The 547,601-nt window shown below is 38.1% G+C and overlaps 16 protein-coding genes and 1 non-coding gene across 20 annotated transcripts; 8 read left to right on the top strand and 9 right to left on the bottom strand.

The window, feature by feature from the left end:
• Nucleotides 1-211: 211 nt before the first annotated feature.
• On the bottom strand, nt 212-19,123 carry LOC117988336 (peptide transporter family 1-like). Its single transcript, XM_034975464.2, has 14 exons — nt 19,033-19,123; nt 17,096-17,177; nt 15,268-15,409; nt 14,656-14,742; nt 13,614-13,888; nt 11,953-12,035; nt 9,306-9,476; nt 7,834-7,959; nt 6,780-6,902; nt 5,151-5,461; nt 4,235-4,454; nt 3,613-3,699; nt 1,199-1,348; nt 212-473 (listed from the first exon to the last, which is right to left on the bottom strand). Exons 1-14 carry the CDS (start codon nt 19,081-19,083, stop codon nt 297-299), a joined length of 2,085 nt encoding a protein of 694 aa, XP_034831355.1. The 5' UTR covers nt 19,084-19,123; the 3' UTR covers nt 212-296.
• A 2,624-nt stretch (nt 19,124-21,747) lies between these two features.
• LOC117988551 (surface protein P113-like) lies at nt 21,748-32,130 on the top strand. Of its 2 annotated transcripts, none has more exons than XM_069502827.1 (7): nt 21,748-21,902; nt 22,245-22,477; nt 22,951-23,077; nt 24,045-27,468; nt 28,992-29,257; nt 30,375-30,582; nt 31,080-32,130. In XM_069502827.1, exons 2-7 carry the CDS (start codon nt 22,252-22,254, stop codon nt 31,146-31,148), a joined length of 4,320 nt encoding a protein of 1,439 aa, XP_069358928.1. In that variant the 5' UTR covers nt 21,748-21,902; nt 22,245-22,251; the 3' UTR covers nt 31,149-32,130. The 2 variants fall into 2 exon arrangements, with proteins under 2 accessions (XP_069358928.1, XP_069358929.1); XM_069502828.1 differs by having other exon boundaries at nt 21,751-21,906.
• Nucleotides 32,131-35,073: 2,943 nt separating this feature from the next.
• Abp1 (Actin binding protein 1) lies at nt 35,074-48,341 on the bottom strand. The gene is made up of 9 exons (XM_034975466.2): nt 48,152-48,341; nt 45,628-45,799; nt 44,634-44,871; nt 42,703-42,800; nt 42,093-42,169; nt 41,712-41,855; nt 40,981-41,606; nt 40,275-40,373; nt 35,074-39,507 (listed from the first exon to the last, which is right to left on the bottom strand). The coding sequence occupies exons 1-9, from the start codon at nt 48,232-48,234 to the stop codon at nt 39,356-39,358; spliced, it is 1,689 nt and encodes a 562-aa protein (XP_034831357.1). The 5' UTR covers nt 48,235-48,341; the 3' UTR covers nt 35,074-39,355.
• Nucleotides 48,342-49,408: 1,067 nt separating this feature from the next.
• Nucleotides 49,409-71,646, top strand: LOC117988346 (ciliary microtubule inner protein 2B-like). The gene is made up of 5 exons (XM_034975477.2): nt 49,409-49,600; nt 68,461-68,562; nt 69,603-69,755; nt 70,072-70,268; nt 70,871-71,646. Exons 1-5 carry the CDS (start codon nt 49,530-49,532, stop codon nt 71,101-71,103), a joined length of 756 nt encoding a protein of 251 aa, XP_034831368.1. The 5' UTR covers nt 49,409-49,529; the 3' UTR covers nt 71,104-71,646.
• Nucleotides 71,647-74,068: 2,422 nt separating this feature from the next.
• Nucleotides 74,069-82,932, bottom strand: Gorab (Golgin, RAB6 interacting). Its single transcript, XM_034975475.2, has 5 exons — nt 82,687-82,932; nt 80,796-80,999; nt 79,816-80,092; nt 77,872-78,012; nt 74,069-76,910 (listed from the first exon to the last, which is right to left on the bottom strand). The coding sequence occupies exons 1-5, from the start codon at nt 82,757-82,759 to the stop codon at nt 76,628-76,630; spliced, it is 978 nt and encodes a 325-aa protein (XP_034831366.1). The 5' UTR covers nt 82,760-82,932; the 3' UTR covers nt 74,069-76,627.
• Nucleotides 82,933-85,162: 2,230 nt separating this feature from the next.
• On the top strand, nt 85,163-97,101 carry LOC117988335 (proline-, glutamic acid- and leucine-rich protein 1-like). The gene is made up of 13 exons (XM_034975463.2): nt 85,163-85,332; nt 85,410-85,557; nt 85,916-86,036; nt 86,144-86,290; nt 86,570-86,706; nt 87,574-87,729; nt 87,809-87,904; nt 92,857-93,010; nt 93,349-93,467; nt 93,870-93,969; nt 94,355-94,534; nt 95,507-95,682; nt 96,066-97,101. Exons 1-13 carry the CDS (start codon nt 85,329-85,331, stop codon nt 96,982-96,984), a joined length of 2,457 nt encoding a protein of 818 aa, XP_034831354.1. The 5' UTR covers nt 85,163-85,328; the 3' UTR covers nt 96,985-97,101.
• Nucleotides 97,102-97,410: 309 nt separating this feature from the next.
• Tcs3 (Probable tRNA N6-adenosine threonylcarbamoyltransferase Tcs3) lies at nt 97,411-102,240 on the top strand. The gene is made up of 6 exons (XM_034975474.2): nt 97,411-97,623; nt 98,291-98,512; nt 99,432-99,582; nt 100,030-100,136; nt 100,540-100,706; nt 101,069-102,240. Exons 1-6 carry the CDS (start codon nt 97,509-97,511, stop codon nt 101,309-101,311), a joined length of 1,005 nt encoding a protein of 334 aa, XP_034831365.1. The 5' UTR covers nt 97,411-97,508; the 3' UTR covers nt 101,312-102,240.
• Nucleotides 102,241-102,998: 758 nt separating this feature from the next.
• LOC117988348 (GEL complex subunit OPTI) lies at nt 102,999-106,692 on the bottom strand. Its single transcript, XM_034975480.2, has 4 exons — nt 106,484-106,692; nt 106,307-106,410; nt 105,862-105,991; nt 102,999-105,458 (listed from the first exon to the last, which is right to left on the bottom strand). The coding sequence occupies exons 1-4, from the start codon at nt 106,583-106,585 to the stop codon at nt 105,408-105,410; spliced, it is 387 nt and encodes a 128-aa protein (XP_034831371.1). The 5' UTR covers nt 106,586-106,692; the 3' UTR covers nt 102,999-105,407.
• Nucleotides 106,693-107,163: 471 nt separating this feature from the next.
• On the bottom strand, nt 107,164-114,243 carry LOC117988337 (mini-chromosome maintenance complex-binding protein). The gene is made up of 10 exons (XM_034975465.2): nt 113,891-114,243; nt 113,635-113,817; nt 112,226-112,469; nt 111,208-111,326; nt 110,433-110,679; nt 109,452-109,569; nt 108,824-109,003; nt 108,223-108,466; nt 107,721-107,885; nt 107,164-107,404 (listed from the first exon to the last, which is right to left on the bottom strand). The coding sequence occupies exons 1-10, from the start codon at nt 113,993-113,995 to the stop codon at nt 107,192-107,194; spliced, it is 1,818 nt and encodes a 605-aa protein (XP_034831356.1). The 5' UTR covers nt 113,996-114,243; the 3' UTR covers nt 107,164-107,191.
• Nucleotides 114,244-114,534: 291 nt separating this feature from the next.
• snf (U1 small nuclear ribonucleoprotein A snf) lies at nt 114,535-116,625 on the top strand. 2 transcript variants are annotated; one of them, XM_069503128.1, is made up of 4 exons: nt 114,535-114,670; nt 114,975-115,213; nt 115,641-115,909; nt 116,356-116,625. In XM_069503128.1, the coding sequence occupies exons 2-4, from the start codon at nt 114,977-114,979 to the stop codon at nt 116,513-116,515; spliced, it is 666 nt and encodes a 221-aa protein (XP_069359229.1). In that variant the 5' UTR covers nt 114,535-114,670; nt 114,975-114,976; the 3' UTR covers nt 116,516-116,625. The 2 variants fall into 2 exon arrangements, with proteins under 2 accessions (XP_069359229.1, XP_034831369.1); XM_034975478.2 differs by having other exon boundaries at nt 114,565-114,774.
• Nucleotides 116,626-116,949: 324 nt separating this feature from the next.
• On the top strand, nt 116,950-127,591 carry Ilk (integrin linked kinase). Its single transcript, XM_034975468.2, has 8 exons — nt 116,950-117,473; nt 119,196-119,361; nt 119,682-119,866; nt 120,184-120,353; nt 120,915-121,060; nt 121,186-121,410; nt 122,079-122,267; nt 122,922-127,591. The coding sequence occupies exons 1-8, from the start codon at nt 117,385-117,387 to the stop codon at nt 123,108-123,110; spliced, it is 1,359 nt and encodes a 452-aa protein (XP_034831359.1). The 5' UTR covers nt 116,950-117,384; the 3' UTR covers nt 123,111-127,591.
• Nucleotides 127,592-128,610: 1,019 nt separating this feature from the next.
• On the bottom strand, nt 128,611-162,607 carry LOC117988430 (F-box only protein 32). The gene is made up of 9 exons (XM_034975576.2): nt 162,409-162,607; nt 162,135-162,185; nt 140,397-140,487; nt 137,132-137,321; nt 135,666-135,847; nt 134,219-134,311; nt 133,898-134,061; nt 132,810-132,918; nt 128,611-131,982 (listed from the first exon to the last, which is right to left on the bottom strand). The coding sequence occupies exons 1-9, from the start codon at nt 162,507-162,509 to the stop codon at nt 131,887-131,889; spliced, it is 1,077 nt and encodes a 358-aa protein (XP_034831467.1). The 5' UTR covers nt 162,510-162,607; the 3' UTR covers nt 128,611-131,886.
• A 1,108-nt stretch (nt 162,608-163,715) lies between these two features.
• Ccdc56 (Coiled-coil domain containing 56) lies at nt 163,716-164,022 on the top strand. The gene has a single exon (XM_034975588.2). It carries the CDS (start codon nt 163,759-163,761, stop codon nt 164,020-164,022), a length of 264 nt encoding a protein of 87 aa, XP_034831479.1. The 5' UTR covers nt 163,716-163,758.
• mtTFB1 (mitochondrial transcription factor B1) lies at nt 164,022-165,094 on the top strand. The gene has a single exon (XM_034975580.2). It carries the CDS (start codon nt 164,022-164,024, stop codon nt 165,039-165,041), a length of 1,020 nt encoding a protein of 339 aa, XP_034831471.1. The 3' UTR covers nt 165,042-165,094.
• Nucleotides 165,091-416,700, bottom strand: LOC117988425 (tRNA dimethylallyltransferase). The gene is made up of 7 exons (XM_034975564.2): nt 416,519-416,700; nt 290,700-290,837; nt 284,590-285,122; nt 201,796-201,919; nt 173,087-173,202; nt 166,976-167,186; nt 165,091-165,587 (listed from the first exon to the last, which is right to left on the bottom strand). Exons 1-7 carry the CDS (start codon nt 416,654-416,656, stop codon nt 165,258-165,260), a joined length of 1,590 nt encoding a protein of 529 aa, XP_034831455.1. The 5' UTR covers nt 416,657-416,700; the 3' UTR covers nt 165,091-165,257.
• Nucleotides 259,931-260,004, bottom strand: TRNAT-AGU (transfer RNA threonine (anticodon AGU)). The gene has a single exon. It is a non-coding gene; the product is annotated as a tRNA-Thr (tRNA).
• A 1,344-nt stretch (nt 416,701-418,044) lies between the features above and the next one.
• LOC117988429 (myc proto-oncogene protein-like) lies at nt 418,045-449,316 on the bottom strand. Of its 2 annotated transcripts, none has more exons than XM_034975573.2 (3): nt 449,003-449,316; nt 446,659-447,317; nt 418,045-423,383 (listed from the first exon to the last, which is right to left on the bottom strand). In XM_034975573.2, the coding sequence occupies exons 2-3, from the start codon at nt 447,197-447,199 to the stop codon at nt 422,836-422,838; spliced, it is 1,089 nt and encodes a 362-aa protein (XP_034831464.1). In that variant the 5' UTR covers nt 447,200-447,317; nt 449,003-449,316; the 3' UTR covers nt 418,045-422,835. The 2 variants fall into 2 exon arrangements, with proteins under 2 accessions (XP_034831464.1, XP_034831466.1); XM_034975575.2 differs by lacking the exon at nt 449,003-449,316 and adding an exon at nt 447,409-447,618.
• Nucleotides 449,317-547,601: the final 98,285 nt, after the last annotated feature.

Below are 547,601 nucleotides of genomic sequence, written 5' to 3' on the forward strand. Positions count from 1 at the left end.
ATATATTTAGATTAACCTATACCCCGTCCGTATACCTACGGGGACTCCCCCACAAACGTCGGCCGTTAATGGAGCGAAATATTGGTTCATGAAAAGGAGCATTTAGTGAAGTAGATTTTCACGTGTAAATTCAAAAACCCTTGCTATTCTTGAAAACAGAATAAAAATATAAGTGGGTAAAACTGACACTTGCACATAATTTAAATGAATTTATCAAAAATCATTTATTCCCTTATCAAAATTGATATCACTGTTATCTTAGAATAATAACGCCCTTAACTATTTTTAGGCTCGATCTAGTGTTCTAGACAGTCTTCAGCCTGCTTCACTTGGTGGTACAGCACTTCACTGTTGCTTCGACACTCCTTCCTGCTGACGTCATCATGCGTGTGGAACTGATATCCTCTGGACATGTAGTGGAACAGCGCTATCGAGGTGAACATCAGACCCGCGTAGATGAAGGATTGAGTTTCCTGAAAATAACATAAATACTAATTGTACTTACTTGGCTGAGATCTATAAAACGTACTTTGATTTAATTTTAATTTAATTTATTTGTACCAAAAACATCCATACTAATATTATGAATGCGAAAGTGTGCCTGTCTGTCTGTCTGTGTGCTAGCCTTTCACGGCCCATCCGTTCAACCGATTTCGACGAAATTTAGTACACATATAGCTTGCATCCCGAGGAAGGACATAGGCTTTTTATCTTTAGACTTTTTATCCCGGAAAATCAAAGAGTTCCCACGGGATTTTTGAAAACCTAATTCCACGCGGACGAAGTCGCGGGCATCAGCTAGTTTACAATAAAGAGAAAAAGAAAGTAAAAGTGGACAGGGAAGCACTTATCTCTTTAATTGTGCTCAGGCTTTACCTACTAAATGGTCCAAACGCGCGACGCGCGTTTACTCCAAAACCATAAAATATAGATCCAGGTAAACCTATATAAGACAAGCTATTTAGTAGATTAGCTCTCTTTTTGTACGAGAGAAATTGAACATACTGGTGGAACGAAATGCAAAGTCTTTATTTTTTGGTGTGGTTGGGTGTACAATGTACATTCCTATTAATGATCTTATTATTGTAAGCAACACAGTACTTTCATGACGGTTTTCATTCTGCCCAGGCAGCATATTAGAAACCGCATACTCATAGGTACAACCGTGAACAATAGGTACCTATTGTCCAATACAAACCTGTTGATAATGAACGAAGACACGCGTGACAATAATGATGAGGACATTGCCCACCGCCTCGGTGAGCAGCCACACGGCCGTCATGACGGCTTTCATGCTACCCGGCGCCTCCTTGAACGCGAACTCGTTGCCTGTTAAAGCAAACAATACCTGCCCAGGCAGGAGCATTTTATTTATTTATTCATGAAAACATCTACAATGAAAAAGACATGCACAAAGGACTAAGTACTTATATCTCTACTGGAGAGATTCTTCCAAGAGTCAAACTCAAAGCATTTTTTCGTAATAGGTCCTGTACCAGTAGGAAATAGGTGGAAAAAAATATGTAATCGACGTAAATAATTAAATACGTCATTTGTACGCCTTACATAGGCATGAAATAGTGTGACATAAAAATTGTACCAACACCTTACATAAATACCTATTTCAACAAATGATTTTTTGATAAACTTAAAACTAAAGCTATCGAGAGTTTCAAACGCACCCTAGTCTGAGAAGAGCCCACAACTCAATTCAACCGGCTCAACTTCTCCTTCTCATTCGTTCACTCTTGCTGAACTTACGATCTTCCTCCAGCGACGCGCAGGGAGGGTATTACAGTACGCGGAAGAAAAAAATGTACATCGACCTTTAGAAGGAGATAGCGGGTATGTAGAGCATTGTCTCTGTCGTTGATACCGACAAAACGTCATATAGGTATGAGTGACAGAAACAACGCTCTACAAAGCCGAAATGTTATTCTAAAGGCCGATGTAAATTATTTTCAGCCGCGTACTGCAAGAGCTAGCACGCACCACGGTAAACCGCACGTTTTTTTCCACAAAATCTGTGAACTGTAGAACTATATACATAGAAGTGCGCGCACTGCGGAATTAATTCCGGGCCGGATTTTGATTGACGTAAATAAAAATTCACAGATTTTTTGTTAAGTTAAGACTTTTGTTTTTATTTTATGTACTTAAATTATAATAGGGCTGACATGTACATAGGTATAAAAGCCCATAAATAAATAAAGAAAAAAAACGCACCGCAACTCACCGCACCGTGGTGGCGCGCTAGCTCTAAGTACTTACAACCGGGCACATAGATTAATTATTGGTCTCGCGACCGGGCAGCATTATTTCTTTTTAGAAACTTCTTTCAATTGAAAATAAAATGGAAGCTCAGTTTCCATTCTTGTGGAAAATTAATAGAGACGCATATATCGAAGTGATTTCCAGGACCGTTTTACCAAGAATATAACCCGCATGAGGGTAGATAAAGAATGTTCAAAGTTGCCTGTCATGACTTAAATTGCTTGGACGTAGGTATTTCCTGAGAATAGTGCGATGGGAAATAAAGTGGTATTGACATCGATATAAATGACAAGATATGCCCAGGCGAACAAAATTTTTCACGGTTTTTGAAACAAATAAATCAGCGCCACCTCTTAGATACTAATGAACGACCCGTTTGAAATCCAGACGTCACTGAGGTTGCATTGGTGCTAAAGCACCACTGAATCGGTGTAATTTTGTTTGTTCAATAGCCCTGTCCATACGAAGTAATATATGAGTCCATGGGTACTGAAGTAAGTATTCCAGAAAATGGAAGGTGTTGAGAAACTCGATATACAGTTAGGTTACGTCAGGATTGACGAAACCTGTTTATATTTTTAGAGCTCCGTCGTAAAATAAGGACCTATTACAGTGTCATCCTAGTCCGACAATAAGTCTGTCACACCCATTTTATTCAAATTAATAAGAAAAAATCACACTCGCTAATTATTAAGCTTGCATTCGTTTTCCTAAACATCATTAAAAAATGTTTTAGTTGCTAAAAAATATTTGTATGTTTTAGAATAGTTACAGATTCGAGTTATGTCGAAGAAAAAGTGGCATTTTAAAAAATTTTTATCGTAAGAAAAGTTAGGTACAAGTCTAATAATTCCTCAAACTTACTTTCAACTTACCGTAGAGTGAAATTCAAGAACTCGTCTCATAAACTTCCTCTAAACTCGAGGATTTAAGACACCAGTTAAAGGCATATTTTATTGTTTTACAACAGGTTTAAAGTTTCAAGGATTTACTGTACAAAAATAAGTCGCGGTGGAAATCAAGAATCTCCAAAAATTCATCCGTACTAATATTATTTGCGAAAGTGTGTCTGTATATTAGCCTTTCACGGCCCATCCGTTCAATCAATTTTGACGAAATTTGGTACACAGATAACTTGCATCCCAGGATGGAAGAACATACGCTACTTTTTATCCCGGAAAATCAAAGAGTTCCCACGGGATTTCTAAAAACCTAAATCCGAACGAGAACGGGCGTGGGCTGACTTTTATGCTTAAAGCAACTGCTTTTAAGCTTGGCGATCGGGGGTGTCCGGCTATTAGGCGTCTATATAGGTGGTGGCCTGTGATGTATACTCACCTCAGCTATAGATATGATCAGGAACTGTGGCAGCAGCAACGCCATGGTTATTGAGTTGGGCTCTGTTATCACAATCAGCCTCGCTTGCTGGAAATTGTTAATGGTTTAAAAACTGCAGCTTGGTTTTAAAACACTTGTTAATTTAGTTTACTGTAAAATCACAAAGGAAACTGACATGCTTTATAGTTCATTGTGTACGGACATTGACGTTTGAAGACCTCCCTGGCGTAGTCATGAGCGCTGTGGTCTTATAAGTGGATGGTCCGGGGTTTGATTCCCGGCGGGAGCAGTTTAAGAATTTAAGTATAACTTCTAAATTGTCTGTGGTCTGATCTGGTAAATATAACTTGAAAATGATGGTCTTTCAAACTTTCGTCCAGTATTTTTGATTCCTTTAGATCTCTAAGGGGATTAAATATGGGATTCCATCTGCTTTTGAAGCCCTTAGGGGTAGAATTTTTAAAAATCTTTGCTCATGAGGGCCTACACTAAAAATAAAAGTTACCTTTCATTTAAAATTTCAACCCCAGCGGTTTAAAGCTGTGCGTTGATAGATCAGTCAGTCAGTCAGGACAAGTATTTTTATTTTTTATATGTATAGAAGATTTGAATTTGTACTCACATATACCTCACCATTTTTATCAATCACAATAGTATACACCCCTCCCTGGTCCAACTGTAGATCCCCCATAATTATCCTATCCCCAACTCTAATAGAGTATGTCGACATAAATACTTCCATTTGTGCGCTAACTCCGGGATAAATGTGCGACTCTATTTCTTTCCTCTTCTCATTATAGAGGGTCAGATTTGAGGATGTCACACGATTTGTGACGAGGAATCTGAAAATAATTATTATGACAAAACATAGTAAACACCACGCAAGACATTTTTGGCGGATTTAATATTTCGAAGTCATAAAAAGGAAAATGTCCAACTTTTGAATCGTCAAATGCATCTACCACTGGTTCGGAATGCCTTTCCTACCGAGAAGAACCAGCAAGAAACTCGGCGTTGCTCTTTTCAAAGATTTTATATAGGTACAATATTATGCCATACTTATATATAAAAAAATTGCAGTCCCACGCATTGCTGGAACGAGTGGAACGAGGTGCTGGTCAAATCCACGCTCTTTTATCATTTACATAATCTTCGATTGTGTAATATATGATTTTTTCAGGAGCATACTTTTATTAGATTTTTTAAACTTGTGTAAAGGCAAGTCCAAAATGGATTTTAAGAATTTTGTTATAAAAGGTTATACATAATATCATCAGCTCAACCCAAGGTTAGTCATTACTGAGCAGCGGGTCTTCTCTCAGAATGAGAAAGCAGACCTTAGTCCACGCAATGCGTATGGAAACCTGCATGCCTGAGAGCTCTCCATAATGGTCTCAAAGGTGTGTGAAGTCTGCCAATAAGCACAAAGTGGCGTGACGGACTATTGTCTTTCTATTGTCATTCTGAGAGGAAATTTAACCTGATCTCATTAGCGGACTGGCGATGGGTTGATGGTGATGATGATGATGATGTCTTACCTTACAACTGGCAACCCCGATTTACTTTTATCTACATTTTCTCCAAATCTCACTGTGTCATTACCATTTACAAAGAAAGATATCGCTTTATTGTCTTCCAGGAGAAAAACTTCGTCTCGCGCCTCGACACAACTGCCTCCCAAACTCATTAACACATTCTCCGACCCCTTCACTTTTATGTGTTTATTTGAGTAGTAGGAAAGAGAGGGGATGGTGTATATCATGTCGTCACGTATGGTTATAGAGCAAGGGTTGCCGTTGTATACGCGAAGCTGTGAAAATCCCGTTTGAGGAAGTTCTGGGTATGTTGTCTGAAAATAGATTAGATATGCGAGTAATAAATAGCTATGATAGCCTAGTGGTTAGGAAGTCTACCTCCTAATCGGTCGGGGGTTCGATCCTGGGCACGCACCTCAAAATTTTCGAGTTATGTGCGTTTTAAGCAATTAAATATCACTTGATTTGATGGTGAAGGAAAACATCGTGAGGAAACCTGCATGCCTGAGAGTTCTCCATAATGTTCTCAAATGTGTGTGAACTGTGAAGTCTGCCAATCCGCACTTGGCCAGCATGGTAGACCTTGGCCAAAACCCTTCTCACTCTGAGAGGAGACCCGTGCTCTTTAGTAAGTCGGGGATGGGTTGATCATTATGATGATGATGATGAAATAGATAGATTAATAAATAGACTAGCTGATATATTAGCAATTGCTTCCTATGTCTATTTAGAGCTCAGTAACATTAACATCTCAGCAAATTAGAACCTAGTAGCTGTTATACATACAGGGTGTAACCAGAACGCTAGCAAATATGAAGACTGGTGATAGTACCTGATAATCAGTGATATGATACCACAAGAAAAAACGCGAAAAAAATAAAAAAAAGCCTATATTTTGTAAAATTTCACGATATATTGCAAATAAAACATCTGACTGACTGACATCTATCTGGTCAACGAACGTACCGTAAGTAGGTCACTCAGAGCAGTAATATATTATCTCTGCTCAGAGTCAATGCCGCGTCTTAGGCGGGGCATTGACCCGAGTTTTGCACGCTATACATTGCGGGTTTGAAAAATACTAAATCACTAAAACTACAAAATGAGGCAAATGGTTATTGGCATTGGATTGTGCTTAGGTATTATAACAATGGTACTGATTCTGAGTACAACTAAATTTTAGAGTATTCGCATCCTCTTCTTACTAATGTAATATGAAAAGGACACAGTGTTTTAAATTTAATTTAGAGCTGTCAAACCGCGTGCCTTTAGCTGCCAGTCACGAGCCTATCGTTTAAATTGGTAGCGTGCACTAAAATTTAGAGTCTTTAAATGTAAAATTCATGTTCCGTCACGTTCTAGCAATATTAAAAAGAAAAAGATGCAGATACTCTTTTAGTTTAGAGGCCAATTCCGTTGTACACAATCTCTAAACTAAACTAAAATGGCACGTCTAAATCTATTGCTAACTCTTTCATAATGTTGCTTGCGGAAAAAGATACCACTAGATTTAGACCTGTCATTTTAGTTTAGTTTAGAGATTGTGTACAACGGAATTGGCCCCAATATCGGCGCCAATAACGCTAAGTTTTTGCTAGCGTTCTTGTTACACCCTAATAATATGCAAGTTACCTTGATATAAATTTCGACGAGCGCCGAAGCAATAAACCCTACGCCCGCCAAAACGCCCCCGAGAGTCAATTTGTGCAGAGGATTTGTGAGGATATTGCGCCTTCCCAGAAACGGGTACACATACTGGAACAAACAATAAAGAACTTGGCTTTTTATCTACTTGCGCATACTAATGTACGGTCGCGGGTTAAATATGCGATCGGGAAAGTTTGTGATAAGAAGAATCAAAGTTTGACCATTGTAGCGCGGCGTGATGATGATTACGTATCTGACACATCAGCTATTCAACTATACCACAGTTTATGACAGAGGGAACTTTTAAGTATATAACAAAACGTCAAATATGAGCCTCAATAGTACAACGGTTAAAGGAGTGGACTGAAATCCGAAAGGTCGGTGGTTCAAACCACACCCGTTGCACTATTGTCGTACGGCGTACCTACTCCTAGCACAAGCTGCTTGCTTAGTTGGAGGGGAAAGGGGAATAATAATCATGATAAACATGGCTAATAATTCTTTTTTTTTAAACTTCCTACATTTGACGCTAGGTAGCCTATGAATCGCCTACTTTTCTTTGAATTCACTTCACCCATAGCCATATTATTGTAGCCATTTGACATATCGTCGATTCACGATAAAACTGAGAGTTCCCTCATACTCTGACCATACTCTATCCTCGTAGAGATCAGGGCTCTCTTTGTTACGAAATCCTATAGGTACAATTAATGACAAAAACAAAAAGTCAGTGGGCGTTAACCATTTTGAGTGACCAACCAATCACAAACAATTTTTATGTTTTCCGTACTAACTTTTTCCGTGGGTAGAGTAGTCCAGAAAACAGAGGCTCGTTTGTGATTGTGTTATAGAAGTACGAGTGTTGAATTATAGTATACGCGACAGATCGAGATGGCAATCAGGGTATGAAGCGGGGGGGCGCCCCGCACACCCGCACGTCATCCGCGCTATCTGGCACCAGGTTAGCGCGGGGGCTGTGCGGGTGTACGGGGCGTCCCTACCCTAATTGGCATCTCGACCTGTCATGTACTTTAATTACCTTTTGGAACAACGGGATGAGGATAAGTATGCAAATAGGACCGAACACTTGTAGTTGATCCGGTTTGATCGTGATGAAGCCCAGGCGACCGTCCATCTTTGTGGCTTGCAGCGTCCATCTTGAGCCCTTTAAAAAATGTCTTATTTAAATCTAGAAACCAAATGTGAAAATTTAAATGTAGAAACCAAAGGTGTATGGGTTTATAAAAAAAAACTGCCCGCTCCCACCTTAGACTGCATCGTCACTTACCATCAGGTGAGATTGCAGTCAAGGGCTAACTTGTATCTAAATTTTTAAAAAAGTCTAGTCTCTTGGTCTTGTATGTGGAAAGACACGAGTTCGGTCCCCGACAGGATCGATTTATAATTTCTAAGTTGTCTCTGTTGGGGTCCCAAGTTGCTAGAATGGCGACCGGAAAGCGCAGCGTTGGGAAACCCCCCAATAGGTAAACACACCTCACTAGCTAGATTCAGGCGGCGCAAGACCGTAGTATAGGGTGTAGAAATCACTACAAGAGACCTTTGTCCAGCAGTGGACATCTATCGGTAAGTAATGATGATAATGAAATTCTCTCTGGTCTGGACTCTGGTCTGATGGCAGGCTTCGGTCATGGCTAGTTTCCACCCTACTGGCAAAGCCATGTACCCCCAAGCGACAGCACTCCGCTGCGATGGATGCCGCATAGAAACCGAATAGGGGTAAGCAGGTTTGCCCGCTTCCATCCTCCACTAGGTGAGATCTCAATCAAGGGATAAATTATTATTGTATCGGTTTAAAAAATACCTACTGCTGTAAACATAATCACTCCGACTCTACTTGAGTGAATTTGCACTTGTTCATTCGTCCGTCTGTTAGAGCCTTATAACTTCTGGATTACTGAACGTAATTACCTATTTCAAATTTAATCATAAGATTATGTAAATTGATGGCCTTCATCCGAATACTGCATAAAAAAATATAAAAACCTTTATTTCAGGGAGGCTCTCATACGAAATGGCGGGCTTTATAGTGGAAATTGAATTCGACGGTCAAAAACGGCTAGATATTAGAAACTGAAACGCTTGCATAATTTCAGTTATATACTGTTCTTGAACAACAACTGAACTGAACTTGAAATTAGATAACTATTATTAAGAAACTAAATTATTTTTTTTTTTATGAGCATCAGATTTTTAATATAACTTCACAATAATGTTAATAGATGGCGCTGTTAACGTTATTGTGAAAACTATCTTATGGGAATTATGGGATACCTCGAGGTCTAACGTTCTTGAACAACAAATTCTAATTAGATAAATATTATAAAGAAACGAAACTATTTAATTTTTATGGGCATCAGTATTTTTAACATAACTTCACAATAATGTTAATAGATGGTGCTGTTAACGTTATTGTGAAAACTATCTTATGGGAATTATGGGATAACTCGAGGTCTTAGTTCAGGGCGAACCACTTGCCAATAAGAAACTTACCATCTGGTCCATCAATGCCCAGAACACCGGCAGTACGGTGAACAACATGAATATCGACAGGGTTTTCTTCACGTCTCGTATAAACCGCTCGTCATACTTGTGTTGTGTGCTGTCCAGCCAGTGAGATTGCTTATCGCTTTTGCCTTTTAGTACCAAATTTTTTATTCCCAACTGAAAAAATAATCATGAACGAGTGAAAAGTGCCAATACTTTTCGATATACTGCAGAAATGAAAACTTACGAAGGAATGAAAAGTGAAAACACTTTTGTTATATACCGTAGAACTGAAAACAGAAAACACTAAAAGTGAAGAAGATATTCCCACGCAGCTTTGTAATGTGAGAAGGTCGCAGGTTCAATTCCTGGCTGGGTCAGATTGGAATTCGTATGTTCTGAATCAGCTCATCTGTCAAGGTAAACTCTTTACCGTGGGCAATACTAGTATCTTAGTCTCAAGAGAAAGTAGAAAAGTGTGAAAAAGACATAAATATGCCTGTCTGATAATATCGCTGGCAACGCTAGTACCTACGGAACAATATATTATTATCTAGGTTAACACTTGCAAGTCCCGAGAGAAATTTTGGTTGGGATTCAGATTGGAATTTGTAATTTCTGAATTTGCTCAGACCTAGTCTGATGTAAAATTTTGTCTGGAGGAGGTATCTACTATTTATCAAGGTAAACTTTTTTACCGTGGGAAATACAAGTATCTTAGTCGCAAGAGAAAGTAGAAAAATGTGAGAAAGACAAAATATGCCTGGCTGATAATATCGCTGGCAACAGCTAGTACGTAACAATAATATATTATTATCTAGGTGAACACATGCAAGTCCCGAGAGAAATTTTGGAAAGTGTATAACTTGGCAACGCAAACAGGAACAACATCGAAGGCTTTTGTTGCCAGGGTATTAGCTCTATTATTTTTCAATCTCCAACAAGTAAAAAGATAAAGTTCTAAAGCTAAAACGTCTAAGTCATGGCCGTTGCCAGGGGGTGCCCCCCCCCCCCCCCCAAACGTCAGGTAAAAGAAAATCATTATTTTCGTAAACATATCTAATAAAAAATATTTTGAAACCGCAACTTCGTCCGCAACGGATTTTTTAAAAATCCGGTGAGAACTCTGTCTTTCCGAGATGCAAGCTATCATCACTGAGTCGTTGTCTTGTCGTAGCCTTGTCGCTGTCTTCTCGTTGCCTTGTCGTTGCCGTGTTGTTGTCTTGCCGTTTGCGGGGAAAAAACGCACGGAAATTCACCATGGTGCGCGCTAGCTCTAAAATCGTACTCGACCCATTCTTCATGGTAACACAAAAAGTTCTAAACTCATCTCGTAGAAAAACAAGCGAACCAATAAAGTCCTAGGATAAACTTTGCAACAATGATAAATATTCTTCTATTTCTTGCTTGCTTAACAAACGAAAAACTTAGCGGACTTGGCCTCGATCCTGTACTTTTGGGGTTGTAGATCACTTCAAAATAATCACTTAATCAATCAGCTTATTTAAGTGAACTACTGCAGCACTGCCTTGCACGCCGCTAACAGAAAACCGGCCAAGTGCGAGTCAGGCTCCAAGGGTTCCGTACTACAGTCGTATTTTTTCGACATTTTGCACGATAGGTAAATCAAAAACTATGATGCATAAAAATAAATAAAAATCTGTTTTAGAATGCAAAAGTGAAGCCCTTTCATATGATACCACACTTGATATAGTTATCTTACTTTGAAAATTGAACATGACCACAATTTAATTTTTTTGTGTGATGTAACCCTATAGGTCAACGGGAAGTACCCTGTAGGTTTCTTAACAGACAGACACACAAAGTGATCCTTTGAGGGTTCCGTGTTTCCTTTTGAGGTACGGAACCCTAAAAAAAATCCTGAACATGAAAACTAGTCGACAATAAGTTTTTATCAAAGAAGTAATTAAACTATTAATAAACTTAAATCTAAAAAAAAAACAACAACATTAAATTAAAACTAAAATAAATTAAATTAAATCTAAAACCTCGTCGAGACCACCGCAGCGATAAGTTTGGTTTCCTACGAACCTATGGTACCACTGTCTCGTTAAAAAGGTATTTTAAAATCATTAAAGATTTATTTTACATTTTTTTTAATATAACTGCCGTTTAAGAAATATTGGACGCCAAAGTGTTTAGCAATTAGCATGAACTACAATGAATGTGTGCTTTGATTTCTGACACGCACTTAAACTTTATAATTAGGTACTTACACGGTAATGTTATCTATACAGTATTGTAACTCGGCCGTATCTTTGAAATAAATATCTACAGCAGCGCGGTACGCAAACATGCGATAGGGCTGCCCGCCTCCGGCATTTTAATTACCTACATTTGCTTACTTTGTGTTTAAATACGTACTTGTCATTTGCCTACTTTGTGTTTAAATATGTACTTGTCATATTAAATATGAACTTGAACTTATTTTTAGTGAAAAAATCGCGCGGTTATTAAAAAAACAAAACACCGTCCGTTCGTCACTGCGGCACAGTCGCGACTGGCTGCACCGCGAGCGCACCGCGAGATCGAGACGCGTAGGTATAGCTCGCCTTTCGCCCGTTGTATGAAGTTGGAATACTGCATAGATAACATTACCGTGGTACTTACTTACCTACTTTTAAATACTTACAGAGACGCATTTTACGAAGTCAATCACCATGTTTCCTTCCGGTTTCTTCATAACGTATCTGCTCTTGGCACTGACGAATATCACTGAAAAAATAGATAGGTACCTATATGTCCCGCAAATTGCTATTGTACTGGAACCATGTCTCATTAACATCAAAATGACGTCATTTTGACGTCATTTGACGTATATTTAAGAAAAAATATACCGTCAGCTCGAAACTTCAGTCTAGTGCTGACGTCACTAAAATGACGGCCACGCCACATTATCAATTTGCGGGATTTAGGTATATGGGTTTAATATAATTTTTAGGTTTACCTTATTTAGGTGAAAATATTGTAACATTTTGAAATCAAAAATACTAAATACTAAATAACAAGATCAAATATTATATTTTTTTACATACCTAAGTAAATATCATTGAATAAATAGGTATTATACAAATTGTATTATACCAATGGCACAAAACATCTACCCATATTATAAATAATATGAAAGTGTGTTTGTTTGTTGGTTTATTGGTTTGTTGCTTTGTCCTTCAATAACGTCGCAACGGAGTAACGGATCGACGTGATTTTTGCATGTTTTTTTTTTTAAAGAATATTAGCCATGTTAAATGACTAATATTCCCCTTTTTTCTCCAACTAAGCGTCAGGCTTGTGCTAGGAGTAGGTACGACAATAGTGCAACGGGCGGGGTTTGAACCGTCGACTTTTCGGGTTTCAGTCCACTCCTTTACCGGTTGAGCTATTGAGGCGAAATGATTATAGTGAAAGACCTGGAGATTGACCTATATTTGACCCCGGAAAATCAAAGAGTTTCCATTTCCACCACAGTTTTTCAAACCTAAATTCATGCGGACGAAGTCGCAGGCAACAGCTATTTAGAGGCTAAACAAATGCAATATAGAATCGTCCCAATATAGATGACCTTTTCAAGACAAACGGAGGTCGTAAGTTAAAAAAAACCGGCCAAGTGCGAGTCAGGCTCGCGCAATGAGGGTTCCGTACTACAGTGGTATTTTTTCGACATTTTGCACGATAATTCAAAAACTATGATGCATAAAAATAAATAAAAATCTGTTTTAGAATGTACAGGTGAAGACCTTTCATATGATACCCCACTTGATATAGTCACTCACTTCGAAAGTTGAAAATACTAATTATTAGTTCATGACCACAATTTAATTTTTTTTGTGTGATCTAACCCTAAATTCACGGTTTTCAGATTTTTCCCCAAATGTCAGCTATAAGATCTACCTGCCTGCCAAATTTCATGATTCTAGGTCAACGGGAAGTACCCTGTAGGTTTCTTGACAGACAGACAGACAGACAGACAGGCAGACAACAAAGTGATCCTATAAGGGTTCCGTTTTTCCTTTTGAGGTACGGAACCCTAATATAGGAAATTGTTTGTTTTTCCGATAAACAACGATAAAGGCGATTGTAATAAACGTCACCATTCATGGATAATTTGCTGCTGTTCATACTTCATTCATTTGTGAAATTGTTGTATAAGTCCCGCAAATTGCTAATGCGCGTGACTGCCATTTTAGTGACGTCGCGATCTGCTTCTCTTGCTGAGGCAGTATAAACTGGTCTCCTCCGAATGCGATCACAGATGCCTACAGTGACCATGAAGAATATATAGAAGAAGAAACTTACCTATAGACATTAATACAACGAATCCTGGTGCACCAAAAGCCAAGGAATAACAGTCCTTATCCCCCAAGCAATGGACTTCAGACCGCAATATAGGAGACACGGTCTTCGCAATCAAACTGCCGGTGCAGAGGTTGAAGTAGAGAATACTAAAGTACATCGCGAGCTGCTTCTCTTGCTGGGGCAGTATAAACTGATCTCCTCCGAACGCAGTGACACAGGGTTTGATTCCCCCTGTGCCTACTGTGATCATGAATAGACCGACTATTGTGCATAATCTGAAAGAAACATTCTCATCAAGCCCAAACATTCGACAAATTATATTAATAGGCATACACATTTCAAATAATACGCGTAAAATCTGAGGACGATTACACCTAACGAGTACAGTGGCGAGTCAGTGTCCTCGGCCGAGTACTCGGTTGGTATAAACACTTACGACTACGAGTGATCGGCGCAATTACGTATAAACGGCCACCACCTGCACTGTCTCGGCCGAGTGACATTTTACTGTCTCGCTTCACTAATCGGTAGGTGTAATCAGCTCATGTCTGTCTGAAACTGTCATTTGAAAAGTACCTACGGTTTACCATGAAGTTTACCACACTAAGCTGATTCATAGCTCCATGAAGTTTACCGTATTTTTGACATGACAAACTTAAAGAGCAAATTTGGTGAGTCCTTTCTCAGATTGTACGCGTAATAAAGCCGCAATTGATAGCGCAAGTGGTAAGCGCTGTGGTCTCATTAGTGGAAGGTCCCGGGTTCGATTCCTGGCAGGGATCGGAATTTTATAATTTCTAAATTTCTGGTCTGGCCTGGTGGAAGGCTTCGGCCGTGGCTAGTTAAAGCCGTTCCGCCAAGCGATTTAGCGTTCCGGTACGATACCGTGTAGAAACCAAAGGGGCATGGGTTTATTAAAAATTGCCATACCCCTTCCAGGTTAGCCCGCTTCGATCTTAGACTACATCGTCACTTACCACCAGCTGAGATTGCAGTCGAAGGATAACTTGTATCTGAATAATAATAAAAAAATAAAAAATACCTTTTCGGTAGTTCTAGTTGAGGTATCGCGGTAACTGCAACAAGTATGTTTCCAGCTGCGTATACAAACATCAAGTACAAAATGGTTCTGAAAACGTAAAAAAACAATTACAAAAATATTTTTTAAAAACTAGAAGGAAAGAACTAAGGATATGCGAATATGCGGGGCGACTTTATGCGTGTGATGCTTTACAAAATTAGGATCGCAATAGTTTAGCTTCTTAAACTCTTTTCTACCACAACTAAAATGAACTATGGCTGAAGTTTCTCTACGTGATCAAATCAGTAATTAGGAGATCCATAGCAGAACCAGAGTAAGCGAAATAGCTCAACGGGTTGCGAAGCTGATGTGGCAATTGGCAGTGCACAAAGCGCAGTCACTGGGTGGACAGACGACATCAAACGAGCCGCTGAATTCAGGCGGCGGCGGCGCAAGACCGTGGCGTGTGAAAGTCCCTACATAAGAGACCCATGTTCACTATGTCCAGCCATGGACTCCTATTGATAAGTTTCACACACATCCCTCACTGCGGAGTGAGCACATTCCTGGCGAAAAGGCAGCCTTTTCAAGAAATCAAAAGGTAGATCAAAAAAAAAAAAAGTAAATACCTACCTAAACTTCCCAAGATAGTTGTCAGCCAGAATTCCACCCAGAATGGGGAAGAAATACACAAAAGTGCTGAAAACGTGGTAGATCTCCGTCGCTCCCTCATCTGAGTAACCCAACTTACTGCGCAGGTATAGTGTAAGGAACGCTGAAAACACGAGTAAAAATATGTGTGTGCGATTGAAACGTATTATATAGAATATTTTTAACGAATTATCGGAATGTCCTCTCAAAACCTACGCGAAGTAAAGAGAGGTTATTCGAGGATTTTAATCTCAAAAAACTAAAAAATTATTTCATTAGAGCGCTATCGCCATATCTAATTCTAATCTGTTCAAACCTCTATTTTACCCCCCTTAGAACAAATCCTTTCTTTTTAATTAAAAAAAATACGAATAGCGAGCAAACGAGCAGGCGGGTCACCTGATGTTAAGTGATTACCGCCGCTCATGAACATTTGCAGCACCAGAGGAACTGCCGAGGCGTTTGTCGGCCTTAGCGGATGTCTAACGTTATAATAGCTGTCCGTCTAGTAGTTTGAGCTGTGCGTTGCTAGATGAGTTAGTCAGTCAGTCAGTCAGCTAACAGCTTTCCCTTTTATAAATACTTATAAGAAAAATAATATTGTCATCAGCATCAAAATTTAAGCGATGCGCTGTTATCGATGTATTTTATTTTCACTGTAATATTCCGACCGTATCGTTAATGGAAAGTCGTAAAACGAAGCGAAATTTTCTCATTTTTGAACATTCATGTAATATTGTACAAGATCTAATATATCTACCTAAATGCCTAACTATATCTAAGAAATAAAGTTAAAAACTCTTGTTTTGACCCAACTGCGCCCAAAAGGGGGCTTATGTCCGCTCGTAACTACTCAACAGCTAAACCGATTTTGATAAATGATACGTCATTAGATTCATCTTGATAGTGCGAGTGTCACTGGGTCATCGATGAGTAGGTACATAAAATGCTTAAAAAATCAAAATGGCGGATTTTAAACGCTTTAATGTGCGGGCTGATAGATAAAGATTAAACCACAAACCGCAGTCGGGGTTTTTTTTTATTTTAATTGTTTACATAATATTAAGTTAGTATAGCGCCTTTAATAGGCTAGTTGACACTTTTTTTAAGTAGGTCTTAAATGGTTAATATTTTTCCTATTAGATCAAAAAAATTAACACTATATTTATTTGCGCCCTAAAAACCGTAAAACTTTAATTTAAAAATATATTTTTCTTAGACAGGTGAAAACACTGTCGGCCATGTTTGGCCGATAGATTATCTGTGCTCTGACGTCATGCATTTGTAAACAACAGCATATAACCTTCCAAAGTTTAATAAACATGACTTCTATACTAGTTTACATGAAAAATATAGTAATTATCGTTATTGTATCATCCGAGAATGTAAAAACGCATCGATAAAGACCACAGGAAAGTTGTGGATTAGAGTGCCCAGTGAAATAAATATACGTAACACGCGAAGACTTGCTTAAAGGGATCCTATATGACTAACGACTGCAACCCAAATTTATTTTTGCAAAGATCACTTTGTTGTAAGTCTTACCTAATAACTTATTCAATTTATAAAGAGAAAAGGGATGACATTTCTTTGTTTACATATTGAATGACGTCACGTCATGGCTGACAGCGTTTTCTGCGTTTCAAATAAAAATAAAAACTGTATTTTTTTAAATTGGATTTATATATCCATCCTGCGTTTTTAATAATTGTTATTGATATATTTCGTTGTCTTAAGCAAAATACTATAATAAATAATCATTTATTGGACGAAATTAGATATGAGTCAAGTAGCCTATTATTTAACTTACCTCTCATGCCCGAGAAGGAAAACCTCTCGCAAAACTCAGCGAGCATAATAATTATGACTACTCTCGGAAATCGCTCGTTCGTCTACAAAACGTAAAAACAGTAGGTAATCGTTGGGTTACATTAGTTCATCAATAGTAGTACTAAACCAGCATTTAAACGCTAGTGATGTAAGCCCGTGTCCCCATCAAGCGAAGAAGCTGTTTGCTTCCAGTTTGCCATACAAGCATATATACCTACCTAATGTTTACGCAGTTTGCAGCGTTTCGCTTAACAACTCATTCAGTGAGCGGCCGATTCGCAGCAAACGAAGTGTGCAGTTCACTGATATACCTAATATACTATCCTATCTTGAGTAGATGACCGACACGCCACTCATAGTCAGCCAGCTTGTTCGCCTTAATGGAGACACGGCCTAAGTTGTAAGTATTTTCTGAATTGCAAAATGCGCCGATTGGGGCTCTGTGCTTTTTGGCACATGTGGTAGACCATGGTCACACCGTTCTATTCTGAGAGGAGGCCCTCTCAAAATGGAAGACCCGCCTAGTAGTGAGCCGGCAATGGGTTGATCATGATGATGATGAGATGATCGTAGAACTGGTCTACCTATCGATATAAATGACAAGATGTGGTCAAGCGAACAAAAATTTTCACGGTTTTGGAACCAAATAAATCAGCGCCCCCTCTTAGATACTAAATGAACGACCCGTTTGAAATCCAGACGTCACTGAGGTTGCATTGGTGCTAAAGCACCACTGAGTCGGTGCCAATTTGTTTGTTCAATAGCCCTGTCCATACGAATTAATATATGAGGCAATGGGTCCACCTATTCTCTCTATAAAAACTTCAATATAACTATAACTTGACGCCTAACTTTATGTTGGCACCATTGCAATTGACACAATAGTAAACTCTAAGTTCTAAGGAATAAAGCAAATAAAGGCAATGGTGCCAACATAAAGTTAGACGTAAAGGGGACGTAAAGAAAGTTATAGTGAAATACCCGCAACCTCAGACAACTTCTAATAAAGTGTTATTTCTATAAAGTTATTCGTTCAGGATTTCTAGCAGAATTTATTTCCTATACCTACCAGTGAATTAACGTCTCGTCTCCAACGAACAGAATAACAAGAATCTGTTACAAAGTAATACGTTCTCAAGTTACAAGCTAAAAACGTGTCTACTACGTTGATGGTAATTAATAACTTTGTCCCCAGCACTGAAAGTCGTGACGTATACTTTGTCTTTGTTTTGTCCCCGTTAATTAATTCTCTGTGTATCGCAAAACTGCTGTACCTAGGAACAGAAGACGTAGAGTACCTACTGTGTGTTAACAAGCACTAACCTACCTATCGTACAGTACTTAACGTTGTTAGGGTTCCGTACCTCAAAAGGAAAAACGGAACTCTTATAGGATCACTTTGTTGTCTGTCTGCCTGTCTGCCTGCCTGTCTGTCTGTCTGTCTGTCTGTCTGTCTGTCTGTCTGTCTGTCTGTCTGTCTGTCTGTCTGTCTGTCTGTCTGTCTGTCTGTCTGTCTGTCTGTCTGTCTGTCTGTCTGTCCGTCCGTCCGTCCGTCCGTCTGTCCTTCCGTTCGTCCGTCCGTCCGTCTGTCTGTCTCTCTATCCCTCTGTCTATCTGTCTGTAGGTCTTATAGCAGACATAAGGGGAAAAATCTGTAAAACCGTGAATTTGTGGTTACATCACACAAAAAAAAATTGTGGTCATAAACTAATGATTAGTATTTTCAATTTTCAAAGTAAGATAACTGTATCAAGTGGGGTATCATATGAAAGGGTCATAGGTGCATCATAGTTTTTGATTTATCGTGCAAAATGTCGAAAAAATACGACTGTAGTACGGAACCCTCGGTGCGCGAGCCTGACTCGCACTTGGCCGGTTTTTTCACACGAATACCCAAAATGAAAAACCAATACTAACCGTCGTTTTGGTGTCCCCATTTTTAACATCCACCTCTTTAGACACTACCATTACGACACCACTTTTCTATGCCACCACTATGGTACCAACTATCATTAAATAAGTATAACTTGATATAACAGTCCTATATAAGTATCTCAAGGTATTTACAATCAAAGAACGATCGTCTAACGTAACAATGATAAACGAGAAATAAAATAATATTATATCGAGTTATACAAACCTCATGCTTATTTATAAGTTTAATATCTTTCACTGATCAAATAAACCAACATTAGGTACAAGATAGGTACTAGATATAATTATTATTCCTACAGTAGCGAAATCATTTTTGAGACGGTTGTAAGGCTAGGACACACATCGCGAGGCGGCATCGGCAGCGATGTACAGTACGACAATGCTCTTTTGGCACTTGAATCAAGTTGAATGACATCGACAGGGTGGCGTAGTTGTAGAACAAATCCTGCCAGCAAATAAAATCTCCTCAATTTTACGGAATATACCATCATTCAATTAAAGTTTTATCTAATTTTAATAGAATGAGAAATTGGAAAAAACCATTTATAAGCCATGGACTTGCAACTCATCATGTTTAAGTACCTGCTTAAATACTATATTTACCTAGTGCTAAATATAGCTATAAGATGCAAAAATATTTATGCTGTATATATGATTTTAACTAAAAAGCCGTTATGTCCAAAAAATATTTTTTGAGCAATCGATCAAAACGTTGGAAATTTCAAAAAAGTAAAAATCTTCGTCCGACATAGTATTTTTTAGAAACCTTTGTTTCGTTAGTGATGCAGTACATTTTTAAATTGCTACCTCAGCTTTTTAGTTAAAGAACGGCAGCGTTTCTGTCGCGTGTCGCTGCAAATGCGCGTCGCATTTATCCAAACCTTTAAAATAACGTGTCTTCGACCTAATAATATCACAGAATAATATCACTACCTACCCATATTATAAATGAGAAAGTGTGTTTGTTTGTTGGTTTGTTGGTCAGTCCTTAAATCACGTCGCAACGGATTGACGTGGTTTTTTGCATGGGGGGGTAAAGTATAAGACCTGGAGAATGACATAGGCTACCTTTTATCTCGGAAAATCAAAGAGTTCCCACGGGATTTTTAAAAACCTAAATCCACGCGTACGAAGTCGCGGGTATCAGCTAGTAATCTAATAAGTTAATGAATAAGTTTTCGATTCTGCACATTAGTCTAAAATGTGAAATACCTACAGTACGCGACAAAAAGTAATGTAGATCGACCTTTAGAATGACATTTCGGCTTTGTAGAGCGTTGTCTCTGTCGCTCATACCTATATGACGTTTTGTCGGTCTCAACGAGAGAGACAACGCTCTACAAATCTGCTATCTCCTTCTAAACGTCGATGTACATTACTTTCGGCCGCGTACTGTAGGTACCTACCTACGTAAATGCATATTATAATATTTCACATTTTAGTTAGACTTATGTGCAGAATCGAAAACTAGGTACAGAACCCTAAAAAGTCAGTTATGGAATCGAAGGGCGTACGTATTCTCATTTTTCTGATAGGTTCTATTATTACAATACAAAATGTAGATATCTACCTAGGTAGGTACACCTGGGTATAGATAGAGTTTTACAAACATATTCTTATCTTCTCATTTGTTTATACAATCAATATACCTAGTTAGTTAGCGCTGTTAGCATGTCTTAAATATTTTAATGTAAATATATTATGGCTGACGTGGCAATTCAACAAATAGACAAATACAAGAGCTTCTTCATGGCTTCTTCAGACTTTCTTTACGGAATTTAAAAGGTCCTGTAGGTACTACATACTTACAGATAAAATTACTGATTTTATCAAGGTGGATTGGGATTATTGATACGATAACACCAAGCGAGAAAACCTAAAAATGTATAAACTAGATAGTATTACCAATAAGCAATCGAAAAATGATAAATATCAGTTTATAAAATAATGAATTTTATAAATCTTTTTAACTTTTTTTTCTGTTCAGTTCTACAAATATCCAAAACGCAAGATACCTACCGTAGCCGCCACGTTAATTCCGACTGTGACGTCACATGGATTGAAATGCATTTTAATTGCACTTATCGATATCGATCGAATAAAAATTTTGTGGTATTTTATGACACTTTTCAAAGAAGGGTAAAATAAACTATTGTGTTGATGGTGTTGAATTGAAAACTGAAAAGTTTCATAAAACTACGATGAGCCTTTTCCGTCAAATCTTATGTAGGTATGTGTACGTAAAAATTAATGTTTGTCTGTTAGTCTGCTACGCCAGAAGACTCCCTCACCGCCGCCTCCTCATTCATCGATCTTTATTTGGCTAGTGGCTACTATAGAGGTAGCAGCTGACGAATATCTATAATACTATTATAAACACTTTCAGAAGGCAAATGGTCTGATGTTTTTATTGCTATAAAAATAATGTCAGGTGATTTCAATGTTAAGCTTGAACCGTACTCGAACCCAATGCATGTCTACATACATAACACATTAATAAGTCACACAAATAAGTAAATAGTTAATTATATTTTAAAATATACAAAAAATATTCTCCATCTTGCAATATAACAGAATCTTGCATGTAACGGAACGTGAGTTCCAAATCCAAGCATGGCTGTTTGTCATTTTGAATTTGACAATGACATTAAATTTTAACGGTAGCAGTTTTGGTTTGTTTTGTTTGATTTTGTTCTTTTATCTTTTATTCGGTGATTTTGTTTAGGATTTTGTTAAATAGTGGTAAAAGAAATAATAAAACAAAAGTTTAGGGACCAAAGGTCTGAAAATGAAGTGATTTGTGTGTTGGACACGAATAAGATATTATAGCAAACGAATCAAATGAATTAAAAGTAAGTACACTAAACTTATAATAATACCTTAGCAAAGAGAATAGTCAAACTATAAATTGATCCTTAATCGCATTATTTTAGTCTAAAAGGCCCCATATTTCAATAGATAAAGCTATTCATAAAGGTAGCCTGCATAAAACAAATAATTGTAATTCCGAACGTCTTCTTTTCTTGTTTGGTGGCTTTTTATACTGCCAGACCACCACAATGCACTTCGCCAATGTCAAGTAGCTTGAGGGAGGCACATAGGAGATTGGCCGGTAAAAATGTGCCAGTTTTCGGACCTAATAACATGTCGTTCTATATTTAAATCCCAGCTCCTACAATCACTTTGTGTTACAGATAAAAAATGTCAAGCTCAAGGATACCATCACCCGCTCGCTCCCAAGGCGTTCCTACTATCATCGTGTCATCACCTCCACCGCGTAAATCCCGACGCACAAGAAGTGTATGCTCCGCAACATCAAATACATCTCTACGCCTGACTGCAGTCATTCAGGACTCTTTCCAAATGTCTCTGATGCCTGACAGAATGTCTGTGTTAAATGATGATACAGACATACAAATTCCTGGACGTAAGTTGTTCTTCATTGTAAGAAAATACCTAAGACACTTTCAGGTTTACAAGTTTTTTAGTAATCATCATCATCATCAACCCATTGCCAGCCCACTACTGAACAGAGGTCTCCTCTCAGAATGAGAAAGGTTTAGGCCACCACATATTCTACCACACTGTAGTGTGATATAGTATACTGTTGAATCTATATATGAGATATATTATATATATATGAGATCTAGTATAAAATATTGCCATTTAAACAAAACAATCAAAACCACCAGTCCTTTTTGCAACGGGGCTTATATTTATAAAAGTCTGACTTCTGAGCCCTAGTGAAGTTTTGATTCAAGTATTGAAAATTGCTGTCAAAAATAGTAAAGCAGTGTTATGGTCAACCACACCTACTAGTATTAAGCACTTGAGTGAAGCATGGCCTAAGTGATTAAGATTATTTATGTCAAATGCAAATCCTTGTCATTCTGTTCATAGGCCAAAGTTGGTGGAAGAGATTAGGCAATAATTCTAGAGACGTCACTGAAATAATGGAGGCAAAGGAAAATGAAGCTATTGTGAAAGTCACTAATGTAGCAGAAGAATTTGATGTTGAAATTTTAAGGTAAGATTTATTTGGTTTTAACATCTAAAAGGCTTAGAATCAATGCATACACATAGGGAATCAAATTGGGTCTTTTTGACACCAACTTTGGCATACAGTTGAAATTAGTATACTGAAAAACACAGAGAACGCATGGCACTAGCGTAAATAAAGCTTAGTTTGAGTTGTTATCACGAAAGACGCCGCGCTCCGGCACCACGGCAGTCTGCCAGTGTGTGTTGCGCATTAAACACATTGCACAACTGCAGCTGCACAGCAGGATGTCTCACAAAGCGTGCGGGTTTGCGATTAATGGCCCCAAAGACACGTGGTGAATTCATGAGTGACTCCTACGCACACTTTGTGCAAACATCTGGCCAAGTGCAAGTCAGAGCCGCGCACCGGGGTTCCGTACTCGGATATTTTTTTTCGACATTTTGCATGATAAATCAAAAACTATATAGCATAACAATAAATAAAAATCTGTTTTCGAATGTACAGGTGGTGCCCCACTTGGTATAGTAATCTTACTTTGAAAGTTAAAATTACTAATTATTTCTTCATGGATTTTAAATTTTTTTTCGTGATGTAACCACAAATTCGCGGTTTTTGGATTTCCCCTTGCGTGTGCTATAAGATCTACCTACCTGCCAAATTTCATGATTCTAGGTCAACGGGAGGTTTCTTGACAGACAGACAACAAAGTGATCCCATAAGGGTTTCGTTTTTTCTTTTGAGGTACGGAACCCTAAAAATGTGGTCCTTAGACACATTTTATTATCCAAATCAAAAGATAGTCGAAATTCCCAGATATCACCAACCATTCTTAACGCGTCTGTTCAATCTCACACGTCATTCGCGAAGTAAATTTCGACCGTCTGGTATAGCCTCTTGCCATAAAACAGAAGAATTGAAGATGAGCTGATAAGCTTTGATGATTTGTTATGGCATCATTTCAAATCTGTGATTTTTTTCTTTTATTTTCTAGCCAAGAAAAGGAAAACATGAGTGTTGATTTGCCAGACAGCAGTGAAGGCGAATCCATTCACAGCATAGTCATTCCTCAGCGTAAACTATTCACAAATCAAGATGATCGTCCTCAGAAGAAAATGAAAGAAACTATCATTAGAAAAGAGACTCTAATGAAGATACAAAAAAGTTACTTTGATCAGACAAACATAGACAAAGAGATTGATGTAATGCCAAAAAAACTATTCAATCAAGTATCCAAACCAAAAACAAAACCTGTATTCACTGGAGCACTACTTAATGCATCAGCAAATAAAACTGTTAATGTTAATAAAAGTATAGAAAAACAAACACAAGAAGTGCAAGGGCAAGTTCGTAATCTTTTTGGTAACCGGCCTGGTACAAAAAGGAAGAATATTTATGCAGAATTCCTTTTAAGTGACAGTGATGATGAAATTCCAGAAATACAACCCAGAGTATTTGGATTTGAAAAGAAAACGGATCACCAGCAAATATCAAAACAACAGAGAAGATCAGGTTCTCAAAGTTCAGTTCATTCATCTGCCTCAAATATGACAGACATAGAAATTGGTGAATGGCAACACCTTCCATCATCAACAATGGTAGAACATCAGTTTGAAGAAGTTGGTGAAACACCTTCAAAACGAACAAGGTTGAGCCGGTTATCAAAACCTAGAGAATCTGATATTGCTCCAAATAAAAATAACAGCGTTAACAAATCTAAGAAGTCTGATTCTAAAATTATGCACCCAGAATCTGAAGAAATGAATATAACAAACGCTCACTCCCAAAGTTTAAACAAATCAAAGAACAGTAGTAATTTAATGAAAAATACAAACAAATCGTTAACAGAAACTTCAAAGAAAAATGTTTCAAACCTTGCACCAGATATTTCAATGGATAAAACATTGACTGAAGAAATTTTGCAAGAAGACTTGGTCAATGAAGAGCACGAAATAACACTTATAGAAGAAAATCAGTATACTGATGAAGCTGATGATGAAAATTTTACCTTAGAGTATGAAAACGATGATGAACAAATATTTGATATGAATGTAAAGAATTGTAAATCAAACCAAAATATTTCCAATAAAGAGAAAAATTATAATGCAGATCTGACTAAAACAGACAAAAATTCGCAAAAATCAAAAAATTCTCCTAACAGGGAGTGTGTTGAGAAACAGAGCGTGAACGTAGGATTAGATTCCAACCAAAAAGATAGTAATCTAAATAAACCAGCTGTTCAAAATATTTCACAAATTAAAAGCAATGACATGCATGATGAAGTACTTAATGAAATTAACGGAGAAATAGACAAAGACGATGCACTAAAGGGAAGAGAAATAGTAAAAACAAGTAAATGTGGTGAAAAAACCGGATATGAAAGCAAACAAGGACTAAGTGAAAATCAAGAAATAGAACTACAAGAAGCTAGAGTTCAAGATAAAAGTGGAATCGATAGTGAATTTGAACAAACTATAAGACAAAGTACCCAAAAAGATAATATAAGTAAACAAGTGAATCAAGAACATAATGGAAGAAATCCAAAAAATCTGGTAGAAATAGAATGCGGACCTGTAATGAGACAAGTTGAAATAGAAGAAAGTAATCAGGAGGACATGGAAACTGAAGATAATGAAGGAAATCAAAGTGTCTTAGATAACGAAAAAATAAGTGCTGAAGGCAATGAAATTATGGCACAGGAACAATGTGAAAATGATGCCGACGACAAAATGGAACACGAGCAAATAGAACTAGATAAAAAGGATGAACAACAACCTGACCGTCACAAAATGAATGAAACTGAACAAAAGGACCAATGTATTGGTACTAATAACGATAGTAATCAAGAAAATACAAATTCAAAAGAACAATCACTAAATTTAACTCACGAGACTACTGAAAGACCTATAAATAAAGAAATTTTGAAGTCTCCAGAAGCAGTCCTACACAATAAAAATAATCAAGGCGAATCATTCAATGCACATGGCCGTAACACTAGTTTCAGTAAATCTAAAACTATGATAAAAGATCTTAATATACGATCAAGCCTAGCACCTGCTAGAGAAAGCACAGGCCTTACAGATGGCACTATAAATTCAAGCGCTGAACGTTCTGGTTGGGATTCGCATAGAACTACACGAAAAACATTAAGATTGACTTTCGGAAAAGATTTTACGCCTAGGAAATCTTTGCGCACTTTAGTTATGGAAAGAGCAGCAAAAAGACAGACTAATTATAATCAAAATGACCAAGTTGCAGATAAGTCTAAACGTAAGAGTAATTTCAATGAAGGTACTAATGAAGCCAAAGATAGTTCTAAAATGCAGACTAGTATCAAGGAATTAGCCAATAAATCTAGTGTAAATGCAGCTGCTGAGAAATCTAAGCATCAGACTAATTTCAACGAAGTTGCAAATACATCTAACCAATCTAAACGACAAACTTACTTTGGCGATATAACTAATAAAAGGCCCATAGCGAATTCAACAGAGTTACCCGATTTTGAATCTTATCAAGAACAAGACGAAGAATTGGATCGAGAAACAGAACAAAATCTTGAGGAAGAATCGGATCAAGAACCAAAGCTAGACAAAGAGGGGGAAATGGAACAAGTAGCAGAACAAAATACAGTAAACGAATCGGATCAAGAAGCAGAACAAAATCCTGAAGTGGAATCGGATCAAGAAGCAGAGCAAAACAAAGAAGTTGAATCGGATCAAGAAGCAGAACAAAATCCTGAAGTGGAATCGGATCAAGAAGCAGAGCAAAACAAAGAAGTTGAATCGGATCAAGAAGCAGAACAAAATCCTGAAATGGAATCAGATCAAGAACCAGATAAAAATGAGGAAGTTGAATCGGATCAAGAAGCAGAACAAAGTGAAGAAGTTGAATCGGATCAAGAAGCAGAACGAAGTGAAGAAGTAGAATCGGAACAAGAAGCAGAACAAAGTGAAGAAGTTGAATCGGATCAAGAAGCAGAACGAAGTGAAGAAGTAGAATCGGATCAAGAAGCAGAACGAAGTGAAGAAGTTGAATCGGATCAAGAAGCAGAACGAAGTGAAGAAGTTGAATCGGATCAAGAACCAGATCAAAATGAAGAAGTTGAATCGGATCAAGAAGCAGAACGAAGTGAAGAAGTTGAATCGGATCAAGAACCAGATCAAAATGAAGAAGTTGAATCGGAGCAAGAAGCAGAACGAAGTGAAGAAGCGGAATCGTTTCAAGGACCAGATCAAAATGAAGAAATTGAATTGGATCAAGAATCAGATCAAAATGAAGAAGTTGAATCATATAGAGAACCAGAACCGATGGAAGAGGATGAAACGGACCACGAAGCCTCAAAGCAGTTGAGACTGACAACTCATGAAATGTATTTTCAAAAGCTGAAGCAAGAAAATGCTGAGAGACGACGTAAAGTGGTAAGGAAAACTTATCTAAATAATATATAAAAGGAAAAGGTGACTGACTGACTGATCTATCAACGCACAGCTCAAACTACTGGACGGATCGGGCTGAAATTTGGCATGCAGATAGCTATTATGACGTTAGCATCTGCTGAGAAACGATTTCTGAAAATTCAACCCCTAAGGGAGTAAAATAGAGGATTGAAATTTGTGTAGCCCACGCGGACGAAGTCGCTAGCATTAGCTAGTCATTTATAAGTTGCCTGCTTGAAATTCGCATCAAGCTGTGTCAGATCAGATTCTATTGGGCCAATGTTAATTTAAGTAAGAAATAAAATATGCAAGCTATCTCTACGCCAAGTTCTGTTGAAATAGGTTGAGTAGTTTAGGTTTCAAGATGTAGCAAGAACAACTGAACAGACATAATTATTACTTCATAATAATACCTACTAGATAATATCTGCGACTAATGTGGGAACTTTCCAAGAAAAAAGTAGTATATGTTGCTCTCAGTCTCCAAATCTTTAACTATGTATATCCATAATCCAGGGTCTTAAACTATATTCATGTAAAAAATCTCGTCGATCCGTCAATACACAAACACTTTCGGATTATAGTAGAGATTGATAGATTCAAACTAAAAAAACCGGCCAAGTGCGAGTCAGGCTCGCGCAATCAGGGTTCCGTACTACAGTCGTATTTTTTCGACATTTTGCACGATAATTTAAAAAACTATGATGCATAAAAATAAATAAAAATCTGTTTTAGAATGTACAGGTGAAGACCTTTCATATGATACCCCACTTGATATAGTCACTCACTTCGAAAGTTGAAAATACTAATTATTAGTTCATGACCACAATTAATTTTTTTTTGTGTGATCTAACCCTAAATTCACGGTTTTCAGATTTTTCCCAAATGTCAGCTATAAGATCTACCTACCTGCCAAATTTCATGATTCTAGGTCAACGGGAAGTACCCTGTAGGTTTCTTGACAGACAGACGGACAGACAGACAGACAGATAGACAGACAACTAAGTGATCCTATAAGGGTTCCGTTTTCCTTTTGAGGTACGGAACCCTAAAAATAGACAAAACTACGCAAAAAACATAAACTAAATTCCAATAGTTTAATTACAGCAACAACAAGTTGAAAAAAATTAACTTTAAAATGAGTGCTCTGAAGAGCTTTTTGACCTTATTCCACCCTCCTTTTTCTACAACCGCACCACGCGCCACCGTAAGCACATTCACCCTCACACTTGGGTGTCTGGTTCACTTCGACCGTCCGTTGTGCCAGATCCTTCTTTCCACGCACATGGAAACCAACTCCCATCGGCGGTGTTCCCACTAGATTACAACATGGGGTTATTCAAGGGGCGGACCAACAAATTCCTAAAAGGCCGGGCAACGCATCGGCAGTTCCTCTGGTGCTGCAAATATTCATGGGCGGATCACTTAACATCAGGTGACCCGCCTACTCGTTTGTTCGCTATATCTATTTTTAAAAAAAATATTGTATTTGATAATATTCACAGCAAGAAAAAGTAATGAACATGCTCAAAGTGCCAGCAGAACCTTTCAATGCATTCAAAATGCCTGAAGTGCCGATACAGAAGCGAGCGACTAAGACCATCAAGAAAGCGACCAAGAGTAAGCTGAAGCCATTCCTGATCGCCAAGGAACTACCTCCGGAATTCTTTGATGACTTGAAGTATAAGCCGCCTAAAAGGTTCCAAGGGAAGAATGCTCCATGGATCACTAAGAGATTGTACAAGTTTTTGGAAGATAAATTGCAACCAAAGTAAGTTTTTAATTTTTTTCAGGGTACCAGCTGAAAATCAGCGCTGTATCTTCTTGTGCAACAAGGCATACAGCATAATGCTGAGCTGGGACCCTTTTTTCGGGTTGTGCCACACATGACAGTTTGTTCCGGCGCTTCTTTTGCTTGTTTTCAGGTGGAAAAAGCGCCGGAACAACCAGCTCTTAGCTTTAAGATGCGATGTGTGGCACAGTTGTATAAACAAACGTCTTTTCTTTATTTCTTTCTTTCTTTTTGGTATATTTTATTTTTTACTAGAGGCCCGCGACTTCGTCCGCGTGGATTTAGGGTTTTTAAAATCCCGTGGGAACTCTTTGATTTTCCGGGATAAAAAGTAGCCTATGTCCTTCCCCTGGAGGCAAGTTATTGCTGTACCAAATTTCGTCAAAATCGGTTGAACGGATGGACCGTGAAAGGCTAGCAGACAGACAGAGCCCTTATTCTGAGCGGAGACCCGTGCCCAGTAGGGAGCCAACAATGGGTTTATGATGATGATGATGATGATGATGATCATAGTGAGTAGATACTGTGGGAATGTAATCCAACTACAGCTGTTTATATGCTCATTCTCAGTACTGGGTCGGTGTATGTATGTACTAGATGATGCCCGCGACTTCGTCCGCGTGGATTTCGGTTTTTGAAATCCCGTGGAAACTCTTTGATTTTCCGGGATAAAAAGTAGCCTATGTCCTTCCCCGGCAGGGCGATTGTCTAAAACCTGCATCAATCATTATTACAATCTCAATTGTTCTGATTGGCTGAATTTGTGCGATTCTTGTTGCAACAATGCATTGTGGCCAATAGTGAGCGAGCATTAACCAATCAGAGATGATTGCGATCGTGACATTGTAGCTGTCAAACTACCGCGGTAGGGCCACTGATTGCAAGCTACCTCTGTACCAAATTTCGTCAAAATCGGTTAAACGGTTGAGCCGTGAAAAGCTAGCAGACAGACAGACCGACACACTTTCTTTATAATATTAGTATGGATGTACCTATATTCTTCATTGCACCACAAAATGCATATGACAGGTTACAAAAAAGAAATCTTAAAAGTAGGTAGGTAGGGTTGATCATGACGATGAATTTCTATCACCAGGTACGACTACCACGCTCGTGTCCGCGCGGAAAAGCTAGTGGAAAAGCTGTATTTGTTCGCTAAGGATGCCCGCAAGTGCGAGCGCGCCGCGCCGCCCCAAGCGATATCGGAGCTGAAGCACGAGATGGCTCGCCTGGGCGTCGTCACCTCACACTATCAGTTCTACCAGTTCTTCCACGAGTTCATGCCCCGGGAGATACGGATCCGGGTAAGTCGACTTAGGCACGTTGCTTACACTACAGGACCAAGAGTTGAGCGGCAACCTGCTCGAGTGTTCTAAGCGCCATGTCTAGGTTTTCCTAAGCGTTAAAGCCACTTTTTTTCACGAGTTCATGCCCCGGGACATACAGATCAGAGTAAATCCAGTCCGTGAAAATACGGACATTAAAAACTCGGACCGAATTCGCATTATCGGATATATTCGGATATTTACCTATGACTATTTATGATTTGAAATAATAACTCACTTTTGCTAGTCTGTTGTTAAAAAAAACCTAACACCTACAGTACCCGAAAGGTCGAGATGGTAATCGGGGTGGGGACGCCCCGCACACCCGCACAGCTCCCGCGCTAGCCCGGTACGAGATAACGCAGGTGACGTGTAGGTGTGCATCCTCCCTCATCATCCCTCATACCCCGATTGTCACCTCGACCTGTCGCGTACTACACACTTGACAGTTGCTAAGTATTATTTAAAACTTTCAGGTGAATCCCGATATTATGAATAAAATACCGCAACCTAGAAATGTGTTCGGCAACATCTTAGAAGAATAACAAGATATGAACAAGTACCAACTACATCGGTCTAATCTGAATCTGAGAAAGCACTAACGGTTGTTTTGACCCATTAGTGCCATTACTAACGGGCGACTGAGTCGACGGCGATTGTGACAACCTGTGGTTTTATAATATGGAAGTCATTGTGTGTGTGCGCATAATCTTGTTTTAACGGTGAAGGAAAACATCGCGAGTAAACTTGCATGCCCGAAAGTTCTCCATAATGTTCTCAAAAGCTATAATACAGAGTGAGTGAGAACGCTAGCAAAAACTTAGCGTTATTATTATACTACCTAACTACTTGTCTCATCTTGTAGTTTTAGTGATTTAGTAATTTTCAAACCCGCAATGTATAGCGTGCAAAACTCGGGTCAATGCCTACCTCAAAACCTACAACGGGGCATTGGTTCCGAGTGGCCTAGTAGCTCTGTCAGCTCCCCTTTCACACCTAAAATCATTAGGTCGATTTCGTAAATCCTGTATCAACTCAATTGTTGTGATTGGCTGAATTTGTGCGATTATTGATCTTGTTGCAACCATGCATTGTAGGTAGAATGACAGCTACAATGTCACGATCGCAATCACCTCTGATTGGTTGACGCTCGCTCACTAATGGCTACAATGCATTGTTGCAACAGGAATCGCACAAATTTAGCCTATCATAACAATTGAGATTGTAATAATGATTAATATTTTACGAAATCGACCTACCGAGGTGATTGCGATCGTGACATTGTAGCTGTCATTCTACCGCAATCGACTGAGGCAATCGAGCAGCAGGCATACGCAACGCCAAGAAAATTTACGGGGACTATAATTTAGCGTACAATGCGCCCACCTATTATTTATTACTTATGTTCTTTATAAAATAATTGTAATTATTAATGTCACATGTAAATAACTAACTTCTGGCTAGGTTATTATGGTTATCATGGATTTTTTTGATTTAAAGATTTCTAATAAATAATTATACTTGATACTAATGCGTTTTATTCATCACTATGCCATGCCAGTGACTTCGCCCGCCAAATTTTAGTGTTTTAAAATCCTGTAGGGACTTATTTTTCCGGAATAAAAAGTTAACTGGCTCAGTTGATCAGTAGAAAATTGTGCATTATGTTGCGGAGATTAATGATTGTCGATTCAATTCGCCAAAGAGTATAATATAATCACTACGTTTTTACAATTCGCCTCGACTGTCAGTGTGAATCGACCCTAAGATCGGATCTATAGAGCGCACTGACTTCGTTAAGACTTAACATTTATTTAAAACGAGATAGATTTGTCAATATGATATAACGACGCTGTCTCGTTCTAATCTAACCTTGTCTTATGTCTGAGCAAAGTCAAAGCGAACTCTATAGATTTCAGCCTAAGATCTTGCTATATTATAAATGTGAGTTTTGATGTTTGTTATTCCTTCACGCTACAATGAGAACCGATTTGGCTGGGAATGGAGACAGCTCATACTCTGAATTAAACATAGGCTACTTTTTATTCCGGAAAATCAGTTCCTGCGGGGTTATTAAAAACCTTCATCCACAACATTATATTATCTAGTTGCAAATAAATGAAACTCATTTTATTCTAGGGCTCGTTTATTCGAAAATAGGATACGAATGTACATCTATGTTACAATACAATGGAGCACCATACACATACATGAACCGTCGCAGTATCGTACAATACATACAAAGTGGACGGCCCGTGCACCCATCGGCTTCTCCCACAGTGGATGTACGGGTGAATACGAATTCCCCTTGCACCCACTGGTGGGAGAAGCCGGTGGGTGCACGGGTCGTCCACCAATATTAGGGCATTACTTCATACATGGTTTATACTGTATACATCATTAAAAAATTATATGGCTTTTTTTTAACATTTGGAGTATAAGCTATATTCAATTAAGAAATAATTAAAATTGAATGTCTATTGTTCACACACAAAAATATGTAAAAATGATTGTTTTTAAGTTAGGACTTGCAGTTAGAAGTTGTGAATTGACAAGTCGAAATAAATGCATTATTTTAAAATTGTTTCCTTCTGAAACGTAGGTTCAGATATATAGAACCGCACTTTGAATTTGCTCACACTTGACACTGTTAAAACGAGACAATCTATCTGGCATCACTTACTTATGAGACAGATTTATGCCATCATTATAATGGCATAAATCTGTCTCGTTTTAACTGAAACTTAAGTCTGCACAAAGTTAAATTAGTAGGTAAGTAGGTGCTTTGACTTTGCTCAGACTTAAGGCTGAGACCTATAGAGCACACTTTGATTTAAGATTGAGTTAAAACGAGACAGATTTATGTGAGGGATATACCTCTGTCTCGTTTTAACTCTGTCTTAAGTCAAAGTGTGCTATAGATCTCACCCTAAGACACAGGTTGCAAATCTATCTCGTTTTAACTTTAAGATAGATCTGTAGCAGTGAAGAGCATACTTTGACATTGCTCAGACTTAGTTCGAGATCTATAGAGCGCACTTTGACTTTGCTCAGACTCAAGATTGAGTTAAAACGAGACAGATTTATGTGACAGATATAGCTCTGTCTCGTTTTAACTCTGTCTTAAATCTAAGATAAGTCAGAGTGCGCTCTATAGATCTCACCCTTAGAGACAAAATTAGGCAGATAAGTCGCCTACATAAACCTGTCTCGTTAAACTACGTTTTAAGCCTGAGCAAGTCAAAATTATAGACTTCTCTCTCTAGAAATATATATATCTCTTTCTGGGGTCTCTACCCCAGCAACAGGACCTGTCAATTTTCGAACTTTAAACCACAGAGTTAAGGTGGACACATACTTTAAACACGAAACGCAACGCGTGTTTGATAAGTATGTTGACATACCAAGAACAATAAATATTTTAAAGCTATTTAGTTAATGGAAAATAAGCATGCCTTTTAAATAAAACCTACTGTATGAATGGATCCTAGCGCCTAGAGTGAAGCTTGCAAATATTGTTAGTGCATCTATTGACAAATATGTATTTTATATAGATCTCGTATAAGATAGTTCTGCTAAACTTCGACAAATGTCAAAAAATATCGTTTTATGTGGAAGCTATGTGTTTCAAATAGAAAGGCGATCAGAAATGGGTATCACTCCATACTAGCATACCTAAATAACTCTTACGAATAATGATTCGTAAAAATAAAAACCGTAAAATTAAATTACAGTACGCGGCCGAAAGAGATGTACATCGACATTGAGACAGACAAAACGTCATATAGGTATGAGAGACAGAGACAACTGTCTACAAAGCCGAAATGTCATTCTAAAGGCCGATTCAGCCGCGTACTGTAAATGAGTTGTTGATGGTACAAGTTTGTCAGATATACGAATTATGGAGTCACTGTCGAGCTTTTGCCAATGGTATTTTACTTGAAACTCATAGTATCTTAAGCTCCTGGCTATAGAAAAATATAGCATTATGAGAAAAGACAAAACGGACCAAAACTATTTTGCCCTTCTAGCAGAACAGGGTTAACCCGTGCGCTAAGGGTCGATACACACTGACAGAGTCAAAGCTAATCAAAATGACAATCTTAATACTACGAAGAGTTTTTATAGAACATTACATTGTTGAAATAGAGGTCAATATCCTATGTAAAATTTTAGATACTCTGTCAGTGGGAATTGTGCACTCATCCGTAAAAAAAATACGAATCGAATGTACGTATTTGAATGAGGGCCACTTTCAAGAATCACGGGTACGAACCGAATACGGATGAGTGCACAAACGCCTAACTGTGAAGTTTCACGGCGCGATTTTTTCCACAGTATTCTGTGCCATGGAAATTTTTCGAGTGTGTGCGGTCCCATAAATAAAATTAATTAGTCGATAAAATTAATCTATCTGTAATTAGTCGATAAGTTACTTAGCAACGTTGTTATATTATGTCAAGATTGTATGGTCTTTTTGGCAAATAGCAACGTTGCTAAGTAACTTATCTACAGATTACAGATAGATTAATTTTGGCCGTTAGAGGTAAAATAATAAAATTACTATCCTTTACACCTAACTAGAGATGCACACTTTTCCGTACTACCATTTATCTAGTATTCAAAATATTGAGTTTTATTACTTTAAACAGAAAAAAATATTTAAGTAGAATTATTGCATAAAAAGCAATAATAAATTGCACTAAATATTTCTACCTAATTTTGTGACTATTATTATTATTATATTACATAACGTCAATATAATAATACAAAAGGAAATTATTGCTGTACATTCTTAATTAACTCTTAAACTGAAGAATGTTTATATATTATAAAACTAAAAAAATGTATAACAAAATGCATATATATTATTATAATTCAACAATATTGTAAAAGCATTTTTATATAATTGCAATGGATTTTCAAGCATATTAAACGGAGTTTGATTAGTAATTATTTTCATAGGCAAAAAACTATATATTTAGTAATAGGTATACTAAAGTTAAAGCTATTCAATTTTAATACATCATTAAATTAAAATATTAAGCCTTTTTTATTAAATAACTAACTATATAAATATTTTAACTAAAAATTGTGCCCTATAAATTAAACACAGTCCAGTTTTACACAAACTTACAAACCAATATTTAGTGCCAACCTTTTTTTACAATGTTCTACAGAGAAGAACGACGTAAATTTTTGATTAAGTTTTGTAATACAACATTTTTGTATCGTTAGTGCAATGTTAAACTAGGTACCCAATAATAATTTAAATGGCGAGATGAATAGTTATAATATGCTGGATGAATGATAATATTAATCTACAAAACACTAAGGGTGAGATCTATAGAGCGCACTGTGACTTAGCTTAGACTTAAGGCAGAGTTAAAACGAGACAGAGCTATATCTCTCACATAAATCTGTCTCGTTTTAACTCAATCTTAAGTCTGAGCAAAGTCAAAGTGCGCTCTATAGATCTCGGCATAAGATACGCGCTACAAAAATTGAAAGACTATATTATATAGTAAACGACAGGTCGAGATGGCAATCGGAGTATGGCGGGGGGGACGCCCCGCACACTCGCACGTCAATTTATTTTCAAAAAAAGACGCTGGACCTCGGCTCCGCTCTGTGTCACTCTGAGCTACGTTGGATACGTAACGATTTTCAAGCTTAATTTAAAATCCACAGTCTTGTCGTTCAATTTTCGTAGCACGAACTCTACCTATTTATCGTTAATACGTAGGATTAAATTTCGCCAATAATATTTTATCACATATACGATTACATTCATTTTCATACAAAAACGGTACAAAATTGGGTAAAAATGATTTTTTGGCACTACTAAGACACAATTTCGAGGGTATTAGGTACGTTATTCGCCTAAATGAGTACAATTCATTTATTTTCTAATATATTTAATAAAGCCTCGCGTCCCATAGATTAGAGAGACCAAACTTAATGTTACGTTTACTTTAGATTTTGTATGATCCCAAATTTCAAGCAAAATCAAAAACAATTTTTAAGTTGAACACTTGGTCTATGATCGTGGTGATATGAACGTACTTTGACTTTACTCAGATTTAGAGTTAAAACGAGACAGATTTGTCAAATTCATAAATGTATTTTCCTAACTGTGAGTCTGAGCAATCAAAGTAGGATCTATACATGAGCTGAGACTTTGCTTTGAAGACTAAGGGTGAAATCTCTAGAACGCACTCTGACTTTGCTTAGACTTAAGACAGAGTTAAAACGAGACAGATGTATATCTATCACATAAATCTGTCTGTGTCAAAGTGCGTTCTCTAGATTTCAGCCTTACTTTGAAAAGTAAGGGCACTTTGACTTTGCTCAGACTTAACTGTTAAAACGAGACAGCGTTATATTGTTGGCATAAATCTGTCTCATTTTAACAGTGACTTAAGTCTGAGCAAAGTTAAAGTACACTCTATAGCTACGTATGTGAGTAAACTTGATCGATTTTTGTTAGTTTCTTATTCTGTGGACGTAAGACTTTATAAAATAATGTCATCTAGTATTGTTATTAATGGGGTTATGAATACGGACATAAAAATTTCACTCTTCACAGATAGCAAAGAAAAATGAGCTAATACTAATGTTAACTTTATTTATTGACTATAGGATGAAATTGATATTTTTTTATATTATATTAAATATTTACTTCTCGACTGTAATGCCACCATAGCGGCAGTTAATTCGTCCCAAAATTGAGTGTATTCTAAAAATAAAATATGTAATTTAGCATTCAGTAAAGCAAGTTTTTATTTAAAATAATCCTCAGGCGAAATAATATTTCAATGTAACTAAGCATGAAATATACTTCTAAACATGATCATCAATAGAAATAACAAACAGAAAAACCGGCCAAGTGCGAGTCAGGCTCGCGCAATGAGGGTTCCGTACTACACATTTTGCACGATAGTTTAAAAACTATGATACATAAAAATAAATAAAAATCTGTTTTAGAATGTACAGGTGAAGACCTTTCACATGATACCCCACTTGATATAGTCACTCACTTCGAAAGTTGAAAATACTAATTATTAGTTCATGAACACAATTTAACTTTTTTTGTTTTTAGATTTTTCCCCAAATATCAGCTATAAGATCTACCTACCTGCCAAATTTCATGATTCTAGGTCAACGAGAAGTACCCTGTAGGTTTCTTGACAGACAGACGGACAGACAGACAGACAGACAGACAGACAACAATGTGATCCTATAAGTGTTCCGTTTTTCCTTTTGAGGTACGGAACCGTAAAAACAATATCGTAATAAATACTATTTTATTTTAAACAAAAATTGAAGTACAAATCAAAATTCACAACTCATTTATTTTAAACTCATTTACCTTTAAGTCAAAAATCTAAAATAATATATAAATTATTATTTATCACACCAAGTAGTGTAGTACCAAGACAAAAAAATTAACAATAAAAAAATTAATACTTAGTAAAATTAATATAAGTATTTAAATAACTTCTAGAATATCTAAATAAGTTATAATAGTAAATAAGCAATATAAATGCATATAAAGTAATAATATTTTGCTGGAAATGTTAATTCACATAACAAAAAGGCACTACAATTAGTAGTAACTTCGTAAATTTTTCGTGACATTTTAATAAGAACATAGAATGTTCGAAAAAGTGAACATTGTAAAATCAGTTGCTTTTTACTAAGCAAAAGAGCGGAGATCAAAAATGTTTACAGTCCATAGCATAAATTCATAATACTATAACTGTATTTAAACAGAAAAGTGAAAAAAAATCTTAATATTATTTTCATAATAATTTATGGCTTATATTCAAATGTCTTTTATAAGGGACATTTTTTTTGAAAGGACATTTATTTAAGGTCACACTTGAACACATACTGCAAATGCTAATATTACTCCATAACCTCTAAATAAGTCGCAAAATGTTATTTGATTTAAATGACTATTAAATAGGACATAGCTTAATGATACTGATAAGTTTTAAGAATGACGCGAGACTAAATGTCATTTAAAAAGGACAGTGGGGCCGATTCTCTTGTACACAATCTCGAAACTAAACTAAATTAACAGGTCTAAATCTAGTGCTATCCTTTTCCGCAAGCAAAATTATGAAAGGGACAGCAATATATTGTGTACTAGAGAATCGGCCCCATTGCCACCGATTCCGTTGTCTTTCTCTAAACTAAATTTAGAGTATCTGCATCCTTTTCTGTTTGACAATGCTAAAAAGGGACAGAACATGAACTTTATATTTAAAGACTAAATTTTAGTGCACGCTACAAATTTAAACAGTAGGCACGCGACTGTGCGCTAAAATCGCGGGTTTTACTATCTAAAAATTAAATTTAAAACTGTCAAACTGCGTCTGTCCTTTTCATATTACATTAGTAAGAAGAGGATGTGAATACTCTAAAATTAGATTGTGCTCAGAATCACTACCAATATCTTTAATTTCCCATTTTGCCAGAATAAACCACACATAACTTATTAGTTTTATGATGTAAGTTTTAGATATTGATATAATAATGCGAGAAAGAATGTCCTTTAAAAAGGACATTTTCGGATTTCAATTTCACACTTTGACATAATAAACTGCACACAAGTCATTTTAGGACGTGACTACATAAGATATTGATATAATAATGCGCGATCAAAAGTCTTTTTGAAATGTGCACTATTTTCGCATGCCACATGCAGTAGTATTTATGGTATAGTAAGCTATTCTAGAACGTTCTAGCGCGGATGGCAGGGTAAAAGCTCAACATAGTTGGCGGGAAACAGCCCGAAAACCCCATGGGGTCCGAGCCCCTGCCACCAGCCCGCGTCGATCTGCTCGATGTGTGTAATGATGTCGCCCGGGTCGAACGTTATCTCGGACTCGTCCGCTAAAAAGGACAATATTTTGTATTTATATATATAAAACGAAAAGGTGACTGACTGACTGACTGATCTATCAACGCACAGCTCAAACTACTGGACGGATCGGGCTGAAATTTGGCATGCAGATAGCTATTATGGTGTAGGCATCCGCTAAGAAAGGATTTTTGAAAATTCAAGGGGGTGAAATAGGGGTTTGTAAATTTGTATAGTCCACGCGGACGAAGTTGCGAGCATATAAGCTAGTTATTAATAGATTATATCATTTGATAGGGCCGAATGGTACCATATATGAATTAATTTGATATCTTATACTGTACGACAGGTTTGTTAAACCCATATACCGTTTATAGATTTCTACACGGCACCGTAACGGAACGCTAAATCGCTTGGCGGCACGGCTTTGCTGGTACGGTGGTACAGTACGCGGCAGAAAGTAATGTACATCAGCCATTCAATGACATTTAGGCTTTGTACAGCATTGTCTCAGTTACTCATACCTATATGACGTTTTATCGGCCTCAACGACAGAGACAATATTCTACAAATCTGCTATCTCCTTCTAGAGGTCGATGTACATTACTTTCTGCTGCGTACTGTAACTATAGCCAAGGCAGATGCATTCATCAGTCCAAACCAGAGGCAAATTAGAAATCATAAAATTTCCAAATTCCTCGCCGGGAATCGAACCCAGGTCCTTTCACTTCCACAAGACCACAGCAGTCACCATTGCGCCAGGGAAGTTGACGATGATGATGATGATGATGAAACATACCTGCTTGGTAATCGTATAGCGCTCGCGCAGTGAGACCGGGATCGTCATCTAGGTCTTCATATATCGTGCCCTCCTCCTCCATACCCTCGGGGGAAACGTCTACAACAAACATACAAAAACAAGTAATTTAAATTTTTCAAAAAGACACTGGCCCCCAAACTAGGCTTCCCTGTGCTATGGGAAGACAGTCTTTATTAATTTTATTAAATTTTAGCCTATTTTTAGGATTTCGTACCTCAAAAGGAAAAACGGAACCCTTATAGGATCACTTTGTTGTCTGTCTGGTTGTCTGTCTGTCTGTCAAGAAACCTACAGGGTACTTCCCGTTGACCTAGAATCATGAAATTGGGCAGGCAGGTAGCTGACATTCGGGGAAAAATCTGAAAACCGTGAATTTGTGGTTACATCACACAAAATAAAAATTGTGGTCATAAACTAATAATTAGTATTTTCAATTTTCGAAGTAAGATAACTACTTATATCAAGTGGGGTATCGTATGAAAGGTCATTACCTATATATTCTAAAACAGATTTTTATTTATATTTATGCATCATAGTTTTTGAATTATCGTACAAAATGACGAAAAAATACGACTGTATTCCGGAACCCTCGTTGCGCGAGCCTGACGCGCACTTGGCCGGTTTTTATTAAATTATTGACTTTGACTTTATGCATGGACCCGGAATACATAAAAAAGAAACTTACCATCAAGCGTAGTAGTGCCATTCTCCTTCTTAAAATTAACATTCTCGATAACCGTATTCTGCCTACTCAACTCCTTTTCCTCAGTATTCTTGCTGTACGGCGACCTCTTGATCGTACTAAACTTATTATCACTATCCTCATCGTCATTCTCATTCGAACTGGAATACGACGCGTCGAACATATCGTTTTCTAGTATATTCTGTTTGATCATAGGCTCGCTTTGCTTTAGATCTAAGTCCCGATAGTTTTCGTTATATTCGGTATAGTTTATCGACGCGAACGAAGTCGGTTCGGTTTCTGTGCTCGGACTTAAGTCTGCCGGATCTATGATAGGTTCGTATTGTATTTGTGATGGACTTTCGAGACTCATTTTTATTTTGTCTATATTTTTTAGGGGACTCGTTTTCCGTTGGTCTATTTGTTCTTCTGGAAGTGACGATTGTTCTTCTGTTTTTGCAGCGTCTGTGAAGCTAGGCGTAGATTCTGTAGGGGGGGTGGTTATTGTGGGGGTTAGTGGGGATTTGATGTGGTTAGGGGAGGTCGGTTGCGATGTGTTCTGCGAGAATGTGTTTATCCTTTGCGCTATGACTGAACTGCGGACTGGTTTTTCTGGTATGGAATTTGATCTGAAAGAAATAACAAACCAATTAGAATACAGTATTATGTTTTAAGTAATTTAATATCACTTGCTTTTTTGCATATTATCCTAACCAGACTAGTATGTTACATACCTATTGATCTGTCCCTGAGCCAGGTTCTGCTGGAACAGGGCTCTGGCGGCGGCCGTGGAGCCCCCTATGAGCTGGCGCGCCTCGCTGGAGCGCTGCCGCCGCAGGACTTCGCTGGCGCTCACCCCACCCTCTGAACTGGGGGGCCTAGAATTACGATAAGGAAATTAGTTTTTTATGGCGCCGTACCTCAAAAGGAAAAAAGAAATTCTTATAGGATCACTTCGTTGTCGAACTGTCAAGACCTGTCAAGGCAATCAGAACCTAGGGTACTTCTCATTGACCTAAAATCATGAAATTTTGCACGTAGCAATTTCTTATAGCACAAAACAGGCAAGAGATTTCACCGGAATTTCAGTCATAATATCAAACGAAACTACTTACTTCTGTTCTGCTTTGGCTCTCTTCGCCGCTTCTAATTCATCTCTTCTTCTCACATCATCTTCCGCTTTCTTCTTTTCCTGAAATCATTGATTAATCAAAAGTGATTTCTAACTTATTATTAACATTGATACAAATAAAAAATATGAACAAAGTGTATCTCTAATCAAGAAAAACTAAGATGCGTGAATGGACGATTTCTTAATATAAGATAAGTTTAGGATAAAGTAAAACTTCTTCATCATCATCATCATGAGCAACCCATCGCCGGCTCACTGCAGAGCACGTGTCTCCTCTCAGAAGGAGAAGGGTTTTGGCCACAGTCTACCATGCTGGCCCAGTGCGGATTGGCAGACCTCACACACCTTTGAGAACATTATATGGCGAACTCTCAGGCATGTAGGTTTCCTCACGATGTTTTCTTTTACCGTTAAAGCGAGTGATAATAATTAATCGCTTAAACACACATAACTTGGAAAAGTTAGAGGTGCGTGACCGGGATCGAACCCCCAACCTCCGTTTAGAAGGTGGACATCCTAACCACTAGGCTATCACTGCTTGATAAGTTACTCTCTAGATATATAACTTTCTACAAAAATCTGGAACTACATACCTCCTCCCTTCGTTTTCTTTCAGCTTCAACCCTTTTCTTTTCTTCTAGTTCTTCCTTCAACCAAAACTGATCTCTTTCTTTGGAGTTAATCTCCTGAACTGAAAAGATTATACAGAGTTTTAAGATTATATAATATTAATATAATCTTAAAATAAGATTATATTTTAACTCACCATATTCAAAATAAATCATTAAAAAAATTCGATAACAGCTGCAATCTTTTTTAGTTTTAATCGGAATCGCTAAATAATTTTGTGTGTATTTTTTTATTATATGAATAATTACAATTTGCAAAACCGTGGGTTTGTTTATTAACGAAGTTTATTTTTAAAAGAATATAATTTGATTTTTTCCTAACGTCGCAGCCAACTTGTTTTATTGCCATCTCTTTCTCTGTACACTACAGTAAATAAATCTATCCTTCTCACATTTTTGCTTCAACGAGAATATACTTAACAACTACCTGGGCGCTGCATATTCCTACTGACTTAAAGCTTACCCTACCTCTACGTAGGCTATTCTTCCTCTTTTTAATTTCCTCCGCGACCTTCCTCGACAGTATCACTTCGTGGCGCTGAGACGACAAATAGTCAGTCATTTCAAAGACAAACACCAACTCTACTGCACTACAGTTCGTAGCTTTGTAGAGAAATGTTTTACATTCTCCATTACCCAGCGATACAAATGTTCGACTAGATGCGGCGCTTCATAGTAAGATGTTCCAACGAACATCAGTGTCCATACTCCTGTCAACCATAATCCGCTTTAGACGCGTCCGTTTGTAAAAATTAAACTTGCGCGCTAACTCTACCCGATACTGACAGAGTAAACTAGAGTGAGGGAACTCTCGGGTGGATACTGAATCGACGATTTATGTCAAATATTAGCTGTGATGACGTGAAATCAAAGAAAAATAGGGCTACCTTAGGGCCAGTAACGTCGAAACTCCAACTCTATCTTTCGGAGTTATGTGCGTTTTAAGCAATTAAATATCTGTTGTAACTGTTTGTAGAAACGTACTGCGTCTAAAGCAGATTACGACCGACAGGAGTGATGCGGACACCGATGTTCGTTGGAACATTTTACTATGAAGCGCCGCATCTAGTGGAACATTTATATCGCTGCCATTAGTACACAATACCACACTTGTGCGGTCAGCGCATTGTTATTCCGCGAATGGTAAACAATACCATGACATAAGTTCGTAACTAATCGTAATGTTGCTTTAGTTGTAGTTGTGCATTCTATAGTAGGTCTACGATCTACGTGAACATCCGTACTTCCATATTTAATAGCATAAGCCCGGGACTTCGTCCGCGTGGACTACACAAATTTCAAGCCCCTATTTTACCCCCTTAGGGGTTAAATTTTCAAAAATCCTTTCTTAGTGGATGTAGACGTCACAATAGCGATCTGCATGCCAAATTTCAACCCCATCTGTCCTGTAGTTTGAGCTGTGCATTGACAAGTTGAAAACATTACTGAATTTGGATTTAATGGCATTGGAGTTTAGATCCACCAAATAATGCAACTCAAAACTACTAAAGATATATCTACAACTTATCTAAGACAAGACAAAGTGACCTTCACACGACACTTCTAGCCAAGATCGTTCTCGTGAGGTCAATATTACCTGGGTTGACCTTCCTATACGCAGTCCCGACGGGCCCGCTCCGTTGCAATTCCTCGGTCCTACTGGTCTTGAAGTTGAATGCGGAGCCAGCCTTCGACAACTTGTCTAAGATGACCTTCTAGTCAAGATCGTCCTCGTGAGGTAGAGGTCAATATTACCTGGGTTAACCACGGGCCCGCTCCGTGGCAAGTCCTCGGTCCTGCTGGTCTTGAAGTTGAATGCGAAGCCAGCCTTCGACAACTTGTCCAAGATGACCTTCTAGTCAAGATCGTCCTCGTGAGGTAGAGGTCAATATTACCTGGGTTAACCTTCCTATACGCAGTACCGACGGGCCCGCTCCGTGGCAATTCCTCGGTCCTACTGGTCTTGAAGTTGAATGCGGAGCCAGCCTTGGACAACTTGTCCAGGATGAGCTTTTCATCAAGGTCATCCTCAGTCCGCGCGTGCATCGTGAGGTGGAAGCCCGTGAACATTTGCGCGACGTGCTTGATGTGATTCGCGCACGTGCCTTTTCGGACTGTTGGAGCACCTTCGCCCTGTAGTGTTTTTTTCTTTATTAATAACAAATAGAGTTCTATAAATTGTTAAGTATGGGTTACCTGGAAGAGATCACTGTTAGTGATAAGGTCGCCCTTTGTTTTTAAGCATTATCCTGTATTTTTTTATTCTTTATGCAATAAAGATGTTTTAAATCCATACTAATATTATAAATGCAAAAGTGTGTCTGTCTGTCCATCTATCTGTCTGTCTGCTAGCCTTTCACGGCCCATCCATTCAACCGACTTCGGCGAAATTTGGTACAGCGGTAGCTTGCATCGCGGGGAAGGACATAGGCTACTTTTTATCCTGGAAATTCAAAGAGTTCCCACGGGATTTTTAATAACCTAAATCCACGCGGACGAAGTCGCGTGCATCGTCTGGTTATAAATAGTTTAAATCGAGACTAGCCTACAATAATACAATGCCTTTTATATAATACAATTTGATGCAGTAGTGAGCGCTATGGTTATAAGTAAGAGTTATTACATTCGAATCCTGGCAATATGCAACTAATTTTTTAAAACTACTAAATGGCTGAAATTTGGAAGGGAGATACATTTTACCCTGGATTAACATATAGGCTACTTTTTATCCCAGAAAATCAACGTGTCCCACGGGATTTTTGACAAACCTACATATATCCATGCGAAGGAAGTCGTGGGAATCAGCTAGTCATAATATGATATTATAAGTCTTCAAATATTTAAACAACATGAACAATCAACAATGCCATATCTCTTATCAGAACATACCTGCCAGTTGATAAGCACATATTTGGATATGCTACCAGTAGGTACATCAACTTTAAGGAAGGCGTACTGTATCTTGCCACTATTGAAGTCATCTATCAACTCTGTGAGACCTCCGTCACCTTTGCTTATGTATTTGAGATCGTTTGTTTGTCCATCGTAGCCAAATAAGGCCCTGAAACAAAAATTATCTAAATATATAAAAGGAAAAGGTGACTGACTGACTCACTGACTGACTCTGACTGACTGACTGACTGACTGACTGATCTATCAACGCACAGCTTAAACTACTGGACGGATTGGGTTGAAATTTATCATGCAGATAGCTATTATGACGTAGGCATTAGCTAAGACAGGATTTTTGAAAATTCAATTCCAAAGGGGGTGAAATATGGGTTTGAAATTTGTGTAGTCCACGCGGACGAAGTCGCGAGCATAAGCTAGTATAAGTATAAAAAATAAAAACAATAATTGCTATATAGTTATTATCATATTTCACACTTTACATTACATTTTCCTGAATCTAAAACAAAGCAGGAAGTTAAACGTCCATATTCCTTGACTAATTTTAAACATAATATTAGTTCATGAAAGCTGTGACAGCCTAGTGGTTAGGACGTCCACCTTCTAATCGGAGGTCGAGGGTTCGATCCCAGGCATGCACCTCCAACTTTTCGGAGTTATGTGCGTTTTAAGTAAATTAAATATCACTTGCTTTAACGGTGAAGAAAAACATCGTGAGGAAACCTGCATGCCTGAGAGTTCTCCATAATATTATTCTCAAAGTTGTGTGACGTCTACCGATCCGCACATGGCCAGTGTGATAGCCTATGGCTAAACCCTTCTCACTCTGAGAGGAGACCCGTGCTCCGTAGAAAGCCGATGATGGGTTGATCATGATGATTATGATTAGTTCATGAGTATTGAGTAAACTAGAACCTTGTACTTCAGATTTTAATTATTAACCTAATGTAATATTTGCATTACTGACAGAGCCTACCCTGAAAATGTTAGATTTAAGAATCTTTCATATATTATATAAAAATTAATACTTTTCTTCTCTGAACTACTATTTTAGCTATTGAGATTCTGAGTAAAATACTTATAATATTATAAATAACCTATAAGTTCAATTTATATGCATATTTGAAAACATAATAATCAGTGCATTACCCCCATAATACGATAATAAAGCCATTTCTATCACAGCATTGATAACTAATTGCAAATAACTGTCTTATTATATTATCTTATTAACAGACAACTATTAATAAATATTACCTATGCAAGTAGCTAAGTATATCACTTGCTTTAACGGTGAAGGAAAACATCGTGAGGAAACCTGCATGCCTGAGAGTACACCATATTGTTCTCAAAGGTGTGTGAAGTCTGCCAATCCGCACTTGGCTAGCGTGGTAGACTATGGCCAAAGCCTTTCTCACTCTGAAAGGAGACCTGTGCTCTGTAGTGAGCCGGTGATGGGTTGATCATGATGATGATGATGATGAAGTAGCTAAGCACTCGCAAGGTCTTCAATGTAAAAGGAATGCCACTTAGCAAGTTATGACTATCAGGCTGAGATCTATAGAGCGCACTTTGACTTAGCTCAGCCTTAAGTTTCAGTTAAAACGAGACAGTTTTATGCCAGCGATATAACGCTGTCTAGTTTTGACAGTGTCTTAAGCCTGAGCAAAGTCAAAATGTGCTCTATAGATCTCACCATCAGATTGCTATAATCTCAAGTATTATATTAAATGAAATGAAAAATGTGTGTATTACTAATCATGTTCAAAAGATATGTATGCTTTTTCATTTTAAGCTCATCCTATAGCGGCTATAGCCTTCTTATCTTTTTTTATCTGATTCTATCCAAATCATTTCAACTGTTTGGTGATCATTATGAGTAAGGCTGCCTATAGTAAATATAGCATACAATTACTGACTTAACGAATTAATGACTAAGTAATTTCATATATTTTAATGTTATTATGCTGCTTGTATATGTAATACATGATCAATAAAGTCAGCAATCATTTATTTTTTTACTTATCATGCAAAATTTTGGAATTTTCTCCTCACATATATTAGCGGGGAGAACAGTAGGATTATTATATTTGTATTGCATACTTATATGCAATACAACTGAAAAAAAAAGTTTTACTGTAAAACATCTAAAAGGATGGTAATAGGAAGAAGGAAGCAAGCTATGATAAGGCAATCATTACTAATCTAATTCGTAATCTTTAATAAAGAGACCCATTGTTACGGAAGCGTTATTTTATCAGTACAATCACATGAATATTGTATCGTAAAAAGTGAGAACTTGACTTTTAGTTTTTACTGCATTACAAGAAAATGCGTGACATAGGCGTAGTGACCGAACATTACTTTAACTAAGTAAATATATTAGTCACGATGCAAGTGAAAGAAGTTATACTGCTGCCACGTAATACAATAACATCTGCGGCTTTAATTAAGGGATGTTTATTTAATTTTAGGAACAAGTAGGTCGTAGGGTCGTACGTACCAATTGGTGTCCGTTTTCTCGTCCAAAACATCCTTCCACGCGGCGACGAGTGCTTCCTTATGCTTTTCTAGATTTATAGCCATTTTTTCATACTTCGTCACAATCTCTGAGGGTTTCTAAATCGACGGAATTCCCAAGAAAATGCAAAATGCCGATTAGCAGCCTGACTCACAACAATCCTTTTTCACAGATAAATTAATAAATAAAATTAAAGTTCATTCAACTGTCAATGACAGCAACCACAGATTAAAAACTGCAACCATAGACATACTGAATCATAGAATCGTATGTGGTTTTTAGGACCAAAACACACTTGCAACTGTCAGAGCATTATATCCACAGCCAACTCTTGGCCAAGTAACCTAACATTGGCTTTGCGATACCAACATTGCCAACTGAATCGCGGCATAGATCAAAATAACAGAATCCGCTAAAAGTAATTTAGTGGCAAAAGAAGAGCGTAGCGTAAACACTGGCTTCACGACTTTTATTATACGCCGCACTATAAGTTGCTGCTGACCCAATATTTATAAAACATATATGTTATTGGTCTGTGTAAAACATGTTCAACAGGGACATGTCACAGGCTGTGCAAGGATATTATCACAGACTACAGTGTATATAATAGTTTGTATTAAGTATGGGTTCCTTAATAATTGTTTAGCAAAACTGCTGAGATATAAGCATGATGATATTGAGTTGTTCGGCAATAGGTAGGCAAAAAAAATGGATTAGGTTAGGTATAGTAAAAAGCAAAGTAGGTTCTCCTACCATGGACCTTAGCCGGGACAGCTCGAGATGGCAAACGGGATATGAGGCGGGTGAACGCCCCGCTCACCCACACGTTACCCGCGCTCGCCCGCACTGGGTTAGTGAGGGGGCTGTACGAGTGTGCGTGGTCCCTCCCCGAGGCCCGATTGGCAACTCGACCTGTCGCGTACACATTTACACCTACCTATCCATTTACACGACTTGAATAATGAGGAACCACTTAAGTAACCTACCCCACCTACCCATTAAATATTAAGGTAAGTACCTACAATATGTCGACTAACGCAACAAAGCTAAGCTATCACGACGCGCGACGCCACCCTATATTTTCTGTAAACAACTAGAAATAAATACACGTAAGTTCCATAGCTTGCGTGCGCAAACTTCCCAGCGTAACGTAGCCTACGAAGCCTTCAGGCGCCTGTAGGTAGATATGTCCACCGTAGAACGTAGTAGATAACTTACGTATAAGTTAGTAACAAACACACTCCCTTCGCGGGCAAACGCGACCGCTGCCATGCCGTGTTTACGATAACATAAACTTATGTTTACGATAACATAAAAATAAACAAAATTATTAAAATATAAACAAGAGTTTAAACAGAAAATGTGGGTGGATGTTAGCGGTAGGGAGAGGCAGAATTATTTATCGGCTGCTAATGGATCATTTATTCCTGGGTAAGTAAAATTCTGCCATTTATAGCAAGCGTTTAGTTACTTACTATTACAATCTAAACCTGGGTGAATTATAAATTTCCATTTTATGTAAACGAACAGCCAAATTCGTAATTTTGTGACTCCCTGTTAGCGTTAGGGAAAGGTCAAAGATATTATAAAACTCCAGAGAGGCAAAGCCCAAAATAGGTACAAATGTTACCTCCCCGATTGCCATCTCGACCTGTCGCGTACTATACATACTACAATTGTAGCAACGTTATATAGACAGACTACATAGATATTTGCGCGGGGTTAATGCACCTTTTGAACCTAGTCACTTTAGCCCGTCTCCAAAGCTGAAATCTTTTCTGAACCGAATTTCAGCAAAATCGGTTTAGCAGTTAGCCATTAAAAGGTAAAATACCGACGGAAAAAGAGACAGACATAGTTCAGTATTTAGACAATAGTATACCTAAATACTTACATACTGATGAGGATTATACCTAATAAAATATCATCGTCATCATCATCATCAACCAATAGACGTCCACTGCTGGACATAGGTCTCTCGTAGGGACTTCCACGCGCCACGGTCTTGCGCCGCCTGAATCCAGCGGCTCCCTGTGACTTGTCTGATGTCGTCCGTCCACCTAGTGGGGGGGTCTTCCAAGCTGCGCCTTCCGGTGCGAGGTCGCCATTCCAGCACCTTGGGACCCCAACTTCTATCGGTTTTCCAAACTATGTGTCCTGCCCATTGCCACTTCAGCTTCGCAACCCATTGAGCTTTGTAGTTCTCCTACGGATCACCACATTTCTGATTTGATCACGTAGAGAAACTCCAAGCATAGCTCTCTCCATCGCCCACTAAGTGACTCTGAGCTTTCTTATGAGGCCCATATAGTTAGCGGCCATGTTTTGGATCCATATCATTAGATAATATAATCTGCACTTCAAATTGCCGACGTATTTGTTTACCTAAATGGAAATTTCTATGTGGCCGAGAGTCGTTAGTCGTGGAAAATATTCGGAAAACTCGCTCTCGGTGGATAGCGTGCGGGAATTTATCATGCGACATGAACAAGACAAATTCTTATGAAACATGCTTTGAATAATCTTTCTGATTTGCTAACGTCGTAGTTCGCTTAGTGGTTCTACAGCGAAGAGATCGTAAGGTTCAAATCCTTAGCAATTACTTAGATACCTCGAGTTATCTATTATTAAGATAATTTACTACCCCTAAATTCCACGAGGGAATAAAAAGAAGTTTAAAATATAGAAAGAGCGCGCAGATTATTTATAAATCCATACTAATACTATAAATGCGAAAGTGTGTGTCTGTCAGTGTATGTCTATCTGTCTGTCTGTCTGCTAGCTTTTCACGACTCATCAGTTTAACCGATTTTGATGAAATTTGGTACAGAGTTAGCTTACATTCCGGGTAAGGACATACGCTACTTTTTATCCCGGAAAATTAAGGAGTTCACACAGGATTTTTAAAAACCTAAATCCACGCGGACGAAGTCACGTACATCGTCTAGTCATAATATAAAGGGATCGTGAATTCAATTTCTGGATCAGCAGTTTTCTATCATTTAAAATACTTAAGTAGGTACCTACTTATTTGGATTTTTGTTTTTCCCATGACTTCATTCCGAATACGGTACAACCATACACGCATCGTGATGATTGATGACCTCAGATTAATCATAAAATCTATCGTGGAATCATTGAAGCGCAACTTTAAAAATTAAAAAAAAATTAGCACAATAGCAAATTGGTTCACAGTATACTTTTTCATTGTTATTGTACCTAACCGGCCTTTGAATTTTTACTGGTATTACAATTCAATATAATAAGTACCTACCCATAGGTATACAAGTAACGACTATGAATTTTATTTTCGGGGGAACACCCAAAAAAGACCGGAAATTGAGCTATTTAGCGTAAATATCCGGTACAAGGGTATGAAGCCTCACAAAACCCTGTCATCATGACTATCCGATCTGACAAACATAACAAATGCTTAGTCAGCCGAATAACCGAATTATGGACCTATGTATAAGTAATAAATTATTCGGTTGTAGGTACAGTGCGCAACAAAAGTGATGAACATCGATCCTTAGAAGGAGATAGCAGATTTGTAGAGCACTGTCTCGGTCGTTGATGGTTGAGACCGACAAAACGTCATATGGGTATGGGTGACATAGACAACGCTCTACAAACCTGAAATGTCATTCTAAAGGCCGATGTTCATCACTTTCGGCCGCGTGCTGTACCGACAACGTAGTCATACACTCAATAGTTGCGAGTCGCGAGTCAAGTTGATAACTTTTCTTCTTGATAACTTTATCCTACATGTTCTTGTATCTCGCTATAGTACCGAGCATTGATGAACCTTAGGCCCAGTACAGCGGTGGATATCTAAGTTGATAATGATGATGATGACGTAAAAATTTAAAATACTTTTACCTAAGTATCTATTTTTGAAAGGTGAAAGCTACAATGTACGGGTCTACAGCTACAATCTAGTCGCGACCAGAGACGCACCGAACAAAAGTAATTCTATCAACAGATAGTGAAACTGAATCGCTCATTGTTCCCACGATCTCGATTCGCTTCGATTATTGTCCAGCCCAGTGTGTGGAATTACATAGGTAGGTACCAATAACATGGCTGGAACTTACATAACACTGTGCTACAGCCTACAGGTAGTCTTTTCTCATTTATACTTAGCTATGATGATCAATAAAAATACAACCGTAGCCGGCAAGAAATATTGTACATCGGCGACACCGGCCTTTAGAAAGACGTTTCGGCTTCGTAGAGCGTTGTCTCTGTCACTCATACCTATGTGACGTTTTGTCGATCTAAACGACAGAGACAACGCTCTACAAAGCCGCTATCTCTTTCTGAAAGTCGATGTTCACTATCTTCTGAAGCGTACTGTATTATTAGTCTCTTTTCTTTTCGGTAGAACCGGTGGGTGGTGATCATCGGTGATACAGTCTACCTAGATGAAAAAATCTTTTCATTTTTATGTATTTACTAAAGCTGCTTTTTAAATGAAAAACAACCTTTAAACAAAAATAAGTAATAACCCATTCCATTCAAAGATTTTTCGGTTTCCTCGAATAGGGAATAACTATTAGGCATCTATTACTTAGTAATACCTACCTAATGTAAAAATATAAGGATATCAAAGATTAATTATTAACACTCGTTTTGTGAAAAACGCTATAAGTACCTACTTACCAAAGAATTTTCAACTATTAATATACTGAATTGTTACTTACTTTCTAAATCCATGGTACTTACCTACTTCATCATCGTTTCATCGGCGCTTTTCGTAAATAGATCGATCGAATTAAACTGTATAAACATTTCTCGACGTGCGTCGAGTCGTTACTATAATTATTCAACTTTTTAATACGTTTGTAGATAAATAATATGTACCTACGTGAAAGAAAAGTACCTACTTAATGATCTAATAAGCAATTGAATTATTCGTAAGTACCTAGTCTGTCGTTGGAACTAGCTTAGGTCCCACTTGAAATCCGATCTTCGCGTGGTCGTCACGTGGCAATTGGCAGTTATAGCTTGGAAACTGGTTGACCGTGACAGACATAACTGTAACAAGACACGATGTAACGTTACTCTTAATCTTTATTTATAGCTGATTTTTCATTCAATTTATAAGTATTATTAAAGCCTGAACTCACATCTGGGCATAGGCATTCAAAAAGAACGAATTAAGTACCGTTTCTTCTAAAGAAGTACGATACGAAATTCCACACTTTTGCCTAAATTACACTAAGAAATCTCATCTTTTTGAAAATCGCATATGTCATCTGCCAAAAGGGGTAGGTATGATGCTAGGTGAAATTGGGTCTAAAACTAAGGAGAGATACAAAATTACAAGGCGAATGCGAACCCGTTGGTCCTTGAAAACGATGCGGTCTCAACATGCTGGAATGGTGACCTTGCAACGGAAAGTGCTGAAAAAGCTGGATGAGCTCACACTAGGTAGGTATAGGAGGAACCGCTATACCTGCACAAGCAGTGGCATGCAGTTCATAGAGGCATAAACGCACTGCTTACCCTCATTGTAATAAATCAATGCTTTCATTTTAACCTGCCGTAAAATAAGTTCATACCTAAATGCATACCCTGGCTTGAACTCCTGTGCACAGTGGCGTGCACAGGAGTCATGGCACAAAAGCAAAGTCAGGAAATCTGTACCGAGACGTACTTAGCAGCGGGGTCTTTTCTGTAGCCTCCATGCCCGGGTTTGACGCGGGGGAAAATGCTTCCCCGATGCTGAATATTTTTAAACCTCGTGTCGGCCTGGCATAGATCCTCGTGGTCTTATTCAGGTGTTGGGTCCAGCAGGGTCTTTACGCTATAGGCACGCTACTTACCATACGCGGGGTGTTGTAGAGTCTGGCAATGGTTTGGCTATCTTCACCTTCAAGCTGTTGCGGGTGTCGAAAGTCGACAAAAATCAATCAATTGGAGAAATTACATTTTATTCGAAAAAATTACGACAATTAAATCGTTTGTCGTGAATTTCTCCACCTACCCATAGTAAGTATACATACTTACCTACCATGGTAAACCGTTTGTAGGTAGGTACGTTAATTTATGTAATGTTGATGCCAAGGTTATGTCGGCAACGTTTAACCCCTGTGACACTGGAAAAAACGTAAAAAATTTAGATTATTATCGTTTGGAAATCAAATAGGTAGGTACTGTCTATATAATATACTACTTAATATAGGTAGTAGGTACTAATATTATAAAGAGGTAAAGTTTGTAAGTTTGTTTGTAGGAAGTAATCTCTGGAACTACTGAATCGATTTTAACAATTCTCCCACCAGTAGAAAGCTACATCATTCCTGAGTGGCATAGGCTATACTTATTTTATTTTCAAAAAAATTAGAGATCCCTACGAAAATTGTAATAAGCTACCCGTGCGAAGCCGGAGCGAGTAGCTAGTATAGGTATAAATAGATAAGTTTGTAGTTATGATTCTGTGCCAGGTGGGTTATATTATATTTTTGTGGGGAACTTTTGAAATTGTATTAAGCAAAACAGGATCCCTAACCTAACATAACAACTAGGTAGGTACCTACTTATCTACAATCAAAATATTGATTAGAATAGAGTATTGATAAAATGATTTTATCATTAATTGGAGGTATTTTCACTGTCACTAAGAACCAACTTTCGGAACTAGAAGGTAACCCGTAGCATGCCCGTAGCCTTCCGCGGCCTATTATCAAGAAGGCAATCTCTACAATCATTAGGTTATCACAGGTTCGACGTAGCAAGGCCGCAATCGTTTCGTTCCTAGCACTAACGGCGCTATCTACACACTCAACCCATAAAATAATGGTTATGTCCAATTGAACCTTCACTCATTACAGTACCTACGCGGCAGAAAATAACGTAGATCGACCTTTAGAAGGAGACTAGCTAATGCCCGGGGCTTCGCCCGCTCGGATTTAGGCTTTTAAAAATCCAGTGGAAACTTTTGTTTTTCAAGAATAAAAAGTAGCATATCCGTAGTAGGTAGCTCACCCCAGGTAGCAGAATGCAAGATAACTCAGTACCTAATTTTGAAAATTAATTATATAGATGATTCTTAAAAATCCCGTGGAATCACCACGATTTAGGAATGCAATTCCTTACAGCATCAGGACTGAGGAGTTGGGTCCTCGAGTTTAAAAAGTATTTTACTTGGCAGGTACCTCCAATATCTATTTAATATTTGTAACTGACAGTTTAAAAATCCTATCAGTTTTGGTGTTCAGGTCCCGTACAGCATCAGGATTGAGGAGTTGGAATCAATTTTTTTTTGTGGGACAATGTTGCAAAGTTTCTCTATCGATATCGATCGATAAAAAATTACGCAAATCGTTTCAAAAAATCTCGGAGATTTCGGTTCCCGGAACTCCAGCTCCTTATTTGAAAGTCAGTTAAAAAAACCTATGTTACTTCTTGGTTGATTCTTTATCTGTGAAAGTTCCGTCAAAATAGGTTCAGTCGTTACGAAGATAAGCCCGTTCAAACAGACAGACAGACAAAAATTTTAAAAGCGTGTGATTCAGTTATGTTACAGTGTAGTTCTTTCGAAATTACAGACAGACACTTCAATTTTATTTATTAGTATAGAGTATAGATGAAGACTACTTGACTATGAACTAGATACTTAAGGTAGATACCCATCTGGAAATAACACTTCATCATCATTCACACTGTGACATTCATTTCATTGGATAATGATACCATGTAGGCTGGTCATATAACTCTATGATGATGAAGATACCTACTCAGGAATCACTTTAAATATACCTTTTTTAATAAACTTTCCTTATTATAAATATAACTTGTAATTAGGATACTTACCTACCTAATATAATTGTTAGATATTATCTAGATACAGAATTAAGTATTGTTTCTGTTATACTAGTATTTGTTAAAAGAAGCTTATGCTCCCGACTTTGTCCGCGTGGACTACAAATTTCAAACCCCTATATCACCCCCTCAGGGTTTGAATTTTCGAAATCCTTTCTTAGCGGATGTTTACGCCATAATAACTATCTGCATGCCAAACAACCCGATCCGTCCAGTAGTTTGAGCTGTGCGTTGAAAGTCAGTCACCTTTTCCTTTTATATAAATAGATTAGGTCATAGGTGGTGCCCGCGACTTCGTTTGCTTGGATTAAGGTTTTCAAAAATCCCGTGGGAACTCTTTGCTTTTTAAAGTTAAAAAGTTGCCTATGCCACTTTTCGGGACGCAAGCTACCATCTGCTAAGCGGATGGTTTTTCGGGATAAAACGTAACCAATGTAGCTCTGTACCAAATTTCATCAAAATCTGTTAAACTGTTGGGCCATGAAAGCTAGCAGACAGACGGACAGACACACTTTCGCATCTATAATAATAGTATGGATTAACTAATCCGCCCAACTTTACTCTGATAAAATCTAATTTACCTACCTAACTATATGTATATAGGTACATAATAAACCTACCTATAGATATGTTACTTCTAGATATAATAGCTTTCTAATGGTGAAAGAATTATTAAAATCAGTTCAGTAGTTTCAGAGTTTATCAATTACAAACAAAGAAACAAATCTTTCCTCATTATAATATTATGTACTTATTAGTAAGTAAGTACCTAATAGTAAGTATACGAGTAGATAACAATATTGTAGTATTTATTGAAATGTACACTAGTAGGATAAAATATGTGCTAATTTAAATATTACGGATGACTATTTATTTATTAAGGGCGCGTGGGGCGGACTAACTCAGGAATAAATAAATTAACGCCTGTTATAAAATAAATCAGTTCCTGCAATACGCAACGCGGCATATTGCCACTTATTGCATCGTAGACGTAGTGAAAGAAGGAAGTTCCTGAAATACACTTAAATATTATAGAAAAGTGACTATTATCTCAGGGACAATTTAACTAGTTTTATTTTACACATATCTCTTAACTAAACTAAATGGGCAGGTCGAAATCTAGTGCTATCCTTTTCCGCAGGTAGCATTATGAAAGGGATAGCATACATTATTTAGACCTGTCACCTGTCACTTTAGAGATTGTGTACAACAGAATCAGCCACAATAATTCAATCTAGCTACATCTAACTAAACTATATAGAAAAGTTGTTACTACCGATTAACGCCCGTTTAATAGAAAACTAAGGAATTAATTCGAAAACTATATAACGGCAAGTCGCGCCGTACGTTCGGTTCCTGGCACATCCGTCGTTGCCTTACTTTGAATATACTCATATATACTTTACGTCTATCATCTAAAAGTCCCATTGTCACGATGCGTTTTGAAAATATGCATAGTTAGTTTTTAAAAATATAGGATCGAAAGTAGCTTAAATATAATTTCAGTATTAAAAATAAGTAGGTAAGTAAGATAATTTTCAATCATTCACTTTAGCCGTATAGTTAGGATTTTAGCTAAAACTGACTATTCAGTTGTAGCTAAAATCCCAACTTGAAAGCTGTAAGAAGAAAATATGATTTGACTTCAGTGTTTGAACTGTTTGAATAAACAGTTCAAACAAACTTCTTTTTAAAAATAGCTTTTTATTTCAGTTCCATTGTTCCTTAAAACGCTTAGTCTGCGGGAGTCCTTAGAACCTCCTCACCTACATTTAAAATAGGCTAAATACAAAATAGAACGCGTATTCGTGGTCTACCCTCGTTTGTCAGTTTACTAACTTTTAAATATCAGAAGTTTAATGCAAAATAATTATTTTATTTGCCTTGTAAAATAGCTTTGTTTTGGCTTAGCATTTACCTACTTCTTACTTACCTACCTAAGTAGATACCTACTTACTTCATAATGACCCAAAAGAGTCTTGGTGTCTGACATCAGAAGTTGGCACTTATGCCAATCTAGTTACGGTACTTTGGGATGCTTGCATGTCTATCCACGCAGGTTCCTCTATTCAGCCGTTTTCATATTAACCTTTGAATGTTCTTCTTATATTACTTACATTCGTTAATCCTTTCCCATCCAGTCCAAGTACTATCCAAGTTTCGAGAAACAGATTACAAAATTCTCCTTCGTCCACGAGGACTTCACAAGTTTCAAACCCCTATTTTATTTTTATTTAAATTTTCAAAACCCTTTCTTAACGGATGTCTACGTCATAATAGCTATCTGCATGCCAAACAACTCGATTCATCCAGTAGTTTGAGCGGTGCGTTAATAGATCAGTCAATCACTCAGTCAGTCAGTCAGCTTTTCCTTTTATATATTTAGACTTGCCTTACAGTGAGTTAGATATTAGAATTTAGGCATAACATTTAGCAAAGTTTAAAGTGGTTCACGTTAATTTCGGCCCGTGTCCCATTTTCCATCAATCAATTCCGCAGGCCTTGGCCAAAGCTCGCGTGTTTCTTGCCCCTTACATGCATAGCTACAATACAAACAATTGTATACGAATCTGACATTGAACCATATAAAAGCTTACAATCAAATTACATGAAAATTTAAATTTCGTTTTATTTTTGTCGAGAAACGATAAAAAAGCTTAATAAGTATTTTTTGTTGGATAGGTAAACCTCTCTACAGTCTACAGCTCGAAAATTGTGATTATCGTACTACTACAGTCAATTTTCTGATTGACTCTCTGAATTTTTGGTAGGTATTTATGCTACATCAAGCAAATAGGTGCGAGTAGCTTTTACGGTGAAGAAAAACATTATGAGGACGCCTGTACGCCTAAGGGTTCTCCATAATGGTCTCAAAGTTGTATGAAGTCTAACAGCATGCTGAACTATGGCTTAAACACTGTAGTGAGCCGGCGATGTGTTCAGCTTCAGATGATCAATAATAATGATGTTACAACCGTGCATTTTGACGACCTCCCTGGCGCAGTGGTGAGCGCTGTGGTCTTAATAGTGGGAGGTCCCGGGTTCGATTCCTGGCAGGGGTTTGGAATTTTATAATTTCTAAATTTCTGGTCTAGTCTGGTGGGAGGCTTCGGCCGTGGCTAGTTACCACCCTACCGGCAAAGCCGTGCCGCCAAGCGATTTAGCGTTCCAGTACGATGCCGTGTAGAAACCAAAGGGGTATGTATGGGTTTAATAAAAACTGCCATACCCCTTCCAGGTTAGCCCGCTATCATCTTAGACCGCATCATCATTTACTTTTTGTAGAATTTTGGATTGTACTTAATTAGCTGTCAAACTAGACTATCCGAATAAGCCCAAACACCTCTGGATACCAAAGTTTCAAATGAAAAGTCGCATCGTATAGCTTTTTAAAAGAAAAAATATCGTATCCTAAGTAAGTATATGTTGTTAACTAAATCTTTTTGATGTTTCATAACTGTTCAAAACATCTGCGGCTGTTTTACCCTAATAGCTAAACAAGAACAAACTTCGCGATGGTTGCCAACCGTCACGATTTTTTTTTACTTTTTCGTACGTTCCTACTCTATTAGTAAGATTTATATTTACTTATTCTACTTTTCACCTTAATGGCAGTGGTCTACCAGCCACAAAAAAGGATTAACTGAAAATATTCTAAAAGTGCAAACACACAGAAGGTAAAGTACGCGGCCAAAAGTGATGAACATCGATCTTTAGAAGGAGACAGCAGATTTGTAGAGCACTGTCTCGGTCGTATAGACCGACACAGCGTCATATGGGTATGAGTGACAGAGACAACGCTCTACAAAGATGAAAGATGAATAATCCTGAGATATAGGCTTAAAGTTGCTATAGTATATACTGAGAACCGATTAATTCACCAACGTAAAAAAGTCTTATCCAAGCGTAAATTTGATGTATTGGCAGGCTTTCAATACAAAAACTGTCATCACGCCAAATTTATACCTCGGTTAAACGTCACTCTTAGTTGTTCCAAAAATCGATATTTTTCAAAAAAAAAAATAAGGGATACATTTGAGGTGCCAACCCTTATTATAAGTATAACAGACATTTCCTACCGTGAGAGTTTGGACTGGTTTGATTTCCTCATTTCGTCTCTGAGAGTGGAGGAACAATGGGCCCTTTCGTAATGCCTCTCTTACTTTCCTTACTTTCTGTGATACATGCCTTCAGTTCTTATGATCGGCAATGTTTGCTTCATAATGGAAGATGTAAGTAATATTTATTCATATATTTTCTATAATATTATATAGATATTTCTATTTTTTCAGTAAGTAGATGATTATTATTATGGAATTTTCAATTTCTAAAAAAAAAAATTATAAATATGTTCAAAGAAGTATAAGTGATCCTCAAAATATAACAGAAAAGGGACGCATGACTTTAGAAAATATGAGGCCATCCATGCGAGGGAGATTACGGTCGTATTTTTTCGACATTTTGCAGGATAAATTTTTGAATTATTCAAAAACTATGATACATAAAAATAAATAAAAATCTGTTTAAGAATGCACAGGTGAAGACCTTTCATATGATATCCCACTTGATATAGTTATCTTACTTAGAAAATTGAAAATACTAGTTATTAGTTTATGACCACAATTTAATTTTTCTTGTGTGATGTAACCACAATAATTCACGGTTTTCAGATTTTTCCCCAAATGTCAGCTATAAGATCTACCTACCTGCCAAATTTCATGATTTTAGGTCAACGGGAAGTACCCCGTAGGTTTCTTGACAGACAGACAGACAGACAACAAATTGATCCTATAAGGGTTCCGTTTTTCCTTTTGAGCACAGCACGTACAGCAGTAGGTACTACTTAATTATGCGTAAAAACATATCTGGATACCCCCCCATACAAAAATTTGGTAAAAGGTTATGAGGACCGAAATTATAGAAATATTTTTTCTCTAAGATTTTTGATCTCGATTTGGGTTTTCAGGTGTAGCCGTTTGTCCACGTGATATGCATCCTTACCACACGCGCTGTGACGGTCGAACCTTATCACAACGTACTTGCAGTTCGCGTTTACAATACATCATAGGTAATGTCCGCGACAGGACACACCGGCGCGACGTAAAACGTTACAGTAGCGACAGCAACGCGACAGTAGTAGCAATTCGATAGTTCATCTGCTGTCTCTCTTCTTCTTCTTCTTATTTTGCTTTGTGTCTCTCTCTAGCCGGATGTTTGACAGCAATGATCGCGAGATTTACTGTCGTAAGCCGCGGGTTAGCGCGGGGAGTTGTGCGAGTGTGCGGGGCGTTCCCTCCCCGATTTCCATTTCGACCTGTCGCGTACTATAGGTATGCAGCTGCGTATCCAATATGAGATCTCAGCTCTATGCATTTGAAACTATGTACTATATACATAGAGTAGAACCTGCGAGCCTATCGAGGTGAAAAGAAACCATCACCACATACCTACCCAGCCATTATGAGGTGGGTAGGTACCTACTTGTATAGGTTACATCACGGAACAGAGTGGGTTACATTATAGTTGGCTGAACAAAGGATTTTTTACATTGTACCTACCTACCCAAAGTTGATAAACGAAAGATAAATTTAGAGCCTCAATAGCTCAACGGTTAGAGGAGCGGACTGAAATCTGAAAGTTCGCCGGTTCAAACCCCACGCGTTGCACTATTGTCGTACCTACTCCTAGCACAAGCTAGCGCTTAGTTGGAGGGGAAAGGGAATATTAGTTATCATTGGCTAATATTCTTTAAAAAACTAGGTTTTCAGTTTCAGTTTAGGTACGTAATAAATAAAATAAAAATAAAGATATTTTTTATTCAATCAAACTTTCACAAGTATTTTTGAATCGTCAGCTGCATCTACCACTGGTTCGGAATGCCTGTCCTACCGAGAAGATCTAATCTGATCTGACGTAAATCTACAATCTACATCTACTATACCTACTTAAAACTAATGTCTACATAAACGATATGTACCTAAGTATAACTAGGTACCAACATTAAATTCACAAACAATAATCTGATAATAACCTTGACCCTGAATGAACCCTATAAACTGAAACCCTATAAAGCTTATGTGTTAACTGTAACTTTATCCGTTAATAATTCATTAAGTATAATATATAATCGAGTCAACCGGGGACCCGAGACCTGGCAGCTACCTTGGCCAAAGAATTAGTTTGGCCATCCAAAGGGGTAATGCTGCCAGCATCTTGGGTACAATGCCTCGCAGCGGTGGTCTCGATGAGGTTTTAGATTTAAGTTTATTAATAGTTTATTTGTTATCCATAGGTCATTATATTATATATTAAAATAAAGGAGAAACCAAATTAAAAAAAAAATTAAGTAGGTATAATGTTTTAGTTTTTATAGTATATCCTAGAGCTTTCAAAAGATCGCTGCTAAATACCTATACCTACTTACCTACTTATAGGTTTTCACTCAAAACATACCTACATAATTTCAATATGTACCTAATGCAAAATGTAGACACATATATTTTAGTTTATACTTTCTTATATGGAGGGCAGGGCATTCCAAATTCCGAACCAATATGGTTAATTTACTTCACGGTTTATAAACATTTTGTAAAAGCTTATTTTAATAAAAAAATATTTTTCTTATCCTTCCCTCTATCCAGGCTACACTTGCGGCTGGTCTCGTTGCGACTGTGATGGAAATTTACTTTTGGATGACCAAAATGGTTATTGCGTGACTTATGCCGAGTGTCCAGAATTTGCAACGAAGCCGTCTCGACGGAAAAATCGCCGGGGCACTGAGAAAAGGAAAGGTGGCCCGAGGAAACACCGCAAGTCTAAGAGAGTAGAGATACGAGAGGAAACTGAGCCTTTTAATGATAAATAGACCAGAAGTAGTTATAGATTAGGTTCGTATAGAGATTTGCGAGTGCTAAGAAAATTTGTAAAAGTTAAATAAAATTTCATTCCGAAAATTTCAGATTTCTTATTACACATCCCGGCCTTGTGGGCCTGTACCCCCTACCTACATATTTGTCTTATTTAGTTAAGATAGACCAGTTGAGATTTAAAATAGCATATATGTAGATAGATTTCAATATGTGACTTCGGAGTTATTGTATCCAAAGAAGGTATGGAGATGTTAAATCACAACGCATTTACTTAGGCTAAACTTGAAAGTTCTAAGGCTTCAGATTAGAATTTAGTTAAACTAAATAACATTTTGTTTACTTAGTAAACAGCTATACCTATACGTTTAATTTTTCCATGATTTCTCTGAAAAAATAAGCATGTTATTAAAGATTTTCCTGTTTACTTAATGTTACAAAAGCGTACCATCATGTCCATTGTAATCAATGAATCGGTGCGATGAAGACGATGAAAATGGTTCTTGTGTTCTGTTTCTATATACGGTTTACGAATGCCGTGTATTATGCTACAATCGGAAAACCAGGGTGCATAATGTTTAATCATACTTGTGAGTAACTGTTTTATTTATCTACACCTACTACTTTACACAATCTAAACTACCTAGCTCTAGCTACTACATCGGACACCCTCTACTCCAGATAAAATCAAACGAGTAGCAGGGCGTACAGGAAGTCCCTTCACGCGATTTGTTTCCAGCAATGGACGGCCGTTGAAGGAATTTTCGAAATGTGACGAAAATAGCATCGTCAAAAATTTTCATTCTTTATCACGATTTTCCCTTTTCACTTTGGAGGTTTACTAAAAAGCGCATACAGACAGACAGGTTGACAATTTTTTTTTTTAAAATACCGTTTTCAAAACATTCACAGTTAATATAATTAATGTATAAAACGGGTACATACCACAATTAATTTTTGTTTTTATTTGTCGATATTTCAACCCAATTGCACGGGTCGTGGTCACGACGGGACCCGTTTTATACATTAAAATATGTCGTTAAACCACCAAATAAAATCATTAATTCATTGTTAACTTTTTTGATGTACCTACCTACCTACTTAGTGCTTTTGTACAGTGTACTTAGTTACATATTATATTTGATCCAGTTAGGACAATTTTATTATACTCGTAAGTAGATATAGTAGGTATTGATACCTGTATTAATTTTCACCAGGCGTTGATGAATGCCCAGAGAATATGCACAGAGTGAACAGCGAATGTCGTCCGACACCGTCGCAAAGGACGTGCGACGAACCTGTCGCGACGTCCATGGGCGTCATTTGCCAGTGGTCGCGTTGCGACTGCGACTTTCCGTTTGTTCTACATTTACCTTCTGGATATTGTTTCGCTTATGAGGACTGCCCATAATTTGTAAACTAGGTAGTTGATGATAATAATTAAAATTTAATTTATTGAACTTGATTTTATTAATGCTTCTTTCCACTTCTACGCACATGCAAACTGTGGGGTCAACTCCCATTGGCGGTGTTCCCACTAGATTACGACATGGGGTTATTCAAGGGGCGGACCAGCAAATTCCTGAAAGGCTGGCTGTGGCTACGCATCGGCAGTTCCTCTGGTGCTGCAAAATGTTCATGAGCGGCGGCAATCGCTTAACATCCAGGTGACCCGACCCGATCTCTATTTAAAAAAACCTAATTTTAATTAGCTAAAAACAAATTTTTACTTTACTTCTTATATTTTAAAACACTTGATAGGTTAATAAATATAAATATCGATCACTAAAATATCTATAAAAAAAAATTCTATGATAGTATTGTGTTTTAAGGTAGAGTAGCTTATGCTCGCGACTTCGTCCGCGTGGACTACACAAATTTCAAACCCCTATTTCACCCCCTTAGGGGTTGATTTTTTTAAATCCTTTTTAGCGGATGTTTACGTTATAATTATAGTTATCTGCATGCCAAACAGCCCGATCCGTCCAGTAGTTTGAGCTGTGCGTTGATAGATCAGTCAGTCAGTCACCTTTTCCTTTTATATATTTAGATTAGTTTTCTATTACATTACATAACCATCTTCATCAGCTGATACCTAAATCTAATAAGTATAACGTATTTCCTGAGATTGCTGTTTGCTTTATCGAATATCATTTCCTCTGGCCCGTGATAAGAAATGAACTTTTGATGTTATCAAAACGTTGTGGATGAAATTGAAAACGTGTGATCTTTTCGGTTTAACGGTTTTATCGACAACTCTTTTACGAAATAGAAATATTCTTGCGATTTATAATCTAGATTCCGAGTCATATGGGGGTTTTAGGTGATAGGTTCATGAATATCTAAAAAATGTGACTGACGGTTCAACGTGGTCTCCGACTCCGAGTCATCCATCTCATCATCATCCGTCAGATAGTAGAAACCGATTTAGGGCGTGCCACAACTTTAGCCGGACGACATCAGACGATTCGCAGGGAGCCGCTGGATTTAGGCTGCGCAAGACCGTGGCGTGTGGAAGTCCCTACAAGTGACCTATGTCCAGCAGTTGACGTCTATCGGTTATTGATGATGATGATGATGACAACTTAAGACCTATTATCGTCCTCAAAATAATCTAAATTCAGATAACCATCAGGAATAGAACCTTTTATATTTAATTGGCATTGAAAACATATTGTGTCAGCAGGTAGACATAGTAGATCAGTGGAGGGACCGTGGGTCCCTCCACTGACTGAAACCCTTGACCCAGACTGTGTAGAGCGGATAGTCGATGTTCTTTTTCCCAGGGCCCAGAATAGCTCTTCTACTACCATGGAACTGCTAGAAGTCTGGTCAGAAGAACTAAACGTCTCGAAAGAGGAGCTGAAACGAGCGATTAGGCGTCTAGCAGCTGGTAATACTGCACCAGGCCCAGATGGCATACCAGGGCGTGCTTGGGTTTTAGCCCTAGAGGTTTTAGGATACAGGTTGAGACAACTGTTCAACAGCTGTCTTCGTTCGGGCATTTTTCCAACCGGCTGGAAACAAGCACGGTTAGTTCTCCTTAAAAAGGAAGGCAGACCTGCGGATTCTCCATCAGCTTACCGACCCATATGTCTCTTGGACGAAGTAGGCAAGTTGTTCGAGCGAATAATATCTGCCCGCCTCAGTGACCATCTGTCCCGTGTGGGCCCCGACTTATCTGAAAGTCAGTTTGGCTTCCGACAGGGGCGTTCAACAGTAGATGCAATCCTTCGTGTTCGCGATTCTTCTGAACGGGCTGTCCGGGGGGGTGGAGTGGCGTTAGCGGTGAGCTTAGACATTGTGAACGCCTTCAACTCCCTCCCTTGGACCTCTATAAGGGATGCTCTTACCTACTGCAATGTACCTCCATACCTGCGCAACATAGTAGGGGCGTATCTAAGCGACAGATCAATTATTTATACAGGGCGGGATGGTCTCACGCACAGGAGAGAAGTAAACTGCGGTGTTCCACAGGGCTCCGTATTAGGGCCTCTCCTGTGGAACCTGGCTTACGACGCAGTTCTTCGTGTTACTGTCCCGTCTGGTATAACTATAGTCTGCTACGCCGATGATACCATGGTGCTAGCCGAAGGCGACACATTTGAGGGGGCATTAAGGCTTGCAGAGGCCGGGGTGGCCTGCGTAGTGGGTAAAATCCACGAACTCGGACTTAAAGTAGCGCCTCATAAAACAGAGGCACTATGGTTCCACGGGCTACCCAGGCGTCTGGAACCACCCAGTTCGTTGATTCGCGTGGGTGACGTAGATGTCCAGGTAGGAAAATACTTAAAATATTTGGGTCTTACCTTGGACGGCAGATGGGGATTTGAAGAACATTTTGAGCGCCTTGTCCCCAGAATCCAAAAAGTAGTTGGTGCAATGCACGGTCTGCTGCCTAATCTCGGGGGGCCACGAGAAGGGGTTCGTCGACTTTACGCCGGGGTAGTACGATCAATAGCTCTCTACGGGGCGCCTGTATGGTCGCAAAGGCTTTCAGGTGTCCAGCGTCTCAGGAAGAAGCTAAATAGCGTACAGCGCAAGATAGCTATAAGGGTTGCACGTGGATATCGCACCATATCCTTCGAGGCGGCTACTATTCTGGCTCGTTTTCCGCCTCTGGATATATTGGCGGACATGGATGCGAGACTGTATACCCAGACCCGCGCAGTTTGCGAAAGGAGTGCAGGCGGGTTAAATACCGGAATTCTGCGACGGCAAGCGCACCGGCAAGCATTAGTAAATTGGCGCAAGCGTTTGGACGAGGAGAGAAACGCACGCCAACGCATTGTCGGTGCCATTCTACCAAACTTCGAAGCCTGGCTGGGGAGAAAACATGGCAGCGTAACCTTCAGACTGACGCAGGTACTTACCGGACATGGTTGTTTCGGTGAGTACCTGTGTCGGATCGGTCGCGAGATGACCCCGCGATGTCACCACTGTGAAGAGGACAGGGACTCCGCGCAGCACACGCTTGAAGAGTGCCCTACCTGGGAGTCCGAGCGGTGCACCCTGGTCGGCTGCATAGGGAGAGACTTGTCACCACCGGCTGTCATAGCGGCAATGCTGGAGGACAATGAAGCATGGCGGGCAGTGGTCTCCTTCTGTGAAACAGTAATGTTCAAGAAGGAGGCCGCCGAGCGGGTTCGCGAGCGAGCTGATCCTGCTCGAAGGCGGAGACATCAGGGCGGCATTGATCAACGTCCTGATCAGTCTAACCAATAGTCCCAGGCGCTAGGACTTCGAGGTCGCGACTAGCTGCACTTTCGCCAGGATGTGTCCAACGGGCGTCGCGCGAGGGAGGCACCGGCGTACGTTCTTTAGAGTTCCCGGAGCCTCTCAATAACGCGCGGAGGAGGGCCACCGAGGGGGTTTTAGTGGGTAGGAATCCCACATAACCCGATTGGGTATCTTTAGAAGATTTCCCCCTCGAAAAAAAAAAAAAAAAAAAAAAAAAAAGGTAGACATAGTAGATAGGTACCTACCTATGCTGATAATGTTCTCCCGCCTGAATTTCGCCCACGATGGTGGTGGCCATGATGGTGATGGTGGTGGTGGATGGTGGCGTCTCCGCGGGAGATATTGCAAACACTCTCTATTACTCTCAACTCATAGTCCGATGGGACGGCAATCTGACAAGTCCGGAGGGAGATCTGCCGCAGGACGGCTTTACGTAGCTACTCTCTAAATGCATCGCCAACTTCCTGCTCAGAGTTTCTGGATGGAAAACCCAATACATAACTATTTTTGACCCGATCCGGGTATCGAACCCGTGACCCAGTCATCCGAAGCTTAACTTGCTAACCACAAGACAAACGAGGCTGTCTAAAAATAATTAATTCCTAGCTAGATGCTAGATTCTCTTGACAATTCAAGAAGCACTTGTATCAGTTTATTTGAATAAAAGCTTTTCTATTTCTGTGCTTACCTACTATGCAACAGGTCGAGATGGCAATCGGGGAGGGAACACCCTGCACAGCCCCCGCGCTAAGCCAGTGCGGGCGAGCGCGGGTGACTGGTGAGCGGGGCATCCCCCGCCTCATACCCTGATTGCTATCTCAACCTGTCAACTACAAGTTACAATAAACTTGGTTCCAGATACACAGGACATTGCCCGCTACTGAAGTTTCGCTACGGAAAATGCTACGGTGACAACACGCGACAGATTCTCAAGGAAATCCGCTCTAAAGGATTGTTCAAGTAAGATAGTCTGATTTTTTTAAAAGAAAGTAGGTACTTGATGGACGGACAACATTGTTTTCTCAGAGTAGATTAAGTACCTACTATCAATCGTTTTACAAAATCCAGGTATAAACATGATACCGAAGAGCTACGGCCTCTACGAGCCGTAGAGCTATTGTAGCATAAAGTGGCAGCAAATCGTCAATCATAATCGAGTAGGTATACTTAGGTATATTTTGTACGATAGACCTTGTAACCTAGATTCTATGGTACAAGTAGGTACTTGCTGTTATTTGTACCTATCTATAAACTTGGAAAGTAAAACATCAAAGAGTAATTAATACCTATTAGGTATCAAAATCGTTAGAGCCGAGAGTAGGTAAATAAAATATATAAATCTGTTCCGGCTGTACTCACGTGTTTAGTCGACGAGAGTCCGTTCGCGCACGCGCCGCGGTTTTGACTGCGGTCCGTGCGTGCCGCTAGAGCCCGTTGTGAGGGTGGGTGGCGAATGGACTCCCTTGAAAAAGGACCCCAGGTGGGTTCGAAACTAGTCGGGCTTACGTCGACTAAGCACGTGAGTACAGCCGGAACAGATATTATTTAGAATGGAAATCGCTAAATCGCGTAGTTTAAACGCTAAAATATATAAAGTTTAAGATTCAATTAACTAATTGTACATTTTAGTACATTCAGTCAGTGTAGGCATCGATGTAGTGTAAGTAATTTCTTAAAATAGAGTTCCGTACCAAAATGGGGAAAAAGGAACCCTTACGCTGCGATTCTGTGTGCCCGTCTGTCATACCTAGCTTATATAATAAATATAGCTTATGTTGTTTCTTGATAGCCTTGACATAGATAGTGGCACATATTATAAGTTGTCCTACATGAAATAAAGATACCTGCAGTACGCGACAGGTCGAGATTGCAATCGCGGTGGGAACTGGGGTATGTGGGGTATCCCCCCGACTCATACCTCGATTGCCATCCCGATCTGTAGCGTACTATAACCTATGTTTTTTTTAATTTCATGAAGTAAAATAAGCATTAATTTCCAGCAAGCCACTGAAGTATAGGCCAGGAGACAACTACGAGATCGACAACATGCCGCGCCGCAACGCCCCCATGCACGACGTGTACGACGGCACCAGGCACAGGCAACCGGCTTACATGACCGGCTACACTGGATATGTACCTGGCATGAATTTCACGTAAATATATCATTGCACTAATGGTTAGGACGTCGGCCTTCTTTTCGGGAGGTCGAGGGTTCGATTCTGGGCCTTTAACTTATTTGTGCGCTTTAAGCAATTAAACACCACTTGACCACTTGCTTTAATGGTGAAGGAAAACATCATGAGGAAGCCTGAGTTCTCCATAATGTTCGCAAAGGTGTGTGAAGTCTGTCAATCTGCACTGGGCCAGCGTGGCGGCCTATACGAATAGGAGGCGAACGTCTTAACCACTAGGCTATAACGGCTCGTTAACTCCTATTAAGAAAGCTAAAATGACTTGCTTTTTCAACAGTTACGGCAAATCATACGGACGAGCAGCAGATGACTGCATGGCGGACTTCACAGCGAACCAAAGGGAATTACAACGCAAAGCAGACTTCAATCGCAGCTTCGTGAGATCTCGGAGCGCGCCGAAGATGGAAACTGTGCACTCCAGGGACGAGATCCGACGAGATTTGAGCAGATTTAGAGAGATCAACAAATACAAAGGTGAGATCATTATGGTAATGTTTGGAAGCCTTGAATGTCGGGGAAGTAGGGATAAGCGATTTTTAAAGCTCTTGGAATACTTCGATATCATTAGTGCATAGGTACCGCTCTGGCGCGCTCGGATTGGTCGTAAGGGTGGCTCCGACAGAATAGAATGAGAACAAAATTCACAGATAGAATGAAAAAAAGAAGATAAATTCTTCAAATAGAATGGATACATTCATTTTCCAACACAAGGCAAGAGCGAATAGGCATCTTCTAGGCAAGCGCGCTCCAACCTAGACCTAATCATTGCTCTGTTTCTCAGGCATGATTGACGTCAAGCGCAAGTCTGTATCTCACAGTTAAAAAAATATCACAATATTTTAAAATTTAAACTATGATACAACGAAATTAATACAGTTCTTGCAATTCACGTCGTATCGGTATTAGTAAGGTACACTGAATGTGTGCGTTTGCGAGCGCTTACTCGCGACTGATTGGTTGGACATGCACGCACACTTACGCAATGCCCGTGTATCCGACGTAACCACAAGTAAAGTCCACTCGCCTTCGTGAATTGCAAGAACTGTACCTACTTTGGTCTTTGTAATCCCTTTCAGAGAATACGATATCGCCAGAATTCCCACCCATAGCGGGATACACAGGCCACATCCCGCGGATAAAAGGCTCGGAAGCCTCCCTCAGCCAGCGCTACCACTGCGCCGCGAAGCGAGGTCTCGAGCTCATCAAGATGGAAAGAGAAAAAAGAAAGGAGCTCCAAAACGCGAACAGCAACATCAAAGCCATCCTCAAGGATCACGACAAGAAGTACTCCTACTGGAACTGGGGATAGCATACGGGGAGAAGGATGTTCTTCACCAAATGTCGATGAGCATTCTTCATTAGAGTTTATGGAATAGTATTAGAGAAATGAGTATTAGGTAGGTAAGTACGCGACAGGTCGAGATGGCAATCGGGGTATGAGGCAGGGGGGACGCACTGCACATCCGTACGTCACCCGCCTTATCCATTCGACATATTGCCATCTCGACCTGTCGCGTACTATATACATTCTTGTCTACAGTACAGTTTTCGTCTCAAAAGATTACCTATTCCTTGTAAAATTTAGGAATCTAAATAATATCTTGCGCCGCCTGATTCCAGCGGCTCCCTGTGACTTATTTGATGTCGTCTGTCCATCTAGGAGGGTCTTCCAACGCTGCGCTTTCCAGTGCGAGGTCGCCATTCCAGCACCTTGGGACCCCAACGTCTATCGGTTTTGCGAACCGATAGTAGGTATATAGGTACATAAGATCTATCTCGTTTTAATAAAGTCAGACTTTAGACACTGTTAAAACGAGACAGTGTTACATCCCTGACATAATTCTGTCTCATTTAAACTGAAACTTAAGTCTGGGCGAAGTCAAAGTTTGCTCGTTAGATCTTAGGCTGAGATCTATAGAGCGCACTTTGACTTTGCTGTCTTAAGATTGAGTTAAAACGGGACATATTTATGTGAGAGATAAAGCTGTCTCGTTTTTAGTCTGTCTTAAGTCTGAGCTAAGTCAGAGTGCGCTCTATAGATCTCACCCTCAGTCTAAGATCTCCGCCTGTTGAGTGCACATTGGACAGATTATTATAATTTATTATAATTCATACCTACAATACCGGATTTTTAAGTCGAAACCAAGCAAGCCCAATACATTGAAGGGTTCCTAGTAATCGAAACCGTCCAAGAAAAAGTATTATATTAAGTAGACATGAAGTCCACATATACCTATAACAGCTGTATATAGTCGATTTAAACAATATTGTGGCCAATCTTGTTGTACACAAACTCTAAATAAGGAGGTTTCCATGCAACGTTCGAGATATTTTTCATAGATGGCACTGAATACTTCCAACACTAAAAATAAAAAATAATACCTATATCTATATGATCTATGCTTTAATGTTTAGTTCGTGTCAATTAATGACATAGATGAAGAGTAAGAGTGAGAAGAGTGCACTGCAATTTTCCTTACGTTTCTTCCCCACAAAACCTGTGAACTATAATGGAAGTAATTAATTAATTTCGCATCCGATTTAAATTTAAAAATTTAAAGCATAGATCATAAAGATATAGGTATTATTTTTCATCTTTAGTGATGGAAATTATCAGCGCCATCTATGAAAATTATCTCAAACGTTGCCTGGAAACCTCCTCATTAAACTAAAATGACAGGTTTTAATGTATTGCTATCAATTGCTATTCAGTTCGTTATGTATGTAGATTTAGACATTTCAATTTAGTTTAGAGATTGTATACAACAGAATTGGCCACACTAAGTTTGTGAACTTGTTGTATTTCGATTCTAACAGTAAATTTTTTAATGTGATTATGATTAGATATTTCTAGTAAGTAAATTTGTTTTAAAATTAAATTGTTTCAAATGACGGAGCTTTACAGAAAATTTGTCTCATCGATGTAGAAGATATTTAAAATTCGTAAATTATTTTTTTAAAGTTGTTTTTTTTTCAAACTAAAACAATGTGGCTAATTCTGTTGTACATAGTCTCTACACTATTGCTACCTCTTTCATAATGACACCTGCAGAAAAGGATAACAGTTAACCTCTCAATTTAGTTAGATTAAATATAAAAGAATTGGCCACTAATGATTGTTAAGTGCATTTATGAAGCATTCAAAGAGTATTTTCTGATACTTCAAATTTGTTAATGCCTAAACCATTTTAATATAATATTATAGTCATAATATTTACAGTATGTAAATAAATATATTATGCACTGATTTCTTCTTATTTACTTTTTAAAAATATATTGTAACTAGCTGATGCCAGCGACTTCGTCCGCATGGATTTAGGTCTTAAAAAATCCCGTGAGAACTTTTTGATTTTCCAGGATAAAAAGTAGCCTATGTCACTCTCCAGGTCTTTAACTATACCTATGCATAAAATCATGTGGATCCGTTGCTCTGTTGCGACGTGATTGAAGGACAAACACAACAAACAAACACACTTTCGCATTTAAAATATGGGTAGTGATTTGTATTTGACGTATAGTCCGTACAAAATGACTCCTCACGCGCCATTTTAACTTTATGGGTCAACTGTCAAGTTAAAAGTACGGTTCATCTTTAAAATAAGGACTAAAATCCTTAAATCGTACTTTTGACATGAATTTTGACACAAAAAGTTAAAATGGCGCGTGAGGAATTAAATTTTACGCGTTATATAGTATAGTAACAGAAGAAGTCCAATCGGAAGTTGCAACATGGCGGATTGTGCAGGTCATAGATTAAGGCGCCATCTCCACAGACGAACTTTGTCACACGGCGAGACTATCGCCGCGATTCTCTCGTCCGTGGAAATGGCGCTTTAGCCTATGACCTGCACAATCCGCCATGTTGCAACTTCCGATTGGACTACTTCTTGAATACACAAGTCCAACGAGATCTGTTTTTGTGCAATGCGCAGCCATACGCCTCGTGTTTTTGTTGGACTGTTTGTTTTGCGCCCAATATAGGTATCTACTTTTTCAAAATGCATTTTTCATGAAAAAAAGGTTTATACAGCAGTCGAATCTGCGATCTTTCTATGGTTTCTAACCACTAGACTATCACGGCAAAAGTAGTAATAAAATAAAGCCATAATAAAAATAGTTTTTATTGTAAATGTTACTGTCAAAATAACTATTTTGTTATAATAATTTAAAAAAATTTAGGACAAGAGAATCATATAAAAATAGAGCAAATTGTTATAAGAGTTTATCTAAGATTATGTAATTATAATAATAGTAATAGTTTAATATCATGTCAACAAAATGAAGAAATAACTGGCCAAGTGTGCGTTGGATTTTAGAATATACATTACTTACATAATCAAATTATAAAAATTAGGCATCTGAAATATTCTTAATATTACATACCTTTTAATAAGAAATGCATACATACTTGCATATTTTTCATTGGTTTTACTTTTTGACCGATTTCCAATGAAAAGTTTGTCAAAACGTTTAAATTCTTCAGTTAAATACAATAATTATTATTGGGCGATTGAAAATCAAGACAAAATCGTATAAAATCCTATCAATCTAGATAAAAAGTAAAAACCAATGAAGAATCATTAAAAAACGTGTTCTGTTCGAGAACACGTTTTTTAATGACACTTTTCTATAAAAAAATTATAATTTTACAGTTTCAATTAATTCTAATAGTAATTGTTATAATACTTAACAAAAAAAATTAGTCTTCTAATATGTCATGTTCAACACGACTATATAATTATAACTTAATTAAAATTAAATAATAGATACCTAACTAAAGTTATACTATTAGTATTTATGTATTATATAGGTACTTATGTAAATAAGGCACTTAGTACATTAGAAAATTGCACCGTATTGTATTTGGGATAAGTTCTAAAATTCGTTGTGTGGTAAAGTTACCAAATAAAAAAGGTGTCCACCCACTTGATAATAAAGTTAAATAATAATTATTTGCGCTATTTAACAATTGTCACATAGAATAACAGAATTAAGTATTATATTCGCCAACATCTAAGTTCTGTTTAAATACTTTTGTAATCTTTCTAACAATGGATATTCATGACATATTATATTGAATATTTAAATGATGCAAGTTTGAAACGAAAGACCAATTTATTAACCGCCAAAATAATAAATAACAAATAATGTTTAAGTAAGGAATAATTTTTGTATTGGAAATCTATGAAATTCGGCAGTTAAAGTTTATTTGGCAACTGAAAAATTAGGCCTAAATTTAGAAGGTGAAAAAGAGGCGATTGCCTTTTACCTCTTTTTCACCTTATAAAAATTGAGACGGGCGGTTTCAGACTAGCGTATTATACGCGCGTATAAGCTCGTTTTTGGAAGCGCATGTAGGCGCGTATAGGCGCGCCTTTTGGCACACGCTCAACTCGTACGAGCGTTGACCATAGAGTGAAGTAATATAGACTGGCGTTGACGCGATTCTAAGCTCGTATAAGCGCGAGCCGGGAGAGACCACCACCCACCGGGCCACCGGTTCGAGCGTACACGCCGAAATATGCCCGTATACGCGCGTCCGGTTTTTTGAAGCGCGTATGTAGCGCGCGTGTAAACGCGTATGCTGAAACGACCGTATCCGCGCAAAAAAATACGCTAGTCTGAAACCGCCCTAGGGTGGAAACCTAAAGGCTGGCCACACATTGCGATTAATTCACTCTCTCTAAACTAAACTAAATTGACAGATCTAAAAAGTTGTCCGTATGCTTCTCCGTAGGGAGCATTATGAAATGGATTGGATAGCAATACTTTTAGATCTGTTGTTTTAGTTAAGTTTAGAGTTTGTGTACAACAGATCTAGACACATTGGCTACTACCCTTGCGTTAGCATTGGAGTAACAAGAAACGCAAGGAACTTTCCTAGTTGTTCAAGCAACTTTTTAGACGCGACAGTAACAGGTATTTAAGTGTGGATCTAATACAAAATTGAACAAGTTGGCACACCTAAAAGCCAATAATTGGGAATTGAATTGAATTGAAATTGAATCTATTTTTTCTTAACTTAAAAATAGATGTCTTGGTCAAACGCGTAAGCGCTCTTTACCCAGCGCTTAAAGTTCTAATATTATAATCTTTCCCTTGTATCAACGTTAAATTAGTTCGCGGTAATAAAGACCTAAGCGCCGTGCATAACCTGAGCTGCTATTCCCGCTATAGCCTTTTAAGCCATGTAAGAAAAAATAGATTATTAGAAATAGAAACGAGTCGTATTAGCGCTAATTATCCACACTTTCAAACCATACTAGTGTATAGTGTGCATTGACAATCAGAAACTATGTAGAATGGTAAGTACCCGATTTGAATAAATGATTTGAATTGGGTATTTGACTCCAATTTTTTTGTTACTTTATTATAAACTAGGATAAAAATAATGACGTTAACTGAAAAAACTAATTAAATCGATCAAATAACAATAAAGTTATAAGCATTTAAATATTTCTGATTAGACAGAGATATAGCGATACAGCATTTTGACGTCACACCTTACTAATGACATAGTAGCTTCGTGCGGTTTCATACAAATTTTCGTTTTGCGAGAAAGGGATAGAAGACCCTCCCACTCCAAAATTAAAATGCCTGTGACTTTGTAAATCTTTGTTGGATTTTAATAATTTTTTCAGCGTACGTCATTATTTCTATCCTAGTTAATAATAAAGTAATAATATTTATCAAATTCAAAAGTAGGAAAATACCCAATTTGATGATTTTAAGCATCGCGCCGCCGCTTTGTTTCGATTTGTACGATTTATACTTGCTCAGGCAATAGTAACAATTGTGCGGCCAGCCTAACTATAATTAAACTATGTTATAAATCAACTTTCCGGTAAAATCTCAACCATTTTTCCCGTCCTCTCATCAACACCATCAATGACAACAGACGACGTATCTTCCACCGGTGGGGCCATAGCATTAATACATTCATTTTTATTAGTGGCAAGTTCGAGCATAAGCGTTTCGAGTTTATGCGCTTTTCTAGTCTCGTTATGTGTGATCAGGGCACAAAGATGCTCAGTCAATAACTCTTTTCTCTCCTTTTCCTTTTGAAGACTTATTTTTGCCTGTAGAAACTCCTTTTCAACTTTTAGATAATGTTTTCTGTAGGATAATAAATTATTTTGTTATAATATTATGTAATAAATTGTTTAAGTGTTAATTTTGTAGTGTTATTTTCGTACTAGCAGTGTCTGCCTTCTCATTAGAGAGGAGATCCGTGCTCTGTAGTGAGCCGGTCATGGGTAGATCATGATGATGATGAATGAGTGTGTCTGATGGAAATTCCCATCATCCTCATCGTGATCAACTCATTGCCGGCTCACTACTGAGAACAGCTAGGTGATTCGCTAACTCAGTGTCTAACACAGAATGATAGCCACCGAGGTTGGTTGGTTCTACATCGCTGCTTTACTGGGTAGTAGTAAAATATTTTTTCGTAGAAAACCTTCAACGGATTAAAAAGTGACCTCTGTGGCTATCGTTCAGTGTTAGACACTGAGTTAGAGAATCACCCCACTGGTCTCCTAAAATTGAGAAGGGTTTGGCCATAGTCTACAACGCTAGATTGGCAGAAAAAAATTCCCATAGTCCCCTATATTAATTAATCCCCTTAGGATCGATTCACATCGGTAGCAAATCAAAGCAAATTTCTAAATATATATTCAATTTTTTCTCAGGAGAAATTTGTCTTTCCCAGTTAGTACGCTTCCACATTACAGACCGAATCCTACATCGTACAAGTGAGACTGCAATCAAACGCCTACTTATCAACAAAAAAAATCGGTCAAGTGCGAGACAGCCTCGCACGCGAAAGATTCCGTACCATCATACAAGAAACAACACTTTAATATTTTTTTTGCATAGCGGCGATCAAAATTTTTATTATTTGTTGTTACAGCGACAATAGAAATACACATTGTGTGAATATTTCAATTATTTACCTATTACGGTTCATGAGATACAGTCCGCTAACAGATAGACGGACAACAGAGGTTTAGTAATAGGGTCCCGTTCGCACCCTTCGGGTACGGAACTCTATAAAAGGGTCTAACTTATTACTTACTCTGCATCAGCGTAACTCAGACACGCTTGGTCTATCTTCTTCCTCAAAACTGCAACATCCTGTGAGAACTGTCCGTCCAGTACTTGCAGTTCTTTCTTTATTTTCTCTAATTTCTGAACTTCTTCTTCTGTTTGTTTCGTCCTAAAACAGCAAAGACAGCCTATTGTAATTTTGAAATTTTTTTGAGTTTTTCATAAATTTTTTATAATACTTTTAAATAATGATCTAACATGAAATACTAAAGATACACTAACAACTATCCCATTATTCTATAACTAACCTCTGACTTCTCAAAGAAGATGAGATTTTCAATTCTGCGCGTATTTTTGTAATTTCTCATTATATTATTTTTATTTACTAGCTGATGTCCGCTACTTCATTCGCGTCGATATAAGGTTTTTTTAAATATTATGGGAATACTTTGATTTTCCGGGATAAAAAGTAGCCTATATGTTAGGCTGTCCAGGGTATAATCTATCTCCATTCCAAATCTCAGCCAAATCCACCCAGTAATTTTTAGCGTAAAAGAGTAACAAACATACACACGCAAATACACACACACACACACACACACGCAAGCACACGCACACCCACGCATACATACTTTCACCTTTATAATATTAGTGTGAGAAAATTACACGGTCAAAGACATTGTTAACCATTATTTCACCACCATCGTCCAGCGTCCTATAAGCCTGCGGATGGCCATTCCTAGTGAGCGCCACCACACAGTTCTCAGCCTTCCTCATTCAGCACTTCCCACCACCCTTTTTATACTGTCGTGTTTCATACTCTCAAGTGATCTTATTCCTCCTTTAACATTCTACTATAGAACATCGGGATACCTTGGCACCCTTATGTGGTTGACATTCAATCTACATCTCTTCCTTTTCTTCCTTGCATTTCCGTTCTTGCATTTCCGGAAGGCCACTGACTCATGCTTGTGTTTAAGTCGTATCGGTATGCGTAAGGTACACTAGTGCATTTGACAGCGCTTGCTCGCGACTGATTGGTCCGACATGCACGCACACTTACGCAATGACCATGTAAACAACGTTACCACAAGTAAAGTTCACTAGCCTTCGTGAATGGCTAGAACTGTAATACAAAACGTGTTTGCTAAACGTTTCTGATACGAACCGCTAAGGTGTGAAATGCCCTTCTGGGTGTCCGGTTTTCCTGCCACATTTATAACCTAAATACCTCCAAGGCAAGAATGAACAGGCACTTCTGGCAAGCGCGCTCCACCTAGACCTAGACCTCATCATTGCTTTTTACAAAGCATGATTATCGCCAAACGCGAGCCTATCTCGCAATAAAAAAAACTATTATGCTTCAATCATTCACTTCATTTACTGCAGCAATCATAACTACTTCTGATTTATTAAAGTACTAAACATTAAAGTAAACATTACCATATTGGTTTTGATATCAAATACAAAAATCTTCCCATAGACATTTAGCTGACATGACACAAGTATGAACACTGTTTTAAGATTAACTTTATCCAAGGTTTTACAAAAGATAGTATACTGATAAATTACTCATACTCCACTGCACTGGTATTAGATAAGGTATGGTGTGAGAAAAGCAAGATAAAAAATGTGTGCAAAATCACAGATTTGCTTGTCTTATACGACCTCCCTGGCGCAGTGGTGAGCGCGGGAGGTCCAGGGTTCGATTCTCAGCAGGGGCAATTTGGGAAATTCATAAATTAGCTCTTGTCTGTTCAGGCAGTAGATTTCAGACACGATTATCATTACTGGCAGGCAAAGAGCCAAGGGTAAGATTGCAATCCAGCACTAACTCTTCATTGAATAAGAAAAATCTATGACTGAATGTGCCACCAACAAAACAATGTGATACATTAAAATGTTTGGGGAACACCATGTCAGACAATTTTTTAGATAGAGAAGACAGTTCTTCAAGAAAAAATCTTCATACCTGTCAGCTAACGCCTTGGCAAGCATTTCTTTCCTCTTCTTATTCTGTTCTTCCATTAGCTTCTGTTGCAGCTGCAACTCTTCTAACTTGACTCTATGCGACACCAGATCATCTTCTGTGTAGTTCTCTATGCATCTTACTACATCTGGTGTTACATTTGTGCTGCTTTTTCTACTAGTGTCTTCTTCCGATTTATAATCTATGGCAGTATCAGTTTTAGAATCTATGGCATTATCTATGATGTCATCTGATTCCACAGTATTCTCCTCTGGTAAACCTATGGAGTAGTACATTCAAATATCAGTCAGTAACAAAAAAAAACCAGTCAAGTGCAAGTTGGACTCCCACATGAGGGATTCCGTACCATTGTACAAGAAATAACTTTTTAATTTTTGTGATGTGACCACAAATTCACGGTTTTCCGATTTCTTACTTTACTTGTGCTATAAGACATTGCTAGTTGCTACCTACCAAATTTAATCATTCTAAGTCAACGGGATGTATTCTATAGGTTTGATTTCCTTGTGGCATTCCGAACCAGTGGTAGATGCATATGACGATTCAAAAGTACTTATAAAAGTTTAATATTTATTTATTTAACTTGAAGTGTCTTGACAGACGCGACAGAAAGACAGACAACCTAAAAATTATTTATTAAAAGTTACCATGTACCATGAGGTTTCTATTCATATCAATTTAAATTAATATGGATGGAAGATTTATTTGACTATTTAAACCACTTGTTAGCTTATTTGAATAATAAAGTTTTATTCAATAGTATCTCTACATTAATTTGGGATGCGTTTTGTGACTGATTCATGACTAAGCAGGCCTCATTGCCAATAATAATAATTTTAATACAGTTATAAACAAATTAAATTAAATTACCTATTTGAAATTGTGTTAAGCATATTATGGTAGGTGTAACTTTTTATAGTTTCCAAATATTCAGATAGTTATAGAAATTATACTTTGCTTACCATTGTCAACCTCTTCCCCATTTTGATGCTCCACAGCTTCAACTGAATTTTGTTTCAAACTGAGCTTGCATTTGTCAAAAGCTACATCTATTGCATCTTCAGGATTTTGGTTTTTTAATGGCAGTTTGTATTGTGGCAGTTGCTTTTTGGGTCTGGCACCTATTTTGTCTATCTTGCGAGCATTTAACAGTCTTTGTGGTGGAGCTAGAAATAAAGCATTAGATTAGTAATTAATTTTTGTTACAAACTTACCAGTGAACTAATTTGTTCAGTTAAATAATGCAATGATTTTAAAAGCCAATTTAATAAAATCCCAACCCTAAACTTTTAAAAAAATGGCTTAACAATATACTTACCTAATTACTTAGCTATTTAATAAAACATGTATTTTAGTTAGTAGTAACGGCGGTTACGCACTCATCTGATCCAAGCCCGTGAAAATACGTTCCTTTTTGTTTTGTATGGTAGCTTGTGACATATTATGTAGTAGATAATCGCTGGTATTCTCACGGATGACGGAAGTGCAGTGCGTAATCGCCGTAAAACAGACACAAATCAAAAATAGGTATCTTCCACTGTTCAATATACACTAACATGTCAAAAGAACCTGGGATGTGCTATTTAAATGTGTTATTGCCTATTGGTAACAAACTTCAAACTTAAACATTGTTATAATTTACAGCAAACACTGATTAATAAAGTTCTACCAAAAATAATTAATTGCTATGAGCATACAGTATTTTTCAAGTACCACAAAAAAGAGAGATATGTAACTTAGTTTGGAATTAAATCACACACTATTGCAATTTATCTCATCAGTTTCCTGTATAACATAGCAAAATCAGCTTGACATAATTTTATATCAATCATACCTAATATTATAATGATGAGATCACAGACTCTATGTACAACACGTTTTTTTTTTTTTTTAATATTGACTCACATATTTTTTTCTATTATTGGTGTACTGCTTCACTGAGATGGCTTGTGAGGTTGAGTATTTTTTTAATTCAGATACAAGTTAGCCATTGACTGCAATCTCACCTGGTGGTAAGTGATGATGCAGTCTACGATGGAAGTGGGCTAACCTGGAAGGTGTTTTTGTTAAAACCATGTCCCTTTGTTTGAGGGAGAATGACAGTTGATGTACAACTCAAGGATTTCAACATCCCTGTCACCCTCCCACAAGCCCCACCCTACCTTGCCTCTAAGGCACCCCGAGCAGGTGGTACAGCTATAGTAACTAGCTCAAAACATATAGGTAAATACCTACCTAGTATTAAATTAATAAACTTGTAAAATCTTCAAAGGTTTCTTTTGGTAATAAATAGTAAATAAACTGCAATATGTATGTAATAGATTGAATAAGAGGGGATTACATCAGCTTACAACTATATTGCCTCTACACTCCATAACTTATATCTATACTTAATCAGTCAATGAAAAATCAATTTTTAATTTTCTCTTATCAATAAATCACAGACTAAAAATCATGCAGTTTTTGAGACAGGATTTCAACATTTAATATGGATGATAAAAAAGGATGATGTCAATAACCTTGACATATCGAGTAGGAAATATGTAGCAAAGACAAATAAAAAATTAAGTATAAAAAGTTAAGTAAGTCCGCCTTTAGGATAAATGATTAAAATATGAAAGAGTACATGTAGAAAAATAGGGAGTGAATATGGTTTACTAACCATGTTCTCTTCCCTTTAGTACTAACGAGAAAGAAGTAGGTACCTAAAAAATATTTATTTGTGGTAAAACATGACCAAATTGTCAACCAACAGAAACAATAACCCATACAATTTTTGTCAACTTATTTTTCCCATTTACTGTTAAACCATGAGAAATTTTATAACAATGGACATGTGGGAATCAAATTTACCGCTGTGTGGACCAGATTCCGTAGACTTTATCCGCTTCAAATCTTCCTCGCTGAAACCGGTAAACGTGGACATGTTCCTAGTTCACTTCTACTAATTCTGACTTTATGGACTTTCCCTCATGATATAACTTTCTTTTCAGTTCCTATAATACTCGTAAGGTATAAAGAGAATGCAGGAATGTTATAATTAGGAATATTATGTACACAAAAATAAGAATACGTGTGTAAAAAATTAGTTTCAGTTTGACAAGTGACAACCACGTGACAACTCAACGAGTAAACGAAACGAAACGAATCATTCATCTAAGTCCAATTCCAAGCCATGAACCATAGATTATCTACTATATACTAGAGATAGATGTGCGACTCTAGATTTCTTTTTCAAAGTTACGCGTGTGCTCACATCTAGAGGGCACTAAAAGCGTGCTAGGCGTGCGAGAGCGCGAAAATTTAAATGCTATTTAAATGTACTTTACTAGAATATTTTATATTTTTGAACATGTTTTAAAAAAATATCAATAATTCCATTAACGTTTGTTTAAAACATGTTTAAAAATATATATTACAAGACTGACTCTTTTAGATACTAAATTATAAAACACTATAGAAATAAAAAGGTTTTAAGGTTTTGTAAAATATTTTATTTTCATAAATTCGTAACTAGGTACATAAAATACATACCCAAATTCAAGACCCACGAGATTGTGAAATAGGTAACGCTCAAATCCAAAATTTTTGGTTATTTACTTTTCATAACTTTCATATTACTACCACAACTGGTGTATTTCAACGATCTTCAAACTGGTGATTGCAAATTTGATAATTCGTAACTATATATTATTTCATTACCAGTCTTGCTTTCTAAATGTTGTCCTACTATCTCTTTTCATTGTTTAAATGGTTTCAAAGAGAGGAGTAGCCAGGTTTTGGAAAGCCATGCAAACATCTGAAAAAGTAATAACATAAAATATGCATTAGTCTATACTTACTTATTGTACTTAATTAGTTGATAGCTGATACCTATAATATAAAAATAACTTAGTCAATAAAGTTCAAAACAAATGTTGTAAGTACACTTAATTACAAAACAAAAAATTTACAGAATTAGTAGTTAATAATCCATAGCAATATGATAAATGCAAATATATAGAGATAGCTTGCATCAGACGGTTGTAACTTGTAGGCCACATTTATCCCGGAAAATTGGACTTCTCACGGGATTTCTAAAATAGTTTTTTCGAGCGGACGAAATCGCAGGAACTATATACCTAGTATCATGATAAAATACCTAATGTGCTAATGGTGCCTTAATGGTGCATAGAGTTTGACTCATTGAAGTACTTTTGAGTTAGATTACGAGTAAGCTGATTTTATACTTACCGAATTAGTCACATCCAGACACACATCGAGATCTCCGTGGCATTTTTCTGCACAAATATATTCACAGAAAAATCATTTCACAAAGCAAAAACAAGTCCGGAATCCGTAGCCGTGGTCAATCGTTCAGGCATGAATCGAGTCACTAAATCAATCCTTAGAATATAGTTATCGAGGTGGTGAAAGGAAATACAGACTACAGAGTCCTGTTATTAAAGCAGGGTCAGATAAATTTAACAGAAATATAAATATTTACTACAGCACACGAAAACATGAAAACTGGATGAAAACTTGGTTATAATTTATTAATGTCATTAAAATTACATCAATGTGCCCGCCATCTATTGACCTCTTTTGTAAACTGTTCTCTATTTGTTTAGCCGTGCTCGCGCTTAGATGGCACCACAAGCGATTTTCAATTTGCGATTTTTTAATGTTCTAGAGTTGCACCCCTATGCCATGAACCATAGAGATAGCCATAAACCTAACCAAGCCATGAACGAATACAAGTGACATGTTACGTCTAAAAACTACCTACCAAACCAAACAAGACAAGATAGCTTCAGAGTTTTTAATCTTCAGAGTTACGGGACACGGGTAATATTGTAAACGTGTCAAACATTGGTAATCGTCGGCTCAACGCAAATAATGACATAACAAAATCAAAATACATGTTTATCACCATATTTTACGCCTTTGAATGGCTCCCGTGTCAATGTCCGTTTCTACTGTAGCTAAAACTTAGTTAAAAATTCTGCATTGATTTTATCTTTTTCTAACCGAGAATGATGTAGGTAGGTACATTTTTTTGACATTGAGACATGTTTTGACAAATGACAACGACCCAACGACCGATGTTGATTTTGTACTCAGAACAAGGACTATTTTGTACCTGCGAATTGCGATTGGTCCTTACTCCTTGATGTGGTCTTAGTATATAGCATAGAGTATCTACGTATATAGCACGGAACAGAAAAAACAGTATATAGACTATATACGTATAGTTATCTGTGGTGTAGACTATATACGTGTAGTTATAGTGGATCTGTGCGTAGTATCCCTATTAATCTGTGATCTGTGCCGCTGCGATATATACATTATACCTACACATGCGCCAATGTCTTAAAAAAAATAAAAAAAAATACACGTGCGCCGTGCGGCTTATTTCCTAAAATTAAATGCAAAATAATACAGTCTACTAATGATAATTATTGTGAATCAGACAGACAGATTTTTGAATATGCAAAACTTATATTTTAATTAAAATGGGTAAGTATCTGAAAATTTCCTGCTTTCAATAGGAATATTGCGTTATTTACCTTTGTCTAACCCAGTGTTATTTTCAGAGCAAGTATTGAAAAAAGTCCACAATGTGGACCCGAACAACAGTGAGGAAATAAAAGAGGCCCTCTCTAGCTTCTTTCAGTGCCTATCGAAGTACAAAGAACTTCATTCCCATAGATTACTGCGAGAATTACAAATCGTAATCGACCGGTAATGTAACCTAGAATAACTATTATGCCTATTAGAATAACATGTGATTTTGTTTATTGATTTCATACTAGTGAACTATAGAAAAGTAATTTGTATAATATTCTGTTTAGCTTCGGGATTCCAAGGTAATTATATGGCTATCAATTCAAATTCAAAGTGTATTTGTATGTCCTCATGTTATAAGACAATGGTCAATAGTCACTGAGTGCTAGATACTTTACCCATACCCAAGTAATTGTATACAAATCTAATCATACTAAATTGTCAATTCTAAATGTATCCGTATCTGCAGGGAGTAGACTGAAAAGGACAACTATTAGACCTTGATGATATGAATCTTCCAATATTCTTTTTCCAGATTTCCCAAGTACTGCATGTCTCACAGGAACAATGTAGAGACATATCTGATTAGTTTTCTAAGCTCAAACAATTACTTCAATGTAATAGAGGCAGCTAAATGTGCACATTCATTGCAGCAGGTACATACAAACATTGATTACGGACTTTCTAGACTAAGTTAGATTTTAAATGTAAATACTGATCTCTCAGAGTTTTAATTTGTTTAACCATGGTTTGCACTTTGCAGGTACGACCAACACAAGAAAAGTCAGCAACTCCTAAAACAAGTTGGAGGGATCAGATGAGTGATCTCTGCAATGCGGTGCACACACTTATTGGATCTGTTTATACTGAGATACTGTTTACAGTAGAGGTGAATAGGAACAATGTCAAGGTAATTCTAAAATATACTTATTTAGATATTGGGCAGGCCATGTCTGTAACAGAACTGATAGCTGTTGGTACAGACGCTTTCTAGGTTGTGAATAACATACAGTAGTAGGATGAACTCTGGCCCGCTGGACCAACAATCTTAAATATTGCTTATCACAATAAATAATATGTGCAGTATATGTGCATCTGCGAGTGATATGACTTAAACAAAAGCATGAGCCACTCACACTTGTGACATCCAAGAACAATTTTCTAAAACATAAATTAAATCTCCTTACAGCCTCTAAAACCCGCGTCTACTCCTATGTCTACAGCACTAGCAGATATTGCAAGAAAATTGAAAAATGTAACAGACAAACAACTAGTACTACAGTTGAGGCTAAAGAATGTACTAATTTTCATACAGGCTATGTTGGTGTAAGTTGAAATATATTATACTAGATGATGCCTGCGACTACGTCCGCATGGATTTAGGTTTTTAAAAGCCCGTGGGAACTCTTTCATTTTCCGGAATACAAAGTAACCTATGTCCTTCCCCGGGATGTAAGCTAACTCTGTAGTCTGAACTAAATTTCATCAAACTGGGTTAAACTGTTGGGCCGTGAAAAGCTAACAGACAGACAGACAAGCTTGCATTTATAATATTAGTATAGACTAGATTATGTCTGCCACTTTGTCCGTGTGGATTAAGTTTCAAAAATCCTGTGGGAACTCTTTGATTTTTCAAGGATAAAACTAGTGTTTTCTATGTACAAAAGTTGAATTGAGCGAATAAGTGTAGTTAGTCCCTTAAAGGCCTTATTTCCTTAGCTTATGGCAATGGTCCGGCCGCCGGCGAGAAAACCACTAACTATCGGCGATTTTCTCTCTCAAGAAACACACAATAAATGTACATTTCGTGTAAACGAAAGAGATGCATATATCAAAAGTTGCTCTCTGACTGTTCACACTGCCGGCGACGACTCGCTTTACTAGTTTTGTCGACGAACTTTTAAAAATAAACTCGCTCAGCGACATTCGTTTAGCGATGCTCGCTAGGTTTGCACAGGACTGAGCGACCGCGGGCGATTGGCGCGAGTAAGCGCTTGTCGCACTTGCACACTCGCTTATAGCCCGGTGACAAAACTATCGAAACTACACACTCGCTTTCCGCTGATCGCCAACTCGTTTACAGTTTCTAGTTCTACTCGTTTCTCGTTCATCGTCGGCGGTCGGACCACTGCCTTAAACTCTCCTTTTGTACAACTCCAAACAAAAAACTGACTGTTTTCTTCAACGTTTTAGGGAAACTTACCCCACTGCGAAACTAGTACAGCCTCAAACAATACTGGATGTAATAGTGCGACTACTGAGCGTCACCAGTGGTGCCAAGCAATATGATAAGGATATTTGTACTATTAAAATACAAGCTTTGAGAACGTTAGATGCTCTTATTGTATGGTAAGTATAAAATTTAAAGTACAGTCATCATCATGATCAACCCATCACCGGCTCACTACATTATAGTTATATTTTTCAGCCTAGGTTCAAATCTGATTCCATACTCACCGCTAGTGTTCAGACTAGTGTTGCAGACACTGCGATGGAGTTCAGACAACCCCACTGATAACACCAGGTAAGATTTTTTAATACATTTAATACCCTAGAATCTAGGGCCTAGATCAGTGTATAGTTCGCGATAGTTCGACATAGCAATCGGAGTGCGGACGCCCCGCGCAGCCCCCGCGCTAGTCCGGTGCGGGATAGCGATAGCAATTGCCAATATTTATTGAAGAATACAGGCGTAAATAAAAATAAGACCATAAAAAGTCAGTGTTCAATCTCTGTCAATAACAACCGCGTATTGTGCTAAAACGTAAAATCGCTGACTCGGCCCGCGTGCCGCGCCGGACGTACCGCGTGCGTCATAATGACCCAGTTACCGCGATTCGGACTGTGAAATACATATTATTTTAAATTAAAATATTGTATTGCAGCTATACTAGTTGTATACTGCAACAATGGGCGAGCATCAAAAAGTTAAATTAACTACGGATACTGAGCGATTCCTATATACGAAACTCACCCAAGTGTCAGAAGAGAACGTGAATATTTATAAAGCACTAAAGGAAAAAAAGCTGGAAAATGAAAACCTTCAGCTCAGTATAAAAACCATGAATGAGCAGATTTTAGAGCTGCAAAGGCAAATTGAAGCCCTGTCAGGATCGAAATCAACTAGATATTCCGAGCATATTGGCTCTACTCAAAAGAGCTCAACTGAACCGGTTGATTACTGTACTGATGAGGAAGAGCTCGCTAAAGAAACTGAATGGATTAGAGTAAAAGGCAGGAAAAAAAGGAAGTTGAACACGTCTCCCATTCAGACTCAGGAATCTGATACTGAAAATAAACATGAAGGAAGGAAACCTAAAAAAATGCCTCAGCCGCCCCCCATTATCGTATCGGCTGTGATAGACTATCAATCGTTTTACGATTTAATAACTGCAAGTCTGCCGAGTGACAACTCATCTGAGGACTCATTCACCGTGAAGATGATGGGTAAGGAGACAGTTAAAATTAATACAAAAAATGAAGACGCTTATAAAACTATTAGTAAGCTCTTAACCCAAAATAATTGTATTTGGCATTCCTACGAGAATAAGCAGGAAAGGCCAATAAGAGTTATGGCAAAAAAATTGCATTATACATGCCAACCGAGTAGAATAATGGAAGACCTCACAAATAAAGGATTTAAAATAGAAGACGTGGCAAACAAATTAAGATGGCAGAGCAAGGAGCCACTCAATATGTTTATGCTTACGTTTAATCACGATGAGGATATCAACAAGATCCACAATATTAAGTCTATCCTAGGATGCAAGGTAGAAATACAACCCCTAAAAACATCGAAGTTAGTACCTCAATGTAAAAGGTGTCAATCTTATGGACACACACAAAAATACTGCTCTCGGGAACCACGGTGTGTAAAATGCACCGGAAAACACCTCACTAAAGACTGCAAAAAACCAGCAGATGAGAAACCAAAGTGTGTGCATTGCGGTGGATCACACCCAGCAAATTATAGGGGGTGTATGATAGCCAAAGAAATGCAAAGCATAAGAAAAAATAATACTAAAAAGTCATCAGCACCATATAGACAGCAACAAGAATCCGCAGCAAGTAGAGGAAAACTAGGAACTAATGATAATATTACCAAAAAACAAGAGATTCCAAAAAATACTACGTCAAATAAAATGACATATGCTCAAACTGTTGCAGCTAAATCTAACATACAGACAGATAACAATCTTGAAAGTAAACTAGATTCAATTTTAAAATACATGTCTTCCTTTGATGAGCGACTAAAAAAACTTGAAGATAGCACCAAAAAAGCTACAATTAAATCGAAATAATGAATAATAATATCCTCAAAATTATGGCTTGGAACTCTAACGGACTACTCCAACATAAGCACGAGCTAGAAGTAGTCCTGAATATGGAAAATATTGACGTGTGTCTGATATCCGAGACACACTTCACTAAAGAGTCATTCGTTAGATTTAAAGGATATAAAGTCTACCATGCGTTACATCCTAATAATACAGCTAGGGGTGGCAGTGCTGTAATTATCAAAGAAAATCTCTACCACTTCCAGGAAAGCAAATATGAAGAACAAGAAATTCAAGCTGTGGCCATACACGTACAAACAAAGCTGTATCCAATTATAGTAGTAGCTATATATTGTCCGCCAAGGCACTCAGTAAAAAAAGATAAATATGTTAGTTTTCTAGAACAATATGGAAATAAGTTTATCGTAGGAGGTGACTTCAACGCTAAAAATACCTATTGGGGATCTAGATTAACTACGACTAAAGGAAAAGAACTACTAGAAGCAATTAAGCAACTGAAATGTAATGTAGCTAGCACTGGAAAACCAACATACTGGCCGACTGACCCTGGTAAAACTCCAGACCTAATAGACTTCTTTATCTACAAAAATATATCACCTAAATATCTTAGAATTGAAGAACGACATGACATGAGCTCTGATCATTCTCCAATATTACTTACACTAAGCGAAACAATCTTATTTAAAGAATCTACTCCGACCTTAGCAAGTAAAAAGACGGACTGGGAAGGCTTTAAACAAGAACTGAATTACAGCATTAATCTAAAAGTACCATTAAAATGTCCAGGACAACTAAATGAAGAGGTCAATCAATTTGTTGTAGACATACAACAGGCGGCCTGGAAAAATACTCCATCACAATATAAAAATATACCTAAAAGTACAGTGTATCCGAAACATATATTAAACCTAATAACTGAAAAGAGAAGGGCAAGAAATAGATGGCATCAGACTAGATCTCCATTAGATAAAAGAATATTGAATAAACTTACAAAAAAAATCAAGCGCGAAATCAAAAAGTATGAACAAATAACTATGGACAATTACCTTCAAAATTTGACAAATGACCGGAGCACCAATTATTCACTCTGGAAAGCGACAAAGAATATGGACAAGTCACTAATGCATATTCCCCCAATTAAAAAAGAAAACAATGAGTGGGCGATAAATAACGACCAAAAGGCTAAACGATTTGCAGAACACTTAGAGAATATATTTCAGCCATACGAAGGAGAAGAAATTGATAAAGACTCTACTAGGGAAATCAAGGAAGATGTAGACATCAAACTAGTGACACCCAAAGAAATATGTAGAGAAATAAAGCTCAAATTGGGTCCCAAGAAAGCTCCTGGATATGATTTAATTACGAGAGAAATTTTATTAAACCTTCCAAGGAAAGCCATAGTTAAGCTCACCACAATAATAAACGCTGCATTTAGGCTCAGGTACGTGCCTAATGTGTGGAAAGTGGCCGAGGTCATTATGATAGCTAAGCCAGGAAAACCACCTCATGAAGCAACATCATATAGGCCTATCTCTTTGTTGCCTATTATGTCAAAACTATTTGAAAAGCTCCTACTGAAGAGGATGAAACCAATATTAGAAAACAAAAACCTGATACCAGATCATCAGTTTGGATTCAGAGAGAAACATTCAACTATTGATCAAGTACATAGAATTGTTAACACCATAGAAAAAACAATTGAAGAAAAGAAAGTTTGTTCCACGGTATTTCTTGATATTGAAAAGGCTTTTGATAAAGTTTGGCATGAAGGTCTTATTCATAAAATTAGAAACGAGCTACCCAAATCATTCGCAGATATCCTGGAATCATACATAACAGATAGAGCATTTAGAGTAAGACAAGAAGATGCCTACTCTGAGCTTAAATGTATAAAAGCTGGAGTTCCGCAAGGGAGTGTTTTAGGGCCGGTCCTGTACCTATTATATACCTGCGATATTCCAGACCTTGAAAACAATACGATTGCCACTTTTGCTGATGATACTGCCATTATGGCCGTAGGAGGCACACATGAAGAGGCAGTGGGTAACGTACAAATAGCGCTAAATAAAGTCTATAAATGGACTAAAAAGTGGAGAATAAAGCTAAATGAATCAAAGTCAGTTCATATAGATTTCACAAATAAAACAAAAAAGTATCACGCTGTCTTCATAAACGACCAAAAAATCTCCTACGTGGATACAGCTAAATACCTTGGTATGACACTTGATGTGAAGTTGCGCTGGAAAGCTCATGTCAAGAAAAAAAGGAAAGAACTTGATATAAAGTATAAACAGATGTATTGGCTACTTGGTAGATATTCCTCGCTGTCAATACACAACAAGATTCTTTTGTACAGACAAGTCCTGATGCCCATTTGGACTTATGGCATACAGCTGTGGGGCTGTACCAAAAAAAGTAACATCCAAATCATCCAACGGTTCCAAAACAAAGTACTCAGGAATATTGTAAATGCACCCTGGTACATCAGAAATGATGATATTCATAGGGACCTTCAAATTGAATACGTCCATAAAGTTATCACCAAATCTGCCAAAGCCCACGACTATAGGCTTCACCACCACGTTAACGTTGAAGCAATCCAGCTGCTTGACGTAACGGAGACAGTGAGAAGACTAAAAAGGACCAAACCTTTTGAGTTAGTGTATAGTGATTAGTGATAGTGTACATAGTGTAAGTGCTGAAAGAACACGTGAACAAAGTGTCATATCTCAAATCAAGAAAGACTAAGATGCGTCAGTGGACAATTTCTTAGTATATAAGATAATTTATAAGTTTAGGTTAAAATAAAATTACTTATTAGTCATACATTAGGCTAGATCGTAATATAATTGAGTAGCTAATTGGCACTCAACAATAAGGAAAAAAAAAAAAAAAAAAAAAAATGTCACTTGAAAATTTTATGACAATTATTGGAATGATAGTGTATGTCATCGGCTCAATTGAGATGAGCCTGTATTTGTGATTCGCGCTAGTGTGTTTTGTCTCAAATGAATAAAGACGCTTCTTCTTTTTAGTGAACATTTTCGTTGCGTTTATGTTTACTTTAAAATATTAATGATTTCTGATCGGTATAAGTTTGGTATACTTAATATGACAGAATTTTGAGTTACGTCACTATTCTCGCAAGCCAGCTATATATTTTGTTATATTTCAGCAAAGTACGCTGCACAGCGTACAACAGTCTGGGCAACTGGCTAACCACACTGCACTCGCACCGGATACCCCACGCCGCCCACGCGTGGGAAGACGACCTCGTACATTATGTCATCACGGATATCACGCCTGTCAAGAAAGTCGTGCAACTCACTGTGAGTTCAGTCATCATCATGATCAATCCATCGCCAGCCCACTACCACAGAGCACGGGTCTCCTCTCAGAATGAGAAGGAAACCTGCTTGCCTGAGAGTATTCCAAAATATTCACAATGGTGTGTGAAGTCTGCCAAGCCGCACCGGGCCAGCGTGGCAGACTATGGCTCCAGTGAAGGGTTTAGTAGTGGTCCAGAGAAGGGTTTACCCTTCTCTGGACCACTGTCCAGTCCAGTGATGGGTTGATCATGTTTGTGATGATAATGATGAACTGATTTTTGGTGGGGCTATTAGGTGTCAGAAAAATAAAAACCAGTCACATATATTTGTATGTACAGATGGGTCCGCAACCGACGCGGCATCTCAGCAAGAAAGCAAAAAGGAAACTAGTGACCACTCAACTGCAAGAAAGCACATTGGCTGCCTACGCACCGGGAGAAAATAACAAAATATCTGTGTAAGTTTCAAGCCTGGCGTTGACACAGCAGAAACGCGTCGAATCGAAGCAAGTCGCATTTATTCCTAGTGCGTCCATTTCTGAAGATCGTGAGGAAGCCTGCATACCTGAGAGTTCTCCATAATGTTCTCAAAGGTGTGTAAAGTCTACCAATCCGCACATGGCCAGCGTGGTAGACTATGGCCAAACCCCTGAGAGGAGGGCCGTGCTCTGTAGTGAGCCGAGGCGATGGGTAATCATCATAATGATGATGATTAGCAAATTGGGTAATTAATGTACACAACTCTGAAAAGTCAGAGTCCGGGATCGAACCCCCCAAATAGGAGGCGGTCGTCTTAACCACTAAGCTATCACGGCCACGTCATATGAAATATTAAATAGTATTTTAATCGCTTTATTCAGGTCAGAAGAGGTAAACAATGAGGTATCAATAGCAGCTCTAGAATGTTCTGAAACGTTCCTCACAGTCTGTGGTCGATTCCTCAAACCGGCTACGCATAAGGTAATATGTAGTACGCGGCCGAAAGTAATGTACATCGGCCTTTAGAATGACATTTCGGCTTTGTAGAGATTTGTCTCTGTCACTCCTACCTATATGACGTTTTGTCGGTATCAACGACAGAGACTGTGCTCTACAAATTTGCTATCTTCTTCTAAAGGTCGATGTACATTACTTTCAGCCGCATACTGTACCTAATTAATAAAAAATGGATACTTTCTCATTCATTAAATACATTTTTAATGTATGTATTATAATAATTTGCATTGGTGTAAAAAAAGGTGACCGATCATTTCACAAAAAACAAATAACAAAGTTTCATTCCATAAACAAATTCTGGCAGTTTTGTATTAAAGTAGCTAATAATATATTACTTTCTGATTTGCAGCTTTTCCAAGAATGCCTAGTGCGGGAGTGTTACAACTACCCTGCATACACGGATGGATATTTACTTGGCTTGTTACGGGCGCTGGAGGCCACGCGCAAAACTACACCCAATAGCGTACCCCCCACCACACAGTACTGCTTACACTTGTACAGTTTACTGCTCGACAGTCGACACACTGAGGTGAGTACTGTACCTACTGTTTCCAGAAGAAGAAGCGAGGAAGATGCGTATCCATATAACCCTATATTCAAATTAACGTAAAATCTAGCTTTTTCTATTTGCGGTTGTTTTTCAATGCATATTTTATTAAATAAAAGAAACTTGACTTTACTGTGCTTGCATTAGGAATCTTTTTTCCTCTGCTCTTGGGCCAAAGTTTTCAAACATAAATAAATTATTTAGCAACAATCTACTACAAAAAGTCTTATTTCTAGTCTCTGAAATGTTTGAAAAATATAATTTATAGCTGATCCCCGCGGCTTCGCCCGCGTGGGTTTAGGTTATTAAAAATCCCGTAAGAACTTTTGATTTTCCAGGACAAAACTGCCGCGGCCGTGTACATTATTTTAAATTCGTGATATCTCTGAAGATATTATTCTAAATGAAATAATACAAAGAGCAATTTGGTCTAAATTAAATACTTGAGATGACGAACAATTTCATTTTGATAAGGATTAATACTGTGATAGTAAAAACACCTTTGAAAGTAAAGCCTTGTTTTAGAACACATATCAAAACCATAAAAATTGTTATTGTGAGCCTACCGTAAAAGTAAGATATATGCTATCGCGGACTTTTTTTTAAGCTGTTTAAGAGGAACAATTCTACCGAACATTGTTTTCGTGTAACTTTAACTATTTACGCAGCGCACGCCACGGAAGCTCACAGATGAGACTTTTTTCACTTCATTGCAATTTTCGAAGGGATTTCTAATTTTTTTTTTTAATATAGCCTATGTCAGGAATAATGTAGCTTTCTATTGGTGAAAGAATTTTTCAAAATCGGTTCAGTAGTTCCAGAGATTACCCCCTACAAACAAGCTTAACGACATTACCTCTTTATAATATTAGTATAGATTACAAATATACTTAAACTTCTATTAATTGACACAGAAAATTAAAAATTTAACCGAAAATTCCTTCATATTTGCAGATATCAAAGTTCTGTTCTCAAGCCTTGCTGGACATAAGGCTCCATCTACACTGTTCACCTCCATCCCTCAACTTTGCTCTTGACGTGCTGCAGGAAACTGAAAAAACTACTAACAAGAGGAAAAAGGTGTCTGATAGAAATCGAGCTATGTTGGAATCTTTGCTAGGGGCTGACAAGTAAGTACTTTAAAATAATATTAATTTCTATGATTTCTCTAGCTTAGTGTTTCTATTTCAAGTAATTGGGAGGCTTCTGGCATAGTCAGTGACCATGCTATTGAAAGCAATTTCGCGTTCCAGTACGAAAATGTATTGAAACCAAAAAAACGTTTCCTTTAAGTTTTGGTCTTAATTCTTACAGTAATATTTACTACCTATTCAAATTATATAGATATAGTCCGCGACAGGTCGAGATGACAATCGGGGTATGAGGCGGGGGATGCCCCTCACACCCGCACGTCACCCGCGCTCGTCCGCACCGGGTTAGCGCGGAAAGATATTAAATGATACAGTAAAATAAACAATAGTCATTAAAAACCTAACAAAACAACCGATTTCAGGCTACCATCGGCGGACAATGACGACGATGTTATATCAATACCCGATGAACCGTCAAGCAAGAAACCACGTCTAAAATCCGATGAAACAGACCAAATAAGTCTTAGCAGCGACTCGGAGAGCTCAGTAGAGGAAGTATGTGGCGATTCAGAATACGATAACGTACAGGAAGTCGTGGTTGTTGAAATGGATACAAGTAATAAGAATAATGATATAGAACCTATGATAGTAGCTGATGAACAAGAAAATGAAATAAACAACGAAGACTCATCTGAAGAACTAGAAACAGTACTCATTAGACATGAAACTACTGAAGAACAAAACACTGAACTAGATAACCAAGATATGCTCAATCAAGTAACTGAACTAAAAGAGACTAGTGAAATAGTAAATGGGAAAAAAGATGATGAAAAAGAGATAGCTTCCATAGAAAACGTGATAAAAGAGACAGAAATTGTTAAAGAACTAGAAAATGACCCTATTTATGAAGCACAGACTCAATTACCTATGAATATTTCATGTGATACGATCGAAGAAGAAAGACCTTTATCATTAGAAATTGGTTATGACTTTTCAAGTAAGGTTGTAGAAAATGTTCCAGTGTTAGAAAAAATAGATGACGAAAACCTTCCCAGTACAAATGACACTGATGATATTCAAATAACTTGTGGGCAAGTTGTGAAGAGTTCACAAGAAGTTGAAGTAGAAAAGATATCTACTGCAACAGAACTTAAAATTGATATAATGCCTAAAGTTAATGGTATAGATGAAGTTATGATTGAAAATGATGTGAATAAAACAATTGAGACTGTAGAAAACCTTAAAATTGTTGAAGATCCGTCCAAGAATGATGGAACTACTGTGGAAGATATGTTAGCTGATTTTGTAGATGAAGTAAACGATCAGCCTGTAGAAGCTTAATTTGTTCTTGCTTAAGTGCATTTATAACCATTAATATATTACGCATAGTGCCAATAATAATAAATGCATATTTCATTAATGCATTCCTTAAATAAATTATAACTGATTGACTTAAATTGTATTGTTTTTGCTTTGGTGCCTTTTACAAATCAATGACCTCTAAGTTGAAACTGCCTTATGCACAAAAGAGCAACCCCTGGAATAGCGATATCTTCATCTAAGGATATCTCAAAAGACTGGAAGTATCTGGCGGTTAATTACTCTGCTACACGTTCTGCACACTAGACAGACGTCAAGCCTTTGTGCTGGCTGCATGTACTGCTGACTCATTTTAATATTAAAAAGCTAGAGTTCAGAGCCGTAAAGCCAGTTTTAAAAATCGACTTTAATTTTAGCTGTTGGCAGCACCAAACGTTATGAGCCGTTGATAATGTTGACAAAACAAATTTGACAAATGACAAGTAACCTAAAATCTAAATATTTACTTGAAAAATTATTTTATTACCACTATTTTTTATTAAAACATGGTTATAGCGATAGGATTTGAAGGAAGCGCCAACAAACTCGGTATAGGCATTGTGAAAGATGGGGAAATACTCTCAAATTGTAGACGAACGTATATCACACCTCCCGGCGAAGGTAAGTCTGATTTCATTTAGTTACCGAGTTTTCTGTTCAATCCTGAACTATATTGATCCTGGTAATGAGCTGTATGTGTAATTTAATGTACAAACAGGTAAACAAGCTCTGACTGGAGAGACACTGAATTTCACAAACCGTATTACTTAACCTAAAAATTGCATTTGTATTTGTTCACAAAATATACAAAAGCAATTTGTAGGCCATTATTTTTAACCTAGAAAATTCATAGCCTAGTAAAAAAAACCGATCGAGTGCGAGTCGGATTCGTACACAAAGGGTTCCGTACCACCTTTTACCAAATAGAGTATAGATAACACTATTATATTTTGTACTTTGTTGCATAATCTTTTCTGCCGGGTACTGTGCACTTAATATGTTTGACAGCTCTTATTTATCGAACAAATAGATGATGCCCGCGACTTCGTCCGCGTGGATTTAGGTTAAAAATCCAGTGGGAACTCTTTAATTTTCCAGGATCAAAAGTAGCCTATGTCCTTCCCCGGGATGCAAGCTATGTTTATACCATATTTCATCAAAATCGGTTAAACGGATGGGCCATGAAAAGCTAGCAGACAGACAGACAGACGGACGGATGGACGGATAGATAGACAGACACTTTTGAATTATTTTATAATATTAGTATGGATATAATGTAAAATTTCAGGTTTCCTACCAAGAGAAACAGCAGAGCACCACCAACAAAACATCCACGAGGTACTCCAGGAAGCCCTCGACCAGTCAGGCGTGAAGCCTCAAGACATAGATGTGGTCTGCTACACCAAGGGGCCTGGCATGGGCGCACCGCTGACGGCGTGTGCTATAGTGGCGCGGACCTGCGCTTTGCTGTGGAACAAGCCTATACTTGGGGTGAACCATTGTATTGGACGTATCCTTTAAATCTGATAATACTTACCTAATAGAGATCTCACATAATATGTCGAAAATAAATTTATTTCTTTGTCATAGAAGATCCACCAAAACATGTAAAATCCACATTCTCAATTAGTTTTAAGTTTCACAACCATTTTAAATTATTATGAATTAAAATTTAAAGTACATTTTATAACTTACTAGCTATGCCCGCAACTTCATCGTACATTTGGATTTGATTTTCAAATCCTGTGGAAATTATTTTCTGGGATATAAACTAACCCATGTCACTCTCCAGGTCTTTAACTATATCTATGCAAAAAATCACGTGGATCCGTTGCTCCGTTGCGACGTGATTGAAGGACAAACCAACAAAAACACACTATTATAATATGGGTAGTGATAGCACTTGATGGGAATGTATGACAGTAAAATTTAACTTCTCACGAGCCATTTTAACTTTTTGTGTCAAATTTCGAGTCTAAACTCTAAAGTACGATTTTAGTTCTTATTCTAACCGTAAATTCCTTATTTGAATCATACTTTTGACAAATGACAGTTGGACCATTAAGTTAAAATGGCGCGTGAGGAGTCATTTTTTACGATAGCCCGTATTTAGCTGTAATACATACATCCATCATGCAGGGAGCCGCTGGATCCAGGAGGCGCACGACCGTGGCGTGTGGAAGTCCCTACAAGAGACCTATGTCCAGCAGTGGACGTCTATTGGTTGATGATGATGACATACATCACAATGTAATGTGTACATTATATCAGTATAGTTCCGCGACTTTGTCCACCAGTAAACAAAACTGGTCAAATATAAAAACGAAAGCTAACCAACCCAATGACTTTTGAGAAACAGGAAACCCAAATATCAACAGTTGATTTATGAATGTTTACTAACCAGATTACTCCCTTAACATCAAGTACAGATATAGAGATGGGCCGGCTAATAACCAAGGCCAATAATCCAACTGTGCTGTATGTGAGCGGGGGCAACACACAGATCATTGCGTACTCCAGGCAGAGGTACAGGATATTTGGCGAGACCATTGACATAGCTGTGGGCAACTGTTTAGATAGGTGTGTAAGTTGTCTTAGTATTTATTTATTTTTATTTTATTTTTCATAGGAAAATCAACATGAAATCATATAATAATTGAACAAAATCATGTAATGATCAAAATGTTTTTTTTTCTTTAATGTGCCTAAAACTGTGTGTGTATAAAACTTTAATGAGTCCAAAGTTCATGATATCGATCAAAACAATATATTTACAGTAAAGTTTCAACATCTCTCATGCATTTGTCACCTGGATGCTAATTTATTACTACAGAACTATATAGGTACAGATTTTCTAAAAAACTGTCAATGTATGAGTGATTCATAACTATTTTTGTTAAAACTATTTGTGTGTGTGTGTGTGCATGCCTCAATTAATGGTTAGAGTTTTAGCCCTTTTAGAATAAGAATAATAATTTATTAATTGGAAAAAGAACACATTATTAATTGGCTAACACTGTGTTTCAGATTTGCGCGAGTTTTAAAGTTATCAAATGCGCCTAGTCCAGGCTACAATATTGAACAGATGGCAAAAAAAGGGAAAAAATATTTGCATCTTCCATATTGTGTTAAAGGTATTGTAAATATAATATTAAATATATATTATCGTCAACCTACCAGTAGACTTTCTTTGAGCCAACACCACAGCCTTTCTGATCCAATCACTTCCTGCCACCTTTTACATTATCAAAATGCTTTAATGACTTGCTTTAATGGTGAAGGAAAACATCGTGAGGAAACCTGCATGCCTGAGAGTTCTCCATAATGTTCTCAAAGGTGTGTGAAGTCTACCAATCTGCACATGGCCAGCGTGGTAGACTATGACCAAAAACCCTTCTCACTCTGAGAGGAGACCCGTGCTTTGTAGTGAGCCGGTGATGGGTTGATCATGATGATGATAGTACGCGACAGGTTGAGATGGCAATCGAGGAGGGAACACCACGCGCACTCGTGAACTACACCTACTTGTTTTTACAGGAATGGACGTCAGTTTGTCTGGCATACTGTCATACATGGAGGACAGAATAGACGAGTTATTAAAAGACTACACCCCAGAAGACCTGTGCTACTCCCTGCAGGAGACTGTGTTTGCTATGCTGGTGGAAATCACCGAAAGAGCCATGGCGCATTGTGCCTCCGATGAAGTAAGTAAAAGTTACCTGTAAGAAATAAACTAAGGACGTTTGTGTACTCATTCGTATTCATTTTCGTAAAAATACGATTCGTACAAAACCGTACGTACATTTTGTACGATTCGTCATACAAAATGTACGTACGGTTATGCACTAATTTGGTTCGTATTCATACGGATCTGTAAATACGAATCAAATAAATGATCAAATGATTCGATTTGCACTAATTTGGCTCGTATTTATACGGATCCGTAAATACGAATCAAATGATTCGATTCAATCGTATTTTTACGGAAACAAATGAATGTACAAATACCCTAACGATACGTTTCCAATATATTATCAATTTATCCAAACGAGATATTTTTTCCCAGGTTCTAATAGTAGGTGGCGTCGGTTGCAACGAACGTTTACAAGAAATGATGGGCGTTATGTGTTCCGAACGAAACGCGAAAATCTTCGCAACGGACGAACGCTTCTGCATAGACAACGGAGTTATGATCGCGCATGCGGGCGCGCTCGCATATGCGGCGGGCACTCGCATGGAATTCAAAGACGCTACGATTACGCAGAGATATAGGACTGACGATGTTTTAGTTACGTGGCGAGATGATTAAAGTTATTTTAGTGATAAATTGAGTTTTATTTGAGTAGTGGAAGGTATGCATAGACAACGGAGTCATGATCGCGTATGCGGGCGCGCTCGCATATGCGCCGGGCACTCGCATGGAATTCAAAGACGCTACGATTACGCAGAGATACAGGACAGACGATGTTCTAGTTACGTGGCGAGATGATTAAAGTTATTTTAATGATAAATTGACTTTTATTTGAGTAGTGGAAGGTATGCATAGACAGCGGAGTTATGATCGCGCATGCGGGCGCGCTCGCATATGCGGCGGGCACTCACATGGAATTCAAAGACGCTACGATTACGCAGAGATATAGGACTGACGATGTTTTAGTTACGTGGCGAGATGATTAAAGTTATTTTAATGATAAATTGAGTTTTATTTGAGTGGTGGAAGGTCCTGCATAGACAGCGGAGTTATGATCGCGCATGCGGGCGCGCTCGCATATGCGGCGGGCACTCGCATGGAATTCAAAGACGCTACGATTACGCAGAGATATAGGACTGACGATGTTTTAGTTACGTGGCGAGATGATTAAAGTTATTTTAATGATAAATTGAGTTTTATTTGAGTGGTGGAAGGTCCTGCATAGACAGCCGAGTTATGATCGCGCTCGCATATGCGGCGGGCACTCGCATGGAATTCAAAGACGCTACGATTACGCAGAGATATAGGACTGGCGATGTTTTAGTTACGTGGCGAGATGATTAAAGTTATTTTAATGATAAATTGAGTTTTATTTGAGTGGTGGAAGGTCCTGCATAGACAGCGGAGTTATGATCGCGCATGCGGGCGCGCTCGCATATGCGGCGGGCACTCGCATGGAATTCAAAGACGCTACGATTACGCAGAGATATAGGACTGACGATGTTTTAGTTACGTGGCGAGATGATTAAAGTTATTTTAATGATAAATTGAGTTTTATTTGAGTGGTGGAAGGTCCTGCATAGACAGCCGAGTTATGATCGCGCTCGCATATGCGGCGGGCACTCGCATGGAATTCAAAGACGCTACGATTACGCAGAGATATAGGACTGGCGATGTTTTAGTTACGTGGCGAGATGATTAAAGTTATTTTAATGATAAATTGAGTTTTATTTGAGTGGTGGAAGGTCCTGCATAGACAGCGGAGTTATGATCGCGCATGCGGGCACGCTCGAATATGCAGCGGGCACTCACATGGAATTCAAAGACGCTACAATTACGCAGAGATATAGGACTGACGATGTTTTAGTTATATGGCGAGATGATTAAAGTTATTTTAATGATAAATTGAGTTTTATTTGAGTATTTATTTTCAGTTTAACTCAATATCATTACATACCATAAATTGAGTTTTATTTGAGTAATGGAAGGTCCTGCAAAGACAGCGGAGTTATGCTCGCGCATGCGGGCGCGCTCGAATATGCAGCGGGCACTCGCATGGAATTCAGACGCTACGATTAGGTACGCAGACATATAGGACTGACGATGTTTTAGTAACGTGGTGAGACTAAAGTTAATAAAGTTATTTTAGTAATAAATAGCGTTTTTTTTGAGTGGTGAAAAATCCTATATAGACAACAGATTAGTATTGGAAAATTCTAATCTAATATTTATGCCTCACCTCTAGTCAAGGGTATGACCCTAACAAAGAGTGTAAACTAATTACCTAAATAAAACTTCATTGTATAGTAAATCAACCATTATAATATTTGTTCAACACAAGGAACTCACTTCAAACGCCGGGTTCACTCAAACAATTGATAACATTTACATTACAAAAAATAATAATTAAATAATTATAACATTATTTGACGTTGAAATAAATACGCAATTGATATGGAATTCATTAAATCATTATAACATTATTATTTATTAGAACCTATTCATTAATTGCTTTACTTATAATAAAATATACAGTGTTAAATAGTTGTTTAAGAAGTGTCCTTGGAGCGCATACAAACGCAGTTTGATTCTTATTTAAATAAGTACCATTAACCAATCAAACTCAATGAAAGTTTGTAGACACGCTCTGGGAAACTATTAATGTACTGCTTTGAGACAGTTCCTGAGGTAGGGTGCGGACTGTGGGTTGCGAGCGAAGGGCGAGAGGGATTTTTAATTCCTGGATTGTAATGTCTCCCTTTTTTTTATTCTATATAGGAAAACGCTTGACCACAATCACACCTGATGGAAAATGATGATGGCCTAAGATGGGACGCGTTTACCTAGAAGATGCCTATTCATTCTTGTTTTAAAGATACCCGTAACTTCCCTCCTGTAACTCTCCCGCAACTCGCGTTCTAGCTTCGAGTCGTCTCAGCGAAACAATACTTATGCAAGTACTACCTACAGTACGCGGCCGAAAGTAACGTACATCGGCCTTTGCACTTTAGAATGACATTTCGGGTTTGTAGAGCGTTGTCTCTGACACTCATGCCCATATGACGTTTTGTCGGTCTCCACGACCGAGACAGTGCTCTACAAATCTGATATCTCCTACTAAAGGTCGATGTGCATTACTTTTGGCCGCGTACTGTATGTAAATCTTTGTATGGATCATGATTACAGTTCTCTCATAAAGGCAAGCGCACATTTTGACTGGCATCGCATTTACATTACCCATTTATACTAGAAACAGTACTATGTTCTCTATAAAATCTAATATATTGAGAATTATATTGTTTATAATATGTATTAGTTTATTTATTATGTAATTTACTTCACAAACCTTTCCATTAATAGTCCTATAATAGTTTTTCTAAATCTTGTATAGTAAGTAGTAAAATGTATATTATGGCTAATTCTGTTGTACACAAAGACACTAAAGAGACAGGTCATAATGCTCCCCGCGGAAAAGGGGAACAGTAGTCAATTTAGTTATGAATTAGCCACAACCTATTTTATTTTAGGCATCTTTATTAATGATTTTTTTGCTAATTTCGTTGTATATGTATAAAACCATTAAATTAATGATACATTATATTTGTTTTTATTAGATGTGACTGGATCTGTGGAAAATGTTGTACACAATCTGTAAATGATAGATAGACTAGATTTAAACATAGCCAGAGATCAGAGATTTTGAGTGTGCAAGTTAAATTCACCACATTTAAGAATTTACAAAACTTTCAAAATGCAAATATTTAATTTTTGGCACTACGCTTAGCTAACTATATTAAATAAAGGAAAATTATTTATTGGTCCTATGAATTAAACACTTACAAGCCAAGTTTACAAAAAAAAGATAGATAAAGAAAAATTATGGATACAAGACTAATAGTTGCATATATACTAATTTTAGAAAATCTTCATTGTTATAAGCTTTATAAAAGCTGGCTCATAATTATTAATATTTATTATTGGTGTTACATGTTTATATTGGTGGTATACTACATATCTAAGATAATACAATAAATAATTTAAAATATAAAATACAGAATTGATTTATCAAATTAACGATGGTCTATCAAAATAAAAAAAACACTTACATACCAAACACATTGATTGTGACAAATGATTAAATATTACCATGGTATTTGAAGAACAATTAAAATTTAACATTAGTTTAAAATTAAAAATTAGCTTTTACATTCCCATTTATTAAAAATTTCACTCATTTTGAAGTATGAAACAGAAATAGCTTTGCATCCTGCGGAGATGGACACTTAAACTACTTTTTATCCCAAAAAATTTTTAAACCCAAGTCCACACGGATGAAGTCACAAGCATCAAAAAGTATAATTTATTATAAATTTTGAATAAATTGTTTGACTTTTGACTTTGACATCATCGATCTACACAAGTAATAGAAAGAGATAAAGTAACTTTGGGAGTAATCTCTGGAACTAATGATGCAATTCTGAAAATTATTTCACTGAAAGATTACTACATTATGCCAGAATGCTATAGGCTGTAATTCAATATATCATGCATACAAAGTTGCTGAAAAAAGCTAGTATCTCATAAATGCATTGTGTTATCAAAAAGAAACCAAGATTTAAATGAACACCATCCATAGTCTGTCTTTAAAAACCCTTTGTACTGCACTTTATAGGTCTTTCTTGTTTAACTGACACACTTAGTTTTTGATTTGATCTCATAAACCACTGGTTCCATGTAAACCTGTGAACATGATTATCCATGTGACCTGAAATTAATTATTTTCGTCAATATTTAACATTTTAGAAAAAGTAATTATAGTGGTTTTATTGAATTGCAAAAAAATCATATACTGGGGGATACATTGCTACAGCATTACTTCTGTGAATTGTTGGTGCACCAAACAATGGGTACCCTCTTATATTAAGACTGTTCAGTCACTAAGTTCTACAATATTTTGAAGATTTTTTCTATTGGCAGGCAAAAAATACAAAGAAGAATAAGCCCAACACAACAGTTTGGTGATGATAACCCCCAACTGCTTCAAATTCCCTTCACTTGGACTATTGACATACATACTCCAAGAAAACACACTTGATTATAGGGAAAAAGAAAACACTTGCTATATTAAAAACAACTTTCTTTAAAAATCATTATTATAAGCAACTTACCAAGAATCCAGCAAATGAAGTCATGAAACCCTCTTTGGTGATCTCCCACATGCCTCCATACTCCTCCTCGTCTACATTTTGAAAGCTGCTCACATACACATATATCACTGCTGCATTTACAACTACAAAACTGAAAAAGCAAAGCAACACTTAGTACTAATTTTATAAGGATCTTACGAATTACCTGACTTTCAAAGATCAAGGTTTCTAATGTCATTCATTTAGGCTACTATCATATACCCTTCTGAAACAAACTTGATAATAAAACTATTATAAGTTTAAACTATTAGGTATAATAAATGTGTATTATAGGTGCCTTTTCATGTTCATCTATGGATAGTAAAAATTGTTTATCACATAATCTTAGATGTAGATTATCACTGATCTCTTTAATACATACGCAATAGTTTAGTGTATATTATGAGCAGTAAAAATAAAAACTTACAGTAATAAGCCCAAAAATCCTTTCAAGGGTAATAACCCCCAACAGAGACCTAGCACAATACCTATGGCTTGTCTCATCCAATATATGACGTCCAGGAACTCCTCCTACAAGTAGAAACAATATTTAGCAGCAAATTCAAGCAATTTCATTAATAAGTCTCGTGATTTTGAAACTAACCTTGTCGGGCCATTCAGCGTTCGATGACAACGCTCTTTTCAAAACACTTTCATTTAAATTAGTCTTAGATGAGCTCTCCGAAGATTTGCTTTTACTTGACATGTCTTTTTATTATATTTTCACTCTTTATTTCTTAAATTTTCGCTTTTCTAAGCAATCAATAACAAATTGAAGAAATTCACAAAAAATCTTTACACGTCACTGTCAAAACGGCGATGATGACGTTACATAAACCATAGATTAAAACATATTTTTTATAGTCAACAAAGAGTAGAGTTTGTAGCATGTTAATAGCCGATACCTATCTGATGCAGTGCACAAGTATTCTAATATCCGGATATCCGACTTATAGAAAAATGTTCTAACAGCATATTTTTATCAGTTTAAAACATAAATATTAATAAATCGGATACAAGGAATAATATCACAATGTATATCTGTGATCCAATAATTATTAGTCTCTAACGAGCGCACTGATTAATCAGTCTTAATTTTACAAAAAAATATTAAAATAATCAATTCGTAGTTTTACAAAAATCAGTTCAGTAGTCCTGGCGAAATTCTTGACAGCATTTTCACAATCACGTTTTATAGAAACTAACTTCTAGGCGTTTAAATAAAAAAGCTTGGTGAAAGTAAAATTAAAAGGATAAAAACTGATTTTTTATCAAAAAACCACGTGCACATTACGCTTTAATTAAAAAAAAATTACAAAATTGGTGCGATTCTATTTTTTAGCCTCTGTAGCCTTTCTTCCTCCATCTTTTTGGTGTGTTCCCAGCAGTCTCTGGTGAGGGTATCGTGACCTCGGGAGAGGCTGACGAGGCGCGCTAGTACTAAGAGTCGGTGCAGGTCGTCTGCAGTCACTGGGTTATCGCTGTCTGAGTTACTGCGCATTTCTATGAAATCGTCTTCTACAAACTGAAACAAGAAATTTTAGGATAAATATAAATATGTATTACTTTCTCACAATACCGATTCACGAAAATTCATGAAAATAGATTTGTTAACTCAGTTGATACTAGCTTATTCCCGCGACTTCGTCCACGTGGACTACACAAATTTCAAACCCCTATTTTACTTGAATTTTCAAAAACCCTTTCTTTGCTATCTGCATGCCAAATTTCAGCCCGATCCGTCCAGTAGTTAGAGCTGTGCATTGATAGATCAGTCAGTCAGTCAGTCAGTTAGCCAGTCAAACAGCTTTTTTTTTATATACTACACAGATTAGCTTTACCTGTAAGTTTTCACTAATAGAGTATTTGGTGAGCTTCAGGTTAGTTAGATATGTTCTGATGGTGTTCATGATCTCTTCCTTCAAGTAGTAAGTGGCCGCTTCCACGATCGCGTCGAATATTTCCAATGACGACTCCTCCGGCCGCAGTGGTATGTGATAGTCACTCTGAAAAGTATTAATCATACTTATTAGAGCCTCAATAGCTCAACGGGTAAAGGAGTGGACTGAAAACCGAAAGGTTGACGGTTCAAACCCCGCCCGTTGCACTATTGTCATACCTACTCCTAGCACAAGCTTGACGCTTAGTTGGAGAGGAATGGGGAATATTAGTCATTTAACATGGCTAATATTCTTTAAAAAAAAAAAACTATAAATGCGAATGTGTGTTTGTTTGTCCTTCAATCACGTCGCAAGGAAGCAACGGATCGGCGTGATTTTTTGCATGGATATAGTTAAGGACGAAGTTCTCGACGTTCTATATTATGTTTAATTCGTTGCTTACCGGTAACAAAGACTTCCCCTCGGATAAGACCAGCACATTTATATCAGAGTCAAAATCCATCTTATAATACTTGAAGTCGTATTCAACCTTCTGCAATTTGATGAGATTGCCCAGAGCCGAGATGTTGTTCACTCCGGTGGCGTCTAGCTGGCCTTGTTCCATTTGTGTCTCGTCTAGAACCAGGTGTGTGTGTTTGCTTAGTTGTAGAATGCCACTTGTTAGGCGGTTGCACTCATAATCTTTTCTGGAAATTATATAAAGAAATATTCATAAAATGACGTTTGAATTTGAACCCTTGAAGGATTTTTGGGCTTATAACATACTGTACGCATACCCATATTTCTACAAATAAAGAATTGAATATTATTATTGTGCTTCTATAAACAATGTAAATTGTTTATAGAAGCACTATTATTATGTATTAAGAAGTGGATGGAATGACACACTTTTTAAACCTTCATGGTTTTTTGTTGTCTAAATTGGATTTGGTAAACATTCTTTGTTGGTTATTTAAAAAAAAATTGATTTTACCCCTGCAATATGGTTAGGAATATGAGGTTTTGGAACTTAATATAAAATAGAGAGAGATTAGTAAACTTACTTTGGTAGAAGTGCCATAGTGTTCATATTCTCCACAGTGAGTGGCAGATAGTAGCTCTTAGTGACGAACTGTTTTATTATGTCATACAGTTGTTTAGCATAATTAGGGTATTTCTTAGTGGGCAGGTTGGATATGTTCAGGCAGAACTGGCCTAGGGTGAATGTATCTTGACGGAGATATCTGAAAACAGGCTTAAAATATGACAAATGTTAAAAATATAAAAGGAAAAGGTGAGACTGACTGACTGACGGAACTAACAACGCACAGCTTAAACTACAAACTGCGCCATTTATTTGTAATTTAGTAAATTATTTTTTTCGTGAACACATTTTAATTTTTTTTATGATGTAAACACAAATTCACAGTTTTCGGATTTTTTCCTTTGCTTGTGCTATAAGACTTTCTTTTTTAACCGACCTCAAAAAAAGGAGCAGGTTCTCAATTCGTCTGAATCTTTTTTTATTTCTTATCTACCAAATTTCATGATCATGCTCAAAAGTACAACTATACCTATAGGTTTTCATGACAGACACGACAGACAGACAACAAAGTGATCCTATAAAGGTTCTTTTCTCCTTTTGAAGTATGGAACCCTCAAAATGGAATAGTTTACTACAATGTTACTTACACACAAGCAATGAGGTGGCATATTAAATACTCTGCAGTCAACTCGTCTCCCAGTAACAGCTCTTTTAGTGCTTTCAGCAGATGCTCTCTTGCTGTGTTGGCTTCTTTAAGTATAGCCTCTAAACAATAAACAAACTCTATAAATATATAAAATCATTATTTATAAACTTATTGTTTCATTTATTTTGGTACACTGCAACTTACAATATCATTGAGCGGCTGCATTAATTTTATACATAATATTTTCTATGAATAACAGTATTGTTATTTTTGTTTGTTTATTAGTAGCATACATATTTTATTTAAAAAATGGTATTTCACCAGTCAATGGGGCCGATTCTCTTGTACACAATCTCTAAATTAAACTAATTTATCGGGTCTAAATCTAGTGCTATCCTTTTCCGCAAGCAACATTATGAAAGGGATAGCAATAGATTTAGACGTGCTATTTTAGTTTAGTTTAGAGTTCGTGTACAACGGAATTAGCCACAATATAGTTGTAATACTTGTACTGTATCAAACTTTTTAATCCATACTAATATTATAAATGCGAAAGTGTGTCTGTCTGTCTGCTAGATTTTCACGGCTCAACCGTTCAACCGATTTTGACGAAATTTGGTACAGAGGTAGCTTGCAGCCCGGGGAAGGACATAGGCTACTTTTTATCCCGGAAAATTTAAGAGTTCCCACAGGATTTTTAAAAACCTAAATCCGCGCGTACGAAGTCGTGGGCATCAGCTAGTATGTAATATATTGAGAAAATAATCAAATACTAATAAGTAATAACTTTTCTACCTTGTTCAAATTATCAACTTTTGATTTAAAAGTCTTAATAATTTGATTTACATAAATAAGCCAAGTGCATGGGCATGCATAGAAAATTAGAAATGTATATGTTGACGGATGACAGAAGTGAGTGGAAGAACATGTTGAGTGGAGTGGGATAAGGCAGGGAAGAAGAAGAAGATGAAGAAGATACTACCTTGATCTAGAGCTCCCCTAACCAATGGGTTGCAATGTTCCAACTTCCTCACATGCACTGCATGTAACCTAGGCACCAGGCTGGGAGGAGGGTTATGTGTTATGATCTCAGCGTCAGTCTCACATGTGGGTTCCAGCAAAGAATTCTTCTCTGCTTGGAACTCGCCTGATAACGCCGGGTCGACGGATAGAAAGCCTACTACTTCTATCATATCGTTGATTTTGAGGTTATCGTTATCATCATATACCTGGATATTGGAGAAAATTAGAATAAAATATAATGTTATGGAAGCCCTACTAATTAATAACAATATCTAAAGAAATCTCAAAAATGGCACTACACACAACAACAACGTTATTAAAAAAAAAAAAAAAGGCCGATGGTACATTACTTTCTGCCGCGTACTGTACTGCGGTAGGAGGAGCTTATCAATAATCCATCATAAATATACCAGCGATGCCAATTTTTGTAAGCAAATCCTACTAATATTATAAATGTGAAAGTATGGATGTTCAGATGTTTGTTACTCAATCACGCAAAAACGGCTGAACAGATTTGGATGACATTTGGAATGGAGATAGATTATACCCTGGATTAACACATAGGCTACTTTTATCCCGGAAAATTAAAGAGTTCCCGCGGGATTTTGAAAAATGTAAATTCACGCGGACGAAGTCGCGGGCATCAGCTAGTAACATAATAAGATTCAAATTTAACTGTCAATTAGTATATTTGGCCATTGAAAAATCTGGTAAGAAGTTCAATTTGAACTTACCTTGACAATACATGACTGGCTAGCAACATCGGGGAGTGGGAAGTTTAGTATATGCTCTCTGGAGACCACCTTTGACGCATTCTCTACAACTTCAGCTGTCCTTCTTTCTTTGTTAACACCTTCAATACAACAAAATTGATATAATCTTTACTTTTTAACTTTTTATAATGTTTCCTTAAACGGAATGAAACTGATAAATCTATCATATTTCTGAAGCAGGTACAATGGCAGTACAAGTCTATACTAGAGATGATGTGGCAGCTGTTACTATTCAATAGATCAGCATATAAAATTCACTTTGTTGAATAAAATATTTTATTAGAGAACTACAGACAGAAAAAATCAAACTATAATTAAGTTTTATTATGTATAATTAAAAAAAAAAAATCGACAACAAATGATAATGCATCATTCACTTAGAAATTATGATTAATATAAAATAATCAATATAAATATTTGAGTAATTTAACTAAACTTTTAAAGTTATCACCAAATCTGCCAAAGCCCACGACTATAGGCTTCACCACCACGTTAACGTTGAAGCAATCCAGCTGCTTGACGTAACGGAGACAGTGAGAAGACTAAAAAGGACCAAACCTTTTGAGTTAGTGTATAGTGATTAGTGATAGTGTACATAGTGTAAGTGCTGAAAGAACACGTGAACAAAGTGTCATATCTCAAATCAAGAAAGACTAAGATGCGTCAGTGGACAATTTCTTAGTATATAAGATAATTTATAAGTTTAGGTTAAAATAAAATTACTTATTAGTCATACATTAGGCTAGATCGTAATATAATTGAGTAGCTAATTGGCACTCAACAATAAGGTTAAAAAAAAAAAAACTAAAATTTTAGAAATTGAATAAAAGCTGACTTGGAAAGCATGTTACTGTTTACTTCTAAATATGTCCCATATAGTATCTCTTTTATTATTACAAGATTATTCATTGTAACAGTAATTCACAGCATCTTTAGTCTATATATTTACAGAAAATCATGAGGCTCATAGATGACATACCTCCTTCATTCTCCACATCCATAGCATCAGGGTCTTCATCACACTCATCGTAACTCCGCTTTAGTTTCGTAGAGTTCAAGTTTAACCTTTTTGATGTATTGGGCAGCTGGTCCAAGTGTTTGAGATGGTTCTGTTCATCTTCTATACTCTGCGCCCACTCGTTCAAACCTGGCATAGAGACTACTACTATGGTCTGACGTTGGGCACTTTTAAGGTTTTCTGTGTAGTTTATCTTTTCATTTTCCTGTAATATTAGTTGAGACTATTTTAGAGATCATTCCAATTTTATCAATGCAAAAGTGTTGGATTGTCCTTCAATCACATCATAATGGAGCCACAGATTGAGGTAATTTTTTGAATGGATATGTAATATGTATAGTTACATGGACTATTATAGTTCATAGTGAAACTAGTGCTAGTGCAATTCAAAGAACACAAGAACAAAGTGAAAGCATAGTGCTAGTGCAATTTAAAGAACACAAGAACAAAGTGTCTTCCAATCAATACTGTTTAACTATAAACTAAGATAAGTCAATGGACCGATTCATAGGTATATGTAAGTTTATAAGTTTAGGTTAATATAATATTACTTATTAGCCTCTCTCATAGGCTTATTTTTTTATTGCAATACTAGTAAAGTACTGTTGTCAGCACTTTATGATATTTAAAAAAAAACATGGGCAACAACATTTATCCTAAGAAATCAAAGAGATCTCACAGGATTTTTTAAAAACCTTAATCCACACAATCGTAAGTCAAGGGCATCATCTAGGATTTACTTTTTTATTGCTGGATATTTTCTTAGAAAAAGTAGTCCATGTCTATTGTAATCCCTGTGACAAACTTCATCAAGATTTAACAGTGTAGATGTGACAAACCAACAAAACCCACATGTTCTGTTAGTTTAAGTAATGAGAAGCAGAATCAAAGTACATAAATCATTGTGGATGAACATCTATCGTATTTGGAATTTGAATCAAAATTTTAACTTAGAATCAACTGCAAATCTAGGATAGGACAACTAGGATATAGGATAACTAGGATATATTATAACTAGGATATACGCTATTTACATTAATATACTAGTATGTAACAATGTATATCAATCAATTTTGTGAATCCAAGTTGGTGACTGGATAGGTGGTTGACTTTAAAGTCAGAATTTGGACTTTTTTCCTCAATTCTTCAGTGGGGTTGATAAATCACTAACTTCGAAACCAAAGAGTGGAAACATTTTCTTGGTCAAGTTGTATGCGAGGGGATCTGGGAACTCACTCATTATTATTCCAAGAAAACTCCTAGTCTCCTACTATTATATGGAAAGGGGTCACAACCCTTACTAATGAGTAATGACATTGTAGAATATGACAAAGAGATAATTTTAAAAGAAATATTTAAATAGTTCTCACCAAGATATGTGCTGTATCAGTATATTTTCCAGATTTGTTCTTTATTTCATTAGTAACTGTGTTGAATACTTCAAATTGTTCAAAGAAGAATTCTGGGTTATGCATGTCCTGGACCATCCCGCGAAAACGGACCAAAGAGCCATCGGGCAAGTTGTGTGAAGCATTTGAGTTTATTAGAGGAATCTAAAAGGTTATACAAAGGTCATAATAATGTTGTTTCTGTATGAAATAGATATCGTAACGAAAATAAACATACCTTCTGCCAGTTTGGTAACTGAATAAGTCTTTCATTCCATGCGGCTTCATTTAACATCCATATATCGGGTGTAACACTATCGAAATCATTACAAAAATCATGCATTTTTATATCTATTTACTATTTTAAAGTTATTGTAAAAATGAAGAGAAGTGATACTTTCTCGTTTAAATTAAAAAAAAAATCCTTTATCATTTATTGGGGACTCATACAGTATTTTGATCCAATACAAAAATATAGAAATTCCAATCGAAATCTCCAAGTCAATAAAATATTTTGTTACAAAATTGTGCGGCTGCGCGAAGCTCGAATGGCGTGGAATGGCGCGCGAATTTATTGCAGCCATTTTCTAATTTTTCAAATGTCTAAATAATTGTTGTCAAAGTCTTCTAATGAATAACATTCTTTCATTCCTTCATCTACTGTTTATGGTAAACAAATTATTAGTCTGTGGCAACGAGATTTTTTTTGTACTCAACAAGGGCTAATCTGTGAAGTGTGGGGCTTAATCTTTACTCTGTGGAAGAACTAGTAGCCAATAGCCATGCACCTTGGATGAATGATTACCCTCTATGCCATGCACAGAGTACATATGCATAATATTCATCAATATTCATATTTCCTATAGGTAGGTAGGTACCTAGTTTGTTGAAAATTGGAGTAAATGTATTCTGTGGTTGAAAATTAAAAAAAAAATTGGCGTCTGTTTTCGTGTGTGGCGAATAAATAGCTTCTAATAATTTCTTAAAATTAGGTTATTGGTGTCCTCATACTAAATAGGTACTTATTTCTTATTAAATTATCTACCGCATTTTAGTCGTCATTTATTGTCTTGTCTTGCGAATCTGTTCGGTTCGGTAAAGTCAAGTAATCTATCAAAATGAGTAAGTACTACGTTTCTTCAATAATTACACTCTTTTTAATGCATCAATCCTAACAAAAGTTTAATGTATCCACTTGGAACTCTGCGTTAAGTGAATCGTAGTATTTGAACAACTTATTGTTACGATTCACAATATAACCTCAAATTACAGATAAGCTTTTTCGGCATTTCATATTAAATTAAATGTATTATTTCTTGCAGCTATGGACATCCGCCCCAACCATACGATATACATAAACAATCTCAATGAGAAAATAAAGAAGGAGGAATTGAAGAAATCTTTATATGCAATATTCTCACAGTTTGGTCAAATTCTGGATATTGTAGCTATGAAGACACTGAAAATGCGAGGACAGGCATTTGTTATATTTAAAGAGATATCCAGTGCTACTGTTGCATTAAGGAGTATGCAAGGATTTCCCTTTTATGATAAACCAATGGTAAAATCATGTTTCTCATTATTCTTACTCATTATGCTTTACTGAGATGGTTTGGTCTGAGGAGTTGGTGTTGATTGCATGAAGGTTACAGCAATATGAAATTCCTTGATTTTATGTTTCACAATCTACACTGCATGAGCTCAGTCGATGACAAATATGAAACAGTGCGTTTAGTTAAAACCACCAGATTTTACATACAAAAACTATTAAAACATCAATTTTGGCACCAGTTGAACTTGTTTTAAGTTTTTGTGGTAAAACAGCTTGTGTCCAGGAATAATAACTGGACATGGTGCCCAAGACACTGATGTTGTTACCTTATAGGCATAGGGCCTAATAAGCAGCCCAGACTAACCAGCTCAGGTCACCAGATGTATGGATTCTGAATGCTTATAAAAATAATACGAAATTTAAATTATTTTTTCAGAGGATCCAATACTCAAAAGTAGACAGCGATGTGATTTCCAAAATTAAAGGCACATTCCAAGAGAGACCTAAAAGACCAAAACTGCCCAAGACCTCAGAAGAAAATAAAAAGAAGAAGAATAAAGATGCTAACAGACCAGTCATACCAGGCTTTGGGCAGCCGAGTCTGCTCAATAATGTTAATGTTGAACAGCCGCCTAACCAGATTCTGTTCCTCACTAATCTGCCTGATGAGACCTCTGAAATGATGTTGTCTATGCTTTTCAATCAGTAAGTTGCCATTATTTTATCCATTTAAAAATACAGCATAATCAGTCAATATAAAGAGTTTTAGTAATAGTAATCAATGTACAAGTTTGAAGTTAAGATAAACTAACCAAACTTAGTTATTATAGAGAGTTTTTCACTATAGCGAAGTTGGTTATATTTAAGGTAGATGATAAACTATCAAATTTCTCAACTCTTTATTGAAAATTGAATTAAAAAATCTTAATTTTATTTAATACTTGCTGCCCTGGCGAACTTGGTTCCGCCTAACAGTCAATTCAATTTTTTTTTATTTTTCTCTCCTTAAGAACCATCCTCGTACTTCAAGGAATATTATAATAAAGAATTAGCGAAATCGGTTCAGCTGTTCTCGAGATTTGCGATGAGCATTTAGTGATTCATTTTTATATTATAAGATGGTCTAAGTTACTGATATGTACTTTCTACAGATTTCCTGGATTCAAAGAAGTGCGATTGGTACCAAACAGACATGACATCGCTTTTGTCGAGTTTGCCAATGAAATGCAGTCGGCTGCTGCCAAGGAGGCACTACAGGGCTTCAAGATCACTCCTACTCATGCAATGAAGATATCATTCGCGAAAAAGTAATTGTTAAGAACCATAGTTTATAGGATAAATAAAGATTTAAGTATTTCCAGAACTGTTTTGAGCATTGCACTTAGCCTTAACAGCTCTTCGGCTGTGACTAGTCATAATTTAACCTATGAGTTTTTTTGACAAAACCTGTTATCCCTACCCTTGGGACCTATCTTATCCTATTTGTCATACAAATTGTTGATAGTTTTGAGATTTAGATGAGGTAATGAGATACTAATGGATAAGGTAACTGCTAAGGACACTGCAGTCATAATAGGAGTTAATTTATGGAGAAAACTAAACGACAAAAGTACAGTATCAACGTACAAGTCTCGCAAATTGCTATTGCGCTGGAACCATGTCTCATTAACATCGGAATGACGTCAGCTGAAATAAAAATATACCATATCAGCTCTAGTGCTGACGTCACTAAAATGGTGACCCCGCACATTAGCAATTTGCGAGATTTCTGAATTTTTTTCTACATTTTAAAATCATTTTCAGAGATAATTTATTGAACTGGCAACACTGCCTATTTAAAAAAAATGTTATCCCAGAACATTATACTACTAAATAAGAAGTACCTACCAGCTTTTGGACCAAATAGGATCATTTATGCAAATTCTATACAACAGAAAGAGAAGCATATATTAACTCTGCATGCTTCCTTAATATGCCGGCCTCAATGTTATTTTCGGTGATTGCGAAACTGTCAAAGTCATACACTAATGAATGACTGATTGTGATTTTTTGTAAAAAAACTTATTTTTACTTTAAAGTGTTGTTTTCGTATTTATTTAGTTTGGCTGTATGAATAGCAGCTTGTGTACTAATCATTTGAGTTGTAAATTATTGTTTGAAGTATATAAAGTGGTGAAAACATGGAAGATATTTTCCAATGGTGTCGCGAAGGAAATGCCTTGCAGGTGCGCGTTTGGCTGGACGATACTGAGCACGACATGAACCAGGGGTAAGGAGGCTTTGTTAGCTGCATTACTTTATTGATAAGACACGCCATATGTGCACTCGTTGTCCATAAATGGTACTTAAAGTAAACCTCCTCGCCCACACTTCCAAGGCCTAGTAAATTATGTCAGCGAGGTATTGGAAACCAAAACAGTTGTGTTAGTCATAGCTTTTAATAAACACACTAGAAAACTTAAACAGGTGGTACTTTTATACACACAAACTTTGTAATGATTATAGAAACGTTAGTTAACAAAGTTCATTTTATTGTTAGAAATAAAATGTAAATTAATGGACCAAATAGAATTCCATAGAATTAGACATTATTCATTTTTTGTTTAAGTCATTTGTTTCTTTGAATTACTAAGAAAATTGGGTATTTATACTGAGCCTGATAAATTAATAATTAACTAAGTATTTCAATCAACAACTCTATACCTTTTAGAGTTTAAATTAAATTATTTTTAGTATAACTAATTCTATTTAGTTTCAAAATTATAGATATATATATATATATATAAATCCTTTCATTATATCCAGAGTAAAGCTGTAAATATAAAATTGTGTTATGGTTAAACCAGCATGATTCATTTCAAGTTAACATGTTTCCTGTTATACTAATAATACAAATGAAATAAATAAATTGAATTCTTAATTTATAACTTTGAATGAAAAATTCAATTTATTAAGGAAAATAGTGTAATATTGGCAAAGTCTCCCTCATGGATAAAATAGAGCAAAACAAAGTGACTTATGCCTGCGACTTTGTCCGCATAACTTTCGGTTTGTTCAATTTGACCTCTTTGATTTACGGATCAAAAAATGTCCTGCCTCAGAGTGCAAGCTATATTTGTACCAAACATGAAAATCTTGATCGATTTTATGGATGGATGGATAGATTTATGGATGATATGGATGGGCCATGAAAAGCTAGCAGACAGACAGACAGGCACACTTACGCATTTAAAATATTAATTTTGGATATTTATTTCTGTCTTTTGAACTTATCAACTATCAAAAAGTATCTAACGAACTTGCAACTTTATAAAAATCTATACAAATAAATAAAGTTTGAGTTTATCAATACCCAAACATAATTTAAAAATGTTTGTCTGACTGTCTGTTTATTTTTGAAACAGCTTGATTGATTTTGATGGGACTTTGTACAGTAGGCAGAATATTAATGCCTTCTTCAAAGTCAAAGTCAAAGTCAAAGTCAAATGATTTATTCAAAATAGGTAATAAATTACTCTTATTGATTGTCTGGTATAGTGTTAGATTTGTAAGATAATATAGTGGTGATAATTATAACGCAAACTTAAAACTAAAGCTACGAGGGTTCCAAACGCGCCCAGGTCTGAGAAGAGCCCACAACAAACTCAGCCGGGTATTCTTTTTATTATCACCACTTTACAAAATTATTGAAACTTATTAGAACTATCACAAAGTCGTTAAGCAACTCATTCCCAAGCTTGCTTATCATTTAAATAATCCTTTACATTGTAATAGGATTTTTCAATTAGTTTACGTTTTATGAAAACTTTGAACTTGTACTTCATACATCTACTCCTTGCAACCATCTTAAGTAGGTAATTGGGTAGAGGTTGTTGCAGTCTCCACTTCAGAATTTGTCTACCCTTCTTTATTTCTTCGCTCTGGGCTGGTTTTCGCACTTAAAGGCTTCCTTGTGTGTCTGCCCTTTGCATCATCAGCATGTTTTTTTCAGTGATGACCATGGCTTCAGCCCGCTCCACTGGGCATGCAAAGAAGGCCACATCAAGATAGTGGAGATGTTGATCAGAAGAGGCGCCAGGATCAATGTCACCAACATGGGGGATGACACACCTTTACACTTGGCAGCAGCCCATGGGCATAGACCGATTGTTCAGTTGGTAAGTATCCCTTTCATAATACTTCTGGTAGAAAAGGAGAGTAGTTTTTACTTTTTTATTTACACTTATAAAATGCCATAAGTAAATCAATAATAAGAAGTCATCACTTTTGTTTCTTTGTTTGTGCCTACAAGCCACTGCATGATGATTGAGACAAAATTTTGCAATTTGAAACCTTACCCTAAGTTTCTAGACTAAGTGGTTTTAGCTGTTTGTTCGCTATGTTAGTCAGTCAAATTTGTCCTTTTAATATTAGATAGAAATAAGGTTTTTAAGATAGAAATAATATTAGATAAAAATAAGTTTTTTTTGTTGTCCAGCTTCTTCAAAACAGAGTAGATGTAAACTTCACAAACGAGCATGGCAACTCTCCTTTGCATTATGCTTGCTTCTGGGGCTACAGCGCGATAGCTGAGGACCTGGTGGTTGCTGGAGCACTTGTGTCGCTCGCTAACAAAGACGGTGACACGCCATTGGATAAAACTAGGGGTCAACTAGTTCAGAGGTAAGGTTTCTAATAATACTTTCGCAATACAGAGTTTTAGCCTTTATAATGCAACTGTTTAATTCAATTCAATTCAAACTTCTTTATTGCGAATCTGGGTAAGCAGTGGAGATGTTACAAAAACAAAAAGGTATAGCCAAATTCTGCCTATAAGCATGCAATATGTTATGATATACCTAACAACGTGTTTAGGGAAGGAAACAGACTTAAATCTGAACATTAAAGATTTTTATTACAATATCTAAAGAATAGGCAGCTAACTACTAAACTAACTACTAGCTAATTTGGTTTCATAGTTCATTTTCCTTTGGTTCTAGACTCCACGAGCTTGCTGTGAACCAGGGTCAAGATCTAAAAAAGATCCAGTTCAAAGACCAATCCTGGCTGGGCTTGAAGACGAGAAGCCGCGACGCCACGTTGTCCCGTCATAAGGGCATCAATATTAATGAGCTGGCCCTTCACACTAGGATCGCTGTGACTCCTTCAGGTACTCAAGAAAGCTTTGCTAAGAAAACATTGCTCTAATAATATTTTTTTCAGATTAAAGATGCAGTTAATAAGCGTCAATTTCTGAATTATTCATAATCAAGAATTTAAGGTATATAATACTTGAACGTCACCGAAACTATTAACGCTGTCGAGATGTTCAATTTCGTATTAAGGGTAGCGATGGACGATTTATTCGTTCCAGACTGTGCACTTCGCATTCATCTTAACAGAAAATCTTCTATATATATAAAAGGAGAAGGTGACTGACTGACTGACTGACTGACTGACTGACTGATCTATCAACGCACAGCTCAAACTACTGGACGGATCGGGCTGAAATTTGGCATGCAGATAGCTATTATGACGTAGGCATCCGCTAAGAAAGGATTTTTGAAAATTCAACTCCTAAGGGGGTGAAATAGGGTTTTGAAATTTTGTAGTCCACGCGGACGAAGTCGCGAGCATAAGCTAGTAATCCAATAAAAATCGGAGTTTGATCGGAAGAGTGCGTAACCGCCGTAAGCGTACTGAGGACTGGAAAATGTACTACTTGTTAAAGGTGAGACGTGGCGCGGACGGTGGCAAAAGAATGACATTGTGGCGAAGATAATCGCAGTTCGCGAGTGCACGCCTCGCGTCCAGCGAGACTTCAACGAAGAGTTCCCCAAACTGAGGATATTCTCCCACCCCAATATACTGCCTGTGGTAAGTTTCTTGTTTACAACATACATTTATTTTATTTATTTTCCAACTTACGTCTAGTACACGTTAATAGTGGATTTAATATCATCATTACAATCTAATCGGACAATCTCATGTGTGTTTTGCAGGTGGGCTGCTGCGTGTCGCCACCGTCGCTGGTGGTGATCTCGCAGCACATGTCGTGGGGCTCGCTGCACGCGCTGCTGCACGGCGGCGCGGGCGGCCGCGTGGTGGTGGACGCGGGCGCCGCCGTGCGCCTTGCGCGCGACGTGGCGGCTGGCATGCAGTACCTGCACTCGCTGCAACGCGATCGCGTGCTGCCCACATACCACCTCAACAGCAAGCACATCATGGTATGTATAGCGTGTAACTCGAAGACGACAACAATCTTCGTCACCCCGATATCATATCGACCTTCGTTGCCTCGACATCAAATTTCGTTACTTCGAATCTCGACTTCGAGCTGCGTTTCTTCGAAGTAGACCATCTGTTACTTCGACATCGAACTTCGTTACCTCGAGATCGACCTTGCTAATCTCGACATAGACCTTCGTTTCTTATCGAATACCATTAGTACGAAGACGACTTTCGTTACTGAACTAAGTTAGTTACCGGAAGTTATCGAACTTTGATAACTCGAAGTAGACTTTCGTGACCTTGACATTGTCCTTCGGTACTGTGAAATCGAACTTTGTTATCTCGAAGTCGACTTCCCCTACCTTGAAATCGAATATCTTTACCTCAAAGTCGACCGTCGTAACCTTAACGTCGTTGTTATTTCGACATCGAACTTCGTTACCTCCAAGTCGACACCAGTCACCTCGAAGTCCACTATCGTTACATCGATGTCGACCTTTGTTACCTCAGGTTCGAGGTTTGATCATAGTGTAATAACAGCTACTTTGCCAGCAAAAGTGTTGAAATAATAGGTTCAAAAGGCCAAAGTGCGCTCTCCACATACATATAGTTTTTGAGCACCACTAAAGCACCACTACTAATAACGGATTAACGTATCTCACAGATCGACGAGGATTTGACGGCGCGTATAAACATGGCGGACGCGAAATTTTCGTTCCAAGAGCGTGGTCGCGTGTACGCGCCGGCGTGGATGGCGCCCGAAGCGTTAATGAAGCCCAGCGCCAAGAGGAACTGGGAAGCGGCTGATATGTGGAGCTTCGCCGTTCTACTGTGGGAACTTGCCACTAGAGAGGTGAGTGTATTTCTCCGTGCCATGATCCAAGAAGATCTAAAAAATACGTCGGCCATTTTTTGATTTGACATTAATAGCTGTCATTTTCGTAAACCACAATGACTCATATCAGTTACTAGCTCTCTATCAACGCACAGCTCAAACTACTGGACGGATCGGGCTGAAATTTGGTATGCAAATAGCTATTACGACGTAGACATCCGCTAAGAGAAGATTTTTGAAAATTCAACCCCTAAAGGGTAAAATAGGGGTTTGAAATTTGTGTGGTCCACGCGGACGAAGTCGCGAGTATAAGCTAGTTTTTATATTTTCTTCGGCGTATTAAAAACACGTCATGCATTGTCAAACACTTAGTATCATGACGACCCCCTGCCAGACACTAAGTGTCTACCAATGCTTGACGTGATTTCTAATACTATTCCATAAAAATTAGACTTTATATTTTGAGGTAAGATTTTTTATACCTTTATCACCTGTTATGTCCCAAAGCCACCATGATACAAACTTCATAGTCGCTGATCGTTTCTCCCTGTGTTGGGGAACTTTCAGCTTTTATAAAATAACAAAGTACTGGCACGCGCTGGCTCTCTCTCTAATTGTGATATCTATTTTTTTACATTACATTTATTTTTATGTAAATCTTTTCGTCTATAGATACCCTTCGCTGACCTCTCACCAATGGAGTGTGGAATGAAAATAGCACTCGAGGGTCTAAGAATCACGATCCCTCCGGGCATCTCGCCGCACATTTCGAAGCTGGTCAAGATTTGTATGAACGAAGACCCTGGGAAACGACCTTCCTTCGAGATGATCTTGCCTATACTCGAGAAAATGAAACGTTGAAAACGAAAAAAAAATCGGCGTTGTACTCCAAGCTTTACAATCAACGACCTGTATGTACCACACTAGATGGGCGTTCCGAACAAAAAAATTTGCGTGCTGCAAATCGCTTTTACTTATAACTTGATGGCTATATTATTTTAAATGACATAGAGTATTTAAACTAATAGAGAGAAAATTTCTGGGTTATTTATTTACAAGAAAAACAAGTAGGTATATTTAATTACAAGAAAAACAAGTACTTGCGCTGGCACAGCTAATGGCGGATTGTGCCGAAACCCTGTTTTATGTTATGTTGAAATGTAGTGTTTCTTACACACTTATGAAAATTTCGATAAGCTTGATCTAGTTTCCAATCCGCTATTTTCTATAGGACATTAGGGCAACTCTTTATATCCCTAGGTATAGTGCATATATAATGAGAATACACTCGCCATATTTGCTCTATATTTCAACGGTCATCTCAAAAGTACAATTTTAGATCTTAATTTAAGGGTGAACCCACAGATATTCAACTAGCGTGGCCTCTATAATCCCTCTCGCTCAAGCAGTAGTACTTAATTGTAAAATGTTATTCCTTCTATATTACGTTCGCTTCGGCTATTGTAACCTAGTAAACCGCAACCCACCATTGCACAATAACTTCAAAACAAATCAATTATATTTCTTTAAAATACTTGAGTCAACATACTCTCACTTCACGTTGTTTGTCAAGATCTCACGACGAAATACATCTTGACAAACAAAAAAGTGGCCACGGTGATAAGGACAAAAAATAATAATTTTTTCACGTTCTAATAAGAGCTTAAATGCATTTAGCTATCTCGCTCTATCAGTAAGTCACAATAGGGCTACTTCTACAGGTATTTGTTCTGAGGGTGAATCGTAATTCTGACATGACAGTTGACACTTGACACACAGCAAATATGGCGAGTGAGTTCTCAAAATTTGTACATTATACTAATTTTGACAGCTTCATAGAACACGATTTTTGTTCGGAATGTGTAATACATAGAAGTTGTTCTTAACAATATAAATAAAATGCGCCTTATATAATACTTTCCAAACCAGCGTCGCCGTCGTTGCAATTCATCTGGTTGTGTGACTTTTATTTATTTTCAGTACAAAATAATACTTTATTACCAACTTTTCTCACTTGTATCTTATATTGATTATTAAATATAAAAACATATATATAAATAGTAAATATAGTCGTTATAAAATGACTTTTCACACGCCATTTTAACTGGATGGGTCAGCTCTCATGTCAAAAGTACGGTTCACCTTTAAAATAAGGACAAATCGTACTTTTGACATGACATTTGACACATGATGTTAAAATGGTGCGTGAGAGCTCATTTTTTACGCATTACAGTTTACATTAAGTGCTCGATAATTTTATCTCTGTCTAGTGCCATTACAATTATTCAGTAATAGTACATTACAATCCAGACCTGAAATAAAGCGATTACTGGCCGAGTATCATTGGCAGGCTGAGGCGAAGCCGAAGACTTCTCAAGTGATTTTGAAAGGACGAGGCGCCAGCGCCAAGTCCTTTTAAGGTAAACGAGGTTGGTAATCGCTATTTCGGCCGAGACTTAAGTACTTTTCTCCCATTTGCTAGTAAACAATAAAAAATAATTGAAGAAACAAAGTTTCAATTCGACAAGCAGAAATAGCGATTACCAACCACATTTAGTTTTCAAAATCACTTGCGAAGTCCTCGGCTTCGCCTCGGCCTTCCAATGATACTCGGCCAGTAATCGCTTTATTTCAGGTCTGGATTGTAATGTCCTATTACAAACTAAAGTGATAACTTTGTTTTATTGTACAAAAATACATTTTGTGAAGCATTATACTGCCAGTATTTTGTTGTTGTTAGTTTAAGGTTGTATTTTTATTTTATTTCTGTTTGAGTAAGAATATTTTTATAACAGTACCCTTTTATACAAATGAATGTGTAAAAACTTTTATGAAGATTTATATTATAAATAAATAATTAATACAATAATAAAATGGTGCTAAGAAATCAAATAATAATAATTAATACACACTACAATCGTGGAGTTTTTTAATATCTTTGACTACAATATAATAATAAAATACCTAAATATATATTTGTATTTAATCAATTATAATAATACCTAATGTAAATGGTATGATAAAAATAATGGATATACCTATAGTCCACGTCAGGTCGAGATGGCGATAGGGGTATGAGGCGGGGGAACGCCCCGCACACCCGCACGTCACCCGCGCTCGCCCGCACCGGGTTAGCGCGGAGGCTGTACGGGTGTTCGGGCGTTTTGTAATTTCAACCTGTCGCGTACTATATATTTATATCTATTAATTTTATTATATTATTATTATTTATTATATAATAATAGTAATATAGAGATACTTTTAAACAAAAACGATATATCATGACGAATCTCTTAGTTAGTACATCATCCTGTGTTTTCAAAATACGATACATACAGTATACGCGGCAGAAAGTAATGGTAATCGGCCTTTATAATGACATGTCGGCTTTGTAGAGCGTTGTCTCTTTCACTCATACCTATATGACATTTTGTCTGTCTCGACGACAGAGACAACGCTCACAAATCTGCTCTTCTAAAGGTCGATGTACATTACTTTCTGCCGCGTACTGTACATTGGTGTGGTATTTATATGAGTAATTTATAATAAAAAAGTTATAAAGAGATAGGTACTAAGAAATTCAGTAGAAAAAGTGTCAATTTATATTATGATTAGATATAATACTTCAATATTTGGCTGCACTATAGAATGAGTCATCATCAATTTGATTTAAGGAGGAATGAAGGGAGGTAGAGGTGGTCCTGAAAGCTTAGTTAAAATTTCACAGAGAGCGATGAATTTTTTTTTTCAATATTATATGATAATTCGTTAATATTCACTGGACAGAAGTTAATTTGCATTGTAACTGTATGTGTAATTGGTAAATGTAATAAATCAATACTATATTTGCTGAAACCTAGTTAGGTTAGGATAGATTAGAACACGAGTTAAAATGACAGTCTGTTAAAATAAGATCACTTAATTGAGTGTGAAACAAAAGTAAATAAATATTGTGATAAATAGCCTAACTACTTACCTGCCTAAGAAATTTAGAAAAAAAAACTTGTTTTCCTCACTGAAATTTTAACTTGGGTTTCAAGGACAACCTTTCGTACCTCCCTGCATCCTTAAAGTGACTTATTTTATTACATTTTTATCAAATAAAAAAATTTGGTGTGCTTACAAGATGGATGCTATGAATTTGCTTACAAGTTATTGTACGTGCCTTAAATATTACAAAGAAAATGTGTAAACTGACCTATGAAATAATAATATTAATTAACTTTATTTACTAAAAGTAGACATATTATTATGATACTAAATTATATTTAGAGATTATAGTTAATAATATTTAATTAAATATTTCAGATGTGGAAAAAAGTGTTAAAACTTAAATAAACTAACAATTTTGTAGTAATATTAATGTTTTTTTTTTAAAGATTTGACTCAAATAAGCCTTCTTTTTGAGACAAATAATAGGTTAGCTGCGTCTCTGACCTCTGTTTATCTGTGCTCTCTTTTTAGTGTGAATGAGAAAGCAAACATTCCTTTGTCTAGATTTTTTACTCAGTCTACGAACTAGAACAATGGGGAACTTGGCGGCAACGTTAGTTCCAATTTTCGCCACGCGCCAAGATAGCCTTGCCGCACTGTGGTCCCTCCCCATATGCAGTGTTGCTAAGTAAAAAAATCTGAAATTCACGGTTTTTTTTAAATATCAGAATCACAGATATGCAACTAGCGTGGCCCCGTCAGTCCCTCTCGCTCAAGTAGAGGTACTTATACTTGTGAAATGTTATTCCATCTATTTTACGTTCGCTTCGGCTATTGTAGCCTAGTATACTGCAACCCACCATTGCACAATAACTTCAAAAACAAATTCCAAAAAAAATACTTTAAAATATTTCTTTAAAATACTTTAGTCAACATAACCTTTGTTTGTCAAGATCTCACGTACAAATACATTTTGACAAACAAAAACAGTGGCCACGGTGATATGTATACTATCTCTATGTACAAAACATAATCATTTTGTCACGTTCTAATAAGAGCTTAAATGTATTTAGCTATCTCGCGCTAACAGTAAGAGTAACAATAGGGCTACTTCTAAACGTATTTATTCTGAGGCACTGGGTCTGTATCTCTATGCTGCTCTACAGTCTACGCCTATTAAACGTAGTGATAGGCCTTAAAAGACTGACATCCAGGGCCGTTAAATAAATTTAAAAAAAACTCGTATCCTATTACGCCAAAGAGTATGTAACCACCATATCCCTATTAATCTGTGGTAACCACTTTACGCCCCAAAACAAATCAAGAAATTGTATTTAATTAATATGTTCATTGATTTTTTAATTTATTGCTTGTGCGTAAGCCTCAAATATTTAAGTACCTAAAATAAATATATACAGTGAGTACCTTAATCGGAGTAAACTTTGTGTTAACAAATATGGAACCCAACCGCTCCGGATCGAACTTTTTGCCTCGAATCACAGATGTTGAATGGAAATTAGAAGTCCTAACAAACACGCCTGGTGTTGGATCAGACAAGTTATTATATACTGTAGTATTAAAAACAGACGGCGAAGACATACGGTTCACATGTGGAACACAACAGTTACAAGACTTGGTATACAAATTGAAAGACTTGGTGAGACATTGTGAAAAAGCTAAAAGTGAACTAGGATGAAAAAGCAATAGATAAAAATTGAAAAGTCATTTAAAACGTTATTCTATTGTAAATAGTTGAATTCTGATATGTATAGTTACTCATAAACCCATAATTTAGTCTGTTGTACCATGGTTGTACCTATATCTGAATTTTATCTACTCATTAAATTAAGTAATTTATTGTAAAGATTTTCATTTTGTTCATCTTGATAGTAAGTAATGTTCTTGCCTACAACTATATTTTGCTGGAATTATAGTAAGCATTTTTATAAAGGCTAGACTGTGGTACACATGCCTGTACTCCATCTGGATTCTGGGCACAATATTATTGACAACAGCAGTTCGTGCATGATGTAAACATCCATAAGCAGTGATATTAAGATGTCCATCTGCTATTCAGGAAGTCAGAGGTTAGATCCCAGGTATGAACCTCTAACTTTTCAGAGTTATGTACGCCATTTGCTTTAATGGTGAAGGAAAATAGCATGAGCAAACCTGCATGCCTGAGATCACAAAGGTGTGTGAAGTCTGCCAATCCACACTTCAGCGTGGTGGACTATTGCCTAAATCCATCCTGCATGCCATCTCAAAATGGTAAGGCCATTCTGAGAGATGGCCTGTGTTCAGTAGTAGGCAGGTGATGGGTTGATTGAATCACAATGATGATATTTTTTAATAATATGGCTTCTATTAAATTGGTTTGGAAAAGTGTACACTTTACTTATACAGATTAGAAATAAAAACAATTAGGCGTACTAAAAATAACTTTATTTTAAAGATCACCATACCTACATCATAATAGAGAACATAGACACAAAAAACAATTCTTTTGCACAAAACACATCACAGATTAACTAAAAATGACTAAATATATTGTATGCTGCATTATGTCTATTACACTTATTTTCTACCGAATTTCGTAAACTAGTTACACTCTTGAGATCAGATAATCAGAAAGTAGTCATCTTTTCATAGCTTCTATAACTTTTCCAAAATCTTTTTACAGTGTGACAAGGCTCTCTTGGCACTTGAATAACATTGACAGGGGGGCGCTGTTGGAGAACAAAAGCTTAGAATATTCAAACAAGAACAAAGGGGATACTTCACGGCGGTTAGTTCCGATTTTTGCCACACACCAAGATAGCCTTGTCACACTAACTTGTATGCATAAACATGGTAACAATTTGACAAATATAACAGTTTATGCATTCAACAACAATAGTTTAATCTCCAGACTCTACAGCATAGAGGGTCTAATAGCAACTAAACTGTTAAAGGCCTGTGTAAATGAAGGACTATTGTCCGCAGAGGACAAAAGTACTATGTTATTTTGTAGTACTATTAGTCTGTTATACCATGCAGTTCTTAGGGATCCATTTTGTCCGACAATAGTCCCTCATCTGCACAGTCCATGATTGATATTTTTTGTAAATTTCTATTCTATAACTGAGTACAACAAAATAAGTTACTCTCCGGCGCCGTCCTATTGTCATCGCTCGTGCGATGATGCGTGCGTCCCGTGCGTGCAACTTCAAACAAACTGTGTTCTACTGAATGTCTTGAAGATCGCGCGATCATGCGATGCGTTCATATTGTATTTCATCGCACGATGAAATCGCATCGCATCTTCATGACAATAGGACGGCACCTCCAGGTTTTTAACTATCCATGCTGCATGATTGAAGGATAACCCAATTAACCAACACGTTCACATTTATAATATGGTAGTGATTCATATTCATGCGACGGTTAAAGTGACCTCTGTTCTAAATTCTAATAACATTCAAATATTTATAACATGAAATTCTAAAGTATATTTATAATTTTAAGAGTGTAACTCTTTGTTTCATTTTCTTTTCAAAAGTTATCTTAAAATATCACATTATCAACAACTACATGCACTAATCTACATCAAATAATGAACATTATGTTGACAGTGATGTTATGATCAGACTTAGGTATTTAAACATTAGTAAGATGCCTTTTTACTTAGAAATTGGGATACCTATTATGTAATATTTAGGCCCTATTTTTCAAAAATGAACAGCTTATGAGTTATTTTAACCTTATAGAAAAATATGCATTTACGTTTTACAGTAATGTATTGTGGTTCAATGTTACAGAAATATAGCTTAGTGTAAATCTACCATTACATTAGTTAGCTCACTGTTAGTTACTAAGCTTTTTATTCTCATTAAAATGAGAGCTTTTCAGTCGAAAATTAAATTACTTTTAATAGCAGTCATTTCCTACCAATGCAGCAGAAATTATTACTTATTAATAAATTTATAACAAGTTAAAAACAATTAAGCGATAATAAGTATTTATATTAAACTTTATCAGTACATAAAATTGAATACATAGTTAATACAGTGAAAACCCATTGATATACATTTAATTAATTATTAATACAACACACAAGTAAGTCAATACTAATTTTGGAAGTATATCACATTGTATTTTTATAGCATCTACAGTTACAGGATATTAGTAATTTTAGTCAACAATTAAGCAATAAGTAGAATAGTATTGGCTAAAATCATAACTATAGTAAAGGCTGGCGCATTATTGGGCGGTTCACAGTTAGCAATACTTAACTAAAAATTGAACCATATTTATTTATGCTTGTTACCACCTATGAGTCTTAAACCAAATATACTTATCATAAACTGTTACATAAATAGGTACATTGCACAAAAACTAATATGTCAAAGATCTCTTTAAAAATTAGTACCATACTATTTTCAATGCTAGAGATACCTATGTGGAAAAATTGTGATTTCTATATATTTTTCATTACAGCTTGGTAATACATATTATATTAATCTCTTATATTACAAGGAAAAATAAATACTGAAATGGTACTTTTTACTACTATTACAAGAATATTCTAACTTTAATTTGCATCATATAAGAATATTTTTATGACAAACAAGGTGTTATTGGACGATTTGAAGACAGAATAGTTTTAGAACGAGTATTTTGCCACTTTTCAGCTTTAGGACTACTTTTAGCTTTTTAACTATAAAGATAGGTAAATGATTTTAGTTCTATTCTATCAATTGTGTTGTTATATTCTATCAATAATTTAGTAGATATCATCATCATAAATGATAAGTAAGGTATTCGTGATCAACTTGTTAGATTGTTTGAAATAAATAAGTTTTGCAAAATGCAGGGTGTAACCAGAACGGTAGCAAAAACTTAGCGTTATTGTTATACTACCTAAACACAATTCAATACCAATAACCATTTGCCTCATTTTATCATTTTATAGTTTTAATGATTTAGTATTTTCAAACCAGCAATGTATAGCGTGTAAAACTTGGGTCAATGCCCCACCTACGACGATATCAGTAATGATCAGTTCTATCACCTGTCTTCGTTTTTGCTAGCGTTCTGGTTACACCCTGTACATTTGATGTACTCAGATGAGTAAATTTTTCCGAAAATGTAACAGTTTTGGAAAACTTGCTTGAGATCTATACTCTATAAGAGCCTACTTTGATTTTGCTCTTTCGATCAATTAATTGATCAAAGTTTTGCTCAGACTTTAACCCTGCATTTACAAGTTCGCCACTCGCAACGCCATCGACACATCGCGCATAATCTCGCTCACATAACAACTCCCGATAGTGGAACCGTGCCATTAACGAGAGTTTAAACGAGACAGACAGATAGATAGATACTTTATTGCACACAAAATATGAAATAAACAAGACAAAGAAACTAAAAAACACAGATTTTGTGACATAAGTAATTCTGTCTCGTTTTAACTCAGAATCAACTCTATGAGTCTTGGCCTGAGTGAATTTGGAACTTAGAAGTTAACCATACATCGCTTACATTTGTATGGTGGACAGTGGGCACATGCCCTAAGTCAAATGGTACTCAATAATGGTACAAAGGCTTAAAGCAAATGTGATACATGCGGTTCGCCTTTTTCCTAGTAGTATCCATATGATAGTTTAGATTAAAGCGAGTGTAAGTGTTCTGATAGTATATTTCATTTGACGAAGTGTAATGTTTAGAGCGAGAAGAACTTGAGGAAGGCTTTGGGCGGAATGGGGTGCGGCGGCAGCGGCCCGCCCGCCTCGCGCAGCCGCTCGCGGTACTCCGGACACTGCAATTTGTATTTAATGATCAATACAATTTAATGATCACTATCAGCATCGTATGATGGAGAGAGCTATGCTTGGAGTTTCTCATCAGAAATGAGGAGAACCAGAGTAACCGACATAGCTTAACGGGTAGCCAAGCTGAAGTGGCAGTGGGCAGGACACATAGTTTGAACATAGACATCTAGTCTATCTAGACATCATCTAGTCCCAAGGTGCTGGAATGGCGACTTTGCACCGGAAAGCACCTGCGTTGGATGACCCACTAAGTAGACAGACGACGAGTCGCAGGGAGTCGCTGGATTCGAGCGGCGCAAGACAGTGCAGTGTGGAAGTCCATACAATAGACCTATGTCCAGCTGTGGAGTCTATCGCATGATAACGATGATGACGATCCTGTCTCTAATGGAGGATTTACCAACGCTGCATTATTATTAACAAAGGAGATCGCCCGTGAACGCTCTTTTGTGGCGTCGTGTCAAAACTTAAATTAATTTTTTTTAATGTGTTATTTTTTTACGATTATGTTTTATAACGACTTTTTTTCACTCTATTATTGAAAATATCCACAATTACAGTTAGAATCGTAAACATGCATTTATTTTGAAGAAGTATTCATTAAATATAACCTCAATATCAGCAATATAAAAAATAAGATTTCTTTGTAACCAGGGTGAATAAATAGAAATCGTTAGCAGAATATAAAGAGTTAATTATTTGTCTACAAAATAAAATTAAAACCATGGTGACATAACAATTATATTAGGGGGGGCCCAAAGCTCCTAAGAAAAATGGGCAATCTATATATAACTATATATAACTTGATGATCACCTGATCAGCTATGCAGGGGTGCCCGAGCGATCGCCAGAACAGGCACTTGCAGTGTCGGCACAAGGACAGCGTCTCCGCGTACTGAGCGTCCTCGCGCAGGCCGTACAACCTGGGACACGACAAATTGAGCAGACATTTAATAAAAATAACAATTTTTTTTAGTTTCTTCCTCAAGATCTGAGGCATGGCCGTTGCTGATACAGAAAACGTCAAAAGCATCAAATACCTACAGAGCGTACTTTGATTTTGTCAAACTTTACGAGCTAAAATGGGACAGCCTGAGGCTTTGAGGCGCTCTATAAATCTCAGCTGTTCCGTTAATACGGGACCGAGTTGCTGTCTCGTTTTAACTTTGTCTTAAGTTTTCGCCTCAGTACTGACACTGCACTGGCCATACTGATTTTTCTATATTCACTTCCGCAGCTGGTGAAAGACCTTCTTCCAGTCCACGTCCTTGGTGTCGTCGCCTTTGTGCAGGGAGTCTATCTGCTGCTGTGTGAAGTGGAAGCTGACGAGCGCGCGCCACACGCGCTGCTCAGAACACACCGACGCGCCGCACTGGCCATACTGACGTGTCTACTCACTTCCGCAGTTGGTGGAAGACCTTCTTCCAGTCTACGTCCTTGGTGTCGTCGCCTTTGTGCAGGGAGTCTATCTGCTGCTGTGTAAAGTGGAAGCTGACGAGCGCGCGCCACACGCGCTGCTCAGAACACACCGACGCGCCGCACTGGCCATACTGACGTGTCTACTCACTTCCGCAGTTGGTGGAAGACCTTCTTCCAGTCTACGTCCTTGGTGTCGTCGCCTTTGTGCAGGGAGTCTATCTGCTGCTGTGTAAAGTGGAAGCTGACGAGCTCGCGCCACACGCGCTGCTTAGAACACACCGACGCGCCGCACTGGCCATACTGATGTGTCTACTCACTTCCGCAGTTGGTGGAAGACCTTCCAGTCTACGTCCTTGGTGTCGTCGCCTTTGTGCAGGGAGTTTATCTGCTGCTGTGTGAAGTGGAAGCTGACGAGCTCGCGCCATACGCGCTGCTCTGAACACACCGACGCGCCGCACTGGCCATACTGATGTGTCTACTCACTTCCGCAGTTGGTGGAAGACCTTCTTCCAGTCTACGTCCTTGGTGTCGTCGCCTTTGTGCAGGGAGTCTATCTGCTGCTGTGTGAAGTGGAAGCTGACGAGCTCGCGCCATACGCGCTGCTCTGAACACACCGACGCCATTACTGGCCACGCTGATGACGCTGACTAAAAAAAAATTCTTATGCAGTTGGATTTTCCATTGCCAAGGCAGGCTTGCCAGAACTGTTTAATATTTGTTATTCCTTTAACATCGTATCGTCTTCTTACTTTCTAAACAAAGTCAACAGTAGACGGGCAACATAGTATACCATAATATACTTACATCTAAATCCCTGTGGTCCGATATCCTCAACATGATCTCCCTGATGCACTCCTCAGGCAAATCGTGAAGTTTAGGCACTACTTCTGGTCCCGGCTGAAACAAAATAACGATTTCACAGATAGCACTCCAGCTTAGCTAGATGTTTCATGAAGGCAACATTGACGCCTAATCAGTTCAACAAAAACCAATCGAAATAAGAAATCTAAAGAAGGAGAATCTAAAATCGTGGAATGAGGTAAGAAAGAAGAAGAAGAATCTAAAATGGTCTCGCCTTAGAAATTTTAGACAAGCACTTAGATCTATCTACTCATGTGACTTAGATACTACCTTGTAAGTCTCTTTAAAAACAAGTGTAACCTAAAAAGCGCTATGTTTATTACGATCTAATATTTGCATGACAAAGTTGTGGAACGGAATACCTAATGACTGAGTATCCTCAACGGACTAGTTTAAAGGTCCTGAGCGTGAATTATTTAAAACTGTTTTTATAGGCTCATGAAAACTGAATTTGGGTTACCAACTAATTAAAATACTTGCCTATTACTTATCATATAAGAAGACATCTGACAACAAATCTGTGCCAATAGGCCATTTAATGAATTAAGAGGGGTAGCAGTGATATGATATACCCTACTATAATAAGTCAATGAGGGGTAGATTCCTCGTACATCAATGGGTCGCGGAAGTACAAATTAGAATGTGTAGATCCAGTGGTTTGATTCCTTTTTGATTCTGGGAGTGTTCTTCTGCTTCTCCTTCTTCTCTCTCTGGGCTGGTTTCCGTACTTAAACGTTTCCGTCTGTTGTGCGTGTATTGCCCCTCCCCGCTGAAGTCTTCACTCCAGCCATCCAAGCTCACTCCAGAAGCCAAGTAGACCGCCCAGGTTGCCGAGGGTCTGGGAGTGTTATGATGGTGGTAGACGTATGTACCTATAAATCGCAGGACCCATTGTGCTGGATCCAGTAGAGAAGCGCAGTTATTTTGAATTTCATTTTAGTTTCTGCGTAATTATGCTGCCCTGGTATTTGTTTTTTTTTTTAAATTCAGATACAAGTTAGCCTTTGACTGCAATCTCACCTGATGGTAAGTGACGATGCAGTCTAAGGTGGGAGCAGGCTAACCTGGAAGGAGTATAGCAGTTTTTATTAAACCCATACACCCTTGGTTTCTACACGGCATCGTACCGGAACGCTAAATCGCTTGGCGGCACGGCTTTGCCTAGCCACGGCCGAGGTCTCCCACCAGACCAGACCAGAAATTTAGAAATTATAAAATTCCAAATCCCTGCCAGGAATCGAACCCGGGACCTCCCACTAATAAGACCACAGCGCTTACCACTGCGCCAGGGAGGTTGTCATGGCGTCCAACTCATTAACTCCTGTTAAGTTAAGACTTAATAAGTTCAGCAAGTACTAGGAGAACAGAACATGCAAGTAGTTCCACTTACCTCCTGTATTCGAATGCTATTAGCGATGTGGTTTATCCTAGCGATGGCGTGGTCGTGGTGTCCCCACAAAGCGCGGGACCCCAGCGGTCTGCCCCAGCACGCTCGTCGCTCTGCTTCTCGTAAAGCGGATAAAGCTACTAGCAGCGCTCGAAGCGCATTAAGATTCTGTTTTGATTGTGCAACTGCGAATAAGAAGAAAGTCTAAACATATTTTTAAAGGAACTAAATCCATACTAATATTATAAAACCGAAAATGTATCTGCCTGTTTGTCTGTCTGTCTGTCTGCTAGCTTTTAACGGCCCATCCGTTCAACCGATTTTGACGAAACTTGTTACAGAGATAGCTTGCATCCCGGGGAAGGACTAATTTTTAGCCCGTAAAATAAAGAGTTCCCACGGGATTTTAAAAACCTAAATCCATACGGACGAAGTCGCGGGGATCCTCTAGTTTTCAAATAAATAGGTACTTATAATATTACAAACCAAAAATATCATCTAAACAACCTGCGTTACCTTGTTGAATGGCCAGACTAATATTATGCTGACCGAGTTAACTGCCAGAAAAAGTATAACTTCTTAGGCGCGACTTGAGTGTGTCTCAGATCTTTCAGACGGAAGTAAGATTATTGCCTTACTTCCGCCTGTATTTAAAATGGTCGTCAAACAAAACAGCTGTTTTGAGACCGCCATCTGTTATCAAGGTGTTTTAGAATACTACCAAGTAGTTAGTGACATAGATTAACAGCCGCACTCAGAGTCGCTAATCGTTACTTAAGATTCAGTTAAAACGAGACAGATTTATGTGAGAGATATAGCTCTGTCTCGTTTTAACTAAACTTAAGTAACGATTAAGCGATTCTGAGTACGGCAGTGAGAGCTCTATATTTTTGTAATTTACACATGGATATTTCAAAAATGGAATCCTCCGCGTTTAGTTTTTCTTGCGGAAAGATTACACGCACAAAATTATTTTCCTACTATTTTTAATCATTATTATCAATCCAACACCAGCCCACTATTGAACACGGGTCTCCTCTCATTATCAGAAGGGTTTAGGCCATATTCCGCCACGCTGGCCAAGCGTGGAATGGCAGACTTCACACATCTTTGAGAACATGATGTTTTCCTTCACCGAAACAAGTGATATTTACACCGAAAACACAACTCCGAAAAGTTAGAGGTGCGTTCCCGGGATTTAACCCCCGAATAGGCGGCCACGTTTCAACCACTAGGCTTGGAATCTTGGATAGATAATTATGGAAGACTAGCTGCCCCGGCGAACTTCGTACCGCCTAACAGTCGATTATTTTTCAGGATTTTTTTTAAATTTTTCTCTCCGTAAGAACCATCCTCGTACTTCAAGGAATATTATGAAAAAAGAATTAGCGAAATCGGTTCAGCTGTTTTCGAGATTTGCGATCAGCAACACATTCAGCGATTCATTTTTAAATATAGAGAAGATATACCTTGATCAGCCAGCTGCTCAAGCATAGACAACAGTAGTTTCTGTGCTGCCCCCGGCAAGTTAGTCAGCTTCTGTCCCCCCAGTAGCAGCTCTAACAGCGCGCAGATGTAATTGAACCTGCGGACGTCGCGGACGGCGGAGGAGAAATCTAACCGCCTCACCGCCTCGGACAAGCCGTTGAAGCCTGCAATCTGCGGATAGAGAGTTTCACTTCAATTACGCTATGGTGTTGATTACTACCTGTGCGTTATGATTGCCTGGTACTTTTTAATGGGTTTTGACCGCGCGGTTTCACTTTTACTCGACCACGGAAACGGAAGGGAGGTAGCAATTTATACTATGAATGTGTAAAGCTCATTACCATAATATTATAACTTTAATAAAGTAATCGCTTTGACGGATCAATATTCAAATCACGAATATCACGATAAGCATACTTATTTAATTTTGCCTACATAAGGCCCGGTCCGATATCCACTAAAGCGGAGATGAGAGGATAATATGTATTAGCAGACCAATCAGGTTTTTTTTAAAGAATATTAGCCAAGTTCATAATGCTGACTAATATTCCCCTTTCCCCTCCAATTAAGCGTTAAGCTTGTGCTAGGAATAGGTAGATACGACAATAGTGCAACGGGTGGGGTTAGAACGGTGACCTTTTGGTTTTCAGTCCGCTCCTTTAACCGTTGAGCTATCGAGGCTCTAAAGATTAGTGATTCATCATCATCATCAATCAATAGACGTCCACTGCTGGGCATAGGTCTCTTGTAGGGACTTCCACACACCACGGTCTTGCGCCGCCTGGATCCAGCGGCTCCTTGCGACTCGTCTGATGTCGTCCGTCCACCTTGTGGGGGGTCTTCCAACGCTGCGTCTTCCGGTGCGAGGTCGCCATTCCAGCACCTTGGGGCCCCAACGTCTATCGGTTGTACGAACTATGTGCCCTGCCCATTGCCACTTCAGCTTTGCAACCCGTTGAGCGATGTCGGTTACTCTAGTTCTCCTACGGATCTCCTCATTCCTGATTTGATCACGTAGAGAAACTCCAGACATAGCTCTCTCCATCGCCCGCTGTGTGACTCTGAGCATTCTTATGAGGCCCATAGTTAGCGACCATGTCTCGGATCCATATGTCATCACTGGCATATTAGTGATGACATATTACATTATGTAGAATGGATCTAATATTTAATTGATCACATCCTTATCTATCAATAATTTTATTGGTATACTTAAATACATCTCCACTTTGGTGGAAACAGAACCTTAGGGACGAAGGAAGGTTTCATGTTTCAACCTTCCATTTTGCCTTTTAATAAACTAACAAGCTGCGTAGATATCGCAAGATTAAAAGGAATCATTACCACTTCAAGGGTAGACGCCACTCTAAAGACTCCCTATGCACCACCCCCTTTATTAACTACCCTATGCCATTGTTGTAGCTACTTTGCAATCTGCGTGCCCTTTGGAATTGGCTGGAAAAGGGAAGCTGGGAACTATCTGATATTAAAAAACGTCTATAGACAGAGATTCAAAAATCCTTTCTCATTTTCGTGTGACGAATACGAGAGTGAAAATGTAGGTAGCTCTAGCTATAGGTAAACATGAACATTTTCATTCGTAGATACCTATTTCATATATTTATACATGATATAAAAGGATAAACTACCTAACTGACATAATATCAAGGTACACCAACAACTTGGGACTTTTGATCTTGGTTTTCTCCATAATGTAGACGCCCACTAAGAAAAGGTTGTCAGAAATTCCACCCTAAGGAAACCGGGGCGGATCAGCTTCTCAATAAACTATTACGTGGCTTCATCTTTGCGTTGATTCCTAGTAAATTTACAGCTATGTATAGTCTCAGATTTACGGTTTTATTATAAGTACATGTCCACGTGGACCGTGCTCGACGACCAAACAAACTCCATGTAGATCTTATAAAATCTCAACATTTATAGCTTGAATAAATGTAAAAACTTCTCTCTAGAGTCTAGAGACCTAGTTTAAGATTTAGATCCCTAATGATTTAAGCGCAAAGAATTTCTTTCAACTGTAAAGTAGGACATCAAATGGATTTAAAAGAGATCAGGAAAAATGCATAGTTACTCGTGTGTCAGAAATAGGTCACGGACGGACGTGCGACACGGGGCCATACATCGGTCGAGGTCTGCGCCTGTGAGGGATTTGCCTCTGCATTGAGTTGGGAGGAATGCAAAGACCGATGAAGATTAAAAGGCAATCTATAGTCCGCGACAGATTGAGATGGCAGTTGGGCTATGAGGCAGGCGGTCGCCGCGCACACCATTTGACGACCTCCCTGGTGCAATGGTGAGCGCTGTGGTCTTATTAGTGGGAGGTCCCGGGTTAGATTCCTGGCAGGGCCAGGGGTTTGGAATTTTATAATTTCTAAATTTCTGGTCTGGTTTGGTGGGAGGCTTCGGCCGTGGCAAATTACCACCCTACCGGCAAAGCCGTGCCGTCAAGCGATTTAGCGTTCCGGTACGATGCCGTGTAGAAACCAAAGGGGTATGGGTTTAATAAAAACTGTCATACCCCTTCCAGGTTAGCCCGCTATCATCTTAGACTGCATCATCACTTACCATCAGGTGAGATTGCAGTCAAGGGCTAACTTGTACCTATCTAATTTTAAAAAAAAAACACCCGCACGTCACACGCGCTCGCCCGCACCAGGATAGCGAGGGGGCTGTGCGGGGTGTTCCCTCCCCGATTGCCTTCTCTTTCATCTTTGTACAGCGTTGTCTCTGTCACTCATACCCATGACGCTTTGTCAGTCTCAACGACCGAGACAGTGCTCTACAAATCTGCTGTCTCCTAATGTATGCTTAATGCTTATATACTGAGTTCAGAAGGAAGCACTTGTCGAGCGTTAAAGCGCGTCAACACGCGTTGGGTTGTTCAGATGTCGAGTGGCAACGCGAAGTGAGCGCAAGTTTTGCTTTCGTCGGAATTCTTGGACGTGGAGGAGTTTACCAAAAAAACGCGACTTATTTAATATTTTTTTTAATTTCAGTGACATTCGAGATGATATAAGAATTCTAACGATACCCCATACATCCAAATCTGTTAAGACATTTAGAAGTTATGGTGGAACAGAGAAATCTCTACATACATGAACTCTGAAAACAGTACACTCTTTTTTGGGCAGTCGTATAAAAATTGGGTACAGGATAAAAACCAAAACTTTATAATGGAACACAAAATTAAGTTTCTTCTTGGTCTGAATAATGTTAAGAGCTTACCTCTCTTGTGCATTTAATTGTGATGTGACAATGTGGCGGTACCCTGGCAACGTCGTCTGACCCCTTGTCTCCCTCTTCACTGGTTCCGATCCTGCAAAGGAAAATCTTACATTAACACAGCCTCGAGATAATACAGATCCAGATAGTTTCAATATATACAAATGCGATGCTAACGCGTGTGTGTAGAGAGAGACCCAAGAAAAAAAGCTTTCATTCAGTTTTTTGCTCCTTCTGTAAAATTATAAGTCTTTCTTTTTAAGTACAGCTTTGAATATTGGTATTTTTAACTGTATTTTGAACAAACCTCATTTCGGCATTTCGGCAATGAAAGTGTATAAATTTGTTAGGTAGTGATTCTCTCCTCTCATACATCATTGATATAGTTTTAGGTTTCATTATGTACTTTGATTTTAATGTAGTTTGTAACGATGGAACTGGCATATAGATTATCTATAAAAGCCCCTTACAAAATGTCAGATTAAAAATAAAGTACCTATATCTTATTAGATACAGATAGATTGGAAGCTAATTGGAATGAATATTGAAACCCGACGTATCACGTAAGATACATTAGTTTCGCTTTCGTTGGATCACTTTGAGTCAATTATGAGACGGCTCACGCGCGCCCGTTTTCCATGTAATTGAGGTGTAATGCCGCCTTTTGTTGCGGCACCATTCAAATTTCCGTATCTAGAAAGCGTAATAACTGTCACTTTTATGTTCTGTCATATTGGCTGGGTACATGATTTTGTAACTAGCTTAATTCTCGTAACAATTAAAATATCACTTGCTTCAAGAGAAGTGTGTCTGGTGGCTTCGGCCGTGGCTAGTTACCACCCTACCGGAAAAACCGTGCCGCCAAGCGATTTAGCGTTCCGGTACGATGCCGTGTAGAAACCAGAGGAGTATGGTTTTAATAAAAACTGCCATACCCCTTCCAGGTTAGCCCACTTCCATCTTTGACTGCATCATCACTTGCCACCAGGTGAGATTGCAGTCAAGGGCTAATTGTATCTGAATAAAATAAAAATAAAAAGTTACATGGGCTCAAGATTTGTAGGTATGTTAATATTTGAACCCGTGAAACTTATTAGGAAGAAAGAAAACTAATTTATTCATCTTGTGCATACAGTAAGTAGGTATAAACAAACTTAAATAATGAGTGGTACCTAAGTGGTTTTGTCGATTGTTTTGTTGATTGTTGATTGCCATCACGAGCTGTCGCGTACTATACATAGTTGTGTAACTAAACACGTCATTGTGATGTGCATTAGTCGGCAAGTCGTTGACCTATGCTGAGCTTCCAAACCGTTGCAACTTGCACCTAATATCATATAGTAGGTAGCAATACCTACAGTCCTTTGTGGATCTGCTTTAGGATTTACAAGTTCAATGACCTGGAACGAAGCGCGTGAGATGGGAGGATTTAATTTAGGTATCTATCATCTATAAGTCCCGCAAATTGCTAATACGCGTGGCCGCCATTTTAGTGACGTCAGCACTAGACTGAAGTTTCGAGCTGATGGTATATTTTTATTTCAGCTGACGTCAAAATGACGTCATTTCGATGTTAATGAGACATGGTTCCAGCGCAATAGCAATTTGCGGGACTTAAACCTATAATCACTACAGACCGTTCTCTATAACTTGTCCTCTGACGTAATGTTGGCACCATTGCAAAGCACACAATAATGAACCCTAATTTCTAAGGAACAAAGCAAACAACGCAATGGTGCCAACATGACGGCAGGGGACAAGACATAGTGAACGGGTCTATAACTACCCATATTATAATCAATCTGAAAAAAGTGTTTGTTAGATTGTCCTTTAAATCTGGCTGCAACGGAGCAACGGATTGACGTGATTTTTTGCATGGATATTATAACTAGTTAAAGACATTATATCAATCAGTCAGTTTTTTTCTATATAAAAAGACGTTGATAGATAAATTGTTTCAAATTTCGATGTAACTAACTATAATAATAATGTGTTCAATAGGATTAAATTCAGAAATAGTTCAGCGCGAAACGCGCCAATTTGTAAAGGCCTTCCGTCTTTGCTGGTTACATGATACAATCTGATACAAAGCAAAATTTCTATTAAAAGCGCGCGCTGTAGTAATCCTTCTTGCATAGAAAATACGGACTATATTACCGTGTATTAATTTAAACATAACATGTAACATGTAAAACTTCTCGAGGAGTATGAAGCTCAAGTTATATTGGTGTTATTTGAAGCATTTCTATAGCCAACGATTCCGGGTCGACAGTTGTTCGCTACCGGTTATGAAGTAAACTAGGTACCTACTAAATTGCTGTGAACTGAATATTCGCTGTTTCGTTGTAAATTTATGTCCTCTAATTTATAGAAAAAAGTTGTTATATTGTAAATCTAAGCAGTTTTTAGGGTTCCGTACCTCAAAAGAAAAAAAGGAACCCCTATAGGATCACTTCGTTGTCTGTCTGTATGTCGTGTCTGTCAAGAAAACCATACGGTAGGTACTTCCCGTTGACCTAGAATCATGAAATTTGGCAGGTAGGTAGGTCTAGGAATAAAGGAACAAGAAAAGGAATAAATCCGAAAAGCGTGTATTTGTGGCTACATGACAAAAAAAATTAAAATGTGTTCATGAACAAATAATTAGTATTTTCAATTTTCAAAGTTAGATACCAAGTGGTATCATATGAAACAGCTTTACCTGTATTTCTAAAAAAAAAATATTTTTATGCATTTATCGCGCAAAATGTCGAAAAAGATCCCCGACTACGGATAACGGAACCCTCGGTGCGCGAGTCTGACTCGCACTTGCCCGGTTTTTTTACATAATAGACTTGCTAGTTGAATCGACCGTTCACGTAATCCTATATCTAGTCTACTAATTTGTATTGATATTATAACTAAAACTACGCCAAAATTAAGTACATTATTTATGCTTCTAATCGAAGGTATCATAAAGAAAGCAAACATTGGCCCCGATTCTCTAGTCTCTCTCTAAACTAAATTTAGAGTAGAGAGCATCCTTTTCTTTTTACTAATGCTAAAAAAGGAACGGAACATGACTTTCACATTTAAAGACTCTAAATTTTAGAGCACAATGGCGCTAATTCTGTTGTACTCTAACCTAAACCTAAACTAAATTTTAGATTCTTTAATTTTAGGATTTCTATTTCTAAACTGCATTCGCTTTTTTGCTTCAACTAAATTTAAACATCCTAAATGGCCGTCTAAAATGACGTTTGAATTGAATAGTAAGTGTTGCTATTTAAGATAACAAGAACTGCACTAAATTTGTGTTTGATTTTCCCCTTTAATCTTAAAACTATTTTTTGCGAAAAATATCAAACGATGTTACTTGAAATACAAAAATAATAACTTTACTTGATTTATTTAGGTCGAATCACAATAAAAGTGTCGAAAATTGAAGTTTTGTTCATTTTATCGTGTGAAGTAGGCTTAAGTCTTTGATCAAAAGTGCTAGAACCCAGAGCCGTAAAACTAGTTAAAAAAACAGATCTATTATTTTTGTTGCAAATATAATTTCTAACCTAATTTCTTTATGTTTTGTGGTTAAAGAATCTTAGTTTTTGTTACAAAACTTTGTGAAAATAGTGGTTATGTGCATAAAATAGATAAAAGCAAAGAATTTTGCTTGGAATCTTACCTACCTACCTTACCTTGAAATCACCGAGGTACCTAATTGTCAAACTCTTGCTAGGAAATCAATGCAAACAGATGAAAAGCAATCATCCTAAATAACTGACTGCCACAGAGTACATTGAATATACAGGTAAAGGAATATACAGCGAGGAAGTTCTGAAACTTGGCGGTATACTTACAAATCTGGCGTGCAAGGACGTGGAACGAGGTATCCATGAATTCTGCTATGAATTCAACAAACTAAGGCGGTAATGTGATTTAAGGCATGAAAGTACCTACAAGATCAAGATTGAATGTATATACCTACGTGTATAATAATAATAATAACAGGTAACAGCTGGTATCATCATAATGATCAACTCATTGCCAGCTCACCTCTCAAAATGTAGTTTGGCCATAGTCCACCACTCTGTCCAAGTGCAGATTGACAGACTTCACACACCTTTGAGAACACTATGGAGAACTCTCAGGCATGTAGGTTTCCTCACAATGTTTTCCTTCACGGTTAAAGAAAGTGATACTTAATTGCTTATTAAACAGCTAGTACATATTATAATATAGCAAAAAATGGAAGTGTAGCATACCTACATAAAAATAATAATTACAGGCAACAGTTAGTATCATCACACGATCAACTCATTGGCGGCTGACTACTGAGCAGGGGACTCCTCTCAAAACGGGAAGAGTTTGGCCATTGTCCACCACTCTGGCCGAGTGCACATTGACAGATTTCACACACCTTTGAGAACACTATGGAGAACTCTCAGGCATTTAGGTTTCCTCACAATGGTTTGGTTCACCGTTAAAGAAAGTGATGCTTAATTGCATAGTAAACAGCTAGTATGCATAGCAAAAAATTGAAGTGTAGGATACATTAGGTACACCTTTCAACACATCATCATAACAAACTTTCAACGTTGATAATTTTTATTTCAGCCCATTTCATGAAACCAAGTATATGGAGTCTGCGAGTTAAAAAGATGTTCCGTCACTCATCTACCAAAAATGAACAGTTGTTTCCTAAACTTAATTTTTATTTAAATGTTATTGAAATAAATATTAATTATGTACAGTACAGAATGAAACATATGTATATATTTTATTATTTTATTTAATAAAAGTAATTGTTAATTAAGTATCTGATTGAAGTTTTCTTGCTTTTGTTAGGAAATTCTTGCCTTCATCATACTGAGCAGCTGTAGTATGACTTAGTTGTACTAGTACTACCTGAAAAATGAAATTTATAATCTATAGGTATAAATAGTTCAAAATTAGTTTTCAGTCCCTATTTATATCAATTTCAATGCAGTCTTCACCATAACAATTATAAAATCATTTTTTGAGGTTTGCATATTCTTTGGCTAAAATCTATAGAGTACTTATACTTTGAATTAGCTCAGACTAGACATAGTTAAAACATAATACTTTAAGCACAGATATGTATAGAGAGCATACTTTGACTTTGCTCTGACGTAAGTTTCAGTTAAAACGAGACAGATTTATGCCAATGATATAACTCTGTCTCTTTTATCAGTATCTTAAGTCTATGCAAAGTCAGAGATCTATAGATTTCAAACTAAATAAAGGTTGAGTCTATAGATTTCTGTATTAATTTGTAGAATTATAGGAATGTGTAGAAAACTTTAGTCCGTTTTCAATAAAATAGATCTAGAAAAGATAAAAGAAATCAAATTATTTTTTGACGTTATTTCTCTTCTAACTATGGGTTCCATACCTCAAAAGGAACCATTATAGGATCACTTTAGGTACTAGAAGTACCCTATATACTTCTTGTGACCTAAAGGCAGGTAGCTAGGTCAGTACATCATCATCATCATCATCATTATCAATCCATCGCCGGGTCACTACTACTGAGCACGGGTCACCTCTCCGAATAAGGTGTTTTGGCCATAATCTACCACACTGACCAAGTGCGGATTGGCAGACTTCACACATTTTGAGGATGTTATGGAGAAGTCCTAGCTTTTCTCTCTCTCTTCTGTACATATTATGTAAATGTAAAAATATAAACTGACTGACTGACATCAGCATATAAGCTGCTGACTCCTGAGTCTAGTAATTTATTAAGCTGCTGAGTTTAAAAACTTGAGAATTTGCATGTAAGGAACGTTTACTTTAAGTACCTATATAGACCACTACGACATAATTTTCAGATACTTACATAGGTACTTATTCCACCCGAACAAAGCTGGGGCAGGTACAACTCAGGCAGGTCAGCTAGTTAACCTGAAATGTGATACCCATATGGGTATGGGTATACCTATATAGGTATACCCATATGGGTATGGGTATACCTATATAGGTAAACTCAACAAGATCCTATCATGATATGTTTAGGAATTACAAGATGTATCTACTAGGTACTTCTCAACTAAAACTTATCAGATGATTAAAGTGAACCCAGGCTATGTCAGTTAGTTGTAGTTATCTATACTTTACTGTAGCTAGTATAAGTACCTACTTATGCATGTAATAGGTAGTCTTTCAAGCAGGTATCTACTGAGTTGAAAATAAAGAAGTAACTGGGTACTACTCAAGTACTTAGTTCAATACTAGGGGTATGTAAGTATAAGACATAACTAAATGTAAAATCTGTTAATTTAGCCTATAAATAAACCTTTAGGTGAACTCATTAAGATTTTAGAACTTAAACTTTATTATAAGTACCTACTCTACCACCACACTTATTCTGCTTTATTTTTGATATGTTTAGCAATAAGTAGTAGGTAGTAGGAATTAATCTCATTGATAATGATAACAAGGCATCAAGTTTTACCTTGGCATACCTAATTGGCAAAGATTTATGTTCACACTAATATTTAGGTAGCTACCTATGCAAGTTTTTGTCTCTGGGTATGTTCCTTTATGCATCTAACCTAGTTGGGCACAGAGATTTTTCACAAGGACACATACTAGTGAAGGATATACTTATAGGCTACTTTTATTAGGTAGGTAGGTAAGCTAAGTACCTACAGAAAAGTATCCTAGTCCCACAGGATTTTCGAACAGCTGCCACTTGCTAGTTAAGAAATAAGGAGACTTAAGGATCTTAGGTTTGCCTTGCTGAAGCCGCCAGGATGTCTGTGGAGGTGTCTGATACTCTTAGACAACAAAGTAGATAACCAACCTAATTATTTTTTGTGAATTAACGACGAGCCAGAGAAACCACGTATATTTCCATTTTATAAAGTTTAAATTAAATTAAAACACTTAAAAGATACTTTTTTTATCTTAAATATAACAATTCTAAACTCAAATAAAAATATTTCTTTCAAAACACGTCCATTTTGCCATTTAAGCAGACTCTTTAAATTTAGTGGGCACCTCGCGAGGTCCACTCTAATTTTAGAAAATTTTAGGTTGACGTTTCTTAATTTAGGCATTTAGTTCGTGCAACAGAATAACTTTTGCTCTTTAAAATCTAAATTGAATAGTTTAGTGCTGTCAAATTCAATTTTAGGTTAGACCTGTCATTTAAGTGGGTTTTCAGAATAACACACCTTTCTAAGTCTAATATTAGACATTTTAAAATTAGAAAACCGCCTAGAGAATCGGCCCCAATATAAATTTAAACAGTAGGTTCGCGACTGCGCGCTAAAATCACGGTTTTACCATCTAAAAATTAAATTTAGAACTGTCAAACTGTGTCTGTCCTTTTCATATTACATTAGTAAGAAGAGCATGCGAATACTCTAAAATTAGGTTGTGCTCAGAATCAGTGCCAGTATTCACCAATCCCAGTGTTAACGTACACTCTTCAGAGTCACAATCAACATCAGCAAGCATAGCCTCGACCTTCGACAGCTACATTGTCATGATCAGAACTCGCCACGAACTCACCTGTCGCGTACTATACAGGGTGTAACCAGAACGGTAGCAAAAACAAAGATAGGTGATAGTACTGTAGTGATAGTACTTTAATCGTCAAAAAATTCTGCCCTTTGATAGGTTGATTCGCTGTTTACATTTTTTCACAGCCAATCAAAGGGCAGAATTTCTTGACGATTGCGATAGCGGTGAAATGGTTATTGTTACACAATCGGGGGGCTGATATACCACAAAAAAACCGTAGCGGGCCACGCACAGTGTGGGGTTCCGTAGTCACAATCCTCGAAAAACAGATATAACTCCTTAACCTGTGAACCCATGCCACTTGAACTTAGCCATGATAGTTTTTCTTTAAAATTGATTATATTTTATTTTATTTTTTATTTTGTTTATTTGAAAGTAATCAACAGCGTAAATACATTTAAATTTAAATCTAGGTATAACAGAAGGCCAAAAGAGATTACTTAAAATTAATATAAATAATATTAATATATAAATAATAATAATTAATTAAATATAAATAAAATATATACTACTGCTGGAGTTTTTCACGTTCCTATATACAACCATTTGGCTGATGGGGGGGGGGGGGGGGGGGGTGGTTTGGACTTTAATAAAAATTTGCAGTTTGAAACATCATATTTTACAAACGAATCTAGAAATCGAAACAATGTTCCCACACCCACAGTCTTTTTAAAAGACCTATTCCACGATACCTCACAATGGAGTAGACGAGAAAAAAAAATTCTTTCTACTATAAGGGTTCCTTGTAGGGTATGGAACCCTAAAAAAACAATATTTTTTTAAAATATCCTATATTTTGTAAAAGTTCGCGATATATTGCAAATAAAACATTTGACTGACGCTAGAGGTCAACGAACGTTGTGTAAGTGGGCCGTTCGGAGTCAATGCCACGTCGTAGGTGGGGCGTTGACCCCAGTTTTTAACGCTATACATTGCGGGTTTGCAAAATACTAAATCACTAAAACTACTAAATGGGGCACATGGTTAATGGTATTGGATGGTTTAGATAGTATAATAATATCGAGCCTGTTATGGAAGAACATCGTAAGCGACAATAATGAAATTTTACAGGAGAGGTATTTTTTTGATTACTTTTTATGTATTACTTATATGTCCCCAATTTTTGTATATATTGCAGTGTACGTAATTCTCTGCATGTAACTAATCGAATTATTACAAAAAGAGTTAAAAGTTAAGAGTTAAGAGCATTTTTGTCACTTACGATAAAATAACAGTTCATGATATCTATGTTTTTTTCAAAAATCGTTACTTACGCTATTATTTTTCTATACTAGTTAGGCTACTTAAAAGAAAAACTGTAGCATTTGGCAAAGTTTTCTCTCCTATAAGTCCTCTCTCTACCCACAATAAAACGAAAACATACACATAAATCTATTTTTATTCTTTATAAACAATTTTAATTAACTTTCATACTCGATCATTCGTCATTGCTTTCCTCCGGTAGTACGTCTTTGGTATTGCCACCATAAGGTAAGATAAGATAGACCTGTGTATCCAATCCAATCCATCAGCCTGTTTGCGTCCATTGCTGGACAAAGCCCGCCTTTCTAAGAGCGCGCCACCAAACATTCCTGTGATATTATGCAGGAATTATACCTTTGTCACACATTTTTTTCAAATCTATATACTTAGGTCTGGCAATACGTATTTTTGCTGAATATGCTGCCATAAGTAACTGGAGGCGCTGTCGACTTTGCCATGATCTTATTAAAAAGCTCAGATCCACACATTGTATTTCAGTAGGAGTATAAAATCCATAATTAAGGACAATTTTTTTAGGTGAACGCTGAAGCATTGGAAGCAAACTGATCTTAGCTTGGTTGGATATTGTAAATGCGAAAGTGTGTTTGTTTGTTAATTTGCTGGTTTTTCGTTCAATTACGCCGCAATGAAACAACAGATCAATTTGATTTTTTGCATGGATATAGGTAGTTAAAGATCTGGAGAGTGACATAAGGTAGGGTTTCAGAAAATCAAAGAATTCCCACGGCATTTTTAAAAATCTATACTCACGCGGATGGCTTTCTAATTAAACATACTGACATAAATCTTCAAACAGGGGTAACACTTCCCTACACCATTTATAAATTAGCTTGACGATCTCTTTAGGTCAAAAATATTACTTTTACTTAATACTTGCAACTGCACTGAGGGACTTGCAGAACTCAGTGCCCAAGATCCCTATTTTAGGAATGCTGTCAGACATGATGGTCCCAAAATATAACTTCCAGAGGTCCTATCGTGTGAAAATCCCAGATATAGAGGAATGATTAAGCAACAAAATCACTTGGCCATCGGGCAGTCCGATGGCTCAAAGTCAGGTAAGGACGTAGGCTATGGAATTTATGGAGAAAAGCCCAGGGTCAAACTGTATCGTAACCTGGATGCTTACGCATCCATTTTCCAATACGCTATAATAACTTGTGTTGCCCATCCTGCAAAACAGCAACGTCAATAAAACGATATATATACATTAGGACAGCCAGGCAGCTCTACCATCTCTGTCTTCTGAGGTGGTTAACTCAAGGCTGGTTGAAAACTGCAGAGACACATTATACACCCTGGCCCAATACAACAGGTTGGTCCTACGCTGGGTACCAGGGCATGCTGGAATAGTTGGCAATGAAAATGCAGACATTCTGGCTAAATCAGGCGCAAAGAACGACAGATTGGCCCAGAGCCAGTTTGCGACATTTGTAAGAGCCTGGTTCAGCTTACCCTTCTAACCTACTGCTGTTATGATACACTTAACCTGCAACCTTAAGCTCAGGGCTCGGACATCTGCAGACAGTGCCACGAGACTGCATTCCGTTGCACATAGTCTGCTACTGCCCTGCTCTAATTCATAAACGTAGCATTCACCTAGGGAAACAAATCGTATACCCTGAGGATGCTACTTCAATTCCAGTCAAAAAAGTGCTGCTGTATCTGGCGGCCACAGGATTTGACAAGGAAATGTAAGTAGAGACGAACACAATGGATCGGAGACGGTCAAAGTGATACAGGGTACACAAGAACCTGCCCCAAAACCCTACCCCAAAGTATTAGAAGAACAAGAATACTTGCAACACTTAATTCAGTAACACTGATACCTACTCATGGTTCTACAGTTCAAACAATCACGGTACTTTTTAATTTATAAATAATAGAATATCCACACACCGTCGATTTATCATCACAATATCGAAGTCAAATTCAAACTTGAACAGTACGGCGCACGTTTTGTTGTTACACAACAGTTCTAATTTTATTATTTTAATTTTCTTTTCATAAATAATTAGTGTTTTTAATATTCTTATAATATTATTAATTAAATTTAAATGCTAATTACCTGAATATTACTTCATTTAAATAAATAGAAATCATTAAGAATTAGTATAAACAATATACAAATAATATTATAACAAAAGACAAGCAGATTTTGGGTACAATTCAAAACTATAATATTTTATCGTAAGCGACAATCGTTACTTACGATAAGTCGGTAACGATAAATGTTTCGTTTCAAATTTGTAAAAGTTTTACTTTTGTCGTTTACGATATAATTAATTTTCAGTTGTAATTTTGCCATTTATGCAAATATAAGCCTAAAAGTCTTTGCATTAGGTTTTAAATTATTTTACCTACACGTTACGTTCAAAAAACGAAAAACGTGAATTCTGTCGGTTACGATGTTCTTCCATAACAGGCTCGATATGCTAAGTTTTTGCTAGCGTTCTGGTTACACCCTGTATATACATGGTCACTATTCAAGTAGCAAACCCATCGGTCATCACTCATCTGTGATCCTACAGCCATGTCCTGCCCATCTCCATTTCGACTTGAACTCTTTCAAAATAATGTCAGTTGGTTCCGTTCTTTTACGTAATATGGTGTTTGGCACCATCGATGTACGGTATTTGGTACACGGTTTGGTATAGCGAGCATGGCCGCTCGTTGTGCCTCTTGCAGTACGGATGTCATTTGTTTCGTCAATGTCCGTGTTTCCCTGTTGTACCTAGATCACAACTCACAACACACATTGCTCGAACAACTAATTCACATAGCCTTTAAAAGTACGTATATAAACAGTGTGCCTTTATCCGTGACATTGACACGGACGGATAGCGATCAATTTTGTCACTATGTTGAATTGAAACGGCCTCGCCACTGCGTCTAGCTGACACTGTGCAATGACTGCAATTTTCTACTTGCCGATTGCGCAACAGGCTTTATAGCATTGTATGAAAGCATCTACGTTAATTAGTCAACCTTGAAGATTATTCTTTTTTCTTTTTCTTAATGTTGATGGGGTTGCCCCGATTCTGCAGCGCCTCAAGCATGTTTGCGGACGCGCGCATCGACTGCTTCTATACTACACTACTGTACGCAAGCGGTGCGCGTCGTTAGTGCGCAGAGTGCGGGACAGCCCCAACACCATTCTGCAGATGATTGCAGCCCGACTCGACTGTCCTTATCTTCGGCATTGCTGTGAAAGACATGTTCCAGTACCAATACCGGAGAGAAGGTACTAGATATTTAATTTTACTTTTATTTATTAATTATTTTATGTATTGGTATTTTACTTTTATTAATTTTAACGTTGTTATTATGGGTATGTTAACCTGAAATAAATCAATTTTATTTTATTTTATTTTATTTTATTTAAGAGAAGTTTCCCTAGCGCGCTTCCCAGTGGTCTTCATACAAATAAATATGCCTATTTCGTTCTCATTTCCATTCCATCAACCCATTAAACTCAATGAAATTTTAAAGATACGTTCTACAAACAACTATCAGTGTTTTGTAGCTTGCCAGAGTTGTGTAAAAATGTGTTGTTTCAGAGTAACACGGGCCTACGAACAAATTCCTCTTAACTCACAGGGTAGTTCAGTGTAATATACTGATTGGTCATATTAGAATTAAGTATATGAAATGCGATTTATAAGAGCAAGTCTCAGTTTTATCAGCCTCTCATCGCTGTGCATGCAAAATCCGCTAATGTACCTATTTTTTAGAATTTTCTTTTTTATGTGATTAAAGTCTACTGTAATTGGATAGACATTAAAATCGCGTAAAACAACCAAACAAAAACATTTCATGTGAATGATAAGGGCAATTTCCTATCAAAAAGTTTCGGCCATTAAAAGTACTGATATCAAAAATTAAGATCAAGTTCTTTGCTAGGCCCGATAAATGGAATCATACAGTTCTAGAAAGCGTATCTTCTTCGAACACTTTCAAGTTGTCATCGCATGCCTAGGAATCCTGTTAAAATAATATGTTTAAATAATTTGTCTTAATAATAACACCGCAATTTGAAGCTCGAAGCATTGATAACGTCTAAAGGTCTAACCTTCTGACTACACAGTAAATAAGCGGACTTAGGAATTGACATACATGGATACAGGTCAAACAAATAACCCTCCTGTAGGCTTTGCCGCAGTCGGGTAAAAAGTGGTCATTTCCCTTTTAAAATTCCAATTAAGGGGAAGCCTACGCGGAGAATAATCGTATTACAATTTTAAGCGCCCGAACGGCTTACCACTGCGGTTTAGTCAAGTCTTTTACGAAGCAAAGAAGCCCTGGGAAGCGGATTGTGTGGATTTAGATAGAATACACGTTTGTTGAGATCGCTTGAGGATTCTATTTCAATAATGGTCAATGTTAATGATGATTGACGTATGCATACAAATAAATGCGAAAGTGTGTTTGTTTGTTCAATCATGCACCAACGGACTACGGAGCAATGCATCCACGTGATTATTTACATGAATATAATATGTAGTTAAAAGCTAGTAAGTAATATACATAGTTTTAAAAAAACGGTGGTTAATATTTTAGCTTCCTATTCTAGGTGTCCGAGGTTCGATCCCGGGCAGACTTCAAATACCCAGCATGGGTATCTGAAGGTATTTGAAGTCTGCCAATACGTACTTTCGTTAATAGACTTATTGGACTATGCGTGATGGATTTGGCCAGCGTGATGGACTATGGTCTCTAAACAGTTTTCAATCTGAGAGGAGATCTAGTCTGAGCGGAGTGGGCCGGGCGGTGCGGCGCAGCGATGTTTTTTTTTTTTAAAGAATATTAGCCATGTTAAATGACTAACATTCCCCTTTCCTCTCCAACTAAGCGTCAAGCTTGTGCTAGGAGTAGGTACGACAATAGTGCAACGGGCGGGGTTTGAATCGTCAACCTTTCGGTTTTCAGTCCACTCCTTTACCGATTCAGCTATTGAGGCTCTGATTTAGATAATGACAAACTCTCTGGTTGAGATAATGACAAACATTTACTTAAACAAAAAAGAACCAGGAATGGGGAGGTTAAATATAATTCTCCAGGAAGTTAATTAGAGAGACCTGGCGCGTTTGGAACCCTCGTAGCTTTAGTTTTAAGTTTGCATAATAATTATCACCACTATATCTTACAAATCCAACAACTGACAATCAAAAAGAGTAATTTATTTATTACCTATTTTGAATAAATTATTTGAATTTGAATTTGAGTTTTTTCTGTAAATCCACGTCTAAAAATAAATATTACATAATAAAAATATAAACTAAAGCTCAAAGAAAATCTGGAGTAAAATTACACAGAGATCACGTTAAGTCAATGAATGGGATAAAACAAAGGAGCGCCCACACAGACTATAATTATTTATCTAAAGGTCAAGCAAAGTTAACCTTTTGAACGAAATGATGATAAAAAGCGAGCTTGAATTCCTACCCTAACGCAGTGGGTGTACGGGTAAATACGAATTCCCCTTGCACCACTGGTGGGAGAAGCCGGTGGGAGTACGAGTCGCATCCCACATCATTGCACTTTGTGATTGCAATCATGAATAATAGAATATTTATTTACTTACTTAATAAAAAAATTAAAGAAAGAAAATACATTTACCTGTTGTTAGTGTCACAGATAAAAACAAAATACACAAATGTAACGTTTTCATCTGTGACACCCATTTGGGGTGGCCAAATGGGTGTACAGCTCAGCCTAATGTCCTGCATCATATGCGTTAATACGCACAAAATGCGGGGCTGATTTTCAGCTGTGACCCGGGTGATATTAAGTTTTTGTTTTTTAATGTACAAACACTCAAGTTATTAATATAATTTTTAAATAGGATAGCATTATTTTACATAGGTAGGTATAGTTCGCGACAGGTCGAGATGGCAATCAGGGTGGAGACGCGGGACGCCCCGCACAGCCCCCGCGCAAGGGCATTGCAGCTAGGTACTTTAAAATTTTGATTTTCCTTCAAAGTAATTTCACAGGCGATTTTTCACGAAAAGTAATTTTTCCAATTTTCACTACTTATAAAGAACTAGGTGAAGCTCGCGACTTCGTCTGAATGGATTTAAGATTTTTTTAAGTCTCGTGGGAACTCTTTGATTTTCCCGATTGATTGATGTCCCGGATGCAAGTTATCTCTGTACCCCTCAAAATCAGTTAAACAGACAGACGTGAAAAGGTAACAGATAGACAGATCGACACTTTCGTTTACTTTTGTTCTGACATTAGTATGGATTGGGGTCAAGAGATGAGCCATCATCGCATAAGTACGATGCAACATGTTGCGGCCCGTTGCGTCGATTACAGCTAGCTGCTAGCACGCTCTAGTACTTCGCGAACTAATTACCGATTCACGAAATTTAAACTACGAATAATATTTTTAATTCCTAGCTTATCTACGGCATTCATGTTAAAGATTTTAGCACCATAGTTACATGCGTACTAATATTATAAATGCGAGTGTGTGTCTGTCTCTTTGTTTGTTTCCTTTTCACGGCCCATCGGTTTAACCAAGAGGATTTGGCACAGATATAGTTTGCATTGCACCCTGGCTAGAGAAAGAGATATAGGCTACTTTTTACTTTACTATCACGGAAAATCAAGGATTTCCCACGGGATTTAAAACCCTAAATCCACGGGGACAAATCGCGGTCATCATCTAGTTTAATAATAATTATTTTACTTAATTAAATTTAAATATCACATGCAAGGTAGAGCCATGTTTAGAAAAACTACCTATAAACTAATTTTTTTATCGCACTCGTCTAATTAGGAAGCTGTATTTCTCTATCAGAGCCGCAGAGGTGTTATCCAGTTCCCTGCGCGGCGTATCTCTGTGGCCCTGACCTATATAAAACTAGCTTACTGGAGCAGTTGTACACATCGACGTCAAATGCTAAACAATAATTATTATTATTTTGGAGGGTAGAACGGGATTTGATGTTTGTTTCGGGTTTCCACGCGATGGGACAGTCTTGAGACAAAGTTGTTTCATAATCATTGTTAGTAAACGAGCTTTAACTACCATTTTGAGTTCATAACATAAAACCAACGAGAAAGGTTGCACAAGTACTTCTACAATAATGGTCTAAAAACAGGGTTGTAAAAACCATTTTTGTTGAAATATGTTTATATTTTTTTAAATAAAAAACATGGTTAAAACACGTCCCTGTCTAAAAAGCCAGATCTCTGAGCAGTCTTCTTTTTAATTTTTCAACTATAACTCCTAAATAGCTGGAAAAATCGAAAATGTTGCAAACAAAAATTGTGGACAGTTTTGTTTTTTTACAAAATAGGATACTTGCAAAGTTTTCGTATCTCATACAGTTTTGGCAGATAGCCTAGATGAACCTAAAGTGCTAAAATGTAAAATACAGTTCTATTTCTGTGTGTAGGCACATTGTGTGTATGGGCAGCTTTAAAGTGGCAAGTTTTAGAAAAAAAATCTAACTAACCTTATTTCAGTAAATTTTAACAAAAATACAAAAAAAAGAAGTATGCAGTTGAACATTGCAGTAATCATGTAAAGTTAACCTTTTCTTTCCAAAGATTTTCATCACATTCACGAAATAAATCAATCCTCGAGTTTGACCTCGGTACGGGAATGAATACGCCTTTTCACATTTATAAATTCAGTTCGCCTCGCCGACAGCTGAAAATGATTTCCATTTTAAATTCTAAACTGGGGTATTTCATTTTTGAGGTTCTTGATAGTCATTGAAAAGGGTTACTTACTATGCAAAATTTGAAACAAATAAGGTTAGTTTCTATGAAAGCATTCTTATTAGTTCAATAAATTACTGAAATAATTGATGTGTAATTTCTATTTATAATATAAATTACTTAATTTTGTTATTCGTAATTACTACGTCCAACACTAATTAATCGACGTAAATTGAAACGGCTTCGCGTGGGCGTTCGCTTCAATTGACTCAATCACCTTCCCATTTCCTGTCATTTTATAAATTTTTGATGCAAAAAATTTAAAAATGCTTGCGAATTAAGTAAGTACAATCATTTGATTACAAGTGCCACAATTTTTGTATGTATATAAAATGTCATAGTGAAATATAAGTACCTACCTACTTAAAATATATTCAATATTCGAATTAGTCTATTAGTGCTAATTAGAATAGTATATTGGTGCTAATTTATTCTAGCCGTCTAAACAAAAAATTTGGTACTTACCTACTTAATTTAAAAAAAACAGATTCGTATCTTTGAAAAACTCAAAACGATTTATAACTCCAAAACGTACCCAAAAGTAAATAATTAGGGGTTATATTATAATAACATTTGAACTCCTCTATAACTCCTAACACCGTGACATTTTACTGGTCATCCTTTATAATATTGTACAAAAAACATTATAATTATATGTAATGTAATACATATAACCAGTAATATAACACATAAATTCGATCATCCATTGTAATCCTGTGTAAATAGAAAGGTCGCTTTGCCCTTTCCAAATGCTATCTAGATATGAATGCAATCGTCTAAATTGAGTTAACCTTTTGAGCGGGCATTCTGGTCGCGCCCATTTTATTTGATACAGGATACGGGAATGGTTTGTTTACCAACATTATTTACATGTATAAACATACCAGAAGTGAAGTTTAATATTAATCACGACGCGCAGAGCCTTATTGAGAGTGTGACCTTTTATAATAACCTAACTGCAATATTAACTTGATTAGGGCATTTCTAAAGGCGGCAAATACAAATGCGGTAATACAGTCATGTGTCACTTTAATGCCGTAATAAATGATTTGTTTATTCAAAGAAGTAACTAGATGAGGATGACTGATGGGACTTCATGCGTATGGAGTATTCTTCTCAATTAAGAATTATTATTCTCAATTTTCAAAGTAAGCTAACTATACCAATAAGGGGTATCATAATATTATGAAAGGGAGGAATATTACATGTACATTCTAAAACAGATTTTTATTTATTTGTATGCATAATAGTTTTTGATTTATCGTGCAAAATGACGAAAAATACGACTGTAGTACGGAAACCTCGGTGCGCGAGTCTGACTGGCACATGGGCGGTTTTTTAATTTTTGCAGTCGGTTGAAATAAAATAGGTTCAGAAGTGGGATTCACCTATTGTAAGCAGAGGAATAAGAAAGACATATTAGATGGCTACATACCTACTTAATCAAATATATACAGATAGATAATATGTAGTTGAGTATTTACGTACTGAAATTATATAGAAGGGCATATTATAGGTACTAAATACATACTTCGATTAGCAAATTATGCAGTGAATTAACAAACAAAGTTTGTTTTTCCTCTGAAATCTAAATTGAGAGCTCATTTCGCAACGCAAATTAAACAATCGAAATTACACAATATTATGGTTGTAGGGACAAGCGCGTGGCGCGTATATATGTATAGATGAGTATACTTAGTATACTTGCTACAAAAAAAAAACAACGTAATACAGGTTCCACACCGTGCACAGCCGCCCATAACTAGTGATCCAAAGGGCTCGAGCCTTTTAGCCCTAATTTTAAGACGCCTATGAGGCTCGAAGGCTAAAAGACTAAAAAGCTCATTAGCCCCGAGCCCTTTTTCATTCAAGAGCCTTTTTCTCGGGGCTTGTAGCTCTAATAAAAGACAGACGACACGACATGACAAGACCTGACCCGACCCGACCCAGACGGACAGACGGACGGACGGACGGATGGACGAACGGACAGACAGACAGACTCTTCTGAAAAAAAGGTTAACTCTAATTTAAGACTCGAGCCCAAAATAGGACTCAACGTCTTCAAGCTTTAAATAAAGCCTCAGCCCAAAAAAGGGCTCGAGCCTTTTTTACGACTGGGCCCTTTTTTAGAATCTTCCGTTAGCTGAGCTCTAAAAATAACTCCGAACCTTAAAATAAAGGGCTTTGGATCACTACCCATAACTCAAGAAGAAGAACTCTCTCGACTGTCAGCATGATTCAGTCGGCAACTACTCTATTCGTCGAACCCAGAGAGAAATGAGGTTACCGCATACGATTAACACACATACATATAAACATCCTTTTCACACTTCCGACTGAATAATTTTATTACCTAATCTAATACAGTTTGTGTTAAATCGCGTGCTGACTTCGGAATAAAAATGTTTATGATTTCAACGATGATATTTATCGTACCTATAAATTATTATAGGAATGTATGTTACGGACTAAAACCGTTTTTTTCATGACATTTGACACATAAAGTTAAAATGGCGCGTGAAAACTCATTTTTTACGCATGATTTTGTCATTGTTTCAGATTGTATTGTTTTTCTTTCTCTTGTGTTAAGTAAAATAGTAGAGCCAACAATTTTTTTAGAAGAATTGTAAGTTTTGTAAAAAGAACTCCTGTCACAACAGTACTGTGAGTGTGTGAGTAAAAGTCCTGGTTATTACTACAGCAACATGGTGACCCTACCGAAAGGGACATCTCAGTCAACGTTAAAAATAAAGACGTGCTCCAAATTTATCTGAATCACCTCTTCCTCTGATGGCGCAAAGGGTCCTTCGATAAAAATAATCACCGGTTTCCGAAATTAATATTTTATCTCAAAGGTTCTCTTGGCGATTGAACTGTCGGTTATTTTTAATGTTGCCTTTTATGGGGTTATAATTTATTAGTGGGATAAATATCATGTACTTTGGCGCCTTTTTTAATCAGGTGACTTTTGTATCGAATAAGTATTTGCATACATACAAAGAAAAGTTATTGTCCCACAGTTTTATAATGCTAATTTATTAATAGTTTAAAATGGTTTTTTTTTTAGTTCAAGGTATAGGTACGTACAATAAATATATATAAGCTCATATTATGAATGAACATCAACAGAATATTATGTCCAACCACGTCTCAAACCATGTCAAGTTATTCGCAACCAGTGCTTTATCTTGAAAAATGGCACATGGAATCTACTTCAGTGGAGACAGAATATTGTAGAGACCAGAGACCTACATGTAAAGAGGAAAGCTTTTAATATAAATGATGATTCCTCTGAAATAGAACATAATCGTCATGTACCTAATTGTTATGTATTTAAAACTAAGTCAAGTTTTATAGGTAAGTAGATATAATATTATCAGGTTATTTTAGGTACCGAGCAATGACTACTTACACTAAAAAGCTTAAAATAAAAAATAAATAAAATACTGACTTCCAAAACCACTACAAAGTAAAACAATATTTTTCGTTTCTACACGTGTATGTATGTGGGCGAGCATAATAAAAAAACTAGAAATCAAACATACATACTATTTGTAGTGGTTTTGGAAGTCGGTTTTTTCAATATAATATTTTTTATAAAAGGAACAATGAGCTTACTTAATTCGCTATAGTCCGCCAAACAGACAACAATTATTGTTCCTTATATATCACAGACTTCCGGAAAATAAGGAGATCAATCCAACATGTTGAGTTGTTGACCCTTTGATTTTTGATAGTCACTCAGGCGGTTTAAGTAGATAACGAACGAAGATAGATCTTATATGTGTTTGATGTGTGTGTTCTATGTGTTTGATTCTATAGAAACCTGAAAATTTTTGTCTTTTGGGAACCCTATATTAATATTCTCGAATATTTTCCTATTGAATAAACTCCAACGGCGAATGTCGCTCAGTAATCTTTCAATTTATTTTCCCCGTTTTATCGTCAGTCTGCCCCAAGCTTGACTGGATTGACTCAAACGATCGAGATTGTAGTTTGTACATTTACGTGACCTATATTTCAGAAACGAATTCTCGCTGTCGGGTTTTGGGTACATAATAATCTATTTTTGTCAGCACACCTTTGCTCGTTGCGATGTTTATAAGTAAAATGTAGGTATGTATAACGGGGTTATGTGAATTTAATTATGTAAACTGTAAGTAGGTAGGTAATATTGTGTTCATATTTTTGTTAAATTTTATAATGAAGTAAAGTTTTTATTTCGTAATGACTGTTCTGCTTAGCACCTGTTGCAAGATATTTAAACATAGATAAGAGTTTTACTGTAAGTAGGCAATCAGCTTTTTAGGGTTCCGTACCTCAAAAGGAAAAACGGAACCCTTATAGGATCACTTTGTTGCCTGTCTGTCTGTGTCAAAAACAAGAAAAGCTCAATAGGTTGTGGCCTATGGGGCAATGGACAGGGCACATAGTTTGAAAAACCGATGATGCGTGGAAGTCCCTACAAGAAACCTATGTGAATGTGCAACAGTGAACGTGTTTGTGTTGATAATGATGATCATGATGATCATCAATATCATGATCACATGAAGTTTTTCTTCTTAACTATTGTTAGATACCTTCACTACCTACCTGACTTTTTTTAATTATTACAATATCCAAAATCTTTAAAAATTTAACCTACCTAGCTACTTATAGAGGTAGGTAGATGATGCGCACGGATTTCGGTTTTTTAAAATGCCCTGAGAACTCTTAAATCCGGGATGGGTAGAACCTAATTATACTTTTATCCCGGAAAATTAAACACTCGTCATTGGGACGAAAGCGTGGACAGGCCGTGAAAAGGACAGACAGACAAACACACTTTCACATTTATAATAATAGGTAGGTATATTATAATATAGGTATAATATACGTAATAGTCAGTCATTTTAATTCAGTTTACAGTTTGAACGCATTATAATAATAATTAGTTAGTAGGTTTGGTACCTACCTAATTCTATAATCTAGTAGATTCCTAGGTAACATTTACCTATTAGGTATTTAACAGTCTCTACTTCATCTATAGCTGATGTTTCATGTTACAGAGCGAAGGACTCACACACACACACACACACACACACTTGCGTGAAAATCAATACCACACAACAATAGTGAAACAGCTGATCTACATACCTACCACTTATAAGTATTGTTAGAAATAGGTAATACCTAGGAAACACTCACCACTTGTGCTGATTATCATCGGAGTTATTATAGTTAGAGATAGCAGCATATCTGCAATACAAAATAAAAACAAGCATGTACCTACATTCACAGATTTTTCATTTACAAAAAAAAAACAAGCGTTAGAGCGTCTTCTAGAAACAAATTACATTATATTAGTTAAGGTAAGTAAGGTATATAGGGAAATAGGTAGACAAATAGTTCGTGCTTAGATGCGTCGAACGGTTTACGAACAAAGGAATAAGGATAGTTTTGTTTTGCAATCAAAACTCACCTTTGCGCAGTGCATTCCAAAACTTTCTTCTTCTCCCATCCCTCTTGCGTTTTAACCCACTCTTCGCCTGGAGAACGCCAGTCTTTTGATATAAAAGGCATTATATTTTTGTACACAACACAAAGTTCCGCGGTCAGAAATCTGATTACGAACGACCAATCGCTTCGAACGCGCGACTGAAATTGGTTGTGAATTGGTTTTTGCAACTTGCAAGTTTTGTGGAGTGTTGAGCGCTGCGAAATGCATGTGCGAGAAAGAGAGTATTTGTTTAGAAAGGGACAGCTATGCGCATGCTTCGAAGTTCCAGCTCAAACGTCACAAACAGCTGTTCTTGTTGTTGGCTTTTGCCATACTCCATACTTTGACTGCAATTTGCCATGTTTCGGGATCAGGAAGTCATATTATTAATGATTGTTATTAATTAATTCCACTGAAAATTAAAATATGCAATATTACTCAAAAATCATGATCAAAATAAAAAAGACATAAATCGAGATAAATCGGAAGTTGTCTAATAGTGAAAGCTGAACGTGCGAAATGGCGGCAAATTGAAAAAAACAGGCAGGTACCTATATCTTGTATCCCTGTGTATAACTAGGAGTCAATAATGCTTAATCTATGCTAGGAATAAACGTGTTTAGCATCGATGGTCGAGTATTTTCCGCGATCTGCTATCCACCAACAGGCCTCTATTCACGGTTAGTCTGTGCCATCCATTGAAGCCTAGAACCCAGAACCATAAAACCATTTGAAAAAAGTCCTATAAAGTATGTAGGTATGTGCAAACCTGCTGCGCGATTGCGGGAGATTGAAAGCTACAATGTCACGAACGCAATCACCTCTGATTGGTTGCCGCTCGCTCACTATTGGCTACAATGCATTGTTGCAACAAGAATCGCACAAATTCAGCCAATCAGAATAATTGACATTGTAATAATAATTGATTGTTTTAGGCAATCGCCCTACTGTGCAAACGTATGGCAATCAGAGACAAAGAGAATATAATCACTACCTACGTTTTACAGAGACGTTACAATGGCAATACTGGGCAATAGGTACATAGCACGTACATAGAGATGGTACCTACCTACTATGAAAAATGCAATAGACAAGAACCTAGACAACAAGACAAGGACCAGAGTACTAACTGAATTTTTAACATTCGTTCAATCATTCATTCTTTGGTTGCGCAACGATTGCGCTACCAATATTGCTCCTATATGTTATTGGTCTGTGTTTCTTATGGCTAGACTACAGGCAAGAACATGAAGAACATCGTACTCTGTAGTCTATGATTGTTATTTTGCCAGAGAATTTTCTTGGAGGTTAAAAAATATTCCCTTTCTCGTGATGGGAGACACTAATTTGAAGCCAAAAATTAGCACTGGAGCACAAGATCCCGTGCTCAAGCAGGCAGAACTCGATTATATGAAAATTATTGAGCAGAAAAATCGCGAACGCGTACAGAAATTACAACAGATTTCCCGAAGAAACAGAATCACTGGTTTCGCGATCGGCGGTGGTGTATTCAGTATTTACTTGTATTCAATCTTCGCCGTGAAGCAGGAGACCTTTCTCGACGATTTCAACGAGCCTGTGAAGGTGCAGCAATAATGGCCACGGCTAGAGCTTTACAAGTTAGATTGCCTCCCTTACCAAGTATTAAAGATATTATCAGATTGTACAAACTACGCGCTCTTAGGGAACTATCGCAGAACTTTTTAATGGAACCACGATTAATCGATAAAATAGTACGTGCCGCTGGGAATATAGAAAATAATGTAGTTTGTGAAGTGGGACCGGGTCCAGGAGGCATTACAAGGTCGATCATTCAGCAGGCGCCACGGAAACTTATTCTGATAGAGAAAGATACTCGCTTCATACCCACATTAGAGCTTTTGGCAGATGCTTGCAGGGGAAGGGTAGATGTAGATATCATAACGGGCGATATTCTCAAAACTGATGTTTCACACTTCTTCCCTGAAGATGTTAAACGAGAATGGACTGATTCCCCACCTCCCATCAATTTAATTGGCAACTTACCATTTAGCGTGTCAACAATTTTGATGATAAGATGGCTTGAGATGATTTCTAAAAAGGAAGGTGCATGGGCATTTGGCCGCACAAGAATGACATTAACTTTTCAAAAAGAAGTAGCGGAAAGGATGGCGGCTGGGATAATGGATAAACAGAGATGCAGACTATCTGTCATGTGTCAGAATTGGTGTAACGTTAAGTATAAGTTCAATATACCAGGCCATGCCTTTCTTCCTAAACCAGAAGTTGATGTGGGTGTAGTAACACTAACCCCTTTAAAACAGCCAATAATAAGTCTACCTTTTAAAATGGTTGAAAAGGTTGCCCGACAGATATTTTCAATGCGACAGAAGTATTCCATCCGGGGCTGCCAGACTTTATTCCCTGAAGAAGTTAGAGAAGAAATGGCACTCAGAATGTATAAGATGGCGGAAATAGACCCGGTAACAAGGCCCTTTCAAATTGCAAATGGAGAATTCAATCGCTTATGCGAAGCATTCAATGAAATAATCAAGAAGTATCCTGAACTTGAAAACTATGATTATAGAGCTCCTAAGAAAAAAGTTGATGTTAATTTAGAAGAGGCAAAAGTTTAATTATTTTATGTATAGGTGTTTAGTAGATTATTAAAACTATTTGTTTATTGTAATTATCTTTTTATTTATTATTTCATTTAATATCTTGTCATCAACATCAACACAAATAATTAAAACTAAGAAAAACATCTAAAATTAAACAACTGAACTTATTAATTAGTATTTGGTACAGGATGCATAAACTAGTAGGTATTCACTTCTTCTCTATTCTACATTCTAGTCTCTATTTTCAGATTGTGCTGCTAATTTCTGTTTTTCCAAGTGCATAGCCATCTTTTTTTTCTTCTTCATTACACGCATATGTTTGTGGGAGTTCAGATGAATTGAGAATTCTTTATCTCCAATAATAAGCCTTTCACAAACCTCACAATAGTTGCATGAATGGCCATCAATACCTCTTTTATCTTCAGAAATACATTGTTTTAAAGGCTCGTATTGGCATGAAGTTTCATTAATGAAGTTATCTATGATGGTGATAGCTTTATTTTTGACTTCATCGTCCCATTTGGAAAGATCTGTTGTGTCCAGTTCATAAATTGCTGGAACCTAAAAGAAAAAGGTAATATTAGTGACATCTATCGAAAATTTCAAGTACTACTTCTTTAATCTACTTAACGATAGATAGCGCTCTAAGTTTTGTTTATTGTTTTTCTACTTGACACTAGATGGCGTTAAATATGGTTTTTTTCCCCAATGTAAATATTAAATACTTTGAATTCGTATTACACCATTTATAAATAACTAGCTGATCCCCGCGGCTTCGCCCGCGTAGATTTAGGTTTTTAAAGATCCCGTATAGCCTATGTCACTCAGGAATAATGTAGCTTTCTACAGCTGGTGAAAGAATTTTTAAAATCGGTTCAGTAGTTCTAAAGATTACCCCCTACAAACAAACTTAACGACATTACCTCTTTCGGGCCGTGCAGCAGAAATCGTAATATTTTAATTTCGCCATAACTTCAAAACCAAACGTCCAATTTTAATCATTCAAAGACCAAATATTATCTCCATAAACTGTTCTTAGTGATGAAATCATTTATTTTGATAAGGATTAATAGCATGAGTAAAATAAACGCGTTTAAATGTAGTCCAAAAAAAATTCAAGATTTTTAAATAAAAAAATGGTTGCTGTGCCTCACTCGACATAGATGGGTATAGTGTGTCGCGGACTTTTTTGTAGATATTTATAAGATCTACAATTAATTAGAACATTTTATGGTTCTATCTTTTATAGTTTAGGCAGCGTACGCAAAATAAGTAACTTTTCTGGTTGATTTTTTACACCTTGTGTCCGAAAAACCCAAATATCTTACGGAACCCTATTTTTTTCCAAAATAAAATATAGCCTATGTTACTCGTGGATAATGTAGCTTTCGAATGGTGAAAGAATTTTTAAAATCGGTCCAGTAGTTTTTGAGCCTATTCAGTACAAACAAACAAACAAACAAACAAACAAACAAACAAACAAACAAAGTTTTCCTCTTTATAATATTAGTAAATAATATAAGTAATGGCATTTTCTGCAACAAAATGTGTACATTATTTATATGATTACACTAAAAAATATAATATTTTATGAGAGCATTAAGGATATTTATAAATACGGAGCTCGAACCTTGAGAGTTGAGACAAAATTCCTGGTAAAATTAAAATTTAATTTCAAAGGTTTTTTGCACAGAACATTAAAGAAAAATTAATGAACAAAAATAAAAAAATAAAGTAATTTTTATTAAATTTAAAATAATGTAAACAAAATAAATGTAAAGTACCTAAAATTTCATAGGTCTATACTTACAAAGTTTTTTTACATACCTACTTGTAAATAAGTAAATTCCTACTAAAAGAAAATTACCAGACCTCTTAATTTTCATGACTATGCAAATTCAACAAAAGAAACGGCAATAATAGAATTATTATACAATTTTATTACCCACCTCTCTGGAAGGGTGTTCCAAGAATCGTCCCCTAACCATCTTGTTTTGGCGTCTCGCGTACCTCCTGGTCCCTAATTTCATGTTCGCAATACTTTCTTGCAGGAGCTTTTTCCCTTCGTCGGTGTTTTTCTTATCTGGGGGAAGCATTAGGTATTCGTGAAACTCCTTAAGACCTAGTGTTTGGAATACTCCTTTTGTATAGTCGGGTGGTCTGAAATTGAGGAAGTAAATACAATTTTAATATTTTTCTTATGAATTAACGACATCTTACCAGAGAGGTCACGAATAGTTTGTTTTGTTATGTTGGGGCCATCTATAGTTGTATAGTTGTATATGGCGAATAATTGATTCATCATCATCATCATCATGATCAACCCATCACCGGCTCACCACAGAGTACAGGTCAACTCTCAGAGGGGTTTTAGCCATAGTCTACCACGCTGGCCAAGTGTGGATTGGCAGACAATAGTTGATTACCTAGTGATTATTCGACTATTGGAATAGTCGAATTATTCGCCAAAATTATTCGACATCAAGAACAATACTATCAGCATCATCATCATTAAGCCACCATCGGCCCACTACTGAGAATGGGTCTCCTCTCCGAATGAAAAGGGCTTGGCCATGCCTAGTCCACCACGCTGACCAAGTGCGGATTGGCAGACTTCACACACCTTTGAGAACACTATAGAGAACTCTCAGGCATGCAGGTTTCCTTACGATTTTTTGTTCATCATTAAAACAAGTGATATTTAGTAATGCATAGGTTACTCCTATGCATTACTAAATACTCCTACTCCAAAACGATACAGTTACTCAAACCCCGGACCCTCCCGACTAGTTGGCCGACTAACCACTAGGCTGTGCATCCTGGTGCGAGCTTTAACGGGTCACTGTGGCCTGAAAAGGCACATGTATAACCTTAAGCTCCAGGGCTCGGACATCTGCAGGCTGTGCCACGAGTCTCCCGAGACTCCGATGCACATTATCTGCTTCTGCCCTGCTCTGATGCACAAACGTAGCGTCCACCTAGGGAGACACATCATTTATCCGGAGGATGTTACTTCAATTCCAGTCAAGAAGGTGCTGCTATATCTGGCGGCCACTGGATTTGACAAGGAAACGTGAAGTGGAGGCTAACACAATAGATCGGAGACGGTCGCAGTGATTCAGGGATAATAAGGACCTGTATAGCCCCAAAGAAGAAAGAAGAAGAAGAAGAACCACTAGGCTATCACTGCCCGCAATATATATTCATTATCATTACAAATACTTAAGCTGGAGCCTCGATAGCTCAACGGTTAATGGAGCGGACTAAAATCCTTAAGGTCGCCGGTTCAAACTCCACCCGTTGCACTATTGTCCTACCTACTCCTAGCACCAGCCTACCGGTTAGTTGGCTAATATTCCCCTTTCTCCTCCAACTATTAGCCAAGTTTATCATGATGGCTCATGATGGCTAAAAGGTACTCTTTTAATTTAAAAAAAACTAAGTAACTACACGCCGGGTGGTCCAACCGAGTAAGACAAAAGCTATATAACATATAGCTATATATAATGCATCTGATAATATATTCATTTAGTAATAACTTTTATATGAAATATCGGCTGAAACTGGAATTCAAGTAATTTTGCTTCAATTACAAAGTCCAAATAGGTACATAATTTGGAATATGGCCAAGTGTATAATCAAACAATTTAAAACTTTATTGTTCATTTTTTTAAGGTTAACTTTAGATTTTAGATAAGCGTGTGGCGTGGCAACCCTCTTAGTTTTCTTGAAGGCAATTAAAAAGTTGTAATTTTGTGTGAAGGGCTAAAGCAAACCACAGATTTTTTCGGTCACCGATTTCTGTATACCTATTCGAATTTCGAACAGATTTTTGTATGTAATGTTACTTTTTTTTATTCCACCAGCCTGTGTGCGTCCACGGCTGGACATAGGCGTTTTAGGCATGACACCAAATACTTTCCCTTCCTCATCCACCCGCGTCCAGCCACCTTCTTCAGGTCATCCGTCCATTGCAGCGGGGTGGAGGTCTAAGGTTAATCCATTAAGGGCTAGAAGTCTAGAACCCAGAACCGTAAAGATATTTGAAAAAAAGTCCTATAAAGTCTGTGCAAACAGTTCGTCTGAGTGAGGCTTTAGACTTTAGAGCTAAGATTTGCGTCGCGCACTCGACCGTTTCAGCGTGCTCATACTTTGCTTTTGTTCAACATTTTATTGAGCTCATTAGTCTGGAGTAGCTTTTATTCTAATTTCACACTTCATGTTGAAGCTTTATGCTCATTTTTACATTTTACGTTCATTGTAATTAGTACCACTTTTACGATCACAAATTAGCTGGCAAAAACTAATTGTTTATTTAATCATTTTCAACGTGGCGGTTTCTCCGTCACTCGCTCCATACAAACGTATTTTCGTTCTTATTTGAATATTAACCAATCGATTTAAATAAGTTAAGTGTTAGTTAGGTATGCCTTTGATGCTAAATATAAATGCACCGATTTCTGCGTATTCGAATTCAAACTGACTTTTGTATTTTGAAAAATAAACTTTCGCCATTTTGCGGAAAACTAGAGCATTAATTTACATATGCAAGACTATTAAAAAATGCAAAACTGGGCGTCAGTTAACATTTTTAATAGAGCAAGTTTTTATATTTCTTGTCAGGCTTTACTTATTTTATATGTTGTTGTCTGAAATCCCCGAGGTACCTTAACGCATTCATCCCATCTTATTTAAATATATTATGTCGATATTAGCCTTTAAAAAATTATAATAATTAACGAAATCTCGAAACTAAGCCTTAATATATTATGTCGTACGAAGTCATCAACTGCATAAAATATATGTAGGTAGTGTGAGTGATATGTTATTAGGCTTCAGTTTCCAACTGCAACGAACGCTATTGAGGCTATTGGGGTCACCGGTGAGGAATGAGGGAATGGAACGTAAACACTAGGATCTCAGCGGTTTAAGGTGGTTTAATGAACAAATCGCCCTCGGAGGAGGGAAGGCGTACATGTTCTCATAGAGAGTTACTGGAAGTGATGATTAAATATTATCTTTTAACATTGTTTTCTTTTTTGACACAGAAATAAAATAACAGAATAATGACGTATAAAAATTAAAGCCTGCAATAAATTATTGGACGCCGCTAAGAGCCGCGCCTTATAAGGTATCTGGATAATACATATTACATCGAACTGCGCAAACTATCAGACGTCGCGAACGTCCGCACCGACGCGACGCACCCTTGCAAGACTATCGTCCGTGGTAGCGCTGACATGACATCGTCGTTGCCCTAGCCTTGTGCGCGGTGCGTGGGTGTCCGCGGATGTCTGAGAGATATCTCCCAAACGACTGTGCACACCTATCAGTTGCAGCTATCAGCCGCGGCTTAAGACGCGTCCCATAGTTTGTGTCTGCCGGTGTGTCTGTGTCGTCAAGTGACGCCGCAACGGAGCGGCAGATTAATGTATTTAATATGCAATTGCAGGGCACGTCATTCGATATACTCAGTTATATTATCAGTAGGTAGAAGGTACCCATATTATAAATGCGAAAGTTTTTTGGTTTTTGATTTGTTGGTTTGTCCTTCAATCACGTCTTAACGGAACAACGGATCGACGTGATTTTTTGCATGGATATAGTTAAAGACCTGGAGACTGAAATAGGCTACTATTTATCTGTGTTTATATTGTGGGGTTTTTAAAAACCTAATTCCACGCGGACACAGTCGTGGGCATCAGCTAGTAATATAATATATTGGTAGTGATTTTGCATGCCACATCTAGCATGTTTGCCATAACAACCTTTATCCTTGTCAACATCGTATAGCCTGCGGTCGCCGCCGGCTATCGCTGTATACCTTTATACTACGGGTTACGCTACAAATATCATAGGTCACGCACTCCCTCTTACCTACTAATAGATAGAATATGCCGCATCGTAGGCGGGGCACTAACCCGAGTTTTGCACGCTATACATTGCGGGTTTGAAAAATACTAAATTACTAAAACTACAAAATGAGGCAAATGGTTATTGGCATTAAATTGTGTTTAGGTAAGTAGTATAACAATAACGCTTAGTTTTTGCTAGCGTTTTGGTAACACCCTGTATAAAAAAAAATCGCAGCCCCGTATTGCTGGAGCAAGATGCGAGTCAATTCCACGTTCCTTCATCATTTACATAATCTTTGATTGTGTAGATAAGATGTTTTATATAGCTATTCAGATGTTATTTAATTAATATCTTACACCGATACGTGAGGTGGACTATAGGCCCTCCACTGGAGCCCTTCTGGAGGGCCGCGCTTAGAGCGGTAAGCGCCACTCCATATCCTTTCACCAAGATCAAAGACTGCCGCCACTTTGAACGCGTCACGCCTCAAAATTCAGTTTTAAATCATCTCCACGAGGTAAGTGCTATAGAGAAATTCTTTTTTTAACTTAACAAATAATATAATCTGCTCTTTTTTGGGTTCCGTAGTGACAAAACGCGGCAGGATATATTGCAATAACGGTTTCGTAGAGCGTTTTCTCTGCCGTTGAGACCGACGAAACGTAACATATAGGTAGGTATGAGTGATAGAGACGATGCTCTACGAAGCAGAAATCTCTAAAGTTCGATGTGGAATATTTACTGTCATTACCCGTAGTTTCGTCCAGTCCGTCTGTCTGTTTGTCTGTGTCGCAGCCATTTTAAAAATATTATAAGAGCTGTAAAGTTGAAATTTAGTACAGTTATCTAAAATAACCCTTTATCGCTCCACAAAGGCATAAATTTTGAAAAAAAAAATTCAGGGTAGGTACCTACCTCTTGAACAAAGATTTTGGAATAAATTACTACCATATTATACGAAACTAGTTCATAAAATCCCGTGGGAATTCTTTCATTTTCCGGGATAAATATTAGCCTATGTCCTTCCCCGGGATGCAAGCTATCTCTGTACTAAATTTCGTCAGAATCGGTTGAACGAATGAGCGTGAAAAGCTAGCAGACATACAGACACACTTTCGCATTTATAATAATACTAGATGAAGCCCGCGACTTCGTCCGCGTGGATTTAGGTTTTTAAAAATCCCGTGGGAACTCTTTGATTTTCCGGGATAAAAAGTAGCCTACGTCCTGATGCAAGCTATATCTGTACCAAATTTCGTCGAAATCGGTTGGACAGATGGGCCGTGAAAGGCTAGCAGACAGACATACAGACACACTTTCGCATTTATATTATTAGTATGGATTAGAATGGGTAGTATGGATGATGATCGTCAAAGTTCAAAGCGATACAGAAGGCCGCTACTAGTACTTCTATGTTGTGTCTTTCTTTTTATAATGGTGTACAATAAAGAATATTAAAAAAACAGTTATTAGCACCTAGCTAGCATGACAGCTACGGAATCCTACTTTATTCGTGTTCTGACACACTTGACATATTTTTTAATTTTAGCAGTCCTACTTTTTTACCTTGATAATGTAAGAGGTCAGTGACCCGGAGGGTTGGCACGGAAGGTATGAAATGAAAGCTCCCTTTTAAAACTCAATGGCCGGTAGAAAACTAGAAACTGACAAAGTTACCAAACCGTGAAGTCAATTATTAAAAAAAAACATTATTAAAATTCAAAGGGCTACTCGTGGAGATGGAACTTCGTGAGGTTTTCAGTCAGTAGGAGTCTGACATATAAGTCCTGCAAATTGCTATTGCGCTGGAACCATGTCTCATTAACATCGAAATGACGTCATTTTGACGTTAAAATATATCATCAGCTCGAAACTTTAGTCTAGTGCTGACGTCAATGGCGGCCATGCGCATTAGCAATTTGCGAGACTTATAATTACACCTCACTGGACTTATAATTATCCTCGCACCGGAAGACCCAGCGTTGGAAGACCTCCACTAGGTGGACGGACGACATCAGATGAGTCGCAGGGAGCCGCTGGATCCAGGCGGCGCAAGACCGTGGCGTGTGGAAGTCCCTACAAGAGACCTATGTCCAGCAGTGGACGTCTATTGGTTGATGATGATGATAATTACTGTGCTCCCCCGTGGCCGGTGGTATCCATGATGGATTTTCCTCACGGAAAAGGAGAATATGATTACTCACTTGCCCTCCTTGATCCTCTGCTTGTTGTGCCTGTCGTGGAAGTTGAGCAGTTCTTCTATGAGGCCGTCTTCCAGCATGGCGTCCACTCGGGCGTTCAGGCGCTCGTCATGGACGCTCTGAAATAATAAATCACCTTAATCGCGGACATCATCTAATCTAAATATATAAAAGAAAAAGGTGACTGACTGACTGACTGATCTATCAACGCACAGCTCAAACTACTGGACGGATTGGGCATTGGCATGCAGATAGCTATTATGACGGAGGCATCCGCTAAGAAAGGATTTTTGAAAATTCAACCCCTAAGGGGCAGAAATAGGGGTTTGAAATTTGTGTAGTACACGCGGACGAAGTCGCAAGCATAAGCTAGTCCACACTAATATTATAAGTCTCCGACTCTCTGTCCGTAGGTCTGCTAGCTTTTTACCGCCCATCTGCTTAACTGGATGGAATTCGGTAAGGGATAACTTGCATCCCAGAAAAATCAAAGAGTTCACATGGGATTTAAAAAAACCCGAAACTTATGCGGACAAAGTCGCGAGCATCATCTTTCTAAGTTTATCTACTTACTAGATGATGCCCGCGACTTCCAACTTCGTCCGCGTGGATTTGGGTTTTTGAAAAATCCTGCGGGAACTCTTTGATTTTCCGGGATAAAAAGTCGTCCCCGGAACGCAAGCTATCTCTGTACCAAATTTCATTAAAACCGGTTGAACTGTTGAGCCGTAAAAAGCTAGCAGACAGACAGACATACTGACACACTTTCGCATTTATAATGTTAGTATAGACTATAGATAAAGGATATAAGTACAACAATTTCCTTTTAACAAATTATAAAGATAGGCTTTTGTACCGCTAAACCGAAGGGATCAACAAGATATCATTTATTATCAGCTAATCATATTCTAGTAGCACATTAAGCAGCAAAACTTCACGTTCGCAAAGAATCGTGCCGTAACGCAGAGCTTTCAATACTTATTACTCGGTATTCGGCACGAGGATATCGGATGAGGTGACCAAGCTTCACGGGTTATCGGTACCTACTACGGATTTTTTTTTAAGTTCTTAATTGCTTAAAATGCACATAACTTTGAAAAGTTAGAGGTGCGAACCCGGGATCGAACCCCCGACCCCCGAATAGGAAACCGATGTGTTGAGCAATAGGCTATCACCACTTCATTCTTAATACATACTTACTTCATTTCTTCAGTCTAACCACTATGACAAAAACCTTCACGCAAGTGCCAACAATAGCTGAACAAAGCTTAATCTAATGAACTTCCATTCAGACCAGACCAGGGCCAATTTAGATATTGCCTGTGCGGTGTGCCAGGAATTCAGCCCGGTACCTCCCACTTATAACGAGCACAGCGCTCACTACTGCGCTAGAAAGAATACCCGGCTGATTTTGTTGTGGGCGCTTCTCAGACCTGGGCGCATTTGGAACCCTCGTAACTTTAGTTTTAAGTTTACGTAATTAACTATCATCATTACATCCTCTTACAAATCCAATAACTGACAATCAAAAAATGTAAGTATAATAGTACCTAAGTACTTTGAATAAATGAATTGACTTTGACTTAGGGAGGTCTCAAAAAATTATTCGGTGTAATGGCTACCCTAGTACCGAAACAAAGGGATCAGACCTATATTATAGGGCGTGTACACATCGCATTGTGCAGCTAAATGCAATAAGAAGTCGTGGTTTTGTGTGAACAGCCGTGACCCACTTGCGAACCCACTAACCATCGCCGGTGGCGACTTGACCGGGGTGAGCGCACTAATAATAACTTTTAGGGTTCCGTACCCGAAGGTTGCCAAGGGGACCCTTTATTACTAAGCCTCCGCTGTCTGTTAGCGGACTGTATCTCATGAACCGTAATAGGTAGAGAGTTCAAATTTTCACAGAGTGTGTATTTTATTTCTATTGCTGCTAGAGCCACAAATAATAAAAAAGCCCGCACATTAAAGCGCAAAAAATCCGGCATTTTGATTTTTAAAGAACTTTATGTACCCAGTTACCCTCGCGCCATTAAGACGAATCTAATGACGTATCGTTTATAAAAATCAGTTGAGACGTTGAGTAATTAAGAGCGGATATAGGAACGGACACGGCTCAACCCAGGGCTGAAAAGATGCAGTGCAAACCGCAGTCGAGGTTTTTTTGAAAAGTTTTTAATTTTTTTTAAAAATTGAAAATGTTTTCTTCAATGTTGAAAATCATGCCCGCGCGGAATAGTGCCAAGAATACGGGCTGCATTTCTGCGCTGGACAGCCAGGCTGATCCGTTGCGCAAAAAATAAGCCAGCCCTTATGTCACCAGATGAGGCTATTAATCACGGTGAAATATCTCGTAAATTCCGCGCTGGACAGCTAAGCTGCTCAAATAACTTGTCAATCATCATCATTATCAACCGATAGACGTCCACTTGCTGGACATAGGTCTCTTGTAGGGACTTCCACACGCCACGGTCTTGCGCCGCCTGAATCCAGCGGTTTCCTGCGACTCGTCTGATGTCGTGCGTCCACCGTCGGGACACCCCACGGACGGTGGTGGGTCCGACCCACCACCGTCCGTGGGGGGTCTTCCAAAACTGCGTTTTCCGGTGCGAGGTCGATATTCCAGCACCTTAGGACCCCAAAGTCTATCGGTTGTACGAACTATGTGCCCTGCCCATTGCCACTTCAGCTTCGCAACCCGTTGAGCTATGTCGGTTACTCTAGTTCTCCTACGGATCTCCTCATTTCTGATTTGATCACGTAGAGAAACTCCAAGCATAGCTCTCTCCATCGCCCGCTGAGTGACTCTGAGCTTTATCAAATGATCATATTTATAAACAAAATACCTAACTGACTAGACTGAGTTTTCCCATAACCGTAGATGTTAATCCGCACTGACGCCTGTTATTATTACGTAACTAATATAATCAGATGCCTTGTTTTATTCGATCGTGACTCGCTACAGACTATAAGGTAAAGATGAAACCATATTCTGCTAAGTAAGATCTAAATATAATCTTACTTAATTTGTCTGTCTGCGTATTACAACTAAAATAAGTATAGTAAGTTCCTATACCTTGCACCTTACTGGAAAAGTCTCTGTATATTGCAATGTAAATAAGGGTACGTACTTCCTACCTTCGACCCAGTTGCATTACATTACATATGTATGTCGAAATAAGTCTAAAATCAAAAGTCTCTACATTTTCGAGTTGTGTCAGTTTGCATTCACAGATTTAGAAAAAAATTATCTTTTATATAATTAGGAATTCTTCATCCGGTCCGTCTGTCGGTCTGTCTGTGTGTCAGAGGCTATTTTAAAAGCTGAGAAATTTAGCAGTTCTAGAAACCTGCTACACAGAGGCATATTTAATATTGAAAAAAAATTGTTCCGGTTTGCTACCTAAACCTATATTTAGGTAGCAAACCTAACCATGAAAAGCGAGAACCGAATTTTTTTTTAACTCAGCGGAGCCACAGTTTTTGAAGAACACTGACGTAAGTGCTCGTAATAATGACATGTATTTGACTAGTTTTTATTTTATAATCCCAATGGATCCTGTTTCATGTAGAAATAAGTAAACGTATGCTTCATAAGATTGAGAGAAAATCGCTCGAGGAGACGTAAGTACGTAGTGGTGAATCTATTCATATGTTGGTGATACGCTCTTATTCTAGTAGAATATATTATTTCAAGGTCCTGGTATAATGATCTCGCATCGGAAAATGCAATGAAAGACCACTTAAGAGGGGAATAGACGCCATCAACGAGTCGCAGGGCCGCACGGACGCAAGCGACACAAAACCGTGAATTGTGAAAATCCTCTCAAGAACCAGAAGAACTATGTCCAGCCGTGGACATCCATCGGTGGAGATGACGGCGAATCTTTATATCTTAATCATAAGCTTTATATCTTAAATCTTAACTCAAATAATAATTCAAGATTTCAAAAAGAAGGCAATACCGAGAGTTTATACTAGTTGATTCGAGGACTCACTACATGCGATGTAATTCTAGGTTTTAACGTGTACTATTCGTGACTTATACTATAGGAACAGTGTGATAATCTATACCTACGTGGCAATTTAAATCAATGAACCAGATAGATACAAATGTTCTTAGTATTGTTTTATAAATAACTTAACACGTGTAACTATATATTTTCCGAATCAAAATACCTAATAAAAACCGGCCAAGTGCGAATCAGGCTCGCGCACTGAGAGTTCCGTAGTATAATCGTATTTTATCGACATCTTGCAACGGTAAATCAAAAACTAGTAACTAGATCTAACTAACTAAGATAATAACTAGTTTTAAAGTCACACGGGTTTAAATATTTGTGTGTAAATTTTTGGCACCGTGTAACTTTAAAACTGAATATTTTAACTGAAATTTGGAAAAATTTGGTGTACAGATATTAGTTCCAAGAATGTATCGACAAAATTTCATTGAGTTTATATTCAAAGGAGATCCAAACTAGTAACGACACTAGCCGGTGAGAAATATTGTACCTCGTCCTTTAGAATGAGATTTCGACTTTACGTACCTACTGCACGCTGTAGGTACGTATGTTTGGAGCACAATACGAATAAACCTCTCTCAATAGAACCATCAATTGTTTTTTCGGTCAAATTAGATTAATGGTCAAGTGATAATGATCGCTACAGGTCTTAGAATGCTAATCCTATAAAATAATAGGTAGGTATGTACTAGCAGGTAAAGAGTTGAATGATCTAATAATTGCCTCCATTCGGCGATCACGCTTGTATGCTGTAGGTAAACTCTAGTTTTTGTTCATTCGCTCGAGGCTGTATTCATTAGTCATGGTTTAAGTCAATAGCCTAGACTAAACTAATAAGTAAAAGTAAAACAAAAGAAATGTATTGGATATAAGGAACAATAAACACATTTTGCTATAATTCGCTAGAAACGTAGAAAACTCTATGTTCTAACGCGCAGCATGCTATATACCATCTATACCATATATATCAATACGCTCGCTTAGCTTTTTCATACAAGCTCCCACGAGCTTGTATGAAAAATAGACGTGACGTCATGACTTCGTCTCTTATCGTTGTACTTTTTTCAAAATGGTTAGAAAACTAATAGTGGACGTTGATTTTTAAAAAATTGGAAGAATTTGAGCATTAATAAGAAATAATTTCTTTTTTGAATTTTGACCTGGGCACCATCCCAATTGAAAGAAGAAAGAAAGAAAACTAGTTTATTCATCTTATGCCTAAGGTAGGTACAAACAAACTTAAAATTAATGGTTAGTAGGTAGTAGTTAGTAGATAATAAGAAGTATTTAATAATTAATTTAATCTAAAATTAGTTCTTGCACCCACTTGGCACAAGATGAAATGGCCCCAGCTCAGCATTAATGCTGCAGGTTTTAAGAATAAAACCTGAGCGCTGGTATTCTGCTGGGACCAACAAGAGTGACGTGCACGAGCTTAACAGTCCTCACCAACATCTGTGATTGACAGGATGAGTTCGATTGAACGGAGCTAAAAAATAGTCATTGTGTGTATGGCGTGTATGAGTATTTGTAAGAGTATGGCGTGTAATTAAAAATCTTAAAACTTGCCGTTTTATATAAAGGTAATAGAAAGGCAAAGAAATAAATACAAATAAAAGCATAATTAACATGTGTGATATGTATGGTATTGACATGAGTTATCTGCCGAGATAGGTACGGGCAAAGTGTTACTTAAAATTATGTGTGTAGGTACCTAAATGTAGCAAATAGCAGCTTCAAGCGACCTAACTAAACAGCCTTGAACTAATTAGAGTTTTTTGATCGTTTAGGAGTCTCTTCTTTAGATTATTTGTATGAGCTTTGTCTATCTGGATATATATATATATATATATATATAATAAAAAAAAATTAGCCATGTTAAATGACTAATATTCCCCTTTCCTCTCCAATTAAGCGTCAGGCTTGGGCTAGGAGCAGGTACGACAATAGTGCAACGGGCGGGGTTTGAATCGTCGACCTTTCAGTTTCAGTCCACTCCTATACCGGTTGAGCGATTGAGGCTCTAAATATAATACTTAATATCTTCTTTTGCTCAATTTCTGTAAACTCTGACTGTGTCCTTTTCTGGAACGCGTGTGTCCTCGCTGCGACCGGTTCTACACCATGATATTATGTTGTCGATATTCGTATCTTTGGTTCTCCTATGGATTTTCTCGCTGTAGGTTTACACCCTGCCACATAGACCCGCTAAACATAGTTCGGTCCATAAATTGATCAACTTTGAATTTGTGGACGAATCCAGCTATACCAGTAGGTACTCAGTCCCTATTAGGACCTACCTAGTTCAAATTAGGTCCAAACGAAAAGTTTGCCGATGAGCCGTAGAACATACTTTGTCTTATATTGGGCGTAAAATACTAATCGGTTTAGGAACGTACAGTACCCGGCAGAAACCTTTAGAATGAGGTTTCGGTTTTGTAGAGCGTTGTCTCTGTTACTCATACCCTATGTGACGTTTTGTCGGTCCCAACGACAGAGACAACTTGTCACAAAGGGCTAACTTGTATCTGAATCCATACTAATAGTATAAATGCGAAAGTGTGTCTGTTTGTCTGTCTGCTAGCCTTTCACGGCCTTTCCGTTCAACCGATTTTGATGAAATTTGGTACAGAGATAGCTTGCATCCCGGGGAAGGACATACGCTACTCTTAATCCTGGAAAATCAAAGAGTTCCCACGGGATTTTTACAAAAACCTAATTCCATCAGCTAGTAAATAAATAAAATAAAGTTAGAGGTTCGAACCCCCGACCTCCCAAACGAGGCCGATCCCGGAGGCCGATATTTAACCACTATGCTATCACCGCATCTTCTCTTGTCTGTCGATGTATTCGTAGTTATTAGGTAGCCGATTTTTTTTTTAAAGCTGTCAAATTGAAAGTATAACTAAAACAAAATTTTACATAATATCTTCGTGGAAGCCAACGATATGTACCACACGCGTTTTATTTTTAACGCAAACACAATAAAATATATTTTTATCGGTATTATTAATATGATCTGTCACGCCTTATAAATCGCGTTGCTTCAAAATCTAAGTACCTATACCATTGATATGAAAACCAAAGATACCCATTTCCGTAGAATAATTCGGTATCCTAAAAACTATGTATGTAATCACAAAGAACTCTCACGAACAAACTGCTTGAGCTCTGCTTAAATATAAGCTAAATAAAAGGAAAATGTGACTGACTAATGCCCGGTTTCTGAACTCGTCAGTTATCTTCTCATTAGCTGTTAATTCAATAAAGTTATGTATAAGATAAACGCTGTTTAACTGTCCATGCGTTTCTGAATACAACTAAAACTATGAAATCGATAACCAGTTCATTATTCTGTCACTACATGGGTCTGTTACAGGAAATGAGTTTGAAATGCATAATATTATTTTATTTCGCCACCAACACTAGTTTTATTAATAATAGTATTTTTTCTATGCTAAATAAGTGGCTAAACACTGTTTTTGAAAAGTAACGAACAACTTACCATTAAAATACTTTTTAATCTAAAAATACGCAAACCATGAACTACCTACTGACAGATGAAACGTCAAATAACTTTATGGAATAGATAAACGGCGCACATTGGCAAGTTAAACGGAGTTTATCTTGCATTGCATTGTTCAGAAACGCTCTGTCTCGAGTTATTGGACTAATAGCACTATTGAATAGATAAACCGTCTATAAAAGTACTCAAAAACCGGGTATAAGTGACTGAATGACTAACTGATCTATCGACGCACACTATGCCTAGACTTTATACTTTATAGTTTGTGGTGTTTGGCATTTTTTAGCTCTGTATCTTGGTCGGTAGTTATTGATCAATGATACCTACTTTGAAAGCTTTGCCCGGCCATGACTTTGGTTATGTATTTTTTCGTACCTTTTCCGATTATGTACTCATTTATTTAAATGGGCAGCATTTTTGCCTTTGCTTGGTGATTTATATAAAATTCTAAGCACATCTATATGCTAATTATTATTTACATTTATAAGTACTCCACCATCTGATAAATGTTATGAATGAAAATGTTTGGTCTTAATAGCATTTTAGGGTTCCAGTGGTAAATTAAAACTACCTGACTATTCATAAGCACTTGTAAAAAGTTTACATGAATAAAAAAAACATTCTATTCTATTCTATTCTTACCTCAAAAGGAAAAACGGAACCCTTATAGGATCACTTTGTTGTCTGTCTGTCTGTCTGTCGGTCTGTCAAGAAATCTACAGGGTACTTCCCGTTGACCTAGAACCATGAAATTTGGCAGGTAGGTAGGTCTTATAGCAGACATTAGGGGAAAAATCTGAAAACCGTGTATTTGTGGTTACATCACACAAAAAAAATTACATTGTGATCCTGAACTAAAATTAGTATTTTCAATATTTGAAGTGAGATAACTATATCAAGTGGGGTATCACATGAAAGGGCTTTACTTGTGCATTCTAAAACAGATTTTTATTTATTTTTATGCATTATAGTTTTTGAATAATCGTGCAAAATGTCGCAAAAATACGACTGTAGTATGGAACACTCGTTGCGCGAGCCTGACTCGCACTTGGCCGGTTTTTTTAGCTTTGGGTGATTTTCCGTAATTAAACTTGTCTGTCTATTAGCTGTGTTTTATATTAGGAAAGGAAAGTGAATTTAGAGTGGCCATCAGTGGAGTGCAAAAGTTTTTTTTAACCGAATATTAGCCCGTTTATTGTGACTAATATTCCCTTTTACCCCTCCAACTAAGCGTAAAACTTGTGCTAGGAGTGGGTACGACAATAGTGCAACGAGTGGGGTTTGAACGGCCGGTCTTTCGGATTTTAGTCCACTTTTAACTGTTGAGCTATTGAGGCTCTTGAATCTAGGCTGCTTGAATCTAGACGCCAGGGTACGCAATAGGTAGGTAGGTCCCTTTCTACACGATCGTGCAAAAAATAGTGTAATTTTTTAAAGGTTTATGTAAGTATAACGTGAGTTTCTTTATTTTACCGTAACTTCTAAATGCCTGAACAGATTTGGATGAATGGGGTGGTATATATAGAATCCTTAGATCATCCCGAGTGACACTGGCTATAATTAAAAAACAATAGGTACGGAGGCTGTATGGCGCTATTACCAAATGTGATAAATTTTACTTTTAATTTCGTTAAAAAATATTCTAAAGCAAAAATATCATAGCGACTGACACTGAGTAGTTAAATATAAGGTGACTGACACATATTCGCGATGCTCCCAATCTGATTCTTGGTTAACCTTAATGACTTCGTCGCAGACGGACTATTTATATAACTATCGAAAAGAAACCTAAAGAATTGTCAATGAGCTTTAAAAACTTTAACAAAAAAATCTACTGAATTAGCAGTATGGATGTCGATCTTTGCCTGTACAGAAATGAAAAAGAAAAATAGCATCTTAAGAAAATCGTGAATCGTGATCCATATTATGCATACCAATAATATTATAATGCGAAAGTGTGTCGGTCTGTCTGCTAGCTTTTCACGGCTATATGCCGTGAAAAGTTAAGTAGATTTTGATAGAAGGTATGAGATAGCTTGTATCTCGGGGAAGGACATAGGCTACTTTTTATCCTGAAAAATTAAAGAGTTCCTACAGGTTTTTTATAAAACTGAAACTTACGCGGACCAAATCGCGGGCATCATCTAGTATTATGAATAATTATTATAGTTCTAACTTCACCCGATTATTATGCCAAGATTTTTTTATATATATTTACTTAATATTTTTAGATTATTCTGTCTCGCATAAAATTTTGTCTAAATAGCGACATAAATTAAGACTTGGCATGACGTCTGTTTGTTTGTTATATTCTGCTCAAACTTGATTTACAGGAATTAAGTGTACCTATCTAGTATTTAATCCATAGGGATGATAATAAATTCCACATAAATCCTCTAGCGGTAACGTAGTACTGCATTATTAATAAGTCTGGTTCGTTGCTAAATTGTCTGAAATGCATCAGATGCATTTCCAATTATTCATTTAACATTTTGTTAATGATTTAATTTTTTATTTGTTTTATTTTCCTTAGCTTACTTAAAAGATGAAATTCTATAAAACGCATAGGCAACACACCAGAGGCTTTAGACCTTCAGGAGTTCTCTTCTCAGACCTGGGCGCGTTTGGAACCCTCGTAGCTTTAGTTTTAAGTTCGCGTAAAAATTATCACCACTATATCTTACAAATTCAACAACTGACAATCAAAAAGTGTAAGTTATTACCTATTTTGATTAAATTATTTGATTTGTATTTTCACTCGTAAGTCGTATCACGTTGATTTCATTTTAATTTCGCGGTAACAGTTACGAGCAGCTCATAGTGGGCCTAAGGTTGAAATCTATAGAGCGCACTTTGACTTTGCTTAGACTTAAGTTTCAGTTAAAACGAGACAGACTTATGCCAGCGTTACAGCGCTCTCTCGTTCTAACAGTGTCTTAAGTCTGAGCAAAGTCAAAGTGCGCTCTATAATTTCAGCCTTAGTTCTAACGCATTTCAGCAAGAAGGTAGGTTTGTTTACCTTTTAAGTTAGGTAAGGTAAAATGGAACCTCATATTTTTATAAGCTTGATCTTTTATAAGCTTGAGTCTTTGGATGATTAACGATTGATGATTATTATTTTTGTCTTTGCTCTGAATTTTTTAAACAACACAGATTTATAGCTCCTATAGCCTTACTCGAGCGTATATCTTTTAAAGGACTGACATCGTGATCCCAATGATCTAGAATTCCATCATTCTAGCCCTTTTAGCCCATAAAAATGGAATGACTATATTATCTAAATATATAAAAGGAAAAGGTGACTGACTGACTGACTGATCTATCAACGCACAGGTGAAACGAATGGACGTATTGGGCTGAAATTTGGCATGCAGATAGCTATTATGACGTAGGCATCGCTAAGAAGGGATTTTTTAAAAATCCAACCACTAAGGGAGTAAAATAGGGCGTTGAAATTGATGTTGTCCATGCGGACGAAGTCGCGGGCATAAGCTAGTAACATAATAATATAGTCATTCATAACGTCTTGCAAGTTAGCGCATTCCATCTTTGACTGCATCATTACTTACAATCAGGCGAGATTATAATCAAGCGAGAACGATATAAAATAAAAATCAGCCAAGTGCGTGTCGGACTCACGCACTGAGGGTTCCGTAGTGTATTTACATAACGTTCGTTCATCACGGGAATCGCAAAATTGCTATTTTTTGTGATGTAACCACAAATTCACTGTTTTAGGTTTTTTCCGTTTACTTGTGCTATAAAGCTGAGACCTATTTATAGAGCGAACTATGGCTTTGGTGTTAAAACGAGACAGCGTTATATGGCTGACATAAATCTATCTCGTTTCAATTGAAACTTAAATCTAAGCTAAATCAAAATATAGTACACGACTGGTTGAAATGGCATTCGGGGAGGGAACGCCTTGCACACCCACACAACCCCCGCGCTAATCCGGTGCGGGTGAGCGCGGGTGACGTGCGGGTGTGTGGGGCGGCCCCCCACCTCATACCCCGGTTGCCATCTGGACCTGTCGCGGACAACACACTCTATAGATCTCAGCCTAACACATTGCTACTTGCCTTTCATGATTCTAGGTCAACGGGAAGTACTCTATAGGTTTTGATTCCCTTGACAAATCTTGATAGACAGATAGACAACGAAGTGATCCTTCTGGTGATAATGGTTCCTTTTTTGTCTGGAAATACGGAACCCTAAAAAATAAAGTGTTAAAATTGAATGAACCGCTTGAAATAGAATGGAAGAAAAACGATGCTCTTCTACTTAACATGCATTCGAAATAGCTCTGGAAACTTTCTAAACAAAAATAATTCAGTGTTGCCACATCGAAAGACATAATAAAAATAAATAGCGTGCGATACGTTGAAATGCATATGTCTCGTGTATTTTAAGAAATTCTAGCCAATAACGACGGAATGTTCTATTGGCAGTTGACAACTTTTTTTAATAATTTAGGTAAGTAGGTATTTACAGTTTTCCGGGCGAGAAAAAAACACAAAATTGTTTTACTTTACGATTTTTATTTTGCAATATTTGATCCAAATTGCATAAATTTAAAATATTTAAAAAAAAAAACAATCGTGTCCCACAGTTTTTTTGTCACTCTTAGAATAGAGACGTTCAACTAAATTAAAAAAATATATATTACATTGACATTATGGTACTGTCCTTGAAAATGCAGGAACAATTATGTAATTGGGAAAAAAGATCGTAGAAGAAGTATAACAACGGCTTCAGTAACTCAATGAAAATATTTAGAAAAAAATATAAACCAAATACCTAGTTTGTATTGTAAATTTTTTTAACATTAAACTTATTCAAATTAATGAATGAATTAAAAACTACACTTGATAAAGACGCAAAAAGCAGGTTTCAATATTTTATTGTTGAAAAATTTATTGCATATTGCATAACATTTAATATTCAAATTTGGAATATTTTTATAGCGAACGTATGTCTAGCCGCAGACGCTTCCGCCTTTTTAGCTCATTTTCGCGCATTCGCGTACAAAGTTGTCGTTCGATTGACCTCGAGCAAGAACGTAAAACTAGTATGTACCTCCGACTACGTAGTTTAGATGTTACAGTCCAAATCTGCAAGTCGAACGATCTTAGATTTGCCTAGTCAGCCCTGAGAGACTAACGACTAGTATAGAAAAAACGTGCACGCCGTTACATATAGTCCGCGACAGGTCGAGATGGCAATCGGGGAGGGAACGCCCCGCAGACTCGCACAGCCCCCGCGCTAACCCGGTGCGGGCGAGCGCGGGTGAAGTCCGGGTGTGCGGGAGGTGCGGCTACAACGGAAACGGGTGCAAAGCGACTCAAAAGTGTTAATATAAACCCTCAGATTAATTATAGAATAATTAATCTAAGTATGAACCTTTCTGATTCCGAGAGAAAGGTGTGCTCAATAGTGGGCGACGGGCAGATGATGACAATGCACGTTTCCTCACGGTTTTTCCATACTACTCCACACAGTTCTGAAAAGTTTGAGGTCGGGATGGAACTTCAGATCTCCCCAAAAGAAATCTTAACTACCTACTAAGATCTCACCGCTTCAAATATGAATCAGTTATCACAATTTACTAGACAACGCCATGTCTATCGCAGAACCGATGACCGATGCTGAGGCAGACGTGTTCTGGAGTGGAGATAGAGTACCAGTAAGCGCAGTGTGGGACGATCTCCAACCTGCTGGACTGAGGACCTTATGAAGGTAGCGGGAAGTGGAGCGTGTATGAGGACCGATTGTGCTGTCGCGGAAGGCCTATAATTATAGCAGTGGACGCAAACATGACTGATTGAATAGACTAGGCAAACATAGGTGCAGCAGAGTTTCGTCTTTTACCTACAGCATAGATTTGGCGGGAATTAAAATTCAGAAGGAAGCCAGCTGCTCGCTGACCGCCCTTGACTCGGCGCGGCGTCGGTTAGGCCTGACGCGCACTTCTGAATGGCTTTTTGTCGCGGTGGTTTTTCGCACAACGTGAGCGGCGAGCGCTATAAAAAATGGCTATAAAATAAATAGTACGTGCCAAGTACGAGTCCGGAACTGATCTTATATATCTAGCCAGGACCTAACATAGTTCTATATTTATGTGCTCTGCGAGCTACGGGGGTATAAGTTGTAGCTTAACTCCCCAACTCCTGGGGCGCGGACGTTCCTATAACGAACTCCATGACAGGAAACTCCGGTAACTTTTTTGGTCTAACACGGGACCTAATGTTTTTTTTTTTAATTTACTAAAAGATGATGCTCGCGACTTCGTCGGCGTGAAATTAGATTTTTTTTTAATCCCGTAGGAACTCTACATGCAAAGTATTTCTGTCCCAAGTAGATGATACCCCTCAAACTTCGTCGCCATGGATTTGGGTATTTTAAAAATCTTAACTTATTTTCCGGGACGAAAAATAGTCTATGCCCCGCGATGCAAGCTAACTCTTTCAGCAAAATCGGTCAGATGGATGGGCCGTGAAAAACTAACTGACGGACAGATAGACAAACACGCTTTCGCATTAATAATATCAGTATGAATAGGCACACGCTTGACCACAATCACACTTGAAATGACGCGATTGCCTAGAAGATGCCTATTCACTCTTGTTTTAAAGATACCCCGATTATAATTGGTCCGAATAAGTTAGCCACTCCGAAGCAGTGGTAAATTCTTTTAACGATTCAAAAGTTTTTTTATTTAAAAACTAGCTGCCCTGGCGAACTTCGTTCTGCCTAACAGTCGATTTAGATTTTTTTAATTTTTCTCTCCGTAAGAACCATCCTCGTACTTCAAGGAATATTATAAAAAAAGGAATTAGCGAAATCGGTCCAGCTGTTCTCGAGATTTGCGATGAGCAACACATTTAGTGATTCATTTTTATATTATAGAAAAGATGTAGGTATTCTATACAAGGATTCTGTGAATTTCAAATATCAATTCAAACTCTGGCAGTTTATTAAATCGAAGGACAACAGCCGAGAACTGCGGTACCTTTTTTTTTGCAATGCGTTGATTGGAATCGACTATTCGCGTGATTTCTACACGATTGCGTAAAAATAGGGAACTAATTGATCGATTAATTGATAAATGATTTAATTCAGTGAAGCAAAAAAAATTAGGTAGATATACTAGCTACTGATAACTAGCATATGCTCGCGACTTCGTCCGCGTAGACTACACAAATTTCAAACCCCTATTTCACCCCCTTAGGGGTTGAATTTTCAAAAGACCTTTCTTAGCGGTTGCCTACGTCATAATAGCTCTCTGCATTTCAGCCCGATCCGTCCATTAGCTTGAGCTGTGCGTTGATAGATCAGTCAATCAGTCAGTCAGTCACCTTTTCCTTTTATATATTAAGATATTTAGATTTCGCTTATCGTGTATGTACTTGACCCATATACAATGTATCGAAACAAAACCCTTTGACACGGTGGTAATCAAAAAAACAAACAAACAAAATGCTCGGTCCAAAAGTATGCTGCCTTATAGGTCACGTGTTAAAAACATCAATATTCAAACGCCTGGGTCCTTTGGGCCTCGGCCGGTGACTCAAAAACAAACAAATGTATGTAGTCCGCGACAGGTTGAGATGGCTATCCAGCTATGAGACAGGGTGACGCCCCGCACACCCGCACGTCACCCGCGCTCGCCCGCACCAGGTTAGCGCGCGGGCTGTGCGGGTGTGCGGGGCGTCCCCACCACGATTGCCATCTCGACCTGTCGCGTACTATACGCTCCTTAGCGGCGGAGTTAATGGTTATGCAAATGGTGTCATTCAATTTGGCCGTCGCGGCGTGGGGCAACGAGCGATGCAACGGTGCGACCGTTAGCGGGAGGGTTAAGTCATAGGAAATAGCGAGTTTGTTACTAAAGCAATCAGTCTTCAATCCACCATTGTCAAATTTAATTGAAAAATATATAGATTGCGTGACAGGCTTGCGCTTGACGGCAATCGTGCCTAAAAAAGCAATGATGAAATCAAGGTTAGAGTGAATGCTTAGTAGTAGCCTATTCACTCTTTGGGGTCCTTTGGGCCGCGGCCTGTGACTCAAAAACAAACAAATGAACGCTCCGTAAATGGTGCCATCCAATTTGGTCGGCGTGGTGTTGAGCAAGGAGCGATGGACCGTTAGAGGGAGGGTAATGGTTGATAGGAAATAGCAATTTACTTTATTATTTTTTGTTTTTAAGGTTCCGTACCTCAAATGGAAAAGGAAACTCTTTTAGGATCACTTCGTCGTTGCCTGGCTGTCTGTCTATCGTATCTGTCAAGAAAAGGGAAGGTTAGGGTACTTCGCGTTGAATTATGTCTTCGCGGTAGATGAGTTTATTGCGTAAACGAACCCAGCATAGAACTGAAATATCTGTCACATTAAAAATACTTAGCTATTTACTTATATTATAAGATGATAATGCAATATAAGCCTTATATATTATTATTAACCTTATATAATAATATTTAAGCCTTATATCGTCGATGTCGACAATCGGTAGGGTAGGGATCTTGTAGGGGCACGCTTGTATCAAGCGGTTGCCTGCGATTAATATGTGTAAGTATTGAAGATAGATACTATACAATAGTGCTTTAATAACAAATCAGATATAAATAATAGAAGAAGGAAAATGCCTTCCCGCTTGCACTTACATTTCACACCATCCACGGTACAAAGAACCCCGTCATATTTTGTATTTGTAAAAAGCTTTTGACAAATAGATAGCGTTTTTGAAAGGTAGATCGGTATGCCGTATTTGAGGACCTATATATAGTAGTAACTATCTATGTATGCATATCTTTAAATGAAGATTAAAGGAGAAAGGCGCACCGTTAGCGTGAATGTCTCAGTAGGCGTCCAATATCAAAGTACTTATTATAATTACACCAACTCATTGCTAGAATGAGAACAGATTTTGACTATAAAGCGGCTCTTATACAACTGTAATTATAAGTAGATATAATGTGTAAGAAATGACCTCTGACGTGGCATTTTAACTTTATGTGTCAAATTTCATGTCAAAAGTCCTTATTTTAAAGGAGAATGGAACAAGATTCGAATGGGATGAGCTGTGAATGGGACGAGATGTGAATGGGACGAAATGTGAATGGGACGAGCTGCGAATGGGACAAGATGCTAATGGAACGAGCTGCGAATGGGACAAGATGCGAATGGAACAAGATTCGAATGGAACGAGCTACGAATGTAACGAGATGCGAAAGGAACAAGATGCGAATGGGACAAGATGCGAATGGAACGATCTAAGAATGGAACGAGATGCGAATGGGACAAGATGCGAATGGAACGAGCTAAGAATGGAACAGTTGCGAATGTAGGACGACTTGAGAATGGGACGAGTTGCTAACAAACCGTAAATAGAGGCCAGTGGCTCTAAAGCAGGTCATACATAGCTTCACTCCTACACGGAGCTGGCCGTCCATCCGTGCAAATTAAATTTGACAGGTGACGCTACGACTTAATACTTATTATCTCTTATTAAGATATGAGTAGGTGCTATCGAGGTCGATGAGCTTCCTTTTGACGAATTGTTCTCTATTGACTAATTGGATAATCATGTTCGCTTTTTTACTAAATTAATTTTTAAAATTCGAGAAATTAATAAAAAATAAATTAATATTAAAAATAAATAATGGGGGTTAAAGTATTTTTAATAGAAAAAAATTAAATTTGATAGGGAAATATGAACCTATTGTCGGAGAAATTTGAAATAATTGAATCTATCTCTTTTACACATTCTCCTGAGATGATCTCTACTTGAAAGACTACTAACGAAGACTTTTTGTTAACAACTGGAGCGGTTTTCATTTTAATGAAATTTTGATGTCCAAATAATAATTACAATTTCGACTCTATAGTAATAGTGTATAGTATGTTCTGTCCCTTCCTCCCCCCCTGGTGAGATGTCGTGAGATTTTATTCAACCCCCTCCCCCATCCCCCAGTCTCACGTGAGATTTTTCAAAATGTGGGTTTCTTACGTAAACGCGTTGGATTGTTATTGTAAAAAGAAAAAATATTGGAACCAACATGTCAAAGCTTAAGATTAAAACTTAAGCATGTACAATCTGGATTAAATGGACCAAAATAGTACTTATAATATTTTTTTGTTTCTATCAGAAAAAAAATTGCGTGATATTTGCCGAGACCCCCCCTCTCTCCAACGTAAGATTAGATGAGATTTGAGTCGATCCCCTCCCCCCCCTTAAACATCTTACGTAATTTATGGACGCCCCCTAACCTCGAACTAGAGTTCTTGAAAAGCTCTGCTCAGTGCATCTCTATTAGAATAAAAAGAACGTCAGATGCTATGAATATAAATAAAGAATATTTAATTAAAAAATATTTCATACTTTTCAAACATTTTAAAAATTTCTATAGGTACAGGAAATTTATAAACATCAGGAAAAATACTCCATTGAATCCATAACTGTCACATTAGTTCCCTAACTAGTCGCCAGAGTCTCCCGTTTAGACATCACCCGTCTAATTAGTTTTACCCTGACGCGCAATTAATCACATTAAACTACCAGTTAAAACACGGGAGGCGGGCAGTCAGGGAATTTGTAAATTGTCCAAGAACAACACCATTTTTCACAGCCGCGTGCATTACCTCTATTTTTAAAAGATAAATATATTTTGAACTCGTCCTCGTAGATTTAAGTTTTTGTAAATCCCGTGGGAACTCTTTGAATTTTCGGGATAAAATGTACCTATGCCTATGTCCTTCCCCGGGATGCAAGCTACTTCTGTGCCAAATTTCGTCCAAATCGGATGAACGGGTAGGCCGTGAAAAGCTAGCAGACAGACAGACAGACAGACACACTTTCGCATTTATAATATTAAGTATGGGTAGTTCACCAGCTAGGAGTTACAAAATGCCGCGCAATACAAACACAAATTACTGCGTTAACGTTAATGTAGCTAATTCTGTTGTATACAATCTTTAAACTAAATTCACAGGTCTAAATCGAGTGCTATCCTTTTCTGCAGGGAACATTATAAAAGACTTGAGATTGTCACTTAAACCTTGACCACTAGGCCACACTACCACTGTACTATTAGAATATTTTCTATTAGCTTTTTATTATGGAACTGCATATCTTGCACTTTAATGATCGAAGTTCTACGTACAGCATTGACCTGCCGTAATACATATCGGGTTATTATAGCCATGTTGGGTTAAAGGTAGAAACGAAACAAAAGGTAAAAAACTCGAGACAGGTGCACCCATATACAGGTTGTTCTGAAAATGTTCAGTAAAAGAGCACTCGTCCTCTGCCAATTATAGTTTTAATTGGTTTTAATAAATCGAACTGGACAGCGGGTGGTCAAAAGTGATCGTGTACTTCGAGAGGCGCATGCAATACAATTTTTGAAGTAAAACGTCTTCAGTACGCGACTTGAAAGTAACTTAGATTTTTTTCGGATGGAAGTAACGTTCATACGTCATTTCAGCCGAAAATGGCCGCCAAACAGATCAGCTGTTTTAAGTCCGTCATCTTTTATCAGCTGGTACCAAGTAGTTGTGCCATAGATTAAAAGATCTATTTTTTTCACGTAAAGAAACTCTAAGCGTAGCCCTCTCCATTGCCCGTTGAGTAACTCTGAGCTTTCTTATGAGGCACATAGTTAGCGACTATGTGTCTCGAATCCATATGTCATGACTGTCAACACAGACTGTTTGAAGACCTTGGTTGGACCTTGACCTTGGACCTTCAAGCACTAAGGAATTTTGCTTATCTCGAAGCTTCCTGAACGCTGCCTAGCTGTGTTGGATTTAGCACCTAATCTCTTTCTAGAAATTGACTACTAGTAAATCACGAGTCGCTTCGTTATAAGTTTACGATAAGAGAGTAAAATAAAAATAAAACTTTTTGAAAGTGAAAATAATAAATTCAAGTTACAATTTTTAATTGAAATCTGATCCCTTATACAAGGTAAGCCCGTATCTTTAAGGCTTGCCTTCTAATTAAATATTTTTATTAAACCGAAACCAAGTATTTTTTTTTCAGAAAATATAATTAATTTTCCTTTTTAAGTTTTCTAATTTGCGTGTGTGTCGAGTACTGAATACTGATACTTCCAGTACAACATCGTAATTATCTAAATATATAAAAGGAAATAGTGACTGACTGATTGACTGACTGACTGACTGACTGATCTATCAACGCACAGCTCAAACTACTGGACAGATCGGGCTGAAATTTGGCATGCAGATAGCTATAATGACGTAGGCATCCGCTAAAAAAGGATTTTTGAAAGTTAAACCCCTAAGGGGTAAAATAGGGGTTTGAAATTTGTGTCGAAACGCGGACGAAGTCGCGAGCATAAGCTAGTGTAGTTGTAAAATTATATGCATAATGCAACGACTGCGGCGAATGTGTTTGACCTGTAGGTAGGTATGAATGTAATGTAGGTATGTCCGTTCTTATGTTAAATTACTTGCTTAAAAATAAGCTTCTGTTATCATGATCAACCCATAGTCAGCTCATGAGCACGGGTCTCCTCTCAATATGAAAAGGGTTTGGCCATAGTCCACCACGCTGGCCAAGTGCGGATTGGCAGACAAAGCAAAAGCTTCTATAGATTATAAATAAAATTGTTTTTTCTTAGTTTCTGAAAAAATTGTGTGTTTCACATGAAACAGTTTTGATAAAAGGCCGATTGTGAGAAATAAAAATAAATCATCCTGTATTAGTGTTATAGGGAGGGTGAGCAACCAACAGGTGGGCGACCACTCGCGTGCCACCTACAAAGGTTCGACGATTTACTAAATTACTTTAATCGTCCTGAGTTTTCATTTCAGCGATCTGTTGCGTCCTCCATAACATACTTTATTACTTTGCAGCTGGCAAGATCATCTCTGACTTTGTAAAAATTTAACACAAATTATGCTTTAGTCATGTACAATTATAGTACCTTTTCCGTACCTCAAAAGGATAAACGAAACCCTTATACGATCACTTTGTTGTCTGTCTGTCTGTCAAGAAACCTACAGGGTACTTCCCGTTGACATTGAATCATGAAAGGCAGGTAGGTACATAGGTCTTATAGCAGACATATAGGGAAAAATCTGAAAACCGTGAATTTGTGGTTATATCACAAAAAAAATTGTGATCATGAACTAATTAGTGTTTTCAATTTCCAAAGTAGATAACTATATCAAGTGGGGTATCATATGAAAGGGCTTGACCTATGCATTTTAAAACAGATTTTTATTTATTTTTATGCATCATAGTTTTTGATTTATCGTGCAAAATGTCGAAAAAATACGAGTTTAGTACGGAATCCTCTGGTTGGAAGGTTTTTTTATTCCAATATAAGTTAGACCTTGACTATGATCTCACCTGGTGGCAAGTCATGATGCAGATGAAGCGGACTAACTTGGCAGCGGTATGGCAGTTTTGTACCCGTATCGCCGATCTGTTTCTACGTGGCATCGTACCCTGCTACGGTACGCGGCAGAAAATAATGTACATCGACCTTTAAAAGGAGATAGCGGATTCGTAGAGCAATGTCTCTGTCATTCATACCTATATTACGTTTTGTCGGTCTCGGTAGGTATCTCTGTCGTTGAGACCGATAAAACTTAATATCAAAGTGTTCAAATTCAAAGAGTAGATACACACGGGATTTTCAAAAACGTAAATCCACGCGTACAAAATCGTGTGGGCATCAGCTAGTTGATTAATAAAGACAAGATTTTCAGCCACCCACGCACTGATTTGAAAGCCTTATTTCTATACGAAAGAGAATCGACAAGAACCTATATATATATTTCAAGCATCATTTTCTTCTATTTAATTAATTTATTCGTTCCACGTGTAGGTACAGTCTGACTGTACCTATCGAAAATTTATTTTATTTGGAAATGTGATTCGTGTGAATTCGTGATCCATTTTAATCTGTTATTTGACCTCTAGTCAAATCAGTATCTTTTTATAAAGCGTCAAAACACACGCTTAGTATGCGAGTTTTTATGAAATACTGGCATGTGGCGTCACAATGATTTGACGTCACTTTTTAGTTTAATTAATAATTTAAAATGGTTATCACACCTAAAAATAACAAAAGGCGTGGATTTTACGTATTTTGGAAGACCCTCTATTTAATAATCACTGAGAAAGAATTAATTTTTGACAAATACCGTACTTCAGACGGTTATTACTCTCACACTTAGGAAGGAAATTGTTGACCGTTAACCTGACTAATGCAACCATGGAGAAGTAACCCTAACATTCCTTGATAGTAAGTTTTTCTACGTTAAAAACAAAACAAATAATAAACAACAAATAATTACTTGGTATCACACAAGACAATAAGCGTCCATTACACGAAAGGTCCTGCATCAATCAGTTGCATCAATCAAGAAAGACGAATGAACAGCTCCATCAATCGTTCATCTTTCTTGATAAGGTTGACCGCACTGTCGATGCAATTTGTATCGTACGTAAACGTGTGAATACTGGTTGTACGAATTGAGTGAACACATTGGATACCTACGTTTTCCTCCGTCAAATAGGCAGTGTCCCGTTGATATAGTTTTCATAAAATACTTCTTTGGTGCGTGATAAATACATAATAATCTGTATTTTCAAGATATTTCTCTTTTTTCATCCAAACATTTGTAGGATCTAATTTTCATATATGATTGCTTTACAGCGCTTCATTTTATTCAGATGACAGAGATTTAGACCGGCTCAGTGTCAGCACCGGCTTACTAAAGCTGAGATCTATAGAGCACACTTTGACTTTGCTCAGACTTAAGATTGAGTTAAAACGAGACAGATTTATGTGAGAGATATACCTCTGTTTCGTTTTAACTCTGTCTTAAGTCTAGGCAAAGTCAAAGTGCGCTCTATAGATCTCAGCCTTAGTAGCTACGGACCTTCCTTAAATTATGATTATTGCAACGCACGGAAGTATATTTAAAAATTCCAACAAGTTTAGATTGTTTTCAAACGTCAATATTAGACGCACGTACAAGTACGACTAACTCGCACCCATTCTGCGCGCTCTCCTTGTACTTGGAAGGTTGGGATTGTCCGTGCATATTCGTACGTGTTCGCACGAGACAAATTTGTACGTAAACGCATCCATAGTGCGGTCGGTCTTATCCAGAATTTGTATGCAAATAAGTCATCGTATTAGATGGAGATTATTTATCTAGCGGTTTTAGCGGTGACTGAGACAAACTGACAGCAAAGCCTATCGTCTAATGGTCGCCTAATATATGCGCACGCCCATCAAATCCACCTGCTAAGGAAGCGGAATGCTTAGACAAAAACTAAACTTTTTCCCCTAATTAATTGTTATTAAGGTGTTGGTAGAATTATAGGGATAATCGAATGTCACAATCGACGTCGACAGGTGATTTAAAAAAGTTTATTAAAAAGTTTAACTTATTAGTGAGTGACATGCAGATGTCTCGCTTTTTTGGACTTAACGAGGCATTTACAACCTTAAACGTGGCAATGCAATTTTGCTAGAGTTATCATGACAGAAAAAGTCGTTATCGTAGCTTTAATAAGCTCAACTGAAAACTCTACTGCCCTTCTTTTTTGGGATATTTTTTCTTAAGAATTTAATTAAATAAATTCATTCAATAACGACTATTTTTTTAACGTCTATTCGTACATAAGCATTCCCCTTATTTTCATTATTAGCATCCTTGGACATCTTAATTTTTCTTCAATCTATATTCGTCAATAAAGTATAAATAGGTAGGAAATTAGCAATTTGATAACATATATAAAAATTATGACTATTAGAGAGCAGCAAATTAATTTAACTAGACAGTAAACAAAATAAATACTTAACGAACAAAAGCTTGATATTAGGAAAACTATAATTAGAATACTAAATTATAAATTTAAATAATAATTATGTATTTACGCTGTTGATTACTTTCAAATAAACAAAATAAAATAAAATAAATGATCACCTGTACGGTAAGGTCGGTACGCCATAACAAGAAAACGTTATGATAAATTCTATATCTAGATATACAAATAAATAAAACTGTCGTTCTGTGATTTCGAAACCTTTTAAGCTCATAGTAATTACGAGTATGATCATTAGAATGTAGCACATGATAATATGGACAATCCAAACACATTTTTGAAATGTATTACTTTAATTCATTACTAGCTTATACTCGCGAGTTCGTCCGCGTGGACTACACAAATTTCAAAACCCATATTTCACCCCCTTAGGGGTTGAATTTTCAAAAATCCTTTCTTAGCGGATGCCTACGTCATAATAGCTATCTGCATGCCAAATTTCAGCTCGATCAGTCCAGTAGTTTGAGCTGTGCGTTGATAGATCAGTCAGTCAGTCACCTATTCCTTTTATATATTTACATTTATTATTTTAACATTTTAGATTACACAAGGCTACTTTTTATTCCGGAAAATGGATAATTTCTCACGGGATCTTTTAAAACTTAAATCCACTCGGACGAGGTCGCGAGCATCAGCTAGTTCATAATAAAAGCTGTTATTAAAATAGCGTGAGGCAACCAAGGTGTTGGCACTGGAGATACAAGAGTTACATGCACTGTACATTTATAAGGTTTGATACACACTTGCGATTAAAATGTTGACGTTTTACTTGCTAAGTTTTCATCTATAGCTAACCTTTGAAAACAAATAAAACTAATAACAAGAAGCTTTAAGAAGCTTTTTATAAAATTAATAACAAGAAGCTTTTTATCACTTATTACTATGTAAATATACCTACCGATAGATAAAAGCGTTGGTTTGGCTTTTATGCGATTCTTTCGGATTTCAGTTGTGACTTTGCAGTTGGGCTATGAAATTGCCATTTAAGACGAGTTTCCTTCGAGCGCTCCTGAACGCACTACGTGCCAACGAAGTTTGATGCTTATTTAAATACAATCTACGTATCTGCAATATTTCAGTTTAATTAACTCAATGAAATTTTGTGGACACGCTATACGCTCATAGAAACTAATAAGTACTTTGTATAGGTGGTTTGTCACGTATCCGTAAAAATATGTTTATTCATAGTTGGGTGGTCCGAAGAGGCATAGAAAAGGGATTGGTGGAAAAATCGGAGGGAGGCCTTTGCCCCGAACGTGGGGCACTACAGGCTAATTGAGATCGATAGTTACACGGATTCAATGATTTGTATGTAAATCTTCGAGCCCGTGTATCTGACCGACAGCTACGATTTAAGCTCACATTTTTGTTCCAGCTGTCGCTTGTATGAATAAAGCCTTAATTACAGGATCCAGGTGTTTTCTTAAGGTTTTATTTTAATTTTCGCCCATTTACGGAATAGTTCGCTCATTTGCAGAATAGGTCGCGTGGTAGGGGCTTGTTAATTACATTGAGGCAGGACGGAAAGATACAAATAGTTAACTTAAAATGGCGGTATAGATCAAACACATTAATAAATTGAGTTTTTATGTTTAAGGGGCATAAAGGGCAAGCATGTACCTTTCAGGTGGTAAAGATATATTGTATCTTTAATTTCAGATCATTTATTATATATATCTGGGTAATAAGACCTACCGAGTTGTAAACTATAGAGAAAAAAGTTAAGACCAACTGTACGCTTAGTACGAGATTTTATGTCTCACCAACGTTGATAGTATTCGAGTGTCGAAACAATTCCGCGTTATAGTAAAATGGATCTTAAATGCCTTGTTTTAAAGCTACTAAGCTAGTTTGTCTACACATCTACAACCAGCGCTCCAAGTGGAAACGTTGCGAAATTAAAACCAGTGGCACTGAATTTTTGACTGCAAATCAAGGCAACTTAGGTCCATTTACTAGGTTACTTTACTTTGACGGTGTTGTGTTTCGACTCTCGAATTCTAGCAACGTTGGTGAGACGTAAAATCTTATACTAAGCATACTGTTGTGTCGGATGTTTTAATTTTTGACATACATAATTTATTACCTACTGGCTTATGCTCGCGACTTCGTCCGCATTGACTACCCAAATTTGAAACCCCTATTTTACCCCCTTAGTGGTTGAATTTTCAAAAATCCTTTTTTAGTACTATCTTATATATTCTTAGTAACTATCTGCCAAATTTCAGCTCGATCCGTCCAGTAGTTTGAGCTGTGCGTTGATAAATCTGTCAGTCGACTGTAGAGCTGCAGTCCTGGCAAAATCATCAAATTAATCGTGGTATGTACTATGTACCCATTTCCTACAATTATAATACATTGTAATAGTAATGATATAAAGGCATTTATATCTACTCGTAGCATTTGCGGTTCCCTATTGCAGCTGCGGGTATAAATATTGTTCGAATGCATCTTGTGTGGTGTGAATGGCCCGTACAAAGACCTTTAAACCTAGAAAAAGAATTCCGAAGCGTTTACGAAGGAATTTTTAATGGAATTTGTTACTCCATGATATTATGACCTCAGCGAAATGCCATAAATAATTTGGATTAAATATAGGTAGTTTTTAGGGTTCCGTACCTCAAAAGGAAAAACGGAACCCTTATAGGATCACTTTGTTGTCTGTCTGTCTGTCAAGAAACCTACAGGGTACCTCCCGTTGCCCTAGAATCATGAAATTTGGCAGGTAGGTAGATCTTAAAGCTGACATTTGGGGAAAAATCTGAAAACCGTGAATTTAGGGTTAGATCACACAAAAAAAATTAAATTGTGGTCATGAACTAATAATTAGTATTTTCAACTTTCGAAGTGAGTGACTATATCAAGTGGGGTATCATATGAAAGGTCTTCACCTGTACATTCTAAAACAGATTTTTATTTATTTTTATGCATCATAGTTTTTGAATTATCGTGCAAAATGTTGAAAAAATACGACTGTAGTACGGAACCCTCATTGCGCGAGCCTGACTCGCACTTGGCTGGTTTTTGTTTTTAAGCTGTGATTGATAGACTAGTGTTTAAGCCGTCACCCCTCCTGGCCGGGGTTTCGATCCCGGTCACGCATCTCTAACTTTTCGGAGTTATTTCTAGTCTTGTTCTAAAGGTTAAGGGAAACGTCGTGAAGAAAACCTTCATGCCTGAGAGTTCTCCATAATATTCTCAAAGGTGTGAGAAGTTAGAGGTGTATGTCTCGGATTGAACCCCAGACTCACTGAAAATAGGATGTCGAATTCTTAACAGGTCATAGAGGCAGTAAAGCAATGCTTACCCAACTTGAAATATCTCAATTTTTCATCATGACTTGCCAGGTACTTAATTTTCCTATCTAATCATTGACTTATATATTACTTCGTAAGGACAGGGCCGTTGAACAAGCAAAATGGCACCGACTCATTGGTCCTAAAATGTTTATTTAGCACCAATGCAACCTCAATGACGTCTGGATTTCAAACGGGTCGATCATTAGTATCTAAGACGTGGCGCTGATTTATTTGGTTCCAAAACCGTGAAAAATTTTGTTTGCTTGGGCATATCTTGTCATTTAATATCGATGTATCTAATGCCTACCCTGGAGTCGAACCCTGTGCACGCCACTGGGTATGACTAACATAAACACAGTATAGGTACAATTGATAGTTCTTTGTTTAACTCTATCACATTCTACATAAATATAGATAACGCATCCCTATCACAAGTGCTGCTATTATAGATCGATATTTTTTTTATCTCGGGCCGCGTCGCGAGCATCTGCTAGTGTTTTTGTATGCAGATGCACTTTCATAGCACCTGCCAATCTCGGCGCGCGCAGGTGGACGCTATGTTTACGTTTTTTACACATAATGTAAATGGCGGCCATCTTTAAACGACTAATAACCTACGAGTCCTACGACTATAGTAATATTATAATGCGCCTTTACTATTACGGAATTTTTATTGAGCTTCTTTTTGATTAAATGGTAATTGGTATATCCTGAAATAGATTGTTGCAGCTGTAGATATTTTTTGTATGCGTAGTTCCTTATGGGTCACCAGCTTACGCTTACGCGCGACTTAGTCCGCGTGGACTACACAAATTTCAAACCTTTATTTCATCCCCTTAGGGGTTGAGTTTTTAAAAATCCTTTCTTAGCGAACGCCTACGTTATTATAGCTATCTGCATGCCATATTTCAGCCCGATCCGTCCAGTAGTTTGACCTGTGCGTCGATAGATCAGTCAGTCAGTCAGTCCGTCAGTCAGTCAGTCACCTTTTCCTTTTATATATTCAAAGGATACATTTTTACAAGTAGGTATCGTGTTTTAAAGATGAAAAATTCGCTGATGTTTGAAACTATCAAGTAGGTAGGTACTACTGAAAAGGCTACTAATATACAGGGTGTAACCAGAATGCTAGCAAAAACTAAGCGTTATTCATCGATATAAATCTATATATGGTCAAGCGAACCAAATTTTTCACGGTTTAGAAACCATGGACCATGGGCTGTGAAAAGTTAACACACAGACAGACATAAGTTCGAATTTATAATGCGAGTGGATTTAGTTTTAAAATCCTGTGGGAGCTCTTTGATTTTCCGGGACAAAAGTAGCCTATATCACTCTCCAGGTCTTCAAGTAGGTATATCCATACAAAAAATCACGTCGATCCGTTGCTTCTTTGCGGCGTGATTGAAGGACAAACCAATAAACCAACAACACTTTCGCATTTATAATATGGGTAGTGAATAGTGATAGTCTGGATAATATGGATTGGTTTATTAGTGAAGGCAACATTGGGGCCGATTCTCTTGAACACAATCTCTAAACTAAACTAAATTAACCGGTCTAAATCTAGTGCTATCCTTTTCCGCAAGCAACATTATGACAGGGATAGCAATAGATTTAGACGTATCATTTTAGTTTTGTTTAGATATTGGCACCGATTGGCACAACCTAATTTTAGAGTATTGGCACCCTCTTCTTACTATTGTAATATGAAAAGGACAGAAGCAGTTTGACATTTCTAAATTTAATTTTTAGATGGTAAAACCCGTGATTTTAGCACGCACTCGCGAACCTACTGTTTAAATTTGTATTGTGCACTAAAATTTAGTCTTTAAATGTGAAAGTCATGTTCCGTTCCTTTTTTAGCATTAGTAAAAAGAAAAGGATGCAGATACTCTAAATTTAGTTTAGAGAGAGACTAGAGAATCGGGGCCAATTGTGTACAAGGGAATCGGCCCCATTGTATTTGTAAGTACTAGCTTCACCTGTTCACACTTCAACCACAGTATGATGGTGGCTCCCGGTCTTCTTAGCTGACCTTCGCTAATCTTCTGCTCGTCCAGAACCTCACTGTGTCGCCGACCAGTTTTGAGCCACACCTCTATTGCTCTGTAACAAGGTAAAATATAGTTTAGAACTAGTTAGTTTTAGTTATAGAAAGAAAGAGAGAAAAGAAAAGACGTATATTTACATAACTGTGCCACACATCACATCTTAAAACTAAGAGCTATGTCCGGCGCTTCTTCCACCTGAGAACAAGCAAAAGAAGCGCCTTAACAAACTGTCATGTGTGGCACAACCCGAAAAAGGGTCCCAGCTCAGCATTATGCTGTATGCCTTGCTGCACAAGAACATACAGCGCTGATTTTCAGCTGGTACCCTGAACTATAGCTATAATATATTATTATATAGCCTGAATTATAGCTAGTTTAGTTTAGTTCTAGCACTCCTTTCACATCACCTCATGCAAAGAGCGAAACTCTTTATTTTACACCAAAACCTTATGGTTTTAGAAATAGAATAGAATCTAAATATATAAAAGGAGGTGACTGACTGACTGATTGATCTATCAACGCACAGCTCAAACTACTTTATGGATCGGGCTGAAATTTGGCATGTAGATAACTGTTATGACGCAGGCATCCGCTAAGAAAGGATTTTTTGATTGAAAATTCAAACCCTAAGGAGGTGAAATTTGGGTTTGAAATTTGAAAAAATCCACGCGGACGAAGTCGCGAGCATAAGCTAGTAGAATACAATACAACAGAAATATAACAAAGATGTTTGCAAGTACAATAAGTAGGCTATCGTCAAAATAGCGATCTCTTCCAGGCAACCTTAGGGTAGAGGATTTAATGAAATTTTAAAAAAGTGGAATTGAGGGGGGGGGGATAGATAGAAACAAAGTATAAAACTTATCATAATTAATATCTGTGAGACTTTTAGAATCTAATACCGCCTTCACATCTCACTGCTGTAATTAATAACTAAATAAGTCAATTAACACTGCAGTGAAATAAAAATAAAATCAACCACACCATAAAATTACAAAGGGGATTAATCAATCATACCAAAATTAAAGAAAGCTTTATTAGTCTATTCTATGAGTCTATGGATTTGGTCGGCCGTTATTTGAAAATAGAAGCGGTTCAATATTGTGATGTACACAGTCGAAAGAATGCGCGGTTACTATTTTACGATGCCTCAATAATAAATCAATAACTAAAGAGTTATAAAAAGAGATATAAAAGAAAAGAGTGAAAGACACACGCCTAAGAGAAGACTTCTTGCAGAATTCCTCTCTAAGTGAAAAATACAATCAGATTTTTAAATTTATTTTTTATGTAAGATAGTTTTGCGCTTGACTACGATTATTACCCATATTACAAATGCGAAAGTGTGTTTGTGTGTTGGTTTGTCCTTCAAACACGTCGCAACGGAGCAACAGATCGACGTGATTTTTTTTAGCATAACTGAAGAGTATTATCCTAGAAAATTAAAGAGAGTACGGGCACAAAACAAAGTCCGTGTTCGTCCTTGGGATGTACCTTACAAATTTCATCGAAACCTATTATACGGATGGGCCGTGAAAAGCTAGCAGACAGACAGGCACACTTTTGCATTTATAATAAAAGCAAGTATGGATGGCGTTCCTTACTCCTACCTACCTACCTACACTACAGTTTCTCAAGAAACTGTAGAGTAGGTATTCTATTTTATTTCAGTCTCGGATGATTTCCTATATCACATATTATGGTATTTTATAGACCCGGTGATCAGATAGTTTGGCATGCATTGCTATTGCATTATTAGCGTAAAGCTTCTCAATCTGTGAGAGTGAGGCAGTGTTGCTTTATGTAAAAACCAAATGGTTAATAGACGTACGTCTAGTGCCAGACAGGATTTGAAAAAAAAAACATAAGCAACAGGTGCGGGTCGTCGACCTCGCTTACATCATGGCAGGAAAAAATGGCAGCTCAAAATCTTGTTAAAAGCCTTGTACACATTGGCCAACGCACTCGGCCACCGTATTCAGCGATCACTTCATATGCCAGCTCTCTTGCAGTGTAACGACATAATAAGTATGAATTAAAGAAAGTAAGTATAATGTAAGCAGCTGTTACGTACCACGATAAATACGACAATTATTTAATTGTGGATATTTCGACCAAATTACTTGGATTATAGTCACTACGGGACGCGGTGCTGCAAGATGGGCGTACGGAACGGAACGTAAGTACGACGATCTTCCTTCTCGTTCTTCTTGCAGGAACTTGACGATTCGACCGACAGAATACACTGCTATTCACAATATACATATATACGCTATATACAATATAGTCACAATTTACTTTCATGTCTTACGACGCGACGCTGTCCTGGTTTGAATAATTCACTGGATTCCAAGCTTGCTAGCAGTAACTATAACTGGGTTGAAAATCGTATTTATCGTGGTATGTACCTGTCAGTTAAATTACATTGCCTGTGTCTTTCCATATAGCCATCAAAGGACCTTGGCGCAATTCGAATGCAGCGTTTACACATTTGGCGGCCGAAAGCATCGGGCTAATTGGTACTGGAGACTTTACATTAAGATTCGGTCGATGAATTCCCATATTATGATTCGTTTTTAGTAATGGGCTTGTTAATTTTCTTGAATGGGTTGTAAGCATGATTATGGAAGCATATTTCAACCGATTTAGCGTTTCTGGGAATCGATTTTTTGCGTTCAACGCGAGTGGAATCTTAAGTATTTTACCTGTTAGCGTCGAATTGAAGCACCTCTTAGTTTAATGTTATTTCATTCTTAAATATAATGTATCTACCTACTTCAGTGATATAAATATCTAAGTGGTTTTCATTGCCAATGTTTTATCTTATTTCAACAAAAGCAGAGATTTTATAGTTACGAACTAATTAGATATGGACTACTCAGATAGACAGGTCTTATAAGTAACAGCTAAGTATGTTATAACACGTCTCGTTAGGTGGTGCTTCTTGGGTTCGATCCCGGGCACGCGCCTCGATATTTTTTTCAGATTAAAGTAACCCTTGACTGCAATTTCATCTGGTGGTAAGTGATGATGCAGTCTAGCTGAAACCTATAGACTTTGACTTTGCTAAGACTGATAAGACCAAGATGCCGATAAAAGAAGGTTATCTTTTAATTCGCGTAGCGTATACCTTAAGTATGTTTCCAACCTAACTTCTAATAAGCTTTAGGCACAAGCTTTTCTTAATGACAGAATCTGTCTGTCCGTTAGACAGACATTTTCTGTTGAATGTGACAGACAGACAGTAGTCGCTATTCATTAGACTCTACCGGTTCTCATGGGATACAGGAGCTTACATTAATTCGTTTCGTTTGCTTCAAGACTTTCTCACAATTACTATCATCCACCTCAATGAAACCATGATATACAATGAAGTCCATGATATACAATGAACCAAAAGCTTAATTTGCTTTGCTTAACGTTTCGCCCCGACACCGGAGCATCCTCAGGAGATGTAGACCTTACAATCCTCAGGAGATGTAGGTCTACATCCAGTGGCGTGCACAGGGTTTGGTGCCAGGGTAGGCATTAGTTATGTGAAAACCTGTTTTACTGGTTGGTCATAATGAAAAATATGCATTGAGCCATTACAACTGGGGTAAGCACTGCATTTATGCCTTTATGACCTGCACGCCACTGTCTACATCTCCTGAGGATGCTCCGATGTATGTCGGGGCGAAACGTGCGTCGAGTGTGTTTGGGATTTGTGTGGTGCTGCGTGGTGGTGGTGCGTATTGCTTGCCTGGTGGCTGCTTCTTCCTGCATATTTAGCAGTGGGAGGGCGGGCGGTGCATTTCGCATGCTGCATGTTGCACCATATAGATTCGACCTGTTTCAGCGGATTATAGCAAATTAAGCTTTTGGTTCATTGTTGGTCTGAGTTGACAATCTGTTGAGGCTTAACTTGTCTCATCACTGCTTTAGTTTTTAAGTTCGGGTATAAATTGTCACTACTATATCATCTTATAAATGCAACAACCGACTTTTAAAAAGTGTAATTTATTACCTACTAGCTGATACTCGCGACTTCGTTCGCGTGGAATTAGGTTTTTAAAAATCCCGTGGGAACTGTTTGATTTTCCGGGATAAAGACTGACTGACTAACTGACTGACTGACTAGAATAGAATAGAATAGAATAGAATGTTTTTTTTATTCATGTAAACTTTTTAAAAGTGCTTATGAATAGTCAGGTTTAATTTACCTGACTGATCTATCAACGCACAGTTCAAACTACTGGACGGACCCCTAAGGGGGTGAAATAGGGGTTTGAAATTTGTGTAGTCCACGCGGACGAAGTCGCGGGCATAAGCTAGTCTTCTATATAAACGTGTAACCTCTTGCCAATATGGAGTGGTGGTGGGACAATTAATCCGTCCCATGTCCGTCCCTTCGTCCCGAACGAGACACAGCGAGCACATGTCTCGTGGATTGATTAAGACAGGAAGTCGTTCATTAAGCAGCCACCGGGTGACTCCTCGATCAACGACTTGACAATTATATAGAGAGAGACGTTAAATAGGAGTAAAAAGGCCAAGTGCGAGTCAGACTTGCGCACCGATCGATGGTTCCATACTACAGTCGTATGTTTTCGACATTTTGCACGATAAATTAAAACTATTATGCTTAAAAATAAAACTTAAATCTGTTATAGAATGTACCAGTAAAGCCCTTTCATATGATACCCCATTTGGTAGACTTTGAAAATTGAAAATAATTAATATGTTCATGAACATTAGCTACGTTAATAATGACCAATATTTCCCTTCCCTCTTCAGCTAAGCTTAAGCTTGTGCTAGGAGTGGGTGCCTATGACAATAATGCAACGGGTAGGGTATGAACCGCCGACCTTTCGGAATTCAGTCCGCTCAGTTGTAACCGTTGAGCTATTGAGGAAAATGAAAGAATTCCCACGGGATTTTAAAAAACTTCAACATCATCTAGTTATTAAATTGAATTTTACAACCTAACCAACGATGGATCATCTATTACATTAAAGGTAGCATTCGGTTCTTCTGCGACCGCGACGTGCGACTGCGACCAGCGACTACGCGACCATGGTCGCCTGTCGCAAGGCGACCCCTAGCTTTCGGATGTCAGCGACCGCGACATCGCCAGTCTTCCCGCAGTTTTTATGTGTGACTAATATCTCGTCCTCGCTCGGTAAAAACGACGCCATTTTGATGTGCTTCTCGCCTGCGTCGCGCGACGGCACTGGGTCCGGAGCGGTCGCCATGCCGCTCTCTGGCCCCGCCCACCGGTCGCGGGATTTGTTTAGTGCTCCATATAAATTAATACAAAGCAGTGGGTCGCGCGACCCGGTCGCTAAGAACCGAATGCTACCCTTACACACAATGCACTCCGCCAGAAAGATCGGCAGGCTATTGTATTGGCGGTCCATCTATCTCTTCCTTCAGTCTGTGTTTCCGACGAAACAAATTGTATAGTAATGTATCGCATGATAACTTCATTAACGAACATTCTCATGCTCAATTAACTTCTAATGTAATACACGAACATAAATTATGACTTAAGTTCGTTAATGTGAATTGGTTATCACTTGTTACTTAACTCGTTCAAGTTGACGTTAACCTTGAATATTAAGCCAGTCTCTGCAGACAAAAACCAATTTAAACCATCTTCATTGTCTTCATCAAGCAGAGATTCCAGAACAAAGTACTCAGGGAAATAACCAATGCAATGCGTAAGAAATCACGATATCCACATGGACTTTAAGACTTTAAGTTCGAAAACAAAATAACACATATCACTTTTTTTTTTTAAATAGATATAGCGAGCAAACGAGCAGGCGGGTCACCTGATGTTAAGTGATTACCGCCGCCCATGAACATTTGCAGCACCAGAGGAGCCGCCGATGCGTTGCCGGCCTTTTAGGAATTTGTTGGTCCGCCCCTTGAATAACCCCATGAATAGACTTAGAATAGAATATAATACATTATATTGCATTAATGTGTACACTGTACAGTACGCGGGAGGAAATAATGTAGGTAGGGTCAGCAACAAAGCTAGGTTTGCACCCGCCAGTACAAGCGACTATGGACTTGTGCGTACCTACCTAGCTTTGTTGCTGACTTTACATCGGCCTTTAGAATGACATTTCGGCTTTGTAGAGCGTTGTCTCTGTCACTCATACCTATATGACGTTTTGTCAGTCTGAACGACAGAGACAATGCTCTACAAATGTGCTATCTCCTTCTAAAGGTCGATGTACATGACTGCTGTACATGTTTAGGTGTTATACTTAGATATAAAAGTTCTAACAGTTAGCTACTTTGTGGCGTGCGTATTTTGCTTACCAAACTAAAAAACACTATCTATTTACATCAATAATTTTCAGAAATATATTCATTAATATTACAAAATGCCTTTCTTATTAACCAATTTCTCAACTTATTTTTAAACACATTGCCTTCTCATTTTTAATATTAAGTGGTAAATGATTATTTTTTTTTACACCGAATTCAATAGCGCTTTTTGAGAAAGTGTAGCTTTTATTTTGGGGTACAATTATGTTGTATGCAACGGCTTATTACTTCTGCGTTATGTTTTCAAAGCAACGCCTTGGACATAGAAGGCTTTTGCACTAAGGTTCCCTTTATAAATTCTGATTTTTCGAACCCACGGGATAGGCAATAAATAGGATTTATACTTTTGTCAAGCGAAGACGCGGGCGGTCGCCAGTTGAAAGAATAAGAGTATCTAAAACATCATACCGAAATATGGTGAATGTGTTATTTTACATGATATGGTTACAATTATTTTTTCAATAGCTCTAGCAATGAAAGAGTAATCATTGCCGGCACATGAGTTGAACACAGCGATGATGCTTCCCAATCAATTAATTTCAATAATTATCTATCGTTACGTTTAATGCCCCTTTAGATATAAGATTACATTTTAATAATGTGAGACAAAAACATATGTTACAATGTACTTACCGACTATTGAAAATTACAGACATTAAGCAACAAAAAAAAACTTAAAAGCGGTCATTGACTTCGCGGCCTACCGTGGACAAAAAATAATCATATCATAGGTTAGCACTTACGACGTTTTACGTCGTACTTGAGGAAATTGTACATAGATCTTATTTCTGTGGAATAGGCTTGTAAGTTGAGTTGAGACTTTGTTTTCTGGCTGGTGTTTTGCGTGGTTTGAACGGTCACATGTGACGAGTTGTCAAGTCGAGCCATGGGATAATTGATGATCTGTCACAGTCACCTACGGAAGGTATGAGGCGTGGTGTGGTACTGTGTAATAAATATCATTCTTATTGTTAAATCTAAACACACTGTTTGTTTGACCCTATACGGCATTATTAGGGTTACTTCTTTTTAATGTATGTGTAATGATGATGTTATTAATGAAAATGGCTTTTTCGTACCCGAAGGGACAATGGGACAGTCGTGCCAATGGGTTCGCTCCGCTGTTCGATATCTGTTGTCAGCCGGCTGTATTTTATAAAATATATAATTGGAAAGCCTCGGTGGCTCAACGGTTAAAGGAGCGGACTGAAATCCGAAAGCTCGCCGGTTCAAACCCCACCCATTGCATTATCATACCTACTTCTAGCACAAGCGTTATGTTTATTTGAAGGGGAAAGGGGAATATTAGTCATCATGATTAACTTTAACTTAAATATTTTTTAACAAAAAAAATTGTAACAGGTAGAGAGTTGAAATTTTCCATATTCCCGTTCCAAAGTTACAGAGTTACAAGTATTTATCTAATTAGATACAAAATATCTTTAAAACTGTGTAACTTTAAAACTAGTTATTTTTGAATAAATTTGGTAAACCACAGACATAGATATTGGTAGCTAGGTCCATATTCCGTACAAACGTAGTTTTTTTAGGGTTCCGTACCTCAAAAGGAAAAAGGAACCTTTATTCACTTCGTTGTCTGTCAAGAAACCTACAGAGTACTTCCCGTTGACCTAGACTCATGAAATTTAACAAGTAGGTAGGTCTTATAGCAGACGTCAGGGGAAAAATCTGAAAACCGTGTGAATACATCACAAAAAAATTTAAAATATGTTCATGAACAAATAATTAGTATTTTCAACATTTAAAGTAAAATTACTATACAAAGTAGGGTATCATATGAAAGGGCTTTACCTGTACATTCTAAAACAAATTTTTATGTATTTTTATGCATAATAGTTTTTGATTTACCGTGTATATTGTCGAAAAAATACGTCTGTAGTGCGTCCATCGGTCCGTGAGGCTGACTCGCACTTGGCCGGTTTTTTTTAATAGAGATAGCAAGCAAACGAGCAGGCGGATCACCTGATGTTAAGTGATGAGATAAGGAGTGTTTGGATCATAAATAAGAGCCAAAATACGTTTGTACGAGGCAAGTGACGGAGGGACCGCAGTAAAAGTGGTTTTATAAGCAAAATTAATTGCGCATGTCTAATAAAAGGACATAGATCTAAAATCTACTTGAGGAGCCCTACTAATTTAGTGAACTTGACCTCGACCCCGACTCAACTGTTTTTTTATTATAATATAAATGTATCAAGTTAATTAGCCGCGAATATATTTCGCATTAAAAATACCAGTTAAACGGGTAATTATCACTTTATGCTTACTTAGTTACTCAGTTATCACAGTGTGTGAACAATTTGCCAAGTTTTATGTAGGTATCTACAAGATTATGCCCGCGAATTCGTCTGCTGGTTTGTTTTGTTTTAAATTCATTATTTCACATAAAAAATAGAATGTATAAAGGCGAACGTAATATCTAGAGGTATTCTCTTTCAGTCAAGAGCTGCATTCTAATATGGGCCTTTGAAAGTAGTTACGATAGCTGCAAAGTGTCGGGGTGCCAGCCAGGTAACCTCCCAGTGTGCCTGGGTGCTGCTGGTCCCTTTTGGATGCATCGGGCATCCGAGGGGAAGAGCAGTATTCGGGCCGGTGCACCCCGGTAACATAGCGGTGGTTTGCTTCGGCGTTCCCGTGACCCAGTCGCCAGGCGACGTGCAGGAATGCCGATGGGTTTTAGTGGGTATTCCGGTCGCCTCTCGGCCGGCGAGTCCCACATACCTTCCCTTCAGTTAGTTGGCTGGCTGGTTAGCTGGCTGGCTTCCAGGAGGGGGGGATGCGTAAACGCATTTCCCAGCGTTAAAAAAAAAAGCTGCAAAGTGTCGCTAGGATGGCATTAACATTCGCTTCAGTACTGAGTGAACATACATATCACAAATTTCGTCACTGACAGCAAGCGAGCCGTAGCTTAGTGGGCAAAACGTCGGGCACGATGGCAGGAGACGCGGGTTTGCAATTTTTGATATGTATTTCAAATGATACAGAGAATTTAACCTCAAGAGTACGCAAATACAAGGTTTTGCATGAAGAATGTTGGCGGGGGTCATGGGAGAATGCTTTGTTATGATTGGTGGGCTCAAAAGTCACGTAATCAAAACAATGTGCGAAATGAGGGTACCGAATAACCGTGGGTCGACTTTTATGCTAAGCAAGTGCCTAAGCTTGGCGATCGGGGGTGTCCGGCTATTAGGCGTCTATAGGTGGTGGTATGTGCTTTCAGTTAACCCTTTGTAATGGAGACAGGGTAATAGAAACAGTGCGTAAATAAAGTTAATGAAGAAAAAGAAACATACCTACTTAACAAGATTTTTTAATCCCGTGGGAACTCTTTGATTGTCTGGGACAATATATCCGTCTCCGGGATGCGAGATATCACAGTACCAAATAGATGCCCACTGTCCGCGACGATTTAGTTTTCTTGTAAAGCCCATGGAAATTCTTTGATTGTCTTTGATATTTTGGACAAAAGTAGCCTATGTCCGTCCCAGAGATATAGGCTAACTTTGTAATAGATTTCGTCAAAATCGGTTTAACGGATGGGCCGTTAAAAGAAAGCAGACAAACAGACACATTTTCGCATTTAATAATATTAGTATGGATTAGTATGGATGTATGCCAGAATTAGTGAATGGAAAATATATTCAAGTGATAAAATTGACATAATATCTTGTTTTATGTAGGTATGTACTGTACCTACATATAAAAGAATAGTGAATGGAAATATACGACTGGTAAAACTGGTGTATCGTGAGTTCGGCTTATGTTGAGGGTTCCGTACAGTTATGATCGCAAGCTAATTTAGTTAAAGTATTATTTTTCTTCTGGAAAACCCTTTGCGATTTCAGGGTCTTTGAAAATCACTATCTAAATATATAAAAGGAAAAGGTGACTGACTGATCTGTCAACGCACAGCTCAAACTTCTGGACGGATCGGGCTGAAATTTGGCAATCAAATAGCTATTATGACGTAGGCATCCGCTAAGAATTTTTTTTTGAAAATTCAACCCCTAAGGGGGTGAAATAGGGATTTGAAATTTGTGTAGTCCACGCAGTCGCGAGCATAAGCTAGTTATCCATATTCCTCACAATTTTAAAAAGACCTTTTAAAACAAATAAATCATTTCATTTCAATTTGGCTATCCTTAACACAGATCTAAAAATCTAGCTAGGATAGCCAGTTCTTGATCTTGTAACATTCATAATATTAAGCACTAATTGTTATCAAACCCATGTATGTGTGTAACTATATGATTGAAAAATAAACGATTTATTTATTTATTTATTTAATTTAAAAAAAAAAAATGCAAAAGTGTGTTTGTTTATTCGTTTGTCCTTCAATCACGTTGCAACAGAACAATGGATAAACTGCATTAATTTGAACTATTCGCACTAATTTCCTGCCCATTGGCACTTCAGCTTTCACAACCCTACCCCTATAAGGGTATGTATACACTATACAGAAATATATGTATTACAAGTATCATCATCGTGATCATGATCAACCCATCGCCAGCTTAAGTACTTACTATAGAGGACCGGTCTCCTATCAGAGTGAAAAGGGTTTTGGCCATAGTCTACTAAGCTGGCTAAGTGCGGATCGGCAGACTGCACACATCTTTGAGAACATTATAGAACTTTCAGGCATGCAAGTTTCCTGACGATGTTTTCCTTCACTGTTAAAGCAAGTAATATATAATTAAGTACCTAGGTACTTAAAACGCACATAACTCCGAAAAGTTAGACCCCCGACCACCGATTAGAATGCGGACGTCCTAATCACTGGGCTATCATAGCTAATTTATTTGTATAGATTGCCATGAAGTAGCAAAACTTATGTTAAATAAGTTGCTATGCGGATCCCTAAAAATGTGTCCACACATTATTAATGACGGCAATGAGCGACCAATTCAGAGTATTATAATAATGTTCGGTAATTAATAAACCGGCCGGCCGTGGGGGCGCGTCTAGTATTTTAAAAGATTTGTCACCGAAATACAAGAAAGAGAATGTTTCCATTTGCATCCGATAATAAATCGTTCTTGAAATTTTTGGACCGTGTTTAGATAACGCCTGTACAGTTCACACTGTTGTAGACTTTCGACTGTAGACTGCTACCATAGATGTCGGAGGAATCTACCTAAATCATACAATTAAATGTATGGAACGTCTGTTCCGAACAAAAAGCGAAGCTGTCAAAATTAGTAGGACTCTGACTAAAAAAAGAATTGCAGCACGCAAAATGTTTTGTTCGGATTGTCATTTTATATGCTTGGTAAAATATAAATAGGTGCCTGCAGTTAATCTGAGTTCGAGATATCCAAGATCACTCCAAGATATAAGACTGTTATTAGCCGACTTCAAAAAAAGGAGGAGGTTCTCAATTCGTCTGAATCTTTTTTTAAATGTTTTATGTATGTAACCCGATTATACTGAGACAACTGGTGTGTTAGATTAGAGCGCAAATTGCGGGAGCGAGAGAGTTGACGTGAAAATCAAGAATTTCAATGTTGCTGTCAACCTCTCGCAACCCACACCCTTCCACCAGGCCACGAGCCGTCTCAGTCAACTGTACCTATACTTAGATAAGCAATTGGCGTGTTTAAAAGTTTGTACAATAACTACACCCCATTTACTTTATAGTGTGATAAAACTAAGTTTTTCAACTACTTGTGTATGTGAAAGACATTCAAAGCATTCATAGTAAACATTTATTCGATTTTCGCACTTCTTTATGGTATTTAATTACAACATAATATAATGAAAAATATGATGCCAGGAGTTAAAATTAAAAGTAAAAGATTTACTGCATCATTGGTGATGAAAAGTACCTACCTAATAAATTATTATAACTTCTCTCTGAAAAGAAACGAAAATTCTTCAACGACCTGATTTGCTAAGACCATGTTATAACTCAACAATACCTTTTAAAAACGAACGTCAATTTGCTATCAAAATACGAGTACAAGTTCGCGAAACAATGGAAACAGTTCAAATTATCGGAAGCACAGCACATGTGTCGCAGTGTGTGACAATGCACAGGTGGCCGCCATGTTAGTTTTCCAGAAATATCTAGAACTAGATTATATCTGCTAATTACTATCATAATTAAGATACGATTAGTCAGTCTGTGGGTCTTTCGTGCACGCATTATTCTTAGAACATAAAAGATGACCCATTTTGGAATTAGATATTAATGATATTTAATTTTTATACCTTTACCACGCTTTTAACGCTCGATTGAAATTCAGAACAGATGAAACCTCATTTCTTAGTGTTTTCTTTAAACTCTAGACGGTTTAGAACGGCCTTGCGTTGATAGATGGATCAGTCAATAAGGATAAGTCTTTTTTTCTATGTATAGATATAGAACGCTTTCCTTATAGAAACTCCAAAAATGAGGCGTAAACAAACCATTAAAATATTTATGACAAACTATTACAATACCTATGTTTTTCTTGACAGACACGACAGACAGACAGACAACGAAGTGATCCAATAAGGTATCCTTTTTTCCATTTGAGGTACGGAGCACTAAAAAAGAACTTGTACAATTCGATTTGAATAAAATTTACTTTGAGTTAAAAAAAGTTTGATTAACCTTTCGTAGTTGAAAAAACAGACCACCCACGCAAAAGTAAAACGAAAAAAAAAATAACAAATAATATTCAATGTACATTTCCGTTACAAACAGAAAGACCTTTTACTGCCCAAGGAATATAAGTATTATCTTTATTACCCCCAGACATGAACATAGAAACAGTGGATTATCGATGATATCGACTATCGACATTTGCGAGCACCCCACTTCTATATGCCACATTATTGAATTTCTGCCGGTTATTGAGTAGCACGCTTTGAAGAAGACTTATTTTTCAACCCGTCTATCTGTTTGGCCAGGCTTATCTTCGGAACGGCTGAACCGTTTTTTAGGATAGCTAGGAGGTCTGAGAAGAGCCCACAACAAACTTACACTGACAGGTATAACCCGTCGTCTCGATGCCTACACATTAGGTGTACTAGCGGTCGTGCATTTCCAATGTAATTAGAGTATTGCAGTGGTAAGCTGCACGTCGATGGGGGTCGGGGGTTCGGTTCCGCACGCACCTTTTACTTTTCAGTGTTATGTGCGTTTTAAAGCAATTAAATATCACTTGCTTCAACGGCGAAGAACAATATGGTAGGGAAACCTGCAAACCTGAGAGTTCTCCATAATATGTTCTGGCCAGGCAGCGTGGCGACAGGCGAACTATGAAATTCTAAACACTTTTCATTCTGTGATGAGACACGTAGGTACTCAGTCAGGCCGGCCGATGGTAATGATCAGGATAGGGCACAGATAAAAGTTTAAAAACATTGCAAAGGCAACAGTTCGCCATAATAATATTGACCGAGTGGTCTAGTACTTTAGCAGACGAGGATTAGAGGACGTATATATATCGCCTCCCCGCAAAGGATATGGACCAGCTCTGTGGTGCCGATAAGCGAGCAAGCAAAATAGCCGTAAAACATCAAAATACCTTTCCGTTCATTACCAATGACATGACCGGACAGGCGTTAAATCGATACTGTAGTACACAGTACAGCACTAGTACAAATAAATCCAATACATTTCGTACTCTACCATTACCAACATTGAGTTCAAATCAGCTTAATGTAATTCGACTTTATTATCGGGTCAGCGTTTACGCGGACTGTATCGAAAACAATACTTTTTGTCTTAATGGTGTCGATCATAGTGTCGATACGATTTTATTACGTCACAATCGAGGCTGTGTATGTAATCGATTTGTCAATCGATTCGTAGCACTAAATGAGATTCGGCTCGCATCTCGCTTTTGCTTTTTTGATTATAGATAGGTACCTACCTATTCGTATGTTATATGAAGAAGTACTATACCTAGTACCTACTTATACTTACTTGTTATGCTAGGCTGCAAAGTTTGTATTTTTAGCCGACTTCTAAAAAGAAGGAACTAATTTTTGTTTCGGTCCGTTTTTCATCTCAGTAGAGTTATTTTTAAGTCCATGACTACAGCGAGAAAAATTCTAGGTTAGATGCAAGAAAAATAATTTTCAAAAGTTTTTTTCGGACGCGTTCTGAATAATTATTAGCACCATACCTACCGATCCAATAAATAAAACAAAAATCTCATTTAAAATTTATTTGTTCTTGTTGTAGTTTTATAGTTTAACGAACTAAACTACCTATATTATCTTCTAAATATATAAAACGAAAAGGTGACTGACTGACTGACTGACTGACTGACTGACTGACTGACTGACTGACCGACTGACTGACTGACTGACTGACTGATTGACTGACTGATCTATCAACGCACAGCTCAAACTACTGGACGGATCGGGCTGAAATTTTGCATGCAGATAGCTATTATGACGTAGGCGTCCACTAAGAAAGGATTTTTGAAAATTCATCCCCTAAGGGGGTGAAATAGGGGTTTTAAATTTGTGTAGTCCACGCGGACGAAGTCGCGAGCATAAGCTAGTTATTTAATAAAACCGAAACGGATTATTATATATTTCAGTGGTATTTAATTATTTAAAAACAAAAATAAAGTGTAGCAACGAATCACTAATACATATATTAAAACTAACCGCGTTCTTGAACTTTCATCGTGTGTTTTTTTAATAGAAAGAAAATCCTTTCCATCCTAGAAACCAAAATGAACTTTTACCAAGCAGTAAGCCTGCTAAGTAAGAACGACAAAGAAGGCCTTTCCGAGCTAGTGAGATGAAAATAATATACCTTGAAATACCTAAATAAAAAAAATCCTTTCAATAGTTACGACTAAATAATAATTATGTTACAGCAAAGATAATGCAATTTATTCAGAGCTATTGGCAGTAAACTTTTTATCTTTCTCAAAAATAATTTCAAATAATAATTGCACTCCATAAAACTGCAGCTCAGTTAATAATAATTATTATCAGAAAGAGTACTGTAAGTTTGATAACTAGATAAACTCAGCTTTATATACTAAAACATACGGTTGAAATTGGTATGTACTGAAAACGAAACTTGGAGGAAGCACGCTGCGCGCCGCCGCTGCTGCTATGCGAAAGTAAAAGAATCGGTCAAGTGCGAGTCGGACTCACACACGAATGGTTCCGTACCATCGTATAAGAAATACACTTTGTGTTTTGTTAATTTTCATGACAGCCATTTTGAAATTTTTATTATTTGTTGTTATAGCGGCAGTACGTTGTGTGAAAATTTTAACTTTCTACCTATTACGGTTCATGAGATACAAGCCCGCTGACCTTTCGGGTACGGAACCCGAATATACAGTTCGCGGCAGAAAGTAACGTACATAGACCTTTAGAAGGAGATAGCAGATTTTAAGAGCATTGTCTCTATCGTTGAGACCGACAGAACGTCATATAGGTATGAATGACAGAGACAACGCTCTACAAAGCTGAAATATCATTCTAATGGCCGACGTACATTACTTTCTGCCTCGTACTGTATTGGGATTTTAACCTACATATCTTTCGAAATCTAAATAAATTCCCTTTATCGCTGAGCTACTGAGGCATTATAAAATTTAAATTGTCGCAAACGAGAATTGAACTTGGGACTTATAAGTCGTCGTCGCGAATGTATGGCGGCAAACTTAAAAGCGATCGTTCAATATTATTACCGTGGCGGCGAGAATGCCATGACATTTCCATGTTAATAATCGAGAAATTAATTATTATTTATGTTCATAACTGCCATCGAGTCTCTATAACATAACAAAGGTGGGTACTAGGTTTAGTGCATGTCGATGTCCCTTCAAGTGTCATAGATTGCATAAAATATACTGTTCAATTGATTATGCCTACAACTTCATATCCTCTCAGAGGAAAAACATGGTACTCAATTAAATAAAAAAGGTTGAGTCATATCTAGTGTGTATATTGAGTGTAATTTCCATTATACCTTTGCATAGTTTTGTGCACACAAACAAAATCCAATATTAACAAAACAACACCAAAAATGTATTAAATTATTAAGTTTTATTTTCCAATTGAGAACAATACTGTATTACTTGATTTTTACGCTTATTTCTTTAACTTAACATTAAGAGCAATTATAAATATCGATTTATTTGTATTAATTGTCAAGTAAGAGCTTTGTTTAAGTACTTCTGAGCCAAAAAAAGGTAGGGATTTTATTGTACTAGGGGCATTATATTAGGAAAGAGCAATAAAAAGGAATAAGTATAGCCTAACACAAAATCGCTTCCCACCGTCTGTCCCTCTGTACGCTTACATTTTTTAAACTACGCAACGGATTTTAATACAATTTTCATCAAGATATAGTGATCAAAGAGGAAGGTTTATATGTAACGAAATTAGCTGATGCCCGCGACTTCGTCCACGTGGAATTAGGTTTTTAGTATCTCTTGGGAAATCTTTGATTTTCCGGGATAAAAAGTAGTCTATGTTACTTTCCAGGTCTTTAACTATATCCATGCAAAAAATTACGTCGATCCGTTGCAACGTGACTGAAGGACAAACCAACAAACAATCAAACACACTTTAGCATTTTCAATATGGGCCCTGTTAATCAAACTGACCACCACATTAGTATCTAACACCCGTGCGAAGCCGGGGCGGGTCGCTAGTTAGTAATAAAGTAAACAGCCTTGTTAAGCTGTCATTAATCAAAGCAACTAGAGAGTAGCTTAGGGAGCCACAACTTGTCACACGTACGAATGATTCATTGTTGGCTTTGTTGGGAAAAATCCCAGATAAGAAACTTTGTTGGAGAGACACAAATCATATAAAAACCGGCCAAGTGCGATTCAGGCTCGCGCAACGAGGGTTCAGTACTACAATCGTATTTTATCGACATTTTGCACGATAAATCAAAACTATTATGCCTAAAAATAAATAAAAATCTGTTTTAGAATGTACAGGTAATACGCTTTCATATCATACCCCATTTGGTATAGTAATCTTACTTTGAAAGTTGAAAATAGCAATATTTGTTCCTGAACACATTTTAATTTTTTTCTTGTGATGTAATCACAAATTCACGGTTTTAAGATTTTTCCCCTCATGCCTGCTATAAGATTTACCTTCCTGCCAAATTTTATGACTCTAGGTCAACGGGAAGTACCCTATAGGTTTCTTGACAGACCGACAGACGGACAACAAAGTGATCCTATAAGGGTTCCTTTTTTGCTTTTGAGGTACGGAACCCTAAAAATGCTGATGATATAATAAGAGTAAGCTGCTTATGACTTTCCGAAAGTGTAATTATTGTTGATTACATCATATAGCCACATTACAATAAAGGGTTTTAGGGAATGCTATTATAAAGCTTTGGGCATAATCATGATGAAGAAAATCAAATAATTTGTGTTTATTTCACAGTCCAATTTTTTTTTTATTCTCACATGTTTTTATTAAAAAACTTTCATAAGTACTTTTGAGTCGTCAAATGCACCTACCGGCATCGCTTTGATAATAAAATTGATATCTATGATTACATACAGTTTGATACCTAGACTAAATACCTATAGAAGAGAGAATAAATACCTGTAAAAGTAGCCCTAATGTGACGTCTTATACTATTAAAGCGAGATAGCGTAAAGCATTTAAGCTCTTATTAGAACGTGACAAATTGATTACTTTTTGTCCTTATCACCGTGACCACTTTTTTTGTTTGTCAAGATGTATTTGTACGTGAGATCTTGACAAACTCAAGTATGTATTTTAAAGAAATAATTGATTTGTTTTGTTGTTTTTGTTTTTGAAGCTATTTTGCTATGGTGGGTTGCAGTATACTATAGGCTACAATAGCCGAAGCGAACGTAAAATAGAAGGAATAACTTTTCACAAGTAAGTACCTCTGCTTGAGCGAGAGGGACTGAGGGGGCCACGTTAGTTGCATATCTGTATGTATCTGTGCCTAGACGGCACTAGGTATCTTACTCACCAGTCACAACGGAGTTATAATAAGTAAATTCTTTGCTACTCACATTTTTGCTTGGTTCTGGCCTCTTTAATCTATGACAAGTACCTTTCACTTAGCCCGCATGCAGTGTTCAATTTCAATTACAAGCACCTTGAAGGAAAACGGCGAGGGAAAGGGAGGGGTGTATTATTTGTGTATTTTCAGGGGTTGCGGGAAAGGGATGGCAATATAAACAAATCGTAGGGTCGTAAAAGACGCCATGTGTCGTTGAACAGATGGTTCATGGTTGCGGTGTCGCAGGTTGATTTGCGTTGGCGGTTCGTCCGTTTAAGTGGTTTTTTTTCTCTCTGAAAGCGAAAGTATGAGGCTTTGAGTCCCTTTGTAGTACATTGTTGCTTGTAGGTGGTGACCCTTTGGTTAATTCGGAGCCCAGAGGCTCTAAATAATTTTTAATACATATCAAAAATTGCGGAACTGGCAGGATTCGAACCTACGTTTTGTTCAGAAGAAGTTAAGCTCTTTTTAGGGAAGAGTGGATGATGGCGTAAATTATTAAGTGGATTAGGTTTTTAATATGTATATCAAAAGAAAAGTTCAGACACACTCACTGACTAATTCATCAACGGCCAGCGTTTTTTTGCTTTCACATTTTATGTACCTAGGTTATCTAGGTACCTACCGAATCCATACTAATATTATTAATGCAAAAGTGTATCTGTCCGTCTGTCTGTCTGTCTGCTAAGGGCTAATCTTCACGGCCCATCCGTTCAACCGATTTTAATAAAATTTAGTACATAGATAGCTTGCATCCCGGGGCAGGATATAGGCTTTTTATCCAGGAAAATTAAAGAGTTCCCACGGGAATTTGAAAAAATCTAAATCCAGGCGGACGAAGTCGCGGGCATCATCTAGTACTAAATAATAGTAACTAAGCTAATATATTCAATGGTAGAGAAAATATAAGGAAAGTGTTCATAAATTAAGGGAGTGTAAGTACTTTTACCGTAATCCAGGTTTTTCCTAATGGCGTAACGTGAAAATATGCGTTCAATTTTCATTTATGAATTTCCGTTAAAATTGATAAAATGCCTATGCTAATGTGCAATGGGGGCTTTTAAATTTTGCTTTCATTTTATTTCTGTACTAGTTGTTGTTCGCGATTTTGTATGCGTTAAATACCTATCACTATAAGTGTTCCCATAGGATGTTTCAATACCTAATCTACACGGACGAAGTCACGGGCATCGGCTAGTAGGTATACCATAGTCTAGCCAGGCAGGAAATGGCTAATACACAGTTTTTATTAAACCAATGCATGCCCGTTTGGTTTCTACACGGCATCGTACCGGAAAGCTAAATCACTTGGCGGCAAGGCTTTGCCGGTAGGGTGGTGACTAGCCACGGCCGAAGCCTTCCACCAGACCAGACTAGAAATTTAGAAATTATAAAAATACATACCCCTGCCAGGAATCGATCTAGGGACCTCCCACTAATAAGCCTCAATAGCTCAACGGGTAAAGGAGTGGACTGAAAACCGAAAAGGTCGGCGGTGCAAACCCCGCCCGTTCCACTATTGTCGTACCTATTCCTAGCACAAGCTTGACGCTTAGTTGGAGAGGGAAGGGGAGAATATTCGTCATTTAACATGGCTAATATTCTTTTTAAAATAAAAAAAATAAGACCACAGTGCTTACCACTGCGCCAGGGACGGCGTCAAAAAAGTAAAGGCAACCTAAAAATATTCCTCAACAGAAGCAATCCAAGACAGTGATGGAATACCACTCAGAATGTTACAAAATTGAATCCTACGAACAAAGTTACAAGTTGTTTGAATAAATACGGCTGCGAATTGATATGGACGTTAGAGGAAAACAATAAAAAACTACGTGAAATCGTGAGTTAATTTGGACATAGGAATAGTTGGGACAGTGGTACAGTGAAGGTTAAGCGATGTAAAAGCGATGTCAGAACATTGGGCGTGAACTCTACAGAAATCAAAACTCCTGTAGTTACATCGAATTATCGCTCTCACATTGTTACATGTTGTATACCTACTTTACTGTGCTATGTTTCATGAATGAATGTCAGGAAAGAAAATAATAATTAAATACCAACAACCAGCGGCATGATGAGTGAGTAGGACGCCACATGGCTAAGTGGTCTGTGGTCACAATATGTTACCAAATCTCGATTGAAGTCCCGTGAGGAAATAAAGACCGTAGATTAGAAATAACTTACAATGTCATCACACAAATATTATAAAGGCGAAAGTTTGTGTAAGTATGTGTGTGTGTGTGTGTGTTTGTTACTCTTACAGATTTGGCTGAAATGCGGAATGAAGATAGATTATACCCTGGATTAACACATAAACTACATTTTAGTCCGGAAAATCAAAGAGTTCCCACGGGATTTTTAAAAACCTATATCCACGCGGACGAAGTCGTGGGCATCAGCTAGTATTTACTATAGAACTGCATTGATCATCGAGGTGCGGATCGAATCATTTGTCATTCAACGCTTTTCGGCTTGATTCCGTGCGCCTCAGGTGGACGTCAGCCTTTATGAAAAAAAAACCTCTACTTACCCTAAACTCAGAAGTGAATAATTAATCTCCTAAACTCTCTTTATACTTTACGTTAGCATAGCTTTGATAGTGGCAAGTCCTAAAGTGGTCTACGAATGAAAAACAAAAGAAATCGTTTGACCCACATAGCGGCGGGTAAGCGACGAGAGACGCGGTTTAAATATAGAATAGAAGTTACTATGGAGAGAGGACGAGTCACGACCGGTATCCTCTACCTCTGGGAGGACATTTTACAGGGCACCTCAGAATAAGGTACCTGTAGAAGAAGCCCCATTGTGACTCTTACTGTTAGAGCGAGATAGCTAAATACATTTAAGCTCTTAAGAACGTGACAAAATGATTATGTTTTGTCCTTATCACCGTAGCCACTTTTTTGTTTGTCAAGATGTATTTTGTACGTGAGATCTTGACAAGCAACGTGAAGTGAGGTTATGTTGACTCAAGTATTTTAAAGAAATGATTGATTTGTTTTGTTGTTTTTTGTTTGTGAAGTTATTGTGCAATGGTGGTTTGCAGTATACTAGGCTACAATAGCCGAAGCGAACGTAAAATAGACGGAATAACATTTAACAAGTAAGTACCTCTGCTTGAGCGAGAGGGACGAGGGGGCCACGCTAATTTCATATCTGTGCAGGGCACATAATAGCCGTTTAGAGTTAGACGCACAACGGCAACGCCAAAAAAGCAAAATGCCAAAAAATTTTTTTGGCGTTGCCGTTTCTGTTTTCCATATTCGTAGGGTGCCAACGGGACCCTATTAACAAGCCTCCGCTAGCTCCGTCTGTCTGTCAGCGGGCTGTATCTCGTAATATTATGGAGAAAGTTGAAATTTTCACAGAGTGTGTATTTCTATTTCCGTTGTAACAACAAATAATGCAAACTTCAAAATGTTCGCCATGCAAATAATAAAAATTTTAAAAGTAAACAGTGGCCCCGATTCTCTAGTCTCTCTCTAATCTAAATTTAGAGTATCTGCATCCTTTTCTTTTTACTAATGCTAAAAAAGGAACGGAACATGACTTTCACATTTAAAGAGTCTAAATTTTAGTGCACAATACAAATTTAAACAGTAGGTTCGCGAGTGTGTGCTAAAATCACGGGTTTACCATCTAAAAATTAAATTTAGAAATGTCAAACTGCTTCTGTCCTTTTCATATTACAATAGTAAGAAGAGGGTGCGAATACTCTAAAATTAGGTTGTGCGTTATATTATCTTGTAGTACGATGGAACGAAACGCGAGTCTGGCTTTAATTTTTTTATTATTTTTAAACCACATAATATACAAGGTGTAACCAGAACGCTATCAAAAACTTAGCGTTAGTGTTATACTACATAAACACAATCCCATACCAATAACCATTTGCCTGATTTTGGAGTTTTAGTGATTTAGTATTTTACAAACCCGCAATATATAGCGTGCAAAACTCGGGTCAATGCCCCGCCTACGACGCAGCTGTCTCCCAGTGGCCTACTTCCGGAACGCTCATTGACCTCTAGCGTCAGTCAGTTGTTTTATTTGCAAATATATCGTGAAGTTTTACAAAATAATAGGAATATTTTTCGCGTTTTTTTTGTGGTATCAAATCAGTGATCATCAGTACTATCACCTGTTTTCGTTTTGCCAGCGTTCTGGTTACACCCTGTATATCTAGATATACATATTATAGTGATTGGGCATTTCGCGTAGTACGCGATTTCGCATTTTTTTGCGTAGGCAGTATGCACAGATATTTATATCTACACTAGCGGCACGCTATGATGGCCGGTTTGACACATTACAATAGTGATGTGGAATGTCAATTTATTCTCGAACAAAAAACAATTAAGTTTTGTTTTTGTACCTGATTAAATAGGTTTAATAAAACAAAAATGTATATGTTTATTTAATTTATTTGAACGAACTGAATATTTGAACGAAAATGAATATACATACTTTATATGCACACAAGAAACATATGAATACAAAAGATACCGAAAAAGGTGCCACAAAAGGCCATAATTAATCAGATTCGTCCATACTACTATTTTCACTGTCGTCACTGCTATCATCACATACATTAATAATTATATGTTCGTTTTCTATAATATTATCTATTTTCACATCTCTTTCATAATCTTCCCTTATTAATTTAACAGTTCTATTCACAACCTTTTCCCAGTCTCCTTTAGTCACATGTTCACAAGCTTCTTCTAATAATTTTAGCATTTTTTTTGTGGTAAATGGGGGTTCTGTATTGTGTCTTGCAGCATATCCCTTAATTTGAGCCCACACCAACTCAATCGCATTATACTCACAATGGTAAGGCGGTAACCGTATAACTCTGTGCCCATGTTCTAATGCTATTTCGTCAATGACGTATCGGATCTTGGTTGGTTTGTTTTCTTTTAAAAGACGTACTAATTCCGCTTTTAACATATTCATGTTTGCATCTACGCCATTTTTACGAAGCCATGCGACGATATCAGCTTTCTTTTGGGATTGGGCAGGTGGCTTGTCAATTTGCATCGAGTGGTATGGGGCGTTGTCCATAATTATAATAGATGGTTCAGGGAGGCTACACAACATTGAGGTAAACCATTCAGTAAACTTTTCTCCATTCATGTCTTCATGATAGTCTCCAGTGGTTTTTGACGCAAAAGCCATGAGAGAACCTTCGACAAACCCGTTGATGGTTCCGGCGTGACAAATTATAAGTCGCGATCCTTTTCCTACAGGAACTTTGGAAGTAGATGCTGCTGTGTCATCGTTCCAAGAACGGCCTACAGTATGGTTAGCATTAAGCCATGTTTCATCCAAGAACACAACATTTTGCCAATTTTTGATTTCTTTCACTTGCCGTAAAAAAGTATACCTTGCCATCGCTATATCAAATCTTTCCATCAATATTTTGCGTTTGTTACATTTTTTGTATCGAAATCCAATGGTCTTCAAAATCTTCGTTAAAGAACTTTCCCCACCGAAGAATAATCCAGCTTCCTTCAGTGAATGCACCAACTTTTTTCTTGTGGATACTCCTTCTGTAAATAGTAGCCGTAAACATGTCTTCGGATAGCATCGGCATCAAAGCTATCGATGCCTACGACTGGTTTTGCTCGTTTTCTCTTTTTTGGTGTGTGAAGTTTATTTTCTTCTGTGCCAGTCTCGCCATATTTTTTTTTAGTTATCCGTCTAACAGTTCGTTGTCCAATATTAAGCGCATCAGCTACGCGTTCAACCACTGACGTTATAGGTAAAATTGGCCCTCCATTTTGAGCTTCACGATCGAAATAGTTACGAAGGCGTATTAGGAACTCACGTGTCTGACTATTTAGAACAGTTCTCTGCGTACGTTCGGTCATATCGACGAAATCCACAACAAAGGGCTTGAACAGAGTCCAAATTAACGAGCAAGGGTCAACAGTAATGCAGTATCAATATTTGAAATCCAAAGCCAGGTCAAAACTATATCACAATCGCATTGCACTGACAGTTTATACTTTTCGAAGCAACGTCAATTCGAAACTGCTTTGTTTTGCATTGAGCATTGACGCGAGTTTGCCGGAGGTAGTAGTTGTGCTAGCCAGCGATCCTATGTGACGATCGTATTAGATTCCATTTTTAAAAATTTATTGATATTTTTTTGCGATTTCAGAGGTTTGTCCACATAGTGAAATTGTTCATATTCACAAGTACATTCACCCCTTAAATGGTGCAAACTGATTTTTCTACACTTGTATACATTTAAGAAATCAATTTAATAAATAAATTTTGAGTCCTAAACCTAAAACTACATTCGATAAAATTTATGAATCTCTGCACATCACTATCGTCAATAAAGTAATACAATTATTTCCTTCAAAGTCGTTATCAATTAATACGGAACTTCATGAGCGGACAAACGTCAAACCGGCCATCATAGCGTGCCGCTAGTTTAGGTATTATACAAATGTGACATTCTGCCGTGCCGTTTTATGTCTTTAGACATTTTGTATTTTTGGTGGTGTGCGTCTAACTCTAAACACAGAGGCTCATGAAAATTGATCTACATAAATACAGCTAAAACCGCAACGGGCGAATCTGTAGACTAAAACCAGTTCTAAAATCTAAATAAACATTTCTAATATCCATTCAGATCAGATTAATATTACATTTGATGACAATTTTGTCACTTAATTTAGCAACTGTAAATACACATGAGTTTTGACTGTATTACTAACAGTATAAAATTGAAATTACAAGTGCAGTGACAGCATCAGACGGTCACCGAACCTCACCTGGGCACAGCCCTACGTAAATGAGTAGAAACAACTAGACAGGCCCTTTGTTGTCTGCATTGCGCATACATTACTATTTACTATGAATACTACTTCTAGTACCTATCTATGATATAATAATATGTATGTACATAATTTGGTTGATTTTTTTTTATTGATAAACTCAATAATAGGTGATAAATGATAATGCCCCATCCCGGCCGAGTCGCCCCGCTCTGCCGAGCGACGCGGTGGTTGATCCACGATAAATGCGAGTTGTAATGACATTGTAACTCGCATTTATTTACTTCTACTACTACGGAACCATATAAAAGATGCAATGACTCTACATCAAGGGGATTTTTAAAGTTTTTTTCGCAACAAAAGGGTCTTCGAACGTTGTTAATAATAGGCTCAATAATAGGTGATAATGCCCCGTCCCGGCCGAGTCGCCCCGCTCTGCCGACGGAGGTTGATCCACGATAAATGCGAGTTATAACGATATTCACGACGCGTCGCCGAGGGCCGTCGATTTATGGCCACATCGATTCCTCGTCAGGGTCAGCCCATTAAACTAGCGATACAGTTCACGACAGTTAAGGAACTTCCAACAAAACGTTGGGGCTTCGACGTCACTCGCAGGCATAGACTTATTATAGTAGGTATTTTTGAAACACTGATAGCAAATCTTGTAATCATATCACTGCTCGCAAAAATGTTCGAACATTAATTGACGCTAGGTAGCTTATGAATCGCCTATTTTGCTTTGATTTCACGTCACCCATAGCCTAATATTTGACATAATACCGTCGCTTCAGGATCGAACCGACAGTTCCCTCACTCTATTTCACTCTTGTTTGTTCGATTGTCCTTCAATCACGCCTTCGATATTTCAAATTCAGAGTACCTGTTATATATTTTTTTCAAACCGTCCATTTCGTGGGCCGACTTGTCGCGAAAATATCTTCACGGAGCTCGGATTAGGGGCCGCGCGTGGTCGCTAGGGCTAAGGGTTCCGCCGATATTGCGTAAAGTGTGAGTGGAATTTAAAAATGGCCTTTGATGTCGATGTCGTATGTTCCTGTACTGAATATAATATGTTTCCGGTTCATGTTATTTGTATGATAATTGTTTATTGAGTTTTTTGATACCCTTCTTCCTGCTTTTCATGTATCGTAAACTATCATTATACTAGCTGATGCCCGCGACTTTGTTCGCGTGGATTTAGGTTTTAAAAATCCCTTGGGAACTCTTTAATTTTCCGGGATAAAAAGTAGCCTATGTCACTCTCCAGGTCTTTAACTATACCCACGCCAAAAATCACGTTAAACCGTTGCTCCGTTGCAACGTGATTGAAGGACAAACCAACAAACCAATAAACCAACAAACAAACACACTTTCGCATTTATAATAAGGGTACTGATTTTTACATTTTACAACAATTAAATATCACTAGCTTCAACGGTGAAAGAAAACATCACACATCTCCATAATGTTCTCAAAGGTGTGTGAAGTCTATCATTCCGCACTTGGCCAGCGTGGTAGACTTCTCATTCTGAGAGGAGACCTGTGATCAGTACTGAACCGGTGATGGGTTGGTGATGATGATGATGATAATAATGATTCACGTTGGAGAACATTGTCTCTCTTTTTCTCGACAGATGCATCTGACGATTCAAAAATACTTGTAAAAGTTTAATTAAATAAAAAATATTTTTATTTTATTTATTTTCAGGCATACAGGCTAATGCGTAATACCACCACAAAATCTAGTTTGCAAACTTGAATCTGTCGACAGATCGATAGCATAATATTCTATGCTAATTTATATTTCTACGGCGTCACATATCAGCCGCTTTACATTTTATCGACACATAAAGATCACAAACTGACCTATCCACGGAATAATTTTGACTGTGGATTCGATTTGGTTGCTAACTGCTTCCGCGTGTCTTTTACGTAGAGGTGTAGACTTCAGACGCGACAGTCTTGAGACAGTCTGCGCTCACTTGGCATGCGTTTTCCAACGAGATTCGGTCGAAAACGCACGCAAAGTTAGCGCGGCATAATGCTAGGTATCAAATTAAAATGATTGAAGTATTTAACGCCTATTAGACCGATAAACGTTGGGGTCAGCGACCTTGCAACGGAAGACGCGGCGTTCGTTGGCAGAACCCTTTAGGTAAACAGATAGCATCAAACGAGTCACAAGGACGCTGCCGCTGGATTCAGGCGGCGTGGTGGCGTGTAGAAAACCCTACAAGGGACCTATGTCCAGCTATGGACGTTGATCGGTTGACGATATGCCGATAAGCATCAGCATGTTTAAACAAATCACAGACTAGCAAACTTTAAAGGAAACTTTATGCTTTACTACTACAGCTGATTAAACTTGCTTAGCTTTTATATATCCAGACAACTTGGTTCTTCATAAAAGTAATGCTAGGTGATCTTCTTATCACATTAATCAATATAATATGAAGATTTAATTTAAAAGGGTTTGTTCATACTTTACTAACTGATGCCCAAAACTTCGTTCGCGTAGATTAAGGTTTTTAAAAATCCCAGGATAAAAAGTGGTCTATGTTACTCTCCAGATCTTTGACTATATCTACACAAAAAATGAAATAGATCTGCTGCTCCGTTGCGACGTGATTGAAGGACAAATCAATAAACTATCAAACAAACACACTTTCGCATTTAGGGTAGTGATACACATAATATACCTACGGTAGATGGGAATATCAAAAGACGAACAACACGTACCTACAGCGAAATTTTATGTAAATAAATTCACGCAGATTTACAAGTAATCATTGAGTACTTATCTCAAGACAGTTTGATCGGAAGTCTGCGCTGTAGCCTATTTCTATTTAATCGGGCCGCGCCTACGTCGCGCGTCTCGTATCTTATCTCTAAATATGGGGACATGTGCTTTTAGAAAACAATGAATTCACCCAGATTCCCTTTCTATGTTTACAAAAATATCCCTTACGACATCATCACTGCCCATATTATCAAACACACACATGACGCCACTGCACACACACACACACACACACACACACACACACACACACACACACACACACAGATCGCCTTCCTGTGAGCTGGTGTGCGAGTAGCTGAGTGGTCTCAACTTTCAGATAGACACCAGACGGTTGATCCTCGAAGGCCATTCGAGGCATTCGGCACGTACGAGACCATGATACGATACGATGGTTGCGGCGCTTGCAGCTCCTGCGGCGCGACTAGGTGCGCGTTCACCTTTATCCGCTTGCTCCACTGAACTACCAGTGGATAACAGGAGACTCCACGAACGGGGAAGGGAATCGTCTGTAACCGGGACGTCTGCCCCAGAAAAGGGAGAGTGACACATAAAGACAAGGAAGCAGATAGAAAATAACGTAGGGAATCAAGAAGGCGCACTAGAAAACACACCAAAGAACTACAGAACGGGCGCCCTGCCACGTTTCGGTCCATATACCTGCCAGGTTGGTGCGGTCATGGGAATTGGTGGGTTGTTCCACTGAACTGATAAGGTGCATTTGCACATTCGCAAACGAGGGCGCACCAAGTAACGAGTCGGCAGAGTGATTACGTATCTCGCGACAGGCTTGCGACAGGCGTAAATCTCGCGATCATTGCTGTCAAACGTCACACGTAACAACGGCTAGAGAGAGACAGCAGTAGCCACAAAGCAAAAGAAGAAGAAGAAGAGAGACAGCAAATGAACTGTCGCATTGCTACTGCTGTCGCTACTGCAACGTTTTACGTAATCACCCGCGGGACTCGGGACGCTAGCTCACAAATTCTTCTCCAATCTCATGGCGCAGTGTTGAGATTATGCGCAACATGTCGATGACACTAACGGCGAGCGGCGCGCGATGGCGAATATATAAATGCAGGGTTATATCATAGCATCTATAAAAAAGTAAAATAAAAAGGTGCAACATTAAATAAACCTAGTTTTGAATAATCGCCATTTTATTAAGTGTGAAAACTAGTAAAAATGCAATGAAATGACCATTGACTTGAAATGACGCATTTTGACGACGTTTGTCATACGGATATAAAGATGACAGATCAAAGGAAACTCCATTCGCGCGAGTGGGAATATTTTCTACTCACAAAATTGGGGTAATAATAAAGCTAGAATAAAAGGAGTATGTCCATGGACAGTACTCTCACAAGAAGCATTGTATCTTAATTAATTTATTTATTTATTAAAGCTAAAATAAAAACATAATTTCTCAATAGCCGCTGGATTCAGGCGGCGCAAAGCCGTGGCGTGTGGAAGTCCCTACAAGAGACCTATGTCCAGCAGTGGACGTCTATCGGTTGATGATGATGATGAAATAACGATTCCGGCAGGGAGGGGCACTGCACGCACAATAGACGTTTGAGTACGAAAACCTGCCCAGAAGGAAGAAGAAAGAAAGAACGCAGACGCCAATTGGGTATTTGACTCCAATTTTTTATTACTTTATTATAAACCAGAATAAAAATAATGACGTAAACTGAAAAAACTAATTAAATCGATCAAATAACAAAAAAGTTATAAGCATTGAAATATTTCTGATTAGACAGAGATAGCGATACAGCAGTTTGACGTCACACCTACTAATGCCATAGTAGCTTCGTGCGGTTTCATACAAATTTTCGTTTTGCGAGAAAGGGATAGTACTCCCACTCCAAAATTAAAATGCCTGTAACTTTGTAAATCTTTGTTGGATTTTAATATTTTTCTCAGCGTACGTCATTATTTTTATCCTAGTTCATAGTAAAGTAATAATATTTATCAAATTCAAAAGTAGGAAATACCCAATTCGAAGGCGCCACGTTGCTATTCTTGTTTCGCGTTGCGTAGGGAAATTCCATCTGACCCATTCACCGGCCTTAGGCTCAACGCCCACCGCCGATAAATTATCACAACACGTGCGCGGCGACTCGTGATCGTTGTAACTTTTAGTTGTTTCACAAGAAATGCTTTGAACCCGTTTATTACTGCGAACGTTTATCTATGCTAGAAATAGATCGGACATTAATCTACAGTCATAGGTAGGAAAACTGACTGACAGACTGACATACATCATCGCACAGCTAGAACCTGTTAAGATCATTACCCATATATAACTATCTTAGCCTATTGGTTAAGGGGAATTTGCGCACCGCATTATTAATCCGATGAAGCAGTGATAGCCTAGTGGTTAGGACGTCCGCCTTCTAATCGGAGGTCGGGGGTTCGATCCCGGGCACGCACCTCTAACTTTTCGGAATTATATGCGTTTTAATTAATTAAATATCACTTGATTTAACGGTGAAGGAAAACATCGTGAGGAAACCTGCATGCCTGAGAGTTCTCCATAATGTTCTCAAAGGTGTGTGAAGTCTACCAATCCGCACATGGCCAGCGTGGTAGACTATGGCCAAAACCCTTCTCACTCTGAGAGGAGACCTGCGCTCTGTAGTGAGCCGGTGATGGGTTGTTCATGATGATGATGAGTATTATTAATCCAGTCCACCAATCCGCACTTGGCCAGCGTGGTGGACTATGGCCAAACCCTTCTCATATTGAGAGAAGACCTGTGCTCTGCAGTGAGCCGGCTATGGGTTAATCATGATGATGATGATTATTCATCTAAGAAAACTCCTACCATTGATTAATGGAAAGAGATCACGACCCTTAACGATGAGGTATATGATGCAAAGAAAGCAGTAAATAGAACTATCTTCATCGCCGAACCCCTCGCCGACTTAGGCTCTCCTCTCAGAATGAGGATTTGGTTATGGTCCACAACGCTGAAACTACGCACTACTTTGAGAACATAATGGAGAACTCCCAGGCATGCAGGTTTTCCCAAGTTCTCCTTTGCCGTTCAAGCAAGAGATATCATAATATTAGATTTGCTTAAGATCATGTCATGCGTGTTACATCATGGCTAAAAAGCTCATGGAAATTTTCAAGTTCTATAAAAAAAATAGCAATCGCAATATATCTTTCCGTAGAGACAGAATACGTGCGAAATGTTCCAACAATATAACTAACGCTCTTGAAATGTGGGCACGTTGCGTGCTATATAAAATAGATTTTCAAAAATAGCCCTAGACCCAGTGACCTGGTGCGCGAATTAAGAATTACAAATGAGTTTGAGCGCGAAAATTGCGAAAAACGCGAAAATTTATTGCCGACGAACCGTGCGTCAGCGCCAGAGCCCAGAAGTTAAGAACATGCCCGTTACGACGTTTGCGGTAGGGTGAACATGTTTCTTGAATTCCCACATAAAGGAACGATGTCCTCCCGACCGAATCTCCTCTACCGGCGGCCAATTTCATAGAGATTAGTGAACTGTGCGGGAGATATTATAGTGCACATAGTGCACAAGTGTGTGCGCAACACAGATTAGAGGCTGTGGTGCGCAAGCACAGGTGCACTCTCCATTCCCTCACTCTCATAGCCCGATGAGACGGAAATCCGACACGACCGGAGAGAGATCAGGCACAGATCCGACAGCTTTACGTGCTCTGCGAGGCATTCCTAACTCCGAGCTACTGAGAATTTCTTAACAGGAAAACCCAATACTTATTTTTGGTTTAGTCCAGGAATCGAACCCAGGACCTCGTCATCCGCAGTGGTGTTCTAGCCACTAAACCAACAAGGCAGTTAGACACAAAGGAATATATGTAGTTTTACGGTATGGCTTTTTCTTCTAAATCTTCTTCTAAAAGGAAAAGCTGACTGACTGATCTACAACGAACAGATGAAACTACTGGACGAATCGGACTGAAATTTGGCATGCAGATAGCTATTATGACGTGGACATTTGCTAAGAAAGGATTTTTGAAAATTCAATCCCTTAGGGGGTAAAATAGGGGTTTGAAATTTGTGTATGAGATAGCTATTATGACGTAGGCATCCAGGCAGGCATCCAGTGGGATGGTCTTTCTTTACACAATCGAGATATATAGGCATCTTATGAATTGTGGCGGGTAAACAAACAACTTTGAACTCAATACTCAAAAGGCTTCCTCGACGTCGCTCATTGTCCCTTTGCGAAACACAATCGGCATTACGGGGAATTTTGACGAACGTGATCTGAATTTAAAGGCCTGGTGAGACACAACGCGCAACGTCAATTACACGTGATGGTAGCAACAGGCAATACACCACACCGAGAGTGTGTAAAATAGAATATATATTTATAATTCAAATAAACTTTTACAAGTGCTTTTGAATCGTCAAGTGAGTCTACCTCTGATTAGGAATGATCTGGATAGCAATACTTGTCTTTATTTGGAGCAAAACACTTTTTGCATGAAACATAAATTAAAATTCACTTCTTCTCTTTATGTATAAACCAGATGATGCCCGTGACTTCATCCGCGTGAATTCATATTTTTCTCAATCCCTCAATTCTCTTTGATTTTTCGGGACCAAAAGTAGTCTATGCCCTAATTGTGCCAAATTTCGTCAAAATCGGTTAAACAGATCAGTCGTGAAAAGTTAGCAGACAACACACTTTTGTGTTTGTAATATTAAATAAGGATTATGTTTGGTGTTCGTAACCTACTCGATTGTGCATTGCGATTGCGACCGACACACAAGTATCTGACTTATGTCAGAAACCTTCACGCAAGTGTCGACAACAACCGTAAAAAGTTTCAACTCAATTACATGAACCATCTAAGCAAGGCGCGCGAAACGCATTGCAACGCATACCGGGTATTAGCTAGTAATATAACATTGTATATAAAAAAAAAAAAACTTTGTTAGCTTCTTACTTTAAATTCTGTATTACAGATTTTAATTTTGCACCATTTTTGGGCCACTGCTTGTTGATGTATGGACAAACTTATATCTTAAAGCAATACGATTTAGATCCATTTTACCTTGAAGTTACATAATATAATATTTCGCTACTTGAAATTGAGTATTACACAACAACTTTAGGAGACGTTTCCATCACGCGTTCTGTCTGTGAAACCCTTAACTGTGTAAGAACAAGATGTTTACTTATTTTTCTTAATACATAAAGGATTTTCAATGAATGGTCCAAACAAAGAAGAAGTCACAAACTCCTGTCGATTACGACGAAATTGCTACGTTTCAAGAATAAAATGTAAACAAATGAAAAGGAAACGTTCGACCTTTTCAAAAAGTCAGAAGTCAACCTTATTCTGTATTTCGGCATTGTTGTGATCTCTGTGAGATCAATTCTGACCTCCCTGGTGCAGTGGGAAGCAATTTGGGAATTTGTAATTTGTCTTCTTCTGGAGGTTACCTAGCGGGATCGCGAGCAAACTGATCTTGGTCGCAGGTAGAGACATCAGGGCGGTACTGATCAACGCCGTGATCCGTCCATCCAGTAGTCCCGGGCGCTGGGTCCTCAGAATCGCGAGTGGCTGAAGTGGGGCTCTGGCTGGCGAACATGGGAATACGGCCACTTGCTGTGGATATTGGTTCTGTGCTGGTGGTGGTGTGGTGCTTGAGGGCAGGGGAATATATCCTCGAGAATAAGCTCAATGGTCATAGCGCTAGAGAAGCACCGGCGCACGTTCTTTAGAGTTCCTGAAGCTTCTTAATATGCCTTACGGGGTTTTAGAGAGTAGAAACCCCACATAACGCGATCACAAATAGATCAGGTGTCTTAAGATCTCCTCCCCCCCCCACTTCATCAACGAGGCCGAGGATATAATATGGAAGAATGGATCTGATTTAGGTATGCCATGAAAATGGCTCTTGTTTTAGATAGGCATAGATCTAGAGCGCGAATTTCGATGGGAAAAGCTTCGTCACTGCACGGTGTTTACATTGTTCCCCACTTAACGACGGGGAGGGTTTTGTTTTTGTCCCATTCAATGTTTTCAAGGGAGCCCGAATAAAACGCCGTGATGATGCGCTTTAGCGGAGTGAATGGCGGTGATTAGCGGTTCAACTCTTTCAGGTCGAGACACATAAAGAGCGACTGCAGATACTCGCACCGGATAACGCACTGTTGGCAGACCCCCTACTAAATGGATAGATGACATCATGATACGAGTCGCAGGGAACCGCAGACAGCGCAAGACAGTGGCATGTGTAAGTCTCTATAAGAGACCAATGTCCAGCTGTGGATGTCTATCGGTTGATAATGATGATGACACTGTTGCTATTATAATTATTGTGAAATGCTGAAAATGACCCGTTTGATGTTATATCATAGAAAGCTCAGAGTCACTCAGCGGGTGATGGAGAGAGCTATGCTTGGAGTTCCTCTATGTGATCAAATCAGAAATGAGGAGATCTGTAGGAGAACTAGAGTAACCCACATAGCTCAACGGGTTGCGTAGCTGAAGTGGCATTGGGCAGGGCACATAGTTCGTACAACCGATAGACGTTGGGGTCCCAACGTGCTGGAATGGCGACCTCGCACCGGAAGACGCAGCATTGGAAGACCCCCCACTAGGTGGACGGACGACATCAGACGAGTCGCCGGGAGTCGCTGGATCCAGGCGGCGCAAGACCGTGGCATGTGGAAGTCCTTACAAGAGACCTATGTCCAGCAGTGGAAGTCTATCGGTTGATGATGATGTTATCTATCCACCTAGTGGTGGTCTTCCAACGCTGAGTTTTCCGGTGCGAGGTTGCCGCACCTTGTAGCATCTTGGGACTCCAACGTCTTTCGGTTTTTTGAATTATGTACAACATATTTGTAATAAATAAAAATGTAATTTATGCAAATGTGTTTGATTGAAGTCAACTGTGATGTGTGTGTTTGTGAGTGGAGAAGTGTTGGATTGGACACAGCTTGTTGCGAGCCGTTTTGGACAATATTATCCGGTCGTGGTTCGCCGCGCAGCCATCGCGCGTCATGACGTGTCCATGCCCTTTGAAAGCTTTTGATCGACTTTTATTGGGGGAATGTTTTCAGAATAATCCGTTCCGGGGCTTTCAAATTATTTCATTATAAATGTTCTTGACTAATATTTGCACAAGATGAAATAAGTTTAATAATTACTAAATTATACTATAGTACGCGACAGGTCGCGATGGCATTCGGGGAGGGAACGCCCTGCACACCCGCACAAGCCCAACGCTAACCCGGTGCGGGCGAGCGCGGATGACCTGCGGGTGTGCGGGGCGTCCTCTACCCTCATACCTCGATTGCCATTTCAAACTGTCGCGGACTATATAGCTAGGTATATAACGGGAACCGAAGCCATGGGCCCTTCGCTCTGTCTATATCAGTAGGTAATAATGCTATTAAATATTCAACTGGTTATTCTAGTGATCCACCAATGTTTTGATATAGGTACCCACGATAATAATTATTATTAAGGCAATTTATGTATCGCTTCTTTGAGAGAAATGTATTCGGAACGCGCTCTGTACAAACGGAGTTTGATACTTATTTGACTATTAAACAATCAAACCCAATGAAAATTTTTGTAGACACGTTCTACAAATTAATATCAGTTTCTATGCTTTGTCAGATTTCCGTAAAAGGATGTAGTTTCAACGTTACACTGGTTCAAAGATTTGTAAAACAATCTTTCAGCATGTACCTACTTAACACTCAAATATAGGAATCAAACTCCTTTTATATGGACAGGGCAGTGTATTGTGCACACTACTCTTAAATGCAAGGGGTTGATAATAAAGCTTTAAAAGCCGGAAAACTATAAATTCTTCTTAATGCTGCTATATGTTGAATTCAGTTATTTAAAAAAAAATCTAATAAGATTATTCTAAAAAGCATTTAAAACTGAATTTAAACAAATATCCTCGTTTCGCATAATATGTGGTGTTAATATAAATTTATATCTAATGGCAAAACTGATACAAATTTAAGAAAAGTCCAGTCCTCAAGGTGAGATTTGGGATGTTTTATTTAAAATACAAGCAGAATTATGTTCTGTTCTGTCTGAGACTACGCACATTATACGATTATTTTTATCTTTAATGTCTTTTATAGCCGAACGGTATTTTCGTTAATTATATTAAGACACATAATCTTAGCATAATAATAATGCATATTTATAAAAGAGCATAGCGGATGTGTAGAGGTACATTTTAAGAGTACATCACCTGTGATTTATAATGATGAAGCGATGCATTACTCAACAGTTTTTTTCTAATTCTTTCTCACTCAGCGGGCGATGATGGAGAGATTCTTTGTTCAGAGTTTCTCTACATATGATCAATTCAGAAATAAAGAGATCCGTAGAAGAACCAGAGTAACCATTAACAGGTTGTGAAGCTGAAGGGAATGAATAAGGCACACGGTTCGAAGGACCAATAGACGTTGTGTTCTCATGGTGCTGGAATGGGCCACCTTTCCAGCACCATGCAGCGGAAAGTGTAGGCATTGGCATTAGATGGACCGACGATAGTATGTCGCAGGGAGCCGGTGGATTCAATGGCGCAAGACGCCACGTATGTCCAGCAGTGGACGGAAAGCGCAGCGTTGGAAGACTATCCACTAGGTGCACAGGCGACATCAAACGAGTTGCAGGGAGCCGCTGGGTTCAGGCGGCGTAAGACCGTAGCGTGTGGAAGTCCCTACAAGAAACCTATGTCCAGGACCTATGGAGTATGGACCTATGGACGTCTATCAGTTGATAATGAAGAAAAACTAAGTATACCATGAAAGGCAATTTAAAGAAGACTTTCGGGGAATTGATACAACCAAAACGCATTTTAGTAAACAACGAAATCCTACTATTTGCATATTCGAACATAGTTACGTAGTAAGAATCTCGTGAACTGTACATCAATAAAAATATTGTTTATTTAAATTTAACATTCGTTCAAGTATTTCGATACGTAGTCGGTGGTAGTCAGCGACAAAACGTTAATTCAATATCAATAAATTAAAGCTATTTAAGTCGAGATGTTAATGTCTTCCTGGTTGCTTTTTCGTGAGATTTCTACTGCCCGATGAATTCTAGTTATGTTAATGACTGTCATATTATAGAGTCTTGTCTATTGATTTAGACGATTACCTACTTGACTAAAGCTGATTTAATATCTTCTGCGCCTACGCAGGTCTTCAAAAATACTTATTACGTGAAGGCCGTAAGGTACGGTGATATTATAATTCATGAGGTCGATTGCGTAAAACAACGCATTATTACAATCTCAATTATTGTGATTGGCTGAATTTGTGCGATTCTTGTTGCAACAATGCACTGTAGCCAATAGTGATCGAGCGTCAGAGCACCAATCAGAAGTGATTGCGATCGTGACAATGTAGCTGTCATTCTACCGCAATCAAACAGCTGGCAAGAATTTTTGCGACGATGTGAACTTATTGTGACGTCGCAATAAGTTCTTGGGTGAATTTGTGGTAGGTACTTATGCTAAAAATATGTAATTGAAGCAATATGCCTGAAAACAAAAAACTATTATGTATTATTATAATAGCGCTGAATTTAAGAGTCCTAGAGCTAAAATTAGGTAGCAGAATTATTCCAGATCTGTTTGCGCTATCTACACTGGTATACTATGTCTCCTGCGCAGATGGCTAATTTCTGTGGACATCGGCCACCGCCGTGCCCAAAATTCGGCCAGGCGGACATTTCAGCACGCGACAGAAAATAATGTAAGGTCGATGGCCTTTAGAAATTAGAATTTCATTTCGGCTTTGTAGAGCGTTGTCTCTGTCACTCATACCTATATGACGTTTTGTCGGTCTCAACGACAGAGATTGTCTCTGTCGTTGAGACCGACCGCTATCTCCTTCTAAAGGTCGATGTGCATTATTTTTTTGCTGTGTACTATAAGCACTGTCATTATTATTACGGTCGTGGACTCTGAAGCCAAAGACCGGGAACTTTTAAGCGAATCGACGACAACTCTGTCATGACAATCGACAGAGGCCTTGCAACATCCTGCCCATCGATATATTACCATATTATTGTGATATCATTTGGTAGTTGGTACTACATATAACATTCGTAGCGCGTAGAGCGTCTACGATTTGCATATACGACGGTTTTATTATTTATTTATTTGCATTGTATTTGGCCTGGTTCTCCTTGAAAAGACCAAATTAATTCGCCAACAAATGTTTTAAACATTGACTGCTTATCTCAATATTATTTTAGTATAACAGGTTTGATGTATACCTTGCTATCTCAAATGAAGGTGGGGCGGTGCAATCAATGCAGAAATCGGCTATTCTGAAAGAGCTTACAGTTTCCCACGACCATTAATTGATGGCCAGCGTAAAGAATTTCTGAGACGGTAAAGCGGCTTGCCGTCAAAAACGTAGATTTTTGCTTGAGTCGAGCATTTACGTGCTTGACGCGTGATTGGTGCGATTTTATATTTTTTGTTTGACGCATAAGGAATCAGTTGCAATCGTGCAACTGCTTCCTTATGCTGGCCATACACGATCAAGTTTCCCAGTCAAGTCTGCAGCGGACTTAAAGCAGTGTCCAGTAAACTTGACGGTATACTATGTATGTGTTAAAAGTATGCTCCTAAAAAAAGCATATTATACAGTCGCAGACTATGTAAACGATAAAGCTTGGATTTGACTCGCTCCAGCAATGCACGGGGCTGCAATGGCTTGTATAGTACGGTATAATAACATTGTAAATTGAAAAATTAAAAAGAGCAACCGCCGAGTTTCTTGCTGGTTCTTCTCGGTAGGAACGGCATTCCGAACCAGTGGTAAATTAAAACTACCTGACTATTCATAAGCACTTTTAAAAAGTTTACATGAATAAAAAAACATTCTATTCTATTTTATTCTATTCTACTTATGGCTATCAGTTGACTGGACGCCGCTTCAAGTCCGCTGCAAACTTGTTGGTACATTTGGTCGTGTATGGCCAGCGTTATCTATAATTTTTGCTAGCTTATGCTTGCGACTTCGTCCGCGTGGACTACACAAATTTCAACCCCCTATTTCACCCCCTAGTGCGCTTCAAACGAACCTATCGTTTGGAGCGCACTACGAATATGGGCCCTCTGAAGCCTCCGAAACTGAACATTTGTCCTTAAAAGCTATTTAATATTCAAGTTCGAAGAACAAACACGCGTGCTGTTTAGAATTCACCATATTTAGTTCTTGCGTATGATGGCCATGAAGACGGCAGATAGCTCTGGTGAATTCAATAAAAAAACTAATATATTCTAATGTAGTTCGCTAACTTAATGGCGATTCTAAGGTCGAGTCATTGTCCTTACAGCATAAAGTCGAGCGTACACTAGTGGTTTAAGAATCTAACTTACTCTTGTCCACTAGCTTACTCTTATTATTATTCATTATTGCAAAAAAAACCTGGCCAAGTGCGAGTCAGACTCGCGCACTGAGGGTACCGTACTACAGTCGTATTTTTTCGACATTTTGTACGATTAATCAAAAACTATTTAGCATAAAAATAAATAAAAATCTATTTTTCTTTCAAAAATGCCCTTTAATATTAAACCTACCTACCTGCCAAATTTCATAATTCTAGGTCAACGGGAAGTACCCTCTAGGTTTCTTGACAGACAGACAACGAAGTGATCCTATAAGGGTTCCTTTTTTCTTTTTGAGGTGCGGAACCCTAAAGAAACAAGACTAAAATACGTAGTTATAGTACGGACAGGTCGACATGGCAATCGGGGTGGGGACGCCCCGCACACCCGCAAAGCCCCCTCGCTAACCCGGTGCAGGATCGCCTCGAACCCCGATTGCCATCTCGACCTGTCGCGCACTACAGGTATAACGCGAAAGTAAGTTACCCTTCGAACTTTTATTTTGATCGACTTATACAAAATTATAAGGATTTTAATTCAAATCGTCTAAATAATCAAACTATACTAAAATCCTAAATATAGTATGTATTTTCAAAGATTTCGAGAAAACATATTAAACTGCACCAGTGTGCCTACGCTTTACTGACCTACAATATGATACGAATGGCAAAGTACCACATTGCCTATGACGTCACATCCCATCGGTTGCTATGACAACGCCCTGTCGCGAGCCGGCGGAAATTCTTATCATTCCGATGCCAATTGCCAATTCATAGGGATTTGTTAATTGAGATATCCTACTTTGGAATCAATGTACTTACTACTTATTCAAGAACTCTACGATCGGACATTATCTTTCAATTAGTTCCCATTCATTAGTCCCCTAGACCACATTCTTAGTCCCCATAGAATTTATGTTTCAAACAAATACCGTGAGAATTTCTAGGTCTTTGTACCCGCAGGGTGCCAACGGGACCCTATTACAGTACGCGGCAGAGAATAATGCACATCGATCTTTAGAAGGACATTCGGATTTGTAGAGCAACACGTCATAGGTATAAGTGACAGAGACAACGCTCTGCAAAGCCGAAATGTCATTCTAAAGGCCGATGTACATTATTTTCTGCCGCGCATTGTACTTAATCTCCGCTGTCCGTCCGTCCATCCGCGCGCCTGTCTGTCTGTCTGCCTGTCAGTGAGCTGTCACACGAACCGTTATAGATAAAGTTGACATTTTCACAGAGTGTGTGTGCCGCTATTAAATAATAAGAATTTCAAAATGCCCTTTAAAAAAATTATTACATGATCTTGTATGATGGTACGGAACCCTTCATGCGCGAGTCCGACTCGCACTTGACCGTTTTATAAACAGTTACTTTTTTCAAAAAATTGTTTAAAGAACCTTCAAGTGAAGTGATTTCAAAAGAGGCTATTCAAATTTTTTTTGCTTTCATTTAACATGATCAGAAATCATGAAAAACATTGAATTTACACCTATATGAATTATGAATATATACATTTATTATACATGAATTATGAATATATGAGTTTTAATTTGCGCCGAATTGCAATTTTACAGCTTTAATAGTTTTTAAATGAATTGATTGACATTTGTATTCTACCCCGCCGAGTGTTGAATTTTTATGAAATTAAAACTAGTTATTTATAATGATAAAGTTAGACAGTTCCTTATCTAAATCTAAAATCTATATGTATAAAATTCATAGTCCTGACTGACTGACATATAATTTATCAACGCACAGCCTAAACCGCTGGTCCTAGAGTCATGAAATTTGGAGGGTTTATTGTTTGTAAAGAGTAGGTATCCACTAAGAAAGGATTTTCCGAAATTTCACCCCTAAGGAGGGTAAATAGGGTATGGAAGTTTGTATGAAACTCTGTCATTTTAAAAGTTACATCAATAAAAATTGGTATTTAAGCTTTCGGTTAAGAATAAAAAATAACTGTTTCATGTTTTTGGAAAATTCTACTCCCAAGGGGGTAAATAGGGGATCAAAGTTTGTATGAAAGTCCGTCATTTTTCAAGTTATTTCCATAAAAATTGATATTTGGGTGTTCGGTTACAAAAGAAAAAATACGTAGGTACCTACCTACCTATTTCAGGGTTTTTGAAAACTTTAAAATTTTCTAAATTCCACCCGAGCGAAGCCGGGGCGAGTCAGCTAGTTGCCTATACGGAGCGAGCGCTAGTGCGTATCAGTATTTATTGTAATTACGTGAGTCCGCCCACATTTTATCGCGAATCCGGAACGACCCTGAAATTTTCAGCGCGACTGCCCTTGAACTGGTGAAACGAGAAATGGTGTCGGCGATAAATTAATAGGGTTGCCAACTATCCTGAAAATCTAGCTTTTCCGGGTAATAATCTGTTGCTAGGGTTCCATAGTTAAGGAACCAAGGAAGTGTTTCTTTAGTTTATTTGTGGTTTCAAAAACCAAAATCCACGACGAACGGGCTCTAAATTAATAGGGTTGCCAACTATCCTGAAAATCTAGCTTTTCCGGGTAATAATCTGTTGCTAGGGTTCCATAGTTCGACAAGGAACCAATGCGTTTGAGCCTCAATAGCTCAACGGGTAAAGGATTGGACTGAAAACCGAAAGGTCGACGGTTCAAACCCCGCCCATTGCACTATTGTCGTACCTACTCCTAGCACAAACTTGACACATAGTTGGAGAGGAAAGGGGAATAGTAGTCATTTAACATGGGTAATATTTCAAACCTGTGATAGCCTAGTGGTTAGGACGTCCGCCTTCTAATCGGAGGTCGGGGGTTCGATCCCGGGCACGCAACTCAAACTTTTCGGAGTTATGTGGGTTTGAAGTACCTAATTAAATATCACTTGCTTTAACGGTAAAGGAAAACATCGTGAGGAAACCTGCATGCCTGAGAGTTCTCCATAATGTTCTCAAAGGTGTGTGAAGTCTACCAATCCGCACATGGCCAGCGTGGTAGACTATGGCCAAAACCCCTCTCAGAGAGGGAGACCCATGCTCTGTAGTGAGCCAGTAATGGGTTGATCACGATGATCATGATGATGAATATTCATTCTAAAAAAAAATAAGTGACTCTGAGCTTTCTTAGAAAGCCATAGGCAGCGACCATGTCTCGGAACCATATGTCATCACAGGCAACACGCTAGTCTGACAGCTAGACGGTACCTACACGCAATTAATTTTAATAACAACTTCAAATAGCTCTCTCACCATTGCAGTGACTCTTGAGATTTCTTATGGGGCTTGCTTGGCCCATAGTCATCGACCATGTCTCGGATGTCATCAAATAAAGTGAGTAAAGCTGGGTGTGAGATAATATTATGTACAATACATACAAATAATTCTAATAACAACTTCATAGGTACAAAATATACGAAAATACTTTTTCTTCGACCTAATAAGACAAAAACCAGCCAAGTGCGAGTCAGTCTCGCACACTGAGGGTTCCGTACTATACTCGTATTTTTTCGACATTTTGCACGATAATTCAAAAACTATAATGCATAAAAATTAATAAAATCTCTTTAAGAATGCACAGGTAAAGCCCTTTCATATAATACCCCACTTGATATAGTTATCTTACTTCGAATATTGAAAAAGCCAGCTATAAGACCCACCTACCTGCCAAATTTCATGATTCTAGGTCAACGGGAAGTACCCTGTAGGTTTCTCGACAGACAGACAGACAGACAGACAGACAAACAGACAGACATACAGACAGACAGACAGACAACAAAGTGTTCCTATAAGGGTTCCGTTTTTCCTTTTGAGGTACGGAACCCTAAAAATCGACATTGATTATATAACAATCATCAATATTAGTACGGATTATGGAACACTGAATTGTTGACCCAGATACATTCCTGCCATTTGTCTATACGTTACGTTTAGAGATGGGCCATGTCACAGGTAGCATGTGAAAAACCTTTTCATGTTGAACACTAGCTAGTAGCTACCATACTTATACTAAACTATGAAAAATCACGAAGGACCGTTAGTGCACAAATTCCATTTCCATGAAAACACCTTTGAAATATCAGCACTATTGATCTTGATCATAATTTCCTAGTTAAATTAATGTTAGTAGTACCTAAATGCGAAAATTGAAAAATTACTTTCCGTGAAAAATGAACTTTAAAGAAAAAAAAATTCACCAATTAATATTATTTGAAACTTCTCGCGACATCGTCCGCGTAGACTACATGAATTTCAAACCCCTATTTCACCCCCTTAGGGGTTGAATTTTCAAAAATCCTTTCTTAGCGGATGCCTACGTCATAATAGCTATCTGCATGACAAATTTCAGCCCGATCCGTCCAGTAGTTTGAGCTGTGCGTTGATAGATCAGTCAGTCAGTCATTCAGTCAGTCACCTTTTATATAAGTAAGAATAGAATAGAATAGATTTTTATTCAAATAAACTTTTACAAGTGCTTTTGAATCGTCAACTAGTTTAATTTACCACTAGTTCGAAATGCCGTATATTTAGATTAGCAATATTTCCCATCTCTATTATAGTTACGTTTATCAATCCGATGGCCTCATTTTACACCTGGTTACAGAAAAATTGGTCACGCTCATATTAACATTGTAATAATATAATAATAATTATTATTATTTTATTTTAATGTATTAAAGTGCGGTTTCACTGGACGTATATTTTGCGCCCTGCCTCGTCGGTTTGGGGCTAGTTGTTTGAATACGGATCGTGATTCGTGAGGTCCCGGGTCGAACCAAAAAAAATTGTTTTTTTCAGTCAAAAAATTTTCAGAAGCAACCCGAAGTTGATGGTGCTACATCCCCGTGCCTCTCCGCAGTAAAGCCGCCGAATCTCTCTTCAGTTGTGACGTATTGCCGTCCCATTGGACTATGAGAGTGAAGGATTAGAGAGTGCACCTCTACTTGCACACACACGTGTACACTATAATATCTTCTGTGTAGGGGTGTAGTCTCCTGTTGCGTTTGTCTGTTGTGTGTGCGACGCATCATCACAGAAAACTAATTGAAAATTCATAATATTATTTTTTCCAACTTATACCAACGCAACGCACGCAGGCCAATCTGTAGCTTTATAGCGCGCGCGTAGAAACCTATAAATGATATGAATCTAAATATATAAAAGAAAAGAGTGACTGACTGACTGAATGACTGACTGACTGACTGATCTATCAACGCACAGCTCAAACTACTGGACGGATCGGGCTGAAATTTGGCATGCAGATAGCTGTTATGACGTAGGCATCCACTAAGAAAGGATTTTTGAAAATTCAATCCCGAAGGAGGTGAAATAGAGGTTTGAAATTTGTGTAGTCCACGCGGACGAAGTCGCGAGCATAAGCTAGTTGAATATAAATGCCATACTCCTTCTTAGACTGCATCATCATTCATCACATACCACCAGGTGAGATCGCAGTCAATCAAGGCTGTATAGATTTGATAAGCTTAAATTACTAAGGTGTTTTCGCGGCCTTTGCGGGCTAACTCAGCTCAACTCAAACAGTCGAAAAGTTTACGTCTTTTGAGAACGAGCCCTTAATGTATATAAAACAGTGTCACTAAAATGTTTAACTTTTTTTATTTATTTTTCTTTTGTCTTGTGAGTTATGGCTGTAAAACTGTTTAATCATTTGGTCAATTGAAATTTCATGTGCGAAGTTTAACGACATACTTATAATTATAATAATTTAATTTAGGCTAAGAGCCAAAAAAATAATATAAATAATAATAAGAGAATCTACCACTTAGTAAATTTCAGATGCGTTAAACACGAAAGGTTTTTAGGGTTCCGTACCTCAAAAGTAAAAACGAAACCTTATAGGATCACTTTGTTGTCTGTCTGTCGTCTGTCTGTCAAGAAACCTACAGGGTACTTCCCGTTGACCTAGAATCACGAAATTTGGCAGGTAGGTAGATCTTATAGTTGACATTTGGGGAAAAATCTGAAAACCGTGAATTTAGGCTTACATCACACAAAAAACAATTGTGGTCATGAACTAATAAATTAGTATTTTCAATTTTGTTTATTTTTATGTATCATAGTTTTTGAATTATCCTGCAAAATGTCGAAAAAGTACGACTGTAGTACGGAACCCTCATTGCGCGAGCCTGACTCGCACCTGGCCGGTTTTTTTTTTGCACAAAAGTCGTTAACGAATTGTGTACTCAAATGCCAAAGGTTATCAGACCTTTATAATTCTGCACTCCTAATAATTTGGTATCAAAATACGGAGTGAAAACGGTTTTTTTTCATGCAAAAGTGAAAACGATGTGAAGTTTCGTGTACGCGTGCCAAGTCGTTACGGGCGGAGCGCACTCGACGCTTAACAGGCTCTTAGTCATTACAGTTTGCTCTGCACCAACTCTGCTCCCCTGGTATTTTTACACGAAAATATTAAATTAACGGCATTTTGGGTGAGTAAAAGTTATACTTGCCAACACTGACCTCTACTAATACGAGTTACACGCTGGACTTGCGATTGCCGACCTGTTTTTGGAGCAACTTGATTTTCGATATTATTTTGGCGCTGGCTGATAGCAGTATATTCGGAATTAAATGTTAGTGATGAAACATCTGTCGATCAACAGGAAGACTACAACACAAAGAAACAATCATAAAATTTTTAAAAATAGAACATTAAAGAGTCAATTTTAACACCCGGTACGCCCGGTGGGGCGTTTCGAATCGGTACAAAAAATAACAGTCATTTTGTATGGCACACCCTTTCCAGCGTACTTGTAGGTATATGTCAATTTTAGTGCTTGCCAAGTTTTTACTCGTGGAGTGCACTTTACAGGCCCTTGATATTGCAGTTACTGCACAACTACTGCACGAATTCTGCACTCCTAATAACTTTATATCAAAATACGAGATGAAAACGTTTTTTTTTTGTGAACTAGAGAGGTTACTATTTCTGTGCCAAGTCGTTACAGGCAGAAGCTCTCTCAAAGCTATGAGAAAGTTTGCCCTCAAACAACTCTATATCACTCCTGGTATTTTTGATTTATCTGTTACCTTGCAAAGTTTCATGTGTGTGTGGTCTTCATGGACCTTTACTTCGGGTCCTTAATAGACATCTACTTTATATTATTACTAGCTTATGCTCGCGACTTCGTCCGCGTGGACTACACAAATTTCAAACCCCTATTTCACCCCCTAAGGGGTTGAATTTTCAAAAATCCTTTCTTAGCGGATGCCTACGTCATAATAGCTACCTGCATGCCAAATTTCAGCCCGATCCGTCCAGTAGTGTGAGCTGTGCGTTGATAGATCAGTCAGTCAGCCAGTCAGTCAGTCAGTCACCTTTTCCTTTTATATATTTAGATTAACGAACAAAAATGAAGAGTATACTCGAAAATATCCGAGTATCATTGCTCTAAAAAATTCAATTTAATTTTCATGACAATCCTATCATTTCATAAGAATTTTCGGTGTTTACTACATAGTTTTTCAAGTATATAAAATGAATTTCATAAGAATCTTCGATGTTTTCTACAGAGTTTTTCAGTATATAAATTGAATTTGATAAGAATCTTCGATGTTTTCCTTTTTAGGGTTCCGTACCTCAAAAGGAAAAACGGAACCCTTATAGGATTACTTTGTTGTTTGTCTGTCTGTCTGTCGGTCTGTCAAGAAACCTACAGGGTACTTCCCGTTGACCTAGAATCATGAAATTTGGCAGGTAGGTAGGTCTTATAGCAGACATTACGGGAAAAATCTAAAAACCGTGAATTTGTGGTTGCATCACACAAAAAAATGAAACTGGTCACGAACTAAAAATTAGTTAGTTAATTAGCTTAGTCTTTGTTTTAGTAATAACTAGTATAGTTACAGTCTGTGTTAGTATACTCATTAATAAGTATAGTTGTTAGTTAGTGTAGTTATTTTTTATTTTATTAATTTTTTATGTTTCCGTGTGTTTCATTAGTTTAGTTATCATTAGTTTATAATCCGTGGCGTCACCCGGTTCAGGGTACCAGCTGAAAATCAGCGCTTTATGTCCTTGTGCAACAAGGCATACAGCATAATGCTGAGCTGGGACCCTTTTTTCGGGTTGTGCCACACAATATAACAGTTTGTTCCGGCGCTTCTTTTGCTTGTTCTCAGGTGGAAGAAGCGCCGGAACAACCAGCTCTTAGCTTTAAGTTGTGATGTGTGGCATAATTTGTATTAATAAACGTCTTTTCTTTCTTTTCTTTCTTTCTTTCTTTTCTAGTATTTTCAATGTATGATAACTATATCAAGTGGGGTATCATAATATGACAGGGCTTTACCTGTACATTCTAAAACAGATTTTTATTTATTTTTATGCATTATGTTCTTGAATTATCGTGCAAAATGTATGTAATTCATGTAAATAATACGACTGTAGTACGGAACCCTCGTTGCGGGAGCCCGACTCGCACGTGACTGGTTTTTTCAGTATATAAATGCTTCAGTCTTATAATCAGCCAGGTAGCAGAAACACAAACGCACATAAAAAATGCACAACGTCCGTGGGGTTTGGTTTATTTATAAACTGTACCAATTGTTTGCCTCGTATCGTTATGGGAGTTTTCGTGTACGGAACCCGTTTCCCGTGCCGTTTTATCGCCATGGTATTGTCAGCCTTAACACTTTTCCTGCATTTGTTAATTTTTTTTAATGAATTAACGCCATAATTCCTTACGCCCATACTAATATGAATGCGAAACTACGTTTTCAAGGTCCATTCGTTCAAACGATTTTGACTCTTGGCACTGATTTAGCTCATTTAAATCTCGGACACAGACATAGGCTACTTTTTATTCCGGAAAATCAAAGAGTTCCCGCGGGATTTTGAAAAACGTAAATCCACGCGGACGAAGTCGCGGGCATCAGCTAGTAATTTAAAAAAAAAAAACTGTTTTAGAATCTACAGGTAAAGCTTTTTCATATTATACCCCACTTGGTATAGTTATCTTACTTTGAAAGTTGAACGTTTCGGATTTTTCCCCTTAGGTATGCTATAAGACCTACCTACTTGCCAAATTTCATGATTCTAGGTCAACGGGAAGTACCCTGTAGGTTTCTTGACGGACCGACAGACAACAAAGTGATCCTATAAGGGTTCCGTTTTTCCTCTTGAGGTACGGAATCCTAATAAATGAAAATAATACAAAAATCTCTATTGAAATTCCTCACATAATGGGGGATTTTTATAGCATAGCAACACAGTAGCTTCGTGGGGAGGTCGCGTAATAAATCCAACGTTTATTGCCGCGGCGATCCCAAATAAATATAGCCAAGCAAATTGGTTTTGAAAAGAATTATTATGTACCTACTCTCTCAATTTTCTATGGGAACTAGCTTTTCTTATATTGCTGTCCTTGGCCTCGTTTCTTATCTTCCTGATTCATCAAAGTAGAGTAGGTACTTTTTAAGGGATCTATGCTTTAAAACGTTGGGGTCCCAAGGTGCTAGAATGGCGACCTCGCAACGGAAAGCGCAGCGTTGGAAGACAGATGATATCAAAGTCAAACGAGTCGCAAGGAGCCGCTGGATTCAGGCGGCGCAAGACCGTGGCGTGTGGAAATCCCTACAAGACCGATGTTAAGCTGTGGACTTATATCGGTTGATGATAATGATGATAATGCTTTTAAATGATTAACAGATTCGCACACTAAGGCTCCGTACCATCGTATAAGATATAACATTATGTACTTTTTTTTTAATTTGCATGAAAAACCATTTTGAAATTCGACGGCAATAGCAATCAAGGGCTAACTTATAAGTATCAGATTTTTTTTTTAATATGAGCCATATGACTAATATTCCCCTTTTCTCTCCAATTAAGCGTCAGGCTTGTGCTAGGAGTAGGTACGACAATAGTGCAACGGGCGGGGTTTGAACCGTCGACCTTTCGGTTTTCAGTCCACTCCTATACCGGTTGAGCTATTGAGGTTCTAAAAATAGACATAAGTATTAACAAACCATTTGTTTTGACGCAACTGACCTACAAATACGCGTAAATTATGAATGTATCCAGTTCGGACGTGTCTATGTAGCGTTTCTTTCCACAGTCCGGATCTATTTGCCGCGAAAATATTTATTTTGTTTAGACGTCTGTGGCAATGAAAATCGGATTTACAACTGCCGACATGACCGGCCCACCGCCCACGGGAAAGTCAGTGTTGCCATGCTACAATAGAGTTTTACCTACAGATTTTTGTGGGTGTCGAAAATGTTTATTTATTTTACTTAGAAAAGACAAATTATAAAATTTATTTATTTAGTAAAGACAACATGACGACAAAATAAAAACTAACGCACGCTTTGAACAATTTGACCGGTTCTATACGTAGTCTAAATATATAAAAGGAAAAGGTGACCGACTGACTGGTTGACTGACGAAATTTTTTGTAAACAATTTAATACAGCGCCATCTTGTGATTTGATAATATAAAATTAGTTTATCAAATCACATAAGATGGCGCTGTTGTCATTATCTTGCAGTGTTGCACATAAAAATTTTAAAATATCTTGTACGACAGTACGGAACCCTTCGTGTGCGAGTCCGACTCGCACTTGGCCGGTTTTTTTTCAATTTAATCAATCGTAAGGGGTTCGTAAGTTCTGTTTCTTCTCTTCCAAGATAAAAGTCACTTACCTAAACGTTTTTCTTTTTTAAAAACCTCCACAAGTGTCTTCATGAATTAAAAAACGAGGCATTATGGAAATAACGGTGTTAATATTCAAATTGACTATTTGGAAGTACGTTATAATAATAAACCTTGTTTTTAATGACAACAGATAACAACAGATAGGTGAATATTATAATAATTAATGCTTTCCTGATAGACACCTTTAAGCCTCAGTCGAACAAGACGCGTGATTGCCCGCTGGCCCCTAAGAATGACAGTTGAGATTGACATTACTAGAAAGGTCTGCTAGCTTTTCACAGCGCAACAGTTCAACCGATTTTGATGAAATTTGGTACTGAGTAAGCTTACATCCCGTTAAAGGACATAGGTTACATTTTATCCCGGAAAATCAAAGAGTTCCCCCGAGATTTTTAAAAACCTAAGTCCACGCGGACGAAGTCGTGGGCATCATCTAGTATTATTATTTAAAGAAGTAGTAGTACAGTTTCTGGTTTGGTGGGCCGGTACGTGGTGCCGGATTACGTAGTTTCTGGCCAGGGCCATCGCTGACCGTGGTGCGTTTTGTCTGACCAGAGCTTTAAAACTGTCTATGTAATACGTTTGTAATTAAATTAAGGCAATCGCCTGTAATTGGCCGGTTCTCACGTCACCTCCCTTCGGATCAGTGTTTACCTATGCAGTGTCTATAACTTTAAATTTTAATGGACTGACCTGTAAAATGTATAATTTGTATAAATAAAGTCATCATCATCATGATCAACCCAACGGCGATCCACTTACACGGGTCTTCTCTCAGAATAAGAAGGGGGTACAGTACCCGGCAGGAAATATTGTACATCGACCTTTAGAAAGAAACAGCGGTTTCGTAGAGCGTTGTCTCTATCGTTGAGACCGACAAAATGTCACATAGGTATGAGTGATGTCTTCCAACGCTGCGGCTTCCGGTGCGAGGTCGCTATTCTAACACCTTGGAACCCCAACGTCTATCAGACGCCAAAAATGGTGCATAAACACCGTTTATTTATACCCAAAAGTTAAAAATAGTACCTAAGGTACCAAAATAAATTATTTATTATGGTAACCCTAGTCCGTTAAAGGGAGCTATCGTCACGGTGTAGGTTGCTCATATCTTGAGGAAATGTTCAACTGACATTCTCCTCATATTCAGTGTAACCTGTTGCTTTATTGGTAGTCAGTGGTCACGGTGGATAAGCACCACTTGTCAGGTTCAGTTAGGGTTATCAACCGTATGCTAAAATAGTGTGTGTGTCGATGACCTCCCTGCCGCAGTGCTGTGGTCTTATCAGTGGGAGGTCCTGGGTTCGATTCCCGGCAGGGGAAATTTTGAGTTATAATAAAAGAATTTGAAATAATTTTATATCCCGTAGTGTGAAATAAGCTTAACATAGTTTCTAACTACTTATCGCCTCCTTAGTTTAAGCAATATAATTAAGAGAGAATAAAGATTTTCATTTTTCGTTTTAATGTCGCATTTGTAGTTGCCGCCTTTTGAAACGAAAGTCACGTGATCTGCTGCAGGGAAGCCATCTTGAGTTGATTGTATAAATGCGGGTGGTTGATGGTTTTTTTAAGCTAGTCTCGTTCCGACTCGAGACTCGACGACTATTAAATGCTTTTTGTGTTTAGGTCGCCATTTTGATTGAGTGGTTGCAATATTATGCCCTAATTAAGTTAATATTGCTATATATAAGTTAGGTTATTATAAAAGGTAAAACTCTCGATAAGCCTCTGCGCGTTGTGATTAATATTTAATTTCACTTCTGGTATATTTATAATTTCTGTACTTTACACAGACGACATAGCGGCGTTACCAGTTTATGACGGTTTCAAGTTTAATTATAGTTTTAACCTATACGTGATTTTAATAGTAATCTGCACTTATCAAATTCTTATAAGTACCTACTTTGGCAGTTACAAGGGCAAAGATGAACGGACAGACACAGACAGTTAAAATTATTACTCTCCCGCGCTCTGGTAGTAAAATGATACCTCGAAGGCAAGTACGCAAATCAAAGAGGCTGTTAAATTGGCGATACAAGAGAGAATGGCGATGATGTTAGATTGTGAAGCATTAAATTTAATGTTAGTATAGATAAATACTCTTTACGAGTAACTAGTCTGATGATATCTTTCATTTTCAAGCTTCAACAACAAGAAATCATCTAAATATAATATAAAAGGTAAAGGTGACTGACTGACTGATCTATCAACGCACAGCTCGAACTACTGGACGGATCGGGCTGAAATTTGGCATGCAGATAGCTGTTATGGCGTAGGCATCCGATAAGAAAGGATTTTTGAAAATTCAACCCCTAAGGGGTAGAAATAGGGGTTTGAAATTTGTGTAGTACACGCGGACGAAGTCGCGAGCATAATCTAGTTGTCATATAAAATCAAGACTTTTCCAAATATTTTTATCTAAATATATAAAAGGAAAAGGTGACTGACTGACTGACTGACTCACTGACTGATCAGCTATCAACGCACAGCTTAAACTACTGGACGGATCGGGCTGAAACTTTGCATGTAGATAGCTATTATGACGTAGGCATCCGCTAAGAAAGGATTTTTGAAAATTCAACCTCTAAGGGGGTGAAATAGGGGTTTGAAATTTGTGTAGTCCACGCGGACGAAGTCGCGAGCATAAGCTAGTTCCTAATAAAGTCCCTAACCGTATGGACTAAAAGCCAACTAGACTTTCCTTATTTTATAAAAGCTGAAAGTTTCTCTGTGTATTGTCCCCAATATACAAGGGAGAAACGATCCGCGACTATGAGGTTTTGATCATGGTGGCTCTGGAAGATAACAAGTAACAAAGGTGTAAAAAAACTTTCGTCAAAGTAAAAAGTCTAACTATAAGTCTATGTAACTTAATTTATTACAACTATGTAACTACAATTCCGGTACATGAAAAATAAAAATAAATAAATAAAGTCTAATTTTTTTATATATTCTTCGGAATCCTTTCTCTCGGCTCGTATTGTCAAAAAAACGATACGTCACTAGTTTTTTAGATACCTATGATGATGGACCTTAATAACCGCGGACGTTTAAGCCCCGCCGTACCCTATGTTAGAAACTCCTATTCTTGAAGTCGGTTAAAAGTAAAATGGCTCACTTTCTGCCGATAGATGGAAGGGAGGATAAATATCAACAAAGTCACCCTTCAACCCCCGTCCATTATCTGTCTGTTTACCCTTTTCTTCGCTATCGATTACAATCTTTCAACATTATAGTAATAGTACCTAAATAGACACTATACTCATAGAAAAAATGTTCTTCCTCGTGTCTAAGCTCACCATTCAGCACGTCTACTATTACGAATGTATAAATACGCCTTTAAAAACAATATTTAAGAGCAACCGCCGAGTTTCATGCTGGTTCTTCTTTGTAGGAAAGGCATTCCGAACCAGTGGTAGATGCATCCGACTATTCGAAAGTACTTGTAAAAGTTTATTTTAATAAAAAAGATTTTTATTTTATTTATTTTATTTATAGGTACCTACATAAAGGCTCTCAAAAGCTTAGCGGTTGAGGAGCGGACTGAATTCCGAAAGGTCGGCGGTTCAAATCCCACTATTGTCGTGCCTACTCCTAGAACAAGCTTCATTCTTAGTTGCAGGGTAAAGGGAGTCATGATTTATATGGCTAATATCATTTTTTTTTAAAGGCTATTTTACGCCGAACGACAAAGTGCAGCATTGAGGCATGCCACAGGCTTCATGCTACAATAATATTTTTGAATGTAGCGAGAATCTTTAGCAGACTGTCATACCGCAATATTTCAATTCTACAGCACGACGTTTTTTCGGCATAAGATAGACTGCCGCATGCTGCATAAAGCTGCAAAATGTCGCATTGACGCATGTTGTCGCTCCAACGCCAAAAAGCCTCAAATCGATTTACCATCCAAACCAAAAAACATGCACGCAGGTCCTTGAGTAATTAAGTTCCTATAAGCAAGGTCTCACATTCACTTAATAACCTACGGAATCAAAGAGAAAAACCGGTCAAGTGCGAGTCAGGCTCGCACACCAAGGGTTCCGTACCATCGTACAAGATAATTAACTTGCATGGCGGCAGTTTTGAAATTCGCCATCTAGGTTTTTAACAATTTCTTTTTATAACCGCTATAGAAATAAGCACGTCGCTGGCAGTCAGACGGACGGACGGAGGGACGAACATACAGAATACAGATGGACATAGAGACGGACAGTCGGACGGAAAGAAGACGGACACCGGAGGCTTAGTAATAAGGTCCCGTTGGAAGCCTTCGGGTACGGAACCCAAGAAATTAAACCATAAGTAGATAGCTTGTTTTCTTGGATACTGGTTTGTTTACTTTCCACCGTCATAACATAACTGTACAGTTAACCAGCCGATTCGATTTTGACTGATAAATTAACTAGGTGTCATTGCATTCCTGTATTGGGCGTTTTTCCATTGCACACATACATCACGAAACAGGATATTCAAAGACGTCTGTCACATGAAATGCTCTTTTTGACTGGTGTCAAGGCTTTTTTTTTACTTGACACGATAATTATTGCAAATGTTGTGCACACTTATTATCGATACATAATATATCAGTGTGTGTTTGTGTATAAGTGATGTAGTAAATATAAAATATATGTACGTGTTCCTAATCAATAAAATAAAAAATAAGTAAATAAAATATTGCACACAGCAGAATCGAAATTGTGCATCACACAAAAATCCATGGAACGATTGACACGAAAATTGAAAACCTAGGCGTAAATACTTTATTTTTTCAGTAGAGAAAATGCATTTACGCATCCCCCACAAAACTTGTGGGACTCACTGACACTGGCACAGGCTACCCACTAAAAACCCAGCGGCAAAACCGGCGTCAGGTAAGAGGCGTCTCAGGATCCCGGGTATCGGATGCAACTAAGACGCTGAAGGCGTAAACACTGCTTTAACTCTGATAAAAGTCAGTTTATGTAGTGTTTCTAAATGATGAACCGATTTTCATGAAAAAAAAAATTGTTTGTATTCTATACGCACCTATATTGAAGTCGGGTGAGCAAATAAAAATAAACTAGAAATCGACGCATGACGCTCGCCCGACTTCAACATACGAGTCACATGAGTAGATGTAGAGTACGTGTAAAATTAAAAATTATGTTTTTACTGTGTTAAAAGCATTTTTTAAGGAATGTAGTTTGCCACGCATTTTCTCGACTCTACTTTTGCATCTTTATATTGCGTGCAATGTGTATCATTGGGACTGATTCTCTTATACACAATCACTAAACTAAACTTTTTAGTTTAGTTATGACGAAATATGACACGTCTAAATCCTTTTGCTATCCCTGTCCTAATGTTGCTTGCGGCAAAGCATAGTAGGTCTAGTACCTAGTATTTAGACCTGTTAATTAAGTTTAATTTAGAGATTGTGTAAAAGAGAATCGACCCCAATGTACAATGGAAATACGCAGTTTTTTAGCACAAATCGATATTCCTTGATAAGACTACTTTTTGCGCGTTCTGATCGACGATGTATATTCAGCTTTCCATATTTTGACTTGTTTGTAGGTTGTTTTTTAATTTATTTTTAATTAAGAACAATAATTAAAACAGGTATAGTCCGCAACAGGCTGAGATGGCAATCGTGGTATGAGGCGGGGGTACGCCCAGCACGCTACGTCACCCGCACTCGCCCGCATCGGGTTACTGCTATCTCGACCTGTACCCGTAGTACAAGATTTTACGTCTCACCAAACGAAACCAAATTCGAGAGTCGAAATACTTCCGCGTTACAGTAAAATGGACCTAAACAGCCTTGAATTGAAGTCAAATATTCAATGCCACTGATTTTAATTTCGCAATGTTTCCGCTTGGAGCGCTTGCTGTAGAAGTGTAGACAAACTTGAGCTTTAAAACAAGGCGTTTAAGATCCAGTTTACTGTAACGCGGAAGTATTTCGACTCTCGAATTTGGTTTCGTTTGGTGAGACGTAAAATCTTGTACTACGGGTACTGTTGCGTACTATAGGTTTCTTTTGTTTGGAGGAGTATTTCCTTGTGTCCAGGAGTCACTCACTACGAACAAACTCCTGTTAAATAAATTAATAAAACCGGCCAAATGCGAATCAGACTCGCGCACTGAGGGTTCCGTACTACAATCGTATTTTATCGACATTTTGCACGATAAATCAAAAACTACTTACTAGATCTCGTTCAAACCAATTTTCGGTGGAAGTTTGCATGGTAATGTACATCATATATTTTTTTAGTTTTATCATTCTCTTATTTTAGATCACTTTGGAAGTGTCTCTCGCGCAAACTATTCAGTTTAGAAAAAAATGATATTACAAACCTAAATATAAATGTTAATGCGGTTCACAGAATACATCTACCTACTTACCAAATTTCAACAGTAGGTATAGATCTTATAGTTTCGGAAAAAAGTGGCTGTGACATACGGACGGACAGACATGACGAATTTATAAGGGTTCTGTTTTTTGCCATTTGGCTACGGAACCCTAAAAACGAAATATTCAAACAGACACATGCCCCAAAACGGCGGACGATATTAAAAATAAACAGAATATTTAATAAGCGTACACTTACTCATAATCTGTAAAGGAAATCTAAATAGATTGTAAAGTTCACCCGACTGGTCAAGTTCACCACTACACCCACAGCTCTGGGTGTCTGGGTGGAACATCCGAACCTGCCCGAGCGTTTATAAATTTACATAATCATTTTTAATTATAATAATAAATAAAGATTATAGGATACTTACGAATTGGAATTATAATGTTTAGAGGGTTCCGTTAAATTCTTTTTAACCTTAAATTTTAGCGGGAGGTTTAAATAAAAATTAAATAATTATATTATCTACACTTCGATAATTTATGATTTAGGTTGGTAGATAAACGTGCTATGAGAAATTAAGTTTCAGGAAAGCGAGAAAGTCCTATGTAACATTAGAACTATAGGTTTGAAAACCATCGTAAATCCCCTACAAAATGAGGGATGAGTAAGTTCTTAAGACTGGATTGCCTGAAGGAGGTCAATTGAGTAATAAAGTCATCATTCGTTTTTAAATGTTTCCTTGTTCTTTGTATTCAAAGCAACAAAAAAGTTTAAACAAGATAGATAAATAAGGTAAGCACATAGAATATCACATTATTATTTAAACTAAAAGATTTTAATATGTTTTTACTGAACCAATCATCCATAGCTACGAGTATGTATGGTTGTTGTATATAAGCCTCTCTATAGTGCGTCATCAGACTCATCACCGACCACAGACAATACAAAATAAAAGAAGTAAAAAGAAAGAAACAAATCATCTTCAAAATTTTATAAACGTATATAATATATTCGATCACGCACAAAACATTGTCACAGCGACAGATATCCCACGGAAAAAGTACGGAACCCCAAAAGCCAAAGAGGAAGGAACTTTCCTCATTAGCGGTTTAAGAAGTCCGTTTTATTGTTTTCAAACATACCGAGGGTGGATTGTTTGTCAGTTTTAATTTTTACGCTCCGTCTTCCGAAAAGATTTAAAAGGCCTCATAATTGGGCTGTTTTACTGATAAAATGATAAGTTCTGCTGTTTAATATTCAAAGCTAGAGTAAATAAATTATAATATTAAGTACTTACACGTTGTTTCATACGTGAATTACGTGATGTGATAATTGTGTTGTAAGTTCTTTGATAGTCATCTTTGTATAAAGATTTTATACAAATGAGATGAATAAGGATATTTCTATTTTTTTAAGGCTTCCGTTGCAAATTTTTTAGAAATGTTTGAGATAATTTTTTAATTAAAATTAATCATGATCCACATTAATTAAAAAAATTAAATAATTACTAAATAACAAAAAACACATTATATACAACTAAGACTAGCCAACCAAAATTTTTTAAATAAAAATTACACATCGCACAAAAACTACTTCTTATGTGATACGAGAAAAACCCATGCAATAAAAAAAATATTCGAACTAAAAAAATACATTTAAAATTAAAAATTACAGTTTTGAATATACAAAATTAAAAGGTTTTCAGAAAAAAAAGAAATTAAAAACCAAAAATATTAACAACTGAAGGCCCCGACGAGATTCGAACTCGTGATCTCCTGTTTACTAGACAGGCGCTTTAACCAACTAAGCCACGGCGCCGATGTCTACTCAGTCGAAAATACCGAACGCTGCATACGAGTAGTTTTTATCTTATCTTTTAAGTGTGTGATAAAGCTGATTCCCTCTTCTGTATGTGTAACCTAGAAAATACATATTATTATGTTTTTACAAATAATAATCATCTATTCTCTTTCATTCATAAATTATTATTGACTAGCGACCCACCCCGGCTTCGCACGGGTAGCTTATTACAATTTTCGTAGGGATATTTAATTTACATATTTGAAAATAAAATATAGCCTGTTAGATGATGCCCGCGACTTCGTCCGCGTGGATTTAGGTTTTTAAAAATCCCGTGGGAACTCTTTAATTTTCGGGGATAAAAAGTACCATATGTCCTTTCCCGGGATATAAACTAGCTCTCTACCAAATTTCATCAAAATCGGTTGAACGGTTGGGCCGCGAAAAGCTAGCAGACAGACAGACAGACACACTTACGCATTTATAATTATTAGTATGGAAGTATGGATTTGAGTTTATAAATCTTAGGACGTAACGACGTATGATTGGTTGGTGTGATTACTGAATGAAATCGTGATACGGTAACGTCAGCAAAATAATAGGAACTTTATTTATTTAACTGCGATTTTTTTTATAAATGTTTTACGTAAACCTACTCAATTTGCTCTATAGAGCGGAGACTGTTCGAGGATGAATAGATAGCAGGTAAGCACCCATTTTTTCTTTTAATATTAAGTAGTTTACGGCGAAAAAGCTTATTTATCTATGAAATAGGTACAAATGAACAATTCACCTCCGTCGTTAACGAGCTGTTAAAAGAATGACAGTATATATGACATCACTACCGATATTATGAATGCGAAAGTGTATTCGTTTGTTGGTTTGTCCTTCAATCACGCCACAACGGAGCAATGGATCGATGTGATTTTTGCACATGACTTAAAGATCTGGAGAGTGGCAAAGGTTACTTTTTATCCCGGAAAATCAACGAGTTCCCACGGAATTTTTAAAAACCGAAATCTTCGCGGACGAAGTCGCGGGCATCAGCTTGTTTGTTACAATAACAAAGCGAAATGTTAACAATTTATACAATACTAGATGATGCCCGCGACTTCGTCTGAGTCAATTTAGATTTATAAAATCCCGTGGGAACTATTTGATATTCCGGGATCAAAAGTAGCCTATGTTCTTCCCCAGGATGCAAGCTATCTCTGTACTTAATTTCATTGAAATCGGTTAATCGTACGGACCGTGAAAAACTAGCAGACAGACAGACAGACACACTTTCACATTTATAATATTAGTATGGATGACAACTTATGACAAATATTCTTTTTTTGTGGTCAGTCCCACAAGGTCCCAGTAGACTTAGACGCGCGTGGAATACGGCCCATTATAAATACGAATACGCGTGGGAACACCTAGCGCCGGCTAATTGCGCACGTCGACGATTTATGACAAACAAACAAACAATGGGTTATTAACATGTTACAATAATTACGTATGTGTGACGGACGCCGCGGCGTGAATTCTGATTTCTGATTATGGCTGGGTGCCTTTCACAAATCCTATATGTATATCTTGAGTCTTATCTGCCATTCTCAAACAGTTTTATTAACACACTGCACTCACTATACTTAGATAGTTTATTTTATAAGTCATAGTTATTATTATTAGATACACTTCTTTCATGATTTTTTTTGTCTCATCGACTTATTAATGTAATGTATTTTTATTTTGTAACATATTTTTGTAAATGTTGTGTTACCTTGTAAATGGCGACTACATTTAGTAAGTTATATGTTCAGAATAAGAATTTTTAATGTAAGTAGCCGAAAGTTAGCCTAATAAATAAATAAATAAAAAAAACCTATTGTATAGGAAATCGGGCAGTGATTGGTTGGTGACTCAAAATTGTTAACGCCCACTAAAAAAAATTCTATCATTTGTATAGGATAACAGAGAGAGCGTTATTACTTCTTTACGCGGATAGGGTACATATTAAAAACATTGGAGGGTAAGAAAATTCCACTAGCGAAAATAAATCAGTAGTCAGTACCCCAATTATAAATGCGAAAATGTTTGTCCTTCAATCACGTCGCAACGGAGCAACGGATCGACATGATTTTTTGCATGGGTACCTATAGTTTAAGACCTAAAGAGTGACATAGGCTACTTTTTATCCCGGAAAATCAAAGAGTTCCCATGGGATTTTAAAACCCTAAATCCACGCGGACGAAGTCGCGGGTATCAGCTAATAACGATTGTGTTTGCAACTACCTGATGACAGCAATTTCGTCAACCTAGATTTACATTTTTTTTAATTCTGTGGGAAATGTTAGATGAAAATATATCCTTTGTCCTTCTCCAGGATGTAAGTTATCATTGTGAAATCTCGTCAAGCGCTGGATCTAGGAATCTGAGATTATCCATGTGGGTTTTCTTTATAACAAAGACCTTTTGAGAGAGAACTCATGTCCACTATCATGCGAAGGAAGATCGCTTTCTTTGGGCATTTACAAAGAGGAGACCAATTCTCATTTCCGAGATTAGTTTTGGTAGGAAGAATTGAGGGCAAAAGGGCTCCAGGTCGCCAAAGACGCAAATGGTTGGCGATATAACCCAAAGTTAAAAGAGGCGTCTTTAAATAGAGAAGCTTTTCGTATGATGACCTCCAAACTTCGTTTCGAAGAAGGCACGCGATGATGATGATGAAGAAAATTCCACTTGCGAAAATAGTAGATAGTAATATAATAATAATAGACTCGCACTGTAACACTGACCCATTGATCTCGCCGCGTCACGAATTCCTCGAGATTACAGCGCCTATAGCAACAGCTGTTACAATGTCATATCATTAATGATAATGTCGTATCGCTTTTATCATTGAAACTTTAAGCAACTCAAACTAGCAACAGAATATGCTGCAATGTAACGTCGTTTTTATCATTAAACAAATTCAAATAAAAAATAATGTATTTATAGACCAGAAATATAAGAAACTTGCTCTGGGGGCGCCACTAGTAAATGGTCTATGGTCACTAAGTATTTTTTTTTTATTCAGATACAAGTTAGCCCTTGACTGCAATCTCACCTGGTGGTAAGTGATGATGCAGTCTAAGATGATAGCGGGCTAACCTGGAAGGGGTATGGCAGTTTTTTATTAAACCCATACCCCTTTGGTTTCTACACGGCATCGTACCGGAACGCTAAATCGCTTGGCGGCACGGCTTTGCCGGTAGGGTGGTAACTAGCCACGGCCGAAGCCTCCCACCAGACCAGACCAGAAATTTAGAAATTATAAAATTCCAAACCCCTGCCAGGAATCGAACCCGGGACCTCCCACTATTAAGACCACAGCGCTCACCACTGCGCCAGGGAGGTCGTCAAACAAAACAACAAACAAGTACACACAGTTACAAAAAGTATATGTCTTGTATAAGTCCCGCAAATTGCTATTGCGCTGGGGCCATGTCTCATTAACATCGAAATTACGTCATTTTGACGTCATCCGAAATAAAAATATACGTACCATCAGCTCGAAACTTCAGGCTAGTGCTGACGTCACTAAAATGGCGGCCACGCGTATTAGCAATTTGCGGGACTTATATAAATTAGTTCCACGCTTGATTAGGGCACAATAATTGCTATTGAAACCACTCAATCAAAAGCATTTGTAAAGTCGTTACATCTCGAGTCGGAACGAGGCTAGCTTAAAAACTTTTGTTTCGGATTGACTATGCTGCGTAGGCCCTACTGGCCGCTACAGCGTCACCGGGGGGAGCTTAAAAACCATCAACCAGCCGCATTTATACAATCGAATCAAGATGGCTTGCCCGCAACAGATTACGAGACTTCCGTTTCAAAAGGCGGCAACTACAAATGCGACAACGAACGGCCTTTTGCTGTCGTAACTGCGCTATTTCATCAGTTAATCTTTGGCTTCTCGTACAGTAGGAATGTGCCTATGCGCTACTCGTGTGGACTGACTCCTTCCACTGCCGTCCAGACTCCAGAGATCTCTAGCGATCGCAATATTGCTACAAAAGAAAAGAAAATAGTGATTATAAAAATTACTCACAAAATTATAAAAGACATCAAATATTTAAACCTGCTAGGTAGATACTGGATGGCGCTTATATTGATTTATTGAGAGTAGACTGACTTGGTACCTCCAAATTTACTATTCTACATACACCTGTTTCAATATTTAATTTGTAGGTAGGTATAACATATTATGTCGATAGTTTAAATTTTATTATTACTATAAACGTTTATATAACCAATACATTACTTAGCAACAGGTATGCTATTGACATAATTATAATATGTTAAACGAGAGAAACGAGGTCAGTGTTACAGACGAATGTACCTATTTTATTAATTGTGTCACTAGTAATATGTATTTAGGTTACAATATGTTATATTGTATTCAGTATTCAATTCAGGTATTGTATGAAACTGATAATAGTTTCGGAATTTTATTACATAACTAGCTTATGCTCGCGACTTGGTCCGCGTGGACTACACAAATGTTAGCGCACTTATAATAATTAATTATCTCTGACAGAAGTCACGTGATGTGTTGCATCACCATCTTGAATCGATTGTAATATAAATTTTTTTTACAAAAAAAATAAAAACCGACTTCGTTACACAAACACTAAAACAAAAATAAAAAAAATAAAAAAAATGCATTGCAAAAAAAAAAAAAAAAAAAAAAAAAATTGAAAAATAATTTAATTTATTACCGAATATATTATGTATACAAGAGTTAATATAGTTCCATAATAATACTTTTTGGTGCCGGTGCCAGTTTATTTTTTTTGTAAAAAAATTTTATTTCACAATTTTTAGTGGCCCCATGGAATTATGCTATGACTGGTTAAAAGTCTACTGTTTACTAAGCTATTACACTGATCGCGAGCAATTTACTCTTATCCGTTGAGGAGTTCCATATCTATCTTCGAAGATGTTTATCAGATCTTCACCAAATTGAAATGGGACCAACTTTGAAGTATACCCTTTCAAACAAAAAAAGAATTTTCAAAATCGGTCTAGGCGTTTTCGAGTAATCGGGGAACATACATAAAAAAAAAATAAAAAAAATAAAAAAAGATTCCGACGAATTGAGAACCTCCTCCTTTTTTTGAAGTCGGTTAAAAAGCGAGAGTTTGATGATTCTTAAGGCTGTAAGTAAGTCTGTGTTCAAATACAGACTCATTCGACTATTAAATGCTTTTGCGTTTAGGTCGCCGTTCTGATTGAGTGGTTTCAGTAGCAATTGTGCCCTAATCAAGTTAATATTGCAGTAAGGTTATTATGAAAGGCGAAACTCTCGATAAGCCGCTGTGTGTCGTGGTTAATATTTAACTTCACTTCTGGTATGTTTATACAAATTTCAAAACCCTACTTCACCCCTTTAGGGGTTGAATTTGGGGGGTGCCTACGTCATAATAGCTATCTGCATGCCAAATTTCAGCCCGATCCGTCCAGTAGTTTGAACTGTGCGTTGATAGATCAGTTAGTCAGTCAGTCAGTCAGTCAGTCAGTCAAAGTTAGGCTCCTTCCTTAGGTACTGCTTAAGATCCGAATCCGATAATTCGCGATCCGAAGTAGCTGTAGTACTATTTGTATCGGAAGTTGCTCATTAGATCCGAATTTCGTTTTCCGAAGTCAAAGCAGTAAAGCCTACACGAAATTTGATAAAGAGCCTATGGCCTTGACTGTAATCTCACCTTGTGATTGATGGTGCGTAAAAGCGAACTAATTTGGAAGGGGTATGACAGATCAACATCCCTAATCCACCCCCCTAAATATACCCCTAAAGATTTGCGATTATATCACTTATTGAGTGAAATGAGATGAAAAAGTCTACATGGATGAATCTTATTCCCTTATGCAATTTGAATGGCCATGTAAAAAATCACGTCAATCCGTTGCTCCGTTGCGACGTGATTGAAGAACAAACTAATAAACCAACAAACTAATAAACACATTTCGCCTTTATAATATGGATACTGAGATAGCGATAGTGGATATACTCATTCCACGTTCAGTTAAGCGCGGTTTTATCTTAGCTGGCACCGTTTCCTATCTTGGAACCTAAGGTATCTTCCTAAGGAACTCTAAAAATCTCCAACAAAGGAACAAGTTCATGGGATCGCGCACTTTACTCGTGAATTACGAGTGAAGGCCTGTTTTACGTTTAACATCGAATTGCTCTCACTTATCTTGAGATACGGGCGGACTCCTCGACACCTCTCTCGCCTTCAACATGTGATAACTAACATATCTATACACTTAACATATCAAATAGCTATATAATGTTGACATATATTATTACTAGGTGCTGGAGTGGCGACCTCGCACCGGAAGACGCAGCCTTGGAAGACACCCCACTAGGTGGACGGACGACATCAGACGAGTCGCAGGGAGCCAATGGATTCAGGCGGCGCAAGACAGTGGCGTGTGGAAGTCCCTGCAAGAGACCTATGTCCAGCAGTGGACAACTATCGGTTGATGATGATGACTTCTTCCCCCCGCAACTTCTTCCGCGTGGACTTAGGACTTTTTTAAAAATCCCGTGGGAACTCTATGATTTTCCTATAAATAAAAGTAGCCTATGTCCTTCACCGGGATGTAAGTTAACTCTGTACCAATTTTCATCAAGATTGGTTTAACTGTTAGACCGTGAAAAGCTAGCAGATAGACATACACACTTTCGCATTTATAATATTATTAGTATGGAAGTATGGATGTTCATAGGGAGCTTTTTCCTTCACCTCTAACTTTTCGGAGTTATGTGCGTTTTTAAGTAATTAAAATATCACTTGCTTTAACGGTGAAGGAAAACATCGTGAGGAAACCTGCATGCCTGAGAGTTCTCCATAATGTTCTCAAAGGTGTGTGAAGTCTGCCAATCCGCACTTGGCCAGCGTGGTAGACTATGGCCAAAAACCTTTCTCACTCTGAGAGGAGACCTGTGCTCTGTCGGCCGGTGATGGGTTGATCATGATGGTGATGATGAATTCATTCATGCATTGCATACGATTCTTAAATGGATGGTATCAGTCTGTGTTTGTCCTAATTAAGTCCAAACTTTTTCCTGAATGTATGTATAATATTATTTGGTTATCTGTATGCTTTCGACCCCGGATCGGGTTATCAGCTGACACGCTGGCACGAATATCGGTGAATGGCGGCAAGGTCAATGTGAACATTCGAGGTGCAGAGATGTCATAAATACTAGAGCGTGCAATGTCCCGCAAAATTCCCAAATGCTGACTGGTGCTCCAGTGGTGCTTTTGTTAAACCAAGCGCAGGATCTGCCCCCCAATTGTGTAAGAATAACCATTTCATGGCTATCGCAATCGTCAAGAAATTTTGCCCTTTGATTGGTTGATTCGCTGTTTACATTTTTTCACAGCCAATCAAAGGGCAGAATTCTTGACGATTGCGATAGCCATGAAATGGTTATTCTTACACAATTGGGGGGCTGATTTTACTTAAGGCCAGATGCATATCAGGTGGTTAAAGTTATGGTGACGTTGCGGTTACCATTAAATGCTATGCTAACTATTAAAAAATCAGCAGCAGAAAGCTGAGCTGTACATCAATTTCGGGTAGTATCACGGATAAAGATATTATTAAGTCAATTGTATTGTTAAGTGTTTGTTTGTGACACTACCATTGAATAAATTGATTTTCTTACTTTCTAAATGGATTGCATAAGTCAGAGTTTGTTGAGTTTGAAGCATTGTAGCTGGCCTTGATCATGAAAGTATAAAATAGGAACACTGCCCAGTTTGCTTTTTTTGGTGGTCAAAATTACGTTAACTGTTACGAAACCTTATCCGACTTATATACAACTGGCCCCTTTTTTAAATCATAATCAGTTGAACACCTTACTGCAATATAACATGAGTAAAAGCGTAGATATTTTGTTCAAAATGTGTGTTAGTTCCAATTAATTAATAATTAATTTATTTATTTTGAATTTTGAAAATTATATTATGTAGAATTTGTAATCTAGATGTAATGCTTACGCATAGGCTTAATTAGCCATCTTGCCATTTGCTTGCAGTTTTGGTGGCTTTCTTATAAACAAACATAAAAGGAACTTGTTGCAATTCGGAGACGGCATTTGCTGAACCCAAATGGCCTATGTCCAGTAAGTCCTTTAGCTGCTAGGTAAGTCGCTTCTTTGACGCCTGACGTAAGAGGATTGCTTCTCCATATCTAAATACATCGTCTCAATGTCGCGACGTATCACTATCAGCGAGCTTATTCAGTCATCCGACATTTTCGGAAATTCCGGCACGACAACTATTATTATTATTGTGAACCTGTTTTATTTTGCGCGTCTGTTTAATCAATTATTATGTGTTATTCATCTAATTAATGAGATATCTTTTATTTATATAAAGTTATTAGATATCTCACGTTATGGGTAGGTACCTAAACAGTAAGTTTAGTATAAAAGATACTTGGAGTTTCAAAATAATTGTAAGCGGTTATTTGTCTTACCTGTGATAGCCTAGTGGTTAGGACGTCCGCCTTCTAATCGGAGGTCGGTTCGATCCCGGGCACGCACCTCTAACTTTTGGGAATTATGTGCGTTTTAAGAAATTAAATATCACTTGCTTTAACGGTGAAGGAAAACGTCGTCAGAAAATCTGCGTGCCTGAGAGTTCTCCATAATATTCGCAAAGGTGTATGCAGTTTGTCAACCCGCACTTGGACAGCGTGATAGACTATGGCTTAACCATTCTCAATCTTATTATAGTTAACAGACCTGTTTTATTTTATAAGAGTAGTTATACGAATTATCTAATTATGTAATACTAATAACATAGTAATTATTATTTCTACTAACAATTACGTAATACAACATTCATTGTTAAGTAGGTAGGTACTTAGGTTCTAGGTACGTAAGTACATACTTACCTAGTACGGTCTACGCAGTACGTATGATAAGATAGCTAATCACACTACCTATTTAGTTTATTTTTCGTTCAATACTTATATATGTACGTTACGTTATCAATACTTAATATTACAAATGCGAAAGTGTGTCTGTCTGCTAGCTTTTCACGGCCCAACAGTTCAATCAATTTTGATGAAATTTGGTACAGAGTTAACTTGCATCCCGGGGAAGAACATAGGCTACTTTTTATTCGGGATTTTCAAAAAAACCTAAATCCACGCCCACAAAGTCGCGGGTATCATCTAGCTTACTCTAAAACTAGCTAGCTTTTCCCATTGATTTCGCATGAATTTAGGTTTTGGATAAATCCAAAATCCTTTCTTAGGTACTTACTTAGGGTAGGTATACGTTACAGAGAGAACCAATACGCCAATATGCAAAATCTCAATTGTCTAGTAAATCAGTACCCTTATTATAAATGCGAAAGTGTGTTTGTTTGTTGGTTTGTCCTTCTAACGTCGCAACGGTGCAACGGATTGACGTGATTTTTGCATGGGTATAGATAAAGACCTGGAGAGTGACAAAGGCTACTTTTTATTCCGGATAAATCAAAGAGTTCCCACGGGATTTTTAAAAACCTAATTCCACGCGGACGAAGTCGCGGGCATCAGCTAGTTTCATTTTCATAAAGTTTCATAATTATCATTTTAAACTTTGAACTTACTTGCTTAGTCAAACAAAGTAGGCACAATAAGTTACATACGAGTGAGGTAGGTAACATTATCATAATAATGTCTTCAAAAAAATATAAGTGCCTAAATATCATCAAGAAAACAGTCGAATTTTGTTATCAATATCATTCAAGTAATAATAAAGGTAAGTTTTAGCGTTTAAACTATCGTGAGTGATTTCCATATTATACATATCATACACCCGGCTGCACTCACGTGTTTAGTCGACGTTAGCCCGACTAGTTTCGAACCCATCCGGGGTCCTTTTTCAAGAAGTCAGTTCGCGCACACGTCGCGTCGAAACTACCGACTAGTTTCGACGTCGACTAAACACGTGAGTACAGCCGGGTGTAAGATATCTGTATATATAAAAGGAGAAGGTGACTGACTGACTGACTGACTGACTGACTGATCTATCAACGCACAGCTCAGACTAGTTTCGACGTCGACTAAACACGTGAGTACAGCCGGGTGTAAGATATCTGTATATATAAAAGGAGAAGGTGACTGACTGACTGACTGACTGACTGATCTATCAACGCACAGCTCAGACTAGTTTCGACGTCGACTAAACACGTGAGTACAGCCGGGTGTAAGATATCTGTATATATAAAAGGAGAAGGTGACTGACTGACTGACTGACTGATCTATCAACGCACAGCTCAGACTAGTTTCGACGTCGACTAAACACGTGAGTACAGCCGGGTGTAAGATATCTGTATAATAAAGGTAAGGTTTTTAAGTTTTGGATGTAGAGTGTAATCTGCGGAACTAATGATCCTATTCTAAAAATTGTTTCATTGATAAATAGTTAAATTATCCCCGAGCGCTATAAACTGTGAATTATGATTAAACATATGTATCTACCTACATTCTACATACATTAAAAAAAATTGAGCTATGTACCTGCCTAGTTTGAAAAAATATCGTGGTGTCCACGTCATACTATTTTACTACAAAGTACCTATAATACGTAAGAGTATAGAGATCTATGATAGAATTGTTATCTATTTACTACTTTGTAGTAACGTTTACTTTACGTAGGCGCGAGCGCAATCTTATGAATGAAACGTTTGTGAATGGCGGGCGGATGTGACGTCACAATGGCGTCGAGGCGCTCACGCACCCTCGTCGCTAACAATTCACCTACTTAGAGAGAGGCCACACTAACGACAAGTCTTAATACAACGTTGGTACCTATTCATCTCATAATATAGATCATCACCGTACTGGACCGATAGACGTCCACAGCGGGACATAGGTTTCTTGTAAGGACTTTCACACGACACGGCCATGCCGCCGTCATGCAGCGGCTCTCTGCGACTCGCTTGATGTCATCTGTCCACCTAGTCTTCCAACACTGCGCTTTCGGATGCGAGGACACCATTCTTGGGACCCCAACGTCTCTTGGTTTTCCGAATTATGTGCCCTGCCCATTGCCACTTCAGTTTCGCAACCCGTTGAACAATGTCGGTTACTTTGGTTCTCCTACGGATCTCTTCATTTCTGACTTGATCACGTAGAGAAACTCCAAGCATAGCTCTCTCCTTATCATAGCTCTGAAGACAGAAACTTTAACTGTAACAGATTTCTCAATTTTATGTAGGTATTTTGGACATCATTCAACGCGGGCATGATTTGTACAGTTATTAGTTTAGGCTAGTTACTGTAACGTTTTCAATGTCTCTCAGCAACATATTCCTTCTTCAAATTATTCATATAATGGTAGGAGTTTTTTTGGGATAAGAATGCGGTAGTTTCCCAGATCCTTCCGATCTGTCGATCACTCGAACGTAGTCGCGAGCATCAGTTAAAAATACAGGAAAGAAAACTATCTACAACACAGACTTCAAATAAAGAAATTGATGTTAAAAATGAAACGGCAAGACAAAAAGTTTCTCAACAAAAAGTAGCTGATGCAATCAAGGCCTAAAGCCTATTTCTACGATTCATTGTTTATAAAAGCTGCAATTTTTATCGCGAAATCCCACGATGCACTCGCGTGAATTACTGGTAGGTAGATACGTAACGTACAACTAAAGTACTTTATGAATGAACGCTGTATTTTATAAAATCAGTGCCATTTCGCCTGCTTTTTTGTATTATTTATCTATTGTTTACATGATTGCACTTTGATTCTTACGTTTTCAATAGTATTGAATTCTTATAGATAACGGGCACATACCACGATTAATTTGATGATTTAATTCGTCGATATTTCGAGCCAGTTGCACGAGATATTATTATAGGTAGCTACTCTTTGTGCACGAGTCGTGATCACGACGGGACTGCTGTGAGAGATGTAATTCGAGCTGTCATGGGCAGAGGCGTCTTTACCTATGGTGCAGGGTGTGCGGCGCACACGGGCGCCGGGTCTAAGGGGGCGCCGAGCGCTCTCTAATGCGACACCTCCAAAGATGCGTCGATGCCGGCGCTCTCAAAGACCCTGCGCTCGTGTTATGGCCGACGCCGTCATCATTTAAAATCATCATTTAAAATTGCACCATTTGCATCCGAATTTCCGTTTGAAAATATAACTGTTAGTATTCCATTTTGACCCTACTAGACTAGAGGGCGCCAGGGTACTGGTTGCACACGGGCGCCACAAGGGCTAGAGACGCCTCTGGTCATGGGCAGTACTGTGGTAGTATTTAGGTACTGCCTAAATACTCAGTTTGTTGTTCTTTGCGCTGGAACTTCACGAGCACGTCACTATTAACTTTGGATGTCGTACGATGCTGTCCTGGTTTGCATTGTTCTACCACTGGATTCCACATGCTTGCTAGCTTAAAGCTATCGTGATTCACATGTTGCATATGGCAGATATGATCCTTTCTAACCTGTGCTTTTAACAAATCATGATCAACCCATGATCTCCTCTCAGAATGAGAAGGGTTTGTCTATGTCCACCACGCTGGTTAAATGTATATTGGCAGACTTCCACACCTTTGAGAACATTATCGAGAAGTCTCAGGCACGCAGGTTTTCTTCTCCGGTGAAGAAAGTGATATTTAATTGCTTAAAACGCACATAACTTCGAAAAGTTCCAGGTGCTGCCCGGGATCGAACCTCGGGCTCCCTGAATAGGAGTGACGTCTGACCGCCTACTACCGTCTTTCGTATCAGTACCGTAAATCTTCGGGCGGTACAGTATTTAGGTACTTACATCATCATCATCATGATCAACCTATCGCCGGTCCACTACTGAGTACGGGTCTCCTCTCAGAATGAGAAGGGTTTAGGCCATAGTCTGCCACACTGGCCCAGTATGGATTGGCAGACTCACCAGGCAGGTTGCCTAGCAGGTACCTACATAATAACTCTTTATCACACTCTCCCGTGCCTGACTCATGAACACGTAGCCGGAAGCGGTCGTCGGCACACGGACTTGTAATTTTAGGCAATTAGGAGTTAACACCAAAAAGGGAAATTAATTAATACAATTTTTGTACTAATTAACCCATTTATATACAACATAGCCGTGTTGAGGTGCCCTTCGAAATTTGAAGATTACAGCAACATAAAGGACTTCAATGTACATTAAATTCTACAAAACATTAAGCAGAATATTCTTGTCTTTAACGGCAAATGTGTTGCTCCCGACCAAATCTCAATGGAGACTATAGCCATATTATGCGGGAGATATAGTGCACAAGTGTGTGCACAAACACACGCGCACTCTCTATTCCTTCACCCTCATAGTCCGACGGGACGGCAATGGAAAACCGGCCAAGTGCGAGTCAGACTCGCGCGCCGAGGGTTCTGAACCCTAAAAATGAACATTGAGCTATTTCAACAGGGTAAGCGGTGTTTATGCCAAAAGCAGAGACTATTTTTGTGCCAAAGTACATAATAATGTATGATAGAAAAAGCTTAGTTTAAGCTGTTATCAAGAAAGACACCGCAGCTCGGCTTCACTGCACTGTGTGCGTTGCGCCTAAGACTTCCGCGTCCTTGAGATTTCTAGACTCATAGCGACTAACCCTCTATAGTCTATAGCTGGTCTATAGCACGGTAATGTTATCTATACAGTATTGTAACTCGGTCGTATCTTTGAAATAAATAGGTACCTACAGCAGCGCGGTACGTAAACATGCTTCCTAGATCAGTGTTTCCTGTCAATTATAATAATAATAATAATAATCCGGGTATCTTTAAAACAAGAGTGAATAGGCACCTTCTAGGCAAACGCGTCCCATCTTAGGCCATATCATCACTTTCCATCAGGTGTGATCGTGGTCAAGCGTGCGCCTATAACGAATAAAATAAATAAATAAAAAAAAACATGCGATAGGGCTGCCCGCCTCCGGCATTTTAATTACATTTGCTTACTTTGTGTTTAAATATGTACTTGTCATTTGCCTACTTCGTGTTTAAATATGTACTTGTCATATTAAATATGTACTTGAACTTATTTTTAGTGAAAAAATCGCGCGGTTATTAAAAAAACAAAACACCGTCCGTTCGTCACTGCGGCACAGTCGCGACTGGCTGCACCGCGAGCGCACCGCGAGATCGAGGCGCGTAGGTATAGCTCGCGTTTCGCCCGTTTGTATGAAGTTGGAATACTGCATAGATAACATTACCGTGTCTATAGTCTATTAGCATGATAAACGCGTAGACTCGCCGCCGCCACGGCTTGTTAGTCCTGTGGCAACATTTCCACCATTATCTAACAATTTATTGGTATGACTTTGCGAAATCGAACAAATATATTATACTAACATTCCTTCCTTTTTTATCGATTAGAAGTCAGCCCTTGACTGCGATCTCGGCTGGTGATAAGTGATGAGGCAGTCTAATGGAGCCGCCAAACGCTTGTGACGAGCAGAAAGCGTGTGCAGTGGTGTTTGCGTATTGCAAACGCCAACGCTGTGGAGCGTTCAGATTGGCAGGCAAGCCATCTGTGGTGTTTGCTGATGCTTGCTCTTTGTTGTTCGTCACAAGCGTGAAGCGCGTCCTTAAGATGGACGCGGAGTGACTCTGAAGAGGATTAGAAGTTTGCCCTTGACTGCGATCTCACCTGGTGATAAGTGATGAGGCAGTCTAATGGAGCCGCCAAATGCTTGTGACGAGCAGCATGGGTTCCGTTTTTCCTTTTGAGGTACGGATCCCTAAAAATGATGTTCCCACACCCACAGTATTTTTAAAAGACCTATTCAACGATACTCCACACTATGGGGTAGACGAGAAAAAAAAAAATCATCCCCACTTTACATGTAGGGGAGACCTTAAAAAAAATATTTATTACAATTTTATTTCACCACTTTGTCGGCGTGATAAATATTTATACCCATGCCAAATTACAGATTTCTAGCACTAATAGTCTCAGAGATTAGCCGAGGAAGGACGGACGGACAGACGAACGGACATGGCGAAAATATAAGGGTTCCTTGTTTACAACGGAACCCTAAAAATCACGAGGCAAAATCTTACACAGTTTGAATATTTACAAAACCGCTTGACTTTTTAAATTTCCAAAAAACAACCTGTGAGATATTGATCTTGATCATGATTCCTAGCAAACGATTTTAAGTGCGAAAATAGACTAACCCAATATTCCGTAAAAAATCATCCGTGAAAGCACTGAATGAAAATAATAATATCGCCAAATGAAAATGATTTGAAAGCAGCGAAAATTTTCGTCCATAATCTCTACATGACACCTACTTCACACTCTTGAAAATTTTATACGCACTTAAAAAATCATTTTTTATTCAACAGTCAAAAGCTCTTTGTATGTTTTTTTAGGAAGAGATAATAAAATTGGCAATACTGAGCGCTGAGGTATAAGTGGGAGGTCCCGGGTTCGATTCCCAGCAATTTGGCGTTCCGAGAAGATCCCGTGTAAAAACCGATAACGAGTGTGATAACTGATAACCGATAAGTTTATCGCAGTCAAGGGCTAACCTATCATCTAATAAAAAAAACTGCACAAGTGCGAGTCTGACTCGCGCATTGAGGGTTCCGTACTAAAGTCGTATTTTTCTGACATTTTGCACGATTGATCAAAAACTATTATGCCTAAAACTAAATAAAAATCTGTTTTGGAATTGACAGATAAATCCCTTTCATATGATAAACCACTTGTATAGTAATCTTACTTTAGTAAGTTGAAAATAAAAATTCAATTAAAAAATAATAATTAAAATTTTAATTTTTTTGTGATATAACCACAAATTCACGGTTTTTGGATTTTTCGACCAGCCGGATCATATCGAGAGTTTCCTCACTCCACACCGCTCTACACCAGCCCTAATAGGAATAAATATGTATGTGTAGGTAATAGGCTAATAGGTAAAATATATTTGTAACCATATTAGGAAATATGTACATAAATTAACCACATACCTATTATTCTAGCATATTCGCAACAGAAATATGTATGAGTTCGGGGAAAAATTATAATACAAACGGTTACCTAGACATCGGCATCGGTTGACCCTTTTCAAACAAAGATGGTATTGAACTACCTAGTGGGAACGGAAAACCTTGTCGACTATTTACACGTAATATATAACCAGTACCCACACATATACATAGATGTGTGTATACTTGTGTATTTGCGTTATAATAATACGATAAATAATTCGGGGTTTATCGAAGGGGCCGCGTTCGCGCTATCATGTCGGGGTGTCCATGATTTTTGTTTTTTGCAAATACCTATAATACAAATGTCGGACGGTTCAATAACGGTACGACATAATATCGGTAGTTTCGAACCCGTCCGGGAACCTTTTTCAGCAGCAGACAGAGGTCCATTGAAAAAGGACCTTGGACGGTTTTAAGTCGGTTAGTCGGGCATACTCCTACTAACAGATGAGTTCAGTACCCGTAGTACAAGATTTTACGTCTCACCAAACGAAACCAAATTCGAGAGTCGAAATACTTCCGCGTTACAGTAAAATGGACCTAAACAGCCTTGAATTGAAGTCAAATATTCAATGCCACTGATTTTAATTTCACAATGTTTCCGCTTGGAGCGCTGGCTGTAGAAGTGTAGACAAACTTGAGCTTTAAAACAAGGCGTTTAAGATCCAGTTTACTGTAACGCGGAAGTATTTCGACTCTCGAATTTGGTTTCGTTTGGTGAGACGTAAAATCTTGTACTACGGGTACTGATATCAGACATTTATATTTATATTTATAACGTTTCAATCGGGGACCAAAATACCTACCGGTATCTTTTTTGTTACGCTACCAAAGTACTTATCAAGTAAACGATAAAAATAACGATAGGTACCCATTCATCCATTAACGTTACCTGGAGAACATTATTAATACCGGTAAAATAATAATACTTATACCAGTATTTATACACCTGTAGGAGAACGAGAGAAACCGACATAGCCTAGCGGGTTGGGATGTTGAAGTGGCAATGGACAGGGTACATAGTTCGAAAAACCGATAGTTAGGGTCTCAAGATGCTGGAACGGTGAACTCGCACCAGAAAGCGCTGAAGACGGACAGACGACATAAAACGAGCCGCTGGATTCAGGCGCCGCAAGATCGTGGCGTGTGGAAGTCCCTGCAAGAGACCTATGTCCAGCAGTGTACAGTACGCGGCCGAAAGTAATATACATTGACCTTTAGAAGGTAATAGCAGATTTGTAGAGCGTTGTCCCTGTCATTGGACCGACAAAACGTCATGAGTGACAGAAACAACGCTCTACAAAGCCGAAATGTCATTCTAAAGGCCGATGTACATTATTTTCGGCCGCGTACTGTAGTCTATTAATTGATAATGATGATGACTCGAAACGTGAAACGGCAAATATCAGCTGCGATTGGCAACAAGGAAGCCATGGCCACCCGAACGTCGGATAGTGGCCAAGGTCAGAGGCGCGCACACTCGCAAACTACGAAATCCTTGGCTGCGGTCGAAGACCCACGGAAGTTGATCCGACCAGCGAGATAGACCTGTCGTCGGTTGTGCGATTCCTCCTTTTTTCCGCCATTGACAAGTTTGCGCTTCACTAAGATCTCACCTATCGGGCTCGGCTATCCATTGACTTATATATTACTTCGTAAGGACAGGGCCATTGAACAAGCAAAATGGCACCGACTCATTGGTCCTAAAATGTTTATTTAGCACCAATGCAACTTAGTTATAATAGAGTAATGGCTCAAGGTCAACTATAAAGGGCTGAGATTCAGAATAGTGTTGACGCTGATCGATCAGAGACAGGTGTGGGAGGCGGAAGCGACGATTAAGGTGAAAAAACTGCCGAGACTCGAAGAGGAATACGTGTACCTGGAGGGAAACAACGAGAGCACCATATGGAGCGAAATCAGAATTCAATTACGCGAAATGACGCAAGGAGACATGAACAATATATTCAGGGCGATATTGGGGGCGTACAGTAAACATAGGGGGGATTATTTAGTTTAAATAAAAAAACATTCGCAAAATAACAGGTCGTTTTATTTATTAATTCGCAGATACAAACGTACAAGGGTTTCCGACAAAATGTGCAATAAAAACTAGAAATTTCGACATGGAATACATCTGTGACCATGAGGTAATCGATAATTGTACATTTTTCATAGTTTACACAGTACATCTTCACACATTTTTCGCAAGACGGCAGCACGGGAAAAGTATACCTCGGATAATAGAATACGTACTCTAGACGAACGGGCGGGGTGCGAAACTCGAAGGCGTCCAAGAAGCGCGTAATCTCCGTCATCTCCTGTTGCGTGAGCAGTTCCGAAGCGACGGTGTTCATATTTGTAGGTAGCGTTAGATGAGAAGTCGAAAGGACGAAGTCTGGACTGAGAATGATCGAAAATACAAATTACAATTATTTATATCGTTCACCACACCAACCATACCGCGAGTAAAACAACTATATATAACTAGAGGTGGCGCTGATTTATTTGGTTCCAAAACCGAGAAAAATTTTGTTCGCTTAGGCGTATCTTGTCATTTATATCGATGAGATGATTTCAATATACGATTTCTTTATTCAAACAAGTTACCTCAATGTATTTTTTAAAGTTAACAATAAACATACAAGAAAAACTTAAAGAGAGTAGGCTCCGAGGTACGCGCATAGAACGAAAGAGCGCTGACTACCAATAAAGAAAGTACTGAATCCCCATCAAACCACGACGGAGAGGACGACCCTCAGCAACATGGTGGTCCAATGTCGAAAGGAAAGTTAAAGCCAATGACATTCCAGGACAGAAAATCCTGGCGCTTAAGTACAAGGAGCCCTGAAACCAAATGAAATGGGACAAGAACGAGGGAAAGAAAGAAAAGTTTTTTTAGTCAAAGTGTTTCAATGTTCATTGTTCACCTCATCAACAGAGGCACTTCTTGCTATCATATATAATCATCTATTGTCATCAGACAAGTGGAAGTAGCCGCCAGTTCATCCGCAACATCTACCTACTTCAAACAAAGCAATCTAACAAATCGCTTTAAAGAGATTAAATTCATCTCGCCAGACTGATGGGCCAGTTTGCTAGCGAGTAGGTGCTCTTAATCAGTACCCTTATTATAAATGCGAAAGTGTATTTGTTTGTTAGTTTGTCCTTCAATCACATCGCAACAGTGCAACGGATTGACGTGATTTTTTGATGGGTACCTATAGATAGACCTGGAGAGTGACATATGCTACTTTTTATCCCGAAAAATCAAAGAGTTTCCCACGGGATTTTTAGAAAACCTAATTCCACGCGTACGAAGTCGCAGGCATCAGCTGGTAATAATATAATTAGCTTATCCAAGACTATCTAGATCCATCTATTTCCTGTGTCCTAACTCCTATTAGGTACACTTATTAAGGACTAGCTTATGCCCGCGACTTCATCCGCGTGGCTACACACAATATTTCAAACACCTATTTTACCCCCTTAGGGGTTGAATTCTCATAAATCCTTTTTTAGCGGGATGTCTACAGTCTACGTCATAATAGGTATCTGCATGCCAAATTTCAGCCCGATCCGTCCAGTAGTTTGAGCTGTGCGTTGATGGATCAGTCAGTCAGTCAATCCTTTTTTATATTTAGATAAAAAAAAATACAAAATCTGGTCGTCTGAATTATCGAACAGATAATTAAACATCTATTTAAATTCAATTTAAATTCAAAGTATGCTTTATTCAGATGGGTTCAACACGCCCTTTTGAATCATCAAAGCTCTATCTATTGGTAATTTGACCAGCGCGAGCGTTTCATTCAAAGTTTATTCTTCATTCTACTGTAAATAAACACGAGGCTCAGAGTTATTCATTCCAAATTAAATATCAAAACTGAATAATTTTACATAATATCATTATTTCGCTTCCTTGATATGAATTCTGATCTAAACGTAAAAGGTAGAATTAATTAAAGACCTTTCATATTATGATACCCCCCACTTGATATAGTTATCTTACTTAGAAAATTAAAATTACTAATTAATTATTAGTTCATGACCACAATTTAATTTTTTTTGTGTGATGTAACCACAAATTCACGCTTTTCAGATTTTTCCCCATGTCAGCTATAAGATCTACCCCTTACCAAATTTCATGATTCTAGGTCAACGGGAAGTACCCTGTAGGTTTCTTGATAGACCGACAGACAGACAGACAGACACAGATAGACAGACAGACAGGCAGACAGACATACAGACAGACAGACAGACAACTAAGTGATCCTATAAGGGTTCCGTTTTTCCTTTTGAGGTATGGAACCCTAAAAATTGAGATATTTGTTAAACAGTTACGTTTAGGTCCTATAAGCTGTGCGATTTCAGTCAGTCGGTTAGTCAGTAAGTAGGCATAGAGAAGTAGCGGGTATATGTAACTGGTGGCGGCTTTATGTCAGACGGCCTTCAGATTTAATGTCTATGTAAATCACGTGAACAACGAATCTGCTACGATGTTACGACACATTTCGCTATGAATACTTTAATAATAATAGTTTGACTTTAATAACGAGTTTGTAATTGTTTCTAAGATTTTCACACATTTTTAGCAGTGTTGACCAATAAATATTTGCAGTTTTGTAACTTACAATATACTCTACTACTATACTCTTCCGCGATATGTGTTTCCTACCAACTACAACCCGGGTATCTTTAAAACAAGAGTGAATAGGCATCTTCTAGGTAAACGCGTCCCATCTTAGGCCTCATCATCACTTCCCATCAGGTGTGATTGTGGTCAAGCCACCTATAATGAAAAAAAAAAAAAAAAACTTATTTATTTGGGACCATAGCGCAAACACAGTTGAAAACTCAGTACAAAACACAGACAATAGATTAAAAATGGGTACCTACTAAGCCTTAAAAGTATGGCTTTCCACGCATTTCAACCGAGAAAACCACCGCCATTAGGTAGCTTTGATGTCTATAGATGGTGTACGACTGTACGTATATAACAGAGGCGGCGATCTTATCAGCATGGAATTACAATAAAATTAATCTAAAAATAACTGTGTGACCTAAAAACCCGAACGCGTGTCTGTGGCGCAAAATTGTCCCAAAATAGGGAATTGCCTCAGCGTAATGCTTTAGTAGAGTATGTGGGTACACTACCTGATACCTCAGCGCTGTTTTTCAGGCAACCCCAGAAAAAATTCGCTCGACGCGACGTCTCGGGCCGGTCCAGCGGAGTGATTACGTAAAAGTTAAAACGTTGCAGTAGCGACAGCAACGCGACAGCAGTAGCAATGCGACAGTTCATTTGCTGTATTTCTTCTTCTTTCTCTTATTTTGCTTCTTTGTGGCTATTGCTGTCTCTCTCTAGCCGCTCTTACGTGTGACGTTTGACGGCAATGATTGCGAGATTTACGCCTGTCTCAAGCCTGTCGCGAGTTACGTAATAACCCCGTTTCCTAATGCACCTGTGAGATTGAACTCTCGATGTAAAATTGACATACTAATATGATCTGTGGATAGGCGAAAAATGTCTGAGACTGTGAATATTTTCCTGGCCGACAGGTTTTACTAAATAAGATGGTAATGATGTAACATTGATAAAGAGTTTCAGAATATAAATTTAAATAATGCAGATAACCTTTGACTTTTTTATTGCTCAGGGTTAAAATAAAGAATACGGATTTTAGAAATACTTATATATAATTCACACACGACCATACCACTAAACATCGAAGAAGTAAGGATTTACTGCAGTAAGAGTAACAGTAAACATATCAATTCAGGTGACTTACACAAATTAACCACCAGCACCGTGCCATATAACTGGTTAGATTACTGTTTTCCAACTTAGGTGTTTTCGTTGCCTCTGAGTTAGATCGGCGAAAACTTTTAACTTTAAGTGATTGAGGTTTGTATGCGTTTAAGACCAGCCATACACGGACAGCTTGAAGCAGTCAGGATGGACTGCTTCAAGATGCGACTGCATATTGAACTACAGATTTCTACGTACGTACATACACGAACGGCTCAAGCAGTCGCCTTTTACCTCCGGCCGCGCTCCTCATTCCACGTCGCGCACGCTTCCCGCCCGCCCGCATCGTTTAAGTTGCCATCGAGCAGTTAAGCTAACTGCTCGATGGCAGCTTCAAGCTGTTGACTCTGACTGCAAGAGCGGTCCGTGTATGTTGATCACTGGCTAACCGCTCGAGCAGTCCGTGTATGGCCGGCCTAATTTATGGTACCACGTTAATGGTAGTTTAATTTTTTTAAATAGAGATAGCGAGCAAATGTGCAGGCGGGTCACCTGATGTGGAGTGGTTACCGCCGCCCATGAACATTTGCAGCACCAGCGGAACTGCCGATGCGTTGCCGGCCTTTTAGGAATTTGTTCGTCCGCCCCTTGAATAACCCCTTGTTGTAATCTAGTGGGAACACCACCGATGGGAGTTGGTTTCACAGTTTGCATGTGCGTAGAAAGAAGGATTTGGCACAACGGATGGTCGAATGTCATTTTTCAAGTTTCAATGCTTTAAGTTAAAATAGAAGAAAAGAAATACGTGTTACAGAATTTTTATAAATTCCACCTCTTCACGGATTTACGAAAAATCTTTTTTATCTAAAACTAGTCGGGCTAACGTCGACTACACACGTGAGTAAGCCGGGACAGATAGTATTTATAATCTTTTTTATGTTTAAACTAGCTGACCCGGCGAACTGCGTACCGCCTAACAGTCAATTATTTTTCAGGAATATTTTTAAATTTTTCTCTCCGTAAGAACCATCCCCGTACTTTATTTAAGGAATATTATGAAAAAAGAATTAGCGAAATCGGTTCAGCTGTTTTCGAGATTTGCGATCAGCAACACATTCAGCGATTCATTTTTATATATAGAGATTAGGATTTCCTTTACGTCCATGCAAAGTAAGTTATAAGCAAGTGTGTATAGGTAAACTTTATTGTATGGTGTGTTGTAAACAAAACAACTAAATTATTTCCAAGATCAGATAGCAATTGTTTGATAGCAATGGTTAAAGAAATAAAGTGTTGCTCAATCATAAGAAATATTGAACTCTAATGATGACTCTATCATTTTTAATACAATAAGTAGGTACCTACTTGCCGAAAACTGCTTAGCTATTAGGATTAAGTTTAAAGTATTTATTTTATTGTGCAATAGTGTACATCGTAACTCGTAAGTCATAACACAGACGTACGGAGTATATAATATACTACTAGCTTTTGCCCGCGACTTCACCTGCCATACATATTTTTTAAGGATAAAGTAATTAGCTATGGTAAAAGAATTATTAAAATCAGTTCAGTAGTTTCAGAGTTTATTGATTACAAACAAACTTATAATAATAATATAGATAGCAGTTTTATATTATCATAGAAATGTAAAAATGCGAAAATGTAGAGCCTCAATAGCTCAACCGGTAAAGGAGTGGACTGAAAACCGAAAGGTCGACGGTTCAAACCCCGCCCGTTGCACTATTGTCGTACCTACTCCTAGCACAAGCCTGACACTTAGTTGGAGAGGAAAGGTGAATATTAGTCATTTAACATGGCTAATATTCTTTAAAAAAAATGTATTTGTTGTTGGTTCGTCCTTTAACCACGGGATTTTTAAAAACCTAAATCCAGGCGGATTAAATTTCGAAATCGTACTCTTCGTCAAGTCCATCAAAAAACCAAGTTAACCCCTACCATTATGTAATTAAAGGAAGAATGAAAATGAAAATGAAATGTGGATCTACAGGAAAATGCTCAACATAACCTAGAACAGCGTTACACCGAACACTAAGGTACTGGAATGTGTGTGTCTGTCTCTGTGATTCCAGTTGTAATATTTTATGTAATAAGTATATTATGTCACTAACAATAAATTAACCCTTCTATTACAGTAAACAGTCTAAGATTTTAACTGCACACTTTTACCGGCCAATCTCCTCTGTCTCTTTCAAGCTACTTGAGACTGGCAAAGTGCATTGTGCTGACATTGCACTGAAAAAAGCCATATATTAAGAAAAGAAGAATAAGGTACTAGAAATGGTCCACAAAGACAAATAACTCATGTTCACTATCATGCGAAGGAAGCTCGCTTTCTTTGGACTTTTACAAAGAGGAGCCCAATTCTCATTTCCAAGATTAGTTTTGGAAGGAAGGATTGAAGGCAAAAGGGCTCCAAGACGCAAATGGTTGGACGATACAAGGAGGTGAAAGTTAAAAGAGGCGGCTTTTAATAGAGAAGCTTCGTTTCGAAGAAGGCACGCGATGCTGATGATGATGATTATATACTTAATGGAAGGGTCCACAACCCTCAGAATGAGAAATACGATACAGAGAGAAAGAATTTACATTTTACTTTAACTGTAGCTAAATATAATGCATACATTTTAAGTTTTCACGCGCCATTTCAACTTGTTGTGTCATCTGTAATGTCAAAAGTACGACTTTAGTCCTTATTATAAATGTAAATCGTACTTTGACATGACGGTGACACATAGAGCTAAAATGGCGCGTGAGTTCTCATTTTGTATGGACTATAAAAAATGGATGAACAATCTTACCTCAATACTTTTCGCCTGTTATTAGGATGTAGTCTCGAAGCCATGACAGGATCAATTGCCTTCAATTTGGAATGTATCTCTTCATTTGTGAACTTACTCTCATGGTTCACATCGTCTTTTAACGTTTCTATATCTATAACTTTCTCTTCTTCATCTTTTGGTGTAGTTATATTATCTTTTACTTCAGATTCTGATGTCGGATCAACTTGTTGTTTTGAATTATTATCTTTTACTTCAGATTCTAGTGTCGAATCAACTGTGTCTATTGATTTATTATCTTTTAAATTTGATTCTGGTATTGAAACTTCTTTATTGTCTTTGGAATCATCAAATTCTTTAGCAAGCCTCTTATTATCTAGTTCACTCACGACACCAGTACCATCAAAATCTCTCTTTCTCTTACTCTTATCCCATAGTAATTCATCAGAGTCATCCGTATGTTCAACTAGTATCTGATACACTATAGATTCTATGTAATAGTTTGTTCCTCCAACTATGATGGGTATTTTGCCTTGTTTTGTTAAATTTTCAATCTGATTTTTTTGGTTACGAAAATTATTGCATTGAAGGAAAACCTATTGGAATTAACCTAAGCAACAAAGTCAAAATCTGAATTTCTTTGATTCAAGCAATCTTTAAGATAATATTGTATATTATTAGATACATACTTGTATATTTAAAAAAAAAATTGCTAATTACATCACACTAATCATACTTTAAAGGCAAATGTTTATATGTGTGAGTATGTCAGCTACTTGACGAATTTCGCTAAATTCGTCAAGTAGCTGACATATAGAAGTATCTCCTGAATTAACACATAGGCTACTTTTTACACTGGAAAATTCCCAAAGAGTTCCCACTAGAATTAAAAAAACCTAAATCCACGCGGAAGAAGTCGCGGGTATCATCTTTTTAAAACTATGTGTCATTGTAGTGAGGTGATAATTATATTTTGCAACGTAAAACTATAGTTGTGCAGTATAAGGGTTGCAAACGCGCCCGAATCTGAGAAGACTTTCACAAATATGCTACGGAGAAATTACGATATTGTCACTTAGGTACATGTTTTAATGCAATAACTGATATAAGCTCAAGTCTAAGAGCAAATAAGGCGATTCTTGGCAGGAGTTTGGAATTTTATAATTTTCGAAATTTCTGGTCTGGTGGGAGGCTTCGGGCGTGGCAAAGGGGCATGGGTTTAATAAAAACTGCCATACCCCTTCCAGGACATCCCGCTTCCATCTTAGACTGTGTCATCACTTACCACCAGGTGAGATTGGAGTCATGGGCGAACTTGTATCTGAATAAAAAATGAGGGTTCCAAACGCGCCCGAATCTAAGAAGATCTTTACAAATATGCTATGGAGAAATTACGAATTTGTCACTTAGGTACATGTTTTAATACAATAACTGATATAAGGCTCAAGTCTAACAACTTAGATATAGACAGACATATATTATGTCCGTGAATTAATATGCATGTTGTAAATGTTTTGACATTTAGTTATGTCGCAATAAGTTTCACATTAGTCCGATTCTTTACATAATTTTTGTCAAATGGCACCATATAAATGTCTCATGACATTCAAGTATGTTGATACAATGGATAATAATATATCAAGTATATATATATGCAAACGCAAAGCTACTTGAGCAGTCAATGACCGGTAAAGTTGCAAATACACAAAATGTATTACTATTTATTATACATTTATTGAGACTGAATAATATGGAGAGGAAAAGAGGGCGCGTTTGGATCTGTCTTAGCTTTAGTGTTAAGTTTACGTAAGTAATTAATTATCACCATTATTACATCATTATCTTAAAAAATCTAAAATTGACATTCGAAATGTGTATAATGGCAATAGCTCGATAACTCAACGGGTAAAGGAGTGGACTGAAAACTGAAAGGTCGACGGTTCATACCCCGCCCGTTGCACTATTGTCGTATCTACTCCTAGCACAAGCTTGATGCTTAATTGGAGAGGAAAGGGGATTTTTATTTAAAAAAAGGTGACTGACTGACTGACTGATCTATCAACGCACTGCCAAAGCTCAAACTACTGGACGGATCGGGCTGAAATTTGCCATGCAGATAGCTATTATGACGTGGGCATCCGCTAAGAAAGGATTTTTGAAAATTCAACCCCTAAGGGCGTGAAATAGGAGTTAGAAATTTGTGTAGTCCACGCGGACGAAGTCGCGAGCGTAAACTAGTATACTTAATATACATATTGTGTGTGTATGTATTTAGACGAAGAACTGATTGATTTCACCATTGCTGATGCTACATATCAATCTACGGATTTCACAATTAAGTCTATTCTATTTTATTTTTCCGATACAAATTAAATTTCTCTGCTTAAAATACTTTAAACAACGTTATATAAAGTCGTATAAAAGTAGTATAAAGTCGTCTTTAACATTCAATTTCAATCAAATTCTCAAAAATTTATAAACCCTCTTGAAGGGTACCAGTACATTATACAGTAGGTACATTAGCTTTAAGTCCTAAATGCATCGATATAAATGACAAGATATGCCCAAGCGAACAAAAATTATCACGGTTTTGGAACCAAATAAATCAGCGCCACCTCTTAGATACTAATGAACGACCCGTTTGAAATCCAGACGTCACTGAGGTTGCATTGGTGCTAAAGCTCCACTGAGTCGGTGCCATTTTGTTTGTTCAATGGCCCTGTCCATACGATGTAATTATATAAGTCAATGCCTAAATGCCATTTTAGCCTTAAAATCATTTTAATCTATCTTACGAGACGAGCTTAAGTTAAGAGCTAAAGAGTGTTATTTTAAATAATTCATGTCCTAATACGAGACGTCTCATTTGAGACATGGGAGGACGACGAATATATAAAAGGGAAAAGTGACTGACTGACTGACTGACTAACTGATCTATCAACGCACAGCTCAAACTACTGGACGGAGCGGGCTGAAATTTTACATGCAGATAGCTATTATGACGTAGGCATCCGCTAACAAAGGGTTTTTGCAAATTCAACCAATAAGGAGGTGAAAAAGGGATTTGAAATTTGTGTAGTCCACGCGGACGAAGTCGCGAGCATAAGCTAGTTCGAAATATACCAAACAAAATACGAAATTTTATAACTGAAATAGAAGTTTTCAACATTGAATACCTAATGTAGATCTAGATACCTCGTAGCTTTAGTTTTAAGTTTGCGTAATAATTATCACCACTATATCTTACAAATCTAACACCCTACCAGACATCAAAAAGAGTAATTTATTACCTATTTTGAATAAATCATTAGACTTTGACTTGACTTTGTATAATGTATGGTACGTAGTAAGTTTTTCTTATTCCATCTCAATCTAAGCGGAGATCGCCGATTGATGTACTGTAGATCACGTTTGGTATTCGAGCTAAGCAGGAATGACGACATCACTAGAAAGCTCAGCATAGTGTCCTGGACTGTAGTAATAAAATTACGCCATTTTTGTATAGCGGTAGTTTATGGGGCTAGAATTCATTATTAAAGAGAATATTAAAAAAAAATGACTTCTTTATTTTTAACATAATTAATTATCAACGTCAAGCTGCAACGGAAAGCGAGATTAATGACGTCACAATGCGTAAACGACACAAAGCGTATTTGTAAAAAGCTTAACAAAAAAATATTTTACAGCAGAAATTACCTCTATTTCTATGTTAAAAATTCACTGTGACGACATTATTCGCTTTCCGTACAGCCTTTTTTATTTCTTTTCTTTTTAACAATGCTAAAAAGGGACAGAACATGAACTTTACATTTAAAGACTAAATTTTAGTGCACGCTACAAATTTAAACAGTAGGCTCGCGACTGTGCGCTAAAATCACAGGTTTTACCATCTAAAAATTAAATTTAAAACTGCCAAACTGCGTCTGTCCTTTTCATATTACATTAGTAAGAAGAAGATGCGAATACTCTAAAATTAGGTTGTGCTCAGAATCAGTTTTATATTTCACGCTTTGAACGATGTGGCATTAATTAAACTACTGAAATTACGTCGCATTCCACAGGAAAGATAAAATTTGGGACCTGCTGAATAAACACTGGCAAGCGAAGGGCTTTCGATGTTTACACTAGACGACTAAGACATGATAACGATACGAGATTCCCTATCAAATATAGGTAGGTACATTGAAAGATAGAAAATAAAAATATCAGGAAAAGCTCTAACAGCATAAGGAATAATTGATTGAACGGGACGGGCCGTGAAAAGCTAGTACAGACAGGCACACTTTCGCATTTATAATATGTATTATTTATTCAGATACAATTTAGCCCTTGACTGCAACCTTACCTGATGGTAAGTGATGACTGATGATGCAGTCTAAGATGGAAGCGGGCTAACTGGAAGGGGTATGGCAGTTTTTTATTAAACCCACACCCCTTTGGTTTCTACACGGCATCGAACCGGAATGCTAAATCGCTTGGCGGCACGGCTTCGCCAGTAGCCACTGCCGAAGCCTCCCACCAGATCAGACCAGAAATTTAGAAATTATAAGATTCTAAACCTCTGCCGGGAATCGAACCTGGGACCTCCCACTAATAAGATAACAGCGCTTACAAAACAACTGCGCCAGGGAGGTCGTCAATGTATTTAGTATGGGTAAAGTACCTTGGTCATGATCATTGATCAAAGACATTAATTAAAGAATCACGATCAAAGACAACATGATAATTAGAATAGAATCATGAAGTTTCTAAATCCAGCTGTCGAGTTCTACATGTGTGTTGATTAAATATGTCCGATCCGAATTCTTTGATCATGAATTTGAGAAAGAATATTTTTTTTTGAAATATCTAACTAGTGGTTCAGACTTCGATTTCATTCCATGAGAAACAGGCTTTTGCTCGACTTGTAGTTACCTGGTTAGACAAATTTTTTTTTGTTTATAACACAGAAAAAAATTAAAGCGATAGGGAAACGAGCTCAGCCATAGCAAAATTTTACGTTTTTAAGTACCTTTTAAATGAGAAAAGTAGAGTGAGACGAAATCCTCATCAATACGCAGTCATTAGGTATGTAATATTATAAATGCAAAAGTTTCTATATATCTGTTGTCTTCTCACATCCCATATTAATATCATTACTATTCAGAGAGTTTGCACTCGACAATTCCCGGATAAAGAGTTCCCAGGGATTTAAAAAAAACTTAATCCATGTGGACGAAGTTGCGGGCATAAACCAATAGAAAATAAAAGCGCGAGCGAAGCGAGCGCAAAATTTTTGATGTATTTATTTACGAAAATATCTGTAGGTAAGTATGTACTGATATTATATATGTAAATGCGAAAGCGTGTCTATCCATCTACCTATCTGGTACCTTTTCACGGCCTATCTTTTTAAGCAGGTATAATACAGGGAACGCTTGCATCCCGAAAAATCACACACACACACACACCCACAGACACACATATACACATACACACCCACACACACACACATGCACACCCTATCGGTGGATGTAAAGAAACGTCAAATCCACGTCTTTTGTAACATGCTTGACAAATGAACGCCGCTGGGAACGTGACTTCTTCCGATTAAATAAAGATATCCTTTATCCAAGAGTTTGTGACTTTTAATGTTTCCGTCTCTTTAACTTCAACACTGATTCAAGCGGTCTGAGGAATAATTTATATGATATAGCTGACCCACCCCGGCTTCGCTCGGGTGGAATTTAGAAAATCGAGGTGGGGGATGAATTTCCAAAAATCCTGGACCACGTATTTCTTCATTTGTGACCGAAACCCCAAATACCAATTTTCATGCAAATAACTTGAACAATGACGGACTTTCATACAAACTTTCATCCCCTATTTAAACCACTTAGAAGTGGGATTTCAAAAAAATCCTTTCTTAGTGGATACTTACTCTGTACAAAGAACACATCCTCAAAATTTCATGTCTCTTGGACCAGTGGTTTAGGCTGTGCGTTGATATATATATGTCAGTCAGTCAGTCAGGACTTTGAATTTTATATATATAGATTTTTATACGTCCCCATCGTTGGGTACGAAAAGCTGATGTAAAGGAAACAATAAGTATCAATTCTTGTTTCAGAATCGTAAATAATAAAGGATACAATCTTAAGAGCCCTGGCCCTGAAGTCGACGACGGTGAACACCTGATGGGGCTCCAAGATATCCAGCAGATGATGCGGCACCAGCTCACGCTCCTGGCGGGACGCCTTCGCCGTCACGATGTCCAGGCCTTTGTAGATCTAGAACAAGAGAGAACAACATCAGTACCCTCATTATAAATGCGAAAGTGTGTTTGTTTGTTGGTTTGTTCTTCAATTACGTCGCAACGGTGCAATGGATTGACGTGATTTTTTGCAAGGGTATAGATAAAGAGCTGGAGACATAGGCTACTTTTTATCCCGGAAAATCAAAAAGTTCCCAGGGGATTTTTAAAAAACCTAATTCCACGCGGACGAAGTCGCGGGCATCAGCTAGTGTTGTATATATACTAATGGGCATTGTCAGCTTTGTTTTTATCTGTGACACCGATAACAACGAATAATTGCATTTTCTTTCTTTTTTCCTTTCTTTCTTTCTCTCACTAGGTCTCACTAGAGACATTTGTCGTGATTTGATTATCTTCACCATGATCATGATCAACCCATCACCGGTCCACTACTGAGTACGGGTATCCTCTCAGAATGAGGGGAGTTTAAGCCAGAGTCCGCTATGCTGACCAAGTGCGGATTGGCAGACTTAATCCCACATCTTTCAGAACATTATAGAGAACTCCCAGACATGCAGTCTTCAACCACCTGAATCCAGCGCCTCCCTGCGTGTCGCCTGAATACAGCGGCTCCTCCATCTAATGGGGTCTTCCAACGCGACGCTGCGGTTTCCAGTGCGAGGTCGCCATTCCAGTACCTTGGCACTCCAACGTCTATCGGTTTTTCGAACTAACAATGCCCATTTTTTTTTCTTTTTAAAAGAATATTAGCTAAGTTAATGGCTGATTAATATTCCCCTTTCCCTTCCCCTCCAAATAAGCGTAAAGCTTGTGCTAGGAGTAGGTACGACAATAGTGCAACGGGTGGTATTTGGACCTTTCGGTTTTCAATCCACTCCTTTAACCGTTGAGCTATCGAGGCTCAATAAAGCCCATATTAGGCTCAATAAATATTATTATAATAAAGCCCATATTGTAAGTGCTATATTGGTATCCTACTACAGTTTAACTTCCGTTGGGTTGATCGTGATGATGATGATGATTATTTTCCTCCACTTCTCTCCAGGCTTTGAATAATTGTTTAAGTCTGAACACCCATGCTATTTCAAGCCTGCACCTACGTCTTTTCACGTGAGGTGCTCTCAAAATTAATATTCCCGCTTAATCTATAATTTCTATAGGCTTATGAATATTAAAGTCGGCGAGCCTTCACACCTCGCGTCCCTGTTACATATATTTCATACGCTTTACACACGTTAACATAAATGCCACATTCACTTATTCAGAGTACAGCCTCAGTGACTCCTCCGCCTTTATCGCTTGAGGTACTATTATATTGTATTCTGGCTTGGGTTTGTTGCTGCATAGACCGCCTCACTCATGAAGCCTGGATCACGCTAACGAAGTGTTAACTCCAGAAGCCTAGTTTACGGCATCGGTGACTCCATTTCAGTACCTGCCTATCCACGTTGGGGTCACAACTTCCAAGCTCCAAAGTCCAATGGTAATTCCAGCTATGCGCTCTGCTCGTAACTATAGTTTGCCACAGATCGAAATGGCAGTCGGGGTATAAGGCGGAGGGACGCCCCTACACCCGCAAGGCCCTATCCCGCACCGGGTTTGCGTGGGGGCTGTACAGGTTTACAGGGCGTCCCCACCCCGACTGCCATCTCAACCTGTCGCGTACTCTACTCTAGCTTTAGAAATCGTTTAGAAGAAATCTTTTACTTTTCTACGTTCTGGTTTGTGATTTGATCGCGTAGATATACTTACTCCAAGCATATAGCTCTCTTCATTGCCCTTTATCTTGTAACTTTAAAGAGTTTAAAAGCACAATCTTTCGAGTAAAATTTCGGTAAAGCGCATATTTTTATAAAATAAAATATTTACTTGGATCTTTATCTAACGAGGTAGGTACAATATATTTACAAAGTCATGCTTTACTTATTCAATCGCGAAGGGGTCAAATGTTTTGTATATAAATCGGAAAGTCAAAGTCACGAGATTATCAATCATCATGACGACATCCATATCCACATTTAATATTACAAATTTCAAAAAACCGACTTTCAAAGATTTTTTTCTACACGTATAAATAGGTATGTAGAAGTCACGCATGAATTTCTAGTTGCTTTTATGCCCTTGAAGGCGAATTTCTCAAAACAACTTATACAGGATTTTATTATTTAAAACTTATAATCTAAATCCCAATTTTCACGTCTGTAACTTCAAAAATATAGGACTTTCATATAAACTTCCAACACCCATTTAACCCACTAGAGGTGGAATTTCGAAAAATCCTTTCTTAGTGGATACCAAAATCACACCTTCCAAATTTCATATCTGTAGGAGCAGCGATTTAGGCGCATACACAAGCAAAAAAGGCCTTTGCGCTATGTTCAAACAACAATAACTCTTAAAGAATTAGACATACAGCTGTAAATTAAATGTTGTATTATTGCTTAGCTCAAAATCTCTCGATGTAGTAAAAAAATAAAAAGGGTTGTCGGAGGTGTTTTTGCAGTGATTTACAATAATTTGTGGATTTGCATAATTTTACGATTTTTTTTCGAGTTTCTTATTTTTTTCAAAAGTTATGGAATTGACACTTTATTTTGTAATGTAGGACAGTGTTGCCCTTCGAATGAGCCCATTTTTGTCTCACTAAGACCAAAACTTTGAGAGATATGATTTTTTTCGCACACGTATAGAGAATATTTCAACAAAAAATAAAATATCGCTAGTTTATGTCCGGACACACTGTATATATTATGTAGGTTATCATCATCAACCAATAGACGTCCTCTGCTGGACATACCATCACCTACCATCTTGTAGGGACTTCCACACGCCACGGTCTTGCGCCGCCTGGATCCAGCGGCTCCCTGCGACTCGTCTGATGTCGTCCGTCCACCTAGTGGGGGGGTCTTTCAACCTACCAACCTAGTGGGGGGGTGTATATAGGTACAGATATTGAAATAAGAACCAAACTACGTTTGTTTAGAGCGTGCTACGAATAAAGTATTCTTAAAATCAGCGGTGGTGGGTGGGCATGATATTAGGTCATTTATATTGTATTAGGTATTATAAGTATTGATATAACTCACTTACAAGGCTAGCTATAAGTTTTTTTTTTATAATATTAACAAAAACATTAAAAAAAACATATAAAAAAATTATTATGCTACAATGTAAGCTTTTTAACCAATGTCTTATCGTGTTCGTTATCATTTACGTAAATGAACCCAATAAATACATCCGAAAAACTTCAAGATAAACTATCAGAGGGTCAGAGGTGCGCCAAAATAGAATCTTCCGTCTGCGCGCAAGATCAAAAGTGTCACCTTGATGAGCACAACCACAATCCAATTCTCCTTTATTCGATTACATTCGATTGTATAAATGACCAGATGACGCCCGCGACTCCGGTGGGTACGCATTGATTTTCCGAAACAAAAAGTTCGCTTTGATTCCAGCATCAATTTTTTCTTCCAATTATAATATGGGTACCTTCAAGTCAAAATTGAATAGGCATCTTCTAGGCAAGCGCGCTCTATCTTAGGCTGCATCATCACTTGCCACCAGGTCTGATTGCAGCCAAGCGCTAGTAAAATTTCCGGAGTAAAAAGTTAGCCTATTTTCATCTCCAGAATGCAAGCTATATCTATATCAAATAGATCATTGCCCATGACTGTGCCCTCGTGGCTTTAAGTTTTTTTTTAAATCCCGTGCGAACTCTTTGATTTTCTGGTACAATTTTTTTTTTATTTTTTTTATTTATTCAACTCCTTAAATCTAGCATTACAGGAAATAGTCCTAATGCACTAGATTAAGTCTTAAATATTATCTAAATCTAATTAATATATTAAACTAAAAATTAAAAAAACTTATATTAAACCCCCACTATCGTAGCAGATAGTCCCCAATGAAACTCTTGTGAATTCACTCAGAGCACAACAAAACAGGTCAGTTTTCCCCGCTATGACGTTAAGGGTGCGAAGCGCGCGCGTCAGCGGCGCCTTGCTGAGCAGGCTGGTGCGCCCCACCGGTACCCACAGCAGCGGCGGCCTGCGTCTCCGACCCACGTATGCATCCGGGACTAGAAACCTGACTTGCCCTAAAACATCCGGGCTATGCAGCGCCCCTCTTATTACTTTAAAAATATATGTAACAAGTGCTAGTTCCCGCCTAACTCTCAGCTCATTGTACCCGACCATACCTAAAACAAATAACGTAGGATACATTAAGGGGTAGAACGGGTATACCCCATACAGCTTCAGGTAGAGGAACCTAGCAAATTTGTTTTGCACCCACTCCAACATGAGTCTATATTTAGTCTCATGCGGAGACCAAATGACTGCGTTCCCTTCCAACTGACTCCTAACTAACGCATTATACAGTGCGACCACAGCGTTCATGTTGGTAAAGCCACCGACGGTACGAAGTAAGAAACCTAAATTTCTATAAGCTTTCTTGCAGCATTTCACAATATGCGTACGAAACGTAAGCTCCTTATTCAAATTAACCCCTAAGTCCCTAACTTCGGATACTCGAAGCATTGGCACCCCGTCAACCTTATACTCGTAATGGACAGGGGAGTGCGCCTTAGAAAAGGTGATCACTGCACATTTTGAGTGATTAAACTCCAAAATGTTGTCCTTACTCCATTTGACTACTCTGTCTATATCCTGTTGCAGCCTCACACAGTCACTCGTGTCGCGTATATCCAGAGATAGCTTGAGATCGTCCGCGAACAACAAACACTTAGCGTCCTTGACGACTTGGTCGTTAATCATCAAAATAAATTGCAAGGGTCCTAGGTTACTGCCCTGACTCACCCCAGACCTTGTGTAGTACGGTTCTGATCTATAACCCCCATATTCCACATATTGCATCCTGTCACCCATGTAACTCGCAAAAAATTTAAGTAAATGCGGAGTGAAACCAATCGCCGCCAACTTTCTTAGCAGAACGTCATTTTCCACTAAATCGAAGGCTTTCCGGAAATCAAAGTATGCGGCATCAGCCTGCCTTCCACTGTCAACTGCTGGAACGATCTGAGACATATAGCAGAGAAGGTTGCTGGTTGTGCTTCTCGCTGGTCTGAATCCATGTTGATTGTCAGAGAGTTGCGACCTTACTTGGGTGTAAATACTTTCATGCAACGCTGATTCCAACACCTTATGTATGTATAAATAGTATATATATGTTCTTCCTCGGCAAGCTAAGTCTGTACCAAATTTCATCAAACTCGGTTAAACGAATGAGCCGAGAAAAGGTAGCAGAGAGCAAAGGTACAGATTATTATCAATGTACAAAATCATGATTTTATAAATTAATCTCTTCAAGGTGGTTTAATACATCCGGCCGCGAAAATTCAAATTTTAGTTAGTTTTTCGAAAATAGTAGACTGATCATATATCGAAGGCTTATGGTAATGAGTTTTGCGGGAATATTATTTTTGCATCTACATGTTTTACCAAATCAAAACACCTTAATATTGAATTATAGCCCCATAAACTACTGCTATACAAAAAATCATGTCTTTTTATTACTATAGTCCAAGACTCTATTGGATCCAAATGAATAGCTTTGTCTAGAAATCGACAATTTTTCCACAATTTTTTGACAGGGTTTCCTAAATAGTTGGCATACATTACATACTACGCCCAAAAAGGGAGTGTAATGTTTTCAGAATTCATGCATGTGAGTTTGTTTACTTCACCATAACTTCTAAATACCAGAACAATTTTGAATGTATAATGTAGGGTGTGGCTACAATTTTTAAATTAAAAAAAGTACTTTTTATTTCCTTTTTGGCAGGGCAGTTGTGTTTTTTAATTAAATAGGTACGTCTTGTAAATTAATGTACTTCATATGCAACCCTGTAGCACGGCTTCAATGACGTACTGTTGCTCTGGCGTAAAATAGCCTTTATGATACATAAATCGGCATTTGTCATAGGGAGGTCGTTAAATCGATATTCAATCGCCAGAAACACGTTAAATACCGCTCTCCAGTATATCATATTAATGAATTAATGTATGTAAAACAACAATCTAATCTCGACTATTATAATTCACCGTCCCGGGAGGCCCTCCGCCAGACAGAACTATTTAGCGACGATAATGATTACAATACGTATCCTCAGATTAATAAAAACAAGATAGATACGGCAAAAGAGGTGACAAAATATAGAGCCAGTCGAGGCCTTAGAAGCCAAGTTTTTTTTTAATAGAGATAGCGAGCAAACGAGCAGGCGGATCACCTGTGGCCCTACCGCGGTTGTTTGACAGCTAAAATGTCACGATCGCAATCATCTCTGGCGGTAGTTTGACAGCTACAGTGTGACGATCGCAATCACCTCCGATTGGTTGACGCTCGCTCTCTATTGGCTACAATGCATTGTTGCAACAAGAATCGCACACATTCAGCCAATCTGAACAATTGAGATTGTAATAATGATTGATGCAGGTTTTAGACAATCGCCCTACTGATGTAAAGTGATTACCGCCGCCCATGAACATTTGCAGCACCAGAGGAACCGCCGATGCGTTGCCGGCCTTTTAGGAATTTGTTGGTCCGTCCCTTGAATAACCCCATGTTGTAATCTAACGGGAACACCGCCGAAGGGAGTTGATTCCACAGTTTGCATGTGCGTGGAAAAAAGGATCTGGCACAACGGGTCCAAGTGTCAAAACAACAAATTCCGTGGCCGCCTATGTCCAGGTTATTAAATATTTGACGACAAAATTGAGTCTGTCAATTTTTTATGGTAACCGTGTAAATTAGTTATTTAGTTGCTAGTTCACTTACTTCGGCTGAGCTAGTGTGGGATTTTTGAAAATCATTTCGTAGGAAATTGCCGTTATTGGGAAAACTTACATAATAAAACTTCAAGTTCCAGCGGTTTGAGCTCTATTGATGCCAGTCAGTTTTTCCTTTTATATGGGAAAAATCTGGATACAGTACAGACGTGTACAGTACAGATAGGAACTTCGAAACTGTAAGTAAAGTCATTTTATAAACTGTCGGAACATATTATATAAGTTTCATTGCAATTTTTATAATATGTTTATATATGTCCGCGTGGAATTAGGTTTTTAAAACCCGTGGGAACTCTTTGATTGTATGGGATGAAATACCTGCGCAGTACAATAGCTAACCTACCTCTGTCGAGAATTTTCACAGGGCAAAACTTGGGCGTCTCGTCAAACGGAACCTAGGCATGAAAATTCAGTCTGTTATTCATCACAAAAAAAAAACATTTAGCGGCTGCTGGACTAATAGGTGGTGGTTTTATATCTGTAACATAGAGAACACTCCGTCTATTTTAAGCTTTAGTCTTAGGTAAATGGTAACGTCATGTGATCGCGATGTTTTATCATAAATAAGCTATTCCGAATCAAAATTAAAAGGCAATTTTACATTATAATTATGTATAATTTATTTTCATCGACGATAACTTGTATGAGTTTGATTACGATCTCACCTGAGGGTAAGTTATAAAACTATAATGCAATCCACTAATATCAACATCATCATCATGATCAACCCATCGCCAGCTTACTACAGAGCACGGGTCTCCTCTCAGAATGTTTTGGTCATAGTCTACCACGTTGACCAAGTGCGAATTGGCAGATTTCACACACCGTTGAGAACGTAAGTCGTCGGCCTTTTTTTGGGAGGTCAGGGGTTCGATCCCGAGCACGCACCTCTAACTTTCCGGAGTTATGTGCGTATTAAATTAAATTATATTATATATTCAACCAAGAAAATGCTGCACAGTACAAAAACTCCTTAAATCTAGTGCACAAAAAAGGTAGATACACTAAAGATCAGTTGCTTTAACGGAGAAGGGAAACCGCACTGAGCCAGCGTGGCAACCTAGCGCCCTTCTCATTCTGACGACATACCCATGCTCAGTAGTAAACCGGCGCGGCGGCGGCGATGAGATCATTATGATGATGAAAAGAATACCCGGCTGAGTTTGTTCTAGGGCGTAGGCTCTTCTCAGACCTGGGCGCGTTTGGAACCCTCGTAAAATCGATTTTTGAAAATTCAACCCCTAAGGGGGTGAAATAGGGGTTTGAAATTTGTGTAGTCCGCGCGGACGAAGTCGCGGGCATAAGCTAGTGAAAAATAAAATTATTCAAGTACGAGATTTTTTATTGTATAGTTAATATCAAAGTATCTCTCTCTCTGCTTTATAAAAAATAAAATCCTGCTCCCTGCGACTCGTGTGTTGTCGTCTGTCCACCTAGTAGCAGGATCTGCCAACATTTTATTTTATTTTATTTTATTTTATTTATTTATTCAACTCTTTAAATCTAGCATTACAGGAAATGGTCCTAATGCACTAGATTAAGCCTTAAATATTATCTAAATCTAATTAATATATTAAACTAAAAATTAAAAAAAAACTTATATTAAACCCCCACTATCGTAGCAGATAGTCCCCAATGCAACTCTTGTGAACATCTCTTCGCCATCCTAGCACCTTGGGACCTCAATGTCTATCGGTTTTTCCAACTATGTGCCTTGCCCAATGCCCATTGCCACTTCGGCTTCGCAGCTCGTCGAGCTATGTCCGTTACTCTAATTCTCCTACGAATCTTCATCATATTTTTTTTATAGATCTACTTCTATAGATCTACCGCATCGTAAAGTGTATTAGTGAAACATTTACTACCAGTCTAAAAACGTCTAGATACTTTAAAGTGATAATATATTGCACCCAAAAAACTGTTCACCTTGGCGCATTATTTTGACCTATTGCGGTAGGACGGAGCATCGCCACTCGAATTGACCTCTATTTTCATACATTACACTTTGGACTACGTATCTCTGTTGGCTAAAAAATTAACCAATTTATCAAGACCCCCAGTTTCGTATTGTTTTTAAAGCGATCGAGACTTTTTTGTAGCGGATAACCTCTTCAAGTGCATCCAATTTGCATGGACCTCCCATTGTATTATTTTTAGAAGGCATTAGCGGTTTCTTTATTTGGTCGGTTATGTATCACTATGTAAACATCTGATCGTGACGTTCTGTACTGCGAAGATAGTAAAATGGGGCATGATAATTTGCTTGTCGTAGGTACGGAATTTAATTCATGAATACGAGATGCTGTAGGTATTTATGTTGTTTCATTTCGATGTTTTTCGAATCAATGCTTGTTCAATACAAACATTGATTCAAAAAATTAATAATTTTATCACAATTTTTGCGGACAGTTCAATTTTTGTCCCTTATCAACATGAAAACGTATTGAAAATGCAATAAAATTAGTGGTGAAAAAATATAGGTAGGTACGTAAGTTCCTCTTCTTCTCAATCGATCACTCTAGACAGAGTGGTTTATAAATTCTTCACTGCTGCTCGTGCGATCTCCCTCCAGCGACTTCTGTTGGTGGCATTATGTGCACACACGGAGACAGCCGTGGTAGGTAGGTAGGTAGGTAAGGTAGGTAAGTATGTTATTCCAGAAGCTTTTCTTAGGAAACCATAGCGTTTCTTCATTGTCACGATGTTTTAGGGCATCATACAAGACCTGAGGATTCCCGAGAGGTTGTTGAAGATACATGTTTGACCACATCAATATTGTAATATTTCTGTACAATATTTCAAGCAAATAAAGGGCATTACTTCCTTTCGTATTTTCCAGAAAAATCCAAATAGTCTCATTAATATTAACCTTTCACTGTAGTAGTAGGTCCCCTGGACCTAACTTCTATCTTCATATGAAAGCAGCAGTCACTGCTAAACCACAGGCCTCCTTGCTCACATTTACCTTCCATATTAAGTACTAGCTTATGCTCGCGACTTCGTCCGCGTGGACAACAAACTTTCAAACCCCTATTTCACCCCCTTAGGGGTTGAATTTTCAAAAATGCTTTCTTAGCGGATGTCTACGTTGTAATAGCTATCTGCATGCCAGCCCGATCCGTCCAGTAGTTTTAGCTGTGCGTTGATAGATCAGTCAGGCATGCAGATAGCTATTATGACGTAGGCATCCACTAAGAAAGCATTTTTCAAAATTCAACGCCTACAGAGATAAAATAGGGGTTTGAAATTTGTGTAGGTCAAGTGGACGAAGTCGCGGGAATAAGATAATAAATTTCATAATCCTCAAGTAGGTATGATATAGAAGGGAAAAGGAATATATATCAAATTCAAAGTCCTGACTGACTGACTGAAATATATATCAACGCACAGCCTAAACCGCTGGTCCTAAAGACATGAAATTTGGAGGGTATATTCTTTGTAAAGAGTAGGTATCCACTAAGAAAGGATTTTTAGAAATTCCTCCCCTAAGTGGGTTAAATGGGGGATGGAAGTTTGTATGAAAGTCCGTCATTTTTCAAGTTATTTGCATGAAAATTGGTATTTGGGTTTTCGGTCACAGATGAAGAAATACGTGTTTCAGGATTTTTGGAAAATTCGCCCATAAGGGTCGTAAAATACGGGATGAAAGTTTGTATGGGAAAGTTTTAATTATTGATATTATTAACTTGAAATTTGAAAAGTAGGTTTTTTCTTGAGCTTAGGCAAGAAACGACTATGAGAAAATCCCGCCTAAAGGGATGAAATTGGGGTTGGAAGGGTATATGTGTTATTCGGTGCTGTTCAGGGTGCGCGTCCTGATGTTATAATGTTTGTGTCTGAAAAAAAAATGCCATTTGTTTCCTGTAGGCCACGCGGGCCAAACCGCGGGCAGAAGCTAGTAAGTCTATAAATTCACCGAATCCCGCTCACAATTCGCCACTCTGGCATATAAAATTCGCAGATAACAGATATCTGCCAAGGCCACCCACTTATCGCTACGATTTCGCACTATGACCACATATAATATTAAAACTCGAGTTTTACTTCTATACAAACTTTATTTTATCATACTAGCTGCTGTCCTCGGCTACACTTGCAGCACAAACCTAATCAATGAGACAAAGCTTTCTCATTTTAGGGTTCCGTACCCGAAGGGTGTCAACGGAACCCTACCACTAAGACTCCGCTGTCCGTCCTTCCGCCTGTCTGTCAGCGGGCTGTATCTCGTGAACCGTAATAGGTAGAGAGTTGAAATTTTCACACAATATGTATTTTTATTGCCGCTATAACAACAAATACTTAATAATAATTTCAAGATAGCCGCCATGAAATTTTTAAAAATTACAAAGTGTTATTTCTTGTACGATGGAACGGAACCTTTCGTTTGCGAGTCCGACTTGCACTTGACCAATTTTTCTTTTTTTTTCGCTTCTCCTGGCTTTGTCATCGTTTTTGTATCGACAAAGCGTTGCAAAATATAATGCATGTAGGCAGCTATTAATATGACGTAGATACTCGTATCCGCTTAGAAAGGATTTTAGAAAATTCAACCCCTAAAAGGCACGCACCTCTAACTTTTCGGAGTTATGTGCGTTTTTAAGTAATTAAAATATCACTTGCTTTAACGGTGAAGGAAAACAACGTGAGGAAACCTGCATGCCTGAGAGTTCTCCACATTTCACACAAGTCTGCCAATCCACACTTGCCAGGCCAGCGTGGTAGACTATGGCCAAAACCTTTCTCACTCTGAGAGGAGACCTGTGCTCTGTAGTGAGCCGGTGATGGGTTGATCATGATGATGATGAACCCCTAAAAGTGTAAAATAGGGGTTTTATATTTGTGTAGTCCATCACGCGGACAAAGCTGCGGGCATAAACTAATCCATACTATTCCATACTTAATATTATAAATGCGAAAGTGTGCTGTCTGTCTATCTGCTAGCCTTTCACGGCCATCCATTCAACCGTTTTGACGAAATTTGGTACAGCGATAGCTTGCATACCGACCACCGAGGAAGGACATAACCTACTTTTTATACCGGAAAATCAAAGAGTTCCCACGGGATTTTAAAAACTTAAATTCATGCAGACGACGTCGCGGGCATCATCTAGTGTTTTATAATGACCGAATGCGACAGACATGTCTTTGTCAAATGTAAAGTCAAACTGGTTTTTGTATAATTGAGTTTCCGATAGCAACTGATGACGAGCCGAAGCTGTGATAGCCTGGTGGTTAGGACGTCCGCCTTCTAATCGGAGGTCGGGGGTTCGATCCCCGGCACGCACCTCTAACTTTTCGGATTTATGTGTGTTTTAATTAATTAAATATCAATTGCTTTAACGGTGAAGGAAAACATCGTGAGGAAACCTGCATGACTGAGACTTGAGAGTTTTCCATAATGTTCTCAAAGGTGTGTGAAATCTACCAATCCGCACACGGCCAGCGTGGTAGACTATGGCCAAAACCCTTCTCAGTCTGAGAGGAGACCCGTGCTCTGTAGTGAGCCGGCGATGGGTTGATCATGATGATGATGATAATGACTGATGACGATATCATTCACAAAAATGCGAAAAATTATTCAAAGCATCAAATCGAGTCAATGGAAAATAACTAAGGCATTATCATATTAATTCATTTTGTCTGTCGGAAAATCTATATCATCCTATTAAAATAAATTAATAACTTGATTATTTGTTTAGTGTCTAGATCTAGATCTAGAATTTTCCTAGATGAAGCTTTTAAAAAACCTGCATTAGTGAAAAGTATGAATTTAAAAATTACTGCCTACTAAGCACTAAGTGGCATCTCTAACCGTAAATCCTATATTATGATATAAGTAGCTGATGCCCACGACTTCGTCCGCGTGGATTTACGTTTTTAAAAATCTCTCTCTCTCTTGATTTTCCGGGATAAAGAGTATCCTATGTGTTAATCCCGGGTATAATCTATCTCCATTCCAAATTTCAGCCAAATCCGTCCAGTAGTTTTCGCGTGATTGAGTAACAAACATCCAAACATCAAAACATCCACACTTTCACATCTATAATATAAAAATGAATCACTAAATGTTGTTGGTCATCGCAAATCTCGAGAACGGCTGAACCGATTTCGCTAATTCTTTTTTTATAATATTCCTTGAAGTACGAGCGAGGATGGTTCTTACGGAGAGAAAAATTTAATTCAACCTTCCCCTCAATTTTCTAAACTCCACCCGAGCGAAGCCGGGGCGTGTCAGCTAGTATTATATAAAAAGAAAAGGTGATCTGATCTGACTGACTATCAACGCACAGCTCAAACTACTGGACGGACCGGGCTGAAATTTGGCATACAAATAGCTATTATGACAGTAAATCGGTTCAGCGGTTCTCGAGATTTGCGATGAGCAACACATTTAGTGGTGCATTTTTATATTATAGATTATAGAAGAAGATGTTTATATTATATTTCATGCGTACAGTCCATTCACATAAAAGAGTAGGCACCTACGTCGCTTGTGAGTACAGACGTACTTGCTTTATCATCTCTATCACTCGTAAAACCGCGATAGTGCAAAGGGCGAGAGAGTGAAGTGATGTTTGACACTGCGTTATTGTGTGGGTTGTTGACGTCATCCGATATGAATGAAGTGTCGCCTATACATGTGTACACTACATATGACTTAAACGGTGACGGGTCGACTCATCACTCTTATTTATTTATTTGAAAGAATTTAGATCAAACTCTCTAATTTCTGTTCAACTCAGAAAAACTGAAAAGTTAAGTTCTCAGTAACTGATACTAAAGATTTGTCCTAAGTTTTATATAAAAAAAAATACAGGGCAATTTATTTATTTTTAAAGTAAAGGTTAAGTAAGGAAATTTCAGTAAAGGTAGAAAAGAATGAGTCCACAAGTCGTAAGTATTTATACTAAGATACCATAAAATGAGAAAGCAAAAACAGTAGAGATTCCGTAACATCTCGCATATACGAATAGTAAGATACCTACTAGGTCAGCATAAGTCTAGGATAAAATATAGTAAGAACACAGCTGAGTCAAAGAAACCAATCTACCAGGGCACTATACAACCTAGGAGGCAAGAATTGCACGATAGTATAGTAGAGACGGCAAATGATGGAGTGCTGTGAAACTTTCGGTGACGTCACACGGTATTTATGAATGAGAGGCGCCCACACACGTCGCCGCTATAGATTTATTTGTGTACTATTGTGTGGACATTATGCTCATAACATACCAATATTAATAATGTGTATAATAAAAGCCTTTTGTTTGGGCTTTCGTTCCAAGAAATATGGCAGGCGAAACCTTGCATCGCAGATAAATGCTAAAAATAAAAGCGTTTTTATTTTAATACATTTTTAAACTCGTGTAAAAAATTCAATTAGTGTAAAATAGATAGTGAAAGGAGGAGGAGGAGGAGGAGGAGGAGGATTGATTGCGAATGGGCCCTTTTTGTGGCGTCGCGTCGTGTCAAAACTTAATTTTTTTTTAATGTGTTAATTACGATTTATTACGACTTTTCCTTCAGTCAATCATTAATTAAAAATATCCACAATTGCAGTTAGAATCGTAAACATCCATTTATTTTGAAGAATTATTAATTAAATACCACCAATATCAGCAACATAAAAAATATGATTTCTTTATAACCAGGGTGAATAAATGGAAATCGTTTCAGCGTTTAAACTACCGTGAGTGATTTCCATTATAAATAATATCTATCTAACTAAGTAACTAACTAAACTAGTCGGGCTAACGTCGACTAGACATGTGAGTACAGCCGGGATAGATATTATTTACAATGGAAATCGTTTCCAGACTATAAAAAGGTAAATATTTGTCTACAAAATAAAATTAAAACCATGGTGACATAACAATTATATTGAAGGGGCACAGAGCTCCTAAGAAAATGGGCAATCTCCTTTCCACAAACATAAGTGTGGAATTTTATTATAAAAGAATACACTCCCACAAATATACCACGTATCTACGTCAAAATTAGCAACTTATTACAGGAGAGCGAAAAAATTTGCTGCATCCAGAGATTTGGGTTTTTTGATAGATACCGTACAGTTACTGTTTATGCTTTCTGTTGGCCGTTTTTAGACCGAAACCACAGTTAGGAATCTTCTAATAAAATATCGAGGCCTAACGTCACTGGTAGGTGTCAAATGTTAGTACATTTGACGCAGGTAGCCCTAAAGTGGCCCTATTTTTCTTTGATTTCACGTCACCATAGCCTAATATTTGACATATCGTCGATTCAGGATCAAACCCAGAGTTCCCTTTACTCTAGTTTACTCTGACGAAACGACGCGTCTCTCGATTCTCTAGCAAATGCTTTCGAAATCTTAAAACCGCCAAAACATGACACGATATGACTTTTGGACATTATTCAGGAACACAGCTCAAGGCAATCACTCAATTATTATAAAACGTTATTTTAAACTTGCCGCATCCTACTCTTTATCTAATCAAGAAAGACTAAGATGCGTCATTGGACAATTTCTTAGTATATAAGATAATTTATAAGTTTAGGTTAAAGTTAAACTACTTATTAGTCATAAATAGGGTCTTGGACTGTAGTAATAAAATGATGTGATGTTTTGTGGTAGTTTATTGGCGCTAAAATTTATCAGGTATTATAGATCAACAAAAATCATGATTTTTATTTATTTTTAACATAATTAATTTTTAACGTCTCGCTGTACGGAAGGTGAAAATAGAATGATTTCTGCGGAAAAATATTTTTTGTTAAAAAATTTAAAAATATCGTATTTTTTCGTAAAAATATACGTCATTAATCGCATCCCGTACAGCAGAGTGACGTTCAATATTAATTATGTTCTCTTTAACCTGATAATACAAGACATTTTATTATTTTATTACCACAGTCCAGGACCCTATTAGCAGCGGCGTGCAGGTCATAGAGGCATAAATGCACTGCTTACCCCAGTTGTAATAGCTCAATCCATATTTTTCATTATGACCTGCCAGTAAACAGGCCTACCTAACTAATGCCTACCCTAGCTTCAAACCCTGTGCACGCCGCTGCCTATTAGGCCAGATCGTAGTATATTAGTGCTCAGCAATAAGAAAAAAAAAGAAAAAACTTTGAACTTTGAACTTTGAAATTGGGTGCCATTATACCTACACTTTTTGATTGTCAATTGCGGATTTTTTTAGATAATGATGTACTGGTGATAATTAATTAATTACTTACGTAAACCAAGGTGCTGAGAAGAAGCCCCAGCCGGGTATTACTATGTACTACTACTTTTGTAAAGTCGGTTAAAATTTTAAATAGAGCAATTGCAACGCTGAAGGCATCGAGTGTCATGTGTCGGCACTAATTGCAGGCAATCAGTGTAATATGACTCGGATTGCGAACATTGTGTGACTTCGCAAATAACTAGCTAATCGTTATAAATATTTGCTTACATATAACATTAATAATGACATTACGTCATTTCCTTTAATAATAATTTATTTCGTAATGTTAAAGTTAAACTAGCTTTTATTCGCGATTTCGCTCGTACATTCTATTTTTTCTTTCTTTTTAAAAACCTTATTCATTTAGTACGCGAAGACACAATATTGTAGGTACTGTACTGTACATAGACACAAATTCTGTGCCTAATATTCCTTACTTAAGGGTCCGTATTATATTTATCTTGATCAGCTCATCGTCGGCTAGTTTGATCCTGAATCGACGATATTATGTAGACGTCGACGATAGATGTAGACGATATGTACATAAGGGGAAAAATCTGAAAACCGTGAATTTGTGGTTACATCACACAAAAAAAAAATTGTGGTCATGAACTAATAAAATTATTCCGTGTAGTATTAGTAGAATTTAGTAGTAGTCATATGAAAGGGCTGTGGATCTAAAATAGATTTTTATTTATTTTTATGAATCAAAGTTTTTGATATATCGTGCAAAATGTCAAAAAAATACGTCTGTACTAGTGAACCTTCGGTGCGCGAGCCTGACTCGCACTTGGCCGTTTTTTTTTTCGAATTCCCATTTATAAATCTACAAAAAATAGCCGAAAGAAGCAAGGAAAAGGAACCTATAAGGAAAACAATAAGTACTACGGCAAAATAAGGTTAATAGTCCGTAAGGTTTTAAACAACTATTTTTGCCATTAAACATACCTAATTAGGTAAGCATTTATCAATACATAAAATACTGACCACCAAATTGACCGCAAAACAATGGTAGCTTATAATTAGGTATTATTCATATTTATTTACTACATGATATAGAAATAGTAACATCATAGTAACAGTTCTCAATGATTCACACGAAAATAATCTAAATATATAAAAGTAAAAATTGACTGACTGACTGACTGACTGACTGAAAGACTGAGTGACTGACTAGCTAATATGACGTACACATCCGCTAAGAAAGGATTTTTGAAAATTCAACCGCACTTGGCCAACGTGCTGAACTGGTGGACTAGGGCCTAAACTCTCCTCATTCTGAAAGGAGACTCGTGATAAATAAGGGCCAGCGATCGGTTGAGATGTTGATGGTTGATGAACAATACATATAGATAAATACTAGCTTATACTCGCAACTTCGTTTGTGTGGACTACACAAATTTCAAACCCCTATTTCACCCCCTTAGGGGTTGAATTTTCAAAAACCCCTTCTTAGCGGATGCCTACGTCATAACAGCTATCTGCATGCCAAATTTCAGCCCGATCCGTCCGTAGCTATAGAGCTGTGCGTTGATAGATCAGTCAGTCAGTCAGTCACCTTTTCCTTTTATATATTTAGATAGAAGATAGATTGAGATTCGTCAAACTGAGGGGCAATGACACAAATAATTGCTTAAAACTTTAAGTAGGTATTACAAATCGCGTCGTTTCTTTTTCGTGGTTTCGATTTCGTAGCTCGTTAGATACGGTCATTTATTTATTAGTTGTTCTTCTGGAACGGCATACTTTTGGGATAACTTCGATTTCCGTTCTATTAGTACAACTATAGCTTTAGTAATAACCGAATTAAAACACAAAAATACTGGCCGAATTAATAACCTTTTTGTAACAGACTTTAAAGAAGGAAGAGGAAAAATGATAAGTTGATTTAGTTAGTACAAGTACGGTATGGTTTTTGGGGCGTAACGAAACCCGTGGGCGGTCCGTGGGTGCCCTTACTTTCTCGCCTGATTGGATTAGCAGTTTAATGCGCACTCGGATTATCCGTATCTCATTAACCACGATTCCTAGCCGAGTTTGAAGACGACTAAGTTTATTTTATTACGAGTATGCATAAAACGAAAAACCGGCCAAGTGCGAGTCAGGCTCGCGCAATGAGGGTTCCGTACTACAGTCGTATTTTTTCGACATTTTGCACGATAATTCAAAAACTATGACGCATAAAAATAAATAAAAATCTGTTTTAGAATGTACAGGTAAAGACCTTTCATATGATACCCCACTTGATATAGTCACTCACTTCGAAAGTTGAAAATACTAATTATTAGTTCATGACTACAATTTAATTATTTTTGTGTGATCTAACCCTAAATTTACGGTTTTCAGATTTTTCCCCAAATGTCAGCTATAAGATCTACCTACCTGCCAAATTTCATGATTCTAGGTCAACGGGAAGTACCCTGTAGGTTTCTTGACAGACAGACGGACAGGCAGACAGACAGACAGACAACAAAGTGATCCTATAAGGGTTCCGTTTTTCCTTTTGAGGTACGGAACCCTAAAAACTGGCCAAGTGGGAGTCGGTTCCGTACTGCAGTTGTATTGTTTTGACATTTTGGTAGGTAGGTAGAGCTTTTTGACATCTACACTAATATTATAAAGAGGAAAACTTTGTTTGTTTGTTTGTTTGTTTGTTTGTTTGTTTGTTTGTTTGTTTGTTTGTTTGGTTGTACTGAATAGGCTCAAAAACTACTGGACCGATTTTAAAAATTCTTTCACCATTCAAAAGCTACATTATCCACGAGTAACATAGGCTATATTTTATTTTGGAAAAAAATAGGGTTCCGTAAGATATTTGGGTTTTTCGGACACAAGGTGTAAAAAATCAACCAGAAAAGTTACTTATTTTGCGTACGCTGCCTAAACTATAAAAGATAGAACCATAAAATGTTCTAATTAATTGTAGATCTTATAAATATCTACAAAAAAGTCCGCGACACACTATACCCATCTATGTCGAGTGAGGCACAGCAACCATTTTTTTATTTAAAAATCTTGAATTTTTTTTGGACTACATTTAAACGCGTTTATTTTACTCATGCTATTAATCCTTATCAAAATAAATGATTTCATCACTAAGAACAGTTTATGGAGATAATATTTGGTCTTTGAATGATTAAAATTGGACGTTTGGTTTTGAAGTTATGGCGAAATTAAAATATTACGATTTCTGCTGCACGGCCCGTTGCGAAGTGGGCGTCACCAAGGCGGGGGTGCGCGTGCGGGAGGGGAGTTTAGTAATATTATAAAGAGGTAGTAGAGGAGGTAGGGTGTAATCTCTGGAACTACTGAACCGATTTTAAAAATTCTTTCACCAGTATTAAGCTACATTATTCCTGAGTGACATAGGCTATACGGGATCTTTAAAAACATAAAACCACGCGGGCGAAGCCGCGGGGATCAGCTAGTGATTAATAAAATTTAAAAATTTCATAGATCCAAATTAACTCCAATCTTATAGATCCTAATTAAGTCCGCTGTGGGTAGTCCCGTACACGAATGTACCTACCAAACTATCGGCATAGCAGTGAGAAGTGGCGAATGCTAATGGGGCGTATAACATCTGCCCCAAAAACGTCACTTCGTGATGACCACGACCACTCTGCCAAGAGTGATACGACGAAGATGAAGATAAAAATTGAGAACGAAGATTCGTAGGACAACCAGGGTAATCGAGGTAGCTCAACGAGTTGCGAAGCTGAAGTGGCAAAGGGCATTGTGCAAGGCACATATCTAGTTAGAAAAAGCGATAAGCGATGGGGTCCCAAAATACTAAAATAGCGACCTCGCACCGAAAAGCACAGCGTTTGGAAGACCCATGTAAGCTATCTATCTTTGTATCAATTTTAATTAAAATCGGTTAAACGGATGGGCTGTGAAAAGCCAGCAGACAGATAGAAAGACACAAACTTTCGCATTTATAATATTACTAGATGATGCCCGCTACTTCATCCGCGTGGATTTAGGTTTTTTAAAATCCCGCGGGAACTCTTTGATTTTCCGTGATCAAATTAGCATATGTCCTTCCCCGGGATGCAAGCTATCTCTGTACCAAATTTCAACAAAATCGGTTGAACGGATGATCCGTGAAAAGCTAGCAGACAGACAGACAGACAGACAGACCGACAAACACACTTTTGCATTTATAATATTAAGTATGAAAGTATGGATTAAGGATTTTAGTAAGGGTTGTAAAGAAGCTTGTGATAGTTCTAATAAGTTTCAATAATTTTGTAAAGTGGTGATAATAAAAAGAATACCCGGCTGAGTTTGTTGTGGGCTCTTCTCAGACCTGGGCGCGTTTGGAACCCTCGTAGCTTTAGTTTTAAGTTTGCGTAATAATTATCACCACTATATCTTAGAAATCCAACATCTGACCATCAAAAAGAGTTATTTATTAACTATTTTGAATAAATCATTTGACTTTGACTTTGACTTTGAAATCTTTACTGAAGCACGTGACACCAGTTTTTGACAGACAGAATTTTGAACCAGAGTCCGTTTGGTTGAACGAACTCTGGTTAAAAATTCGAGAGAAGGAGATAATTATTTTCAAACGGAAAAGAAAGAAAACTGCAATTCGCAACGTGACTGTTTATAAATTAACGTAACTAACTAACGAGCTGCGAAATTGAAAAGCACAATGTGGAGACGCCGTAATTTAATTGTTATAAACTGAAAAGCAATTAGTGGGACAATTAGCGAGAGACTGCATTGGCGAATTGTCGCGCGACTAAATGTTGCGTAAGATGTGATTCCGAACCACGCAGCACGCAGCAGTGCTGCCGCAACAGTGCTGTCGCGGCACTACTGGTCCCCATACAATCTCTATAAGCTTATATGAGATTACATTCCGAGCTAGGCAGCAATGTCGCGCAGCAATGTAGCGGAACATTGCTGCCAGTGGCATTGCTGGGGACCAGTAGTGCCGCGACAGCACTGTTGCGGCAGCACTGCTGCGTGCAGCGTGGTACGGAATCATACCTTTATGAACTACTAGATGATGCCCGCGACTTCATCCGCGTGGATTTAGGTTTTAAAATCCCGCGGAAACTCTTTGAATTTCCGGGATAAAAGTAGCCTATGTCTATAACTATATCCATGCAAAATAATAACGTCGATCCGTTGCACTCCTTGAACCTCTTCAAATCCGCCTTCTCCACTCCTGTCCCGCTGGTAAGTAACATACCGATTTCAAAGCCCAATGCAAATAGGCATAGTAGGATTTGAAAGCAAGCGGCATCGCGTCAGTTAGTCGTTCATTTTTTTAACCAACTTAGTAGGTCAGTTTTTAAATCACCGTGATTTAGGAATGCAATTCCTTACAGGATCAGGGCTGAAGAGTTGGGTCCTCGAGTTCAAAGGTAGTCTTTACTTGGTAGGTACCTACAATATCAATTTATAACCGACAGTTCTAAATCCCGTCAGTTTAGGTGGTCAGATCCCGTGCAGCATCAGGATTAAGTCGCGGGCATCGGCTAGTTAGCAATAAGCGAGGCTATTTGTAATGTGGCCTTAGCCTAAGTCAATAGATAGTCAAAGCGCAGGGAAGTTTATCGTCACGGAAGTTAGCTCCCGCGATACGACCGCAGCCTTCCTGCGGCCTGCGGTATGAGAATTTCAGCATTATCGGTTAACTACGCCTTATCTCGCGATACTTTGACGTTTATCTCGTTTCATGGGAACGCCGAATAATGATAGTTCTGTGACGCTTGACCTAAAAAAATTAATACAGTGTTTGATATGAATTAGTTGTATGTGTGCCGGCGTTTTCGTGGCTAAAAAAGTTTGTATTAGTAGTCAGTAACCCTTATTATAAATGCGAAAGTGTGTTTGTTTGTTGGTTTGTCCTTCAATCACGTCGCAACGGTGCACCGGATTGACGTGATTTTTTGCATGGGTGTAGATAAAGACCTGGAGAGTGATATAGGCTACTTGTTATTCCGGAAAATCAAAGAGATCCCACGGGATTTTTAAAACTTAAATCCACGCGAATGAAGTCGCGGGCATCAGCTAGTTCTAGATAATCCCAGATAATCAGTTGTTCCCACGGGAGTTAATAAACCTAAATATACTCACGGCGGCGCGCCCTTTAGACGGCACTCGTATAACTCCTGTAAGACAGAGATAAGAAAATATAAGGGTAACGCGACAGAAAGAGAGGCGTTTATTAAATTTTAGGCAGCAGAGAGCCGAATTTCAATTCTTTGTCACTTTATTGCATTGCAACAAGATAGATTCCTTCTACAACAATGATATCAAGAGTCGCTATTTATTAGGGTTCCGTAACGAAATGGTAAAAATGGAACCCTTATGGTGCAATGATTAAATGTCATTACGGATTGATCCTTCCTTCTGTATCTAAAAGAAACTATTGAATACTATTAGATTTTGCCCGTGATTTCATCTGCGAGGATTTAGGTTTTTAAAAATCTTGGGGGAACTCTTCGATTTTTTCAGGATAAAAAGAGCCTATGTCACTTTAATGCAAAGCAACAAAATAGATTCACATTTACATCAATGGTAAGAAGAGTCGCTATTTATTAAGGTTCCGTACCAAAATGATAAAAATGAAAACCTTAAGGTGCGACTATTTTATTAAATGTCATTGCAGATTGATCCTTTTGTATCTGGAAGAAACTATCAAGTACTAGATTTTGCCTGTGACGTAGTCTGCGAGGATTTAAGTTTTGAAAACCCAGTGGGACCTCTTTGATTTTTCCAGGATAAAAGTAGCCTATGTCACTTCCCATGTCTTTAACAATACCCATGCAAAAAACCACGTCAATCCGTTGCTAAGCTGCGACGCGATTGAAGGACAAACCAAAAAACAAAACACTTTTGCATTTATGCTTATGGGTAGCGAGGTAGTGATTCTGTGCCGTAAGTACAAGACACTCATGGGCCCCACAAATTACGGAGGTAGGTCAGGGCTACACCACACACAAAGGGCGAACCAGTTTACATGACCTCCAGACATTTTGTACACCCGATAAGCAATGGGTCTGGCAGTCACTAGTCAGTACATTTTGACCCCTTTGTGACATTTAAGTACCTGGTACATCCAGGATGGGTATCTATGTAAAATTAATTTATTCGCAGATAATAGAAAGGCACTTTGTGTTTTTAGGGTTTCGTACCCGAAGGGTGCCGACGGGACCCTATTACTAAGCCTCCGCTGTCCGTCCATCGGCCATCCGTCCGTCCGTCCATCTGTAAGTGGGCTGTGCCCGTATCTCGTGAACCGTAGGTACGAGTTGAATTTTTTACAAAATTTTTGGTTTCGCTATTAGTAACCAATAATAAAAATTCCAAAACAGCTGTTATGAAAATTAAAAAAAGTGTCATTTCTAGTAAGATGATACGGAACCCTTCGTATGCGAGTCCGACTCTCACTTGGCCTGTTTTTTTAAATATATAAAAAATACATCTTAGGGGTCAGCTAAATGCAAACGACTGTTTCTATGCAACTTTTTTATTCATCAATTACATAATAATATCAACTTAACAAATAAGTTTTTAATTGAAAATATTACAATAAAACGTAATTTTTTTAGCACTAAGACATAAGTCCACTAATTTAAGAAATAAGTTAAAATAGTTCATATTACGGATTACTTATAGCCAACTCAAGTATTCGATTTTATACTGGCGAAATGCCACGCGAAAGACAGCAATAAAAATATTCTTCAGTACAATGGCACAAAAAGGAATGTCCGTCTTGTTTCTCGGACACCATAACTCCGAAAGGTAGGTCATGGCTGGAGACAAAGGGTGAACCAGTCCGCTTGACCTCCAGACTGCTTAACTGACAATGATTAAAGCTTGCGACTCGGCACACTATGGTGTTTGACCCCTGCATGCAACATGCAACTTACATTGCAACATGTTAACGGTTTGATTTGCCCCTAGGTGACTATTTAAATCATTCGAAAGCTCGATTTCAAATTTTTATTTATTTTTTTTTTATTTATTTATAACAAGCGTACATACATTTTTTATAATTTTTTTAGTGTTTACCTACCTAAATTGCGTAACCGGCAGGAATCGAACCTGCATCTTTTGGGTTCGCGCCCGATGCCTTGACCACTTGAAAAAAAATAATTAATTAATACATTGTTTTTCTCTCGCCAAACCGGTGAGCCAGTTTGTATTTTAATAACCCTCTAAATGTCTGTCCAGACGGACTGTATTTGGACTGCAACTGCTTGCAAAATTGCAGTTGGGATGCAGATTTACTGCAGTTGACACAACTGCATCGCATCAAGATAACATAGGGAAAGTATCAAAACTGTTTGAAGCGCCGCACGTGTTTTGCAAGTGTTTACAAAGAATTCACCCGCCACGAGTTAATCCTATTGTTATAATGGACTTGAAGTGGAAACACGCCAGGTAATATTGAATGCACTATAGTAGCAGTGAGACCTATACCTATTATTTTGGTCACACATGCCATTGTTTAATAGATTTACTTAGTTTTTAAGTTTCATTGTTGTGATCAAATAAGAAGTCTTCTTTCTTTCATTTCTATCTTCTTTCTATATTACGCTGACCAATGAGGCTTCCAGGCAACGTTCGAGAAAATTTTCATAGATGGCGCTGAATACTACCACCACTAAAGATGAAAAATAATACCTATATCTATATGATCTATGCTTTAATGATTAGGTCGTGTCAATCAATGACATAGATGAAGAGTAAGAGCTAGCGTGCACTGCAATTTTCCTTACGTTTCTTCCCCACAAAATCTGTGAACTAAGAGAGAAGTAATTAATTAATTTCGCATCGATTTAAATTTAAAAATTTACAGCATAAGTCATATAGATATCGGTATTATTTTTCATCTTTAGTGGTGGTAGTATTCAGCGCCATCTATGAAAATTTTCTCGAACGTTGCCTGGAAACCTCCTCATTGCGGAACGACAGATTTTTTCGAGTATTGAACATTAAAAATTAAAGAACAAAGAACTTAAGCAATTGACTCTGACATTTGCAAATATCGTCTACCTGGGTACCGGAATACCGTCCCATAAGTTTTGCTCGTATATCTCAAAAAGGTAGGTCAGGGTTGAGCGAACCGGCCAACCAGTTCCGATGACCTCCAGACGTATGGAATGACCAATGGCGAAACTGTTTCGACATTTCGAAAAACTAATTATACGTTTTGGATCTATTCCTTTGTCTATTTTGTGAAGTGAATTATAAAATCAACTAGACAAAGGTCAAAGGGTGGATTTAAATTCGAAAGGATGTAATCCTACCTACTGGTGTAGTTGTGCGTTTACTTTATTAGCAAAAGGATGGAATCCTACTTACTGGTGTAGTTGTGCGTTTACTTTATTAGCAAAAGGATGGAATCCTACTTACTGGTGTAGTTGTGCGTTTACTTTATTAGCAAAAGGATGTTATCCTACCTATTGTTGTAGCTGTGCGTTTACTTTATTAGCAAAATGCCGTCAGTTCAATTCCAGTTCAGCAAAATTCAGGACGTTCTTTTCTAAATTAATCTTGCTTTGGTAAAAACTTCATCAAAAAAAACGTGGCACATAACTTACCTGAAGATAGGTGCCACGTTTTTTTACCACGATCTCTGTAAGATTTATAAAAACCGGCCAAGTGCGAGTCAGACTCGCGCACCGAGGGTTCCGTACGACTGTTGTATTTTTCGACACTTTGCACATAAATCGAAAACTATTATGCACAAAAAGAAATAAAAGTCTGTTTAAGAATGTACAAGTAAAGCCCTTTCACATGATACCCCACTTGGTATAGTTATCTTACTTTGAAAATTGAAAAAACTAATTATTTGTTTATGAACACATTTAAACTTTTTTTGTGATGTAACCACAAATTCACGGTTTTCGGATTTATTCCTTTACTTGTGCTATAACACCTATTTACCTACCAAATTTCATGATTCTAGGTCAACAGGAAGTACCCTATAAGTTTTCTTGACAGACACGACGAACAGAAGGACAGACAGACAACAAAGTGATAGTAAAGGGTTCCTTTTTCCTTTTGAGGTACGGAACCGTAAAAAAGCTTCATCGGCCCTGATTCTGGACCCGGACCGCAGGATTGCGCTAGCCGTTGTAATCAACGCAGCGGGGCATCGCAATGAAAATATGTGAAGAAGGTATTTATTATACCTGTCCTCTTCAAACAAAATCGAGAGTAAAATACTGCATCGTCCACAAAACTCGCGGCCAATAATATAATATGAATAAATCCAAAGGTCACGATCAAAATTTCCTAGAAGCTCATTTACGTCGGTGCAATACGCCGAGTCCGCAAGGACGACAGGTTTCCGTCTATGGTCTAGTCCGCGAAATCTAGTCCTCATATGTATCCAAGTTGTAGGATTTTAGATTTATTTCGTAGTTAAACGTGCAAAACTTATATATCTTCACCCTTCTACTATCGTACCGCAAGGCATCGCCAAGGTCTGCGCCCGTACGTAGTCGAAATTCCACGAATACGTACGAAGCGATTTGCCTCCTCATTTCTAATCCGAACCGCTAAGATCTGGAACACCTTTCCAGCATCAGTTTTCTCCTTTAATTATAATATGGGTACCTTCAAGTCGAGATTGAATAGGCATCTCCTAGGCAAGCGCGCTCCATCTTAGGCTGCATCATCACTTGCCACCAAGTCTGATTGTAGCCAAGCGCTAGTGCATAAATTAAAAAAAAATACATACCACAGTTATTATTTATGGTGCTCGTTGTTGCCTGCTCTGTTAGTTTATACGTCTACAAGTCCTGAAAGGCTAACTTCAAAAAATCTACATACCTACCAATAGTACGCGACAGGTGGAGATGCCAATTAGGGTATGAGGCGGGGGGGTCGCCCCGTACACCCGTAAGTCACCCGCGCTATCTCGCCCCGATTGCCATCTCGCGTGCTATACTTATCAACTGTCTTGGCGCATACAGTACCTGTGGCCCTACCGCGGTTGTTTGACAGCTACAATGTCACGATCGCAATCATCTCTGATTGGTTAATGCTCGCTCACTATTGGCCACAATGCATTGTTGCTCATTGTTGCAACAAGAATCGCACAAATTCAGCCAATCAGAACAATTGAGATTGTAATAATGATTGATGCAGGTTTTAGACAATCGCCCCGCTGCTATACTTTGAATGTACTTTCATTTTCCTCAACCAATGTCGAGTATATTAAGTAGTACATATGTATTGCAATTCGAGGAACGCTACAACTTGTAACTGTACTATCGGAATGGAATGCGGATTTGGTCGGCCACCGAGATAATAAATCTTTGAAAGATCAACATGTTACTGGCATTTTTACGCCGAGTCGAAATCATTTAACCGATGTCGAAAATTTAAGATGATACCACTTACTATTGTCATTGCCTCAAAATACCTCGTAGACATTCTGGAAATCTTAAATAGTCTTTTAAAAAAAAACTAACTTATGCTCGCGACTTCGTCTGCGTCGAATACACAAATTTCAAAGCCCTATTTCACCCCTTAGGGGTTGAATTTCCAAAAATCCTTTCTTAGCGGATGCCCATGTCATAATAGCTATCTATATAAAAGGTGTCCTGTTGTACAGAATCAAAAAATATAAAATCTTAAGTTTTTAACTTTTCAAGCCTCCACTCCATTAAAAAATACCGAAATGGAAGTTTGGATATTTATAATATTACTTCCCGCGACTTCGTCCGCGTGGATTTAGGTTTTTGAATATTCCGTGGGAACTCTTTGATTTTCCGGGATGAAAAGTAGCCTATGTCACTCTCCAGGTGTTTAATATGTCCATGCAGAAAATCACGACGATCTGTTGCGACGTGATTAAAGGACAAACCAAGAAACACACACACTTTCGCATTTATAATATGGGTCCGGGTCTAGTTTGAAAGTACTCTAGGTATAACAATATGGACTCTATGGATTTTCAGAAATTTCATCTAAGCGAAGCCGGGGCGGATTAGATAGGTTTTTATTTGAATACTTTCTTATATAAAAAACTAGCTGCCCCGGCGAACTTCGTACCGCCTAACAGTCGATTCTTTTTCAGGATTTTTTTTTATTTTTCTCTCCGTAAGAACCATCCGCGTACTTCAAGGAATATTATGAAAAAAGACTTAGCGAAATCGGTTCAGCTGTTCTCGAGATTTGCGATCAGCAATACATTCAGCGATTCATTAATATTTTTATATATATAGAGAAGATAAAACTATCCCCTTTGGTTTCTACAAGGCATCTCATCGGAATGCTAAATCGCTTGGCGGCACGACTTTGCCGGTAGGGTGGTAGCTAGCCAAGGCGGAAGCCTCCACTACTAACCGCTCCTCCACTACTATATATTATATAGATATAGGATAGAAGAAGTATTTTCGAGATAGAAACTAGTGTAATCATTTCAAGCAAATTAACACAAAGCAAAGTAAAACAGAGGTGTAAGGTAACACTGGAAATGACGTTAGCATAATTTCTACTACCTATAATATACTGTTTCCAGTTCAACAAATTAACAATGCCACTGCCACTTATACTACAAGTACAATCGACAACACGATTGAACGTCAACTTTACTGTAATACAAAATAGGGTTGATATTACTTTGATTGATGGTGTCTGTTATGGCTTTTTGGAGTAATGTTGAAAACGAAATTTGTTTGGAGTAAAAATGTCAGAATAGAGGAATTTTCGCAATGAGGGCGACCAACAATGGCCGGGGTAGGGTTACGAAGAATGCTAGGGCATAAGCGGTTGTGAAACACAATAGTTGATTTACTTACAAAATAAAGGTATAACAATAAGAATTTTTGCATTTTTTAATGGATCGGGTTCTTTGATTTGCGGGAATTGGTTGACGACTTAAACTTCAACTATTTCAAGGTTATTCTATATAAGTAGATAACATTAATCACATTAATAATCATATGACTGACTGACTGATTCACTGATCTATCAACGCACAGCTCAAACTACCGGACGGATCGGGCTAAAAATTGGCATGCAGATATCTATTATGGCGTAGACGTCCGCTAAGAAAGGATTTTTGAAAATACAACCCCTAAGCTAGTTTAGTTATAAATATCTTTTTTATGTAAATATTTTGTTTATATATAAATGTTGTCGGTTAGTTAAAAAAATATATATAAGATAGAAGAGAGAAGCCAAGGGCTAACTTAGCATCAAATAAATTAGTAGGTAGGTACGTCACATTGTGATAAAGTGGGTAATTAATAATTGGGTAAAGTCAAATATTTGAAGGTCAATTCATATTAGCGTAGATAGGTACAAAGTTTTATCGGCAAATTCAAGTTGTGCGAATTGTCCTGTTTATGACCTTGCCCAAGAGTGGCACGGGTTTGCCCTTATTTTTCCATACTCGTGACGGGCTTGGGAACGGTTCGAAAAATCATCATTATGATCAACCCATCGCCGGCTCAGTACAGAGCACGGGTCTCCTCTCAGAGTGAAAAGGGAAAGCCATAGTCTACCACGCTGGCCATGTGCATGTGATTGGTAGACTTCACACACCTTGGAGAACATTATGGATAACTCTCAGGTATGCAGGTTTCCTCACGATGTTTTCCTTCACTGTTCAAGCAAGAGACATTTAATTACGTAAAACCTTGCTTAAAACGCACATAACTCCGAAAAGTTAGAGGTAAACCACAAATTCACGTTTTCCGGATTTATTCCTTTACTTGTGCTATAAAAACTACCTACCTACCAAATTTCATGATTCTAGGTCAACGGGAAGTACCCTATAGGTTTTCTTGACAGACACGACGGACAAACGGACAGACAGACAACAAAGTGATCCTATAAGGGTTCCTTTTTTTCCTTTTGAGGTGGGGAACTCTAAAAACAGGATAACCAAATTACCTTCAATAAAAACCGGCCAAGTGCGAGTCAGGCTCGCACAACGAGGGAACCGTACAACAGTCGTATTTTTTCGACATTTTGCACGATAATTCAAAAACTATAATGTGTAAAAATAAATAAAAATCTGTTTTAGAATGTACAAGTGAAGACCTTTCATATGATACCCCACTTGATATTTGAAAATTGAAAATACTAATTATTAGTTTATGACCGCAATTAAATTTTTTTTTGTGTAATGTAACCACAAATTCACGGTTTTCAGATTGTTTTCCCTAATGCCAGCTATAAGACCCACCTACCTGCCAAATTTCATGATTCTAGGTCAACGGGAAGTACCCCGTAGGTTTGTAGTAGAACCCTGTAAAAACAGGATAACCAAATATCCTTCAATAAAATGTCCGCTTGCACTCACGTCACGTTAATTGGTAATTAATCGAACAGTTAAACAATAACAGCGTGCTAATGAGACCTGTTATCGCGTCCTACAGATAGTACACCACAGTCTTCCTGCCCGACGATAGGGGCCCGGGACCATGGGCTGCGAATTCGGGAAAAACCGACTTGTGATAACCTTTTGACTTCGAGATTTTTCCCCGTTGCTTAGTTATTCGAAACTAGATGATGCTCGCGACTTCAAATGTTGTTTAGAAGCAGACGTTACTTTGCGGAAGTCCATGATATGCAATTAACCAAAAACTTAATAGGCTAGTTGACACTTTTTTTAAGTAGGTCTTAAATGGTTAATACATATTTGTCTTATTAGATCAAAAAAATTAACTTTATATTTTTTTGCGCCCTAAAACCGTAAAATTTTTAATTTCAAAATATATTTTTCTTAGACAGGTGAAAACACTGTCGGCCATGTTTGGCCGATAGATTATCTGTGCTCTGACGTCATGCATTTGTAAACAACAGCATAACCTACCAAAGTTTAATAAACATGACTTCTACACTAGTTTACATGAAAAATATAGTAATTATCGTTATTGTATCATCCGAGAATGTAAAAACGCATCGATAAAGACCACAGGAAAGTTGTGGATTAGAGTGCCCAGTGAAATAAATATACGTAACACGCGAAGACTTGCTTAAAGGGATCCTATATGACTAACGACTGCAACCCAAATTTATTTTTGCAAAGATCACTTTGTTGTAAGTCTTACTTAATAACTTATTCAATTTATAAAGAGGAAAACGATATTTTTTACGTTTACTATGAGTTTTTAGAAATATATAAAAACTAGCTTATGCTCGTGACTTCGCCCGCATGGACTTCATAAATTTCTAACCCCCATTTAACCCACTCAGGGGTGGAATTTCAAAAAATCCTTTCCTAGTCGATACCTTCTCTTTACCTACAAAGAACACGCCCACCAAATTTCATGTATCTAGGACCAGCTGATGTTTAGGCTGTGCGTTGATATATAAGTTAGTCAGTCAGGACTTTAAATTTTATATATATGGTTACTACGTTAGTCCACGCGTGACTTAGGGATGACATTTCTTTGTTTACATATTGAATGACGTCACATCATGGCTGACAGCGTTTTCTGCGTTTCAAATAAAAATAAAAACTGTATTTTTTTAAATTGAATTTATATATCCATCCTGCGTTTTTAATAATTGTTATTGATATATTTCGTTGTCTTAAGCAAAATACTATAATAAATAATCATTTATTGGACGAAATTAGATATGAGTCAAGTAGCCTATTTGCTGTAATCCGCTGAAGGCGTTCGAGAAGCGAGATGTGGGTGTACAGGCGAATGTTGCGAATCTCATGGACAGATCGTGTACGCAATACCACCGTGCTGCAAAGAATGGGGAAGTCCACTGAGTTACTCAAATGTGTGCAAAGGAGAAAGCTCGAATATCTGGGCCATGTTATGCGCAACCCAAAATACGATCTACTGCAGCTTATAATACAGGGCAAGATAAAAGGCAGACGTAGACCTGGCCGTAGACGAATATCCTGGCTCAAGAACCTTCGCCAGTGGTTTAACATGAGTACAAGATCACTGTTTAGGGCAGCAGTAAACAAGATCCAGTTAGCCTTAATGATTGCCAACCTCCGGTAGGAGATGGCACTTGAAGAAGAAGAATCCGCTGAAACAGGTCGATTCTGTATGATGCAACATGCAGCAAAAATTAAGCAAAGAAGAAAATATCATTGTTAATTAAAAATAACTTTGTTTAATTTAAAAAAAAAAAAAAAAAAAAACATGCAGCATGCGAAATGCACCGCCCGCCCAAAAACTTTGCAATAATTGTGCATTGTAAGGTCTACATCTCCTGAGGATGCTCCGGTGTCGGGGCGAAACGTGCGTCGAGTGTGTTTTGGGATTTGTGTGGTGCTGCGTGGTGGTGGTGCGCATTGCTTGCCGAGTGGCTGCTTTTCCTGCATGGTTAGCAGTGGGAGGGCGGGCGGTGCATTTCGCATACTGCATGTTGCATCATACAGATTCGACCTGTTTCAGCGGATTACAGCAAATTAAGTTTTTGGTTTATTGCCCGCAACTTCGTCCGCGTGGTTTTACGTTTTTAAAAATCCCGCGAGAACTCTTTGATATTCCGGGATAAAAAGTAGCCTATATCCTTCCCCGGGATGCAAGCTATCTCTATACAAAATTTTATCAAAATCGGTTAAACAGATGGGCTATGAAAATCTAGCAGACGGACAGACAGACACACTTTCGCATTTATAATACTTATTAGTATGGACTAGATAATGCCCGCGACATCATCCGCATGGATTTAGGTTTTTGAAAATCTGAGGGAAGTATTTGATTTCCCGGGATAAAAAGTTGCCTATGTCACTCTCCAGGTCTTTATCTACACCCATGAAAAAAATCATGTCAATCCGTTGCACTGATGAGACGTGATTGAAGGACAAACCAACATACAATCACACTTTCGTATTTATAATAAGGGTACTGATAATACCTAAGGCCATTTTCGGTAGCCGCACCAACCCGTGCTTTCGAGATTCCTTTCGTAGGATGCCTGGAGGACAACGCTTTAGCGTTAAGGCCGCCTTTGCATGCTACAGCTATTAGATTAAGATCCTTGTATGTTTTTTTATATGTAACTAGCTTATGCCCGCGACTTCATCCGCGTGGACTACAAAAATTTCAAACCCCTATTTCACCCTCTTAGGGATAGAATTTTCAAAAAATCCTTTCTTAGCGGATGCCTACGTCATAATAACTATCTGCTTGCCAAATTTCAGCCCGATCGGTCCAGCAGTTCGAGCTGTGCGTTGATAGATCAGTCAATCACCTTTTCTTTTTATATAATACTAGCTGACACGCCCCGGCACAGCACAGAAGATATAATAGTAGGTACTAACCCACGAGTGGCAACCCTAATTGATTCCGTTGCTAAGAGCCAGAAAGAAACATGGTAAGTACATTTCCTCAGATAAATTCATTCACTTTTTACCGGTCACTTTTTACGTTACCTACCCATTCAATTACTCGCCGTGCTCCAACAAAGAGTTTCCTCAAACATTACACTTAACAAAATACACACTTTTAAATATAAATTGAGCGCAGCTGACGCTAAAGTGTTGTAACTCTAAAAAGATCTAATCAAAGAAATGACAAAATTTGACTTGCACACACACACATTTACTAATATTATAAATGCGAAAGCGTATCTGTCTGTCCGTTAGCTTTCAAAGGCACATCCGTTTAATAATTTAATCACTCTGTGCATTGTAGGTATTTTTATTTTATGTGTAGTATCTGTTGGCAAACCAAATTTTTTTCTTTAAATTAATCACTTTTGTCGGGTTCGGGTACAGAGATAGTTTGCATTTCGGAGACGGCCTCTTTATCCCGGAAAATTAGAGTTGTCTCTCTTTCTCTCTAATAGAGATCGTTCGTAGGGTTTCCTTCGAGTTCTCCATAATGTTCGTGTAAAGTCTGTAATTCCGCACTAGGCCAGTGTGGTGGGCGATGGTCAAATTCTTCTCATTCTAAGAAGTGTTCAGTAGTGAGCCGGCGATGGCTTGATGATGATGATGATAATAATTTTCTTACATGACCGGTTTTTTTTCTAAACCGGTCATGTAAGAAAATTATTATTATTAAGTGCATTTTTTTTAAATTACATGGCGGCCATTTTGAAATTCTTGTTATGTATTGTTCTAGCGGCGATAGATATACAAACTGTGGCGGTAGCCACAGTAGAAACTAGATGGCGCTATTCAATCGATAATAATTCACGACGTAGTCCCGAACAAATGTACCGCCGACAGTACTCGCACTAACGGAGTTTTCTGCAATCTGGACTATATAGGTATAGAAGTTTCAAGATACAACTGTTGTGAGAATTTCTACTCTCTACCTATTTTCTTACATGACCGGTTTAGAAAAAACCAGTCAAGTGCGATTTTCTTTTAATTTTCATGGCGACCATTTTGAAATTTTTATTATGTATAGCGACGATAGATATACAAACTGTGTAAATTTGAACTCTCTACTTATTATGGTTGATGACTATGAGATACGGTCCGCTGATAGACAGAAAGACGGAGAAACAGACAAACGAGCAGTGAAGGCTTAGTAATAGGGTCTCGTTGACACCCTTCACGTACAGAACCCTGAAAATGTGACTTACACCTGTTTAGCACTAACTGAAGTCTCAAATTACAGACTTGTTTTTCACTTTAGTGGAATTCACGCAAAAAATTCGACTACAGCGTGTCACGTAGAATACCTAAAGTATAGGAATTGCAATGCCAAGCCCGGGGTCAATGCCCCGCGCACGTTGTTTTGATTATGTCCAGCGATGCGCTTGCGTGTGTTATTTATATTTTGTTTAGAGTGGGTCACGAGTTACGAATTACGATGCACGGTAGAATTTGCTTACATGAGTAAATAGTTATACAAAATGTATAATAAATAGTACCTATCCGTACCTCAAAAGGAAAAAGGAATCTTTCTTCTTTTTTTTTTTTTAAAGAATATTAGCCATGTTAAATGACTAATATTCCCCTTTCCTCTCCAACTAAGCGTCAGGCTTGTGCTAGGAGTAGGTACGACAATTGTGCAACGGGCAGGGTTTGAACCGTCGACCTTTCGGTTTTCAGTCCACTCCTTTACCGGTTGAGCTATTGAGGCTCTTTGCTCTGGGCTGGTTTCCACACTTAAACCATTCCGTCTATAGGAATCCTTATAGGATCACTTCGATGTCTGTCTGTCGTGTCTGTCAATTTGGGGGAATCAAAACCTAAATTCCCGTTGTCTTAGTCATATAATTTGGCAGGTAGCTATTCCTTATAGCATAAGTAAAGAAAAAATCCGAAAACCGTGAATTCGTGCTAAAGTAAGTTCACAAAAAAATTAAAGATTTGTGTTTCCGACCGACGAAGTAATTAGTTTACTAAATCACATAAAGATGGCGCTGTCCGTCATTAATTTGCAAATTGTTATTATACTAGTTTGAGATTTCTTGTACGATGGTACCCTTCGTACCGCACAGCAGCGCACTGCACCGCAATGCAACGCAACGCACCGCATCGCAATGCACCGCACCCTAGCGCATCGCACCACAGCGCAACGCATCGCACCGCACCGCATCCCACTGTTTCGCAGCACAGTGCACTGCACAACAGCGCACCACACCGCAGAATTGCAGTAATACCTGTTACGTATTAAGTAGCTATATGATATTACATCCTACATGGGCTAGATATATTCAGTATCTAGATACAATCAAATGTGCATTTATAGTCGTGACACAGTTCCCTGAGAACATGTAAACCTTAAGCCCAAACACAAATCTCACTAAGCGATCTCGGTTCCAATGAATTTAACATCATGTTAGAGAAAGGAGGAAAATATATCCCGAAGAGAGCTCGATCAATACCTAACCATTGCTATAACAATTGATGACTAAAGACTAAAGAGCCACGATAACCTAGTGGTTAATAACCTAGTGGTTAAGACGTCTACCTTTTTTATTATTATTCAGATACAAGTTAGCTCTAGACTGCAATCTTACCTGGTGGTAAGTGATGATGCAGTCTAAGATGGAAGCGGACTAACCTGGAACGGGTATGGCAGTTTGTTAATTAAAACCATGGCATCATACCGGAACGCTAAATCGCTTGGCAGCACAGCTTTGCCGGTAGCGTGGTAACTAGCCACGGCCGAAGCCAGACCAGAAATTTAGGAATTATAAAATTCCAAACCCCTGCCAGGAATCGAACCCGGGACCGCCCACTAATAAGACCACAGTGCTTACTACTGCGCCAGGGAGGTCATCAAAACCTCCTTTTCCAAAAAAACATTTTATATTGGGCCAACCTGGGATTCGAACCCGAAACCTTATAATCCGCAGCCGTATAAGCTAATAGCGGCGAGGCAATTAATATTACTATCAGTAAAACAAAACAAAACAAAAAATTGCCACTTTCTTTTTTCACAACCAAAAATAAATAACCAACACTGGTTTATCACTAATTACCAAATGTCCCGTGAAAGCCGAAAGATGGTTGTTAGAAGACAAAGCAAGAAGCATTTCACGTCAACTCACAGAAAAAAGAATGCCTTTAACATTTTTGTCTTCAAAGGAAATAGATTAAGAAAAATCATTGTGTGATTTTTACTAAACGTCCGAGCCAAACCGCTATTCTGTACGTGACTTACGACGACGCTTTGGTAAACTCACAAGACACTAGAACGACTCTGTCGCACGACAAAAAGTTGCAATACGTAATTTTAAAAAAGTACGTACATGCCAAATGTTCATGCCAAAGAGAGCCTCAACAGCGTAACGGTCAGGGAACAGGGCTAAATGATTATGATGATTGATTGACAGTTCATAATTAAAACCTCATCGCAAGGAATCGCATCGAAGGGAGAGGAGAACATTTTTATAAATCTAGATTAATATTTTTTTAAATGGCCAGTCTGTCTTAGAGGATATCTTTCTAAACTAAGTGTCCACTAGCATTAAAACAACGATGTTAGCTCTGGCAATTCACTATTACACTCTGTAAACATTCACAAAAACTAATTTCTGTAAATTTTGTATACTTGCTAAATATGCAGAAATTGACTTGAACTTGCAGAAAGTGTCTACAATGAATTACTTTCCAGCCACTGACTTCTAAGGCAAGACATTTCAATGTTTTGAAACAAAAAGTCGCAGTGCATTGTGTACACTTCAAATCGTATGCGATAATGGTCCAAAATTAGTAGGCATAATTATTTACAAAAGACGAAAGCTTACACAAGGAATTGTTTCTAAAATGGCCGACTAACTTGGCTATTCGTCACAATACGACACGCACTTAGGGGACAATGACTAGAAAATAATAATGAAACTGGACATTTAAAAGTTTCGCTATTATTGTATGATGTAAGATCATGATCATCGACGGCCTTTTGCCGATAGCTTTTATGTATATTAGCTTACATTACAAGCTTTTCATGAATTTTTACTCGCAAGCAAAGTTCAGCTTAACATTGCTGAAATTTTCTGGTGTTCAGGCATTGCAGTAAATTGCTTCATTTGGTCGTGACGTCATAATTGACTAAATTGTCTGGAATTGCGGAGTTTTAATTGCCCCTGTAAGCGTATCTCAAGTCTCCCAAATTATCGTTTTTTAAGCTAAGTTAGCGTTTTGTTTTTTACTCCAAGAAACCTACAACATTTTGTGATTAGTATGAAGAGTCACGACCTACAGCAATGAGAATTACGATGCAGAGAGAGAGAGCGTTGCGATATTCACATTTCGTAGCTAGTCGGTCAATAGTTTACTAAGCAAGCAATACCGATATTTCAGTAGCACCTACAAAGTACAGATAATAATATGGAGTCCCTTCACCAGGTTATTCTCAGAAAACCAGTCTCTTTAATAAAATTCAACAATCGACGCATTATTCTCAAAACGTTATCGATATTAATTTTATTTATCGCTGACAACATAATACGGCCTTCCAAGTACCTACCTACAATTACATAAGCGTTACTTTGTAACGAATAAAACTTACGAGTATATCTCGGTAAGTAGTTATATACCTTGTAAATACCAGGTATAACAATAAAATACCTCATTCTCTACAAATAGAATGCAAATAAGATAAGAGAGCTCCCTATCAACGACTCGAAACAGTACCGTTATCCTGCAGACATAAAAAACTAACGATTTAAATAGGCATGCTGAATACATATAAAATTTAAATTGCGTCGTTACATTTCAATTCCACCGGTTGTTCACGGCATGATTACACGACAAATTGCAATAGAGTTACGCCCTTTACGGTTTAGGGCGGACGTTGGGTGCGTTTAAATAGGTGGGTTAGTAGTGACGTCAAGTCGCATTCCTACGAAGAGGAAAATGAACGCATAGCAGCCGGTTCGCGGAACGCACTGTTGCACTATTTATATAGTCGACAACTATAACTTTGCAGGTACGAAAAATCAGCTAAAGGAGATTGAACTTTAAGTTCTACAGTTAAGGGTTCTCGGTTATTTTTCGGGGCACAAAAAAGGTTGGTATTCGAGGACTTTACGCGGGAAAACGTAGCGCATACGACGCCGGTGAGTCAACTACTAGTATCGGTTGTTTCGAATGCACTCGTGATAGCATTTTAAATTCGCAAACGGAATTCGCCGTCAAAGCGCGGTTGTTTATTGGTACTAGATTTCAACGAGCTTTTATCAAATGACGCTTTGTGTGATTTATTTTATTTTTATTTGGTGTTAATCAACGCGTGAGGAAAATTTATAGTGCGAAAACGATGATAAAATAAAATCTGTTGGACCTACCTATACAACCACCCGTCCTTCACTTTTGTTACCTATTTTTGTTTTGTTTGCTCAGTAAAAAAGGATTTTCTTTCTTTTGAAAGCTCTGAGGTTGAGTTACAAATGAAAAAATACGTGTTTCAGGATTTTCGGAAATTCAACCCCCATGCCTATTTCCTGAATTCCACCCGAGCGAAGCCGGGGCGGGTAAGCTAGTTGATTTTATATGTAGCTGCAAAACCTGGAACGAAGCCAGTCAGGGGTCCGTGCAAGTACTAATTACAATAACAAATCCCGCAGGATCTTCGGGTGAGGTCTAGATTATAAATGGAAATGCCTGGAGGAAGGATGGACGTATATGGCAGAGAATGCACAATGTGTTCCGTACGTCATGGGTCGAGGCGCTTTTACTAGCTGTTTCACGTCTACTTCCATGGTATTAACTTGTGTTATAATCTTACACGGAAGTAGGAATCTGCTTAGCTTATTTATAATGTGTAAACTTATAGTATAACGAAGCTTTAAGGCTTACCTATACCTATTACAAATCTATATAAATCTAAATATATAAAAGGAAAAGGTGACTGATTGACTGACTGACTGATCTATCAACGCACAGCTCATACTACTGGACGGATCGGGCTGAAATTTGCCATGCAGATAGCTATTGTGACGTAGGCATCCGCTAAGAAAGGATTTTTAAGAACTGAACCCCTAAGTGGGTGAAATAGGGGTTTGAAATTTGTGTATTCCACGCGGACGAACATAACGATAATGTTATTCTTAGGTAAGTATATTAGTTAGGTAAATTAAGATTTTTTAATTTTTTAATAACAAAAAAATTAGAAATTCCGGTGTGTTATTTCCACAAAACTGGCTCTAAACGGCGGTTAGATTAACAAAAAAGGATCACATTCAATTTGTCGCCGATAAAATGCGCCAAAAAACAGAAACCGCTGACTGTCACATAAATACACTGATAATCGCCATGTTGAGCGTTTGGCTTAAAGGCTGAGACAAACAGAACGCGTGGCGGGAATTGCAAGGCAGCAGATCAAGCACACGACGGACATGCTTCCTCGAAATATTCACAAGACTTTCTCAATAAAAAAATGTCGTTGCACGTAAAAAGACGTTACCCTTGTACGGGAGCGGTGTGCAGGCTCGACCGTACCAAAGGGGAGATCTCCCACCGAGCGGTTGATTGTGCTCGGTAGCGCCAGCTGGGCCGACGGTTGTATCTTGAAACTTCTATATATAGTCCAGATTGCAGAACACTCTGTTATTGCGAGTACTGTCGGCGGTACATTTGTTCGGGACTATGTCATCGATTGAACAGCGCCATCTAGTTTCTATTGTGGCAACCGCCACATCACTCCCCTCCGAGACGAACGCGTAGTGTGAAGCAGTGAAGAGAGGTGGCGTTGTAGCGTGAAGGCGTGTGAAGGAAGGGCAATGGCTGCTAACCATCCAGAGAAGCGGTGGACCAGGACGCTTGTAGCTGGTGATGGAGTGCAGAGCCATTGTGCCCCGAAGCTGTGGCTACATCCGTCTTACAGGCCTCGATGTGCTTGCTGTTGCTGCTTGTAGACTTGGAGTTGGAGGAGACGTCGGGCTTGCGGTGTGTGATCCAAAGGTGTTGCGGTGTATGCGATCACCCTTGATCACGTTGAGTGCGCAGTGCGGAGTGCGGCGGTGTGCGGTTGATCTTCGATGACGTCGGCTGTTGTAGTGTGCGACCATTCTTGATTTCGTCGGTTGTTGAGGTGTGCGACCATTCTTGATCACGTCGGGGTCACCAATGTACGGGAGCGGTGTGCAGGCTCGACCGTACCAAAGGGGAGATCTCCCACCGAGCGGTTGATTGTGCTCGGTAGCGCCAGCTGGGCCGACGGTTGTATCTTGAAACTTCTATATATAGTCCAGATTGCAGAACACTCTGTTATTGCGAGTACTGTCGGCGGTACATTTGTTCGGGACTATGTCATCGATTGAACAGCGCCATCTAGTTTCTATTGTGGCAACCGCCACACCCTGAAAGTAGGGGTTTCTTGATGCGTATGAACGCAGCGCATTCAGGCAATGTTTCGTTATACGTTATACGTTACCTGAATTCGATTTGCTAGACTTTGCGCTTGTACGCAATAATTTGTAGGTAATGTAAGAATTGGTAAGAGTCTGCCATCCTCACATTGCTAGCGTGGAAGATTATGACCAAAACTGACCCGTGCTCAGAAGAGACCCATGCTCAGTAGTGAGCCGGTGATCGGTTAGTGAAGATGGTGATAAAATATAAGGATCTACATTGAAAGCATTCACTCTGCAGTGTGCTTTTGAGCTCCTGCCACCAACGGTCATCATCGCGCTTTGTACAGCTTTGTTGTATCCTTTTTTCGCACTATTATTTATAAACTTCTAGCTTCTTCTTACTTCTTTTCAGTAGAATTTATTTTCCGAACCAGCGGGCAGAGTCTTGGAATGTCACATGTGCTATAGATTGGCCTACATGAAATAAACATTTTTCATTTTATGTGTCTCGCGTTTTGTTTGGTTCAGCCTTTAGTAAAAGATAAACGCGCATTACCAATATTGTGGAAAATTTAATAATAATTCGAACATTCTTTGATGGTATTCTTGCCATCGTTATGATGTGAAGTATAAAAATCTGGGACATTAGTTAGTAGTTTATGGAATGGTGTGGAGTTTTTATTCATTTAATAATACTTTACGAGATAATTTGCATAAAAGCAGTGGGACGCAACGTGCGTTGACTCATTGGCCCCGTGTCATATCAGGGAGACAGCATCAAGACCGGGAGCCGCAGCAGAAACAGCTGAAAACGGCAAGCGGCGCAAGTATGCCTCTCTTATAGAGAGTTACATTTTTGTTCCGTTTGCGTTGGAGACCCTGGTGCCATGGAGTCTTTTTTGCAAATTTTTTTTACGAAACATTTCACCGCGATTAATAGCCCCATCTGGTTAGAGCTAGATCCAGCGCGGAAATGCAACCAGTATTCTTGCCACCATTCCACGTAACGATGCAGATTTCAGGTCAATTGACGAGTTGCTTTACCTTAAAAAGTTTCTTTAGTTCAATTAATGTTTTTTTTGGGTTCCTCTTTGAGGAGGACCTCTTTTTTATTCTGAACTTCGGTTGGCCGCTCTGTGGCTATAATTAAAAACCCTGTGCAAAAAACAGATCTAAGAGAAGTGTGAAACGTTGAGAAGCAAGGATTACGAGTGCTAGCAATTAGCACCACAGGTCATCGGCCCCGAGACTACGAGGTAAACAAATGACATGCAGATTTTCAATATGGTCCGACGCATAGCTACGGAATGGAGTAGACAACCTCTCTGGCGCAGTGGTAAGCGCTGTGGACTTATTAGTGGGAGGTCCCGGGTTCGATTCCCTGCAGGGATTTGGAATTTTAGTTTCTAAATTACTGGTCTGGTGGGGCGCTTCGGCTGTGGCTAGTTACCACCCTACCGGCAAAGCCGTGCCGCCAAGCGATTTAGCGTCCCGATACGATGCCGTGTAGAAACCAAAGGGGCATGGGTTTATTAAAAACTGATATACCACTTCCAGGTTAGCCCTCTTCCATCTTACACTGCATTGTCACTTACCACCAGGTGAGATTGCAGTCAATGGCTAACTTGTATCTGAAAAAAGAGTCGATCCTTTTTGGCTGCGATCTAAGAAGCTGTTCCGTCGTAAAGTACCGGGAAGAACGACCTCGAAGGAAAAAAAAACAGGTTTACAGACCCTGAACGGATCTATAACCCGTAACAATATTTGTCTCTGGCATCGTACCGGAACGTTGAATCAAACAAATTCATTAGAACTCATTTGAATCAAACAGTTACGCTCGCAGTCAGTTTTTCCTGCGTCCACGATCGATCACGCCCATATTTAATGATTGCAATCACGAAATAAAATACTTTGGATATGCAAATATCGAATATTTGCATATCCGACGTTCTCAGAAGCCTGAGCTATGGGGTTCCCCCCCATCGGAATAAAAAGGACATGGTAATGAGCTGCAATTAACACTATTTGCGTATATTTTTGCCTCTACAATAACGGTTATTCAGTTAAAAAACCGGTAAATTACGAGTTGGAATCGCACACGAAAGGTTCCGTACTGTCATCCAAGGTATACCTAACACCTATGTAGAACACTGCAAGTTAATGATTGACTGCGCCATCTATATGTGATTTAGCATTTTTTTTCGTGTACACATTTTAATTTTTTTGGTGATGTTACCATGATGTTGCCGTAAATTCACGGGTTTTGGATTTTCCTTACTACTTGCCCAAAATTCTAAGTTAGCAGGAGTGGGTACCCTATAGGTTTTCTTGACAGACACGATAGACAGACAGACAACAATAACGTAAAGAAATTACTCTATTTTTTTGTTAAAAATTGAAAAAAAGTTGTCGTTTACGGATTGTGACGTCATTATTCACCTTCCGTGCAGCGAATTAAAAATAAATGAAAATCATGATTTTTTAAAATTATTCTCTTTAGTAAAACGAATTCTTGCTTTGCTCATAAACTACCGCTATACAAAAAAATCACTTCATTTTATTACTAGATACAGTCCAAGACCCTATGCTTTGACGGTGAAGGAAAATGTCGTGATGAAACCTGCATGCCTGTGAGTTCTCCATAATGTTCTCAAAGGTGTGTGAGTGAAGTCGGCCAATCCGCACTTGGCCAGCGTGGCAGACTATGGCATAATTTCTTATTCTGAGAGGATTCTTCCGGGGAGGTATGTGGGACTCACTGTGGCGCAATGGTAAGCACTGTGGTCTTATTAGCGGGTGGTCCCGGGTTCAATTCCTGGCAGGGGTTTGGAATTTTATAACATCTAAAACTTCTGGTCTGGTCTGGTGGGAGGCTTCGGCCGTGGCTAGTTACCACCCTTCTGGCAAAGCCGTGCCGCCAAGCGATTTAGCGTTCCGGTACGATGCCATGTAGAAACCAAAGAGGCATGGGTTTAATAAAAACTGCCATACCCTTTCCAGGTTAGTCCGCTTTCATCTTAGACTGCATCGTCACTTAACACCAGGTGAGATTGCAGTTAAGGGCCAACTTGTATCTGAATTTAATAAAAAGATCATAACGATGATGATGATGATACCTATTAGAAGGATCAATGCATCATACCATTCAGCCAGGTGCTACCACCAGCTTGCGCTAGTATGTCGGTATGTTACGGGAATGTGTGTCTGCTAACTGGCTTCGTTCCCGCCACCTCCGCAACTAGTTTTTACCCGTAATCGCGATATGATGGATCGATGGCACATGCCACATTCTTTTTTCCTCAAAGGTAATTAGTATATTTGAGCCTCGATAGCTCAACGGTTAAAGGAGCGGACTGAAATCCGAAAAGTCGCCGGTTTAAACCCCGCCCGTTGCACTATTGTCGTACCTACTCCTAGCACAAGCTTTACGCTTAGTTGGAGAGGAAAAGGTAATAGGTATTAGTCAGAATGTTAAACTTGGCTAATATTCTTTATTCTTTATTAAAAAAAATATAGTACGCGGCAGAAAGTAATGCACATCAGCCTTAATGACATTTCGGATTTGTAGAGCGTTGTCTCTGTCACTCATACCTATAATATGACGTTGTCGGTCTCAACGACAGAGACAATGCTCTGCAAATCTGCTATCTCCTTCTAAAGGTCGATGTACATTACTTTCTGCCGCGTACTGCATATACCTAATACCTTCCTATGTAATTCTCGTACTTATGGTAGACTTAACAACCTGTGGTGCATTTTTAAGCAGAGTTTCTTGCTGGTTCTTTTCGGTAGGAAAGGCATTCCGAACCAGTGGTAGATGCATCCGACTATTCGAAAGTACTTGTAAAAGTTTATTCGAATAAAAAAGATTTTTATTTATTATTTATTTATTAAGATCGTTTAAGTTTTGGTACAAAACAGAAAATTGAGTACGCGACAGGTCGAGATGTCAATCTGGGCGGAGACGCCCCGCACAACCGCACAGTCAGCCATCTCGACCTGTCGCGTGCTATACTTACCTAATTAGAGGGACGTATTGCCTAATACGGTATTTGACAGCTAGTCAAATCAGTAACTTTTTATCAAGCGACAAAACGCGCGCTTAGTATGCGAGATTCTATGAAATACCGATGTGTGACGTCACAATCATTTGAAGTGCTTGTTTTAGTTTAATCGATAATTTAAAATGGTTATTACACTAAAAACCATAGGCTTAGAATTTTTTCGCTACGCTCATTTGACGTATTTTGGAAGACCCTCTATTTAATAATCAACGAGAAATAATTTATTTTTGATGTAGTCAAATACCCAATTGTGACAACGACAACGCATAATCTGAGCACGTCAAATGATTGTGACAGCACGTACCGGTATTTCATAGAATCTCGTATACTAAACGCGTTTTGACGTTTGATAAAAAGTCGCTGATTTGACTAGCTGTCAAATACCGGATTCTTCCGAGTCAATGTCAATTTTTTTGGAAAAAAATGGTTTTTTAACTTTTTAGTTCGTTTTTTGGCAAGGCAGTCCGTTTTCCCAATTTAATTATATTTATTTTTATCTTTGTTTTTATATGAAAGCTCTTTATCTAGCGCGCTAAGCTCACGTGGGCAGGTGTGTATTGCATTGCGTCCGGCCTCCCACGCCACCTCTGCAATAAGTTCGATCGCTCTACTAGGCATTGCTTAATTCATCATCACCGGCTCACTACAGAGCACGGGTCTCCTCTCAGAGTGTGCGGATTGGTAGACTTCACACAACTTTGAGAACATTATGGAGAACTCTCAGGCATGCAGGTTTCCTCACGATGTTTTTCTTCACCGTTAAAGCAAGTGATATTTAATTAATTATTTAAAACGCACATAAAAAAGAATTTAAATAAACTTTTACAAGTGCTTTGAAAAGATTAAGGTTACGGAGTTGTCAATAATTCGAAATCAGCTTCTATTTGTTTTGAAAACGCTGTCGAGTAGCACTACCGACTCAACCAAGGAATCACCGTCAGTCGCTCCCACACATACGTAATTTGGTTTTTTATTTGAATATTAACCAATCGAACTCGATGGAATTTTGCAGACACATTCTAGAAATTTATGACTGTGGTTTTCCGGATTTCCGTAAAAATAACTAAGTACTACATTTAAAATTACACGGGTTCAAAGAGTTGCCTATGTCAGTTCTTGGGACCGTGTAATTTTGAAAGTGAATATTTTATAACGGAAATCTGGAAAACTGTAGACGTAGATATTAGTTCCTAGAGCGTATAATAGAGTCATGGACTGTAGTAATAAAATGACGTGATTTTTTGTAAAACGGTAGTTTATGGGGCTAGAATTCATTATTAAAGAGAAAAATTTAAAAAAATCATGATTTACTTATCTAAATATATAAAAGGAAAAGGTGACTGACTGACTGATCTATCAACGCACAGCTCAAACTACTGGACGGATCGGGCTGAAATTTGGCATGCAGATAGCTATTATGACGTAGGCATCCGCTAAGAAAGGATTTTTGAAAATTCAACCCTTAAGGGGGGAAATAGGGGTTTGAAATTTGTGTAGTCCACGCGGACGAAGTCGCGAGCATAAGCTAGTTTTTAAAATAATAAATTATTAACGTCACGTTGTACCAAAAGCGATCAATGACGTCACACGGCGTAAACGGCAAATTTTTTTCAATTTTTAGGGTTCCGTACCTCAAAAGGAAAAACGGAACCCTTATAGGATCACTTTGTTGTCTGTCTGTCTGTCTGTCAAGAAACCTACAGGGTACTTCCCGTTGACCTAGAATCATGAAATTTGGCAGATAGGTAGATCTTATAGCTGACATTTGGGGAAAAATCCGAAAACCGTGAATTTAGGGTTAGATCACGCAAAAAAAAATTGTGGTCATGAACTAATAATTAGTATTTTCAACTTTCGAAGTGAGTGGCTATATCAAGTGGAGTATCATATGAAAGGTCTTCACCTGTACATTCTAAAACAGATTTTTATTCATTTTTATGCATCATAGTTTTTGAATTATCGTGCAAAATGTCGAAAAAATAAGACTGATACGGAACCCTCATAGCGCGAGCCTGACTCGCACTTGGCCGGTTTTTTTAACATAAAGAATATTTTCCCGCCGAAATTACTCTTATTATTATGTTGAAAATTTGTTGTTTACGGATTGTGATGTTAATAATCACCATCCGTACAGCGTGACGTTCATGTTGAAAATAAATAAAAATCATGTTTTTTAAAAAATCTCTTTAATAATGAATCCTAGCCCCATAAACTATCACAATACAAAAAATCACATTGTTTTATTACTACAGTCCAGGACCCTATTTACAAGATTTCATTGATTCTGATTGGTCAGTATTCAAATGGCAGCCAAACTACGGTTGTGTGCAGCGCACTACGAATAAGCCCCTTTTAACGCGCGAACTTAAGCCACATATTCAAATGTCACGAAACAATGTATCAATGGCAGTGATTATATTATTTTCTTACCTAATCTCAGCTTAACAAGCCTTTCCGGCCCGGATCCGATCCGACACCCACAGCCGCCTACTGCTGTTTATTTAGAACGGGCCGGTTCAAACACATGGTTAACGATTGCAGTGAAAACAAACGCATACCGCTAGTTAATGTCAAATTGTATTAACTTTTAACACTATAATGCTAGCGGTGGGATCTAAATATTTACCTCTGATATGCTATGTTCGACTTGAACTAGATATAGTTAACAAGATTTTTTTTCAATCCTTTATTCAATCAATTCTTTAACCTCCCTTAATTGATTATATCATCATCACCCACTTAAGTAAATAAATATAACAAAATAAACTAAATATTCCCAACGAGTCACACCCAGAGTAACATGTGACTCGTTGGGAATTACAATGGATAAAAAAGTTCCAACCAGTAACAGTGTCACACGATTGAGTGTGACTCGTTGGGAACCCATCCTTTCTTCTAGTAATTTCTTACAACAGATTTTCTTAGATCATAGTTAAGCACACTTTCTATTAAGTCACCTTTCAAACAAAACAACTAAATCAAAATCGGTTCATCCGTTTGGGAGCTACGATGCCACAGATAGATACACAGATGCACACGTCAAACTTATAATATAACGGCTCTGGCTCTGTTATTAACATGTGGACCATTTATATCAATTCAAATTTTTTAGACTGTCGTAACTCGTAACAGTATTTATCTCTTAATATATAAAATTCAAAGTCCTGACTGACTGACTGACATAGATATCAACGCACAGCCTAAACCGCTGGTCCTAAAGACATGAAATTTGGAGGGTCTATTCTTTGTGAAGAGTAGGTATCCATTAAGAAAGGATTTTTCGAAATTCCACCCCTAAGTTGGTTAAATGGGGGATGAAAGTTTGTATGAAAGTCGGTCATTTTTCAAGTTATTTGCATGAAAATTGGTATTTGGGTTTTCGGTCACAAATGTAGACATACGTGTTTCAGGATTTTTGGAAAATTTGCCCATAAGGGTGGTAAAATAGGGGATGAAAGTTTGTATGGGAAAGTTTTAATTATTGATATTATAATTGACTTGAAATTTGGAAAGTAGGTTTTTTCTTGAGGTTAGGTGTCAGCTTAGAAACGACTATGAGAAAATTCCCCCCCTAAAGGAGTGAAATGGGGGTTGGAAGGTTATATGTGTTATTCGGTGCTGTTCAGAGTGCGCGTCCTGATGTTATAATGTTTGTTTCTGAAAAAAAAATGCCATTTGTTTCCTGTAGGCCACGCGGGCGAAGCCGCGGGCAGAAGCTAGTAAGTCCATATGATTCTAGATTAGCTCCACATCATTTGAGCAGACATTAATAAGTATAACAGTAGTCATTATTAGCAAAGCTTCCGGATTCTTCGACGGATGACGAATCTCAGTCAGGCGCCGTGGATGTTACCAAAATATCACCGTCAGTCACTATTTACTACAGTAATTTCCTGTCGGTTTAACTAAGTCGCACAGACGTCCACAGCTGGGACATAGGTGTCTTGGGTTATTAGACAGAAGGTATTTTTGGGATTTCGTACCTCAAAAGGAAAACCTTATAGGATCACTTTATTGTCTGTCTGTCTGTCAAGAAACCCATTTTTTTGTTATTCAGATACAAGTTAGCCCTTGACTGCAATCTCACCTGATGGTAAGTGGCGATGCAGTCTAAGGTGGGAGCGGGCTAACCTGGAAGGCGTATGGCAGTTTTTATTAAACCCATACACCTGTGGTTTCTACACGGCATCGTACCGGAACGCTAAATTGCTTGGCGGCACGGCTTTGCCGGTAGGGTGGTAACTAGCCACGGCCGAGGCCTCCCACCAGAGTCCAGACCAGACCAGAAATTTAGAAATTATAAAATTCCAAATCCCTGCCAGGAATCGAACCCGGGACCTCCCACTAATAAGACCACATCGCTTACCACTGCGCCATAGGGTACTTCCCGTTGACCTAGAATCATGAAATTAGACAGGTATTAGGTAGGTTTTATAGCACACATAAGGGGAAAAATCTGAAAACCGCGAATTTGTGGTAACATCATTAAAAAAAATATTTTCATTCACAAATAATTAGTATTATCAACTAAACAATACCAAGTGGGGTATCATATGAAAAGACTTTACCTGTACATAGTTTTTGATTTATCGTGCAAAATATCGAAATAATATGATTGCAATACGGAATCCTCGGTGCGCGAGTCCGATTCGCACTTGCCTGATTTTATTTTTTGAGTTATTTTACTTGCCACGTCTACTTTTCTTTTTGAGCTGTCGATTAATCTGATTTTCCTTCATGTAATATTTTATTAATAAAATAAATAATTTGAATTATTTATACAATAAAATAAATAATTTAAATTATTTATTTTAATAATTTAAATTATTTATTTTAATAATTCATTTATTATATATTATATGTTTTATTTGATCCTGTAGAGATTTTCTGAGCAGCAGTACCACAGAATACATAATAGTTCCCTTCCTTCTCAACTTTCTTACTCGATCGAGAAATTCTGGAGCTTGTATGAGGCCCATATTTAGCGACCATAACTGTGAAAGCCAACATCAGAAGTTTAAATCGATTGTGAGATTATCTCTTCTGGCCCACATTCAACTTTACTACGTCGTAGTAGTAATTTATAAAAAAAAACTCGTCAAATGCATGACATAAACACGCATAAGGTAGGGTTCTGTAGACATTCTCATAATAAAAGTTCTACCATAAACCAAAAGCAAGAAACAATTTATTTTTTCTCACTATAAGTACATATTTGTTCGAAATTCACACAGCACCTACTACCGTCGTTTATTAATTATTATTATATTAATCGATAAAATGTAGCTACTTAATTATTATTATTGATTAATTCGCATCCCTACGGTATTTTTGACAAAATATTATTTAAATATCATTTTGGTACCTATTCATCGAAGGGATATACCTATCAAAAGAAATTTTCTAGTCTCACTTTGTCAGGGTCAGTCAAACTACACTATTTTTCACTACAAACAATTTTTTTCAAAATCGAATATACATAAGGTACTTATTTATGTCTATGAAGCGGTAACAATCAATATTCTATAACACTGCCCAAAGTTTACAGTTCTAATAGTTTCTTAATTAAATGGCTGTTACACGGACGGACTGGGCGAAAGTATAAGGGTTCCTTGCTTTACTTTTTTTTTTTTCGCTGGGAAATGCTTTTACCCATCCTCCCCGGAAGAAACGCAGCTGAACCACGTTTCTTCCGGGGAGGTATATGGGACTCACTGTAACCCAGAATACCCACTAAAACCCAGCGGACCCGTCAGCGCCATGATGAGGCAGTTTGCATACTACTATGCCGTCTCAGCGGTACAGAATTACAGATACCTCACAGGGCTTCCCTACAGGATGCCCCTGTCTTCCTCCTCGGGTTTACGGCCCGAGGTAGTGAGCATATCGGCGCCTCCTTTGCCCTTGATATTTACGGCGTATGGGATGAGCGTTGGGATGCAGCTCTCTTTCTCGTTCAGCCGCCTCCTTTAATGCGAGCACTTGCTCGCAGAAAGACACTACTGCCGTCCAACAAGTCTCGCTTCTGATCATTGCGCTTATCACGCGTGGGAGCGATAGATCACTGCCCAAGGTGAACGACAATAGATGCCTCTGCGGCGCCCAGGCTGCGCATTCCATCAGGGTGTGCTGTGCCGTATCGGATGGAGCACCGCATTCGTGACAGGCTAGGGTCACTTCCCGCCTCGCAATCTGGTGCAGGTACTTACCGAAACAGCCATGTCCTGTAAGCACCTGCACCAGTCGATAAGTTAAGGTACCGTGACGTCTTTTCAGCCAGCGCTCTAGTTGAGGCTGTATTGCTTCGACAGTCAGGGTGCCCGCAATAGGGATTTCCTTGCTTTACTACAGTAACCCTAAAAATCGCTTTGAAGTCAACCTTGGAGTTGAGACAACGGACAGGTATGTCTCAAAAATACAATTTCGTACTAACCTGCTAACTGATACACAACTGATACATGACAAAAACAGGGCGCCTTGTCATTCATCAACGTCGGGGAATCCGGAAGTTTGGCTAATTATATGTTACGTATGTACTATGTTACGAGACTGGTGTGTTTAGGCGACTGATTGTAAACGGCAAACTGCAGGCCCGGGCACAATCATTACGACAATTGGGTATTTGACTCCAAATTAATTTTTTTCAGTTTACATCATTATTTTTATTCTAGTTTATAATAAAGTAATAATATTTATCAAAATCAAAAGTAGGAAAATACCCAATTATCTTGCGCGGATTGTAAAGCTTTGTCGTTGAAAAAGTTACGAGAAAGCGTAGTCGTACGTACTGATTGTGCTAGAGCTGCTATAATTTCTTTCCTATTGTAATGTGCAAAGACCCGAGGTGATTCGCTAACTCAGTGATCAATAACTGAATGATAGCCACCGAGCTCATTTGACATTTATATTTAATCCATTGAAGGTTTTCTACGAAAAAATATTTTAATTGCATACTGTGAAGCAGCAATGTAGAACGAACCAATGTCAAATATGTTCGGTGGCTATCATTAACCATTGGACACTGAGTTAGCGAATCTGAGTTAGGTATGTGCGTTTTAAGAAAAAAATTAATATCACTCGCTTCAACTGTGAAGGAAAACATTGTGAGGAAACCAGCATGCCTGCGAGTTCTCCATAATGTTCTCAAAGGTATGTGAAGTCTGACAATCTGCACTTGGCCAGCCAGCGTGGTGGACAATAGCCAAACCCTTCTCATGCTGAAAGGAGACCCGCGGGGTGATTACGTAAAACGTTGCAGTAGTGACAGCAACGCGACAGCAGTAGTAATGCGACTGTTCATTTGCTGTCTCTCTTCTTATTCTTATTTTGCATTGTGGCTATTGCTGTCTCTCTCTAGCTGGACGTTTGACAGCAATGAATGCGAGATTTAAGCCTGTCGCAAGCCTGGCGCGAGATAGTGCAGGTGATGGGTTGATAATGATGATGATGATGTTTCGCAGCGTGTAAAATGTAGTCGGTGGAAATCCGCACAGCACACTGGTCGAAATGAATTCATTCGCCGCGAGACGTTAATCAATCTCGATGGGATTCCTCGAACCGACCGCCATGGCATGATTTAGCACTACCCTATTAAAATATATTACAGGTAGGGTTGCCACTAACTAGCTATCTAAAAACAATTTTAAATATCGCCGTCCCTGAAGCTAAATCCCGAAGGCGCTCAAGAACTGGCTGGACGTCGTGAGCGCAGACTTGAGAGCCAATGGGCTGCGTAAATCGGATTGCTTAAGACCGGGCAAAGTGGGCAGCAAAATGTAGGAAAGCGGACCCACCTAGATGGAAACACGCTAAGTCTTAAGTAAAACTTGTATGTGCCCAAATGACAGCGTTTGTAGAGGAAAACAAAATATTACCAGCTCACCAATCAGGATTTCGGAAATGCCACAGTACAGCGACTGCAATGATGGATGTAATTGATAACATCCTGACAGCACAAGATCAGGGTATGGGAACCATCCTGGTGCTGCTTGATTTCTCTCGTGCGTTTGACTCAATCGATACCACACTATTACTTTCAAAGCTGTCATATTATGGATTTGGAATGTCGACCTTAAAGTGGTTCAATAGCTTCCTCAGTGGCCGGGCCCAATCTGTGCATATAATTAAAAGTGATGGTACTAAACTGATTTCGTCAACATCTCCGGTACTTCGAGGTGTACCTCAAGGATCCGCGCTCAGTCCATTGCTTTTTGCTATTTATACAGCAGATATAGTTCACTGTTTTTCCAACTGCAAATACCATCTATATGCTGACGACGTGCAACTATATCTCTCTTTCAAACCACAAGACGCAGCAGACGCAGAATTTAAAATCAATGAAGATTTAAATAGAGTATCTAACTGGTCAGAGAAAAACTCATTATTATTGAATCCTCTCAAGTCTAAGTACATGATACTAGGAACAAATAAGATGACAAAAACAATTGAGTCTCTGGGTACACAAGTCAGAATAGGAAATACTAGTGTAGAAAAAGTAACTGAGGCAAGAAATTTGGGAGTAATCTTTGATTCAAACTTGCACTTTGAATCACATATTTCGAATACAGTCAAAAACTGCTTCTACAGATTAAAAGTGCTTTACAAGATAAGATCTTACCTTAGCGTAGAAGTCAGAATACGAATATGTGATTCACTTATTTTGTCAAAGTTAAACTACGCAGACACAGCATATGGACCATGTTTGCTTGGAAGAACCAAAAAGCTAATACAGAGAGTCCAAAATGCCTGTGCTCGGTTCTGTTTCCCCATTGCTCCTCGCTCACATATTAGTCCTTACCTCAACAAAGCAAACCTCTTAAATATGTCAGCTAGAAGGAATCTGCACTTGGCTACTATGTTATTTGGGGTGATCTCCACTGGAAAACCAGAATATCTTTTCACACAGATTAAATGGGCAAGACAGCAGAGCAGGTTTACGCCAAGAGGTTCAGCGTGTCAAATGGCCGTGCCAAGGCATAGAACAGCAGCATTCCGAGGGAGTTTCAGGCTTGCTTTTTCCAGGATCTGGAACATTATCCCACCTCCAGTACAGCACCTTAAGTCAGTATTTGCTTTCAAGTCTAAGCTCAAAAAGATACTCTTAGAAAAGCAAAAGACTTTGGAAGCACTTGCTTGAGTTCTTGAGGTATCGATCACCCACCATTCCAGTATCTTGGAAAGCGGCCTAAATAATTAGCACTGGGAGGTTTCTAGAGACTACCCAAGAATCTAACCCTCGCACACCGTGGGGGACTCGTCATAAGCCTTGTTTTTTGAATAAAAAGTCAGTTAGTTTACTAAGTAAGTATTAGTTACTATGCCAGACCACCGACCGAGAAAAATACTCAGTTTCAGACAATTTTTCGCCCATCCATAGATATTAGTATGTCAATTTAACGCCGAGGGGTCAATCGCACAGATAAATTATGAAACCCGGACCGGTCCGGGACGTCGAGCGGAATTTTTCAGGGGATGCCTGAAAAACAGCGCTGAGGTAGTGTACCCACATACACTACTACAGCATTACGCTGAGGCAATTCCCTTTTTTGGGACAGCTATGCGCCACAGACACGCATTCGGGTTTATGTCAGACATTTATTTTATTTTATTTTAGATTAATTTTACTGTAATTCCATGCAATTCGGCTGGGAAAATCGCCGCCTCTATACACGTACAGTCGTACACTATCTATAGGAGCTAAGTAAGTACGATTGTTTTCTCGGTTGAAATGCATGGAAAGCCGTACGTATTAGTTAAGTATTTGTGATCTTTTTGTCTTCATGCTCTGTTTTTTTTTGTTTTGTTTATGTACGTTTGTCTGGTGTTGTTCTGTTTTGTACTGTGCGCTATGGTCCCAAATAAAAGGTTATTTATTTATTTATTTATTTATTTATTTATTTATTTAAGTCGAAGAACGTTTTTAAATATATAGGTGTAGTCAATACGCAAAAGATTTTACCGAGCACAAGTGTGTGTGCAAACCAGTAAACTGATCTGCAGGGCAAACACAGAGGCACTCTCTATTCCCTCACTCTCATAATCAAATGGTCTCATACTGTCATACCTAAACAACCTATTAAAATTAGATATTTGCAATCACTCTTGCTATGGATTTATCCATACTAATATTATAAATGCAAATGTCTGTTATTCTGCTAGCTTTTCACGGCCCAACTGTAAACCAATTTTGATAAAATTTGGTACAGAGTTAGCTTACATCCCGGCGAAGGATATAGGCTACTTTTTGTTTTAGCGTTTAAACTACCGTGAGTGATTTCCATTATAAATAATATCTGTTTACTTTTTATTCCCGAAAATCAAAGAGTTCCCACGGGATTTTCAAAAATTCCTCATTATGTCCATACAAAATGTGTAAGGATATTTAGGTACAGTAATTTGAAGCAATCATCCTAAAATCCTACCATATAAGTAAATATTTATTTCATCCAACAAATGTGGCAGCCCTAATCACCAGATAGATCGTAGAAAGTGATTGTACTTTTCGTATGAGTGTTGAAGAAGGCTTGCGAAGTTTTATCTATACCTACTAGAGACAGACTAGTTATTTTCGATATGCCGACAAACGAGACAGCGCGGCGGGTCACCTTGTGGTTGATCTAATCACGTTTCTCGATTGTTAATTCAATTGGATCACAAAAGGCAATACTTTCTACAAAAACCTAATAATTTCTCTATCATGATCATGATCAACCCATCACTGGCTCACTACAGAGCACGGGTCTCCTCTCAGAGTGAGAAGGGTTTTGGCCATAGTCTACCACGCTAGCCATATGCGGATTGGTAGACTTCACACACCTTTGAGAACATTATGGAGAACTCTCAGGGCTCAGGCATGCAGGTTTCCTCACGATGTTTTCCTTCACGTTAAAGCAAGTGATGTTTAATTAATTAAAACCACTCCTAACCACTAAAAATAATAAATGGAGACTTTGCGGTACGCAACCCTGAAGAGCAAAGCGTTAGCAAAAATCGGTTAAGTGCGAGTCGGACTCGCACACACATAGTTCCGTATTTTCGTACAAGAAATCAGTACCCTTATTATAAATGCGAAAAAGTGTTTGTATGTTGGTTTTTCCTTCAATCACGTCGCAACAGTGCAACGGATTGACGTGATTTTTTGCATGTGTATATATAAAAACCCGGAGAGTGACAGACATTATCCCGGAAAATGAAAGAGTTCCCACGGGGTTTTTAAAAAACCTAATTCCACGCGAACGAAGTCGTGGGCATCAGCTAGTAATACTTTTATTTGTCGTTATAGCGGCAATAGAAATACACATTCTGAGAAAATTTCAACCCTCTACGGTTCTCGAGACAGAAGGACGGACGGACAGACAGCGGGGTCTTAGTATTTACACAAGTTTAAATTTTTTTTAAAGTATGCTTCTAAAAAAAGCATATTATACAGTCGAAGACTATATTAATGATAAAAAAAGCTTGGATTTGACGATTTGACTCGCGTGAAATTGCTTGTACAGTATGGTGTAATAATATTGTAAATTGATCACTTGAAAAGAGCAACCGTCGAGTTTCTTGCTGGTTCTTCTCGATAAGAACGGCATCTCGAACCAGTGGTAAATTAAACAATTAAACTAGTTGGCTAGAAGCATTTGTAAAAGTTTACTTTAATAAAAATATATTCTATTCTATTCTGTTCTATTCTATTAGGGTAAGGCACTCTTAAATAGATAAATAAATAAAAGTTAATCAGCTCACATAACAAGAGAAACAAAATGTATAAACCAAATGTTAAAAAATACGAAATACTAGGTAAACTTAAAACTACGAGCTCGAAAGTACTAAGAACAAAAATTATGCCTTGTTTGAGCTGAAAGGGCTACTGCCTCAGCATGATGCTGCAGTGTTTGACTACTGCAGCGCTGATTTTCTGGCAGAGCCCAGCTGCGCGATTGCGATTGAGAATGACAGCTACAATGTCACGATCGCAATCATCTCTGATTGGTAAACGCTCGCTCACTATTGGCTACAATGCATTGTTGCAACAAGAAGCGCAAATTCAGACAATTGAGATTGTAATAATGATTGATGCAGGTTTTAGACAATCGCCCTACTGGTGTGACGACCCGACAATTAAACAGTGTAAGGGTTCGGGTAAGGAACCCCAAAAAAACAATTGTATTGGTGCGACAGCTTTTAGGCTCTTCACGCTTTCATTAGGGACACTATATCCGTTTAGTTCCGGTTTCACATAATCCCCTATTAGTGGCCGCGTACACCAATTGAAGTCCTTTATACCACAATATCAAGTTTCTAGGTCGAGCTACGTTGACACATCATTAGGGAATAGGGAGAGCACCTTTTTTGTCCACTTCCCTGGCGCAGTGGTGAGCACTGCGGTCTTATAAGTGGGAGGTCCCGGGTTTGATTCCCGGCAGGGCCAATTCAGGAATTTCACTGCCTTCCAACACTGCGTCTTTCGGTGCGAGGTCGCCATTCCAACACCTTGAGACCACAACGCCTATCGGTTTTACGAACTATGTGCCCTGCCCATTGCCACTTCAGCTTCGCAACCTGCTGATCTGTCAGTTACTCTAGTTCTCCTACGGATCTCCTCATTTCTGATATAGTACAATATAAAGTAGGTACTGTTATCGATCGGTTCTAGTTCTCGCAATTAACCATTGAGTATAGAGAATTCTGTAGAAAAAAACCGGCCAAATGCGAGTCAGGCTCACGCACTGAGGGTTTCGTAGTGCAGTCGTATTATTTCGACATTTTGCACGATAAATCAAAAACTATGATTCATAAAAATAAATAAAAATCTGCCTTAGAATCCAAAGGCGAAGCCCTTTCATATGCTACCCCACTTGATATAGTTATCTTACTTTGATAATTGAAAATACTAATTATTAGTTCATGACGACAATTTAATTTTTTTTTGTGTGATGTGACCACAAATTCACGGTTTTCAGATTTTTCCCCTAAAGCCAGCTATAAGACCCACCTACCTGCCAACTTTCATGACTCTAGGTCAACGGGAAGTACCCTGTAGGTTTCTTGACAGACAGACAGACAGACTACAAAGTGATCCTATAATGGTTCCGTTTTTCCTTTTGAGATACGGAATCCTAAAAAATTGACTGGATTATAAGTGACATGTGCTTATAGGTGTACTAGATAGAATCATATTGAGGCTCCCTGCCTAAGACATGCCGCTAAGATAAAAAAATACATATGGCAAAGAACCGAACATAAAAAGCAATTATTCAAGTCAGCTGACCGGTCAGTGCCTAGGACGGCTGATATAAATGTGATTGGCAGTTTTTGTACCATCGCTAACGGTCCACATCTGATAACTATCAGTAGAACAAAGCAATGCGATATCATGTCCGATTCTATACTGTAGACTGTAGAGGTTAGTCTAAGGTGTAGAGTTGATATAGAGATATTTTTCTGGTGGGAGACTACGGCCGTGGCTAGTCACCACTCTCGCCAAGCGATTTAGCGTTCCGTTGCGATGCTGCGTAGAAACCGACCAGGGGTTATTCACTAACTCAGTGCCTAACACTAAATGATAGCCACCAAGCTCATTTGACATTGTTTGGTGCTACCCTTGACTGCAACCTCACCTGGTGGTAAGTGATGATGCAGTTTAAGACAGAAGCGGGCTAACCTGGTAGGGATATGGCAGTTTTTATTAAACCCATATCCTCATTTCTTCATCTTTCAACACGCATCCTACTGGAACTCTAAATCGATTAGCGGCACGGTTTTGCAGGTGGGGTGGTAACTATTAATTAACCACGGCCGAAGTCTCCCACCAGACAAAAAATATAGTTTGTTAGAAAAAAAATCTCACGACTAATCTCAAACCAACTTACGGTCAACATGAATTTTACTATCAAACAAATAGGTATAATGTTTCACAAAAAAATTAATATTTCTGAATGAAAATCTTAATTATATCGGATACCGATTAAGCGTTTCGCGAAATAACTTACCTATATACCTACATTGCATAATCATAATATTATAATTAATAACATAAACATAGCCTCTGTGTTTTCACGACCTGTGGTTATCGCAAAGTGGATCCGGTTGGCAACTTGCTACATGCAGCTTCGATTTTGGGGTTCCACAAATTTGGGTCTAGACCATAAATAAGGCGGATTCTACTGTCTATAGTTAGACTGATATATTTTTAGGGTTCCGTACCTCAAAAGGAAAAACGGAACCCTTATAGCATCACTTTGTTGTCTGTCTGTCTGTCTGTTTGTCAAGAAACCTACAGGGTATTTCCCGTTGACCTAGAATCATGAAATTTGGCAGGTAGGTAGATCTTATAACTGACATTTGTGAAAAAATTTGAAAACCGTGAATTTAGGCTTACAAAAAATTGTGGTCATGAATTAATAATTAGTATTTTCAATTTTCTAAGTAAGATAACTAGGTATATCAAGTGGGGTATCACATGAAAGGTCTGTCGCCTGGGCATTCTAAAACAGATTTTTATTTATTTTTATGTATCATAGTTTTTGAATTATCCTGCAAAATGTCAAAAAATACGATTGTAGTACGGAACCCTCATTGCGCGAGCCTGAATCGCACTTGGCCGGTTTTTTTTAATGCTAACCAGCCTACGTAGGTAGACAATAGATTAGATACATTATAACGAATATATAGATAGGTAATCGTTTATTAATATATAGACAGATAGATTATGTCGCTACTGGTAAACGAACGATGCGTAAGTAGGCCACTTGGAGTCAATGCCGCGTTGTAGGCGGGCATTGACCCGAGTTTTGCACGCTATACATTGTGGGTTTGAAAAATACAACATGAGGCAAATGGTTATTGTATTGGATTGTGTTTAGGTAGTATAACAATAACGCTAAGTTTTTGCCAGCGTTTACCTTCTAGTAAGTATCACTGTTCGTGGGACGGGATCGTATAAAGTTTTATGTGAAACATCGTTTTAAATTGTTGCAAATGCAACCTGATGCCTCTAAAGAGCGCCTCTCCTCCCACATCCACACGTGCAGGGAAACTGCCCTCCCACTTTGACACGTGTAGGGAAAGCAGCCCTCCCGCTTTTACACGTGTAAATAGATGCAGCTCTCCCACAGCTTCAGGAAATGCAAATAGCCTGCGACGTTATATAAAAGGAAAAGGTGACTGACTGACTGATCTATCAACGCACAGCTCAAACTACTGGACGGATCCGGTTGAAATTCGGCATGCAGAAGCATTATGACGTAGGCATCCGCTAAGAAAGGATTTTTAAAAATTCAAGCCCTAAGGGGGTGACATAAGGGTTTTAAATTTGTGTAGTCCACAAAGCTAGTTTACTGTAAATTTATAGTGAGCCCTGTGGAAAGCTAGCCTGAGACACACCTTTGCTGCCTTTTCAAGGCTGTATCTATGTCCCATCTTGCATTATATTTTCTCGTTGCAAATTAAAGTGACTTTTAGTAGCTTCGAAACGAGCGGGTCGTGCTATAACCTCGTTTAACGCTTTAAAATTCATTACGTACTTAAAAGTTTTAAAACACAAGGGTAGAAATAGTGCCATTATTATACAGAACTAGGATATCACTAATGCATTCGCCGCTCGCGGTGTTTTTCTTTATTTTATTTACATGTCGACCACGGGCGGGCTGAGCAACATTTTTTCAAGATAATCGATTGCCGAAATTAATTAGTATGCAAGATGGACATTCTTATCTGCTAAAAAAGTTGATAACCTAGCGGTTAGCCACCTCTGTTGCCAATGGGTGTCATAAGGACAATGCACACACTTTAGACTTTTGTTTTAATTACCCGACTACGGCAAAGCCAAAAGAAAGGGTTATGATTTTGGCAGTCTAGTTTTTTTTTAAAGAATATTAGCCATGTTAATATTTCCTCTCCAACTAAGCGTCAGGCTTGTGCTAGGAGTAGGTACGACAATAGTGCAACGGGCGGGGTTTGAACCGTCGACCTTTCGGTTTTCAGTCCACTCCTTTGCCGGTTGAGCTATTGAGGCTCTAAATCTCTATTAAGGCTTTGTATCTGTGTGTTCTACTGTAGCAGCTAAACTACCGGGCCGATTTTGATGAATGAGGTGTCAATTGATTCGTTGTTATGGTCCGGGTGACGTAGGTAACATTTTATGCGAACAAAATCAATCTGACGGATGTTACATCCAAAAAAGTGGGGGTCTTTTTTGGATGTAACATCACAACTTTATTTATTATATCGAGTGGGATGTCAAATGAAAGAAGATAAACAACTGAGTTCATAAATATAAATATAGTACACTATAAAAATATACCAAGCGACAGAAACCCAACTTTACTATAAAATTTCAGCGTTTAATAAGACGTTCGTGGCCGGGTTTTAGTTTTTCATTAACTGTTAAAAAAACATCCTGTCATTAATAGGTATATCAGTAAAAACTGATAAGAAGAACATCTTTACCGTTTTCTTTTTATTAATGAGTTTATATTTCACAATGGCATGACTATGTGGTGGCTGCAGTCTCTTACTATATTTTAAGATACGATACCTAAAGCTTTTATGAAAGCGTATGTGTGCAGCAGCTCTAATCAGTATTCCCATTAGGAGATATTTTACTGACTACTTATAGGCATTAACATTATGAATACTATCAAGTTTTTTGTTGATGATTTAAAACCTAGATTTTTATTTAAAGCCTCAATAGATAGTAGGCTCTGTAAAAAAGAGGGTCAAAGTATTGTGAAAGTGTTACTAACCGGATAGAGTGTTATACTCATTAACATAAGGATTTCTGGTGTATCAGTACCCTTATAAATGCGAAAGTGTGTTTGTTTGTCGCAATGGTGTAACGGATTGACGTGATTTGCATGTGTATAGATAAAGACCTGGAGAGTGACATAGGCTACTTTTTATCCTGGAAAATCAAAGAGTTCCCACAGGATTTTTAAAAAACCTAAGTCCACGCGAACGAAGTCGCGGGCATCAGCTAGTGCAGCAATAAATAAATAAAAATAAAACCGAAATGCAACATTAATCATGTCAATCATGTGTCAAATCAAATTCAAATAAATTATATTTACTTAATTTGGAAATGCATTTATTTACTAAAGTTGGAGTGATTTTTTTGTTCTCATTTTTAAGATTTACGAGATTTCAATGAATATACATTATTAATTCGCGTTTTTTTACTGTTATTAATTACAGAATAAAAGCGGCGTACATTATTATGAATACATTTTTAAGATGAAATTATTTTATAGTTAATGTTTGAGATTTTACACGTAGATAGAAAATCTACGTGTAAAATCTCAAACATCTCTATTTACTTAAACCCAGAACAAGGAAGAATATTAAAAAAAATTACCGAGTATAATATTAAGCCCGGATAAGTTAGCTAGCAGAAATCTGGAAAACCATACCTATACATAAATCCTGTGAGTATTCAAATGACATAATATTTTGTATTCAAAATTAAGCTTGTTTGGAATGCACTATGATTTTTTTTAATTCATAAGACTTATCTGACTTACGTATAATTATGTGAAGTGCATTTTTTTTTAAATTCAGATACAAGTTAGCCCTTGACTGCAATCTCACCTGATGGTAAGTCACGATGCAGTCTAAGGTGGGAGCGGGCTAACCTGGAACCAGTATGGCAGTTTTTATTAAACCCATACACCTTTGGTTTCTACACGGCATCGTACCGGAACGCTAAATCGCTTGGCGGCACGGTTTTGCCGGTAGGGGGGTAACTAGCCACGGCCGAGGCCTCCCACCAGACCAGACCAGGAATTTAGAAATTATAAAATTCCAAATCCCTGCCAGGAATCGAACCCGGGACCTCCCACTAATAAGACCACAGCGCTTACCACTGCGCCAGGGAGGTCGTCGAATGTTTTTAATATAATGTTTAAAAAAAAACATGTTTAATATAATTATGTAAATGCTAATTTTTTGTCTCTCTTGGAGCCAAACTGCTTAAATACAAGAAACACGTAAAACGAGAAATATCACAGTGTGGTTCATACATAACTATAACAATAATAACAACAAAACTATAATAATAATACAGATAATAACAATTAAGTAGACCTAGGTCTAGGACTAGGACAAGGCCTACTGAGGACGTATGAATGGGCAACCCCTGCACTAGTAAACACTGTATTACAGTGGGTTGCCTTCTCCATTTCTAAAAACTTGAATAAATGTTATTACAATTTGGTGCGCTAAGGTCGGACATGTTATACCGGTGTAATATACAAGTGATAGTGGTGTGCATGTATGCGAGTGAGTGTGTGCGTGTGTTAAGGTGTGTATATGTGTGTGTAGACTAGCGCTTGGCTGCAATCAGACCCTGCTAGGAAGTGATGATGTAGCCTAAGATGGATCGCGCTTGCTTAGATGCCTATTCACTCTTGACTTAAAGGTCAATTTTTTTTTAATTTTTTTATTCATTATAGGCAAATGCTTGACCGGACAAGCACACCGGATGGAAAGTGATGAGGCGGCCTAAGATGGGACGCGCTTACCTAGAAGATGCCTATTCACTCTTGTTTTAAAGATACCCGGGTTGTAGTTGGTAGGAAACAAATTGCAAGGGAAAAGTGATGCCGGAAGGGCGTTCCACATCCTAGAGGTTCGAATTAGAAACGAGGAGGCAAATCGCTTCGTACGTGCTACGTAAGAATAAACCTATCTTAAAATATCTTTGTTTTACATATTAGAAATTCCTCTATGAATCCTGATTTCTAGTTCACTAGCGTCTTCAAAGAGTGCCGCGGGTACTACCTTACCAGGAAAGGAAATATTATATTATCATGCACTAGCAAGTATTGTATATTATCATATTATGTAAATTCTTAGTATTAATGTGGAACTAGGCACATTGTACGCGTTCAGTGAAATGTAAAGATTGTAATTTTTAATTTATGGTGTATTTGACGACCACTGTGGTGCAGTGGTGCGGATAACAATATCTACCGTGGGTTCCATGCTTGATTTCAATTTAAAAAAAATCAAATGGCATCTTTTAAATTTTCTATGTTCGGTGTTCCACACTCGAAAAGTAAAACAAACATTTTCTTCCAAAATTTATTCCAATTTGCTAAATCTGAAGCACAATTATAAAATAAAGTTTTGACATCGCTACGGAGTAAATACTCAGTTATCATCATCATCATCATCAACAACCGATAGACGTCGACAGCTGGATATAGGTCTCTTGTAGGGACTTCCACACGCCACAGTCTTACGCGCGGTCCCTGCGACTCGTCTGATGTTGTCCGTCCACCTTTGCTACGGGTCTTTCATCAATGCTGCGCTTTCCGGTGCGAGGTCGCCATTCCAGTGAGGTGCTGTAATTATGTGTAAATAATTTAAATCTTGTTAACTGCTACTGATTTTAATTGAAAATCGAGCCAAAAAGAACTGAGAACGAACGACGTTTTGATAAAATCGTTAATTTAAACTGTAGGAAGAAATTAATCACCGAAGTACTGAATTAAAATAAGAACTATTACTGTTAGAAAGTAGTTTAGGTAAGTAATTTAATACGTGATTAACATAATATGGAGGAATTTGCATTTTTTCACCATAAAGCAATTAATAAATCTTAATCCGGCACAATATTATAGGAATTAAAATGCGTTAACAAACTGAAATGGATGGTAATTAATTATTACATAATTAATTATTCAAATTCGATATATTTTAATTTCAATGCTCAGTGGATAATTGTTTATTTTAAAAGTTCATTGCAACAGTAGGTACGCGGCAGAAAGTAATGTACATCGGCCTTTAAAAGAAGATAGCTGATTTGTAGAGCATTATCTCAGTCGTTGAGACCGACAAAACGTCATACAGGTATGAGTGGCAGAGACAACGCTCTACAAAGCCGAAATGTCATCAATACATATATCTATATGCTTGCATCAGCATATAGATTGCAGAATGCATATACAGTTAAAAATATTTGCGAAGTAATTCTATAGAAATTATAGTTATTTATTCCTTAATCTAAGGTTATTTCTGTCTAGTTTTGAGAAATTAAACTAACAGTCATTAATTTTGTCAATGGGTCACCAATATTGCCAGTGACAAGCCAAAACTTTTTAAATAATCCTAGAGGCATAATTTATTTTCATGTAAGTACTGGTAATAAACAACAGTGAGTAAGATTTAAAAGTTAGGAGTTTCCCTGAGGGATAAGATTCGAAATGAGGAGATCCGCAGGAGAACCAGGGTCACTGACATAGCCAAAACAATTAGCAAGCTGAAGTGGTAGTGGGCAGGTCATGCCTGTCGTAGAGGCGATGGCCGTTGGAGCCGGAAACTCCTTGAGTGGAGACCGCGTTTAAGCAAGCGTAGTGTGGGACGCCCTCCAGCACGATGGACCGACGATATAAAGAGGCTGGCGGGAAGTGGCTGGATGAGGAAGGCTGAGGACCGGGAGTGGTGGCGCTCTTTAGGGAAGGCCTATGTCCAACAGTGGACGTCCACAGGCTGATGATGATGATGATGATGATGATGATGAGTAAGATTTGGTAATAAAAATTTATTACTTCCTACATCCATGAATTTCTTTATGTCACAACTTAACTATTAATAACTCAAGTTTTCGGTATGTTTAGTTAAAATATCCAAAATAATATAGGTACTAGGAGATATCTAACACGCTCTTCGAGACGAGAAGCATAAGAAAACTGGAAAACCGTGTCACAATTTTTTTATTCATTTTTATGGCGGCCATTTTTAATTTTGTTATTCGTTTTTACATAATATCGGCAATAGAAATACACATTCTGTGACAGTTTCATCTATCTACCTATTACGGTTCACGCGATACAGCCCGCTGACAGACAGACGGACGGACAGCGGAGGCCTACTAATACGGGTCCCTTAGGCACCGTAAAAAGTCTCATAAAAATCTAGATTCCCCGTTATAAAGGCGACAGGCCAAACAAAGAGAACATCCGAAGTAATATCTGCGACGAATGATCACAAAAAGGGACTTATCACGTTTATTTCTTGCATGTCATAGATTCCCGTTTAGTAATTTATCAACGACTTAGATCGCTGTTTTCGCCAAAACACCCCAAAGCGATTCTGAAAAACCAGTTTTTAGGGTTCCGTACCTCAAAAGGAAAAAGGATCCCTTATGGCTTATAGGATCACTTTGTTGTCTGTCTGTCTGTCTGTCCGTCGTGTCTGCCAAGAAAACCTATAGGGTACCTACTTCCCGTTGACCAAGAATCATGAAATTTGGTAGGTAGCACGAGGAACGTGAATATTTGCAGTTACATCACAAAATTAAAATTAAAATGTGTTCAGGAAAAAATATATTTAGTAAATCTCGATAATAACGGAAAAGCTGACTGACTGATCTATCAACGCACAGCTCAAAATACCTACTGGACGGATCAGGCTGAAAGGCATGCAGATAGCTATTATGACGTAGACATCCGCTAAGAAAGGATTTTTGAAAATACAACCCCCAAGGGTGTAACGCGTATTGCCAGTGCTTCTACACTTGCCAACTTTGGACAAATTTTCTCCGAAAGTCCTACACGGCATTGCGCGTGCAGTATAATGATGCTTTTCGCATATTGATGGGTTTGCCTACATACTGCAGTCTATGCCTCGGGTATGTTTGCCGAATCGAGAGAGCCTGATTTTTATGCGGTAATGAGGAAAAGAGTGGCTTCCTTCTGGGAGAGACTTCGGGCATCTCAGAACAGTATTCTACAGATGGTTTGTGACGGAATGCCTAGCAATATTTTACATATTGGCTATCTGTGCATCGTAATAGTAATAAGAAATAGAAATAGATTTGTTGACAAGGACGCCTGTGAAGAGTTTTTTAACATTCACAGTTAGTTTATAAGTTTGTATGTAGGTACATGTAGCTCATTTTACTTTATGTTATTTTAATTTATATTATGGTATATTTTCTGAATAATATGTATACTGGGTTCTTTGCCTTTAATAATAAAAAATTATTATTATTATATTATTATTATTAAAATAGGGGTCTGAAATTTGTGAAGTACACGCGGACGAAGTCGCGGGGATACGCTAGTGTAGTATAAAAAATAAGGATTGTAGCTTTAAGAACGGATGACATCATGGTCAAGCACAATCTAGTTAATAAAAAAAACATAAGTAGGTAGGTACAACGGTTTTATGAACAAACGATATCACAAGAAAAAACTAGTTAAAATTGACAAGTGTTGAATATTAGATGCTGGGTATATTGACCAGTTAATTAATTATATGTATGCAAAGAGTTGATAAAAAACTAGTTTACATGTCTAGAATCTGGATAAAAAGTTTCCACGCAAAAACAAACTTAGGACACAAATTAAGACATTATTTTAATGTAAGTGCCGTCAACTCGGTTAATTTTCCTTGCATAGAATAACCTCTGGGATTTAGTCGTTTCAATATCATCCTAATCAATATCTTAAATCTTAACGTTAAACTCTTCACGCCGTACTCAGAGTCGCTTAATCGTTACTTAAGTTTAGTTAAAACGAGACAGAGCTATATCTCTCACATAAATGTCTCGTTTTAACTCAATCTTAAGTAACGATTAGCGACTCTGAGTACGGCAGTTAGGTCTTGGCGGATAAAATGTAACTCTAAGTACTATGACTAATACAGTACCCATATTATAAATGTGAAAATGTGTTTGTTTGTTGGTCTGTTGGTTTATTGGTTTGTTGGTTTGTCGTTCAATCACGTCGCAACAGAGCAACGGATCGACGTGATTTTTTGCATGGGTATAGTTAAAGACCTGGAGAGTGACATAGGCTTCTTTTTATCCCGGGAAATCTAAGAGTTCCCACGGGATTTTTAAAAATCTAAATCTACGCGTACGAAGTCGCGGGCATCAGCTAGTGACTAATAATAATTTTAATGATTGCATGTTGACATACTTTTTTCCACTTTTGATGTCTGTTTACATATTATTATTTTATTAATTTTAATTGATATTTTGTAATCGCAGTATTTTATTTTGTTTTGTCCAAAATATGATATTCGTTACATCACTAGAGGGCACTATGAATAAACCCCTATTAAAATTGCGCCTAAATTAAATAAAAGAAAAGTAAGTTTGGCTTGTTGCCAGATGTGTCATACATTGAATTAAGAAAATAACTCAAACAAAATTGAGGAAAATTCACATATCTTCACAAGTAAATTGGCCCTTACTAAATAGACATAAACACATCACACCCATTCATCAGCTGTCGGCAAAAACAAACAGTCCGAGAACAATCCCACGGCTATAAAACTGACGAATTTAATAACATATTTCCCATGCAATAATTATCCAATTTCATTCGGCTAGGACGGCGTTATGCTAGCGTGAATAATTTATGAAAATATTATGTCATATAAATCCCGCAAATGACGAAATGACGTCATTTTGACGTCAGCCGAAATAAAAATATACCATCAGCTCGAAACTTCAGTCTAGTGCTGACGTCACTAAATTGGCGGCCACGCGCATTAGCAATTTGCGGGACCTTTACTTTAATTTTTTTAAGAGGAATTGCATATAACTTACTTATTTATCTATTAATATCTATATTATTAAAAAAAATCACCTGATCGTAACAAATCAAGCATTTAAATGCAATTTGCTTTGTTTGCGTAGTTACATCATTACAAATGAAGATTTCTCTTTGTATTGTTAAAGGTCGTGACTCCCTCTCATTGCTAAATCCTTCCTCAAATTACATAATGGTAGGGGTCTTCTTGGGATGATAATTCAAAATTCAATTTATTTCATGTAGGACTACCCAGCGTTTCTTGCTGGGACTCTTACAGTCCCAGTAAGAAACGGTACCTAGTAAAGTAGTTTTATCGTAACAAATTGTAGTGTAAAGCTAACAAAATTGCAGTTTAGATGCATTTGACAGTCATAACTGTTTTAGTACGGGCACACGGATTGCAGTTGGTCGACAGCTCAGATGCAGTTACGTCAACTTTTTTTTAAATTCATTATAGGCAAACACATGACCGCAATCACACCTGATGGAAAGTGATGATGTGGCCTAAGATGGGACGCGTTTACCCAGAAGATGCCTATTCACTCTTGTTTTAAAGATTCCCGGGTTGTAATTGGAAGGAAACACATATAAGAGTATTCCAAACCTGAGCTTGGCGTATGAGGAATGATGACTGTATTATAGAACTGCATCCAAACTGCAATTTTGCAGTTAGCTTGCAATCCGAATGCAGACGGTCTGTGTAGGCCGTTAGAATGACATGCTAATTTAAATTTCAATGTCATAGCACATAAAGATATTACGTTTTAAGTGCATCACGTCATCCCTTGGCAGGTTGCGGTGACATAACCATTCGTCACGACGCCAAAGTCCGTGTCGATGACCGCAGGTTTTGCAACTGATATCAATTCATCGACATTTAAATTGAAATACTGCATTTTTTGGCAAATTCTTAAACATTTGGAAGTATACCACTTAATTTATATGAAGAATATTTACCTGCGTGCTAATCAGGGCTCTCATTTTAAACCTTAATTACGCATGATTTGGAATTTCTAACGTGGAGCGTGACCAGAGTTTGTATGAAGGTGTTAGACATATTTTAATGTAGATAACGGGTACATATCACGAATAATTTGAAGTTTTTATTTGTCGATATTTCAACCCAATTGCACGGGTCGTGGTCACGACAGGACTGCGGTGCGACGAGAGATGAAGTTCGAGCTGTCATGGGCTGTCGCTAACTACCCTCTTTCTTGTTCTTTTCTCTGGAACTTCACGAGCTGTCCGTACCCGTTATCTACATAAAACTACGTCGTTAAATCACGAAATAAGCATAAAATCATAAGGTGTTAGACGTCAGAAAACGATATTTTAAAGAGAAACGGACTCGTTTAAAAATATATAAGTATAAACTGTATCATATACTTCTCCCAGGTAAGGTAGTGTTTTATATTTAGGGCTCTAAATCTCAGCCAGGTTCTCAATAAAACACAAATCAAGAATGAAACTAAGCAATTTTTTTGTTGCTTGTGGTTCTACATGCTAACCTAAGATTTATAACACTTATGATTACAACAAACTCGGTCGTGGGGAAATGGGTGAAAGAAGCTGTGTGGACACGTCGTGAATTCGATCGTTATAGAAAAGTTATGTATTTTTAAGAATCGACCACCCGTTGTGCCAGATCCTTTTTTCCACGCACATGCAAACTGTGGAATCAACTCCCTTCATCGGTGTCCCCTTTAGATTACAACATGGGGTTATTCAAGGGGCGGACCAACAAATTCCTGAAAGGCCGGCAACGCATCGGCGGTTCCTCTGGTGCTGCAAATGTTCATGGGCGGCGGTAATCACTTTACATCAGGTGAGGACCCACCTGCTCGTTATCTCTATTTAAAAAAAAAAGAATACCACATGCACATACCAAGGCAAAGGCGCCTGCAAGCCTGTTTTTGATCGATACAAAAAGGCTTTGCAACTATGTAAACCTAAACTTTTTAAGGAAGCCTTTGATTATTATACGCAGTATTTTTAGTAGTCTCCTTTATTGACATTTTGTAATTTTTTTATGTTGATACAGCAGTACCTACTGCATAACGCGGTTCTATTGGCAGGTTGTGGTGACGTCACCCGTCGCAATGCCAAGGCCCGTGTCGTTGACCGTCGGCATCTCGGTAATTAGTGACCCCATGTACGTGCGCGGCTAATGTGGACACGGTGTGATTTGATTTTTGACCGACTTATAGAAAAGGAGAGTGTTTTATACCAATTGCCGTAAGTAGGTACTTCCCGCGGACACAAGATGTATAATCGATATATCGTAATCTATACATCGACTATCTATCGATTGGATACTTTGAAATAAAATTTAATGTGATAAACTACTCTTTATTTGCAGTCTCACCTTAAGGTGCATCATCATCATCATACTAACCTATCGCTGAAGACAGATTTCAATAGCTCAACCGGTAAAGGAGTGGACTGAAAACCGAAAGGCGACGGTTCAAACCCCGCCCGTTGCACTATTGTCGTACCTACACCTAGCACAAGCTTGACGCTTAGTTGGAGAGGTAAAGGGAATATTAGTCATTTAACATGGCTAATATTCTCTAAAAAAAAAAAAAATTCAGTCTCATGATCTCAGAATGAGCGGGACTTAGACATAATTTACCACGGTGGCGAAGTACGGATTGGCATTTGACTTCACACCTACCTTTGCAAACATTATGGAGAAGTCTCAAGCATGCAGGTTTCCTCACGATGTTTTCCTTCTCCGTTTAAACAAGTGGCATTTAATTGCTTAAAACGCACATAACTTCGAAAAGCTAGAGGTGCGTAGCGTACCCGAGATCGAACCCCAAACGACCACCTCCCTGGTGCAGTGGTAAGCGCTCTGGTCTTATTGGTGGGAGGTCCCGGGTTCGATTCCTGGCAGGGATTTGGAATTTCATAATTTCTCAGCCCGATGAGTAGTTTAAGCTGTGCGTTGATAGATCAGTCAGTCAGTCAGTCACCTTTTCCTTTTATATACTTAGATAGGCTTGCGCTTGACGACAATCATGCTGAGAATCATGAGGTCTAGGTTGGAGCGCACTTGCCTAGAAGATGCCTATTCACTCTTGTTTTGAAGGTATTTATGTTATACGTGGCAGGAAAAACGGACGCCGGAAAGGCAACGAGAAGCGAGTGTGTAGTTGGGATAGTTTTGTCGCTGGGGATAGCAAGTTGCGAGTGCTACTTACGTCTTAATTTATTCACTGCGCAAAATTTGTCGAATGTCCGCATGCGTAGCGGAACGGAGGGGGAGAGCATTGATTGATTGATTGATTGATTGATAAACTATAATCACAGACTAGTACATCATGTTAAATACTGAAATAGATCTTTTATAGACAATGCTAATGCCAATGGCCAACGTCTTAACACATAGGCCGCAGAGGTTAATAGTCTAAATATATAAAAGGAAAAGGTGACTGACTGACTGACTGACTGAGCTATCAACGCACAGCTTAAACTACTGGACGGATCGGGCTGAAATTTGGCAAGCATAATAGCTATTATGACGTAGACATCCGCAAAGGATTTTTGAAAATTCAACCCCTAAGGGGGCAAAATAGGGGTCAAAATTTGTGTAGTCCACGTGGACGAAGTCGCGGGCATAAGCTAGTATTTATAATGCGTCTATTATCTAGACTGCATCATCACTTACATCAAGATGAATATATCACAAATCGGTCATGGGCGGTTAGATCCGTTACATTTGATTCGTGTCCTAGCCATATTACATCTAGCCTAGCCTAGACGTAGGTACCTTGTTATGATGTCATAGGTTGTTAAAGCAATCAGTAGGTACTAGGTAGCGCTATATGACATCACGTTACTGATTCTACCATTAAAATATATTAGTTATTTCGGTGTCTTACAACTGATTAGACAATATCTACAGAATTTTAAATACGATGTTAGAAATGGTATAAACTACACAGCGGCCAAAGTAATGTAAATTCACTATTCAGCTGTTTTATCCCACAATAACTGGGCAGAGGCTTCCGTCCAATTATTTGCAACTCCCTGGATGTGTCCGTGTCTCTTCGTACCACTTGTAAAATATAACTGAAAGATATAAAAATTCATCGCACCTCCTAGCGTCAGCCTGTTATGCAGGTGTTTATAGTAATTTTAAAGAATATAAAAAGGTCATGGCATTTGGCACACATGACCTGCCATGACGGGATAGCTTATCGCAAATTTTTAAAACTCATCATTCATACAAAAAAAGATTCCAACAAACAACATTCACCAACTTCAAATTCCACATTAGATTGAACTGTAACGCTATGCATAACCCTGTTTTTTGTACAGTAACGCACACTGATGCTTCATTAGTCACCTGCGCGATGTTCACGCTCATTTGCCACTTCTATATCTTGCCTGAATTCTTAAATCTGAGCGGAATGTAGGCAATAAAATATTATAATATCACTAGCTTATGCTCGCGACTTCGTCCGTATGGACTACACAAATTTCAAACCCCTATTTCACCACCTTAGGGATCGAATTTTCAAAAATCCTTTCTTAGCGGATGCCTACGTCATAATAGCTATCTGCATGCCAAATTTCAGCTCGATCCGTCCAGTAGTTTGCGCTGTGCGTTGATAGATCAGTCAGTCAGTCAGTCAGTCACCTTTTCCTTTTATATATTTAGATAACCATCATCGTCATCAACCGATAGACGTCCACTTCTGGGCATAGGTCTCTTGTAGGGACTTCCACACACCACGGACTTGCGCCGCCCGAATCCAGCGACTCCGTGCGACTCGTTTGATATCGTCAGGTCCGTACATACATAATATGCACATTATAATATAGCCAAAGCGAAATTAATCTCCTTATCAAGCTTTCTCCACCGGCCGGCGGCCACCCAGTTGGTTTGCTAAGTGAGCGAACTATAATATCTATAGTATGCACTAAGTGGGCCATCGCAACGTGTGGCCACTTTAGCTCTAATCCGTCTTAATCAGTCAGCCATTTGCGTTTACCGTAGCGTTTATCCTACCTACTAATATTGTTATGCACAGCTACATCCATATTTTTATTGGTACCGAATACCAGGTAAAGCTTTAAGCCTATCTAAGGTGAATTTTTTGAAAATTCTTTCTGCATGTGGGGGTCTACTTTATAAAGAAAACCTACATGTAAGGGTTTTCTATATATATATAAAAGGAAAAGGTGACTGACTGACTGACTGATCTATCAACGCACAGCTCAAACTACTGGACGGATCGGGCTGAAATTTGGTATGCAGATAGCTATTATGACGTAGGCATCCGCTAAGAAAGGATTTTTGAAAATTCAACTCCTAAGGGGGTGAAATAGGGTTTTGAAATTTTGTAGTCCACGCGGACGAAGTCGCGAGCATAAGCTAGTTTATAATAAATACAAGAGTGTGTTTAATTGTTCGTTTATTGGTTTGTCCTACAATCACGCAATAAAAGAGCAACGGGGTGACGTGATTTTTTATATGGATATAGTTGAAGACCTGGAGAGTGACATAGGACACTTTTTATCGCGAAAAATTAAAGAGTTTTTATTTTAGAGATTTTAAAAACTAAATCTACGCGGACATCTAGTTTTTCCATAAATGGGAAATTTTCAAGAGATGATTTTTCATTACCATGGAAACTGATTATAAGTTCTATCGTAACTCCCTGCGGCTTATCGCCGTATATCCTATACCGTAGACAGTCGCCATAATCCTAACGATTTTATGGGAAACTTTGTTTTCTTCTATATTTCTTCCTCAGAGCAGGAAAAGTTTCCGCGATGCACAGATGATACGCAAAATTAATATCCTGCAGTGCCATAGACTACTGAAACCATAGACAACCATATTTAGCTTTTAATTTTTTAAATTTTTAGGGTTCCGTACCTCAAAAGGAAAAACGGAACCCTTATCTTCACTTTGTTGTCTGTCTGTCTGTCTGTCTGTCTGTCAAGAAACCTACAGGGTACTTCCCGTTGACCTAGAATCATGAAATTTGGCAGGCTGCATCATCACTTGCCACCAGGTCTGATTGCAGCCTGCTCTATAAATTAAAAAAAAACTATAAACTACGGCGGTATACCATGATTCATAAGAGACTGTATTTATGTCACTTACCACAAGGTGAGAAATGAAATGAAATGAAATAATTTATTTGTATGAATATGGGAAGACAAGGTGTTTACAATAGAGAGTTAAGCCAACATATCCAGTCAGGAAACCCTGACGTACAAATGTTTTGACAAAGTACGTAAGTGTTTTGTAGTAAGTAAGAAGAGATGGCGCGGGCCAGGGCGCGTTTGGAACCCTCGTAGCTTTACATTAAAGTTGACGTTAATTTATCACCATTATCACCACACGTATTTAACTTTACACAGTTACCATATTTCGTAATATATGATTTGACTATTGGGCTATTTTGTTATCGAATAAAAGAAACTTGTAATTCAATCTCCGCTTCAGTGGATACGCACCCTAATACGACCCGAAAATGGGTAGAGTACTGTTTTACATACATTGTAAACTTTTATTTAGAAGCTTTTCCCTAAGGTGGATAGGGGAATAAAACCTGCCGTGAACTTTGATCAAAGCTACTCTGTGCGCCAAAGTTTGTGAACATAGGAAGAGCCTACAAAATGCAGTTTATAGGATAGTAATCTTTATCTTGAACAGCTTAAGGTCTATATTTGCGTACGTTCATGTGATTAAGCAATACGCCTAGGAGATGACAGCGCTGTCGGGATAAAAGTGAAAACTCACTTCATAATTATTATTACTTATTTAACACTCTGTAGCAAAATTATTTACAAAATAGAAAAGTAAAACTAGTTATACTTCGATACGTATACAAGTGCCCTATTCTCTTGTGGGCGTCTTCTCTGACTAGGACGGGTCTAAAAAATCTTACACAATATTAACAATTGACAGTCAAAAAGTGTACAATGGTACCTATCTATACTAATATTATAAATGCGAAAGTGTGTTTGTTTGTTTGTCCTTCCTTCACGCCCTAACTAAGCAACCAATCAAATTTGATTTTTGCCAAAGAGATATTTGAAAGGATGGAGAGTAACTTAGGCTACTTTTATACCGGATAATCATCCCACGGGATTTTCAACAAACCTAAATCCACACGGACGAAGTCGCGGGCATCAGCTATTTTTGACCCAATTGTCTAATTCAGGAGGTCAAATTTTGCCTAAAGCATCTTGCGGGATGGCCAATTAGGATTTTTTTAGAACACCATTCAAAAGCGAGCGTTGTCCATTTAACTTTAGCCCTGATTTTTAATTCAAGAATTTTTTAACCCTATTCTCGGTAGGACCCAGCGGGCTGGTTCTTTAGTTGATGGGGATGGGATACATAGCAGCTCCCCTCTGCAGGGCATGAGTTGGTCTATGGTGCAGACCACCATTCAAGCAGTGCAGAAAGCCCGAAGCTGCCGATTTATTGCTTTTGGCCGACCGGTTTTCGATTCAAGACGTTTCTATCCCCCTCGTATTTTAATATTCACCATCTGTTTGTGTTTCTTGATATTATTTAATGGTTTCGAATTTATTGCACGAAAAACTTGCACTTTTTATATTTAACACGTTATAATTAGGCCTTGCACCTACTATTTGATAGCTGTGATAGAACGTCCGCCTCCTTATCGTACGTGTCAAGGGTTCATGACCCTCTCTCTGAGAGGAGACCCGTGCTCTACCACGAACGGCTAAGCTAGTCATTGATAAAAAGGAACATAGGGTCTTCGCACTCGTAGCAAGGTGAAGGGCAGCCCACAGTTCGTATGATGAATGCCGAGAGCTTCCTGTCACTCCGAATTGGGCGACATCCTACCGGTGATGTCACCCGACACCTCTGTACGTCGGAGTGGCTCTTTGACTATTGTCTGTGTGTCCTGTTGATTGAATGAATATTGAAATTTATTACAAGTAAGTACATTAAGTGTCCTAGGTAGTCTATCTATATCTATCTATATCTATACTATTATATAAAGAGGTAATGTCGTTAAGTTTGTTTGTAGGGGGTAATCTTTGGAACTACTAAACCGATTTTAAAAATTCTTTCACCTGTAGAAAGCTACATTATTCCTGAGTGACATAGGCTATACGGGATCTTTAAAAACCTAAATCTACGCGGGCGAAGCCGCGGGGATCAGCTAGTTTGTTGTAAAGATTTTCGCGACTTCGTCCACGTGGACATACCTAGGTAATTTTTATTTATTTATTCAGATACAAGTTAGCCCTTGACTGCAGTCTCACCAGCATCTTGGTAAGCGATGATGCAGTCTAAGATGAAAGCGGGATAATCTGGAAGGGCTACGGCAGTTTTGATTAAACCCATGCCCCGTTGGTTTCTACATGGCATCGTACCGGAACGCTAAATCGCTTGGTGGCACGGCTTTGCCGGCCGGCGAAGTCTACCACCAGACAACATCAAATCATGTTAAAGCATTAGAAATTTTAAAAATTGCTTTTAATTTATACTAAGTATCGAGAAAAACTACATGCAAATCTCAAGTTTTCGAGATAAGATAAAAGCATAGCATGCAAGCTATCCCTGTACCAAATTTCGTCAAAATCAGTTGAACGGCTGGCCCGTGAAAATCTAGCAGACAGACAGACTTCGTGTGATTTCGCATTTATAATACAATACGAGATAAACTAGATGATGCCCGCGAATTCAGATTTTTTTTTAAATCCCTTGGGAACTCTTTAATTTTCCGGGATAAAAAGTAGCCTATGTCCGTCTCAGGGTGTAGGCTAACTCTATACCAAGTTTAGTCAAAATCGGTTAAACTGTTGGGCCGTGAAAAGCTAGCAGACAGATACACTTTCGCATTTATAATATTAGTATGGATTAAAACGGCAACGAAAGTGAAAACGTGGAAAATGTTTATAATACGCGCGTCGTATCTCCATACGCGGCAACTATTATATATCAACAGTCTACTGTGCCGCGATATGGCCCCACGTTGCCTACGTTATAATAGGCTATCTGCATGCCTTTCAGCTCGATCCATTCAGTAGTTTGAGCTGTGCGTTGATAGATCAGTCAGTCAGTCAGTCAGTCAGTCACCTTTTCCTTTTATATGAAAGGAAAAAATGAAAATGAAAAAGCTCTGTGGCCCTACCGCGGTTGTTTGACAGCTACAATGTCACGATCGCAATCATCTCTGATTGGTTAATGCTCGCTCAATATTGGCCACAATGCATTGTTGCAACAAGAATCGCACAAATTCAGCCAATCAGAACAATTGAGATTGTAATAATGATTGATGCAGGTTTAAGACAATCGCCCTACTGGTTTAGAGCAGTGACAACTGACAACCAATAGGTATAGGTGGAGGTAGTTATTAAGGTTTGTGGCTTGGCGTTGGCGCTAAACTAGTGACACCAGGCACTAGTGAGGCTTCACTTCTTAAGTGGGTAACCGGCTCTGTTTGAGATAATCCAATTTTATTCTTGCTTGTAGTTGCAAGACAGTAACTACTATTACTATAGCTGTACTTGTTAATATTGACAATTTCTAAGCTAGATTTTAGGGTTCCGTACCGGAAGGGTGCCAACGAGTCTGACAGCGGGAACCTCCGCTATCCGTCCGTCTGTCAGCGGGCTGTATCTCGTGAAACGTTATAGGTACCTACAGAGTTGAAATTTTTACAGATACAACAACAAATAATAAACTAACTTTTCGAAATGACCGCCATGAAAATTAAAAAGTGTTATTTCTTGTACAATGGTACGGAACCCTTCGTATGTAAGATAAACTCGCACTAAATCCATTTTTATCCCTTAAAATCAAAAAGTTCCCTCGGAATTTTTTAAAACCAAAAATCCACTAAGGCGTAGTCGCGGGTATCTAGTTACAACATAGTGATAAAATCTCCTGTCTTTCAGTTGCAAAAATAAGTTCAGCACAACTCAAAAAATCTTTTAAAAAAACGGGCCGAATCGAGACCCACCTCCTTTTTGGAAGTCAGTTCAAAAGTATGAAATATACACAACAATAGTAAATCAAATTACACATAGCATCATTACATTTAGAAACGTGTCAAAGAAGTCACAGCCAAAGGGCCCTGTAAAAGGAGATCGCCAAAACCGCACCGATCGGTCAGCTTGTGAAGCAATCATGTAGAAGAGATTTAAAAAGTAGATCGGTCGATAGTAGTGAAGTCGATAGACAGAGTCGTCATTTTGCGGAATTTCATGATACACAAGGAATAACAAGTTTAGTTGGCAAGATATTCCGTTAGAACCTCCCTTCTGTATGGTGCAACGTGCAGCATGATCTATGCACCACCCGCCCTATCCTCCCGTTAAAACACATGCAAAAAAAGCAAGTAATGCGCACCACCACCACGCAAAATAACACAGATCTTCCAAAAGACAATCTACTTTTGACTCCGACGCTGGTGCTTAGACTGTACCGTGGTTTTAGAAGATTGTACCAAAAAAAGCTTGGTCTTGTGTAGAAGAACTGCTTTTAATGCTATCTTGAATTTTAAGGTGGCAACTATAGCAAGTAGTCATAGTTAATTGAGCTTTGTTCACATTTTGCTAGATTTGCAATCCCAATTTATCTGTAGGTTTACTGATTAATACCTTTAACAAAAATCATTTTTCCTTCCTTTTAAAGTAAATAAAATAAATGAAGAATACTCAAGTTGGGTTTAACAACATTTTATGGATGCCACCATTTCGGAAAGTACCTGTATCGGTAATGCTGGTAATACACTCGGCAATTAGGTACCCTAACAAAATCCTTTCTCTAGATTACAATGACACCATATTCACAAGGTTTGGTAATATAGCATAAATTGCCAAAGGTCTTCTTTTACTTGACTCCTATAACATTAGTGGCCTGTCTCATCTATCGTCAATCCGCTGAATACCTTCAAATCATCCTAATAGATAGACACCGATCGTGATCGTAGTAGACGCCATTTACGACCAGATTTTCCACAAACATCAAGTATCAACACCGCAGATCAAAGATTTCGTGCCCATAAATCGAGTATTCTAACCTCTATGCCCAATAAAATAGGAGTCATGGTCAAACTTCTGAGATCAGGTGTACAGGATTTTGACCCCGCGCTGAGATTGGCATTCGTTTTAATTTGAACGATCTCAGCACCTGGCCAAATAGCATGACTATTCGTTTTTATACATGAATCATTAAACCATTAATGTGTTGGACGACGCGTGATGCAAGCTAAGCGTTTAGATCATTTAATACGATGTAAACTTGTAAGAAGTAGTCAGGTATATCTATAAATTTTATTGGTACAGCAATTTGTGATTGGTATGAATATACCTACAACCCGTTTACTAAAAGATTGGACCTGGCGTCGATTACAAATTAAAAACTCAACAAGTGGCAGACAAAAATTCGTAGTACGTATATGTTCGCATCTTTGTCACTGATACTACGAATTTTTGTCTGCCACTTGTTGAGTTTTTTTTTTAAATAGGCGGCAGGTCTAATCTTTTAGTAAACGGGTTATAGTTTTTATCTAATAAGCGGTGATAGCCAAGTGGTTAAGACGGAGGCCGTGGGTTCGATCCCGAGCACGCACCTCACTTTTCAAAGTTATGTGCGTTATATGACACCAGGGCTCTGCCAGAAAATCAGCGCTGCAGTAGTCAAACACTGCAGCATCATGCTGAGGCAGTAGCCCTTTCAGCTCAAACAAGACATCATTTTTGTTTTTAGTACTTTCGAGCTTGGTTATAAGTAATTTTTAACATTTGGTTATATATTTTGTTTCTCTTGTTTTGTGAGCTGAATAAACTTTTATTTATTTATAAGCAATTAAAATATCACTTGCTTTAATGGTGATGGAAAACATCGCACGTGAGGAAACATGCATGTCAGAGAGTTTTCCATGATCCCAAAGGCGTGTGAAGTCTGCCAAACCGCATTGGGCCAAGCGTGGCAGACTATCGCCTAAACCTCTTCATTCTGAGAAGGCGGGCCATGTTAGGTAGCAGTGGGCGCATGTAGGCTGATGGATTCGACTGGATTGGAAGATAAAAATAAATTTCTCCGACACACTAGCGCATTTTAGTGAAAGTAGGTAAAGTCTAGAAATAGGCTAGGTACTACTTATAAAAGATACAGTTTCTGCTCTAGATAGTCTGGTTGTATTGAGGTCAATGAAGTAGTATTTCCTTAGGGAAAACTAACTAATTCAATACGTACTGAACTGATAGCAAAAGTTGCGTCGATGCCTTCAATATTTATAACACACATATAGTGCGCGACCGGTCGAGATCTGGGTGTGGACGGCGTGCACACCCGCACAGCCCCCGCGTTAACCCGGTGCGGGATAGCGTGGGTGACGTGCGGGTGTTCGGGGGGTCAGCCCGCCTCATGCCCCGATCGCCATCTCGACCTATCGCGTACTATAGTTTGTCCCCACAATAGGTAGGTACTAATGAACCCCTTTCGCTGTAATTGTCCAAAGTGTAATGATGTCCAGTTTAAGCAGAGTTTAAGATAATAAATAATGACTAATTTGTGGGTAGCTCACGTCAAACTCATTATTTTGACTAATTTCTTAAACTGGACACTTTCAAGTAAAGATTTTTATATAAGCCTGTGAAGATGATACTGATAGGGGCTCAATTTGAATGCCATAAGCCTACTTTGTCGTATTAGTTTACAAATTGCGAAAAACCAAATTAAATTTGAATTTCGCGGGCAGACCGTGTCTTCCACCTTAAAAACGTTAATTCTTACAGCACAAGTAAAGGATGTTCTTTATGCAATGTTATGTAACGCCAATTCTACAGGTAAATTGGCTCTAATTAGGATTCGACGAGTAGCCCGTCGACTTTAATGGAACCGTCTCCTCGCTAGACTCGCCGCATACTAAACAACATTCAAATTCATTAATATAATAGGGATGCTGCCTATGTCACAAATAGTTTATTTCCATTGATATAAATGACAAGATATGGTCAAGCGAACAAAATTTTTCACGGTTTAGGAACCAAATAAATCAGCGCCACCTCTTAAATACTAATGAACGACCCGTTTGAAATCCAGACGTCACTGAGGTTGCATTGGTGCTAAAGCACCAATGGCTTGGTGCCATTTTGTTTGACAATAGCCCTGTCCATACGAATTAAAATATAAGTCAATTATTATTTCTCAATGATTATTAAATGGAGGATCTTCCAAAATACGTAAAATCCACGTCCTTTGTTAGTTTTAAGTGTAATAACCATTTTAAATTATTATCGATTAAACTACAAAAGCACGTCAAATCATTGTGACGTCACATTCCAGTATTTCATAGAAGCTCGTATACTAAGCGCGTGTTTGACGTTTGATAAAAAGTTATTTGACGAGTTGGACACATCTCAATTTCATTCAATTGGACGCTGATTTAATGAAGGAATATACGGACACTGAATCGCAAAGAGATTTAGTGGCCATAAAAATAATAGACATGAACCGTTTAGGATCACAACGCCAAAAACGCAAAATGCCAAAATCAAAATTGTGGCGTACTACGTGATACTGAAAGGTTACTTGTAAAAACGTAAGTGCTAAAATTTAAATGTAATATGTAATACTCAGTAAAAATGTCAAAATTTTAGCTTAATAAATAATAATACTTCTTAAATTTTTGGGTCCACATAACATTATTAAGTAGTATTCCACAGATAACATCGTGAAAAGTATAATATTTTAATTTAAAGTAGATTTTTTTAACGTAACTGACTACTGTCAAGCTATAAATCACTTTGCGAATAAACATAAGTAGGTATGTATTATCACAAGTTACAAAGTTAAACAATGCATAACTAAGCCATCAATTAAGTTGTCAACAAAAAGCCGAAACATGTTACTTAACATTATGCAGTTATGCATCCGTAGTATTACGGGTAGGTATCTCGAAACATAACAAACAATTTCAATCGTGACGCGGCATTTTACCGCATCGCCTTTGTTTACTCAGATTTCCACCGAGATAAAAGTTTAACGACCGATTTCTCAAACGCAATTCATTATCAACACATCGCCGGCCCACTACAGAGAACGGTTTAGAATGAGAAGAGATTAGGTTTTTTAGTTTAATATCCTTTATTGTACACCAAAAAGAAAAGACACAAAAAGTAACAGAAGAACATACAATTAGCGGCCTTATTGCTGTGAAGCGATCTCTACCAGGCAACTAGGTTGAAGAGGAGGAGGTCACATACCCCTTAGAATATGATGGAGAACTAACTCTAAGGCATACAGATTTCCTCATGATATTTTCCTTCACCATGAAAGCCAAAGATTTAGTCCATAGTCCGTTGGTCAAGTGCGAATTGGCAGACTTTACATACCCCTGAATGTATGATGGAGAACTCTAAGGCATACAGGTTTCCTCATGATATTTTCCTTCATCATGAAAGCCGAAGAGTTAGGCCATAGTCCGCTGGGCATAGTGCGGATTGACAGACTTCATACTTCAAAATATAATGGCGAACTCTCAGGCATGTAAGTTTCCTCATGTTTCCCTTCACCGTTAAAACAAATGATATTTGTTGCTTAATAAAACGTACATACAGACGCAATATAAATTTTGAAAATGTTGGCAACCCGTAATTTCAAACTATAAATAATTTTAATATTTGATTTTGTAATTTTGGGATCTTTAATATAATTCATCCATACTAATATTATTTTGAAAGTGTGTCTGTCCTTCTGTCTGTCTGTCTGCTAGCTTTTCACGGCTCATCAATTCAACCGATTTTGTTGAAATTTGGTAGAGAGATCCCGCACGGGGAAGGACATAGATATACTTTTGATTCCGGAAAATTGAAGAGTTCCCACGGGATTTTTAAAAACCTAAATCCACCATCATCAAGGGCATCATCTAGTTAAAAATAAAAACGATTTGTTTCATAGAAACAAATATTTGATTATTAGAACCCTGTGTTAGGACCCAATTTGAAAATGATCAACGATTAAAATAATGCCTATTCACCAATCGATCATAGAATAGCATTTGGAAACTGGTTGCTAAAGTATTTAAAAGACACCTCAGTTTTTCTGTCAGGTCGAGAAACTATCTAGGATACGGAGGGCGGAAAAAACATTTAATATTTTGTAATTATTATGAACTTTATGCTTATTGTCTCAAGAGCGTTTGTTGTGACCACTTGTGTCGCCTGTTGTACTTATAACAAGTGGGTACTAATAAATAAAAACCGAACACTAAAAATGTTTGGCCTTCAACCCAAGTAGAGCGTTCACCTGAGTATCTCAAATGAATCTAGCCACATTACTAGGTAGATTATCATTACTTATGTCTGTTTGTCTGTGCACAATTATTCATTCAGGTTCAAATCGATCCGGAATTTTTAAGGCTTTGTTACCCACTTCCCGCTATCTTCTTAAGGTCGTCAGTCCAACGGGTTGGAGGTCGTCCCACACTGCGCTTGCTGATACACGGTCTCCACTCCAGAACACGTCTGCCCCAGCGGCCATCGGTTCTGCGGCAGACGTGGCCTGCCCACTGCCACTTTAGCTGGCTAATTCGTTGGGCTATGTCGGTCACTCTGGTTCTAATACGGATTTCCTCGTTACGGATTTTGTCCCTCAGAGAGATACCCAACATAGCCCGCTGAGCGACTTTGAACTTGTGGACAAGGCCAACTGTCAGTGTCCACGTTTCAGCGCCATATGTCATCACAGGTACGACACACTCATTAAAGACTTTCGTCTTTAGGCTTTGGGGTAGCAACGAATTGAAGACTTGAGGCAATTTTCAAAATGCTGCCCAGCCCAGCTGTATTCTTCTGTCAGCTTTCTTGTCGAAGTTGTATTACTTGTCCTCGGTATTGTATTCTTAAACAACTTCGCTGCTGACATTTTCGACGGAGATGGATCTCGGGAACGAAGATAGCGGGAAGTGGGTGGATGAGGAAGGCGGAGGATCGTGTGTAGAATCTTAAATCTTAGAAGTACATCCTCAAAAGTCCCAACCAAAGACACCTATGTTATTAGAGTTCTATTATGACTTATGACAGATTCTTTAAAAACTTCTGAGGGCCGCATTGGGTATGTTACCACCGCGTCGCGCTGCGGTCGCACGTTGTTAGTGATCAAAAACTTATTTCTTGAATAAGTTATGTTTTTTGATGATTTCGTACCGGTACTCAGCGGAGCGGAAGAAATTGTACGCGCAAAAAGTTAAATTGAGCTGATTTGCATTTCAGACAAAACTAGTTTAATTTTAGGAACTATAAGTAGCATTAATATAACACCTGTTTAAAAAATACGTGTTATTCCATTCATTACTAATTAGGTACTATTAGTTAGTACTAAACACACCTAGATTTTGATCTAAACTGACTGTGCATTGCCATGCATAAAATTATTATAGATAATGATTTTGTTTTCAGATAGTTTGGGAATTCTCGAACAAAAAACTAAATAAAGTACTTATTTGTGTGTGTTTTTTGTATTAATTTGTGGTGTAGTACAGTAAAATATTACTTCAAATATTCATTAATTATGGAGCACCTTTTCAAAAATATTACTAAGTTCATTTATAAACACATTAGCGACCCGCCCCGGCTTCGCACCGGTATTACAATTTTTGTAGGGATCTATTTAATTAAAAAAAATATATAGCCTATGTCACTTAGGAATAATGTAGCTTTGTACTGGTGAAAGAATATTTAAAATAAGTTTAGTAGCTCTCGAAAATAACTTCGTACAAACAGACTTACAAACTTTACCTCTTTATAATATTAGTACCTATAGATAGATCCATCAGTGACTTATCTGTCTGTATATATAAAAATGAATCGCTGAATGTGATTTCGCTAATTCTTTTTTTATAATATTCCTTGAAGTACGAGGATGGATAAGTTCTTACGGAGAGAAAAATTTAAGAAATTAAAACTGAAATAAACTGAAAAAGAATCGACTGTTAGGCGGTACGAAGTTCGCCGGGGCAGCTAGTACATAGTATAAAACTATGTTCATAAAGTAAGTAGATATGCAAAGAAAACAAAGGAATTTAAGGGCACACTAAAGTATGCCACTGTAACTGTATTACCACAATCGAGGATCGCAATGTGCCACATTAGTTGTTCGAGGAAAAGCGAATGGTAGGCGCCGTCGACATTCTAAACAGCGGCGGTACACATGGGAACGCTTTGATTCAGCCTGAGAACTGTAACTGGTAGGTTGCAAACGATTTCCTTATTCTATAATCTATGAATGAATAAATGAATGAATGAGTGAATGAACGAATGAATTAATGAATATTTATTTATTAATACCAGAATTTTTACATTTGATTTAAATGGCCCTTTCTCGGTATTGGACAGATTCTGGATTCGCCAGATTCGCGATTTTGCAGTTTACGGATTATACAGATTGGCAAAAAGTGTATAGTCGAAGTGATCGAACGTACAAAGTCATAGTCATATCATTGAGACTTTATATTCCAGTCTATTTACATGTATACCATTTTTACGACATAAAGAAAAAATCTGTAAGTATTTTACAGTCCTTGTAACACGCAAAAATATATATAAATCTAGCTGACGCCCGCGACTTTTAGGGATTAGGGAGAGATTTTGAAAAAAAACTTTGATTTTCCGGGATAAAAAGTAGCCTATGTCACTTTCCAGGTTTTATCTATACCCATGCAAAAAATCACGTCAATCTGTTGCACCGTTGGGATGTGATTGAAGGACAAACAATCAAACACACTTTCTGTTTATAATAAGGGTACTGATTAAACAAAAACATCAGAGAAACAAAACCTGCCCATTATTCAAACAGGAAGGAGAAAATTTTTCACGTTCCGAGTTTAAATTCAGTTCAAAAAGGGAAGAACATCAAACGATCCCGAATGGGGAAAATGTCCGCCGAAAATGCCCGTACAATTTTTTGACAATGGCGACCAAGCTTATCTCCCCGTTCCCGATTCTAGAATGGCTATTATACAGGATGCTTGGAAATGCACTTTTGTACCATATTTCAAAGGGATTTGATCTGAAGAAATTCTGCTCGAGTACCTGATTCCCCATTGGGCCAATTCAGGAAATGTTTTTTGTTTGAATTTGTTCAGTCTTGGATTTATTTTGGTGAAGGTGTGAAATGTGAAGCTTTGGTATTGGCTGGATATTACCAAAAATGTTTTGACCACAGAGATAGAATATTAAATTAGTGTCAGAACTCAATGGTTTTGCTAACCTAGAATGACTATTATACATGCTGTTTAAATATGCAGTTTTGTACCATATTTGAAACAGATTTTGATCTTCTCGAGTACCTGATATTTGATTCCCTATTGGTCGATTGAGGGTTTGAATTTGTTCTGACTTTGTTTTATTTTATTCAGGTATTCTGCCTGAAACTTTCACGTACAACAACTGCACAAAGTTTCAAGTGAATCGGATGAATAATACTCGAACGCATAAGTAACGAACGACAGACAGACAAACATACATTTTCATATGTAAACTAGATGATGCTCGCGACTTCGTCCGCGTGGATTTAGGTTTTTAAAAATCCCGCGGGAACTCTTTGATTTTCCGGGATAAAAAGTATGTCTATGTCACTCTCCAGGTCTTTATCTATACCCATGCAAAAAATCACGTCAATCCGTTGCAACGCTGCGACGTGATTGAAGGACAAACCAAGAAACAAACACACATTCGCATTTATAATAAGGGTTATGATGTTTTATGTATGCTAACAGTCAATACTCAGTTCTCAATTATCTTGTTTTTTATTCTTTTGTGACAATTTCGTCACTGGCAGTAAGCGAGACCGTGGCCGAGTGGTCAAGGCATCGGGCGCGAACCCAGAAGATGGAGGTTCGATTCCTGCCTGTTACGCAATTTTTGATATGTATTTAAAATTATTTATCAAAACTATGTACACGTTGTTGGGTATATCATAACATATTGCATGCGAATAGACAGAATTTGGCTGTACCTTTTTGTTTTTGTAACATCTCCACTGTTTACCCAGATTCGCAATAAAGAAATTTGTATTTGTATTTTGTATTTGTATTCAATAATAAGTAAGTGTAAATTGAAATTATTCCTATAGTTCACGCATTACGCAATCAAATACCGGCAAGTAGCGGTGCGTGGCAAATTAGCGCTTATCGCCTGCGCATTAGACGCGAATTCCTTACCCGCCATCTTGCCACGAGGCCCATACTTCCACGTGTAAATTGTAATCGATTTTACTTCCTTCCATTAATTATTATTGATGATCTTCTCGCATCGCTTCCTCAGCTTTGAGGATCGTGGCTCCTTCGAGATATAGCGTCCTACCTAATTGGGTATTTGACTCCAATTTTTTTATTACTTTATTATAAAATAGAATAAAAATAATGACGTAAACTAAAAAAAAAATTAAATCGATCAAATAACAAAAAGTTATGAGCATTTAAATATTTCTGATTAGACAGTGATAGCGATACAGCAGTTTGACGTCACACCTACTAATGCCATAGTAGGTTTCATACAAATTTTCGTTTTGCGACAAAGGGATAGAAGACCCTCCCACTCCAAAATTAAAATGCCTGTAACTTTGTAAATCTTTGTTGGATTTTAATATTTTTTACAGTGTACGTCATTATTTTTATCCTAGTTTATAAAAAAGTAATAATATTTATCAAATTCAAAAGTAGGCAAATACCCAATTACCTAAATACCTGCGCAGAGATCTTATTTTTGAATGGCACGAAAATATTTCGGCCAATCATAGAGCGCGTCCGTCCGCTATTGGTCGTTGTCTACGCGCGAAATGTTTTGTACCCGCGAATTATGATGAAAATCCTAACGTGAAGCAATAAGGTCTGTATTTCATTGGTGTACTTTCGGTTTTAGTCGATGTTAGGTTGCGTTTTTCTGCGCAAACGAATTATGCCGATGTTCTTTATAAAAGTGCACTGTAGCGCGCCCTCTTTCCCTCCCTATCTTATAGTAAAAAAAACCCTTGTTACGAATGACACGCCATCATCATCAGCAACCGATAGACGTCCACTGTTGAACATAGATCTCTTGTAGGAACGCGCCACGGTCTTGCGCTGCCTAAATCCAGCGGCTCCCTGCGACTCCCCTGATGTCATCCGTCCACCTAGTGGGAGGTCAACGCTGCGCCTTCCGGTGCGAGGTCGCTATTTGAGCACCTCGGGACCACAACGTCAATCGGTTTTTTGAACTATGTGCCCTGCCCATTGCCACTTCAGCTTCGCCACCCGCTGAGCTATGTAGGCTACTTTGGTTCTCCTACAGATCTCCTCATTTCTGATTTCATCATGGTCGCTAACTATGGGCCTCATAAGAAAGCTCAGAGTCACTCAGCGAGCGATGGATAGAGCTGCACTTGGAGTTACGAATGACACAATTGATACAATTTTAGGTCAGTCTTCACCTTTAGGTGTCACATTGACCGTGAAGACAGGTAGCTATGTACCTATAACAATATGTATAACAAAGTAAATTGTATGCAAATCGCCCAAATCCCCGACGCAAAGACAGCGCGACCTACATGTGAACTTTGGTTCTTGATTCACCTCAAAGAGCAGGTACAAATGAGTACAATGTCATTGGGACAAGACTCAAGAGCAATTTAATCCGTTACATTGTTGGGCTCAGTCTTTCTTTTACTTATTATTAAGTAATTCTTATAGTTAAGTAACTCTGACACTCTAATTTTTCGGTTTGCACTGCATCATTTGAGCGCCGGAACTATGTCTCATTAACATCGAAACGACGTCATTTTGACGTCATTTGACGTATATTTAAGTAAAAGTATACCATCAGCTCGAAACTTCAGTCTAGTGCTGACGTCACTAAAATGGCGACCACGCGCATTAGCAATTTGCGGGACTTATACCAGACGCCATTTTGATTTTATGAAAACAAAACCTAAAACCATGGCACGATTTCAACATATCAATGGAGACCAATATTATAATCCATTGTGCTGTTAGGACTAGGATGCGCTCCGAGGAATAATTAATAATCTCAGATGTGCATACCCATATAGCCGTCAAAAACAAAACACTGCCTCTACTGTCGCGTAATTGTGCAAAAAAAATCTGTAGACCCTGATTTAGCAAAGAAACACTTTAAACCGAAACTGCTGATTACTACCTATTATCTGGATTGTTAGGAGCACGGACTCGGAAGTAGCTAGATACCGCAAGTCCGTCCAGCGTGCCCGAAAGTGCCAAAGAACGCCTATTTTATTTTAACTCCTCTTTCAATAAAATCATTCCTCTTTCCAAATACGAAAAATCGATCCTCTCTTCTGTCGAAGTCTGTCGGCTCGTTGACGCATGGCGATTGAAACTTGTGATTGCGTGTTGTGATCACCACTGACGTCGTGACGTCATCTTAGGTGGGAAAAATAGGTTGGTTTTACATAAACTTATTGAAAACACCTATTATTATTTAAATGATAAGAAAGAGTGGGAATGAGTTGCCTTGACAGCTTGGATAGTTCTAATAAGTTTAAGTAATATTGTGAAATAATAATAATAAAAAATTATAGGCTTCTTCTCATAGTAGGGCGTGTTTGGAACCCTTGTAGCTTTAGTGACTACGTAATTAATTATCACCAATACATCAGGTTACAGATTCAACAATTGACAATCAAATTGTACAATGATATCCATTTGTTGGTGTTTGACACTTGCAATGATTTTAGTTTATATATTTTAATGTAGATAACGGGTACATACCACGATTAATTTGAAAAAAAGAAAGAAAGAAAACTTTTATTTGATCACAATACTACAAAAAACTTTAAAAGTTAATTAAGGCAATCTACATAATTAAACTGATAAGTAAAAAATAATAATAATAATAAATACTATATATATATATATATATACGAGTACGTGTGACCAAATATAGGTCTCCCACTGAGCATCATGCTGCAGCAGGCTGCAGCGCTGGTTTTCAGTGGAAGCCTTAACAAGTGAAGTCACGGACCAGGTATTTACCTAATACAGTATATTATAAAAATAAAATACGCAAACAACTAAACTAAGGTTTAAACAAATAACTAAAAAAAGACAAACAATATAAGAAAACTAAGACCGTACATAAAATAAAAAATAAATAAAATAAATATGAGAAGAGATATAACGGAATTATTATAAATGATCATTGTAAAAAACAATAAGTGCAATATAATATGCGACATAAGTGCTGAAACGATAGGTGCTGATCCGAATAGTATAAAATGATTACCTAAGTAATTAATTTTAACTTGTAATTTGATGTTTTATTTGTCGATATTTCAACCCAATTGGACGGGTCGTGGTCACGACGGGACTACACGGTGCTACAAGAGATGAAATGCGAGCTGTCAAGGGCAGTAGCGAACTACCCTCTTTCTTGTTCTTTTCGCTGGAACTTCACGCGCTGTCCAGCAAAATACACTCACAACTCAAAACTCAAACAAATATCTATATTGAAATATGTTATTAAACCACGAAATAAGCTTAAAATCATTGGTTTGAGTTTATGTTTACAATTTAATGACTATGCGGCATCTAGCTATTCCAAGTCCGTGGTTAGGACTGATGCCTCTAGAGATTAATTAAAGAATCACTCCATTTAGTCGCCAGAATCGCTCGATGTCGGTAAATAATTGAGTCGGTGTAATTATAATTACTCTATTCGCACGCCTATTGGTTGTCCAGTGGACGTCTATTGGTTGATGATGATGATGATGATGATTCGCACGCCATTTGTCGCTAATTCAACTTGCCGCCTTATTTAATTTAAAAGTGCTGATAGCCCAGTGGTTAAGACGTCGGTCTCCTATTTGGAAGGGCAGGCGTTCGATCCCGGGCTTGCACCTCTAACTTTTCGGAGTTACGTCCTTTAACGGTGCACGGTGAAGGAAAATCTGCATGCCTGACAGTTTTCCATGTTCTCAAAAGTGTGTGAAGTCTGCCAATACGAGCAGCGTGGCGGACAATGTTAACCCTTCTTACCCCCGTTCCCACTTGTCATTTTTTGGAAGTGGGTATAAAAGTAAGGTTAAATTTACCACTTCAACGAGTAACTATTTATATTTAGCTAACTCTGCACCAAATTTCATCAAAATTGGTTGAACTGTTGGGCCGTGAAAAGCTAGCAGACAGACAGACACACTTTGACATTTATAATATTAGTATGGACTAGTACTAGTAGGTAGGTACCTATAGTAGGTACCCACGCTAACCCAGTGCGGGATAGCGCGGGTGTGCGGGGCGTCCCCGCCTCATACCCCAATTGTGATCTCGACCTGTCGCGTACTACCAAACATCGATTGTTAATAAAATTTCAATAAAATATGGCAAATAATCGAAACGTCCGCGTCCCCTCGTTAGGGGCCCTTTAAAACATGCACCTACGCCGTAACCCGTTACGTTACAGGCCAGCATAAAAACAAACATATTGCCAGCCCTACCATCAGGGTTTACGATTGAAAATAGTGCTGTACCTTCGTCGCATTGCTGCCGTTGATATTAGTTGAACTAAAGCAAAGATAGATTTCCATTCTATAGGATTTGGTTCGATCCCGGGCACGCACCTCTAACTTTTATGAGTTATGCTCGCGACTTCGTCCGTCGTCGTCGTGGAATCAACGCCCTTCGGCGATGTTTCCACTAGATTATAACATGAGGTTATTCAAGGGGCGGACCAAAATTTCTGAAAGTCGGCAATGCATTGGCGGTTCCTCTGGTATTGCAAATGTTCATGCGCTGTGATAATAACTTTTAACACCACTCGCTCTAGAATGAATTCGCGCTTCACTCAGGATGCTAGATGCAACACCCTCGCTACGCTCGGAAGTTACTCTAAAATCCCTCTCTATGGGATTTATCGCGGCGCCCGTGACGTAACATTACCTCCAGGCCCAATCCATACTAATATTATAAATGCGAAAGTGTGTCTGTCTGTCTGTTTGCTAGCTTTTCACGGCTCAACCGTTCAACCGATTTTGACGAAATTTAGTACAGAGGTAGCTTGCAACCCGGGGAAGGACATAGGCTACTTTTTATCCCGGAAAATTTAAGAGTTCCCACAGGATTTTTAAAAACCTAAACCCATGCGTACGAAGTCGCGGGCATCAGCTAGTGTTAAATAATCTACTATAATATCAGGTTAAGTGATTACCTGCCTGCTTGTTTGCTCGCTATTTTTTTTTAACATTAGGTTTTACAGACGCTAGCTGTATTGGTGTAGTAGCTGTCGTAAAGTCTAGTTTAACGATTTAAAAAAATACAGATTTAAAAATTTAACAGCAAGAAACCTATAAGGAATAATAATAAATTCGATGTTTGTAGACCCTTTAAAAAGAGAAAGAAAAAATATGCGGTCACTTTAGGAGTATTTATAGAGATTGAATAGAATTATGTGGTAAAGATCTTTGGTTCTCCATATCAACGGTCGTAACCATTACTTTTTATTCAAGGGGAAAAATTAATGGGGTTGTTTGAGGAGTATTATCATTCCGTACGGCCCTTTCCGTTATGTGCCGTGAGGGCACTTCACATCCGGGGCATAAAATGGCAATTGTGTGAGTGTGGGTACCGATATGATTCTACGTGGTGTTTTTCCTTTTGGTTTTCACGGGTCAAGTATAGTACGCGACAGGTCGAGAATCGGGGAGGGAACTCCTCGCACTCCGGCACAGCCCCCGCGGTAACCCGGTGCAGGCGAGCGTGGGTGACGTGCGGGTGTGCGATACCCCTATTGCCATCTCAACCTGTTGCGTACTATAGATGTTGCTTATCAATTTGACGACCTCCATGGCACAGTGGTGACTGATGTTTTGGCCTTCCTCGGACTACCATCGGAGCCGCTCCATCATCACTTGCCAGCAGATCTGATTGCAGCCAACTTCTACTTTTGACGACCTTCCTGACGCAGTAGTAAGCGCTGTGCTCTTATTAGTGGGAGGTCTCGGGTTCGATTCCTGGCAGGGATTTGGAATTTCATAATTTCTAAATTTCTGGTCTGGTCTGGTGGGAGACTTCGGCCTTAGATAGTTACCACCTTACCGGCGAAACCGTGCCGCTAAGCGATTTAGCGTTCCGATACGATGCCGTGTAGAAACCAAAGGGATATGGGTTCATTAAAAACTGCTATACCCCTTTCAGGTTAGTAAGCTTCCACCATAGACTGCATCGTCACTTACCACCTGGTGAAAGTGCAGTCAAGAGCTAAGTTGTATCTGAATAAAAAAAGTCTATCTAAGCTTGCTCTGGTTAGTTCAGTATTTAGGCAACCTTCAAATCCTAAAGTCCGTGCCGTCGTACCGGCGTTCATAAAAGCGTGATGGCGTCGTAAACGGATATTTTGGCCTTGCCGGGTCGTTGCCGTAACCTGTGCGACGCGATACGTCACTATATGCGAACTTGTTATGTATATCAACTACGACTATTGCACTAGGGGTGTCGGAAAAACCAGGAAGTGTACCATCTACTCTATATTTTTATTTATAGTTTACTAGCTGATGCCCGCCACTTTGTCCGCGTGGAATTATGTCAATCAGTCAGTCAGTCAGTCAGTCACCTTTTCCTTTTATTATATTTAGACTTACGCTAGTAACAAGTCATGTTAAACATCAGCCTTGATTAGGGATGTTAAATTAGCCGTAATAAGTACAAGACGTGTGCCAACCTGGTTTAAAACAGGGTTGTCAATTTTAAAATATAATAAAATAAAACATAATCTCTGCAAATAAAACACAAAAAAAATTCTACCTGTATAGATTTCGAAACCATCCAACCGATGTGCCCCAAACCGGTTTGATTAGAAAGGTTATAATGCGAAGTTTTTTTGGTTCCGTACCTCAAAAGGAAAAAGGAACCCTTATAAGATCACTTCGTTGTGTCTGTCATTCCCGTTGACCTAGAATCATGAAATTTGGGTGGAAGGTAGGTATTATGGCAGACATTAGGGGAAAAATTAGAAAACTGTGAATTTCTGGTTACATCACAAAATAAAATTAAAATTTCTTCATGAACAAATAATTAGTATTTTCAACTTTTCAAAGTCAGTTCAGTATTTTCAAAGTTGACATCAATCAATATCAACATATTATGAAGCGGCTTTACCTGTACATTCTAAAACAGATTTTTATTTATTGTTATGCATAATAGTTTTTCATTTATCGTGCAAAATGTCGAAAAAATACGACTGTAGTACGGAACCCTCGGTGCGCGAGTCTGACTATTTTATTTAGTAAGTATTTTTAACAACAATTTGATCTGGCAGTTTTATAGGAAAAAATATTAATTTGCTTTGTGATCAAATTCTTTCAATATCCCTGTAGTAACTACTAAGCTATTAAAGGTAAAATAGGTTTTTGTCTAAGGTATTGTTAAGGGGCTAAATAAAAAATTGACTTATAAGTTCATTGTGAACGGATATTTAGCCTTGTCAGGTCATTGCCACGGCATAGAAGGCTAGTTAACGTCACTGTCGTACCTAAATAGGGCTGAAAACATGAAACTACACATATTAGTCCGCGACAGGGCGAAATGGCAATCGGGGTATGAGGCTAGGGGACGTCCCGCACAGTGACGCGCAGCTCATAGAGGCATAAAAGCACTGCTTACCCAAGAAATAGTTACCCTAGTTGAAATAGCTTAATGCTCAATGTAAGTGGATACCTTCCTAACTACTGCTTACCCTGGCTTTGAACCTTGTGCACGCCACTGGTCCCGCACCACGGTGTGCAGGGCGTTCCCTCCTCGATTGCCATCTCGACCTGTCGCGTACTTATACAAGAGCGTGTTTTGTAACTATACTTATATTCAAACTTATAAATGCGAAAGTCTGTTTGTCTGTTCTGATAGTACTTCACGGCTCATCTGTATAACCGATTTTGACGAAACTTACTACAGAGATGGTGCCAGAAGATGGCAGTCCTATAGTAAGCAAAAGGTCGAGATTGCAATCGGAGTGGCGACACCCCGCACACCCGCACAGCCCCCGCGCTAACCCGGTGCGGGCAAGCGCGGGTACTGTGCGGGTGTGCGGGGCGTTCCTCCGCCTCATACCCTGATTGCCATCTCGACCTGTTGCCTACTATAGGTATTGTGGCTAATGTAAGGCGTCTATTAGAGGCATTTTTAGTCTTATAGAATAGAATAGAATAGAATAGAATGTTTTTTTATTCATGTAAACTTTTTACAAGTGTTTATGAATAGTCAGGTAGTTTTAATTTACCACTGGTTCGGAACGCCGTTCCCACCGAGAAGAACCAGCAAGAAACTCGGCGGTTGCTCTTTTTTACAATTTTTTTTACTTTATACAATACAATGACTGATGTTTGACATAATATCTGGATAATTCTCTGCTCTATCACTCATGATTGACGGAATCGACTGATGAGAACCTATGAACGCCTAAAGAGCAGAATAAAAAGGACTTATTAGGTAAGTCGTAAACGGATATTATGGCCTTGGCGGGTCGTTGCCACAACCTAGGACACGTCACTGCCAGTGCGCTGGCGTATACCACGTCAGGCCTACATAGGGCTGTAGTACGCTTAGCTTAGAAGTTTTTCATCATGATCAACCCATCGCCGGCTCACTACAGAGCACCGGTCTCCTCTCAGAGTGAGAAGGGTTTTGGCCATAGTCTACCACGCTGGCCAAGTGCGGATTGGCAGACTTCACACACCTTTGAGAACATTATGGAGAACTCTCAGGCATGCAGGTTTCCTCACGATGTTTTCCTTCACCGTTAAAGCAAGTGATATTTTAATTACCTAAAAACGCACATAACTCCGAAAAGTTAGAGGTACGTGCCCGGGATCGAACCCCCGACCTCAGATTGGAAGACGGACGTCCTAACCACTAGGTGTGTGAAGTCTAACAATCCGCACATGGTCAGCGTGGTAGACTCCGGCAAAATCTCACTCTGTAGTGAGCCGGCGATTGGGTTGATCATGTACTCTTCTTCTCTTAAGTCTAAGTTTAAGGGTCTTAAGAGATCAAATCAGAAATGACATCATCCGTAGAAGAATCAGAGTAACCGATATAGTTCAACGGGTTGCAAGGATGAAGCGGTAATGGTCAGGGCACGTAGGGTCGAAATACCGACAGACGTTGGGGTCCCAAGGTATAGTATACAATGGCGACCTCGCACCGGAAAGCGCAGCGTTGGAAGACTCCTCACTAGGTATAGACACAAACGACTTGCAGGGAGGCGCGGGACAAACACACTTTTGCATTTTTTTTTTAAGAGTGCTCTGAAGAGTTGTTTGATCTCATTCCACCCTCCTTTTTTTACAACAATTCCACCCTCACCACCTAGGTATCTGGAGCACTTCGACCACCCGCTGTGCCAGATCCATTTTTCCGCGCACATGAAAACTGAAACTCCCTTCGGCGGTGATCCCATTAGATTACAACATGGGGTTATTCAAGGGGCGGACCAACAAATTCCTGAAAGGCCGGCAACGCATTGGTGGTTCCTCTGGTACTGCAAATGTTCATGGGCGACGGTAATCACTTAACATCAGGCGACCCGCCTGCTTGTGTGCTCGCCATTTTTATTTAAAAATACTATATATAATATATTAGTATGGACACGGATATTTTGGCTGCAGTGGCAACCCTAGCTTATCAAACAAAGTTCGCGTATTGCGTCATGTCAAAGATTAGTTTGGCACAAACGTTTCGGAAGTGGGATGGGGCGGCAAACAAGTTCAGTTTTGCGACGAAAACTGAAAGTTATCGCATTGAACACGTGCAGATCTCAAAGATTTATTGTTTGTTTATATACTTTTAGGTATATTTTGGAAGTAAAACTCCTTTCGGCGCGACTTGAAAGTTGAAAGTAACTCAGAGGCCTTAACACAGTATAAGGAGAGACACAGTAGGTACTCCGACGCCTTTGATCTCGACTCTGCCATATAGCTCCCGGAATCTGGGCCGTATCGGGTCGCTCCTTTGCCGCACGATTGCTCTGTCTAGATGACTTCGTCGAACCACATGTCGAACCTCTGGTAGGAGTGGTAGGTATAACGCGTCAATTTTAACTCTTCACGCGCCATTTTAACTTTTTGTGTCAAATTTCATGTCAAAAGTACCGTGAACCGTATTTATTACATGACAGTTGACTCTTATTCCGAAAAGTTAGAGGTGCGTGCCCGCAATCGAACACCCGGACCTCCTGAATAGGGTCGACGTATTAACCACGGTATTAACAAAGGTTATTTACATATAAAATCTCATAATATAGAAGGCCGAAGTCTTAACCACATAAGTTAAATGCTAATGTCGGATGCAGACTACAGAGTAAGACATGGTGTCATGTTTAACACTTTAATTCTATTAAAAATAGATAAACGCTGTATTAAATATAAATGAATACGCATTACAATGCACCATAATCAGCGCCAGACAAGGTTTCGTTAACAATTAATTTTATCATATATATAAAATTAGTATAGGATGTATATTGTACAACTCTAACACGAATCTAATTGTTTTTGCAGACAGAATAAATTAAAACTATGACGTATATACGTGAGTTCATTAAGAAATAGTGTTATTATTTATTAATCATGGTATAACCAGTGGCGTGCCGGTCATAGAAGCATAAATGCACTGCTTACCCCAGTTGTAGTAGCTCAATGCAAGTTTTACATTATGACCTGCCAGTAAACAGGTTCCTACCTAACTAATGCCTACCCTGGCTTCAAACCCTGTGCACGCCACTGGGTATAACTCTCTGGCGTTGCTTTCGTAAAAAACTAGCAGACAGACAAGACACAATCGCATTTATAATATTAGTAACTTAATGATAAATAATGATATGTTAAAAGTGGAGGAGACCACCGTGTTCCTGGGAATCACGTTAGATGCAAAGCTTCAATGGAACGCCCATATATCAACACTTGCTGGTAAACTCAGCTCTGCTGCTTATGCTGTTAGAAAGATTCGACAGGTAACTGACGTGGAAACTGCAAAAATTGTGTATTTTGCCTATTTCCACAGTATTATGTCTTACGGAGTCTTGCTGTGGGGTAAAGCGGCAGATATTGGGAAAATATTCGTATTACAAAAAAGGGCAATACGTGCAATTTATAATTTAAAACCGCGCGATTCCCTACGAGAGATATTTAAGGAAATAGGTATTCTTACAGTAGCTTCCCAATATATTTACAATAATATAATTTTTGTACGACAAAACATTCACAGTTACAAAAAAATCAGTGATCTCCATGATAGGCAAACTAGAAACAAAAATAAGCTAGCTACTCCTGCGCTCCGCCTCTGGAAGGTGCGAAAGTCATTTGTGGGAATGAGTGTAATATTTTATAATAAAATTCCACAAGCAATTTTAGACTTGCCTTTACACAAGTTTAAAAAATGTGTTAAAAGTATGCTCCTAAAAAAGCATATTATACAGTCGCAGACTATGTAAACGATAAAAAAGCTTGGATTTGACTCGCTCCAGCAATGCACGGGGCTGCAATGGCTTGTATAGTACGGTATAATAACATTGTAAATTGAAAAATTAAAAAGAGCAACCGCCGAGTTTCTTGCTGGTTCTTCTCGGTAGGAACGGCATTCCGAACCAGTGGTAAATTAAACCTGACTATTCATAAGCACTTTTAAAAAGTTTACATGAATAAAAAAACATTCTATTCTATTCTATTCTATAGATAGATTCACTGTAATTAATGAAAGACTAGTTTTGCGCAGTCGTTCTTGCGTAACGGTACCTATATTACAAGTTCTATATTTATATTTTATCAATATGACATACATACCTTTATATAGTGTAAATATTTATGTAATATTATGTACTAAACGCGAAAGTGGAAATCGTGGGAACTGTCCCACGCTTTTTAATAGGAATCAAGAAAGGAAATCAATTCCTTATGACATGTTGGTAAACCAAAGAACATTGGGATTATATCTCTATCTCTATTCTATATGTAAAACCGGCCAAGTGCGAATCAGACTCGCGCACTGAGGGTTCCGTAGTACAATCGTATTTTATCGACATTTTGCACGATAAATCAAAAACTACTTACTAGATTTCGTTCAAACCAATTTTCGGTCGAAGTTTGCATGGTAATGTACATCATGTATTTTTTTTAGTTTTATCATTCTCTTATTTTAGAAGTTACGGGGGGGGGGGGGGGGGGGACACACACATTTTACCTTTGAAAGTGTCTCTCGCGCAAACTATTCAGTTAAGAAAAAAATCATATTAGAAACCTCAATATTATTTTTGAAGACCTATCCATAGATACCCCACACGTATGGGTTTGATGAAAAAACTCTTTTTGACCTAGAATCATAAAATTTGGCAGGCGGCTTTTGGTTTCTACCTGGCAGTATCGTACCGGAACGCCAAATCGCTTGGCGACACGATTTTACCGGTAAGATGAAAACTAGCCACGGCCGAAGCCTCCCACCAGACCAGCATGCTGATTCGCTAACTCAATGTCCAATGTTGAATGATAGCCACCGAGGTCATTGGTATTGGTTGGTTCTACATTGCTGCTTCACTGAGTGATATTAAAATAATTGTTCGTAAAAACCTTCAATGGATTAAAAATAAATCTATATCTATACTAATATATAAAGAGGTAATGTCGTTAAGTTTGTTTGTAGGGGGTAATCTTTGGAACTACTGAACCGATTTTAAAAATTCTTTCACCAGTAGAAAGCTACATTATTCCTGAGTGACATAGGCTATACGGAATCTTTAAAAACCTGAATCTACGCGGGCGAAGCCGCGGGGATCAGCTATGTCAAATAAGCTCGGTGGCCATCATAAGTCGTTGGACACTGAGTTAGTGAATCACCATACTGACCAGAGAAAATTAAGAAATTATAAAATTCCAATTTTCCAAACCCAGGACTTCCCACTAACTAATAAGACCAAAGCGCTCACCACTGCGCCAGGGAGGTCGTCAAAAGGTACTGATCCGAAAACCCAAAAACAATGTGTTAGCTTGTTGGAGGTAGTTTAATGAATTAGACAATTTTTGACTCATCCGATGTCACGCAATCTGTGGTGAGGTAGCCATCTTGATTCGATTTGTATAAATACGAGTGTTTGACAGTTATTACTTCAGTCTTGTTCCGACTCGAGACTCAACGACTATTAAATGCTTTTGTATTTAGGTCGCTATTTTTATTAAGTGGTTGCAATAGCAATTGTGCCCTGATCATGTTAATATTGCAGTTAGGTTATTTTAAAGATTAAACCTCTCGATAAGCCTCTACGCGTTGTGATTTATATCCACGTGCAAGCTTTATATGAGGAACCATTTTAATAACTTATAAAATTAGTTAAAATTAACCCGCTTTTCTGACTTTTGCTTTTAAATGGCAATAAAACAGAATGCCGTAAGCTCCGCGCCCTGCCCGGTGAACCGAGACTGCGGCGCAGTGCGCGGGCGCAGGCGAAAGTGAAACCGTTTGACTCCTGACCTGCCATTGTGCCCGCGCCTCTGCCGCGCGGCCTTGGCGTTTGTAAACAAATTATGGCGGTTTTAGCTTTAAATCATACCAAATATACTGTATTTATCTATATGGTGGAGATTTATATACATAAACAGTCAGTGGTGTCACCATAATTCAAAGACAAGCAGCTATGGGCTATAGTTTGGGGAACTAGACTACATATTTCATAAATAGAGATTTTAAAATACGTCCGGTCACATTGAGGTTAATTTGACAATAATTACCCGTCTGTGAACCCTTCCGTAGGTCTGTCATTCTTTAGGTGTAGGTATTTCTATTGTTTAGTTTCTTGGCTTTATGTCAACTAGCAAAATAGATAGGTATGTTATGCGTAAAAGTTTTGATTTTAGGTGTGTTTTTTGAGCTGTATCTGTGCAGTTTATATAATAGGAAGTACAGTGCATTCAATATTACTTGGCGTGTTTCCACTTGAGACCGTCATTAGCAATAACAATTGCTTAATCTGGTTTAGTAAAATTTTGTACCTAATACTGTCACTTTTTATTTCGGGGAAGTTCAAAGGTAGCAAGGAAATGAAAGCTGTGATAGCCTAGTGGTTATGTTTTATTGCTTAATACTATGAAAAAGACTAAAAAATACAGGATATACTAAAAAACAAAGGCCGACCTTATTACCACAATGATCTCTTCCAGGCAACCCATATTTATAGAACTGTAAGACTAGTTTAGTTGGTAACCAATGCCTATTTTGATAGCATCTTCACAGAACTATGTTTAACCTAAGTACCTCGTTGGAAATTCCCGATTATCATCAACTAGGTCTTAGCAACACTAACTATAAACTAAACCTAGAGTAGGCGGGCCGCCTACGACGCCCGAGTTTTCCTCCCGTTGTTGCCATGCCCCATAAGTCTAAATTCCGCAAGATACATTCACCATAACTCATGAACTAGTGTAGAATAGTGCCAATTTTAAAAATAAAGCAGTTTCCAAAGTACCTCTATTCAGATTAGTTTGACAGATAATCGTAACTGAAAACCATGAATTAAAAGACGAATAAGCATCGAACAAGCAACTTATAGTTTGTACAAAATGACTCCTCACGCGGCATTTTAACTCTATGTGTCAACTGTCATGTCACCTTTTGACCATGTTCACCTTTAAAATAAGGACTCATAAAATCATACTTTTAGCATAAAATTTCACACAAAAAGTTAAAACAGCGCGTGAGGAGTTAAATTTTACGCGTAAGTACTTATGTGATGAAGGCACTCAAGATTTCATGTCAACCATTACTTCTAATCTAAGAAAAACTGCATAGACTACAGAAAGAAAGTAATCTATTATGAAATAAATATCCACAAGTTTCTCAGGGATCTATAGTCCCTTCGCGTTGGCGCAATGGGTAAAAATGTAAATAATATTTAAATTAATTATCTGATCTGGTCAATCTGTGTAAGGAAAATTGAAATGGGTAAGAGGTAATCCAATAAGGGTATAACAAAAGTTAACGCAAAAAACAGCGATATTTATTAGCATCTTATAAAGTTAAGCATCTAGCTTAGAATCTGCCTGACTTCGGAGATTAAAAAGTCACGCTTAAGCAAGCAAGTCAAGTGCGAAAACCAATTCTCAAAAAAGCGTAAAAAAATCACCCTAAAAAAGGCACTATACCAAAATCATGCTGCACAAAAAAACAAGACAAGTATTGGCTCATCATACACTCAAAACATGACAAACCCAATAAATCCTTATGCAAATATTGGTACAATCTTCTCCCCCATGGTTCGAGCCCCGAAATTATAGGTCATGTCATAAGTTAGAATATTTTGTTATTCCCATACGCCCAGGTGTCCCCTAACTTCAAACATCAAGAGATGGAGTAACTTCATAACATGTATTTTATTGCCTAAAGGCTAAATGCTTTACCAAACAGGTGCAGAAATACGGTCAGGATGTTTGCTAATTGTTTTTAGAACATTTTATAAGCTGTGATAGTCTAGTCACTAGGCTATCACAGCTTATTAACATAATAATTATAACATTGAATAAAAATAATAATTATAACATTTAATAAATATCAAACGAACCACAATTACAAATCGTAGCAAGCAAATTACACAACTAGAGCAACCCGATACGGTTGTATCGACGCTTCCAGGTCAAAAGGATCGAATAAATCAAAAGGCTTCCTCCTTTATCATTTAACATTAACAGCGTAATTACAATTTACAAGTAAGAGCGGCCGTACACGCACAGCTTAATAATATACACGCACTTTTAGATCAAAACTGTTTCAACTCGAAAACTTACCTTTTGATATAACCTCAGTTTGTGAACGCTGACTCTGTTATCTGTAGGGGAAACTGTTGTATCTACCTGTGCTGTATTCAAAGTGAATAATTCCTTCTAAAATGATGATTGATGACACAAACTTAATGCATTGTATAAAGGTTGTATATGATACATGTCGCTTGAGTCGTCCTCTAAAGAAGCCCCTATCTTACCTGTGGACTCCAGTGTAAGATGTCCGGCCGCCTTTAATGCAACTCGTGTTACACGGGCCATTTGTCAGTGGTAATGGATTGCTATCGAGATACAACGTTGTTAAAATGTACTATGAATAAATGTTTCATTTCATTTCAACGCTTTCATTGCCTTTGCCGGTAAATTAATTGGTCGGGCTTACGTCGACTAACCACGTGAAATTAATTGGTGTTGACGGAAATGAAATCGGAAAACGTAAATAAGGAAAGATTTGTCAAAAGAAATTCTATAAGCGGACCCATAAAAGTACATCGAAGTGACAAATATAGCATGTTATTATAGAAAAATTCAAAGGTCGAATAGATAAAGCTGAATGAAGTGACGACGAAGCAAGTCAGAAGCCAGAAGGCTAAAGCCCATTTATAAAACGTTACTATTCAAAATTCATTATATTTTCAATCGATTTAAACACAAATTTCCACACTACGAGAAAATTATCCATCCGTGTCAGTAATTATTATCGTCCACTGTCCAGTATCCGTCCATGTCTGAAATTATCATCCGTGGATGAGTCGGTATTTGTCAGTGCCTTTAAACCATCAATTTCTGGAATTACGTGCACGGATATCATGCGTGAATGGTGTCAACAGTGCCTTAAAATGATTAACAGTGTTTCCACTTTTAGCAATTTCGCCCTATTTTAGGGCGAAACGACTAGCATTATAGGTACGGTTTAAGGCCTTTTGGGTTAAAATCGAACTTCAAATGGTAACCCTATTTTTTGTACTCACCTTTTAATTTTTGTATTTTTAAGATCTATCGATAATAGGCCTAACAAAAGGGCTAGAAAAGGACCCGTCGTGACCACGAGCCATGCAACTGGGTCGAAATATCGATATATCAAAATCATCGTACTAATCGTGGTACGTACCCATTATTTAAATAAAATAAATAAAACATTTTAATATGTCGTTAAGCCACGAAAAAAGCCTACAATCAAGTGAAACGATGTTGTTAAAAAAATGATTTTTTAAAAACCTTGAAATAATGATTATGCACCCCAAATCAAGATATTTCAAACAAATAGAGTAATTTCGGGCGAATCCCTTCAGAAACTAGGGTAAAACTAAAATCGTAATTGGACACACTGTAACACAGCCTCACGACACGGCCCATTAACAATGGCCTGGTGATAATTAGCCGTGGCAAGTCGGCAACTACAATCGGTCACCGTGTCGCGGTCGGATTACCATAATTGCGCACCAAATTCGTGCTTACAGCTTACGTGATCAAGGAACCAAGTAGGTAAGTTCAGATCTAATTCTAATTGATTGCCTAATAGAGATTGGAGGGAGGTTTCTTTAATTCTGGTATGGTAGATTTATCTATCCAATGAAAAAATTGTTACCGTAAAATGGACAACTTCTAAGCGTAGGACTGGGAAAACGTACCTACCACTAACGTAACGTACCACTTTGTAGGACTATATGGCATTTCAATGTCCAAATATTTACCAAGCTGCATACAAAAAAACAGCTGGTTAATCATAATTTTATGACCTCGTTATTTGGACATATTCGGAGTGGAGGACACTCCAGTCATACCATATATTATCTTGTAGGACAATTGTTTTCCCGAGTTTATTGTCCAAACTAGCTGATCCCCGCGGCTTCGCCCGCGTGGATTTAGGTTTTTAAAAATCGCCATGGGGTTACCAAGATTTAGGAATGCAATTCCTTACAGCATCAGGGCTGAGGAGTTGGGTCTTCGAGTTCAAAAGTCTTTACTTGGTAAGAACCTTCAATATCAATTTATAACAGTTTCTAAATCCCACCAGCTTTGGTGGTTAGATTCCCTGCAGCATCAGGATTGAGGAATTGGAATCTAATTTTTTTATGGGACACATAAATGTACACAATGTCTAGTCTCAACCGCGACGCGTGTGCGAACTGAGTCCCTGTGAAAAAGGACCCCGAATGGGTTCGAAACTAGTCGGAATAACGTCGACTAAACACGTGAGTAAAGCTGGGTGTGAGACATGTAAAACCATTTATTATGCCTAGTCTAAACCACACTAGACAGTTTATTCTAGAATAATTAGTAAAATAGTCATACAAACCTAGCGCGTAGTGTGAAATGCCATTTAGCACCGCGTCACTTCATCAGATGAAAAGAATCCCAAGCTCAGGGCTGCCAATAGTGAAATCCATACTATTATTATCAATACGAAAGTGTATCTGTCTGTCTGCTAGCTTTTCTAGGCCAAACAGTTTAACCGATTTTGATGAATTCGGTACAGAGTTAGCTTACATCCTGGGGAAGGAGATAGGCTACTCTTTATCCCCGAAATTCAAAGAGTTCCCACGGGATTTTTAAAAACCTAAATACACGCGGACGAAGTCGCGGGCTGCATCATCTAGTTATTAATAATATTGGCACAATAAATCCTACACTTGTATTAGATAGTGAAATAAAGTAGAAAAACCGACTTTCAGGCGCCCACAAGATGGTGTAGTTTAACATACATATTGTAAGTTTTATGATTTGAAAAGAGCAATTGCTGAGTTTTTTGCCGGCTCATCTCAGTAGATTTAAAAAAAAGAACAGCCTTGTTAATTATGACTAATACTAGCTGACGCCCACGACTTCGTCCGCGTGGAATTAGCTTTTTAAAAATCCCGTGGGAACTCTTTGATTTTCCGGGATAAAAAGTATGTCACTCTCCAGGTCTTTATCTATACCTATGCAAAAAATCACGTCAATCCGTTGCACCGTTGCGACGTGATTGAAGGACAAACCAACAAACAAACACACTATCGCATTTATATAAGGGTACGGATTCCCTGCCTCCAACTAAGCGAAAAGCTTGTGCTAGGAGTAGGTTCGACAATAGCGCAACGAGTTTGTACCGGCAACCTTTCGGAATTCAGTCCGCTCCTTAAACGTTGAGCTATTGAGGCTCTTTTATAAAGTAAACTTTGATTTTTATTCCTATACAAGTTAGCCCTTGACTGCGATCTCACCTGGTAGTAAGTGCAGATGTAGGATGGTAGCGGGCTAACCTGGAAGGGGTATGGCAGTTTTCATTTTATAGGACGCTTAAGCCAAGCCATGTCACTAGAAGAATGTTAAATATGCATGTGGAAGGAAAAAAGAAGAGAGGACGACCAAAGAAAAGGTGGATAAATTGCGTGAAAGGAGTGGATAATGCGTTGACGGATGACAGAAGTGAGTGGAAGAAGGACATGTTGTGCCGACCCCACGCAGCGTGGGATAAGGTGCAGAAGAAGAAGACCACTGTGCCAAGGAAGTCTCCATCGTGAATGGTAACCCTGGGCCAGTCACCGGCCGGAATATTTGCGTGCTAACTCTAGCGCCTAGTGACATCATAACATGCCAGCGACCTTGTTCCGTAGGAATCTGCTATCATAGGTCCTTTTCAGACTTTACAGAGTTTAAACTTCCTTTGAGAATACCGAAACCCAGGATTTTAATTGTAACTTCTTCTTATTTTTTTTTTTTTTGTATTTATTTATTTATTAAAGAAGAATATTTGCAGGTTACAACAAGTTTGGTGCATTCATAAACTTTAAATAAGTTTTTCCGTACACCAGTGCCGTCGACAGTCGATAGGTACCTACACGTAACATTAATTTATTGTTATACTCAATACTTAACAGCTAACTAACAATTACTTAATATAAACTAACAACATTAAGCTAAATGTGGGTTATTTTAAACTTACTATACATTAAAAAGTATTTTAGACTTAATATACATAATAGGTAAAAAACACAATCATCATCACATCATTTAAAGCACTTTATTGCTTACATCACTACCCATATTATAAATGCGAAAGTGTGTTTGTTTGTTGGTTTATTGGTTTGTCCTTCAATCACGTCGCATTACGGACCAACGGACCGATGTGATTTTTTTTTCGCCCTACATCCGGGTCCAAGACTTTATAAGGACATTTCATAAGGAGGATACCTACTACCAAAATCATCTTGCAAAATCATTAGGGGGCATAAGAAAATCACGAGCCATCGTAATAAATACAAGGAGTAGCAATTCAATCGACTCGTACATAATCGTATATTTTTTGAGATACGCTTCCTCGTTTCTACTACGCACTGCTAAAGTAAGAAAAGCCCTTCCGGCTCCTCCTTTTCTCCACTATTTATTATATTAGTATTAGTATAGTACTATACAATATCATGATTAACCCATTGCCGGCTCATTACAGAGCACGGGTCTTCTCTCAGAGTGAGAAGGGTTTTGGCCATAGTCTACCACGCTGGCCAAGTGCGGGTTGGCAGACGGTATTACAATATTGGGACCTTCAAACTTATTCACTAATAAGCAATTTCTAGGCAAGCGCGCTCCGAGCACCTTAGGCTTCATAATTTTTTATTTTTATTCAGATACAAGTTAGCCCTTGACTGCAATCTCACCTGCAGGGTGATTCGCTTACTCAGTTTATAACACTCAATGATAGGCACGGAACTCATTTTTTAATCCGTTGAAGGTTTTCTACGCAAAAATATTTTAATATCACCCAGTGAAGCAGCAATGTAGAACTAACTAACCTCGGTGGCTATCATTTAGTGTTAGACATTGAGTTAGAGAATCACCTAGCTAGTGGTAAGTGACGATGCAGTCTAAGATCGAAGCGGGGTAACGTGGAAGGGGTATGGCAGTTTTTAGTAAACGCATGCCCCTTTGGTTTCTACACGGCATCGTACCGGAACGCTAAATCGCTTGACGGCACGGCTTTGCCGGTAGGTTGGTAACTAGCCACGGCCGACGCCTCCCACCAGACCAGACCAGAAATTTAGAAATTATAAAATTCCTAATCCCTGCCAGGAATCGAACCCGGGACCTCCCACTTATAAGACCAAAGCGCTTACCACTGCGCCAGGGAGGTCGTCAAACCTACCTACTCTACTAGGTAGGGAGGTAGATCTTTACCTATATCTGTAAAACTGTATCTGTTTAATTTAAAAAAAAATTCGTTACAATACGTTTCGTATCGAGCATAGTGTAGTCAGTGGCGTGCACAGGGTTTGAAGCCAGGGTAGGCATTAGTTAGGTAGGAACCTGTTTACTGGCAGGTCATAATGTAAAATTTGCATTGAGCTATTACAACTGGGGTAAGCAGTGCATTTATGCCTCTATGACCTGCACGCCACTGAGTGTAGTGTACGAACTAAAAGAGTATAGTTTCCCTCTACATTTTTACGACTTCCTATCAGACCTCGGCCCCTCAAGATTCACTCCTATAGGACGCTCATAAATGTGAATTTAAAGACTGGCAAGAAAACATGACTCCCTCTTCTCTATTAAATAGATTCCATAACTTACTTATATGGTTGTAATAACCGGACAATTTAATTGCAAATAAACAGAATAGGTTTAATTAACTTACATAATAATGATCACTTTCATAATTTATTAGGCTAAAGTACTGGATCATTAATTTTTATTGCCTACTAAATCTAAATGTAAGCGATCTTTGTATTGTTTAGAGAAAAACGCTCTACCATTTCCACTTAGAGATTCTTATCTGAGGCAGACTGAACTTTATATTACTATAATTACTAAGTTCGGCAACTAATTGTTAGTTCTGCTATGGAGGAATCATGGTAAGTTGAAACAAAAAGTTTAAATTAACATACACTTAGAATCCCTAATAAATACAACGTCATATTTCGTACTTATTACGGTATGATATGATGACGGTAGTGTTTTATTTCCGAAAATAATTCAGTAGCAACTCTTTCAGATATCTTTTACAGATTAGAACAAATTTTTTTTAACTTAAAGACTAGCGCGTGGCTGCAATCAGACCTGGTGGCAAGTGGTGATGCAGCCTAAGATGGAACGCGCTTGCCTAGACTTGAAGGTACCCATATTATAGTTGGAGGGGAAAACTGATGCTGGAAATGGCTGGAAGGGTGTTCCAAATCTTAGCGGTTCGAATTAGAAATGAGGAGGCAAATCGCTTATCCGTATCCGTGGAATTTCGACTATTTACGGGTGCAGACCTTGGCGATGCCTTGCGGTACGATAGTATCTCTAAAAATTCTTCGACACACTCTCCGAAAGATATCCAGTAAAATACCGATAGACAGGCAACTTTGCGCCGATGTTCCAAACTTTGAAGTTTAGAAATTACCAGCGCTTCGTTACCAATGAGTCTTCTAGCGCGACGGTCCACCGAATCCAATGCATCAAGCTGATACTTTTGTTTATATTCTCAGTCAGTCACAGAAAACATCTAAAGTATAGCAACAGTATTTTAATCCTCAAAAGATTTCAATTCCTCAAAAGGCGTGGATTGATTCCAATAGGTAAATGGACCTATTATTTAGCGTCAAGCTTTTTCTTTTGTAGTAAACGCTTTTGTAGAACCAGTATCTACTTTGTAACAAACGTTCACATCGTAGTTTTTATGGCCACAGTTACTTCGATATTTTCCTCATTCCCTACAATGACTCGTGGTATTTCATTTATACCAAAATCGACAAGATCGATCAAGTGTAAAGCAATTCAAACATCCGATTGTTGTAAGACACCACTAACAAACTATATTATTATGTTAACAAGCAAATCTATTGCTGAGTGCATGTTTTTAATATTATAATGATTATCTAACTGTACTGAATGATCAGCATTCATCAACAATTTATCAACCGATAGACATCTATGGGTCTCTTGTATAGGTCTTGTCTATGATATATGTCTCTTGTAGGGGCTTCCACACGCCATGGTCTCGCGCTGCTTGAATCCAGCGGTTCCCTGCGTGCGACTAACGCTACGCTTTCTCGTGCCCCGCCCGTTGCCACTGCCCACTAGTCTCGCAACTCATTTAGCTATGTCGGTTACTCGAGTTCTCCAAAAGATCTCTTCATTTCTGATTAGATCACGTAGCAGTAGAGAAGCTCAAAGCTTCCTGCCTGGCCAAGAAAGGGCTAGCTTTCTTGGCAGGAAGCTTTAACAGCCTTTTAAAAATCAAAGCAGAGAAAAACTGTGAAAAACATTTTTAATACTTTTAATTATTTACTAACTTAACATTTTAACATTAATTTTAGTGTCATCATTACTTCATGGTTTTCTATAGTACTTTACAATTATTCACTTTGTTTATTAAACTAAGTACAGTTCGCGGCAGAAAATAATGTACATCGACCTTTAGAAAGAGGTATGAATGACAGGACAGAGACACGCTCTACAAAGCCGAAACGTTTTTCTAATAGTCGATGTGCATTATTTTATGCCGCGTACTGTACTACGTCGACTAAAATGATAAAATCAGCTCGTTTTTTCCGATTTCCAATTTTGTTGTCCAAGTTTGTAGAGTAGGTAAGCCACATAGAGTAGGTATATTCATTGCACGGAAAATGGGTATTTGAGTGATTTTCTGGGAAAAATTGTAGGCGTAATACGGAACAAATTGAAATTTATTGAAAAACATTATTTATACCTATTATAACGACCTATTATGTCAAAAATAATTTTGACATAATAAGTATAATATTTCATAGTAGTGAAGTACCGCGTCAAATAGTTTAATATATGCTGAAGGGCGTGAATTCAAGGCAACTAATATAATAGGTAACCGGTATAGTAAGAATTAATTGATTGTATAGCTTAGGGTTGTCACATACAACAAGTTACCAATTGATTGTAATTTTTAATTGATCAATCATGCTGCAGTCTCAAACAAATAGCTCTTTATAAACTTGGAAAAGGTATGACATTTTATTAAGTCCATCGGTTTCAATGCAGCATCGTGTCGGATTTTTTTTTATAGATATAGCGAGCAAACGAGCAGGCGGGTAACCTGATGTTAAGTGATTACCGCCGCCCATGAACATTTGCAGCACTAGAGGAACCGCCGATGCGTTGCCGACCTTTTAGGAATTTGTTGGTCCGCCCCTTGAATAACCCCATGTTGTAATCTAGTGGGAACACCGCCGATGGGAGCTGGTTCCACAGTTTGCACGTGCGTGGAAAGAAGGATCTGGCACAGCGGACGGTCGAAGTGCACCAGACACCCAGGTGGTGAGGGAATGCTAAATCGCTTGCAAATTGTCCAAAAAGTCCAGTCCACGAAATTTAATTGTAAACCAACAGAAAATTTGGCCTTTCCTTCAGTAACAAGTTGGTAAAGTTATACGGACTACAATGTACCAACTTAGGCACCAAGAATGAGAAAGATTCCACCACGCTGAGTAAGTGCGGATTGTAAGTTAGTAGTATAAGCCAATAAATAGATATTTGGAAAACAGGGCGGTTGACAACCCTAGTGTAACCATTGTTACACATGTTGACAATACGGATATTCAAGATCGTATATTAATAAAATGTTGAAACTAGGTACATAAATAATTTGTAATATTCCTACTTTTGTTACTATGAGGTAAGAAGTCCACGTATTTAATTTACTCACTAGCCACTAGTCAGTTCTTGAATAGGTTCTCAATCTAACGCGATTCTCTTTTCTAATTGCCTAATAGGTAGTAATCTATAATTAAGTACTTACATCGAAATATACAAAAAGTTTGACACACAACACCCAGCCCTTTTGAACTTAGAAAGCTGAGATTATTTTTATAATGTAGAGACAAGTAATAGGGTTCTGGTTGGATTTTTCAACATTTCATGGAGTTTAACAGTCCAAAAGCCCAACCGTGCGAAACCGGGAGAGTCAGCTAGTTTTTTATTATGGGCGAACAGTGTGGCCAGTTGATTTGCCGAATCATCGTAAAATTTGCCACTCGAACTCGACTCATTTGCTGAATGAATGAATATACTTTTATTGTACACCACAAAAATTTGTACCTATAGAGAAAACATATAAAAAGCAAAACAAAAATATAGGAAGGTACAACCTGTCGGAAATATCTGCAAACCTGGCTTAATGACGTCATGCAACGTGCTTGCGTTGGCAACGGTACTGGCAACGGTTCTGGTAGAACGTAGTGTTTATATACTCTTTGGTTACTGGATAGGCGAATATGGGCTAGCTGCGGATAAGCGCATTCCAGTAGGCTGCACAGATATTTCCGACGGGTTGTACAATTTTCCGATAGTGAAGCCGCACCTTTAGAGTGTTTTGATCAAAATTACACCCTACACGTATTATTTATAGCCGGTATTACTGTTTGATGTTCTCCGACCGTAAAACTTACTAAGCGTTGCTAAGCAACGAACAGCCGACCATGGCTTTTTTGTACGTTTTTTCCAAAACAATGTCTAGACTAGACGATTCCTATACAACTATACAGTATCAAAGATTGTACCTAGTGTACCGACACGCTTTGTTTACTACAGCGGTCGAGCTTTTTCTACGGTTCCGTACAAAGGTAATAAAAATCGGTCAAGTGCGAGTCGGAGTCACACGTCGGAGTTACAACAAATAACACTATTTAATTTTTTTTAATGTTCATGGCGAACGTTTTCAAATTGTTATTAGGGTTTCGTATCTCAAAAGGAAAAATGGAACCCTTATAGGATCATTTTGTTGTCTGTCTGTCTGTCTGTCTGTCATTCTGTCAAGAAACCTACAGGGTACTTCCCGTTGACCTAGAATCGTGAAATTTGGCAGGTAGGTTTAGGTAGGTCTTATAGCAGACATTAGGGGAAAAATCTGAAAACCGTGAATTTAGGCTTACATCACACAAAAAAAATTAAATTGTGGTCATGAACTAATATTAGTATTTTCAATTTTCGAACTAAGATAACTATATCAAGTGGGGTGTCATATGAAAGGGCTTCACCTGTGCATTCTAAAACAGATTTTTATTTATTTTTATGCATCATAGTTTTTGAATTTGAATTTGAGCCTCAATAGCTCAACTGGTAAAGGAGTGGACTGAAAACCGAACGGTCGACGGTTCAAACCCCGCCCGTTGCACTATTGTCGTACCTACTCCTAGCACAAGCTTGACGCTTAGTTGGAGAGGAAAGGGGAATATTAGTCATTTAACATGGGTAATATTCGTAAAAAAAAAACGTGCAAAATGTCGAAAAAATACGACCGTAGTACGGAACCGTGGTTGCACGAGCCTGACTCGCACTTGGCCTGTTTTTATTTGTTGTTATAGCGGCAATACACAATGTGTGAAAATTTCCAAAAACTAGCCAACTCTTTACCTATTATGGTTCACGAGATACAGCCCGCTGGCCGACCGTCTTCGTAATAGGGTCTTGGTAGGTAATAGGGTCCCGAAGGCACCCTTCGGGTACGGAGTCATAAAAAGGAACTCTTGAAGGATCACTACATAGCCCGTCCGTTAGTCTGTCTGTTGGCACGCGTGGTATCAAGTTGAAATTAATATCAAATACCTATAGTACGCGACAAGTCGAGAGGGAATCGAGGAGGGAACGCCCCGCACAGCCCCCGCGCTAACCCGGTGCGAGATAGCACGAGTGACGCGTGAGTTTTGTAATACACCGATTGACATCTCGACCTGTCGCGTAATATACTTAGGTTTACGGCGGCAAATCTCAACGGAGTCCAGCCAACTACACAGGAGATTATTATAGTGCACAATTATGTGCGCAAACACAGGAGCACTCTCTATTCCTTCACTCTGATAATCCGATACGAACGGAAACAGATCAGGCACACAGGGCCAACGGATTTACGTGCTTTCTGCACATCTTCACCAACTTCCCAAGTACTACTGAGAATTTCCTGACAAAACACTCCATAACTTTTTTTAGCATTCATATATGGAGCAACATATAATATGACTAGCTGAAAGTTACCTAGTTCAACAACCTTTCATGGAAATGGTAAAAAAAACCTTGTAACAGAAGCCAAATGAGTTAACATGCCTACTCGAAAAGCATACTACAGGCATTTTCTTGTACAACTTTTTGTCTTGTCTCTTTGTAATAGCCATTGAATACGACATAATAAAGACAGATCAAATAACTCATAACATAGCATAACAAAAATATGTTTCAATACTTGATTTAAATAGTACCTATAATAAAAGTATGAAAAGGCAAGTTCGGTAATTGTACGCAAATCGCACAAAAGCAACTATGAAATTAAACGATTTAGACGTCGATTTTGTAATCTAAAATAGTATAAAGTTAGATTAGCATATTGTGTAAAGTTTTGTAAAAAGACTTCAAATATAAAAAATAAGTATACTTATTTTATTTACTGTTGTGCTTAGTAACCTTATGTGAGTCTGACTAATTAGTTAGTAGGGGGAAGGACGAATACTCTTGAGTCTGAAGCGCATAATATCTGGGAATCTTACAATGATAACCGTGACCACTCTTCTTTTTATTCCATTACAAGTTATTGACTGCGATCCCCTCTGGTAGTAAGTGATGATAGAGCCTAAAGTCTATCGCGTAAGCGAGCAAACTTGGAAATAATATGCCAGATTTTTATTAAACCAATACCCCTTATACCGATAAGGGGTATGGGTATAATAAATCACGATTGATACGGCGAAGAAGTTACTTACAGCAACATTTTGTCGAGCGACATGTCGGTAGTGTGGTCTCGCTGTTAAACAGTTAAAGAGTAGACAATAAGTGAACGTCTGGTGCTAATTATACGCGCACGCGGGAAAGCTAAACCGGACAGGTTACTGACACACGGCGCGTGCCAGAAAGTTCACAAACTGTCGCAAAGATAACGGGTCGGAAGAGATTTTTTTTCCACTAGCGATCCGCCCGCCCCAGCTTCGCACAGATAGCTTGTTACAATTTTCGTAGTGATATTTTTTTAAAATAAAATGTAGCGTACTAGACACAGGTGATGATGCCCGCGACTGTCCGCGTGGATTTAGGTTTTTTAAAAATCCCGTGGGGACTCTTTAATTTTCCGGGATAAAAAGAAGCCTGTGTAAAAGTAGCCCTTCTCCGGGATTTAAGCTAACTCTGTACGAAATTTCATCAAAATCGGTTAAACTGTTGGGCCGTAAAAAGCTAGCAGACAGACAGACAGACAGACAAACACACTTTTGCATTTATAATATTAGTATGGATGTCACTGCGGAATAATATAGCTTTCTATTGGTTGGAAAGAATTTTCAAAATCGCTTCGGTAGTTCCAGAGATTACTTCCTACAAACAAACTAACTAACTTTACCTCTTTATAATATTAGTGTAGATTATAAGCTATAGCCCTTGACTGCGAACTCACTTGGAAGGGGTATTGCAGTTTGACGACACCCATACCACTCGGTATACCACTTGGCGACACGCCTTTGCCCGTAGGGTGGTAGGTAATTAGCGACATATGCCTCCCTCCAGGCCAGACCAGACCAGACACAATGTAGAAACTATAAATTCCCTAATAGGGTCTTGGACTGTAGTAATAAATTGCTATGATTTTTTGTATAGGGATAGTTTAAAGAAAAAAAATTGAGAATAATTTAAAATAAATCATGATTTTTATTTATTTTCAACATAATTAAATTATTAACGTCGCGCTGTACGGAAAGCGAATAATGACGTCACAATGCGTAAACATCAAATATTTTTCAACTTTTCAACATTAAAAAGGAGTAATTTCTGCGAGAAAATATTTTGTATGCTAAAAAATTGAAAAATGTTTGTAGTTTACTCCTTGTGACGTCATTAATCACCTTCCGTACAGCTGGACGTTAATAAATTAATTATGTTACAACTAATGAAAAATCTATTTTTTTTTATTCTCTTTAATAATGAATTCTAGTCCCATGAACTACCGCTAAAAAACATCACAACATTTTATTACTACACCCTATTGAGAGGCAATCTACGTCCATAATATTGGGTACGTGAAATGACTCAATTATCGGAGATTATGATGACTCAAATATGAAAACAGATTAAAGATAGCGACCGTATCAATAAAATAGTAACCTTACACCCAACACCTGTTTTATACACATTTCAATGTGAATCACCTAGATTATGATACTTAGTTTTTTTTGTATTTGTGTTCCAAATATCTAGCCCATTTTATTAATTAAAGCGCATAAAATCCGCCAATTTGATTTTTTAAGTATTTTAGCTTCGTAGTGACACTCGCGTCATCAAGACGAATCTAATGACATTCATCAAAATCGGTTGACCCGTTCAGTAGTTACCGGTGCGGGATAGCGCGGGTGACGTGCGTTTTAGAAAATTTTACCCCTAAGGAGGTCAAATATGGGTTTGAAATTTGTGTAGGGCATGCGAACGAAGTTGCGGACATAAGCTAGTCTGAATATATAAAAGGAAAAGGTGACTGACTGACTGATCTATTAACGCACAGCTCAAACTACGGGACGGATCAGGCTAAGATTTGGCATGCAGAATGCAGATAGCTATTATGACGTAGACATCCGCTAATAAAGGATTTCTGAAAATTCGTAAAGGTATTATTACGTATATATATTATATTTTTATTATTGGCCCCACTATTAGTTTTGTAATTTTTTTTTTATGTATACTTTAGTCTTTTGTTTATATTTTTATATTATTATAGTAGTTTGTTCATCTTGTATCGCCCTAGTTGTATGTAGTAAGCTGTGGATTTCATATTTGTCAATTTTGTTAGATTTAAGTCGTACATAGTTTTAACTTTTAATGTCCCAAATAAAATAAAATAAGGTGGTAAAATAGGGGTTCGAAATTTGAGTAGTCCACGCGGACAAGTCGCGGGCATAAGCTAGTATATCATGATTTACATAATGGTGGTGATACAAAAATAGCCTTTATTTCCTATTTCCTATATAAAGCCTTTATTAAATGTTTTTAAATTTTATTTTACTTTTATTTTATTTTATTTATTGGTGGTGAGACGGAGAGAGGCTCCAAAACTTCGGTCACCCAAGCAGCTACCGACTTGAGTCAACGATGACATTACATACGGTGGAAGTACTAAAACAATTAGAACCCCCGTTCCATCTGGAAATCGCTATACGATCGTGGTATGGAAGCATGGGCGGAATAAACTATGATCTCATTCGTCACCTACTCGTACGTACATCGAGAGTGCGTCAGTGCTACATTCTTGTACAAAGTTCGCAAAAGTCAGACGAAATCATTTACATAACTACAGCATGTTTGGTAAATCATATGACAAACGAGAAATTTAGTACCACCTAAATAGTTCTTTCCGTTCTTTCGTTGTCTCTTCTACATGACAAACGTTCAAACGATTCTGAGTCATCATCATGATTAACCCATTGCCGGCTCACTACAGAGCACGGCTCTCCTCTCAGAGTGAGAAGGGTTTTGGCCATAGTCTACCACGCTGGCCATGTGCAGATTGGTAGACTTCACACACCTTTGAGAACATTATGGGAGAACTCGCAGGCATGCAGGTTTCCTCACGATGTTTTCCTTTACCGTTAAAGCAAGTGATATTTAATTATTTAAAACGCACATAACTCCGAAAAGTCAAAGGTGCGTGCCCGGGATCGAACCCCCAACCTCCGATTAGAAGGCGGACGTCCTAACCACTAGGCTATCACAGCTTCCTTCTTCTAAATATATAAAGGAAAAAGCCAGCTACTGACTGACTGACTGATCTATCAACGCACAGCTCAAACTACTGGACGGATCGGGCTGAAATTTGGCATGCAGATAGCTATTATGACGTAGGCATTCGCTAAGAAAGGATTTTTTAAAATGAAACCCCTAAGGGGGTGAAATAGGGGGTTCAAATTTGTGTAGTCACAGTCATATCTCTAATATAAAAACTAGCTTATGCTCGCGACTTCGTCTGCGTGGACTACACAAATTTCAACCCCTATTTCACCCCCTTAGGGGTTGAGTTTTCAAAATTTTTTCCTTAGCGGTTGCCTACGTCATAATAGCTATCTGCATGCCAAATTTCAGCCCGATCCGTCCATTAGTTTGAGCTGTGCGTTGATAGATCAGTCAGTCAGTCAGTCACCTTTTCTTTTTATATATTTAGATGAATCGCTAAATGTGTTGCCAATCGCAAATCTCGAAAACAGCTGAACCGATTTCGCTAATTCTTATTTTATTTAATTGAAGCGTGTGATATAAGCTTTCATTACATGGGCTAGTGGTTTTTGTTGGATATGCTGGCCAACTTATCCCATTGTAAGAGGTAAGTCGATCCGTGCCCATGATCGAAACCCGGACCCCCGAATAGGGGGTCGACGTCTTGACCACTATTAATCACCACTCAATCCACTACCCATATTATAAATGCGAAAGTGTGTTTGTTTGTTGGTTTATTGGTTTGTCCTTCAATCAAGTCGCAACGGAGCAACGGATTGAAGTGATTTTTGGTATGGTGGGTAGGTATAGTTAAAGACCTGGAAAAGTAAAAGATTGGCGTGGACTACTCGGTCTCACTTTTGTCCCGGAAAATCTAAGAGTTTCCAAGGGATTTTACAAATCAAAATCCACGCGGACGAAGTCGCGGGCAGCAGCTTGTTTATAAGTATGGCATAGTAGTATAATAATTAGTATGGCATTGTGTTTTCACCAATGTAGGTGTTAATCGAAATTATGGGTTTATTTATAGTTATTCCTTTATCTTTTCCCTTTATCTATGTTTCATAGTTACTTGCCAGCTACACAGACATCTTTAGCTACGCATAAAAACACTATAATCTAATTTTTTATGCGCAATTTTGATAAACTTATCAAACTAGCCGTTACATAAATAATGGGACCGATTCTCTTGTACACTGTCTCTAAACTAAATTAAATTAACAGGTCTAAATCTAGTGCTATCCTTTTCCGCAAGCAAAATTATGAAAGGGATAGCAATAGATTTAGACGTGCCATTTTAGTTTAATTTAGAGATTGTGTACAGAGGAATTATAGCCACATTGTTGTATAATCCTTTTTAACTGCGGAGAATCAGTTATCGGGTACAAGTACCTAAAGGAGTGTTTTGTATTTTGATCACTCCGCTCATACTGATAGCTAGTTATTATACGATAAGATTCACCGTATTACAATACAAAGAAAGTCTCCTACTATTATGACGTGATCAATAGAAAAATATGGCAACGAGAAAAAGAACGTAAGGAATTCTGCTATACATTCCAAAACGCGAGTTGCTGACGCTGGCCTTGCAGCCGGTTTACTCAAATGGGACTGGGCAGGTCATGTGTGCCGTATGCCAGATGAGTTATGGGCAAAATCTGCTTCTTTCTGGACTCCCCAGAATCATCAACGCCAGCGTGGTAGGCCGAGGCGACGTTGGCGTGATGAATTAGATAAGTTTACAGTTACATGGCCTGAAGAGGCACGTAACATGGTGAAAGGATCGGAGGGAGGCCTTTGCCCAGACGTGGGACAGTACAGGATGATTTAGATTAGATTAGAGAAAAAGAACGCAGAGAGAAAAACCTATCTGGAATCAAAACATCTGTGAAGCGCAAATAATAATAAATCAGTATTATCGTGAAAATTATCATTAATTGATCGAGTAAAATATAATACACGTTTTTTCGTGTTTGTTTTATTTTGCTTTATTTATTCACACATCTTTATTTATTTACCACGCACGGCGATGAACGATTTCGAAATCGAGATTGTTTTAATATTATCTTAGTCTTAAAAAGTTGTATACTATTATAACATAATATATTAAATTATTTTAATGTGTTCAAGAACAAATAATTAGTATTTTCAACTTTCAAAGTAAAATTAACATACCAAGAGGGGTGTCACATGAAAGGGCTTTACCTGTACATTCTAAAACAGATTTTTATATATTTTTATGCATTATTTAGAGTTTTTGATTAATCGTGCAAAATGTCAAAAAAATACGACTGTATTACGGAACCCTCGGTGCGGGAATCTGACTCGCGCTTGGCCGATTTTTTTAATACTTAAAACGCACAAACTGCGAAAAGTTAGAGGCGCGTGCCCGGGATCGAACCGCCAACCTCCGATTAGGAGGCCGACGTCTTACCCACTAAGCTATCATCGCAAAAAGCTCGGAGACAGAACCCACAACCTTGGCGCAAGAGGCAGTACAGTCAACTCGGCCAGCACTGGCCCCTAGCGGCTCGAGGCACCGCGGGGAGCGCGTAACCTTGGACGAGGCGACGAACTCGCGCCGGAATGCAAACAAGACCTGCCGACTGCCGGCCACTTGCCGAAATTGTGCCCTATGCGAAAAATTCGCAGATAAAGTTGGTATCATCATCATCATCAACCGATAGACGTCCACTGCTGGACATAGGTCTCTTGTAGGGATTTCCACACGCCACGGTCTTGCGCCGCCTGAATCCAGCGGCTCCCTGCGACTCCTCTGATGTCGTCCGTCCACCTGGTTGGCAGCGGAATCTCTGCCGGAGATACTTCGCACCCCCTGCCCTAGTTATAGTTCTTGCAACTTACGAGCGCGCGTGATTTTTTTTTTAAAGAATATTAGCCATGTTAAATGACTAATATTCCCCTTTACTCTCCAATTAAGCGTCAGGCTTGTGCTAAGAGTAGGTACGACAATAGTGCAACGGGCGGGGTTTGAACCGTCGACGTTTCGGTTTTCAGTCCACTCCTTTACCGGTTGAGCTATTGAGGCTCTGAATTTACCTGTGGTTACAGGATACCTACGTCGTATACTCGTACGTTACGTGAGTGTACACGCTGTCGGACAAATCAGACAGATTTGTTACACATTTACTTTACTTATGCCGATACGATTTAAAAAACCGGCCAAGAGCGAGTCAGGCTCGCGCAATGAGGGTTCCGTAGGTACTACAGTCGTATTTTTTCGACATTTTGCAGGATAATTCAAAAACTATGATACATAAAAATAAATAAAAATCTGTTTTAGAATGCACAGGTGAAGACCTTTCATATTATGATACCCCACTTGATATAGTCACTCACTTCGAAAGTTGAAAATACTAATTATTAGTTCATGACCACAGTTTAATTTTTTTTGTGTGATATAACCACAAATTCACGGTTTTCAGATTTTTCCCCGAATGCCTGCTATAAGACCTACCTACCTGCCAAATTTCATGATTCTAGGTCATCGGGAAATACTCTGTAGGTTTCTTGACAGACCGACAGACGGACAGACAGACAACAAAGTGATCCTATAAGAGTTCCGTTTTTCCTTTTGAAGTACGGAACCCTAAAAAATTAGCTCTTATAAGCTAAAGTTTCATCTCACGTTCTCGCACATACTGCAACGGCAGCGACCTGTCCGAAGGCTAGCCGGCACTGCGTCTCGTTATATAACAAGTAGACAAACTCGGACACGGGTGAAATTTACCTGGCTCTGTTTACCTTCATCGTTATGCTGTCTGATTGAAACAAACCGGCCAAGCGCGAGTCAGGCTGGCGCAACGAGGGTTCCGTACTACAGTCGTATTATTTCGACATTTTGCACGATAATTCAAAAACTATGATGCATAAAAATAAATAAAAATCTGTTTTAGAATGTACAGGTGAAGACCTTTCATATGATACCCCACTTGATATCCCTCTCACTCACTTCGAAAGTTAAAAATACTAATTATTAGTTCATGACTACAATTTAATTTATTGTTCGAAGTAACCACAAATTCACGGTTTTCAGATTTTTCCCCGAATGCCTGCTATAAGACCTACCTACCTGCCAAATTTCATGATTCTAGGTCATCGGGAAGTACCCTGTAGGTTTCTTGACAGACAGACAGACAGACAGACTACAAAGTGATCCTATAATGGTTCCGTTTTTCCTTTTGAGATACGGAATCCTAAAAAATTGACTGGATTATAAGTGACATGTGCTTATAGGTGTACTAGATAGAATCATATTGAGGCAGGGACATAAGACAAAGTGATCCTATAAGGGTTCCGTTTTTCCTTTTGAGGTACGGAACCCTAAAAATGAAATAAAAGTGAAAATCGTAAAAATGCGACTTAATGATATTTTCTGGGAGAGCGCGGTGAGCGTGGCACGGAGGAGAAAATGGCTGCTTTTAAACATTAAGACCATTTTTTTTAAACATACTTACCCAGCACATTCTTTTCAGCCATTAAACTGTTTTTTAATGAAAAAATAATATAATATAGTTGTTTTAGTTTACCCTTAAGGTAAAGAAGTATGTAGGTACCTAGCTTCCCGCTGAAATCTTACGTGGCCCATACGACCTTGGGCCACGTATCTTGTGCCTTGATAGATCAGTCAGTCAGTCATCTATTCTTTTTATATACAAACACTAGCTTATGCCCACGACTTCGTCCACGTGGAATACATAAATTTCGAAAAATGGGGATTTAACCCCCTTAGGGGTGAATTTTAAAAAAATATTTTCTTAGCGGACGTCTACGTCATGATAGCTATCTTCATGCCAAATTTCAGCCCGATCCGTCCAGTAGTTTGAGCTGTGCGTTGATAGATCAGTCAGTCAGTCAGCCAGTTAGTCAGTCAGTCACCTTTTCCTTTTTAACCGACTTCAAAAAAAGGAGGAGGTTCTCAATTCGTCGGTTTTTTTTTTTTTTTTTTTATATATTTAGATAAACAAAACAAAGTGTGCCGCAATAGAGATTGCACAATGACTTTTATATACCTATCCTGTGTGAGTGTTGCACAACCATTTTCAATACATTTTTATAACATTATCTATGAAAGTCGTAGCGCTATCATGAAGGGTATTTCACAGTTCAATCGTTGCATAATAATTATTTAAGTATACATAAACAAGATAAATACTAAGTACTTCTAACTCATCGTAGTAATAAACATTTGAATCAGGGTTGACAAATTAAAATGCAACATCATATTTATTCATCATGATCAACCCATCGCCGGCTCACTACAGAGCACGGGTCTCCTCTCAGAGTGAGAGGGGTTTACCATAGTCTACCACGCTGGCCAAGTGACTTCACACACCTTTGAGAACATGGAGGTTTCCTCAAGATGTTTTCCTTCACCGTTAAAGCAAATGATAGTTTAATTACTTAAAAACGCACATAACTCTGAAAAGTTAGAGGTGCGTGCCCGGTATCGAACCCCCGACCTCCGATTGGAAGGCGGACGTCCTAACCACTAGGCCACACTACCACAGCTTCTATATTAAGTATTAAGTATATTGTACCAAGAGCTTATTTAGGGTTAGTTGTTGTATAATATACATACTTATATTATAAGTAAAATTTTCTTTTTGAATAATATATATTTACTTAATAACAATATATATATAAATCCAGAAAATTATTAAATTTGAGTTTATTTTATTTTATTTAGATTTAAGTTAGCCCTTGACTGCAATCTCACCTGGTAGTAAGTGATGATGAAAGCAGGCTAACCTAGAAAGGGTATGGCAGTTTTTATGAAACCCATGCCCATTTTGCTCGAGTTATTGCTATACCAAGAGTTGATGTAAGAAATGAAATTTTAAAGTTTAACATCATTCTTCAAACAAACCAGAATCTATGAACTAATAGAAAAAAAAAACCCCCTCTGGCATAGAGCTGCAAAATAGTCATCTGGTCCCTTTCATAATGTTGCTTGCGGAAAAGGATAGCACTAGATTTAGACCTGTTAATTTGGTTTAGTTTAGAGATTGTGTACAAGAGAATCGGCCCCATTCTTAATTATTACTTAGGTACATAACATATAATACTAGATGATGCCCGCAACTTCATTCGCGTGGATTTAGGTTTTTAAAAATCCCATGGGAACTGTTTAATTTTCCGGGATAAAAAGTAGCATATGTCCTTAGTCCTTACCCAGAATGCAAGCTATCTCTGTACCAAATTTCATCAAAATCATCTGAACAGATAAGCCGTGAAAGGCTAGCAGACAGACAGACAGACGTTCACATTTATAATATTAGTATGGAAGTATGGATACGGATTAAAAAAAATATTTAACGGCCTATTCAAGGCAAAAAAACTCCATAATAAAAATTTAATTAGAATTCTTTATAGAATTTTCTTTCCGAGGTGGTGGTAGTGTTTGACTTATATTATTATGAGCCACACATTTGAATATTTAATGTACTCAGTAATAAGCTCACAACTCCTATGCTCTGCCTCGGGAAAGTGGGAAAGTCATTTGTGTGAATGAGTGTAACATTTTATAATCAATTTTAGACTTGCCTTTAAAGTTAAACAAGTTTAAAAATCTATTAACAGTATGCTCCGAAAAAAAGCATATTTAAATACAGTTGAAGACAATGTAAATGATAAAAAAGCTTGGAGTTGACTCGCTTCAGCAATGCATGGGGCTGCAATTGCTTGTACTACAGTACAGTATAGTAGGTAATATTGTAAATTGATCACTTGAAAAGAGCAACCGCCGAGTTTCTTGCTGTTCTTCTCGTTAGGAATGGCATTCCAAACGAGTGGTGAATTAAACTAGTTGACGATTCAAAGGCACTTGTAAAAGTTTACTTGAATAAAGATATAAATACATCCTATTCTATTCTATTCAGTCCTGTGGTGGCACTCACTATCAAGGCCTATCTTCAAGGGTGGACTTCCTCAGGCTGATATGATGATCTATTGTAAAACAAACTAATTAAGAATTCCATTAAGTTTATGAATGAAATAAGTTTTAAATAGATCTGTAGCCCAATTCTAGAAAAGCTGCATCAATCATTTGTTGTGATTGGCTGAATTTATGGTATTCTGCTTGCAATAATGCATTGTAGCCAATAGTGAGTGAATGTCGGCTAATCAGAAGTGATTGTGATCATCACATATAGGTAGACCCACTGATAACTTATCTCTGCAGGCCCGCTTTGAATGAAATCTAGCTTGTTCTTTACATGGATAGTCTTATTTACCAATCTCCTTTCTTCCTAGGTCTGTTTCTACTCCTTCGTATTGCCTGTCTATCATTATGTTAAAATTAAGTAACAATGTTTACGTAGGAATTAGGTATCACTTGGAACTTATCTGAAAGATGCTTTACATTTTGGTAAAAACTTGAATATTTCCATTCATCACTTTAAGATTAGCACTTTCAAACTGAAAGACGGGACAAGCTGTATATATCTAAAATATATAGCATACTTAACTACGTTACAAACCAAACAAAGACATTCTTTAGAAAGAATATGCTTGATTAAGTTAAAGTAAAACTAAGTTTCAAAAAAGGTTGATTCAGTGTATTATAGAAATGTACTGCAAGAAACTTTTATCAGCATAGTTAGAAATATACTGCGATATGACTATAATAACTTCTCATAATTTCATATGTATTATAATAACAAAGCTAAAGATATTGCAATATAAATCAGAGCCAATAATGTACTGATAATCCTAATAGGAAAGTAACAGGTGGCATGAGAGGTTAGGATTGTCTCATGGATAATAAATCAAGATTTACCAAGCATAACTAGAAAAGAGATTGAAAAATAAGAAAATATATACTAAACGAATATTTCAAAGTAAATAGCTTCGTCCAATACCGATACAGAGATAGAAAAACATCATTAACACAGCATAAACAAAACTTTTTAGAGGTTATATTAGCTATTGGCTAACCTGCATCGAATCTGCACTGATGATCTCCGTACCAAATTTTTGGGCCAATTCCACGCCCAATTTGGTTTTTCCTGTACCTGTTGCACCCAAAATAATCACCATTGGTATTTTAGAAGATATCACAGACCTTAAAGCCATCACGAAACACTTGCACGCACTTCACTCAACACGAACTAACTTCACTTTTGTTTTGACAGCTGACAGCTAGTTTGCGGTAGAGTCGAGATGCGTTCCATTTTTAGAAAAGGTCGACAAGTGTTGGTTGAGCAAACTGATGTAACTATTGGGGTCCCGTGTTATCGTCACGTGTAAATGTTTGTTTATTATTTGTAACTCATACATAACTACCTACTTGTTGTCACATTATACATATTCTACAATCTCTAGCTAAAACGTACGCTATGTACGTAGTTAACTATTTAGTAGTGACTAGGTATTTGAGCTAGATATTATTTCGTACTTATCTACCTATCATTATAGTAGTTAGGTACGATTCTTACTGTTCCACTCACTTCCTTATGTACCGTACCTATTTGTAGGTCTACTAGTTGAACTAAAACATATCTAACTACTCGTGTGCTAAAAATTTTGTTACCTACTGTATTAGGTATGAACTGTTGGTAATGCGACAACTTTACGTTTCAAAAAATTACTTTGATTGAACGTATCTGTTTAGTGTTGCAGTTACTACTTCTGCAAAGTTATCCATAAATAAGTTAACGAATATGTAGATTGTAGGTACCTAACTAGTAACAATATAACTAGGTAGGCAGTTACTTTTCATATGTTTCTTTTCGCAAAGCAATGCACTGAGTTTTCGATACTAACGCAACTTTCCTACGAATTGTTCACACTGTAACTTTTGTTCGTTTTTTGCAGTACTTACCTACAAAAACGTGTGAATGGTTCTTGTGCGGCAATACGTATTCGGTAAGATTTACGTGTTGGGCCCGATTTCCACCTAAGTGGTACGTGACATAAAAAATTAGCACGCCTTTTAAAAATCTGATTAGAAGACTCAATACAATATCTCTCTGCTCCGCAAGGTGAAAATCGAGCCTTAAAGTTGCTTGTCTGCTGAAGCAGAGCGGAGTGGAGATGTGTTTAGCAGACCAATCAGATTATTGATAGGTGACATGCCAATTATTTAATCCAGCATCTCGGAGTAATCCGATTGGTCTGCTGAACACGTCTCCATTTCGCTCCGCATCAGTCGACACTTGACATGCTCGCTAAGGCCGTGTGGACGGCGCGGCCGCGGCGTCTTAGAGTGAGATCTATAGAGCGCACTCTGACTTTACTCAGACTTAAGATTGACTTAAAATGAGGAAGATTTATGTGAGAGATATACATCTGTGTTGTTTTACCTCTGTCTTAAGTATAAGCAAAGTCAGAGTGCTCTCTATAGACTTCACCCTTAGGGTTGACTTTGGTAAATAAATTAATATTAAACTGTTAATTTATTTACCAATTTTAGAGTATTCAAGGGTTAGGTCAGGGGACATAAGAAAATAAAAATCAGAATATATTTTTTTAAAGCCGGACTGAGCAGAGTGTGAGAAACAGCTCCCCAAAAGTACCACACAGGTACATAAAATCACAGAATCTGAACGTCAATTTGCGTTTCCCCCAATATACACCAATAAGTATAAAAATCACAATCTAATATCTAAACCTACCGTTTCCCCGCTCTGCACAGCCCGACAAATGTTTATTTCCATATTTAATGATTATCTTATCTTTCGATACACATAATTAAGGAACAAAAACCAAAAAACTTTTCTCCTCATAATAATAGTATCCGTAAACTCAAGGCGTGGTAAGTACACAAGATTTCTTGTAATTTTTAAACGCCGCTTCAAAGATTGCAAAGTGCAACATTAATGTTAGGCGGAATCTATTTTGCATCCTGCAGTCTCTGTAGCGGCGTGCTGGCAACCGTTGCTGGCGCCCGCCGCCATCTTCCGACATGGCTGCCAACCGCTCAGTATTCAAAAACTTTTCACATCCCTCGATTGACAACCCGCAAACAACGGTTAGATGTTAAATCTTACAAAAAGGATACTATACAAAGAAAATGTAATAATAAAATTAAACTATAACATGACTTAATCCTCCCAACCTTAAATATAAAATATACAAACCTAAATTTTTTTCTATTCATATTTTCCATTTGGCAGTGGTGGAAATGTGCCTTGTCACAAATAATGTGCATTGCCTTTGCTTTAATTATCTCGATTAGTCTATCGAATATAAAGCTGTCAATCCTTACTATTAAACCATTAACTTACTGACTTTTCCTTATGTATATCTATTTTTTCATTAAACACTGTATGAAACCAATGTTATTTTCGAAATAACTAACTCATTATTTATTATCTTTATTATTTATGTCAAGATTAACAAAAAAAATTAAATGCAGGTACAACATTCGAGAATTCGTAACTCTCCAGTTATGAAAAAAAAACAATTACTAGAAAAAAACCTCGTTTATAAAAAAAAGATGACATACATCTATGATCTAGTCCCTATTATGTACATTTTTACGCCTAGTGGAAGATAAACTGCGAATCTTTAACACGATAAATATAAAACCTCCTCGTGTACCACTACTTATAAGAACAACGCTATATTCCTACAATAATATTTCTCACAAAAAAATATTTCTTGCAACTAATTCGAGTATAAACCTAATTTTATCTATATATATGTATATGTACATAGCAAGGCACATTCCGCACACAATTAAAGCCTTCAAAACTTACGATTCTGCTGACCATGTGCTTGATAAAACATCAATCAACCTTCAGAAAGCCTGGTCGGTAGCACGGCTACATCACAATCATTTATAATCTATGCCCAACCCGGTCCGGCTAAAGCTTGATATTTCCATTCCAGCCAGGCTTTCATTTTCGACTTCGTAACTATCGCGAGTACTTCACTAACTTACTGCAATAAAATATTAATATAATAATAAAGAAAATGCACATTTTCTATTAGTAGGTACTATGAGGAACTATTTCGTGGTTATTTTTATGTTAAATGCCCAAAAACGGGCGAACTGTAATCGTAGGTTTTGATGTTGTTATCAATATACACAGTCTATGTTTTTTTTAAATTAATAAACGGACATTAGTCACTGAGATTTCACTGGGTGAATGATAAAATACCAAGAATAATTTTAAAAAATCCATTTTAAAACGGTGGTCGTCTGAACAATGTAAAAGTTAAAATCTGTATACACTTAAAGTAATAATTACGGTACACATGCAATAATGATAGTGCAATTTTGAAAATTATTTTAGCACGCATTCAAATTATTTTCGTTTGCCTAAACTGTATAATCCGCAATAATGCCAACCAAAAAGGCGCGAAAACAATTAAACACGTACACGATATCTTATTAAACATTAATCGATACTATACATAATTAATATACAGCTATGAATTATAAAATGCATTTTTATGTAGGTGCAAAGTTATACTTATGTATAAAACAGGTGTTAGCCAAAAATGGTCCAAATATTTGAGAATTTCGCATATATGTTGTATTTTAATATTAAAAGTAGTCATACGGAGTTAATTGCGCGATTTAATATTATTTATAAAAAATTATTAAAGGTGTTAAAGTTTACAAAATAACAAAAACACTACAAAAACCGTAAGCGACTAATCTAAGTGTATTCTTACAATAATATCAATTCAAAACAATATTGTATTTAAACAATATCACTATTCCACCCCTGCGAGGTCTACTGTCCTAGAGCGGGTAAAGAAAATCCTACGAACCGGGCCGAAAACATATATAGTGGCCAGCATTTCTAGAACTTTCCACAAAGCCAACAACAACTTTCTGCCAGCCTAACTAATAAATTCAAGACTCAAGATTCAAGCCAATTCGTAACTCTACCAGTCTTATCTAGGCTGGTTTCCCTCTCACGCTTACTCTCGACACATCTTATCGGCACATACCTCGTCACCGCCCGGCCAGTGTTCAGTTGGTCGATTGCGGAAAAGCTGCAGCAATCATTGCTACAATCTGATTAGTTGTGATTGGCTAAAGGACAACCGCCACTTTCTATAGAAAGTTGGTATCAAAATTAAAGTGAGTTGTTGAGTAACAAGATGGGACTTAGTTTTTTCTTAATTTTTCTTCCCAGGCACATGGGGTTCTTAAGATATTATATTTTAAAGAAACCATGAAAATTGACTAATTATGACATCTGAAAGCGTTAATACACACTGTGATTGTCAATGTCATTGGTACCATTTTGACTGTAGTTTCAGAGAGTAGCAAGACAGTGTCAGACAGGCCAATCAGAGGTGACTGCAATCGTCACACACACTGTAACTCTCATTTTACCGCAACCGTCCAACAGACTCAGCGTGACTGACTGGTCAGCGTACTTTTATAGTAAGTAACATTTATTAACCTGTAAGTGCAGACGGTCAGCGTGAAAAAAAAAACCAGCAGCAACAACCAAAACGCGCCGCAATCTTCCCACACTTCATTCGACAGATATTCAAGATGTTCATTTAAAATCCTTTTAGAAATCAAACCTAAAACCATTGTCATAATATTGTATCAACAATAAGGTTGAGATCTATACAGAGCGAACTTTGACTTTGCTCAGACTTAAGACTTTGTCACATATCTTAAGTCTGAGCACGATAGTTAGGGAACTTCGAAAGCTTCGAAAACTTCGTGGCTTCGACGTCACTGGCAATAATTAAATGTTATAGAACGTTACATTTGACGCTAGGTAGGCTATGAAACGACAATTTTTCTTTGATTTAACGTCACCTATAGCCTAGTTTTTGCTAGATGTCGATTCAGGATTAAAACCGAAAGTTAACTCACTGTAGTTCACACATACACTGTTAAATCGCTGACATAATATATTGGTCTCGTTTTGACGAAAACTGAAGTCTGAGCAAAGTCAAAGTACGCTCTATACATCTCAGTCTGAAACTCGGCTATCATATTGTATCAGCACAAAAAATCGGAAAAATCGGCATTGCGCTACGTCAACTATGAATAATTACAAATAACTTTACTTTTTTTTTTATTTTAGAGTTAAAACCAGTCCACGAGTTCACAAAGCAGTCTGTAGCTATTTAAGATAATATTTTACTGATGAATGAATGACCTACAATTTATAAACATCAGTTTTATGGCTCACTTTGTTGGCACTGCGAAACGTATAGTTTGAGCAAAACAAACCTGCATCATGAGTATATACTTTTGATAGCAAACTGCAAATCAGTTGAAAACTATCAAGACAAAAACATGTTTAAATATCATCATCATCATCATCATGATCAACCCATCGCCAGCCAACTACTGAGCACGGGTCTCCTCTCAGAATGAGAAAGGTTTAGGCTACAGTACGCCACGCTGGCCAAGTGCGGATTGGCAGACTTCACACAATTTGAAGAACATTACGCATGGTTTCCTCACAATTTCATCCTTCACCGTTAAAGCAAGTGATATAATAATTACTTAATACTTAGTTAAAAATAATATTTTGCTTTTTAAGTCTAGTCTAAGTTCGCTATGAAGTAGAATTAAATAATCCAAAAACTGATAAAAAAATCTAAAATCTAAACTTTACTTATTAGTTTTAATCGGAATTGTAATCATTTTTTATGTATTTTTTTAAATTATATACATAATTACAGTTTTCAAAATTCATGGCTTTTCAATTTTATTCATCATCATCATCATCATCAACCAATAGACGTCCACTGCTGGACATAGGTCTCTTGTAGGGACTTCCACACGCCACGGTCTTGCGCCGCCTGGATCCAGCGGCTCCCTGCGACTCGTCTGATGTCGTCCGTCCACCTAGTGGTCCCAAGGTGCTAGAATGGCGACCTCGCACCGGAAGACGCCGTGTTGGAAGACCCCCCACTAGGTGGACGGACGACATCAATTTTATTATCATAATTTAATTTTTAAACGACAATTTGTTTTTTGCCCACGTCGCGGCCAACTTGCTTTATTACCATCTCTTCCTCAGTACATGACAATGAATAAATCTGTCTATCATTTCAGTTGACAATCACTTTCCTTATAGCACGCGTCATCTCGCAGAAGCGTAAGCCGTAAAAACTGATCATAATAATCATCGGTCAGACATCGATTGATCGTCACGAAAATATTATGGATCAGATGAGGATCAACCTCAACCTATTGGATAAAGATGAGAACGTAAGCATACATCCCGACTTACACAAAGTTACTAGTCCGTGAGTGTAGCGCGGAGGACCGTGCCTCTCTAATCAAACCTTTACCAAAAAGTCAGATATTGAGCTCAATATGGGCGATAGCGAGTCGCGAGCATCGTACGCAACTTTTTAAGCTTAGTGACCAATTTGTTCTGCTGCTTTTTGAGGTGTTCCCTCTCGAGCTCCTCATTGCGCAACTTGCGGCACAGGGTGGCGGCCTCGCGCAGGATCACAACTTTAGGCGCACGCTCCTTGTCCTTAGTCGCTGGTATTTGTTTTTTGAGTTCGTCAAAGAGATTTTTGAGGCCGATACGCCGTAAGCGTTCCATGTCGTTGTGCATGGAACGGCGCTCGATCTCTGGAGATTCGGCTTCCGAATCTGTGTCCGTGTTTGAGCGCCCGCGTCTGCCGGGACCTCTCCGCCGGCGAGGAACCGAGGCCACACTGGTTATACTCGTGGGTGGTATTAGACGCTTTCTAGCCGGCGGTCTCGTTACGACATGCTCCTCAGTGCGTACATAATGCCACTCCTGGACGGATGGCGTTTGCGGTGAGGAGTCCACCCGTATTTGCGACGTCGAAGCTAATGGCTGCTGCGATGATGTCCCGAGTGAAACCACGTCGATTTCCTCCTCTGTAACAATAGAGAACACGTTTAGAATATTGTCTCGAGTCATAAGTAGACGGACTTGCTAAAAATAAAGACGGTAGACAGTTATTTCTGTATTGCAAAACTTTCAGCTGCTTTTAAAAATTCCAGATATTTCCCTAATAGCTTTTATGCGGAATTAAAAATACTTTACACATATTCGCTTCTACTATCGCTTTTACGAATAAAACCCGCATAAACCGTTTCATTCCTAGCATACTTTCATTCATAGAGCGTTCATTACGTTCGCATCACCATAAAAGGCGGGCGATTGTCATAGCGGGTTCTGTGGAGGTATATAGTTATAAGAGCGGGGCTAGATGTAGCCGGCCGGGATGCGAGTGCAGTAGTCAGGTGGCAGGGGGCCGTGGGTGTGGGGCGAGGGGCAGGGCGTCGACCCCGGCGTACTACCGCAGCGTCTGTCGCCATCGATCCAGACGCCTGACGTCACGGCATTCGCGCCAAAACTAGAGCGCGTGCGCGGTTTCTGCCGCAGCGTCCACACTCAATGGACGTTCGGGTATCAACCGGTGGATACGCTTTCCGGTGGACGTTCTATTAGCCCTCAAGCTCCAACACTATATTGTATGGGACTTCAACAACTAGCTTTATGCAATACCTACTAGCTACTACTAGACGTTCATGCAAACTTTCATAAACTATTATCCCCTAAGGATGTAATTTCCAAAAATGCGAAAACTTCTTTATACCGAGAGCGCAAATAACTTTTCATCAATATATTTATAACGTGAAAAATGGCGCACTTTCATACAAACTGTCATCCCTTATTTTAATTCACTTTAGAAGTGGAAAATACCGAAATCCTTTCTAGAGTGCCTGCGTTATAAAAGGAATCTTTTGTCAAAGTTTCAATCATTCATTCAGTCAGGAAAAGTCTTTTTATGTATAGAAGATTTGTGGGACACGTACGGAGTTGGTGGCGTCAACTATGACTACCTCAACACGGGCGTCTCCCTGATATTATCTACCTGTTTTTTCTGGAGTAGAAGTCACAGGACTAGAACTCCCAAATGAACAGGATATAAATATTGATTTTCTTCTAGGAATCTATGCAATGCATAGGTCCGCGAGGGTAATTCTAAACCAACGGAAACTCGGCCTGAATTCCGCGCGGTTTTGCAACGGTCGCAATGCGAAAAGACTGTCGAGAACAGCATAAAAGCGACATTATATTTCTATGAATGAGTGAGCCGAGTGGAAACAAGGTAGGCGTCGTGTTCGGGCTCGTGTTCGACAACGGATGTAGTACTTCACTCGCTAGTCGTTCGCTGATGTCGTTACATCGCGGAAATCGCCAACGTACGCGGTATGGCACTGCATCGAAGAATAATTATGTCAGCAGTTCACTGTGATTAGAAGCGACCGACTCTCTGCAGCCGCGCCGCGCAGGCCCCATTAATCGCTGGCCGAGAATTTCAGATTACATCCTAACCACTGAAAATAGAAGCCAGTTACGTGGGTCGTGGGCAGCCGTTCGATCACAAACCGGCGCACGATTCAGGGACGTCCGTGTAATTTGCAACTACGCAATACGAAAAATTCGCATAATCTACCAAAGTGACGATAAATTTACACTCCAACGCAATCTTTTTATTCGATTTCCGCATAGTTACATGGAACTTATCGCAGCGGCGCGTCGATCTAATTCTGTCCGGCCTATCGGCGCCTGTCTTGAAACACGGCTGTGTGACGTTTAAATGTAGGTGCGCCGTGTAGGATCTATTGTGCAGGAGGTCGATTTTCAAATGAGGATTTTCTTTTGGTGGTAAAGTAGACGATATTCCTTGAGAGAAACACTAAGGCTGAGATCTATAGAAGGTAGTTTGACTTTGCTCGGGCTTAAGACACTGTCAAAACGAGACATACATATATCTATTGCGTTTTAACTGCAAGGCTCTATGGATTTCAATTTTCAACTGATGAAATAAACTTAAATAAAATATAGTACTTTGGTGATAACTTCTATTTTACAGTAAACCTTTAACAATTTCAGCAATGAAAGTGTAACGGCAATATTAATAATTTTTTGAAATTGTTATATTAATTAATCAGAATTTGATAATAATGCGTAACGATAGAGCTGGATAGCGTATAAAACCCCCATAAAAATATCAGTTTAAAAATCTCCTCTTTCTTTGGCGCCGACGCGATTAACGGTCGCCTGGGAGTATTTGTTTCAGCTCTGCATGTAAGCGATACGCCCCGTATTGTGCCCGTCTCCGTCTAGTGCATATCTATTATATCGACATTACTCGAGAGTCGAGACATGGCTCTCTGATCTACCGGCGCTCCAATTTTAAACCTTAAGGTTGCACTTCTTACGCGCTTCTTCATACGAACGTATTGCGTCTATTATTCTAATGTTCTAGATTTATAAGCCCGATATCGATTTATATCTCCATTATCTATGCCCTAAAACAATAAATATAGTATCATATTTATTTCGTAAGTTATGACCCTTGAAACATCTTTATTTTAAGCCACATTTTGAGGCAACTTTGTGCGTAAATAAACCATGTAAGAAACTTAAAAATTGCGAAACTGCGAGGCAATAATAATAATTCAGATGTAGAAGTTTGTTTCTCAGAAAATGTTAACGAATTTGCAAAAAATTAAAATAATGTTCGTGCAATTGACGAGGTATACCTCGCCCGTAAATGTTGATCGGAACAGCATGCGCTCATGCTCAACTTGAAGCGACCATGGAGAGCGCTCTTAACAGAGATAATCCGCTTTTTATTTGAACGTGGCAAAAAACGACGAGCTCTTTCAAGATGCTGGCATCTTATTACGCTCTTTGATACACGATACTGTCAAACATTTGAGATTAAATTTTACAGTTAGGCGCAAAAAATCTAATATCTCTGCGTCCTTAAAAACCTCTTCAAAAATGTATTCTTGGTTGTTCTCTGTATTTGTATTCTTCTAATGACGCCTGAGTGAATTTAAATTTTTAAAAATCCTATGGCAACTTTGATTTTCCGGTATAAAACTAGATTGGTTCACTCTATCAGGTCTTTAACTAAATCCATGCAAAAAACCACGCCAATTCCTTTTACCAACCAACCAACAAACAAACAAACAAACAAACAAACAAACACACAGTTACATTTATAATATAAAAAGGCATAATACAAAGCAAATCTTTACTCATGGAAATACCAAAAACCAAGTCGGATTGATATGATACGGTACAAGCTAAAGTTTATCATCTCGAACCAGCACTCCCACACGTGATATTAGTCACAATTTCTAGGTACCATCTGTTTCACCGTGAGAAACACAATGACTCATAGACTCGCCATTCGGAGCTCGCACTGCAGTTACCTTTGCAGCGACACCGACAGAGTAACCCGCTGTTTCTAAATGCAAATGTTCCAAAGCCTGAACTCCGTGTTGAACAATTAATGAGATGTAACACACAGCTTCCCGAACAAAAGATGTTCCCGCCGCCAATACAACTTCCTTAATTACGTCACATGTACGGGACCAAATGTTTGCAAACAACCGTACTTACTCCAATTACTTCGCGATGAAAAGTTTAAATGCAAATTTGATTTGGAAGCCGAAATGCGTGCATATTGCCCGATAACTTTAAATTAATGCTAAAAGATGTAGGAATGCTGAACAATGAACATTGGCAGTTATTTGTCTAGTAGTATTTAATAGGCGTATTAGGTCAATTTATATTTTGTTCCACACAATTCGAAAAACTGATAGATGTTGGAATCCCAAGGTTAGGAGCTGTTTGATTTAGGCAGCCCAAAACCGTGGCGTGTGGAGGTCCTTACAAGAGACCTATATCTAGCAGTTGACATATTATCGGTTGACGACGATGATTATAATGATATTTGTTGTTTTAAAGTTCAATCAGTTCTTAGTAAAGTTACATTTACAGTTAATCAATTAGAAAGATAAAGCAGGATAGAGCCATTATGCCCGTATGAATTCCGAGCCACAGATTGCAATCGTCCCAATTAACATTTAAGTGAACAATTCTGTAAAGTCTCTTGGACCAATTTACACTACAGCATTAATTATATTTGTGTCGGAAATGCTGGAAGGGAAAGTTCGCGATCTCAGCGTTTAATTAAGCGACCAAGCCATCGGTTCCCCGTCCACTTCGCCATGACTTTAGCGGCTTTTAATGGGTAGAATCCCCCCTAACAATGTGGCAAATGTCATTATAAGTTTGGAATTATCTTCGACAACGTTTCGGCTAGACGACAAAATTTTAATTTATCCTTAAACAATTTTCGAGGCGATAAATCATTAAGGAAAAGTTTGCTGGCAAATATTAGGCACGTATTTTACATGTTGGTGTGAAGACGACTTGAAGTTATTCAAACTTTGCCGTTTGTTATTTACAGGTAAGTATAGGTTAGAAGTAATCTGAAGTTTCCTCAATGTTTGGGTTAGACGACGGTTCGCATAATATTTATACGTAACTAAAACCATTGTGTGATCAGCCCACTAATTGTAGTGAATCTCGGTGTTGTGATTGAGTGTATGTACTGTACTTTTGCTGCAACAGTTCAGTACAAAGGATTGCAATGAGACATGACAAACTACAGTTCCAAGGTAGCAGATAAGAATCAAGATTCGACTATAACGAGAAGTTAACAGGATGAGCTTACGGACGTCAAAAATTTATCGTGAAAATATCATCTTCGGGTGTACATTTCTAATTTAGGACTACTTACTTGCTTTTCAGTCTCTGTGCAAAGTATATATTATTTTGATTTTGCTGTAAATGAACAGTTCATTCAGATTTTATATACGACTAGCTTATACCCGCAACTTCGTCCGCGTGGACTACATAAATTGCAATCCCACATTTTATTCTCTTAGGGGTTGTATTTTCAAAAATCATTTCTTAGCGAATGTCTACGTCGCTATCTACATGCCAAATTTCAACCCGATCCGTCCAGTAGTTTGAGCTGTGCGTTGATAGATCAGTCAGTCAGTCTTTGCTTTTATACATGACTACGTATATTTTCACAACGACGATGATAGCATACTAATTCATCAAAGAGATTCTAGTTAGGGTTAAGTAGTTATTAGTTTAAGTTAGTCGTGCGACGTAGAACGGAACGTAACAATGTTGTCGTCAGGTGCGACCTGTTAAGGCGGACGCCACACGCTCCGATGGCCACGATCCGAGGCCAAGTTCACTGGCATTTGAGAGCGATAATTAAAAATTATCGTGACGCGCTCGCGACTCACGCCATCCTCTACAGGCTGTTTGATAAAGCCGCGCCTTTCGAAAGAATATGAAAAAACCGGTCAAATCCGAGTCGGACACACACGAAGGGTTCCGTACCATGATAATATAATAACACTATGTACTTTTCAGGGTTCCGTACCCGTAAAAAATTCAAGATGGCCGCCATGCAAATAAAATAAGTTTTTTTTTACACAGAATATTAGCCATGATAAATGACTAATATTCCCCTTTTCTCTCCAACTAAGCGTCAGGCTTGTGCTAGGAGTAGGTGCGACAACAGTGCAACGGGCGGGGTTTGAACCGTCGACCTATTGGTTTTCAGTCTCACCTTTACCGGTTGAGCTATTGAGGCGTTGTTTTTTTCCTTGTACGATGCACTTACCAGATTTTTATTATTTGTTGTTATAGTGGCAATAGAAATACACACTCGTAGAAAACTTCAACTCTCTACCTATTAAGGTTCATGAAGTAGCTAGCTGACAGACGGACGGACAGCGACCAGACGCGGAGGAGCCGTATAGGGTCCCGTTGCTACCATTCGCATACGGAACTCTAGAAAGAACAACCAATTCGAGAGCTGCATCGATGCGCCTAATGGGACTTGAAGACGGTTACAAGGAAATGACGCTGCATTTTTAAACTACCGCAAACCCAAAACAGTTTTCGGCTCGTCTCGATTAACAATGGCCGACAAGTAACGACAATTCTGATGTTTTTCTCTTAACTAATTTTCGGGTAATTGCATCTTTTTCCTTTTAATATTGCTAAAAAAGGACAGAAAATGAATTTTGCACTAAAGACTCTAAATTTAGTGCTACTCTACAAATTTAAACAGCTTATTTCAAACTACGGGATATAAATTACGTATACCTATTATAGTCCGTTCAATGCGTTCCTAACATTTGAATGTTCGGAACGCTAATATAGACCGTAGTTTGAAATAAGCCCTAAAGTCACGAAGTTTGACAGTTTACGGACAATACTTGTTCAAAAATTTAGTTGCAATCAGAATCAGTACCACTGTTTTGTAACAATGCGATGGACGTTCTTACGATCGATAAAGAGATTATGATAAAAACAATTTGTCCTTGAATTTTATAACACCGCATTTTACCGATAAGCACGCTCGAGTGGCCGGCTTCGTATTTTTTTTAAAATTTAGAATCAGCCTGTACATTCTTAGAAAGCACGTATAGACAGACGATGCTAATTAGAATAAGAGAGGCCATACCAGTTTTTATAACCAGCTTATATTGTAGGAAATGTTGCCTTCTTAATATTTTCAAACCTTTCAACGAAAACTTCTTACAGTAAAAACTGCAGCTCTAGCTAATCGCTTTGATTAATCTCAAACAGTAAAAAGACAAGTCCTGGGGCTCAATTGCGGTAAAATGATCGGTTGAAGATCGTTCACCATTGGCCACAATTCTTTGTTGAAGAAGAATACCTTTAAGTTAGTAATTTGTGCAGTCCACGCAGACGAAATCGCGGGCATAAGCTAGTCAAATATAAAAAGGTTATACATAGTTTCCGCCCATAGCTATCAGAGGAAATTCGGTCGAAGGTATTTCGGGCGCATTACGCAACTGAAAAAAGTCGGTCATCTCTGTTGTAGTAACCACTTGAGACGGGGGGCCTGCTATAATAGACACGCCGGTAATTTATCGCCGTTCGATTGCTTTAGTGCGACCTTGGCGAGGTTTGTACGGAAGTTCACGGACGCGCGTGTGTGTATAAAACCTATTATACCTACTCGTTTTGGGGTAACGGAAGAATCGGCTATAGGGACGGAAAAATGCGTTGTATTTTCGAGTGTTCTTTTTTGGTCGTAACGATATTTCGGCAGTGACGCAATACTCATAATAAAGTATTACGAGTACCCATTGGAGGCAGATGCCTACGTAATCTATTTTGGGACTGTTTTAATTATTTGTATTGTCTAAGGTTTAGACGTGTGTGTTTGAACTTTGACTAACAAGTAACACGTAGGTAATTTGGGGCCGAAGAATTATGTTGTGGATATCGCGAACAACTTTGTTTAAGTGTAAATACGTATTTTAAAAATAGGACTAACTGCTTGCTAGAACTTTTTGAGAATATACAGGCATCATTCAGGGTGTTCTAACTTCTAATGGTTGTTCGTGCACAGCTCACGTATAAGTTCAGTACGTAGGTTTCATGACGCGTAAATAAATGGTCTACCTTAGCGTTTAAACTATCGTGAGTGATTTCCATTATACATATCTCACACCCGGCTTTACTCACGTGTTTAGTCGACGCTATCCCGACTAGTTTCGAACCCATCCGGGGTCCTTTTTCACAGGGACTCAGATCGCGAGGAACTGAGTCCCTGTGAAAAAGGACCCCGAATGGGTTCGAAACTAGTCAGGCTAGCGTCGACTAAACACGTGAGTAAGGCCGAGTGTGAGATTTGTATATGATATACCTATTGGAATTAATTAATGATCTGATCTTAATTATAACTATTTATACTTAATATTTGACTACGAATTTAAACTAGCCACCATTATTGTCCCATAAAGGGGCCATAAGGTTTGAGAATACAAATAGGGTATAAAATAGCTTAATAGTGTTAATAGCGACAGCGTACATAGGTAATTCGCAGCTACCTGCTACGCAACAGGTCGAGATGGCAATCGGGGTACCAGGCGGGGGATGCCCCGCATGCCTGCACGTCACCCGCGGTCCCCGCACCGGGTTAGCGCGGGCGTTGTGCGGGGCGTCATCACCCCGATTGCCATCTCAACCTGTCGCGTACTAGAAGTGCCTAATACCTAAACCTATTTGTCAAAGAATAACAGATCAAGAATGGAGCTTTGCTAATAATTCTCATCCCACAGCCGTTTCCGTTTTTTTTTTCAAATAACCAGTTTCTGTGCGTCACTTTTTGTATAATTTTCTGTTAATTACGACACCCAAATTACTAGTTTTGCTAAATGCCCATAGTTTATTTAATGTGGCAGACTTAGGAAGCTTTTGGTAAATATGAGTGTAGTTAGTATATTTTTAGCACATGGGCAGAGTGAACTGGAGTGAGAGAACTTTCGGTCTGACTTAAATGTCTATATTTTTTTTCTTTAAAATGAATTATAAAATTCATTATAATTTTAATAGCTAACACAATCAAATAAACTTGAATCTAAATTAAAAGTGCTGGCAGCAAGACCTGTTAATTTAGTTAATCGGCCCCATTAGATACCTATACCTATCTGAAATAGGCCTAAATACGGCGGCAATCAAATATTTCTTATCAAGTAATCTACTACCTACTGCGTATCAAAGCGGATATTATGTAATTTAGTTACGACACGTCTGACAGACAGGATTTTGTTGGGCACTGCGTAGTGGACAACTTTTCATTTCCATTGAGACATAAGTTATACTAGTAAAATCCTAGATTTTTGCCGTTAAACCTTTACCAAGTCACATGTATCATTGGTAAAACTTCAAACTATTTCTGTGATAATTTTTAAACACGATTAGATACAATTTCCCTAATAGAAAAAAAATCCTAAAACTGCCCCAAATTTTATTATTTTGGTTTTAATCGGAAACAGTAGGTAATTCGTTTATCTGTAGGTTTTTTAATTATGTAATTTTTAAATACATATTATCAAAAATTGCGGACCGCTAAACTACGGTTAACTAAACGAGGCCCACTCCTACTTGATCGATTGTTTATTATCATTTCATTTCAGTTTTTATGAATAACTAGCTTAAGCCCGCGACTTTGTCCGCGTGGACTACACAAATTTTAAACTTATATTTTACGCTGTTAGGGGTTGATTTTTCAAAAATACTTTCTTAGCGTACGTCTACGTCATAATAATATAGCTAACTGCATGCCAAATTTCAGCCTGATCCGTCCAGTAATTTGAGCTGTGCGTTGATAGATCAGTCAGTCAGTCAGCTTTTTCATTCACACAAATATATACGCATATATATCTTCTATATATAAAAATGAATTACTAAATGTGTTGCTGATCGCAAATCTCGAGAACAGCTGAACCGATTTCGTTCATTCTTTTTTTATAATATTTCTTGAAGTACGAGGATAGTTCTTACGGAGAGAAAAATTTAAAAGTTGTAAGTATTAAAAAAATTTAAAATTAAAGAATCGACTGCTAGGCGGTACGAAGTTCGCCGGGTCAGCTAGTATGTATAATGTATAATATATAATAATGTATAGATACGGTGAGATCAAGGTAAGTTCGGACACTATCTTGTTGCCGTATAGTATTATCATTGCTAGTAGGTATATACTTAAGACTTCTTTCATGATAAGACAATACGAATTTATGTTAGTGTAACACGTCGTAATATTTGTTATCAGTACTGATAGGTGATTCACGAAGGCCGCGCGGGCCTTTCGATCTTTGCAATAATCTGAAATGGCTTCTGAATAAAAAACCGGCCAAGTGCGAATCAGACTCGCGCACTGAGGTTTCCGCACTACAATCGTATTTTATCGACATTTTGCACGATAATTCAAAAACTACGATGCATAAAAATAAATAAAAATCTGTTTTAGAATGCACAGGTGAAGACCTTTCATATGATACCCCACTTGATATTGTTATCTTACTTCGAAATTTGAAAATACTAATTATTATTAGTTCTCATGACCACAATTTAATTTTTTTATGTGATGTAACCACAAATTCACGGTTTTCAGGGTTTTCACGTTTTCCTCCGAATGTCTGCGATAGGACCTACCTACCTGTCAAATTTCATGATTCTAGGTCAACGGGAAGTACCCTGAAGGTTTCTTGACAGACCGACAGACAGACAGAAAGACAACAAAGTGATTCTATAAGGGTTCCGATTTTCCTTTTGAGGTACGGAACCCTAAAAATGTTATAGTGATACCTACATGATTTTTAATTGGTACAAAACTACTAACTATAGTAGATTCAGTATTAACTGACGCGTTTCGACTTGAACGTAAACAACAGGGGTAATAAACCAAACACTCATAGAGCCTGTTCCGTAGAACAAGCGTTTATCTTTCTACTTCCTAAAACTGCAAGCACAAATAATTAAAATTGTCATTCTTTCCAAATTCACATTTTTTACAACAATTAAACGAATGTATATGTCACAATTTCCGAACGTGCGCCTACAGCGCCAACTACGTTAAGAAGAAAAACTAATGTTGTCAGACGCCTCGCTGCAACGCGTGCACCGCTGCATCGCAAATAATCGCAAATATGATTCGCACATAATCCGACGCGGTGCGAATCCTCAATTTCGGCAACGTTGTGCCATCAACTCATCAATCATCGCCACCAGTACTTAAAACGCCGCTATGGAGTCCTGCACGGGGTACCCCAAAGGATATCAAGCAGTCCTCGCATCAGCACAACGGTAAGTGACGGTTACATTCGTTACTTCCTGGCCTAAAGCTAAATATACGCAACAGAGCCCATTCATTTTTAAAGAAGCCGGGTTCAACCTTATCTATTTTGTTGCAAACCAACGAGTGTTGGTACTTTTGAATATTCATAGAATTATTAAAAAGTACGAATTTTTGTTATGACACTAGGAAGGTGTTGATGTTTTCTTTTCGTATTGTTTTTCTCAAATGGCTTCACATTAACTTTATGGGATTAAAAATGCAGTAATAGGTATAGTGCATTCAAAATAAACTGGCGTGATTCCACTTGAGACCGTCATTATCTGGGAAAATCAAAGAGTGCCCTTAGGATTTTTAAAAATTCTAAATTCACGCGTATAAAGTCACGCGCATCATCTACAACATAAATTCAGTATTGGAACAGCAGTTTGGTATCTTTATATATTCGTAAGTCACGCCCGTACGCCATTTTTCCTCCATACCATTATGTTGGTAACTCAAAACTGCAGTACAAGTATGTAGACCAATGTATACCGTTTTCCAATCGATACCAAAGATACTATCGATGTAAACCGGCGGTCATACTCTATAAACCAGCGACAGGAATTTCTATCTACAATCGCATATTGACCCAGTATTTCAAACATCTCGAGCGCAAATCTAGTTATCTACTGTGTAATAAATACTTAGTTTTGAATATTTTAGCGATAAAGCACCAAGGTCATTTCTACTTAGTAACTTTATTTAAGAGCGTTGATAGCCTGGTGGTTAAAGGCCCAAGACACGGGTCATTACATTTGTGAACTAATGCGATAACGTAGACTTATGGCGTTCAAATTTCGCCCCTAGCAATATCATCTTCACAGGTTTATACATAAAAATCTTTACTTGAAAGTGTCCAGTTTAAGATATTAGTCAAGATAAAGTAGCTCACGTCAAACTCATTATTTTGACTAATTTCTTAAATGTTCTAGCTTTTTGCTGCTTGGATTTAGCTAAATATATCTATATTATATGTTTATATGAAAATTTCATTTATCCATATGAGTAAATGTGTTAAAAACGGGCGAGGCGTCGTGAATACACTTATCGGTAGGCGTTGTAACAAAATTAAAGGTTTCATGCGAGAATCGTAAATCATATTATTATGGAAATTCCGAAGACGATTTGCTACACTACACTACATGTAAATATTTGCAGTTATTATTTAACATAATATTGTATGCCTTTAAGCTAGGGTTGCCACACGTCCCGCAAAACGTTGTGCTACGGGTTCTCTATTTTTTGAAAAACATCCCCTATGAGGGACAACAAAGCATAGGTGGCAATATAGATCTTAAGTATAATTTATATTGTAAAAATATAACAAGCTACTTAGATAAAAATTGAACCCCTATGTTTTGATCCTACATATCGTGTGGTGAGCCACTTTTTTACAGAATTCAAGGAAGAATTGCATGTAGGGTTGGGAGAAGCTTACTCCATCGAGAAACTCTTCTCATAATGCTTCGCTGGCTTTAGCTTTAGTGTGCACAAGACAGTTATTCTATTGTGGCTCTTTTCAGCCTACTAACTCTGCTGATAATTTAATTTTATTAGCCTTCTATCGGCGAGTTTAAGAATTCTATTGCTTTCCCTCACAAAAAATTATACCCAAACGCAGAATACATTGCCTAGATAATTGATTAAAAATGTCGAAATCAATTATTCCCGACAAAACGTTAAAAGCGGACGCAGTCTCCGACGAACACATCGGGGGAACTTCGATTTAAAAAAAAAACCCTACATGCACTCCTAACAATCTGATAAAAGTCCATTCAATGACAAAAAAATGGAAGCTATTTAGGACTAAGCAATCCATACTAATATTATAAATGCGAAAGTGTGTCTGTCTGTCTGCTAGCTTTTCACGGCTCAACCGTTCAACCAAATTTGACGAAATTTGGTACAGAGATAGCTTGCATCCCGTGGAAGGACATAGGCTACTTTTTATCCCGGAAAAACAAAGAGTTCCCACTGGATTTTAAAAACTAAATCCACGCGGACGAAGTCGCGGGCATCATCTAATAGTTAATAAGTTATTTTAGGATTCATTAAAAAATCGTTTTAGCTAAATGTCCCATTCTTAGGACAACATAATATTATGGTCATTGAAGTACTAGTACTAAATGCTAATAACAATTTATATATTAGTAGTTACAGTAATGTAGGTGCGAGGTATTTAGGTACCCGGTTACCTACTTTAGACTGTGTGGTAATCAGTAGGTCTGTATATGATCTTAAGAGGAGCCTATTCGTCGTGCGATCCAAGCAAACGCAGTGTGGCTCTTAAATGAATACTTACTACCCAATCAAACTCAATGAAATTTTGTAGATACATTCTAGGAACTAATATATATATGTATGTGATTTGTGTTATCTAGATTTCCGTTAAAATATTCATTTTTAAAGTAAAACGGTCTCAAGAATTTACATATAAATCTTTGAACCTGTGTAACTTTAAAACACAATTTTTACGGCAATCTAGCGAACCACAATATATATATATATATAGTGTGTAGTTATTAGTTCCTAGAACGTATCTACAAAATTACATCTACTTTGAGTTAGTTAATAGGTATTTAAATGAGAACAGGAAAGAGAACTTATAACAAAACATCGAGGCTTCGACTTCACTGGAAGGCGTCAAATGTTACCTACATTCTACGACGACGATTTCACCTCAACCCCAGCCATATTTGATCATCATAACCGAAAGTTTTTTCACTTTAGTTCACTCAGACCAAACTATGTTTGTATGGAGCGAGTGACGGAGAGCCGCCGTTAATAGACATACATGTATTAATGTGACAGGCAATACCTACGTAACCGGCGTAAGGTTAGGTTCGACCATAGAGCAGAAACAAAGAGGAGATGTTGTATTAAGATTTCCCTATGAAATATCGAGTGACATTTTGCGGGGTGAGGGGTTGTGGAACGCCGCCCACTTCTCAATTTCCCATCTGCGGGTTAGTAGCAAAACTACTCGCTTAGCGACCTAACATCGATGTCACTACATAGTTCAGCTATCTCACACTAGATGTCAATAATCTAGAACTATTTTAATAATTACGTATAAAATTACTTACAAATGAAATGTGATACCATTCATAGCATCAGAACGTCTGTCTGAATAACTTTGACACGATAAAACACAACACTTCATCCTTTTGTTCTTAAAAACGCGAAAACACACCGATAATACGAGTCTCAATATATGTGAACCTGACGAACGCAGACAGCATACTAACTAAGGCCCCGCCCACAGTGATGACGTCAGGACCTAGTTGAAAATCACAGTGCACAGTTGCTTAGGCCAACTCCTCTTTGTTTCTGCTCTATGGGTTCGACTGAGTAAGACAATATTTAGGTCGCTTGAAATACCTATAGTAGCCGTTCAAATTGCTTTAACTACGCGCTGGAGGCCATTTACTACGGTTTCGCACTTTGATAAAACATAAAATTCAATAAAATCCTGAAAATTAACCATAGACTTTACCTACCTAGTTAATATGAAGTTACATACATTCTAACGATACCCCTTAAATACATCAAAGTCTATTCAGGCATAATATAAGTTATGTCGGAATAAAAAAATATATAACCTAGAAAAAACTTCGCATTTATAATAAGGGTACAGATAAAAAAAAAAATTTATTAAAGAATATTCGCCATGTTAATTATGACCATTATTCCCCTTTCCCCTCCAACTAAGCGTAAAGCTTGTGCTAGCAGTAGGTACGACAAAAGTGCAAGGGTTGAGGTTTGAACCTCCGGCCTTTCGGAATTAAGTCCGCTTCTTAACCGTTGAGCTATTGAGGCTATAAGATCAGCTGTGAAATAGCCGTTACAAAAACTGACTGTTTTTAATTCAATATTGCAATTGGAATGTATGTAGTCTGGTTGGAAATCTGTTTGGGGCGAAACCGGATCATTTGGCACGAATCGCCTTAAACGAACTTACAATGTTCATGCACTCAGCCCTACTTACGTATTTCAAATGTCATAAATCATAGACAAGGAGATGGTGGTGGTTGAGGTTATAAACGGTTTACTGATGTTTTAAACGCTGAAAATGAAATTTTAGTTTCACACTCAAAAGTTCCAATAAAACTAGAATCATAATTAAACATTATAAAATACGATTTCGGTTTTTAAATAAAAAAGTAGCCTATGTCACTCTCCAGGTGTTTAACTATACCCATTCTAAAAATCACGTTGACACGTTGCTCATTTGCGACATGATTGAAGGACAAACCAACAAACCAATAAATCAAACAAACAAACACTCTTTCGCATTTATAATATGGGTAGTGATTTTTTGTCTAAAAAGAAATTACAATCGAGACAAACCACGTCTATTAGAATTTTTAATGTGCCCATTTGCTTAATAGCTTAATTTTATAAACACTTGAAAACTAGATAGATATGGGTTATCTTATCTTGCATAGCAACGCCAGTCGTAAAGGCAAATGCTTCTTTTGTAACAAAAATGTTTTATAGCACCTGTAATAAACATGTAACAATAGAATAACAAAGATAACAAAATAATATAATTACGGTATTTAAGACCATTGGCAAAATCCAAATGTCAAACTTATAATTGAGATTTATTTATTGCTTCTTATTTTTTCCGATCTTTTTTTTGGATTTTTAAAACAGTTAAATACAAAACAAGTGAATAAAATGTTACGAAGTCTAAATGAGTTACGAAGTATCTTACCGTCGTTTGAAATAAATAATAATTCTAATATTATATTCCATATTACAAATGCAAAAGTGTATAATTTGTTTGTTGATTGATTGATTTGTCCTTCAATTCACCTCACAACGGAGCAACGAATCGACGTGATTTTTTTGCATCGGTATAGATAAAGACCTGGAGAGTGGCATAGGCTACTTTTTATCCCACGGGATTTTAAAAAACCAAATAACAACACGGGGACAGTCATGACATAAATTATATTACATTTGGACGAGTGTAAAGCACCTTCGCAAATCTACCACCTACTCTCGGGCTATCGCATTTCGCGGACGCGATCTGCCCAGATAATATGCGGGTCAAAAGCACCTAGATTTACTAACTGTACCGCTTATCAGTTCCAGAGTTTATTAGGTTACCCGCGTTTATAATAACATGCGCCAAACTACACGCGCTTGCTAACATACTGAGACGTTTTACGACTTAAAAAAAAGGCATAAGTCGCGTTCAAAGGAAAGCCCGTAGCGCGTTTTCTATTCGTATAATCCATACCAACTATTATATCTTGTGTCCATACTAATAATTTAAACCCCAACCTACTAATTTTCCAGGATAAAAACCCTAGTCTACGTCCGTCCCCAGGATGCAAGCTATCTTTGTAGATACCAAATAGATGTCACACTGTGACACTTCATTCATGTGAATTTAGTTTTTTTTAATCCCGTAAGAATTTTGCGGGATAAAAAGTATCCTTTGTCCTTCCCCAGCATGCAAACTATCTCTGTACCAAATTTCGTCAATATCGATTAAACGGATGGGCCACGAAAAGCTAGCAGATAGACAGACAGACACTTTCGCATTTATAATAAGCATGGATAATTATAGTATGGATTGGATTATATTTCAATGTCGTTTGCTCTTTGACTACTATCTCGCTAAGTTTGTCTCAAATAATTATAGGCTCCTAGAATCCAGAACTGTAAAGCGACGTAAAAAAAAGTTCGTCCCAGTTCCCAGTAAGATTCTTTGGATTCTTTGTATCTTCCAGAACTAGGCTCCTACGTATAGATATTCATAAAATAGTCAAGGTCCCGGTAATCGATAAAAATCGTACGAGTGATTACCGAGTTTAATGGATGTAGCCGAGATAATATAGCCGTCTATCAAATTGTCATCCGGCCGGACTAGACATTGGAGTACCGAGTCTCGTTCCGAAACCGGTCCGGCGGGCTCGGAGCCATTTCAATGAGATTCCTTTTCATTCCGTTGCGTTGCATTCTTATACGTATAACGGAATAGACGAGGTGAGACATGCCAAGAACGCGATTCTCTCGATTTATGTATTTATAACGTGCAATTAGTTTGGGAATCGATTATTTTTAAGCGCGAAAAAAATCGATTATATGATCACACCGACCGGCGCGGCGCGACTGGTTGTGTTTGTTTCAAAAAAGAAATCGGTCTGTGTTTCTTAACGAAAGTCTGGTTACACTGGACTATGCACTAATTTAAGAAAAAAATAGGGTTGTGATAGCGCTTGTTAAATTTAGGTTTTTTTTCGGGTCAACGCAAAGATCTAAAACCATAAAGCCTAATCAGATGTAGGTAAATTGATTTCACATGTAAATATTTGATTGATTGGATAGACGTATAGCTTTTATAAAGATCCTAGTTATAATAATTTAATCTTTTTCCCATATATTTGTTAGGAATGTTTCGTTTGCGGTCAAACTTCCGGTTTCTTTTAATTTTTAGGGTTCCGTACTTCAAAAGGGAAAAAGGACTATACATACTGATCGCGACTGTACTTGTGGTAGTATTGACTATGGAAGCAATCAGTAAAGTATGTGATATTATAGTAAGTATTATTATTAGTGCTGTAATGAGCAGAACACAATGTAGTTTTAATGTTGCTTGTAATATCTGTGCGATACGATTCGAGGTCGACCTAGTAGGTAATTATAGGTAAGTACTTACCTAACTACATAACACTTAATAAAATGATGCGAAAAAAGGGCACTTTAGTTCAGTACGTATTTCTATGCGCCCACTCACACACACACACATATATACACACACACACATACAGAAAACACACACGTACACACACTCACTCTTATCTATAATTTTAGTATAATATTAGGTATAGTATTAGGTGAGGTATAATATTAGGTTAGTTTTTAGAAAACTTGTAACTGCCTTTCTACAACACAGGTTTTTTCCTAGTGCAGAGGGTAGGAAACTCGTTCTCTTACCTATAATTTTAGTATAATATTAGATAAAATATATTAAGTCCTTAGTTTTAGAAAACTTGTAACTGCCTTCTGCAATACAGGGTTTTCCTAGTGCAGAGGGTAGGAAACTCGGTTCTTGTGTCTAAATTCTAAATTCATTCAAAATAAATAATTCTTATTCTTATTATGCTACGTGACTTTCAAAAATTTTGAGAAAATTTGTACGTTCCCAAGATACCTACCTAAGCGGTGCCGCCAAGCGATTTAAGTTCCGGTACGATGCCGTTTAGAAACCAAAGGGATGTGGGTTTAATAAAAACTACTATACCCCTTCCAGGTTAGCTCGCTTCCATCTTTGACTGCATCATCACTTACCCAGGTGACATTATAATATTATCTGTTAGGTAAGTATGTATTACGCGACAAGTCGAAATGGCAATCGGGGAGGGAACGCCCTGTACACCCTCCGTGCGGGCGAGCGTGCGAGGCGCCTCCTGCCCCCTCATACCCCGATTGCCAACTCGACCTGTCGCGGACTGTACCTATACCTACTATAGTGAGTATCTGAGTATACTTTCCGATATAAGTTCCGCCAATTGCTAATGTGCGTGGCCGCCATTTTAGTGACGTCAGCACTAGACTGTAGTTTCTAGCTGATGGTATATTTTCATTTCGGCTGACGTCAAAATGACGTCATTTCGATGTTATTGAGACATGGTTCCAGCGCAATAGCAATTTGCGGGACTTATAATAATTAATGTGTCAAGCTTTCAACACGAAATATCCTCATTATATAGGTATATAATAACTACCTAGCACGAAACGTCTTCATTTTAATTATTGATTTTTTATTGATTTTCGAGATGGCCATTCAAGCGTACATAAATTCCTAGTTCTAATAATATATTATTAATTAAGCGATAAGTTAGACTTTCTAATAGAGGCGTGTCTTTACTAAACTTTTAAGTATAGGGCTGTCACATTCTAAATTCTAAAGTTTATAGAAAACAATATTGTAAATTCTCAAATGGCACAAAACTACCTACAATCTACATAATCTTTTTTCAAAGAAATTAAGTAGGAATTTGACCAAGAAGCTAAGTAGGTATTGTCAAATTGTTTATTTTTTATGTGGGACAAAACTTCTTGTTATTGTAAATTTCATTTTATTAAAATGACAACCCTAATTATTATCCACAAGTTGAAATCATGTTAATTTATTTTTAATGGCAACTGACAACCCTAACGGGATCCGTCGCTAGATTTCAAAATTTCAAAATTCACTTACAATTAAAAAACAAAATATCAACCTGGCTATTATTTTTTTACTAGCTTATTCCCGCGACTTCGTCCGCGTGGACTTCACAGACTTCAACCCCCTATTGCACCCCTTAGTAGGGGTTCAATTTCCAAAAATCCGTTCTTAGCGGATGCCTCCGTCATAATAGCTATTCCGTGTGCCAAATTTCAGCCCGATCCGTCCAGTAGTTTGAGCTGTGCGTTGATAGATCAGTCAGTCAGTCACCTTTTCCTTTTATATATTTAATTTAGATTCAGTGGCAACCCTAACAGAATCCGTTGTTCGATTTCTAATTCGCACTCGAAGAGATATGAACTCTGGAGCGAGCTTTATCATTTTTATTGGGCGCCCAGACTGTGAGGATGTTAACCTTAACCCGTGGGGCAATGTCGGGACGTCCCGGTCGAAGTTCCAGCGACCTCTGGAGTCCCGACAATCCCGGGTAATGCTGGTTTCGACGTTCGGAGTAATTGGATGACTTCATAGAGGGCCTATGTGGTTAGATGGACTAACTTTTTTTTACGATGTTTAGGGATCACTAAATACCGTAATTCTTGTTTAAAACGTTTTTAGGGACCGGTTTTGAGTTACAATTTTATTTATTTTAGCACTGAGGTGATGGGCTATTAGGGTTCCGTAGTAAACGTCTGTCTGTTCGTCCGTCCTCGGTTAATCTCAGAGACTATTGGTGCTAGAAATATATAATTTGGCATGGGTATAAATATTGATCACGCCGACAAAGTGTTAAAATAAAATTTTGATAAATATTTTTTTTAGGGTAGCTCCCCTACATATAAAGTGGGGATGAATTTTTTTTTCTCGTCTACCCCTTACTGTGGGGTATCGTTGAATAGGTCTTTTTAAAATACTGTGGGTGTGGGAACATCATTTTTCGATTTCTAGATCCGTTTGTAAAATAATTTTTATTAGAGTCAAGTGTCCCCCCCCCCTCTATCAGCCAAATGGTAGTATATAGGAACGTGAAAAAATTCACAGCAGTAGTATATATAATCAATTTTAAAGGAAAACTATCATGGCTAAGTAGGGTTCCCAGGTTAAGGAGTTATATCTGTTTTTCGAGGTTAATTGTGACTACGGAACCTTACACTGCGCGTGGCCCGCCACGCACTTGGCCGGTTTTTTTAATTAATACCTTAACAATACTTTGCGCACTGCGTAATGCATGTATAGCTACACCACTACCTACCTACCCATAACATTATATGCGAAGGTGTGTTTGTTATTGTTTACATATTGATTTGACCTTCAATCACGCTGCAACGGAGCAACGCGATGGATCGGCGCGATTTTTAGGGTTCCGTACCACAAAAGGAAAAACGGAACCCTTATAGGATCACTTTGTTGTCTGTCTGTCTGTTTGTCTGTCAGGAAACCTACAAGGTACTTTCCGTTGACCTAGAATCATGATATTTGGCATCAAAAACTTACAGGGCACTTCCCGTTGACCTAGAATCATGAAATTTGGCAAATACGTAGCTCTTATAGCCGATATAAGGGGAAAAATCTAAAAACCGTGAATTTGTGGTTACATCACACGAAAAAAAATTAAATTGTGGTCATAAACTAATAATTAGTATTTTTTATTTTCAAAGTAAGATAACTATATCAAGTGGGGTATCACATTAAAAAGGCTTCACCTGTGCATTCTAAAACTGTTGATTTTATCTTTATGGATATAGTTTATATTTATAGATCATAGTTTTTGATTTATCGTGCAAAATGACAAAAATATACGACTGTAATGCGACTGTAGTAGGGAACCCTCGGTGCGCGAGCCTGACTCTTACTTGGCCGATTTTTTGCATGGATATAGATACCTAGTTAAAGACCTGGAAAGTTAGCTACAGTTACTATTCATCCCGGAATGCGGACGAAGTCGCGAGGATCAGCTAGTGGTTTACAACTTTACATGGGTCAATATGAGAGAAATATGTATAAACCATGTAATAAGACTGTGTATTATAACGGCATAGTAACGGGCTCGAAGTCTTTAACCCTACAATGCGAGGCAAAAAAAATTGCACACACGGAATTTTCTTATTAGAATTTTTTGACTAGCTTCCGACTAAGCTATAGTGTAGTTTATCACTGCTAGATGTCGCTACCAGTAACTACGATTGTTTTGATGCATAGTTTTAACTTTCAAGTATTTACATTAGCAAGTTTAAACGGGTGTAAGTTCGAATCCAACCGTTTTCGAAATAAATCTTAACCTAAGATAAATATAAAAGTAAAATCGTACACATAGTGGCAAAATTGGTGCCATATCTGTATATATAAAAAGAAAAGGTGACTGACTGACTGACTGACTGACTGACTGATCTATCAACGCACAGCTGAAACTACTGGACGGATTGGGCTGAAATTTGGCATGCAGATAGCTATTATGACGTAGGCATCCGCTAAGAAAGGATTTTTGGAAATTCAACCCCTAAGGGGGTGAAATAGGGGTTTGAAATTTGTGTAGTCCACGCGGACGAAGTCGCGGGCATAAGCTAGTTAGGAAATAAAAGCTATGTTCCTCAATAACATGAGATTAGACAAAGTGACCTGTGATTACTGTTGCAAATTGTGCGTGTACATATGTGTGTACCTATGTTTATGTGTCTATGTAGTCTTTAACCTTACATTTCGATTGAACAGAAGTCCCTATAAGCTTTGAATTGAAATGTTCTCATACCATATCGCTTATCTCGAAATGATATAGATGTCACTTGTCAGTCATGAATCGGGATAGTTTAAATTCCACGATATGTCATGTCAATCTCAAGAAGAGGCACATTAAGGTTGAGACGTTCAAGGTCGGAGGCGAAGGTTCCGGAAGCGGGTGCGTCTAGACGGAGGGTGGGGGGAGGGGGCGCGGTCGATACGCAGTTTCCCGCGCTCTTGTCGCGGCGCCTGCGTCCTGTGACCGGCTCCATCTTGTTCTTTAATCTTCAATTACTACGGACCCGCGGACTCAGTTACGATACGTTTGGTACTTTTTACGATCACTTTGGATGCGAGATTTCAATATTTCGATGCAAATTTTTTTATTTTGTAATTTCATTAGTTGATTTTCGCATACCTACATTTATTTTAAAAATCATCTCTATTCTCTACTCCCTGATTTCCCGGGTCAAAAATTATCTTACATACGAGGATGGCAACTATCACTGTACCAAATTTTGGTGCCGCAAATATTGGTTCAGCGGTTGAGCTGTGAAAAGATTACAGACATATTTCTGTTTTTATAATATCAAGTAGGGACATAGTAGTTTCCGAATTTGCGTGCCATAAATTTGGAGTCCATAGAGCAATAAAGTTACTGTTGCTAAACTACAGTGAAAACCGTTTAAAACAACATCATTTATAATGAGTGACGTATCGGTTATAATAACCAAAATGCAAGTTTCAGCTATTTGTAACTCCACTTAACACTGATTATTTACAACTATTGCCTTTTGCGACCTAAAAGCCATGGTCCCTTCAATGTTATTTTATCAGATTTTTGTGATAATAATTAATAATGCTGGGCAAAGGTGTTATACTATCCTCTGATTATTACTTAGTTGTTATATCACATTTTTTTCCATAAGTTTTGCTTACAAGAAAAATCACTAACGATATTACAATTCAGATTTTATTAAACTTCGTTTGATAATTTGTTAGCTATGTTTTTATTTATAATGCTAAAAATACTGTACATTATTCAACCCAATGACAATAGATTTGGTACGGGTCCTCAATAAGCCGAGGCGTCCGTGAAACGTCCCCTAAATTTGAATTTTAAATCTGACAGACATTGGTTCAAAATATTTAAATGATCGATTTATTATATCAATTTGGTGTCACGATCGCGATTTGATATACCAACTCTTTAAATATTATTAAACATTGCATAACCAGATGTCATTAACCAAAAACCCCTTATTCATATCTTAATATAAAATATGTTAATTATAATTATTTCATTAACTTGACGACATTACACAGAAATAAATTAGCTATAACTAATAGATTTGCCGATATATTATAAGTAACAACTATCGATACAAATGATTATATCCAGATATATACCGATTGTTGTCGTATTATCAGTGAAGCATTGTAGTAGTGACACTGATGTGATTATAGGTAAAGTGAAAGTTGTTTATTTGTTAACTTTTTATAGGCCAGTAAGGATGCGTTGGCGGGAATCTTTGCGATCGCGGCTGTTAGATGGTGTTGCGATGTTGGCGGCGGCAAAGAAACCTTCGCCAGCCCACTAATGACCACAGATTTCCACGCAGAATAAAAAGGGTTTAAGCTATTTTATAAATAAATTACATCTAAATAAAATACAAAGTGTAGCACTAACCTGATTCACAGGAGTCAGAAGGTGTCTGAACGCCGAGATAGTCAATATGTTGGCGAGCGAGCGTGTAGGAATGGTCAGCTGCCACCGCTGCGGAGTCCCTCAAGAGTCTTAAAGCCGTTCCAGCCACGTCAACAGCATGTCTGAATTGTGGTGGCTCATCACCATCCAACGAAGGTGGAGTATCAGGTCGAGGCGGCGAAGCGTCCCGCCGTAATAAACTCTGTCCAGGAGTAGTCGTTATCAAATCCGATGGTACGAACGTATTGGTTGGATGCACTGAGTCTATACACGAACCTGCCCACATGCAATCGTGGTGCACTATGTTGTCTTTGTGTTCCTCAGGTGTTTCAGTAATCCTCCAATCTAAGTCACTGTCTTGCAATATATTCGATAAGTTTGATGGAGATAACAAGTCCAGCCGCTCTGTCTCGTACTGCACTTGAGTCCAAAACTCAGACGTCTGTGTCAATTCCATTGACTCTTCGTCCAACGTCTCCCAAACGTCGAACTGGAGTATGTGGGCGTCTATTGGCGGAGACATTGTTTTTTTGTATAATAACTAAAGCCTACCTAATTTTAAAGCTAAGACGAAGTCGTCGATATCACAGGGCCCTCTTATCACAGGGACGATGCGCGCGATGGGATTCCACGCACACCGTCTGAAACAAAAGAAACGATTGCTCTTTATAAACTATTCGCAATACCCCCAAACTAAATTTGAAAGAAAAAAAAATCAAACTAATTTTTTACCGAATATTGCACTAAGTCAAGTAACTAAACTAATCACTGTCGCTGCGGTAAATATTGATATAAAAAAACAATTCTTTAAATGTTTTGCGAAATGTATAAACACAAGGGGCGTTGACCCCTTGTATTTACAAACAAATCCCGCGTCTGCACTGCAAGACAATTAACTAGCAACTGTCCTGCATGAAGCCCGAAAGTAGACTGAAGCCTGGACTCGCATACATACTCTTTTAAAGGGTACATGGTACATCGGCCTTGGGCAAATCCCAGTTCATACAATTAGTCATTGTGCGCCACCCCTAATTTTTTTCTATTTTCTACCTGATTTAAGCTGGAACGAATATTCCACGAATTGGGTAAAATCAGGTAGAAACAGATTCAAAGAAAATGTTAACTTTGTTTACAAGCCAGCCAGCATTGGCGCGAATTTCTGTTTACTAATAAACATTTACAACTTACGTTTTCTTTAGTACTTGTAAATACACAAGTAATAATTAATTAGTATTACATGCGTTGGATTGAATAACAAATTGTTTATATAGAACTTTGTTACTTTGTTTTTACTTATCAAGTTATAAATAAATATTATTCAATTGAGTGCAACCTAAGTAAAACTCAATTTGCTATAGAATTCCATATCCAAATTTACTATAATTTAGTGAACTTTTTCACGATTATCTCGAATTTATTAATTATTTACTTAGTTGATTCTAGAAAACCCAAAACGCATTTCATTAATTTTAAAACCAATTTTTTATTTCATTTTCTGAATAAATACGAATTATGTTAGGTTAAATATTTGGATAAGTACATTACTTTATAATTTTTTTTTTATAAAGTTGAAAACCTTTCCCAGTGCTTTGCAAAGTTTTACACTTTAAATTTTTATTATGTGAGTAAACTTCCAAATACTTCTTAAAATCACAAAAATAAAGTTTAAAAAATTGCATTTTTTGGCACTAAAGTGTACACAACTTTTCAAAATTATAACGTACGAATTTGCAATTAATGTAGTAAGTACCTTGACATTTTATTAAGTCACCAAAAATAAGTAAGTGTACATTTTATAGAAACTACTGTGTACATAATGTCACAAATAAAAAATAATTTCTTATTTAGATGTTTTAATTTAATACCCTGTGAATTATATAACCATATTTCACCACTAATACTTTTAATTGTGCAATATTTACCAATGTATTATTTTTACTTTGTCAAATTTAAAATCGCGTTAAGATTCTAAAGTCAAAGTTATGCTACGAAATAACTATGGTTCTTTAAACATATTTTAAAGTAAGATATTATTTTATTCAAAATATTTAAAATACAATTACAATTTTACTGTTATCCTACCTATTGCAGAATTATTGTATTCTTTTGACAATGCAAAGAATTCGGGTACCTACAGACTAGGTAGGACATATTACCGGCATTTCGCGGAATCCACGAAACCGCTTCGCGACCGGCAACGCCCCGCCACTCGTTATTGTATCTACCCGAACACTAAAACAATCTGAGAAAAGCATTCAATTCAACTGTACTATATACCCACACCCTTACTTTGACACTGATAAAAACATTCAACATTGTCACTTACCAAAAAGTTTGTGCAAATCGCTATCCGGCGTCAACCGGCGAATTACACAATTTTACACAAGATTCTTCAGAATCTTCGACAAAGTTTTTTTCGTACACACTGCGTAACACTCACTGAGAATATGCGGTTAGTTATACAGTGTAAATTAAATACGGTACTTCTTCCGAGACCTCCGATTGAGTTTGTCAAACACTGAAACATTATTCGGGTGCCGGCCGGGTCTAAAGAGAGCCGCGCGTGCGATTCGTGTGGCGCCGTGGACACGACTACTTGGCGACGCGCGAGGTAGCGAACGATAGCGGTCGCGATCGGCGGCGCTCGGGCGGCGGGCGCTGACGCGGCGTCGTGCCCCCTGCGCCCCTGCCCCGCAGTCCACCGGCTAATTTGATTCAAGACCATACACTGAAATGAAAATACGCTGTGTTCCGTCGTCTACTGCGATTCTACTATCTCCCACATAGTTCTTTTACACGACATCACTAATCATCACGACTAATTTGGAAGGAATCGCGGGTTATTGCGGAAGAATAGATGACCGGCGTCTCGCGGAGAGGTGGGGCCAGGGGTTCCGAGAAGGAAATCAGCGCAGGCCACAGCGGCATTTCGACAGTCGTATGGCTATGGATGTGTACTGTGCGAAGTTGGTCGTGGAGACGCGTGGACGCGGGTTATATGGGGGGAAAATCCTGAGAAAATCGAGCTAGTTTCGTCGGTTTATTCCACTAGTGCATTTTTAGCACAGATAACATTCCGTCATGTGTCACTCTTAGGCTTCAGTACCCTAAGGACGCCCACGGGACCCTTTTACTAACCCTTCGCTGTCCGTCCGTCTGTCTGTCAACGAGCTTAGTAGGTATATCACATGAACCTAATAGACTAGAGACTAGAGAGTTAAAATTTTCACGGGGTGTGAATTTGTATTGCCGTTAAAATAACAAAATACCTACCTAATAAATATTACAAAATGGCCGCCATAAAAAAAAATTAAAAAATTTTATTGTACATACGATGGTACGGAACCCTTCGTGTGCGAGTCCGACTCGCACTTGACCAGGCTTTTTAAACATTTAAAAAGCAATTGGTAACATTAGTTCACACTTCTGAGTTCTAACCACAGAATATCAACTCATGTGCTTCTGACTTCACTCGGCCAAGGACTCCTCTTCTACAGTGCGACAAGCCTATCTTGGCGCGTGGCGAAAATCGGAACTAACGTTGCCGTCAAGTGTCCTCTTTGTTCTTGTTTGAATATTCTAAGCCTTTCACCAACAGCGCCCCCCTGTCAATGTCATTGAAGTGCCAAGAGAGCCTTGTCGCACTTTAAGGACAGCGTTTGTCGGTTTATTTTTTTTCCAGCAGCCCATATCGAAGCCCGTCGGTCGACATTCCTAAGTCGGGGTAATGGCGCGAAGCGAAAATACACCTGAGTTGTTCTGATGAATTGGCGAGTGCCTATTATTATTTATTGCAAAATGTCGGCAAACAAATACATACTTATTATAATCTACGATGGTTTACTGCACATCCTCTTAGAAATCTTAATTACACAAACCATTGGCACGCACTACAGAATGCAGATCTCGTCCATAGTTTACGACACTCATGATAATTTTTTTGTATAGTCCGTACAAAATGACTCCTCACGCGCCATTTTATCAGTATGGGTCAACTGTCATGTCAAAAGTACGATTATGGACACAAAAAGTTAAAATGCGCTCGTTTACGCGTTTTAATACGAGATCTTGCGAGATTATGAGATTAGGCAGCAACTAATATACTAATAATACCTACTAAAAGTACTATGTACATCTTATTGTAATATCTACTCACTGCCACTAGCTACTACTAGCTTACGCTCACGACTTCGTCCGCGTGGACTACACAAACTTTACACCCCTATTTCACCCCCTTAGGAGTTCAATTTTCAAAAATCCTTTCTTAGCGGATGCCTACGTCATAATAGCTACTTACCTGCATGCCAATTTTCAGCCCGATCCGTCCAGTAGTTTGAGCTGTGCGTTGATAGATCAGTCAGTCACCTTTTCCTTTTATATATTATTTAGATTCTATATCTTTAGAACTTTTTATCCACGCATCCAGCAGTATCCAATTCTCAAGTGTAAGTACTTACTTGACATTAAATTCAAAATTATTTAATTTTAAGTTTATTCTATTCGTATAATTCGTGCACCCAATCCTGCCTTCCCGCCATAAGGGTCGACGACCCCGCATTCCTCGCTTTGCACTTAGCATTTTGCATTCCCGACGAAATAAAAACAGGCTTGCAAAATATAACGACTACTTACTTACATTACATAATAAAAATACATAGTTTTTATTTTAATTTCTTTGTACCTATAATACGATTTCCGCACGAATGCTTTTTGTTTATAATGTTACCTATCTATCTAGGTACATATAAAACAAACTATTAATTAGTAATTGAAACTTTAATTTGTTAATTATAATTTATTGCTGCATTTTAATTTGTTTATTGTTTACCATTGCTTGTTTTGATTAATAAAGAGAATCTAAATGAACGATAATAATTTATTCTGATAATGAAAACTAAATTTTAGAGTATTCGGTTCTTATTCCTACCAATGTAATAAGAAAAGGACAGACAAACTTATTTTAATTTAAAACTGTCAAATCTCGCGACTTTTGATGCCAGTCTTGACTATAGATTAGGGGGTCACAACAAATTTGGTAACCATCGCCGATATGGATTTTGTTGGGTTTAGAGGATAGAGGGCAACTCTCTGAAGCTAAATATGCCACTCTGTCGGCGCTGTGTGGTTGTCATAAGTATTTATGGCGCCTGAAACACGAGTGATCGTTACCAAAAATTACATGATATGGATATGGCTGGTGATGGTATAGAAAGTAAGTACTAGTTGTGCTCATGTAAACCGTATAGGGACTGATCACGATTGGGTTGCGTTTTCGAGCTAAGCCCTTCCAAAGTATGTAATTTAAAAATGAATGCAAAAATAAAAAACGACGAGAAAAAGGGCTGTTGCTCATGTAGAAAGAAAGTGGTAGCCTTACACATGCAAATTATGTAAAAACTTACCTGCTTCAGAGAGTTGCCCTTTATCCTCTGAACCCAACAAAATCCATATCCGTGATGGTTACCAAATTTGTTGTGACCCGCCGGACCACTATTGAGCATAGTGATTTTTAAAGTGTCTAATTTTAAAGTCACTTTCCATCCTTTTTTAGCAATATTAAAAAGAAAAGGATGCAGATACTCTAAATTTCGTTTCTAAGAGAAAAACGCCAAAAACGTGCGTAAGTTTTCGACTGAACAGATTTAAAACAAATAAATAATAAAGTCATTATTTAACTGGGTCAACAAGAAGCCTCATCGGTTCCCTTAGCAGCAGTATCAGAAAGAAGGACAACCATAAAAATTATAATAATACTTACTAGCTGAGCTGCCCCGGCTTCACTCCAGTCGAATTTTACAACAGGCAGTTACTTCTTTAATGCCTGAAAACCTTAATATTGTGCCGCCCTGGTTCTGTTGCTAAGCTGCTGATTAGTTGATTCTAGATTATTTATGCATATCCATACTTTATAATATTATAAATGCGAAAGTGTGTTTGTCTGTCTGTCCGTCTGTCTGTCTGCTAGCCTTTCACGGCCCATCCGTTCATCCGATTTTGACGAAATTTGGTACAGTGATAACTTGCATCCCGGGGAAGAACATATGCTACTTTTTATCCCGGAAAATCAAAGAGTTCCCACGGGATTTTTAAGAAACTAAATCCACGTGTACGAAATTGTGGGCATAATTTAGTACTACAATATTAATTGTTTACTGTCCCAAATAAATCTAAATATATAAAAAGGAAGAGGCGATTGACTGACTGACTGACTGACTGAATGACTGATCTATCAACGCACAGCTCAAACTACTGGATGGATCGGACTGAAATTTGGCATGCAGATAGCTATTATGACGTAGTCATCCACTAAGAAAGGATTTTCAAAAATTCAACCCCTAAGGGGGTGAAATAGGGGTTTGAAATTTGTGTACTCCACGCGGACGAAGTCGCGAGCATAAGCTAGTAAAAAATAAAAATAAAAGAAACAGGTGGCAGCCCTACTACACACGGACGTTGTTCTGTTGCCAAACCCTAGAGAAATGAGATCAAGCGCGCCCCAGTAACCGTAACCCTTTCAGTGAAAGTACCCTTCAATTAATTTCACATTCATTGTACCTATCTACCCCGTCTTTTCAAAAAACCGGTCAAGTGCGAGTTGAACTCAGACACGAAGGGTTCCGTACAATAACACGTCTTAATTTTTTTGTGACGTAACCACAAATTCACGGTTCTCGGATTTTCCTTTAGGTATAGTGCATTCAGTATAAACTGGCGTGTTTCCACTTGAAACCGGCATTAGCAATACTAATGGGATTACATTCGACATGCCACGTGAACATAATCAGTACCCTTATTATAAATGCGAAAGTGTGTTTGTTTGTTGGTTTGTCCTTCAATCACGTCACAACGGTGCAACGGATTGACGTGATTTTTTGCATGGGTATAGATAAAGACCTGGAGAGTGACATAGGCTACTTTTTATCCCGGAAAATCAACAAGTTCCTACGGGATTTTTAAAAAACCTAATTCCACGCGGACGAAGTCGCGGGCATTAGCTAGTAGGGGTAATAAACCATACATTCATACAGCCCATTCATTTTTAAAGGAGCCGGTCCAACCTTATATATTATTTGTGTTGCAAACCAACCAGTGTTGATACTTTTGAATTCACCCGCCACGACCCTAATCCTATTGTTATTGCTAATGACGGTTTCAAATGGAAACACGCCATTTTATTTTGAATGCACTGTACATGTGCTATAAGACTGTCAAACTTCATGATTCTAGGTCATCAGGAATTTTATAACCCTGTAAGGATTCCCTTGACTTGACGGGTCTTGACAGATAGACCTTGACAGAAATATAGACAGCTGACAACAAAGTGATCCTGTAACAGTTCTTTTTTTCTTCGAAGATAACTACGGAACCCTAAAAATGGGTGCCAGGAAGTGGAGTACACTTGGTAGAACTAGCTGAGTATGACAGACAATACCATCCTTCCTTCCTCTGTGAGATCTGTCACGCGAATTTCAACCTTATCATTACGTTATAAGGAACATAAATTGCAAGAAAAGGTACTATTGTTATTCAAAAATAGAATAGGCAAACGGCAAATTATCCGTTTTATATCGATGTTTTATTTGTGTAGGGTTGTCGACTTTGCATTTTAATATATGTATATTTTATTTGACAGATTTATTTGGTTATAATGTCGGTTATATTATTAGGTTTAAAGTTAGCTAACTGAATCGTAAATTCAAAATTCATTAGGGTTAGACCACCATAAAACGTGTAAAGTATTTTTACGAGGCGCGTACCTATAAAGTGTTGGTTACACCACAACCTTAGAGGGTCTTAAATAAGGTTACAATATCGCATTTATCTGATTATCGATTTTCTATTTGGCACATCTATAAATCAGATTTTATGCGAGATGGACATGAAAGTAAACACAAAATGTTTAAGTGAGAATGGGTTCCGCACCAATATTTATTACTAGCTAATGCCCGCGACTTCGTCCGCGTGGAATTAGGTTTTTTAAAAGTCCCGTGGGACCTATTTGATTTTACCGAATAAAAAGTAGCCTATATCAGTCTCCAGGTCTGTATACCCGTGCAAAAAATCACGTCAATCCGTTGCACCGTTGCGAAGTGATTGAAGGACAAACCAACAAAATAATAAACAAGCACACTTTCGCATTTATAATAAGGGTACTAATGTTTTACACGTTGTATTACACTTAAGCAATACGTACATAGCTGATTATCGATTTTCTACCAATAAAAGGGGACTGACTGACTGATCTACCAACGCACAGCTCAAACTACTCAACGGATCAGGCTGAAATTTGGCATGCTGATAGCTATTATGACGTAGGCATACGCTAAGAAAGGATTTTTCAAAATTCAACCCCTAAGGGGGTAAAATAGGGGTTCGAAATTTGTGCAGTCACGAGCATAAGCTATTTCTATATGTTTTACGTATATTGTATTACTACATGATGTACTAATACCTATTACAGGTAGATGACTACATGACAGACAGACAACGAAGTGATCCCGTAAGGGTTCCTGTTTTCCTTTTGAGGTACGGAACCCTAAAAATGAAAGCAACAATACTAATATCGGTAATCATACAGCTATCTCTATTTAACGACACTGGCACAAAGTAGCGCCTTCGCTCGACGCGCGTTTACCGTTTAGTAACGATAAAAGTATAACATTAAATCATATTGATATACCGTTACCATTAATGTCACTTTTTAACGTAACATAACGAAATGTTTATGTAGTTTTAACGTTAAAAAGCTAGTAACGATAACTGTCCTAGTTTCTTAGGATTCCCACAGGTCAGATTGCAGCCATGTGCTAGTCTATAAAAAAACTGAAAACTACGCGAATAGGTCGTCATAATCAGCTAGTAACACGTTATACCGTTAATGATTTTAAGCTTATTTCGGGATTAACGACATATTTTAATGTATATAACGGGTACATACCACGATTAATATTTGTTTTTATTTGTCGATATTTCAACCCAATTGCACGGGTTGTGGTCCCGACGGGACTGTGGTGCTGCGAGAGATAAAGTTCGAGCTGTCAAGGGCAGTAGCGAACTACCCTCTTTCTTGTTCTTCTAGCTGGAACTTCACGAGCTGCCCGGAAAAATACACTCACAACGTCACTATAAACTTTCGATGTCGTACGATGCTGTCTTGGTTTGCATAATTCTACTACTGGATTCTACATACATGCTAGTTTAAAACCATCCTCACGATTGAAATTCTGGTATTTGCGAATTTCAATCCCTTCGTTCTATTCCACCGTGGGTTAGCTAAACTTGGTAAACTAGAAAATCAAGAAGATGAAGTTTTGGCATAAAATCAAAATCAATCTTCTAGTGCGTATGTGATTTCTTCAAACATAATGTTCAAAAAATATATAAAAAGATTGACTGACTGACTAATCTATCAACGCACAGCTCAAACTACTGGACGGATCGGGCTGAAATTTGGCATGCAGTACCCGTAGTACAAGATTTTACGTCTCACCAAACCAAACCAAATTTGAGAGTCGAAATACTTCCGCGTTACAGTAAACTGGATCTTAAATGCCTTGTTTTAAAGCTCAAGTTTGTCTTCACTTCTACAGCCAGCGCTCCAAGCGGAAACATTGCGAAATTAAAATCAGTGGCGTTGAATATTTGACTTCAATTCAAGGCTGTTTAGGTCCATTTTACTGTAACGCGGAAGTATTTATACTCTCGAATTTGGTTTCGTTTGGTGAGACGTAAAATCTTGTACTACGGGTACAGATAGCTATTATGACGTAGGCATCCGCTAAGAAAGGATTTTTGCAAATTCAACCCTAAGGGCTCATTTTTTGCGCAGCGGATCAGCCTAGCTGTCCAGCGCGGAAATGCAGCCAGTATTCTTGGCACCATTCCACGCGGTCATGATTTATATAGTAATTAGATAAGGCTAGCTTTAAGTTTTATTGTATTAAAAAAAAAAAAAACATAACTAATAAAAAAAAAAAACCCTAAGGGGCTGAAATAGGGGTTTGAAATTTGTTTAGTCCACGCGGACGAAGTCGCGAGCTAGTGTTCAAATAACATACATATTCATTCATAGCCGCTGTTCTAGCCTTGAACTCTAAGTTGGGCAAGAAATAACTTATGCGCCTACAACGCCATTAATTTGAATATACAATTTAAATATTATATGCCTTATGTGAAATTCTACTAACAAGAAAATATATAAGTATAACAATCATTATTCATACTTTTCTACATTAATATTTAGAGGTAAAGTTTGTAAGTTATCCAAAGTCCAAACCTAGGCTAAATTCCATCTATTTAACCAATTTCACGAAATTTGGTAAGTACCGAGATAATTTTTATCCCGGTAAATAACAGGCATTTAAATAATTTTAAATACACATCAAAAATTGCGGACTGCGGAATTGAACCCGCGTCTCCTGGGATCGTGTCCGACGCTCTGACCACTAAGCTACGGTACCTACGATTCCGTGGGAACTCTTTGATTTTTTGGGATAAAAAGTAGCCTATGTCCTTCCCCGGGATGAAAGCTATCGCTGTACCAAATTTCGTCAACATCGGTTGAACAGATGGGCCGTGAAAGGCTAGCAGACAGACAGACAGACAGTCGGACAGACACACAGACACACTTCCGCATTTATAATATTAGTATGGATAACAGGCTTTTTATCCCAGAAAATCGAAGATTTTCTAAAAGATTTTCAAAAAACCTAAACCCACGTGGACGAAGTCGCAGGCATAATCTGGATGATGAATAAAATGAATCTGATTTGTAATACTGTTTCACATTTAAATTATTAGCTGGCAACCCTAAATAAATTTTCCTTTTTTTTGTGCGTTTGAATTCTCACATCCGCGTTTTACTCGTAAATTTAAATGAGTAAAGAATAATGTAAACATGGTGGATGTCTAGAGTTCCGTATTACTGCTTAAAAACGGAATAGTAACAGAAGGTGAATGAAAACATCGTGAGGAAACCTGCAAGTCCTCCATAATCGCACTTGCACACTTTTGAAAATGCATGCCGTTTTGCCAGTTACACTAATTTTTTTTTCTCTGTGCGTTGTAATTTTTATTTTAACTTTAAGATGTGTATTATCTGTTGCCAAGCCAATAAAAATAAAATAATGTTTAGTCAGGCCAGCGTGGCTACGGCCTAAATCCTCATTCTGTGAGGAGACAGGTGCTCAGTATTGAGATGATGATGATGAAAAAGTTTTCTCAGGTCTCGGATTAAATTTGTTTCCTGGTACTCATAGCCCGTACTACACAAAAAGGAATTTTATCGATATGTATGTATCGATAACAGGTTAGCCCTTGATCGCGATAACCCAAGGAAGTTGGAATCAGTTTAGTTGGATAACCTTAAGTATAACCTTTACTCTGAGCTATTTATACACGCTGAAATTTTGATGGTTGTTTTCCCAAAGCGAAATGATTTTGTCGTGGTATGACTATCGATTTATAACTATAAAAAAATATTAGAGTCAAAAATGTCAAATTTACAATCGAGAAAAGCTAAAATCGAATGAGACCTCGAACCAATAGTGATACCGCGTTCGTGCAGGCTAGTTTATGCCGTATCACAACGCGCGAGAGCTTATTTTGCTCTAAATTTTTCACTTTATTGGCAGCGCGGTTCGAGCGGCTGTACCTACCAGCTACTATTCACGTTACGTCTAGGGCGTTACTATTGTTTCTCATACTTTCGAGTTGTCGTTTTTTTTGTTTAATTATTTCAAAACACAAACATTTTTATTTTTTAAGTTTAACTCAAAATTTCAATAATACTACTGAGGGCATTTCGTTCTGCCGCGGGAAGACAACCAGTAAAATTTCACCGTGTATAGCTACAAAATACATAATTATTAGAGATGAAGAACATAAAAAGCGCGACCCGAAAATAAATTTTGGTTTATTCCCTTGAGTGATGCCACGTTGAAACGTATTTGAAAATCATTATGAATTTTCTTTGACAGTCATCTATCGTTTAAGAAATAATGGCCGCCAAACTTTTTGGCAACACGTATGGCTACGGAACCTTACTTTATGCGTGTTCTTACACGCTCTTGACCAGTCATTTTCAGGGTTTTTCCAGACAAAAAAAGGAACCCTTATAGGATCACTTAGTCTGTCTGTCTGTTTGTCAAGACCCGACAAGGGAATCAAAACCTACAGGACACTTCCCGTTGACCCGCTTGACCTGAATCGTGAAATTAGGCAGGAATCAATGTAAATGGAAAATCCGAAACCTTGAATTTGTGGTTAGATACCTACATCACAAAAAAAGTGACTTTCTTGTTCAATGGTACGGGACCCATAGTATGCAAGTCCGACTCGCGCTTGACTGGTTTTCAAAAAATTGTATAAATCACTCTCCTGACATGGGGTGGCCGCGCCAATTTGTCGTTACGCTGATGGGATTACCCTCGTTATATTGTGTTAGAAAGTTACTAATCCGCCTTTTTAGCCCTTTCCTTGTATGACAAAAGACTACTATGACTATGGCACGGTAATGTTATCATACAGTATTGTAACTCGGCCGTATTTTTGAAATAAATACCTACAGCAGCGCGGTACGTAAACATGCGATAGGGCTGCCCGCCTTTCCAGGTAATTTAAAAAAACTTATCTCTGGATGCGTTAATGAAGAATTCATGCAACCAAAAACAGCACAATATTTCTTACTCGTCATACTAAATATGTACTTGAATTTATTTTAGTGGAAAAATCGCGCGGTTATTAAAAACAAAACACCATCCGTTCGTCACTGCGGCACAGTCGCGACTGGCAGTGTCCCGAGCACATCCCGAGATCGATGCGTGTAGGTATAGCTCGCGTTTCGTCCGTTTGTATGAAGTTGGAATACTGTATGATAATATTACCGTGACTATGGTTACCACCGAGTAGAAAAGTCTCTAGTGGTTATATTGGCAACAGAGGTCATACAAACATTTTAAACTAAGTACAGATGATGCCCGCGATTTCGTTCGCGTGGATTTAGGCTCTTTGAAAATCCCGTGGGAACTCCTTATTGTTCCGGGATCAAAAGTAGCCTATGTCCTTCCCTAGGATTAAAACCTAACTCTGTATCAAATTTTATCAAAATCGGTTGAATTGTTGGGCCGTGAAAAGCTAGCAGACAGACAGACAGACACACTTTACATTATAATATTGAGTATGGATATTTGCCGCGCCGCGTCGCGTCTCGCAGCGCAGCGTAATTAATAAACTTATCTTATCTTATCTAAGTGCGTTTGGACCTTTAATAGAGGACTCACCTTTACCCGCTCCATACAAACGTACTTTCATTCTCATTTGAATACTAAGCAACCAAAGTTCAGGCCGCACATTAAAGCGCATAAAAATCCGCCAATTTGTGTTTTTAAAATTTTAGCTTCGTAGTGACACTCGCGTCATCAAGACGAATCTAATGACGTATCATTTATCAAAATCGGTTGAGCTGTTTAGTAGCTACAAGCGGACATATTAACGGGCATACATATATACATACATACAGATAGGTCAAACACATAACCCTCCTTTTGGCTTCGCCGCAGTCGGGTAAAAAACCAAAAGCCATCTCAATTTCGTACCATTATCCCTTACTTGTTGTTACACCTTGCATCTTTTCCCACGCCTGCAAATTTTATTAACCCTTGGCACCGATTCCGTTGTCTTTCTCTAAACTAAATTTAGAGTATCTACATCCTTTTCTTTTTAACAATGCTAAAAAGGGACAGAATATAAACTTTACATTTAAAGACTCTAAATTTTAGTGCACACTACAAATTTAAACAGTAGGCTCGCGACTGTGCGCTACTATCACGGGTTTTACCATCTAAAAATAAAATTTAAAACTGTCAAACCGTCAATCCGTAGCACCGTTGCGACGTGATTGAAACCAACAAACCAATAAACCAACAAACAAACACACTTGCGCATTTATGATAAGGGTACTGATTAATGCCTAATCCCACTAAAACTAATTTCCAAAACACTGTTATCACAGCTAACAAATGACACACCCACACAAGCAGTATTATGCAGTTTACAATCCACGAGATCATCGAACCCAGGAAGCTTGGATGCGTCACCATTGATAAGGTTAAATAATACGCACTCTTGACATTGCACTGCGCGCGTTATCAAACGATTACTGTTTATGTAATTTCTCCGCCAGAGGACTAGAAGGTCGATCGTCACAACCCATCGTCGGTTCACTCCCAGAGTGAACTAAAGTGAGGGAACCGAGGTTTGATCTTGAATCGACGATATGTCAAATATTAGGCTATGCTTTTTTTAAATAGAGATAGCGAGCAAACGAGCAGGCGGGTCACCTGATGTTAAGTGTTTACCGCCGCCCATGAACATTTGCAGCACCAGAAGAACCGCCGATGCGTTGCGTTGCCGGCCTTTTAGGAATTTGTTGGTCCGCCCGCACCGTAAATTTCTTACGGTGGCGCGCGGAGCGGTTGTAGAAAAATGAGGGTGGAATGAGGTCAAAAAGCTCTTCAGTGCACTCCCCATTATAAAGGCGATAGAACACGCATAGAGAGAGAGCTAACTTCTCTGCGGTGCTCCAGGCTTTCGTTTGGGATCGTCCACAAGTCGAACGGCCCGCCTTTGGATCTGATCAAATGGAAGGAGTTGGTACTGGGGTGCTCCAGTCCAAAGATGAGAGCAGGACTCCATGTGTGGGCGGACTGGCGCTTTATAGAGTAGGAGATGGTGGCGTCAAAACATAGAAAAATACGGCTACCTGTTTCAAAGTACTAACATTTGACTCCTGACAATGTCTTCGAGGCATTTTGTCGTGAACTGTGTCACAGGGTCTTGTGTTGTGACCATAGTCCACCTCGCTGACCACGTGCGGACTCCACGCCTTTGAGAACATTAAGAGAAGTCCTTTCTGATGAAGTCGCGGCTTCAGCTAGTCTAAACTAATATTAAGAAGGGGTAAAGTTTGTAAGTTTGTTTGTAGGGTGTAATCTCTGGAACTACCGAACCGATTTTGATTATTATTTTATCAGTCGAAAGCTACATTATTGCTGAGTGACATAGGCATATTTTATTTTCAAAGAAAGTAGAGACCCCTACGAAAATTGTAATAAGCTACCTGTTCAAAAGATTCAAATCAAATCAAATTTATTTTACGAGGAAGATTGACAGAACGTAAAGTTGCTACAAAATTATATTATTAGCCTTATTAAAGTACCCACACATAAATTAATTGTACATTTTCGTTACAATTATGCAACATTTTATCTTATCGCAATCTTATTTAAAGATGTATTCTTAGTTAAAAATGAAACAAAGCGGCCTGTTTTATTAAATTTTATGACATTTATTAGTTTCGTAGATTTACTTATTTTTTTGAAACGAGTTCGTAATGGGTCACCTTTATTTAAACATTTTAAATGAGACCTAAACTAAAGTACTTATTGTTTCATACTAAAGGACAACAGAAGGTTAAAACTCGTATTTAACATCCAATACGTACTTATACTTAACCCATGTCTAATACATATTATTATGACGTTGTTGGGCTCCTATTCGGTGGTTCGGGGATTCGATCTAAACGCACCTCTAACTTTTTTTTTTAAATTTATAGACTAGCGCTGGGCTGTTATCAAAACCTGTTGGCAAATGATGACGCAGAATAAGATTGAGCGCGCTTGCCTAGAAGATGCCTATTCACTCTTGACTTGAAGATACCCATATTATAATTGGAGGAGAAAACTGATGCTGCAAGGGTGTTTCAAATCTTAGCGGTTCGAATTAGAAATGAGGAGGCAAATAATGTACGGGTGCAGACCTTGGGATGCCTTCCGGTACGATAGTAGAAAGGTGAAGGAGGAACCAGGTCGTAAAGTTCTTCGGCACTCTCTCCGAAATATATCCTGTGAAATACCGACAGACAACTTTGCGCCGATGTTCCAAACTTTGAAGTTTAGAATTGACCAGCGCTTCGTCACCAATGAGTCTTCTAGCGTGACGGTCCACCGAATATAATGCATCAAGCTGATACTTGGCAAATCCATCCCATAAGTGGCTTCAGTACTTCATGCCAATCTAACTTTTCGGAGTTATGTGCGTTTTACTTTTAAGCAATTAAATATCACTTGTATAAACGGTGAAAGAAAACGTCGTGAGGAAATCTGCATGCCTCAGAGTTCTCCATAATATGCTCAAGGGTGTGTGAAGTCTGCCAATCAGCACTTTTCTACAAATATTAGCGCCTTATCGAATATGTGGGCAGTAGCTAAGATCTATTATAACTTTTTATCATCATCATCAACCAAAAGACGTCCACTGCTGGACATAGGTCTCTTGTAGGGACTTCCACATGCCACGGTCTTGCGCCGCCTGGATCCAGCGGCTCCCTGCGACTCGTCTGATGCCGTACGTCCACCTAGTGGGGGGTCTTCCGGTGCGAGGTCGCCATTCCAGCACCTTGGGACCCCAACGTCTATCGGTTGTACGAACTATGTGCCCTGCCCATTGCCACTTCAGCTTCGCAACCCGTTGAGCTATGTCGGTTACTCTAGTTCTCCTACGGATCTCCTCATTCCTGATTTGATCACGTAGAGAAACTCCAAGCATAGCTCTTTCTAACTTTTTGTAGAGCCTAGTAACTACGCAATGCCTACCTTAGGTATGAATGAACCTTTTATCGCGGCTAATCGCCGGGTAGCGTTTGTTCAGGCAATCTATCGTGAGCGCCCTTCGAGTAGACTGTACACTGTGGATGGCCACTCCTTACATTTCCGGCTTCTACAAATATTGGCGCCTTATCGAGAATGTGGGTATGTTACAAAATTGAGGAAAATTGTGGAAAGTTGGGTTTATTTTTAGGGTTACCGTACCTCAAAAGAAAAAAAGGAACCTTTGTAGGATTACTTTGTTGTCTGTCTATCTGTCTGTCCGTTTGTCCGTCTCTCCGTCTGTCTGTCTGCCTGTCTGTCTCTTGTGTATTTTTTTAAATAGAAATAGCGAGCAAACACAAACACAAGTAAAGGCAAAAATCCGAATACCGTGAATTTGTGGTTAAATCACAAACAAAATTAAAATGAATAAATATCTTATTAGTATTTTCAACTTTCAAAGTAAGATTACTTTACCTACCATTATACCATATGAAAGGGCTTTACCTGTACATTCTAAAACAGTTATTTTTATTTTTATGCATTACCTTAGTTTTTGATTTAAAGCGCAAAATGTCGAATAAAATACCTGAGTACGAAACCCTCGGTACGCGAGTCTGACTCGCACTTGGCCGGTTTTTATTTGTTACTAGCTTACGCTCGCGACTTCGTCTGCGTGGACTACACAAATTTCAAACCCCTATTTCACCCCCTTAGGGGTAGAATATTCAAAAATCCTTTCTTAGGTTGCCTACGTCATAATAGCTATCTGCATGCCAAATTTCAGCCCGATCCGTCCAGTAGTTTCAGCTGTGCGTTGATAGATCAGTCAGTCAGTCAGTCAGTCCGTCACCTTTTCGTTTTATATATTTAGAAGAGGAGACTACTTTTAACTGTTTTTGCAGTTAAAAGTAGTTTGAACTGGATCAGAATTTTGAGTGCAAATTTGAAATTATACATTGAAGTGCAAGTTGAAGTGACGTACGATATTCCATAGGTATCTATATGTAGTAGGTAAAGAAACCTAACTGGTTTAGTAGTTAATACCTACTTGAACATAAATCCCGGGAATTACAGCAACGTTTATCAATGTCAACAAATTGGTATTGCTTACTCAGTTTAATATCTGTATTTATTTAGTCGTGTCTAAGAACTCTAAGATATAGTACTCTATCGTGTCGTTCGCAAGTCCATTCAGACGCTCAGAGCTTACAAAATAGAGTATGACCACATTAGATACTTATTGTTTCGAAACTTTTTGTCTGTCGCATGCGCAAATGTGATCTTATATCTGTCATGGTAATCGCATTTGCCCCACGGGGGTAGGTATGCGTATGGGGGTTTTATGTCATATACATAATCTATTACCATTTCAATATTGTTTCCATTATATTATTATGTGTACCTCAAACCCCCTCAAACGTATTATGTAACCTCAAATCAGAGGCTTAGAAATGTTAAGGAAGGAAGGATATAGGCTACCAGCACAAATTCTTTTTTTGACAGACAGATATACAGACACTTATTATATTATTTATAATATTAGTATGGAAGTATTTCAGGCCACGCAAAAATGTCTGGTCACTTCATCAATCATCGATGTCACAGTTTTCATACAAAGTTAAATATGGGAACATTTGATGAAAATATTACAATAAAACTTAAAGCTAGCCTTATCTAATTACTATATAAATCATGCCCGCGTGGAATGGTGCCAAGAATACTGGCTGCATTTCTGCGCTGGTCAGCCAGGCTGATCCGTTGCGCAAAAAATGAGCCAGCCTTTCTGTCACCAGATGAGGCTATTAATCGCTGTGAAATGTTTTTTTAGTACTAAGACTCCATGGCCCCAGGGTCTTAGGAACATTTTATCGTAGGACATGTCTCTAGTGTGTCGTGTCTCGAACGTTCAAGCATAATAATATGTAAATAAACATATTGAAGTTAGAACTACGTTTTACAAGTGCTGTTTGAGTAACCGCGTAAATCTACAAAACATACGATTCTCAGGTTTCCTGTGGTGCCGACTTGGGGTCGAGCTCGGGTGGGAATTTAGTACAGAGAAATTAAGTAATTCAACTGCTTTCTAGGTAGTGTTAAATAGTTTGGTTTCTACACGGCATCGTACCGGAACGTTAAAATGCTTGGCGGTATAGTTTTGCCGGTAGGGTGGTAACTAGCCACAGCCGAAGCCTCCTACCAGACCAGACCAGAAATTTAGAAATTATAAAATTCCAAACCCCTGCTGGGAATCGAACCCGCAACCTCCCCATAATTAGACAACAGCGCTTACCACTGCGCCAGGGAGTTCCAAATATTATAGCTGGCGGGGAAAACGGAAGCCGGAAGGGCATTCCATAATCTAGCAGTGCTATTAGAAACGAGGAAGCGAATCGCTTTGTACGATTCCGTCGAATTTCAGAACTTTATACATAAAATACACTGGGCGTGGCAGACCTATGGCCTAAACCCTTCTCATTCTGAGAGGAGACCCGGCTCAGTAGTGGGCCGGTAATGGGTTGATCACTATCATACATAAAATAAATACTTGGTATATTCCTAAATGCAATCATTATCATAATCATCATCATGATGATCAACCCATAACCAGCTCACTACAGAGCACGGGTCTCCTCTTAGAGTGAGAAGGGTTTTGGCCATAGTCTACCACGCTGACCATGTGCGGATTGGTAGATTTCACACACCTTTGGACAATTATGGAGAACTCTCAGGCATGCAGGTTTCCTCACGATGTTTTCCTTCACCGTTAAAGCAAGTGATATTTAATTAATTAAAAAATTTTTACAAAAAAAATAAAAACCGACTTCGTTACATAAACACTAAAAATTGAAAAATAATTTAATTTATTACCGAATATATTATGTATACAAGAGTTAATATAGTTCCATAATAATACTTTTTGGTGCCGGTGCCAATTAGCTTTAGCTGCGCGAATCGTCTAGACTTCATATTTTTATGGGACTCCACAATGGCACCTCATTGGCACCGACCCCAAAAAATATTATTATGGAACTATATTAACTCTTGTATACATAATATATTCGGTAATAAATTAAATTATTTTTCAATTTTTAGTGTTTATGTAACGAAGTCGGTTTTTATTTTTTTTGTAAAAATTTTTTATTTCACAATTTTTAGTGGCCCCATGGAATTATGCTATGCCTGGTTAAAAATCTACTGTTTACTAAGCTATTACACTGATCGCGAGCAATTTACTCTTATCCGTTGAGGAGTTCCAGTATCTATCTTCGAAGATGTTCATCAGATCTTCACCAAATTGAAATGGGACCAACTTTGAAGTATACCCTTTCAAACAAAAAAAGAATTTTCAAAATCGGTCCAGGCGTTTTTGAGTAATCGGGGAACATACAAAAAAAAAAAAAAAAAAAAAAAAAAAAAAAAAAAAAAAAAGATTCCGACGAATTGAGAACCTCCTCCTTTTTTTGAAGTCGGTTAAAAACGCACATATAACTCCGAAAAGTTAGAGGTGCGTGCCCGGGGTCGAACCCCCGACTTCCGATTAGAAGGCGGACGTCCTAACCACTAGGCTATCACAGCTTCAGCAATCATTATACTGATACGGAAATATATGTTTGCCAAGAATGAATCTTATCTGCTAAATTTAAGAGTTACTTCATATGTACATTAGACCAATAAAATGCACCTGAAAAATTATCAAAATTATCAACGAACGTAAATAAAAGGAATGTTATCTTACATCGTAAAATGTATGACATATATTATACTGCGCCAGATATGCATTAAGATAAACATTAAACATACGTATTATAACATGCTGGAAAAAGTGATACACTAAATTTTCCTATTATTTTTTGAGAAGATGTGTATTCATTCTTGACTTTGAGTTGATTTTCAAAAATTCGTCTGGAGCGAAACTGATGTGGGTCAACTAGTTTGTAAATAGACATTAGGTATTTAATACTAATTAAAAATCAAGCTACTCCTACTTTCTCGATGAATGATGGTGATATGATAAGAAGGCTATTAGTACCCTGAGCAATTAATACAAAAGGCGACACGTTAAAAAAATCGATAAGCCGGCCCGATTCAAAATGGACTTTAAATATCGATAACGTATCGGATCACTCGATAAACGGTTGTCGTTTACATTATACAGGGTGAGATTTTAGGATCAGTCATTGAAATAAATTAGAAACACAAAGAGATTAATGGGAGAGAGCAGTGATAAAAATTAGAAACACAGGGAGATAAAGTTTGGTCTATGAAATAATGAAAAACCGGCCAAGTGCTAATCAGACTCGCGCACTGAGGGTTCCGTAGTACAATTCTATTTTATCGACATTTTGCAACGATAAATCAAAAACTACTTACTAGATCTCGTTCAAACTAATTTTCGGTGGAAGTTTGCATGGTAATGTACATCATATATTTTTGTTACGGGAGGGGAGGGGACACACACATTTTACCACTTTGGAAGTGTATCTCGAGCAAACTATTCAGTTAAGAAAAAAATTATATTAGAAACCTCAATATCATTTTTGAAGCCCTATCCATAGATACTCACCCACACATATGGGTTTGATGAAAAAAAAAATTGAGTTTCAGTTCTAAGTATGGGGAATCCCAAAATTTATTGTTTATTTTTTATTTTTGTGTAAAAATCCTAATGCGGTTCACAGAATAGAATACTTACCAAGTTTTAACAGAGTTTCGGAAAAAAGTGGCTGTGACATACACACAGACAGACAGACAGGTAGACATGACGAATCTATAAGGGTTCCGTTTTTTGCCTTTCAGCTACGGAACCCTAAAAAACGACAAAAAGTAATATATATACGTAACTAAGTATCACTTGCTTTAATGGTGAAGCGTAGCTCGTAGCTATAGTTTCAAGTACGTAATTAATTATCACCACTATATCATCTAACAATTTAACAATTTTGACCATCAGTAAGCGTAACATGCTACCTATTCTGAATAAATAATTTGACTTTGACTTTGAAGGAAAACATTGTGAGGAAACCTGCATGCCCGAGAGTTCTTCATAATGAATTCAAAGGTTGGTATGTGAAGTCTGACAATCCGCGTTTGGCCAGCCTTTTTTTTTTTCCGCTGGTAAAAATGCTATTAGGCATGCCGCACAAGGGCGGGTATGTGGGACTCACTCGCGATTTTTTTTAAACGCCATCAGCATACCCACTAAAAAAACCCAGCGGTGCCGTCCGCGTCAAGTATATAAGACGTCTCAGGATCCTGGATATCGGATGCGACTGAGACGTCCTGGCGTTGGGCCGGCACAAGTTTACGCCCAATGCCTAGGGCAGGAGAAGGTGAGCATACTGTCTCCTTCTCCTCCCCTGTCTTCTGCGGAGCGGGTGGGCGTCGGCGTCCAGCTCTCGTTCCCGCTCCGCGGCCTCCTTCAGTGATATGACAGTTTCACAGAAGGAGGCCATTACGCCCCAGCTGGACTCACTTCTTATGAGAGGAGATCCGTGCTCAGTAGTGAGCCAACGAAGGGTTGATGATGATGTTAATAGTACCTACCATAAAATACATTTACTTAATATTTTTTTGTTCATATATAATTGCAGTTTTACTTTTCAGTCACGTCATTTATGCCAAATTTTTGTGATTCTGTCAGTTTCAGTTTTTGTACTGAGCGCTGCCAAAAATTCACCCTGTACTTTAATATAATTTATAGGTAATTGGGTTAAATGAGATAATGAATGACAATTTAACGTTGGACTTTCGAAAATTACACGGTTCTTGGAACATTTTATGCTGTCATTCAGAATTAGGGCACGATCGGACACGAGACTTTATATCTCATAACTTCTATTGAGACATCTTAGGCAATGAAAGTTGCAATTGCATAGTAGCACAGTTCATGACAGCTGTTATGAAACTTTTGACACTTCACCTACACTGGCAGGCGTCAAATGTGGGTTGAATGTGATATGGGCCGTCGTCGTCCCAGCGTGACAAAGAGTTGTAAACATAATACCTACTATTTTTAAATCTGTGATTTCACGTCGCCCCTAGTGCTCAAACACCCTAATATTTGACAAATGTCAATTCAGGTTTAAACCGAGAGCTCACTCACTCTAGTTCACTCTGATAGTAGTCAATTTTATGCAAGCGCATAGTCTTAAAATTGAGATTTGACAGTATCCCATTACAAATAGCACAATTTTCTTGTCATCGACTGCTTTTCTTGTGTCAATATGACGTCATACGTCACTGTTTTAATTTATAGATTTACGGGGAAGTTTACAATCACCAAATAAACTTTCATAACATTTTCACAAAGAAAGTTGTCAAAGCGTTAAAACATCGATTGAAAAAACGGGCCCTTAATAATGGATTGGCTGCACAATACAAAAATCCCCGAGGCCGATTTGATTTTTTTTAAATAGAATAGCTGTTATTTTATTGAGTAGGGACCAAGGTGAATTCTTGACATTGCCCTACAAATAATAATTGTCTTTTCATAACTAGCTTAAGACTTCCATTTCGGTCGACCGTCTCACAACTTTTTGTCGGACGACATGTCGATAACGTATTTTTTTTATTGCCACGCCTAGTTTGTTTTACATACTATCTCACCAGTAATTTATCTCTTGTTGATTAAATATCGCCTTAAAGGGATTACTTGATGATAAAATTGCATTCCTTTTCCTTTATTTAACTTTTTTCTTAATAAATTTTATGATAATTTTCTCAATTTTTATGGTTTCAAGAATCGAGATAGTGAAGATAATTTTATTTTCAAAATAGAGCGAAATTGAAGAGACTCATTTTTTATATTTTCCTTTGATTTAATGATTCACGCAAATCAAATTCATTAATGCAAATGCGCTCTGTGTTTATTAGTGCACTGATAGGTACTTTACTAATCACCGAGCGGCGCGGCTTTCTTTACCATTTCTATACCTATTCTTAATTCCGTGGTCTTATCTCGCACAACACTGTCATCCAGATCATTATTAGGTATCAAAGCTATTAAAATGTTTTCCGAAATGTATTGAAAATGGGTCACACAATTAAGTCTTCACGATTTATGATACCAACTGTTGCTACAGGCTTGCTATGAGTACGTAGTAGTCAATTCCCAACAATCCGTCGCTCCTAGATTTGACTAGTAAACTTAGACTGAAGGTAGACTTCCGTGGGTCTAAGTAAATAGCGATACGATGCCGTGTATAAAAACCAAAGGGGTATAAGTTTAATGTAACTTCCATATCCCTTCCAAGTTAGCCCGCTGCCATCTTAGACTGCATCATCACTTATCATCAGGTGAGATTGCAGTCAAGGGATAGCTTGAGCTTATCTGAATAAAATACAACGATTCTTGCTACGACACAATAAAGTTTTATAAAGCTCGCACAACGCTGCGGCCAAAAAATTTGTAAATGCTTCTCTTTCTAGCGCGTAAATTCTTATATCTTATCACTCTCTCTCTCATAAGGAAATACCGTAGCTATATTTTTGGGGTCACGTGAGCAACTGAGCCCGGCCTTAGTACATCTGCTTTTCAATAGGTAGTAAATTGATAGAGTCAAGTCATATAGAGCCATTAAATTGGTCAACACGAAATATTTTTCTTTGATTTCTATTTTGGCTGGTTAAGGTCTAAGGGTGAGATCTATAGAGTACACTCTGACTTTGCTCAGACTTAAGAGACAGCGTTATACATATAGCTGGCATAAATCGTTTCAAAGCAAGCAAAAACAAAGCACGCTCTATAGATTTCAGCCTAAGAATTCAGTCGAAGGTCGAAGCTTTGGTCTTAACCTAAGTCCCTGGCCTGAAAACTGACTAGGCAATTTAGAAACGGTAGAGTTCCCGCTTTGGTCTGTAACATCGGCATAATCCACATTAACTGTCCATATGACGGCTATCGTAACAACTATAACAGCGAATTTGAAAATCTAATTATATCCAGACTGGACAGCTTTTATTATTCAAACATGTATCTATTCGTGTCTGCTCTACGAAAGCCAGCGGTTGTCAAAGATAGAGAGGCTGAAAAGACACGCCAACATTGACTTATATATTACTTCGTATGGACATGGTTATTGAACAAACAAAATGGCACCCGACTCAGTGGAGCTTTAGGACCAATGCAACCTCAGTGACGTCTGGATTTCAAACGGGTCGTTCATTAGTATCTAAGTGGTGGCGCTGATTTATTTGGTTCCAAAACCGTGAATAATTTTGTTCGCTTGACCATGTCTTGTCATTAATATCGATGCACGTCAATTATTTAAAAAGCTATCATCAAAATAAATTAATTTTGTATTTATCTAAATTTTGACGCAAAGGTAATAAAGCAATATCATCATCATCAACAGCATTAATCCATCACTGGCTCACTTCAGAGTACGAGTCTCCGCTCAGAATGAGAAGGGTTTTCCCATAGCTTACCATGCTGGCCAAGTGCGGATTCGCAGACTTTATTCCTCACGATCTTTTCCTTCTCCGTTAAAGCAAATGATACTAAATTGTCAAAACTCACATAATTCCGAAAAGTTAATGGTACGTAACGTGCCCGGGTTCGAACCCCTTACCCCCCGGAGGCCAACGCCTTAACTACCAGGCTATCAGTGCTTTTTTAGCAATACTTATATTATAATTTCTTAAAGCCAAATCTGTGAGTCAACAAACTACCAGGACCTACTTTATGATTTTATCATGACATCTTTGTATTGACGAATAGACATTTTATTTTTGACGTTTGGCTACAAGTTCAGCATCATTTTTTGTCTTTCTTTACTCGAAGATTTAGATTTTAACTGACCAGGCCAGAACTGAGGGTTCAAATCCAGAAACATCGCAGCTGTAGCAAGCAGTAGACTTAATATGCAAAATATTGCATTGGTTTTTTTTGTGGGTTACAATACGCTTACACTTTGACAACCTCTCATCGATTGTAGAGGTATTTTAGACCCCTCAGCGTACCTACCCTATTTTAGACATAGTAAGTAGATTTATTTTAAATTCAGAGTAGGGTTATATGGGGAGCAGAGGCAACTTCAAAGAATTCGCGTAATGCAATCGAAGCAATACGGAAGCTTGTGATATGGGGGTATTTTCGAATTTGTTATTCTGACAGTCACACTAAACTTATTGTCATTCTAGATTTTCTTTACGTTCGATAAATAGCATTTGAAATCATATTTTTTTCTTTTGGGTATTTTAATTGATAAATAGATGATGATCGCGCGCTTCATCCGCGTGGATTTAGGTTTTTTGAAAATCCCGTGGGAATATTATAAAGAATATTAGCCATGTTAAATGACTAATATTCCCCTTTCCTCTCCAACTAAGCATCAAGCTTGTACTAAGAGTAAGTACGACAACAGTGCAACGGGTGGGGTTTGAACCGTCGAACTTTCGGTTTTCAGTCCACTCCTTTACCCGTTGAGCTATTGAGGCTCTTGAATTATTGATAGGGGTTGAATTTTCAAAAATAGTTTCTTAGCGGATGCCTACGCCTTAATAGCTATCTGTTTGCCAAATTTCAGCCCGATCCGTCCAGTAGTTTGAGCTGTGCATTGATAGATCAGTCCGTCAGTAGGTCAGTCACCTTTTCCTTTTATTCCAACCCCGCCTCGAATCAAAAACTTTCGCCTTCCACTTTGAAGCCAAACTGTCTAGCAACAGTCTCTATTTATAATACAGAAAAACTATGCAACAGTCGTCGGGTTAAGTATAGAAATACATATAATAATATTATGAACCTTAATACGCTCGGCGACGGCATTTCGTGGGTTTCCAGTGGGCGCGACAGCCCTGCCAACTAGGCCGTCTCGAATACCACCTACTAATATACTAAACTGAAATAACTTTAGCATACATTGCTTGTTTTGTTGACAAAACGTTAAAATCATTAGTAAGTTAGGACGCAATTGATTAGGAACAAAATGAAAAATTATGTGAAATAGATTGAGGTTGATCCCGTATCTCAAATTCCTGTTACTATCATTCTAAACAAAAATAATTTCAACATACATTGCATATTTATTTAGCAAAGTTTCAAATCATCGCACAATTGGTACTCAATGGGTTAGAAACAGAGGGATAAGGTATAGGCGATCGTTAGAAGTTAGTGTTGTAGTAATGGTGGTCAACCATTGTTTTGTCTGATATTGCGCAAAATGTTGCTTCCTCCTATTGAATTAGGCTAATCGTTTCGTAATAGACAAGTTTTTGGGAGTTTTCCTGTTACTATGTGACAGCTTTTTAGGGTTCCGTATGAAAAGGGTACCACCGGGACCCTATTACTAAGCCTCCAATGTCCGTCCGTCCCTTTCTATCAGCATGTATGTGGTGGTGTGGCTGTATGTGGTGAAACGTAAAAGGTTTCAGCGTTGTGTATTTCTATTGCTGCTAGAACGACAAATAATAAAAATGTCAATAAGGCCGCCATATAAGTTAAAAAAACCGGCCAAGTGCGAGTCAGGCTCGCGCAATGAGGGCTCCGTACTACAGTCGTATTTTTTCGACATTTTGAAGGATAATTCAAAAACTATGATACATAAAAATAAATAAAAATCTGTTTTAAAATGCACAGAAGAAAACCTTTCATATGATACCCCACTTGATATAGTTATCTCACTTCGAAAGTTGATAATACTATTTATTAGTTCATGACCACACCTGCCAAATTTCATGATTCTAGGTCAACGGGAAGTACCCTGTAGGTTTCTTGACAGACAGATGGACAGACAGACAGACAGACAGACAGAGAGACAACAAAGTGATCCTATAAGGGTTCCGTTTTTCCTTTTGAGGTACGGAACCCTAAAAATACTTACATAATTTTTATGGGCTACTAGCTGCCCCGGCGAACTTCGTAACGCCCAGTCGATTCTTTAAATTTTTCTCTCAGTAAGAACCATCCCCGTACTTCAAGGAATATTATGAAAAAAGAATTAGCGAAATCGGTTCAGCTGTTCTCGAGATTTGCGATCAGCAACACATTCAGTGATTCATTTTTGTATATAGAAAAAGAAGATATTACCCATATACAGTGGCGTGCAGGTCATAGAGGCATAAATGCACTGCTTACCCCAGTTGTAGTAGCTCATGGCAAATTCTACATTATGACAACATAACAGACACAATAGAAACAGTAAACAGGTTCCTACCTAACTAATGCCTACCCTGGCTTCAAACCCTGAGCACGCCACTGCCCATATATTTTTAGGGTGGGAAAGTGTGTGTGGTGGTGGGATGGGACTTTTTCGTACCAGAAAGCCAATAATTTCTGCAGAAATATACATACTTAAGTTAATCAAGCTATTTCTTTAATATTGATTAAATAGAAAATATCAAAATATTGAATAAATGTAAAATTTCAAAAGAAAATCCAACGTGTAGAAACTGCTTTATATAAATAAACGGATAATATAGACGGATATTCGTGACTAATGTTCTTTACTTTAGTATACTCATCTATTTAGGATGAGTTTCTTATATTAAAGAAACACAATAATTATAGTATTTCATATTCCCTCAATTATTTATGTATTCGTTATAATTTATGTTATAGTTAGTTTTTGACCTACGAAAAGTGTTGTTAACGCCAATTAAATGGTTAAAGAGTCATTAAGAGTGAATAAATTTGTCAGGCTGTTCTGCGGCGGTATAATCCGCGATGTAGAACCAGCTTTACATAAATTAAAGGCGCGCGCGCACGCGATACGGCAATATTGCAACGTCAGGATGCGCCCTTTGGAACGCGATCGTTATTCTTAACTAGCAAACGCTTGCGGGTCTGTCTAGCTCTACACACATACTATGAAAACAAAGTTTTCCCCTACAATCTAAACATGTAAAAGGAAAAGGTCACTCACTGACTGACTGATCTATATCTACGCACAGCTCAAACTACTGGACGGTTCGGGCTGTTTGGCATGCAGATATAGCTAATCTAAATCAGCATGTACTGTCCCACGTCTGGGCAAAGGCCTCCCTCCGATCCTTCCACCAATTCCTATTCCGTGCCTCTTCAGGCCACGTAACTGTAAACTTATCTAATTCATCACGCCAACGTCGCCTCGGCCTACCACGCTGGCGTTGATGATTCTGGGAGTCCAGAAAAGACAAATTAATTTTAAATTTAATAATACTTTTTTTATTTATTATACTAAACCCTATTTGTGGCCTATTCACACTCGATTTTTTAGCCTGCCTCACGATGCATAAAATAGCTTGTTTTAACTTTTAGACCCTTGTAAAAAAAAGTTTGAAAGTTCATGATTCTAGGTCAACGGGAAGTACCCTGTATAGGTTTCTTGACAGACCGACAGACAGACAGACAACAAAGTGATCCTATAAGGGTTCCGTTTTTCCTTTTGAGGTACGGAAAAATGATATAAAGTTAACCTTTTTAATCACCATTTACAGCATTGAGTTTGCACGGAAAGCTTACACGGCTTACGAGGAATTGTGGCGAATGAGTAGGTTAGCATTTACTTTATGTAAAGCTGGTTATACATGATAGATTACGGTGTTGCGATTTGGATTTATGTGAAACGCAAGTATACAAGTTTTTTTTGTAATTCATCAAAAAAGTATTCGTATTTTTACCCAATTACCGCTATTTAACAAGTCGTGATCAAAAAATGAATACAATTTAAAAAAATCACATTACAGTGTTACTTGGGGTAGTTCAAAGATGCTGACGATTCCCAATAAGTACATCCCAGTTCTATTGTTTATTATTTTGTTTTTGTTTACTATGTGTATGTGTTTCACTGATATTTACTTAATCTTGTTTTTGTCAAAATTTTATTAATTACTTAACATAAATTTCAAATATATTCAGTATTTATAAATTTCAAATTTCAAAAAAATTTAATCCCAATCTGTTCAGGCATTTAAGGCGGGGCTGCAGCGCTGCAGCTGCGCTGCTTTGTAAATCCGTATAAATAAAAACACGCGACTGCGGCGCTGCATCCGTGCTGCGGCCGCGCGTCAGTTCATCGATCGGAATCATATGAATGTGTGGTTGGATTCAACTTTTAGAACTTTATGTTTCGAACTTTTCTATAATATGATGTAATTTTTAGGAGTGGATAAATGAACGACGAAACAAAACATTAGGTAAGTGTGTACCATCATTATCCACTACCACTCATAGATATTATTCAAATTTCTTAATACTCAGGTAAAACTAGAACACCTACAACATAGTGCATCGGTCATCGTTCCAGATAGAAAATGTAAAAATAACCGGCCAAGTGCGAATCAGACTCGCGCACTGAGGGTTCCGTAGTACAATCGTATTTTATCGACATTTTGCACGATAAATCAAAAACTACTTACTAGATTTCGTTCAAACCAATTTTCGGTGGAAGTTTGCATGGTAATGTACATCATATATTTTTTTAGTTTTATCATTCTCTAATTTTAGAAGTTACAGGTGGGGGGGGGGGGACACACACATTTTACCACTTTGGAAGTGTCTCTCGCGCAAACTATCGGGGAACCCCAAAACTTATTGTATTTTTTCTATTTTTGTGTAAAAATCTTAATGCGGTTCACAGAATACATCTACTTACCAAATTTCAACAGTATAGCTCTTACAGTTTCGGAAAAAAGTGGCTGTGACATACATCCAGACAGACAGACATGACGAATCTATAAGGGTTATGACGAATCTATAAGGGTTTCGTTTTTTGCCATTCAGCTACGGAACCCTAAAAACACGTCTCTTATTTCGCATGAAATTATTGGAATTTAACGACAAAACAATATTAATTGCAAAAATGCACTTACTTATTAAAGAATCAGCGAATTCCTTTCAAGTACATATTGTTTTTCGAAAAACTGCAAAATAGAATAGTACCTACTTAATATGCAGAAAACAATTAATTTGATATTAAATAGATTATTATAATGAAATTGTTGCTAACCGGCATTTTCATTGAGTTCGCCATGCAACTGAATTTCATTAAGTAGACTTGTTTAAAAAGTAAGATAATAAATGAAGAAATTTATAGGATCATCAGGATCAACCCATCGTCGCGGGCTCACTCACTACTGAGAACGGGTCTCCTCTTAGAATGAGAAAAGTTTGGCCATTGACTTTTATAATAATTCGTATGGACAGGGCCATTGAACAAAAAAATGGCACCGACTCATTGGTGCTTTAGCACCAATGCAACCTCAGTGACGTCTGGATTTCAAACGGGCTGTTCATTAGTATCTAATAGGTGGCGCTGATTTATTTGGTTCCAAAACCGTGAAAAATTTTGTTCGCTTGGGTATATATATCTTGTCTTTTATATCGATGTGTTTGGCAATATTCTACCAGGCTGGCTAAGTGCGGATTGGCAGACTTCTCACACTTAGGCATGCAGTTTGCAGTTCCTCGGTTTCCTCACTATGTTTTCCTTCACCGTAAAAGCAAGTGATATATAATTGCATAAAATGCTTATTACCATTAGTACGGCTTCGAATGGTTAGTGGAGCGTGGCCGGTTTGGTAACCTCACGGCCTCACGGGCCCCCTAACTAGGAGGCCCGTGAGGCCGACTATCACATGCTATATTTACAGGATAACCAAGGACAATGACAAAGCAACCTTATTTTATGGTTTTACGAGATATTGTATTGTACAAAACGGTTACATACCACGACGACGGTCTGCCCGCGAAATTCAAATTTAATTTGGTTTTTCGCAATTTGTAAACTAATTCGATTGTAGGCTTATGGCATTCGAATTGAGCCCCTAGCAGTATCATCTTCACAGGTTTAAATAGCAAAATAATGAGTTTGACATGAGCTACTCACAAATTACTCATTATTTTGACTAATTTCTTAAACTGGACACTTTCAAGTAAAGATTTTTATATAAACCTGTGAAGAGGGGCGAAATTTGAATGCCATATATACTTATGCTTTGTCGCATTAGTTTACAAATTGTGAAAAACAAAGTTAGAATTTCGCGGGCAGACCCGTGTATTTTCATATGCCGATATTTCGACTCACCGTACGGGACCACGTCTCATGCAACTAAGACGAAATATCGGCCAAAGAAATTGTATGTACCTACTACTACGTAGTCGACAGATAAAAATCGCTGAATAAATCGTGGTGTATATACCTACTCGTTTTTTACTACATAATAATGTCCGATTAGTTATGTACCAACCCACCAAAGATTGTGCTATATATAAGCACCCTTTTTCTAAATTTTTAACTTTTAATTAATTTGGTAAGCAGTAAGCACCTAATAATTTATAGGCTGTTTACTTTTAGTTTATTGTAGTTACCAAGCGCACGTCATAACCGGAAATCGTCTATAATAATGTTCACATTAAAATAAATACTTAAACTTAAAACAGAGAAATGTACCAGTTAATTGACAGAGTCGCTAACTAACGAATACAAAAAGTTAAGCATTAAAACATTGATATACAAAAAACACAAACCTAAAGAAACACAGTTCTCAAAAAATTCTGCTACTGGTTTTTAGAAAATAAGTAAAATAACATTATTGGGTAGCTCGGGTTAAGAATAAAATAATGATGTACGTACTCTAATACTTTATCAGTATACTTTATTTCCTTTCTTTATTTCTAACTAGATGATGCCCGGATGAACCACTGGATTGACGGATGAATGGATTCAGATTTGTTTCTTAAAAATACTATGGAAACTCTTTGGTTTTCCGGCATAAAAGTAGCCTATGTCATTTTCCAGGGTATAATCTATCTCCATTCAAAATCTCACCCAAATCCGTCCAGTAGTTTTTGCGTGAGTGAGTAACAAACATTCAAACAACCAAACATCCACACTTTCACATTTATAATATTATTGGGATTAGGATTAGGATTATTATGGCTAAACCCTTCTCACTCTGAAAGGAGACCCGTTCTCTGTAGTGAGCCAGCGAGCGGTGGGTTGATCGTGATGATGATGATGATGAATTCAGAAGTAACATTTCTAAGGCACTGTACATACTCTATTTTAAATCGATATCAATGGTATAAAAGCTGTTTTCATTACACAATTTGAGATTGGACTTGGGGTAACCTTACCGGCCGCGTCGGCGCCAGCTCTAAAAGTCAACGAGCCACGAAAGAGTTTGTAAAGCCACCCAGCAAAGCAATCAGTGCCGTATTAATACACCGTGACCGCGCCTTCATTAAGATCATTACGGCAGATACATAATTTCATACACTACAAAACTACAAGACTTTTAGTACCTACCTAGCGTAGTGCCTTTTCTTCGTTAACTAAGTAGTGCCTTTTCTTCGAGCGTTATCACTACCCCTATTATAAATGCGAAAGTGTGTTCGTTTGTTGGTTTATTGGTTTGTTAGTTTGTTGGTTTGTTGGATTGTCCTTCAATCACGTCGCATCGGTGCAACGGATTGACGTGATTTTTTGCATGGGTATAGATAAAGACCTGGAGAGTGACATAGGCTTTTCAAAAACCTAAATCCACGCGGACGAAGTCGCGGGCATCAGATAGTGTGACTATAGAAGCTCGAACTGCAGAAAAAACCGGCCAAGTGCGAGTCAGGCTCGCGCAATGAGGGTTCCGTACTACAGTAGTATTTTTTCGACATCTTACACAATAATTCAAAAACTATGATACATAAAAATAATACATAAAAGTGAAGACCTTTTATATGATACCCACTTGATATAGTTATCTTACTTCGAAATATGAAAATACTAATTATTAGTTCATGACCACAATTTAATTTTTATTGTGTGATATAACCACAAATTCACGGTTTTCAGATTTTCCTCTAATACCAGCTATAAGACCCACCTACCTACCAAATTTCATGATTCCAGGTCAACGGGAAGTACCCTGTAGTTTTCTTGACAGACAGACAGACAGACAGACAGACATACAGACAGACAGACAGACAGACAGACAGACAACAAAGTGATCCTATAAGGGTTGCGTTTTTCCTTTTGAGGTACGGAACCCTAAAAAGTGGTTTTTTGTTAATTTCGGACCTTTACCAGAATGTACAAATTCACCAATCCATACTTATATTACAAATCCAAAAGTGGGTCTGTCTGTCTGTCTGCTAGCTTTTCACGGCCCAACAGTTTAACCCATTTTGATGAAAGGACAATGCCTGAATTTCTATAGAACCGTAACGTAACGCATTTAATTATATAAAAGTCGTTTACACGTATGCTTTATGCAGGCAGCATTTGTTGTTGTTTCATCACTGATAACTAAACATAGAATTTAACACCTCTAGAACTTGCGGTTTTCATTAAATCTAAGATTAAGTCACATAATGAATGATTCTAAGTTATATGCAATTTACCTGTATTATTGCGAAACTAATAAAAACATCCGCAAGTTTAAAATCACAATTTTTAATTTTTAAGTGGTTATTTAATACTAGGATAATTATCATTAATTTATATTGTGTGTAAATTGGTGGGTTAGGATCTGGAATTCTCCTTCAGTACAGAGTTAGCTTACATCCCGGGGAAGGATATAGGCTACTTTTTATCCCGCGAAAATTAAAGCATTCCCACGGGATTTTTAAAAAACCTAAATCCACGTTGACGATGTCGCGGGCATCATCTAGTAATAAATAAAATAAGTTTGAATTCCCCAGTTACTGAATTTTTTACTGGCTGATTTTTTAATGAACTACGCCAGAAGATTCGTTTTGCGCTTTACAAAAATACCCTAGGGATAGTAGGAGTCGTGGAGCTCAGATTTTGTTGTGTTTTTTTGTCAATGGGCCTCGCTTCTAATGAGATCGCAAGCTAATTCATCAAACTCTTGTGATGAAAAACCCTATCAGCATATTGTAGCATCATTACGTGCCCGGAATCGCTCCCATTGTTCCTGCCGAGTTCCTGCGGTGGTGACGCAATCACTAGTTGTGCTCGTGTGACGCCTTGAGGTTAGGGCTAACATTTTTTTTTAAATTCATTTTTACTAGATTATCCCCGCGACTTCCCCCCCCCCCCCTTATTTTACCCCCTAAAGGGTTGAATTTTCAAAAAGCCTTTCTAAGCGGACGTCTACGTCATAATAGCTATCTGCATGCCAAATTTCAGCTCGATCCGTGCAGTAGTTTGTGCGTTGATAGATCAGTCAGTCAGTCAACTTTTCTTATAGACTAGCTGGTGCCCGCGGTTTTGTCTGCGTGGTTCTAGGTTTACGAAAAACCCATGAGAACTGTTTAATTTTCCGGGATAAAAGTAGCCTAAGTCACTCTACAGATCTTTAATTATACCCATGCAATAAGTCACGTCGAAAAAACCAACTGCAAAATAAATGTTTCATAGTCACGCTACTTGTTAATTACTTGGACGTCATTATTTCACTAACGGTAGCTTTTTCAAAAATTGACTAGAAACCTTTAAGAAACTTTATGATTATTTAAAAACTAGATGATGCTCGCTACTTCGTTTGCGAGGATTTGGGTTTCTAAAATCCTAACGAAGCCTATTTCACTCTCCAGGTCTTTAACTATATACCCTTGCAAAAAATCATGTCGAGCCGTTGCTCTGTTACGAGTTACGACGTGATTTAAGCACAAACCAACAAACGAACATAAAGGATAAGAAGAAGAGACTTTTCATGTTCACATTGCAAGAAGTAGGTAGGTTGGAAGCCTGCAGTTTTTTTTTCAAAATTTTAATGTTAGTTTTAACTTTACAGTTTACAACTCTTACAGTTTATTTTTAAAATCTCTGTGACACATAGACTGCCAGACAGATTAGAAGGGTTCCTTGGGTTTACTACGGGACCCCAAAAATGCAAGAAGAAAGAAAGAAGAAGCCGATATAATTGTAATATTTGATTTAAAACCTGTTAATCCATACTTCTGAATGCTAGTTAGTACAAGGTTTAATTGACTTCATAATTCACGTTAGTGCTAACAAAAACGGCACAACTGATAAAGTAAAAAAAAACTACAATAATGCAAGTAACATAGATCTACAGTTTCTTAGCAGCCCTGTTAGACAGGAAGGCGCATCATTTAAAAATGGCGCTAGCGTCTGGCCTGCGTCTGCGCACCTCATATTCATGCACATCCCGACTCCCGCCTTCCGCCGCATGTCAACAAACTGCTCTTTGGTCGTTGGAGGAATGCGGAGTGCAACGCCCTATTGTACCCATGGAGTGTCCCTATACCAGGGAAGGCAATCATTTATCTACGTGCCATTTTTGCAAAAAAAAAATGACTTCTTAAATCTTAACATTGGGAGAAAAAAAACTGTCAACTTTAAAAATATTTAAAACTATTTGCAACCATAAAATATAAATTGCTCGAAGAAAATATAAATCCTCTTTATTCCCTATCATATTGGAATTTTGAAGCCTTGTCTACATTATAAAGGGAACCTTGTGCAAAATTACAGATTTGTAGGTCCAGGTCAGAACTTTTCTCTTTATATTTACTTATTTAATAGATATCGAAGAGATAATAACGCACACCAGAATGAAAAAAGTTTCATTTTTAATTGTATATATTTCCAACCAATCGAATTTTGAAAACGAAGTTCAGTTTGTTTAGTGAAGTCACATCAATACATAAAGAACCTAGGTGTTTCCGGTGAGTGTGCCCGAAATATTTTGTTGCGTGCCATCAATGTCTGCGTGCCATGGGTTTGCCATCCCTGCTCTATAGTACTATAGCCCTATACTCTATAGTAATTGTTTTGTCGGGAGCCTTTAAAAGCGGTATGCTTATTATTTAAGCCAACAACTTGAGGTTTCTTTAATGATTTTAAAGCCGCCACGAAAGTGGTTTAACCACAAAATCCAAACTTCTACACCATGATAAACGCGAAAGAGTTTGTCCATCTGTCACCTTTTCATGGGCTTAGTCGATTTCAACGAAAGGCACTAAGATTGCTTGCATCACGTAGAACGACTAACTAGGGATGAAAAGACAAAACTTATTTATTTATTTTATACTGCCGTGTCCTGTACTATGCAATTATTACTTGTCCGCTTAATCAACTTTTATGACATAGGCAGAGCCCTGTAGTTCTAGGAGACTATAGTCTAAGTTAACGTTAACTATGCATTCTAACATTTAGTGCATGCGAGAAAGAGACAAAAAAAACCATCCCTTTTCATCCATACAAGAACAGCTGGTTAATAAAATTACGAAAACTCTGCATCAATATCGATTGTTGTGATAGGCTGAATTTATGGAGTTCCTACTGCGACAATGAATTTTAACCAACAGCGAAAAAGTGTTAGCCAATCAGAGGTGATTATGATCTTTACAATATATCTGTCTTTCATTTTTCAAAAACTATGGGTTAGGTCATTTTTATTTAGGAGGCTTTTTATTTATGACTTCCACTATGGCATCCCATATTGACTGTCGATTAGTCTCTAGCGATGATACCGCGTTTGCCGAACACTTGTACTACCAACTGTAGTAGTGCCTGAGTAAATATAAAAGGAAAAGCTGACTGACTGACTGATCTATCAACGCACAGCTCAAACTACTGGACGGATAGGGCTGTAATTTGGCATGCAGATAGCTATTATGATGTAGACATCCGCTAAGAAAATGTTTAAAAAATCAACCTCTAAGGGGTTCACACGGACGTTTCGGCTTTGTAGAGCGTTGTCTCTGTCACTCATACCTATGTAACGTTTTGTCGGTCTCAACGACAGAGTGTGACGTTGTAAATTTTGAACTACTAATTAGCGTTTCGCTTTTAATTAAAATCTATTTTGTTCAAAGTATGTTGGTGCCACCTAGCATCAAGGTGCAGAACTACGCGTGGGTCGATGTTCAGAGTTCATTCGAGCCACAATAGATGGCGTTTGCTTCGTTGTCAATTGTCGTAAAAATAAAACAAAATAATTAAATAAAACCATAATATCATTTGTTTATTGTTAAGTCATTAACAAAACGGTTCTTATAATATATCCTTAGGTTCCGCAAATATTCAAAAATGAATTGGCTTCATGATCAAACTAAATGAGAGCGGCCACACTCGGGTTGCGTCTGGCAACACCGATTGGTGAGATTGAGAATTTTTCTGGAGTCAACATGTGAAGACGAATTTTTTCGTTCCAGGAAAATCTCACTCCTTTTCGCCCATGGCTTCGCCTGGGAAAATACAATAGTTATAAATTTAGTCATCCTAACGTATTTCAATGTTTCATCAATTATGTTCCAGTTATGTTACCTTCCCAAATAAATGAGGATAATGGGTTGTGGGTGGACTCCTGAAAACCATTGGTGGCCAGGAGTTCAATAGGGTTTCCGTTTGCGTTTCCGTTTGCGTTTCCGTTTGCGTTTTCGTATTTCGCTTTCGTTTTTCGTATTTATTTCTTTTGTACATTCACGTTGGCAACTTAATTTCTATGGATAAGACTTGGTGAAAATCTTTGTAATGAAACATTTCGGTTGTGAAGAATCAAATAAATTGAGTTTTGGATCTTGGCCGATGCCGTCCAGCTACCTTGCAGTCTTCGCACCTACAAGTAAGCAAATGTTTGTATCCTGGAACAGTTTAGTGAACCTTCTTAGTGTATGTGTACAGTAAGAACCCTGTCTTTACTACTGAGCTTTTATTTTGAAACAATTTTATGAATTTTACTGTGTCATTGTCTATTCCATGCCAATGGCATCTTAAATTTAAAACATAGATTTTATGTACTATCTACCTAAGGCATTCTAATGTATCTAAATTAAGTCTTGGCATTAAGCTAGAATAACTAAGCATTATTAGCCATCACTATGTATTAAGCGACCCCGGTAAAAGTTACATTAAAAACAATTTTGCCTAACATCTAGCAAATTTCATTTATAACACCTCATATACATTACAAGGGAGTCGACGGCTAGCTTCTATTCTTTACTAGGTAGATAGATCAAGTAAGTAAAATTATTTTTTTTTCCTCTAATCTTTGTAAGGTGGTAGATTATTCCGTATCCGGGTATATTTCTATTCCGCCCAATTTACCACCCTTACAAATGGCGCCCGAACGTTTTTTTATATAGTTATTTCAGTATATTTTGAGAAATTTTGTGAATTTTATGAAATGTACTCCGCTGATTGTACAATTTTCTAAGTGGTGACACATTGCAAAGAGCTCTAAGCTGTTTTTTTTTTATGGTTAACTAACTAAATAATAACTAATAGTTAGAAATTTTGTCTGATAGGTTAAGTAATTTTCTGAGTATAGTCCAACATTGGTTTTTTCTTATTTAATTAACACATTATAAATGGTGCTTATGCCGTTCAATTATGTTATTTGACTTACCTTGGAGGTGTATAAGTGAATGTTTGCCTTCAGTTTAGTAATAAACATTGCTTAACTGAGTTGTTGTTGGGTATTGCTTTCAATAGTAAGTACATCTTATGTTTGAAAATTCCGGTAACTTAGTATAATTAAAGTTTTGAAACGCTATGTGCTGTTAACTAGTTACACACATACATTTATAAATACTAAGAGTTACAACTTGTGAAACTAAATATATAAACTATATTCAGAGATTACATTAAGTTCAAGTATGAAGTTATGAACAATTTTTTTTTCAGTGACTTGATACTTCATTATTTTATTGAAATTTTGTTTAGAGCTGTGTTAAGGTTATGATAAAAGCTACTTCACACACAAAACATGTTAAGTTTAAGTGAATGCTGGTAGTTTAAAGTGACATTTACAAACAGATTTTGTTGTATTTTAGGTTATGTGTTAAAAGTGTAAAGTAACAGTCATCAAACCATTGCACAATCTCTTTGTTTTTTTTTAAAGATAATATGCTATTCAGAGTTCATTGCAACTTTGTTGCCTGTTTACTTTTGTAATTGTAAAGGTTGTAACACACTGTGTACTCATAAAGGTGATACTGCACCTTACAATCATTTATTCAATTTTGGGAAGTTTTATTTTGTTATATTTTGTTTACTATAGTAATAATATGTGCTTGTATTATTAACAATATTTTGGAATAGGAACATAATTGATAAAATAGTTAGGATAGACTTAAGAATATTGTTTTTGTTGTGTATTTTGCTTGTGTATATTTAATAGTTTAAATAACTTCTTTTGTGTTTGTGTTTAACCAATTGGTATAAGGCTAAACATAGACAGTTACACAAGCTCGATATTTTGTTAAATGTGTTTTGACTTAACACAATGGAACAGACTTTTGCCCAGTTTCATTCACTTTTGAAGGACGAATTGTGTTATGAGGTATCCATTCGTTCCGAAACTCCAGCACCTACAGTGCTAGGTTTAAAGAAACAGTTAAAACAATTAATTCAGGAAATTCCTTCTGAATCAATTTTAGAGACAGATTTCTCTTCTGAAAGTGAGTTAGGGGTTATTACTAAAAAACTTCAAGACTTAGAAGATTTATTAAAAAAGTGTTCTGACACTAAAGATAGACATGCCCTCTGTAGGTCTAAAGCTTTAGCTTCACATTTGTACTTTAGAATTTTGAGAATACAGTGTTCCGAACTCAGCTTAATAAGTAGGAAGAGTGAATTACATACAAAGTTGCAGAGTTTGATTTCCAGATTAGATGCTGACAATGAGTCGTCTCACGACGAATCACTGGATTCCGAGAGTACCGCCGTTGACTGCACTGGTGATAAAAATGTTGCCAAGTGGAAGTTAAATTTCAACGGACAGGGTGATCCGCGCAGTTTCATCGAACGCGTTGAGGAATATAAAAGATCTTATGGCGTTTCAGATGGAAAATTATTTGTTTCTGCATTTCATCTTTTTACAGGCCGAGCATTGTTATGGTACAGAGGCAACAAATGTCAAGTTTCGTCTTGGTCAGAATTGAGAACTTTATTTTTAGAGGAATTTGATGCAGTAGATTATGACTACAGGTTGCTAGGTGAAATTCGAGCAAGAACACAAGGCTCTGAAGAACCTGTGTCTATCTATTTCGCTGTAATGTTTGGCATGTTTTCAAGGTTGTCAACACCACTTTCCGAAGAACAAAAGTTACAAATTTTATTACATAATATTCGCCCTTTTTACTCAGAACAATTAGCTCTTGTTGACATTAAGTCTGTCGCAATGTTGAAGGAAAAGTGTCGCAAACTAGAGGCTGCGAGGCAGCGTTCCGCCTTATTTTCTGAGCCTACTAACAGTAAGGCAACTTTAAGTTCAGAGTTTGCTTACAAACAAGTGACAAAACAGATAAACACACTTTCAGTCACACCTGCACCTAAGGTTGATACAAGTAAAGGCACTGATTTTACGAAAACAAATAAACAACTATGTTACAAGTGCGGCAAGGGTAACCATTCCTTTAAATTTTGCAGGACAGTTCCGAAATTTATTAGATGTTTTTCGTGTGGACGTCAGAACTTTACAGTAAAGACATGTCCAAGTTGTAGTAAAAAGGCGATTAGTAAACCCGCTCCGGACAAAAATTCAAAAAACTAATTAGTAAGAACTGTGCAGAGACACAAGTAAAGAACTTGGTCATTAACAACAAAACATCCCTTTTACCTGACACAGTTCTGTATTCAGTGGATAAACGAGACTTTAGGCCATATTTAAAGGTTTTTGTTGACGGTTTTGAGATTACAGGTTTACTAGATTCCGGTGCTTGCGCGTCAATTTTGGGTAACCAGGCGCACAAGGTTTTTTTGAGATTCGGTTATAAATTGCATAGCAGTATTGATACCACATTTTCAGTGGCAAATGGAGACAAACTTGATTGCATGGGTTATATGTTTATTCCGATTACTTATAATTCCGTAACTCACATAATAAAATTTTTTGTAGTACCCTCTATAATAGCGGATGTTATTTTTGGCTGTGACTTTTGGAAAACATTTCAGTTAGCCCCTGGCATTTTTGACAATTTAGAATTAATTAAGGCACCTTCTCAATTTTACAATATTTGTGCGATTGATAATAAACAAATTCATACCATCACTTCTTTTGAAAACTTATCATCTCAACAGAAAGAATTAGCCCAGTCTGTAGTAAATAAATTTTTAGATATTTCTTCAGAGAAAATTGGATTGGGTAGAACAAAATTAATTGAACATGTTATTGACACCGGTGATGCCTTGCCAATAAAAATAAAACAATATCCACTTTCTCCCGAAAAGAAGGAACCTTTAAGTAAAGAGTTAGATAGGATGCTGGAAATGGACGTAGTTACTCCGAGTGAAAGCCCTTGGAATAACCCAGCAATTTTAGTGAAAAAGGCAAATGGAGACTGGAGATTTTGCCTAGATTGCAGGAAATTAAATTCAGTGACAAAGGGGGATTCATACTCAATACCGTACATTCCACAAATTCTAGATAGCTTGAAAGAGGCAAGGTTTTTATCATCGATTGATTTAAGTTCAAGTTTCTGGCAAATTCCATTAGCTAACGACTCTCAGGAAAAAACCAGTTTTACAGTTCCTGGTAGAGGGTTATTCAAATTTAAAGTCATGCCGTTTGGCCTATGCGGTGCACCAGCACGACAGCAGAGGTTAATGGACCAGTTATTTAATCAAAATTTTTGTAGTGATATTGAAAATGGAATAGTATTTTGTTATATAGATGATATTGTTATTTGTTCTGCTGATTTTGAAACCCATTTAATTTTATTAAACAGAGTTCTGGATAAACTAAAAATGGCTCAACTATCCATAAATTTTGATAAATGTAATTTTTTTAGAAACTCTTTGAAATATTTAGGGTATATAGTGGATGAATTTGGTTTACGCACAGATCCTGGAAAAGTTGCCGCAGTTTTGAACTTTCCGACCCCAAAAACTGCACAGGAGGTAAAGATTTTCCTAGGCACTTGTTCTTGGTACAGGCGCTTTATTAGGAATTTTTCAACCATCGCTGCACCACTCAATAGACTAACGAGTAAAGGAAAGAACGCACCTAAATTTGAGTGGAGCGAACAGGCAGAGGTAGCATTTAATACATTGAAGAATGCGTTGGTAACCGCACCTGTTCTTGCGGTACCGAATTTTGAAAAACCATTCAAAATACATTGTGATGCTTCTGCATATGGTGTTGGCGGTATGCTAACGCAAGAAACCGATGGTTGCGATCATCCCATTGCGTATGTCAGTAGGAGCCTAAATAAAAACGAAAGGAATTACAGCGCGACGGAACGCGAGGCTCTAGCTGTGATTTTTGCAGTGGAGAAATTTCAGGCTTATTTTGGTTCCAAGCCAGTCACAATTATCACAGACCATGCATCCCTAAAGTGGTTCTTAAATTTAGAAAATCCCTCAGGACGACTCGCCAGATGGGGTTGTAGATTATCACAGTATAATTTTGTTATCGAACATAGGAAGGGTTGTGATAATGTAGTTCCGGATACCTTGTCGAGACTCATACACGTAGATGTAGTTGGTGATCGTAATGATAACTCTAGTCAACAAGTTTTGGTAGATGACTGGTATGACAAAACATTTAATGGCTGTAAAATCAATCCAGCAAATTTTCCGAATTTTAGTATTTTGAACGATAAACTATATCGTTACAGTAAATGTAAATACCAGCTTCTCAGTGAGTTCGACTGGAAAGAGGTAGTCCACAAGAACGACATCCTTAGAATTATGCAACAAAACCATGCAGACGCAACTGCAGGTCATTTTGGTGTGTTCAAAACTCATCGCAGATTATCCCTCAGATATTTTTGGCGTGGTATGTATAAGGACGTGGTTGAGTACGTTAAGAATTGTGATACTTGCTCTGCGTATAAACACACGACATCAGCCACTCCAGGTCTGCTAGGGAAGCCTAAAGTCTGCGAGAGACCTTTTCAGGTCATTTCGGCTGATTTAGTCGGACCTTTGCCTAGGTCTAAATCAGGATTTACATTTCTTTTTGTGGTGACGTGTTGTTTTTCGAAATATACAATGTTGTTTCCGTTACGGCGTGCCACAGGTGCCGCTGTTGTTAAAGCGCTAGAGAATTTTGTATTTTTGAACCATAGTGTTCCAGAGACTGTGATTGTGGACAATGGGTCCCAATTTACAGGATCTGAATTCCGTAATCTCATTAAGCGTTATAATATTCCGAAATTACACTACACACCACTGTACACTCCGCAAGTTAACCTTGTTGAGAGGTACAATAAGGTTGTTATGACTGCTGTAGCCGCTTTTGTGAAAGATAACCACAGGTCCTGGGACGAAAACCTGTACAAGGTCCAGTTCGCCATAAACAGTGCGGTTAATGAATCCACTGGATTCTCCCCGTTCTTCCTTGTCCACGCTAGAGAACCGGTCTTAAATGGTTCCTTCTATAAGGACACGGATAAGGAGTACGAGGCCGGAATTCCAAGGGAGGAATACGCAGGAAAGTTTGGAACTTTGGAGGACATATTTGGTCAGGTTAGGAGAAATTTGTTTCAGGCTCATGCAGAGTATGCAACGCATTACAACTTAAGGCGTAGGTCTGCAAGCTATTCTGTTGGGGATATAGTGTGGAAAAAGACCTATCCACAAAGCGACGCTACAAATTTTTTCGCAGCTAAGCTGGCACCTAAGTATGAAAAGTGCAGGGTTGTCAAGGTTTTGTCACCTTTGGTTTATGAACTAGTTAGAGTAGCTGACAACCACCCAATAGGCACTTGGCATATTAAGGATATTAAGAAGTAGATATTTGCCATTACTTAGTTTGGTCTAAACTGTTTGAATATTTAAGTTATCAATATTCAATTAGGAATTTGTATGAGTGTAGTGATGTTCTGAGTTAACAGTTACATTACCATGGTTCAGTTGAGGATGAATGTAGTGGATGTATGTAGGGATGAATATGTGATGATTGGAATGCTTGTGGTAGACCAACCGGTTGAGAAAGTAAAAATGCAAATATCGTACTTTGGGGATAACGAAAAGGGGGGGGTTTTGTGTTTTGTTTTCGTTTTCCTTCTAGATAATGGATCATTTCTGTTATTTTTCCGATTCTGTTCCGAGATCTATTTTCTAGGAGAGTTATTTCGTTTTTTTTTTCTCATATTCCGATTTTGATTCGGTTTTATTTTTCCGAATGGGATAGAGAACGGTTGCCATATCAGATGGACCCGTTCACAACCAGTTTTTCCGTATTTGTTGAGTAACAAATATTAAGATGGTAGTTTAAAAGAGTGAACCACCGTAGGCCTAGACGCATTCTATCAGTCAGCTGAAGAATGATGCCAAGATGTTTCCACTCAAGTGTCTTAGACACCATGAAGTTTTTTTGTATATATTCTTTTTAGAAGTTAGGGTTGTGTAGTTAAGTATAATGTATAAAACCTTACACTGTTTTCAGTATATTTATTTTGTTAGACAATTTTCCTTGTTAGTAGTAGATGTGCGTTCACGCGTAACTTCTGTGTTTTTTTTGTTTGTTTGTTTCAGGCAAATTGTTAGTAGTTGTTGGATGACGCTGAGGGCAGCGTGGTTCAACCTGTTGAACCTTTTCGTAGGAGGGGAAGTATTGTGACGTTGTAAATTTTGAACTACTAATTAGCGTTTCGCTTTTAATTAAAATCTATTTTGTTCAAAGTATGTTGGTGCCACCTAGCATCAAGGTGCAGAACTACGCGTGGGTCGATGTTCAGAGTTCATTCGAGCCACAATAGATGGCGTTTGCTTCGTTGTCAATTGTCGTAAAAATAAAACAAAATAATTAAATAAAACCATAATATCATTTGTTTATTGTTAAGTCATTAACAAAACGGTTCTTATAATATATCCTTAGGTTCCGCAAATATTCAAAAATGAATTGGCTTCATGATCAAACTAAATGAGAGCGGCCACACTCGGGTTGCGTCTGGCAACACCGATTGGTGAGATTGAGAATTTTTCTGGAGTCAACATGTGAAGACGAATTTTTTCGTTCCAGGAAAATCTCACTCCTTTTCGCCCATGGCTTCGCCTGGGAAAATACAATAGTTATAAATTTAGTCATCCTAACGTATTTCAATGTTTCATCAATTATGTTCCAGTTATGTTACCTTCCCAAATAAATGAGGATAATGGGTTGTGGGTGGACTCCTGAAAACCATTGGTGGCCAGGAGTTCAATAGGGTTTCCGTTTGCGTTTCCGTTTGCGTTTCCGTTTGCGTTTTCGTATTTCGCTTTCGTTTTTCGTATTTATTTCTTTTGTACATTCACGTTGGCAACTTAATTTCTATGGATAAGACTTGGTGAAAATCTTTGTAATGAAACATTTCGGTTGTGAAGAATCAAATAAATTGAGTTTTGGATCTTGGCCGATGCCGTCCAGCTACCTTGCAGTCTTCGCACCTACAAGTAAGCAAATGTTTGTATCCTGGAACAGTTTAGTGAACCTTCTTAGTGTATGTGTACAGTAAGAACCCTGTCTTTACTACTGAGCTTTTATTTTGAAACAATTTTATGAATTTTACTGTGTCATTGTCTATTCCATGCCAATGGCATCTTAAATTTAAAACATAGATTTTATGTACTATCTACCTAAGGCATTCTAATGTATCTAAATTAAGTCTTGGCATTAAGCTAGAATAACTAAGCATTATTAGCCATCACTATGTATTAAGCGACCCCGGTAAAAGTTACATTAAAAACAATTTTGCCTAACATCTAGCAAATTTCATTTATAACACCTCATATACATTACAAGGGAGTCGACGGCTAGCTTCTATTCTTTACTAGGTAGATAGATCAAGTAAGTAAAATTATTTTTTTTTCCTCTAATCTTTGTAAGGTGGTAGATTATTCCGTATCCGGGTATATTTCTATTCCGCCCAATTTACCACCCTTACAAGAGACAGTGCTCTACAAATTTGCTATCTCCTCCTAAAGGTACTTCCGTGTACTGTAGCTGGTATATTATAAAACCCAGTTTCGTTTTGACCATTTCTGTAAGGAAGACGCTTGTATCAACCGTAGCTTTTTGGTGCGATCTAGTTTCTTGATTGGCAATTAGAAAATTATCTTTACTTAATTGGCTTGGCTACCAGCCGTAGTGGCATGCGATTTATTGTTCCGGTACAATGCCGTATACAATCCAATTAAGGTTGTAATGTGGAGTAGGAAAGGGTTTAAATGGTTGCCATAACTCTTCCAGGTTAGCGAGTTCCATCTTTGACTGCATGACCAGCACGCGAGCTTGTGGCCATGCATAAATATATCCCTATGCAAACTGTAAATGTAATTTGTCTGCCAGTTTCCACCCCCACTGTTAGACCGTTTTGATCTTTTCTCACTGCATCTGTAGGGCGATTGTCTAAAACCTACATCAATCATTATTACAATCTCAATTGTTCTGATTGGCTGAATTTGTGCGATTCTTGTTACAACAATGCATTGTGGCCAATAGTGAGCGAGCATTAACCAATCAGAGATGATTGCGATCGTGACATTGTAGCTGTCAAACAACCGCGGTAGGGCCACTGATATGAAATCGAGAATAGGGATGATGACTACTATTCTAATCAACGACTTTTTATCAAACATCAAAACAGTCGCTTAGTACGCAATGAACCAAAAAGTTAATTTGCTGTAATTAAACAAGTGTTTAACAGCGGATTACAGCAAATCTGGTCATGTGAACCTCGGGTCTTTTCATAACTATGTACCTACTTATTCGATTAAATTTTATCCTGCAAAAAAAACATGCGATGCAACTGCCGTGAGTACGTGGTCTAAGGGTTCTTCGTTTTTCAACGGAATTCTAAAAAACCGGCCAAGTGCAAGTCAGGCTCGCACACTGAGGGTTCCGTACTACAGTCGTATTTTTTCCAAATTTTGCACGATAATTCAAAAACTATGATGCATAAAAATAAATAAAAATCTGTTTTAGAATACACTGGCAAAGCCCTTTCATATGATACCCCACTTGATATAGTTATCTTACTTCGAATATTAAAAACCTTATTATTAGTTCATGACCACAATTTAATTTTTTTTTGTGTGATCTAACCCTAAATTCACAGTTTTCAGATTTTTCCCCTAAAGCCAGCTATAAGACCCAGCTACCTGCCAAATTTCATGATTCTAGGTAACCGGGAAGTACCCTGTAGGTTTATTGACAGACAGACAGACAACAAAGTGATCGTGTGTGAAGTGAAAGTGAAGATGATCTATAAGGGTTCCGTTTTTCCTTTTGAGGTACTGAACCCAAAAAATTGGCTCATCATACTTTTCAACCTTGTCACCTTTGATCATAACCCATTGGGCAACGGCGAGAGTATGTCACCAATTGGCCGGGGCCGTGGGACTATCACATGGGAATCACTGAACTATTGTTTTTGTTCACATTAACAATGTAATGATTTATGTTCATATTATAATAGACTTAGAGCCAGTGCGTGCCAGACCTTCGTTATTTTATAAAACCTGAACGTTTCTTTGTGTATTGTCTCCAACACAGGGAGAAACGGCCAGCGACTTCTAATACTATTTCGAAGAAGAAAAAATTTGACTTTATACTTTGACGTAAGATTTTTCACACCGTTATTACTTGTTATCTCCTAAGGCCAACATGATTCAAACTTCATAGTCGCTGATCATTCCTCCCTGTGCTGGGGACAATATGCGAATAAACTTTCAGCTTTTATAAAATAACGAAGGTCTGGCACGCGCTGGCTCTATAAGGGAAATCGCCGTTTAAGGGTGGTGTAGACACCGACATTTTGTATAAATTTTTGCCTTTCACTTTTGACGAAATCCTTTTGTTTTCTTGATGACCGCATTTATGTAGGATTACAAAATTGTTTGCCAAGCAAATTGACTGTGTTCAATTTTTTTCATTTTCAAATACATTTTTTTTTTACTTTTTTGGGTGCAACATCCGCCATATTCATTTTGTTCATTTAAAATGTAGCCGTGTTACCCGAACTATTATAAAAATCTATCTCATTCATCAAAATCGGTTCAGTAGTTTAAGCGCTACGGTGGAATACACATAAATACAAATCTACATGGACTGCTAAAATCATAACCCTTCCTTTTGGCTTTGCCGTAGTTGGGTAATTAAAGAAACTAACTAATCATTCAAATGTGTAGATTCTAAATTAAAATTTTATCTTATTACTAGCGGATACCCGGCGTGTGCTACTATACGCTACAAAAACAAAAATAAATAAACTCTAAAACCATCTTCTCATTATTACCTTTCTAATGAAACCAGTTTGGGGCATATATTTTGGGTGCAGGTTGGGTGGTTTTAAAGTCTATAACGGTCACAGGTAGAAACATTGTAGATGCATTTGACGATTCAAAAGTACCTACCTAGCTGATTCACCCAGGCTTCGCATGGGTGGGGTTTCTAAAAAAAATTCTTAGTTTTTAGGGACCCTATTACTAAGCCTCCGCTGTTCGTCCGTTCAATCGTACTTCGGGTTCAGTAGGTACCATCGTACAAGAAATAGCACTTTTTATTTTTTTATTTTCATGGCAACCATTTTGAAATTTTTACTAGGTAACAATACCTAAAGCGTGTTTAAGTAAAATCTATAAGGTCATTCATGACGCATGTTTTGCATTGTGTTTCATTATATTTAATACGCGAAATCATCAAATTGTTTCTATTTAATGCAAAAAATAAAACAATAATGTAAGTCGATTACGTATTGCGAAAACGATTACTAGTCGAATAGTTAAAGAATAATACGTAAGCGGTTTTCTAGCCATTATTTCAAGTACCTACTATCAATTGAAACTGAGGTGTTTAGCAAATTAGGTATTCAGCTGTCATTCTTCGTAGCGTATTACCCATTCCTGAGGATCATGGCCATTTATTTAATAACTAGCTGATGCCCGCGACTTCGTACGTATTTAGGTTTTTAAAAATCCCGTGGGAACTCATTGATTTTCCGGGATAAAAAATAGCCTATGCCACTCTCCAGGTCTTTATTTATACCCATGCAAAAAATCACGTCGATCGTTCGTTGCTCCATTGCGACTTGATTGAAGGACAAACCAACAAACCAACAAACAAACACACTTTCGCATTTATAATATGGGTACTGATAATATGGGTACTGATTTACCTAATGACAGGAAATTTCTTGAGATGATGATGATGGTGAGTTCTCAGATTCTTTCGCATGCGACATAACTTTGTTTTCGAGTCTGGTTTCGACAATAATTAGTCTAAGCTAAGCGTATTCTGAGACGCAGCTGGCATAGCACAGCACAGTACAGATTTTACAGGGCAGGGCAGTTCTAAAGTTTTTTTATTTTTTTATTTTATTCAGATACAAGTTAGCCCTTGTCTGCAATCTCACCTGGTGGTAAGTGATGATGCAGTCTAAGATGATAGCGGACTAACCTGGAAGGGGTATGGCAGTTTTTATTAAACCCATACCCCTTTGGTTTCTACACGGCATCGTACCGGACCGCTAAATCGCTTGGCGGCACGGCTTTGCCGGTAGGGTGGTAACTAGCCACGGCCGAAGCCTCCCACCAGACCAGACCAGAAATTTAGAAATTATAAAATTCCAAACCCCTGCCAGGAATCGAACCCGGGACCTCCCACTATTAAGACCACAGCGCTCACCACTGCGCCAGGGAGGTCGTCAAAGTTTTCTAAAACAGTTTGCCTTTGTCCCTTATGGTATCCCCCGTACTACCCCAGTTAAAAAAAACACACTGTATATAATATAAGTATAGGTTTTCCATGAAAATAAATAAATCTGAGTACATATGAATAACGCTTGGAAATATAGAAATAAAATAAACACAAGAATCTCGTGTGCCGACCACGTTGCGCTGGGCTCCTGCGGAGGAAATCCGTACGTATCTGATGAATATTCCATCGAGCATTGTACGTGGGACGTTGCCACTCGTTACTGCTAATCTTTACATAGTATATACTCCTGGTACCAAGTCATCGACATCTATTAGTCGAAATATAGGTACTTAGAAATTTCGGAGTTACCAATATACGTACCGAGTACCGACACATACCTATGACATAGCTATCTCTATATATTAAAAAAAATGTATGTGTTGCTGATCGCAAATCTCGATAACAGCTGAACCGATTTCGCTAATTCTTTTTTATAATATTCCTTAAAGTACGAGGATGGTTCTTACGGAGAGAAAAATTTAAAAAATTGCCTGAAAAAGAATCTACTGTTAGGCGGTACAAAGTTCGCCGGGGCAGCCAGTAGTATATAAAAGAAAGAAGCCCGCCGCCATTGACCCTTCAACAAATGGCCCCAACTACAGCGTGCAAAACTCGGGTCAATGCCCCGCCTACTACGCGGCATTGACTCCGAGTGGCCTACTTACACAACGTTCGTTGACATCTAGCGTCAGTCAGATGTTTTATTTGCAATATGTCGTAAACTTTTACAAAATTATAGGATTGTTATATATATTTTTTCGCGTTTCTTTTGTACTATCATATCAGTAATCATCAGTACTATCACCTGTCTTCGTTTTTGCCAGCGTTCTGGTTACACCATGTATAAGTAGGTGACATCATGTTTTAAAATATAGCTACTTAGGTACTTACCTATATTCAATCCATAAACAAACCGGGGTATGAATAAAAAAAATTATCTCATAAAATTATTCATGGGAACTGTTTGACAAAATGCATCATCTTTATTTCGGTGCCAGATTATTTATTTATCCAGATTCCAGACCATTATAAAAACCCAACGGATCAAGCTTTAATTTATTACCTCCCGCCTTTAAAAGGTTTTAATACTAAATAATAACAACATAAATGTTAATTGATAAACATACGCGGGAGCCACATACTTACTGTATCCAATTAGGTATATTGCTAACTAGCTAGCCTGCGACTTTATTTTACTTCGCGATTTAGATTTTTAAAAATTCCGTAAGAACTCTTTGATTTTCCGCGATGAAAAGTAGCCTAGTCGATCCGTTGCCCCGTTATGACGTAATTGAAGGACAAACCAATAAACGAACACACAAACACACTTTCGCATTTAAATTATGGGTACCAAAATATTTTATTCAATAGAACGAAACGATTCGTATGATACGAAAGCAACCTAGGGCCGCCATGTTTTTAAAACTGTAAAGCATGCTCGAAGAGTGTTGAGAGGTGTCTGTCTGTCTTTCACGACCCATCTGTTTAACCGATTTTGACAAAATTAAGTACAGAGATAGGTTGCATGTGCATCCCGGGGATTCACATTGGCATTGACTTATTTTTCCGGAAAATCAAAAAGTCCCCACGGAATTTTTAAAAACCTAATGCCACATGTACAATAAGCTGTGATAGCCTAGTGGTTAGGACGTCCGCCGTCTACTCGGAGGTCGGGGGTTCGATCCCGGGCACGGACCTCTAACTTTTTGGAGTTATGCGATAGAATGGCGACCTCGCACCGGAAAGTGCACTGTTAGACCCCCACTAGGTAGAGAGATGACATCAACCGAGTCGCAGGGAGCCGCTGGATTCAGGGGTCAGAAGTCCGTGGCGTGTGGAAATCCCTACAAGAGACCTATGTCCAGCTGTGGACATCTATCCGTTGATAATGATGATGAAAGTTAAAATCATAACCGATCTTTTTTTACAGCTGGTTAAAAATAAAAGTAAACATACTCACTCCGCGTGTGACATTCATTCAAAGCACGTAGCTGTCGCAAAAATTTGTTTAGCGTCCGGAAACGGCCATTTTTTCGCTTTTTAGGGTTCCGTACCCGTAGGTTGCCAACGGGGCCCTATTACTAAGTATTCGCTCTCCGTCCGTCCGTCTGTCAGAGGTCTGTCTCGTGAACCGTAATAGATAGAGTTGAAATTTTCACAGAATGTGTATTTCTATTGCCGCAATAACAACAAATAATAAAAATTTCAAAATGGCCGACATGAAAAAAGTGTTATTTCTTGTGCGATGGTACGGAACCCTTCATGGGCGACTCCGACTCGCACTTGACAGTTTTTTTTTGTTTTTTTTATAACCACCACCGCCTTGCATTGCGACGCATTGGCCAACGTTTTAATTCATGAATTAAAAATATCACACGCGCTATTTGATTTTACATTCAACGTCCAACGTACGGCGAAACTTTGTTATTGTATGTAGGTATAGTAGTTGTTACATTGCGTGGTTTCTTTTGTTTAACTTTACCTTTAATTGAATGATGAAGCGATGGATGACATATATTTTTCTGATCACATTTTACCTACTAAGTTATAACTAGAAGAGAACAATTTTGCGTGTTTGAAAAAAACCGACCAAGTGCGAGTCGAGCCTCTCTCTTTTAGGGTTCCGTTTAAAATTATAAACAACATATTTTGAATGTAGGAAATATTTCATTTCCGACCTAGACATCGCAAAAAACCGTAAAAGAAGAATTCAAACTTTCGTTTGTTTTGGTCACAGCTTACAAACCACTGTCAGTTTTTCGTAATGTTCTCCAAGGTGTGTGTCTGACTCTGAAGTCTACTAACCCGCATTTGACCAACGTAATTTTGGCCTAAATCCTTCTGAGAGGAGACCGGTACTCAGTAGTGTACCGGCATGGGTTGAGATGAAGATGATACTAAAAGAACGTAACGACAAAAAAAATCGTTTGATAATAATTGGCACATCAAAAGTACTTTCAATTTATATCCCACTTCAGATTTTATAAAAAAAAGTACGAGTATGATGGAATGAGAAAGATTCATTAAATATTATTAATAATAATTATGTGCCAGTTAAATGACGTTCGGACACCCACCACGAATGTCCCACGGCTTCCAGCTTAATGTCCTATAGGGCTGTAAGGAGACCACATAATATCGACAATAGGGATTATGCATTTAATTTTTTTTCATAATTTTAATTCACTTTTAGCATGTTTATAACATAGTAAAAAATATAAATATTGTTTGAAATGTCAATTAAAAAAAATATTAAAAGATTGCTATAATTTGATCTGTTCAAATGCCGCCATTTTACGCGGGCTTTGAATGACGTCTCGATTCACGACAGTCACCTGTCACGTCATCTATCTAAATATATAAAAGGAAAAGGTGACTGACTGACTGACTGATCTATCGACGCACAGCTCAAACTACTGGACGGATCGGGCTGAAATTTGGCATGCAGATAGCTATTATGACGTAGGCATCCGCTAAGAAAGGATTTTTGGAAATTCAACCCCCAAAGCGGTGAAATAGGGGTTTGAAATTTGTGTAGTCCAGAGCATAAGCTAGTTATTACTATAGGATACGGCGAGGCCGAAAAATTTGAAAACGTGAATCGTGACGTCACGTTCCTTTTCGACCAATGGTGATGCGTTTCACAAATGTAAATTTCGCTCGCTTATTTTGTACTTTTTAATTAATAATTTATGATTTTGCAATTAAAAATGAACTAAATAAAAAAATAATGGTTGCGATGGGTCAGGACAATAAAAATTCGGGGAGAAAAAAATCTAGTGAATTTAAACCACACGCAAATTACTCATTCGGATTTCTAAGTATTTTAAATAGCGCCAGCATTTTAGGCAACAATACACCCAATGTCATGCAGTTTATACAAGGCAGAAAAGCATTGCTTACCTAAGAAATGGTTACCTAAGTTGAAATATCTCAGTGCTTGTTATTCTTTGTGACTTGCCTACCTAGCTAGGCAGGCAAGCCCTAGCTTTGAAGTTTGAACCCTGAGCACGCCACTGTCCACACCATGTCCACACTCCACACCCATAATTGATCTTCGGTGTACTACCTATTTTTTTGTAAATATTGTATTTTTTTGTTTTATTTTTCTAATTATTTATTAGATGTTCCGTACAAATATCTGCTATGAAATGAGAGGACAGTAAAAGCTAGAATTTGATAATTAGATCAGTACAAAATTGGAAAAATTGAAAAAATAATTGGAAATCGTACCTACCTACTTTTTTCTAGTTTTTACAAGTCTCAATATTGTCAGATTTCATGAAGAAGCCATTTAAGTATGTAGCGAAGCGATATGATTCCTACTAATACTATATCAATGCATTTATGGGGCATTTATACACCTAAAATAAGATTGGTAAGTATAAATTATTCGAAAGTTCTTATCATCCGTATAAGTTATTATTATTAGTATTACTTTTTAAAAAACGAAGCCTTCCGTAAAACGTAATGACCCAAAACTGCACATACTTTTCTTAATAAAAATAAATAAATATGCATAAGTGCATTTGCGCGTCACTATAAGCCTATAAGGCATTCCAATGAAGCAAAAAAAAACATTCATTTATTGCATTGCATTAACATTTAGCATTCGACACAACCCTAATATCGACATTTAGATGCAAAAGATAAATGCACTGAGAAATTTTTTGTCAATCTTGAACCTTCGAATTTTATCCCTCCAATAAAATCATATTCTGTAATCTTTATTCATGGGTTTATTTTGACAGTTCCATCACTTTCTTTTTTACAACGTGAATAGTGCTCGACAAGTTAGTATCATACATCATAAAGCATAGGTACAATAATAATTATACTCTCAAAGTTCCGCGTAAATCTTAGATAAGTGTAGAACGCGACAGGTCGAGATGACGATCGGGGTGGGAACGACCCGCACACCCGCACAGCTCCCGCGCTAACTCGGTGCGGAATAGCGCGGATGACGTGCGGATGTACGGGGCGTCCCCCCGCCTCATACCCCGAGTGCCATCTCGACCTGTCGAGTACTGTACTGAACAACTCAAAGCGCTGTATCTATTAACAAACAGTGCGATGACTAGCACAGTGTTGTCGTATCGGGTTTCCTCGAACCTGAATCAATATAATCGCTGCATTCCGTGTAACACGTGATTACGTATCAGTTGCATTTTCTAAATCAATAAAATTGATTTTTAGTAGGTACTTTTCTAGGAATTTTCTAGAAATGTGCCTCTTTTTTAGGGTTCCGTAGTAAACAAGGAACCCTTATAGTTTCGCCATTTCCGTCCGTCCTCGGCTAATTTCAGAGACTAAGTGCTAGAAATCTGTAATTTGGCATGGGTATAAATATTAATCACGCCGACAAAGTGGTGAAATAAAATTTTGATAAATATTTTTTTAGGGTAGCTCCCCTACATGTAAAGTGGGGATGATTTTTTTTTCTCGTCTACCCCATAGTGTGGAGTGTGGGGTATCGTTGAATAGGTCTTTTAAAAATACTGTGGGTGTGGGAACATCATTTTTCGATTTCTAGATCCGTTTGTAAAATATGATTATATTATGATTATTATAATTTTTATTAGAGTCAAGTGTATATACTAGCCAAATGGTAGTAGGTATATAGGAACGTGAAAAAAATTTACAGCAGTAGTACCTATATATAATCAATTTTAAAGGAAAACTATCATGGCTAAGTAGGGTTCACAGGTTAAGGAGTTATATCTGTTTTTCGAGGATTGTGACTACGGAACCCTACACTGCGCGTGGCCCGCCACGCACTTGGCCGGTTTTTTAATTCAGACAGTACAAGTTAGCCCTTGAGTACAATCACACCAAAGGGGTGTGGGTTTATTAAAAAAACTGTCATAGCCCTTCCATATTAGACTGCATCATCACTTACCAACAAGTGAGACTGCAGTCAAGGGCTAACTTGTATCTTAATAAAATGAAAAAAATTGTGCTCTATGCTCTTGCGTAGTTGGCTCGTCGCTGTGAATTAGAATAACGGACATGACTTTTTTTGAAGCAGAATAATGTTAGTTAAATAATGTAACATTCGCAGTTTGTTACAAATAATATAAATAAATAGTATAATAAATATAAAAAATATAATAGTATAAAAAATAAATAATACCGCCTATAGCGTAGGTGCATTTATTATATTGGCACTTATGATAATTGATAAGATACGAGTCTTTTTATCAGTAAATGTTTATACTTAAGTCTCAAGAATGAGTGCATTTAATATATTATTTAGGGTATCGAAATTTCCGGGTCTTTAATTAATCAACTATCTTCTGTTATCACTAAGATTTTAATGAGTAAATTAATTTCTTAACTTATGTTGGCTATGATGTATTCAATGTTTTTGCCCGAAAATATTAATCACTAGTGGATTTAGGTTTTTAAAAATCCCGTGGGAACTCTTTGATTTCTCGGGATAAAAAGTAGCCTATGTCACTGTCCGTCTTTGACTATATCCATGAAAAAATCACGTCGATCCGTTACTCTGTTGCGACGTAATTGAAGGACAAACCAAATCGATAAACCAACAAACCAATAAACAAACACACTTTCGCATTTATAATATGGGTAGTGATTAATCCATCTATCTGTAGCATGGATTCAGGAAGTAGGTAAATTCTCAATTTACCCCTGTTAGTCTATCGACAAACGCCACAACGGTGTTATAATATTTTATCACTAGCTGATCCCCGCGGCTTCGCCCGCGTAGATTTAGGTTTTTAAAGATCCCGTATAGCCTATGTCACTCAGGAATAATGTAGCTTTCTACTGGTGAAAGAATTTTTAAAATCGGTTCAGTAGTTCTAAAGATTACCCCCTACAAACAAACTTAACGACATTACCTCTTTATATAATACAACGGGCCGTGCAGCAGAAATCGTAATATTTTAATTTCGCCATAACTTCAAAACCAAACGTCCAATTTTAATCATTCAAAGACCAAATATTATCTCCATAAACTGTTCTTAGTGATGAAATCATTTATTTTGATAAGGATTAATAGCATGAGTAAAATAAACGCGTTTAAATGTAGTCCAAAAAAAATTCAAGATTTTTAAATAAAAAAATGGTTGCTGTGCCTCACTCGACATAGATGGGTATAGTGTGTCGCGGACTTTTTTGTAGATATTTATAAGATCTACAATTAATTAGAACATTTTATGGTTCTATCTTTTATAGTTTAGGCAGCGTACGCAAAATAAGTAACTTTTCTGGTTGATTTTTTACACCTTGTGTCCGAAAAACCCAAATATCTTACGGAACCCTATTTTTTTCCAAAATAAAATATAGCCTATGTTACTCGTGGATAATGTAGCTTTCGAATGGTGAAAGAATTTTTAAAATCGGTCCAGTAGTTTTTGAGCCTATTCAGTACAAACAAACAAACAAACAAACAAACAAACAAACAAACAAACAAAGTTTTCCTCTTTATAATATTAGTGTAGATTAGTGTAGATGACCCGCCCCGGCTTCGCTCGGGTGGAATTTTCGAACCGCGTCATTTACGGGAGCCGCGCGGGTACCTTACTCATAGATCTAAACTCCCCTCCCGCACGCGCACCCCCGCCTTGGTGACGCCCACTTCGCAACGGGCCGTGCAGCAGAAATCGTAATATTTTAATTTCGCCATAACTTCAAAACCAAACGTCCAATTTTAATCATTCAAAGACCAAATATTATCTCCATAAACTGTTCTTAGTGATGAAATCATTTATTTTGATAAGGATTAATAGCATGAGTAAAATAAACGCGTTTAAATGTAGTCCAAAAAAAATTCAAGATTTTTAAATAAAAAAATGGTTGCTGTGCCTCACTCGACATAGATGGGTATAGTGTGTCGCGGACTTTTTTGAAGATATTTATAAGATCTACAATTAATTAGAACATTTTATGGTTCTATCTTTTATAGTTTAGGCAGCGTACGCAAAATAAGTAACTTTTCTGGTTGATTTTTTACACCTTGTGTCCGAAAAACCCAAATATCTTACGGAACCCTATTTTTTTCCAAAATAAAATATAGCCTATGTTACTCGTGGATAATGTAGCTTTCGAATGGTGAAAGAATTTTTAAAATCGGTCCAGTAGTTTTTGAGCCTATTCAGTACAACCAAACAAACAAACAAACAAACAAACAAACAAACAAACAAACAAACAAAGTTTTCCTCTTTATAATATTAGTGTAGATAAATTTTGTGATTTTGTAAAAATTTATAACAATATTTATTATTTATTTATTTATTATTTATTATTATATAATATAACTTAACGTACTCGTAACAGCTGGCATTAATATCGACAGATTACAAATAGACTGATTGTCTATCTGTAACCTATCGATAAGTTAAAATACTAAGCCTCATGTTAATTGTAACCATATAATTTATAAACCTACTATAATCTTCTATAATATAAAAATGAATCACGAAATGTGTTGCTCGTCGCAAATCTCGAGAACAGCAGTACCCGTAGTACAAGATTTTACGTCTCACCAAACCAAACCAAATTCGAGAGTCGAAATACTTCCGCGTTACAGTAAACTGGATCTTAATTGCCTTGTTTTAAAGCTCAAGTTTGTCTACACTTCTACAGCCAGCGCTCCAAGCGGAAACATTGCGAAATTAAAATCAGTGGCATTGAATAATTGACTTCAATTCAAGGCTGTTTAGGTCCATATATTTTACTGTAACGCGGAAGTATTTCGACTCTCGAATTTGGTTTGGTTTGGTGAGACGTAAAATCTTGTACTACTGGTACAGCTGAACCGATTTCTCTAATTCTTTTTTTTAATATTCCTTGAAGTACGAGGATGGTTCTTACGGAGAGAAAAATTAAAAAAACCCTGAAAAAGAATCGACTGTTTGGCGGTACGAAGTTCGCCAGGGCAGCTAGTTATATAGGTATAACTATATAAAATATAGGTAAGTACCTATCTCCAGATTTTCGTAATTATAATAATTTAACAAGATAGATAAGTCTAATTTATCAACTGATGGGGACATCGGCAGCCGGCACATTTTGGATCTCATGAATTGCAAAATTGTTGACAGATAAATGAACGACCTGAAGAACCATCATGAACTACTTACGACATAATGTTTAGGGTTCCGACACGAAGGGTGTAATAAAAATCTATTTTAGAATGTACAAGTAAAGCCCTTTCATAATATGATACCCCACTTTGTATATTATCTTTCTTTGACAGTTAACAGTAGGTACTAACTAGGTGGAGCCTCAATAGCTCAACCGGTAAAGGAGTGGACTGAAAACCGAAAGGTCGACGGTTCAAACCCCGCCCGTTGCACTATTGTCGTACCTACTCCTAGCACAAGCCTGACGCTTAGTTGGAGAGGAAAGGGGAATATTAGTCATTTAACATGGCTAATATTCTTTAAAAAAAATTGTTCATTATATTTTTTTTGTGATGTAACCACAAATTCACGGTTTTAGGAAGTGAAGATAAGACATACCTACCTGCCCATCATTCTAGGTCAACGGGAAGTACCCTATAGGTTTCTTGACAGACACGACAGACAGATAGACAACGAAGTGATCCTATAAGGTGTCCTTTTTCCTTTTGAGGTACGGAACCCTAAAAAACATTTCACACAGTCTACATCAAAAGCAAAAGTAACATCAAACAGTGCAATGTCTTCTTATGACAATAGTACAACGTGCGTTGATATCAACGCGCCACGATAGCTGTGGCGCCTGATAACGTGATAAGTGATAACAGAGGAATGCTCAGTGTATAATCTATAGCTAGCATAATCTGGGCTGTAAACGCGCCGAAACAGGATATGCGAGGGGAAGTTTAGACTTTGAAATTTGATGATTTCCATTGAAATGGTGAACTGATATAAGTCCCGCAAATTGCTAATGCGCGTGGCCGCCATTTTAGTGACGTCAGCACTAGGCTAAAGTTTCGAGCTGATGGTATATTTTTACTTAAATATACCTACGTCAAATGACGTCAAAAATCAAAATGACGTCATTTCGATGTTAATGAGACATGGTTCCAGCGCAATAGAAATTTGCGTGACTTACAACGTCAAAACTGCAAAACTCTTTGAATTTTTATTGCCCTTCTTTTTGTACTACTAGAAGAAGAGCGATTAAATTTCAAAGTCTTAGATTGACTAAGGTGGTTTATTTATGAGAATAAAAAATTAAAAATTATGTAAAGAAGAACAGACTATGTAGCTGGCAAGAGAAATTGGAAAGTGTTGGCCCAAGGCAAGCTCCAGCAATGCACAGGTGCATTGCTGGAGCGAGTCAAATCCAAGCTTTTTTATCATTTACATAGTCTTCGACTGTATAATATGATTTTTTCAGGAGCATACATTTAATAGATTTTCTAAACTTGTTTAAAGGCCAGTCTAAAATTGATTTTAGTTTTTTTTTGCTCTTTCCCAAACCTGACCTCGCTTCACGTCCTCTCGATCCCTTTGACCTTCATCTTCGTCCGGTTGTCTTATCAATCAACCATGACAATTCGCATACCTTATCATTTTATGTACATTAACATTTGGCTTTGAAAGATTCTAGTATCGGAAATGAACTTAAAACATCTGAAATAAATTGGCTCAAAAAACTTTTGTTGTTGACATCTTGAATTGGGTCATCCTCAGTGTGTCTGGTTACCGATGTCGGACCCGTTAAGGGTGAGCGATACAAAAAACTCATTTTTAAAAAAAAATTTTAATCAACTATGTGGAAATGGCAGCCATTTTAATTTTCATTTCGACTAAGCAAGGGTACTTGCGTTTATTTAGCAATTTCTCATGATGTAGCAGTCCTACAGACAAAAAACTAGTTTTGTTCGATAGCTAAAAATGTGCCCAACAAATTAATGTCACAAATATTGACTAATTTTTCCATTAGGATACAGAAAAAAATTGTTAACCGAAAAAAGTATGACAAAAATTAGGTTCATTTTTGGCTTGTACTAATTTTATTTGTAGGAATCATTATTTTGTCATTCGAAGGTTTCCACCAATCTTTATCTCTAGTCCAACGATAAGTTGGACCTTAAGTACCTACTTACTATAAAATTTGATACACATATCAAAGCGTATTAACTTATCAAATTCGCTTGTGCTAATTTTATTTGTAGGAATCATGCCAGCGTGGAATTGTACAATGATAGCTAATCGAATTTTAAAATAAAACAAATCGTGTTAAATTTTTTTATATGTACGTAAGTACTTGTTGTACTTACTCAATCAATCAATCAATCAATCAGCCTATTTGCGTCCACTGCTGGACATAGGCCTTCCCAAGAGCACGCCACCACACACGATCCTCCGCCTTCCTCATCCACCCACTTCCCGCTATCTTCTTAAGGTCGTCAGTCCAGCGGGTTGGAGGTCGTCCCACACTGCGCTTGCTGATACGCGGTCTCCACTCCGTTTAGACCAACAAAACGTCATATGGGTATGAGTGACAGAGACAAATCTCTACAAACCTGAAATGTCATTCTAAAGGCCGATGTTCATCACCGCATCATTGATCGTGAACGATTTAGGTACTTTATGGATCGACTCCGAAGATATTTATCGGATCATCATCATCATCGTCAACCGATAGACGTCCACAGCTTGAACTAGGTTTCTTGTAGAGACTTCCACAAGCCACGGTCTTGCGCCGCCGGAATCCAGCGGCTCCTTGCGACTCACTTGATGACATCTGTCAAGCTAGTGGCGATTCTTCTAACCGTGGTGGCGTCACCATTCTAGCACCTTGGGACCCCAACGTCTATCAGTTTTTGAAACTGCCCTGCCCATTGCCACTTCAGCGTCGCAACCCGTTGCGCTATGTCGGTTACTCTGGTTCTCCTATTCTCTGGTTCTGATTTGATCACGTAGAAAAACTCCAAGCATGGCTCTCTCCATCGCCCCTTGAATGACCCTGAGCATTCTTATGAGGCCCATAGTTACCGACCATGTCTACCATTACCTATTAAGTACAGGCCCAAATTTTTTAGGGCTACTAATATAGGTATGTATGACAACTGATAAAATATGAAAAGCCGTGGTGCCATTCATATTTTATGTCTTTTCAAAAATGATTGTGCAACGTTGATTTCAGGAAATACACGAATAAAGTTGGCTGAGTCGACTGTTTTGAGTGATTCTTTAGCAAATATATATTTCAAAACAAATGTTCTATGCTCTGTGTATACACGCGAAGTAGGTTAATCGCGCTGTGATAAGATAGTGTGATAAGGGGCGACAATCTGACGACTAGCGTGACGACCTGTATTTCAACGTTATCAATATGATTTATTTATCTGTATATATAAAATTCAAAGTCCTGACTGACTGACTTATATATCAACGCACAGCCTAAACCGCTGGTCCTAGAGACATAAAACTTTGGAGGGTGTGTTCTTTCTAAAGAGTAAGGTATCCACTAAGAAAAGATTTTTCGGATTTCTACTCCTAATTGGGTTAAATGGGGGTTAAAAATTTATGTAGTCCACGCGTACGAAGTCGCGAACATAAGCTAGTAAAATATACGTACCAAATAATACATTTTTACATTTCCTGAAATTTGGTATCGATACAAGATTAGCAGTTAATCGTATTTTTAAGGATAATAATTTTATCCAAGTATAGGTATCAACCCAGAGACGACTTACTACTGGGCACAGGTCACCTCTCAGAATGAAAGAATTATGTATGTATGTATATACTTTATTGCACCACAAAGGACAAATAACAGGTTACAAAAAAGAAAACTTATTAATAAAATAGAAAGAAAATATTACAATGAAACTTAAAGCTAGCCTTATCTAGTTACAATACAAATCATGCCCGCGTGGAATGGTGCCAAGAATACTGGCTGCATTTCCGCGCTGGACAGCCAGGCTGATTCGTTGCGTAAAAAATGAGCCAGCCACGGCAATATTAATAACTACTTTCTCAATAGAAAGTAGTTATTAATATTTCTCTATCTCTAATTACATACCTAGAGGTTCTACCTAGAATCAAGATACTCTATATCTAAATATATAAAACGAAAAGGTGAGTGACTGACTGACTTACTGACTTATTGACTGACTGACTGATCTATCAACGCACAGCTCAAACTACTACGGATTGGGCTGAAATTTGGCCTGCAGATAGCTATTATGACGTAGGCGTCCGCTAAGAAAGGATTTTTGAGAATTCAACATCTAATGAGGTGAAATAGGGGTTTGAAATTTTTGTAGTCCACGCGGACGAAGTCGCGAGCATAAGCTAGTTGTCAAATATACCTAATGTTATAAAGAGCTAGGTTTTTTTTTTTTAGCTCAACGAAAGGCCTTAGCGCCAGTTGCAGCCACCATAAAATCTTTCCATGCCTACATTCAATAATTTCACACCTAGGTATAGACACCTGGGTGTCTGCGTGCACTTCGACCGCCCGTTGTACCAGATTCTTTTTTCCACGCACATGCAAACTATGGAATAAACTGCCTTCGGCGGTGTTGCCATTAGATTACAACATGGGGTTATTCAAGGGGCGGACCAACAAATTCCTGAAAGGCCGGCAACGCATTGGTGGTTCCTCTACTGCAAATGTTCATGGGCAGTGGTAATAGCAGATTAAAGCACTTAACATCAGGTGACCCGCCTGCTCGTTTGCTCGCCATTTTAAGGGTTCCGTACCTCAAAAGGAAAAACAGAACCCTTATAGGATCACTTTGTTGTCTGTCTGTCTGTCAAGAAACCTACGGGGTACTTCCCGTTGACCCGTTCCCGTTCCCGTAGAATCATGAAATTTGGCAGGTAGGTAGGTCTTATAGCAGACATTAGGGAAAAACCTGAAAACCGTGAATTTGTGGTTACATAACACATAAAAAATTAAATTGTGTTCATGAACTAAAAATTAGTATTTTCAATTTTCGAAGTAAGATAACTATATCAAGTGGGGTATCATATGAAAGGGCTTCACCTGTGCATTCTAAAACAAATTTTTATTAATTTTTATGCATCATAGTTTTTGAATTATCGTGCAAAATGTTGAAAAAATACGTTAAATTGCCCCTCGTTGCGCGAACCTGACTCGCACTTGGCCAGTTTTTATTTAAAAAAAAGATATAGGTACCTATGTAAATAATAGGGCCGACATAGTACTTACTACGTTAACTTACAAAGTATGGAATATTTTTGTAGTTTATCTTCTTATAAATATTTTAATTACCTTTTAATCAGATCAGGAGGCTATCATTGAATTGTAATTTGTAATCATTTTTCGTACAAAACGAAGCTTAGATAACGTCAAGATAACACAAAATGAATATAGATATAGATTTCCTGAATACGTGACCTCGCCAACACTTATCTCGTTGTAAAGTAGTGTAAATTTATAGGTCGGTACTGTTTTGATGTGGCTATTGTTTATCAACCAACCAGTGGGCCAAAACTTTGATATACCTACTATAACAGCGATCACGCACTCATCCGATCCGAATCCGTGAAAATACGAATATAAAAAATACTAGCTGATCCCCGCGACTTCGTACGCGTGGATTTAGGTTTTAAAATTCCCGTGGGAACTCCCGGGGTATAAAGTAGCCTAGGTCACTCTCCAGGTTTTTAACTATACCCATGCAAAAAATCACGTCGTCCGTTGCTTTGCGACGTGATTGAAGGACAAACCAACAAACAAACAAACTTTCACATTTATAATATGGGTACTGATCTACGACATATGTCATAAGCTACCATATAAATGCATATTATAAATACGAAAGTGTGTTTGTTTATTGGTTTGTTGGTTTGTCCTTCAATCACGTCGCAACGGAGCAATGGATTAACGTATTTTTAGCATGGGTATAGTTAAAGATCCGGAGAGTGACATCATCATCATCATCAACCAATAGACGTCCACAGCTGGACATAGGTCTCTTGTTGGGACTTCCACACGCCACCGTCTTGCGCCGCCTGGATCCAGCGGCTCCCTGCGACTCGTCTGATGTCGTCCGTCCACCTAATGGGGGGTCTTCCAACGCTGCGTCTTCCGGTGTGAGGTCGCCATTCCAGCACCTTGGGACCCCAAAGTCTATCGGTTGTACGAACTATGTGCCCTGCCCATTGCCACTTCAGCTTCGCAACCCGTTGAGCTGTGTCGGTTGCTCTAGTTCTCCTACGGATCTCCTCATTTCTGATTTGATCACGTAGAGAAACCCCGCACATAGCGCTCTCCATCGCCCGCTGAGTGACTCTGAGCTTTCTTATGAGGCCCATAGTCATCTCTGGCAACACGCGCTGTTCGAAGACTTTGGTCTTCAAGCACTGAGGAATTTTGGACAAGAAGACATCTCGAAGCTTCCTGAACGCTGCCCAACCGAGTTGGATTCGGCGGTTGACCTCTTTCTCGAAATTGAGAGTGACATAGGCTACTTTTATCCCGGAAAATCAAAGAGTTCCCACGGGATTTTTAAAAACAAAATCTATTCTTCTATTTATCTATTTAGTTTAATAGTAACAGCAGCTACTATAAATATAAAATAAAATTTGTGATAGTTATAAAAGTTTGTATAGTTTTTTTTTTTTGATAAGAAGACTGAAGATAATTTGAAATATTTCCGTAATATGGTCCACAGTCACGTGCGAGGTAATGCGTTATATGTACAACTGATAAGATAGTATCGGGCAAATTATCTCTGCGTGTGTGATGTAAGAGGCATAAGTGTTGATAAATAAAGGAATGGGAAGTGAGCATTTTTATTATTTAGAATTCGGTATACAGGGTGTTACCAGAACGCTGGTAAGGCAAAGCGAAGGAAGGTGATGTACTAATGATTACCTATATAACACAAAAAATAATCCTATAATTTCGTAAAAGTTTACGATATACGATGTAACATGACATCGTACAAGTATATGATGTACTTGTACGATGGTACGGAACCCTTCATGTGCGATTTGCTATTCCGACTCGTACATTATGACCAACTAGACTAGATGATGCCCGCGACTTCGTCCGCGTGAATTTAGCTTTTTAAAAATCCTGTGGAAACTCTTCAATTTTCCGGGTTAAAAAGTAGCGAATGTCCTTCCCCGGGATGTAAGCTATCTCTGTACCAAATTTCGTCAAAATCGGTTGAACGGTTGAGCCGTGAAAAGCTAGCAGACAGACAGACACTTTCGTATTTATAATATTAGTATGGATTTTCACTTTAACCCGTATGACGAAGATGCTGAAGTTGCTATTTGCGCAAAGCATTACCGCCTGGCCTGACTGCCAGGCGGTAATGCCCGGCTCACCTCGGGAGTTCATAATAACGAATGTTTGTTTGTGCTAAATGTTAATAATTTAACAAACATACCTCCCAGTATTGTTTCGACACATTCCAATGTATGGTTTAAAGATAGTTAAAAATAATAAAAAAAATACTTTCGGAGTTATGTGCGTTTTGAGCAATTAAATATTATGCTTTAACGGTCTGAGAGCTCTCCATAACGTTTTTAAAGACGTGTGTGAAGACTGCCAATCTGTACTTTGAGAGGAGACCCGCAGGCTGATTACGTAATTCCCTGCAGTAGCGATAGCAAAGCTACAGCAGTAGCAATGCGACAGTTCATAGATTGTCCGAAAGAGGGTGAACTAGAGCTCGATTGCTGTCTGCTCTGTAGCCGCAGTGTTACGTGTAACGTTTGACAGCAATGTTTGCGAGATTTACGCCTGACGCAAGCCTGTCGCGAGTTTCGTAGTGCGCAGTAGTGAGCCGGCGAAAGGTTGATTATGGTGATGATGGTAATTGACATCCTATTTTAAAGTTCTATGAGTAGGTTTAATAAGCCAAGTGTGAAATGTTAATAATATGTGCATAATAATAATAATCATCTTTATTTCAGATATATTTTCAGATATTGTTAGTAATAAAATTAATTGCTAATGACTATGTTAGTAAGTAGGCTGTTTCTTGCGTACTTTTATTTATCTAGGAATCTACCACCCATGAGACACTGAGAGTGCATGTGCAAACCAACCCAGTGTCTCATAAATGGATTATCTAGTTTTTCAGATAAGGTTTTCAGAACTGTTGGAACTACCTCGGATTCTGCTCATCATTGAAGCTGCTCTTTTTCTCATGATTGCATAAAAATCGTCGGTATGAGCCTCCGCAAACATCAGCGACGCACTGCAGAACCTCGGCAGCCCCATCAGCACTCTGAATCCATTATTGTATTGGACACGCAAGTCGTTGTAGGCCCTCTGCGTATATGTCACCCACAGGTTGCACGATAATGATGATATTTTCCAATTTTGTTTCAGAAGACATATTCAAAATCAATTCAAAAGTTAAAATTCTTGAGTAGAATATAATCCTAACATGTTAAATAGCGATGTATAATCGTTGTCAAAATCGTATACAATTGAATTTTTTTATGACAAAGTCGTATGGAAACAATCTTTAACAATGATATTAGCTATTAAGCATAACACGTTAGCCTTTGAAAATAGTAACTGAGTTTCTGGCATGTTTCTGGAGACTCTTTTCAGTAGAATTTGCATTTCGAATCGGTGTAAGAGTCAACTTGTCAAGTTGGTATGAAACACAGATATCATGAAATAAATATTTTTCATTCCTTTTACATTAAGTCATCATCGGCGACCGGCAGTTTTGATAATATAAGTCGATCGAGCGTCTATCACGCGTGGACATCACTTGCACCACCGAAAAGCGCAGCGCAGAGCAAAGAGACAAAAAGTGCATGCGAGCGCATGTTTGCGCTAAATTAGCGGTGACGCCCGCGCAGTTCCCACAGATGCAGTACTGTTCGCAGAAAAATGGGTGTCAAATCCATAAAAAATCTTTTTTAAAGTAATCTTTAATCCAGTTATAATATGGGGACCTTCAAGTCAAGGATGAATATGCTCCATCTTAGGCTGCATCATCACTTGCCACTTGCAGCCAAGCGCTAGTCTACTTTTAAAAAAATCTACGTTACTCCCGTAAGTTTACCAGTCCGATAAATACATATTTATATATGAAAAACCACACAAAAAGCACATTTTAACGTGCCACCGCGAGTCTTTGATATTAAAAAGAAATCTAAGGATTGTTATTATTTCATAGAGCTTAATAATTGATATTGATCGATGATGATGACAGGATGGATCGTGTATTGTGCAAAGAATCAGCCCGGCTTTTCAGGGTGTAAATATACTGTAGCCGGTTTTTTGACATCATTGAACAAAATCTATTTTTATTCTGGGGACACAATATTCTAAAATTCAAAAAAATGAAATGTTGCTATATTATGTTGTATAGATGATATTATGTTATATTAGAACAATAAATTGAATTAGATATTCATAACTACACCTAAAAACCTTAAAATACATATACTTAAAAGAATTTCAAAAATATAGGAGTAAGATATTTGCTGTCGGTACAGCAACAGGATGTTATTTCGTTTCTCATTGAGCACTCAAAAATAAAGTAAGACCGTCTAGCGAATAATGAATGGGAGTTTGCATTTCGCGCCGATGTGTGCACGCCTTTATGTGACCGTGTGGATGTGTGCGCGCCTTAAACTGGCAGCTTGACTTATTATGATTAATATTTATTGCAAGCTTTTAACGGTTAAGCAATAATGTGTAAATAGGAGTAATTTTACTACGGGGTATTAATAGCAGAGTAACAGACAACGGGTTGCGAAGCTAAAGTGGCAATGAGCAGGGCGCACTGAAAAACTGATACACATATTACATAGATAGATACCTTATTCCAGGTGAATATAGGCTATACTACATATACAGGGTGTAACCAGAACGCTAGCAAAAACGAAGACAGGTGATAGTACTGATGATTACTGGTATGATACCACAAGAAAAACGCGAAAAAAAATTCCTATATTTTGTAAAAGTTCATGATATATTGCAAATAAAACATCTGACTCACGCTAGAGGTCAATGAACATTGCGTAAGTAGGTCACTTAGAGTCAATGCCTCGTCGAAGGCGGGGCATTGACCTGACTTTTGCGTGCGCGCTATACATTGCGGGCTCAAAAGATAATCACTTAAACTACTAAATGAGGCAAAGGTTATTGGTATTGGATTGTGTTTAGGTATTATAACAAAAACGGGAAGCTTTTGCTAGCGTTCTGGTTACACCCTGTATCATTCATCTAGGTATATGTCAAATATCATCCGAGTGAAGCCGGTCGGATTAGCTAGTCTAAGACAAACAGACAATCATGAGCATACCAGCAATTGGAAATACTCTGTTAGAAGCCATAATCTTACTATTTACTACATAGCGGTTAGTTAGTCTTATTACTTCAGTAATAATATGGTTTAGTGCCGACAGACGAACTAATAAATTGTTATCTTTAAGAGTCATACAGGGTGTAACCAGAACGCTGGCAAAAACGAAGACAGGCGAGTACTGATAAATTACTAATCTACTTACCTAAAAAAACGCGAACAAAAATTATAAAAAATCCTAAAATTTTGTAAAATTTTACGATATTAATATTGCAAAAAAAAACATCTGAGTGACGCTAGAGGTCAAGGATCGTTGCGTAAGTAGGCCATTCAGTGTCAATGCCGCGTCGTAGGTGAGGCATTGACCCGAGTTTTGCACGCTATACATTGCGGGTTTCAAAAATACTGAATCACTGATTGTGTTGAGGTAGTATAACAATAACGCTAAGTTATTGCTAGCGTTCTGGTAACACCCTGTATATTTATAGCACTGCACCACTAGAGACCTTGTTTACAAGAGTCAATAATTCCTGTGTTAAATGTGTTTCTCGTAATTAGACAGATGTGAAATCTGCAAAGCCGAACTGGGCCAGCGTGGCAGATTACGACATACACCCTTCTTATTCTGTAAGGAGACCCGTGCTCAGTAGTGGGCCGGCGTACGGTTGAGCATGATGATGATGAATAATAATTTTTATTTTGCAGATAGTAATCAGACGCACATTTTGTTCCCTCGCTGGATCATAAAAAGTATCTAAACTATATTTATTATAGTGTCACTTATCTTAATGATACGTTAAAATAACTTTTTTATAGCCCGGATGTTTCCCAATCGGAGCTTATTTCCTCCCGCTACTACTTTTCCGGAAAGATTATGACTTTGATAGACATACAGCCGCACTCAGAGTCGCTAATCGTTACTTAAGATTGAGTTGAAACGAGACAGATTTATGTGAGAGATATAGCGTCTTGTTTTAACTAAACTTAAGTAACGACTAAGCAACTCTGAGTGCGGCAGTTAAAATAGCCATAACCACTCGTAGAACCAGTTTTAACAACTGAACACTAGCTTTCGTCTGCGACTCGTGATACATCATTTACCTATAGCCTGTAGGGTTCGGACTCTCCGAAAAGTTAAAGGTGCGTGCCCTGGATCGAGCCCCCGACCTTAGTAGACCGAACGTCTTAACCACTAGGCTATCACCTAACTTATGATTATTACTTATTAAAACACTATCTGACAAAACTAGCAACTGCAAATGTCAGTATGTTTAAAATCTACTGTCTGCAATTTTGAATACAATCGAATTTTAAAGTATCAAAGAAAAAGCTGCCAGAATATTGTATAATAGTAAATTGTACAACAAGTGCATAAATCAATCCATTTTATCCGAGACGTTTATCTACCCGAGCCGAAGGCGAGGCTGTAAGCGGACTAAACTGCTTTTCACTTTAGATATGTACGTATAACAATAATAATTGTTTCATTTCCTAGCAATCGAAGCGAAAAGTAGAGTGTAACTCGGTCATAAACCCCACTTTATCCTCGACCAAAATATCTGACGTTGCCTTCGGCTCGGGTAGATAAACGTCTCGGATAAAAAGGCTTAATTTACGCCCTTGTTGTACTATGTACTATTAAGTTAAAAAGTTTCCTAATTCCATATTTATTCCAGAACTTTATGGAATTAGGAAAGTGTGTTTATTTGTTGGTTTATTGGTTTTTGGTTTGTCCTTTAATCACGGTGCAACGGATTGATGTGATTTTTTGCTGGGTATAGATAAAGACTTGGAGAGTGACATAGGCTACTTTTTATTCCGGAAAATCAAAGAGTTCCCACGGGATTTTTAAAAAACCTAATTCCACGCGGACGAAGTCAAGGGGCCAGCTAGTTTTACCTATATTTTACCTGTAAGGAGTAGGTTATGGCGCAAATTGCCTAGCAACCTTATCGAAAGGGCCTCAGGTATGCAATCAGCGCAGCAGAGAAAATAACGAATCAATTCGCTGCAACTGAATAATAATAATTTTAAGATTATGTTACAACCTTCAGATAAAACTATAGTCGACGCATTTTAAACTGAGTCGTCGAGTTATCTGTCTGTTTCGCTTGCACTCACCTACGACCTGTGCGAGCGAAACAGATAACTCGACGACTCAGTTTAAAATGCGTCGACTATAAGTATGCTATATGCACGGAAGGAACTAATCAAATAAATTAGCCTGTTTGCATCCACTGCTGGTCATAGGCCTTCCCGAGAAAGCGCCACCAAACATGGTCCTCCGCCTTCCTCATCCATCCACTTCCCGATACCTTCAAGTCGTCAGTTCAGCTGGTAGAGGTCGTCCCACACTGCGCTTATTGGTACGCGGTCTCCACTCCAGAACACGGCTGCAGGTTCTGCGATATACATGGCCTATTTATTTAATTTTATTCAGATAAAAGTTAGCCCTTGACTGCAATCTCACCTGGTGATAAGTGATGATACAGTCTAAGTTGGAAGTGGGCTAACCTGGAAGGGGTATGGCAGTTTTTATAAAACCCATGCCCCTTTGGTTTCTACACGGCATCGTACCGGAACGCTAAGCTAACGCCTACCCAATGCTAAGTAGGTGTAGTACTTCATGCTAATTCGTTGAGCTATGTCGGTCACTAATGATTTCCAGCATCAGTTTTTCCCTCCAATTTTAATATGGGTACCTTCAAATCAAGAGTAAATAGGCATCTTCTAGGCAAGCGCGCTCCATCATAAGCTGCATTATCTTTTTTTTTTTCTTCGGGGGAGGAAAAAATCCCTACGGACTTCTGCCTGCCGGCAGGGTGGGTCCGACTCGCACGGACTAAAATAACCTCCCCATGCCTACCAAGGTAAGCACGGAACTGCGTAAGCATTACTTCGTGCTGACCTCCTAAATTTCTATCATCCTCTTTTCTTCTCTTTCCCTCTCTTCCCTTCTTATCATTATAGCCCTCAGCATTTTGCTATATCGTTGCCAGGCTTCTTCGCTCGACAGCATGCGCGATATAAGGTTACGGGCGTTCACACCCTCCGCGTCGGTCAATCCTACCGCTTCTGTCCTTAGGTCGGCACAACCCGGACATTCAAAGATTGCGTGTCTCGGGGTGTCTTCCTCTCCGCAGAAGTAGCAGTCTTCGCTCGGCGCTTTTCCAATTGCGAAGAGGTAGGTGTTAAACACCCCGTGACCGCTGAGGGCCTGCGTTAGCCACCGGTCTACCTCTCCATACTTCCTCTTGTGCCACTTTTTTAGGTCTGTAACCAGACCTAGATAAGTTGCATTATCATTTGCCAACGCAAGTCTGATCGCAGCCAAGCGCTGGTTATTAAAAAAAAATGTACCCAAAAAGTCCCTTTCAACATATCCAACGTGACTAAGTTTCAAATCACAATGATTTATCCATTAATATTAGTATAACATCTATTACTTTCATCAACCATAGAATGAGGGAGAAAAATTACCATAACAATATGTGTTCAGGGGACCACCACGATTTATGGTCGGAATTTGTACAATATTGTTACATACTTAACTTTATTTATTTGTGTATATTGTACGTATTGTATATTTTGATGTATGATAAAATATATTTGTTGGTAGTCATAATCATCATGACCTACACACACACTACAGAGCACGGGTCTCCTCTCAGAGTGAGAAGGGTTTGGCCATAGTCTACCACGCTGGCCATGTGCGGATTGGTAGACTTCACACACCTTTGAGAACATTATGGGGAACTCTCGTACATGCAGGTTTTTTCACGATGTTTTTCCTTCACCATTAAAGCAAGTGTTATATATTTTAATTGCTTAAAACGCACATAACTCCGAAAAGATAGAAGTGCGAGCCAGGGATCGAACCCCCCGATCTCCGATTAGAAGGCGACGTCCTAGCCACTAGGCTATCACAGCCTCGCTTTATCTTCGATCTATTTCACACTATCTGATTAATTAATTATTAGTATGTAATCCTTATATTATCCACCAATAGTTTAACCTTTACATGTTGCTTAAGACTAGAAACTCGAACGTTGACAAATGTTTCCGCTGTTAAATTTTTATTTTAATCAATAACCAGCCATGACCCCTCGTATTTTAACGTCTATATTAATTACCTTGGTTTTATCTCATACATTATGATATGTTTAGTAAAGTGTATCGCTCCCCTCGTCTCGAAAGACCTATTACACACATTTAACGGTCCATGACCGTACATAAAACAAAACCAACATGATTAGACCGATTTAGGGATGGGCAAATTATCACTTATATCTGCATCCAACATAAAATGATCTAACATTCTAACAAATACCCCCAGATTTATAGCTCTTTCTTAACTGGTCTTCTATACATCTTACAAACTTACCTTTTCATACCATCGCCTTGATTTTAAATCCTATGCGCTTAACAATAAAGCTGTCATCAAATGCACGTTGATGAGCGGTTAGATGTTTGATGTACATGAATCACGCTTGGTCTCAGACTCTAGATAATCCGTCAACGTCACGAGTTCGTAAATATTACGATGACATTCGATAAAAACCTGCCAGGTATGGCTAATATTCGTTAACTAATGGTTCCGTAAGATATTAAAATATTCTTGCGTTATGCTATTGATAAAACGACTCTAAATCCCAACTGCTTTTATTTGAGTTATAGTGATGAAATGAAAATGCATCGTATGCTATTTGTTATGTATTATGGTTAAGAGTCTACTATTTACTAAGCTTACTGCACATCAAATCTTCACCAAACTTACGTGGTACCAACCTGACAGTATAACCTTTATAAATAAAAATAATGAAAATCGGCTCAAATCTGATGGAGTTATGGAGTAAAATCCATACTAATATTATAAATGCGAAAGTGTGTCTCACCCCCAGGCGGAGCTTGGCGTAATTAATCATCACCACTATAATATCATCTTACAAATTAACAATTTTGACTAATTAAGCGTAACATGTTTCGTATTCTGAACAAATAATTTGACTTTGACTTTGACTATCGTGAACTGTGTCTCTATCTACGTTTCCGAAATATTGTAGTAAGATCCATTGTAATTACAATATCAATACCTAATTTTTTAAATGAAAGCGATGTGTTGCTGGCACCTCTCAGCACGCCACCGAATTTGCGACTCAGCAAAATTGGTAATTGAGATTGTAAAATTTTATTACATGTAATTGTCAACGATTACAGTACAGCATGGTTACACGTAAAGCACTCGACACACTGAACGCGTTTCGGTAGCGGGGCGGGTTTATTTTTTTCTAAATTCTCTTTTTTAGAATACAAAAAATACACAGAAAACAAGCTATAATAACTGTTTAAATTTAAGTTACTTTTGCTTTGTATGCTCTCAGCATATAATTTATTAATTAATACATAAATCCGTCCAGAAATCTCAGTAGCACTTAAAAGTTTTCAAAGTCAATAAAGACCCTATTCAAATGCCAGTGCCAAACTGTAGTTTATGCTTTTTTATTTACCTACTAGTATTAGAGTTTGGCAGAGCTCTAAATTATGTGGGTAGGTTATTCAGATACAAGTTAGCCCTTGACTGCAATCTCACCTTGTGGTAAGTGATGATGCAATCTAAGATGGATGCGGGCTAACCTGGAACGGGTATGACAGTATTTATTTAACCCATAACTACCTCTTTGGTTTCTACACGGCATCGTACCGGAACGCTAAATACCTTGGCGGCACGGCTTTGCCAGCAGGGTGGTAACCAGCCACGGCTGAAGCCTCCCACCAGATCAGACCAGAAATTTAGAAATTATAAAATTCCAAAATCCTGCCGGGAATTGAACCCGGGACCTCTCAATAACAAGACCACAGCACTTACCAATGCGCCAGGGAGGTCGTCAATGGTTCGCAATAATGTGGATAGAATTATAGAACTGCGCCGGATCGCGTATGATCTGAAGATACCTTAGTAAAAGTAACTGTTCTCGAGCAAAAACTGTGTACTGCCAACCGTTTATGTGCACCCAAACAATAGGTCCTGTTCCACCAAAATGGAAGTCGACTCATTGGCGGCTTTCCGAAAATACGTGACCCGTGCGACTGCAATACTTTTTATTGTAATGTCTATTAAATATGTACTTACTTATCTACATAATATTAAAATTCTTTTTGTACCTATTTCATAGTTTCGCAATAGTTGAATAGGTTAGCAAAGCCGGGGTGATTTGACTAATCCAAATTAGATGCAAGTAACAGAAATAGATTGTAACGGTAAAATTGGAATGCGGTGATAGCCTAGTGGTTAAGACGTCGACGACCTTCTACTCGGGGGGTCGAAGGTTCGATCGCGGGCACGCACTTATAACTTATCGAAGTTATGTGCGCTTTAGCAATCAAATATCACTCGTTTTAACGGTGAAGGAAAACATCGTGTGGAAACCTGCACACCTGAGATGAGAGTTCTCCATAATGTTCTCAAAGGTGTGTGAAAGCTGCCAAACCACACTTAGCCATCGTGATAGACTATGGCCAAAATCTTTTCACTCTGGGAGGAGACTTGTGTACAGTCGTGAGCCGGCGCGGGCGCGGCAATGGGTTGATCATGATAATATGATGATAGTAGTAGATTTGAGATATAGTAGATAACTGTAGTTACTGTATACTGTAAAATACAGTAATTTACTCTATACAGTAAATCATAGTAATTTATAATGCGTAAAAAATTACTTCTCATTGTAGCTTTTTGTGTCAAATTTCATGTCAATACAACGATTTTGGATTGTAGTCCTTATTTTAAAGGTAAACCGTATTTTTGAAATGACAGTTGACCAATTAAATTAAGAGTTAAAATTGCGCGTGAGAAGTCATGTTGTACGGACTATACAGTCTATTTCCTCACGTTTTAGGTGGTGGCCTCAATTGCGACGCGTTAAATAGCTGCAATACAACGCATGGAAAATTTGGGAGGCCAAATCGATACAACTGTGTAAATAAGATGTACTCGCTTAATCATATTACATCCTATTCAATAACTTTTATGACGTTTTTTTTTTAATAGAGATAGCGAGCAAACGAGCAGGCGGGCCATGAACATTTGCAGCACCAGAGGAACCGTCGATGCGTTGCCGGCCTTTTAGGAATTTGTTAGTCCGCCCGCCCCTTGAATAACCCCATGTTGTAATCTAGTGGGAACACCGCCGATGGGAGTTGGTTCCACAGTTTGCATGTGCGTGGAAATAAGGATCTGGCACAGCGGACGGTCGAAGTGCACCAGACACCCAGGTGGTGACTTTTATCGAACAAAATTAATACTGTGCGGGTGCGCGGGGAGACCCCTGCCTCGTACCCCGATTGCTATTTCGACCTGTCGCGTACTATACTTATTATATACTGCAATGTGCATGCCTGAGAGTTCTCCATAATGTTCTCAAAGGTGTGTGAAGTCTGCCAATCCGCACTTGGCCAGCGTGGTAGACTATGGCCAAACCCTTTTCATTTCGAGAGGAGACTCGTGCTCAGTAGTGAGCTGGCGATGGGTTGATCATGATGATGATTACACTACATATAGTACGTGACAGGTCGAGATGACATTCGGGGAGGGAACGCCCCGTACTAACCCGGTGCGGGGAAGCATGGGTGACGTGCGGGTGTGCGGGGCGCCCTCCCGCCTCATACCCCGATTGCCATCTCAACCTGTCGCAGACTATAACTATGTACCTCCTTGTCTTTGCCGGCATGCCACAATATCGTACTATGTTGCTCTTCAGAGCAACTTGCAGCATAGTAAATGAAGCTTTGAACTATTTAAATTACTATAGTAAGTATGCCTTTTTTAACCGACTTCTTTATAAACGAATGTATGTTTTATCAAACAGCGATCGGACACCGGCGTTTACGTCAAATTACCTACTCGTGATAATATTGACGTTACAGTGAAATTGCTTAATCGCCACTCGCTACAAATTGGGCGGGGTCACGAAAGAAGCTCGAGTTGATTCCGACAGACCGTAATTATCCGTACATATCGATTCACCATTGTAATTTTGACCAAAAACAGCTTTGCCTGCCCTTTTCGATCTGTTTTGGGATGATTAAAATCGTATGTCATAACAAGTGAGTGGTTGTTTAATTGGTTTATGTAAGCAAGGTTTATAGTAAAGGTCAATTTCACCACTGTAGCATCACGCTACTAGCATGGGACAAATCTCGTAAAAAAGCCTTTTCATATGCTTTTTCAGAGGAAGACGACAGAGAAAGACGCCTTAAGCACGTCCTTAGCGACTCCGACAATCAAATCATTACGATACACACTATCCTGTATGGCAAATGGCAATACATATAATACATATCCACAACCTCTGCACAGCGTCTTCAGCGAAATCTGCTTCTTTGCATATTTCATACTGGGGACATGAACAGAGCGTCCCCGCGTTGTGCTTAGTTTTATACCGATCACAAGCACCCGGCGTCCCTGGGAGCAGCATACATAAACAGATATGTAGGCCGACTAATCTTTTCACCACGATGATGGCTACCTTCAAGACTGAGCTATCGTAGTTGCGACTTTTTGGGCCCGTGTTTGAGGTGACCGTCGACTCGAGAAAAAGAAGATATTTCGTGCACTACGCGGCAAAAAGAAATGTACATTACTCGATGTACATCGATGGATAGCAGATTTGTAGAGCATTGTCTCTATCGTTGGGACCGACAAAACGTCATATAGGTATGAGTGATAGAGACAACGCTCTACAAAGCCGAAATGTCATACTAAAAAAGGTCGATGTACATTAGGTACTTTCTGCCGTGTAGGTAGGAACACATTTCAAAACGTTAAAGTGCAAAATCTCAGACACACTTTCTCGCTCTAAACTTGTCATCCATTTTACGCATAGCGCCACTTTATTCAGAAAATCTCTCATAAACTTAAAAATTTATCGAATAATAAACGAACCAGTGCGTTAACTGTACATTAATACATCAATATACGTACGGTCGATGGAGCGAATTTAAAATAATATACGGTTGGCATTAAACAAGTGCGTACCGCGAAATCTCTGATAAAATCTGTTGATCGAGTCGTTCCTACTTATTTAAGAATATCGTACCGGTACGCGAAAATTTCGGTTCGGGCATGTGAAGCAATTATGCGGGCACCAAAATCAGAGTGCATTCCTTTACGTACGCGTTGATTTTCTAGATGTGTCTCACTTAAAAATCAGAAATGTTGAAATTTTGCTTTTTTACCGAAGTTTTCAGCTTTCTCAGCAAAAGAGAAATTTTGCTTTATGCATGTTTTTCACCGAAGTTTTCAGCTTTCTCAGCAAAAAAGAAATTTTCAATAGAATCTGTTTTACAAAACAATGTCTTGGCATATCATAAACGGCAAATGCTGTCCTACATGAAATAAATTCATTTCAATGAAAGCGGTTCTAACCGCTTTCATTGAAATGAAAAAAATTGAATTAGAAAAAAAATATTAAAAATGAAAAATAAAATTTTACAAGTGCTTTGGAATCGTCAAAAGAATTATTTACCACTGCACTGGTTCGGAATACAATTCCTATTCCTACACGCAGGTCCCGTGCTAACCCGGTGTGGGATAGCGCGGGTGACGTGCGAGTGTGCGTGGCGTCCCCCCGCCTCATATCCCGATTGCCATCTCAACCTGTCGCGTACTATAGTAGTCAAAACATCGGCCCCTGTGCGAGAGGGTTCGTTCCCGAGCATGAACCTCTTACTTTTCTGAGTTATGTGCCTTTCAAGCAATATAATACATTATATGCCTGCGAGTTTTCCATAATGTTCTCAATTCATTTAAAGCGAACTAAGTCCTATTTGCAATATTGGACGTACTCGTTGTCGACGACAAATCATGTACAGAAAACATGTTTTAATTCTGTCTCTTCTAGATTCTTATATATCTTGGCCCAAAAAGAAACTCTGCGGACCTACCCGCTCGATAATAAGTGGCCGATGTACAAGAAAAAACAAAATATTCGCTCCAGATCAAATGAGACGCTGCGGGGTCCGATCCGATCTGGCGTAATAACGTCATTTTGACGAGCTTTCCGAGAACACACTGCATTAAAATCCAGGCTTTATTTAGACTGCTCGCCATTGATGTCAAATATGATGAACATATTTGAACCTCTGCGAAGGATCTCGAGTGTTAGAACTCAGAAGGATGGCAACCGGCAGGATAGATGGTAAAACGTTTTAAGGTAGGTACTATGCATACAAAATAAACTGGCGTGTTTCCACTTGAGACCGACATTAACAATAACAATAGGATTAAGTCGTGGCGGGTGAATTCAAAAGTATCAACACTATGAGGTTGAACCGGATCCTTTAAAAATGAATGGGCTCTATGTGTCTTTGGTTTATTACCCCTATTGTTTACGTGGCTTGTCGAATGTAATCCTATTGTTATTGCTAATGACGGCCTCAAGTGGAAACACGCCAGTTTATTTTGAATGCACTATACCTACCTTAAAACGTTTTACCATCTATCCTGCCGGTTGCCATCCTTCTGAGTTCTAACACTCGAGATCCTTCGCAGAGGTTCAAATATGTTCATCATTTTTGACATCAATGGCGAGCAGTCTAAATAAAGCCTGCATTTTAATGCAGTGTGTTCTCGGAAAGCTCGTCAAAATGACGTTATTACGCCAGATCGGATCGGACCCCGCAGCGCCTCATTTGATCTGGAGCGAATATTTTGTTTTTTCTTGTACATCGGCCACTTATTATCGAGCGGGTAGGTCCGCAGAGTTTCTTTTTGGGCCAAGATATATAAGAATCTATCGTTTATTTTGAATGCACTATACCAGCCCTTTAAGAGGTTAATCGCCGAATCTATTCGGTTAGGCAGCGCAGCGTTCGGAAAGCTTCGAGTTGTCTTTGTGTCGTGTTGCCAGATGACATGGATCCGTGACATGGTCGCTAACTATGGGCCTCATAAGAAAGCTCAAAGTCACTCAGCGGGCGGTGGAGAGAGCCATTCTTGGAGTTTCTCTACGTACCTAATCAAATCAGAAAGACTCCCCGACATAGATCAACGGATTGCGAAGTTGAAGTGGCAAGGGTTTTGTTTGTTTGTTTGTTTTTTTTTTTTTTTTTGTTTTTTTTTATAAAAGAATATAAAATATTCTTTATATTTACCTTTATATTATATTAAAAAATTATAAAAATTATAAATATTACCTTAAAAAAACCTTTATATTTTTTTATAAAAGAATATTTTATATTCTTTTATTAAAATGGGTGGGCATATAGTTCGAAAAACTGATAAACGTTGAGGTCTAAGGGAGCTAGAATCGCGACCTCGCGCCGGCTAGCGTACCATTAGTAAACCCCCAGCCACTAGGATAGACGACATACATCAAACGAGTCGAAGGGAGCCACTGGATTCAGGCTGCACAAGACCGTGGCGTGTGGAAATCCCTACAAGAGACCTATGTCCAGCAGTGGACGTCTATCGGTTGACAACGACGACTAATGACGATGAATTAGGCGTAACACAAGGAAGCATAGGTTTTACATCCTGGATAGATCAAAGAGTTTTTTCGGGATATTCTTACCTCACTAAAATAGTATCAAAATAAATAACTCAATTTTTAATAACCTAAAATCACACGGAAGTAGCCGAGGGTATCATCTGGTGTACATATAAAAGAAAGTGTGCGTGCGTGTGTATGTAAATTGATGAAACTCTATCATGGCAATTTTTGTATGAAAGACATTTTTTTGTTTTTACTTTGTATCAAAATGAAATCTTCCCATATCACTTATCGAAGTGTAAAGTGAGGTAGCCAACGAAGATGTTTTTCATACTCCAATAACCCTATTAAACATAATAAAGTATAGTAACACGACACTTACACCGACCTAACGAAGGCGATGAGAAAATTATGAACATCCAAAATCTATTGTTAACCACATTTAGCGGCTCTTATTGAACCATTGATACCTTCGGTTCCCAGAAACCGATATGACCCGTGGTTTTGGTATCATTGTTATTTTTTTTTTATTAATATAAGTACCATTTTATTTACTTTCCAACTAGGCGTGGGCCTCGTAAGAAAGTTTAGAGTCACTCAGCGGGTGATAGAGAGAGCTCAGTTTCTCAACGTGATCAAATCAGAAATGAGGAGATCAGTAGAAGAACCAGAGTAATCGACATAGCTCAATGAGTTGTGAATTTGAAATAGCAATGGGTGAGTCACATTCGAAGAAACCAAAGATGTTCTAAAGTGCTTTAATGGCAACCTTGCACTGAAAAGTGCAGGCGTCAAACTAATCGTAGGGAGCCGCAGAATTCGGGTGGTAGAAGACCGCGGTATGTGAAAGTCTCTACAAGAGAACTATGTCCAGCAGTGGACGTTTGTCAGTTCACAACAAACTAGGCGAGAAGCCAGGAGAAGCTGTCGAAGGTTATTCCGACATCTAAATATATAAAAGGAAAAGGTGACTGACTGACTGTGAGGAAAGGTGACTAGTCTATCAACGCACAGCTCAAACTACTAGACGGACCGGGCTGAAATTTGGCATGCAGATAGCTATTATGACGTAGGCATTCGGTAAGAAAGGGTTTTTGAAAATTCAACCTCTAAGGGGGGAAATAGGGGTTTGAAATTTGTGTAGTCCACGCGGACGAAGTCGCGAGCATAAGCTAGTAAAAAAAAAGTATAAGACACGTTAACGCAAACATCAGCCGCATAAAAAAATAAACCAACATTATCAGAACACAAGTTTGACACATAATTAGGTTGCATACAGAGTTGCTAATGTTTAGCGAAATGAGAGGCAGCCCTTGAGGGCTTATTCGCACGCGAGAGAAAAAAATTATTAAACTTGACGATTTAGTTAATTAAATATTTAAAGCTGACAATAATTTATTCCGTACTAGCTGATGGCCGCAACTTCATCCGCGTGGATTTACGTTTTTCAAAATCCCGCGGGAACTCTTTGATTTTCCGGGATAAAAAGTAGCCTACGTGTTAATCCAGGGCATAATCTATCTCCGTCCAGTAGTTTTTGGGTGATTGAGTAACAAACATCCACACTTTCACATCAGTCCTACCCTTATTATAAATGCGAAAGTGTGTTTGTTTGTTGGTTTATTGGTTTTTTTGGTTTGTTGGTTTGTCCTTCAATCGTGTCACAACGGTGAAACGGATTGACGTGGTTTTTTTGCATGGGTATAGATAAAGACCTGGAGAGTGACATAGGCTACTTTTTATCCCGGAAAATCAAAGAGTTCCCACGGGATTTTAAAAAAACCTAATTCCACGCGAACGAAGTCGCGGGTATCAGCTAGTTTATAATATTAGTAGGACTACTAAAGTCCTATTTTTATTTCAATTTATTTAAAGGTTTATCTCAAAAACAGAGCTTGGTACAGCTATACCATACCCAAACTCTAATCGATTTCTATCCCATAACTTAAATCGTGTGAGTGTGATGCGGCCATAGATCCTAAATCGTGCTAACGAAGTTTTCTCTTCCTACAATCAATCAAAGTACAGTATCAAACGTAGTACAAGCCAACTTGACACAGCTTCTATGAATACTCTAAGAATTTCCTAACAGAAAAATCCAATATCTGACTATTTGTGGCCCAAGTCGAGAATCGAACCCAGGATCATGTCATCCGCATTCGAACATACTAACCACTAGAGTGACTATACTAAGGCAGTTACGAAAAAAATACCGCTGTGCCAGAGAATTATTTTTCTCCCCCGTGCGAAAAGTCCCTAAGGGCTTTAATTTGAACCAGTTTGGCGGGTCACTGACCGCGCGCTGCGCCGGAATTCGGGCTGATTTTGGAGCGAAAATCGCACGTAAGTTAACGTTGTTTTTGCCCGCGCGTTATTATTATTAATTGGAACGGTGCAGTGAACGAAGGCGATCGTTAAAAACGGGTCAAGAGCGTGTTATGTTGCGCTGTTCCGTATAAGTATTTGGTATTCTCTGCACTACGACGGCGTAGCGGAGACCAAAGACTACAATCATCACTTATTGTGTGTTAGGTGTATGTTAGGCGATCCAGGTTATAGTGACCCATTTACTTTTATTCCTCCGCGGAAAATAGTCTCTCGTATAGGCGTAACGCACGAATCATATTATGTACCCATACATAATATGCACATTTAATATAACTGCCACGACAGACGGCCCGTATCACATATCTAATGGTTTCATAGCCTACATTTGATGCCTGCCACTGCCAGTGTAGGTAAAGCACAGAGGTGAAGCCTTGAGGTTTTGTTACGAGTTTCGTAACTGTCGTGAACCGTGCGATCGCACGTGCCAACTTTCTATTTTCGTATCACGACGTCAGCTCAGCTAAGCGATCCAGCCAATGAGAGCAGAGCGCCTGAATCGCGCTTGCGAAGTTTTTTCCGTTTAGTGATATATATACGCTGTAGCTTCATAGTACATTGGGAGTCTCTGCTACACGGGAAACCGGTAGTGGTGACGAGCCGGTTTAAGTCGTCACCAATCCGTATATTTGTAGCCTATTGGCTACATGTACTGGATGTTATCTAATAATGAAAAATGATAAAATGAATATAAAAACCAATACAATACTGTAAAATCAAAAATTGAGAAACTTCTCTCACACACACCGAAGTAGCAACTTTGACTTCCTTTTGTTTATTTAGCAAAATTTTTACAAGGTCATTCGAAAAGTCTTAATTCTGAAGGGATTATAAAGCCTCAGCTGATGACAGAAGGGCTGGCTCATTTTTTACGCAACGGATCAGTCTGGCTGTCCAGCGCGGAAATGCAGCCAGTATTCTTGGCACCATTCCACGCGGGCATTCACTTCAGGGGCAGATAAGAGTTAACGTCGCGTAGTGTGATAACATGCGTGGGTTCTGGGTGCTTTGTCGTTAATTTCTTACTGATTCAATTATTTTTCGGACTTTTGCGAGTCTGAGGTAAAACCTTACATTTACTGAGTACAGTTAGTAAAAGGACGAAGTTAACGATTTATCATCTATCACAGAACAATTCGTGGTTATATTGTGAAAAATTTACAGTCCGTAAAAATGACTCCTCATGCGCCATTGTAACTCTAGTCTCTATGGGTCAACTGTCGTGTCAAAAGTACAGTTCACCTTTGAAATAAGGACTAAAATCGTTCTTTTGACATAAAAAGTTAAAATGGCGCGTTAGGCGTCATTTTTTACGCATTATAGGTACAAGGCTTTTACACATTTCAGAGGTGTCACATGTTGGTGATTGAGTGTAATCAGTCATCTTATCTGATTAGGCTTGAGGCTAACTTTCCAAGTTTACATTTTGTCACACAGGTATACCTACAATCTGGTATTCATTACTTTCACAGAGTACTTACCTATATGTGTCAAGTATTCTCGCCTCCGACTTTAAATTGAATCTGGTGACCTTAACTTACTGCTCAAAGCTTTCAAATAAACATGTGTAATTAATTGTAGTTCACCAAGCGACAGAAAATTTATTGAATTTGAATCGGCTTTTTTAATAATCTGATGCTATAAAAACTAGCATTAGTATAACTTAAATATAAAACTACTTTTACAAATCTAGCTTTATAAATCTATCTTTAGAAATTTCCCCAGCAAGTTTGATAAGTAACTGGAACAAGTTGAAATAGTCTAAAATAGTTTGTCGTAAAACATATGTTCTAAGATACCTAAATCTAAGAAATCAAGGCATCAACTTATAAATAACAAAATATTTAAACAAGAAAATATTTAAATTTTAACTATAGTATACACTTGGACGATACATACTTAACTTATATTTTAGTTTTTTTTAAACCATACGAGGAGAAACTGATAAACATTATCCACTAAAACACTATCTACACAGATTTAAAATTAAATACAGTCCAGCGCAGCGTGCAAATTTAATTCGGAATTAGAAGAAGGCGTAGCACACACTGACAAACTGTCCGGGGTTCGGAAAATTTAGGAAAGATTTAAAGATAGAATTAGGAATAAATGTAAAAAAGATACATTAAATAGTTTAATAAGTGATACATTAACAAGATGCAAATTGATCAAATTTCGTACGCGTATAGCTAAAGAAATAATACAGGACAATAACATCTCTTCAAAATGCTGCTTTTGCTGGTTTTATCATTCCAGTACCGAACACCAATTTCGCTCCATTTATAACCCACATAAATCAAATCGCTCTCACAATATACGTTTCATTGCATTACCGATGTCCTCCTTGATTTAGTAGTGTAAACATGTCAATTTGTAAAGTTTGAACTTCGATCACATCGACAAGATACGTCGACCAATCACTTCGTTGTCCGTACGTTGTTTATGAGGTGGTTTTGCATTTTGTCGGGTTATAAATTTGGAACTTAAGCTACACTTTGCACGGGCATAGAATAAATAAATCAGTAAGGCCATTGTTTTATTTTCACTATGGCTGATTCATATAATAAAAACGTGTATCTTCTCATAATGAGATGAGCATAATCCACCAAGTCAGTGAAATGCAAATGGACAGAATTCACACACCTTTCAGAATATTATGGAGAACTCTCAGGTAAGCAGGTTACTGCACTATGTTTTGCAACGCACAAGATAAGAACCCGGAGTCACCTTATAACGTAACGTGTTAACCACTAAGATATCACCATTTTTAATCTAAATATATAAAACGAAAAGGTGACTGACTGACTGATATATCAACGCACAGCTGAAACTACTGGACGGATCGGGCTGAAATTTGGCATACACATAGCTATTATGACGTAGACATCCGCTAAGAAAGGATTTTTGAAAATTCAGTAAAATAGAGTTCAAAATTTGTGTAGTCCACGCGGACGAAGTCGTGGGCATATCCTAGTAATATACAAATTCAAAGCCAAAATAAGTACCAATTTGATTGTCAATAATAATTTTTGATTAAGTAAGATTGAAGTAAAACACCCACTCATTAGCACGTGTAGGTAGCAGAGCTAGGACATTAACATCTCTATTCAAATCACGAGTTAAACGCTACGCTGGTCTCCATAAAAAAAAACCAAATCGCATTAGTTTTGTTCACTTACCTCGATGGATATCATACGTAAAATGGCTCCAATTAATTACGTCGCTATCGTACCCGCGTAATTTCACCCGCAATTAAAATGTAATTTGCGTCACTACAGAAACATTTTACGTAGACGCTTCAATTTACAGAAATGGATCGACAGGACACGCGAGGGACGAAATTACACTTTCGAGTTCATCAATGGAATGAAACATTGATACAATCTATACTTCTGCTTCTTCTTCTCGCAGCAGTTCTCCAGCTGTGAAGATCGTGGGCCATGGTTCCCTCCAAAAAATCACATCCTTCACGATGTTGCCCCATTTCTCTCTTTAAGAGGCCGTGTGGAAGGCATTGCGTAAGGTGTTGTTGACCGCTTCTTTTATCCAGTCAGGCCGACGTCTCGGGCTTCGTCCGCGTAAACAATAGTACAACAAACAATATAGTTTTTGAATAATCTAGTGCTCCATCACAAAGGTCGTTGGTATATTTAACTTAGCCTACGACAAGCTCCTCGTAGCTTTAGTTTTAAGTTTGCGTAATAATTATCACCACTATATTATCTTACAAATCCAACAACTGACAATCAAAAAGAGTCAAAATCAAAAATTATTTGAATTTGAATCAAGCCTCATTTTTAAGGCAACTTTATAAATTGCGAGTCGAATTGGCATCAATATATTATATAAAAAAGGAAAAGGTTGATTTACTAACGCATAAGCTCAAACTCTGAAAGGATTGGGCTGAAAATTTTCATGCATATAGCTATTATGACGTAGACATCAAGCAAGGATTTTTGAAAATTCAACCCCTAAGGGACTAAAATAGGGGATTGAAATTTGTTTAGTCCACGCTGACGAAGTCACGAGCCTTATGCTCGTGACTTCGTCAGCGTGGACTACTTATCTATAAGTGTTTATTGATTTACGATTAAATGAAGTTAAATATCTGTTATCATTTAGTCTGTGATACAGTTACGCAGTTCTGGGAAGGGCGGTCGACTGGCGGCGTACGTTTATACTGGCTTAATGAGCGTACTCCGGCAAAAAAGTTTCGGATATCTTTTTTGGGGTCACCTACGGGAATTGAAGTTGCGAATTTCTGAGAACTGAACAGTCTAGTTTAACGGTATTGGGTCTTAGATTGGGTTTTATCCTGTTCCCGAAAAGTTAGAGGCGCCTTCGAACCTCCCGATTGGAAGCGGACGTCTTCACCACTAAGCTATAACTTTTCGGAAATATCGCACTTGCTTTAACGGTGAAGGAAAACATCGTGTATGCCTGAGAGTTCTCCTTATAATCTCCTTTTTTATTTTTTTTATTTTAATTTTAAAGGTGTGTGAAGTGTGCCAATCTGCACTTGGCCAGCGTGTTAGACATGGCCTTAGCGCTTCTCACTCTGAGAGGAGACCCGTTCTCTGTAGTGAGCCGGCGACGGGTTGATCATGATGATGATGGTGATATTTAAAAACAATATTATCGAAGCGATAATTCTAGTAATAGTATTAACAAAGTACTGTTAACAGCATTTTAAGAACTATTACCTACCTCAACATAAATATTTATATTGCTCATTTTGTTACAAATTGATTGGACAAGCCTTGAAATGGCATTTAATTAAAATACTTAATAGAATAACTAGTTTTCGTATAACATTGATTATTAGAGACACTTAGACCCGACGCGCCACACTTTAATCTATCGAAACATTTATTAATAAAAAATTAAGTACCCAAAGTTATTTGATACTCAAATCACCGTAATCAAAAATTACGTAAAGCACTGGTATTTAATACCTAAACTAAATCTAGATTTAAAATAAACGCCTTGATTGAATAATGCAAGCGACCATTCTAATTTTTATTACGTAACTTAGAATTTTATGTACCTACTTACATGGGTAATATATTACTCAATTGGCATATTAAAATACCGTGATAGCCCATAGCGGTTAAGACGTCTGCCTCCTATATGGTAGGTTGGGGGTTCGATCCCGGGCACGCACCTCTAACTTTTCGGAGTTATGTGCGTTTTAAGAAATTACTTAAACGTCACTTGCTTTAACGGTGAATGTAAAACATCGCGAGGAAACCATACTGTTTCCACGAGTTTTCCATAATGTTTTCAAAGTGAGTGAAGTCTGCCAATCCGCACTTCTCATCCCATCTGCTATTTTGCAGTCTTCTTCAGTCTAAATTATAGCCTCAATAGCTCAACGGAGGAGCGGACTGTCGAAAGGTTGCCGGTTCGAACCCCACCCGTTGCACTATAATTGTCGTACCTACTCCTAGCACAAGCTTAACGCTTAGTTAAAGGGGAAAGGGGAATATTAGTCAGCAATTAACTTGGCTAATCTATGTGCTGTTCAATTAATTAAACTCAATAATTTTCACAATAATTGCTTCAAATTAAAATTAATCATTTGAAAGGTGCTTTTTTCCATTTAGGCCTGGCGTCCACTAAAGCGGTGATATGTTTAGCAAACTAATCAGATTATTATTGATGGTAGACGTGAAAAAATTATCACCTCATCTATCAATAATCTGATTGGTCTGCTAAACATATCTCTGTTCTACTTGCCTTTGGGTGGCCTTTGTCCAAAAAATATCTGTCAAGAATTAGCATTCTAAAAATCGATCTGACGCACACTGCGTCTAATGAAATCATTATCATCATGATCGCCCATCGCCTATCATTCATCATGCATATACTTAATCATCATTGCCTAATATTCTTTAAAAAAAACCGGCCAAGTGCGAGTCAGGCTCGCGCAATGAGGGTTCCGTATTACAGTCGTATTTTTTCGAATGTACATGTAAATCTGTTTTAGAATGTACAGGTGAAGACCTTTCGCATGATACCCCACTTGATATAGTTATCTCACTTCGAAAGTTGAAAATACCAATTATTAGTTCATGACCACAATTTAATTTTTTTTGTGTGATCTAACCCTAAATTCACGGTTTTCAGATTTTTCCCCAAATGTCAGGTATAAAATCTACCTACCTTCCAAATTTCATGATTCTAGGTCAACGGGAAGTACCCTGTAGGTTTCTTGACAGACAGACGGACAGACAGACAGACAACAAAGTGATCCTATAAGGGTTCCGTTTTTCCTTTTGAGGTACGGAACCCTAAAAATGCAGTCCATCTGTACCTATAAATCCTAATCAACCACGGGCGCTCTAGGGTATATGTATCTCACTGTATGTACGTATTTGTGTTGCGCTGATACTTTAAATTCATCTATACAGCGATCGCACGCTACACTGTATGCCTCAGAAGGTGCTTAATAGAAGCCAGACCATTTTTTACCTAATTTAAAATTTTAAACACCTCTAATGTCATAATGAATAGTTGCCAATTGCTTTGCTCCGGAATTAAAATCTTGCAACACGTTATTAAGAATTAGGGTTGCCACAATCAAAATCACTATGTTAACTACCTCAATAATACATTATTTATGCATAATTTTCAGTTTAAATGAAAATTAATGGTGACCATTATAAAAAACATGGTCCTATACATAAAAAATAGATTAGTTTAATCAATGATAATTTTATGAGACATGTAATTAATAAATGTCAATTAAATATAAAATATCAATAAATTAAATCATATTAAATTTTTATATCACCCAGTTAAACTTTTATAATACAAATATAAATGTCAGGGATTTTATAATTACTCTAAAATATGCATTAAATGCGCAGTAAGAGACATTAACAGATTATTTATTTATAGAACTTCTTATGTATGAACAACGTAATCGTGTTCATGCGTGCAACGTGCAATAGTATTATATTGTACAGACAAAAATATTGTCCTCCTCGTTCTGAGAGGGTGTATTCAAAAGGGACAATTCAAAAGCATTGTAAAAGTTCACTTGAATAAAAATATATTCTGTTCTATTGGGTCGTCGATGAGTTGAGATGATGATGATGACTGATGATTTTATACAACTGTTTTAAACAGTTGAATCAAATACTTTTGACGATTTTTAGGGTTCCGTACCCAAAAGGTATAGCGGGACCCTATTACTAAGACTCCGCTGTCTGACACAGTCTGGTATCTCATGAACCGTGATAGACAATTGAAATTTTCACAGATGATGTATTCTGTTACCGCTATAACAACAAATACTAAAAAATAGAATAGAATAAATATTTAAGGGGGCTCCCATACAACAAATGTGTTTTTTTTTTGCTGTTTTTATAGATAATACAACTGTTTTTTTAAGATTTGAGTCAAATACTTTATACTTTTTGCCAACCCTGTGAAACTTACACGGCTGATTGGTAATTGTAAATACAAACATGTATGTACTTGTCATTGATTACCATTTTTGTAAGTTTTAACGTTACTTTATCACCACAACTAAACAGCCACCATTTCCACGGTTTGGCTGAAAAAAACTTATTTAACACGAAAAATTCTAAAAGTTTTAAGTGATACTGTGCTATGGTCATAATAAAAATAATGGCCGGGCTGTTGTTGATGAAGTTCTCAAATGGGACGATTTTTTCGAATTTAATTCACAATATATATCTAGATAATATCATCATACCTTAACTATGAAAATTTTTCATTAATTATAGCCTATATTTTTTAAGATAACCCCTCTGTCTATTAGACATCCGTTCAGTAGTGTGAGTGGGCTGAAATTTGGCATGCAGATAGCTATTATAACGTAGGCATCCGCTACGAAAGGATTTTTAAAAATTCAACACCTAAGGGGGTGAAATAAGGGTTTGAAATTTGTGTAGTCCTCGCGGACGAAGTCGCGAGCATATGCTAGTTATTAATGATAGTAATTCCATTAGGTACTACAGCTAAAAGTATCTATTAATTCATGATTAAAAAGAAATTGTCTATTACTTATACAATACTTCTGAGTTGACTGCAGAAATCTGGAAATAGATTGAGAATAAGCTTTTCTTAACGGCGGTTAAGCTTTTAAAAAGCAGATCCACTGGCCTCTCGTCTGTTACGGTAACAACATAATTACCATAACTCACTTAAGGTATTCCATTACTTAGCAAAATGTAATCCGTAAAAAACTTCGATATTACCAGCCGTGGCTACGAAGCTTACCGATTTAATTAATATGCTAATAACAAGCAAAAAGTCACGAAACACCGCTAGATTAAAGTATTTATCCAAGCAGAAATATTTAGAAAGGTTACCCCATAACTTCTGTTTAAAATATAACGCTTAAATGGTTTTTTTTTAATTTACATAATCTATGAGCACGGATAAAGATCGTTATTTTGCATGTAGATTACAGATTACTAACCATAATAAAAAAATCATTTTTTTCATTTCCTTTGTTTCTTAAGATCTTTTACTTTTTCTGTTAAATCCGAACACAAAACACGACTATTTTTAAAAATTAGGGCTCATAACTCATAAGAACAGCTCAGAGTCGCTAAGCGGACGGTCGATGCAGAAAGCTACACTTGGAGTTTCCTTGGAGAGTCTACGTGATCAAATCAGAAATAAGGAGATCCGTATGAGAACTAGGGTAAACCGTAGTTAGCAGGTTGCGAAGCTGAAGTCACGTAGTGATTATATGTATACTCTTTGGCTGAAGTGGCAATGGGCAGGGCATATAGCTTGGAAAACAGATACTTAGACTTTACGGGGTCCTAAGGAGCTGGAATGGCGACCTTGCATCGGAAAGCGCAGCGTTGGAAGACCCCCGACTAAGTGTACGGACCGCTGACCGGAGCCGCTGGATTCAAGCAGCGCAAGGTCGTAGTTTGTGGAAGTCCCTACTAGAGACCTATGTCTACCAGTCATGGACGTCTATCAGTTCATGATGATAAAGAATCAAAAGTTAACAGTGTAAACGCCATGTAATATGTCTATGGTATATAATGTGACAGTGATGTAGGTATATAAGTATACTAAGCAAACTGGACGCAAAACTTTCCATGGAATGCACGAAAGAAACCGTATCAAAAGTATTTATTCATGACATGTTAATGTGTATCACACCGGATCATAATTAATGCAGAGACGAGGAACATAATAATATTTTATATTCACGGCAAATATGACTGATGAGGTGGGCCCAGAATTCGTACTGCAGATGTTCTCCGTCCCTCTTTATCGCCCAATGTTGGAGGGAGACGGGGAAGGGAGGAATTCGTGAGGTCTTTGAAACTTGGGCACAGGTGAAATGCATTCAACTGTACCAATTAGGATGTATGCGCACTGTTGTTTGAGTATTGTTTATCCTTAGAATAAAAATTAGATAAGTTTTCAAATGCTACACAGATTCGTATCTGCTAAATAAAATGTTAGTAAATAAGTTAATTGATGTTAGTAACAGAGGAGGCGTACCAAGATTCTATTAGAATTTCATTAGCCTAATACAGTAATGAAGAAGTAAGGAGATCCTGGGATCTCCTTACTTCTACTCTGGTTGATCTGGATCAACCAGAGTAGAAGTATACTCGACTCTCGACGTCAATAAAGCGAGTGGGCCGGACGGTATTCCTGCGGTTGTGCTCAAAATATGTGCTCCTGAGCTGACACCCGTCCTGACTCGTCTGTTCCGTCTGTCTTACTCCTCCGGCACAGTTCCATCTTCGTGGAAGACTGCCTTAGTTCACCCTATTCCGAAGAAAGGCAATCATTCGGACCCCTCAAATTATCGACCTATCGCGATTACCTCCCTCCTGTCCAAAGTCATGGAGCAAATCATAAACGCCCAGCTGCTGGGATATCTTGAGGAGCACCAGCTGATCAGTGATCGTCAATACGGTTTTCGCCACGGCCGATCAGCTGGTGATCTTCTTATTTATCTCACGCACCGCTGGGCGGAAGCCATTGACAGCAAGGGAGAGGCTCTGGCGGTCAGTCTTGATATTGCAAAAGCCTTTGATAGGGTTTGGCATGAGGCACTTCTATCGAAACTACCATCTTACGGACTACCAGTGAAGCTGTGTAATTGGGTCGCCAGTTTCCTTGACGGTCGCAGCATCAAGGTCGCTGTCGACGGTTTTTGCTCGGAACTCAAACCCATCAATGCTGGCGTCCCTCAGGGCTCGGTGCTATCGCCCACACTGTTCATCCTGCATATCAATGACATGTTGCATCACAACAACATCCATTGCTATGCGGATGACAGTACGGGTGATGCCCTGTACAAAGGACATACACAGCTTTCTCGCGCAGTGCTGGAGGAGTGTAGAGCCAAACTTGTGTCTGACATAGAAACCTGCCTAGGTAAAGTGTCAGAATGGGGCGCACAAAACCTAGTGCAATTTAACCCAACTAAAACACAGGTTTGCGCGTTTTCCGCCAAGAAGTCCCCTTTTACACTGCCTCTTCTCTTTCAGAGCACTCCCCTCACACCTTCCAACAGCATTGGGATCCTTGGAGTCCACATTTCGAGCGAGGTTCAATTCCGCGATCATTTGGAAAGCAAGGCCAAATTAGCCTCCAAAAAGCTTGGGGTGCTCAACAGAGCAAAGCAGTACTTCGCGCCCGAGCATAGGCTCCTACTCTATAAGGCGCAAGTCCGCCCTCACATGGAGTACTGCTCCCACCTTTGGGCTGGAGCACCCCAGTACCAACTCCTTCCATTTGATCGGATCCAAAGGCGGGCTGTTCGACTTGTGGACGATCCCAAACTAACCGCCTCGTTGGAAAGCCTGGAGCACCGCAGAGACGTTAGCTCTCTATGCGTGTTCTATCGCCTGTATAATGGGGAGTGCTCTGAAGAGCTTTTTGACCTCATTCCACCCTCTTTTTTCTACAACCGCACCGCGCGCCACCGTAAGGAATTTCACCCTCACCATCTGGGTGTCTGGTGCACTTCGACCGTCCGCTGCGCCAGATCCTTCTTTCCACGCACGTGCAAACTGTGGAACCAACTCCCATCGGCGGTGTTCCCACTAGATTATAACATGGGGTTATTCAAGGGGCGGACCAACAAATTCCTAAAAAGCCGGCAACGCATCGGCGGGTCCTCTGGTGCTGCAAATGTTCATGGGCGGCGGTAATCACTTAACATCAGGTGACCCGCCTGCTCGCTTGCTCGCTATATCTATTAAAAAAAAAAAAAGAAAAAAAACCAGAGTAACCGATATAGCTGAGCGGGTTGCGAAGCTAAAGTGGCAATGGGCAGGGCACACAGTTCGAAAAATCGATAGATGTTGGGGTCCCAAGATACTAGAATGGTGACCTCGCACCGGAAAACGCAGCGTTGGAAGACTCCCCACTAGGTTGACAGACGACAACAAACGAGTCGCAGGGAAACGCTGGATGGCGGCTGGAGTGTGGATGACCCTACCAGAGACCTATGTCCAGCAGTGGACTTTCTATTCATTCAGATACAAGTTGGCCCTTGACTGCATTCTCATCTGGCAAGTGTTGATGCAGTCTAAGATGGAAGCGGGCTAACCTGGAAGGAGTATGGCAGTTTTTATTAAACCCATACCTCTTTAGTTTTATACACGGCTTCGTACCGGAACGCTAAATTGCTTGGCGGCAAAGCTTTATTGATAACTAGATGATGTCCGCGTGGATTGAGGTTTTTTAATTCTCCGGGATAAAAAGTAGCCTATGCCCGTCCCCAGGATTTAAGCTATCTCTGTACCAAATTTCAACAAAATCGGTTGTACGGATGGGTCATGAAAGTCTAAGAGACAGACAGACAGACAGACACAATTTCGTATTTATAATATCAAGTATGGATAAATAATGATTCGATAAGGCTAGCCACACAGAGCTTTAAGACTACTATCAGGCACAAAATAGAAAACATTAACATGGAAACAACCGCCTACACTCAAATGCATATTATGATTCAAAACGAGCATGAATAATTTCTCATTAGGTATTGATATCACTTCACACTTTCATATTGAACAATCAGTCTTTCGATTTCGCCTACATACGTGGATCTGCCTACTGTATTATTATGACATCGCATTAAGTACTTACCAGAAAGAAAATTAGACTAAGTAACATGACTCTGTGTGTCATAGTGTGATGTGTGTCACACACACACAGTCACCTTTTTCCTTTTATATATTTAGATTTATTTTTAAGGTTCCGTACCTCAAAAGGAAAAACGGAACCCTTACAGGATCACTTTGTTGTCTGTCTGTCAAGAAACCTACAGGGTACTTCCCGTTGACCTAGAATCATGAAATTTGGCAGGTAGGTAGATCTTATAGCTGACATTTGGGGAAAAATCTGAAAACCGTGAATTTAGGGTTAGATCACACAAAAAAAATTAAATTGTGGTCATGAACTAATAATTAGTATTTTCAACTTTCGAAGTGAGTGACTATATCAAGTGGGGTATCATATGAAAGGTCTTCACCTGTACATTCTAAAACAGATTTTTATTTATTTTTATGCATCATAGTTTTTGAATTATCGTGCAAAATGTCGAAAAAATACGACTGTAGTACGGAACCCTCATTGCGCGAGCCTGACTCGCACTTGGCCGGTTTTTATTTATATCAACCCGTAGTGTCCGTGGACCCTTGCCGCGGCAGCACAAGGCCCCGTTGAGCCAATTATTTGTTGTGTCCGTTGCCATGGCGACCGGGTTGTCGCCAGTAATTGGAGGTTTTTGCGGACCCTCATTAAAGGCACCGCTCCCAGAATCTCTGAGACATGTGAAATGCACAGTTTTTATACTCGGAAATGTAATTAGCTTACAAAGATAGACATTAAGAATTTTGAACGAATTTTTTTACCATTCTGTTTTATTCGTAGGCATAAATCATCATCAACGCGGACGAAGTCGCGGGAATCATCTAGTTCTACATATTTTCGTACCGACGACACAAAATAAGGTACATTTTGTGCCCACGATCCTTTGGTATAAGTACACATTGTACCACTAGAAAATCACGACTCACGCTTTATTATTTTAATTAGAAGAGATTACTCAAATGCTGTTAACTGTCGAGTTGTTAACAAAAAATTAACATTGAATAACTGCGTTAATGTGTAAAGTATTTAATTAATAAATTAGAATATTCAATTAGAGCTAGCGCGCACCACTTTGCGGCGAGTTGCGGTGCGTAAAACCCGTAAATTTAAATTTAGAGCTAGCGCGCACCACGGTAGATTTCCGCAAAATCTGTGAACTATAGGACTACATAGAAGCGCGCTCACTGCGGAATTAATTCCGCAGTGCGCGCGCATCTATGTAGCTCACAGATTTTGCGGGGGAAAAACGCACGAAAATTTACCGTAGTGCGTGTTAGCTCTTAGGCAATAGAATAGAAGCACTTCTACACTAGGTGGTCCCGAGATGCTGGAATGGTGACCTCAAAAAATCGACCAGTGCGATTCGGACTCGCACACGAAGGGTTTTGTACCATCGTATAAGATTTTCATGGCGGCCATTTTGTAATGTTTATTATTTTGTTGTTATAGCGACATAGGTACACATACATTCTACACATTCTGTGAAAATTTCAACTCTCTACCTATTGCGCTTCACGAGATACAACCCGTTGACAGACGGTCGGACAGCAGAGGCTTGGTAATAGGGCCCAGGGCCCCGTTGATACCCTTTGGGTACGGAACCCTAAAAATCGTTCCGAGGCATATCTTCAATAAATTTCCATTTTCATGCGCATTACGTACTCTAAAGGAATAATACTTAGTAAAGGTCTTTGCTCTGGTGTTGGATATCTTTTCACGTTTTCATAGGAAAATATGCCTACATAAATAACCTAATCACCAGCTGATTTCACGCATTTGGCATCGGAGACACAGGAAGACGAGAACGTTGCCCTTTCCACACCTTTTCAAGACCCGAGCTAGACTTATGATATATTTTACGAACATGACATGTCATTTATTTTGTTTTCATCAGGAACCAACTGGACTAAGAGCCCGCGAGGGCCAGACCTTCATCCCAATCCTACTAATAATATTATAAATGTGAAAGTGTGCATGGTTGGATGTTTGTTACACAATCACGCAAAAACGGCTGAACGTATTTGGATGAAATTTAGAATGGAGATAGATTATACCATGGATTAACATATAGATTACTTTTTATCCCGGAAAATCAAAGAGTTACCGCGGGATTTTGAAAAATATAATCCACGGGGATGAAGTCGCGGGCATCAGCTAGTTATTTTATAAAAGATGTAAGTTTTTTTGCTTACTGTCCCCAACACAGGGAGAAACGATCAGCGACTATGACGTTAGGATCATGGTGGCTTTGGACCATCTTTGGACAGACAACAGGTAACAATGGTGTAAATAATCTTACGTCAAAGTATACACGTAATTATTATTTTTGTTCTTTTATAAACTTTCAGCTTTTATAAAATAACGAAGGTCTGGCACTCGCGGGCTCTCTCTATAAATGTAGACACACAAAAGAAATATTTGAGTAGATCATATGTTTAGTACGATTGTTTGTTACGACCTTTTTCCATTTAAGTAAGTATTTTTCATTTCGATATTTTCATCTATACCATTTTCAAGTTTTTACCACATGCTGCTAGTATTTGTATAAGTTTTGCTGGCTCCTATTACCGGAAGGAAGGAATTTTTATTTCTAAAATCGTCATCTATCTAAATATATAAAAGGAAAAGGTGACTGACTGATTGACTGACTGACTGACTGACTGGCTGACTGATCTATCAACGCACAGCTCAAACTGCTGGGCGGATCGGTCTGAAATTTGGCATGCAGATAGCTATTATAACGTAGGCATCCGCTAAGAAAGGATTTTTGAAAATTTAAGCCCTAAGGGGGTGAAATAGGGGTTTGAAATTTGTGTAGTCCACGCGAGCGAAATCGCGAGCGTAAGCTAGTAAACAATAAGCATACAAGTATAGCTAACTACTAAACGCCACTAAAACTCAATTGGGTATTTGACTCCAATTTTTTTTTACTTTATTATAAACTAGGATAAAAATAATGACGAAAACTGAAAAAACTAATTAAATCGATCAAATAACAAAAAGTTATAAGCATTTAAATATTTCTGATTAGACAGAGATAGCGATATAGAATTATGACGTCATTCTGACTAATGCCATAGTAGCTTCGGCGGTTTCATACAAATTTTCATTTCGCGAGAAAGGAATAGAAGACCCTCCCAATCCAAAATTAAAATGCCTGTAACTTTGTAAATCTTCGTTGGATTTTAATATTTTTTTCAGCGTACGCCATTATTTTTATCCTAGTCTAAATATATAAAAGGAAAAGGTGACTGACTGACTGACTGACTGACTGAATGACTGACTGACTGACTGACTGATCTATCAACGCACAGCTTAAACTACTGGACGGATCGGGCTGAAATTTGGCATGCGGATAGCTATTATGACGTAGGCATCCGCTAAGAAAGGATTTTTGAAAATTCAACCCCTAAGGGGGTGAAATAGGGGTTTGAAATTTGTGTAGTCCACGCGGACGAAGTCGCGAGCAAAAGCTAGTTTATAATAAAGTGATAATATTTATCAAATTCAAAAGTAGGAAAATACCCAATTATCAGTTTTTGTACACCACCGGTTTGGACGCTAAGCCACCGCCGCCACCCACGGCCGGGGCAAAGAACTCCAACGAAAACATTAACACTAACATCTGATCTGATCTCATCGGCTTGGTAACTGCTATTTCTGGATTACAGCGGCCTTGGGGAGTTCTTATGGCAACCAAGATAAAGTTCAAACACTGAAACCCACTTCTCTTTAAAACACTATCACAGACGGGCGTTTGTGCAAGGATTATTTTGACGGATCCGTCAAATCACCAATCAAATGAGTGCACAAGCGTCCGTATGTTTTATATGATACGTATTTTCAAAAATCACGAAAATGAACCAAATAAGAGAGCACAGACACCCTTTTTCATAAAAATACGATTCGTAGTAGCCGTCATACAAAATGTATGTACGCTTGTGCACTAATTTGGTTCGTATTTACATCCGTCAAAATATGAATCAAATGAGTGCACAAGCATATGTAATTACGTTTTGTATGACAGCCACTTTGAATCGTATTTTTGAGAAAACGAATTCGAATCGAATACGAATGAGTGCACAAACTCCCAAACGGTTTATATTCAAACCAAATTTTCAGATATTAAGAACCCGGGATGTTACGGATATTCGCATCCGCATCCGCAAATGCGGAGCATCCGCATTAATTAAGACATCCGCAACCGCATCCAAAGCAATTAATGCGGAGCTTTTACGGATGCGGATTCATATTTGCAACAAGTAACGATAAGCAAACAAAATTAACGGGGCCACATTGGCGCGTGCCTCGCGCGTGTTTGCTAGTTGATATCTTTGTTCGCTAACTGTCCAATCAAAAAGTGTACTATGGAACGCAACAGGGGTGTTACGGATATTCGCATCTGCATCCGCAAATGCGGAATATACGCATTAATTCAGACATCCGCATCCGCGGATGTGAAATTCTAATGATCCGCATCCGCATCCGCTTCCGCAGATGTAAAAGTATTGACATCCGCAACAACCCTGTTAAGAACCTACTTATCATTACCAAAATTTAATTTACATACATTTTAGGACAGTCACAAAATAAATAACTTTCGTAGCCAAACCTGTAAGATTTTCTCTTTTCTGCATCTTTAATTAGGTACAAAGTTTCGCTCGTTCGATCCAGTGCAGCGAGGGTCAGGGACCTATTTACTTACCCGCTTTGAGTTTCCATGATAATTATTCGGGTGCGATTTTTTATTTTTGGGTTCCATACCTCAAAAGGAAAAAAGGGACCCCTGTCTGTCTGTCTGTTCATATGTAAAAAAACCTATAGGGTACTTTCCGTTGATCTAGAATCATGAAATTTGGTAGGTAGGTAGGTCTTATAGCACAAGTAAAGAAATAAATCCGAAAACCGTGAATTTGCTGTATCTTTGATTACAAAGTTTCGTACTTTCGATCCAGCGCAGCGAGGGTCAGGGACCTATTTACTTACCCGTTTTGAGTTTCCACGATAATTATACATTAACCGACATATACGGGCGAACGATTTTCGGCAGGAATGTCAATTATATCAGTGTATCGGCTCGGGGCGCACAAAGACGCCATAATACCGGCCCTCATTAACATTAGCACGCGGTAAATGAAAGCATGACATCCTTTGCTGAGATATTTTCGCGTTCGCTGCATTCGGGAGCGATTTTTTTATTTTTACGGTTCCATCCTCAAAAGGAAAAACGGAACCCTTATAGGATCACTTTGGTATCTATCAGAGGTCAAGAAAACCTAGGGTGCTTTCCGTTGATCTAGAATAATGTAATTTGGTAGGTAGGTACGTAGGTCTTATAGCACAAGTAAAAGAATAAATCCGAAATGTGTTCATGAACAAATAATTAGTATTTTCAATATTTAAAGTAAGATACGAGTAACTCTACCAAAGTGGGGTATCATATGAAAGGGCTTTACCTGTATATTCTAAAACCGATTTTAGTTTATTTTTATGCATAACAGTTTCTGATTTATCGTGCAA

Source organism: Maniola hyperantus, chromosome 14 (assembly GCF_902806685.2).
Source record: "Maniola hyperantus chromosome 14, iAphHyp1.2, whole genome shotgun sequence".
Taxonomy (NCBI): Eukaryota; Metazoa; Arthropoda; class Insecta; order Lepidoptera; family Nymphalidae; genus Maniola; species Maniola hyperantus.

Excerpts from the sequence above, each read along its gene's own strand:
- LOC117988336 (XM_034975464.2), bottom strand. The coding sequence starts at position 19,083 with ATGGTAGTGTCTAAAGAGGTGGATGTTAAAAATGGGGACACCAAAACG. Across the intron at positions 3,700-4,234 it reads ATAAAAATGGTGAGGTATAT|CAAGCGAGGCTGATTGTGAT; the intron begins GTGAGTACAAAT and ends AACAATTTCCAG. Across the intron at positions 1,349-3,612 it reads TGATCATATCTATAGCTGAG|GTATTGTTTGCTTTAACAGG; the intron begins GTGAGTATACAT and ends CTGCCTGGGCAG.
- LOC117988551 (XM_069502827.1), top strand. The coding sequence starts at position 22,252 with ATGTCAAGCTCAAGGATACCATCACCCGCTCGCTCCCAAGGCGTTCCT. Across the intron at positions 22,478-22,950 it reads AGACATACAAATTCCTGGAC|GCCAAAGTTGGTGGAAGAGA; the intron begins GTAAGTTGTTCT and ends TTCTGTTCATAG. Across the intron at positions 29,258-30,374 it reads GAAGATAAATTGCAACCAAA|GTACGACTACCACGCTCGTG; the intron begins GTAAGTTTTTAA and ends TTCTATCACCAG.
- Abp1 (XM_034975466.2), bottom strand. The coding sequence starts at position 48,234 with ATGGCTATAAATCTAGAAAAGCATAAGGAAGCACTCGTCGCCGCGTGG. Across the intron at positions 45,800-48,151 it reads GAGAAAACGGACACCAATTG|GGCCTTATTTGGCTACGATG; the intron begins GTACGTACGACC and ends TTTTTGTTTCAG. Across the intron at positions 41,856-42,092 it reads AGAGCCAAAGCAGAACAGAA|GCCCCCCAGTTCAGAGGGTG; the intron begins GTAAGTAGTTTC and ends TCGTAATTCTAG.
- LOC117988346 (XM_034975477.2), top strand. The coding sequence starts at position 49,530 with ATGTGGGTGGATGTTAGCGGTAGGGAGAGGCAGAATTATTTATCGGCT. Across the intron at positions 68,563-69,602 it reads CGCTCTAAAGGATTGTTCAA|CAAGCCACTGAAGTATAGGC; the intron begins GTAAGATAGTCT and ends ATTAATTTCCAG. Across the intron at positions 69,756-70,071 it reads GTACCTGGCATGAATTTCAC|TTACGGCAAATCATACGGAC; the intron begins GTAAATATATCA and ends CTTTTTCAACAG.
- Gorab (XM_034975475.2), bottom strand. The coding sequence starts at position 82,759 with ATGTCCACGTTTACCGGTTTCAGCGAGGAAGATTTGAAGCGGATAAAG. Across the intron at positions 81,000-82,686 it reads GGAATCTGGTCCACACAGCG|CTCCACCACAAAGACTGTTA; the intron begins GTAAATTTGATT and ends CTTTATTTCTAG. Across the intron at positions 78,013-79,815 it reads GCCAAGGCGTTAGCTGACAG|GACGAAACAAACAGAAGAAG; the intron begins GTATGAAGATTT and ends TTGCTGTTTTAG.
- LOC117988335 (XM_034975463.2), top strand. Across the intron at positions 86,707-87,573 it reads TTCATACAGGCTATGTTGGT|GGAAACTTACCCCACTGCGA; the intron begins GTAAGTTGAAAT and ends TCAACGTTTTAG. Across the intron at positions 93,468-93,869 it reads GAAAATAACAAAATATCTGT|GTCAGAAGAGGTAAACAATG; the intron begins GTAAGTTTCAAG and ends CGCTTTATTCAG.
- Tcs3 (XM_034975474.2), top strand. The coding sequence starts at position 97,509 with ATGGTTATAGCGATAGGATTTGAAGGAAGCGCCAACAAACTCGGTATA. Across the intron at positions 98,513-99,431 it reads GGTGAACCATTGTATTGGAC|ATATAGAGATGGGCCGGCTA; the intron begins GTATCCTTTAAA and ends CATCAAGTACAG. Across the intron at positions 100,707-101,068 it reads CGCATTGTGCCTCCGATGAA|GTTCTAATAGTAGGTGGCGT; the intron begins GTAAGTAAAAGT and ends ATTTTTTCCCAG.
- LOC117988348 (XM_034975480.2), bottom strand. The coding sequence starts at position 106,585 with ATGTCAAGTAAAAGCAAATCTTCGGAGAGCTCATCTAAGACTAATTTA. Across the intron at positions 106,411-106,483 it reads ACGCTGAATGGCCCGACAAG|GAGGAGTTCCTGGACGTCAT; the intron begins GTTAGTTTCAAA and ends TTCTACTTGTAG. Across the intron at positions 105,459-105,861 it reads CTTCATTTGCTGGATTCTTG|GTCACATGGATAATCATGTT; the intron begins GTAAGTTGCTTA and ends AATTAATTTCAG.
- LOC117988337 (XM_034975465.2), bottom strand. The coding sequence starts at position 113,995 with ATGCATGATTTTTGTAATGATTTCGATAGTGTTACACCCGATATATGG. Across the intron at positions 108,467-108,823 it reads ACTATGGCACTTCTACCAAA|AAAAGATTATGAGTGCAACC; the intron begins GTAAGTTTACTA and ends TATAATTTCCAG. Across the intron at positions 107,886-108,222 it reads AGGGGAAGTCTTTGTTACCG|AGTGACTATCACATACCACT; the intron begins GTAAGCAACGAA and ends AATACTTTTCAG.
- snf (XM_034975478.2), top strand. Across the intron at positions 115,214-115,640 it reads CCTTTTATGATAAACCAATG|AGGATCCAATACTCAAAAGT; the intron begins GTAAAATCATGT and ends TTATTTTTTCAG. Across the intron at positions 115,910-116,355 it reads TTGTCTATGCTTTTCAATCA|ATTTCCTGGATTCAAAGAAG; the intron begins GTAAGTTGCCAT and ends TACTTTCTACAG.
- Ilk (XM_034975468.2), top strand. The coding sequence starts at position 117,385 with ATGGAAGATATTTTCCAATGGTGTCGCGAAGGAAATGCCTTGCAGGTG. Across the intron at positions 119,362-119,681 it reads ATAGACCGATTGTTCAGTTG|CTTCTTCAAAACAGAGTAGA; the intron begins GTAAGTATCCCT and ends TTTGTTGTCCAG. Across the intron at positions 122,268-122,921 it reads GGGAACTTGCCACTAGAGAG|ATACCCTTCGCTGACCTCTC; the intron begins GTGAGTGTATTT and ends TTTCGTCTATAG.
- LOC117988430 (XM_034975576.2), bottom strand. The coding sequence starts at position 162,509 with ATGCCTTTTATATCAAAAGACTGGCGTTCTCCAGGCGAAGAGTGGGTT. Across the intron at positions 162,186-162,408 it reads TTGGAATGCACTGCGCAAAG|ATATGCTGCTATCTCTAACT; the intron begins GTGAGTTTTGAT and ends TTTGTATTGCAG. Across the intron at positions 137,322-140,396 it reads CAATTAAATGCACAAGAGAG|ATTGCAGGCTTCAACGGCTT; the intron begins GTAAGCTCTTAA and ends CTCTATCCGCAG.
- Ccdc56 (XM_034975588.2), top strand. The coding sequence starts at position 163,759 with ATGGGAGACACTAATTTGAAGCCAAAAATTAGCACTGGAGCACAAGAT.
- mtTFB1 (XM_034975580.2), top strand. The coding sequence starts at position 164,022 with ATGGCCACGGCTAGAGCTTTACAAGTTAGATTGCCTCCCTTACCAAGT.
- LOC117988425 (XM_034975564.2), bottom strand. The coding sequence starts at position 416,656 with ATGGCTTTAAGGTCTGTGATATCTTCTAAAATACCAATGGTGATTATT. Across the intron at positions 201,920-284,589 it reads AACAGGCGAAAAGTATTGAG|AGCAATAGAGGTGTGGCTCA; the intron begins GTAAGATTGTTC and ends ACCTTGTTACAG. Across the intron at positions 173,203-201,795 it reads TGTGGTTGAAGTGTGAACAG|AGCGTCCATGACGAGCGCCT; the intron begins GTGAAGCTAGTA and ends TTATTATTTCAG.
- LOC117988429 (XM_034975573.2), bottom strand. The coding sequence starts at position 447,199 with ATGTCTCCGCCAATAGACGCCCACATACTCCAGTTCGACGTTTGGGAG. Across the intron at positions 423,384-446,658 it reads TTCTGACTCCTGTGAATCAG|AGGAGGAAATCGACGTGGTT; the intron begins GTTAGTGCTACA and ends CTATTGTTACAG.